Here is a 415,938-nt window from a genome sequence, read left to right as displayed (position 1 = left end):
CATATATACAATGGAATATTACTCAGCCATAAAAAGAAACAATTGAGTTATTTGTAGTGAGGTGGATGGACCTAGAGTCTGACATATAGAGTGAAGTAAGTCAGAAAGAAAAAAACAAATGCCACATGCTAACACATATATATGGAATCTTAAAAAAAAAAAGTTTCTGAAGAACATAGGGGCAGGACAGGAATAAAGACGCAGACATAGAGAATGGAGTTGAGGACACAGGGAGGGGGAAGTGTAAGCTGGGACGATGTGAGAGAGTGGCATGGACATGTATACACTACCAAATGTAAAATCGATAGCTAGTGGGAAGCAGCTGCATAGCACAGGGAGATCACCTCGGTGCTTTGTGCCCACCTAGAGAGGTGGGATAGGGAGGATGGGAGGGAGACACAAGAGGGAGGAGATATGGGGATATATGTATATATATAGCTGATTCACTTTGTTATAAAGCAGAAACTGACATACCATTGTATAGCAATTATATTACAATAAACATGTTAATAAAAAAGCTCATAAATAAATGAAAAAGAAGGAAATGATAGCAAAGATCTGTAATACTAAAAACATATGTCTCTTCTTTTCCTTACTGTTCCCCTCACTGCTGCCTCCAACTAACTTTTGTACCAGACTTCAGTCCCTTTCACATATTCACAGGGCATTTTCAAGGATTTTCAAAATTAGTTTTGAGGGCTCTGTGTTTACCTGTATAGCTTCTCTAAAATTAATTTTGGGAAGAAAGGTAGTAATTGTGCTCATTTTCCGTCATTGACATGATCTTTGGAAGTCTTGCTTATGTATTTTATATATGAACTAGTATTAAACCAGAGTCCCCTCTTCTGTATTTGTCCAATTTTTTGAACCTTTACATTTCTTCTCAATATATTTTATATTTTATTTGTTAGTTGTCAGACCTTTCCAAAATATTTTTGAGTCTTGATTCTGCCATCTACACGTTAACAATTATCACCTCCAAATTTTATAAGCACACCATTTATGTCTTCATCTAAGTGTTTATACATTGTGGTGTTCAGCGTTTTATCAATGTGGTGTTCTGCTTGAGACCTTATTCACTATTGATAGCAATCAACACTATGAGTATTGTTTGTCAACCAGCTATGAACCTACCAGAATCATCTAGGCCACTGCTTCTCAAACTTTAATGTGCATAAAAATTACCTGGGAATCTTGTTAAAATGAAGATTCTGATTTAGTTGGTTTGTGGAAAAGCCTGAGATTTTGCATTTATAACAAGCTTTTATGTGAGGTTGTTGCTGATGGTCCATGGAACAGACTTTGAGTAGCGAGGATCTAGGCACATTTCTTAATCACAAATAAAATAATCATGAGCAGTTTTATAAATAACTTTTTCAGGAATAAGATACATTAAGAATAAGGGGGCTTCCCTGGTGGCGCAGTGGTTGAGAGTCCGCCTGCCGATGCAGGGGACACGGGATCGTGCCCCAGTCCGGGAAGATCCCAGATGCTGCGGAGCAGCTGGGCCCATGAGCCATGGCCGCTGAGCCTGCGCGTCCGGAGCCTGTGCTCCACAACGGGAGAGGCCACAGTAGTGAGAGGCCCACATACTGAAAAAAAAAAAAAAAAGAATAAGGTTTTCCCTGACTTGCCTACCTGGTAAGACCAATAAAAAGACATTAAATTTGCTCTATAAACTGCCACAAGAAGCTGCCTGCTAGTCTCTCTGTACATTGCCCAGCATCCTGAAAACACTGAAGGTACAATTTTTGGTAACAATGATATTAATAATGAGTACTATTTTGGACGAGCTTGGTTTCTGCCAAGTCTTCAGCATAGTCAGACAGACTGACAAATTAGACCAAAATACTTTGTAATTCTCATTCACTTCTTTCCATCTATTTACCTGCATGTTTCTAGGCTCCTGGTTATGATGAAAATGTGGAGGAATGCTTGATATACAGATATGATTGATTTAAAATCATCTAGATAATGGTAAGTAGGTGTTTTCTAAAGTGTTTTAGGGTGCTTGTAAATACTTTCTATGTATTTTAGGTATGCCATGAAAGGCTCCTTTTGCTTAGCTTAATTCATTTCAATTATGTATGAAAAAAAATTGTTAAGCAAAAATAGAACAATCAGAATTTTGTCTGGAATATTGGTATCAGTGCAATTCAAAATTTTTAATGATATTTAGATGTTTAGAACAGTACTTCAAGATATCTGTTTCCTATGTTATTATAAGAGAAATAACATTAGAACCATCCACCTCCTTAAAAGTGCTGGATTAAATATATATATATAACAAAAAGTGGTAAAGTAGCCATCCTCCAAAATAAAGTTATAAAGGGATCATACTACAAAAAATAAAATAAAATATATATTGCTGAAAACTTTGCTGAGCTGATAATAAGGCATCCGTAAGTGCAGATCAGCCTGATAGTTTCTGACAAAATTTCTGTTTTGACAGTTGCATGGGACTTAAGGATAGGAGATAAAATTTGACATTTTTCAAAGTTGGCATTCCAAAAGCCAACAAAAGGAGAATGTGGCATGAGGCTTCAAAGGGTTGTCTGATGTACAAAAAAGGAAGAGGAAACTTTCCTGGCTTGACTTTGACATTGAGTGGAAAAGAAAAAAAAAAAAAACTCTCATAAGTATTAATAACCTCAAATTAACCATCTCCAGCATGGGCTTGTGACTTATTGCACATTTTTTTGTGTATATTCCCAAAACCTCAAGCATAGAATTTAATTAAATTATACTCTGATTGTTGGTGTTTCCAGGTAACTGAACAAAGCAAAAGAGTATCTTTTCTAGAGGAGTGTATCTTCAATCTCAAATTCCCACAGATAGGGATCTATAGAATATGAGCTCACAATCAGATTTCAAAAACAACCCGCAAGAAAACAAGGGTTCAGCAGAGATAATAGAAAACAGACTAAGACATGAAAATACTTTAGATATTGGAATTATTGGACATGGAATATAAAATAAGATTTTTGAAAATGTTTGAAGAAATTAAAAATGGAAATTGACAGTATGAGTAAAGTACCAAAGACTATAAAATGGGCCAAGCAGATTTTTCAAAAAGTATCAAAATGATCTAGAAATAAAGTTATCACTGAATTTAAAAACCCAGTGAACAGATTTTGAGCATATTGGAAGTAGCTGAAGAGAGAATGAAGAAGAAATTACCTGGAATTCATCATAGTGAGAAAAAGAGAAATTTAGACATGGAAGATAAAAGGGGAAAGATCTAAGCTCTATGTAATGGGGTTTCCAAAAGGAGTGGTGAAAGAAAATGGGTGAGAGGGAACATTTGAGTAGATGAAACCTGAAATTTTCCAAAATGGATAAAAGACAACAATTCTTAGATTAAAGAGCCCAGCAAATCTCAAGCAAAGTAAATAGAGATCCACTCATACAAATCTTGTGATAAAATACAGAATACCAGAGGGAAAGCAAAAGATGAAACACCTAGAGTGAAAAGAGCTACAAAGCATCAGTGACTATGCTGATTGCTTATTTCTCTAAAATAACAATGAAAGCTAGAAGACAATAGAATAATATCCTGAGTATCTGATAGAAAATCATTATCAACCTAGATTTGTATAGTCAGTGAGACCATTTTTTAAAAACTAGAACAAAATAATATTTATAGATGTGTAACAACTAATATTGTTTACCACCCATAGAATCACATTAATGAAAACTTTAAAGGAAGCACTTTGGGCAGAAGGAAAATGACCCAAGATCATCTGAGATTCAAGAACAAATGATAAATAAGAGTAAAGGTGAATATATGGGTAAATCAAAACTAACATTGACTCTATTAAATGATAACAACAATGGCTAATTTAAAGACTATATAGGATAAAATTAAAATACCAGACCATACTTAACATACCTTGAGAGGGAGGTGTGATTGGAGCTAATGTTCTGTGATGCTTGTCTTTTCAGGAAAAGGTAAGTTTTTTTTTTAACTTTAGACTTTAAGCATGCATGAGAAAATGCCTAGAGTAAAAGCTAAAAGATTAAAGAAAAATATTCTAAAATAAGAGGAGGAAGTTGTATGAGAAAGAAAGTCAGTCAAAATGGAAGGATGATGAGAGAAGCACTTCCACATTGGTGGAGTGAGGACCTCTGAAAATACATTCCTTCACAGAGGAAATAAGAATACAGCAGAAAGTGTCAAAATTAGCTTTTTCACAGCTCTGAAAGTTTACCAAAGGCTTGTAAAAATCCAAGGAGCATTTATTTTTTAAAAAACAGCTGAATCTCAGTAAAACAACACTGTGAAGTTTTGACTTTCCCTATTCCCATCCTCCTTTCCTGAGTTCTGGGGTAGCCTTAAAAACCAGCAGTCTCAGGACCATGTGTAGCTGTGCATAACTGTAGCCTAGCAGACACAGAAGGGGGAAGATTGGATTTCGAGCTCCCCAAAGAGCCTCATACCCAGAGAAATGTCAGCATTTGACCTTTTTGGCAGTTCCCTGGGAAATCCTCATTATCAGGACTGGCTTTTGTTTGACCCAACTGTTGGCTTGCTCAATGAGGAAAACCTTATCCTTAGGACATTTTTCATTAAAAAAAAAAATTAGAGGCAATTGTCTAATATCACAGTCTCCTGAGGGGACCATTAATAGTTGGGGCAAACAGACAGCAGGCCAAAAACCTTAAAAATCTGGGGAATGAAATGTCCATAGGGATCTTTGAAAAGTTCTGACATATCCCTGAGGATCTAGGTGGCCATGAACATGTGCACATCTGAGCAAATACCCAAGAAAGAACTGAGAAGACCCTAATCTCTTATCTGACTGACCTTGAAGCTCTGTAAAAAACAGGAAATAAAGGCTAAGGCGGGGTTGTAAACTGCCAGTATTGAAGGCATTTTTCAACAAACAGCACCTCAGCAAAGGGTGGGAAGCTTACTAGTTTGAGGTGATGGAGGTAATCTCTGTTCAATCATTAGCTAACCATTCAGCTATCTGAACAGAGACTTCAATGGCCACAAAAGCCAAAGAATATAGACTCTAAAGAATTAGTTAGAGTTAGTTAGGGAAGTCACTAAACAATAATCAACAAGAAACCCTGGGGAAGGAAGATCTGATTTCCAGAGTTGCCACATTATATTATTTAAAACATCCAATTTTCAATAACAAAAAATTAGAAGACACACAAACAGGAAAGTATGGTGCATATACATAAAAATTGTAGTCAATAGAAATTATCCCTGAGGAAGCCCTGAATTTTGATATACTACTCAATGAATATAAATAAGCAATTATAAATGTGTTCAAAGAATTAAAGGAAACCATGTCTCAAGAGTTGAAGTATGAGAATGATGTTCACCAAATAGAGAATATCAATAAAGAGATAGAATTTATAAGACAGAACCAAATAGAAATTTCACAGTTGGAAAGTGCATTTCATTAGGGTCAGGCTCAAAAACAGATTTGAGCTAGCAGAAAAAATAATCAGAATTCTTGAAGATTGGACAATTGGGATTATCCAGTGTGAGGAACAGGAAAAAAAAAAAGATGCAAAAAATGAATAGAAACCCGTGGGACACCATCAAACACACTTACTTACACATAAAACTCCCAAATTTGACAAAAACATTGGTCTACACACCCAAGAAGCTTAACAAACTTTAAGTAGGATAAACTCAAAGAGATCTACTCCAAGACAAATCATGGTCAAACTGTCAAAAGACAATGAGGGAAACTTGAAAATAGCAAGAGGGGCACTAGGAGGCTGATCTCTGCTTGTGAGAACAAGGGCTGCTTCTTGCTCCCTCCATGCCTGTTTGCATTCTTGAGGAGCCCCTAACAAGATGGAGCAGATCTCAGAGGTGACTTCAGGAGAACAGGAGGGTGAAAAGGTCAAGCTGAAGGCTAAGGGAAGGGATAGAAACAGAGATAACCTGTCCACCATCTTCTTAAGTCCCAGGGCCCTTTGAAAACTCTGCAAGAAAAGGGAGTTCTGTTATTCTGCCTTGATCTCCAGTACCTCACTCAGTACCTAACACAGTGGGAGACACATAGACCTTTCTCTTTAGACACAGGGAGTAGCCAATTTCCTAGGCGAGGTGGGGAGAAAGTCCTACTCCTTTCAGAATGGATCAAAGGAAACATTCAGGGGTTAGTATGCAACAAAATTTGAATACCTACTATGTGCCAGACGTAATCTCCCACTCCTGCTACTACCCTTCTGTTACTTCAAGGGCCTCTCTCAGGAAACTGTCCATTTCTGGTAAATTGATCTGGAAATCTCATCCAGGGAAACACATCCAACCCAGCCCTTTTCCAACTCTGCATACCTCTTCTACTTTTACCATCTTTAACCCACAGACATGTCTACAAACTTGCTTATTGTAGTCTTAGGAGACTGAGCAGGCTCTACTTTTTGTTTAGTTCAGTCACCAAGGTTTCAGTAGTCATAGCAACATTTACACCTCCAACAATGAGCCTAGGCCTAGGAGTTGACTGGTCACCTGGACTGTTGCCCTGGAGACCTGAAGGGAATCCTGGTTCTCCAGACTTCTATTAATGACACAGGCAATTCTATGAGCAAGGACCACAGTCGCATTTTAGGATTTCTTCTTTTGTGGTCCCAAGGAGTATCTGTATGGTTCTAGGTCCAGGGAGCATATCACATGCCTGTTTTACTAAAGAACAACTATAAAGGAATGAATCATATGCTTCATTTTTTAATTGTTCATTTTATTAAATAGTTTATTATATAAAGTCAGACCAATTGGTCTGACCATAAAAAAGAAAAAAGAACACAGCAAGAAAAAAGTGACTGATTATGTACAAGGGGTGCTTAATAAGATTCACAGCTGATTTCTCATCAGAAAGAGTGGAAGCCAGAAGGCAGTGAAATGACGAAGTGCTAAAAGAAAGATTCAATTAAAAATTCTATACCTAGCAAAATTATTCTTCCAAAGTGAAGGAGAAATTAAGATACTCTGAGATTAAAAACATAGAATTTGTCACTAGCTGACCTGCCCTACAAGAAATACTAAAACCTGAAGTGAAAGGACACTAGATAGGAGCTTGAATCCACATGAGATAAAGAGCACCCTAAAGGTAAGTACATAGATAAATATAGAAGTCAGTGTAAATGCAATTTTGTTTGTAACTCTTCTATCTGACATAAAAGACTTCTGTGTAAAACAGTAATTAGAAAACTGCACTCATGTGCTTATAATGTATAAAGATGTAATTTGTATGACAATGATAGAAAAAAGATGGGGGAGGGGCAGAGAAATATTGGAGCAAAGTGTTTGAATACTACTGAAATTAAGTTGGTACTAATCTGAACTATATTGGTTTAATGTTAGATATTAATTGTAACTCTCATGACCATCACTAAGAAAATAACTAAAAAGAGATTAAAAGAAACAAGGGAATGAAATGGTATACTACAAAATATCTATTTAAGAGAAAAGAAGACAGTAATTGAGGAATAGAGGAACCAAAAAGACATAAGATATATAGAAAACATTGCATTTACATTTACATTTATAAATACAAAACCATAATAAGGTACCACTTCACACCCACTAGGGTAGCTATAATCAAAAGGACAGATAATAACACGTGTTGGTGCAGGTGTGGAGAAATTGGAACCATCGTATATTGCTGACGGGAACATAAAATATTGCAGATACTTTGGAAAATAGTCTGACAGTTTCTCAAATGGCTAAACATAGAATTACTATATTACCCAGCAATTCTATTTCTAAGTATATGCCCAAGAGAAATGAAAACGTGTCCACAACAAAACCTTGTACATGGATGTTTATAGTAGCATTATTTATAATAACCAAAAAGCAGAAACAACCCAGATGCCTATTAAATGATGAATGAATAAGCAAAAAGTTGTATATTCATACAATGTAATGTTATTAGGCAGTGAAAAGGAATGATGAACTGATTCAGGCCACAGCATGGATAAACCTTGAAAAAATGCCAGGAAGGCAGTCACTAAAGACCATACGTTATATGATTCCAATTACATGAAATGTCCAGGATAGACAAACCTATGGAACATAGGTTAGTGGTTTCGTAGGACTGACAGGGTGAAAAAGGGGGTTGGGTGTACATACTACTGCATGTGGGGGTTTCTTTTTGTGGTGATGAATATATTCTAAAATTCATGGTATTAATGGCTGCACAACTTTGTATCTATATTAAAATCTATTAAACTGTACACTTTAAAAGGGTAGATTTTATCATGTGTGATTATATCTCAATAATGCTGTTATTTTAAAAGACAAAATATGGAGAAAAGCAAGACAAAAAGTAGAAAATAATTTTAGACAATAAATGTAAATGAAGCTATATTTCCAGTTAAAGGCACAGATTGTCAGATTGAATCAATATATAAAAGAAAAAAGATAGACAATTATATGCTGTCTGTAAGATACACTGAGAGGGAATTCCCCAGTGGTCCAGTGGTTAGGACTCTGAGCTTTCACTGCTGAGGGCCTGGGTTCATCGGGGAACTGAGATCCCACAGGCTGCACGGCATGCCACCCCCCCCAAAAAAAAAGATACACTGATGTTGAACACTGAGGTCATAAAATCATGGTAAAGTTAGCAGGCAACTTTTAACAATAAAGAGCTTATGTATTATACTGAGGCAAAATAGACAATAAGTATGACACAGTCCTAGCAACAGTTAACACATTATAAAATTCTCAACTTGGGGCTTCCCTGGTGGCGCAGTGGTTGAGAGTCCGCCTGCCGATGCAGGGGACGTGGGTTTGTGCCCCGGTCCAGGAAGATCCCACATGCCGCGGAGCGGCTAGGCCCGTGAGCCATGGCCGCTGAGCCTGTGCTCCGCAACGGGAAAGGCCACAACAGTGAGAGGCCCACATATGGCAAAAAAAAAAAAAAAGTCTCAACTGATCATGAAGGTATAGTAAGTCCAATTTTGTGTGTACCCAGTATCTTAGCCTTAATATATATAAAGCAAAATCTCTAGATAGAAAATTTAAAAATTAACAAATCTACCATCGTATTTTAATATATCTTTCTTAGTGTTTGATTCATTAAGAAGACCCCTCAAAAATGACTAAAGAATAGAGAAAATTTTGACAGCACAATTAACATATCTGATTAAAATCACTTTTATATAGAATGGTGCACCAAGCAAGTGTAAGGCCACAAAACATGGGAGTTGAGGATACTGACAGCAGAAGGTTGAAGTGATAGATAGAACATGAAATCTAAATTTGATAGGGAAGAAAAGCAAAGATATTGGTAGGGTGAGAATCCTGAAAATATTCTCAAATGGTATGGTGACCAAATTTATTTCAGAAGTAATTAGTTCTGGGTGACTACAAGGTCCAGAGTGTTGCCATGGAAGTATATGGCTGAAATGGGGTAGAAGTCATGGGAGGTAGAGATTAAGGTACTGAAAGTTCAGAATGATGGATATGTCATTAACATAGATTTGAAATACCCTAAAATGTCAGGACTTGAAGCGGAAAAGTGTTCTGAACTAACCATAAGTCAAATCTTCATTGAATGGAGGAATATTAGCAGGAATTGGTAGTTCCACAACCAAAAAAGGTGTGGTAAGAGCTAGATGGCGTAAACCAGGGTTTTCACAGGCAACTAGATGTGTGAGGCTCTAAAAGTAATATGAAATGAAGAGAACACTGGTCCCATCACTTACCCAGAGCTAAACTGACTGTAGGAGAAATAGCAGCCTCTACCTGGCTGTATAGCAAGAGAAGTATTATCCAGAGATAAACCTGTTTAAATTAAGGTTAGAGAAGGAAATTGCAGTCAGTGAAGGAGCTTAAATTGTATCACAGTTTGTTAAAATATTTTGGAGGTTTAAAAGGAGAGGTAAGAGATTAAAGAGACCAGTGGTAGATTCAGTCAGGCGAAAATAATTGTTAGAAGGAGAATGGACAGCTGAATGAACTTATATTCATACAAAGATGACAGATGTGTGGATTAAGCTGGTTGATAGTTATAAGTAATCCTGGCTTTCCCTTAGTGGATGGTGACAAGCAGGTGTAGGTCCATTGCACTTCTGAGAGGATTTGAGTCTTTGATGGATTCAAGGGAGGGAGTTATTATCTGGCTTGAATTCTAAGGGGTCTGGCTCATAGCTCTAAAGATTCAGAGTAGATGTGAGGCTCCCATTACCTCTTTTTCATTTCATTAAGTCTTTTGAAGAGTCCAGGCTAGATGTTCTGCAGAATGTCACACATTCTGGATTTATTTGAAGTTTTCCTTATGATGAGTTTCAGGTGAAACATATCTAGCAAGAAGATAACATGAGAGTGTGTATAATTCCCACAGCATCACATTAGGTTACATATCATGTGAAGCCATTCCATTATTGTTGAGGTCAAGCTTGACCACTAGGTTAATGTGGTGACCACCAGATCTGTCCATTGTAAAGCACTATTTCCTCTTTGGTCTAATCAGCCATAGCTTGAGGGTGAACAGGGTCATTTGGTATAGACCATGGTGACATATACCTAGCAGGGTTGTGAGAAACAGGCAATAAGCCATGACTGGTATACACAAATAATCCACATATGATATAAATTGGTAAGAACTGTAAGAAAATTGCTTATAGAAACATACACGAGGGAGCAGTCTTTTCTGTGTGCCTAGAGTGGGGATGGTGGTTGTGGAGGAAATAAAGGAAAGCTGTGGAGCAAAGGTGATATTTGAGAGTTGGATCTTTCAAGACGAGTTAGGGCTTATTAGTGGTTGAAAGTGGTGAGGACATCCCAGGCTGAGAGAAAAATCATGAGGGGAAAAAACAAAAACAAAAATAGAGGCCTGAAATTATATGGTTCAACTAACCATATAAGAGAAAAAAATCCTGAGTGCTAGCATATATGATGCATAGAAACAAGTGACTGGGAGATAAGGTTGGAAAGGTAGACTAGGATAGGTTATGAAAAACCCTGAACTCCATGTTAAGGAATTTAGCCATGATTCTGTAAGTAATGATGCTAAGGAAGGTTTCTAAGAAAAGGAATATTCATATTGGGCTTTTAGAGAGACGTGTGGATGGCAGTGTGGCAGAATAAGAGGGAAGATTGGCAAGAAGTCTGACAGACAGGTTTTTGTGAGAAATGATGAGGGCACAGACTAGGTCAGTGGCAGTGGGTAGGAGAGGAAGGAATTGATATGAGAGATATTTTAGGGGCAAAATCAATTGAAGTTGATGAGTGGCTACATGTTGGCATTGGAGGGGAAGTCAAGAATATTCTAGGCTTTCTGCCTTGAATCATATTAATGGTGATGCCATTACCAATATAAGGAAGGTAGTAGGAGAAGCAGATTTGGAATAGGGCAGTTAAGTTCTAGATATATTGAATTTGAGTTACCTAAAGTGTACAATTTTCTGTTGTAATTTCAGTTGATTTCTTCTTCTTTTTTATAAAGCTTTTTTCCTCTATTTTATTCCATATTCCTATTTGGATCACAGGGAGTAAACTGGAGTGATGTATACAAGTTCCAAGTAGGCATGCAGAAAGCAAAATATGTCCTTTGACCTAAAGATAACTAGGAAGGAATCAATCAATTGTTTCCTGGGCTATACATTGGCAGTCATTATATCTGAACAAACTTGGATTAAAACTCTAGGGAAGACCTGTTCTCAAAGGATTTGTGTACCTACTCATTGATATGCTTTATGAAGTGACTTGAGCCATTTAATTTCTCAGTCGAATGAGAAAATCAACCCACAGATTGACCCTTAACTTTGAAAGATTTGCAAGGGTTAATTAGATAAAATGTTCCTTTTTCCTTAGAAACCAAGGGTTTGTTATATTAGTCCCAACCAAGATAAATCAAGTGTTTTTTTTTTCTCGAATTTCTTTGTTTTTCTGACAAAGCTGTTTTTATTTATTATTTAATTCCACTAAACTCTCTAATTTCAATAGATGCTAAGAATAAATCCCCTAGAGGAGAAAAAAATAATGAACAAAGAGAGAAAATAAGCCAACATTATGACATGGAGCTGCATACACAGCTGACTGCACACTAATAAACAATGTCCAAGAAGACTGGGTTCTGAAGAACATTTCCTTAATTATGGTCATGATCTGTGCCTTCCAAGAATAATATAGTATGTGCAGTATTTTAACAAGGGTAGAAAAGACATTAGTAACAAGATCTCTATTTTTACTGGAATTTTTCAGGTCATGACATGTATATAAAAATGTTTATCATATATTCCTAGGAAGGTAGGATAAGAAATCTTTAAGCTGTAAAAGGTTGATAATTTTGAAAACATTTAAAAATGGAAATGATAAATTTATGAAACTTTAAATAAAACCTCAAGATTTCTAGGATGCTCAGGAGTTTCAAGGCGTGGGTGTTTTCCCCCCTCTAATTCAAAGCAAGTTCCTTCTTTTGGAAGTTCCACTGCCAATTTCCTTTTTGTTTAATTTAGGTTATGTTGGGTAATGTGCAGGGTTTATAACTCAGTCTTCCCAGATGTATTTTAATTTAATGTTCTTTCTCTGGACTGTCTCCCAGTTTTTTCTAGTCTAAAGATTGTCTAATATAATTTTGATTGTGAATGTTACTTGGGGTGAGAAAACAAACTGAGATTGAAGCACTCTAATGGGGAAAAAAGCCATAATACATGTTTGCCTGTACTTCATACTTTCCTGTTTATAACTTGGCTTTCTTCTACCTCCTCTATTTGTGCCCAGAAGTTTCACACTGATTTTTTATCTTCCAATCTGCTAGATCGACCCTTTCTGGATTAGGAATTAAAGAACAGTGATTAGGAAATGACGTATAGAATGAGGAATCTGCAGAAAAAGAAAAATAAAGGGGGAACCAGAAGATCTGGAGATGGACCTAATCAAATTTATGAAGCAGACAAGCACATATCTTTGGTACCTTCTGTTCTCCTTGTTCAGCCTCTCTCCCCACTTCCACCATCCTACTTTTGCTCTTTCATCCCCTTCCCGCCTAGCTTGATTTTCCTTCCTATACCGCCTTGCCCTTTGCTAGCTTGTCAGCTGTTTCCTCTAAGATAATAATGGACCCATCTAAAAGTATCCTTCGCACAAGTATTTGCATTTTACTAAAAGTCTATTACAGAGTAGAATTCTCTCTAGGCCCAATAATGAGTTCCTAATGACTTAATGGAATTTGCTTCACCATTGTATATGGGTGTACTTTGTGCTCCTAACTTTCATACTTCTCACTTTCATGTCTGCTTCCCTCCTGAACTTCATTCTTCCAGCAACCCCAGTCTCACTAGGTTTTGTACATGTTCAATTCCCAGAAGATATTGCTACTTTCACCAGGAGAGTCAAAGTGAAGTGTGGTGGTTGTGTGTATGAGGAGAGTGGACAATACCTAAATGTACACACACACACACACACACACACACACACACACACAGGAGGGACAGGTTTGCAAGCTTTACTGAAAGCTATAATTACAGTCTGCGGAATGAAGACTCTTCCAATCAACATAAGAAACATAAGAACCTCTTTCACAAGGGACATCTGCTTGACAACTGCATTCAGGGAAAGAGGATTTTATCTATTTCAGGAAACTCTTCTTGTATCTATTATTATTTTTGGATTATTTTCCAGTGAACTATGACTATCAGATCTGTGATACAGACTTGAAAATAAGCTTTTTTTAGTTACTCTGAAATTATTTAGCAAGTGTCTCTCTCTCTCCTTTTCTCTCTCGCTTTCTGTATTCCCTTTGCATTAGCTTTTCTCTCCTTTTCCATGGGAACAGTATGTATTTGCAGGGATAGAAACTACTCCCTGTTGCTCTAGGGAACATAGGACGTAGCCAAGATGGCCTTGGGGAATGTGGGAGGGAAAAGAGAATATGTAGAGGCTTAATTCTTTTGGAGGCCACTTTGATCATAAAGATGGAATAGGGAAGAAAAGAAAAATTGTAAACCTTGCCAGGCCATGAGAAAATTATCTGTTTTAGTATGATGTTCTTCTATGATCCCTGTGGAAAAGAGGAAGAGACAGTTTGAATGAATAAAGGTACAGATGGGACTACAGACATACTCGTTTTACTGTATTTTGCTGATACTGTGTTTTTCATACATTTCTTTCTTGGTGGCAACTCTGCTTCAAGCAAGTCTATCAGCACCATTTTTCAAGCAGCATTTGCTCGCTTTGTGTCTCCGTGTCACATTTTGGTAATCCTTACAATATTTCAAACTTTTTTTATTATTATTACATTTGTTATGGTGGTTTGTGATCAGTAATCTTTAATGTTACTATTGCAGTTGTTTGGGGACACCATGAACCTCACCCATATAAGATGGTGAACTTATTTGATAATCATTGTGTGTGTTCTGACTGCTCCACTGGCCAGCCATTCCCCCCATTACTCTGCCTCTCCTCAGGCCTCCCTATTCCTCTCTATAACAATATTGAAATTAGGCTAATTGAAAACCCTACAGTGGCCTCTAAGTGTTCAAGTGAAAGGAAGTCACATTTCTCTCACTTGATTGATTGATTGATTGATTGCTGGCTGCGTGGGTTGTGGGATCTTAGTTCCCTGACCAGGGATCGAACTTGGGCCCTCGGCAATGAAAGTGCAGAGTCCTAGCCACTGGACCACCACATTTCTCTTACTTTAAATCAAAAGCTAGAAATGATTAAGCTTAGTGAGGAAGGTGTGTGTTGAAAGCCAAGATAGGCCAAATGCTAGGCCTCCTGCACCAGTCAAGTTGTGAATGCAAATGAAAAGGTCTTGAAGGAAATTGAAAGTGCTACTCCAGTGAGCACATGAGTGATAAGAAAGCAAAACAGCTTTATTGCTGATATGGAGAAAGTTTTAGTGGCTGGATAGATGATCAAACCAGTCACAACATTCTGTTAAGCCAAAACCTAATCCAGAGTAAGGGTCTAACTCTCTTCAATTCTATGAAGGCTGAGAGAGATGAGGAAGCTCCAGAAGAAAAGTTTGAAGTTAGCAGAGATTGGTTCATGAGGCTTAAGGAAAGAAGCCATCTCTATAACATTAAAGTGCAAGGTGAAGCAGCAAATACTGATGTAGAAGCTGAAGCAAGTTATCCTGACCATCTAGCTAAAATAATTAATGAAGGTGGCTCAACTAAACAATAGATTTTCAATGTAGAGGAAGCAGCCTTCTATTGGAAGATGATGCCATCTTGGACTTTCATAGCCAGAGAGAAGTCAATGCTTGCCTTCAAAGGACAGGCTGACTGTCTTGTTAGGAGCCAGTGCAGCTGGTGACTTTAAATTGAAGCTAGTGTTCATTTACCATTCTGAAAATCCTAGGGCCCTTAAGAATTATGCTAAATCTAGTCTGCCTGTGCTCTATAAATGGAATGGCAAAGCCTGCATGACAGCACATCATGTTTACAACATGGTTTACTGAATATTTTAAGCCCACTGTTGAGACCTACTGCTCAGAAAAAAAATTGCTTTCAAAATATTCCAGCTCATTGAAAATACACCTGGTCACCCGGAAGCTCTGATGGAGATGTACAGTAAGATTAATGTTGTTTTCATGCCTGTTAACATAACAACCATTCTGCAACCCATGGAACAAGGAGTCATTTTCACTTTCAAGTCTTCTGATTTAAGAAATACATTTTGTAAAGCTATAGTTACCATAATGATCCCTCTGTTGGATGTGGGCAAAGTGAACTGAAAGCCTTCTGGACAAGATTCACCATTCTAGATGCCATTAAGAACATTCCTGGGCTTCCCTGGTGGCGCAGTGGTTGAGAGTCTGCCTGCTGATGCAGGGGACGTGGGTTCGTGCCCCAGTCCGGGAGGATCCCACATGCCGCGGAGCGGCTGGGCCCGTGAGCCATGGCTGCTGGGCCTGTGCTTCGCAGCGGGAGAGACCACAACAGTGAGAGGCCCACATACCGCAAAAAAAAAAAAAAAAAAAAAAAAAAAAAAGAACATTCTTGTCATGGGAAGAGGTCAAAATATCAACATAAACAGGAGTTTGGGTAAAGTTGATTCCAACCCTCATGGATGACTTTTAGAGGTTCAAGACTTCAGTGGGGGAAGTAACTGCAGATGTGGTGAAAATAGCAAGAGACTTAGCATTAGACATGCCAGGTGAGTGAATTGCAGCAATTTCATGATAAAACTTTAATAGATGAGGAGTTCCTTCTTATGGATGAGCAAGAAAGTTGTTTCCTGAGATGGAGTCTACTCCTGGTGAAGATGCTGTGAAGATTGTTGAAATGACGGCAAAGGATTTAGAATATTACATGAACTTAGTTGATAAAGTAGTGTCAGGGTTTGAGAGGATTGACTCCAATTTTGAAAGCAGTTCTACTGTGGTAAGATGCTATCAAACAGCATTGCATGCTACAGAGAAATTGTTCGTGAAAGGAAGAGTTAGTCAACGCGGCAAACTTCATTGTTGTCTTATTTTAAGAAGCTGCCACAGCCACCCCAGCCTTCAGCAGTCGCCACCCTGATCAGTCAGCAGCCGTCAACATCAAGGCAAGACCCTCCACCAGCAAAAAGATTGTGACTTGCTGAAGGCTGAGTTGATGGCTAGCATTTTAGCAAATAAAGTATTTTTTAAATTAAGGTATGTATATTGTTTTTTTTTAGACATAATGCTATCGCACACTTGATAAACTACAGTGTAAATGTAACTTCTATATGCACTGGGAAATTTAAAAGATTTGTGTGACTTGCTTTAAAGCAATATTTGCTTTACTGTGGTGGTCTGGAACCAAACCTGCAATATCTCCAAGGTATGCTTGTATAATAAATTGGAAGGTATGTAAACACAGTGATTTGGTTGTGAACCTTTTCTCCAACAGCAGTGGTGTGTTTCCCCATCCTTTCTATAAACTCTGATTTCCTATACATACAGACATTGTTGTCTTTCTTATGTCTGTTCAAAAATCAACTACAGACTGATAACTGTCTAGCAAAGTCTGTTCTGTCCTACTTCCTGTGCACCCAGCTAGACTACATTTCCCAGCTTCCCTTGCAGTTAGGTTAGGCCATCTGACTAAGTTCTCTCCAATGGAATGGGAGCAGAGGTTACATATGTCAATTCCAGGACGTGCCCATAGAACCTCCATATGTGCACTTCCAAGTTTTATTTGCCTTTCCATGGAAAAGAATGATGGCAACCAAAGCAACATTGGAAACCATATGTTGAAAGTAGAAAGATTACCTGGTGACCTGAATACCCACTCTGGATTGTTAAGTGAACAAGAATTAAGCCTTTGTTGCATTTGAGCAATTGCATATTTGTATTTATTTGTTAACAGGAGTCTAACCTACCCTACTATGTTGTAGTAGGAGAGCACTGTATTCCCCACAAAGTGTGGCACAGTGCTGAGCATAGAGTTGGTACTCAATAAATATTAGTTGAATGAATGAGCCACTACACTAGCCCATTCATGAAAACTTTCCCAGAAGGTATAATTACCATGCAACACTAAGCTGAAAATTTTGCACCATTTGCACATAATTTCATTTATTTTAAGTGATAATTGATATTCAGTTATTGAGCACTTAACTGAATGACATGTTTTACTCACAAAAAATCCTGATGAGGGAGATGATACTACTTCCATTCGACACCTGAGGAAACAGGTTCAGAGAATTAAGCTACTTTCCCAAGGCCACATCACTCCTAAATGGCTGAGCTGGAATTTAAATTCAAGCCTCTCTGACTTCAAAACTCTTTCCATTACATCATGCTGCCTTAAATACGTTTGGCTTAATACACCATGTTTGTTGTTTAGATTTATAATCTTGAGAATATAATATGATTCAAAGCAAAGTACAGTCACTTGGAACTTAGTCTCTAAATAAAGTAATAACACATGAGATAATCTTAGCCTATTAATAGAACCATTTAATTAGTCTGGTAACCAGTTTACGGCCATCTCTTACACTCTTTCTTCCTAAGTGTTCTTTAAAATTATAGAGTAAATATAGTAAAAGCTCAGCTAGAAGGCATGGGGATTGAATTTGAGACACCATGGCTAGACAATTTTCTGGTTAGGGATCAGAAAGCAACAGAAAACATTTTTAGTCCTTGTTGGAAAATACTTCAAAATTTATAAATTCATTTTCTCACCATCGCATGGACTGGTGCAGTGGTATGTCAAGCTAGAGAAATATACTCTAGGGGTTGTTTTAGGTGGACATTGTTGTTGAGTATACATATAAGAATGTCAATTTATATTTATTTTAATAAAAAATAATGAATCTTTTATTATATATAATAAAATATTATATATAATTGCATATATATATAAATAATGTTGTCATCACTTAGTCTGTTTGATAACAGAGGGTCACATGTGATGTCATATAATATCTTTGAGGTATCCCAGAGCAAAAGTGTAGAGGAATGGACCAAAACACTCATTTATTAAATTTCAGCATCGTGTAAGATATTGCAGTTTACATGTTCCCAGTTAGATTTCTCAATCACATCATCAAATTTTAAACTAGCCCTCACAAAATGACTCTAAAAGATTCCTGCAAAGAATATTGATGATATTACTAATAAGGTAAGAATGACTGAATAAGAAATTGACAGCATTCTTTGCAAACTACATTATCAGTTTAAATACAAAACAAAAGAAATCCAAAAAACATGATGATCTAATAAGACCTGCTAAAATGTTGGCCTACAGTGTTCAAAGTTAACAAGACTTTGATATATGAATTTATACCCTGTATAGTAAAAGTGAACTTCACCTTGAAAATGCTTTTTGCCTTAAGATATTAGCTAATTATGACACTGTAGGTGTATAATTTATAAATGAACATACATCTACTGAGAGGATGTGTTCAAAATAAAACAGTGAATTTTATTATCTACAAAGTTTGGAGACCTCTTACTGTATTAGCAATATTTATTTACATGTCTGTTTTCTATACTAAATACTAATTTCCTTGAGGGGAGAGGGACTGTGTCTTATGTTTGTTTTTTAGTGCTAGGTGCTAGGTGCTCAATTAATATCTTCTAAATGGAAATAGAAGAATATAGGAATATAGACAACATTAAAAGACAGCCTGATCTCTGCTAACAGATAGACAATTTTTTGTTATGTGATCTTGGAAAATGCACTATTTTCCTCATCTAGAAAATGGGGTGAATACTTCCTGTTCTTCCTATCTCAATGGTTTCCTATGAAACTCACATGTAAAAATAAATATAAAATTTAAACTCATGTACAGCTCTGATGTGTCTATACTATTTTTCAAATATAAACTACTTTGGAAGCTTAGTATCATGAAAAACTAAAAAAAGAAGATGACAGAGGAGAAAAATATTAACTATGTGCTGAAAATTAAAATAAATGCCTTTTAATGTGTTTTGCCTTTGGAATGCTGACAGTTTCCTCCAGTTGTTCAAACAAATTATTTCAATGAACATACTGTAAATGTTACAGGGTTTTTTGTTTTTTTTCTTACATCTTTATTGGAGTATAATTGCTTTACAATGGTGTGTTAGTTTCTGCTTTAATAACAAAGTGAATCAGTTATACATATACATATGTTCCCATATCTCTTCCCTCTTGCACCTCCCTCCCTCCCACCCTCCCTATCCCACCCTCCAGGCGGTCACAAAGAATGTAGCTGATCTCCCTGTGCTATGCGACTGCTTCCCACTAGCTATCTACCTTACGTTTGGTAGTGTATATATGTCCATGCCTCTCTCTCGCTTTGTCACACGTTACCCTTCCCTCTCCCCATATCCTCAAGTCCATTCTCTAGTAGGTCTGTGTCTTTACTCCTGTCTCACCCCTAGGTTCTTCATGACATTTTTTTTTCTTAAATTCCATATAAATGTGTTAGCATACGGTATTTGTCTTTCTCTTTCTGACTTACTTCACTCTGTATGACAGACTCTAGGTCTATCCACCTCATTACAAATAGCTCAATTTCATTTCTTTTTATGGCTGAGTAATATTCCATTGTATATATGTGCCACATCTTCTTTATCCATTCATCCGAAGATGGGCACTTAGGTTGTTTCCATCTCCTGGCTATTGTAAATAGAGCTGCAATGAACGTTTTGGTACATAACTCTTTTTGAATTATGGTTTTCTCAGGGTATATGCCCAGTAGTGGGATTGCTGGGTCATATGGCAGTTCTATTTGGAGTTTTTTAAGGAACTTCCATACTGTTCTCCACAGTGGCTGTACCAATTCACATTCCCACCAGCAGTGCAAGAGTGTTCCCTTTTCTCCACACCCTCTCCAGCATTTATTGTTTCTAGATTTTTTGATGATGGCCATTCTGACTGGTGTGAGATGATATCTCATTGTAGTTTTGATTTGCATTTCTCGAATGATTAATGATGTTGCGCATTCTTTCATGTGTTTGTTGGCAGTCTGTATATCTTCTTTGGAGAAATGTCTATTTAGGTCTTCTGCCCATTTTTGGATTGGGTTGTTTGTTTTTTTGTTATTCAGCTGCATGAGCTGCTTGTAAATTTTGGAGATTAATCCTTTGTCAGTTGCTTCATTTGCAAATATTTTCTCCCATTCTGAGGGTTGTCTTTTGGTTTTGTGTATGGTTTCCTTTGCTGTACAAAAGCTTTGAAGTTTCATTAAGTCCCATTTGTTTATTTTTGCTTTTATTTCCATTTCTCTAGGAGGTGGGTCAAATAGGATCTTGCTGTGATTTATGTCATAGAGTGTTCTGCCTAGGTTTTCCTCTAAGAGTTTGATAGTTTCTGGCCTTACATTTAGGTCTTTAATCCATTTTGAGCTTATTTTTGTGTATGGTGTTAGGGAGTGATCTAATCTCATACTTTTACATGTACCTGTCCAGTGTTCCCAGCACCACTTATTGAAGAGGCTGTCCTTTCTCCACTTTACATTCCTGCCTCCTTTATCAAAGATAAGGTGACCATAGGTGCATGGATTTATCTCTGGGCTTTCTATCCTGTTCCATTGATCTATATTTCTGTTTTTGTGCTAGTACCATACTGTCTTGATTACTGTAGCTTTGTAGTATAGTCTGAAGTCAGGGAGCCTGATTCCTCCAGTTCCTTCTTTCGTTCTCAAGATTGCTTTGGCTATTCGGGGTCTTTTGTGTTTCCATACAAATTGTGAAAATTTTTGTTCTAGTTCTGTGAAAAATGCCAGTGGTAGTTTGATAGGGATTGCATTGAATCTGTAGATTGCTTTGGGTAGTAGAGTCATTTTCACAATGTTGATTCTTCCAATCCAAGAACATGGTATATCTCTCCATCTATTTGTATCATCTTTAATTTCTTTCATCAGTGTCTTATAATTTTCTGCATACAGGTCTTTTGTCTCCTTAGGTAGGTTTATTCCGAGATATTTTATTCTTTTTGTTGCAATGGTAAATGGGAGTGTTTTCTTGATTTCACTTTTAGATTTTTCATCATTAGTGCATAGGAATACCAGAGATTTCTGTGCATTAATTTTGTGTCCTGCTACTTTACCAAATTCATTGATTAGCTCTAGGAGTTTTCTGGTAGCATCTTTAGGATTCTCTATGTATAGTATCAGGTCATCTGCAAACAGTGACAGCTTTACTTCTTCTTTTCCGATTTGGATTCCTTTTATTTCCTTTTCTTCTCTGATTGCTGTGGCTAAAACTTCCAAAACTATGTTGAATAAGAGTGGTGAGAGTGGGCAACCTTGTCTTGTTCCTGATCTTAGTGGAAATGCTTTCAGTTTTTCACCTTTGAGGACGATGTTAGCTGTGGGTTTGTCATATATGGCCTTTATTATGTTGAGGAAAGTTCCCTCTATGCCTACTTTCTGCAGGGTTTTTATCATAAATGGGTGTTGAATTTTGTCAAAAGCTTTCTCTGCATCTATTGAGATGCCCATATCTTTTTTCTTCTTCAGTTTGTTAATATGGTGTATCATGTTGACTGATTTGCGTATACTGAAGAATCCTTGCATTCCTGGAATAAACCCCACTTGATCATGGTGTATGATCCGTTTAATGTGCTGTTGGATTCTGTTTGCTAGTATTTTGTTGAGGATTTTTGCATCTATGTTCATCAGTGATATTGGCCTGTAGTTTTCTTTCTTTGTGACATCCTTGCCTGGTTTTGGTCTCAGGGTGATGGTGGCCTAGTAGAATGAGTTTGGGAATATTCCTCCCTCTGCTATATTTTGGAAGAGTTTGAGAAGGATAGGTGTTAGCTCTTCTCTAAATGTTTGATAGAATTCGCCTGTGAAGCTCTCTGGTCCTGGGCTTTTGTTTGTTGGAAGATTTTTAATCACAGTTTCAATTTCAGTGCTTGTGATTGGTCTGTTCATATTTTCTATTTCTTCCCTATTCAGTCTTGGCAGGTTGTGCATTGCTAAGAATTTGTCCATTTCTTCCATGTTGTCCATTTTATTGGCATAGAGTTGCTTGTAGTAATCTCTCATGATGCTTTGTATTTCTGCAGTGTCAGTTGTTACTTCTCCTTTTTCATTTCTAATTCTATTGATTTGAGTCTTCTCCCTTGTTTTCTTGATGAGTCTGGCTAATGGTTTATCAATTTTGCTTATCTTCTCAAAGAACCAGCTTTTAGTTTTATTGATCTTTGCTATCGTTTCCTTCATTTCTTTTTAATTTATTTCTGATCTGATTTTTATGATTTCTTTCCTTCTGCTAACTTTGGGGTTTTTTTGTTCTTCTTTCTCTAATTGCTTTAGGTGCAAGGTTAGGTTGTTTATTCGAGATGTTTCCTGTTTCGTAAGGTAGGATTTTATTGCTATAAACTTCCCTCTTAGAACTGGTTTTGCTGCATCCCACAAGTTTTGGGTCGTCTGGTCTCCATTGTCATTTGTTTCTAGGTATTTTTTAATTTCCTCTTTGATTTCTTCAGTGATCACTTCGTTATTAAGTAGTGTATTGCTTAGCCTCCATGTGTTTGTATTTTTTACAGATCTTTTCCTGTAATTGATATCTAGTCTCATAACGTTGTTGTCGGACAAGATACGTGATAACAATTTCAATTTTCTGAAATTTACCAAGGCTTGATTTGTGACCCAAGATATGATCTATCCTGGAGAATGTTCCATGAGCACTTGAGAAAAATGTGTATTCTGTTGGTTTTGGATGGAATGTCCTATAAATATCAATTAAGTCCATCTTGTTTAATGTATCATGTAAAGCTTTTATCTCCTTATTTATTTTCATTTTGGATGATCTGTCCATTGGTCAAAGTGGGGTGTTAAAGTCCCCTACTATGAATGTGTTACTGTTGACTTCCCCTTTTATGCATGTTAGTATTTGCCTTATCTGTTGAGGTTCTCCTATGTTGGGTGAATAAATATTTACAATTGTTATATCTTCTTCGTGGATCGGTCCCTTGATCATTATGTAGTGTCCTTCTTTGTCTCTTCTAATAGTCTTTATCTTATAGTCTATTTTGTCTGATATGAGAATTGCTACTCCAGCTTTCTTTTGGTTTCCATTTGCATGAAATATCTTTTTCCATCCCTTTACTTTCAGTCTGTATGTGTCTCTAGGTCTGAAGTGGTTCTTTTTTAGAGAGCAAATATATGGGTCTTGTTTTTGTATCCATTCAGCCAATCTGTGTCTTTCGGTGGGAGCATTTAGTCCATTTACATTTAAGGTAATTATCCATATGTATGTTCCTATTCCCATTTTCTTAATTGTTTTGGGTTCATTATTGTAGGTCTTTTCCTTCTCTTGTGTTTCTTGCCTAGAGAAGTTCCTTTAGCAGTTGTTGTAAAGCTGGTTTGGTCGTGCTGAACTCTCTCAGCTTTTGCTTGTCTGTAAAGGTTTTAATTTCTCAAACAAATCTGAATGAGATCCTTGCTGGGTAGAGTAATCTTGGTTGCAGGTTTTTCTCCTTCATCACTTTAAATATGTCCTGCCAGTCTCTTCTGGCTTGCAGAGTTTCTGCTGAAAGATCAGCTGTTAACCTTATGGGGATTCCCTTGTGTGTTATTTGTTGTTTTTCCCTTGCTGCTTTTAATATGTTTTCTCTGTATTTCATTTTTGACAGTTTGATTAATATGTGTCTTGGCATATTTCTCCTTGGATTTATCCTGTATGGGACTCTATGTGCTTCCTGGGCTTGATTAAGTATTTCCTCTCCCATATTAGGGAAGTTTTCAACTATAATCTCTTCAAATATTTTCTCAGTCCCTTTCTTTTTCTCTTCTTCTTCTGGAACCCCTATAATTCGAATGTTGGTGCATTTAATGTTGTCCCAGAGGTCTCTGAGACTGTCCTCAGTTCTTTTCATTCTTTTTTCTTTATTCTGCTCTTCAGTGGTTATTTCCACTATTTTATCCTGCAGGTCACTTATCCGTTCTTCTGCCTCAGTTATTCTGCTATTGATCCCATCTATAGTATTTTTAATTTCATTTATTGTGTTGTTCATCATTGTTTGTTTCATCTTTAGTTCTTCTAGGTCCTTGTTAAATGTTTCTTGCATTTTCTCTATTCTATTTCCAAGATTCTGGATCATCTTTACTATCATTATTCTGAATTCTTTTTCAGGTAGACTGCTTATTTCCTCTTCATTTGTTAGGTCTGGTGGGTTTTTATCTTGCTCCTTCATCTGCTGTGTGTTTTTCTGTCTTCTCATTTTGCTTACCTTACTGTGTTTGGGGTCTCCTCTTTGCAGGCTGCAGGTTCGTAGTTCCCTTTATTCTAGGTGTCTGTCCCCAGTGGCTAAGGTTGGTTCAGTGGGTTGTGTAGGCTTCCTGGTGGAGGGGACTAGTGCCTGTGTTTTGGTGGATGAGGCTGGATCTTGTCTTTCTGGTGGGCAGGTCCACGTCTGGTGGTGTGTTTTGGAGTGTCTTTGGACTTATTATGATTTTAGGCAGCCTCTCTGCTAATGGGTGGGGTTGTGTTCCTGTCTTGCTAGTTGTTTGGCATAGGGCATCCAGCACTGTAGCTTGCTGGTCATTGAGTGAAGCTGGGTGCTGGTGTTGAGATGGAGATCTCTGGGAGATTTTCGCCGTTCGATATTATGTGGAGCTGGGAGGTCTCTTGTGGGCCAGTGTTCTGAAGTTGGCTCTCCCTCCTCAGAGGCACAGCACTGACTCCTGGCTGCTGCACCAAGAGCCTTTCATCCACACGGCTCAGAATAAAAGGGAGAAAAAGCAGAAAGAAAGAATTAGTAGAAGCAGAAAGAGAGAAAGAAAGAAAGAAAGGAGGGAGGGAGCGAGGGAGGAAGGAAGGAACAAAGGAGGGAAGGAAGGAAAAAAGAAAGGAGATAAAGTAAAATAAAATAAAGTAAGATAAAATACAATAAAGTTATTAAAATAAAAAAATTATTAAGAGGAAAAAAAAGAAAAAAAATTAAAAAAAACAGACGATAGATCCCTAGTACAAATGGTGGAAGCCAAGCTATACAGACAAAATCTCACACGGAAGCATACACATACACACTCACAAAAAGAGGAAAAGGGAAAAATATCATAAATCTTGCTCTCAAAGTCCACCTCTTTAATTTGGGATGATTCGTTGTCTATTCAGGTATTCCACAGATGCAGGGTACATCAAGTTGGTTGTGGAGGTTTAATCCGCTGCTTCTGAGGCTGCTGGGAGAGATTTCCCTTTCTCTTCTTTGTTCTCACAGCTCCCAGGGGCTCAGCTTTGGATTTGACCCCGCCTCTGTGTGTAGGCCCCCAGAGGGCGTCTGTTCTTCGCTCGGACAGGACGGGGTTAAAGGAGCCACTGATTCGCGGGCTCTGGCTCACTCAGGCCGCCCATTGGGGCAACTTCCCCATTTGGTTTCAGACTCATTTCCAGAGAATGTGCATGCTTATAGTCACATGAAAAGGCAAGTCTAATACATCATTCCTATTTTGTTAACTAAGGTAAACAAATAAGTTTGGTTTTTTTTTTTCTTTTTTTTGAGTGTGAGTAAATGAACTACAGTAGTTTAATGAAACCAGGGATATGTAGCACCTTGGGAGAAGGGAAATTGATTTTTAATAGGTAGGGATCCCAAGAGCAGGAAAAAATGAATGAGGTTTATATGGAGTGAGGCTGACCTATCCTACCTGATCTAAGTTAAGTTTCATGAGAGATCCAGGTGAGATATTTCCTGATTACGTTCTAATATCACCTCTAGATTTTTCCCTGACCATTTTAATACTCTCTTCAACTACTCCAAAACCACTTACTATCCTCTCAGTTCTCAAATCAGCCCATGGTTGTCTCCATTTTATTTTCACTTTCTTTCTTCTATTCTCCTTTACTCCTTTTGCTTCTTCCATGTGTGCCCTTGTCTTAGTGTTTATAGAAAATACATATGTGGTTGTGTATATGAATATATATATCTATATAAATGATGAAGTGCAACTTGTAAGCACTGAATAAATGTTTTGAAATAAATAAACGAAAGTAACATTCAATAATATTTTGCAATTGGTTGAATAATACTTGCTATTTCTGTTTTCAACTTAATGATTTAACTGATCATTGATGCGGTCAATAGTATATCAAAGTAGAGTATGTCATAATGCCAGTCTGTATACTAGCTATCCCTCAGGGATTAGTCAACTCCTTCATTCATTTAGAGCATATTTATTGAGCACTTAATGTGTGTCAGGTACTAGTTTTAGGTACTTGGGCATCATCAGTGAACAAAACAGACAAAAATACCTGCTGCATATAGCCTACAGTCTAGAGGAGAGAGACAGGCGATAAATGAAAAATTAATTAATTCACTAGATTATATTGTATATTAGAAGGAAATGCATGCTTTGAAATATAGAAATAGTAGATGTTCTGTGCATGTGTGTGCGTGTGCGTGTGTGTGATTGGAACAGGTTGCAGTTCTAAATAGAGTGGACCTAGTGTTGGTCTTATTGAGAAGGAGATGTTTGAGAACCAAAGAGAGCAAGTCAGGTACTGAACCAGACTGATCTTTTAGGGCCCCTCAAATCTCACTAGAAAGGTGACACTTATTCTGCCTATGTGTAGAGTTGGTCCGATTTGTATACCACGTCAGGGTTAAATCCAAAGGGCACCATTACTTTCTCTTGTTGAGAGTCTGATTCATCAATAGAAAACAGAAGCCTTAGAGAGGCATTAGTTCTTGTGCTATTGTGTAATATTCGGGAAGACAGCTTTTACATTGGCAATACCTTCATACATTCCAAAAGCTCAAATTTCAGATATATAGCATATGGCTATTAGAACATAAAAATGCACCTTGGCCTGCACTATGTAGTTCTCCAGAGAATCTAACTTCACAAAATGAAGTGGTCTGGAAATGAGGACAAGTATCGAGTGCTCAGCCAAAATATTTCTCTGGTGACATAAGAATTAGGGAGCCAAGAACTGCATCACCCACTCCAGATTTCTGGCTTTCTCCCAAGAGTTTAAACATTTGTTTCCTGAGAAATACCACAAATAATTTCTTGGCTTCTGGACAGGATACCACAAAGCTAAAACCACGCTGCTCTTATTTTGTGAGCTTGAATTAGGACTTTTACATTTTTTTAATTTATATTTTTTTGCACTGTGGTTATACAGCTATATTTTGGATAATCTGGGTGATTGCTTAATATTATTCTGGCAGATAAAATCTTAGGTAATGAGCAGATACTATAGACCCCGTGTAAATTCTCAATACATTCTAAAGGGTTTTAGAGTGTAAAACATAAAATGAGAAGCTCAAATCTAGGCAGGCCTTACCAGAATTCTGAAGCAAAGCATTTACCTAGAAAAACAGAAAATAGGTCACGGGACATAAGAGATGTGTGCTCTCAGGGGAATGTTGAAAGAACAGTATTCATCAACCCAAAGAAGAAAAGCCTGAGGGATAATTTAATAATTGTCTTAAAATATCAATGACTCAGATGCAGAGGGTAGTCAATAGTCTCTTTATTCTTAGATGATTAAATAAACTTAAGAAAGGGCAAGGGAGATTTTTGTTAGACCCTTAAGGAGGAATCTTGATTGTGAAACACTGGAAATGGATTCTGAGGAAAGTAGTGGAATCTTCTCTCTAAAGAGGTTTATAAATAGGAGAAAGTCTCACTTGTCTATGATGGTTTGAATGTAGCAGCAAGACCTAGCGACCCTAAGGATTCTTCTGTAGTACTACATTTGGTACACTAGCTCTTTTGGAATCATGTTGTCTTTATATAATGTTGGAGTGTGCTGGCATGATTTGCATTTAAAGTATTGGTTAAGTGATATTTAAAAAAAAATCTTCTGTAAACAAGTTACAATCTTTAGTAGTTTCCTCTCATTTCAAAACATAATGATAGTGTGAGTAATATCTCAGTATGTTTCTTTATGGTATCAGTAATAATTATTTCACTGGTGATGATTAGTATAAATATTACCCATTCTTCATATAAGGAGGGAATAAAGGAGGGAAAATAATGTGAACTGTGCCAGTCCACACAAGTTCTGTTACCTTAAACATTTTGTAAAAGCAAACAGTATTTATTTGAATAATTTCCTTTCCACAGATATCATCGAGGTTACCACATTTAATATGTTTTTTCATATAAGTTCATTTGCTTTTAACCCATATTACTCTTCTTACACAGGCCTTGTAGAGACAGTTCACAAGAAGTGGCTGGGTCTCACACATTTGGAAAGGTAAGTCTTAATTTTCTTAAAATTTATAATAAACTTGTGTAAAATAAATGTATTTTTAATAAAACAAATTTTATTTTAAAGTATTTTTGGAGACTAATTAGAGCTGGATATGACTTTGTAGGTCATCAAGCTTATTTTACTGTTGAAGAAATTGAGGTCCTGAGAAAATGAAATTTGCATCCAATGTAGCAGTGGTAGAATTATGGCCAAAACTCAGGTCCCCTAATTCACAGTCTAGTGCTCTTAATACACATCACTAAATCTGTCTCTATTTTGATGGTTATTTGTCTGGTGAGGTGCCATGGGTATGTGTATGTCTGTGAGGGATAAGAATCTGTTGGTCCATAGAAGTGTGACAGGCATATGAGAGAGAGATGACTCAGAAGAGCATGTTCTTTAAGATCGAGGGACACAGGAAGGGTACCATGGCAGAGGGAGATTCATACAGAAGATATTTCTTACGACTTTAGAGATGACCTTTGTCTTTTGGGACTCTTCTAGAATAAGGGGTGAGGAGGAGAAGGGAGAGATACTAATTTACCATGCTTGGAAATTTTAAAAAAAGGTTGATATCAGTTGATATCATGGGAATTTGACTCATATTAAATATCATAGATGATAGTTAAGAAATTAAATGTGGCATATATTGGCCACAACAAATCCTACCAAAGCTTATGAAAAAGAATGTTCACAGCTGTTTAATTTTTTTCTAAGGAGTCCATAGTAAGCAGCATCTATGTAGCTTGGAATTAGAGTCTGTCTGTGTCATTAAGTATTTGGATGACATAGCAAATGACAATTGTCAAACAGTGTGGCATTCTCAAAGACTCATGGTAATGTGGAAGGCTAATGTCACTGATACATTAAATGAAGGAAAAAGAAGATAGTCCAAATTTACACACAGTCAAGCTACCTTGTCCTAAATAAAAACTATGTTTGCTGGACCCATCTCAAGTTCTCCCTCCCTGGACAACTCAAGTCCTCCTTCATATTTTTCTTGTGCGGCCAGAGAGGGTGGGCCAGAGGGAAGATAGGAAATACTTTCAATACTCCAAAGAGAAGATAGTGAGACCTGTTTATCATTTAAAACTCCACTTAGACATCATCCCCTCGCTGAAACCCATAGCCTGGATTTCCATAGACCCACATGGAAAAAATGCTTCTCTCTATCATAGTATTTAGTAGACTGCATCATATTTGTCTTTGCCCCTGTCTACCTGCCTAGACTAGACTGTGAGCTTCTTGAGGGAAGAAAATATATTTTTATGCCTTTCCCCTAATTTAGGTTTTCCAAGCTTTAGGAAGAAGTGGAAGTGATAACTGCTTTTCTACACTGGCTTCCTTACAATCCTTTATTCTATCTTCTGGGTCTCTGAGATTCTGCAGCCCACTCTGGCATATGGAACTGATAAACTACGGAAGGAATCTGGTCATTGCTATTTAATGTTTGAGAACTTATAATTATCTGTGGATATTATATCCTGAGACACTCTGCTGCATTTTCTCCAAAGGAGGGGCCTCTTTTGTACCAATAATGGAACTTTAAGGATTTCTGTTAAGCATTTACAGAAAATTGTTCCTCTTACTTGAAAAAAAATGCAGGAGGCTTAGGCATAGTTGCCAAGTATGGGAATGAGGTCTTTGATGGCTTAGCAATTCTTGCTTTCCCATCTCCTTCCCTTTTGATATTTTCTCATTATGTTTATCCTCCCTCTTCTAGGATTTTTTGTTTCGTTCATACATGCATCCATGTATTCATACCTTCATTCCTTACAGATCACTAAAATGTAGCAGTCCTAGTCTTTGTACTTTGCAAAATACTCAAGATAAGAATTAGTCATACTGTGCAAATGTGAAAGATTAACACTTACCTGCTTCTTTCCCATACAGACCTCTTGAGTACTTTATGTGAATATCAATGCGTGCTTTAGAGGAAATAATTCCTGCTTTGAGAGTTTATCACAGAGGCGTTATGCCAAATTGGGACTTGTAACCCCAGTAGGTGGCAAGGGGGTAAATCTTGACAAGTAAATGGACAGATGGTGCTCTATTTTATTCAACCCCTGCCCAATCTTCTGATTAAAATCTTCTATCACCTAATTCACACATAGGCTTACTGTGCACCAGGCACATAGTAGATGCTTTACACATATTCATTTAATTCTCACTGCAATCCTGTGAAGTAAGCCCTTTTAAAGATGAGGAAAGTGAGGCATGAAGATGTTTAGTACATTCTCTAGGGTCACACAACTAGTAAATAATGGTGCTGAGATTCAAACCCAGGCAATATGACTCCAGATTTAATGTTCTTAGACACTATACTAAGATCTGAAACTTTTATGATTAATTTAGTATGTATATCTGCATTTCTCTTAGCTATTCTGTGTCTTCTTCTAAATGTGTGTCACATATATATGCTAGAGAGCAGCTCAGAACCAAGGAAAATGGTATGTAACTTTGCTCTCAACATTTAAACACAGCACACAAGGATTAATGGGGAATCTACCAGAAAGATCAATTGAAACTAGTAGTAACAGAAAATCAGTGCAACAATTTGGTGACACAGAATGAAGGAAGATTTTTTTAAAAATTATTTTTAACAGCTTAGTGAGGTATAATTGATATGCAAAGAACTGTACATATTTAATGTGTACAATTTGATGAGTTTGGAGGATTTTTTTTAAAGGTGTCTTTTGGGTCCTGAAATTATGAGTCTTTGAACAACTTTCTCTTCAGGGAAATTTTCATTTATTGTCCCTTAGTTGTCACATGAGCACAAAAATTTTTAATTGGTCTTCAAACTTGAATAGAAAAGAAAGGAAATGAGGGGTTTAAAAGTAAAGAAGTTTCATATTTTAATGCAGTAATGCCACCAGCCAGGCAAGGAAAAGTTCTAGAAAAGAGCTTTGTAAGAACGAGTCTTATAAAGTGAATAAAAGACTGTGTGGCTTTTAGAAACTTAGTGATTAGCACTGTAGAGTTAATATTGCTGAAACTTTGACTATTTAAAATAGAAGTTAAAAGAAAGATGACTGAATTAGTTCTGACATGTTACCATGTGAGATAATATACTTTTGTAGTTGAGAATAAAGGACAGAAAGATTAAAACCAATGAACACCATTTAGTTTATCTAGTGATGTTTGATAATTGTTCCAATCAGCAAATGTTCATCTTTTTTTTAACGGTGTGGTAATTCTCTAGAGTTCCTAATTTTCTAGTTTTAGAATGACCCATGCCTCAACCTGCTACACAATCCAAATGGTCACCGGACAATCTCATTCTCAGTCTCAGAGCTTTAAGGACCATGTATATATCATGAACTCTCAAATTTTATCTCTAGTACTGAGCTCTCTGCTACGCTCCAGATTTGTGTATCCAACTGTCTACTCTGTATCTTCACTTGTAAGTTTAATGAGCATCTCACACTTATCATGTCCAAAATTGAATTCTTTATTCCCACACCAAGCCTGCTCCTCCCCCACTGTGCCTCCTTTCAATAAACGGCATCACCATTTACCTAGTTGCTTAGATTAGAATCCTTGTTGTCATTTTAGATTACCCTCTCTCTCACATACCCTACGTCTAATCCTTTAGAAAATCACATCAGCCCTACCTTCAAAATATATTCAGAATACGGCACTCCCCACCATCATAATGCAGGCTGCCATCATCTCTTGGCTAGAAAATTACAAAACTTTCTCGGATAGAAAACTGTTTCCTTTTCCAGTTTATTGTCTACTCAGCAGCTGGAGTTATCTCTAAGCTATAACTAATTTCATATACTCCCCAATCAAAACCTTCCAATGGCTCCCCATCTCACTCAGAACAAAAGCCAAAGTCTAAAATGGCCTGGAAGGCACCACACAAACTGCCCCCTCTGTCTACCTCTCTGACCTTTCCTCTTCTTACTTTCTTCCTTGCTTACTTTGCTCTGGCAACACAGGCTTCCTTGTCACAACCTACACAGTCCCTCATCAGGGCCATTGCACTTGCTATTCCATTTGCCTGAAACACTCTCTACAGTTATCTTCATGACTCCCTCCATCCTTTTATTCAGATCCTTCTTCAGAGAGGCCTTCCTGATCATCCTTTTTAAAATAGCCTTGTTTCCTCACTCCACCCATTACTATTTAGCCTCTTACCCTGCCTCTTTTTTTTATGGCATTTATCATTACCTAACATATTTTTTTGTTTGCTTGTTTGTTTATGATCTATCTCCACCGCTGGAATGTAAGTTCAGTGAGGGCAGGAATTTGTTCATTCATTGCTGTATCCCGCTTACCTAGCACAAAACTCAATGTTTGTCAAATAAATGACTGACTGAATGAATGAATGAATGACGGTAACCTAGGGAGAAAGTAGGTCATAGTCTTAGGAAAAAAATAAAACATTTCTTTAAAGATATGCTGCCAATCTAAAATATAGTTCACAAATATTAGTGTAAAGTATCCAGCTGTTCTCTTTTCAGGTGGTACAGCCGCTTTGAAGTCAAATGTTAATATGCAATAAATATGATCCATAAAATCTGTGTTTTTCTTCTAAATTAAATGCAAAGATTAATAGATGAGATGGTTTTGAAACCCAGTTTAGGAACTGTTTAAGCATTTTAAAACCCGTATGCCACTATTAGAATGACAACTTGAGAAAATTAATGTGTATTGTTGATCTTTATTTTTCCTAAAATTATGCTGGGCCCTGGCTGTTAGGAATTTTCTGCTGGCTGTCTGGCCTCCAGCTGGGACTTAACTTCCTAATTTTATTAAGGCTCAATACAAGGACACACATGTGTATACTCTGGTTTCCTGTTAGTAGTTAATTAACAAGTTCATTATATGTTTGTTCCTGTCTCAGCATTATCAAGACAAATAGGGAAAGATCATGATGTTATGGTAAAATTCTATATGATTGTTTCTCTGAACTCTTTTGATTGAAAACTGTTTATTTTATAATACATTTAGATGTTAAAGGGGATAAGTGGGAGAGTTGTAACTTGTATTCTCAGAAAAATTTGGCAGAACAGACTCATCTGGAGAATAGCCTAGTCTGTTTTAATGAATTTATGGAAAAAAAGGCTTTTACCACATTTCATCAATTATTTTCAAAGGATTCAAATAAACTAAGGAGTATTTAATACTAAATAGCAGTGTGATATAGTGGAAACTGATTCTTATATAGGCTGTTACTAACTAAATGGCCTTGATTAGGTCATCGCTGCATTCAGGGCTTTGGTTTACTTGGCTGTAAAAAGAGGGTGTCAGACTAGGATTTTTAAATTTGTTTCAGCATTTAAGCAGTATCTGTGAGCATGATGCTTTCTTACCTTTGAAAGTAGGAATATCAGTTTTCATGATATGATTAATAAAAATTTTATCTTGATAATTGTTGAATCTAGATAATGGGTACATGCAGTTTCATTATACTATTTCTACTTTTATATATCTTTGAATATTCTTAAACAATAGCAAACTTAGAAATATAATTGATGAATAAAATGCTTGATAGCAGATAATATGTTCAAACTGATCTTGTGAAGTCTATTTCATGTCTATGCTGTTTTCTTCCAGTGTCGTCTGAAACATTTATATAAAATAGCAGTTCCTCTTATGATCATTCCGGGGCAATTTTCTTCAGTTTTTAGGGAACTGTGCCAAGGTTCACGACCAGATTAAAAATATCCCCATGTACAGATTTTCAAGGTGAAAGTATTCCTTGATCAGAAAACTAACAAAAGTTTCTTACAAGCATCATATAATTTATATTGATTTGGCAACTCACAACATGAACTTTAGATTGGCTTAATTATCTGTACCTCATTCTTAAACCCAGGCTAATTTTTCCCCTCACCACCCTACACATTGCCAGGTCATTTCTGGAAGATAATATGGCAGACTACATTGCAGCTGAGCAATCCTGGGTTTAAATCCCTATTTCAACCATTTCCTAAATGTGAGACCTTGGGAAAGCTTTTAAACTTCTCTGAGCCTTAGTTATCTTTTCTATAAAATGGGAATGTCAATAGTAGTATCTACATCATGGAGTTATTGTGAGGACTAAAGAACATGGGTAATCATTAAACACACTGCCTGACAAGCAGTTTAAACCAACATCATCAGCCTATTCTGTCATTATTATTTTTGTCACTTAGTTGTTTGCATTATTAGAATAAAGCTATGTGTGGAGAAATTTTTTTTAAAAGGGAGAAAATATGGCTGTTTTGGTTACCTTCACTAGAAGCATTCAATCCATATTTATTGAACATCTGCTATACTCTAGGAACTGGATTTATAGAGGCAAGTAAGGCACACTTCCTGCTCTTAAGGAAATCACATACTAAGGGGAAAAACTGACATGTGAAAGCTTAGAGTCAGGGCTGAACTTAAAAGAGTGACAGAGTAGGCAATTGTTGGCATGCTGAGATTTAAAGGGAGCTAAAAACAAAATATAACCAAAGCCAGAAACCTCTGGCCTATCACTACATCTGAATTACCATTAGCATATTTTTCTTTGGAGTTTATACATTCTTTGACTTTTGGATTCCATGTGCAAATGCCTTTGGGAAGAGTAACACATTAAGTAATATCAATTGCATCTTTAAAAATATTGAAGTATAGTTGATTTACAGTATTGTGTTAGTTTCAGGTGTACCACATAGTGATTCCTTTTTAATTTTTTTTTTTGCAAATTATATCTCATTATAGGTTATTACAAGATAATGGCTATAATTCCCTGTGCTATACAGTAAATCCTTGTTGCTTATCTATTTTATGTATAGTAGTTTGTATCTGTTAATCCCATACCCCGAATTTGTCCCTCCCTCCCTCCCTCTCCCCTTTGGTAACCATAAATTTATTTTCTACGTCTGTGAGTCTGTTTCTGTTTTGTACATGGATTCATTTGCATTATTTTCTAGATTCCACGTATAGTGATTTCATATAATATTTGTCTTTTCTCTGACTTATTTCACTAAGCATAATATTCTCTAGGTCCATCCATGTTTCTGCAAATGGCAATATTTCATTCTTTTTTATGGCTGAGTAATATTCTATATATACCACACCTTCTTAAGCTAAGCATTTGTTGATGGGCACTTGGCTTGCTTCCATGTCTTGGCTATTGTAACTAGTGCTGCTATGAGCTCAATTGCACTTTTTTTTTTTTTTTTGCGGTACGCGGGCCTCTCACTGCTGTGGCCTCTCCCGTCGTGGAGCACAGGCTTCGGATGCACAGGCTCAGCGGCCATGGCTCACGGGCCCAGCCGCTCCGCAGCATGTGGGATCTTCCCGGACCGGAGCACAAACCTGCGTCCCCTGCATCGGCAGGCGGACTCTTAACCACTGCGCCACCAGGGAAGCCCTCAATTGCACTTTTATGAAGATTTATTTCTATGTTATTTAGAGTACAGAGAAAATTGCTATAATCAAGACACCTCAAAATATTATGGCTCAAGCAACAGACCAAAGGTGGGCAGGCAGCACTGCTGCAGGAGGTCATCCAAGGCCCAGGGTCCTTCTGCCTGTTGCTTTGCTATCTCCTAGTATGGTGACTTTGTCTATGTGGTCAAAGTTTGGCTCCCATTATCATGTCTGTGCTATAGCCTACTGGTTGAGTGAGGAGAGAGACAGAAGAGGACAAGAGTTTTTTTTTTTTTGTCAAAACATGATCCAAAGGTTGCACACATTGCTGCTGCTTGCATATCGTTGTCTAAATTTCTATCATATCTTCATACCTAACTGCAAAGGAGTCTGGAAAATATAGTCTCTGGCTGGGAGGCCATGTACACAGCTAAAGGTTCTGTTACTAACAGGAAGAATAGGAGAATGGATACTGGGAAACAATTAGGGTCTCTGCCACAGTTTATCAGACAACTTTATCTTGATAAGCTTCCTGAAAGACCTAGGCCTTTCCTAATAGGGGGGTTGTATGAGTCATAAAGAAATGGTTAAAAAGACAGTTGACTCTTCTGTGGTGTTTTCTGACATCAACCAATTATTCAGTCTCAGATTTTCTAATACCAACTGGGTATCCTACCATTCAATTCAATTCTGACACTATCTGTAGTTAGCAAAGACCCCACAGGTTAAGAGGTCAGTCCATCAAGTCTGTCCCCACTTCAGATGCCAGTCGAAAGTCCCAGCACTTCTGACCAACTAGCTATAAATTTAGGAAGTCCTAACGACTCATTTCAGGTTTGACAGTTCACTAGAATGACTCAAGGAACTTGGGGAAACACTTTACTTGCTATTAATGGTTTATTATAAGAGCAGCCAAATGGGAGAAATGTATAGGGCAAGGTATTGGTGGGGATGAGGGTACCACAGCTCATGGAGTTTTTATTCTCTCTCCAGGCATGTCAACTTCCTAGTACCTTAATGTGCTCACCAACCTGGAAGCTCTCCACACCCAGTTGTTTAGGGGTTTTTATGGAAGTCTCATTAGTAAGGCATAATTGATTAAATCTTTAGTGATTGAAACTCAACTTTCAGCCCCTCTCACCTTCCAGGAGCTCAGGGGGTGGGGTTGATAGTTCCAACCTCTAATCTCAAGGTTGGTTTCTCTGGCAACCAGCCCTCATCCTGAGCTAGGCGGAGGCTCACCAATCATCACCTCATTAGCATAAACTCAAGTTTGCTGAAAGGAGCCCATTACGAATAACAAAAGACACTCCATTAACTCAGGAAATTCCAAGGGTTTTAGGAGCTTTGTGCCAGGAACTGGGGACAAAGGACCAAATATATCAGTAGCAGCAGTTCCCCCCACCCAAGCCATCTCTTCCTGAAGATGCTCACCTTTTTTACCACAATGCACATAGAATGAGTTGTTCTTTCCTCTGAGCTCCCTTAGCTGCCAATGATTCTATCATAGTATACTGTTCTTATCACACAGTACTATAATTATCAATAGTTTCTAGTTTCTATCCCTCTAACTAGAATGTGAGCTACATGAGATACTATCTAGCTCACATTTGTACCCCCAGCATCTAGCAAGGTGCTTGACACATCATTGCTCTGTGAACCGTTAAATGAATGTGAGAGGATAGAAAGCAGAGACTGGCACTGCTGACTTTTGGCAGTCTGTGTGTCTGTGTTTAAATGTGTTTAGTGTTAATCTGGGGACTAGATCATGATGTTGCTGACTGTATTTCCCAGCTCATTTGGATTTCCTGAGAATCTCAGCTCTGGTATCCTGCTGTTGAATCTGTGGTAGTCTGTAGGGGAACTCAGAGTTCATAAATTAGCTGGTTTCAGAGTATTAAAAACTAGATTTGGGGGAACACAGGCAGTCTAGATGCGCTTTGTCTTACAGACCATGTTCTTTATAGGACACTGCTTTTCTGTATACATGTCAACTATACCAAATAACTTTTCAAGTCAGTTTTCCGGGGTGTTATTATTTTAAAAAAATCCCCACAGAACCTAAGAAGTTTAACATTTGCCTGAAAGTTTAAAAACTGTTCTCAGATTCAGAGAATTTTTTTTAAGAATGGGGTGTCTGTGTGTGTGTGTGTGTGCGCATATATAAACTAGAATGGTTATTTTATTTACTTTTTAAATCTTTATTTTTCAAATCTTTAATTTTCTTGTTCATGCTAATTTGATGTCTTTTTAGCATTACAAAGGAAATAACACTTTGGGGCATTAAATAATGCCTTTGTTGATTGCCTCACTTGAACAGCAGTTCAGGAATACCCATTTCTTGTTTTGATGGTCCACAGAGTGGGAGTTACTGAGCTTTACACGATGAAAGAGATATTGTGATCCCTGCCAGTAAGCTATTTTAGCGGCTGAGGTATCAGGAAGAATCCCAGCAGTAGCTCTGTAGGAAGAGCACTGGACTATGTGTCAGGTCTACCTAGGTTTTATTTCTCTTGAATTTTTGACTTCTGGAAGTTATTTAACCTACTGAAACTTATATATGTTCCTGCTAAAGAGCTCAGAGATAGTACTTGTCTACTCTACGCCCATCTAGCTTCACTTCATGGTGTCAGCCTAAGAAGTCTCAGTTCTGATATACCCCTGGCCCAATGAGAACCATTTTCTTTTAGCAGGTAGAAGTCTGGAAATAACCTAGTGTATGCTATGCCTCTGGAATTGATTTGGGCCCCTGGGAAACTTTGTAAGCATCAGGCTTTAGCATTTATCTCTTACCCCACCATCTGCTACTGGCTGTTTAATTGGACTTTGGTTCCAATCTGGAAGCTCAATTCTTTTTCTGTGTCTCTGTTGAAATTGGGATCCAGACCTGAATCTTTTGCCTAATTTCTGCTGGCCCCTTTCCAGGGACTGACAGTTGACTGCTTACAGAATCATTTGTATCATCTTGCCTTATTCTCTCAGAAGAATGACTTGACCCCAATTGTCCTTAGGAACTTCCCCACTCTGAGGCTTTGATGTACCTCTTCATTTCATGTCCCTTGGGTGAAATGAAGGAACATGACCCTGGCCTGCATCAAACGTGGGTTTATACACTTTTTTTGGTGTAGACCAGCTTCCAGCTATGGGGGAACCATTCCAACTAGTCTTATCCCACCTCCTTTCTCTACACCAATCAGGCTTACTCCCAAATTCTCTCTTAGGAGTTGCAACATGCCTTGTATCTGTGTCAGAGTAATGAGTGCTAAGGTATAAGCATACAGGTTTCACTGGCAACTTCTAATGATGTCACTAGAAAGCCATCAAATAGGACTTTTAGTATATTAAAATGAGTTGTCTTTTTAGTTTCTTTCTCTTCACACCAAGGAGCAAAGCTAAGCCTATGCTTTCACTGATTAAGCTATCAAATCAATGTAGAAGTTCAAATCTAATCAACTTTAACATCTGAGGCATGGTGCATTATTGTTTCCAACAGCATTTTATTAACTTTACAGTCAGCCCCCCATATCTGTGTGTTCTGCATCCACAGATAAGGAGGACCAACTATACTACACCATTTTATATAAGGGACTTGAGCATCCATGGATTTTGGTATCCGTGTGGGGATCCTGGAACTAATCTCCTGTGGGTACCACGGGATGACTGTATTTAATTTATGGTTCACATGTCTACAAATAAATGTGCTGTATTATTCCAAGGTATTATTATACTTTTATTTCTTTGAATTGTACCTCTCCATTATACTACTATAAAGTATAGTATAATAAAATATTTGCAAGGGCCAGAAAATTTGGGGGAAATAGGAAACTTGAAGAAAACTTCCTGGAGAGTTGTTTTTTGTTTTTTCTTTTTTTAAATAGAAGAAAGTAAATGAGTTAATTGGAACTGTAGTCACAGGGAAAGGAAAGAAGATTTTGAATCTAGGTCTCCTTTTTCTTACCATCATGTCAGCAAATTCTGATTATAAAATTCCTCACGTAGGCCTGATAAGTAATTTCTGACAAAAATGACTGTGAAAGAGGCAAACTAGCTGACATCTGAAAAGCAGATACCAAACTCCCTAAACAATTCTCAGTTTCTTTCCACTTTCCAACTTCAATTTAGGGGGAAGCATTAACTATGCGAAAGAACACAGAAAGAAAAAAATATCTTAGGTAAAACATAAAGTTAGTAATGGAGTGAAGACTGTAATCCATGATCCCCTCTTCATTCAGACTCTTTGCTTTTTCTTTGTTTATTCATATATTTAGTGTAAAATATATCTTTGGTATTTGAGAGAAGCTATCAACTCTGAACCTGTGTTCCAAAGCAAGGACGATACTTTTTATCCATTGGAATATTAGATGGTATATAGACTGAGATCCAGTCTCAATTCATCCCTATTTCAGAATAAATCAATGATGTCACTTCATCTACTTTAGAAAAGCATCAAAAGTATCCTGGCTTCTTATAGTTTTGCATTGTTCCTGGTCATGGAGATAAAATCAGGGGTGGATTAAAAACTCTGTGGAGACTTGAAAGATGAGGGATGATTTGGTGTTGATCTGAGTTTCTTAATTTAATTTTATCTGGGCTGAAATAAAATCTTGTTTGGTTATGTAAAGAACTATTTGATAAACTTTCAATGGGAGAAAATATACATGACACTTAATGAATTTTAATTATAACACTGAGGATTTTAGAAATCAGGGAAACCTTAGCCATCATCTAGTTCTAATGCTAATTTTACATATGAGAAACTGACCATTTCTTAGGGAAAATACAGAGGCAATTTTTGCTTGGAATTGAAAGTTAGACTAGATGACTTCTGAGGTTACATTCAATAAATTTTTTGAAACTGAGGCCCAAAGAAGTTGAGGAAATCGCCCAAGGTCACCTAGTTGATTGTGGGAAGGAGAGCCTAGAGTTGAACCCAGGTTTCTGGATTCCTTGTCTACTTATGACTCTCTTCCTCCTTAAAGATATTTGAAACTCAACACAGTGAGTTTATAGTCCTGGCATAGTCCTAGCATACACATACTTACCTTTGGATTATCTTTTAATTCCCAGTGTGGTGAGTCACATAGTAAAATAACATTAGCATACTGAAATGCTGTATCAGGAACTAATTAAAAGGGAAAGAAAATCACTCAGATGAACTTCATGATTTCCTCTGAGTCTTTTGACAAACGTAACCTTGAATGCTGAACTGCTTTGAATGCACATTTTCTCATGACAGTACATTTGGTGGATAAAGCAGAGCTCCTCCTACATAAAGACTGCAGTTCTAAGGTCATATAAAATCCATTAAGTTAAGAAGCTGTTCAATGAGCAGATTTCAGTGATATTGCAGAAGAATTTGATTATAACTGGACACATTATTTACTTATAGTAAGTCTGGAACTTAAATTTGGGGGAGGGAGAGAGGGGATTAGAGGTAAATTGTTTTGAATAATTATTTGTTTCACTTTCTTCACCTCTTTTAAAATGGGTTCATAAATCTCTTTTGTGGCAAAAATTGTTTGACTTGACATAATATTAATTTGGGGAAATAATGTAATTTTTTGCATGAAGCTAATTAATAGGTGCTGGTTAATCAGTATAAATAACACTATGATTTTAATTTTTATTGTTGTTTTCTTATTAGCCTTTATTTTCTATACAAATCATACCTCTTATAAGCAAACCTGGTCCTTTAGAAATGGTAAGAATAGTTGCATTTTAGAGTTAAGAGGTTTTCTGAGATTGTTTTCTATGTGATTTTTTTTCTATAAGTGAGAATCTTACACTTTGCCATAACTTTTCTCTCTTAAGCTCAGAAATAACCATAGAGCTCCTCTAAAATGAATGATTTAATTTACCTTTATATGATATTTTGATTTAATTTATGGAACATGCATACCTGTATATATGGTGTTTTCATTTATTTGAATATTATGGTTACATATATAGTAGATTATTAAAATAAAAATGACAATTTTCACTGCTTTTGCTCTGAAATGAACTAACATTTTATACATTTGATGCTTGTTTTCCTTTGAAAGAATCCATAGTTAAGATTTAAATCTGACCATCACTTTTATACATTGCACTCATTTTGGATGCTTCCAGGTTAGCTTTCTTTCTTCAATATGTAAAAAGATATATAAAACCAGAACATGAATATAGGGCATTTATCAGCTGTTTTTGGTTAAAATTTTATTAATGTATAGAATTTTTAGAGCGTTCAAGACTTAACTGCATAGATTTATTATTATTAAGTAATAAACTAAGGACTAAGAGATCTGGGTTTTAGTTCTAGATCTTTTCCATATGGTCTTGTGACCTTAGGATGGACATCCTACCCGCTCTCCATCTTTATTTCTTCATCTGTAAAGTAAGCCAGATGTCCTGACTCTGCCTAATGTTGTGAAAGGCAGTAGAAATGTTAAAAATGATTATTTAAACAATAGGATTAAACAAAGGAGAGACAGAACAACTATTGGATTCTTCTTATTTTTTTTTAATGCTAAGATCTTACCTGTAAGTGAAAAGCTGCTTTCAGGATATTTTTTTGAAAATCGGAGAAATATCACCTGTATTTTTCTGCAACTTGGAGGAGTGGGGGTGGGGTAGGTTGCTGGTTCCTTTTGATGTATTTTTCAGAGTGTCTTCAAAGAATTAATAGGAGGTGACTCCTGGATATGGGAGAAGCTGAAGGCAGCTAATAACAATTGGGTTATTATGGCCACTATGCTGCAGACATTTTATGTGAACTATCGCAGGGCTCTCCAACCTCTGGGCCATGGACCAGTACCGGTCTGCGGCCTGTTAGGAACCGGGCCGCACAGCAGGAGGTGAGCAGTGGGTGAGTGAGCAAAGCTTCATCTGTATTTACAGCTGCTCCCCATAGCTTGCGTTACTGCCTGAGCTCCGCCTCCTATCAGCATTATGGTGAGTTGTATAATTATTTCATTATATATTACAATGTAATAATAATAGAAATAAAGTGCACAATAAATGTAATGCACTTGAATCATCCCCAAAACATCCCCCCCTCCCGCCACCCCCCCACCCAGTCCATGGAAAAATTGTCTTCCAGGAAACCGGTCCCTGGTGCCAAAAAGGTTAGGGACCACTGCACTATCCCATTTAATTATTTCCTAAGCCCCAAGTATTACTGCCTTCATTTTATAGATAAGAAAATTTAAGTGCAGAGAGCTGAAGTGTCTTCTTTAGATCTGTGTGGCTGCAGTGTCTGGGCTCTTTCCATTATTCCATGCTGCTCCAAGAGTCTCATGGGGCAGTACTAAGAAGATTTGGAATTATGTCTTCCATTCTCTCTGTGGGATCAAGACTTATACTGGGGAGATGGATAACGTGGAGTCACAGAGTAGGTAGGCAGGTGCCTACATGATATGATTTGGGAAGCAGTTGACAGGCCTGCCCACAAGTATCATCTTCATTGGCTTGTCACATTCACTTTTCCTGAGATTTTACCACTAAAATGATTACTTTGCTTGTTTTGTTTTTCTTTGCCAGTGGGGAGGTTGTGAGGATTTTCAAATGCACATACTCCTAGGAGAGTTCATGTATTTAGCAGACAGTGTGAAATTGGAGAGAGAGCTCAGATTTGGGAGCCAGGAAGACCTGGAACTGAATTCTGATGCCACCAAGTCCTAGCTTTTTAACTTGCATGTGATAACTAATCTCTCAGAGCTTCACTTTCTTCTTGAATAAAACAGAGATAATAATGTATATGCATAGGCCCTTATTATAATAATTATAATATATTAAATATCTGGTATGGGTAGTTGTGGTAGAGTGGGAAGAGCACTGGAATGGAAGTCAGGAGACTTGGTGTCCTGCCATATGCTTTCATTCATTTGCACAACATCAGTGACTAATACTATTTTTAAGCTGTGTAAATAACAAACCTGTACTTATCAAAGAAAGGCATGGAGAAGAAAGTATATCTTCCCTAGAACAGTGATAAATTCCATTTATGCAGATTTTCTTAAAATAGCCAGATGATCCTTCAATACATGATTTCAAAACACAGATGGATGTTGTAATTCAGTTTTCTCTGTTTCAAAGAACATGAATACACAGGGATTATAAATATTCAAAACATTAATGCAATTTATCATCATTTTCCTTTCCTCTATTTCCAGTACCAAATGGTAGCATAAATTCCCAAGCAGTGTCCTAAACCAGAAACAGGAATCATCCTAGATTCCTTTCTGTCATTTATCTTCAACCATCATTTCATACCCACACGCGTCACAGATCTCCTTCTCTAAATACCCATTTTCAGATGGAAGATCATGATTTTGGTGTTTGATATTTTGCATTTGAGGTGTGTTTGAGGCTTCTAAGTGAAAAATTTGAGAGAACAATTAGATATACAGGTCTGGAGCTCAGAACAGTAGCTTGAGTGAGAGATATATGTTTGAAAGTCATTGGCATATAGATAGTAATGGAAGCTGTGGGAGTGGATAAAATTACATAGGGAGAACATAGAGTCAAAAGAGATGAGGGCTTCAAAGAACTTCATTTAATATTAGGATAAGTAAAGGGTGAACCTAAAAATGAAATGAAAAGTGTGGCCAGAGAGGTAGAAGGAAAACTGGGAAGCTGGTGTGAGAAAAACCAAGGGAACAGTGTTTCAAGAAGGATGGTGGTAAACAGGTGAATGCCACTTTAAGATTGGGATAAAAAATATTGATTGGATTCAGTAACATGGAGGCCATTAGTTATTTTAGTGGGACATGTTTCAGGAGAGTCATGGATTGGTGGTGGGATGAAGGAAGAAGCTAGAAGGGAATGGAGTGGTGAAGAGTGAGTGGGAGGTGTGAAAATAGAAAGTATAGACAACTCTTCCTAGAAATTTGGCTGTGAAGAATATGGGAGTATTGGGGCAGTAGCTGGAGACAAATATACGGACAAGATAGTTTTTTTTTAAGTTTGGGGAGAAATGAGCATATTTAAATGCTAATAGATATATCCACCTGATATTTACGTATGTATGTATACATACATCTCATGTATGTTGAAAATATATGAGAAGAAAAAATTAAATGGTAAGATTTCTGATAATTGATCAGGGTTGGAGTCCAAAACACACATGAGGAGTTTTACCTTAATAGGAAATATACTCCTTTATTATAGCAGTAGGGAAGGAAGAGAGGGTGTGGGGAAAATGTGGAATCAAGAAGATGAGGGAATTTCCATCTGATAGCTTCAATTTTGTTTTTATTTATTTTTTAATTTTTAGTATAGTTGATTTACAATGTTGTGTTAGTTTCTGCTGTACAGCAAAGTGAATAAGTTATACATATATCCACTCTTTTTTAGATTCTTTTCCCATATAGGTCATTACAGAGTATTGAGAAGAGTTCCCTGTGCTATACAGTAGGTCCTTATTCAATTTTGTTTTTAAAGAGACAAAGTCATGTGCTGAGATTGGGGAGAGGAGATGAGAGGATTGGAGATACTGGAAGAAGTTTGTAATTATTGTCAAGAATGGAATAAAGCTGAACAGAGACATGTAATGTTTCTGAGTAGTACTGTGGGTTCATGTGAATTTGAATATTATAACTTTATCATGGAACTAATCTATTGTGGGACTTATTCCTTCAGCACCTACCTTCTCCGGTATAGGCACAGAGAAAACCTGAAAGTTGGATTCATTCAAGCTTGGGATTTTGTTAGGAAGTTATGATAAACAGGCAGAGGGACAGCTTTAGTTTGGGGGTATGGAAACTAATCTAGATTGAATAAAAAAGGGAAGAAAGCAAAGTCTGCCAGATGGATTTGGAAAAAACAGTCAAGTCTTTGCAAAGCTGAAAAATGATCACAGTGGCAGTACTTAAAACGTAAGCTAGAATGAAAGGAGATTATGGGAAAATCACTTAACTTCTCTGGCTTGTTTTCTCATCTGTATATAAGCCATGGTGATAGACAGTGGAAGCCAAGTATGTTTTGTGTCTGTATAAATTTATGCATGTATCTCATTGTCTTTTGATAGTAAGTATCAAGAGAATCAGGAGGACCTAGGAATTTCTGAAGAGCATCCTGCCCACTTCTAAGGAATGAAGTAGGGTTGGAGGATAGGAAGTAGAATGAAACAGGGTTAGAGGGTAGGAGGTATGAGTCATTCTAACTTTCCCACTGATGCTCAGTCAAAGGAAGACAAAGCCATGCTTCTATAGGTGTGATTCTACTACAAGTAGTTCTCTTTTCTCTAGGTATGTTTGACTTTGCTCATCCAGCAGTGATTACTCTCTAACTATGGAATCAGCCATCTCCTTTATCTAGCACTTTTGCAGGAAGAACAGTGTACATTATTGGTGGAATTAGTACTGATTCATTGAGAGGAAACTTGAACTCCAGGGCATTTTGATAATAACCAAAGCATGTAGATGAACTATCAACATCTGGAAAAGGTGAAGCAGCATAGGATTAAAATTATGTGAGTGCACCATCAGAACATCATTCAGAAAACTGTGGCAGCAGCTCACGGTGGTGGGAAAAGTGCTGTGGTACCTGAGAGCAGCTCATATTAGCAGAATCTCCAGGTGTCCAGAGAGAGTTCTCTAGCACTTATTTAGCACAGTAAGGACTTTGAAGGCCTCAAAGGGGATGTTGGAGTTTTATCACATTGTGTTTTGTCACTGTGAAAAGTTTCTACTTCAGCATTTGTGGTTATAATATTTGCAAGTGGGGTGGTTCAGTATGATTTTTCCCCCCCAGGTATCTGGTTGGAGATTTTAGCCAAGGAAGTGCTACACAGCTTAAATGTAGCTGACTCAAAGCCTACGTAGAAAATGAGGGGTTGGACTGTATAAGCGCATACTTTGATTACCTGGAAATTTGGGCTTAAAAGATTATGAACTTTTAAAGGATTTTTAGGGAATTCCCTGGGGGTCCAGTGGTTAGGACGCAGCACTTCCATTGCCGTGGGCCTGGGTTCAATCCCTGGTCGGGGAACTAAGATCCTGCAAGCCACGTGGTGCAGCCAAAGAAAAGGACTTTTATACACAGTGCTAAATATGCCTCTATTTAGGTTACAGGCTCTTCTTAAATAAGAAAGTGGTTTATTTTGCTCTCACATAACTATCTGGAGGTAGCTAATCCAGGGCTGCATGAAGCTTTACTTCATGAGGTCAAGGCCCTGGGCTATTCCAAACTTGTTCTGCCATGCCTAGGGTGTTTTCCTCATCTGCTTAATCAAAGATGGCTCACTACCAGGACCACATTCTAAGAAGCAGAGTGGAGAAAGGGGGAAAGGGAAAGGGGAGAAATGGTCTGTTTTCTTTAAAGGCATGACAGAGATTGGAGATAACACTTCTGTTTATACCTCTTAGGCAAGAACTTAATGTTGTCATGGTAGCCTTCATTTTGTATGCCCATGTGCCCAGCTAAAACATGGGGGTTTCATTACACTGAAGGAGAGGAGAATGAATATTAGGGGACAAGTAGTAATCTCAGCCACACTGCCTCCAAAAAAGATTCTATCAATTCACATTTCTGCCAGTAGCCCAAGGAAAGCTCACACACTATAGTAACCATTTTGTTTATTAATTTTGCTTATATTATAAATTATTTAACTGTAAGTTTATATAATTTAATTTTTAAAGACTTAATTTTTTTAGAGCATTTTTAGGTTCACAGCAAAACTAAGAGGAAGGTACAGAGATTTTCCATATACCTCCTGCCCCCACACATGTATAGCCTCTCCCATTATCAGCATCCCGCACCAGAGTGGTACGTTTGTTACAAGTGATGAGCCTACATTGACACATCATAATCACCCAAAGTCCACAGTTTACATTAGGGTTCATTCTTAGTGTTGTATAGTCTATGGGTTTGGGCAAATGTATAATGACATGTATCCATGATTATAATATCATACAGAGTATTTTCACTGCCCTAAAATTCCTCTGTGTTCTGCCTAGTCATCCCTCCCCCTCACTTCAACCCCTGGAAACCACTGAAGTTTTTGCTGTCTCCATAGTTTTGCCTTTTCCAGAATGTCATGTAGTTGGAATCATCACTTATATTGCCTTTTCAGATTGGCTTCTTTTACTTAGTAATAAGAACTCAAGGCTCCTCCAAGCCTTTTCATGGCTTGATTTCTTTTTAGTAGAGTAATATACCATTGTCTGGATGTACCACAGTTTATTTATCCATTCACCTACTGAGGGACATCTTGATTGCTTCCAAGTTTTTGCAATTATGAATAAAGCTGCGGTAAATATTTGTGTGCAGGTTTTTGTGTGCACATAAATTTTAAACTCCTTTGGGTAAATAACCAAGGAGCATGATTGCTGGATCATATGGTAAGAGTATGTTTAGTTTTGTAAGAAATCACCAAACTATCTTCCAAAGTGGCTGTACCATTTTGCATTCCTACCAGCAAAGAATGAGAGTGCCTGTTGCTCAGCATCCTTGCCATCATTTGTTGTTGTTGTCAGTGTCCTGGATTTTGGCCATTCTGACAAGTGTGTAGTGAGTTACTGTGGGGTTTTGTTGTTGTTGTTTTTTGGTTTCTGGTTTCTTTGGCTCTCCTTCCATAAACTTGATGGCAGGGAACTCTGTGTCTTGCTTGCTTTCGTATCTGCAGCCTTGAGTGCAAAATGGATGCTCAGGAAGTGTCTGTGAAATGAAGATCTGGATAGATGCCTATGATCGTATCAGCACCAATACAGCAATCAAAGGCACAGGCCATAAAAATAGAAAATAGGGGCTTGATGAGAAGCCCCTAAAGTCATTTAAGAAACATTGTCTAACCCAACCTGAAAAGCAGCTATCAAAAAAAGTGAGAAAGTAGGTGAGTAGGCAGACCTACCACTTAAAATTATTAGTGGATTCAGAGCTTTTAAGCAGATGATTATAAAGAACCAGTTCTCTTAAAGCAGGAAATTCATTTTTATGAAGGGCAATCAGTCCAGTGAAAAACAATAAAGCTCTGCTGACATACAAGTAAAAAATAACCTTTTTATCATAAGTACTTTAAAAAAGTAAACTCACAAAGTTACAAAACTGGTCTAATCTTCAAGTAATGCATGGAAAATATTCTGAAGCCAAACAACTAATGAAAATGTATTGAGAGACTTCCACTGGTGGTACAGTGGTTAAGAATCCCCCTGCCAATGCAGGGGACATGGGTTCAAGCCCTGGTCCGGGAAAATCCCACATGCTGCGGAGCAACTAAGCCCATGCGCCACAACTACTAAGGCTGCGCTGTAGAGCCTGCGAGCCACAACTACTGAAGCCCACACACCTAGAGCCTGTGCTCCGCAACAAGAGAAGCCACCACAATGAGAAGCCCGCGCACTGCAACAAAGAGTAGCCCCCGCTTGCCGCAACTAGAGAAAGCCTGCGTGCAGCAACGAAGGCCCAATGCAGGCAAAAATAGATAAAATAAATAAATAGATTTATTAAAAAAAAAAAAAGAAGAAAAGAAAAGAAAATGTATTGAGAAGAGAGAATGCTCCAGTATATTTAAAATAAGGACAGCCAGGAATCCAAAAATATATTTATTTCCACTTAATGGAAAAGAGAAAACATCAGTAAGAAAGAGGAAAAGAGGGAGAAAATGGAAAAAGAAAAATATAAGGAAAGAAGATGAGGGGCGTGTGGGAGAAGAAGCAAACAGCAAGAGCCTGAATGATGAAATAGGATCATCCATGCTCTGAATCTCAAATAGGCTGCCAATCTAAGCCAGAATACAAATCCTCTTGCCTAGAGATATGCACTTATTGGAGCCCTTTGGGAGTATGGACAGTTATATTATTTGATCCCTCAGTTTCAGAGTTTTCAAAATACAATAAAGGCTTTATGTTCCCTAGAACAAGAATTTCTGATATCCCTTGATTCTGATTTTCAATCATGTTTCTAGACCAATAGCCAAGTTTTTAAAGTGCCCTATAAAAATATAGTTAAAGTTGTTTCTGATTACTTTTGTTGCAGGAGACAAATTTAGAAGAAAAACAATGAAATCTCAGATTGCACATAGATGGAAAGTAAAGATGTTCTACAGTCTGGAGAAATTGCAGGCTTTTAAAAATATTTCATTGGAAATGTGACAAGATGGAGATACCTTTGTAAAACAATTTGAGCAGATGGAAAGTATTTGTTAATCACTGGTGAAACTAAACTTTGATAGTTTCTAATTGTCTCAGAAAAATGTTCTACCTTGGTATGGTACCCTTTGATAAGTACAATCCTAAAATACTCTGGCCTGCATCCCTCAAATAAGAACACTCACTGTTACTAAACAGGTACGACAAAAATCTAAGTAACAACAGGATCAAACCTTTATGTGAGATGTTCTCCATTCCTGTTTTCAAGAGGGAAGAAATGAGTGACTTCCTTCTAGCAAGAGAACCTTATGTCCCTTCATTGCAAACTACTCAAGAGAGTTATCCATACTCATTGTCTCCCTCCCATTCTTTCCTGAACCCACTTTAATCTGAGTTTTGCTCCAGACATTCCACTTATTTCCTTATCAATGTCACCAACTATCTTCAGTTTGCCAAATTTGTTAGACCATTCTCAGGCCTTATCTTACTTGGCCCATTGGTAGCTTTTGACATTGTCTATCACTTTATCCTTGAAACATTTTCCATACTTGGTTTCTGGGACACCACAAACTCTGGGTTTTCTTCTCACCTCCTTGGCCTCTCCTTAGTGTCCTTTGTTGATACCTCCTCATTTCTTTGGCCTCTATATATTGGAGGGTCCCAGATCTCAGTCCTTGGTCCTCTTCTCTTTATCTTATCTGCACTATATCCTAGGTGACTTTAATTAATCCTATGGCTTTAAATACTACCTATATACTGATGACTCTCAAAAATATATCCATAGCTCTGGTCTTTCCCCTAATCTCCAGAGTCAACTATCCAACTGCCTACTCATCTTCTCCTCTTGGATGTTAGTTAGGCAGCACAAACTGAAACATATAAAACTGAACTCTTGTCCATCATTCCCAAGCCCCATAAACAATTATTCAGTTGCCCATGACAAAAATACAGGCATCATCCTCTGGTACTCCACACTCGATCCATCAGTAAAATCCTATCAGCATCTCCACTGCTGTCAAGTTGGTCCAACTTACCATCAACTCTAGCCTGGATTATTGCTTCTATCCTTCCCTTCCATACAGAGTAGCCTTTTCAAATGTAAGTTACATCATGTTATTCTACTCACAACTGTCCAATTCCTTCTCATTTTACTAAAAATAAATAGGAAATCCAGTACCATTGCCCACAGTCGGCCTATCTTTGTGAGATCATCTAACCTTTTCTGTTTCTTATCCTACCGTTGTTGCTATTCCTAGAACTGTTAAGCTGATTCCCTCCCCAGGGCTTTTGAATGTGCTATTCCTTCTACCTGCAAGTTTCTTTCCCTGTATCTTCATCTGGTTCATTCCCTCACTTCATTGAGGTCCTTAATGTTACTTTTTCAGAGAGGCATTCCCTGACCACCCTATCTAAAATGAACTCTCATTACTCTCTTTCATATTATCCTGCTTTATTTCTTTTTGTGAAACTTATAATTATCTGATATTGTCCGTCTGTCTGTCTGTCTGTTTATTGTCTGTCTCCCACTCCAGAAAGTTAGTTCCAAGAAAGCAGGTTCTTTGTTTTGTCCACTGCTGTACCTCCAGTGGCTGGAACAGTGCCTGGCATGTAGTAGGCTTCCAGAAATAATCGTTGAATAATGAATACATGATAGAAATATTTATGTGTTTTTGTTAACATTCTTTTCCATAACTGATGGCAGTATATGTTACACAATACCATATTTTCATGTATTTACAGTTTATATCTTATGTACATGCAAGAGCATACTGGTAGAATAACATTGAAACAATGTAAAATCTGCTATTGTACATTTTCTATTCTGTTTTTACTTAGTATGGAGAGGGTGGGTCACACTCTATTACTGACTTCTAAAGTTGTTATTCTAAAGTCATTACTTGAAGTGAATGTTTTGGGTACACAGTGTTTGCTTGCTAATAATTATTTGGGAGCATCTGGGAGTGAGGAGGAGTGTGTTGAACAAACAAAAGAGATTGTTTTGCTAGTTCCAGAGCAGTGGTGCCTTTCAAGAAACTGCATTGCTCTTCAGCTGTGACTTCATTTGAATAGAACTTAAGGTGTATTTAATAATAAGAATCTGACCTATTTTAAGAAAGCGATGACCTGGTAGATTTTTTAAAAACGGTTGTAAAAGCCTGTTGTTGGTTTATTTGGATGGAATTATAAGCTAAAAAGCTCTGATCTGCCCAGTTTAGGGACAGATTCTGAAATGTGTAAACTGCTTCATGAAGGAACACTATAAACCTGTCAGTTGCTGTGGTAGCTCAAAACGGAATTCTGTAGCTTTGACAGTGCTTCAGGAAACTTGTCGGCTGGATGAACTCAGGATGTCATACAGGAAACCATCTACAAAAAGGATTTGGGAATAAAATGACTACTTATGTTTTACAGGATTTATTGAACATATTTCATAAATATCAAGAAACAATATTAGTATGTAATGTTGGCAGGGACACAAATATAATCATGTTATATATAACTGGATGTTAAAGTGGTATTTGTTAAAAAGAGATCTACCTGTACTTCATTCGTCTGCAGTGATTTTCATCATTCAGCACGTGCCTAACTTCTTTGTGTATTTTTGTGGGAAATGACAGTTGACTAGGGGCAAGCATGATGAATCTGTCTGATTCAAAGTCCTTTTATGTTTGAAAGTACACAAAGTCATCTTCAGCATTCTTTATAAACTACTCCACTGCGTGAAATATTACGTGCTAGTTATTATCTAAATTAGATTTGACTCACCAACAGTTCATAGACTGATTGTACTATTATTGAGCTATGTATTGATCTTAAAATGTTGTCAGGCCTCAGGATCTGTCCCGTTCCAGAGGTGCTGATTTTAATGCCGAGTCATGGCTGTACTCTAGGAACTATGAATAGACATTTGTACATGTTGGATGGTCTCCTTGAAATGAGACAAGTTATTCAGGAAGCCGGTGCTTTTGAGTCACATCCTGAAACCATGGATGGATACACACCAGATTAACTGATAAAACAGAAAGATATCCCAGGGATAACTCATAGGAGAGGAAATTGAGTTTCACTAAAGTGAGATATGTTAATAGGAGCATAGTCTTTAGAATTAGATATACACATATTTTTTGCTTAAGTTGTATGACCTTGCGTAATTTACTTAACCTTTCTGAGCCTCAAACAACTCATTTATAATACAGTATTGCGATAATAATAATTGTAACTATCAACGACTTAAATGAGCTAATCCATATCAAACATCTGGCACAGAGCTTGACACCTGGTAAGATAAACTATAGTCCCTATTATTATCATTTTCTAAATCCCCTGCCAAAGTTGGTGCTAGAGCCCAGATCTCCTAGTCAATGCCTTCTCATGTAAGATCATATAAATTTGTCATTTCACCCCCAGACAACATTTAAGCCTTGGCAATCACCCTAAGGCAGGGAAGACAGGGTGGGGCCCAAGGACATCCTCCTTATGTATATGCATTAGGCACAAGGCAAAGCCACCTCCTTGTTTTGCATTTAATGAGGCCATGACGCAGGTCAGAATGGCATCTAAAACAGAAACTTTGTAGCATCTGAGCAAGAAACTCTGAACATGAAAACAGTGGAGCATGCGCAAATAAAAATGCACAGGTTGCTGATGAGCCTGTACAACCTTCCAGGTGTGGTGCTCAACTAGTAAGGGAAAATATAAGGGCAAACAGCTCTTAGAACGCATGTACAGTGGCTTCAGGAGGCAAGTGTGCCGGAAGCTGATGCAACCTGGTGCAATCCAGGCCACACCTAAACCTTCCCCTCGAGTATTCTGCTCCTAATCAAAAAACCCCCACCCATTCAAAGGACTAAAAATAAGATGAAAAGGGGGATCAACAAGCCTGTGGGCACTCCTCACTTGTGAGGACGCTGGCACTCTTAGCTTCTGCCCTAAATAAACTGCTTCTTTGTTCTCCTTGCTCCTCAGCCTCAGTGTGTGTGTGTGTGTGTGTGTTTATTTTTCCTTGGTGTCTTGTGTTCCTTGCCCAAACTTTTTTGGACAAGTTGAACAAGAGCCTGGACTTTTGATAAAGCTTTTCCAGTATCAACCCTACTTTTCCATTTCTCTCTCCTCAAGCATTACTTCTCTTCTATTTTCCCATTTTCTTTTTCTCTTATCCCTATTCTAATTGCTTTGGATGATATTTTTAGATATTTTAAATAATACAGAAAGTATCAAATTTCATAACTTTTTTTTTTTTCTAAACAACGGCAACAGAAATGACATGGCCATACTTCCTTTAGGAGGTTTTCTTAGAAGCCACTTTAGTGACATTGCAAAACCCCATTCATCATTTTATAATAGATAATTATTTGTCTTTGTAACTTGGTCACTGCCTTTACAAACAAAACAAGAACCTGTGGCTATTTCAGATACTTTGGAAGGATCTTTTTTTTTCTTTGTCAGGCAGAGAAGGAAATTTTCTACAAAACCGTATTATGTAAGGGACTGCATTATTAGCTTTACAACATATTTCTGTTCCTTATTTCTGTTACCTTTCCTTTCAGTGTGGATTGTACCAGCAGTGGAGTCTTGTTCAAGTCACATCACCCTCTAAGCCCCAATTTTACTGATTGTAAATATGTGATACCAACATTTCATGTCTGCAGATTTGTTAAAATAATTCAATAAATTCTTGGTAAACTATAAAAAGCTAAACAAATGCAATAGATTTTTATTACTAAGACAAAGACCAGTAAAGGCAGCTACTGGATCAACAAGGGTGGTAGAAGTTAGAGGTTAATAATAAGTACCTACTTATCAACTGTGCACAAGTCAAGTTTGCTGAATTAGTAGGAGCAGGTGTGTAGTTTGGAGCAAGTTGTTTTCAAGTTTTTTCATAGTAACAAGGTGCTCAGAAACAAACCCCTTGCAAGTATATAGAGCAATTTACTATTCTCTTTCACTTTTACATACATTATCTCATTTAATCTTAAAACTGCCAGGCTGGTGTCATTACCTCCATTTTATAGAAGAAAACTGAGTTATAATTTGCTTCCAAACACATTAGTGGTTGAGGCAGGGCTGAAATCCAGGTTGATATTTATACTATTGTGCCTGTATACAAGCTCCTCATCTATATATCTATTGGCTTATTCAAAGATTACTTAGTCCTGTCAACTTTTGCAACACTGTGCTGTGAGTCTAAGTTTGCTTTGGATGGCTTTTAGCCCTACCCGTAACCTCCCCTATCTTGTGACTTACAGAATCTGTATCCTGGCCCACTGGCTGTTTCAGGAATACCAATCTATTTTTTTTTCAGTGTGCTTGATTATCAGACAGGAAGGGAAGTGTTAGAGTTTCAGTAACTGTCTCTCAGTTGGAGAGGGGAAGAAAAGAGGGGCTGTGATAATTGCCTGTGATAATCCATTTCTTGAGAAACTGTATTATTGGTAAGTACCTGTAGTTTCTGCAATAATGCAAGGATTATCTCAGCCAACTCTTAGAATGAAGGGATTATGTAGCATGGCTTTGAAGAGGTGGGGAAGTGAGGCTGAAACCAGGAAATAACTTTAGGCCTGCCATTCCAAAGGAGATTCTTAGTGGGAAACTGTCTAAGTAACAGTGTTGTGGGAAACTGAGTGGGTAGAAACAGGAAGCTGTCCTCCACAAGGGTTACACTTGTGTAGTGGTTATCAAGGGTTCTGATACTAGGCTGTCTGGGTTCAGATCCAAGCTTCACCATTTATAGCCTGTGGTAACTTGCAGGGAGTTGTTTAATTTCTCCTTGTCTCAGTTTCTGGTCTTTAAAATGGGAATAAAAATAGTACATACATCCAAGGCTGACCAAGTATTATATGAGATTATGCACGTAAAGGGTTTAGCACAGGCTAGTGCCTGGGATGCTGGGAAGGGTAAATAAATAGTAGGAGGTATTATTTTCATTATTACAGATGTTATGATTCATCACTTGTACCTTGTGTCTTAGACAAGATTCAGCTGGGATAGTATTTGGTAAAAAAAAAAAAGTGCACAATGAAAGATTATTGAATTATTACTCTGCTAAAAATGTGATGATGATAAAACTATGTGGTGGGGTTGATGGTATGGGTGGTGACAATAGGTTGAGGAAGGTTCGCAGGGAGCCTTCTGGTAACATAGGTTCAGGACAGACTCCTTATAACAAGAAAGTTCATTTGCTAGTCAGTGGAAAGCACTTAAGAGAGCTGGTTTTCAGTCCTAGCTCTGCCCCCAATAAGTTGTGTGAGCTAGGATAACTCACTTTCCTCTCTGGGTATTTCCTCATTTTTTAAAATAAAATGACCAGATGAGTGGTTGTTAACTGTGGACTGGGGGTGGGGAGTATATCAGAAAATGTTTCAAATTTTGTATCTCTGCATTTCCATCCCCCATCTTCCCTTTGTCTTCAGATCCCTTCCCCTCTTGTGAAAAACTCTGTCCTCTGGTAACCATATGGTATACAAAATACCTCATTGCACTAGTGACAGTCCTGTAACCCACAAGCCAAAGAAAGAATTGTCTTCATGTTCATTTGGGTAAGAAAGTCTAGGTGGGACACTAAGGTTGATTCAGGAATTCCTTTTGTGGATTTCTAGGTAAGTGATTCAGGAAGCCAGCTATCCCATTTCCTACCTTTGCTTAATGTATTTGGCTAATCCAGGAAGTGCTATTTGATAGCCTGAATCAAATTTCAGTAGCCTATAAATAGAATAGAAGCAAGGTATTTTTAACTCTTAGCATTTATGCTGTACATGACACAGGGCTATGAAATATTTAAGGAAAGAACTTTAAGATCTCTCTGAGAGGGACTTCCCTGGTGGTCCAGTGGTTAAGAATCCTCCTTCCAATGCAGGGGACGTGGGTTCCATCCCTGGTCGGGGAACTAAGATCCCACATGCCCACTAAGCCCACGTGCTGCAACTACTGAGTTCGCAGCCCACAACTAGAGAGAAGCCACGTGCTGCAACAAGGAGCCCGCGTGCTGCAACTAAGACCCGATGCAGCCAAAATTAAAATAAAATAGTTATTAAAAAAAAAAAGATCTCTCTGAGAGCATTTTAAGGGAAGCCTGATTGTCTTAGTCTTTATAGGTAATATGAAAGGATTTCTCTTTGTCAGACCTATTGCCTTGGATCCAAAAGTAACCCGTCTGTTCACCTCAATCTGTAAAAGCAGCTCTATGGCAGAAATATGGCTTTCTGTTGACGAAACCTACTTACTATTTACAGATGCCTTAGAAGGCAGCAGTGGGCTGGTGGTGGGGAGGGAGGAATTGAGGAGAGAGATTCACTGGACCTCAGTAAGAGAAATGGCATCCCCTTATGAGTTTATGAGACATAGAAAAAGAAACAGCATCGTGTTGATTCAGCCTGGCTAGCTAATTGAAGGAAGACTTAAATGCTGGAGTCTCAGAGGAAAAGCTTTCATAATCCTGAGTCAAACGTGTGGGATCCAGCATAGTAAGGTGGAAGTGCACTAGACTGGGAATCTCATCTCTGTTCTACTTCCAGCTCTGTTACTAACTTGCTGTGTAATCTTGGGTAAGTCTGAGTTTTACTTCCCAATATATGAAGGAGGATTGGACTAGCATTGCCTCCAATATACTTGCTGGCTCTAACAGTTTGTTCCCAAGGTTCCATTATGTAATAATCGAAGCCTACCAACATGAGAACACTACAAATGGAACAGGTAAGATGAAGAGGGTGGAGCAGGGAGAGAGGGTCTGTCCTGCTTAATTAATTTATGTAGGAGAAAAGAAAGGTAATCCCTGACTGTTGGGGTAAGTGACCTTTAATGCTTAACTTCCTGTGAAATTGTTGGTTTTAGGAATATAGACTCAAAGAGAAGTGTAGAACTGCAAGTAGTGATGTTTCATTGAAGGGAGAGTATTTTTTGATTGAATGGATATGTGGAGACATGAATCCTTTTAGTTTCAATCATAAACTATTATTCTTCAATAATAAAAAGATGAATAAATTGTATTCTGTGACAGTGAAGTGCTCTTTTAAGAAAGAGGTGGTAAATTCAGATTTGTCCTTACTGTATGTGGTGTGAAAATGGTTTGGAGACAGGAAAAACTGGATAAGGAGACCCCTGATGATGAGATCCTCAATTTAGGAAGGGGAGATTGGATGGGAGAGGCAGGAGTTGAGGCAAACTCTCAGGTTTCTGCTTTGGGCAACTGGGAAGATGATGGTGCCATTTACTGATATAGGAAATAACAGGGAAGAGTAGAACGGATAGGAGAGTAGAAGATGATGATGATTTTAATATTTAAGAAGAAATGAAGCAAAGTTCTGAGTTATCTGAGGTTTTGGTGTAGATTCTGAGCTTTGTCATTATTCAGATAACTTTCAAATCCTGGTCATAGCATATGATGTGTAGAAAAGTGTGTGTGTGTGTGTGTGTGTGCGTGTGTGTGTGTGTGTGTGTGGCGGGGGTGGGGGTTGAAGGGATATGTTTGTTTGTTTTGCTTTTTTTTTTTGCTCTCATAAGAAGAATGAGACTAAAATCCTCCTTTCCAATTATTTTGGTTCCAAACTTGATTTTTTTTCTGTTTAAATGGTTCAAAGGGGCACAGTTTTCACAAGTCTTGATAGAAAGCACACAGAGAGTTCCCAAATGTATTTTTAGTCACATTTAGTCCTTTTTGAGGTATGATAAAGTTAAACTGCTATATTTTTCCTTCTTAGAGTAGAAATTTGAAGGTATTAAATCTTGGAGAAATGGCTTTCATTCATTTGGATATCAGATGCCTGTATACCCTTCTTCTTTGCACAGCATTCGGCTCTACTTTGTCTTCAAATGCTGAGATAAAAGGTAAACCAAGAATGGAGTAGTTTTAAAATTAGGGATATTAACTGCCTTTTCAACCTACCCTATGAAAAGTGCATAACAAGTAGATGGCTTGTTATTGGAAATATTTCAGGGAGTCCATACACAAAAGATATGTTCTTACTAGTCAGCCTCATGTATAAGGTAACTGATGATAATAAACATTTTGTGGGATAAAAGCCAAACTAAAAGACACTTTCCATACCTTTCTGTGTAGTCTTTTCTAACAAAGAAGTTAATTATCCGAAACCTCATTGCCTGGTACCCAACTAACTGAAAACTTTCCTTTATTACTATCCTTAACTTTTAAGACAATTAGATAAATTTTCAAAATACAGAGATTTAAAATAAAATTTTAAAATAATTACAGAATTATTAAATCATGTCTAATGAACTTTTCATTGCAGAAGGTAATTAGAACAATGCATTTAACAAAGATTTCTAATCATAAAAGTTGAAACAATAGTATTGTCATTTCATCCTCAATAGAAACCTTCTTTATTGGTTCATGCAGGTCCCATTTCAAATCATTATTTGTGCCACCGTTTCTTTCTGTTGATTCTTTTCCTCACCTCAACAAGTAATATGAAGTGAAGTATTAAAATGAACAACAGGGCAGAAATGAGAGGAAATTGTTAGCAGAAAGGCAACATGAGGACAGTACTATAGTACTAGATTTGCTAGTAGGTTTAGTAAGTTTATAGAATAATTTGTTTGTTTTTATTGCTTTTTAAATCACCAGATGAGGGAGCCATTGCCTCCCACTGCCCCCACCCCCTCAAAATAAAACAGGCTGTTTCCTGTCACTCTACTCAGCTGCCTGCCACTTTTTCTTGAGCCCTTCCAAAGAGTGGCTCTGGTTTGCCATGTTCTACAAATACCTCTGAACTTCAGTTGACTAGAGGATTCAATTATCCTGAATGGACCAACAAGATCTGCCTGTTCTCCTAATTCTTAAGGCGCTTAGCCATAGTAGTCATATTTTATATTTTCTATCCCTTTTTTCGTGTGGGCCATGATGTTATTTACATATGGTAAACACAGGATTAATACTGACTGATTCTTGCTATGAGAGAGATTTAGGTAATAAAGTGTTCCCATCCTAGACTAAATTCTTGTCTATATGACCACAGAGATAACTCCATGTTGAATTTCTTATTTCCATGAAAACTTATTACCTAGCTTGGCTAAGTCACATTTTACATATGCAATTCCTTAAAGAAGGGACAACTATGTAGCAGTAACCTAGATTTTTAAAAACAGCTTTATTGAGATACAATTTAAAGGATATAAAACTTACCCTTTTAAAGTATACTGGGCAGTGGTTTTTAGTATATTCACAAAGTTGTGTAACAGCCACAACTATCAAATTCCAGAATAGTTACATTACCACCAAAAGAAACCCCAAATCCATTCAGTAGTCACATCTCATTCTCCCCTCCCTCCAGCCCCTGGCAACCACTAATCGATTTTCTGTCCCTATGGATTTGTCTATTCTGATATTTCACATAAATGGAATCATACAATATGTGGTCTTTTGTGGCTGGCTTCTTTCACTTAGCTTAATGTTTTCAAGGTTCATTCATGTAGCATGTATCAGTATTTCATTCTTTCTTATGGCTGGATAATATTCCATTGTATGGATATATCACAGTTTATCCATTCATCAGTTGATGGACATATGGAAGTAATCTAGATTTAGCAATCTTTGTCATAAGATACAGGATAAAAATTAAAATATCTTATTGATTTTTTTCAGTTAATCCTCCTCAGGATTTTGAAATAGTGGATCCTGGATATTTAGGCTATCTCTATTTGCAATGGCAACCTCCACTGTCTCTGGATAACTTTAAGGAATGCACAGTAGAATATGAATTAAAGTATCGAAACATTGGTAGTGCAAGCTGGAAGGTAAGTAAAGCATGCACTTAAGATATTGGAATGATTATTAGTTTTCTTGTGATTCCTGATGTCAGTGTCTACTTTTATTCCTGTATCTCAATAGCTATTATTAAGATATAAGCTGCATGCTAATGAGAACCTACTGTATAGCACAGGGAACTCTAACTCGCTGCTCTGTGGTGACCTAAATGGGAAGGAAATCCAGAAAAGAGGGGGTATACGTATACAGCTGAATAACTTTGCTGTACAGCAGAAACTGACACAGCAGTGTAAAGCAACTATACTCCAATAAAAAAAAAAAAAAAGAATATTCTTCACAGTTTCACCACATTTTCCTCCTGAGTTATCTAGGCATAAAATGGCAATTCTTTTATTTGTATTGGAAAAGAGTGGACATTTCAGTTATTTCTGAAATAGTAATTACAATGTCCATTGCATTAAATCAGCTTTTGATTGATTTATGACTCATTAAAGTATTGTATCATGGAATAAAAGTTCTTAAGAAAAAAATAATAATAAGCTGCATGCCTGCTGCTATCTCCTGTGCATCCTGCAACATCTGTTTTCACCCCACCCAGTATTAAGTCTACCATTGGAAATACAGGAAAAAAGAAAACTTGGTCCCATAGAATACGGACTTGAAGAGTACTTACACATTTTACCATATTTCAGAGTTACTTATATACCTGTATATGGGTCTTATATATGCTACTGGGCTATGTGAGCTTTTGCTCTGTAGGAATCAAGCCTTATTTATCTTTGTACTCTCCCTACAGAACACAGCATGGTTCTGTGCATATATTGTATTAAGTGCTCAGTGAAGGTTTACTGAATTAACTATTTACATAGTCAACAAGCATGTTTATTCAAAGATTTTGGTTGTACAAGGCATTCTGTTACCTTCCTAATTCAGCTAGGTAGTTTCAAGGGACAATTCAAATCAAACATTCATTGTGCAACTTTTTTCTCCAAACACTCCACTAGCTAGGTATCGGTAATAGAAGGATAAATGATACATGATTTTAGTCCTTCAGGAGGTCGCACTTTGTCTGGCTTTCTTCAGTTACCTCCAAGATTTTATATGATTCCTGAAGAGTTCATATGATATTTGAAATGTGATAAATTGTCATGTAATAGGCATATGGTACATGAAAATTCTCTCTCAATTTCAACTTGACGGTTATAGCTCAAAAGTTCCTCCCATAGAGCCTTTTTTTTTTTCCAGAATTTTTTTTAATGAGATGCTAAGATTCAAATGATCTCATCAAATGATATAATATGCAGAAGTGAACTCTGCCAGAAATATATCTGGGACATTTTATCAGATAATCATCAGGAATTTCTTAGATATTGGGAACTCTCCAGGGTGTTAATGACTTTTTAGCCTTATTAATGTGGCTCATGATACCATTATTGTTTTAAGCTTAACTTTGTCTCATCTTTTTATCAAACAGACCATCATTACTAAGAATCTACATTACAAAGATGGGTTTGATCTTAACAAAGGTGTTGAAGCAAAGATACACACACTTCTGCTAGGGCAATGCACAAATGGATCAGAAGTTCAAAGTTCATGGTCAGAAGCTACTTATTGGATATCACCACAAGGTTAAAACAAAGCTCTCTTTTCATATTTAATACTTTCAGAACAATCTATATGGGAAGTAAGTCCCTTAACCTTTATACATCAGATTACATGTACAATTGAGAATGTTGCACAAGAGAATCCTTCTTAGGAGTGGGTGACTGGCCTTTTTGAATTCTTTATATCAGCAAACACATGTGGCAAAACCTACATCTTATTAGGTTAATATAGTTCCCAGTTTGGGGCTCATATTAGTAAATATGCATGTGACTATTTATGCAACTGCTCAGAGCATCCTAGAATTATTAATTTAGTACTTTTGCATATGCTTACACTAGTACCAGTAAATAAGCCCTCAAAAGTTTTTGATTTTTCATGTCCCACTTACAGTGAAGTGATTTGCAACAACTTCCTTTTGGAATATTCCTGATTATGTTGATTGCTAAATCAAGTGGAGAGGTCAAAGGAAATGAAATAAAATTGCATAGTTATTTCCCATATGAGTCATCGTCATGTCTTTCAAGCATTCACAGTTTTTTCATTTCTTAGGAAATCTGGAAACTAAAATTCAGGATATGGATTGTGTATATTACAACCGGCAACATTTACTTTGCTCTTGGAAACCTGGCATGTGTGTCCATTCTGATACCAATTACAACTTGTTTTATTGGTAAGTATTTTTATAATAAGAATTCCATATTAGGAAGATATCTATCAAAATTAATTCACAGTATGAGTAACTGTATTTTCATTAAATTAAATTCATTATATCTTTTCAGAGTTGTATTTATGATGAAGTTTATTTACAATTATTTGGGATTTTCAATGGGAGTAAGTAGGTTTAGGCTGTAGCTACTAGAAGGCACTCTATGGGCGATAATAAGGAATGCAGTCATTGTTTCTGTACTGGATTAAATATTTTGTATCTTTTAGATAGATGGAGTTATGACCTAAAAAGTTTTGGCATATTTCATATTCTTGCCTTTTGATCCTTTTTCTGACTTCCCTACGTTTGTTAACTGTCACTAAGGCTTTTAAACTTACAACCATCTTGAATCTTCTATCTCCTTCATTCCTTAATTTTTTCATGGTAACATTAATCACCATAATCAACAATGACACTGCTTTGCAAGGTCTCACATCTGTTCTTTACTTCCCATTTCTACTGTAAGAACTCTTCTTCAGGCTTATCTCGTTCCACACCTGGATGATTGCCATAGCCTCCCAAATGATGGTCTCTCTGCTTCTAGTCTCTCCCCTTCCTATTCATTCTGCACACTGTAGCCAGATTTATCTTCCTATTCTTCTATTTTCATATGCCATTCTTTTGCTCAAAAACTTGCCGTGGCTACTCATTGCCTCCAGGATAAAGTCTAGGCCATTCAAGTCTCTGCCTCACTGCATCACTGCCTTTCCAACATTACCTTCTACTACCACCAATGTGAATGTTCTGCTCCATTTAGACCCATCTCTACATATTTTTCTATCCATGTTATGATTGATCTTTTATGCCTTTGTGTGCATTGGTACCTAGAATACCATCTGACTCTCTCTTTCACTAACCCTTATCCATCCTTCAAGACCCAGCTGGTATTCAATTTCATTAACCCTTTACTGCTCACATTAGCTTCCGTTCAGTTTTTCTCTGAACTATTACTTATTATAGTTCTTAACTACTTATTGTCTAGATGACCTTTAAATTTTTGTCTCCTTCCTCTCTTAAATTTTTAAGAGATTGGTGGGCACAAACTATTTCTGATACTTCTCTTGACCGTCTCTGCTGTGCTATGCCCATAGTAGATTATCGCTAAATAGTCATTAAATGAATGAACCAAATGATGATAATAACATCGGTAAGTTGATAGACAAGTATCAGAACTTATGCATTTTTAAATAACAGAGAAAACAAGAGAGGACAAAGCATTACTCTTTGTTGAGTCTCAGGCACAAATTATCATGGTGTTTTTCTTTAGAAAATTACAATGTATAAGCAATAAGGTATAAGCTATTAACAATCTCCTGAGTACTGGGTTCTAATCCATATTATGGCATCACTTAACTTAGTGGTCTCGGGCAAACAATTTCTTGTTTTGGGGTCTCAGTTTCCTCATCTGGAGTTGGATGGGTCAATTTCTACGTTCTAATTTATTTGTTAATTAAATAAATTCAATAAATATTAAGCAATTATTAAATGCCAGGCATTGTTCTAGATAAAAGGAAGTATGAATAAGGCAAAGTCCCTGCCCTCTTGTTCATTGTAGCTCATGTTTAACATAACTTTATCCTCACCTTAGTAAAGTAGAGAGGAATAAATATTGACATTTTAGAGACTGGAAAATAAGGGTACCGTGAGGCTTTCCACTGGCATAAAGTAAATTATGTAAAGTCCAGCCTAGAAGGCAAATATCCCAAACTCTAACCAGGTGAACTAAACCAGAGAGTACAATTTTGCAGACTTGGCCTAAAATAAATACTTGGCATAAAGTGAATTCAGTAGAGTCCTGATATTTGTACCAGCACCTTATCAGCTGCTAGATTAGCCTCATTGCAAACGGAATTTTGGCTGCTTTTAAGATAATGTCAATTTGTATTACAAGTTATTCTTTAGGAAAATAAACCAGGCATTTGTTCCTTTGGAAATCAGTAGGGAAATTCTCCCCTAATTCCCATTAGCTTTATTACTGAAAAGAGGTTAACTTTCAATGATATGGCAACATTTCTTGCCTAGGAGAATGGGAAGTTAGATATTTACTTGCCAAACAACTCCTCTTTTTCTTTTTGAGCCCCTGTTGGCTTTTCTGAGGTTTATCTCTTGATGTGTATTATATCCTCAGAGGATTTTAATTCATTTTATTAAACATAATGATATTTTGTAAGTCTGCTTTTATTTTTTATCAAAAAATTTTCTCTTAAATTTTAAAAATTTTATATATCTTTTATATTTAATTTTTGTTTTATATTGGAGTATAGTTGATTTACAATGTTGTGTTAGTTTCAAGTGTACAGCAAAGTGATTCAGTTATACATATACATATATCCGTTCCTTTTCAGACTCTTTTTCCATATAAGTTATTACAGAATATTGAGTAGAGTTCCCTGTGCTATATAGTAGGTAATTGTTGATTTTCTATTTTATATATAGTAGTGTGCATATGTTAATCCCAAACTCCTAATTTATCCCTTCCCCCTTTGGTAACCATAAGTTTGTTTTTGAAGTCTGTGAGTCTGTTTCTGTTTTGTAAATAAGTTCATTTGTATCATTTTTTTAGATTCCACATATAAGTGATATCATATGATATTTGTCTTTCTCTTTCTGACTTACTTCACTTAGTATGATAATCTCCAGGTCCATCCATGTTGCTGCAAATGGCATTATTTCATTCTTTTTTTTTATGACTGAGTAATATTCCATTGTATATATGTACCACATCTTCTTTATCCATTCCTCTGTTGATGGACATTTAGGTTGCTTCCATGTCTTGGCTACTGTAAATAGTGCTGCTGTGAACATTGGAGTGCATGTATCTTTTTGAATTAGTTTTCTCCAGCTATATGCCTGGAGTGGGATTGCTGGATCATATGGTAGTTCTATTTTTAGTTTTTTAAAGAACCTCCATACTGTTTTCCATAGTGGTTGTACCAATTTACATTCCTACCAACAGTGTGGGAGGGTTCCCTTTACTCCACACCCTCTCCAGCATTTATTGTTTGTAGACATTTTGATGATGGCCATTCTGAGTAGTGTGGGGTGATACCTCATTGTAGTTTTGATTTGCATTTCTCTAATAATTAGCGATGTTGAGCATCTTTGCATGTGCTTTTTGGCCATCTTGTAAGTCTGCTTTTAAATCTGTTTTCTTATTAAAAAATCTGTTTTCTTCTAATAAGTTCTCCAGTACAATAGAAAAAAAGCAGTATCGTTTAGGATTATCAATATAAACCCCATATTTTCTTAATAGGAATCTTATTCTTTGATTCTCAAATCCTGTTCATGAGTCAACATAACCCAAGTATATGAGTAAGAATTCTTGCCTTATATCTGAGATTTTATAAAGACTCCCACCAGATTGTAAGCTCTGTAAAATCATGGCCTGTCTCTACTTTCCTTACTATTGTAGCCCTAGCACTTATCATAGGATCTGGCACATAGTCGGTGCTCAATGAGTATTGTATGTTATTAAATGATTTTTTTATTTACCTAGTATCTTACAATAATTGAAAATTGAATACCATGCTACTAGAAGATATTGGTAAACACAGTTCTTACAACACTTCTTTTTACAGGTATGAGGGCTTGGACCATGTGTTACAGTGTGCTGATTACATCAAGGCTAACGGAAAAAATATTGGATGCATATTTCCCTACTTGGAGTCATCAGACTGTAAAGATTTCTACATCTGTGTTAATGGATCATCAGAATCCCAAGTTATCAGACCCAGCTATTTCATTTTTCACCTTCAAAATATAGGTGAGGTAAACAAACAACTTCAGAATGTTTCCAGTTTAGGCCATTTACAATTGACCATGTGGAAGAGAAGAGATAGAGATAGAGATAAAGGAGATACCTACAGAAATGCAAAGCCAGAAAACTGGGGGCCAACAGAGTATGAGGAAGCACTGATTAAATATGAAAGTATGGAAGATAAGGAATTGAATGAGTATAAAGTATCATTTTCATTTAGAACTCACAATTTGTTTCCCAGCTTGAGTCTCTCTGCTATAAAGTTTTTTTTTTTTTTTTTTTTTTGTGGTACGTGGACCTCTCACTGTTGTAGCCTCTCCCGTTGTGGAGCACAGGCTCCCGACGCGCAGGCTCAGCGGCCATGGCTCACGGGCCCAGCTGCTCCGCGGCATGTGGGATCTTCCCAGACCGGGGCACGAACCCGTGTCCCCTGCATCGGCAGGCGGACTCTCAACCACTGCGCCACCAGGGAAGCCCCTGCTATAAAGTATTTTTGTCCAGTGTTGGTGATGGAGTAATTATGGAATCACTTATTCCAGGCCTCAATAGGCAAATGGGTGGATATTTTCTGAGTTTGTGTTCTCAGTCCTAACAGTTATGAGAATGACAGGTTCTAGGGTCAGCCATACCTGGGTCTGAATCTTGAATTTACCACTTTCTAGCTGTATGACTTTGGGCGAGTTACTTTTAACGTGTTTCAATTCCCTTATCAGTAAAATGAGGATAATAGAGGACCACCTCATAGATTTATTGTGAGACATGAATAAGTTTATGATGTAACATTCCTGGTTCACTGCCTGACACATCATAAGCTCTAAATAAGAATTAGCTATTAATAAAAATAGTAGTAGTAATATGTTGTGGTAGTTGTTTCTAGTGTTATAAAATGGAAAAATGACTGTAATGATTTGGATCATCTAACTTTTCTCTTGGACTTAAATATTTGTCAATATGTGACTTATCAAAAAATGAGTTCCCCAAATAACCAGGTTTCTTAATAAACTAATCTTGGTTGGCAAGCAGCTTTGATTTTAATTCTCATTATAGTGAATAGTCTTGAGCCACCTAATTTATCCTGGAGGCTTCTGTTAGTAAGTGTCCCTAGCTTTTGATAAGGGCCACTGCTAAACTTTAATAACCTCCATGTTGAAATTATTTCCTTCTGCTTTTCAGTTAAACCTTTGCCACCAGACGACCTTAGTCTTACTGTGAAGAATTCAGAGGAAATTAACCTGAAGTGGAGCATTCCCAAAGGACCTATTCCAGCAAAGTGTTTCATTTATGAAATTGAATTCATAGAAGATGATACTGCCTGGGTGGTATGGATATTGCGTTTATTTGAGAAAATCATGAACATAGCCTTTTAAATAAAATGGCAAACATAAGAACCAAAATCAGTTGCTATCCACATGAAGAATAGAACATGACATGTACCTTAGTTTAACTTCCAGAAAACCAAATAATCAAATAATCTAGTGGACAAAAGAAAGATGCTTGCAGTCTGAAAGTATTATCAATCAATTATACCAATTTTAAAGCTACATAGGTCCTTAGAGATAATCTAGTCACTTGTTTCCAATATTATGTCAAAAAATTAAAGTTGTCAAGCACATGCATAAGACGGATTGCGAAGAGGCCTCATGTAAAAAGAACACAAAGCAAGAAGCACAGACAAACATAAAAACCACTTCTTGAGGAGCAACTATCAGATCAAAATCAGAATAGAGCCTGGCAGGGCTACCAGAGAATTGCTTGTAGCAGGGAAGAGAGGCTAACTGGGGAAGTAAGCCATGGTTCCAAGACTGATTACCCCCCAGCGCCAGCAATGTGATGATGCCTTTAGCCCCACTGCGTTATATGTTAATTTTATTCATTGGTTTCCAACTTAGGGAGTGGTGGAGACAAGTAGGTGAGCCATTATTTCTAATCAATTCATTTCACTTACAGATGAGAAAACTGGGAGTTGAATATATTTACAAGTCCCAAGGAAGTGAGTTGACTTACAATCAAATTACACAGCTAGAACTAGAATCCAGATCTTATTCCCAGTCCACTTTAACCTACATTACATTGTGCTGTCTCCCAAGAAAAGTTACAACAAAAGAAAAGCTGGTATTTTGGATGAGAAACACTCTTCAGCTCTTTGAGATGCAAAATTTAAGTAATCACTTCAGTGATTTTTTTTCTTTTGGTTGTTTTGAGATCATCCAGCCTTGTGTATTCTCATATTGGAAGGGGTAGTTTCATGCCAAGCCCTGAGCACTATTACACTGGTCTTATGATGATTAACCAAAATAAGAATAAGGGAAAAAAGAAGCTTTGTGTATACGAACTCTACAGTTTCCATAGAAACAACATTCACATGATGACTCTTTTTGCTAACTCAGTATATATAGCATTTTCCAATTTATGGAATCTGGGAAATTTGACACTAATCCAAAATGGGTGTCATAAGCACCAAAACTACCTAGGAATTTTGCCCTGTCACACATGCCCTTTACTACTAGTAATCCATTATCACTATAGAAAAAAATTTAAATATAAATAAAGAAGAAAAATGAAAAATAAAACACCATACAGAGAGATAACCACTGTTAGGATTTTGGTATATACCTTTCTAGTCATTTGATGCATTTCTTTCATGTAACAAAACCCACTTAGAAAATGACAAATCAAATGGGGTGTGGCTAGCTGCAGTTAGATCAAATAATGATATCTCATTTTTACCTTGGCTTTCAGACTACCACAGTTGAAAATGAAATAAACATCACAAGAACATCAAATGAAAGCCACGAATTATGCTTTTTAGTAAGGAGCAAAGTAAATATTTATTGCTCAGATGATGGAATATGGAGTGAGTGGAGTGATGAACAATGCTGGAAAGGTATAAGATAAAATAACAGTAACTAGAGTATTTCTAGCACTGTTTGAGGAAGAAGATGCCTTACTGGATGTCATAGGTCACTACAGTTCAGTGACACTGGTTATGAAGGTCATAGGGTCAAATCTTCATTATTTTTTTATTGAAGTATGAGTTATAGGTGTACAATATAGTGATTCACAATTTTTAAAGGTTATATATACTCCATTTATAGTTATTATAAAATATTGGCTATATTCCATATTTTTATAGATGTCTATAACATTAATTGAGCTGTATCTTTTCCACATTCCAAGAGTTAATAGATTCTGTTTGATTCTTCCTACTTGCATTTGACAAACTAATCTTACCTGTTTTGCCTTGATTTTACTAGTGGATTACTTTCCAGTGGTAGTCTTAGCTCCAAAGTATGGTGGCACTATTCTCGAGCTTCTTATATACTAACTAGATGTTAACCAAATCTGCATGTATTAGTACCAATTGTAGTCGTACATTTACTCTGAAGTTTTACTTACAAGTATATATGTACTTTATCAGAATCTTGACATTATTGTGTGCCTTCTTTATATGGTTTGAAAAACTATGTGCTCATTATTCAAATTTTTTATAGTCTGTGCCTTTTCCCTATTGAGAGTTAAAGGAATCCATTTACACAATTTTAGAAAGAAGGAACAATCATAAAATATGTTGACATGGTTATTGAAGAAAATATATTTAAAAAAAGAACAGTAACTAAACTATTTTGCTAACTATTGGCTAGCAAAATAATTTTCTCTCAGTGTATTTTGTAATTATGGAAGTCAAAATACTCTTGCATATAGTCTATAAACAGAGAAGATAAATTAGCAATCACCACAATCGAACATAGATTTATGGAAAATCTAATGTTCAGTTTTAACTAGTTTAAGAGTCTTGTTATAGTTCAGTCATCAACATCTTGTTTTTCTGACTGTCAGTAAAGAGAATATGCTAGTTCTTTGCGGGGAAGCCTATTGTAATCAATATTTTCCTATGCTTTCAATTTTCAAGAGAACAAATCTTAAAGCAAGGATAGGTAGCATACACTTGTTTTTGAGTGTCTGGTACTGTGCCTAATGAATATTTTTCTAATTAATATGTCATCATTAGTAAAATGAACATTCCGTTCACTTCCAACACTGATTTAAAGTGACTTATGATAAAAGACATGTTTAAATTAAATATATTTGGGATTGACGTGTACACACTGCTATATTTAAAATAGATAACCAACGAGGACCTACTGTATAGCACAGGGAACTCTGCTCAGTACTCTGTAATAACCTAAATGGGAAAAGAATTTGAAAAAGAATAGATACATGTATATGTATAACTGAATCACTTTGCTGTACACCTGAAACTAATACAACATTGTTAATCAACTAGACTCCAATATAAAATTAAAAATTAAAAAAAGAAAATAAACTTTCATAGAAGACAAAAAATAGCAATATAAACTAAAAAATCTTGAGAATGAGGCAAAATATTATTGTACTTCACAGTATACTGGCTTTATCAATAGAAAATATTAATAGTTGTTTGAAATTGAAGGAGATTAACTCAGCATTGTTCTTTCACATAAAGGTATATAAATACATATACAGATATAGATGCAAACATAATGGCATTTCTATCAATCATCTCCTTTTATGTTGTTCCATTATAATAGAATTTGTGTTTGACTGTAATCTCCCTATTAATATAGTGGTATCATTGTTCTCTTTCATACACGAAATATTTATTAAGCACTTACTATGTGTCAGACTCTTTCAGGCACTGGAGATATAGCAGTAAAAAAAAAATCCTTGTCCTCATGGAATTTATATTTTATTCCCAAGTTGAGTAGAGATAGACAATAAATAAAGAAGCCAAATATATCATATAATCAGGGCCATGGAGAAAAAATAGGAAGAGAGAGGAAGAACTCAATTAACTAAAGATATATGGAATCAGAAAGAATACTTACTTGTACTGTTTTTCATTTTTGTCACTAATATAAAAAATCTGGAGACTCTGTGGAACTGACATTGAGAAAGTCATGCCCTGAATTATATCTTGTTATTATTCAGTGCATGGTTTAAAGTAGATATGGTGAGTTTTTAGGCATATCCTCAAAATATACATCCTTTTATGTATTTTATATGCAATCTTTTTTTTTAAATTGAAGAATAGTTGATTTACAATGGTTTTTTTTGTTTTTTGTTTTTGTTTTTTTAATTTTTTTAAATATACACTTAACCATGTTATTTATGACAGATTTCTTTTGCCCTGATGGGTATCTCTTGGTAGACTCTTAATAAATTTCAGATTAGGAACAACGACTTTCCTGAGATGCATGTGGTCTTTAGTTCTTTTGGACATTTCTTATTGGATGTTTTAAGTTATAGAAAAATAGCACAATAATTTTTTTTGGAAATGACTATAAGATTAACTCTACTGAAACTTCACAAAAGAAGCCTGTTTTCCCACTGTTAATTTTGCATGCCAAAAAACTTACGTTATTAGTCATTTCTCTGGATTATATCGTTGCAATTCTTAACTGAACTGAGCCTATGAATTTGGTAATTTTCTAGTAGAAAATAAGATCCCAAGGGAATAGGACAAAGAAAAATGTGGGGTTGGAGGTAGGTTTGAGTATAGATATAGGCCTAGGATTCAAAGTGTTCCATAGTATTTCAAAACATGTGGGAGATACTAGTTTTAGAAGGACAAGCTTTGTGTACTTTTTAAGTTTATCTAGTGATTGCTCATTTCTTGCTATGCAGACAAACCATTAAAACTTCATCCCTAAAAAAAGAAAAGAAAAAAAAGAAGAGAAAAACCTCATGTCTTTAGGATCCAGAATGTGAGGCAACTTTAAAAACATGACCTTTAAAGACTAGCTCCATTATTTGCACTGAGGCTTTTATTGAAGACCTGCTTTCACTCACTACATCATTGTATGATATAATGTAAACATTTGAGTTATTGAGAGTTAAGAGATACATACACAAGACATGTTTATCTAATCACTTGGCTAATGTTTTATTGTTTTGTTATTATGAAAAATTCGCAAGGTCAAATTTTAAACAAAATCATATAAGAAAATAAGAATGGGGCTTTAGGTAGTTATTTTTCTAAGCAAAATAAAGAGCTGTCACAGTTCAGTAAAGTAGTACAGCAAAAAAGTGCACAAATGAAAGGAATGCTGTTCTCAAGCATCACTATGGTATCTAGGTACTGGCAAATATGGCAGAAGTTGCCAAGTTTGACTCAGTTCTTCACCATTTACTAGTTTACTTATAAAATAATTCAGTTTTTAAAATAATTGTACACATCTAACCCTTCCTCCTTTTTGGTGATTTTAATCCTAGGTAACACATGGAAGGAAACCTTAATATTTTTCATGATACCATTGGCTTTTGTCTCATTACTTGTTTTGTTAATAACTTGCCTTATTTTGTATAAGCAAAAAAGTTTGCTGAAAACGGTAAGTTGTGTGACATTACAATGTTTAGTCTGAGATAGTAGATAAAAAATATTTTGCATTTAGAACTGATGGGCCTACATTTTATAATTTTGCCTGTACACTGTGAGTGTTCATTGATGTTGTGTAGACTATGATAATGTCTTCAGGGAAAGTACAGTAATTTAAAAAATCAACCCTAAAAAGCTACGTTTTGGGGTGGATTTACTTTTGAATGGAATATAAGAATAATGTTGTAGAACATGAAACACTATTTACCTCTAGATAAAGGAAAAATATGAGAATTACAGGAGAAAAGCAGGATTGGGGAAAGGAAAGAGTGACTTAAAATGGACATAGACTGAGATATACTACTAGTGTGCCACAGGCAAAAGATCACAAAGATTAAAAAAACTTGGTGCGTACCCTCCAAGAGCTCACACTCTAGTTGGAGGAGCTAGAATCTATACAAAAAAATATAACCTTCATTATGAGCTGATTTTATCTGATTGCTTTTTGAGTTATACAGATAATGCTATAGAATTTCAGAAGATGGAGGGACCACTATGGGTTGGTGAGCTTTAAGGAGGAAGTGTGACTTGGAGAAAAAAAATATCTTAATGCCAGGTCTTTTAAAGATAAAGAGAACTGTGAATGTGTGTGAAATGTTTTGCTTTATTTCTCTGCTGAATGCTTTTTTGTCTCTTTCTCTGAGTTATTAATCTAAGTGAAATAGTTTGTGTTATTAATGACTGTTAATAATGGAGCTCTTTCTTAATTTCAGATTTTTCATACCAAAAAAGAAGCTTCTTCTAATCAGGTGATACAGTGCTGACTCAGTAAATTCCAGGGTTATGGCCAAATGTTAAACAAGAGCCTTATCAAACTGAATTTTTTCCCCAAATGTTGAATAAATCTTATCTTGAAAGCATTGTTGTATTTAAATAAGCATTAGATTATTAAAATCCTCAACTAGTAGCAAATTATCTGAATCCTATTAACAGATTTTTTTCTTGTTAAAAAACAAAGTTCAACCAATTAAATTGACAATCTAATTGGCTTTATTAGATGATTGTGAATCAGGCAGTATCCCATCTAGCAAGTAGAAGGGTGCTCTGAGGGGTTGTACAAAATAAAAGGTTTTTATAGGAAGAAGGATGGGACAAGGTCCTATTAGCAAAAGAAAAAAGAAAAGATTATTTTTAGACCAAGACATCTTTTCTGAGGGGGAAGGGAAAGGAAAGGGTTTTATCATGCAGATTGCCTCTTCTTCCTCTTAGGGGATGTAGAGGGCCCATGTGGCAGATGACCTCATTGGTGCTGACCAGAAAATTCCAGGCTGGTTGATTAAGATTACATTTCTGGGGAAGGTCAAAACTTCAGTTAGGTTAGTTGTTAAATCTAGGTTTGGTATCATGGGCTTTAGCACAAGTTATGCCTTTTTGGGCCTGTGGTTTTTCTCTTTAACATTCCTCAATCCAAGATGAGAGTGCTGCATGTAGAAAATTCAAGGGAGGGGTCAGAATCTAATCTGTGATGTATTCATAAAGCAATGTGATTTTGTGACTTTCACTGAGCCATAGAGATATTGTCAAATCTTGGAAGATGAGATTCTAGTTTTTTTTAACATTGCACTTGGGATGAAATTATTCACCATGAATAAGGTTGTTTGGCTTTAAAAATAACCTGTGGAGAGGATTAATAAGAAGCAAGAAGTTTTAAATACATTCATAGTCTAAATGTGTGCTTCACGTTTCATCAAAAGGTGGGAAGAATGCAGTGCTTAAAAGGCTGAAAATAATGAAATGACTAGAGATCATATTCGAAATATTCAGATGTCACAAACTACACAATACAAGCCTGAGAGTTTCCTATACTAGTTGGCAGGCAGTATTTCCTACTTTCTGATGGTGTGATTTTTTTTTTTTTTTTTTAGTTCAGAGACCAAAAGGCACAAGCCTCTGAAATCAGTAAGAAGCCTTTCAAAGTATATGCAAACTTCAGACTAATTGACAGTTGACTTCTAGGAGAAGACGTGTCAACCTAGTTATAGACAGTTACTTTAAAATTTAGAGAATAATGACCTACAGATTACAATCAAGTTTTAATTTGGATCAATATCTAATATTATTCATAATGGTTCTACTCTGTGGTCCACAGACCAATAGAGTGGGCATTACCTGGGAGCTTATTAGAAGAAATGCAGAGTTCGGACCCCAACCCAGACACAATTAGCAATCTGCATTTTAACAACATCCCCAGGTGATTCATTTGCATGTTCAATTTGAAAAACACTAATATATTGCAGTATTCTAGAATGAAAAAGACTAAAATAATATAATGGAGAGGTAAGCCCATGGGCAGAGTAACTATAGCTTTGACTATCATTGGCACTGATCATCTATCTCTAAAAGGGGAAACAAGAGCTAAAACTGAGATGTAAACCAGAATACCATCCTCTACTATCACTTGTAATCAGTGATAGGATGCACCACCATTTCCTTAAGTAGACCTATCCTTGTTAAACATTAAAACCCCCAAGGTAATATGAATTAAGACATAACATGTTTGGCAAATTACTCTCAATTCAGGGCTTGCTAAAGTTGTTCTTAGTGTGTTAAGGGATTGTGGGGAGGAAGAAGGAGTGTGGAAGGGAGAGGTCATGGCTAGGCAGGGAAATCGCAGGCAATCCCATCCTTGGAGGCTGAGTGGGTCTTTGGGACCTAGTATTTCAATTCCCCTGTTCAGAACGTGCATAGCAAGCTCTTCTAATCAAAGATTTCTGGAATCCCTGCCATAAACTTAGCAGTCCCTACCAGAATTGCCCCAATAAACTGGCTATAACAACCATGTGGCACCAAATCTGGACAGAGCTGGACCTTGCAAAAGGACCCCTGGAACTCCTGGCCTGCTAGCTGTATAGGTTTATTAACCTTTAAGTAATGTGACCCCAAATTTTCTGAAATTGAATTTTTTGAAATTGAATTTTTTGAAATCGCTCTCTCTCTCATTTTTGTTTTGCATTATGATAGAGTTTTAAGGTACTGAATATTTCCCAAATGCTTGGTATATACAGAGTGCCTTAAGCCATGGTCCCCCTCTTGGCCATCTGTCTTCTGCCACCTAGGGCTGCCCTAGCCCCTTACTTTGAACCCCCCTCCCCTGGGCTATCCCAGCAACTAAGGAATAATACCTTTTATATCAGGAGTTCCTTAGGATCCTACTCTTGGGCAAAAGTGAGCGAGGATGGCTGCATGGGTATGTGTTCTGTGCAGTTACACAGGGCCCTATTCTTGGATGCTTGGAAGGGCCTCAGCCATGGTTTAATGATCTGCTGTCACCATCTTGAAATTTTTAATCATTTTTGAAGAAGGGGCCCCATATTTTACTCTTTACTGTGTTCTGTTAATTATGTAGCCACTCCTGAGAGCCAGCATCAGTTCTGAGTTAGTTTTCTCAGGATGTACCATTAAAACATTTTGGACATCACCCCTGGTTTTTTATATCGGTAAATCAATAATTAGAACCTTAGAAATCACTCACCACCCACCCATCATCCATTCATTTGTCCATCCTTCAATCCAGTTCAACATTTATTGCACAATACCATATTCCAGACACTGTGATAGTCACTAAAATAGCCATCCAGCCTGAGACAGTCATTTGCTTGAAGGGGAGAGAAGTGACATTTATTGAGTGTCTACTATGAGTCAACTTCTATGCAAGGTGCTTTATATAACACTATTTCAATAGTCTTTCAATCCTCATCACAATCTGAGAGGTATATAAAGTGCCCATGTTATAAATAAGGAAAAACTTAGGCTAAATAATACACTTAAAGTGTTAAAGCTAGAATGGGAATTCATTATTATTTCCATGCTCTGAACAGCCCTAGGTTTCATTCACTCTAAAAATAAGTTATTTGAAAAAGCACTCCTAGATTGGTGGCATGAGGAGCTCGATGGAGCCTATCAGCAAAACAACCATAACTGGTAAAAATTATTTTAAAAAAACAAATATTTAAAGTATCTAGAAATTGCTCTAAAAGCCTACAGCAAATGGAGAAACATTTATTCAAGAAAATCTGGTACATCTTGGTAAGATCAGCTAGAGTCTATGGCGTTTGAACCATGAACTATTCCCTACCTCCCACCTTTCCCAGCTCAGTGCAATGGGAATTCTATTCCAGGTAGGTGTAGCTAATAACACGGGACTTGCTCTTTTTCCAGATTTCAGTTTAAGACAATGATTTCTCCCCAGAAGGGGTTGGCCACCAGCGTTCTTTATCCTTCCCAGCTCTGTTGCAGAAGCTCTTTTCCAGGCAAGAGAGATCTGAGGCTCCCTTCCTCCACACAGCTCACATGCATAGGACAGAAACTCTACCCCAGGCATAGTAAGCTGAGAATACTAGGCTTCAATAATCTTCACACCAGTTTCCCTGTAGGGCAGAGGTTCCATTCTGTGAGAGACAAACCAAGAAGACCAGCGATGCCCCATCCCCTCCTGCCTCCCAGCCTAGAGTCTTGCTTGTAACGGGTGGCACTGCAAGAGTAAAAGTTCCTGCTCGCATCTCTGGAGCAGTAGCACAGAGGTTCTGCAAAGGGTGAGAGTCAGGCCATAAGAACAGAGAGCTGTGTAGCTCTCCCTGACTTTATTTGGAATAGAGACTGAGGAAGTTCAAGTCTAAGGGTGCTGTAAAGAAATGCAGATTTTGCTGGTGAGGAATCATAACACAAAAAGGCAGAAGAGGATATAGAGCTCTATAACATTTCTGTATGTCACTGTCTTTAAGTTAGTATAAATCTGAAGTAGATCTAATAAGCTGTATACTGAAAGTCCACTTAACCACTAAGAAAATAAATATAAATGTAGAGAACAATCTTTAAAGTAATTCAGATGCTACACTGAAAACATTTACAAATGAAGGCAATAAAGCAGAAAAAGAAAGAAAAAACATGAGTCAGAAAAAAACAAAAAGTAAAATGACAGTCATAAATTCAATCATATTAATAATGACATAAAAGAAGGCTATATGAGGGCTATACGTACTCATTATTTCCCAGTTCCTCTCATTGGACGAGAGTTTGGGAAATGTACATGTGAGCGTGTATGCATGCATGTGTGTATCCTCCTTATATACCTCAGGCTGTGCTATCACAAAATGCTGGATTGTCCCCAACCCATGTGAATACCTTTCTCAACCTGCTCAGACTCTGACACCCCACTCCAGACCACCCTTTCACAGACATGCCCCCCTTACCCTGCTTGGGCTTTGATATTTTGTGCTGGGACTCCCCCATGTGCAGATACTCTCCTTGTTCCACTCAGCCTCTAACTGCCCACACAGGGATGCCCCACCTCCATGCACGGATGCCCTCCTCACCTTGCTTGGCCGCTGATTTTCTACACTAGCCTGCCTCCCCCTTGTGGATTTCCTCTTCTCTGGACTTAGGCTTTTACTCTGCATGCCAGGCAAGCCTCCTATTTAATATCCTCCTGACTAAACTGACTTCTTGTGTCAAGCTGCTCGGCTCTGTGAATGCTTCTTAATCACACTTGGCCACTGACTGCCCATAACAAGTCCTAGCATGGTCATCCTGTTTACCCTGCTCACGTTCTGACATCTCATACTACACACCTCCCTTTCCTGCTTTTGTGGATCTTATCATCTCACCCTTTTTGAGTTCTGACTCTCCACACTGGGCTACTCTGACTGCATGGGTATTCTCTTCACCCCCACTTCACCTCTAAGATATCACTCTGGGTCACTATGATTCCACTCCTCCCTGTCATGGATGCCTATCTTGATCTATCTCACCTAATTGCTTTATGATGAGTTGCTCAGCAAGAGGAAGAAGGGGAAGGAAGGGGGGTCTTGAATTGAATTTGGAAGGACAAGTGGGCATTGCCAATCAAAGATAGATAAAGGGCATTTTGGGTAGGGAACTTATATGTGAATTATGGGGTATAGAAAAATAATTTTTCAAGCTTATATTTTTTCCAGAAGGTTACTAAATAATTGCATCACAATTTGTTGAACAAACTCTCTTCTCCCGATGCAAAATGACACCTTCTACCTTTATCATATACTTAATTTGTATGCATGTGTGTGTGTGTGTGTGTGTGTGTGTGTGTGTGTGTGTGTGTGTGTATCTTAGTCCGCTTGGGATGCTATAACAAAATACCACACACTGGGTTACTTATGAATAACAGAAATTTATTTCTCACAGTTCTGGAGGCTAGAGGTATAAAATTAGGGTACCAGCATGGCCAAGTGAGGGCCCTTTTCTGAATTGCCGACTTCTTTTGTATTCTCACATGGTGAAATGGGGCTAGGGAGCTCTGTGGATTCTCTTTTGTAAGAGCATTAATCCCCATTCTTGAGGGCTCCACCCTCATGACCTAAGCATCTCCCAAAGGCCCCACCTCCTAATATTATCACACTGGACATTAGGTTTTCAACATGAATTTTGTGGGGACACAAACATTCAGACAAGAGCTGTGTGTGTGTGTGTGTGTGTGTGTGTGTAGTTGAGTTTATTTCTGGGCTCTCTTCTTGCCTAGTGAGCTGTAAGTCTAATCATGTACCAGTACTAGTCATGTACCAGTACTTCTCTATTTAACTATGTAGTCTAATAATATGCTTTAATATCTAGTAAGGATAGGCCTCCATGCTCATAAGTCTTCTTTTCCAGAAATTTCCTGCCTCTTCTTAAATGTTTATTTTTCCACATATATTTTAGAATTAGCTTGTTTTATTCCCCACACCAATCATATTGGTATTTTTGTTGAGATATCATCATAATTATAAAATAATTTGTGGGAGAATTGATATCTGTACAAAATTTTTCCAATCCAAAAAAATAGGTATCTTTCCATTTTGTCAGGTATTATATTGTGTTTTTCAGTAGCATTTCAGAGTTGTCTTCAAATAGCTATTGCATGTTTCTTGTTTAATATATTCCTAAGTAATCATCTGTTTGGAGCTTTTGTAAATGGTGTCTTCCATTATAAATGTAATTGGTTGTTAGTATATAGGAACACTTTGTTTTATATATTGTTATTTTTACCCAGCCATCTTGCTCAATTCCTTTAAAGTACAGTTGTCCCTCATTATCTGTGGGAGATTAGTTCCAGGACATCCTGCCCCCACCACAGCAGATACCAAAATCCACAGATGCTCAGGTCCCTTATATAAAGTATCATAGTATTTTAGTTTTTGCATATAACCTACACACATCCTCCCATATACTTTAAATCATCTCTAGATTATTTATAATACCTAATACAATGTAAATGATATGTAAATAGTTGTAAATACAATGTAAATTCTATGTAAATAGTTGCCAGCACATCATGAATTCAAGTTTTGCTTTTTGGAACTTTCTGGAGTTTTTTTTTTTTTTTTAATCCACACTTAGTTGAATCCTCGGATGTGAAACCCATGGATAGGAAAGGCCAACTGTATATAATAATTTTCTCTTGGGGTCTCCAGATATACAATTATGTCATCAGTAAGTAATGCTAATGTTACCTCCATCACTCTAGTTTTTAAAAATGAACTTAAAAAAATCTTAGAACAATTTTAGATTTACAAAAAAAAGCAAAGATAGTACAGAGAGTTCCCATATGTCACACATATTATTATTAACTAGAGTCCCCACTTTATTTCTAAGATTTTTCCTACTAAGATTTCCTTAGTTTTTACCTAATGTCCTTTTCCTGTTCCAGGAACCCATCCCAGATCCCACATTACATTTAGTAGCCATGTCTCCTTAGGCTCCTCTTGGCTGTGACAATTTCTCAGGCTTTCCTTATTTTTATGACCTTGATAGTTTTGAGGAGTACTAGTCAGGTATTTTATAAAATGTCCCTCAACTTGGATTTGTCTGATGTTTTTCCTATTAGCCTGGGACTATGGATTTTGGGGGAGGAAGACCACAGAGGAGGAGTGTCCTTTTCATCGAATGATACCAAGGTTACATACTATCAACATGACTTGTCCCTGTTAATGTTGACCTTGACCACTTGGCTGAAGTAGAGTTTGTCAGGTTATTCCACTGTAAAGTTACTCTTTTTCTCCCTCTCCATATTGTTGTATTTTGGGGGAAGGAAGTCACTCTGTGTAGCTCACTCTTAAGGAATAGGGAGTTATACTCCACCTCCCTGAGAGCAGAATTACCTACATAAATTATCTGGAATTCTTCTGCATGGGAAATTGGTCTACTCTCTCACGTTTGTTTATTCAATCGTTTATTTCTAGCAGTGTGAACTCATAGATATTTATTTTATACTTTGGGGTCTAATCCAATATTACTTTATTTATTGTGTTGCTCATATTGTTACAGCTTTGGCCATTGGGAGGTCTTTCCTGTCTTCTTTGACATAACCCCATCACTGTGGGTCTTTTTTATTTTTTAGCACTTCTTTACTTTTTGACACAATAAGATCCTCCAGGCTCATCTTCTATATTTCCTCTCTGAGCCCTAGAATCAGTAATTTCTCCAAGAAGCCTGGTTACTTTTATTGGAAAATAGTATTAGGAACCAAGATCTGTGCTTATTTCTATGTTGTTGTTTCTTTCAGATTTTAGGAGTATCATTTCTTTTAGACCGTTTCAGCTAACAGAACAAAGAAATATATGTGTGAATACTCATATCTCATAATCATATAATATACTCAAATCATATTAGTTACATATACAGATATCTATAAATATTTCTATATATAAATATTTCTGTTTAAAAGTTATACTGATATATCCAACAGTAATACATTACCACATGAATCACTTTGCTATCTATAACCTCCCACTCCAACAGTGAGAAACCTGTCTCCCAGCATCTGCCATCTATTTAATTAGTTGTTAAGTTCAAGTATACATGTATAACAATATCAGGATTGTTAACCTGTACCCCCATGAGAACGAACATTATCAACTAGAGTACAGTGCTTTTTTCTTTCGCTTTTAGTCTTACAAACTCTTATCATTTCCCAAGTTACTTGTCAGCACCGTTTTCCTCCACCCTCTTAGTGAGGTTGTTTCATACATTTGTAATATAGTTAGATTGTTTAGTCAAATTCTGCATTCCATTCTCGATGTCAAAATATATTTTTTTCATATGCATACATTAAGATTCGCTTTTTGTGCTGTAAAGTTCTATGGGTTTTCACAAATGTGTAATGTCATGTATTAACCATAACATCATACAGAATAGTTTCACTGCCCTGAAAATCCTCTATGCTACACCTGAACCCCTGGCAACCACTGATATTTTTATTTATAGTTTTACCTTTTCCAGGATGTCATATAATTGATAACATACAGTGTATAGCCTTTTTCAGACTAGTTTATTTTACTTAGCAACATGCATTCAAGTTTCATCCATCTCTTCTCATGATTTGATAGCTCATTTCTTTTCATTCCTGAATAATAATCTGTTATATTGATGTACCATAGTTTGTTTATCCATTCAGCTATTAAAGGACATCTTGGTTGCTTCCAGTTTGTGTGTGTATGTGTGTGTGTGTGTATGTGTGTGTGTGAGAGAGAGAGAGAGAGATTATGAATAAAGCTGGTATAAAGTTTGTGTGCATGTTCTTGTGTGGGCATTAGCTTTCAAATCAGTTGGTTAAATATCTAGGAGCATAATTGCTAGACATTTTGGTAAGACAATGTTTAGCTATGTAAGAAATTGCTTCCAGAGTGACTGTACCATTTTGCATTCCCACTAACAATGAATAAGAGTTCCTGTTGCTCCTCATCTTTGCCAGTAATTGGTATTGTCAGATTTTTGGATTTGACCATTCCAATAAGTGTGTAGTGGTATCTCATTTTAATTCACAAGTATACTTTAAAAAGTTATTTCCATATTTCCACTGTAGCATTTACATTGTGTTTTAGTACCATAATTTCCACTGGTGTTTAATCTTATGTTTAAATAGATCCACTGCTCAACAAAACTTCTGCTGCTGTTTATACCATCAGTTCTTACTTTGCTAAATTTGTCCTCTAATAATTTTTTTCATTTATATTGGAAAATATTTATTTCTAATTGAACAACACTGTCTATATTTTCTTTTCCTGAATACTGCTTTGTCCACTAATGTTTAATGCTTCTACACAAAAGTTTAAGTTCTGCATGAACTTCTCCCACTTTTTATTTATTTATCCTGTATGGGACTCTCTGTGCTTCCTGGACTTGATTAACTATTTCCTTTCCCATATTAGGGAAGTTTTCAACTATAATCTCTTCAAATATTTTCTCAGTCCCTTTCTTTTTCTCTTCTTCTTCTGGAACCCCTATAATTCGAATGTTGGGGCATTTGATGTTGTCCCAGAGGTTTCTGAGACTGTCCTCAGTTCTTTTCATTCTTTTTTCTTTATTCTGCTCCGCAGTAGTTATTTCCACTATTTTATCTTTCAGGTCACTTATCCGTTCTTCTGCCTCACTTATTCTGCTATTGATCCCATCTAGAGGATTTTTAATTTCATTTATTGTGTTGTTCATCGTTGTTTGTTTCATCTTTAGTTCTTCTAGGTCCTTGTTAAATGTTTCTTGCATTTTGTCTATTCTATTTCCAAGAGTTTGGATCATCTTTACTATCATTATTCTGAATTCTTTTTCAGGTAGACTGCTTATTTCCTCTTTATTTGTTAGGTCTGGTGGGTTTTGATCTTGCTCCTTCATCTACTGTGTGTTTTGCTGTCTTCTCATTTTCCTTACCTTACTGTGTTTGGGGTCTCCTTTTTGCAGGCTGCAGGTTCGTAGTTCCCGTTGTTTTTGGTGTCTGTCCCCAGTGGCTAAGGTTGGTTCAGTGGGTTGTGTAGGCTTCCTGGTAGAGGGGACTAGTGCCTGTGTTCTGGTGGATGAGGCTGGATCTTGTCTTTCTGGTGGGCAGGTCCACGTCTGGTGGTGTGTTTTGGAGTGTCTGTGGACTTATTATGATTTTAGGCAGCCTCTCTGCTAATGGGTGGGGTTGTGTTCCTGTCTTGCTAGTTGTTTGGCATAGGATGTCCAGCACTGTAGCTTGCTGGTCATTGAGTGAAGCTGGGTGCTGGTGTTGAGATGGAGATCTGTGGGAGATTTTCACCGTTTGATATTATGTGGAGCTGGGAGGTCTCTTGTGGACCAGTGTCCTGAAGTTGGCTCTCCCTCCTCAGAGGCACAGCACTGACTCCTGGCTGGAGCACCAAGAGCCTTTCATCCACACGGCTCAGAAAAAAAGGGAGAAAAAGTAGAAAGAAAGAATTAGTAGAAGTAGAAAGAGAGGAAGAAAGAAAGAAAGGAGGGAGAGAGGAAGGAAGGAGGGAAGGAAGGAAAAAATGAAAGGAGATAAAGTAAAATAAAATAAAGTAAGATAAAATATAATAAAGTTATTAAAATAAAGAAATAATTATTAAGAGAAAAAAAATTTAAAACACCAAAAAAAAAAAAAAAAGGACGGATAGAACCCTAGGACAAATGGTGGAAGCAAAGCTATACAGACAAAATCTCACACGGAAGCATACACATACACACAAAAAGAAGAAATGGGGAAAAAATCATAAATCTTGCTCTCAAAGTCCACCTCCTCAATTTGGGATGACTCGTTGTCTATTCATGTATTCCACAGATGCAGGGTACATCAAGTTGATTGTGGAGCTTTAATCTACTGCTTCTGAGGCTGCTGGGAGAGATTTCCCTTTCTCTTCTTTGTTCTCACAGCTCCCAGGGGCTCAGCTTTGGATTTGGCCCCGCCTCTGCGTGTAGGTCGTGGGAGGGCGTCTATTCTTCGCTCAGACAGGACAGGGTTAAAGGAGCCGCTGATTCGCGGGCTCTGGCTCACTCAGGCCGCGGGGGGGAGGGAGGGGCACGGAGTGCGGGGCGAGCCTGCGGAGGCAGAGGCAGGCGTGACGTTGCACCAGCCTGAGGCGCGCCGTGCGTTCTCCCGGAGGAGTTGACCCTGGATCCTGTGACCCTGGCAGTGGCGGGCTACACAGGCTCCCCGGAAAGGGGTGTGGATAGTGACCTGTGCTCGCACACAGGCTTCTTGGTGGCGGCAGCAGCAGCCTTAGCGTCTCATGCCCGTCTCTGGGGTCTGCGCTTTTAGCCACGGCCCGCGCCCGTCTCTGGAGCTCTTTTAAGCAGCGCTCTTAATCCCCTCTCTTCGAGCACCAGGAAACAAAGAGGTAAGAAAAAATCTCTTGCCTCTTCGGCAGGTCCAGACTTTTCCCGGACTCCCTCCTGGCTAGCCGTGGTGCACTAACCCCCTGCAGGCTGTGTTCACGCCGCCAACCCCAGTTCTCTCCCTGTGCTCCGACCGAAGCCCGAGGCTCAACTCCCAGCCCCGCCCGCCCCGGCGGGTGAGCAGACAAGCCTCTCAGGCTGGTGAGTGCCTGTCGGCCCTGATCCTCTGTGCGGGAATCTCCCCACTTTGCCCTCCGCACCCCTGTGGCTGCACTCTCCTCCACAGCTCCGAAGCTTTCCCCTCTGCCACCCGCAGTCTCCGCCCGCGAAGGGGCTTCCTAGTGTGTGGAAAACTTTCCTCCTTCACGGCTCCCTCCCACTGGTGCAGGTCCCGTCCCTGTCCTTTTGTCTCTGTTTATTCTTTTTTCTGTTGCCCTACCCAGGTGCGTGGGGGGTTTCTTGCCTTTTGGGAGGTCTGAGGTCTTCTGCCAGCGTCCAGTAGGTGTTCTGTAGTTGTTCCACGTGTAGATGTATTTCTGGTGTGTCTGTGGGGAGGAAGGTGATCTCCGCGTCTTACTCTTCCGCCATCTTCCCGGAAGCCTCCAGATACTAACTAAATTAGTAAGCAGGAATCCGGATTTCAGGACTCTCAGTTCGAGTCCCCTTTCCGCCATTCCAATTCAGGCTGATGATGTTTCTTCCCAAACATGGCGAGGAAAAACAAAACAAAACAAAATCAAACAAAACACCGCTTTTTGTTGGTTTCTTGGAGCCAAACAGCCTATTTATGTCTCTTTGAACCACAAACCAGCCAAATTGGGATGCTGGGCCCTGCAGTGCTGTGAGGCGTGGGCAGGATGGAACCAACAGCCTCCTAAAGTACCCTCTTTTAAATTCCCATACTTGAAAAAAAATTTTTAATAACAGACCTACGTCAGACCTTCACAATGTTTTTTGAAAATTTACTGGTCTTTGAGATAAAATAATTTAAGAACCCCTATACTAAGGCCTGTGATCACTATGAGATACACTTAAAGATAAAACATCAAAGCATAAGTTCTCACTTCCTTTGGCTATCTACTAGTGCAAATAACCTATTTCTTCCAGCTGTCTTTGAAAGTGGTTTTGGTTTTCAATTGACAGTTTTCCAGAGCAGCTGCCATCTTGATATTAAACACAGCAACAGACTTTGCTCACACATTGGATAAAAGGCAAGATTCGTAAAGATGGTGGCAGTGATCTCTAGTTGTCATTTTAAGATTATTTATGTACTTCACAATCACCGAAAAGCCTTACTATGCTTATCAGTTAAATAATTAAGACATGAGACTATTAGAAGGGATTATTGATTCTGTTATTTAATGCTTCCACATTAATTCTATCAAAAAAGGAGATAAATTCTTATGATACACTGAGGTATCTACCATATAAGGCATTTAAAATGCTTTGCAAAGATTAAAGCACTAGAGAAATGCAAAATACTATTAGCTGGTACCCACCTGAAAACTATTTCTTCTACTTTTTTATTTGCCTCCCTCATAGATTTATGACTTTTCATGTGCTAGAGAAAAGACCTAGGCTATGTGTTTGGATACTCCTTCTAAAACACTATTGTTAGGACCTCAGTTATAATTAAAATTTCATTAAAAGCATTAGAGTTGTTGTTTCTTGATAATATGCTAATAAACAATAGTCTTTGAAATTTCTGTACTTTCCAAAAATTAAAAAAAATATTGTGAATATAAAAATAAAATAAAATACAAATGTAAAATAAAGAATAAAATCATTCAATGTAGCAGCTGGAAATGAAAATCATTAAATAAACCAAGCTTGCTTTATATCTGGTAACCACTGGGTGTCAGCAATGTATGATTTTCAACCTAGAATCTTTAAATGAAGTTGTATGATAATCTGAGTCTATTTTGTGTTTGTATTTCACTTAATATTTATTCTTCTTTGGAGAATTGTTTATTTAGGTCTTCTGCCCATTTTTTGATTGGGTTGTTTCTTTTTTGTTATTGAATTGTCTGAGTTGTTTGTACATTTTGGAAATTAAGTCCTTGTCAGTCACATCATTTGCAAATATTCTCTCCCATTCTGAGTGCTGTCTTTTCGTCTTGTCATGGTTTCCTTTGCTATGCAAAAGTGTTTACGTTTAGTTAGGTCCCATTTGTTTATTTTGGTTTATTTTTGTTTTTATTTTCATTACTCTAGGAGGTGGATCAAAAAAGATATTGCTACAGCCACTATGGAGAACAGTATGGAGGTTCCTTAAAAAACTAAAAATAGAACTACCATATGACCCAGAAATCCCACTACTGGGCATATACCTTGAGAAAACCATAATTCAAAAAGAGTCATGTACCAAAATGTTCATTGCAGCACTATTTACAATAGCCAGGACATGGAAGCAACCTAAGTGTCCATCGACACATGAATGGATAAAGAAGATGTGGCACATATATACAGTGGAATATTACTCAGCCATAAAAAGAAATGAAATTGAGTTATTTGTAGTGAGGTGGATGGACCTAGAGTCTGTCATACAGAGTGAAGTAAGTCAGAAAGAGAAAAACAAATACCGTATGCTAACGCATGTATGTGGAATCTTAAAAAAAAAAATTCTGATGAACCTAGGGGCAGGACAGGAATAAAGATGTAGATGTAGAGAATGGACTTGAGGATATGGGGAGGGGGAAGGGTAAGCTGAGACAAAGTGAGAGAGTAGCACTGACATATATACACTACGAAATGTAAAATAGATAGCTAGTGGGAAGCAGCTGCATAGCACAGGGAGGTCAGCTCAGTGCTTTGTGACCATCTAGAGGGGTGGGATAGGGAGGGTTGGGAGGGAGACACAAGAGGGAGGGGCTATGGGGATATATATATACGTATAGCTGATTCACTTTGTTATACAGCAGAAACTAGCACAACATTGGAAAGCAATTATACTCCAATAAAGATGTTAAAAAAAGAAAAGATATTGCTGCAATTTATGTCAGAGTGTGTTCTGCCTATGTTTTCCTCTAAGAGTTTTATAGTATCTGGCCTTACATTTAAGTCTTTAATCCATTTTGAGTTTATTTTTTGTGTATGGTGTTAGGGAGTGTTCTAATTTTATTCTTTTACATGTAGCTGTCCAACTTCCCCAACACCACTTGTTGAAAAGACTGTCTTTTCCCCATTGTATACTCTTGCCTCCTTTGTTGAAGATTAATTGTCCATAAGCATGTGGGTTTATTTCTGGGCTCTCTATTCTGTTCTGTTGATCTGTATGTCTGTTTTTGTGCCAATACCATGCTGTTTTGATTACTGTAGCTTTGTAGTATTGTCTGGAGTCTGGGGGGGTTATGCCTCCTGCTTTGTTCTTTTACCTCTGGATTGCTTTTACCATTCTGGGTCTTTTATGGTTCCATATAAATTTTTGGATTATTTGTTCTAGTTCTGTGAAAAATGTCATGGGTAATTTGATAGGCATCTCATTAAATCTGTAGATTGCTTTGGGTAGTATGGCTATTTTAACAATATTGATTCTTCCAATCCAAGAGCATGGGATATCTTTCCATTTTTTGGAATCATCTTCAATTTCCTTTATTAATGTTTTGTAGTTCTCAGCATATAGGTCTTTCACCTCCTTGGTGAGGTTTATTCCTATTTTTTAATGCAATTTAAAAGGATTTTTGTTTTGTTTTGTTTTGTTTTTTGCGGTATGCGGGCCTCCCACTGTTGTGGCCTCTCCCGTTGTGGAGCACAGGCTCCGGATGCGCAGGCTCAGCGGCCATGGCTCATGGGCCTAGCCGCTCCACAGCATGTGGGATCTTCCCGGACCAGGGCACGAACCCGTGTCCCTTTCATCGGCAGGCGGACTCTCAACCACTGTGCCACCAGGGAAGCCCTAAAAGGGATTTTTTGCTTGCATTCCCTTTCTGATATTTCATTGTTAGTATAAAGAAACACAACTGATTTCTGTATGTTAATCTGGTATTCTGCTACCTTGCTGAATTAATTTATCAGTTCTAGTAGTTTTCGTGTGGAGTCTTTAGGGTTTTCTATATATAGTATCATGTCATCTGTATATAATGACAGTTTTACCTCTTCCCTACCAATTTGAATAACTTTTATCTCTTTTTCTTTTCTGATTGCTGTGACTAGGACTTCCAATACTATGTTGAAGAGAAGTGGTGAGAGTGGATATTCTTGTCTTTTTCCAGATTTTAGCAGGAAGGCTTTCAACTTTTCACCATTGAGTATTATATTGAGTGTGGGTTTGTCATAAATAGCTTTTATTATGTTGAGATATGTTCCCTCTATACCCACTTTTGTAAGGGTTTCTATCATGAATGGATGTTGAATTTTATCAAATTCTTTTCCTGAGTCTATTGAGATGATCAAGTGCTTTTTGTGTTTTCTTTTGTTGATGTGGTTTATCACATCGATTGATTTGCGTATGTTGATCCATCCTTGTGACCCTGGGATGAATCCAACTTGGTCGTGGTTTATGATCTTTTTTATGTGTTGTTGGATTCAGTTTGCTAGCTTACAGTTTTTTGTATACTTGTGTGTATGTGTGTGTGTGTGTGTGGGGTGTTTATAGATTCAAATCATTTAAGTACTAGATAGAGTGGGATTGCCCAGAAAACACATTAAAGAAGCCATTCTTTGATTCAACTCTACAGTCACACACTTAACACACATTTACTGAGTGCTCACTGTGTGTTAGGAATTGTTCATGGTACAGAGGATAAAGTGGTGAATAAGATAGACATCATCCCTTCTCTCAAACTGTTCAGAGTCTAGTTGGGAAGGCAAAAAAGTAAAATTACAATTATAGGGAATATAATATGTGCTGTATAATACGTAAAGGGACGACAGCATAGTAGTGGGGTTAAGTGCTCCAACTCTGGAGTCTGGCTGTCGTTGTATTCCCATCCCTGGTTTTACCAGCCATCTGACCTGAGCACAAATACCTAATGTCTCTCAGCCTTGCTTTCCTCATATGTACAGTGATGATAATTATAGTACCCATCTCATGGGTTTGTTTGGAAAATTAAGTGAGATGATCCATTTAAGGTACTGGACACAAAGCACTCAGTGTATCTCATAGTATTAGTTTGTTATTAATGAACCCACAGGTTGCTATGGGGGGGCAGTAAGGAAAGGACATAGGGATGAGAGTGAATAGTGATAGGGTTGGAACTTCCTTCCAAAGTTGACAGCATCTGCAAAAGCATGAATACATACATTTTGGGAACTTAAAATTGTTTAGTATGGTTGGCAAAGAACATGTGTATAGAGCCACTGAAGTAATGACATTGGAAAAAAAATCAGTGGTTAATTTTAGACAGGTATATGAAGATGTTGGTGGACTTCTCATAGATAGTTGGATATAGGTTTGGAGTACAGTGGAAAGATTTGGGTTGAATATTTGGGGGTCATCAGCATATAAGTGATAGTTGAAGCCATGAATGTGGATGACGGATAGGGAAGTAATTCAAAGAGTTTCAGCTCTGGAATTATGTGAGTAGTGTTATAGAAATATCACTCTGATCACAGCACGGAGGATAGATTTAGGATGGGTGGTGGGGGTGCTTCTCTAATTCTAATGGCAGAAAGACAATAGAACTTGTCAAGAATATAAGATTTTCCTTTGAACAGCATACTAACATGATTTATTTCAATAATAATGCACTATGACATAAAAAAGTAGTAAGAAAATTTTGTAAGAAATCATGCAAAGTGTACACGAAAACTTTAATGATATTTGCTTCAAAGTCATCACCTTAGGATATCATACACTGTTATAGTAAGAAGATAATTTTTTTTTGGTCACGCTCTGTGGCTTGTGGGATTTTAGTTCCCCAACCAGGAATTGAACCTGTGTCCTGGGGCAGTGAGAGCACAGAGTCTTAACCACTGGACTGCCAGGGAATTCCCAAGAAGAGAATTTTTTGATTATGTATTAACATGATTTATTTTTCTTGTACTGATTTCCCTTTTATTCTAGAAGAGTCACACATGTCTGGTGAGGTTTAGGATAATTACAGCAGAAATTGAAAGACATAATTAGTTAATATGTTTCTAATCTTCAAAATAGATTAGATTGAGCCTCTACTGTGGGAAATTTTTTTTTTTTTTTTTTTTTTTTTTTTTTAAAAAGCAATCTAATTTTATTTATTTATTTATTATTTTTGTGTGTGTGTGTGCTACGCGGGCCTCTTACTGTTGTGGTTCTCCCGTTGCGGAGCACAGGCTCCGGACGCGCAGGCTCAGCGGCCCTGGCTCACGGGCCCAGCCGCTCCGCGGCATGTGGGATCTTCCCAGACCGGGGCACGAACCCGTGTCCCCTGCATTGGCAGGCAGACTCTCAACCACTGCGCCACCCAGGGAAGCCCTACTGTGGGAAATTTTAGGAGTAAGTTGAAGAAGCAATTTTCATTTTAAAAGCCAGGCTTTATTGAGAGGGAGGATTTTCTACCCCCTTATCTCTTTGTTGCACATATTTACATGGGAGATTTTGTTTTTAAATAGAGTGAGCAGAAGAGTTTTGGATTGGAGTAGGGATTTGTGGGAGGATTGAAGAAATAATGACAGAAGATGTCATGATAACTGGAGATTGAACTGTTAACATGAAAAATGTTGAGACTGAAGTTGAAGGTGCTATTTTCATGAGACATGGTAAAACTTTCTGTCTTGGCTGATCTTTTCACAAAGAGATGGTGAAACATAATGTATTGGAGGGCAAACATAAAAAAAAATGACAGAGACTTGAGAAGATTTTGTTTACCAAGAAAGACATGCTTTACCTTATTATCTTTGATCAATGGACTGTGGATAACAAAATTTTTACCTGTACCACATTTGTACAAATATGGACTTCACGTTATGTAGACCAGGCCTGACAAGTTCTTTCAGTAAGCTAGTTGGCCAAGATAGCAAGATGATATATGAAGTGGAATATTACCTAGTAGGTTAACAAATATAAGTATTGTACCCCAGTTTTCAAACATCTTCCAGTATAACCATGCTGATATTGATCTACTTTATTATATCAATCTCAGAGAAAAATATTGCAGTATTCAAGTATAATTTTGTAATAGCTTATTTTTCAGTTCTCTCCATTTTTGCTTCTTTTCAATTTTTTAATTTAATTTTTTTATACAGTAGGTTCTTATTAGTCATCAGCTTTACACACATCAGTGTATACATGTCAATCCCAATCATCCAATTCATCCCACCACCACCCCCACCACCCCGCCGCTTTCCCCGCTTGGTGTCCATACATTTGTTCTCTACATCTGTGTCTCAGTTTCTGCCCTGCAAACCAGTTCAATTGTACCATTTTTCTAGGTTTGACATATATGCATTAATATATGATACTTGTTTTTCTCTTTCTGACTTACTTCACTCTGTATGACAGTCTCTAGATCCATCCACTTCTCAACAAACCACCCAATTTTGTTCCTTTTTATGGCTGAGTAATATTCCATTGTATAGATGTACCACATCTTCTTCATCCATTCGTCTGTCGATGGGCGGTTAGGTTGCTTCCATGACCTGGCTATTGTAAATAGGGCTGCAGTGAACATTGGGATGCATGTGTCTTTTTGAATTATGGTTTTCTCAAGGTATATGCCCAGTAGTGGGATTGCTGGATGATATGGTGATTCTATTTTTAGTTTTTTAAGGAACCTCCATATTGTTCTCCATAGTGGCTGTATCAAGTTACATTCCCACCAACAGTGCAAGAGGGTTCCCTTTTCTCCACACCCTCTCCAGCATTTGTTTGTAGATTTTCTGATGATGCCCGTTCTAACTGGTGTGAGGTGATACCTCGTTGTAGTTTTGATTTGCATTTCTCTAATAATTAGTGATGTTGAGCATCTTTTCATGGGCCTCTTGGCCATCTGTATATCTTCTAAGGAGAAATCTCTATTTAGGTCTTCTGCCCATTTTTGGATTGGGTTGTTTGTTTTTTTAATATTGAGCTGCATGAGCTGTTTCTATCTTGTTCCATTGATCTGTTTCTGCTTTTGTGCCAGTACAATACTGTCTTGATTACTATAGCTTTGTAGTGTAGTCTGAAGTCAGGGAGTCTGATTCCTCCAGCTCCGTTTCTTTCCCTCAAGACTGCTTTGGCTATTCGGGGTCTTTTGTGTCTCCATACAGATTTTAAGATTTTTTGTTCTAGTTCTGTAAAAAATGCTATTGGTAATTTGATAGGGATTGCATTGAATCTGTAGATTGCTTTGGGTAGTATAGTCATTTTCACAGTGTTGATTCTTCCAATCCAAGAACATGGTATATCTCTCCATCTGTTGGTATCATCTTTAATTTCTTTCATCAGTGTCTTTAGTTTTCTGCATACAGGTCTTTTGTCTCCCTAGGTAGGTTTATTCCTAGGTAATTTATTCTTTTTGTTGCAATGGTAAGTGGGAGTGTTTCCTTAATTTCCCTTTCAGGTTTTTCACCATTAGTGTGTAAGAATGCAAGAGATTTCTGTGCATTAGTTTTGTATCCTGCAGCTCTACCAAACTCATTGATTAGCTCTAGTAGTTTTCTGGTGGCATCTTTAGGATTTTCTGTGTATAAGTATCATGTCATCTGCAAACAGTGACAGTTTTACCTCTTCTTTTCTAATCGGTATTCCTTTTATTTCTTTTTCTTCTTGGATGGCCATGGCTAGGACTTCCAAAACTACGTTGAATAATAGTGGTGAGAGTGGACATCCTTGTCTTGTTCCTGATCTTAGAGGAAATGCTTTCAGTTTTTCACCATTGAGAATGATGTTTGCTGTGGGTTTGTCATATATGGCCTTTACTATGTTGAGGTAGGTTCCCTCTATGCCCACTTTCTGGAAAGTTTTTATCATAAATTGGTGTTGAATCTTGTCAAAAGCTTTTTCTGCATCTATTGAGATGATCATATGATTTTTATCCTTCAGTTTTTTAATATGGTGTATCACATTGATTGATTTGCGTATATTGAAGAATCCTTGCATCCCTGGGATAAATCCCACTTAGTCATGGTGTATGATACTTTTAATGTGTTGTTGGGTTCTGTTTGCTAGTATTTTGTTGAGGAGTTTTGCATCTACATTCATGAGTGATATTGATCTGTAATTTTCCTTTTTTGTGGTATCTTTGTCTGGTTTTGGTATCAGGGTGATGGTGGCCTCATAGAATGAGTTTGGGAGTGTTCCTTCCTCTGCAATTTTTTGGAAGAGTTTGAGAAGGATGGGTGTTAGTGCTTCTCTAAATGTTTATAGAATTCACCTGTGAAGCCATCTGGTCCTGGACTTTTGTTTGTTGGAAGATTTATAATCACAGTTTCAATTTCATTACCTGTGATTGGTCTGTTCATGTTTTCTATTTCTTCCTGGTTCAGTCTTGGAAGGTTATACCTTTCTAAGAATTTCTCCGTTTCCTCTAGGTTGTCCATTTTATTGGCATAGAGTTGCTTGTAGTAGTCTCTTAGGATGCTTTGTATTTCTTTGGTGTCTGTCTTTTTTCATTTCTAATTTTATTGATTTGAATCCTCTCCCTCTTTTTCTTGATGAGTCTGGCTAAAGGTTTATCAATTTTGTTTATCTTCTCAAAGAACCAGCTTTTAGTTTTATTGATCTTTGCTATTGTTTTCTTTGTTTCTATTTCATTTATTTCTGCTCTGATCTTTATGATTTCTTTCCTTCTGCTAACTTTGGGTTTTGTTTGTTCTTCTTTCTCTAGTTCCTTTAGGTGTAAGGTTAGATTGTTTATTTAAGATTTTTCTTGCTTCTTGAGGTAGGCTTCTATAGCTATAAACTTCCCTCTTAGAACTGCTTTTGCGGCATCCCATAGGTTTTGGATCATCGTGTTTTCATTGTCATTTATCTCTAGGTATTTTTTGATTTACTCAGTGATCTCTTGGTTATTTAGTAACATATTGTTTAGCCTCCATGTGTTTGTGTTTTTTACCTTTTTTCCCCTGTAATTCATTTCTAATCTCATAGCATTGTGGTCAGAAAAGAGATGCTTGATATGATTTCAGTTTTCTTAAATTTACTGAGGCTTGATTTGTGACCCAAGTTGTGATCTATCCTGTAGATTGTTCCGTGCGCACTTGAGAAGAAAGTGTAATCTGCTGTTTTTGGATGGAATATCCTATAAATATCATTAAATCTATCTGGTCTATTGTGTCATTTAAAGCTTCTGTTTCCTTATTTATTTTCATTTTGGATGATCTGTCCATTGGTGTAAGTGAGACGTTAAAGTCCGCCACTATTATTGAGTTACTGTCGATTTCCTCTTTTATAGCTGTTAGCAGTTGCCTTATGTATTGGGGTGCTCCTGTGTTGGGTGCATATATATTTATAATTGTTATATCTTCTTCTTGAATTGATCCCCTGATCAGTCTATAGTGTCCTTCCTTGTCTCTTGTAACATTCTTTATTTTAAAGTCTATTTTATGTGATATGAGTATTGCTACTCCAGCTTTCTTTTGATTTCCATTTGCATGGAACATCATTTTCCATCCCCTCACTTTCAGTCTGAATGTGTCCCTAGGTCTGAAGTGGGTCTCTTGTAGACAGCATATGTATGGGTCTTGTTTTTGTATCCATTCAGCAAGCCTGTGTCTTTTGGTTGGAGCATTTAATCCATTCACGTTTAGAGTAATTATCGATATGTATGTTCCTGTGACCATATTCTTAATTGTTTTAGGTTTGTTTTTGTAGGTCCTTTTCTTCTCTCATGTTTCCCACTTAGATAAGTTCCGTTAGCATTTGTTGTAGGGCTGGTTTGGTAGTGCTGAATTCTCTTAGCTTTTGCTTGTCTGTAAAGCTTTTGACTTCTCCATGGAATCTGAATGAGATCCTTGTGGGTAGAGTAATCTTGGTTGTAGGTTCTTCCCTTTCATCACTTTAAGTATATCATGCCACTCCCTTCTGGCTTGTAGAGTTTCTGCTGAGAAATCAGCTGTTAACCTTATAGGAGTTCCCTGGTATGTTATTTGTCATTTTTCCCTTGTTGCTTTTAATATTTTTTCTTTGTCTTTAATTTTTGGCAATTTGATTACTATGTGTCTGGGAGTGTTTCTCCTTGGGTTTATCCTGTATGGGACTCTCTGCACTTCCTGGACTTGGGTGGCTATTTCGTTTCCCATGTTAGGGAAGTTTTCGACTATAATCTCTTCAAATATTTTCTTGTGTCCTTTCTCTCTCTCTTCTTCTGGGACCCCTATAATGTGAATGTTGTTGCATGTTGTCCCAGAGGTCTCTTAGGTTGTCTTCATTTCTTTTCATTCTTTTTTCTTAATTCTGTTCTGCAGCAGTGAATTCCACCATTCTGTCTTCCACGTCACTTATCCGTTCTTTTGCCTCAGTTATTCTGCTATTGATTCCTTCTAGTGTAGTTTTCATTTCAGTTATTGTATTGTTCATCTCTGTTTGTTCTTTAATTCCTGTAGGTCTTTGTTAAACATTTCTTGCATCTTCTTGATCTTTGTCTCCATTCTTTTTCCAAGGCCCTGGATCGTCTTCACTATCATTATTCTGAATTCTTTTTCTGGAAGGTTGCCTATGTCCACTTCATTTAGTTGTTTTCCTGGGGTTTTATCTTGTTCCTTCATCTGGTACATAGTCCTCTGCCTTTTCATTTTGTCTGTCTTTCTGTGAATGTGGTTTTCATTCCACAGGCTTCAGGATTGTAGTTCTTCTTGCTTCTGCTGTCTGCCCTATGGTGGATGAGGCTATCTATGAGGTTTGTGCAAGCTTCCTGAGGAGAGAGACTGGTGATGGTAAAGCTGGGTGTTGCTCTGGTGGGCAGAGCTGAGTAAAATTTTAATCGGCTTGTCTGCTGATGGGTGGGGCTGAGTTCCCTCCATTGGTTTTTTGTCCTGAGGCGACCCAGCACTGGAGGCTACAGGCTCTTTGGTGGGGCAAATGGTGGATTTTGGGAGGGCTCATGCCAAGGAGTACTTCCCTGAGTTTCTTCTGCCAGTGTCATTGTCCCCGCCGTGAGCCACAGCCACCCCCTGTCTCTGCAGGAGACCCTTCAACACTAGCTGGTAAATGTGGTTCAGTCTCCTTCGGTGTCACTGCTCCTTCCCCCTGTGTCCTGATGCACACACTACTTTTGTGTGTGGCCTCCATGCATGCAGTCTCTGTTTCCCCAAGTTCTGTCAAAGTCCTGCAATCAAATCCTACTAGCCTTCAACGTCTGATTCTCTGGGAATTCCTCCTCCCATTGCTGGACCCCCAGGTTGGGAAGCCTGATGGGGAGCTCAGAACCTTCTCTTAAGTGGGTGGGCTTCTGTGGTAAAATTATTCTCCAGTTTGTGAGTCACACATCTAGCTGTTATGGGATTTGATTTTATTGTGATTGCACCCCTCCTACCATCTCACTGTGGCTTCTCCTTTGTCTCTAGATGTGGGGTATCTTTTTTGGTGAGTTCCAGTGTCTTCCTTTTGATGATTGTTCAACAGTTAATTATGGTTCTGGTGCTCTTGCAAGAGGGAGTGAGGGCATGTCCTTCTACTCTGCGATCTTGAACCAATCTCCTCACAAATATATTAATTTTTTATTTTATGTGCATGGGGGTATCACAGAAAGAAATTAATGCCCAAATCAGCAGTGAGATTTGAGAGTTTATAGGGGAAAAGCAGGGGAGGGGATGAAAGGCCACTTATGGGAGAGCAAACGATTTTTAGGAAAGATAAATGAGCCCTTAGGAGAATGGATGGGAGATAATTTTTGACAGTGTCTGTTTGAGCATGGTACTGACTTCTCTCCTCTTTTGTGATAAGAGTCAGTCTTCCCTGGTTGATTAATCTCTGAAGGAGAAGATTTATGACAATTGCTTCTTTCTTTTTTTTTGGAGGATCTGTTTTTAAGCAGAGAAGGTAATTTCAGAGAAAGCCTCTTCTTAAATTCATTGATTCTCAAATGTCTTCAGCTCAAAATTATCCTTATTTAAGAGTGGCATATTTGGGGGTGGCACATTTTGGTCACCTGCAAGTTCTATATATGACCACTGAATCAAGATTGTTAACTGTGTTGTTTAAATCTACTCTATTCTTACTAAATATTTTTTACTTGACTGATCAGCAATTTAGAAAATCTTTTTTTTTTTTTTTTCTCGGTACGTGGGCCTCTCACTGTTACGGCCTCTCCCATTGTGGAGCACAGGCTCCGGATGCGCAGGCTCAGCAGCCATGGCTCACGGGCCTAGCCGCTCCGTGACATGTGGGATCTTCCTGGACCGTGGCACAAACCCGCGTCTCCTGCATTGGCCGGCGGACTCTCAACCACTGCGCCACCAGGGAAGCCCTAGGAAATCTTTTTTTTGGTGGTATGCGGGCCTCTCACTGCTGTGGCCTCTCCCGTTGCAGAGCACAGGCTCCGGATGCACAGGCTCAGCGGCCATGGCTCACAGGCCCAGCCACTCTGCGGCATGTGGGATCTTCCTGGACCGGGGCATGAACCCATGTCACCTGCATTGGCAGGCGGACTCTCAACCACTGCGCCACCAGGGAAGCCCTAGAAAATCATTTTGAAGTCTCCCACCAAGAGTGTAAATTTATTAAATTTTCTCCATAGCTCTGTCAATTTTGCTTATATTTTGAGTCAACATCTTTTGATTTATACTACTTAGGATCCTTATATTATATTTTCTGAGTCACCTGAACATTTTATCATTATGTAGTAGCCCTCTGTATCTCTTATAATGCATCATATCTTAAGGTATATGTTGATAGATACTAATATAACTACCCAAGGTGGATTTGTGTGTGTGCATGTGCATGTGTGTGTGTGTTGACCAAAATTCTGTCCTTGAGAAAACTCTACTCAAGCTCCTCTGAACTTTTTTCAACTAGGCCTTGACTTTTGTACTTCTGTATTCCTCTCTGTATTGCCCAATTTTAGCAAGAATCCTACTTAATCTGCTTAGGTAGAATCCCCTATAGTCCATATCTGGTCCTTGATATCTGTTGGGTTACTCATCCTCTCCTGTCCCCCAGGTGATGTCTGATTACCCTGGCCTGTCTTAAGCAAGAATCCTATTAGGTTGGCTTAGCCAGAATCCTCCCTTACCTCTGATGTTTCCTCTTAGTAATGTTCCATTCAGTGACCCCCATCCTGCTCCTTGGCTTTAAATTCCCATTTTCCTATGCTGTATTCAGAGTTGTGCCCAATTTCTCTCCCCTACAGCAAGACTCCATTTCACTGGTCTTCTACTTATCACAATAGTCCCACCTTAAATAAAGTCTTACTGTCTTTAAACAAATGTCATTGAATAATTGTTTTAAACAGTATGTGTATGTGTGTGTGTGTGTGTTTGTATGGGTGTGTGTGTGTCTGTCTGTCTGTGTTTTGGTTAGTAAATGCTTGGTGAATCTTTTTATTTTTACATTCAAATTTTTCTTGTTTCCCTAACTTGTGTTACACAAAGGCATCATCTCCTATCCTTGGGCAGCTGGTCATTTAACATTCAGGTCTCATCATTACAGTAATGAGAGAATGATCCCAGGGCAGCCATAGATTCCACTGTAACTTAACTCTCTGGTTTCCTGCTTCTTCTTTGTTTTTCGCCCTTGGGGATATCCTATCGTTTGAGTACTATTATGAATTTGAAACAGCTGTTTTTAACCCAGATAGCATGTTTTGCATCATGTGGTGAGCTTTTAAAAGTACTGATGAACCTCCAACACAAAATAATTAAATCCAAATCTCTGGGGCTGATATCCTGGCATTGGTATTTTATAAGCTCCCCAAGTTGTTATAATGGCAGCTAGGTTTGAGAACTGCTAAGTTTGAGAACCTACCTGCCATTATAACTGTAACAGGGAAGAGCTAAGTTGGACTCCATGTTCAATCTCTTTCTTTGACTTTAACATTTTCGTTGCTTTTGTTATTAGAATCATACATAATGGCCGACCTCAGGGAACCCTGCCCCTCTGCCTGAATGTTAAACTAAAGTGCCTCTGTTCAGCTCACAGGGAGACAATCTGACCTCACCTTCCTGTGAATGGCTGCAGAAAAGAAGAAATTAACACATCCCCTCACGGAGGCTGGCCATTCCAGGGGTTGTTTTGCAAGACTGATGGCCCTTTTACCTTACTTCCTCACCGCCTCTCACTCTCTGATTCTATAAAAGAAACTGGCATCCAGACCCCGATAAGATAAGATGTTTTTTGGGGACCCTAGTCTGCCGTCTTCTTGGTCTACTGGCTTTCCATAAAGTCATATTCCTTGCCTCAACACATCATCTCCGATTCATTGGCCTGTCACGTGGCGAGCAGAGTGAGCTTGGACTGGTAACATAACCACTTGGGGAGCTTTAAAAACTGCATATTTAAAAAACGCTTATATCTTTAATCCAAGATATTTATATGCTGCATAAAGGTGTTTTTTTTTGTTTTAAATTACTGTGCCATTTTGCCAGAAATATTAGTTAAATCTAAGTTTCATGTTTTAAAAACTGTCACCTTAAAATCTGACTAGAAGTTCTGGGCAATGTATATATTCAAAGAATTTTAGAGTGTAGATAGCTTTTGCTGAGACACTGAAATCTTAAAAGCTATTGAGTAATGGAAGAATATCTTTTTTTAAAAAGTCAATTGAGAAGGCCTTGCTTTTAATGACTTTGAGCTTCTGCAGCACCCAACAACCCACAGCAGTTCTGTCTTTCTTTTTTTTTTGTTTTTGGCTGTGCTGCTAAGCTTGCGGGATCTTAGTTTCCCCGACCAGGAATTGAACCTGGGTCCCTGGCAGTGAGAGCACCGAGTCCTGACCACTGGACTACCAGGGAATTCTGGGAAAAATATCTTTTGTCATGTTGGGGAGGAAAAAAATTTTCCTCTACCCTCCTAAGTTCTTATGGTTGGTCTAAGAATTAAAATGATGTGAGATAGAGTAATAGGTGAAAAACCAATTTAATTTTGTATATACAGAAGGATCATGAAAATCATGTTCAGAGAGTTACCAAAAGTAGGCAGCTTTGATATCTTTTTACATAAAGAAATGTTAAGTTTGTGAGGATTAGACAGCACAAAGAAGCTTAGGTTTGTGTGCCTAATTAGTGAGGAATTTAAGCAAAGTTTGGGCTTGGGGTAGTATATTATTAAAGAAGAAACATAGTTTGTTTATACAGGCTTCTCAGCCTGAATTCCCTATCTCTAGTGATAACGGTGTCTCTTGTTAGCTTCCTAGTGTAAGAAGGGTACCCTTCACACATGGGAGATTTATTTCCTTCATTCAGGGAGACAAAGGAGGGTCAAAGTGTTCTTTCTGAACCAGCTGCTTTTCAAGTAACTTTAATTCAAAAAAATCAATATGCCATTAAAGCATATTTTGGGGCAGCCAGCCCTGGGTCCCAACAATCAGAAAAGTTAAAAATTTCTGTGGATTAAAAATTCCATAAACAAATTACAATTTAAATGTAAAATTGAGAAAAGTATTTGGAGCACACAATAGAAATGGAGTGACTCTCTTACAAATAATTATAGACTAATATCTTGATACAAAAAAATGAAATGTTCAAGTGACAAAAAAAGTCTTATCTCCAAATAAGAATAATTCAAATAAAACAGAAAGGAAGTAAATATTCCTTTATCACATTAGTAATGGTGAAAAGATTGACTTCACACTGTCACTGTCACAATGTTGGCATGTGTAGGGGAGGAAAAATTGTCCTTGACCCTCTTATGGTTCCTAGCTGGGTCTGAAAATAAAACTGACAAAGATTAACAGGAGAAAAGCATACTAATTTGTTTATGGGATACAAGAGCATTCATAGGGAAATGAAGACCCCAGGAAACAGTTAGACCTAAGTATTTTTATGCTAGGTTTGATAGAGTGTGCAGCTGTGCAGCAATATGGTAAGTTAAGGACTATGAGGAAACTGTAGTAAACTGGGGAAAACTTAGCAAGGCCTGTTTGTTAGGATTCTTCTAGGTGTCCCCTGTCTTCAGAGATAAGGATGCTCCTTTCCTCCAAGTATAGGGAGAGCACCTCTCACATGAGGGTTTTATGACCTGTTTCTGGAGAGCAGAGCTAGAAGGGCTGGGTTGGAGTTGCGGGGAGAGGTGAGGAAGGTCAGCGTGACCTTCCTGATTTTACTGTGTCGGGTTAAAAAAAATGCACAACATAAGAGTTGAGAGTTAAGTTTTATTTGGGGCAAAATGAGGATGATAGCCCAGGAGACAGCATTTCAGATAGCTCTAAGAAACTGCTCCTGAGAGGCAGGGGGGAAGGTCAGTATATATGTGATTTTGGTGAAGGGGGAGTACATGCAATCGAGCACATAGTTTTTGCAGAAGGACTTGTGAGGGTTACTGCTAGTCACGAGGAGCAGACATCACCATGAAGGATTTTAGTGTTTTTCTGGATATGAGGAGATACAAGAATTGGGCTCATAAAGTCGGCTCCTGAAAATATCTAACTATCTGAAGACCTATTCTGCCAGTTTTTCCCAGGGCACAGAGTGCCTCATTTCTGCTCTCCCCCGCTGAACTCCTTTCAGGGGGTGTTGAAAGTCAGCAGCTGCAGCAGCACATGATTTAATCCTTGTAGAGGTAGATGGCAAGTGCCAATGGCGAGGGCCAATTTGTAGTTGACACTACAATTGCACATTTATTTAATTTGTAGTTGACAACTGTTTTCTCAAACTCCTTCAGCTTAAAATATTCAATATCCCAAGGTGCTATAATTTGTGGTAGAATCTCCTGAATCCCATCACAATGTAGGAGTGGAAACATTTCCCCTTCTTCCCTTTTAGGTTCTTTAGCTGGTACAATAATGAAATTGATATGACAGATTAACAGGAGAAAAACAAACAAAATTACATACATACAGAAGCCGCATAAAGATATGAACACACAAATGGCAACCAGGTAACTGAAGCTTATATAACATCCTGAGTTAAGGAAAGGAGTAGGGGTCTGGGGATGCAAAGAAGAGAAAAGCCACCTCAGAGGAGATGTTTAGAAAACAAAGTTTGCCCTGTTATGCAGGTAAGTTTCATAGGTAAAAAGATATCTCTGGTGTTAAAAAAAGAAACAACAGGCCCAAGGTGGAGTCATTTGCTCCAGCAAACCAAGACTTAATTGTACTTTCAGCCCCTTTCAGGAGTGGAATTTTAAACTAATCAGTCTGGAATTTCCTGGCCATCACTAGTGAGCTAATCTGCTTGAGACCCCCTGCCTTCCCCTAACGGAAGGTAACTTTGCCTGAAATAATCCACTCTTTTAACTTCCCTACACCACCTCCTTTCTGCCTATAAAAACCTTCCATTTTGTACAACTCCTCAGAGGGCCTTTCTACTTTCCTAGGTGAGATGCTGCCTGATTTATGAATCACTTAGTAAAGCCAATTAGATCTTCAAATTAACTTGTTTGAATTTTGTTTTTTAACACTGGTAATAGCTCTCTTCCTGGTACAGGCCCCTTTCCAATGTAAATTTAGGCAGTTGAGGGGGAGGTGAAGAGCTTTTCCTGAATCTGCTGGATTTTAATCTGTCTTTTCTTCATCTCAAAATAATCCTCATGCCAAAGTGGCATATTTTGGGATGACAAATCCTAGTCCCCTTCAAGAAGAAACTGGAGGAAAAAGAAAAATTGGTAAAATCTCTATAGAGGACAAATAATACCTGTCAACACATAAAATGCATACACTATGATTCAGAGATTTCATTTTTGTCTAATGAGTCCTCCATCTCTACTACCTCATATATTCACAGCATATATAAAAGACCGCCTACTGCAGAACTGTATTATCAAGACACTGAAGAAACTCTAAATTTACATCAGAAAGAGTCTATTTAAATACATTTTAGCATTTTTCTGCAACTGAATGAAGTAGTTTTGCATCTCCTGATTTTGAGTGCAAAACATTTCATAGTTGAGTTAAAAACCTTTTGGAATATAAAGGTGAGTGAGAAACTCTCAAATGCAGAATAATGCCTTTTATAAATAAGAGACACACAGTACTGATATACATATGTATGTATATGTCTGGAAGATTTTTGAAAGGACAAACAAGACAACTGTGATAATGTTTACCTCTAAAATACTGGATTATGGAGTATGGAGCTAGTTAGAGGGAGCCTTTTCCTTTACTGAATATATGTACAATAAGAATTTTTACCCAGAGCAAGTTTTATTCTCATAATCACTCTTTGAAAAGCAACAAAGGTCCTTTTACTTCTAGATATTACATAATAAGTATGGCAGGTTAAAGCTTCCACTGACCATGACTAAAAAAAATTGGATATTTTACAAAATCATATTTTAAAGGCATCAGAAAACTATGGAAGCAACAATCACTAAATTGACTAAAATTCGGAGATTGAAGAACTGAGCAGATTATTGGTCACTATTTTTCCACTGTGGGCATTTGCTGTTTCTGGGCATAAAGGAAGGGCCACGTCTGGAGAAAGAGAAACCAGCAGAGCTTTTATTTATTACATGGTTCTGGTGTGACAAAACTGGAAATTAGGCCTCAAATACAGAGGCTTTATTATGATCCTATGTAGGAAGGTAAATAGCCAGGCTAAAAGCTTCAGAAGGGCAAAGTAAAATGTCCCGTGGGCTCAGAGTATTTAGGAAAAAGAGACTAGCCAGGAGGAAGGGCCTGCAAAATCAAAACAGAAAAGAAATGAAAGCTCTAAAAGGAGTGATGAGTTAACACTGAGGCTGTATGGTCCCTTTTAACCTGGGGGCATTTATTAATGCTGGACTCATCTAGAGTTTACAAATGTAGGTTGGACCTCGTTTAGAAGGCCACTGTTGGGGGCAAAGATCTGCAGAGATTTTGGCATTCATGCGAGGCTACAATGACAAAACTGGAAATTTGAAAGGCCTCCAAAAAACTGCTATTTCCTGCTCAAGACGTTTACCAAATTTTGAAGCTGAAAATTTCTAAAGGGCAGAATTGAATCTTTAACAATCTTCCAGGCCAAGGAGACAAAGCTCTACCAAGGTTTCAGCTGAAAACAATGGAGGGACAATGCTATAAAATCACTGATGATGTAGAGGTAAAAAACCTTATGAAAATTTAAATCCAGTAAAAATTAACTCAATCCCTGATTAGATTGTCATGACCATCCCTTCCCCCCCACATCATATAGTATTAGCTTAATAGACAAAAGGTAGGCCACCTGTGGTAGAAGGTAGCCTCATTTGGAGTTTCTATGGTTCTTTAATTAATAATGTTGGGTAAACAATAAAAATTATGGCACATAGAAAGACGCAAGATGATGTGACAGATGTCAAGAAAGAAAAAAAAAGATGTCAAGCACCCTCACAGGTGATCAAGATACTGAAGTTAATAGAAAATACTTTAAAATAACTATGACTAGGGCTTCCCTGGTGGTGCAGTGGTTGAGAGTCCGCCTGCCGATGCAGGGGACACGGGTTCGTGCCCCAGTCCGGGAAGATCCCACATGCCGCGGAGCGGCTGGGCCCCTGAGCCATGGCCGCTGAGCCTGGGCGTCCGGAGCCTGTGCTCCGCAACGGGAGAGGCCACAACAGTGAGAGGCCCTCGTACAGCAAAAATAAATAAATAAATAACTATGACTAGAATGTTGAGTTTAATAGAGAAAATGAACAAACAAATAAATGACTGGATTATTTCATCTTAGAATTGGAATCTATAAAAATAATTAAATAGGCATTCTGAAACTGATAAATACAATACCTGAAATTAATAACTCAATGGATGAGTTTAACAGCAGATTGGACATCAATTCCAGAAATGGTTAAATAGGAGCTAGGTTAATAGAAAATACATAAACTGAAGTAAAAAGAGGAAAATAAAATGGATAAAAACAGATGACAGATTAAGAGACATGTTAGACATATTCAGTAGATTGAACATATGGGTTGATGGCTAGCATTTTTAGCAATAAAGTATTTTAAATTAAATATGTACATTTAAAAAATTTTATTTATTTATTTTGGCCATGCCACGTGGCATGTGGGATCTTTGTTCCCCGACCAGAGATCGAACCGAACCGGCACCCCCTGCAGTGGAAGCGCAGAGTCTTAACAAATGGACTGCCAGGGAGTCCTTTACATTTTTTTAGACACAATGCTGTTGCACACTTAATTGACTACAGTATAGTGTAAACATAACTTTTATGCGCACTAGGAAACCAAAACATTTGTGTGACTTGCTTTATTATGATATTTGCTTTCTTACAGTGATCCGGAACTGAACCTGCAGCATTTCTGAGGTATGTCTGTAGTTCATTTATGTATGTTTAGAATTCTTAGAAATCATAACAGGAGAATAGTTTTATGGAGGAGCAGGCAGCTTTCTAGAGAAGACTTCTTTAGCACAAATGTAATATGTCAAGGTAACATATTTTGGGGTAGCATATCCTGAACACCATAAACTTTTTTAGTGTGTATTTTGGGCTGCATATATTTGATAACCTCTTCATATGTCAATAATTTTGTAGTATATTTTGCAGTAGAATGTTTTGAATGATAAGATAGTCTGTTTTTTTTTTAATTTAACATCTACATTGGAGTATAATTGCTTTACAATGTTGTGTTAGTTTCTGCTGTATAACAAAGTGAATCAGCTATATGTATACATATACCCCCATATCCCCTCCCTCTTGCATCTCCCTCCCACCCTCCCTATCCCACCCCTCTAGGTAGTCACAAAGCACTGAGCTGATCTCCCTGTGCTATGCAGCTGCTTCCCACTAGCTATCTATTTTATGTTTGGTAGTGTATATATGTCCATGCCACTCTCTCACTTCATCCCAGCTTACCCTTCCCCCTCCCCACGTCCTCAAGTCCATTCTCTATGTCTGTGTCTTTATTCCTGTCCTGCCCCTAGGTTCTTCAGAACCATTTTTCTTTTTAGATTCCATATATATGTGTTAGCATACAGTATTTGTTTTTCTCTTTCTGACTTACTTCACTCTGTATGATAGACTCTAGGTTTTTTCATACTGCTCACACTTTACATCATATAACCTACTTATAACTTAGCTAAAAATATGTCTCCCCTGAATGGAATGTAAACTGTATGAGTACAGAGATTTTTGGGGGCTGTTTTGTTCACACTTCATCCCCAGTACCTAAAGAAATGCCTGGTAAGTAGTAGCTGTTCGACAAATATTAGTTGAATAAAATAATAAATAAATGAATGATTATTGATTGTAAGCCAAATGTGAAGTTTTTTTTTAAAGTTGATTGCATTCAGATGTGTCATGGTAAGTAGAAAATAACCACTTTGCCTCAAATACCAGGAATAGTTCATAAGAGGAAATTGGTAGGCAGAGATAGAGAGGTTGTAAGGCAGCTCACACCTGAAGAGACCCCTAGAAGCCCCAGAGGCCCCTCAGGGCACTTAGGCTTCTCAACAGCAGGTCTGTCTATCTTAGTGGAACCAAGGGTGATCAGGCAAGCTGTGCCAAAAGCACTTTAAATGCAGTCTCACTGTTGTATATGAAGTCAGGTAAATTATGTAAACTCTTGTCAAGTATGAAGCTGTATTACTTCATAGAACGTGAAACTGCAATATTTGTGAGAACTTAATTGTCAGCATACAAATCCCATACACTGCTTTAGGACTGTTACAAGGTGGATTTGATTATGTTAAAAAAAAGTGCTTATAATATTAAATTTGAATTGTTACTTGTCTCTATCAATTTTCCTATGGCCTCATATGGAAGATGTTGGGACAATTACAGAGTTTATTGTAATCAACTCCTACTTACCAATGAAAGCCTTAAAGTAGTCTGAAGATAATTCAGACAAACTCTATCAGGAATTCCAACAGTTCAGTCAATAAAGGGAATAGAAGCCTATGCTGTTTCTCATGTCAAGTATATTTTAGTAACACTATTTTGAATTGGCAACTTTGCATAATAAGATTGATAAAAATTTGAGCAACATAAAAAAATGAATACAAAGTTATCATTTGGGTTCAAAATTTATGACTGTACAGTCTTGTGCTTATCTCTTTTGTTTATTTCATTTTTATAACATTACTCCAAATGGGTTATATTTATTGTGCTTATCTAAGAAGATATAATTATATTTCCTGTAACTGCTCTAATTGTTTATTTATTATAATACAAAATATGACAAAATATATAATGTTTTGTGGTGAGTTTTTTCCCAGTGGTATTGATTGGCATGAATATATTTGGGATATAATTCATTTGCAAACTCTGGTATTTAATAATTTATAATTTTAATAATTTAATGATTTTTATTTCTGTAGTTTATTTCTTGCTGACTTTACAGTTTTAATAAAAACTACTTTGGACTTCTTATTCAAGATGGCAATTATATCCCACATATTTATCACTCCTTCTGCCCTAGTTCTTGTAATTAAAGGAATATAATAATTTCAGTAAACCCTGGATCAGTACTAGAAGTAGGGAAGGTTGCCAGCAACAAGCTCAAATTTCTAAAAGATAATAAAAGACATGATCAAAATATAGGAGTATGCCATTACTTTGATATCCAGAGTATGCAAAGAAAAAAATCTCCAAGGGAGGTTATTCCAGGGAAAAGAAAAATAGGAGCTAATGGGTTGGAAGAGTAGATAGCAAACCTACTAGCATCAGCACAATGAGGAGTTGGCCATGTCCTTCACTTTAAGACTTAATCTTTCAGAAGACCCTTAGATAATCCTGCTTGCAGGCTAACGGGTTTTGGGAAATTGGCCATGTAAGTCATTCCTCTTGGAAAGAGAAGGGATTGATGCACTGTCACTAGTGTTCCTAGAGCATAATACTAGAAGTCTCTGTCCATTCCATCCCAAGAGATGATTTACACAGGTTGTAAACAAGGGCTGGAAATGGACATATATATTAATCTACAAAATTCTTATGTATCTCATTGTCCAGAAAGCATATATGCATACAACATTTTAATGATTCTATTATAGAATAGGAAAAAGAAATCTGTCTTTCAGTGCCTTGAATGGAGATGAAATGTAAAATGTAAAAGTTGAATTTCATTATTGTGAATTAATACTACTCAGGAAAGTTTATAAATAAAAGCTGAGATCCAGACACTTTTCCCTTTCTAAGCAGTTACAGAATATGACTATGAAGCTTGACTTTGGGCTTGGCTTTCTCTTTGTCCATTCCTTCAATTTGGAGCACATAAAACACTACTGTGACTTCTGAAGAAAGAAAGAAAGAAAGAAAGAAAGGAAAGAAGGAAGGAAGGAAGGAAGGGAAGGAAGGAAAGGAAGGAAAGAAGAAAACTCACTAACAGAGATCTGAAAAGCATTGAAAATAATATCTGACCATTAATATTATATTAGGCTAAAAGATAAGGGAGTTGTATAAAAAGTTTGATATTTCTCTGTTTCTTGGTGTCTTGAGATTTTTATCTTATTCATTTTATAAATAGTCAATGAATTAGATGGAGGGGAACATAGAGAAGGAGGCAGTCCAGATTTTGACAAGATACTCAACTAAGGGAATGCGTAATAACTAAAATGAGATCCTTAGTTACAGTGGATTCCTAATGAGAACAAGCATGACAATTAAAGAAGTGTAGTGCCATGGCCATCATATATGGCTGGGCAGATTTTGCGAGGTGCTATACACTTACACTGCCAGAGTCACGCAACTCCGTGGCCCGGGGTGATGTCCCAGGTAATTTAGGGCTAACCCAGTTAAAATCAATTACAGAATATACATTTTGTTATAATATGTTACATGCATTCTAGAAAAATAAATCTCATATCATGCAATCTTTCACTAAAAATAACAAGGTTTATTGGAAAATAAGTTTGAAGCAGGTGATTCAAAACATATGCAACTTTGTAACTAGTGCACTAACAAAAACAATAACAATTTTTAATTTTTTTTGGCCACACAGCATGCAGGATCTTAGTTCCCTGACCAGGGATTGAACCCATGCCCCCTGCAGTAGAAGTGCAGAGTCCTAACCATTGGACTGCCAGGGAATTCCCTAAAAACAATAACAATTCTAACCGAGATAGTACCACAGTTAAAGTGCTCAAGAGGATATTGCATCCATAAAAAGGAAAGAATTTGAGATCAGAAATAATAATATTCAGATTAAAAAATTAAAATATATGCTCAGTTAATAAAATGTTGGGTATTTCAGAACATGAAATCAGTAAATCAAAGTTCAGTTTAAGGGACTTCCTTGGTGGCACAGTGGTTAAGAATCCGCCTGCCAATGCAGGAGACATGGGTTTGATTCCTGGTCTGGGAAGATCCCACATGCCGTAGAGCAACTAAGCCCGTGTGCCACAACTACTGAGCCTGGGCTCTAGAGCCCGCGAGCTGCAACTACTGAGGCCTGCGTGCTCTAGGGCCTGCATCCTGCAACTACTGAAGCCCACATGCCTAGAGCCCGTGCTCCACAACAAGAGAACCCACTGCGATGAGAAGCCCATGCATTGCAACGAAAAGTAGACCCCGCTCACCACAACTAGAGAAAGCCCACACGCAGCAATGAAGACCCAACAAAGCCAAAAGAAAAAAAAATTCAGTTTAAGAAATTATGCTAGCACTTGGAAAAAAGGGATGTGTAAATGACTATCATGAACAAAAGGATGAGACATGAAAAAAATGATAAAAAACATCTAAAATGTATATCATAGGATCCTAGAAGCATAAAACAGAGTACATGGCTCAGAACAAACAATAAGAAATTATAGAAAAAATTTCCCTATAGCTATATAAAGTCTTTTCAAACTCAAAAAACCTACCAAGTACTATAAAAAATTAAGGAAAAGAGATCTACATGTATACAGTATTGAATTTTAAGAATGAAGTAAAATTCTACAAGCATTAAAAAAATAACCTGTCAGGAAATTTGGGTAGCAGATATGTAGGTTTGAGGGGAGAATATTTTTACCTACGAATTCTATGCCCAACTAAGCTATCATTTATGTGCAAGGGTAATAAAGAGATAGTCTCAGATTTGCAAAAACTCAGAAAATATACTAATAATTACTCTTCCTGGAAAAATATTGTTTAAATAGTTTTAGAAAACTGAAAATGGAAATAAATCAAGAGTTTAAGAAATAGGGACAAGTTATCAGAGCCATCACTGAAACCAGTAAGCTTTGAAATTAATGGATGATGTATAAAGGTTATAAAATCAATATTAATGGCAAAAACTCTTCAATATAGAATCTAAGTAATGTACAAAATAAATCAATAATGTGAATATCAGTTGCTGAGATTATTAACAAAAACTAGGTACAAGGAAAATACAAATGAGGGTCTAAAACCATTATCCATATCTCATGTTACATATGAGAAGGGAATAAATATTTTTACATTCGTGTTGGAAATTAAACCAATTCATGTAAATACTGAAAAAGAGCTGGTGAAATGTAATATATCAAAGAAATACAATTCGTCAAGTATGGAAGTAACAAGTTGCCTAAAATAATGAAGAAAGTTATTTAGAAAGCATAAATGCACTTAATTAGAACTAAGAATGTGGACATAATCACTGATAAAAACCTAAAAGAATTAGATAGTACTTTATCGTATCTCCGAAAATATATTTGAAAGTAAGATAAAATTAGTGATTTGAAATCAAAATTCCTTGGAGAAGAGATAGAGAATAAGAAGAGATAAATTAGTATGGAAGAAATTGAGAAAGTTGTCAATGAGATTTCCCTCTAACCCCAAGGAAAATCCCCAGGGCAAGATTTTGTAGCCCCAGGACCCAGGTTTTACAGGTGGCGTCTTTCTAAGTTTCAAGAAAAGATCAAACTTTTTTACTCAAATTCAAACTATTTTAGAGGTGTGGATCAGGAGGAAAGCTTCCAAACTCATTTTATGAAATACTGTTAATCAACATTGAGAAAGATTATAATAATGTAAGTAACTATATTATTTCTTTGTCTCTGATTTCTTTGACATGGCTGAATCACAACTTTTATAGGCTCACAACAACACACACACACATGTATATATGTATATGTATGTATGTATATATGTAACATAAATATATATATAAATAGTTCTTTTGAATTTTCATTATATACCATAAAATTCATCATTCACCTGTTTTTTTTTTTTTCTTTTGTTTTTCTTTTTTGGCCGTGCTGTGTGGCTTGCAGGATATTAGCTCCCCGAGCAGGGATCAAACTGGGGCTCTGGCAGTAAAAGAGCTGAGTCCTAACCACTGGACCTCCAGGGAATTTCTTCATTCACCTGTTTTAAGTGTACAACTTAATTTTAGAATGTTTCATTTGACCCAATAAGATCTCTGCTGCCCATTTACAGTTAATCCATGTTCCTATCCTTAGCCCTAGACAATCATTAATACACATTCTGTAGGTGAATTGTCAATATTCTGGACATTTCATATAAACATAATCATATTTATGAAATATGTGAAGTGAAAATACTGACTTCTTTCACTCCACATAATGTTTGCAAGCTTTATTCATTTGCAGCAGCTATCAGAACTACATTTTTTAAATTGCCAAATAATATTCCATTTCCTGAATCTACCACAATTTATTCATTCATCAGTTGATGGACATCTGGGTTGTTTCCACCTTTTGGCTATTATGAATAATGTTGCTATGTACAAGTTTTTATGTAGACATATTTTTTCAATTCTCTTGAGTATGTACCTGTGGGTAGAATTGTTGGATCATATGGTAATTCTTTGTTTAATCTTTTGAGGACCTGCCAAACTGCCCTTAGCAAAGGTTCATTTCAATTATTGTACTTTTTAGAGCTATAGGATTTCTATTTGGTTCTTATTGATAATTTCTACCTCTTGATTGATATTCTCTCTTTAGTGAGATGTTGTCATTCTTTCTTATTTATGGTTTAATAGCAGCTTTGAAGTCTTTTTTTGCTGAGTTTAACTCCTGGACCCCATCAGAATCAAATTCTATTGCCTTCTGTTTTTCCTGAACATGGTTCACACTATTTTGTCTCTTTGCTTGTCTAATTTTTTAAATGGATAACTAGATATTTTAGATCATATACTGTAGCAAGTCTGGATTCTGATTACCCACTAGGGCTTGGTTTTTTATTTTTGTTTGTTTCTCAATGACTTGTATAGACTAATTCTGCAAAATCTATTTCCCACACAGTGTGCAGGCCTCTGATGGTGCAACTCTATTTTTTCTCCTTGAGTTTATTTTATTTATATATATAAAAATGTATTATTTATTTATTTATTTTTGGCTGCATTGGGCCTTTGTCGCTCGTCGCTGTGTGCGGGCTTTCTCTAGATGTGGCGAGCTGGGGCTACTCTTCGTTGTGGTGTGTGGGCTTCTCATTGCGGTGGCTTCTCTTGTTATGGAGCACGGGCTCTAGGTGTGCAGGCTTCAGTAGTTGTGGTGCGCGGGCTCAGTAGTTGTGGCTCATGGGCTCTAGAACCCAAGCTCAGTAGTTGTGGTGCATGGGCTCAGTTGCTCCGTGGCATGTGGGATTTTCCTGGACGAGGGCTTGAACCCGTGTCTCCTGCATTGGCAGGCGGATTCTTAACCACTGTGCCACCAGGGGAAGCCCCTCCTTGTGTTTATTTTTAAAGTCTGGCTTCCTAGACGTCATCCTTAAAGTTAGCACTGCTTAGTGTTCTGCTAGTGATTTGGCATAATTGGTTCTTGATTCCCATGAGGCAGTAAAACTTCCATCCTTTGCAGATAAATCTGTGTGTGGCTTGGGGAAGGCTTTCAGATCTGTCCCATGTCTAAAATGTCCACTCTAGTCCCTCCTGAGTGGGTGCAGCCTAGCATGTGTGCACAGCTTTCTAGACCTCCAGCAGTGAGTATACTGTTAACAAGGCCCTTTTTGGCCCTTTCTTTTGCTGGTTCTCTCTGTTAAACTCCTCTCCGGTTTTGTTGCTACTAGTTTCATTGCGTTATTAGCTTTCTCTGAACTGCTGACCACTAACAAAGTAAAGGATTATGTGTTTACTTACTGGCTTTACAGTGACTTGAAGTAGTAAGTAATATGTAATATGCTATTTTCTATTCTTCTTTAATTACCTAAGGGAAAATAGTGTACATTTGGAGGGCAGAAGATCTATTGATTGAATCGTAACAGAGAAATGAACCAAGAGTTTCCAAAATTGAACCGAAGGGTGGTTCCTACAATAAAATGAAGGACCAGTATCTTTCCCTTAAGACACTATCTCTTTGAAACAGCCTCTGGTCTGTTATCATGGTATCATTTCAGAAGACCAGGAGGAGTGACTGAGAAGGTGTATAGGTTAATGTATGTGCTTCTCAGTTGCTTTTAGTGAAGGTACTTTCAGGGCACTTGGCTCCCACTCTAATTGTTTTTTTAATTTGGCCACATCACGGGGCATGTGGGATCTTAGTTCCCAAACCAGGGATGGAACCCACACCCCCTGCATTGGAAGCGCAGAGTCTTAACCACTGGACCACTAGGGAACTCCCACACTCTAATTTTTAAAGATGACATATTCCTGAGGTACCATCTGAATTGGGGCATCAGGATCAGGAGGCATCTGGGTGGTTTAGATTATTCTCAAGGCCCAGTAAGCTATATAGCACAGCAATGGCAGTGTAAAAGGTCAAAGTGTTCTGAAGAAACCAATAGAATCACCAAAGTCCTTAGTTTCCACCTAGGTAAGAGATCCAGGCTGTCATGAAGCTCCAGTGGCAACGTAGGCTATGGTTTGTCCAGAGGTTGCCAAACTAACTGTGGTGGTATCTTTGAATTCATTACCTGCTTGAATGCATTTTTCACAGAGCATCCATTCAAAAGAATACAGACACTTAGTGTATAATTCAATAATTTTTAGTAGATTGATAGAATTGTGCTACCATCCCCACAATCTAGTTTTAGGACATTTTCATCACCCACAAAACTTCCTTCATGCCTATTTGCAGTAAATCTCTACTCCTACTACCAGTCCCAGACTTGTAGATTGTACCTCAATAGAACTGTGTTAAAAAATAATGCAAATAAAATCTTATCATGTATTGCTTCTTGTAATATTAATTGTATTTATTGTTAAAAAATAAAATATTTGTAAAACTGAAAAAAATTATACAGATATGAAAGAGGAAAGGAGTGAACAGTAGAGGAAAAGTACTTAATGATGGGGTCCGGAGACACTTGAAACTAGAACAGCTCCACACTTCAGTGATTTACTGAGAACCCATACCCTTGATGCTCAAAGGCCTGCAAAATTCTCCTTAGAATCATGCAGTGGGGATATTAAATTATATTACCATCCAGGAGCAGCTTTCATGTAAGTTATTGCCAGTTCTGTTAAAAACATAACCTAGTAGGTTTTGGAATTGAATGTCTCTCCTGTTTTTTTTTCCCTTTGAGCCTTTTTGTTGACTGTCTCTGTTAGACTGTCTTACACAGAAAGATTACTTCAGCTGGGAAGAGCTAAGCTAGGTTTTTCCATAAAAAGCATATGGGTAATTTCTGAATTAAACATTGAAATAAAATTTTAACCTTTTTGCCTAGTAAAATTAAACTAATTGCTATGGCCTGAATATTTGTGTCCCCTCTCCCCATTCATATGTTGAAGTTCTAATGCTCAACATAATGGTATTTGGAGGTGGGTCTTTGGAAGATGCTTAGGCATGAGGCTGGAGCCCTCATGAATGGGATTAATGCCCTTATAAAAGAGGCTTCAGAAAGCTCCCTCACCCCTTCCACCATGTGAAGACATGGCAGGACACAGGCAGTCTGCAACCTAGGAGAGGGCCTTCACCAGAATAGAACCGTGCTGACACCATGATCTTGGACTTCCCAATGTCCAGAACTGTGAGAAATAAATTTCTATTGTTTACAGACCACCAAGTGTGTGGTATTTTGTTATAGCAGCCTGAATGGGCTAAGACACTAGTCTTAGAATGAATCCCCTGTTGAAATAGTAATTGTATTTTCTTTGATGTTAGAATGTCATCGGCAACATTATCTTCATCATCAAAATTATTTTATTGTGTTTCAAGCACCCCTTTCATCTTAAGCATAAACAAGTCACTTCTGAGAGAGTTGTCTTTGTCACTATGAATCTCATGTTAGTCGTTGTTTGTTCAATCCTTGTCCCCTTTTCCAACCTATTCAGGGTAAAACTCTCTCATAATAGGGATTCACAGTGGACTATACATGGCCATCCTTATTAATTTTAACGGCAGGAGTGAATGAATTTTAAAAAGGCTATTCCTAACTTGCACTCATCTACTTCTTTACCCCATTTTGAAGTGGTAACACTTGGAAAGATGCACTTTAATATGGGTTGTGCTTCCTGCCCTGGGGAAGCCAGTTTTGCCTATGGGACAGTAAAGAGGAGTCATATGGTATATTGGGAACAGCACAGCCTTAGAAACCAGATAGTTCAGTCTCTGCTCTTTCCAGCAGTGTGATTTAGGGGAAGACCCTTTACCTCACTGACCTTGGTTTCCATTATAGCAAAGTGGAGATTTTTAAATGTATGAACCACCTGTTTACATAAAACAAAGCACGTGTATGTTTGGCCCCTTGTGAGGTTTTAAGACAGAGAAGTACAAAAGGATCAAGCATAAAGTTTCCTTCTGTGTCTTCCAGTCCAGCTTCTCAGACTCTTAACAAAAAGAAATTTTTTTTAGAATAAAATAGAAATAATTAGAGCTAGACCTGGAGCTTAGATGTAAGGTTAGAAGAAAGTTTATAGTTAGCCCTAAGGGAGGGGTAAAGACAAAGGAAGCATTGGAGTTAATAGTAAGTGTGAGGTTAGAGTTTTGAGTAAGGTTAGAGTTCGCAGAAGGCAGGATCATGGTTAGAGTTAATTTAGAAACAAGAGTCAGGGTTAGAATTAATTATAAAGTTAAGAGCAGGACAGGATATACATAGAGATAGCTTTAAGGATAAAGTTAAGAACAGAAATAATGTTATAGGTAAGACATGAGGGTATGGATAGAGTTAGGATTAAATGGAAAGTAAACGGTAGGGTTAGATTTGGTTTAAGAAATAGGTTCACTAAATTTCTGTCCCTCTGCTACATGGAAGCAAGTGTGAAGGATGAAGCCTTTATCACCATTTTTTCCCAGAGTAACTATGATGAGAAGAGGTTTCCTGGCAACCCACGTTAGACATGGAGTGTGAGAGCAAAATGAGTTTGTTTTGTTAAGCCATTGAGACTTTGGGATTGTTTTTTACTGCAGCTTAGCCTGAGCTATCCAGATGGGTTCAGAAATCTGTTGATTGAGAACACCTTTAGCATGAAAAGAAATCTCATATAAAAACATATATTTATTTTCACCTCCATTTGCCTTGATTTTGGCTTAAGTAACAGGCAGCCAGGTTCTTTCATGTTATTTGTATAGGTGCTGAACTAGGTGGTGAATCTTTTTGAATTAGGTGGTGAATCTTTTCTACTCAATAAATGTACTATTTGTTATAGATGCTATGCTACACTGACCAGATCCTACCTTCAGGGCTGAAGGGTTTATTCCCCAGGTGATGGGAGATTGTGGACTTGACAACTTTCAGGTATAAGCCCTCTTGGGGAGTTGCCTCTGTTGGAGAGAGTGACCTGGCATAAAGTCATATATCTCTCTTGGGGACAGTGGTGCTATAGAGGATTGGACCCTTGCTTCAACTTGGGACAACTCTGAAGCTTCCCATGAGAGTCATCTAAGTGTGATATTGTTTTTGTTGTTCACACCTCTCAATTGTCTTTCCGCTGGTGTTATAGTCTTTGAATACATGCAGAATTAGTCAGGAAAGGTGATACTTTTTGGTTAAGTATGTCTTTTTGAACTTATTTTATAGAATTCAATTTAACTTTCAAAGAAAATGAGGTGAAGTGGTATATTTTCCCTACCAAAGATGCAGGGGGAGTAAGTCCTTATTGTAACTACATCACAGCCCAACTTTTCCCTCTGCCCAGTCATCCTTTTTTCCCTTTCCCCGTGCAGATGGGTCCCAAGATCACTTCCTAATAAACATCCTGCACACTTATTTCCATCTCAGAATTTATATCCCAGAGGACCCATCTTAGAGCTATTTATGTTTAAAAGTGTGTGCTATATGGGCTTCCCTGGTGGCGCAGTGGTTGAGAGTCCGCCTGCCGATGCAGGGCACATGGGTTCGTGCCCCGGTCCGGGAGGATCCCACATGCCGCGGAGCGGCTGGGCCTGTGAGCCATGGCCGCTGAGACTGCGCGTCCGGAGCCTGTGCTCCGCAACAGGAGAGGCCACAGCAGTGAGAGGCCCGCGTACCGCAAAAAAAAAAAAAAAAAAAAGTGTGTGCTATGGGTCACATAATATTTGAGAGCCACTATGCTGTCACCTACTCCTGTTGGCATTGCCTATAAAAATACCTCTTTCTAATATATTCACCTTTCTGTGTGATATGTTAATATATGTCTAGGGGAATATACAAGGAGAAATGGGCCTCAACCATGGAGATTGCATTGACTTAAGGGGGAGCTGATTAACTGTGTGGAAACTGTGTGTTTCTGCTGTAAGCAGAAATGTACTGCTGCCTGATGGCAAGGAGCATCTTTCTTTCCTCAGACCATGAAGACCTTCCTGTACAATGGGATGTGGCACTCCAGTCTTCCTCTGCCCCTCCTTCCCTTTCATTGGTAGTAACAACTCCAGGTCTGTGCCATCAGAAATTTCAACCTTTCTCCATTGCCTTGCTGTTGGGGAAGAGTAGTCCCTAGCTTCAGTGGTACAAGATATTTCTAGCCATGGGCAGCAGTGACGCTGTTGTTTCAAAGTGGCCGTTCAACCTTTATCCTTTGACCCATTCCTAGGACTCAACCTAGTCATGGTTGCAAAGGAATGAGGTATTCCTGCTTTCTTCTCAGGGAACTGAACTCATGCCAGTGGGCTCACTCAGCGTCAGGAAGGTACAAATGTTGAAAGAAAAGGCCAGTGTATTTTGTCACCCATGGCTTCAGGTATGGAGGAACAGAGCAGCTTAGTATGGTGACCCTGATGATTGCACAGGTATCCAAAGCCATTTGGGATAGGGGTCAGTTAAGGTGATCAAGTCACACCACATGACTGAATAGTGGGGAGTTGTAAGACTCCTTCTGGCAACAGGAACAGATAATACAATGCCCACAAATACTGACGCTCAATACGTGTCTGTTGAACATAGAGTGGCCGCTATCAACTGGGGATAAAACCATCAATAAGGTAAACATGGTCCTCTCTAGGGGAGCTTAGAGTTTGATGGGAATAAGATAGCAATGATACCTATAGCAAAGAGAGCATATGAGCCACCCCAGGCCCCTGCTCAGGTTAAGGAAAGTAGGATAATTTGAGACTGCAGTTATTCTGCTTACCAGGCATCAGTGATGTTGTTATTAATATTGCGTTTGTTGTTTACACCTCTTGTCTCTCCTCAAGTGTCACAGTCTTTGAGTACATAGAGAAGAGTAATATTTTCTGGTTGTATTTGTCTTTATGAACTTATTTAACAGGTTACAATTTAATTTTCCAAGAAATGAAGTGGTGTATTTTTCCCTCAAAAGATGCAGGGGGAAAAAAGACAGGTGACATATTAGGCAACATTTAATAAATTTAATAAATTAATAGGAAGTATCACAAAAACCTGGAATGGATAACATACAGGAACCAGGAATAAGACAACACTTTGCAACCACTCACAAAAAGTACCACTTGATGAAAGAAGACTTACAGGAAATAATATAAGGCAGTCTGTTGCACGTGTCTTAAACAGATATACATACATAATAGGACATCAAAATGATCTGTTTGACAGTAAATTCACCACGTTTACACTTATCACATGGACTTTAAAACATTTATAAAAGGTGTAGGTTTAACATTGAACTGTAAGGTTTATATCCAAATGAGTATACTTGTTTCATACCGAACTGCACAGAACTTATGAATAGCACACAATTTGAGAATAATTACTGTGTTGGGTACTATTAAGTACTACTACTTGATGGCATAAGAATTATTAACAAATGTGCTGTAAGCTATTATCGTTCAACTTATTGCTAGTGCTTTTGAAAATCTGTGGTTTATATTTTATTTCTTTGTAAAACATGTGCTATGAGCTTGCCCCGATAGTTCAGGAAAGAAATCAGATGTTTCCAATTTTCTCTAATACTCACCATACTTCAGATCTGATTGCATGGTCTTTTTAAAGACTGCTGAAGGATTTGCTTCAGTCCTTCTTATATCACCTACTCTGCCTTACATTAATACAAATCGATGGATTTATGCATCATACACGGCATACATGCAGGACACCATCTGTATGTGCAGAACTCATAATCAGTGCATGGTGTGTTTCTTCAGACATTTTCATTTCAGTAAGAATTAGATCTCACTCAATTTCATATAACTGTTTTAACATGCAGTTCAACAGAGCCAACAGGCAGGTAGACTTTACTTTCATGTCATAATTGGGCATGCTCAAGCAATTGACCGGCATTTGGCAGTGTTGCAAATCACGTAGGGACTGTATGAGTGTCCTCAAATACGTCCGTTGGCTCTCCCACCGCCCTTGTGGCAGACTGTTGGATTTATCTATGCTGTGTGTTGAGGACACACACCAGGGATTTTAGAAATTCAGATTCTGCCTTCACCAATTTCAAGATACTCTAAGGTGTGTAAGTAACTGTCAGGCATAAGAAATAGCATCATGAACTCTTCAGAAATTGATCCACAGTTGTGTGACATGGACACACATGGAAATACAGTTACTGGAAACCCTTGTACACTCTGCACACAGCATAGACTTAATGGTCTGACTTTAGCAATGTTTGAAAACCTTTCACGGTTAACAAACTAGTAAAATGGTACTGAACTCTTAGAGAGCAGCAGGCCCAAGAATGAAACAATGGCCAACACTTACTGTAACGCAACACTATATTTTAACAAAGATTTAAACTTCTGGTACATAATTGCAGTACAATGAAGAGCTTGCCACTTTTACAAATTAGCTGCAGCCTTGCCTGCACTAGAGAGTTTGGAAGGATCTGTAAATGAGATACATTTTGTTTAAAATCCAAATGGAAACTCTGTATTTCTGTTTTTCCCAAAGTTCAGTAAAAGCTTCTTTTTAATTACTTTTTTTTCACATTCTAAGGGCCCAGTTCTGTAGTCCTTAATCAAGCAAAACTTCCAAGCTTTTGATCATCTATGCTTCCAATGCAAGTTTTACTCAAAAATGGACTGCTAAATTAGGTCCTATAGATAGAGGTACCATAATTAATATACTATTTTAATAAGGCTCAAAATGCTAATTTCATTTTGTGTGTAGCACACAAACTTCCAGGATCCTGAGATCAAAACCCAATTGATGATGAATCCTGGATTGGGAAATAACTCTGGGATTTTGTTTCCCAGTTTAATCATGGAATTAGGTATTTACTAAGGACCAGAATGAAAACACTAATTCCAGTTTGCTTGTCATTATAATCGGAATTTGAACATTGTCTGTAAGAAGTGAAAAGCTGTTATTGGTGTATATATCTCGTATCATCCTTCCACTTCTGTAGTCCTGGTTAACCAGCTGCTATGTTAAAATACCACTATGTCTGGTGACAGACATTGCAGTAAAATATCAACAGAACATTCTGACAATGTCAAAATTTCCCCTATGTGTGACAACAAGGCTAAGTTCTGCCTTTGACTCACTAATAGTTATGATAGATTATCAGAAGGCAGAACCTATCTTACTGTGTTTATGTGTGTAGATGAGCTGAGCAAGAATTTAAAGTGTATATTTACTGTTAACCCAGAAAATAGATTTCACTGAATTTGTTCAATTTTGGCGTGGTTGAAGTGTAACCACTGTCCTGTGCATCATTCTGGTCTCCTGCAAATGTCACCTGAGATGAAGATCAACACGTCCGTATGTGAAAAAGAAAAAGAGAGAGAGAGAGAAGAGGGAAAGAAAGAAAGCAAGAAAGAGAGGGAGGGAAGGAGGAAGGAAGGAAGGAAGGGGGGAAAAAATCAACATGTTTGCATCAAACAACCAAAGTAAATTATTCTCAATCTATTATAAACAGTAAATACAGAACCCTAAATCTCACTACTGTAAGCATGATTGTAAAGTACAGGATTGCAAAGCTATATATAAAAACAACTTTTTCAGACAGCAATATTTACATTAGGTTATGACCGACAGAAGAATTATAGAACAATTTCCTACATTTGTAGCTTTACTGTAGGAAAAGACTGCACCGCTCTTTCTTACACACTACTAATCCTTTCACTAACCACATTGGAGGGATTAACTGGTAGCTCCAAATTCTCCATTTGCATCTCTATACCGGCCTCCTGGTCATCAGCTTTCTTAATCACTGGTTCATTGGTGTGCCGGTAAATGTTAACATTAAGCTCCCTCCCAGACAAAGCAGTGGCAGCAACTCTCGGTATTTGTCTGATCGGAGGCTTTTTATCTGCCTTATAATTGCAGCGCAAATAGTTGGAGAAAGCCCTTCGGTAAACTTTGTTGAAAAGAGTGTACACCAGAGGATTAATTCCTGAACAAACATAGCCAATCCAAACAAACACATTCAGAAGTTTTTCCATTAGCTTTTGATTACAAGCCTTCCCACAAAGAACCGACAGGATATTAGTAATAAAAAACGGGCACCACATGATCAGAAACACAAAGAAAACAATGCCAAGGACTTTCGAGGCTTTTCGTTCATTGTTGATAGCTTGCATGGTGCCCCTTGGCCGTCTTTCCTTCTTCTTCCTTCGGCGTGGGTTCAAATCTTGGTTAGGGTTTGCAGAGTTCTCTTCATCAGTATTCCTCTTGCAGCACTTCAGGAAATCCAGGCTAATTCCGGGCGGTTCCTCCGTGTGGCCGTGCAGTAACATCAGAGCTTGTCGGCGAAGGACGTGGATCGTTAGACAGTATGTAATCACCATGATCGTCAGCGGTATGAAGAAAGCTACGAAGGACCCAATAAGAACGAAATTTGGGTCATTCAGCACGCAGGTGGTGTTGTTGATGAACACCTTGTCTTCATCCCTCAGTCCAATCACTGGGATAGGAACTGATACACCTACAGGAACAGAAAAGAAGGTAGGACATTGTTACAACATATTGAAGGGTCGCACAGATTTGTACAGTGGGATGCATTTAATTGCATTTCACTGAAGAAAATTTAGATCTATCTGTTGAAGGCTATTCACAGCATAAATGGGTAGTCACATGAAAGAGTAGCAGTATGATATCAGAAAATGACAGCTTTTTTCAAGTTAGGAATGCCTTCTCGCCAAATTTCCTGTAGAAGATGTGGAATTATCATTATTGAGATAATTACAGGTATGGTTGTGCATAAGAGTGGTTCGTGTCTTTTTTGTTTTATCTCCAATTCCTAGAACTGTCCTGGCTCATAGAAAGCACTCAATAAATATTTGTTGAATGAGTGAATAACTTCACATCTATACTCAATGACGTCAATAAATTTAACTGTTCATTTTTTTTTTTTTAACATCTTTATTGGGGTATAATTGCTTTACAATGGTGTGTTAGTTTCTGCTTTATAACAAAGTGAATCAGTTATACATATACATATGTTCCCATATGTCTTCCCTCTTGCGTCTCCCTCCCTCCCACCCTCCCTATCCCACCCCTCCAGGCTGTCACAAAGCACCGAGCCAATATCCCTGTGCCATGCGGCTGCTTCCCACTAGCTATCTACCTTACTACGTTTGTTATCAACTGTTCATTTTTAAGCAGCTTCCAAATGCAATAAAAATGATGTGTATGCCACCTACAAGAGTAATTATAGCATATCAGGGTTGGCTGAGCTTTTAGCCAAGGACATCTTTTCCTGAGGAAAGTGGTCAAGAAGAGGAACTTCTGTGTGTGTGTCCTTTGGAGACAGGGCCTAGGAGCTCTGGAGTTACTGGAGATGGAGAGGATAGTATGTCCCCCAAACAGGAATTAGATCTGACCACAGTGTGGACATAATCTATGCAGAAACTGAAAGGATTGTCTTTTTAGTAAGCATTTTCCTGAGACTCTGTGCTTAAGCAGGGTCAAGAGACAGATAGAAATGCTGAGTTGGGAAAGATACAGTCCTCCCATTTCTGTGTGGAGTTTTGAACTCTTTTGTTTTTTAAGAATACTGAGAGGTAGTAATTTGGTAAGCACTTCCATTAATAAAGAAGCTCACAGGCAGAAGATATCAACAAGGAGGTGGGAGCAGAAGGTGCTCTTATGCCTGAGCATAAGTAAGAAACCTAGAAATTTTTAGAAATCATTATGGTAGATCTCGAAGAGGTCGTACATTAATAAGTAGGGATAACTTGCAAGTGAAATTCAAATTTTAATGTTAATTTATTCTCTCTTGTGTCCACAGGAACTTGAAGCCTGGGAAAATTCAGACTGCATTTTTAGGATTCCATCAGAGATTATTATGAGGAATCCTGAGCTGGTGGATATCTGCACTATGAACTGTGAGAGGGGATAGAAGCGCACTCTCAAAGATCATTGTTGGCTTTAGGGAACAGTGACAAATCTGAAACTGAAAGTCCCTATAGATTGTCTTTTTTTTTTTTTTTTTGCCGCACAGCGTGGGTGATGGGATCTCAGTTTCCTGACCAGGGATTGAACCCAGAATCCCAACCGCTAGGCCACCAGGGAACTCCCCTACAGGAGTCTTAACACACTTTGTCAGGTATACAGTGTTTGGCTGGATGATCAAGAAGGAAATAAATGGTAAATGTTTCTTTGCTAAGAGCTCGCTGAGGATATTGATTGGTAATTAATTTCTAGGAAGACATGAGGAAGAAAGAGTCTTTGGAAAGTGATCTTTAAGCCTTCTAACTCAGACCCTGAATTTCTTAAATGACCGTTTTTTTTTGTTTGTTGTTTTTTCTAGAGAAAGAGGCCAAGTGATGGTATGAGAACCAGTGATAGATGTGACAAGACTTCTTGGGGTATTGGTATATGCCTGCAACCCTGAACCTGGGCATGCCATTCAAGAAAGTAAAAATGGCTGTGAAAACTAGGAGACACTGCAAACAGAAAGTGTTCTCAGGTAATACAGTGCAGGATCCGGTGAAAAGACCTTTGAACTCTGGATGGGAAGAGTGGCAAGTATCAGAAGGTAATATTCACCCAGTTTGATGAACCACGCAGATTACATTTCTTAAGAGTTATAAAATGACAGGTAAGAATGTGGTCGGTTTGTACTGTTAGGATCTTTATTCCAAAAGTTATAAATATGAGGGAATATCTAGAAAGAGTGTAGATCCAGCTTGCCTGAAAAAAGTCAGTATTGGCTTTATCCTTCATGAAATGTTTTAGTGAGGATTAGGCTGCAGGAAGTTTTCTGGAGTTAAGGAAGCTAATATGAGATTAAGAAAAGAGGGACGGGTTACTTAAACACAAATCATTTACAAGAGAAAAAATTAGAGAGAGAACCTAAGATTAAGAGAGACTTAAAAGACCTATCAAGCATTATAATATGTGGACCTTCTTGGGATCTTGATGCAAATAAATTTTAAAAAATATTCATGACACAGGTGGAAATTTTGAACAATGGCCTTTTGATGATATTAAATAATTTTTGTTCATTAATTTTTAAAAGTGATGTTGATATTGTGGTTCTGTAGAAAAAATCTTATATTTTTAGATATAGAGACTGAAGTATTTAAGGATAAAGTATTACGATTCTGAGGTTTATTTCAAAATAATATGGGAGGGAGAAGTGGATGGAAGTATGGATGAAAGAAGGCAGTCCATAAACTGATAAATCTTGGAGCTGGGTAATGAGTACATGGGTCTTTACTATATAATTCTATCTAACTTTACAGTCTTTGGAAGTGTCTCTAACAAAAGTTTAATATTTTAAAAATTGAAGAAATTAAAAGAAGACATAGAAGTCCTTTCTGGAACAGAGAAAGAAATGGCTATTAGACCTCAGATCATAAAAGTCTCTAAGATTTACTACCACTGCTAACTTTGGAAGTGATTATTTCTAGAGCAAAAGTCTTGGCCTCCTGAGTGGAAACGCTCAACATTTTCATATAAATATAGAGAAGAAGGCGGTTTTCTGACAAAATGTTGGTAGAAAACTATGTTATACTTTCTCAGGATCCTATAGCAAGACCAGAGGAGGGAGGGGTATAGTGGAATGGCTCCCCTTCCAAACTGCCCCCCTCCCCTGCCCTCTAGCAATGTGAGAACCAGAGCCTGAGGCTAGAAACTTGATCTGGGGAGTTTGCATTCATTCTGGAGGAATCCTGACAAGGGTAGACATATCTACACTCAGGAAACAAGTGCTGGAGTGGAGATTCAATTCCCAAGGAAATGCTGCACAATATTTTAGGTATTTCTAGATATCTGAAGTTTCTAGGGAAGGCCTCACACTCTGATCAGAAGGTCAGTGGAAGTCAGCATTACTCAGAGCCCAGCTCTGAACTGGTATTAGCTTGTTTCTGTTAAAAGATTTATTCACTTTCCTAAAGGATTCTTGGGCCTAAAAGTAAGCCTGTTGAGAGACAACAAGAGAGGGTAGCAGAGTGATCCCAGATGAGCTAAAGGAGTTATTGGGTATGTGACGCCAATTTTATCCCTGGCATCTATTTGTATAATTTTATGTACATTGAACAAAGAGTGATTCTAAGGCTGCCTTTTATTGAGTCTATCTTGTATGCCAGGCATTGAGCCATGCATATTACTGACATTAAAGATATAAAATGTATTATCTCAATTTGGTTAAAACTCCTAAAATACAGATATTATTTGGTGAAGGAGCTTAACCGTTTTACCAAATCTATATCATCACTAGTTTTATTTGTTTTTGGTTTTTCAGAAACTGTGAATGCAGTCAACAAAACAAGAAACTTAAGTTCTTTTGTCAGTATCTGGAAATGAAATGTAAATAATAGCAGCTAAAGCAGCATTAATAGCAGTACCTATTGTACAGATTATCTTAATCAATACTTAAAAAACAATTAAAAGTATATGTCAGCAGTTTTCAAAGTGTGGTTCAAGGACCCTGGGGGGCCTCTGATACTCTTTTAGAGAGTTTGCTATGTTTCCCTTTTCCAGCTATTTATCTTTAAAACTGCATTTTCTTTATAAACTTCAACCTAATAACATAAAACAGGTTGAATGCAGATACATAAATGAGAATCCAACTATATTTCCCTAAAACTAAATATTAAAGAGATTTTAAAACTGTAAAACAATGTCGGCCTTCTCTCAATTATTTTTGGGAAATATAGTTTATTTTTATAAAAAATATTTACATTGACATTAAATGGATTCATTACTGTTATTTAAAATGAAATGATTCATAAATATGTTAAATATTTCTCAGTTTTAAGTTATATTATAATAAATATCAATAGATATAATCCACACAAACAAAAGCTCTTTGAGGTCTTCAATTATTTCGAAAAGTATAAATAGGTCCTGACACCAAAGAGTTTGAGAGCTGCTGTTCTATATTAATGGATGAAGTTACTTAAGCCCTGGAGAGTTAAATTCAGCAAATTTATGAAGTCTTTCTCAGTATTTTAATTTTGTCAGCTAGTAGAAATTCAGGTGATGTTATGTCAGGGTAAACATAAACAACATCAGTAATAGCAACTAAATATTTTACATGCATCATCTCACTCATTGTCGTAAAAATTATGAAAGGCGCATGTTATTTGGTGAAGTTAACTTCAGAAAAGTTAAATTAATTTAGCAAGTATAATGAAGCAGTCTTTGATATTTTTAAACCTTTGATATGTCCAAGGAGAAAAAGTGAAAATGAACTCCAAAGAAGATATACAGATTGCCAACAAACACATGAAAGAATGCTCAACATCATTAATCATTAGAGAAATGCAAATCAAAACTACAATGCGATATCATCTCACACCGGTCAGAATGGCCATCATCAAAAAATCTACAAACAGGGGCTTCCCTGGTGGCGCAGTGGTTGAGAATCTGCCTGCTAATGCAGGGGACACGGGTTCACACCCTGGTCTATGAAGATCCCACATGCCGCGGAGCAACTAGGCCTGTGTGCCACAACTACTGAGCCTGCGCGTCTGGAGCCTGTGCTCCGCAACAAGAGAGGCTGCGATAGTGAGAGGCCTGTGCATCGCAATGAAGAGTGGCCCCCACTTGCCACAACTAGAGAAAGCCCTCGCACAGAAACGAAGACCCAACACAGCCCAAAATAAATTAATTAATTTAAAAAAATCTACAAACAATAAATGCTGGAGAGGATGTGGAGAAAAGGGAACCCTCCGACACCGTTGGTGGGAATGTAAACTGATACAGCCACTATGGAGAACAGTATGGAGGTTCCTTAAAAAAGTAAAAATAAAACTACCATACGACCCAGCAACCCCACTACTGGGCATATACCCTGAGAAAACCATAATTCAAAAGGAGTCATGTACCACAACGTTCATTGCAGCTCTATTTACAATAGCCAGGACATGGAAGCAACCTAAGTGTCCATCGACAGATGAATGGATAAAGAAGATGTGGCACATATATAAATGGAATATTACTCAGCTATAAAAAGAAATGAAATTGAGTTATTTGTAGTGAGGTGGATGGACCTAGGGTCTGTCATACAGAGTGAACTAAGGCAGAAATAGAAAAACAAATACCGTATATTAACACATATATATGGAATCTTAAAAAAAAAAAAGGTCATGAAGAACCTAGGGGCAAGATGGGAATAAAGACGCAGACCTACTAGAGAATGGACTTGAGGACACCAGGAGGGGGAAGGATAAGCTGGGACAAAGTGAGAGAGTGGTAGTGTATATATGGATATATATACACTACCAAAAATAAAATAGGTAACTAGTGGGAAGCAGTTGCATAGCATAGGGAGATCAGCTCAGTGTTTTGTGACCAGCTAGAAGGGTGGGATAGGGAGGGTGGGAGGGAGGGAGATGCAAGAGGAAAGAGATATGGGAACATATGTATATGTATAACTGATTCACTTTGTTATAAAGCAGAAACTAACACACCATTGTAAAGCAATTATACTCCAATAAAAACGTTAAAAAAAAAAAAAGAAAGAAAATGCCAGGTATAAATAACAACAATTGCAATAATAATAACTACTTTTTACTGAGTGCTTTTTATTTGTCACACGCTGAGTCATGTGTTTTATAATTATTGCATACTTTCATATATTATTTAATCCAGACAAAAAACATAAAAAGAAGGAATTATTAACTAGAATTACTAAGTCTTTCTGAAATTAACTTCAATTAATCTACATCATCTTTAGAATTTTAGAAAGAACAAAGATAAGTTATAATTCACATTCGGCTGAAAATATCAGGTACTACTTCAACCAATAAACAGTCAAATATTTTGCATGCATTATCTCATTTAGTTCTCAGAAAATCCTGTGAAAGTGATTATTATTCATTAAGGTTACTTAAACTCAGAGAGAAAAAAATACTTTCAATAAACATGTGGAGTCTTAGCATTTTAGGAACACTGAATTCAGTAATAGTTATAGTTCAAGTTTTTATTGAAAATATGTGTTACTATGACTACCACGACTACTATCATTTATTGAGTGCTTACTAACTTTGGTACTGTATCTGCAGTATATACTTTATATGCATTATTTTATTCTAGCCTCATAAAAGCCATAAAATAACTTGGTGCAGTTATTTTACTTCAGATAAGGCAAGTAAGTTCAGAGAATGTATAAAGATGTTCGCATTATTTCTTGAAGCCTTGAATTCAAGCAACACAGATCAATTCTCTTCAATCAGATAATAATACCATATGCCAATCATTCTTAGATGTACATTTCTTTTAGATTTTAACATCTTCTAATGTGTGATGCATCTTACAATTGATAGTATCTTACAATCAGTGTTGGCCAGACAGTAGTCATTACATAGCGTTACATTGTCAGCGTATGTGTGAGCCTGGTCTGATAAACTTCTTTTGACATCTTCTGGTAAGATCAAAATTACCAGTAGCAAAATTTGCAAAGTGGCTATCAGCAGCATGGTAATAGTTCACTGTGAACGAAAAATTATGTCATAACAGGCAAAAAGAGGGAGTGTTCTGAACAAGGCATCCTCAACAGCATCAAATGTCACAGAAGGGTCTAGAATTTGAAACATTTCCTCTGTCTTTGAAAATGAGGTCACTGGTGATTATAGAGAGAACAATTATAGTGGAGTAGTGAAGACAGGAAACAGATTGCCAAGAGATGAATAATAAATGGTAATTAGATAGAGGAAAGAGAGATTATAAAATACATTTCCTGGAGCAGATTGACCAACATCAAAATGAAAACATAGATTAAGGGAATTTTTTACTGAACTGCAGGGCTATCTCCTAGGTATCTATTTTCATGAGTTTTTCATGGAGAGGAATTTTTTCAAGGACACCTAGGAGGATGACACAATGTCAGGCTGATGGGAATGGTCCCTTGCCTCACAGAGTAATAAGTGAGTCCCTTGACAATGGGAATTGACAGCAGAAGATGAAGGAACTATTTTCAGAGAAGAACATAGAAGACAAAACAAACACAAGCAGTGCTGCCTTAGTTCTCAGGTGACAAAGTGTGACTGAGAGTTGGAGAAATATTTTGCATACTTTGGCAGATAAATCAGTATTGTGATGATGCAGTGGGAATTTTAAGGAAGTCAGAATCAGGTTGAGAGTCAACTTTGAACTTAAGGCGTTTTTAGCTTTGAGAAGAGTAGGAACCTAGGCATGCATGAATGAAGGATATCGAGTAAGGAAAAGACCTTAAATGACTTTGAGGGAAGTGGAACTAAAAGAAGAAGATTCTTCGTAAGCAGGAAAGCATGAGAAGACAGTTCATGAGGTGACAAAAGGAATGCCCAGGGTTTGTAAGATAAACCTGGGTAAGAGTTTCTGGACAGCTGGGTGTTAAAAAGAAATAGCAAGCACCAAATGGAGTCATCTGCCTCCATGACAGCAAACTAAGGCTTAATAGTCTCAACTTCTCCCAATAATGTGACTTTTAAGCAATCTGAAATTTCCTGGTCAGCACTAATGAGGTAATCTGCATAATGACCCCTTCCATTACCTTTTCCCTCAAAAGAAGATGACCTAACCTGAAATAATTATTTTCTTTTGCTAATAACTTCCTTGCCCCACTCTCCTTCTGCCTGTAAAAACCTTCCATTTTGTCCAGTCCTTTGAAGTCCTTATTTATTCACTAGAAGGGATGCTACCCAATTCATGAATCATTGAATAAAGCCAATTAGATCTTACAATTTACTCAGTTGAATTTTATTTTTTAAACAGTGAGGGAGGTCCTAGGGAGGTCCAACTATAATATGGCTGAGTGCATGAGGAAGTGAAATTTGAGATAACATCGAAATATGGCAACATTACTACTGATGGGTAGCAGAATATGCCACACCAAAATATGCGTCTTTGGCGTAAGGATTATTTTGAGTTATTTTGAGAAATGACAGACACAAGAGAAGCTCTGAAAACAGCCTAAGAGAAATTTGCATTTACAAAGGAAATCTCCATTCGTAAACATTTTCCTCTCTGTACCTGGAAGAGAAGGATGACTAAATCATAAGAGAATCTTATCAATGGAGAAGAAGCCCACTTAATTCTGCATAACAAACCTAACCCTTGTTTACCTAGCTTTTCCTGGTCACCTCTTATAACTGGTTTCCCCCACCCCACATCTTTATTTGTCTTTAGCTGAAGATGGTATTTAAGGTGATGGCTTACACCATTTGGGGTAGTTACTTAGTTTTTCTGGGTATCTCCCATGTATACATAACATATACATGTTAATAAACATATTTGTTTTCTCTTTTTAAACTGTGTTTTATTATAGGAGTCTAAGCCCAAAACTCAGAAGGGTAGAGGGAAAATTATTTTTCCTCCCCTACATTGCTCACAAGCTAATGAAGATTGAGGAAACTAAGATTATATTTAAGGTACAATAATATGCTTACACATTAAAGGTGAAGGCCAATAGAATGGAAGAGCTTAAAGATACAGAAAAGAAAGGTTAAGATGTTAGATAAAGGTCCCTGAGGAGGCAAAGTTGGAAACAGTTGGAAAAATTACACTAGGTCTAAAGACTGGTTGTTCCTTTCTATTAGAAGACATAGTAGTATGAATGGGTGGCAGAAATTATTGGGCCTTATACAAAAAGGTAGAAGAGAGATGAGAAGAAAGTGTTAAACGGCAAAAGAACAGAGTTGTTAACTGGATGCACAAAGTGATTTAAATGTATATCTGTTGATTCCACAAAGCAGTGAGAAATAAGGAGAGTAAATGCAGATAGATGAGTGTGGATAGTCAGCTTTCTTAAAGATAAAATCAGACAGTTGAACACCCTTACATGCTATTGGAAAAATATTCAGGAGAGGGAGTTTGAAGATGTGGAGAAAAAGACATTGAGTAATGGAGCCAGACCCTGAGAACTTGAGAAAAAATAGACTCATGGGTTCCAGGAAGAAAGTCAAGACTTGGGTAGAGGGTGGCCTCAATTCTCTTGTAACAGGTTAAAAAAAAAAAGATTATTATACAAGGGAAAGAATTAAGGGAAGAGTAGAGGGGATTGGGAGAATAGACAGATTTTTTGAGCCATTTAGAAGTTCCATTGATAGGATATGGTGATTGATAGGATGTGGCATGTGAGGGAGAGGCAAGAGTTAATAAGTAAATGAAAATTTCTGTTTTGTGTCATTAGGTAGATGGGGATGCCATTAAGCACAAGAACATAGATGAAGGAGCAGGATTTTGGCAGTGAAAGTAATGGACTCACTTTGGATTGTGTAAAGTTAGAGATGTTTGTGAGTATCAATATGGAATTCTCTGTGAATATAGTTGTTTAAAACTCAGGAGACAGGTGCGGTTGGGAACAGGATCTTTCTTATAAAGGGAAACTTCAAGGTCATGATCTTTTAGGGAGAACTTTGGTGAAAAGAAGTCATACAAAAATCTAGGGAAAGGGTTCCAAACTTTTTTGTACCTAAGGATCTCTTCTTAGAATAATTTTTTTTTTTTTTAGAATAATGTTTTTAATATATAAAATAACATACAGGAGATTGCAAAGGAAATAAATTATTTTGACATTCTGCTATCAAAATATTAAAGATAAAATTTAGAAACAGTAATATATGCAGGTTTTAATTAGCACATTAAATAACAAAATCTAGTAATGGGCCTAACAGCTCCTGAAATTTGAAATAGTGATGAGCATCTATCATATGGCAAGATATCTGCCACAACCGAATATGATTTTCAAGTATTTGTAATGACTATTGGTGATACTGTTACAGATATTGCAAATTACTATTTTGGTTTATTGCTTACATTTGTAATTGAAGTAAATCCCAAATTTCAGTTATAAGTTAGTTAAAATAAAGATGCAGGGAGGGAGTGGCCAAGATGGTAAAGTAGAAAGACCCTGAGTTCACCTCCTCTCATAGGAACATCAAAATTACAACTATTTACAGAACAACCATCAATGAGGACAACCTGAAGACTGATAGTAAAGATCTTTTACAACTAAAAATGTAAAGAAGGAACCAAAATGAGACAGGTTGGAGGGGCAGAGACACAATATAGTCAAGACCCATCCCCCTGGGTAGGTAACCCACAAATGAGAGGATATTACAATTGCAAGGGTTCTTCCTAAGGAATGAGTGGTCCAAGCCCCACGTTGGGCTCCTCGCCCAGGGGGCTTGCACCAGGAAGACAAGTCCCCAGAATGTTTGGCTTTGAAGGCCAGTGGGGCTTACTTTTGGGGAGGGCTGTAGGAAAAAGAGACTCTACTCTTGGCACACACAAAGCCTCACAAGCTCTGAGACCCAGGGCAGAGGCAGTAATATGAAAGGAGCCTGGGTCATAACCACTTGCTATCTTAGCCTCCTGGAGAGGCAGGAGAAAACTTGGATCCACCCTGGGGACATACATGCTAGCAGTAGCCATTTTGGGGAGCTCATTCTACCATGAGGACAATGGTGCTGGCAAGTGCCAATTCTAGCACCAGAGATCACAGGACCCTACCCTGCCCACCAGCAGGCCAGCATTAGCCTCAGGAACCCCTGGACTGTGCCACCAGACATGATGGGACACAGCCCTGCCCACCAGCAACCAGCAATCTTCACAATAGGCAGGGCCCAGCAGCCAACCAGACTGGGGGCCAGCCTTACCTACAAGCATGCCTATAGTAGTCAGCCCACCACAAAAGAAGGGCCCATGCAGCTCACATAGATGACACCACTAGAGCATGTAGCTCTGGTGACCAGAGGGGAGTGCACTGCTGAAAGGCATAGGAAGTCTCCTACATAAGGCCACTTCTCCAAGGTCAGGAAATGTAACCCACCTACCAGAAACATAGAAATAAAAACAGCAAATTAGGCAAAATGAGGCAGCAGAGAAATATATGCTTAAAGGAGGAACAGGATAAAGCCCCAGAAGAACTAAATGGAGATAAACAGTCTATCTGATAAAGAGTTCAAGGTAATGATCATGAAGGTGCTCAAATAACTCAGGAGAAGGATGGATAAACACAGTTAGACGTTAGAAGTTTTTAAACAAAGAGAAAATATAAATAAGAACCAAGCAAAGCTGAAGAATACAATAACAAATAAAAAATAAACCAGAAGGAATCAACAGTAGATTAGATGATACAAAGGAAGAGATCAGGGAACTGGAAAGCAGAGCAGTGGAAATCACTCAGGCAGAACAGAAAATTTTTTTTTTTTAAATATCAGGACAGTTTAAGAGACCTCTGGGACAACATCAAGCCTATTAACACTTGCATTGTAGGGATCCCAGAAAGAGAAGAGAGAGAAAAATGTGCAGGGAACTTATTTGAAGTCATAATAGCTGAAAACTTTTCTAACCTGGGAAAGAAAACAGCCATCCAGGTCCAGGAATCACAGAGAGTCTCAAACAGGATAAACTCAAAGAGGAACAGGCCAAGACACATTGTAATTAAAATGGCAAAAATTAAAGATAAAAAGAGAATATTAAAAGCACCAAAGGAAAAGCAGCAAGTTATGTACGAGGGAACTCCCATGAGGCTATCAGTTGACTTTTCAGCAGAAACTCTGCAGGTCAGAAAGAGTGGCATGACATATTAAAAGTGATGAAAGGAAAAAACCTACTACCAAGAATACTCTACCTAACAGGGCTGTCACTCAGAATTAAAGGAGAGATCAAGAATTTTGCAGACAAGCAAAAGCTAAAAGAATTCAGAATCATGAAATCAGTTTCAGAAGAAATATTAAAGATACTACTCTAATTGGAAAAGAAAGACCACAACTCCACAACCAGAAAAATGAAAATTACAAAAGGAGAAAATGTCACTGCTAAAGACAAATATATAGTGAAGGTAGTAGATCAATCACTTATGAAATTAGTAAGAAGCTTAAAAGACAAAAGTAGTAAAATCATCTATATCCACAGTAAGTAGTTAAGGGATACACAAAACAAAAAGGTTGTAAACTATGATGTCCAAAACATTAAAAGTGGGGAAGGACATAAAAATTCAGGTTTGTTAAAATGCATTTGAACTTAAGAGATAGCAACTTAAAATAATCATATATTTATATAGATATATATAAAGTTCATTGTAACCACAAACAAAATCTATAATAGAAATACACACAAAAAGAGAAAGAAGTCCAAACATAACACTAAAGATAGTTATCAAATCACAAGGGAAGAGAACAAAAGAAGTATAAATGAAAAAATAGAACTACAAAACAGCCCCAAAACAATGACCAAAATGGCAATAAGTACATACCTATCAATAATTACTTAAATGTAAATGAATTAATGTTCCAATCAAAAGACATAGAGTGGCTGAACAGATACAAAAACAAGCCCCATCACTATGCTGCCTACAAGAGACTTACTTGAGATCTAAAGACAAGAGAATGAAACTGAGGGAATGGAAGAAGTTATTCCATGCAAATAGAAATGAAAAGAAAGCCAGCACAGAAATACTTATACCACAAAAAAATAAACTTTAAAATAAAAACTGTTACAAGAGACAAAGAAGGACATTACATAAGGATCAAGGGATCAATCCAAAAGAAGATATAACAATTGTAAATATATATGCACCCGACATAGGAGCACCTAAATGTGTAAAGTGAATATTAACAGATAAAGGGAGGAATTGACAGGAACACAATAATAGTAGGGGATTTTAACACTCCACTTACATCAATGGACAGATCATCTAGACCAAAAATCAATAAGGAAACACTGGCCTTAAATGATACATTATACTGGATGGACCTAATAGATTTATATAGAACATTTCATCCAAAGCAGCAGAATACACATTCTTTTCAAGTGCACGTGGAACATTCTCCAGAGTAGATCCCATGCTAAGCTACAAAACAAATCTTAGTAAATTGAAGAAGATTGAAATCATATTAAACATCACATTGCAACACTATGAGATCAGAAATCAACTGCAAGATAAAAACTTCAAAAATCATAAACACATGGAGGCTAAACAATATACTGCTAAATAACCAATAGGTCTCTGAATAAATCAAAGAGGAGATCAAAAAATACATGGAGACAAATGAAAATGAAAGCAAAATGATCCAAAATCTATGTGATGCAGCAAAAACAGTTCTAGAAGGGAAGTTTATAGTGATACAAGCCTGCCTCAGGAAACCAGAAAATCTCAAATATACAACCAAACCTTACACTAAATGAACTAGAAATAGAACAAAACCCCAACTTAGTAGAAGGAAAGAAATCATAAATATCAGAGTAGAAATAAATAAAATAGAGACTAAAAAAATAGAAAAGATCAATAAAACTAAGAGCTTGTTCTTTAAAAAGATAAACAAAATTGATGAACCTTTAGCCAGACTCATAAAGAAAAAAATGAGAGAGGGTTCAAAACTATAAATTCAGAAATGAAAAATGGGGAGTTAAGTCAACATCACAGAACTACAAAGGATCATAAAATACTACTATGAACAAATCTATACCAATAAAATGGACAACTTAGAAGAAATGGACAAATTCCTAGAAATGTACCTCCCAAGACTGAATCAGGAAGAAATAGAAAATATGAACAGACCAATTTTGAGTAATAAAATTGAATCAGTAATAAAAAAAAATTCCAGGAACAGATGGTGACAAAGGGGAATTCCACCAAATATTTAGAAAAGAGTTAATGTCTATCCTTCTCAGACTATTCCAGAAACTTGAAGAGGAAGGAATGTTTTCAAGTTCATTCCAAAAGGCCAGCATCGTCCTGCTGCCAAAACCAGAAAAGATACCACAAAAAAAGAAAATTACAGACCAATATTACTGATGAACATAGATACAAAAACATCCTTAACAAAATATTAGCAAGCTGAATTCAACAATACATTAAAAGAATAATAGACTGTGCTGAAATAGGGTTTATCCCAGGGATGCAAGGATGGTTCAATATTCAAACATCAATCATGTCATACACCATATTAACAAATTGAAGAATAAAAATCATATGATCCTCTCAATAGATACAGAAAAAGCTTTTGACAAAATTCAACATTGATTTATGATAAAAACTCTCCAGAAAGTGAGTATAGAGGGAACATAAGTCAACATAAAAGGCCATATATGACAAGCCCAAGCTAACAACATACTCAGTGGTTAAAAGCTGAAAGCATTTCCTCTAAGATCAGAAACAGAATGATGCCCCACTCTCACCACTTTTATTCAGCATAGTATTGGCATTCCTAGCCACAGCAATCAGACAAGAAAAATAAATAAAAGGAATCCAAATCGGGATGGAAAAGGTAAAACTGTCACTGTTTGCAGATGACATGATATTATATATAGATGCATAAAGATTTCTACAAAAACTACTAGAACTCATCAACGAATTTGGTAAAGTTGTGGGATACAAAATTAATATGCAGAAATCTGTTGCATTTCTATACACTAACAGCGAACTATCAGAAAGAGAAATTAAGGAAACAATTACATTTATAATAGCATCAAAAAGAATAAAATACCTAACATTAAGTCTAACTAAGGAGGTAAAAGACCTGTATTGGAAAACTATAAGACACTGATGAAAGAAATTGAAGATGAAACAAACAGATGGAAAGATATACTGTGTTCATGAACTGGAAGAATTAATATTGTTAAAATGACCATACTACCCAAGGCAATCTACATATTCAATGCAATCCCTATAAAAATACCAAAAGGCATTTCCCACAGAACTAAAACAAAAAATTTCCCAATTTGTCTGGAAACACAAAAGACCCTGAAGAGCCAAAACTATCTTGAGAAAAAAGAACAAAGCTGGTGGTATCATGCTCCCTGATTTCTAACTACACTACAAATCTACAGTAATCAAAACAGTATGATACTGGCTCAAAAAACATACACTTAGGTCAACGGAAGAGAATAGAGAACCTAGGAATGAATTCACAGTTATATGGTCAATTTATCTATGATAGAGGAGGCAAGAATATACAATGGAGAAAAGACAGCCTCTTCAATAAATGGTGTCAGTAAAATGGTGTCAGTAAAACTTCTACAGCTACATGTAGAAGAATCAAACTGGACTACTTTCATACCTCGTATGAAAATAAACTCAAAATGGATTGAAGACTTAAATGTAAGACCTGAAACCATAAAACTCCTAGAAGGAAATGTATGCAGTGTGCTCCTTAACATTGGTCTTAGCAATATTTTTTTTGAATAAGTCTCCTCAGGCAAGGCCAACAAGGCAAAAATAAACAAATGGAACTACATCAAACTAAAAAGCTTTTGCAGAACAAAGGAAATTATCAACAAAGTGAAAAGGCTTCCTACTGAATGGGAGAAGATAAATGATGTAACTAATAAGGGGTTATCTGCAAAATATACAAAGAACTCACACAACTCACATAAAAAGTAAATATCCCATTAAAATAATTGGCAGAGGACCTGAGTAGACATTTTTCCGAAGAAGATATACAGATGGCCAACAGGCACATGAAAAGATCCTCAATATCACTAATCACTAGGGAAATGCAAGCCAAAACCACAATGAGCTATCACCTCACACCTGTCACAATGGCTGTTACCAAAATGACAACAAATAATTGTTGGTGAGGATGTGAGGAAAAGGGAACAATTGTGTACTGTTGGTGGGAATGTAAATTGGTGCAGCCACTATGGAAAACAGTATGGAGATTTCTCAAGAAATTTAAAAATAGAACTGTATAATCCAGCAATTCTACCCCTGGGTATTTATTCAAAGAAAACAAAAACACTAATTTGAAAAGATATATGCCCTCCCGGTTCATGGCAGTGTTATTTATAATAGCCAAGATATGGAAGCAACCCAACTGCCCATCAATAAATGAAAGGATAAAGAAGATGTGGTATATACACACACACACACACACACACACACAAAAGAACATTACTCAGCCATAAAAAAGAATGAAATCTTGTCATTTATGACAACATGGATGGATATAGAGGGTATTTTGCTAAGTGAAATGTCAGAGAAAGACAAAATACTGTATGATTTCACTTACATGTGGAATCTAAAAAACAAAATGAACAAACATAGCAAAACAGAAACAGAGTCATAGATACAGAGACCAAACAGGTTGTATCCAGAGGGGAGGGGGGTAGGGAAGGAGAGGATTGGTGAGGGAGATTAAGAGGTACAAACTTCCAGTTACAAAATAAATGAGTCATGAGTATAAAATGTACAGTGTGGTATATATAGTCAACAATTAAGTAATATCTTTGTATGGTCACATACTGTAACTAGACTTCTCATGGTGACCAATTTGAAATGTATAATGTATAAATAAACAAACTCATAGAAAAATAGATCAGATTTGTGGTTACCAGAGGCGGGAGGTGGGAGGAGGGGGAATTGGATGAAGACAGTCAAAAGGTACAAACTTCCACTTATAAGACAAATAAGTACTAGGGGCACAATGTACAGCATGATAAATATAATTAACTCTGCTGTATGTTATATATGAAAGTTATTAAGAGGGAAGGGGTTCTCATCTCAAGGAAAAAAACTTTTATTTTTTAAATTTTGTATCTATATGAGATAATGGATATCCACTAAACTTATTTTGGTAATCTTTTCATGGTGCATGTAAGTCAAACCATTATGCTGTATACCTTAAATTTATACAGTGCTGTATGTCAATTATATCTCAATAAAACTAGAAGAAAAAATGCAAATTTTTTTCACCATCAAAATGTACAGGGCTTCCCTGGTGGCACAGTGGTTGAGAGTCCGCCTGCCGATGCAGGGGACACGGATTCGTGCCCCAGTCCGGGAAGATCCCACATGCTGCTGAGCGGCTGGGCCTGTGAGCCATGGCCACTGAGCCTGGGCGTCCGGAGCCTGTGCTCTGCAACGGGAAAGGCCACAACAGTGAGAGGCCTGCGTACCGGAAAAAAAAAAAAAAAATTAAAAAAAAAAATGTACAAACTCCCAGCTATAGTCATGATTCAATAGTTGGTATCAGAGTCAGATTTAACTTCCTGTCACAAAAATCTATAAGAACTTGTAAGTAAATACTATCATTTTCTAATAATGGTGGAATAGTTTATAGAAGACTAGGTCTCCTGCTGACAACAATCAAAAGCTTGAACAAAATTTAAAACACCCAACATGCGAAGATACTTGAGAGTGAACAAAAAGCAGGTAGAAACTACAGGGGACTGTGCAATCAGAAAGAGGACAAGCTATAGGCAGGAGGGGGTTTAAAATTTCTGTACAAACTTCCCTCACATTCTTGTTTGACACCTGAGTCCTTTATTTGTGACTCTCCAAGGAACTCATGGAGCAAGCAACATTTGAGAGGTTGAAAATATTTAATAGAGATCTCAACAGTTTTCTACTGAAAAGGAAACAGAGTTGGGAGTTTGCATCACACCAAGTCAGGAAAGCTTAGTAAACACCCTGGCCTTTTCATCTATACTCAGAAGGAGCATGCCTTAGGAAAAAAGCCAATTTCTTGAGAATAAAGGATTTGACCTAGGAATAAAAGCAAACCTGGAACCCACCATAACGAAGCAAAAACAAGGCCTCCATAAGAGTATGTGTATAAAATTACTAAATATACAAAGAAACAGAAAAATGTGACCCATAATAAAGAAAAGAAAATAGCATGCCACCCCCAAATTGAACACTCTTTAAAAGAAACAACACATTCCAGACTCTTTTCAATGTATCATTTACAGTGCCCTGCATAAAATTACAAAAATATAGATAGGCTAAGAAATAAGAAATTAAGATATTAATTACACAAAAAAGCAGTCAATGAGAAAAGATTCCCTGTACCACTTAATATTGGAATGATCAGATAAGGAATTTATAGCAACTGTTATTAAGATGTTCAAGGACTTAAAGGCAAATGTGGTCCTAATGGGTTAAGGGATGCTAACTCTCAGCAGAGAACTGTAAATTGTAAAATGAACAGGATGGAAGTTTTGGAATTACAAGGTTAAATATTTGAATGAAAAATAAACTGCATAAGTTTAACAGACAAGTGGAGATGGCAGAAGAAAGGAACCATGAACTTGAAGATATTTATACAAATTAATCAGAAGAACAAAAAGAAAAAAAAATTTAAAAATAGAGCTTCAGTGACCTGTGGGACAATATAAAGCACTCTGACACACTCGTAAACTGGAGTCTAAGAAGAGGATAAATAATGGGGCAGGCAAACATTTGAAGAAATAGTGGTAAAAACTTCTCAAATTTGGTGAAAAGCATTAACCTATAGATCTATGAAGCTCAACAAATCTCTAGTAGAATAAACCCAAAGGAAACAAAACATAAGAATATTATAATCAAAGTACTTATAACCAATATAAATAAGAAATCTAAAAGGTAGCCAGAGGAAAATGACACATTTCATAGAGAAGATTAATATAGAAATATCCAAGGACTTTCACCTCAGATTCCATAGAGAATGGAAGATAATAAAACTTTCTTTTAAGAGAATAAATATAAATGATACAAACTCACAGCCGTCAAACCAGAATTTTATGTTCAGTGAACAGATCCTTCAAAAATAAGAGTAAAATTAAGGCGTTTTTCAGCTAAACTAAAGCTGGAAGAATTTGTTGCTAATAGATCTTCATTAAAAGAAATGCTATAGGAAGGTCTTTAGAGGTTGATGGAAATGATACCAGGTGGAAGTTCAGATCTACAAAAGGAAAGAGGAGCATGTGAAATGGTAAATACATAAGTAAATGTGAAAGACTAACTTTTGTTTTATCCTAATTTCTTAGAATGTATAAATGAGGTTTTGAAGCAAAAATAATTTAAATTTAAGGTTATGTCAGTAATATATGTAGAAGTAGCATACATGAAAACAAGAACAAAAAGAAAAGGCTTGGTAAATGAAATTATACTATTTTAAATTTCTTACATTTCTGAAGTCTGAAGTGGGAAAGTGGTATATTATTGAATTTAAGGATGGTTATGAGCTAAGAAAGCATGTGGTAATTCCTAGATTAACCTAGATCAACTAAATATAATTTAAAAGATGTGTGGTTAAAAAAACAATATAGGAACTGAAATGTAATGTTAATAATATTTGGTAAACAGAAGAGAAAGCAAGAAAAGAAGAACAGAGGAACAAAAATCAAATGAAACAAATAGAAAGCAAAGAACAAGATGTCAGACTTAAATCCAGTCATATCAATAATTATATAAAATGTAATTGGACCAAATACTCCAGTTAGAAGACAGCACTTTTTATAGTAGGATAAAAAAGCAAGACTATCACTGTCTAAAAGAGATGAACTTTAAATATGAAGACACATACAGTCATATCTTGCTAAATTTATTTATTTATATTAGTAGTTTTCTTTTTAGTATAATAGATTCCTTAAGAGTTTCCACATAGACAATTGTTATCTTCAAGTTAAAAAGTTTTAACTTTTCCCCCAATCTTTTTCTTTTTTTTATAAATTTATTTATTTATTAACCTAAATGACTATGTTGCTCTTTAATGTATGGTCTGTGGCCCGTGGCATTGGCGTCACCTGGGAACATTTTATTTAATTTTATTTATTTTTGGCTGCGTTGGGTCTTTGTTGCTGCACGTGGGCTTTCTCTAGTTGTGGTGAGTGGGGGCTACTCTTCGTTGCGGTGTGTGGGCTTCTCACTGCAGTGGCTTCTCTTGTTGTGGAGCACAGGCTCTAGGAGTGCAGGCTTCAGCAGTTGTGGCACATGGGCTCGGTAGTTGTGGCTCACGGGCCCTAGAGCACAGGCTCACTAGTTGTGGTGCACCGTCTTTGTTACTCCACAGCATGTGGGATCTTCCCAGACCAGGCTCAGACCTATGTCCCCTGCATTGGCAGGCGGATTTTTAACCACTGCACCACCATTCTCCCAATCTTTGTTATCTCTATTATTTATATTTGCCTTATTCACTGGCTATGAACTAAAGTGAGTCAAAATGGAAAGAAACAGAAAATTGAAAATTCTCTTCATCTATTAAAGTAATTGAACTAATATTTAAAAACTTCTCCAAATCCAAATGGCTTCATTGATTAATTCTTTCAAACATTTAAGAGAGAAACATCAAATTTACACAAATGGAAAAGTAAGAAATACCCCTCCCTAATGTTATGAGGCCAGCATAACCCTGATCTGAAAACCTGATGACTTTATCTGATAGGACTTTTATAGAACAATATCATTTATATACATAGATGGAGAATTCCTCAATAACACCTGTAAATCTGTATATAAACTCTACCTCAATTATTGACTGATCTTTAAACTACGCAGGCACAGAAGAAATATAGGAGGAATACACTAAAAACGTAGAAGCTGGAAGCCAAGAAAACTGAGCAGAGGCATTAGATGCTGCATAATGTGAAGGACACAAGTTTTATAGTTTGAGTACAGAAGGGTAACTGCCTACTATAAGGCAAAAACAATAATCTTTACAAGAGAAAACAAACTCCAGAATATCACAAAGTATAAAAATGTCCAGTTTTAAATCAAAAGTTATTAGCTATCCAAAGGAACAGAAAGGTGGGAACCACAATCAGTGAAAAGAGAAGTCAATATAAGTAAACTATATTTATTGGTCACAGATATTGGATTTAAAAGGGGAGGGTGGGATGAACTGGGGGATTAGGATTGACACATATACACTACTATGTATAAACTAGATAACTAATGAGAACCTCCTGTATAGCACAGGGAACTCTACTCAGTGCTCTGTGGTGACCTACATGGGAAGGAAATCCAAAAAAGAGGGGGAAAAAAAGAAATCAATTGCATTTCTATACACAAACAACAAAACATCTGAAAAAGAAATAAAGAAAACTATCCCATTCACAATAGCTTCAAAAACAATAAAATACTTAGGAATAAGTTTAATCAAGTAAGTGAAAGATGTGTTCAATATAAACTATAAGACCTTGATGAAAGAAATTTAAAAGGACACAAACAAATGGAAAGTTACCCCATGTTCATGGATTGGAAGAATTAATATTGCTAAAATGCCCATACTACCAAACCCATTTATAGATTCAATGTAATCCCTATAAAATTCCATTGGCATTTCTCACATAAATAGAAAAAGCAATCCTAAAATTTGTATGGATCCACAAAAGGCCCTAAATAGCCAAAGAATCATGAGAAAGAAGAACAGAACTGGAGACATCACACTTCAAGATATACTGCAAAGTAATTTAAATGGTATGGTACTGGCATAAAAATAGACACATAGACCAATGGAACAGGATAGAAAGCCCCCAAATTAACTCCTACATATGTGGTCAACTAATATTTGATGTGGAGCCAAGAACACTCAATGGGGAAAGGATAGTCTCTTCAACAAATAGTGTTGGAAAAATTGCATAACCACATGCAGAAAAATAAAATTGCACCCCTATCTTACATCAATCAAAAAGTTAACTAGAAGTGAATTAAAGACTTAAACATAAGACTTGATACCATAAAACTCCTAGAAGAAAAGGAGGAAGAAGCTTCTTGACATTGGATTGGGCAATAATTTTTTTGATATGATACCAAAAACACAAACAACAAAAGCTAAAATCAACAACTAGGATTACATCAAACTAAAAAAAGATTCTGCACAGCAAAAAATAAATCATAAAATGAAAAGGCAACCTGTGAAATGGGAGAGAATATTTGCAAGCAATATATCAGATAAGGGGTTAATATTCAAAATATATAAAGAACTCATACAACTGAATTTTATAAAAACAACGCAATAAGAAATAGGCTCAGGAACCAAGTAGAATTTTTTTTCAAAAAAAGGCATATAAATAGCCATTAGGTACATAAAAAGATGTTCAGCATTACTAATCATCAGGAAAATGTAAATCAAAACCACAATAAGAGGGACTTCCCTGGTGGTGCAGTGGATAACACTCCATGCTCCCAATGCAGGGTTCCCGGGTTCAATCCCTGGTCAGGGAACTAGATCCCACATGCATGCTGCAACTAAGAGTTCTCATGCCACAACCAGGGAGCTGGTGAGCCACAACTAAGGAGCCCTGGAGACACAACTAAGGAGTCCACCTGCCACAACTAAGACCAGGTGCAACCTAATAAATAAATGTATATTAAAAAAAACACAAAATAAGATATCACCTCACACTTGTTAGAATGGCTATCATCAAGAAGGCAATAGATAATAAGTGTTGGAGAGGATGTGGTGAAAAGAGAACTCTTGCACATTGTTGGAGGAAATTTAAATTGTTGCAGCCACTATGGAAAACAATATGGAAGTTGTTCAAATAATTCAAAATAGAACTGTCATGTGATCCAGAAATTCCCCTTCTGGGTATATATATCCAAAGGAAATGAAAACAGGATTTTAAAGAGATATATTCACTACAGTGTTTATTTTTGTATTATTCACAATAGCCAAAAAATGAGAACAACTTGTGTGTCCATCAATGGATGATATATATGATATAATGGAGTATTATTAAGCCATGAGAAGGAAGGAAATCCTGCCATTTACAACAACATGGATGGACCTTGAAGGCTTTAAGCTAAGTAAGGTAAGACAGAGAAAGACAAATATTATATCATGTCACTTATATGTGGGATCTAAAAAAGCCAAACCTGTAAAAACAGAGAGCAGAATGGTGATTACCAGAGGCTGGTGGGTGAGGGAATTGGGGATATGTTTTTTAAAGGTACAGACTTGGAGCTAGTAGCTACATATGTCCTGGAGAGCTAACATACAGCATTGTGATTATAGTCAACAATACTCTATTATAAACTTCAAAGTAGCTAAGAGACTAGATCTTAATTGTTCTTAAAATGAAAAAAGTAATGACTGTTATATGATGTGATAGAGGTGTTAGCTAACACTATAGTGGCAATCATACTGCAATATATAAATGTATCAAACCAACATGCTGTGCATCTTAAACAATTTTATACATCAATAATATTTCAATTTTAAAAAATGGACATTTCTTTTTCAAATGCTATTTATGCATATATTGAGATGATCATGTGTTTTTTGTTTTTATTCTACTGAGGTTAAATCAATCTTTCATATCTGGGATAAATTCCACTTGATCATGGTATGTAATTTTTTAAAATGTTGCCACATTCAGTGTGCTATTATTTTGATATTCAACTATATTTCTATACACTAGCAATGAACAATCCAATAAATGAAATTAAGTAAACAATGCAACCAAGGGGAGAAAGCGGGTGGGGGGCAGTTGGTGGGATGAACTGGGAGACTGGGCTTGACGTATATACACTAATATGTATAAAATAGATAACTAATAAGAACCTGTTGTATAAAAAAAATAAAATAAAATTCAAAGAAAAAACCCAATGCAATTTATAATAGCACTGAAAAGAATAAAGTACTTAGGAATAAATTTAACAAAAGAAATCTAAAACTTTTAAATTGAAGAGTACAAAACTGTTGAATGAAAGTAAAGAATTTAAATGAATGGAAAAAAGCATATGTCTATGGATTAGAAGATTTAAAATTGTTGAGATGGCAGTACTCTCCAAAGTGATCAAAAGAGTCAACGCAATTCCTTTCAGCATCCCAGCTGACTTCTTTGTATGTAGAAATTGACAAGCCAATTCTAAAATTCACATGGAATTGCAAAGGACCCAGAATAGCCAAAATAATTTTGAAATAGAACATAGTATGAGAACTCACACTTTCTGATTTTAAAACTTACTACAAAATAATGATAATCAAGACCATGAGGTACAGACGTAAAAATAGACATACAGATCACTGGAATAGAATTGAGAGTGCTCAAGTAGACCTATGTATCCATAATCAGCTAATTTTCAACAAAGGTGCCAGGACCATTGCTATGGTCTGAATGATTGTGTCCCTTTCAAACTTCATATGTTGACATCCTAACCCCCAAGGTGCTATTAGGAGGTGGGGCTTTTGGGAAATGATTAAGTCACGAAAGCAGAGTGCTCATGAATGATATTAGTTCCCTATAAAAGAGGCTAGATAAAGCTCCCTTGCCTTTCTGAGATGTGAGGTCATAGTGAAAAGATGGCCATCTAGGAAGTGGGACTTCACCAGACACCCAATCTGTCAGTGCCATGATCTTGGACTTCCCAGCCTCCAGAACTGTGAGAAATAAATATTTTTTCGTTTATAAGCCACTTAGTTTATGGTATTTTGTTACAATAGCCTGTAAAAACTAAGACAACCATTCGAGGGGGAAAGAATAGTCTTTTTAAATGGTGCTGGGATAACTGGATGTCAACATACAGAAGGAGGAAATTGGATCCTTACCTTTCACCATTTACAAAAATTAACTCAAAATGAATCAAAGACCTAAATGTAAGAGGTAAAAATTATACAACTTTTAGAAGAAAACATAGGGATACACCCTTATAATTCTAGTGTTAAGAATGTTTTACTAAATGTGACACTAAGAGCACAAGCAACAAGAGAAAAATAGATAAATTGAACTTCATCAAAATTAAAAACTTTTGTACTGCAAATGATGCCATCAAGAAAGTGAAAGGACAACTCACACAGTGGTAGAAAATACTTAGAAGTCATATGTCTTCTGTGTGTCTTTCATCCAGAATATATGAAAATGCTTGCAATTCAATAGTAACAGATAGATAACTCAATTAAAATTGGGCAAATGATATGAATATGTATCTTTCCAAAGAAGATATACAAATGACCAATATGTACATGAAAATATGTTCGTCATCATTAGCTATTAAGGAAGTGCAAATCAAAATCACAATGAGATACCACTTTATACATACTAGGACAGGTATAATCATATATATAAACAGCAAAAAATGTAGGTAACAATGTGAAGAAATTGGAGTCCTCCTATAAGGGTGATGGGAATTTAAAATGGTACATCAGCTTTGGAAATAATTTGGCAGTTACAATGTGATCAAGGAATTCCTTAGTTATATACGCAAGAGATTTAAAAACAGGTGTTCAAAGAAAAATTGCTCCATGAATGTTCACAGCAGCATTATTCATGATTAAAAAAGACTGGAAATAACCCAAATGCCCATCAGCGGAAGAGTGAAAAAATAAGTGGTGGTATATACATACAACAGAATCTTATTCACACTTAAAAGATTACTGAGTGAAAAAGCCAGTCACATAAGACCACATATTATATGATCATAACTACATGATATCCCATCTATTGCCAGAGTAGGCACACCTATAGAGACAGGTAATTGATTAGTTCTTGCCTAGGCATGGGGGATGGGTAGGTAGGGGTGGTGATACTTATAAGGTTTTTTTTTTTTGTGGTGACAAAAGTGTTTTAAAACTAATAAAGGTGATGGTTGCACACATCTATGAAATATTAAAAAACATTGAATTGTATACTTTAACTAGGTGAATTATATCTGAATTATTTCTCAATCAACTGCTAAAATCTAACAAAGAAAGGAAAAAGGTAAACGAAGTACTAATGTACGCTACAACAAGGAAGAATTGAAAAACATTATGATATTTGAAAGAAGGCAGATAGAGAAGGTCACATATTGTATGACTCTATAGAAAATGTCCAGAGTAGGCCAATCCATAGAAATAAAAAGTAAATTAGTGATTTCTAAGGTCTGGGGTGAGAGGGATTGGGAAATGACTCTTTTAAATACTTTTTTTTTGGTGTCATGAAGATGCTCTATAATTAAATAATGGTGATGGTTGTACAACCTTGTGAATACACTAAAAACTATTGAGTTGTACACTTAAAATGGTAAATTTTAGGCATATTAACTATATCATGATAAGAAAAAAGTAAACAGAAAGGTGGAATGGAGCAACAATAAAGATAAAAGATGAATAGAAAACAAATGCCAAAAGCAATATCAATAATCACATTAAATGTAAATTGACTAAACCCTCTAATCAAAAGTTAAAGGTAATCAGATTGAATAAAAAGTTTTAAAAATAAAAGAGAGATTAAATTTTTTGCTGCTAACATGAGATATATTTTGATTATGAACATACATATAAGTTGAAAGTAAAGAATTGAAATATATACTACATGAAATGATATGCATAAAACACTATAGTACATATTAATTTCAGATAACATATACTTAATAATATGATTAGTATTAGAGGCAAAGAGGGAGGTTGCATAACTAAAAATGGGTTAATATAGCAAGATGATATAATAATTTAAAAAAATATATGCACCTAATAACACAGTTCCAAAATACATGAAGCAAAATCAACAGAATTGAAAGGAGAAGTAGATAAATTAAGACTTTTAGTTGGAGTTTCAATATCAAACTCTCAAAAATTAATAGGATGAATAGAAAAGTAGAAGGATATAGTAGACCTGAAAAGCACTATGAACCAATTCAACATAATTAAGTTTTATACAACTTTCACACAACAGCAAGATACAAATTCTATTCAAGTGCCTATAGACTATAAACCAGGACACACTGGAACATATCCAGGGACATAAAGGAAGGTGCAAAAATTTCACGGTCTAAAGGTATTGAAATCATACAGGGTCTGTTCTCTTATTACTGTGGAATTTTGTTAGAAATCACTATCAAAAGGTATTTGGAAATAACCCACATATTTTCAAGTGCAATGTGACATTTACCAAGAGAGATCTTTGACTTAGCTATTGAAAGTGTCAATAAAGTTAAAAGACTGAAAAAAACACAGAGGGTGATTGCAGAGAAGAAAGCATTTAAATGAGAAATTAATATCAAAAGATACTTAACCCCCCCCATATATTTGGAAATTAAATGTCCACTTTTATATGATGGGTGTATCTAAGAAGCCATAACAAGGAAAATTGGAAAATATTTGGAACCGAATAAAAATGAAAAGAGAATTTATCAGAATTTGTTGGATGCAGCTGAAGCTGCTCAATGCAACTAAATACAATGTGGAATCCTGAATAAGGTATGAAAACAAATAATGGACACTAGCAGAAAATGTTGTGAAATTTGAACAAAATCTGTACTTTAGTTAATAATACTGTACGACATGATGATTTCCTGTTTTTGATCATTGTACTATGGGTATACAAAATGTTAATATTCAGTGAAATAGGATGAGGGATGTAAGGGGACTCTCTGTGCTATTCTGCAGCTTTTCTGTAAGTCTACAATTAGCTAAAAAAATAATAAAAACTGGCATTACCAAGTGGCAATGAAATCATGGATCAACTAGAACTCACATATGTTGCTGGTGGGAATACAGAATAGTACTGCCACTTTGAAAACTGGTTTGGTAGTTTGTTTGTTTGTTTCTTCTAAATAAAGATAAACCTACAACTTTGTTTTGACCCAGCAATTCCATTCCTAAGTATTTACCCAAGAGAAATAAAAACAGAGAACCTAAAATAGACTTTGAAAAATAATTCTCATACCAATTTTATTCCTAATAGTCCCAAACTGAAAATAATGTAAATATCCATCTGGAGATAATTGAATAAACAACTGGTAGTATATTCATGCAATGATAGTTACTTAGCAATAAAAAAGAGCAAGTTAATGATAAGTGCAACAAAATGGATGTATCTCAGAATCACTATATTGAAAAAAGATGATAGACACATAAAAGAATGCAATGTTTATTTTCATTTATTTGAATATCTGGGAAAGTTAAAACTAAATATTAGTAATAAAGAACAATGATTGTCCCATTACAGGTGTATTGCCTGGAAAGTGAATGGGGACAATTATTGAGTGGTAGAATTACTTTAAATCTTGTTTTATTTCTGATGGTTACATAGAAATTATCATTTTTTCTTAATCATCAATCACTATGCATAAAAATCTGTACATTTTATTGTATGTAAATTATACCTTGGCAACAAAAAACAAGGCTGCACCAAATACATTATACAATTGTTTCTATTTACTGGATAAGCTAAAGTGCAAAGCTACAATCTTTAAGAGACAGGAAGCCCATGTTTGAGCTCCCATTTACACAAGCTTCCTCCTGATGAGCAATTTTGAAACTATGTTTTAAGGAAATAGAGCCCAGTCAAAGTGTAGCACTTTTGCTGGGAAGTTGAGACATAAATAACATTTCAGAGCTGAATGGAGACTTAAATTTGGGTGTTATGCCAGGAGAGAAGGGACAGACACACAGGGGATTCTCTGAAACTTGCATAAAATTTCTTCTCATGATTTTGGCCAACTCCTGAGATGCAAATGACCTAGGTAAGCCTCTTGGGGTCCTAGCATATAACAGACACTGGAAGGCTGGAAAGCAAAGCTGAGATTTTAGAGATTGTATACGCATAGTGGACCTTCTTTGGAAAATACTCAGGGCCTTTAGTTGAGACTGAAGTAAGTCTATGCACTAGGAATCTAATACAGTATCCAGGTGATATGCTGATAATTTAACTTTCAGTTAGAATAAAATTTAACACTTACGAGAGAAAGATGACAAAATCAAGGGCTTTTATAATATAATACCCACAATGCTGGGCATACAATTAAAAGTACTAGATATGCAAAGAACATTGAAGCAGTAACTGCTGATCAGAAGATGAAAGAGTTAATAAAAGAGACCCTGAGGTGATTGAGTATTGAAAAAAGAATAAGAAAAAAAAAAAGACAGAAAACAACAATAAAAAAGGGACAAATAATAAACAGCAAAAGATTAGTTTTAAACCCAACTATACCAATAATCACATTAAATATAAAAGATATAAATATGAGCAGTGGAGATTGCAAGATTAGATAAATAAACAAGACAACTATATTTTATCTATAAGAAACCTAGCTTAATTATGAAGACAAAAGGAGGTTAAAGTAAAGAATGATGATACAACTGAAGGTGACATTAGTGGAAATGGTGATAAAGACATAAAAATGCTCTTATCTATAAAAACAATGAGAACACTGGAAAATATTGTCAAAATCAACTTATCAGAACTCCAGAAATATGCCAAAGTCTTTCAGTAATTCGGGGAGTATTTATTCAAGAAGAAAGCTCTACTTCCGTAAGAACAGTGTTTTGTGGAATTTGAACTTGCCTTATTCTCATTCTTTCATTCAAAATTTGTACCATTTTTTTTAGAATCCACATATAAGTGATATCATATGATATTTGTCTTTGTCTGACTTACTTCACTCAGTAAGATAATCTCTAGGTCCAGCCATGTTGCTGCAAATGGAATTATTTCATTCTTTTTTATGGCTGAGTAATTTTCCATTGTATATATGTACCACATCTTCTTTATCCACTCCTCTGCCAATGGACATTTAGCTTGCTTCCATGTCTTGGCTATTGTAAATAGTGCTGTGATGAACGTTGGGGTGGATGTATCCTTTTGAATTATTGTTTTCTCCAGATATATGCCCAAGAGTGGGATTGCTGGATCATATGGTAGCTCTATTTTTTGTATTTTAGGGAACCTCTATACTGTTCTCCATAATGGTTGTACCAATTTACATTCCCACCAACAGTGTAGGAAGGTTCCGTTTTCTCAACATTCTCTCCAGCATTTATTGTTTTTAGATTTTTTTATGATGGCCAGTCTGACTGGTGTAACATGATACCTCATTGTAGTTTTGATTTGCATTTCTCTAATAATTAGTGATGTTGAGCATCTTTTCATGTACTTTTTGGCCACCTGTATGTCTTTATTGGAGAAATGTCTATTTAGATCTTCCACCCATTTTTGGACTGGGTTGTTTGTTTTTTTGATATTGAGCTGCATGAGCTATTTGTATATTTTGGAGATTAATCCCTTGTCAGTCGCTTCATTTGCCAATATCCTCTCCCATTCTATGGGTTGTCTTCTTGTTTTGTTTATGGTTTCCTTTTCTGTGCAAAAGCTTTTAAGTTTAATTAGGTCCCATTTATTTACTTTTGATTTTATTTTCTTTAGGAGATGGATCAAAAAAGATATTGCTGCAATTTATGTCAGAGAGTGTTCTGCCTATGCTAAGAGTTTTATAGTATCTGGCCTTACAGTTAGGCTTTTAATCCATTTTGAGTTTATTTTTGTGTATGGTGTTAGGGAATGTTCTAATTTCATTCTTTTACATGTAGCTCTCCAGTTTTCCCAGCACCACTTACTGAAGAGACTGTCTTTTCTACATTGTATATTCTTACCTCCTTTGTCATAGATTAGTTGACCATAGGTGTGTGGGTTTATTTCTGGACTCTCTATTCTGTTCCATTGATCTGTATGTCTGTTTTTCTGCCAATACCATGCTGTTTTGATTACTGTAGCTTTGTAGTATAGTCTGAAGTCAGGGAGCCTGATTCCTCCAGTTCCATTTTTCTTTCTCAAGATTGCTTTGGCTATTTGGGGTCGATGCAGAGATATACCATGTTCTTGGATTGGAAGAATCAAAATTGTCAAAATGACTATACTACCCAAAGCAATCTACAGATTCAATGCAATACCTATCAAATTACCAAGGCATTTTTCACAGAATTAGAACAAAAACTTTACAATTTGTATGGAAATACATGAATTAAAAAAAAATACACATGCTATGAAGACTAATTCACAAAGAAAAAGAAAATATGAATAGACCTGTTACAGTAAAGAGATTCCATTTGACATTAAAAAAACTCCACTAAGTACTGCTCAGGCCCAAATGGCTTCACTGGTGAATTCTATCAAATATCTAAAGAATTAACACCAATCATTCAAAAACTCTTCCAAAAAATAGAAAAAGAAAGAATATTTCTCATCTCATTTTATGGGGCTAGTATTACTCCTGATACCAAAAAAAAAGACAAAGATGTCATATAAAAAGAAAAACCACAGACCAGTACTTTTTCTTAATATAAGTACAAAAATCCTCAACAACATACTAGCCAACCAAATCCAGCAACATATAAAAATGAGTATACATCAAGACCCAGGGGAATTTATCCAAAGAATGCAAGGTTGTATCAGCATGTGAAAATCGATCAATGTAACGTGATATTAATAGAATAAAGGACAAAATGCAATGTGTTTTTATGATAAAATAGTGACCATACAAAAAATAGAAGGGAACTTCCTCAACCTCATAGAGGACATCTGTAAAACACCTACAGCTAACATCTTCTGCAGCATGTGGGATCTTCCCGGACTGGGGCACGAACCCATGTCCCTTGCATCAACAGGCAGACTCTCAACCACTGCGCCACCAGGGAAGCCCTACAGCTAATATCTTACTTCATTATGAAAGACTGAAAGAGGAATTTTTGGTGAAATTAAACTTTCAAAAATATGAAATACACACAGAGTGAGAGAATGATTATTTCTGGTGGAATTATTGGTAATTACGAAATATTAGAAACAAATGCTCATACTACACAGGAGACTGGTTAAATAAATTACAATATATCTATAAAATGCAGTACTAATGAGCATTTAAAAAAGGAATTTGGCTTTTAAACAGAGTGTTTAGGTCATTTACATGATATTTGGGTTTACATCGACCATCTTACTATGAATGGATAGAGAGGGATTCCCAGGACATATTACAAAGTAAAGAACAGCAAAGTGTTAACATGTATGTAGTATTTTATCTTTTATCTAAGAAAGGAGAAACAAGAATATATATAGTTTTTTGAAAAAATAAACTTCGAAGTGTAGTCTAGAAATTATTGAATGGGTTAACCAAGGGAGAGAAGAAAGAGTGACACTTCTCTGAGTATACTATTTGCATACTTTGGAACATAATATTAAGGTCTTACATATTAAAAAATAAAGGCAGCAAGGTAGGGTAAATCAATACTGAATGCATACAGAAACCAAAAAAATCCCTAACTTTAAAGAATTGGTAACAGAACCACACCGAAGAAAATATCCATATTAATTGTAATATTTTGAACAGAATGCTTTGACATATAACCTCAGTGGGAAACATTCTAAAGGCAAAAAAAAAAACAACAACCCAAAAACCAAAAAAACAATTGCAATACAATTTTAAACATAGCATTTTATTTATTTAGTGGTATGAGGATAGCAATTCTGAAATGAATTTTCATATTGTAGGATTTAGAAAATATAAATATTAAATAAATATCTTGATGCTTTTGAGGATCAGCTTACTCATTGTGAGAAAGGTGAGGAATAACAAGGAATTGGGAAGGTAGCAGAAGAATCCTGTGTTACTGGATTGGAATTAAAGGCATAGATATAGCAATGAGTGTACCTAGATACCATATCTGTCTGTAAAACCTCTGACCACTAAAAAAACCCGAGGGTTCCTTGTATCAAATAACTGATTTCAGAACTGGGACATGGAAAATAAAGGGTAAATCTGGCAAAATCGACAGAAAGTAAGAAAGTGCTTAATGTGCTGATGGGACATAACAAAAGGAGTTATTGGACAAATCTGGGACAATTTGAGCGTCAAAATAATTAAGGACAGTAATGAATTAAGTTATATTGATTACAAAAGAATTCAAGAGTATTTACTAATATGAATAAATGAATAACAAAGTGGGAGGGAAAACCTTCCTTACAGTACAATGCCAACTAATAAAGGAAGAAAGAATAATAAAGTGAGAAAAAATCATTAGTTTACAATCACATAATAATAAATGGTTCAGAGAAGAGTCATCAGTGGATTCTAAATCCATTGGGTCATAGTTTATTGGAAAATAATTTCTTAATTTCCAAATATATGTAGATTTTTCTAGTTACCTTTTGGTAAACATTTCTATTTCATTTGAATTTGAATTACTTTATGATTCCAACACTTGAAAGTTATTGAGAATTAATTTATGGCCAAATATATGGTCAATTATGATAAATATTTCTTATGCAAATGATAGGAATATGTATTTTCACTTGTCCATTAGTTCAGCTTTTTTCATTGTCCTCATACAATCACTGAAAAGGGTGTGTTAAAATTTTACACCATTATTGTAGACTTGCCTATTTGTCCTTACAATTCTGTCCATGTTTAATTTAGTAATGTTGAGGCCATAATATTATATACATACATTCATTATTCTGTGTCTTCCAAATGAATTAACTCCTTCATAATCATGAAGTAACCTTCTTTCTTTAAAATAATTGATTTTGCTGAAAAATCTATTCTGATAGATTACTACTATAGCTATACAATCTTTCTGTTGGTTAGTGTTTGTGTGGAGTACCTTTTTAATCCCTTACTTTCCTTATGATATATATGTGTCTTATAAACACATAGTTGGATTATTTTTTCAAATCTTATCTGACAGTCTTAGAATATTTAGTCCCATTTACAATTAATATAATTATGGATATATTTGGTTTTAATTTTGCCATCTTAGTATGTGTTTCTATATTTTCCCACCTGATCTGTGTTACTATTTTTTATCTTTTATTGCCTCCTTTTGGATTTGTTATATTATTCTCTAATATTCTTCTAAAAATTTGGAAGGTAAACGTTTCCTTTCTATTAGTGATTACCGTTGAATGGACAGTTATACTTTATTCATCAAAGCTTAATACTAAATATCATTTTTATTTTTCTCCTGGACAATGATAAAAGTTTACTTTCAACCCTCTGTTCTTATATGCTATTGTGTTGTGCATTTTAGTTCCATTAATATACTGAATGCCATAAGACATTATCATTATTGTTTTATAGTCAATGTTTATTTATATTTAACTACACATTTACCATTTTCATTGCACTTAATTGCTTCCTGCATCTCCAACCTTCCTTTTGTGGCCATTTTCCTTTGTTTGAAGAACACCCTTTAGTATTTTGTTAAGCAGGAGACTGCTTTTGTCACGTTCTCTTAGTTTTTGCTTGATAATGTCTTTATTTCGCTTTGATTCTTGAGGTATAATTTTGCTGAATATACGATTCTAATTTAGCATTCACTTAAAAAAAAATTTTTTTTTTCACCACTCCCTGTGCCATGCGGGATCCTAGTTCCCAGACCAGGGATCGAACATGCGCCCTCTGCAGTGCAAGTGTGAGTCTTAACCACTGGACTGCCCAGGAAGTCCCAGCATTCACTTTTCATCAGCACACTGACACTATCATTTTAATATCTTCTAGTTTTCACTGTTGCTGTTGAGAAGGCATTCATCCATCTTATCGTTGCTCTACTGAACTAACTTGATCTTTTTTTTTTAAGGTTGATATATGTTTTCTCTTTTTCTGCAGTGTCACAATGATGGGTCTAAATGTTGATTGTTTTTTATTCATTCTGCTTGAGACTTGTTGAGCTCTTTAAATGAGAGAATTGGTGTTTTTCATCAATTTGAAAAGCCATTATTTCTTCAAATACTGCTTTTCTGCCATTCTTTTCTCACCTTATGGAATTCTTCTCACTTTGTACTGTATGTCCATTATCTTCTTATTTTCTCTTTTATATCCTTCTGATTTTCCTTGCTTCATTCATCACAGTTTCTTCTGACTGACCTCCAGTAATGCTCTCTTTAGCCATGTCTAATCTGTCTTTGAGTTCTAAGGTTTTCATATGTTTGAGCTCCAGGTTTTCTCGTTGTTTCTTATATCTTAAATGTCACCCTTTACAGCTTGCAGTTTCTTGCTGAAATATGTAAGTTCAGCTTGTAATTTCCATGTTCACACTACAAATAGTTGTTTAAAGTCTATGTCAGGTAATTCAACTATCTTGAGGGCCTGTGGGTTCATTTGTATTATCTTTTATTGTGTTATATCTAGTTCATTTGTCTTGTTTCTTCATGTGTCTGTTTATCATTGTATTTCAGTTACAGGAATTGAAAATTATTGAAAGAAGTCATTTGAAGCCTAGGATGATAAGGATTTTTTTGTTTATACCAAGAAAATTGGAAAGGTGAAGACTATGAAATCACCTTAATCCAATTTCCAGGCTCAAGATTATTTTGCTTAGATGGGTGGCTTGAACCAGGCCTGAACTCCATGCCAAGGGTGGTTTAACCCTGGTTCATCCTTACTTCTAGTGTACAGTCCTTTGGGATCCCAAACTAAGCCCAAGTTCGTTGACCCTTGCCAGGCTTGTGAGACTTGAATGAGCTTCTCAACCTGTCATCACATCTTCAGGTTTGCAAATGCCTCATTAGCAGACGTGACCCAAAAGTCATAATCATTTTTCCTGGATTTCTGTCTTTTTATGGATGTCTCACTATCTTTTCTTTTTAACATCTTTATTGGAGTATAATTCCTTTACAATGGTGTGTTAGTTTCTGCTTTATAACAAAGTGAATCAACTATACATATGCATATATCCCCATATCTTCTCCCTCTTGTGTCTTCCTCCCACTCTCCCTATCCCACCCCTCTAGGTGGTCACAAAGCACAGAGCTGATCTCCCTGTGCTATGTGGCTGTTTCTCTCTAGCTATCTATTTTACATTTGGTAGTGTTATATGTCCATGCCACTCTCTCACTTTGTCCCAACTTACCCTTCCCCCTCCCCATGTCCTCAAGTCCATTCTCTACGTCTGCGTCTTTATTCCTGCCCTGCCCCTAAGTTCTTCAGAACCATTTTTTTTTTCAGATTCTATATATATGTGTTAGCATACGATATTTGTTTTTCTCTTTCTGACTTACTTCACTCTATATGACAGACTCTAGGTCCATCCACCTCACTACAAATAATTCATTTTCATTTCTTTTCATGGCTGAGTAGTATTCCATTGTATATATGTGCCACATCTTCTTTATCCATTCATCTGTCGATGGACACTTAGGTTGCTTCCATGTCCTGGCTATTGTAAACAGAGCTGCAATGAACATTGTTGTACATGACTCTTTTTGAATTATGGTTTTCTTAGGGTGTATGCCCAGTAGTGGGATTGCTGGGTCGTATGGTAGTTTTATTTTTATTTTTTTAAGGAACCTCCATACTGTTCTCCATAGTGGCTGTATCAATTTACATTCCCACCAACAGTGCAAGAGGGTTCCCTTTTCTGCACACCCTCTCCAGCATTTATTGTTTGTAGATTTTCTTATTAGCTTCTCAATGCTTATAGTATTTTCCTCATATTTTTGTTGTATTTAGCACAAGAGTCAGTCCAAATTACCCAGTCTGCAATTGTTAGAAGGTGATGCTTTTAATATTCTGATTTAATTTAGCTGTGTATTTCCTTTGTAAGCACCGTAAGAACTGGCATCTTTCTAGAGAAGGTCTTCATGATGGAGAGGGTAAAATGTATAAGTCCTTGAATATGTAGGTCAAATTGTATATATAGATTCACTTTTTTTTCTTGGAGAAATTTCATTGTTTTTTATCTGAAGGGGTGTGTGTGTGTGTGTGTGTGTGTGTGTGTGTGTGTGTGTGTGCATTCACCTATAATAGAACAATCTTAAAACTTAAATTTATTTTATCAATGAACCCAGAGTCAAGATCTTTAGATGATATCAGTAAAGACATCTTGATATTGTAAAATTTATCAGAATCTTTTACAGAAACATAACTTTGAAGAGGAATTGTTTAATGAGACACTAAATGTACCTTCCAACTGGAGGAGAAAAAAAAGGAAAATATGGATTGTAAAATCCCTTATATTCCAATTGGTTAAATTTTGTGACTTGAATATTAGTATTGTTGAGCATGAATATTTTAAATAAAAGCAGTAAGATGATCATTTCTCTCCCTTTAACCTCCCCGAAATCTTTAAAGAAACCAATAGATGTTTTTGTTTCTGTATAACCAGAATTCAAGGAGATATTTAAAAGTGAAGGGGAAATAGTATATTTTAGGTTGATTAACAGCATAAATTTTGACATGTTTACTTTGTGAAGATTCATCTTGCACTATAAAGTTTTCCACTGAAGATATAGAATTAGAATAAAAATATTAAGATTAATATTCTGGGATAGATTGATCTCTTCTAAGATTTAAAAGCTGCATTTTAAAAATTTAGATTTTACCATGTATCTTTGTCATCTTCAAATCATTTTAATTATCTCAAAGGTTATGTGTCTGTGTTGCAGAATTCATTGGCATTTTTGACACGTAAAATAATTTAGCAGGATAAATGGAAACTTTACATTTGCATATTTATATACTTTACATTTCTTACATTATTGTTAACCTAAATATCAGATAAATAGGTTAAGAATAATTATTAAATAGAAGAATCCCGATTAAACGCAAATGTTACCAGTCGACGTCTGTACGTTGTTCACAGTACATAATCCGAAAGTATTGAGCATAGCCGCTGCAATTCTACTGGCCAAGAAAGTTAATTACCTAAAGAAATTGCCCAAACAATAGCAATCTTCATGATGGCCTTAGTCCGTGAATTGAAACGGCTATGCTCAATAGGATTACGTATTGCTACATACCGATCCAGCGAAATAGCGCAGAGGTGCATGATGGACGCTGTAGAAAATAAAACATCTAAAGAAATCCAGACGGGGCACAAATATCTAGGTAATGGCCAGACATAATCTGAAAGAGAACAGAGAGAAGACAAGAACATGTTATGTAAATTATACCAACTGTAGTTTTAAATTTAGTCTATGTATTTTTTCTTCTCATAATCTAAGTTTATAAAAGAAAGTAAAATTTGGTAAACATTGTTTTCCATAGTAATGATATGACGATGATGATGATAATGCATTCAGTGTTACATACATTATTTTTTATTGAGGTAAAATTTACATATTATAAAATTAATCACTTTAAAGTGTACAATCTAGAGGCATTTAGCCCATTCACAACATTATGCAACCATCACCTTTTTCTGGTTCCAAAACATTTCATCATTGCAAAAGGAAACCACTACCCATTAGGCAGTCACTCTCCATTTTCGCCACCGCCCCCAGCCCCTGACAATTTCTTATCTGCCTTTTGTCTCTTGAATTTAGCTAATCTGGTTATTTTATGTAAGTGGAATCATACAATAGGCGACCTTTTGTGTCTGGTTTCTTTCTTTTTGAGGTTCATCCATTTTGTAGCTTCTATCAGTACTTCATTCTTTTCTATGGCTGATGCTCTTATCAGTTGAAATTTTTTTGCATGCTCTCATAAATGAAATTTTCTTAATTTCCTTTATGGATTGCTCATTGCTCTTGTTTAGAACTATACCTAATTTTCATGTATTAATCTTGAAACCTTCAACTCTGCTGAATTCATTTATTAGATCTATATTTTTGTGTGTGGGTTCTTTAGGATATTCCATATGTAAGATCACATCATCTGCAAAGAGAGGTAATTTTATTTTTTCTTTTCCAATTTTCCTCTGCCTTTAATTTTCTTTCACTTGATTTCTCTAGATAGAATTTCCAGTACAATGTTGAATATAAGTAGTGAAAGCAGATATCTTGTCTTTCTCCTTATCTTAAAGAATAATCTTTCATTATTTCATTATTGAATAGGATATGTTAGCTGTGGGTTTTTCATACATGCCTTTTATCATGTTGAGGAAGTTTCCTTTTATTCCTAGTATGTTCTGTGTTTTTAATGATGAAAGAGAGATTTTGTTAAATGCTTTTTCTACATCATTTGAGATGATCACGTGGTTTTCTTACCTTCATTCTATTAATGTGATGCATTACATTAATTGATTTTTTATGTGCTGAACCACCTTTCATTCTTGGGATAAGTCACACTTGGTCACGGTGTATAATATGATGCCGAATTTAGTTTGCTAGCATTTTGTTTAGGATTTTTGCATCTATATTCATAAGTGATATTGGTCTATAATTGTCTTTTCCTGTGATGTCATTATCTGGCTTTGGTATCTGGATAATGCTGGTCTCATAGAATGAGTTACAAATGTTCCCTAATCTTTTATTTTGTAGGAGTTTGAAAAGTATTGGTATTAGTTCTTCTTTAAATAATTGATAAAATTTGACCAGTGAAGCCATCTGGTCTAGGACTTGTCTTGTTGGAAGGTTTTTTGATTACTGATGCAATGTCTTTACTTGTTATAAAGTCTAATCAGAGTCTTTATTTCTTCTTGAGTCACTTTAAAAAAAAATTGATTTATTTAATTTATTTATTTTGGCTGTGTTGGGTCTTCATTGCTGCGCACAGGCTTTCTCTAGTTGCAGCGAGTGGGGGCTACTCTTTGTTGTGGAGCATGGGCTCTAGGCACACGAACTTCAGTAGTTGTGGCACGCAGGCTCAGTAATTGTGGCTCGTGGGCTCTAGAGCACAGGCTCAGTAGTTGTGGTGCATGGATTTAGCTGCTCTGCAGCATGTGGGATCTTCCCAGATCAGGGCTCGAACCCGAGTCCCCTGTATTGGCAGGTGGATTCTTAACCACTGTACCACCAGGGAAGTCCCTTGAGTCACTTTTAGTAGCTTGCATGCTTTTAGGAATTTGTCATTTGTCCATTTTATTTAGGTTATGTGGTTTGTTGGAGTACAATTGTTCATTTATTCTTTTATAATCCTTTTAATTTCTGTAAGGTCAGTAATAATGCCCTTCCCCACTTTCATTTATAATTTTAGAAATTTGTGTCTTCTCTCCCTTTTTTTCTTAGTATTTCTAGCTAAAGGTTTATCAACTTTGTTGACTTTATTGTGCCTTAAATCTCAATTTCTCCATTTTTTGAAGGATAGTTTAGAGTTTTGCCATATGCAGAATTCTTGGTTGACAGAATTGTTGTTGTTGCTGTTGAGCACTTTATTTATTTATTTTTTGTTTATTTATTTATTTTTTCCAATTTATTTATTTTTTGCTGCACTGGGTCTTCTTTGCTGCATGCGGGCTTTCTCTAGTTGTGGTGTGTGGGCTTCTCATTGTGGTGGCTTCTCTTGTTGCAGAGCATGGGCTCTAGGCACGCAGGCTCAGTAGTTGTGGCTCTTGGGCTCTAGAGCACAGGCTCAGTAGTTGGGGTGCACGGACTTAGTTGCTCTGTGGCATGTGGGATATTCCCAGGCCAGTGCTCGAACCCATGTCCCCTGCATTGGCAGGCAGATTCTTAACCACTGTGCCACCAGGAAAGCCCCTGTTGAGCACTTTAAATATGTCATCCCACTGCCTTCTGACCTCCATGGTTTCTAAAGAAAATTCATTATTAATTTTTTAAAGATCCTTTGTAATTTTGACCATAATGTCTTGGTGTGGATCTCTTGGAGTAACATATGCTTAGCATTCATTGAGCTTAGTAAACTTGATAGTATCTTGTTTCTCTCAGGTGCTGTTCATTTTTCTTCATTTTTTTCTCTTTCTTCTCCTCAAACTGGATAATCTAAATTGACCTATCTCCAAGTTCCTTAATTCTTCCTTCTTTCTGCTCAATTCTGCAGTTGAATTGGTCTAGTAAATTTTTAATTGAACTTTTGTACGTTTCATCCCCCAAATTTCTATTTGATTTCTTTTTATAATTTATATCCCTTTATTGCTATTCTTGATTTGTTGAGACAAATTCTGGTTTCCTTTAGTTCTTTGTCCATGGTTTCCTTTGGCTATCTGAGCATTTTTGAGAGAGTTGATTTAAAGTCTTCGTCTAGTAAGTCTAATGCCTAGGCTTCCTCAGGATCATTTTCTATTAATTTTTTTTTCCTGTGAATGGGCCATACTTTCTAGTTTATTTGCATTCCTTTTACCTTTGATGAAACTTGAATATTTTGAATTTTATAATTTGGCAACTCAGGAAATTTGATTTTGCCCCAGACATGTATGGTTCAGAGGTTAGCTAGAGATTTAAGCCAAGTTTATGGTTCCCCAGAGAAGAATCTATGGTTCCCTCTATCTCTACCCTTTCCTATATGCTCCCTCAACTTTCAGCTTTGAGATTTCCTCAAACTCTGTCCTCAGTTTCTTTGGGCTACAATAACTGCAGATTTTTTGGAGGTTTAGGCACTTGACCTGACATAGACTGCATCTTCCTCTTCGACTGTAAGTCATGAAATTTGGAAACTCAACCAGTGCTGTTCTCTTCTTCCAAGTCTTGAGACCCTCCAGAATCTTTCTGTTTTAGGTTTTTCTCCAGTACCTTTAGATAGTTGGTTTTGTATTATGTTTAGAGTTAATAGAGTTAATAGTTTTTATCTGCAGAGGTGTAACTAACAACCATTGGAATTCAAGGAGCACAACAAAGAAATCAAAGATGTTATTAAAAATTCTTCTAAACAAAAATGTTTATGAAAGTCCATTTCTGTTCATCATTATCTTGTAATCTCCTCAGATTGTATCCACCTAGAAGTTGATTGTGTTGAGGGTTTGGGTATTCTCGAACTGTTTGACGTTCAAAAATTATTTTTCAAATTGTGTTTCAAATACACAAGTATTACCTCACTGCCATTATGTGGAAAATTTTGTTGCCATAACCACTGGAATATAAGATGCATTGGGTCAATATTGTTATCTGTTTTATTTTTCTACTGTTTTATTCATAATGCTTAGGTCAATGCATGGCACAAAGTAGGCACTAAATAAATATTTGTTAAATGTATAAAAGAATACATCCCTCTCAACAGATCATAACCTCACTCTAAACCCAACTTCACCATATGCCAATATATAGCCTCATGAGGATACATGTCCACTCTGCAAAGTCAATACACTATCTGGTCATTTCTCAGCAGTTGCATATTTAATAATGGCAAAAATGGCAATAGCTATTGTACAGTACCTGTCATATACCAAGCACAGTGTTAGTTAGGTACTTCATTTTTAGTTATATTCCATACAACACAAAAAATTCTGTAGTGTCAGTTCTGTTATCCTACAGTGTGAGGAAAATGTGTCTCAAAGTTTCAGACTTGTTCAAGTCTACAGTGTGAGTAAAGAATTTTGCTCCAAATCTGACACTTTTTCCTGAACACTAAGGTACCTCCTATCACCATACACTATTTCTTATTGAATAATAAATTCAATTGCTTTTATAATAGAGGACAATATTCCTTGTACAGGGTTTTCAAGAAGTCTACTTCGAAACATACAAGATGTACAATTATGGCTGATCACAATTATCCTCTAAGATTCTTATTAAATATATTCCTTCCTGGATTTCACTACAGACCTGTTAATTCAAAATATTTAGAATTTAGTTTTCATATTTGTCTTGTTAAGAAGACAAATGGATTTTTCTAGTTGTCTCAATGGAATTAAAGTGTATTTTCTTTAGATAAATTTATGTGATCAGGCACATTCCAGACAAGAAATATGTGAAAAGTTTTGTGGAAGTTGCATAGCAAAAAGGCCATATAGCATAATTTCCATGGGGGAGGTCAATTAGTTGAATGAGATTAAATCTTGTTTTCAGAGGTAAAAATTGTTAGTGTTTCATAAGACATTTTCCTACATTCAGTCATTCATTTATTCATTCACAGATTACGTCAGCCTTAGTAACTCCAAAAATCACAGGCATCCCCACCAATATTGACAATAATGGCAAAGACTGAATAATAGACACTGTAAAATTTCAGTTCATTTGTGCAAATGAAAAAATACAAGGGCTTTATTTCTATGAAATAATGGAGACAAGTTTTGCCTTGCACAAAGTAGGCACTCAAAAAATATTTGTTAAGTGTATAAAGGAATAACCCCACCCTGAAAATTATAATCCCATCACAGAAAAAATAATTTTCCAATATTCTGATAATATAATTAAGGAATGTGGAAATGTTGGACTGTAAAGCCATCCCAAAGCTAGAATGGAAACAAAGAAGTTATAATTGATGTCTTTAAGTTAACATATATGAACAGATGAATAACCACAAAAAAGTTTTAAAAATTCTCTAATTCATTTCATAAAATAATACAGTGTCAATATCAAAACTTACAAAATACTGAAAGAATAATACTAGAGACAAATAGCATTCATTGATATAGATTCAAAATTACAAACAAAATACTCACAAATAGAATCCAGCAAAGAGTAAAATGAAAAATATATTACATTAAAACAAAACTTATTCCAGGAATGCAATGGTAATTTAATATTATAAAAATCTACCAATATAATCCCTTATATTATCATCTGTAAAGAACTTTTATGATCTTTTAATAGATTTTTAAGAATAACTTGATAAAATACAGGAGCCATTCCTAACTAAAACTTTAATTATATAGAGATAAAGGGAATCCCCTTAAATTTGATAACTTACAAAAACCAACAGCAATTATTGTAATCAGTAATGCATTAAATACATTTCAATTACATTAAATTTTAAAATTGGACAGTACAGTCTTTACAAAGCCTTTGAAGCAGCTCCCATAACCATATTCAGTGAAGAAACGGTGGATGTTGTTGAAATTAACAGAAAGAGGACTTCTCGAATAAGACATAGAACTTATGAAAAGAACCAAATGAGTTTAGAGCTGCAGAAAATATCTGAAGGAAAAAACTCACCAGGTGGGCTCAATAGAAGAATGGATATGGTAGATGAAGAGTCATTAAAACCAAATGCAGATCAATAGAAATTATCCAAACTGAACAAGAATGAGAAAAAATTAAAAATAAATGAACATAGTAGGGACCTATGGGACATATGTATGCATCTAACATTTGTGCCATTGGAATCTGAGGAGAGGAGAGACTGATACAGAAACAAACTATTTGAAGAAATAACTAAAATATTCCATATTTGATGAAAAATAAATTTACAGATTTAAGAAATTCTGCAGAACCATAATGGTCAAACTCAAATAAGATCATGCCTAGACACATAATAATCTGGTGAAAACAAAAGATAAAGAAAAAACTTCTTAAGCAGCTGAGAAAAATAACTCTTTCATCAGAGGCCAGAAGGCAGTATAATCACAATTCAGAATTTTATATCCAGTGAAAATACCTTCAGAGAATGAATGTGAGAGAAAGAGATTTTCATAGGAGGGGAAACTAAGAGATTGGTTGCTAGGAGACTTACTTTAAAAATTTTTAAGGAAGTTCTTCAGAAAGAAAGAAAACTCGTAAAAAAAATATACAAACAGCACATGCAGCTCAATATCAATAAAACAAACAACCCAATCAAAAAATGGGCACAAGACCTAAATAGACATTTCTCCAGGGAGACATACAGATGGCCAAGAAACTCATGAAAAGATGCTCAACATCACTAATTATTAGAGAAATGCAAATCAAAACTACACACAGGTCAGAATGGCCATCAGCAAAATGTCTACACATAATAAATGCTGGAGAGGATGTGGAGAAAAGGGAACCCTCCCACACTGCTGGTGGGAATGTAAATTGGTACAACCACTATGGAGAACAATATGGAGGTTCCTCAAAAAACTAAAAATGGAACTACCATATGTTCCAGCAATCCCAATCTGGGGCATATACCTGGAGAAAACGATAAATCAAAAAGATACGTGCACCCCGAAGGCAGACAGCAGAAGCAAGAAGAACTACAATCCTGCAGCCTGTGGAATGAAAACCACATTCATAGAAAGATAGACAAAATGAAAAGGTCGAAGACTATGTACCCGATGAAAGAACAAGATAAAACCCCAGAAAAACAACTAAATGAAATGGAGATAGGCAACCTTCCAAAGAAAGAATTCAGAATAATGATAGTGAAGATGATCCAGGACCTTGGAAAAAAGAATGGAGGCAAAGATCGAGAAATGCAAGAAATGTTTAACAAAGACCTAGAAGAATTAAAGAACAAACACCTAGAAGAATTAAAGAACAAACAACTAGAAGAATTAAAGAACAAACAAACAGAGGTGAACAATAAAATAACTGAAATGAAAAATACACTAGAAGGAATCAATAGCAGAATAAATAAGGCAGAAGAACGGTTAAGTGACCTGGAAAACAGAATGCTGGTATTCACTTCCACAGAACAGAATAAAGAAAAAAGAAGAGAAATGAAGATAGCTTAAGAGACCTCTGGGACAATAAACCTACCAACATTCACATCATAGGGGTCCCAGAAGGAGAAGAGAAAGAGAAAGGACCTGAGAAAATATTTGAAGAGTTTACGGTTGAAAATTTCCCTAACATGGGAAAGGAAATAACCACCCAAGTCGAGGAAGCACAGAGAGTCCCAGGCAGGATAAACCCAAAGAGAAATATGCCAAGACACAAAGTAATCAAATTGACAAAAATAAAGACAAAGAAAAATTATTAAAAACAACAAGGGAAAAACGACAAATAACATATAAGGGAACTCCCATAAGGTTAATGCTGATTTCTCAGCAGAAGTGCTGCAAGCCAGAAGGGAGTGGCACGATATATGTAAAATTATGAAAGGGAAGAAACTACAAGCAAGATTACTCTACCCAGCAAGGATCTCATTCAGATTCAACAGAGAAATCAAAAGCTTTACAGACAAGCAAAAGCTAAGAGAACTCAGCACCACCAAACCAGCTGTCCAACAAATGCTAAAGGAACTTCTCTAAGTGGGAAACACAAGAGAAGAAAAGGACTTACAAAAACAAACACAAAATAATTAAGAAAATGGTAATAGGAATATACATATTAATAATTACCTTAAATGTGAATGGATTAAATGCTCCAATCAAAAGACTCAGGTTTGCTGAATGGATACAAAAACAAGGCCCTTATATATGCTGTCTACAAGAGGCCCACTTCAGACCTACGGACACATACAGACTGAAAGTGAGGGGATGGAAAAAGATATTCCATGAAAATGGAAATCAAAAGAAAGCTGGAGTAGCAATACTCATATCAGACAAAACAGATTTTAAAATAAGGAATGTTACAAGAGACAAGGAAGGACACTACATAATGATCAAGGGATCAATCCAAGAAGAAGATATAGCAATTATAAATATATATGCACCCAGCATAGGAGCACCACAGTACATAAGGCAAATGCTAACAGCTATAAAAGAAGAAATCGACAGTAACACAATAATAGTGGGCAACTTTAACACCTCAATTACACCAATGGACAGATAATCCAGACAAAATTAATAAGGAAACACAAGCTTTATGACACAATAGACCAGATAGATTTAATTGATATTTATAGGACATTCCATCCAAAAACAGCAGATTACACTTTCTTCTCAAGTGCACACAGAACATTCTCCAGGATAAATCACATCTTGGGTCACAAATCAAGCCTCAGTAAATTTAATAAAATTGAAATCATATCAAGCATCTTTTCTGATCACAACGCTATGAGATTAGAAATAAATTACAGGGAAAAAAGTAAAAAAAAAACACACATGGAAGCTAAATAATACATTACTAAATACACAAGAGATCACTGAAAAAATCAAAGATGAAATCAGAAAATACCTAGAGACAAATGACAATGAAAACATGACGATCCAAAACCTTTGGGATGCAGCAAAAACTGTTCTAAAAGGGAAGTTTATGGCAATAAAATCCTACCTCAAGAAACAAGAAAAATCTCAAATAAACAATCTAACCTTACACCAAAAGGAACTAGAGAAAGGAGAACAAACAAAACCCAAAATTAGTAGAAGGAAAGAAATCATAAAGATCAGAGTAGAAATAAATGAAATAGAAACAAAGAAAACAATAGCAAAGATCAATAAAACTCAAAGCTGGTTCTTTGAGAAGATAAACAAAATTGATAAACCTTTAGCCAGACTCATCAAGAAAAAGAGGGCGAGGACTCAAACCAGTAAAATTGGAAATGAAAAAGGAGAACTTACAATGAACACCACAGAAATACAAAGCATCATAAGAGTCTACTACAAGCAACTCTATGCCAAAAAAATGGACAACCTGGAAGAAATGGACAAATTCTTAGAAAGGTATAACCTCCAAGACTGAAACAGGAAGAAATAGAAAATATGAACAGACCAATTACAAGTAATGAAACAGAAACTGTGATTAAAATCTCCCAACAAACAAAAGTCCAGGACTAGATGGCTTCACAAGTGAATTCTATCAAACATTTAGAGAAGAGCTTACACCCATCGTTCTCAAACTCTTCCAAAAAATTGCAGATGAAGAAACATTCCCAAACTCATTCTGCAAGGCCACCATCACCTTGACACCAAAACCAGACAAAGATACTACAAAAAAAGAAAATTACACACCAATATCACTGATGAATATAGATGCAAAAATCCTCAACATAATACTAGCAAACAGAATTCAAAAACACATTAAGGGCTTCACTGGTGGCGCAGTGGTTGAGAGTCCGCCTGCCGATGCAGGGGACACGGGTTCATGCCCCGGTCCAGGAGGATCCCATGTGCCACGGAGCGGCTGGGCCCGTGAGCCATGGCTGCTGAGCCTGCGAGTCTGGCGCCTGTGCTCCACAACAGGAGAGACCACAACAGTGAGAGGCCCGCATACCGCAAAAAAAAAAAAATTAAAAAAAATATATAAATAAAACACATTAAAAGGATCATACACCATGATCAAGTGGGATTTATCCCAGGGATGCAAGGATTCTTCAATATACACAAATCAGTCAATGTGATACACCATATTAACAAATTGAAGAATAAAAACAATATGATCATCTCAATAGATGCAGAAAAAGCTTTTGACAAAATTCAACACCCATTAATGAAAAACTCTCCAGAAAGTGGGCATAGAGGGAAGCTTCATCAACATAATAAAGGCTATATATAACAAACCCACAACAAACATCATTCTCAATGGTGAAAAACTGAAAGCATTTCTTCTAAGATCAGGAGCAAGACAAGGATGTCCACTCTGGCCACTATTATTCAACATAGTTCTGGAAGTCCTAGCCACGGCAATCAGAAAAGAAAAAGAAATAAAAGGAATACAAATTGGAAAAGAAGAAGTTAAACTGTCACTGTTTACAGGTGGTATCATACTATACATAGATAATCCGAAAGATGCCACCAGAAAACTACTAGAGCTAATCAATGAATTTGGTAACGTTGCAGGATACAAAATTAATGCACAGAAATCTCTTGCATCACTATACACTAGCAACGAAAGATAAGAAAGAGAAATTAAGGAAACAATCCCATTTACCAGTGCAACAAAAAGAATAAGATACCTAGGAATAAACCTACCTAAGGAGGTAAAAGACCTGTACTCAGAAAACTATAAGACACTGATGAAGGAAATCAAATATGACACGAAGAGATGGAGAGATATACCATGTTCTTGGATTGGAAGAATCAATATTGTGAAAATGACTGTACTACCCAAAGCGATCTACAGATTCAATGCAATCCCTATCAAAAAACCAATGGCATTTTTTACAGAACTAGAACAAAAAATCTTAAAATTTGTATGGAGACACAAAAGACCCCGAATAGCCAAAGCAATTTTGAGGCAAAAAAACAGAGCTGGCAGAATCAGACTTCCTGACTTTACAGTATACTACAAGTCTACAGTAATTAAGACAATATGGTACTGGCAAAAAAACAGAAATATAGATCAATGGAACAGGATAGAAAGCCCAGAGATAAACCCACACATCTATGGTCAACTAATGTATGACAAAGGAGGCAAGGATATGCAATGGAGAAAAGACAGTCTCTTCAGTAACTGGTGCTGGGAAAATTGGACAGGTACATGTAAAGAATGAAATTAGCACACTCCCTAACACCATACACAAAAATAAACTCAAAATGGATTAGAGACCTAAATGTAAGACTGGACACTATAAAACTCTTAGAGGAAAACATAGGAAGAAAACTCTTTGACGTAAATCACAGCAAGATCTTTTTTGGACCACCTCCTAGAGTAATGGAAATAAAAACAAAAATAAACAAATGGGACCTCATGAAACTTAAAAGCTTTTGCACAGCAAAGGAAACTATAAACAAGACGAAAAGACAACCCTCAGCTGCTGATGAGGGTGTGGAGAAAAGGGAACCCTCTTACACTGTTGGTGGGAATGTAAATTGATACAGCCACTATGGAGAACAGTATGGAGGTTCCTTAAAAAACTAAAATAGAATTACCATATGACCCCACAATCCCACTACTGGGCATATACCCAGAGAAAACCATATATCAAAAAGACACCTGCACCCCAATGTTCACTGCAGCACTATTTACAGTAGCTAGGTCATGGAAGTAACCTAAATGCCCATCGATGGATGGATAAAGATGATGTGGTACATATATACAATGGAATATTACTTAGCCATAAAAAGGAATGGAATTGGGTCATTTGTAGAGACGTGTGTGGACCTAGAGACTGTCATACAGAGTGAAGTAAGTCAGAAAGGCAAAAACAAATATTGTGTATTAACGCATGTATGTGGAATATAGAAAAATGGTACAGATGAACTGGTTTGCAAGGCAGAAATAGAAACACAGATGTAGAGAAGAAACTTATGGATACCAAGGGGGGAAGGGGGGATGGGTTGAATTGGGAGATTGGGACTGACATATATACACTACTATGAATAAAATAGATTACTGATGAGAACCTACTGTATAGCACAGGGAACTCTACTCAGTGGTCTGGGGTGACCTTAATGGGAAGGAAATCTAAAAAAGAGGGGATATGTGTATACGTATAACTGATTCACTTTGCTATACAGTAGAAACTAACACAACATTGTAAAGCAATTATACTCCAATAAAAATTAATAAAAAATGAAGGTTCCTGATTTCAAAAAAAAGAATAAGTGAGGAACAACAGAAATGGTAAACAATCTGGGAAAATATAATAATTATTTTTCTTAAATCTTTAAAATATATGTGACTGTCAAAAAGAAAAATTATAAAATCATCTGAAGGTTCTCAATGTATATAGATGTACTCCATATTGCAATTAAAACAAAAAGGGGGAGCGCCAAGGGGACGATACGGTTGTAAGTTTTTTATATTCACTTGAAGTGAATAAAGTACTAATTATAAGGAAATTTTGACAGATTAGGTATGTATATTTCAATCTAAGAGGCAATCGCTAAAAAATTGTACAGAGAAATATAGTAAAACTTCAACAGATCAATAAAAATGGAATACTAAAATGAAATGTAGAACCCACCAAATAATTCAGAAATAGAAAAAAAGGAATGAAAAAGTGAAGGGATAAATAGAAAATAATAAAATAGCAGACATAATTACAAACAAATTAATAATTGCATTAAATGTAAATGGTATAAGGTGTAATTTGTATCAATTTAAAGAGATAGCCATGTTGGATTAAAAAGAAGAACAATAATACTATATGCTGTCTATAAGAAACCTACAAGTTTAAATACAATATGGATAGATATATAGTAAGAGAATGGAAAAAGGTAAACTATGCAAACACTAATCAAAGAATGCTGGAGTTGCTATATTAATATTAGACAAAATAAATTTCAGATCAAAGAATATTACTAGGGATAACAGAAACCATTTTATAGTGATAAAAGTGTCAATTCGTCAAGGGAATATAACCATAGTGAACATTTATGCACCTAATAACAGAGATTCAAATTTCATGAAGCAAAAAAAAAAAGAAAGAAAACAAAAGTACAATCACTATATATATATGTATATATATATATATATATACACACACACACACACACACACATATATATGTACAATGGACCATTGCTTCATCTTTAAAATAATGAAATTAAGATACATGCTACAACATGGAGGAACCTTGAAGACATTATTCTTAGTGAAATAAGCCAGACACAGAATGATGACTCCACTTATATAAGGTTTGTAAAATAGTCAAATTCACAGAGACAGAAAGCAGAATGGTAGTTACCAGGGGCTGGGGGAAGGGAGCAAGAGGAGTTATTGTTTAATGGGTACAGAGTTTCAGTTTGGAATGATAAATTCTGGAAATGGATAGTGGTAATGGCTTCACAGCAGTGTGAATATACTTAATGTTACTGAACTGTATGCTTAAAAATGGTTAAAATGATGAATTTTATGATATGTATCTTTTCCCTAAAAAAGGAAATAGCACTTTTCTAGCCACCTTAGAAGCCCTTCCATGTGCTCTGACCCAATTGTAAACCCTTCTCCCCCCCAAATTAACCACAGTCCTGGCATTTACAGTAACCAGTAACTTAACATTTCTTTATAGCTCTATCAATAAAGTGTGCATTCCCTAGGGGAAAAGAAGCACAATCACAATTATACTTTGAGATTTCAACATCTTTTCCTCAGTAATTAACATAACAAGTAGACAGAAAATCACCAACGATATGAAAGAACTGAACAGCACTAACAACAAACTACAACAAATTGGCATTTACAAAACACTCTAACCAAAAATAGGAGTATACACATTCTTTTCAAGAGCTCATGGAAATTGATTGGGAAACAACACATCCTGAGCCATAAATTAAATCTTAAGGAATTAAAATAATTGATATCATATAATGTATATTCTCTGACCATAACAGAATTAACCTAAAAATCAGTAACAAAAAGATATCTTGAAAAAGTCAAAGCATCTGGCAATTAACACAGGTCTACACAATCCATGTTTCAAAAAGGAAGATAAATTAACTTAGAAAATAATTTGAACTAAATGAAAATTAAAACATCAAAATTTGTGTGACAGTGTTAAAGCAGTACTCAGAGGGAAATTACTAACATTAATGGTTTATTTTAGAAAAGAAAAAATATCTCAGATCCATGATCTAAGCTTCCATATTAAATGGACAAAGAAGGGTAAAAATTAAATCCAAAGTATCAGAAGAAAGGAGGTAATAAATACAAAAGCAGAAATCAATGAAATTGAGGAAAGACAATAACAGACAAAATTCAATGAAATGAAATATTGGTTATTTGAAAAGATTGATAAAATTGATAAACTTCCAAACAGACTGAGGGAGAAAAATAAAACTAGAAGACACAAATTATCATTATCAGTGATGAAAGAAGAAATATCTCTGTAGACTCCATAGACAGGTATAAGGGAATTATAATTATAAACAATGGTTTGCCCATAAATTTTGTGGGATTTTGGGGTCCTTAGACATGAAATCACAAATTTCCTGAACCATGAACCGAGGCCAGAATTTCAGTGGAGAGTGTGCTGCTGAGAATAAAATAAAATAAAATTAAATTAAATTAAATTAAAAGGATACAAGAGCTCTGAATCCCCAAACCTGAGTCAGCCTTTTCCTTAGCCTAACATTGGCCCACTTGCACTCTTTGAAGACTGCCAAAGCCAGGGCAGTTTACTGGAAACTTAACCCAGATTTGAATGCATAGTGAATAAAGCCTTTTTAGAACTCCAAAGTCTTTTGAGATGGCCAGGTTAATGTGGACCTTAATTAAAGTCTGGAAAACTCAATGGCATCCTAGGCTGTCGCTCAGGTTGATGCTATTGACAGAATTGATTATCAGCAGCGTCTCCTATACATCAGTAATTTTCATATACAGGTCCATAGTGAAATTTTCAGTCTATGGAGAAAATTGAGAAGGTAAGTATGACAGTGTATTTTTAATAAAGCTATATTTATTCCATTTAAATATATTTTAGTTAAATAAATTAGTCCAATAAATATATGGACTTATTTTTATTCTGAGATTATCTTCTCTAGAGAATCCAGAAGTAGAAGAGTCTAGCCCATAAAATTCAGTAAAGCTGGATTTTGCTTTACTATTTTATTCCTTATCCCATGTTTTTGAAGGGCTCAGCCCTGTTCTTGATGTTTCCTATCACCTTGCCTTTGATGGAGTCTCCTGGATATCATTGGATACTGCATCTTACATCAATTATTTCTTCTAAATGCTTTCGGGGAATGCCACTAACTTTCTCCCTTGGAATCACACCCACTCCCTTGCAACTTGATTCTTCCCCGATACTAGACTGTGTTTGCACCCACTTGAACTTGATTTAGAATTACTGGATCTTCTCTGGGCCACTGCACCCAAATCTCCTGCTTCTGAAGTTGAGACATTTAAAAAAGTATTACCTTGACACTCAGACCTGAAATTCTGGGATGCTTTTTAGGCTATAACCTTTGCTTCTCTCTGCAGTAGGAATTAAATTCTCTCTCCCTCTATCTACTCTGTCTCTGAGCACCCTAAGTAAATATGTCCAACTACTATACTCACCTACCTTGGTGTAGTGCTGAAAGGAGGAGGTGCAATTCTGGAGGCATTACCTGTATGGCTAGTGGAGTTGCTGGGAACTCTGCAGGTTCTTCATCTGGCTACTATTGTTCAATAATTTCCTACTGGCCCTGAGCTTACAGATCCACTCATACACCCACTGTGTCTCATGAGCCAAGGTCATAGAAAACAGTACTCTATCCTCTAATGAAGATCTGTCAGAATGCCTTTCTAGTGATGTAGCTTAGCATCTGTACTTCCTTGACACGTAGATTTTATGGTTCTTCAGTGAGGCTGAGTGGTGTTTCTGGTATATGTCCTGATGATGTGGGCGGTCTGGTATGTCTCGACGATGTGGGCGGGGAGATGGGACATCCTACATATGCAACCAGCCAGCCCCCTCTTAGTATAAAATAGGGATTTCCTGGCAGCACTATGCAGGATGTTCAACCTCCCCACCCATGTGACTGTTAACTGCTGCATCATGAAGTTCCTTCCAGTTTCTGTCAAAGGGCTTGTCGCTTGATGTGTCTTTGTGTGAACCATTTCAGGGAGACCTCTTCCAAGCTGGTCTTCTGTTCCCGATGAACTGGCTGTGATTACTAATGGCCTACATGATCTAGAAGCCTGGTAACTAATAACCCACCTCTTACTCAAACTTAAACCCTGTATCTCTAACAATATACTTTTCCATCAACTTAAATAAAAAGAGAAAATTCTCTTGACATAGATGCCAAGATATATCATGGATTACAAACACTCTCCAGTTCCACTTCCAATTTTGTCGACCCTTACTAAATAAATACATAAACCTCTAAATTATATAAGCCACTCTAAATAATATAAACACAGACTTCTTATATTACAGTAGAGGCAATTCTATTGCTAGAAGAACCTAGATGGGCTGCATACATTTATCCCAGTTATCCCAGTTGAAATTAACCCTCTTATATGTATCACAAGTTATTTGCCAAAAACATAGGTCTAGAAGCATCATCCTGAGACTCGCTGCTCTGTGGCTATGCAGTCTGACTACCACATCCTGAAATAAATAACTTAGCTAAAGACAGATTCTGTCGGCCTCGTTCTTCCAGCTGAATAAATTTTGCATTATGTACTTTCCTATCTCAAGCCTCTCAGCTCTGAGAACTTTTCTACCTGTAAAAATTCGTGAACCTGAAGTTCCACCAGGACCAGACACCTGAAAGGCTCAATATGATGTATAATATCTTTTTGAATAACACCCTGGATTTGTTTCCCTGAAATAGTCCCACAACCCATCCACCCTGGAGCTTTCCTTATGATTTGCAATTGAGCTAGTTCCTTTCAAGTTGGCTTCAAGTCTTTCCCTATGGGAATATGGCAATGATTTCCATGTCTCTGTTTATATTTTCTCCAGAGAATGGAAGACTCAGCAATTTTATGGATCTTGGGTGGGAAAGGGAGAAGGACAAAGAAGAAATGATGAGTGTTTTCCTGGTGCTTTCTACCTAACCAAGTATACATTAATGAAAAATTCTGCTATTTGTACTATGTGGCTCTACCCTAGCACAGTAGTGCGGGAAAAAGAAAAGATAGAGGTAAGAGAATAAGATATTATTGTGGCTTTAAATTTATGCATCTAGATTTTTTGGTTTTGGTTTTGGTTTCATTTTAATACATTAAGCACACCCATAATCTGGTACTTTATATTCAAAAGAAAAAAAAAGCCTATTTGACTGTGTCATTTATGTAAGGTGATTGCTAATTCAACAGGAGAAAATATATTTTTTAAAAAGTATCTGGTATTCATAATTTATCAAGTCTTGATGATACTAGCAGGATTAAATTTTGGTAATTCTCCTAGGTACTTGAATGATAAATATGATGACCACCCCATCATTCTAATGTTCACTAAAGACCAAAGTAAACCTAAAATGTTCTTTTGAATAATGCTTTTTTATATTAATCCTTTAAATCTCTAATAACGTATTCGTAAATACTAAAATGCACATTTTATTAAAGATTAGTATTCAAGTAATGAATAACTTATCCCTGACTGAACAATTTATCATTTGAAATTTTTGGATCAATGTTTCTAAATTTTTGGTGGCTACTAGTTAATTTACTATTTGGGAGGATACATTTTCTACAATATATTTAAACTAAAGATATAGGACAAAACCTGTAAAATCAATTTACTTTTTTTTTTTTTAAAGAAGATGTTGGGGGTAGGAGTTTATTAATTTATATATTTATTTTTGCTGTGTTGGGTCTTCGTTTCTGTGTGAGGGCTTTCTCTAGTTGTGGCATGTGGGGGCCACTCTTCATCGCCGTGCACGGGCTTCTCACTATCACGGCCTCTCTTGTTGCGGAGCACAGTCTCCAGACGCTCAGGCTCAGTAGTTGTGGCTCACGGGCCCAGTTGCTCCGCGGCATGTGGGATCCTCCCAGAGCAGGCCTCGAACCCGTGTCCCTTGCACTGGCAGGTGGATTCTCAACCACTGCGCCACCAGGGAAGCCCCTCAATTTACTTTTATCTTAAATTTATATACTAGTATTTACTAAAAATCTAGTCAAGTCTAAATTAATAGCTACTGATACTAGTGTCAACAACATGCTGCCAGGTATCAGGCAGATTTCTTAAAGCATGGAGTAGCAATCATGATTTTAGAACACTCAAAGTAGCTACGTCAAAGAGACACCATCTACAGCCTTAATTAGAGCACCCTAGTAACTGCTGTTTGTGAATTTGTAACCCATACCCATATCTGCTTTCTCTAGTTAGTGATCCTTTTGATTACTTGCAGTAAATACCCAAGGCTTAAAAATATTCAGTACATCTCCAAGTGAACTCCAGGTATTAACCTTGAATGCCCCCATGACCTCCCTTCTGTTACATCATAGGTTGAAACCAATACTTATTCACTGCCTTTCATATGTCCAATTTCAAACATCCCCACATCCTAAGTTTTAGTAAAGCTTTTTGGTTTTTATTTATTCCCTGTTCAAACAGTTTACTCTGCAGAATGAGAATAGATTAAAAGTTACTGTGGGGCTTCCCTGGTGGCGCAGTGGTTGAGAGTCCGCCTGCTGATGCAGGGGACACGGGTTCGTGCCCCGGTCCGGGAAGATCCCACATGCCGCGGAACGGCTGGGCCCGTGAGCCATGGCCGCTGAGCCTGCGCGTCCGGAGCCTGTGCTCCGCAACGGGAGAGGCCACAACAGTGAGAGGCCCGCGTACCGAAAAAAAAAAAAAAAAGTTACTGTGAAATTTTAATTAACAGAAAACGGAAACTCCTTCTAAAGCTTCTTAAAGGGGAAAGGAAAGCAATATTGACATAGAATTCCATAGCTAAAAACAAACTATATTTTACATATATATGACTTATAAAGTTGTGGTTTACAATTAAAATATTGCCATTTAAAAAATTTCCCTAAAACTTTCACAAATTTGCTTTAAAATAACACAAAACCGTGCCTCGGAGACGCCACCGCCAGCACAGCCGGAGACCTGAGCCGACACTGGGGGCTGTCCGTGGGCCCCGCACTCCCTCGATGAATCGTAGAAGTCCCGTTGTATCAGAGTAAGATGGACGGTAGGTTTGATTGTGATTGTGGTGAGCTGGAGCCACCTGGTCACTAACGAAAGACATTTTGTTAACCAACCGCCCCCAGAGCTTCCTGTTGAAATATACAGCAACAAAGGAAGAAAAGAAGCAAAACGGAAATAGTGCTTGCCAGCACCTTAGAATGATGCTGCTCAGGACCAGTCCAACACTGAATGTATCTGCACTGCGAGGAGAATGTTCATAGAAGCCTGTTGTGTGCATATTTATTCACATTTTTGTTAAATGTTAAATCCTTCAGCACAGTAAATCTGAGTGTCACTTCATTCCGTTTGAGTTTCTTGAGTGTTTTCTTTAAATGTCTGCAGAGTTGCTGCCCCTTTCTTCACCTATGAGTACTGCAATCTTTTTAATTCTCAGTATGAGTAGAGCTTTTTGAGCTTTAAATCTAAGGGGAACTCAACAGGCCTGGTTGGCATATGCAATGAAACCACCTTGCTGTGGAAGCAAAATTATTATTTTTTCTACCTTTTTGAAAGATCTTTCCTTCTGATGCCAATTTTCTTCCTTATTTACACAAGTTCAACAATTTGAAAGGAAGAGGCAATAGTAAGGGTTTCAAAATGGCAGAGAAATTTAAAAGTCTCATGAAATCTGGGCTCTAGTTATATGAACTTAAAACCATTGGGTTGTGGAGGCAATGGCTTGGTTTTTTTCTGCTGTAGACAGTGACTGTGACAAAAGAGTAGCCATCAAGGAAATTGTCCTTACTGATCCCCGGAGTGTCAAACATGCTCTACGTGAAATCAAAATTCTTAGACTTGACCATGATAACATTGTGAAGGTGTTTGAAATTCTTGGTCCTAGTGGTAGCCCGTTAACAGATGATGTGGGCTCTCTTACCAAACTGAACAGTGTTTACATTGTTCAGGAGTACATGGAGGCAGACTTGGCTAATGTGCTGGAGCAGGGCCCGTTACTGGAAGAGCATGCCAGGCTTTTCATGTATCAGCTGCTACGTGGGCTCAAATATATTCACTCAGCAAACGTACTGCACAGAGATCTGAAACCAGCTAATCTTTTCATTAATACTGAAGACTTGGTGCTGAAGATAGGTGACTTTGGTCTTGCATGGATCATGGATCCCCATTATTCCCATTAAGGTCATCTTTCTGAAGGACTGGTTCCTAAATGGTACAGATCCCCACCTCTTTTACTTTCTCCTAATACTTATACTAAAGCCATTGACATGTGGACTGCAGGCTGCATCTTTGCTGAAATGCTGCCTGGTACAACCCTCTTTGCAGGTGCACATGAACTTGAACAGATGCAGCTGATTTTAGAGTCTATTCCTATTGTACATGAGGAAGATTGACAGGAGCTTCTCAGCATAATTCCAGTTTACATTAGAAATGACATGACTGAGCCACACAAACCCTTAACTCAGCTGCTCCCCGAAATCAGTCGAGAAGCACTGGATTTCCTGGAACAAATTTTGACATTTAGCCCCATGGATCGGTTGACAGCAGAAGAAGTGCTTTCTCATCCTTACATGAGCATTTATTCTTTTCCAATGGATGAGCCAATTTCAGGTCATCCTTTTCATGTTAAAGATGAAGTTGATGATATTTTGCTTATGGATGAAACTCATAGTCACATTTATAACTGGGAAAGGTACCATGATTGTCAATTTTCAGAGTATGATTGGCCTATACATAACAACTTTGATATTGATGAAGTTCAGCTTGACCCAAGAGCTCTGTCTGATGTCACTGATGGAGAAGAAGTACAAGTTGATCTCGAAAATATTTGGATGGAGATAGTGAAAAGTATTTGGAGGATCCTGCTTTTGAGACCGATTACTCTACTGAGCGTTGTTGGCAATACCCAGATCATCATGAAAACAAATATTGTGATCTGGAGTGTAGCCATACTGGTAACTACAAAACGAGGTCATCATCATACTTAGATAACTTGGTTTGGAGAGAGAGTGAAGTTAATCATTACTATGAACCCACACTTATTGGAAAGAACAAAGCAAAGAAAAATCTGATAAGAAAGGCAAGTCAAAATGTGAAAGGAATGGATTGGTTAAAGTCCAATAGCATCACAGCAACTTGCTGAAAAAGAAAGGGAAAAGAATCAGGGATTTGATTTTGATTCCTTTATTGCAGGAACTATTCAACTTAATTCACAACATGAGCCTACTGCTGTTGATGACAAATTGAATGACTTGAATAGCTCAGTGTCCCAACTAGAATTGAAAAGTTTGATATCAAAGTCAGGAAGCCGAGAAAAACAGGAAAAAAGAATGGCCAATTTGGCTCAGTTAGAAGGCTTGTACCAGTCTTCTTGGGATAGCCAGTTTGTGGGTGATGGGGAGGACTGTTTTCTCATAAGTCAGTTTTGTTGTGAGGTAAGGAAGGATGAGCAAATTGAAAAGGAAAACACTTACCCCAGTTACCTGGACAAGTTCTTTAGCAAGGAAGAAGATATTGAAATGCTAGAAACTGAGCCGGTAGAGGATGGGAAGCTTGAGGAGAGAGGAAGTGAGGAAGGATTTCTGAACAACAGTGGGGAGTTCCTCTTTAACAAGCAGCTTGAATCCATAGGCATCCCACAGTTTCACAGTCCAGCCGGATCACCACTTAAGTCAATGCAGGCCACATTAACACCTCCTGCTATGAAATCTTCCCCTCAGATTTCTCATAAAACATACAGCAGCATTCTGAAACATCTGAACTAAAACACTCAGCAGGCATTTCTTTTTGTATTCTTCATGAAATGTGTTTGTCTTTGTTATTACTAGTGTTTAAGTCATTTTTTTACTTGAATCAGATGGTGTCATTTAGAAAGCATTTTTTTCTTGGTTTTTAAAATCCAGACTTTTTTTCTACATGTGAGATGGTTTTCATTTTAACTGGCATGTCATTTGCACACAAAAATAAAGAATAGAGCAAAATAATGCAATGCGGGAGGAGACAAAAGAAATGCACTAAGACAAGTAAAAAACATTCTCTCATGGAACAATGATCTGTTTTACAGGAAACAAAAATCTTGCCTTGAAATTTACACAGTGAGACTGTACATAATTGCATGAAAATATCTATTTTTTTCTTAAAATATTTTTCATTCTTGAGTATTTCCAAGTTTTTCCTACTGTACACATTTCTTAAAAACACATACCAGCAGCAACTGAAAATGAATGACGAATTTGGTACATGTGTTATCTACCTCAAGGTAACAGAAGTATGTGGCAAAACATATACTACCCATAGTGCTTCACAATATGCACTTCTATTTAGCCAGCGTTTATTGCAGTATTCTTAATAAGATTCACTCACTGTTTATAAATGTTCTAGTATGCGTTCTTTATAGTGAAGTGTTACTACATCACATCTTATTTATTTTAGCAAATCAATATATTTTCTGTATTTAATTATAAAAAGTTAACTTAGTTTTTGAAATTTATTTGCAAATACACTTTTTCCATTTGGCACTGTGGTTTGTTGTCTACTTAGCTGAATATATGTCAGCTTATCCTAAGGCTGTCCATGTACTTAATTTACTTAAGTATTCATTTTAAGTAAAGCGCTCACTGTGTATAGGAATTTGCATTTTGGAGTTACTTGATCTATCTACAAAGAAAAATTAGAAATTACTTTATTATAAAATGCTCCTAGAAGTCTTAATTGTGTTTATTTAAAAAGAAAACTGTAATGTTCGACATGTGTGCATGGAAGTAATTAAGGTACATAATTATTGTAGTTTAAAAGTTGTACATGATAAGACATATTTTGTTTCTATTGTATGTTTTTACTGAATGACCTATTCCCCATCCCAAGGCAAGCATGAATAAAATTAGGTTAAATGTAAAAATAAACAAAACAAAAACCCCCACAAAACCAGTGACAATATGTTTCAGGAGCCAAGTATTGAAGTAACTACTACATTGTATAATAGGCATGTTCTTTTCAGAGTAATACATTACTCAAATTATTAGTATGAATTGTTAATATGATAGAAATATATTGAAATGAATTTTAGGAGAATTGGTATATTTTATTAATTTATGGATTTATTCTCTTCCTTGTTCCAAAATAAGTTTAAGGTGTTTTACTGATGTGGCATTGATTTATGTATTTAATAAATATTAAGTTCTTAATATATAGTAGGTAGATGGAGATAATGATACAGAAGGCAAACATTATACTTGTTCTCATGATTTTATAGTATAGTGAGAAATATTATAAGATGAAAAACTAATTAAATAAATTAACTGGACAAAAGAAAAGCACACATGGAGTAGAAGGGCATTTTATTTTTTTTCACATGCAGCAATTAAGAGAGAAGAAAGCCAATGGAAAAACAAAACAAAACCAAAAAACAAACAAGGAAAAACTTGGGATTTTCAAACGGCATCTTAAACCAGAGAATGGCAAACATTTTCTGTAAAGGGCTAAGTAATATATATTTTAGTCTTCGCAGCTACTCAACTCTACTTTTGTAGGTTGAAAGCAGCCATAGGCGATCCTTGAAAGAATGGGTGTGACTGTATTCCGAGAAAAGTTTATTTATCAATATCAGTAGTCACCAGGATTTGGCACATGGATGTAGTTAGCCAACACCTGACCTCAAGGGCTAGGAAGGGGGAACTGAGGTGTGGTTGAGGATTGACGGAGATGATTCAGTATTTTTTTTTTTTAGTAATACAACTTTATTCTTAAAATATCATTTTTTTGTTTCAGAGCTAAATACTTTTCTGAATTTTATTTTATTTTTTTATACAGCAGGTTCTTATTAGTTATGTATTTTATACGTGTTAGTGTATATATGTCAATCCCAATCTCCCAATTCATCCCACCAACGCTCCCCGCCCGTCCAGCTTTCCCCCCTTGGTGTCCATACATTTGTTCTCTACATCTGTGTCTCTATTTCTGCCTTGCAAACCGGTTCATCTGTACCATCATTCTAGATTCCACATATCTGTTTTTATCACAAAAGGGGTTGGATTTTGTCAAATGCTTTTTTGAGTCTATTAAGGTAATCAGGTAGTGTTTTTCCCTTTATTCTGTTAATAAGGGGCATTATATTGATTGATTTTCACAGGTTGAACCAACTTTGCTTTTTTTTTTTTTTTGCTGCCAAAAGCTTTATTGTTTCCATTTGGTCCAAGGCTTGGGAGAGGGCCCCAGGGTGGTTACAAAGCCCTAGTGGCTGCAGAGACGGGCTTCAGGCAGAAGCCCTGACACCAGGGGGGCTCCTCAAAGGCTTCTAGGCTCTGGAGGCTCCTAGTTGTGCTTGAGGGTGATCCTTTCAAAGAGATACTGGCTGAGCCCAGCCTGGGACCAGCCAGCCTGTGGAGGTTAGTCGGGTGGTCGCCATCTGCTTGATGAGTTTCAGCTGCTCCTGCAGGAAGCGGCTCTCCAGGAAGTCACAGGGGTGCGTGTCTGCGCGGGCAGAACCCAGGGCCTGCGGGTCCGCAAGGGCCTGGCTCAGGCTCTTCTCCATGAGAATGGCGGCTTCCATAGCGTCCTGGGTTTTACCCCACTCATCTTGGGACGGCTTCTGCGCTCCTGGAGGAGGGTGCGGCTGCTGCACTGGTTTTGCATCTTCAAGAGACGTTGGGCGCCCTCCTGCTTCTCCTTGGCCAATTCACAGAAAAAGTGGCCCACGTTCTCCAGAGCCACATCCTCGCGGTGGAAACAGAAGTCCAGAGAGAGGTAGGTGTAGGAGGACCCAGATGCATGTCAACTGGGCGGTTGATGGCAGCCTCTACCTCAGTGGAATAATTCTGAGGAATCTGGGAGCTCATGGTTGATCGGTAATACGGAGTTAAGCTCAAAAAATGGCGTTGGCTGGTCCCGAAAGCTGAGGGTGGCTGAGTGGCTGATTCCGAAAGTTGCGACTGGAAAAAAGGTTGGAGGGTGGTTGGAGGCTGGAGCAAGGGGCGTCCCTCGGTCTGTTTTGCCCCAACACTGTTGAAGCAAAAGACAGATCCACAGGACTGCCTGAGCGGCTTGCCCCAACTTGGCATTTCTGGGATAATACCCATTATATCGGTGTCCAACCTTTTTCATATATTTGCTAGTATTTCGTTAAGGATGTTTGCATCTATATTCATACAGGATATTGATTTATATATTTTTTTCCCTTATGCTATTTTTGTCTGGTTTTGGTATCAGGATATTATCAGTCTCATACAAAGAGTAGGGAAGAATTCCTCTTTTTAAAAAAAAATTTTTGAAAAAGTCTTTGAAGAATTGGTGTTAATTCTTCCGGGGAACCACCAGACATGTCAAATAATGACAATTCTCTGGAAATGAGGCTCTGAAGGAGTGTGCTAACTCTGTTCCCTCTGGTAGGTATTGGGCTGCTAGTTTGCACTGAGATTGCAGGCTCTTGGTTTTCAAGGCTACCCCGGAGCCTGAGACGGGTAATGAAATAGGGCAAGTTAAAATGCTACAGAGACTGCTGCTCTTAGCAAAATTCAGTCATTTTTTTTTGAATAAACACTCCCTGGATTGCTTTGAGCTTTTAAGTAACTTCCAGAGTCCTGAATTAGTTGATTCTGACAATTTTTGTAAAATTTCTTGTTGCTTTTAAGGAAGGGAGAATTTTGGAAGGACTAAAGACTTATATCCACATATAATTTTTGTGTTGTAAACACATCTTAAAATTTTATAATCTCACACAGTTTAGAAATTGTAGAAAATTTTGCACACTGAGATCATATTACTAATATACAGAATGGAAATGGTGATTTTGAACAGAAGTATGAATGAGAATATGGAAACATCATGTTCATATTCATTTCCCAGTATCTAGGGGATGCATTATACACTGTTCTTCTAAATAAACCTATAGGTATATTTTATAATATAGTATTTTAACACAATTGTTAAATATTTGAGACAAATATTTTATGTCAGTCATTGCTTTATCTTGTAATTTTGCTTATGTTTGTTTCTTGCTGCAATTATTTTATCGCAGTCTACTTTACGTTTTTTAAAAAATTTTATTGGAGTATAGTTGATTTACAATGTGTTAGTTTCAAATGTACAGCAAAGTGATTCAGTTATACATATATCCATTCTTTTTCATATTCTTTTCTCATAGAGGTTATCACAGAATATTGAGTATAGTTCCCTGTGCTATACAGTAGCTCCTTGTTGCTTATCTGTCTTATACAGTGGTGTGTGTATGTTAATCCCAAGCTCCTGATTTATCCCCCCCCCCCCACGATGTTTCCCTTTTGGTAACCATAAGTTTGTTTTTGATATCTGTAAGTCTGTTTCTCTTTTGTAAATAAGTTCATTTGTATCATTTTTAAAATTAGATTCCACGTATGATTGATATATATTTGTCATTCTCTGACTTCACTTAATATGATAATCTCTAGGTCTGTCTATGTTGCTGCAAATGGCATTATTCTGTTCTTTTTTTATGGCTGAGGAATATTCAATTGTATATATATATATATATATATATATATATATATACCACATCTTTATCCGTTCCTCTGGCAAAGGACATTTAGTTTGCTACCATGTCTTGGCTATTGTAAATAGTGCTGCAGTGAACATTGGGGTGCATGTATCTTTTCGATTTATGGTTTCTCCGGATATCTGCCCAGGATTGGGATTCCTGGGTCATATGGTAGTTCTATTTTTAGTTTTTAAAGGAACCTCCATACTGTTCTCCCTAGTGGTTGTACCAATTTACATTCCCAGCAACAGTGCAAGAGGGTTCCCTTTTCTCCACACCCTCTCCAGCATTTATTGTTTGTAGTCTTTTTGATGATAGCCATTCTGACCAGTGTGAGGTGATACCTCATTGTAGTTTTGATTTGCATTTCTCTGATAATTAGTTATGTTCTACTTTACATTAAAAAAAAATGTTTCTGTAGTCAGAAATGTTATATTTTTATGTAGCCAAATCTCTCAGTCTTCTCATTTGTGTAATCACCTATGGTTTCTTCGTCTTAGATGTTAGGTAAATATTCCAATAGTTGGCTAAATATCCTTTTTAATTTCTTCTTGTGTTTACTTGGATAGGTTTTAATAGTCAACTTTTTAATCTTCCTAGAATTTATTTTCGTGTGTGAAATGAGGCAAGAGTCTAAATTTATCTAACATGTTTTCTTTTATCATTGATTTTGATGTCTCATCTATCATAAATAGTATGACCTATTGCTGTACTTTTAACTTTTTAAAAAATGTTTTTATATGTTTAATCCTACATCCACACATTGTTATTATACTGGCTGTTGACTTAGAATATATTAAGAAATGACTTTTCTATTTCCGTCTTTGAAAAATGTTTATTAGAAATATGCATTGAAGTTTATTAAATGATTTTCAGGCTCTACCAGGATTAATTATAGTTTATTGTGTTTAACCTATCACAATGCCATATTTATATATTTCATAATATGTTTAAAAATCCTTAAATTCATTAGATAAAAAGAAACTAGCATTAGTTAGGTATATTTTTTTTTCCAGGAAACTTTACAGATTATGTCATTTATGCATCACAGTAACCTCATAAATTAGTTACAGATCAAAGCCCCAAACCCCTGAAGTTTGGTGATAATAACACTGAAAGTGATGCAGTTGATAATTTGGATTTGAATATACATATTAAAAGCCATGACTTCACCCTGTTAATTCAATTTGTATTGTGTTTCATTGAAAATTTTTCTATGTTAATAACTAGGGATTCACTGTATAATGGAGAGACAAACATGCAAACAAAAATTTCACTACAATGAGTTAAGTGCCATGACAGAGGTAGTGCACATGATATTCTGGAAATACTGAGTATGATAAACTTAACTCTCCCCAGGTTTATAAGATAAGTCTTCTCAGAGAAAGCTGGAAAGGGAAGAAAGTGAAGTTTGGAGGAAGCAAGAGAGTTGGACAAAAGTCAAGGAGATCTGCAATGATGTCATAGAACACAATATTTGTGAATGAAGGAGTTAAAGGGCTGGAAGGAAGAACTTTATATTGAGATGTAGGAAGTTGATTACAGTAGACCCGCTCTTAATTTTTGTCAAATTATAAGAGTAGCTATAAAAATCATGTGGCTCTGTGAATTTACAGTAACGTGCTTTAAAAAATGTTTATTCCCACATTTGGTGTATATACGCCAACTATATAGTATTGTATACTTTCTCTACTGCCAGTTTTTTAGATTAATGCAGATTTTCTAGTCTTCCAGCTTCCCTTGTCATATCAGGAAGTTGGAAAGCAAGACTGAGAGTGAGTCTTGCCTTTTACCACTTTTCCATCCTAACCGAGGAGATAGAACTTAGGTTGAACATGTGAAAGGAGCAAGGTCAGGAATGACTGAGACGTGCCCTGAGGACCTCCATGTTCACTGCTTGTGCTGAACTTTTGCTGAACAGTCTAAATAAAACTGCTGAATAGTTGCTGAGTTGCCAAAAGGAAAAAAAAATGCTGAGAACTGTACTTTTTCTGAACTAGAGAAAACATACCTTTCCGTAGTAACAGATGAGATATGCTCAATAACCCAATTGTATTTATAGAACAAATTTATCCTCCAATCCAGATTCTTGGGAAACAACTTGTATAAGCCTGCATGAGCTTCCCGCTTTTTCCCGTTAAAAACCCCTATCCATTTCCTCTGATGGGACACTATTCTATGTTCCTCTGGAATCTGTGTTCCCAGAATAGCAATTCTAAGATCCCAAATAAACTGCCTTTTGGACTCTTTATAGTTTGTGGTCCTTTGGGTTGACAAACTTTAGTATTGTTTCTCATTCTAGTCACATCATTGTAGTTTTTATAAACATTTAGAAGTTCTACCATGCATCCAATACTCTTTTTTAATTTCTGCTGGGGTTTTAGATTTCTTTTTGTTTGATTTTATAGGACTTGTGTGAAATGCTAAGACCAGTTTCCAGCAGTTTTACATATTCTGATACTTTAAGGTACTTTAAGGTAAAAGCTATTCTTTTAGTTTTAGCTTAGGGTTGAGGAAAAGTATCAAGGAGAAAGGTGAGCCTGATTGTCTGATGTAGAATATCTTTTTCAAGTCATCATCCGAATATCTCTTTAGCCCTCCTAAACATTACATATTGATTTTGAAAGGAGACAGAATGGAAATTTATGGTCAAATAGCCCAAAATAGGGCAGTGCTATTAAGTAGAAGCAGATAAAAATGAAAGACTTATAGAAAAACACTCTGCTAGTTAACACAGTCATCCCTCGGTATTGGGGGTGGGGTTCAGATTGGTTCCAGGACTCTGGGCAGATGCTCAAGTCCTTTACATAAAATGGTGTAGTGTTTGCATATAATCCTCCCGAATGCATAAATCATATCTAGTTTACTTATAATACCTAGTACAATGTAATTGCTATGTAAATAGTTATAAGTACAATGTAATTGCTATGTAACTAGTTGCAGCTGTGTGGCAAATTCAAGTTTTGCTTTTTGGAATTTTCTGGAATTTTTTTTTTTTTAATTTTTGACCTGTGGTTGGTTGAATCTGTAGATGAAGAACCTGCAGATACAAAGGGCTGACTGTATTCTCTGGAAAACCTGGCAAGGATAAGTAAAACTTTATTTTAGTTAGGGAAAGGACTGTTTACAAAACAATACTATTTATTATATAATTTTCTGTGTGGAACTATATATATACTGTATATACTGTATAATAATATATATTATAATATATATATATTTATAAAATGATATATATATATATATATATATATGTATAATAATCCCAGGAATAACCTAGCTAGCATTTCCCACAAAACTGGAAGAGGCATTTTTTAAGTTATAGAACTTCTACTTCCTAGCAGCTTTCTTTTTACCTCCTAGTTTCAAGTGACTATTTTCCATGCTTTCCCTAGGTTTATGCTATTGTGTGCTGCTCTAAAGTGTCAGCCCTGGGAGAGAGTGGTAAGAAAGGAACAAAGCAATAGCTCACGACTATCAGGAATCCTATATTTGAAAATACTCAGGGGATGAGTTAGAGTGAACGATGATGATGAGTTAGGGTAATGGGCTTCCTGTGGGGGGGAAATTAATACACAACAAACCTCTCTTGTTCCTTTTAAAGTGCCACTGACACAAACCAGGCCCTAGCATCTTCTTTTGGTACCCTGAGTTCCCTGGTCGGGGTGGACATGAAATGGGGGAGGGTGTTGAGGATGACCGTTTCATGCTGAAGTCACAGAGCTCAGGTTCAAGGTAAAGCCTGCAAGACTGAATGGTTGCAGAACTGAAGGCTGCATCTTAGAAAGTGGAAGTACGGAACTGAATATGGACATGTGCACACATGTATCTCTTCCTTGTATAAAGTAATCAGTCTCTTGAACGATCACTTTCACCATGATAAGTTTGTCACAGAGGAAGGCAGTGGCCATAGCTGCCTGGTATTCTGGGCTGGTTCGAGGGGATAGATGCTGTGGTGAATGCAGGTATGTTCCAAAAATAAAAGGAAAACAGAGAAAGAGAATGAGCAAAATGAAAAAATAGGAGAAAGAGGAGAAGGAGAAACCAAAAATGAACAACAAAGAAAGAGTATGAGGTGGCCCTGCAGGTGTTCAGATGAAATATTCCCGCTTACACTCGCTCACTGTGTTTTGAAAATCAGTGTCACTTCTAAAGGAACTGTCCAAATTTTCCGGATATTCCTTGTCCTTCATCTGGTTGGTATGATGTGACTGCTTATGCTGGTAAAGGAAGCAGCTCATGGTGCCGATGATGGAGAAGATGATGAATATCACCACTGCTATTACTCCTCCGATGAGAGCCGAGTCACTTTGCACTGCATTGGTGGTTCATCTGTCTTCTCAAAAAGATCTGATGAAGAATGCACCATGGTCACTGCATTCACATCCGAATCCATCATTGAGCCACAGCTGGATTCTGTCAAGATCCCTTGGATGGTTACAGGTGCGGTGGTGGCATGGCACAGGGCTGCCTTCAGTGGTGCTATGTGGTTGTATTGGACTGAAGCCAGACAGCCAACAAAACCCAGGGTGTTTGCTTTAGCAACTTCAGAATCCAATCGAAGATTCTCTGTGACTTTGCCCAAGGTGAGGGACCTGATAGCCCTGAACTCAACCTCTGAGGAGAAGTTATAACTGAGTCAGAGTTGCTGATCCATCTGAATGGTAAGCCCTCTGCCCTCTCAGTTAATCTTCAGGTGGTGCAGTCTTCTCTTGGCAAAGTTCTCTGTATAAATGGTGAATACATGGGTTTCTTCCTTGCTTAGCTGGTAGTGAACTTGTAAGCTTCCTGCTAGTGTTGGAGGGTCTGCAGAGGCGGGGGGGGGGGGGTGGCTGTGTCCCACCACGAGGACAAGGACACTAGCAGCAGAAGCTCTGGGAAGCACCCCCTGGCGCGAGCCCTCTCGAAATCCTTATTTCTTGAGTCTGTTTCTGACATTATTTAATCATTGAGGTTGTAGTTTTAATGTTTGCATGCATTAATAAAGGAGATCGTGAAATATATTTTGGATGTGTATGATGGATTTTGGGTAGATTTTCATCTACGGGGTGGCATGACTTTTTATGAGTGCAAAGAATTTAATTAGATGAAACTATAAAGACCTTTTTGACTACCTAAGTCTGCAGTATGTTTAAAAAAGTTAATCATAAACTTAAATATCAAAGGACATTTTGTCTGGTAAAAATATTCAAATACTTATTATACTGTTCGTTGTTTTTTACTTTTATTTAACAAAATATCCACTCTTTAGCATAATAATTCAATTTATAAGCCAGCATTACTTGGGAAGTTTGGAAATTAGTATCAGCTACTTCAATTCACTAACAGTTTATTTGGGCTTAAGATGGCATTTTCATCATTCTCTTTAAACATTCTGGATCCATCTTAGCTACTAGACAATGTCTTCATAGAATATGGCCCGGTTTTCATAATGTAGGTTTGTTAAGTGTATAACCCATATAAGGGATGGAGAACAAAATTGGGGTAACCAAGGAAGGAGTCATAGAGTTTCGGGGTGGCTACCACTCTAGATAATGATTTCTACAGAAAAGCAGTTTAGGTGAGTAAATAACCATTCACAGAATACTAAGGGACATAAGAGAAGGTAGTGGGACTAAAAATATCTCCAAAATTGTGGCTGCATAGAGACAGTAGGAAAAAAAGTGACCCTAGGAAGAAATGGTTGTTTTGCCATGAGGAACCTTGAATGTTTGGAGCATGAACCGGTGGTTGTTAATAAATAGATTCCATGTAAATGACTAATGAAGGCTCATGCTGGGAGCAAGTAGTAGCTTTCCAGAAAGCAAAAATGTTCCCATGAAGAAGCGTCCTGCAATAACTCCTCTCCTATCTTCTCTTCAGACTATGCATTTAGAAATATAGTGACATAAAACATTTAGCCTTGAGAGACAAACTGTAGATTTAATATGCTAATATATTTCTCAGTGAATTAAGTCTTTGTAATGAATGCCTGCAATGGGAATATTATCATGACTTTTTTTTCCATAAGGCAGATATTGTCATGATTAAAGTGACGAGAAATGTCATGTAAAGGTAAAGAGGAAATATGTAAGGTCTTCCCCAGTATGAGTATTCCATATTTATATGTGACATCTGTATGTTCTTTGGATATTTTGCTATATTTCTATTGTCATTGTACTACTTAAATATATGTCATTATCCAAAGACTTTAAAGGATTCTATAAACATTAGCATATTAATCCTCTAAAAAATATGTAGTGGGGGGGTCTGGGGAAAATTATGAAAAGATGAAATTGGTCCTTGGACACTTTCATTACTTTCAAACCTCTTTTTCCCATTTATAGTACCTATATTTTAATTAAGCAATTTGAATATAAATTAGATTTCTATGATTGGAATTGTAGGGAAGGCAAAGTGACAGGGAACAATTTTGGCTGGTGTGGGAGGACAAAGCAACTTTCGCAGTGTCCCTCAAATTACACCTGATAAGAGGCTTACTCTGAAGTTCTAAGAATTCCAAGAACACACTTAGCCATTCTATCTATGATATAAGCAGTTTGTTAGTCTAACTATGTCACATTTTATCTGTTATTGATTAATATTCAATATAATATATAAAATATTTTTATAAATTGGTTTTTAAAAACAGAAACTATACATTTTAGCTGAACCATCACTATCATATAATCACTTTGGGGTGAAGTATAAGAATTTTTCTTTTTTTGTGTGTGTGATGAAAGTCTTGGTTCAAAATTGAAATTGAAGACATGAAATGGCAAAAGAAAAGGTGTTGAGACAGTTACAGGGATGAAAATAGTGGATGGATGGTGAAACCATATGACAAGAGAAGGCCCTGAGCCCTGGTTAAGGAGGCAACAAAGGTTAATCAGGAAATGAAGCTGTTATGTCTACACCTTGAGGAATAGATGAATCTTTTAAAGTATGAAAATCAGATAGGCAGGGGGAAAAAGAGGGAAAAAAGGCAAGAAGAAATGGCTGGAAAGTAAAATGGAGCAATTGCGGCACCCCATGGGACTCAGCAGGATAAACAGGGAAAAGTCTCCTTTAACCCATTGGTGAATCCCAGTTCTTGTCCTGCCTGTTTCCCTCAGATTAAATGTACTATCTGGCTACATTCCTAACTTTCAACCTTTATGTTTTATTCCCTGGATTCTGATCAGCTTCCTTTTGCTTTGGCATGGCTTTTTCACAAACAGATAAGCTTTCTTGGCATAAAAATATTCATAAGATCTGAAGATAAAAAGCTCAAAGTGGTGAAAAAGCTTGCGGCCTGGATTTTAGATTTGGGTGTCATCGGCAGATGGTAGCTGAGAATATGAAAGTAGATGTGTTGTCCAGGGAAAGACTGTAGGGGAAGTAGACACCGGACCAAAGACTTTGATAGCTTTTTGAATTACTTTTTACCTGAAATTATGGTACTGCAACAAGTCCCTAGAAATACCAGTTGCAGGCTGATTTTCTCCTTCTAAAATGTAGATTACAAAAGCTTACTCCAGAATCCATATACTAAAGCTGAAGGCTTCTAAATTTTTATTTTATTCCTTTTGATCACTTTAATGTCTTTTGGATATTGCAAAGTTTTACAAAATCAGAAAGTTATTATATACAATTTTAACATTACATCATTTTGGCAGCAATTATTTCTTAATGATTTTTATTCTTCTTATCTCAACAACCTTATATAAAATAAAAGCATGCTATTCTTAGATTCAGCAACATTTAATTGCTAGTTCAGCATTGTACAACCTCTGCTCTTACACTATCGTGAAATGAACACAGACTTTGAAACTAGACAAACCTAAGTGTGAGACACAATTTCACTAGCTTAGGTGTCACCACCTCCATGAAGCCATTAGCTAGTTTCTTTTTGTCTTCTCAAGAAACTGACATAGATCTAACTTGACATTTATACCACTGTGTATTAAAATTATCAGCTGCTGTGTCAGTTTCCTTCATTACGACTCCTAACAGGCAAAGGAATATGTTTATTCAACATAGAGCTCAGCACGTGTAGGTGCTCCTTTTAATGTTTGAAAAGACAGATGAATAGACAATACTCAAGTGGCTTGATTTATCTTTTTCTTACAGGAAGAATGAAAAGAGAAGGATGGTAACCTTTTTTCAGCTATGTAGATAAAAAGAACCTAAGCACACTGTGTCAGTAAAATAAGACCAGAAAATGTAAAGCTAAAAGGCATTATCCTGAGCAAAACTCGATGAAGTAAGTAGAGACCCTTATCAACAAAATCTCTGATTGTCATCATGGGCTACATAATAATTGTCATCTGGTTAGGGAGACAGAGGAGTTTCTAGAAATTAATTTGGCTCTTTGGAAATAATGGAGCATATTTCTGAGAAGAAGGTAAATTGTGAAACTCTATGGCACATTCTAAGATGACTGCCCCCCTTTTGTATTTAATTAGCTCATATTCCTAATGGAAGTGTCAGGAAATAGCACAGAAACTCCGTGCAAAAGCTCCTGACCTCACTCTATGATTTCCCATCTCTGTGTTTAATAGTATCATTAGACCAGACTTTGAAGTTGGCTTCCATAGAGACTCCTATTTGCTCAAGTAAAAGGGATAGATGAGAAAGCTCATTATCTTGTATTTGGAACTTTATGCAGCTCCATAAAATTGTATATGAATACCTCATAGCTGGTGCTAAATATTCACTAGATAGCTCCCATAATTCTACTGCAGAATCCCTGATTGCTGATTCCAAAATTACAATGCCTCAATTTAAAATAAGTTATTAGGCTCTCAGGAATATGGTAAAAGTTTCATAAATGGACCTTTTTGGAATAGGGGAAATTCTTTATTGTCTCTATACCTCATTGCACTACTACTTTCATCAAAGATGCTTTGTGACTTAGAAAATGCATCCAAATTTAGGGAAACTGCAGTAGTCTTTTAAAATTAAAATCATTCATTTGAATATATATATATATATATATATATATATATATATATATATGTATACAACCAGGTTTTCCTGATGATAAAGTTCTTTGCACAGTTAGAACTTGTCAAAGGGGTTATAGTTGTCCATAAATGCTCAGATTCTATCAGAGAGTGGATGTTTAACTTGGTAGGAACTAACTCATAAAATTAGGCGAATCTAAGTAAAGTATGCCTTGCTAGCATGGAGGCAAATATGTCACCATGATGGTAAAGAACAGGGCAGAAAAGCAAATCTTGATTGGAGCTCATTTTACTGCATCTAGGCATCACATCTATCCATAGCAACAAATGATCTTGCATTCCTTTCTATCCTAGATTCCATGTAAATTGCTTTTTCTTGGATGCATTGATGATGAACTTTGGGGAGAGCCTGTATGATTCTGAGTGGAATCTCTACTGTGATCTAGGCAGATGTCTTCAAATGCTTATTGATTAATGTTGTATGTCTGGGCAACATAGGAAAGCCAGAGGAAAAAATTAACACTGGAAATGACACTTGAGGGAAAAAAATCATAAATTAGGGCTTGGTATCTGTGTTAATGTGTAGGTCTGCTCTTCTCTTCTCCACTGCCTAATAAAGACAGCTGAACATTCTCAACTACCTAATAGGGGCTCCCTGTGTTCTTTACTGTTGCATTATGTTCCCCACTGCTTGAAAGGCTGCCTTGAGTCCCTCTGTGACTAGCATGAGCTGACACACACACGGAAAGGCTTATTGAGCCATATCTTATAATGAAGTGAGAGTTGCCTCAGTCATAGGAGGGCTAAATAAACTGCCACAAAAACTTGTTCCTATGGAATGGGTGCTTTTCTAGCTTACTCTAATGTTGACACACCCAGTATTCTTACCACACAGGGTTAATTTCCCTGATCACATCATGTATTCTTATTTACCACTCATTTTTATGTCATTCCCACTACTTACAATGTCAAGCCCTACTCCTTCTCTGCCTGTCAAAATCCCATATTTTAAGAACTCTCTTGGCCAGCATATGGAATAGTGCTTCATACACAGTAGATCCTAAGTGAATACTAGTCATTGAATAAATGAATGAATTAATGAATGAATTAGTGAATGAAACTTCTGAGCTGATATATTCCTATCGGAAGTTTGTATATACTTCTAATTTAGCATCTATCAAATATTATCATAGTGGAATGTATATAAACATATGGATATATTTATAAATATATACTTTTCCTAGTACTTGTGTATTTCAACATGGCTCTTCAATGACTAAAAACTTCATTGCATATTATAATTTTATTAAATGGGAATGTGAACAGAAGGATGCATAACTTAAGGGATTTGACTGATGTGTCAGAACAGTAGTATGTTGCCTACACACAAAAAACTTTCACGTAGTGCATATATAAATATGTCCAGGTGTGTGTGTGTGTGTGTGTGTGTGTGTGTGTGTATATATATATATATATATATATATATATATATATAAAATACAAAGTAAGTGTCATACTTGGTATTAACTTGTTTAATGACTGATAAATTCAAGTCTGTAATACTTGTTATCTTTTCATTTAATGAATTTTTTGTAGTCTATTTTTAGATATTGAAGAGTTCATTTTTCTGCCCATTGTGGGAAAGAATATGTACTAAAATTTCCAAATATCCCTCAAAAAAAGAAGAAAGAATCTTTGTAATTAAAATAAATCTTTTTATTCTTAAGGGAGGAGGGATTTTGAGTGATTCTTGACCTTATGGCTCCTGCCAACCATTTGTAACTCACGAGTGGTGATATAAATCATGCTAATAAATGCCAAAGAATGCATAATATTTCAATTTGCCTTATTGTCACTTTATTATTCTGAGTGGCATTCCTTACTAGAGAGCTGTGCGGAGACTGTTTACCTGAAAAATATCATCTTTTTTTTTATTGAAGTATAGTTGATTTACAATGTTGTGTTAGTTTCTGGTGTACAGCAAAGTGACTGATATATATATATATATATATATATATATATATATATATATATAAATAACTGAATAATATATATATTCTTTTTCAGATTCTTTTGCATTATAGGTTATTGCAAGATATTGAGTATAGTTCTCTGTGCTATACAGTAGGACCTTGTTGTTTATTTTATATATAGTATTTTGTATCTGATAATCCCAAACTCCTACTTTATCCCTCTCCCCCTCTCCTCCCCGATTCCCCTTTGGTAACCATAAGTTTGTTTTCTATATCTGTTTTGTAAGTAAGTTTCTGTTTTGTAAATAAGTTCATTTGTATCACTTTTTAGATTCCACATATAAGTGATACCATATGATATTTGTCTTTCTCTGTCTGACTTACTTCACTTGATATGATAATCTCTGGATTCATCCATGTTGCTGCAAATGGCATTATTTCATTCTTCTTTATAGCTGAGTAACATTCCATTGTATATATATATACCATATCTTCTTTATCCAAGAATATCGTCTTGGAGAAATTAACACATTGAAACTAAAGTTTTCTAGCCCTTGAAATTCACTAATAGTAACTTTGAGGTTCAAGAAAATATCATTTGAGTTTGATATTGTCTCAATGAGTCCCTCTCTGACTGTTAATCCTTAGTCATCCCTCCCTTTTCTCACCTCACATGACACATTGTGTATGTGTCACTTGGTCTAAACTGCTTTGCATTGTTTTTTATCTCTTTCTATAAACATCAAGGGTAGAGATCATGTCTTGTATCTCTTTGTCACTTGAGCCTAGGTACATAAACATTTGAAGGGGAGGAGAATGAAAATAATTGGGGGGGCTCTCTCTCTGTCTCTCTGTTGTGTTTTTAATAGCAAGGAAATAGTCATAAACTGGTATGGTCAAAGTTTAAGTAAAATTTAGACTATATAGACAATATTGAAATTTAGAATGGAGAGATAATTTTAAATATAATTAATTCAATGCTATATAGTGCTGAAGACTTGAGCAATGTTCTCCTTTTGTGGGGAGAAATACATATATACTGTATATAATATATATATTTACACACTACTATGGGCTATTTAATTTTATGTAAATAACTCTCAAAATAGTTTGTTCAATAATTAACCATGGAACTCACAGGAGATGTTTCTTAATGTTTTCAGAGTCAAGGATTTAGAAATAAAAGGTAAATATGTACAGTGAGAAAGTTGTTTTTAGTGCTATGATAATACACTGTCTTTACTATGACCAACAACAGCATATTACGGTTAAGCAGTGTTTTTATGTGATAACTAATGCCGCAACATATTTAACTTTGTATAGAAAATATGATGGGTTTTAATTGTAATCTGAAGAATATAAGCATTACTTGAAAGTTCTTTGTGTGTCGGCAACATACTACTGTTCTGACACATCAGTCAAATTCCTTAAGTTATGCATCCTTCTGTTCACATTCCCATTTAATAAAATTATAATATGCAGTGAAGTTTTTAGTCATTGAAGGGCCATGTTGAAATACACAAATACTAGGAAAAGTAAAGAATTAGGTCATTTCCTGACATTAAAACCCCAAGCACTGTGACTGGGTCAGATTAATCAGTTCCTGGTGTAACCAAGGCCAGGTATGCCTGGGAAGCTCTAAGTGCCTAGGGCTCTCTTGGTTTTAAAGGACTGCAGTCTGGTTCAATAGACTCTACTACTGCCTCTGAAACTACTTACCTTTGTGTCTAGAGTAATCAGTTAACCACACTGAACCTTAGTTTCCAAGTCAGTAAAAGGAGGGAAGCTGAGATGTTTGAATTTTAAGGTCTCTTTTAGTCCTCAGGCTCTGGGTATAAACTAGTAGGTTGTCTTCCTAATTATCTGGGGAATATAGAGATGGCCAAGCCATTCTTTCAGGCTTATTGAAATCATATTAACAGGACAATGTTAATACTAATATAATTAATTTACAGCAAGATTAACACTCAGAGCTGTGTGAAATCACATGAAGGAAGCAAATATTCTTACTGAAATTTGGCTATTTCATATATGTGATTTCCAAAGACCCCTATCTTAGCACATGCATACCATAACATCTCGTATAGGTAACAAGTACAAGGTTAATCTTACTACTGTGTCTCAATGGGACATTGCTTGTTCCCTTTCTCTAACTGATGATGATTCAGTCCCCGTATCCCAGAAATAAATCCCTTTTCATATATGCTGTTCTGGGCTACAGCCAGATGCTCCATTTATGAGAACAGACCTCATCCAGTCTGACTAGGGGTATTTCAGCTACACAGTGTCCGCCTTGGCAAAATTTTCTTTAGTTTGATTAAGCCTTATTGCCAACTTCCCAAGTGAGAACACTTATGGAACAATGGGATCTTTTATAGCCACTAACACTACTTAATCCTGGTAGCACAACAACTAATTGCTTCTTTAATTAATTTAAGGGTAAGAAGTAAAATCTGTAGGCGCTTTTATGCCCATGGATGGTTAACTTATATATACTATAGCTTAGGTTAAAAACTCAAAACACAGTGTTGCCTAATCAGTGAAACTGAACTCTTAATAATTAGAAAACCTTACATTAAATGGCCTTCACCAGAATTTACCTTAGGCCAACTACAGGTGGATTGGAGTTAAGAGGGCCACAATTTGGCAGAAAGAATGGTATAGTGGAAAGAAAACAGGGTCAAGGGTGACACATGATTTGTGGTTCCAGTGTTAACAATTACTGTCATAAGCATATCACCTTCTCTGGTTGTCAATAGAATGAAAAAAAAAAACACACTTGGTTGCAGACGTGGCACTCAATTCTCCACCATATCTTGATACATGAGAATAATGATAGTGCTTCAGCCATCTACCTCTTTGTGTCACTGTGCTTATGAAATGGCGTAAAGAGCTCACGCTTTGGAGTCAGACAGAGCTGAGCTCTGTAGTACAGCCAGACCTGGAACCTAAATCTCCTGACTTTCAATCCTGTACTCTCTTTATTACACCATGCTTGAGGCTGATCAATAGAAGAGAAAGATAACTATGAAAATCCATAATGTCCCCTTACAGAAAGGTGAACATGGGTAGTACAGGTAATGTGTGTAATGAAAAGATTATTCTTTGAAGATTATTTGAAGACTATTGATTTATAAAGTAACTTTTCCTATCAAACGTTAATTGTCCTAAGTCCAAGGGACAATGAGAAGCCAGTGATACCTAGCTTCAATATTTGGAAGTGTAAAGATTAGGTCAGTTAAACATCACTATCTTCCGGGGCTTCCCTGGTGGTGCGGTGGTTGAGAGTCCACCTGCCGATGCAGGGGACACGGGTTCATGCCCCGGTCCGGGATGATCCCACATGCCGCAGAGCGGCTGGGCCCGTGAGCCATGGCCGCTGCACCTGCACGTCCGGAGCCTGTGCTCCGCGACGGGAGAGGCCACAGCAGTGAGAGGCCCGCATACCGCAAAAAAAAAACAAAACAAAACAGAAAAAAACAAAAAACAAAAAATCACTATCTTCCTAAGAGACTCACTGTTAAATAATAAGTTTTTTTTTTAAAGATTGTGCAAATACTCTCTCTCCCTCTGCATTGGCTGAGGTCAATATATTATTGTATGGGACTTTGGTCAAGAAGATAAAAAGGCAGAATGACCCTTAGAAAATTATTGTGCTGCTGCTCTCATATGTCTGGACGGACCACAGGGCTTAGTAGCAGAAACTGTCTTTCTGAAAGAAAGATCTTGATAGAGAACAGTGAGAGAGATCTTTTTTTTCCGTTGAGTTGGGTGTTTGTTGCTGTGCGCAGGCTTTCTCTAGTTGCGGCGAGTGGGGGCTACTCTTTGTTGCGGTGTGTGGGCTTCTCATTGCGGTGGCTTCTCTTGTTGCAAAGCACGGGCTCTAGGTGCGCGGGCTTCAGTAGTTGTGGTGCGTGGGCTCAGTAGTTGTGGCTTGCGGGCTCTAGAGCACAGGCTCAGTAGTTGTGGTGCACGGGCTTAGTTGCTCTGTGGCATGTGGGATCTTCCCAGACCAGGGCTTGAACCCACGTCCCCTGCATTGGCAGGCGGATTCTTAACTACTGCACTGCTGGGGAAGTCCCGAGAACAGTGAGCTCTTGATAGAGAACAATATATTTATGGGAAGGTGAGCAGTGCTATATTCTAAGTTGGAGAAAGGAAAGGGTTATCATTTTCTACTCTATATCTCTAATAAAAATGTATATTGGTTTGAGTGCTTATTTTTCAACTTAGCTTCTAAAATGAAATTTTATAAGTACAGTGGAATATCTATCTATCTATCTTTTATATATCTTATCACAATGAATTCCCATAAAATAGAAAATTATTTTTTCTATAAAGAACTGATATTGTCTAACCTAAGTGGTTCATTGGCTGGGATTCAGAAATCATTTTGTTTTTGTAAAACATTTCAACATAATGGTAACTTTTGGACTTTATTTGCCTCAAACAGTTAATTCAGTACTTATGGAGATTCATGCTACTAAACATATCCATTTGATAGGAAAGCAATTGCATCTCAAATAGATTATTAAGACAGTAGAACCAGTGGAAAAAATAAGGGCTTGGAAAGACATAGAAGTAAATATTCACATTTACACCTATTGTGGAAATTTTTTTTGAATATCATGAGGGCTTTGATTATCCTGAAAAAGAATAGTAGGATCTTTGTTCCTAGATATCTTGAAGAATGGGACAGACATCTAACTACATGTACTATATAGATATTTTTAGATATTTTTTTAAACATGACTAAAGAACAAAAAAAATGCAGTAATGTCCTTCACAGACCAACCAATCTGTTATTGTCTATTTAGAATAAACAAAGCAATTTATTTTATGCAAAATGTAGCCAAAATATAAGTACTTAGATGCACAAACATAACTCAGCATTGTTCAAAAGATACTCTAAGGGCCTATAGATAATATAAAAGACTTGGTAGGAAGCAAAATCCTTAGAATACTAAACATATTATTTACAGCAATAGTAAGTAATATATGTTGCTTACTATGCACCAGGCCCTATTCTAGGAGTTTTATTTATTACCTTACTTAGTCCTCAAATCATGTAAAGTACTTACTATTATCATCCCCATTTTATGGATAAGGAATTTGGAGTATATCTGAGCCATTTTCTCATCCTCCAAACTCTTGTCTAAACATAAGAGAAGACTTTCTTACTTTTTCCCCTTCTTATCAATATTGTCCTTGGTTGTGCGTGTGTTAGCAGTATTTCCCATTTGTGGCCTCCATGCTTTTGCTAAGCTCAAAGCTCACTTTTCGAGTTATTAGAGGTCCTTGGCAATTTTCTTTTTACCTTAATATTTAGGATAACTTCTAATTAAGATCACTAGTAATTATAATTACTGGTAATTATTTTCTTTCTGAGAAAGGCCTGTAAAAGGTTAGCTTACTTTCAGGAATCAACTGAGAAAGAATTAAATGACTTTTTTTTTTTTTTTGCGGTACGCGGGCCTCTCACTGTTGTGGCCTCTCCCATTGCAGAGCACGGGCTCCGGACGCGCAGGCTCAGCGGTCATGGCTCACGGGCCCAGCCTCTCCGCGGCATGTGGGATCTTCCCGGACCGGGGCTCGAACCCGTGTCCCCTGCATCGGCAGGCGGACTCTCAACCACTGCGCCACCACGGAAGCCTTAAGTGACATTTTTAAAGGCTTTAATTTCCAATGAGAAGCTGCAGCACTGGGAGGATTTGACTCAACATTGTATAGCGTGTATGCCTGAAATTAATGAGAAATGCTGGGGTATTTGGTTCCTTGTAAGTGTAAAGTAAGATAAAGCATGAATCATAATTCTCTTGTACAGTAACAAAATAATGACTACACCAAAATACTTGGCATTCTGCGACACAATTAGAATCTCAAACAGTTTTCCATTCTGATTACCACAAAAGGGTAATTAAACTGTTTCAAAATCTTTCCTTCAAAACTCTCCCTGGGCCAAAAGTTTGAAGCAAATTATTTTCTTCTTGAGCTGGTATCACTAAGTGGGGGGGAGGTCTCAGCTTTCTTGAGAACTGCAGTTTTTCTAATGCTTCTTCTAAGAATAGACCAGAGCAAGTGTACTTTGAGGAGACTGACATTAATAAAGTCATTTCCTCCCCAGACATAAGTTAAAGTAGGAAGACAAAAACTTGGATTTGAGATATAACAACAAATTTCCCAAAATGTCCCTGACACTGTCCTAATTTCTGAACCTGATTTCATCTGAATTGGGAAGGTTATATTGATGAAGCATAAAACCTCATTAGAATCTGAAATTTATCTAGTTAATAAAGACTTACAGCTAGTCTGGAGGTAGGGGCAAAGGGGTGGAAGGGCAGAGACAGGGAATTCCTTAGTTTTTCCTAGTTTTATTAATACTATTGGATGAATAATGCAGGACTAATCCCTGAACTTCAACAGAGTGTTCTCATCCTCCTAAACACAAAATATATATAAAAATGAATTTCCTCATTATTGTAGGGAATATTTGGGGATTTTAAAATTTAGCTTTGGTGTGTTTATTTCTGCATGAAAAGAAAACCCCAGCTTTGAATCATTAGAAAAAGGTCTTCTACCTTTTAGGCCAAAGTTACATTGTCATTTTATAGCTTTCTTTTTCCAGATTATTTAATTTAATTCAATCTCTTATACTTAAGACAAGTTGTCTCAAGCATTTGTGAATTTTAATTCATTTTTTTCATAACCAACAAATAGATATTTCTGGTCTGTGAAATCATAAAGACTTTCTTGTGACCAAATTTTTCATGACTTGCTTGTCATCTTCCTTTATCTTCTGCTGTCTTCTTAAAACCTTGAACTATAATTCTGAGAGAAATTTCTCTGTGTGTATAAATTGATGCATTATGTTTTCTTATTTGCTTCCATGAAATTTTGGAAGGATATTTCAAACTTGGTGGGCTTGTGTTGTATAGACTCCTCTAGGGGACGAGGTGCAGGGACAGATGGTTTACTCTCATTCTGTGTATAGGGTGACCCAGAAAAAGATTCTTACGAGTTTTTAAGTTAAGAAAGACTCTGTTGCCCAGAAGTGGATGACTAGTACAAATGTATGCCAAAGACTGTTTTTCTCGGCAGATGTTGACAGTTGTTATTGCTTTCATCATTTCCATCCCCCATGGTTAATCAGATTGTTTTGCCCCACAGTCACTTAACAAAATGAGAACTGGAAGAAAGAATCAACCACAGCCCTTTAGCAATGAAGGCTTTTAGAGGAAAAGAACAAAGGAAACTTTTTTCACGGATAAACGACAGCTTAGAAAGTCATTTTGAGTGACAGAGCTAAGGAGAAGTAGGCTGATACATCGAGCAAGGTGATTTCAGGCCAACTGGGCTTAGAATTTAGGAGAGCTATTAGGCTGAACCATATGAATTTGCTAATACTCAACTCTTGACTTGCAAAAATGCCAGTTTCATATAGTTCAACCTAATAGTATTCATTTCCTGCAAAACAAATTTAACAGAGGCAGCATAGTGTAATAGCTGAAGACTTTAGGGTTAGATTGCGTGGAGGCAAACCCCAACTCTGTCACTTAAAATTTGTGTGATTTGGGGTAAATAGCTGCACCTCTCTGTGCCTAAGCTTCCTCATCTGTATAGTATTTGGTTATATTACCAAAGGCAGCAACTTAAGTATCCATTTTATTATTGCTTATACAATTTAGTTCCTTTTAGTTTGGGGTAATTACAAGCAATGCTGCTACAAATAATTCTTTTACACATATCTTGATGCTCAGGAGTAAGCCTCTCTCTATACTATATACCCAGCAATGGACCTTCTGGATCATAGGGTACACACTTTTCTAGTATTGCTATATAATGTTATATTGTTTTTAATTATAGTTGTGTCAATTTACATTCCCATCACAAGTGTATGACTTCATGTTGTTCCATATGCTTGCCAGCACAAGTATAGTCACACTTTAATTTTTGCCGATCTGGTGAGTATTTACCAGTACTTAATTGTAGTTTTAATTTCCCTGATTACTGATAAGTCTGAGCATCTTTACATATGTTTATTGGCCATTTGGACTTCTTTTGTGAAGTACCTCCTCAATTTTGTCTTTTTGTCAATTGCATTGTTTGCTATTTCCTTATTTTTTTTTTTTTTTTTTTTTTGCGTTATGTGGGCCTCTCACTGTCGTGGCCTCTCTCGTTGCGGAGCACAGGCTCCGGACATGCTGGCTCAGCGGCCATGGCTTATGGGCCTAGCCGCTCTGCGGCATGTGGGATCTTCCTGGACCAGGGCACGAACCCGTGTCCCCTGCATCGGCAGGTGGACTCTCAACCACTGCGCCACCAGGGAAGCCCTGCTATTTCCTTATTGATGCACAGGGGCACTATATTCCAAGAATATTATCAGCTAAATTTATAGCTTGAATTTTTTGGACCACTGAAAATGTGAGTTCTGGCTTATGGTTAAAAATTATCAGGGACAGGTTCCCTCTGCCCCTCAATTCCAAGTCACTTTTCCTGGCAGACCGTAGGGGTGAGGGTGTGGTTCTGGTTTACCTCTGGATCACCCTTATATTAAGGTATAGTCATTTAGGGTGCCAGCTTAAAATGGGAATGATCTTCTGCTTGAGTTCTTGTCTGCATACTCTCAAGCTTCCTTTTTAAGCAGATTTCTGCAGAGTAAACATCCTGAGCCGATGTCTGGGTTCCACTCTTGACTAAAATTTTGCCTTGATAATTCCTTACTTATATTTGCTTGGTAGTGTTGTTCAAACAAACTTAGACTGCCATATTTCAGAAAACAGAACTCATTGCTAAATAATCTTATAAAGTCTCATCTTGTACCTAATGCCTTCACTTCCCCTACAAATAAGTTGAGGTCCCACAAAGGGAAACTAAGCTCTGAACTAGAGAGATTTTTATTGAAATGTAGAGTTATCATTTGAGATAGCTGCTAATCTTTGAGTATGACACCCCCGCCTCTCCAGTGGCTTTCCAGAGTAGTGCATTGTGAGTCTGAAAGAGCTCAGGGCCCCACTGTCCATGTGAAGCAGTGATCCTGCTTGAGTTTAAAGGATTTTTGCCTAAAATAAGAAGCTGCATTGGAGATATTATGCATTACTGTTAATAGGTGCTTAACTCTCCTTCCAACCTGCAGGGCACAGGAGAAAACATTCTATGGTTCTAATGAGTATGGTTCTAATGAGGAAGGGAGGAAGAAGATTTGCTTTGTCACATACTATCTATAAGTGTGTATCCACTTTGGGATTTAGTTGGATTTTTTTCCCTTCTGAAAACTCAAGAAAATTACCTGTTTTATCTACTTTGTAAGTTGTTTGAGAATAAATAAAAATGTGTATGAATGGGTTAAATATTTAAGATAGCAACTATAGTCTTCCACCCAAGATAACATACCTCTGCTGCTTATGCTTCAATTGTCCTCATAAGTTACCCAAAGCACTGAGCCAGTGTTGGGCCTGTGCACTCTTCGAGTCTACCTCAAAGGCCTATGTAGACAACTGGAAATTAATGTTGCAACAGGAGGCAATTTTATCTTCTATCAAATGTCTTTGGAAATGGAATGCTGGGGAGGTTAGTCAGTCTGTGATTAAGGATATAGGATTTATACACAAAACTTTTAATATTCTCTTTGATTATTTAGCCCTGTATATTTTTTATTCTCCATTTTTCTTTTTTTTGTTTATGTGGAGTTTGAAGAGATAGTAAAGAGAATCTGGATGGGAACTGGATGACCAGCCTGGAAGTTAAAGTTTTCCATGCCTGACGTGGGAGAGCAAAGATTCCTTATTATACAGCCAACCCTCCATCTATGTCCCAGACAGTCCGTCACTGTCTCTTATATAGGAAGCTTCATCTAGGTGGCTCTGTTTTCATAATGACAGATACAAACTTTTTTTTTTAAACATGGAAATGGCAACAAAGATATATATATGAATGGGAAAACAAAGTATGTATGATCATTTCCCACTCCACCAAGACATATATGCTGCACACAAAAGCGCTAATCAAATCCTACTCACAAAGCTGTAGGGCACTTCCACTTGTAAGCTGACTTGTGAGATATTGTATTCTTAAACAAAGGCACAGAACTAACCTAAAAGACATTCATTCAAAAACAACCTACTTACATTTGGTAAGAACAGTGGCATCTGTGTTTCCCTTGAGGTTGCTCCTATTCTTCTCCCAGCTCAACAGTGGAGCACAGTAGCCATGAAGAGCAGCTGCCAGTGGAATGGGGCCTGACTTGTTTTGGAGTTCCTTGTAAATTTCCATCCCCATAGCACTATACATATTTTTATAATATTTACAGTAGTTTCCTTGAAACACTCTATTCCCAGGGCATGTGGCTATTTGATATGACTCTGAATTCAGTCCCTCAGAAAAAGTCCTATACCTTGGGTATTATTGAAACAATAGCAATAAGTTGGATTCAATAACACTGTAGTTGTGTAAGGCTGTGAATTCAGTTGGAACAAATAAGAACCTGGCTAAAAGTTTAGAAGGAATGCCTTTGTAATAGGAATATGACAAATATAAAGGACTTTAAAAAGCTCCAACATATTCTAGGAGACCTAAAGAGGCTGCATACATGCATGGCTGTGCATATGCCCAAGAAAGCCTGGAGAGGACCCCTGCTAGTTCATCTCTTGCTTTCCTTGATTCTCTTCTCAAGTAAGAAGTAAAAGTAAAAGTCTTCACTGACTTGTAACCCCCCAGAAACTTGAAGGTATGACTTCACACACAAAAAATCCCCATGGAAAAGGGTGGAAGTATAACTGGCTTAAAACATTTAATGAAATATTCTGACCAATCATTGATTGATCAGACACTATGCAGATTCAGGGGTGACTCCTAAGAAGCCAGGCTTAAAAATAACAACAAGAATTAAAAAAAAAAAAACCCACCAGAAAAAATAGCAACCATACATTGCAAGGAATATAGAATCTATAAGATTAATCTAGGAAAGTCACTAAAGCAAGCAGGAATGAGAAAAAAAACAGAAAACACCAGAAGGCAAGGGGTCTAATTCCAAAGTTGTTACAATATATTATTTAAAATGTCCAGTTTTCAACAAGAAAATACAAGATAGCAAAGAAATAGGAAGGTATGGCCCATAGGCAGGAATAAAAGCAGTCATTTTCTAGTATCCAGGAGGGGGTTCAGTTGTTGGACTTATTGGACAAAGTGTTTAAATCAACTATAAAAATATATTTAAAGAAGTAAAGGAGACTATACTTAAAGAATTAAAGGAAACTATGATGATAATGTCTCACCAAATAGAGAAAATCAATAGAGGGATACAAATTAGTCTAATATTTAAAACAAAACCAAAAACAAATAGAAATTCTGGAGTTGAAAGGTATAATAACTGAAATTATAAATTCATTAGATGGATTTAACAGTGAATTTTAGCAGGCAGAAGAAAAGATCAGTGGACTTGAAGATAAGTCAAAAGAGATTATCCAGTCTGAAGAACAGAAAGAAAAAAGAATAAGAAAAATGAACAGAGCCTGTGGGACACCATCAAATGTATGCATAATGGGAATACGTATGCGGAAGGAGAGGATGGAAAGGCAGAAAAAAATTTTGAAGCAATAATGGCTGAAAATTTGATGGAAAACATTAATTTACACATCTAAGAAGCTCAAGGAACACCAGTTAGGATAAACTTAGAGAAAGACATCTAGACACTTCATAGTCAAAGTCAAAAGACAAAGACAAGGAGCAAATTCTAAATACAGCAAGAAGTAAATGACTCAACATATGTAAAATGACCCAAAAAAGATAAACAGCTGACTTCTCATTGGAAACCAACAAGTCCAGAAGGCATTGGGATGACATATTCAAAGTGTTGACAGAAAAAGACTGTCAACCAAGAATTCTATATCCAGTAAAACTACCCTTCAAATATGAAGGAAAAATAAAGACATTTCTAGATAAACAGAAATTGAATTTGTCATCAGCATATTTGACTTACAATACCTATTAAAGTGAATCCTCCAGGTGAATTGAAAGGCTAGATGGTAACTTGAATTCATATGAATTAAAACACTTTTCTCCTAAATGTGAAAGACATGAAAAATTATGTAAAAGACAACTACATAAAACAATAACTACAAAACTATTTTGATGTGTTATAATGTATAAGATGCAATATGTATGACAATAATAGCACAAAGAAGGGGGAAGGAATGGAAGTATATTGGCACAAAGTTTCTATATACTATTGAAATTCAATATTAATCTTAACAAGATTGCTTTGAGCTAAAATGCATATTATAGGGAGTGACTGCTAATTTGTATGGGGCATCTTTTTGAGGTGATGAAAATATTCTGGAATTAGATAATGATGAATGCCCAATTTTGTGAATATACTAAAAACCACTGAATTGTATACTTTCAAAAGGTGAATTTTATGGCATATGAATTATATCTCAATTTTTTAAGAGGAATGAAAATAAAGAGATGCATATTATAAGACCTGGAGCAACCTCTAAGAAAATTCAAAAAACATAGTAGAAAAATTCAACCTGAACCTAGATTTCCTCATCTGTAAAAGATGAATTGTAACACCTACATTATGTAATATTTTTAGGTTAAATCATAAGATTTGAATAAAGTGCTTGGCATATAGCTGGGCCCCAATATAGACATAGCTATCACTATTATTGGTCTTACTTGTGTTATTGTTTTGTTAGCATATAATAATTTCCTCAGGCCATAGCTCTGCCTTATTAGGCATGAATTAAAAAAAAGCAATAGGTAAGAAAGCAACGTGAGTCTACCTACCACTTTTACTTTCTGTATTCTTTTATTTTTTCTACTATCACCTTTGTGTACTGTTTAAATTGTCTCTTTTTTTTCAAGTAATCCTAACACGTCTGAAAAACAAATTCTAAGAGAACATCAGGTAGGCTACAAGTGTAATATTTTTACTCATTTTTTGTTTGTTTCACAGTAAAAATAGGGTAGTTCTTAATTACAGTGTTACAATATTTTACATCAGAATTAAATACAGTCAGATTCTCTCACTATATTTCCCCTCTTTTGTTCAGTCATTTATATAACTAATTTAATTAGAGTTCACTAATCGTGTAAAATAATATTGTGACTAACCTAAAATTAAACTTTTAGGTGAGTAAGCCATGGTAAAAGTTAATTGAGTAATTTGTCATAGTATTGCATGCTAAAAAAATTATTTATGAAATATTGGTCTTCAAAATTTGCCTTGTATTTTTTTTTTCTTTTTGCGATACACGGACCTCTCACCGCTGTGGCCTCTCCTGTTGCAGAGCACAGGCTCCAGACGCACAGGCTCAGCAGCCATGGCTCACGGGCCCAGCCACCCTATGGCACGCGGGATCCTCCTGGACCGGGGCACGAACCCGCATCCCCTGCATCGGCAGGCGGACCCCCAACCACTGTGCCACCAGGGAAGCCCTGCCTTGTATTTTTTAATGAAGTAAGTTTTGGCTAACTGATCCTTTAATTTTCCTACTCTAATTAAACTACAAGAAGCTTACTTACTTCATTATAATTAAACAGAAAATTTATATTTTATATTATATTATAGTTAAACCAAGAAAATACTTCCAGAACATTTGTTTTGGTAGATGTGGAAATACATAGTTTATATTTTCATATGCACATTATATTTAAATTTAGATAGAGGCTTGGTTTAATGTAATACTAAAAATAATAATATCTTAAAATCGTGTAGAGGCTTACAGTTCACTAAATAATTTCACTTTCGGTCTTTAATAGTCATAAGTACCTGTAAAGTATATGCTAAGTGACGTAATGTAGGTTAAAATACTTAGCATGATAGGTACACAATAAAAACTAATCATTCATAAAGGAGAATCTAATTCTTAGAGATATCCACTGATTTGCTCATAGTCACAATATTAATATGGCATTATTGGAGTCATTTGATCAAAAAGATATAGTTAAAACACAATATTTCTTAGGCAGAATTGGAGCTAAGGATATAAAACTATCAAAATTCAAATACGTATATGATTAACTTATATTCATGTTCGGCTTTTGTATAATTTTTCTATTAAACCGTTTCCTTTTTATTGGTAACTAAGCAAAATATAATTCAAATCTTTGAAATAATTATCTTTATTTTTTACTCCAATTTCCCTCCTAGAGAACACCCTGGTTGATTACAATGGTTTATATGCCACCCACTGGAGAAATTCATGTATATACAGAGATTATAATCCTAGGTTTTTGAGGAATTGAAAATTAGAGACTTCATTCTCTCCCATCATGAGAAATACTTCAAAGAACATAAGGATTTTACTTTTCATTATTTATCTGTGCTCTGTTTTGAGTATATTTTCCATTTGAAATGAAATACATGAAAGTTAGCTTCATCTATATTAGTCCAATAGCGCACATTTAACTTCCTCTTCTGTACTTGTTCCTAAAATAGGAAACTCAGAAAAGTCCTTTCTGCCTACAAATATAGAAATTTTAAGCTGAGAGTATATAAGATGGGGTTAAAATAAAATAGAAAAATGAATAACTGCCTAATAAATATTAAATGCCTTTCTTTTAGTTCCCCTTCAAGGTTTTTGCTACATAATTTTGAGGAGAAACTTTTTTTTTTATTAGCTAGTGAATTCTTTTGGGCTCCAAAGTGATCTTGATCTAGAATAAGGAATACTTTTGCTCTACAGAAGGTGTCCTGATGTAGTTATCTCATGTGTACCTACTAATTCAGAATACTTCCTTTCCTGCTTCATTCTGAATAGAGTTAAAAATCCACAGTAGCTTTGATCTTATAATTATATAGTAAACAGTGATAAATAATCTACAATGGTTTGGGCTCATTTGAAATTGTATACTTCCATAAAGACCCTCAAATATCTCTTGCCATGTAATTAAAGAATAAAAATAAAGATACATAGGCTGGTAATTAAAATTCTGCTTTCACTACCTATTTTATGAAATATTTCTCAGTGAGAAGATCCATACTAGAAAAAAATCTCATTTAACCTTGACTGTCTTGGTGATATTCTTATTAAAAAGAAACAGTGGCATCAAGTCATGGAAAAACAATTTATGAAGTATATTTTTGGAACTTAGTGTTATGTGAATAATGGGTGAGTAGCTTGCATTTGCTATATTTTGAATGCAGAAAAATTAGAGTGCAGGGCTTCCCTGGTGGCACAGTGGTTGAGAGTCCGCCTGCCGATGCAGGGGACAAGGGTTCGTGCCCCGGTCCGGGAGGATCCCACATGCCGCGGAGCGGCTGGGCCCGTGAGCCATGGCCGCTGAGCCTGCGCGTCCGGAGCCTGTGCTCCGCAACAGGAGAGGCCACAGCAGTGAGAGGCCCACGTACCGCAAAAAAAAAAAAAAAGAAAATTAGAGTGCAAAGATTTTATATTTCTCATCTTTTACTTGGAACATGAAACAAATTTTAGCACTTGCAGAATATAGAAATTTAGTTTGACTAAGGAGGAAAAGAAAGAAATCAACTTTTAACAATTAGTCCAAGAACCCGGATACTACACAGTTCAAGCACTGTGTTAGGAATACATAGATATAAATGAGAACAATTCAAATTCATCGTTGTAAGCGATTCTATTTAACATATGAAAGACAGCTTTCAAGATTGAATTACTGCCCTTTGAGATAAAGCCTAAGTAGGCTATTCTTATTCATCTCATAATGTTTAAAAGTGAGGGTTTTGGATATACAGTCCATTCATTCTAAGCAAATTTTCTTTTATGTTCACTTAGATGGCAACAAGAGATAAAATGTCTTCTGAGTTGTTAAAATAATATATAATTAATGAGTAGGTTTTTCATCCAGGGTCTCTTAAAAGCACATGTGAAATGTAACCCTGTTGTATGAAATAGTAATTCTTCTTTTCATCTCCCTGTCATTCCTTCTACTTCCGTAATGATAATTTCAGACTCCAAGTAACTCATTCAAAGTGACATCAGTAGGAAACTTAATGATACAATCTGAAAACATAGGAGGAAACACAGAAAGTATCTAGTGTAACTTCCTATTCAAAGCAGAAGTTCCTTATATAACCTCGGTAATGGCGTGGTTCCTTTCTTTGAAAGACAGAACTTTTCATTGATAAAGAACATTTTAATGAACCCTAATCTGCTTCCTTCTGTATCTTTTACCATTTATTTTAGTTTTACCTTTTGGAGCCATGAAGAGCCTTCAACTATTTGAAGATATATTATGCCCCTCCCCCACACCCCCTTAATTCTATTTTCTAATCACATGGCAACAAAGGTATTGAAACCTGGGCCTTCAAACTCTGTGTCTGAAGGGGATGTTAATAGAGTCTAAAATGTACTGAACAGAAATTACTTTGAGCAAAGCTATGTTTCTAAAAGAGTGTCTATCAGCTAAAATGGTGTATAGCACTGATATGTGTAAAAGAACTGTGAACTATTGTTATCATTGTAGGGCTTGGAGAAATTACTCCTGGATATACAAGAGATTATTTTCTTAGTTATGGTACTCTGTGTGTCTAAAGCTGTATCAAGACAGAAGCAAGAATCAGCATTTGGTTTTTCAGGAAGATATAGCAAGTTCCACATTTCCATGGATGAGTGGCAAAAATATCAGTCTGAGTAGCAGGGGGAATGGGGCCCTTAATGTCATTGATCTAAGTGAGAATGGATATTAGCCTTTCGTGGCCCTAAAATCAGGTAAATTGTGTGCTTTAGTTTTCCTCATCTGTAAAGTGGCGAAAATGTAAAGTTCTACCTATACCATCCCCCAAATATGCTGCTTTGGCATAAGGATTCTTTTGAGCTGAAGGCAAATGAGAAACAGCCAAAATAGGAAAAGCTCCTGACCCTCCCCATTTCTGCCTAAAGTCAGGTTATAAATTTCCCTTTGTGAAGGTGTCCGCATCCCCACCTCTACCAGGAAGAGGAGAATGACTCAATCACTGGAGACACACTTATCACCCCATACTACACAAGATTGAGGCTTCATAACAAACCTTACAAACGTAACCCTTATCTTCCATTAGTTTTCCACATATATTTACCTTCCCACAATTTACCACCCCTAGAAGCCCAAACTGCTTTTCCTTTGTCTTGTCACTTCTCCACAATTTATTGCTCTTTGTTAAAATGATACATACACCCTTGGAGTCTAACTGCTTCTTTGGGTTTTCACTTCTTTTCTATGAAGAACTCAGTATGCATAAGTAATAAACCCTTTCTCCTGTTAAACTGTCTTTTGTCAATTTAATTTGCAGGACCCCAGACAAGTTTTCCTTCCCATACAGTGCTCAATTAAAGTTAGCTATAATAATTATTGTTATCATCATCTTCTTTAACATCATCATGGAACCAAGTTAAAAGGCTCTTGGATCACACATACCGGATTAGGGGAAAGAGTCTTTGGAAATAAGAGCTGAGAATTTAGCTTTCTAGGAATTGGCACATCATAACATGATATAAAGCCAGTGAACGTTTCCATGAAAAACAATGAGATTTTCCAAACTCAAAAAATACCTATATCAGGAATTGTGTTTGGGATTAGCCAAATAGAAGTAAAGGATAAAATGAAGTGAATCTTCAGAACATCAGCAATGGGTACTCTACCAGGAAACCCAAACCCAACTTGAGAAGATAGAAGAGAGTTTCCTGTTAATGTAGAAAATATAGGGGGATTTTTCCCAACTTGGCAATAGATCATTGGTAGTACTTAAATTCTTGGTGCTTTGATCTCCCTACCTGTTAAATGGGGATAGTAAATGTATAGCACTTAGAATAGGGGCCAACACTGAGCCAGCACTCAGGTGTTACTTATTAGTGAGCTTAGTGCTGCCTATCTGTCTGTAAGTGAAGTGATTTTTGCAAGTAGAACTGGAATGTTAACTAAAACTACATTATGAATTTGTTGGAGAATAAAAGAAATAATCTGCAAAAGTTGTTCTAAGGAGGAAAGAAGAAAGTACAAAGAATTACTAGAGATAGCAGACTCTAGAGGTAAGAACAACAATCAGGACCTCTGGACTGTGTTCTTTAATATATGTCACTGTAATTTTCTGTAAATATACTGAATGCCATTCTTCCCGTTTACACTTGGAATTAAAATTTACTTGGTAAAGAAAATTTTCACCCCAGGATAAAGAGCCTGTAGTGAAATGACTATGTGGATTGGGACAGGGGATATTGGGAGTAGACATTTAAACCAAAAAGTAAAGATTCACAGTTCTAGATGTGTAGGGCTGGGCTATCCCAAGTATCTAACCTCATGAATTAATTTGCAAGAGGGAAAGAAACCTTCATTTATCCATTAAAAAATACCAGATACAGGGATAAATGCTGGGTTACAAGACTGAGAAGATCACTGCTTAGCCTTTCAGGGAGAAGTTTTTATGTGGATGCTTGAGGACAGAAATTAAGGCATCAGCAAATATACTCTAGATCAGTCCTATAGAATGTAAGCCCTGAGGAAACTACAGTAAGTAAAAAAGAAAAAAAAAAGAGTTGTTTTACAGAGGGATTTTGTGAAGAGGGCAAGGACAAGCATTGCTTTTTCCATGTTTAGATAACGAAGTGTGCTACATATTCCTAATTTTTGCAGGGAACACTAATACTGAAGCAAATGCAGCACCATGTGGTATCTTGAGGGTTTGTAGGTTTGGCTATACCAGGTGACAGTACCCAAGACAGGTAAAGCAGCATTCTCATGGAAGTCACGGGTGGTGAAATGGCAGAGCATCAGCAGAGACCACAATGCCTGGTGGGAGATTGTGGATTCCCAACAGACAGGGCGGTACTCAGCAGATGCCCAGCAAATGATGATGGATGCCCAGTGGGCGATGATGGATGATCAGTGAGAGATGTTGGATTATCAGCAGATATAGTGAATGGTGGCAGGTGACGGTGGATACATACGTGCTCGATGAAAGCCCAGAACGGTTGCAACAGTGAGTGATGCAAATTGATTTATTCATGATCATATGTGAGATAACTCTTGGGGACTTCTAGAAGTATTTGGAGGGAAGGTGTGTATCTTTCTAGAGGATTGGAGTAACTTTGTTAGCACATGGGGATAACAAGCCAGTGAATTTAGGGTATTGATATCAAGGTTGTTTCTTTTGTGCCCACAAGCTGTGAGTCCTGTCACAAACTTAAATGCTTTTAGGGACAAGGTAGGTTTATAATCAGTGAGTAAGGCAGCGAGGTGTAAGAAAATGGGGAGTAGTAGAAACACAGCAAAGTTGGAACACATACACAATTGAATAAAAGATATTCAATTTACAAAGTTCAAAAATCATTGGTTAGGGGCTTCCCTAGTGGCGCAGTGGTTGAGAATCCACCTGCCGATGCAGGGGACACAGGTTCGTGCCCCGGTCCGGGAAGATCCCACATGCTGCGGAGCGGCTGGGCCCGTGAGCCATGGCCGCTGAGCCTGCGCGTCCGGAGCCTGTGCTCCGCAACGGGAGAGGCCACAGCAGTGAGAGGCCCGTGTACCGCAAAAAAAAAAAAAAAAAAAAATCATTGGTTAGGGTACAACAAAACTCACCTGCAGGCAGAAGTCAGATAAAGAGCTACAAGATAGTGGCATCTGGTTTCGGTGAACACTAAGTACCAATGTCCTAGAGCCTAGTACATCATTTATCTAGGAATGTGGTACCACCTTTACACAAATAAGAAAATTGTTTCATTTTGAGAATGAACTCCAGGTATGCAAATTTTGGATATATGTTAGGTACATGAGAAGATTATCTTCTACTATTTGTTAACCAATTCAAAGAAATCAGAAAGATTCTATTTATCATGTTTATTTCCATTAACTCTAGCTTTTCTAGAATGTTTTAGGATAAAGCCTTTTTCACTCAATGTCTTTAGAGTTAAATCACATACTTTAAAAATTATATTTTAATGTTAATGTTATAAATATAATGCTGTGTTAATATTATAATTGTATCAATATTGATAATATTTTTACCTTTAACTATTAATAAATATTAATTAGTAATAATGTTGATATTGTATATTAATATGTTTTATTAAGTGATTCCCTAATATTGGGCCAACATAGTGTTACTGGAATTAATCCCAGTTCATCGTATAATATTTTTTAATGTGACATTGGATTCTGTTTGCCAATTGTTTATAAAGAATTTTTGTCATAAGTGATGTTAGTCTATAATATTCCTTCTTTGTGCTTTGTCTTTATTTGGTTTATGTGTTAAACCTATGCTTGCTTTGTATAAGAATTAGGAAGGTTTTTAAAAAATTATTCAATGGTCTTAAACAATTTATGGACTATTACAACTATATGGTCTTCAAACATTTTAAAGAATTCCCCAGTGAAACTATCTGTATCTGATGTTTTTTTTGTGTGGTAGGTCCTTGATAACTTTATTTCTTCTACTGAAATTGTTCTCTTTCTTTCTATATCTAACGAGGTTAATTTTGCTAACCTGATTTTCCCTGGGAAACTACCTGTTTTTTTTTTTATGTTCTCAATTGATTTGCATATAAACCTACAAAGTAATCTAATTTTTAAAATTTACTTTGCTTCAATGGTTATTTTCCTTGTTATTTCTTATTTTGAATATTTTTGTTTCTTCCTTTTTCCTTGTTTCAGTTAGCTAGTGCTTTTATTTTGTTTAAAAGTTGCTTTTTAAAAAAGCAGGATTTTGATTTATTAATTAGGTATATTGTTTTTCTATTCTCTACCTAATTAATTTCTGCTTTTATCTTTAGTTTGTTTCTTTGTGCTTTCTTTTGAGTTACTTTGCACTTCTTTTTCAAGGTTGCTTTCTAGGAATTTAATTCATTTGTATACCTTCATTTTTACTTATAAAGGTGATGAGGGCTATGAATTTTCCTTTGATCATTGCTTAAGTATCTTCTATAGATTTTGATATGTAGTGTGTATTCTATCATATTTCTAAAGTAGTCTGTAATTTCAGTTTGCATTTGTCCTTTTGACCAACAGTTGTTTAAAATTTGTTATAACGTCAAGATCAGATGGTCTTTAAACTTTTGTTGTTAATACTTTCAAGCGTTATTGTGTTCTTATCAGAAAGTATTTTTCATAATAGTTTTACTTTTCTAACATTTTCTTTGTGACCTAATGGATAATTAATTTTTGTGAGTGTTCCATGAACTCGTGAAGAAAATATACTTTCTATGATAAGGGTATAAAGTTTAATATACATCCATAAGACCTACATGTCCAATTTTTTTGTACTGAGTATGATATTTAAAGTCTCCCATTAGTAGAATGTATCCATAAATTTATCCTTCCATGTTCTTTAGTTTTTGCTTTTAAAAGAGCATTGCTGTGTTATTGGGGGCATAGATATTCTTAACTGCTATATACTTGTTAATTACAGCTTTTAATCATAATTAACATCCTTTTTGGGAAAAAAAGCATCATTTTTTTTTACTCTTACTGGTTTTTTAATTTTTTATTTAAAATTTACTTTGTCAGATATCAACATCACAATTTCTGTTTTCTTAGTGTTTCTATTTGCTTACTATACCTTTGCCCATCCCTTTATTTTAACCATTGTGATTCACTGGATTATGAGTTCCACTAAATATAGAGAGTATAGTTGGGTAATTTGTTGTAAGCCAACTTGAAAATCTTTTATTTTTAATGGTAAGTTAGGTTCATACAAGTGTATTGCTATTACTGGTATGTTTGTTTTCAACTCTGTTATTGTGTCATGGTACAATGTTGAGAGTATTGTTTTATTTTCTTGTGTTTCTTCCTCTACTTGACTTTTTTTTTTACTCTTCTATTAATTGCATTTCTTTTGGTTTTAGATAGGTTTGTCTTTTTGTTCTAGTGGTTAACCTTATATCATGTTTATATCATGTTTTCTTTACATCCTGTTTAATACTCTTAGACCTCTGTTTTCTTATGAAATCTAGTTTTTCTGGCTTGCCATTTTTTGGAGTCATATAAATTAACACCCATCTTTTGTTTATAGAAAAATCATTGAAATTATTCTACTTTCTTCTTTCTCTTTCCCTTTCTCTTTTCTTCCCAATTTTTAGGTGCATTGCTTCTAAGTTGTTAGACTATATAACAAATAATATATATCATATAAGATATGATAGTATTCTTATGCCCTTATACCACCTTTATTTCTGTCTTAGCTCTAAAATTAAATATATTAAACACTCATGATCCATCTTTTTGAGGAAAAGTTCCCAATCATCCCTTTGTTAGATGAATCTTATCCATTATTCAATTTCTTAAGAAGGGCTTATGGGTTCAGAATTCTCTGGGTTTAAAAAATATTAAACTTTTTACAGCTTGATGGCCAACTTGTCTGGATACAAAATCTTGATTTGAAACTTTGAGTATTTTTCTTTTTTAAATTTCAGGTATAACTTACATACAGTAAAATTCACCCTTTTAAAACTACATACTAGAATATATAGTTTTTAAAATTTGAGAAATATATATACAACCACTACCACCATCAAGATATAGAACAGTTCCATACTACCAAAGTAAATGCCCCTTTGGAGTCAGCATTGCATGTTCAGACCCTGGAAACTAATGATCTGTTTTCTGTCTTCATAGATTTACTTTTGAAAGAATATCATATAAGAGGTTGACTTTTATAAAAATATTGCTTCAGTGTTGCTTTGTTTTGTTATTTTTTAAAATTATGAAGCCAGTCTAATTCTCTTGCTTTTGTAAATTATTTTTTCCTGAAGATTTTTCTTTCTATTTAACACCTAATGTCTCAGATATATCTCAGAGTTGACTGTTCCAGGTCAAATTTTTGGTACTGGGTTGGCCCTATCAATATGTACATTGAGACCCTCTTTTATTTCTGGAAAACTTCCAGGATTATAGTTCTAAATATTAATTCTGTTCCATTATATTTTTTTCTTTTCAAGGATTCTCATTATACACACATTGGCTCTTTTATTTGATGGTCTTCCATCTCAAACACTTTCTTTTTGACCTCTTTTACTTCTTTCTTCATCTCATTTTCATTCTTTCTGTTGTTTCCGTGTTTTTCTTTAGTGCCCCTTATTAAGTTTTCATATTAATCTATTCTTCTTTAGGCACTTTTAATTTAATGTTCATTCCAATATGATTTTATCTTTTTCTCCTATTTTATTCTCCTGGGTTCAATCAACTTTTGCTTTATGTTGACCAATTTTTTTATCCATTTCTTTTCTTAGTTTTTAGATTTCTACTTCAAGGTTTTTTTTTTTAATAGATATATCTTTAAATGTTTGAGAGAATTTAGTTTATCTTGAAGTATTTTGCTACAGCTTTTTTGTTTTTTGATCATTCTTTATTTGTGGGAACTTTCATCAAATGGCTTTTTTTATTCTCATGTTCTGCTTTCTTTTTATAGTAGCTTGGTATAGATGAAAGTTGGTTGCATCTTTGAATTTGTATGAACATGGCTAGCAGTTTGTGGGTGGTTTTCATGGCTAGTGGTTTGTGGGTAGTTTCCAAGATTCCAAGCTCTGGAGCACCCTTTTCTCTTCATGTAACAAAGTATGATTTCTTTATTGGAGGACTTTTGGGGTACAGTGGAGGGCAGTGGGGGGAGGGTTGATGGGTTCTTACATGTTGACATTTTTTTGTCTTGTAAGTTGATGAAATTTCCCCTCTTGTTTCTTTTTACCTTCACTGTGCATTTTTTTTCAAAAGTCACCTCTCCCTTTTAACCCTTTTCTACCTCCAAAGAGTTCCTCTCCAACATTGCTTTCTTGAGTCCTATGTACACTTCTAAGTCAATTCTCTAAAGGATGAGCTTCCAGAGAAGTTTCTCAGAATTTTCATACTTGGGGTAGACTTTCTTTCTTATGATGATTTTAGATCAATCTTAGGCTTCCTACTAGCTTTCCTCCTCTCTCTTTCATCTAGTGTTTACTGGACTGCCCTTCCTCTTCACAACAGCACATGGCGGGAGCCTAATAGAGAGCTCATTGTGATCTCTTATTTATTTTCTGCTTACAGATAATTTGGAATTTGAATGTTCTCCAAATTAGGTGGTGGTATTGTGTAGTTTTATTTGTTTTTGTTGTTCTTTATTGCTTGGGGGTGTGGTGATGGATGTGTTAGGACATTTGGATTTAGGCTGATGCCATTTTTTGACCACTCATATATTTTTAAGGGAGAAACTGGCAAAATGAAATAGACACCACAAGACAAAGTATACCTTCTAAAGCACATTCATTCCAGTGACCTTTTCTTACATAATTTGGAGCTATAGTGTGGTAAAATGCTCACAGTGAAGGTAAAATACTTATACTTTGAAATTAATGCATCATTCAAACTCAGTAAATATAAGGAAAGCATATTTCCTGAGAACACTATAAAATGCCTATTGAGACAATTTATTACCACTGTGTATTTAGAACAGGATAATTAATTTGTAAGTTCCATGAGAGATTATTTTCTAGATGCAGTAATCTTCCTTTAGGACTTGAGAACTAGATACACTTTCAGTATTAGTCCTTCCAGTCTAATTCCATTATACACTCCAGGGAAAAGGGAATCTATTTCACTGCCTTGTGAGATGAGCATATCGGCAATGAAATTCAAACTGGGTTCTCCAACTCCCTAGGAAAGAAACTTTGCAGTGTAGTATAAGTGGTTTTGATTGTTCTTAATAAATATTAGCTAGAAACAAAAGTTAGGTTAAAACGAATATGGCAAAGATATGGCAGAAAACCAAAAGAAAAATTAAAAGCTCTCTAAAGTCATATATCAAAACTTTCAATGCTTGAATTTTTATTGTGATAATATGACCTTGAACTTATATAATTAGTAATTAATTTTTATCACTGTCTCCTTTTAAAAACATGAATTATAGACTCTAGGAAGAAGAATAGCTGTTATTGAGTGCTTATTATGTGCCAAGCACTTAGTTTGTCAATATTTAAGAAGATTACTTAAAATATGTTTTTAAAGATGATGAGCCTTGGGGACCTTCAAGATGGCAGAGGAGTAAGACGAGGAGATCACCTTCCTCCCCACAGATACATCAAAAATACATCTACATGTGGAACATGTCCTACAGAACACCTACTGAACGCTGGCAGAAGACCTCAGACTTCCCAAAAGGCAAGAAACTCCCCGTGTACCTGGGTAGGGCAAAAGAAAAAAGAAAAAACAGAGACAAAAGAATAGGGATGGGACCTGCACCTCTGGCAGGGAGCTGTGAAGGAGGAAAAGCTTCCACACACTAGGAAGCCCCTTCACTGGGAGACACAGGGGGTGGGCAGGGGGAAGCTTTGGAGCCATGGAGGAGAGCACAGCAACAGGGGTGCAGAGGGCAAAGTGGAGAGATTCCTGCACAGAGGATCGGTGCTGACCAACATACACCAGACTGAGAGGCTTGTCTGCTCACCCGCTGGGGCGGGTGGGGGCTGGGAGCTGAGGCTCAGGTTTCGGAGGTCAGATCCCAGGGAGAGGACGGGGGTTTGCTGCATGAAGACAGCCTGAAGGGGGCTAGTGCACCACAGCTAGCCGGGAGGGAGTCCGGGAAAAAGTCTGGACCTGCCTAAGAGGCAAAAGACCATTCATTGTTTCAGGATGTGCGAGGAGAGGGGATTCTTTCCCTTTCTGCCCACAGAAGGCAGAGCACCACCTAAATGAGCTCCAGAGACAGGTGCAAGCCGTGGGTATCAGCTTGGACCCCAGAGACCAGCATGAAACGTTAATGCTGCTGCTGCAGTGAACAAGAATCCTGTGTACAAACACAGGTCACTATCCATAGCCCCCTGGGAGCCTGTGCAGCCCACCACTGCCAGGGTCCTCTGATCCAAGGAGAACTTCCCTGGGAGAACACACGGTATGCCTCAGGCTGTTGCAACATCATGTCAGCCTCTGCTGCCACAGGCTTGCCCAACATTCCAATTATAACTACTGTACCCCTCCCACCCCCCCAGCATGAGTGAGCCAGAGCCCCCTAATAGGCTGCTGCTTTAACCCCGTCCTGTCTGGGCCAGAACAGATGCTGAGGGCGACCTACATGCAGAGGTGGAGCCAAAACCAAAGCTAAACCCCAGGAGCTGTGCGAACAAAGAAGAGAAAGGAAAATTTCTCTGTACAACCTCAGGAGCAGTGGATTAAATCTCCACAATCAACTTGATGTACCCTGCATCTGTGGAATACCTGAATGGACAATGAATCATCCCAAAATCGAGGCGGTGGACTTTGGGAGCAATTGTAGACTTGGGGTTTGCTGGCTGTGACTGATTTGTTTCTGATTTCTTATGTTTATCGTAGTATAGTTCTGAGTGCTTGTTATCATTGGTGGATTTGCTTAGTGGTTAGGTTGCTCTCTTTTTTTAAATTATTATTTTATTTTAATAATTATTTATTTATTTATTTATTATTATTTTTTTCTTTTTTTCTCCCTTTTCTTCTGAGCTGTGTGTCTGACAGGGTCTTGGTGGTCTGGCCTGGTGTCAGGCCTGAGCCTCTGAGGGGGGACAGACGAGTTCAGGGCATTGGACCACCAGAGACGTCCCAGCCCCACATAATATCAGTTGGCGAGAGTTCTCCCAGAGGTCTCCATCTCAACACTAAGACCCAGCTCACCCCAAGGGCCAGCAAGCTCCAGTGCTTTATGCGCCATGCCAAAAAACTAGCAAGACAGGAACACAACCACACCCATTAGCAAAGAGGCTGCCTAAAATCATACTAAGTTCAAAGACACCCCAAAACACACTGCCAGATGCAGCCCTGACCACCAGAAAGACAAGATCCAGCCCCACCCACCAGAACACAGGCACCAGTCCCCTCCACCAGGAAGCCTACACAAGCCACTGAAACAACCTCACCCACTGGGGGCAGACAACAAAAACAGTGGGAACTATGAACCTGGAGCCTGCAAAAAAGAGACCCCAAACACAGTATTTTAAACAAAATGAGAAGACAGAGAAATATGCAGCATGAAGGAGCAAGGTAAAAACCCAATAGACCAAACAAATGAAGAGGAAATAGGCAGTCTACCTGAAAAAGAATTCAGAGTAATGATAGTAAAGATGATCCAAAGTCTTGGAAATAGAATGGAGAAAATACAAGCAACGTTTAACAAGGACCTAGAAGAACTAAAGACGAAACAATGATGAACAACACAGTAAATGAAATTAAAAATTCTCTAGAAGGAATCAATAGCAGAATAAATGAGGTAGAAGAACGGATAAGTGACCTGGAAGATAAAAAAGTGGAAATAACTACTGCAGAGCAGAATAAAGAAAAAAGAATGAAAAGAATTGAGGATAGTCTCAGAGACTTCTGGGACAATATTAAAGGCATCAACATTCAAATCATAGGGGTTCCAGAAGAAAAGAGAAAAAAAGGGACTGAGAAAATATTTGAAGAGATTATAGTTGAAAACTTCCCTGACATGGGAAAGGAAACAGTCAATCACGTCCAGGAAGCACAGAGAATCCCATACAGGATAAATCCAAGGAGAAACATGCCAAGATACATATTAATCAAACTATCAAAAATTAAGTACAAAGAAAAAATTTTCAAAGCAGCAAGGGAAAAACAACAAATAATATACAGGAGAATTCCCATAAGGTTAACAGCTGAACTTTCAGCAGAAACTCTGCAAGCCAGAAAGGAGTGGCAGGCCATAGTTAAAGTGACAAAAGGGAAAAACCTACAACCAAGATTACTCTACCCACCAAGGATCTTGTTCAGATTTGATGGAGAAATTAAAATCATTAAAGACAAGCAAAAGTTAAGAGAATTCAGCACCACCAAATTGGCTTTACAACAAATGCTAAAGGAATTTCTCTAGGCAGGAAACACAAGAGAAGGAAAAGACCTACAAAAACAAACCCAAAACAATTAAGAAAATGGTAATAGGAACATACATATCAATAATTACCTTAAATGTAAATGGTTTAAATGCTCCAACCAAACGATATAGACTGGCTGAATGGATACAAAACAAGACTCGTATATAAGCTGTCTACAAGGGACTCACTTCAGACTTGGGTACACATACAGACTGAAAGTGAGGGGATGGAAAAAGATATTCCATGCAAATGGAAATCAAAAGAAGACTGGAGTAGCAATTCTTATATCAGACAAAATAGACTTTAAAATAAAGACTATTACAAGAGACAAAGAAGGACACTACATAATGATCAAGGGATCAATCCAAGAAGATATAGAATTGTAAATATTTATGCACCCAACATAGGAGTACCTCAATTCATAAGGCAATGCTAAAAGCCATAAAATGGGAAATCAACAGTAACACAATAATAGTAGGGGACTTTAACACCCCACTTTCATCAATGGACAGATTATCCAAAATGAAAATAAATAAGGAAGCACAAGCTTTAAATGACACATTAAACAAGATAGACTTAATTGATATTTATAGGACATTCCATCCAAAAACAACAGAATATACTTTCTTCTCAAGTGCTTATGGAACATTCTCCAGGAAAGATTATATCTTGGGTCACAAATCAAGCCTTGGTAAATTTAAGAAAATTGAAATCATATCAAGCATCTTTTCCAACCACAATGCTATGAGACTAGATATCAATTACAGGAAAAAAAACTGTAAAAAATACAAACACGTGGAGTCTAAACAGTATGCTACTAAATAACCAAGAGATCACTGAAGAAATCAAAGAAGAAATCAAAAAATACCTAGAAACAAATGACAATGAAAACACGGTGACCCAAAACCTATGAGATGCAGCAAAAGCAGTTCTAAGAGGGATGTTTATAGCAATACAATCCTACCTCAAGAAACAAGAAACATCTCAAAGAAACAACCTAACCTTACACCTAAAGCAATTAGAGAAAGAAGAACAAAAAACTCCAAAGTTAGCAGAAGGAAAGAAATCATAAAGATCAGATCAGAAATAAATGTAAAAGAAATGAAGGAAACAATAGCAAAGATCAATAAAACCAAAAGCTTGTTCTTTGAGAAGATAAACAAAACTGATAAACAACCAGACTCATCAAGAAAAAATGGGAGAAGACTCAAATCAACAGAATTAGAACTGAAAAAGGAGAAGTAACAACTGACACTGCAGAAATATAAAGGATCATGAGAGATTGCTACAAGCAATTATATGCCAAAAAAATGCACAACCTGGAGGAAATGGAAAAATTCTTAGAAAAACACAACATTCTGAGACTGAACCAGGAAGAAACAGAAAATATAAACAGACCAATCACAAGCACTGAAATTGAGACTGTGATTAAAAATCTTCCAACAAACAAAAGCCCAGGACCAGATGGCTTCACAGGAGAATTCTATCAAGCATTTAGAGAAGAGCGAACACCTACTTCTCAGACTCTTCCAAAAAGTTGCGGAGGAAGGAACACTCCCAAACTCATTCTATGAGGCCACCATCACCCTGATACCAAAACCAGACAAAGATGCCATAAAAAATGAAAGCTACAGGTCAACATCACTGATGTACATAGATGCAAAAATCCTCAACAAAATACTAGCAAAAAGAATCCAACAGCACATTAAAAGGATCATACACCATGATCAAGTGGAGTTTATCCAGGAATGCAAGGATTCTTCATTATACACAATTCAATCAATGTGATACACCGTATTAACAAATTGAAGGATAAAAACCATATGATAATCTCGGTAGATGCAGAAAAAGTTTTTGACAAAATTCAACACCCATTTATGATAAAAACTCTCCAGAAAGTAGACATAGAGGGAACTTACCTTAACATAATAAAGCCCATATATGACAAACCCACAGCCAACATTGTTCTCAAAGGTGAAAAACTGAAACCATTTCCTCTAAGATCAGGAACAAGACAAGGTTGCCTGCTCTCACTGCTATTATTCATCATAGTTTTGGAAGTTTTAGCCACAACACTCAGAGAAGAAAAAGAAATAAAAGGAATCCAAGTTGGAAAAGAAGTAAAACTGTCACTGTTTGCAGTTTATATGATACTATACATAGAGAATCCTAAGATGCTACCAGAAAACTACTAGAGCTAATCAATGAATTTGGTAAAGTAGCAGGATACAAAATTAATGCACAGAAATCTGTTGCCTTCCTATACACTAATGATGAAAAATCTGAAAGAGAAAATGAGGGAAACACTCACATTTACTCTTGCAACAAAAAGAATAAAATACCTAGGAATAAACCTACCTAAGGTGGCAAAAGACCTGTATGCAGAAAAGTATAAGACACTGATGAAAAAATCAAAGATGATACAAACAAGTGGAGAGATATACCATGTTCTTGGATTGGAAGAATCAACATTGTGAAAATGACCATACTACCCAAAGCAATCTACAGATTCAGTGCAATCCCTATCAAATTACCAATGGCATTTTTCACAGAACTGGAACAAAAATTTTACAATTTGTATGGAAACACAAAAGACCCCTAATAGGCAAAGCAATCTTGGGAAAGAAAAACGGAGCTGGAGGAATCAGGCTCCCACACTTCAGACTATACTACAAAGCTACAGTAATCAAGACAGTATGGTACTGGCACAAAAACAGAAATATAGATCAATGGAACAGGATAGACCTCCCAGAGATAAACCCACGCACATATGGCCACCTTATCTTTGTTAAAGGAGGCAAGAATATACAATGGAGAAAAGACAGTGTCTTCAATAAGTGGCACTGGGAAAACTGGACAGCTACATGTTAAAGAATGATATTAGAACACTTACTAAGACCGTATACAAAAATAAACTCAAAATGGATTAAAGACCTAAATGTAAGGACAGACACTATAAAACTCTTAGAGGAAAACATTAGGCAGAACACTCTATGACGTAAATCACAGCAAGATCCATTGAGAAATGGAAATATAAACAAAAATATACTAATGGGACCTAAGGAAACCTAAAAGCTTTTGCACAGCAAAGGAAACCATAAACAAGATGAAAAGGCAACTGTCAGAATGGGAGAAAATATTTGCAGGTGAAGCAACTGACAAAGGATTAATCTCCAAAATATACAGTCAGCTCATGCAGCTCAATATCAAAAAACAACCCAATCCAAAAATGGGCAGAAGACCTAAATAGGCATTTCTCCAAAGAAGATGTACAGATTACCAACAAACACATGCAAGGATACTCAGCATTACTAATCATTAGAGAAATGTAAGTCAAAACTACAATGAGGTATCACCTCATACCAGTCAGAATGGCCATCATCAAAAAATCTAGAAACAATAAATGCTGGAGAGGGTGTGGAGAAAAGGGAACATTCTTGCACTGTTGGTGGGAATGTAAATTGATACAGCCACTATGGAGAACAGTATGGGGGTTCCTTAGAAATCTAAAAATAGAACTAGCATATGACCCAGCAATCCCACTACTGGGCGTATACCCTCAGAAAACCATAATTCAAAAAAGTGTCATGTACCACAATGTTCATGCAGTTCTATTTACAATAGCCAGGACATGGAAGTAACCTAAGTATCCATCAACAGATGAATGGATAAAGAAGATGTGACACATATATACAATGGAATATTACTCAGCCATAAAAAGGAACAAAATTGAGTTATTTGTAGTGAGTTGAATGGACCTAGAGTCTGTCATACAGAGTGAAGTAAGTCAGAAAGAGAAAAACAAATACCGTATCCTAACACATATATATGGAACCTAAAAAAACAAAAAGTTCTGATGAACCTAGGGGCAGGACAGGAATAAAGACACAGATGTAGTGAATGGACTTGAGGACACAGTGAGGGAGAAGGGTAAGCTGGGGCGAAGTGAGAGTAGTATTGACATGTATACATGTAAAATAGATAACTATCTATTTTACATGTATATATCTACCACATGTAAAATAGAAAGCTAGTGGGAAGCAGCTGCATAGCACAGGAAGATCAGCTCAGTGCTTTTTGACCACCTAGAGGGGTGAGATAGGGAGAGTGGGAGGGAGACACAAGAGGGAGGGGATATGGGGATACATTATACATATATCTGATTCACTTTGTTATACAGCAGAAACTAACACACCATTGTAAATCAATTATACTCCAATAAAGATGCTAAAAAAAATGAAGATGATGAACTTCTTTCATCTTCTTTGTATAAAAGCTGGTACTAGGTATGTGTACTGCCCAGAACCTAGGGGTAGGCACATGTTTCTTTCACTGTCACAATCTGTATATTGGAAGGCAATTGTCATTGTTTACAAATGACACTGAGCAATAGAGTATCTATATATGATTTTAATATATTATAAAACATTTGTTTTGCTTTTTCAAGAGTCTGCTACTGATTTATTTAATAAATATACACACATCCAATTTCTTCTGTCACACAATTTTCTTTTCTGTTTATTTTCCAAATGATACAAGTAGAATAATTAACTTTCTGATTTTTTACGATACCTGCCACAGATTTATGACATGATCTGAGATCAAAATACTAATAAATTTGTACTTACCATAAAGGATTGCAAGCAGAGACAGTGGCATGACAAGTAGTCCCACTAGCATATCAGCAATGGCTAGGGACATTAAGAAATAATTGGTGGCATTGTGCAGTTTCTTTTCCAAGCTTACTGCCATGATAACGAGAATGTTGCCACCTATTGTCAAGATTATTATTATGACGATTGAAAGTGCTGGCCAGTTTTGTACCCCGTCTGGGAATTTGAAGCGTCCACCATCGGAGGTATTGAAAATGTCAGTTACTATGGCTGCTACTGGGCTCACAGAAATATCACATTGCCAAACCAATAGGCCAATCAGGTGCACACTGAAAATTAAGAAAAAAATAATCAGGTATATATTATATTGCTTGTACCTAATAAATTACTTATATAAATCAACTGCTTTTCCTTTAACAATCATTATTATCATCATCATCATTCCTACTCTCAATTAAACCTCAGTATCCTTCTTTCTCTCCCCCAAATACTTTTATTGAATGCTTAATATGAGTCAGGCACTTAGTTTACTGAAATATATGTGTATAATCTCATTTGATCTCATATAGCATCCTCATGAAGTCAGTACTGATTTATATCTATTATGTATAAGGAGAGACTGAGGTTCAGAGAAGTTAAGTAACTTTCTCAAGGAAATATAGGCAGTAAGTAGCAGGGGCAGGGTCCGTACTCAAGTCCCGTTGAATTCAAAGCCTGTGTTTTAGACTTTTACTCTCTACACTCAATCTGAAACCACAGTATTGTTTGACTTGCTAAGTGACTTTATGCTGGCCCATAATTTCTTAATATCTGTCCTGTAAATTTTCCTTCTACCTGACACTCTCCCCATTTCTGTCCTATGTTTTCTGGTGTTGTTCTAGGTTAGAAAATGATTTGTGGTGATAATTAACTCTTGTGGGTTTGCTGTTTTCCTATGCTGGAAAAGAAATCTCTTAAGTCATTTAAAATGTACACCTCTCATGATGGTACTTATGTAGATTTTTACTGGTAGGAATTTCAGGCCAAGTGGCAGACTAATGCAAAAGAGACAGACGTGGTTATGTTTTGTACATTCCAAATTAATTTCCCCTGATGGTGATATGAGATTTATTCAGGTTTCATACATTAATGTAAGTCCCTAAATTGTCTCATGAAACTAATATTTATTTTCCTTAATAAGATAAACAAGAAAGATAAGTATATTCAATATTTCCTGCTTAAAAGCAAGAATTATCTGTGAATGACTGTCTTATGTGTATTCTATGTTCAGTAATAGTTATTTAATGAATACTAAGCAACAACTATACTAGATGTACTAGTTGTTAAACCCTGATATTATTTATAGAGAAGAAAATTTCCTCTACTGGTACAATATGTGCTAACCAATTCTCTATGCAAGAAAATTGCATGGGGGATGGAACACATGACATTACAAAATCCAGAGTCTATGAGTTCTCCATGTAAAAGTTTTGATTTCATTATCTCATTCACTTGTTCTTTGAGCTAAAAATATTATTTCTACAGGGAAAATATATGTGTGGTTAGATTGACTATCACTTATTATCAATCATCAGAGAAACTTGCAGTAGTAACACTAGATGATTATGATTATCATAATTGTATCTATAATAGTATACACACACACACACACACACACACACACACACACACACCATACTTTCTGAACCAGACCTGGAACACTGAACCTGAAAAATTATTGGCCTTATTTAAACTTAAGTAAAATATTATAATAATTTTCTACCACATTTAAAAATTATTTCTCTTAATACCTTGTTAATATACTTTATGTATTTTAACGTAATGAAGAAATCATGAAAATATTTTGACTTTCTCATTCTACAAGTACTTCGGACATTTAGCTTAAAACTACTTCCTCATTAGTCAAAGCTGCCTGATATCCTAAGCATCATGTCGGTGGGAGACATACATAGTAATTTTCTTCAAATCATGAGAAGTAATCATTAAATTCTTTCCAATGCTGGATGTATTCTTTTTTCCTGAGACATAAAAAATAAGCTAAAATAATATGTGATTCAAAAAATCTGTATCATAATTAATTTGTGATTAAAGTGAATAGAAATTATTGAAATAAAGAACCAAATAAATAGAAGCAAGGTATTTGCTTTCAGCTTTGATTACTCTGTCACTGTATTTGTTGTATTTGGCATGTGGCTAATGTCCTGGCTACTTGACCTAAATGATTTTTTTTGACCAGTCACTTAACCTCTCAGAAGATCAATTTCCTCATCTTTACAATGAGGATGATCACATTATTGTTGTGAAAATTAAATGATAAATGTAAAGTCTCAAAATAATACTTTTGTCATAATAGGCCCTCAGTAAATGTTGGAGCTTACCTTCTTTCTGCCTTCAAAGTTAAACAGAAGTATTTTGTGGTAGCTATACCCTAAATGTACTTCAAAATTTGTCAAGAATTTAAGTCCTGGTTTTACTTTAAGTAGGTACTTATTTATGCAGAACTGGCTCAGATAGTAATTTTAAATCCAAGGTCTTTTCTGGCCTAGCTGTTGAAAAACATGTTCTTCTGAAATTAAAAAAAAATTCTGGTTTAAATTAGTTGATGATCATTTCAAGTAGTCCCACAAGACTTTATGCTCACAGTGATATGCTGCATCTTCAATTTTCAGTTGCAGAATTACAAATATATTTATTCTTAAGCCTAGATAATATGGTCCTAACAGGATATGCAATGCAACTTCAAATTTTCTCAGTAAATTGTGAAAACATCTAAATCCTTTCACATTTCTGTAAAAATAGTAGAAGAATACAAAATAAAATTGTATATAACAAAAGTACACGAAAAACTATGTCCAATTATGAATTTTATGATTTGAGTATCTTAGAACTTTGGGGTAGAAAACCACTTAAAACATTCATCTTGCCTACCTCTGCTGGTCAAATATATTTTTACTTTTTATTAAAGAGTCCATGAAACAAATACTGAATTATTGAGGAAGCTTGTAGAATCTAAATATATCTTTTGTGAATTATTAAATAAAGTAATGGTGTTGGGAAAAATCCTGACAGAGTTTTTACTTCAGTTTCCTGGTTTCAATTCAATTCAATTTAATAAATTCCTATTGAGCACTACTTATGAGCAAATTAGTATGATTTTTACTGCAGTCAGTCCTATTTTCTACAGTATTATAATCAAGAATTGGCTGTATTCTAATTAAACCTAATTTGTAACATTTACATGTTCAGTGAAAAACATACAGTCCTTTTACAGAAGAGGAGTAATCTAGGTCTTGTTTCTAAAGCTTATGCTGATTGCTATTAAGGCCACAGAAGTCTCATAAAATACGTGCACAAAAATCACAATTTCTATCTGAACAATTGAAATAACTTATTAATTGCTACTAAGTTTTGAATGAAAATATCTGACATTTTTAGTCGATAAACAAAATTATAATTTGATTTAAAAGTCTGAGTACATTTTAAATCTACTGAGTTTTTGCATGGCATATGACAACGGGCATTATTAGAAGAGATGAATGATCCCTTGTTTCTCTTAATGTAATGGAAAAACTTCTATGTGAATTCTTTAATTCCATAGAATAATTTGGTACTCTTTAAGGTAGCCCTGCATTTGGTATATGGATCAAGGCCTATATACTAAGTTGTCCTTTCATTTTCCCAGACCTGGCTCTTTTTTTCCCTTCTTTATCACTGTCCTTCACCCTTTCCTTTTCCTCTCTGCTCTAGTTTTCTTGGAACCACGTATCCTTGAGACTATCATCACTACAATATACAATGACATCCAAGATGGGCTATAATGGTGCATATTGCAGAGGATCCAGTGCTGATGTACTTTTTATCTACACTGCTCTGTAAACTGTTTCCTCAGTGAGCACTTTTATAGAAATCACAGAGGAGATTGTGCAGGAGCAAGGTGATTCAAGGCTTCTCAGTTGTACTGATCAGAGTTTACAGAGCCCTGGATCTTGTTTTCCATGACCCCATTCCTCAAAGAGTAGGTTTAGAAGAAAGCAACCCAACCTTTTACTAAGTTAAAAAGAAGATATACCTGGATTAGATCATGTTTTGAATTGCTTAGTGCTTGAATTCAACGCTTTCCTTATCACTTTTATGTTATGTTCTATTGACTTTAACTACTGGTTCATTGTTTCAAGGCTACATCCTGTCCAGCTACATCCTCCAGCCCCTATTCCCTGACCTCTCGCTCATTCTTTTGCAACCTTAACTATTTTTCATAGAACCAGAGACTTGTAAAGACATTTATTCTCTTGGCTGTTTAGTTCATGCAGGAAGGAAGAGGAAAGAACCTTTCTTATTTCTACATTTTAACCATACAGAAAGGAACCACAAGTATCAGAATTATTTTTGAATGATATTACTTGTTTGAACATATGAGTGGTTGTGTTTAATTGGAGTTCAAGTTATTGGTTTTTTTCCCATTTATTGTTTTTGAATAGAAAACACCAGTAATATTAGTCTATTGGAATGCAAGTCATTTATACAGATTGAGGCAAATATAGCTGAATAATCATATAAAAACCTTTTTAACATTTTTGAGCAAACTACTATGAAAAGTTATTTTAAAAAAATAATAGGTAATAACATCCTTACAGGAACGAGTGCACTGCCTTCCTCAGGTTCACCATAATTGCTTCAGTCTTAAGCAACCAAAGTTTAAAATTGAGAAGAGGAAATTTAACAGACTGGATTCATTATGCCATCCTTTCTGGGGAGAGAAAAAAGAAAAAGAGAATTAGTTAAAAGTTTAAATAACTTTAATAACCTTTGATTAAATAAAAATAAATATATTTATTAAGTGATAAGAAATAATCAATACTAAATTTAGCAAACAAGCAAGCATATTATATAAGTGATAAAAAATGGCAAGGAGAATAGATTTTTCATTTATTTACCAATATACAACCATCATAATTTTTCTAAAATTTCTTGTATATACTTTCTTTATATGGGGCTTCTACTAAATCTCCCCCTGCTGGAGTACAAAGCAGTGTTTTGAAAAAGAAATTAAGAATATATGCTTCTTAATTTGCAAACTATTGGGGGAAAGTTTGTGATCTAATAATTAAGTAGCATGTATAAAGTAAAAAGGTTTCATCTTATAGAGCAATGAAAAACTAAAACAAGTTTTAAGCATTTTTATAAAGTGAACATATTTTGTACAACATTTCTAACTTTTTTTTCCAGTGAAGCAATCTGCTTTTTCATAGATAGCTTTCTTTATACTTTTGCATGAACCAACAATATTATCCAGAGGGTAGCCACAGGTTTATACCAAAATAAATGAGTTGATTAAGTTTACCTAATTAAATATAGCAACAACCCTATGAACCAACTAGTTAGTATCCAACAGATAATATGCTGCAGTCAGAGCACATGGGATAATGTTGAAAATTGCAAACAAAAGGTCAGTTGCACTCGATGATTGAAAAACAAAATTTAGTTTCATTTATTGATTAAGAACTGACAGTGCATCTTCAGAGGAATTAGGAAGGAAACATGAACACTCTACAAACATCAAAGAATTTCAGAGTGAGTACCTTTGATTTCTGTAGGCTATTTTTGAAGGAGTTATTGGTTGCAATGCAAAACCCCACCAAACATTTACATAAGAGATTATTCACCACTTAGCCCTCACTATATTCAGTGTGCTAAAATGTTGGCCAAGAGTAGACTGGATGCAAATTTGCTGAGGATCTCTGCTGTGCTCCTTGTGGAAATAATATCTTTACACGGAGTAAAACGTGTCACTGTGAATTTTTACATTGATATTGAAGAAATACCCAGAGTGAATTCTAATGATTAACATAGAGACCCCTTGGTTTTTCTGCATAGCAATTCTTAACTGGGAATAGAGTAGGTAAACCTCTCTGTTTTTCATGTTGCCTTCTCTATATCTTCTTTTTTTGGATTTTGATTTTACTCTCTTCTCATACCAAACATGTAACTGTATTCTTTTTGGGGATCACAAGCTATTATGAGAGTCAAGATTGTGATGTTAAGTTTGCAAGTAGTGGGCTGTCAATGAGAAAAATTTAGTTGTGTATGTTTGTGGGTGGGGAGAGAGAGAAAGGGAGAGAGAAAGGGAGAAAGAGAGAGTTGAATAGCTTGAGAACATGGAATATTGAAAGGTCATCGCTTTTGTTTAATTTGTAAGTATTTTCAAGGAATATGATACAAATTTGTCAGTAATCTTTTTTAATGTTTTCTAGTTCCTTTTAGAAATTTGGAAATAAAATTTTACCAAAAAAACTTGCACCTCCCTATGTTTCCCATCTTATTCAACAGCACTCTTCTAGTCAGTCAAGCTACAAATTTAATTTTTTCTCACTTCTTATCCCTCAACTCTCACTTGTGAGTTCTCTTAGTGCTACCTACACAAAAATTTATCCCCAAATCATCCCCTTAACTACAGTATGAGAAATGTTCTGTGAGTAATTCTACAAAAAGGGGAGGGGATGCAAAATCTCTTAAAGCCTTGGATAAGAAATTAAGAAGAGAAACAAACAAACAAAAACAACTCTAATTGAACACTGATCTGCATACCTCTCAGATTCCACCAATCTTTCATAACGGAATTCTCATGATTGTGTGAACACAAACACAAAAATATATGTGAGTTCAAGTATTCAAATTTGGGAGGACTTGTGTTTTATAAAATAAATTTAAAAATCACATGGGATAACTGACAGAGTAATTGATTAATTTTTAATGAGAATTTGTGATTCTTATAGAAACTATGATCATGTAGCAACATAATAAGAATATATATACACATTTATATGTGTGTACGTATGTATATATGTATTTGTGTTTGTGTATATATATAAATATATATATAAAATTTTGTGTAAAGAAAAGTATTGATTAACCTGAAATTGTCTCAAGCATGCAGAGAAAATTACAGATTAAGTCACAGAAATAAGTAAAGGATCAGTAAATACACATTCAGACCAATCTCTCATTTCTTTCTGCAACATAAATCACAAATCTTTTCATGCTCTCTCTAAAGTTCTGTAAGATCTTCAGGCATCACTAACAGTAACTACGTTTGCTAAGGCAAAAAAGGGGACAAATATTAGTTTTCATATAGTTCTTTTTTTTCATATAGTTCTTAATAGTACACAAGATATTGCAGAATAACTTCAGTTAATGTGGAATTTCAACTAAGCAAAACTCATATCCTGAGCATTGTATTTAATTGATGCCTATGAAATCTGTGCCCATATGTCAACATATGTCACCTGTCATATAGCATACATCATCAAAAATAGTGTGAGCACTTGAAAATAATTGGCCCCAAATAGGATCTCCACTCTATATTCAGAAATAAATTTCAAACTATCAGAATCAGTATCACTCATAGAAATACTTAAAAGCCATTATTAATAATCATCTTGCTTTTTTTAAAAAAAGCAAAAAAACACTGTGGGGAAGAAAGGCTGGCATGAATTAAAAAGAACAAAAGCTATTTTTGACTCTTCCAACATGGTTGCAGGCTAGACTTGGGAATTTGTTAGTTTAATAGCTAATTGGTGTGATTCTCATTTAGCTCTAAATTTAAGAATGACTATGATGGGACCTGGCTAAGATTTCTTCAGCACACAGCTTTGATTTTGACTTCTTCTTAGTGACCTTATAAGGGTTTTTCATGGTCATGAGTTTAGTCATGCTATGCCTCTTGCCTTCATTGGGCAATAATGTGATGATTCACTTGGAAGACCAGTACCATGCTCTCTCTAAGAGATACCTAGTTTTCCACGCCAATTTGCCATCCAAGTGGTGGGAGATATATGACCATCCTTGTGGTCCATAGAATACTTATTAAATTCATTTGTGAAAACTACAAAGATGAGGAAGGGAAATCAGTTTTGCACATTATCTCAGTTTTACACACATTTAGCTGATAAAAGAGCATCTACATTGCTCTCTTTTCGAAGTAATAACAAGAACAACAAGGGGAAAAAAACCCATGATTTTGGTCTCCAGTAAAGTCATAATTGAGGATTAGGTTTAAGAGTCAACTGTTAAACCAGTAGAGAGTAGACATTAGAGAAAAAAAATAAAGGGAGAGGGCAGCAAATAAAATGGAAAGAATAGGCAAAAGGGAAAATGTCAAGGGAATGTATTTTGAGAAGGAACAGAGTGCATACGGTGTGATTTGTCTAAAAGGAGATTGATTGCTGGTGAGCTTAGCACCATTTCAATAAAGTAGTGTAGAAAGGATCTAGAATGTAGTTGGATGAAGGGAAGAGAAGAGGACTAGCCAGATGAGAGGAGGTGGTTGGTGAGGAAATGGAAAATGTTCAAAGGGTTTTGTCCGATGCAGCAGAGGCAGATGTGTACTAAATGTGTACTAAAGACAACTTTTTGAGAGGAAGAACCATCTAAGTGTACTTTCCAGGTAACTCCCACATTCCTTAGTGAAGTGCTGGGTACAAAGTAATTGGCTGATTGAAGGAAAGAGAAAGGGAGAGAATTGAAATGATTTAAGGTGTGACATCAAAATATCCTAAGAATAAAGGGAGAGCTGTGGTTTTGTCCAAATTGTGTTTGGAGATGATAAAAGTCTACAACTTTATTGAAAACCGTGGACATTTCCTTGCACCTTCTAAGCTAACCATTTATAGTTCATTTTTACTATTACCTTTTCCACCTTTGACACTGAAGAAAGATTGTTCATGTTTCAATCGCATTTTCTGTCCTCAAACTGTTTCTTATTCTTTCTTTCCCAGACAAGGTCAAACATAATATTGATGAGGCTAAAAAGAAAATGCCAGTGTTTCTACTTGACGTTTTAACAAAATTTGGGGGGTATACAGTAACCCATAAAAAGATGTAGTTTACATTAGATTTCTGGAAATTCCACAAGCTCATCATGGTGATGCAGCAGATTGGTTTCTCTCATACCGAAGAGCCTACATCTGACACTAAATGTTGTTAAAAATTATTGAGTAGACAGTTAACTGAGATCATTCTTCTCTGATTTTTTATAATAAAGCATTTAAGAATTGAATGATAATATACGAAGAGGTTTAATTTTTGTCAGTTTTCTCTGTTCAGAAATTATGGACTCATAATCTTAAAATATAAATCTTCCTTCTGGTTACTATAGCCTCTGAGCTTTCAGCAGATGGCTAGATCAAAAGTGAATTAGTCAGGGCTTCCCTGGTGGCGCAGTGGTTGAGAGTCCACCTGCTGATGCAGGGGACACGGGTTTGTGCCCCGGTCCGGGAGGATCCCACATGCCGCGGAGCGGCTGGGCCCGTGAGCCGTGGCTGCTGGGACTGTGCATCCGGAGCCTGTGCTCCGCAACGGGAGAGGCCACAGCAGTGAGAGGCCCGTGTGCAGAATTTAAAAAAAAAAAAAAAGTGAATTAGTCACAAATGTTTAAATTAGTCCTGGGAAGACTATATTAATGTGGCACAGATTTACAACATTTTGAGGGGAAATCTTTTAATTCAAAAATTGTTCTTAGGACTAATGAATGTTGTAGGAATTTTCTTTTAACTTCAAATGTGCTGTAGAGATTTTCTAATAAAATATACAGTTGTCATACGAAAAATTCACCTTTGCTAACTACAGTCAAATCAGATAATAACTATTTATGGTTTTAATAAAAATTGCTAAGTTATCCAGTTATAATCAGTGTGATTAAAAACTCTTCTACAATAAAAGAAACCCTGCCGTTCCATCAGTCAATCCAGGATTTTCAAGCATGTTAGGCTCACTTAGAAATTTATTCTAGGAAGTTAAATAAATTCAAAACTTCTTCTACAATTATGAATTCACAGAACTCCTAGGGCTGAAAAAATTATGAGTGATCACATAATCCAGTCGTCTGCCTTCAGACAGGCCTATATTTAATCTACTTTAAGAAATTTGATAATTGATGTTCTTTAGAACGACCTTTGGGAAAGGCAATTTCATGACCTTCGAATGTTTAGCAATCTGCTTTGCCAGAAAATGTTACTTTATATTAGGCAAAAAGCCTCAAGCTAACAGTCTTCAATGGGAGTGATTAGTTCCTTACTAAATTGAGTATCTATATCACAGGATAATATGATACTAGCAACTTGCTTACTGCATCTTTCTTTGGTTTGCCTGAGAATGCAGCCGTTCAGACACAGAAATGGACATTTCCTCATAAAGTGCCATTGAGAACTCTAACTTTTCTGAATATGCAATTATATATGTTGGGTGATTTTATAATCTCTTCTCCAAACTGAGATACTTTTGTAAGTGAAGGTTGGGGGCCGGGAGCATTAACTGGATGAGACTCTGGGTCTCTCTTGGGCATTTCATTAGATCTGGTAATAAGGTGATTATTCTATCTGAATGCAGATCTAGTGTCATTACTGTCATTTCCTTCCCCCACCCCCTCAAGATAATGTTAAGTGGTTGTTTAAGCAAATTCAACTGTTCCTCTTGTACTTGAAATTAAAATGAAACATGAAAGAGTTTCTCCTTATTTGTATTTACTGAATGCTTCTGCTTGCATTTTACATATTTCATGAGAATGATTACTGTTTAATTTAGTAAGACATTACAAGATAGTTAACTCCTAAAATCTACAGTATATAAAATCCTGTTTTTCACAGCTAGACCTATTCCATTTACCTAAAATAATACTTCAAAAACAAAATAGCCTCCAAATTGATAGAGTTAAAATAGCTATCAAACTCACTTCGTGATAGTAGTGTTGGGTCCCAGGTCAGGCTGCCCCCAAATATGCTTCAATGGCATATTGATTATTTTCAATTAAAATTAAGAAACAGCCAATGCAAGAGGGACACTCTGACCCTCCTTTCTGTCTCCCTGAAAGCAGGAAATAAATATCATATGCACTCCTTGCATTTGGAAGTAGGACATCCTTATTGCCAGAGATAGGGAATTTGGGACCAAGAAGTCTGTATAAACAAACCTTGTTACTTCTTTAATTTACTATCTTAAGCTCAAACTCTGTTTAGATTCCTCACTAGTTAAGCACCCAAAGCCTAAGTTTCTTTGTCCTGTCAACTCCTCACGAATTTATTGTCTCCTTGTCTAAAAATTATACAAGCTGCCTGCTTTAGCCACTTCTTAGGTCCTATTTCTATGAGTGCTTCATATGCATGAATTAAAATTTGTTTCTTTTTCTCCTGTTAGTGTGTCTTGTGACAATTTTATTAGTCCAGCAACAAGAACTCAAGAAGGGTAGAAGGGTAAATGGAAGTAAACTACTTCCTGACAGTAGTAACAGACATTGAGAGAATCTGGCTTTGTGGGCAGTGTGCTCAGCGATTGGAAGCTGCTTTCTCCACAGGTGGCAGCAGAACTCTCCCTGAATTATCTCAACATAAGTATCCACATAGCAGAGTAAATTGAAGGCTTTTAAACAGGGGAGCTCGCGGAGCAAACCACATGCTAAATCTCTGTGTTGGAGACCAATTCCGACTGATTTGCAGGACTGAAAACTCTGTATAACAGCACTTTCATGAATTCAGATATTTATTGATTGCCTATTATATGGTAGGCACTCTGCCAGGTGCTGTAGCAAACAAAGTAGAACAGGTCCCTGCTCTCCAGGAGCTTATATTCTAGTAGGAGATACAGACAATAAACATCTAAACAAATAAGTAGGATAATTTCAGATGGTAAGAATTGATATGAGTAAAATGGAGTGGCATAATGGGATAAAGAGTGACTGGGGGAAATACTTTAGATGGACTTGGGTATGTAGCCATAGCTTGAGGTTAGATATTTTAAAAATATTATAGTATACTAATAATATGAGCCAGCATTTGCTGGGCCTTCTCAATCACAATAAAAAATCCAGTCCTTTTACACTGGTGAGTTAAGCACACAAGTGTCATTGGTGGGAACAGTTCAACATTTTCTGTTAGTTTGATTTTAATTTTGCAAACTAGGGTGGGAAACTCTCCTTCATCTTTTGCTAAGATACTTAAAATTCAATTGAGCTGCAAACTAAAATGTTTTCCCACTTATATTTACATTGTTGTCTCCTCCCCAATAAGCCACTCCCACATCCCATATCATTAGGTTAAGAGATCACAAACTTTTTGCTATATAGCAGGCCCTTCTGGCTGTAGAGGATTCCAGTCGAGTCGTGAAAAGCGAAAAATTCAATCAGTTGCCCAGATGTATTTATTGCCAAGTATCGGGGTACTTGGATACATCTGGACAGCTGAATGAACTCTTAACTTCTCCTCTTTCCAATAGCTATTCATTTCACAGCTTCAGAATCACCTATATAAAGGGAAGAGAAACAAACAAACAAAAAGCCACTTTGGAGTGGAAGGATCCATCTAGTGCTGGTTCTGCTGCCCCAGCTACAAAAAGCAACTCCTACTATTGTTTTATAAGTTATTATTATACAATGCATATAAATCCCTAAAATTGGGCAATACTATTAAATAACAAATTAATAATGTGAAAATAAAATATATCACAAATTCAAAAAATTGAGCCCAAATTGAAATTAATTGTATAACTGATAAGCTATATAATGTATACATCATTCTAATACTATTCAGTCACCTAGGTGTTATATGTGAGGTATAGCAAAAAGGACATGAGGCTGAGAGGTAGGAGACCTCGGTTCTAGTCTTGATTTTATCACTTAGTTGATGTGTGTTTAGGATAAGTCACTGGACCAATTTGGGCCTCAGCTTTTTCAACCATGACATGAAAGGGTTGTGATAAAGGATCTCTATCCCTTGTGACTCCAAAAGGCTGTGATTCCGGTTTTCTTCATAAATGTTGAACATTATTCTATGCTATTTTACAAGTAAGATGCTTCTAAATAGCTAAGTTTGGTTACAATTAGATTCTACTTCTATTTATTGCCAATGAAATGTAGGACATGACATTCATCTGAGAAAGCCTCTTGATTTGAAAGGAAGGTGAAAGTGGTTTTTACCTTGATTTTTCTTGTGATGCAGCCTGCAAATTAATGTGCATGTATTCTGTCCCATCTCTTCTTTATGCTTCCTTAAATGATTCTTAAATATGTATTTCATTCTCAAGGAATTAGGAGACTACCCAGATGCACACAAATTTTAAAACAAAATTATTTGTGATTTTCTGATTTTAAAACGTCTTTATGCCTAGGATACTTTACAGAAAAGTGAAGTATAAGAAGTACTGGCCAGTTTCGTGGTTATCTAAAGTTTCACTTCTGCTGGTCTAATGCTCAACTAAAACCTGTTTACTGCTTTGTGTACTCTTCTTCCTTTTTATTTATTTATGAAGAAAAATGGTACTGCAATTCGACAACTTTGAAAATACTGTTTCTTGCACCAATTCTGTGAACTTTATATCAGATGGTGTTAATATTTAGAGAAACAGAGCTGCCTGTTTTATAACTCCTTTCAGTGACATTAAAGCGAAAGTATCAGACCACAAATGATATGTGATATGTTTTCACTTTTTTCCTAACTAGACGCATGAAGAATTCTTCTAATTGCCCTCCCAGAGTACATCCTGTACAACTCAGTTTACAAAAATACAATCTGTCAAGAAGTTCGAACCAACATAAATCCTCAAACTCTTTTGCTCATGATTTCAAAGTGTGTACGTGTGTGTGTGTGTGTGTGTGTGTGTGTGTGTGTGTGTGTATATTTTGGAGCTGGGGAATGAAAAGAAAGGTGCTATGAATATACAAATTTTATCATCCCCCATAACACCATAATCTCATAAGTTGAAATCATTTCATGATGATTCAAAGCCCCTTTGAGTGGTTGAATATTTTCATTCATGTTTTTCAAGCAGGAGAATTAACTTACCTAATTTTAAAAGTCTATGAAATATTGATTACTGCACATTTGACAGAAATAAGCAATTTGTGAAATAACAGATGCTTCATAACAGCAACACCGGTTTTTACATCTCATTGAAAGATTATTCTATATATAGGCAGTCACGACTGTTCCACACACTCATGTACAGTAGAGACAGTTTTCTATCACATAGATTCATAGTGTAATATAGACCAACTGTAGGCAACTTTGGTAAAATATCACCATGTTATTCTACAGTTTCATCCAAAGTTAAAGTAAATTTAAGAAGAAAAATATAAAAAGGTATTTCTGAGACAATTGAGAAAATGTGAATATGGACTGAAATAGTAGATGGTACCAATGGATTATTCTTAAAATTGTTAGGTATGATAATTACATCATGGTTATGTAAGAATATACCCACAATTTTAGAAATGCATGCTGAAGTAAAGCAAAATCATTTAAAATAATTCAACAAAGAGAGTGGGAGAGAAAGAAAAAGGGATAGATGAAGCAAGCATTGAAAAACTTTATTAATTATTAAATCTGGGTGATGGGTACATGAAGGATCATTATACTATTGTCTCTACTACTGTGTATGTTTGAAAGTTTTTCAAAGGAAATTGTAACTACAAATGAGATATGCTTTCAGGTTATATAGCATGAAAAATATTTAGTTTTCTCAAAGATGACAGAATTCATTGTTTTATGCCCAACCCAGTTTTTATTTTTAGCACCGTAATATGCCACCAGTCCAGTTGTTAAAAAGAAAAACAAAACACAAAACATTATTTTAGCCATCTCTAATATGATGAAGACAATGTATTTTCTCTAGAAAAAAATTGATCTTTCTAGATACTGTAAACTTATCTAGGCCTCTTTCTTCTTTGATAGCTTTCTTCCCAGTGGATATTATGACAGTGTATTTTGAGAAAAGTAGCCTCCTTGAGTGAACCACATTTCAAATACCAATTCATTAAAGTCTTTTCATCAGTACACCCTCTCCACTTCAACAACAGCTTACAACAACTTGAACTCTCTCATTTAAGCTATCGAGGGAGACGCAATCATGGTGATTCATTAAATACAGGGCATGGCTCTAATTTGGTAAAGGTCTTAAAATTCTTGCAGGACAGAAATGTGATCATTTAGAGGAGGGTGACTGACTGTAAATAAGGTTTTCTGACAGCTTCACATGCAATATGCATATTACAATATTTAAATTTGCTATGAATTTCTCTAGTAGCTGTAAATTCAAAAGTGGTTCCATTGTGCATGACTGGGCATAATTTTTTTTTTTTTTTTTGCGGTACGCAGGCCTCTCACTGCTGTGGCCTCTCCCATTGTGGACACAGGCTCCGGACACGCAGGCTCAGCGGCCATGGCTCACGGGCCCAGCCGCTCTGCGGCATGTGGGATCTTCCCGGACCGGGGCACGAACCCGTGTCCCCTGCCTTGGCAGGCGGACTCTCAACCGCTGCGCCACCAGGGAAGCCCGACTGGGCATAATTTTTAACAGTGACTAAATATATTGAAAATTTGCATTGATTAAATGTATTAATTTCTCATTGGAAACCTCTGTTCACTCAGCAAATTTATAAAGGAAAATGTATTTTGTGCTAATCCTCACTGAGGTACGGTGTGACCCCTTTGCCTCATATGTGATTTTATAGACCTTTGAAATTATGCTGGGAAATAGGTTAATGAGAGTACTTTATTCTTTTTTCTCATTTCAGGGGCTCAGTATTTCATGATATCACAGAAATGGCATTTAAATAATGCTTTATTTTTCCAAACGGCATATGATGCTGACTAAATTATGCATTTGTTTAACAAAAATATATGCATCAACATGGACATTTGTTCTTCTTAAGTAGTAAATCATAGGCAGTGTTGTTACTTCTATTGTTACATTCAAAAACTGTCACAGGAGTCCTATTTTCTTATTTTACAAATAGCAATTTCTAGGTTAAAGTTCTAGGGGTCTATTTTTTTTCAAAATGCAGGTACAGTGCTGATAAAACAAAATCCACAAACATTTAATGACCACCTATTGTGTGCCAGGCACTATGACAATTAGTTTCACCTAATTTGAAGTTCCACAACTCATTTTACAGAAAAAGAAATTGCTAGATTCAAAGAGGTTAAGCAGTTTTTCCTAGTAAATAACAAGTCAAGATTCTAAAACATTATTTTACGGATTAAAAAACCAACACATTTAGAAAAACAGTATAAGCAGAGAGCTTAAGTGCTCATCAGGGCATTGTTCAGTTATTCAACCATTTATTTAATGCCTAGTATATGCTCGACAATATTCTAGACACTTGGAATACAACAGTAAATAAAGCAAAGACCCCTGCCCATGTAGAGATTACATTCTTGTTTTTTCCACTGATTATCAATTATTTCTTAATGGAGAATATATGATAAAATAAATTGGTATAATTTCTAAATGTTTTCAAGATTTTACTCATCTCTTCTACAAATAAAAGAATAAAAGTTCTGCAAGCTACTTTTGCCAAATTACCTCAATCCTTAAGGTTACCGAATAACATATTTGTGATTTTATATTCACTGCTGTTCTCTATTGAAACAATTTTTCCCACCATCTGCTGGTATTGGAGTTCTGAAATAAAACCAGTTGTCACCACATTACTTGTTATTGAAAGAAAGATTCCTTGAGTTTTACAATCTTATTTTAAATTACTAAAATATTTTGGTCCAAATTAAATCCATCTGTGTAGAAAAGCAACTTAAAAAAATAAAAGCCAAAGATAGAAGAGTTGGCAATATAGTGCCTCCATAGCCGATCATATTACATCACATATATATATATAGGTTTGAAAAATTCTACAGATTCCAGAGAACACCTGCTACTCAGAGAAAGCCAGAAATTATCTAAATGGTCATTGCAATTAACTTGCCAAAAACTGAGAATTTACATTCATAAAACAAGTACTCAGCTCTTGCCAATATTTGTGTAAATTTATTCATCAGCTTCCCACGTACCTTTTGGCTTGATATTTTGCATCTGGCAGTAGAGAAAATCTCAGTACAGGACTTTATAAAGTTCATGCCACTGAATCTGTCATTGTGATATACCCTGGGAAATGTTAGTATCTAAGTCACCATTTGTCACCCTAAGATATGTAGAGAGAATAAAGGATCTTCCTGATGGAGTAATCCCTGCAGAAATTTCTCAACGTGAAAAGAATATGAGGGACTTCCCTGGTGGCGCAGTGGTTAAGAATCTGCCTGACAATGCAGGGGACATGGGTTAGATCCTTGGGCCGGGAGGATCCCACATGCCGCGGAGCAACTAAGCCCATGTGCCACAACTACTGAGCCCACGTGCCACAACTACTGAAGGCCGCGTGCCTAGAGCCCATGCTCTGCAACAAGAGAATCCACCGCAATGAGAAGCACGTGCACCACAATGAAAAGTAGCCCTTGCTCCCAGCAACTAGAGAAAGCCCACGTGCAGCAACAGACCCAAAGCAGCCAAAAATAAGTAAATAAAATATAAATACATTTATAAAAAAAGAATATGAAAAGGGGATGCATAATAATTGTTTCCATTTACTAATTTTTTATTGTATGCCAAATGCTGTGAGAAATACTTCATATAGTTTTTCTCACTTAATCTTGGCCATGATAACAATGCAATACCAAATTAAAAAATAAATTGAGATGTTAAAATATCACATATAGATAGTAAGTGGTAGAGATGGATTCAATTTCAAAATTGTTCATTCCAATGTCTATACTCTTTCACTTTGTACCACCAACCCTTACAGTGGTTCTTTGATTCCTATAAGAAACTATAACATTCTCCAAGTTGAACATCATACCTGTCAATTTCTATGTCTAATAAGTACGCTCTCAGGAAAGGTATTGAAGGAAACACTCAAAGACCATCCAACTTCCTGTTTTGACGATTGAAGCAACTGATCCAGAAGAGATAAATGACTTATCCAATGTCCTTATGTTAATTTTTGTTGGTGCCAAGATTAGAAGCAAGTCTATTCTCTTTCCAGTCCTTTGATGCTGAGCCTTACCAAGAGCAAAGGGCCTCTAAAAGTCACAGATGTTTAAAGTCTCACTAGTTTATGCATAATGTTTAGTACCAATGTCTCATATCCTCCCTTTAAATAAAAGAAGTGAAGGAAATGTCATAGACTACACAATTAAACGCAGTAGAAAGCTACTTTGGAATGCATTCCTGAACACCTCACTCTTTAAATATTCAAAAAAAGGAAGTCAGGCAGAAAGGCAGAAAGAAAAAAGGAAGAAAGGAAGGAGAGGAAGAAAAAGAGAAGGGAGAAAGGGGAGGAGGGAGGGAGGAAGAGAGAGAGGAAGGGAACAGAAGGAAGAAGGGGAAAGAAAATTGTTTTCAAATCTGTATTAATTCCTGGATGTCTGGAAGCCCCACATGGTTGTGTTATGCATACTGTTCCAGGGACTAACTCTTCAGGAATAGCTGGCAGGGCTATTCTCAAACATAAGTTAGTGTTTATGCAAAACTTTGTTAAATCTCACAGTTGCTTTCTTGATCATTTAATTTACTGATAACAATAGCAAGGGGACAAAGTGATTTTTAGATACAATTAACACTTCCATGACTAGAGTAAAAATGTAAAGAAGGCAATTTTGTTCTGTTGGAAAACACACTAGTTTATGTATTCAAACAAGTAGTATGGAGATAATCCCACCAACCAACAGTCCTAGATTATTAGTTTAATACAGTTTGTGAATTTAGCATAATTGACACAATTATAGGCAAAATAAAACTCCACTAGGAAGGTTTTAAATAGCAAGAAAGATAGCTTTTAGCTTTGGTGCACTAGGATTAACCCAAGTGATTCACATGATGACACTGCCTTTCATCTTAAAAAACTAATTGCACTAGTAGTTTTGAAAGCAGAGACTCCTTTCAAGCAATAAAGTGTTCTATTATAGTTTAAGAGATGCCAAATAATGCCTTCTCCCTCTGGGTCACATAGTTAAGTACGCATAGAAAGTTTTTTGTCCATTTCACGTGAAACTGAATAATACTAAAATTTTTGAGTCAGGTAACCAACTTTTGGAGGACATTATGTCTCTAAACCTTTAAGATAAGGTGCATAAAATACTGGGATAAGCTGACTTTAACTGTATTAAAGGAAGACAGAAGTATGCTGCATTTGAATGAGCATTGAGTTTTGCGGTCCAAAGATAGAAAGTTGAGTACAACTTTTACATCTGAACTTTATAACTTTGGGCAACTCATTTAATCCTTCTGTGCCTTTTTAAATCTAGTGTGTAGCCAAAAAGCTGGTAAATGTGAAATTGCTCTGTAAAAAGCTAAATGATTGGCAGATATTAAAGAGGTATGTGGATTTAGTGAGTAAGTGCATTTTCTGAAATTAGTCAATAGAATCATCTAATTATTTTAAAATCGTGGTCAGAATAACATGATTAGGTACCAAACTATTTTAGTTAACGTTGATTGATTTCCTAATATGCAACTCTAATACAATAGATTCGTAATGAAACAACTCACAATAAACATTTATTTCATCTACAGTTTTTTCTTTGTCTTCAAAGATTGGGAGGCATGCCACTTAGAAATGGTTATAATACATTTATGTATAAGTAGTCTTACTTTCAAAAAAAAGGGCAAAGTTGACAGAAAGACTGAATTAACTGTATTCAAGCCTGACTAGAACTGAAATCAACAGGGTTTCCATGATACTCAAATGAGGAGATACGCAAACACTGAGAATTTACACGGGTAGGGAAAGAAAGTCACTCACATAAGCCATGAATTGAAATATGGGAATAAGTGGACCGTCAGAAGGAGAAATTATTTCTGATAGTGAAAAAAATCACTCTTTAGTAGCAGATGCAGCATAAAATACGCTCTTCAGTCAGCTTCATCTTCTTTATAATCCTCTGGATTATAGTACCATCCTGAGCTGAAATCGTTAGCTTTCGGCAATCCATTCAAGGGAAAGTGGTAACTGAACAATCATGATGGTTTACTATAAAAGCACATGCTTTCAAACTGATGGGCCTTTTCTGCAGGTTTTTAAAGTGATGTTTAGATCTTTAGGTTTATAGTCCCATTGAAACAATGCACTATTAATACATCTTTATAAAATATGATAGATATATGTTTTTAATCTAAATGTCTGTAATAATATTTTGAGTAAAAATTCCTTTAAGAAGTTTCTATCACTTCATCTTTTTTTTTTTTTTTTTTTTTTTTTTTGCGGTATGCGGGCCTCTCTCTGTTGTGGCCTCTACCGTTGCGGAGCACAGGCTCCAGACGCGCAGGCTCAGCGGCCATGGCTCACGGGCCCAGCCGCTCCGCGGCATGTGGGATCTTCCCGGACCGGGGCACGACCCCGTGTTCCCTGCATCGGCAGGCGGACTCTCAACCACTGCGCTACTAGGGAAGCCCACTTCATCATTTTTTAAGCATACATATAGTAAGCACTCAAAAATAGTCTTGAGCTTTTTGAGTTGAAGTTTTAAGGATAACAAGTTCTTGGAGATTTTTTCTGATTTAAGTTAGGGTGGCTGGCTGGTATTCATTGACAGTTTGTATCTTCTCTATATATACAACAGCAGTTGAAATCTTTTTTGTTTTGTTTGGTTGTTTTTAATAAATTCTAGAAAAAAACAGCCTGGACAAATCTTAAAATCTTATTTTTTTAAAGCACTCATTGATTACATTTCAATTTATTACCATATAATAATTTTTAAAATAAATTATACGTGATCATTTGGTTACTACTTTTCTTTTGACTGGATTACCAAAAACTATAGATTTCAGCATGAGATGGTACTATAATCCAGCCTATTTTATTTTATTTATTTATTTTTGCGGTATGCGGGCCTCTCACTGTTGTGGCCTCTCCCGTTGAGGAGCACAGGCTCCGGACGCGCGGGCTCAGCGTCCATGGCTCACGGGCCCAGTCGCTCCGCGGCATGTGGGATTCTCCCGGACCGGGGCACGAACCTGCGCCTCCTGCATTGGCAGGCGGACTCTCAACCACTGCGCCACGAGGGAAGCCCCAGCCTATTTTAAAGAGGATTAAGCCAACTGGAGAGTGTATTTATGCAAACCGATTTTAACAGATCACAATTCTTTTTTGCTCTTAAATCTTGTAATGAGCATAAAAGAGTCAAATAACTGGGTTATTTTTACTTTCAAGTTCAAAAAAATCAGGGCAAGCAGGTGTAGAAAAAATGAGCATGTCCAATCTATTTGAAGTCTTTATATGGATTCAAAGCTCATCAGCAAAACATTCTTGAGGCCTCTATTTCAGCAGGGCATTTGTTATTCTAATAAAACAACAATAATAAAATGAAGAGCCAGTGAATTAGGGAAGGTGTATTATGTCCATCAAACTTTAAAATATGACAGAATGCATTTTTTTATTGACAAAGGCAGGTACAATCACATGCCTTCACATCTATTCATAATGATTTAGAGTAGCATGTCAGTCCTATTTACACTCAGCATAATTCATATTCCACTTCAAGGAATAATTTAATGCTTCGTTATATTACTTATGTTATTAGAAAAGAAGAAGAATTATGAATGAGTACAAAATCACCTGCCAGTATAAACTGCTAGAGTGAAATGAAGAGAAACATTTATTATGCTAATATTATATATACTTTCAAATCTGTAGACTCATGCTTTCCTTGCCAAGAAATTCATATTGAATCATAAGAAATGCAACAGACTAATATCTGTGGCAGTAACCTTTGATGTTAATGAGGGAACTGGCAGTCATATAAAATCAGATAGATCACAGAAAATACAGTTTCAAGAAAGTACACATTGGCTAGCAGTTTGATATTTCTTCTCTTCCTCCATGAAAATTATATGCATGAAAGGATTTTTTAAAAAATCAACATTTTAATTAAAAAGTTGCACAGGCAGACTTTTGAAACTATACCTTAAAGTAGTTGCCTTCTTTTTGCAATGACAGTAAAAGTGATTCACTTTAGCCTTGGTACTCCCTGAGAAAAAGCAAGGTCTCTAACAAAAAAGCACTTCATGAGGAAAAAAGAAAAGAATCCACACTCATATCCATCATTAATTTATTGCATAAGCCTTAACTGAGGGCCTTTTATGTGTCAGGCACTATGCTAGGTGCTGGTGACATGGTGACAGGCAGAATAGACATCCTTTTTTTGTATGGAGAAGAAAGTCTATTGCATATAACAGAGTTTGTATGAAAAATCACACCAATTCCATATCACTGGATGTTGTGATTGGTGCTAAGAAAGGAAAGGATAGGGTGCTAGGAGAGAGTTTAATTTATATTGGTTGGTCAAATATGCCTTTTAAAGAAGTAACAATTAACTGGGATCTGAAGGATTCATGCCATGCCAGTTTTTCATTTGGTTACAAGGTTATTGGAAAAAAATTGTATGTCAGTCTCAAGTTTAGCAGATCCAAATCCATTTATAGTGCTGGGGTTGTAAGATGAGTATATTAAAAAGCCATAGCTTAAAATAAAAGAAAAAGCTATTATAAATATTTCTCAAAGAAGACTAGACGACATTAAATTATACCATGTTAGGGCTTGCTTTATTGTTGAACAATCTCAAGATTCCATAGAATGTCTGAGGTACAATTCTAATACTTAATAAATAGACTCCCTTCTGTGGGCACCATTTATTTTTATTTTTTTATTTTTTTAAACATCTTTATTGGAGTATAATTGCTTTACAATGGTGTGTTAGTTTCTGCTTTACAACAAAATGAATCAGTTATACATATACATATGTTCCCATATCTCTTCCCTCTTGCGTCTCCCTCCCTCCCACCCCTCCAGGCGGTCACAAAGTACCAAGCTGATCTCCCTGTGCTATGCGGCTGCTTCCCACTAGCTATATACCTTACATCTGGTAGTGTATGAATGTCCATGCCTCTCTCTCGCTTTGTCACAGCTTACCCTTCCCGCTCCCCATATCCTCAAGTCCATTCTCTAGTAGATCTGTGTTTTTATTCCTGTTTTACCCCTAGGTTCTTCATGACATTTTTTTTCTTAAATTCCATATATATGTGTTAGCATACGGTATTTGTCTCTCTCTTTCTGACTTACTTCACTCTGTATGACAGACTCTAGGTCTATCCACCTCATTAGAAATAGCTCAATTTCGTTTCTTTTTATGGCTGAGTAATATTCCATTGTATATATGTGCCACATCTTCTTTATCCATTCATCCGATGATGGACACTTAGGTTGTTTCCATCTCCGGGCTATTGTAAATAGTGCTGCAATGAGCATTTTGGTACATGACACTTCTTGAATTATGGTTTTCTCAGGGTATATGCCCAGTAGTGGGATTGCTGGGTCATATGGTAGTTCTATTTGTAGTTTTTTAAGGAAACTCCATACTGTTCTCCACAGTGGCTGTGTCAATTTACATTCCCACCAACAGTGCAAGAGGGTTCCCTTTTCTCCACACCCTCTCCAGCATTTATTGTTTCTAGATTTTTTTGATGATGGCCATTCTGACTGGTGTGAGATGATATCTCATTGTAGTTTTGATTTGCATTTCTCTAATGATTAGTGATGTTGAGCATTCTTTCATGTGTTTGTTGGCAGTCTGTATATCTTCTTTGGAGAAAGTCTATTTAGGTCTTCTGCCCATTTTTGGATTGGGTTGTTTGTTTTCTTGTTATTAAGCTGCATGAGCTGCTTATAAATTTTGGAGATTAATCCTTTGTCAGTTGCTTCATTTGCAAATATTTTCTCCCATTCTGAGGGTTGTCTTTTCGTCTTGTTTATGGTTTCCTTTGCTGTGCAAAAGCTTTTAAGTTTCATTAGGTCCCATTTGTTTATTTTTGTTTTTATTTCCATATCTCTAGGATGTGGGTCAAAAAGGATCTTGCTGTGATTTATGTCATAGAGTGTCCTGCCTATGTTTTCCTCTAAGAGTTTGATAGTTTCTGGCCTTACATTTAGGTCTTTAATCCATTTTGAGCTTATTTTTGTGTATGGTGTTAGGGAGTGATCTAATCTCATACTTTTACATGTAGCTGTCCAGTTTTCCCAGCACCACTTATTGAAGAGGCTGTCCTTTCTCCACTGTACATTCCTGCATCCTTTATCAAAGATAAGGTGACCATATGTGTGTGGGTTTATCTCTGGGCTTTCTATCCTGTTCCATTGATCTATCTTTCTGTTTTTGTGTCAGTACCATACTGTCTTGATTAGTGTAGCTTTGTAGTATAGTCTGAAGTCAGGGAGCCTGATTCCTTCAGCTCAATTTTTTGTTCTCAAGATTGCTTTGGCTATTCGGGGCCTTTTGTGTTTCCATACAAATTGTGAAATTTTTTGTTCTAGTTCTGTGAAAAATGCCAGTCATAGTTTGATAGGGATTGCATTGAATTTGTAGATTGCTTTGGGTAGTAGAGTCATTTTCACAATGTTGATTCTTCCAATCCAAGAACATGGTACATCTCTCCATCTACTTGCATCATCTTTAATTTCTTTCATCAGTGTCTTATAATTTTCTGCACACAGGTCTTTTGTCTCCTTAGGTAGATTTATTCCTAGATTTTTTTATTCTTTTTGTTGCAATGGTAAATGGGGGTGTTTTCTTGATTTCACTTTCTGATTTTTCATCATTAGTGTATAGGAATACCAGCGATTTCTGTGCATTAATTTTGTATCCTGCTACTTTTCCAAATTCATTGATTAGCTCTAGTAGTTTTCTGGTAGCATCTTTAGGATTCTCTATGTATAGTATCATGTCGTCTGCAAGTAGTGACAGCTTTACTTCTTCTTTTCCGATTTGGATTCCTTTTATTTCCTTTTCTTCTCTGATTGCTGTGGCTAAAACTTCCAAATCTATGTTGAATAAGAGTGGTGAGAGTGGGCAACCTTGTCTTATTCCTGATCTTGGTGGAAATGCTATCAGTTTTTCACCATTGAGGACGATGTTGGCTGTGGGTTTGTCATATATGGCCTTTATTATGTTGAGGAAAGTTCCCTCTATGCCTACTTTCTGCAGGGTTTTTATCATAAATGGGTGTTGAATTTTTTCAAAAGCTTTTTCTGCATCTATTGAGATGATCATATGGTTTTTCTCCTTAAATTTGTTAATATGGTTTATCACATTGATTGATTTGCATATATTGAAGAATCCTTGCATTCCTGGGATAAACCCCACTTGATCATGGTGTATGATCCGTTTAATGTTCTGTTGGATTCTGTTTGCTAGTATTTTCTTGAGGATTTTTGAATCTATGTTCATCAGTGATATTGGCCTGTAGTTTTCTTTCTTTGTGACATCCTTGTCTGGTTTTGGTATCAGGGTGACGGTGGCCTCGTAGAATGAGTTTGGGAATATTCCTCCCTCTGCTATATTTTGAAAGAGTTTGAGAAGGATAGGTGTTAGCTCTTTTCTAAATGTTTCATAGAATTTGCCTGTGAAGCCATCTGGTCCTGGGCTTTTGTTTGTTGGAAGATTTTTAATCACAGTTTCAATTTCAGTGCTTGTGATTGGTCTGTTCATATTTTCTATTTCTTCCTGATTCAGTCTTGACAGTTGTGCCTTTCTAAGAATTTGTCCATTCCTTCCATGTTGTCCATTTTATTGGCATAGAGGTGCTTGTAGTAATCTCTCATGATCTTTTGTATTTCTGCAGTGTCTGTTGTTACTTCTCCTTTTTCATTTCTAATTCTACTGTTTTGAGTCTTCTCCCTTTTTTTCTTGATGAGTCTGGCTAATGGTTTATCAATTTTGTTTATCTTCTCAAAGAACCAGCTTTTAGTTTTATTGATCTTTACTATCGTTTCCTTCATTTCTTTTTCATTTATTTCTAATCTGATTTTTATGATTTCTTTCCTTCTGCTAACTTTGGGGTTTTTTTGTTCTTTTTTCTCTAATTGCTTTAGGTGCAAGGTTAGGTTGTTTATTCGAGATGTTTCCTGTTTCTTAAGGTGAGCTTGTATTGCTATAAACTTCCCTCTTAGAACTGCTTTTGCTGCATCCCATAGGTTTTGGGTTGTCGTGTCTCCATTGTCATTTGTTTCTAGGTAATTTTTTATTTCCTCTTTGATTTCTTCAGTGATCACTTCGTTATTAAGTAGTGTGTTGTTTAGCCTCCATGTGTTTGTATTTCTCATAGGTCTTTTTCTGTAATTGATATCTAGTCTCATAGCGTTGTTGGAAAAGGTACTTGATACAATTACAATTTTCTTAAATTTACCAAGGCTTGATTTGTGACCCAAGACATATCTATCCTGGAGAATGTTCCATGAGCACTAGAGAAAAATGTGTATTCTGTTGTTTTTGGATGGAATGTCCTATAAATATCAATTAAGTCCATCTTGTTTAATGTATCATTTAAAGCTTGTGTTTCCTTATTTAGTTTAATTTTGGGTGATCTGTCCATTGCTGAAAGTGAGCTGTTAAATTCCCCTACTATGAATGTGTTACTGTCGATTTCCCCTTTTATGGCTGTTAGTATTTGCCTTATGTATTGTGGTGCTTCTATGTTGGGTGCATAAATATTTACAATTGTTATATCTTCTTCTTGGATCGATCCCTTGATCATTATGTAGTGTCCTTCTTTGTCTCTTATAATAGTCTTTGTTTTAAAGTCTATTTTGTCTGATATGAGAATTGCTACTCCAGCTTTCTTTTGGTTTCCGTTTGCATGAAATATCTTTTTCCATCCCCTTACTTTCAGTCTGTATGTGTCTCTAGGTCTGAAGTGGGTGTCTTGTAGACAGCAAATATATGGGTCCTTTTTTTGTATGCATTCAGCCAATCTGTGTCTTTTGGTAGGAGCATTTAGTCCATTTACATTTAAGGTTAATATCGATATGTATGTTCCTATTCCCATGTTCTTAATTGTTTTGGGTTCGTTATTGTAGATCTTTTCCTTCTCTTGTGTTTCTTGCCTAGAAAAGTTCCTTTAGCAGTTGTTGTAAAGCTGGTTTGGTGGTGCTGAACTCTCTCAGCTTTTGCTTGTCTGTAAAGCTTTTAATTTCTCCATCAAATCTGAATGAGATCCTTGCTGGCTTGTGGGAACCTTTTATTTTGGGCAATACACATCTGCCATCTAGTGACTACCACAATAACTACTAAAAACGTCATTTATATTGGTAGGCCGTATGGTGGTTTTTACACAGAATAAAATGCTCCCACCTAAATACAACAATCTACGTATTGAATTCCTAATCCTCTTTCTTTACATGAAAAGTAATTCCATGTGCACATGGCAAAAATACTAATATAAAAGGAGAATAGGATAAGTTACTATTAAAAATAAAAGAGCTCACTTCAAATGTTATCTCATCCCAATTTTCATAGATCAATTTTGCAGATCACCAAAATTACAAATGGGTTTCCAAAAATGGAAACAGAAGTGACTGGTTTTCCCAATTTGGCTAAAAAAAGTTTTGCCCTAAATTTAGTAGGTTAAAGCAATCTTTTCTTTTTATGAAATAGAAAATAACATCATTTATTGCACATAGTAAGAATTCTCTTTTGTGAAACTGTGTATGTGTGTGTTCCGAGTTTCACACTACAATGTATTTCAATACTATGGATATCAATCAAAAATTTTTGAAAGGCACTAGAAGGCTTTCCATGATAATGGGTTTGCATGGTAGGCAAATCTTTTAGAATGACCTCAGTGACACTCACCCTTGCATAATCCCCTCCTTTTTAGTGTGACCTGAACATGTAAATATGAGATATTACTTCCATGAGTTTGTTGCTTTATACGGCAAGAGATATTATCCAGGTGGACCTAATCTCATCCTATTAGTGCTTTATAAGTTGATAATTTTCTCTAGTTTGTAAGTGAAGAGAATTGAAGCATGAAAAGATTCTATATGCAGTTGCTGGCTTTGAAGATAGAGAGGGCCATGTGAAAATGAATGTGGGTTTCCTCGAGGAGCAGAGAGTGGCTTACAGTTGGCAGCCAGCAAGAAAATAGGGATTACAGTCGTACAGCCCTAAGGAACTGGATTCTGCCAACAACCTGAATGAGTCTGGAAGCAGATTCTTCTCCAGAGCTTCCCGATAAGAGCTCATCCCAGCAGACACATGGACTTCAGCCTTTTGAGAACTTAAGCAGAGAATACAGGGGAGGTCCCTGGACTTCTGCCCTACAAAGCTGTGAACTAATAAATGGGTATGGTTTTAAACCACTAGGTTTTTGGTAATTTGTTACACAGCAATAGAAAACATACAATTAATCAATACAGTTAATATAAGAGGCATGGGGAAAATGTTCAGTTATTATAGGGGCAGAGACATGAGCAAATAGAATCAAAGTGTGAGGAGTAGGAATGATTGTGATATATCAGGAAAGGTAGAAGAGTGAGGGCGATGGCATGGGCAAAAAGTAGAGTCTCAGAAAACTGACTAGAAGAGAATAGAGGCAAGGAACAGAATAATCACAAGATGTAGCAGGCGAAGTCTTGTTCTCCTTGTTAGGTAAATGGGTTTAAAACCTTTACATTTTAATTTATTTAACTCATTTTTTCTGGCATTCTCCTTGATAGAAATGGGAAAATCAGGCTCAAAATGGGAAAAAATTAGAAGTTGTACATTGTCACAATCCATCTTAATAGAGAAGCTTTATTAGATTTGAACAAGCATGAATAAGAATTGAATTAAATTTATGCCAAAAAAAGCAGAAGGCACTTTATTTGGATTGATGTGGACTAAGAAATCAAGTGATCAAGTCAGTACATTGTTAGATTAGTGGCACAAAAGGAAATGGAAACATTGAAAAGCTTTGCTTGCTTAATATACAGAATCAGGTAAAAGACTGATGGCTCCAAAGCAAGTAAATGGGAAATTGATCGCATATTGCACAGAGTGATATTCCTCTGAGACTTTGGATAACAAATATAACCTACTTCAGGAAAGATTCCCAGAATTTAAAACTCAGAGCTGTCAGATCATGAAAAGAAAAATTCCGAATAGGCTGTAATTGTTATTGAAACACTGAGGCAATTAAAACCTTAAATGTGAGGAAAGGCAAAGAGATGATGGCTTCCCAGGAGAATGCCATAAAACTTTAAATATCTCCTGTGCTCTAAACTGCTCAGAGAACTAGCAGGATTATTAAGTTTTTAATTCCTTTCCCCACAGTGAAACCTTATAGAAAGCCATTAATAAGCAACTACTATGAACAAGACATTATTTTCTTCTCCTTAGGGTTTATATAATAAGAGGGCAAATGCTAAGCCCACAGAGAATTCATGCTCTAAGGAAACAGAAGAACGATGAACAAGAAGAATGATCAACACTGTATAGTTTTATCAGTAATCATCAAATCCTTTTCCTCTTGTGTCACAAATCTTTAAGAGTCCAAAACAATGAAAATAAAACCACTCTCAACTTGAACTTAAGATAAATGAAAAAAAAAAACCTGTTATGGGTGTACTTTCATTCAGTTTTGCACCTGTAACTGCTATTACAGTCCATCTTTATGGATTCTTGGCATTGTATCAGTGTTTCTAAACTTATTTTCCACCCCTAAATGGTATAGGTAAATGCTACACTTAATTTCATGATTTTCAGTAGCATATGTAAGACTTCTTTTTTCTTCTGCAAATACTTACTGGTTTCTCAGTAAATTAGAAACGTCATCTTAGTAGGTGCTATTGATTAGATACAGATTTTATTTCCAAGTACGGGTGAAAAGAAGAAGGGTAAAGCAGATACAGGTATACCCTAGAAGTCACTATACTGCAAATGATGATGGGTGACCTGACTGTTGTAGTTAACAAGAGGTACCAGTGAATCATATTTTATCTCAGCTTTTAGAAAACGGACGTATTTCAGTTTTTTCTAGTGAGCTTAGGGTGTGGTCTTACTTGAAGTCAGGGAGAAGGACTAATGCTTATATAATCTTGTTCAACACTGTATGAAGTATGCTCCATTATATGCCTTTGAAGAATTGACTTGAAAGCATGCTACTTGAACAAAATTGTTTCGTTAGTGACATTTGTTTGTTTCCTAGTGTGAATATATGATTTCTGATGTTAATGAAAAGAGGAAAGTTTGCTAAATCAACTCTTAAGATATAATTAAATGACACTAAGCTTCACTGCAGCTCATCATTATTATTATCATGGTGCATTTATCTGGCACTTCTTATTTGCAATGTGCAAAACAAATGCACTCATATTAACTCTCCTACTGAGTTTGGGGAGTCAGGGTGAACACATAACTCTATTGTTCAATTAACCAAGTTGAAAAGTTTACAAAACCTCGGAGGAATTATTTGTTCACTATAGCACTGGTGGTTCCCAACTAGTGTTTACTATTGACTGGGACAAAACTTAATTTTTGTAATTCTGCTATTAAAAATTCATAGCTCTTCAAAATTTGTCAGTGAATAAAGATCATGGTGCTAGGAATTATATAATACAATATTTTAAAATGACTTCCTTGTGTTTATTACAATGAACTTGTGGAAGTAAAGGGAGAGAAACATGATGAGGTTGAAAATAATTGATTTTGAGATAGAGCAGTAGGACAGTGAGCTGATTATTTAGGAAACATAGATATTCAGCATTAGGAAAGTTAAAGAGCTTTCTTTTTCTGTTGTCTCTTGTCCCCACTCACACACAAACAAACATATTTTAAATCTTACCTAAGGAATCTGAGTCTATAGTATCAAAAACAAAACAAAACCCAGAACTAGGCCTATGTTCCCATCACACAATTATTGGCATATTTTCTTTTTCGTGGTTCACTTTAGGAGTTCTAATGCAACTAAAAGATAGTTTCTATTTAAAATTTCCCCATCAAATAATCGTTTTCATTGTTAAAAACATATGAAATTTCTAAGGGCATTAATAACTCAAATAATTGCTTTGTATGACAAACTTCCCTTAGGGGATGATATTGCAGACAGGAAACTCTTAGTTTTAAAAGGCCAAAAGATACAATCTTCTAGATAACAAGCCTAAAGAGAGGCAAGGTATCAATAATCCTTGCCTTTAAACTTTAAAGCTTTAGTGGGAAGCTGTGAAATTAACTGAAAATATTAAAATAAGAAATACTTCAAGCTTTTCTATCCCTCTGCAACCCCTCATTCCCAGGATCCAGCAGTAATTTCTAAATTATTGGTTAGAAATACAGAGGACGTTGTGCTACTAGTGAGATTTGAAAGAGAATCTATAAAGCAAAGGAGAACAAAAACATTTCTTTGAACACAGTATAATCCTAGCAGTCCTAGAAAGCATAAACATAACAGATATTACAGAATATATTTGAGAAAAATCAAATTAATAGATAGTTCTAGCTAGAATAAGTATTCCTTGTTTTAGTGTGCTAGGGATAATTAAAAGAAACCCTCCCAGCAGCCATAAGGTCTCAGGTAAAGGAATATTTTGTCTCTGCACTGAGTTTATGCAATATTTAATCAATCATTAGAAATATGCTTAAATTATGTTGCCTTATTAGTTTAAATTTTTTATTTTGCCTTCCTGGTGCTCTAAGTGTTATCTGGGAAGGCACCATAATCTTTTCAGTGCTTAGAGTCTTTAAAATCTTACTTTGGCTTGACCTGGATGTAACTGGAGTTGTGGAGGACACCGATGTCTACTGTTGGTACCAGGAATTCGGAGATTCTTGAAAGTAATTTAACAATGATTTTCTCACTGAAACTTTGTGGTTGCACCCATAGGGTCACTTTCCATATTGGGTTTTATGGTTATTGTCTCAAAAAATAAAAGGAGAGTAAAAAAAGAAGCAGGTCATGGTCTAAGAATTGCTGATGATTTGGGGCAGTATTTAAAAAAATCAACTCTCATTGAATACCCTTAGATTTCTTTGGGAAATTCTGTCTCCAGTTTTGATGAATTTTCTTTGTTTTGTTTTATTTTTTAACCTTCCATTTTAGCCAACTTTTATTACAAAGATGGGAGAGCATAATCCAAGAAGATAGGCAATGTTGGTTTTAAACCGACCATGGGAATGAATGCAGAATAATATGACTACTACTACTATTACTACTAAGATGTTCTTGAATACTAGGAATATAATATATTTTCAGACAAATTTATAACTGCCCCATATTTTTCCTCCATACTGAATATGAATTTTTAACGAAAAATCATGACTTGGAAGAGAAAGTCTGATTTCCAAAGTTCTCATGAAATATATGAGCAGTCTTCTGTGAAGTCACTGTATTGATAACTTATTTTTATTTTTTATATTTATTTATTTATTTATGTATTTTTGGCTGCATTGGGTCTTCGTTGCTGTGCACGGGCTTTTTCTAGTTGTGGTGATTGGGGGCTACTTTTTGTTGTGGTACCTGTGCTTCTCATTGCGTGGCTTCTCTTGTTGTGGAGCATGGGGTCTAGGCGCACGGGCTTCAGTAGTTGTAGCACGTGGGCTCAGCAGTTGTGGTTCACGGGCTCTAGAGCACAGGCTCAGTAGTTGTGGCACATGGGCTTAGTTGCTCCGGGGCATGTGGGATCTTCCTGGACCAGGGATCGAACCCATGTCCCCTGCATTGGCAGGCAGATTCTTAACCACTGTGCCACCAGGGAAGTCCTTGATTACTTATTTTTAATCTACCATATCAATTTAAGAATGAGGAGTCAAATATGAATAAAAAATTAGTTGGGAAGCTGCATTTTTCTTATCTGGAATTATCTTACTAGTACAAATCACCCTGATAAATCATCTTAAATTAACTGGTGACGTTAAGTAATCTGAAGCACATGTGCAAGTATTTTGACTGCATCCTTATTCAAATACACAATTTAACAAAAAATATGTTTGGTGAAGAATACTGACATTGAACTGTAATGCCAACTTTAGGTAGACTAGAGAAACTATTTAAGCTTGTTCTAACATTACCTTATTAGATATATAAAATAATACTCTCAAAAGCACACAGATAACAATATCTGATACTTTCTGCTCATATTTTCCAGGAACACTTTTCAAAGGCTTGTTTTCAAAGATCATAATGTTATTAGAGGAAGTTTAAAAGGCTACTTAGAGAATACCATGTTAGCATTCAACACAATGAAGCACTGACTGACAACAAATGATCTTATCATTCCTCATTGTGTCCTCTGTCAAGTGCCTTGATTTGCCCAATATATGAAACATAGATAATACCTATTTTGTCCAAAGATTAAAAGCTGGAAAAACAATTTCAAGAAGCCATTTTTAACATTACAAATACCAATTCTTAATATTGCAGAAAATAATTAATATAATTTTGTAAAGGAAACAAATTATTCACAAAAATGTTCATACCAACAAGCTCACTCAATTCATTGTTTGCTATGTGCCAGGCACATCATGGCAGACATCTGGGGACCAACAAATAAATAAAACACAGTCCTTATCAACAAAGGGTTCATAATCTTGTACGAAAAATTCACAGCAAAGATCGCTTATCTTTGCTGATACTTGCTCAGCTGAATTATTTTCTCCACAAATTTAAGACTTTTTGAGTGTCCTCAGAAAACACAGAGCTTAGAAAAGTGAATGTTGAATATACTCAGGGCAAATAACCTGAGGGGAGGAAGTCACTGGATTGCTGCCTAGAAGATGTGCTGAGTTCAGAATATGTTGTTCATCATGGCTAAGCAAGTTAGAATGGGGATGAGAAAGTAAATAAATGAAGTAATAGACAAAGCACCTGGCAGAGTCCATAGTAAAGATATGATTCTCAAAATATTCAATGTAAAGTGACAATTGTAGAAGACTACATTGTTAGTTAAACCAGGGGGTCAAGAACAACCTAAGATTATTCCTCAACTAGAATTTTGAGACTCATTAAGGCTTTGCAAATAATCTAAGGACTCAACATTCAGAGATATAAAACTATTTCTTACAAACGAAACAGTTAAAATGATAACTGTATTTTTTTTTCATTTGTTCCTACAAAAAGTCGTCCATAAAGAAAATTCTCTTAATAGCTTAAAATGAAGACTGCAGTCAACTGAATGCACCAATTTTCAGAAAATATGTAATGATGTACATAAATCACAGATGCTATCATTTTGAATGCGTTACTTCCCAGGAAGCTGCTCAAGGAAGAGTAATAAATGTGACTATTACTGAATATTAGTCTCATAAAAACACATAAAATTATAAAAATAATTTTTTGTATTAAGAAAGAAATGTTCTGCTCTGATAATGTTCATTTATTTGTATGCTTACAAAAAAAATCTCCCATTAGTTAATGCTGACATCAGAGCTTATATGATACATGTGTTTGAATTATTCTGCAAACCACACACATTTTTCTCCTTCAAATGAGATTCTACTATCTTTGTTTTGGAAACATGTTAGAGGTCAGCACTATCTTAATAGGGGGAGAGTTCCTTAATTACATCCTGGAGGAAAATCCAAAATCTAGATCCTGAGTTGAAACATTGACCATTTTATTAGTATCAAATATGCTCCTGATTTCATCATAAAACTGCACAGCATTCCTTCCAGGATCAATCAGAAGTCCACTTATACAAGGAAAGACATTATCATTTGTACAAGGGACATTTTAGAAATGATTACAGTTTCATAAATATTGAGATAATACAAAAATCTGAGCATATACATTAGATACATATATCTAAAGGTATATTTGGATAATTGAAATAAATTTTGTTTATTCAATGTGCCAAATAAATACTCCACCTGTATAGAAAGCAACTCATAATAATAAGAAAAATCTCCCAAAGTAGCATGAATAATCCAAATAATTGTGATTTTATTTCATGATGGAAAAATTTAGATCCTTGGTAAACATAGCAAGAGAGATATGTTGAATTGGATCAAAAGTGACGGAGAAAGAAAACTACATTTGCTGAGAAAATGAATTATTTCAACAAGTAGCAAATTATTACATCCAAAAATTAATCACCTTGCTGACTACATGATTCCCTATCTGTGTATTTCTCATAAATCATCTTGAGTTGACTATGATTTCTAAAGTGACTAATTTGGGAGATGGCCTAAAAAGAATGAAAAAGGGATGGAAGTAAATTAAAAATGACTGGGCTAGACTAGGTTTATGAAAAAACAGAATAGATGGGGTAGTTAAGCATGCAAAATTGTGTTCAGTAGGCAATAATATTTTCCTCTGATCTGTCTGTATACTTTTTGTTGGACATTTCTACCCTAAAACTGTCCAATGAATATTTAGTCATGGAATGAAATAAACTGAGCTTGGAACACATGTAATCCATGGTTTTATAAAGCCCAAGCAGATGGAATTTATTTTGGGTGTCTATAATAATAAAGAAATTCTATGTAAAACACCTGGATTTCACCATGTGGAAATTGCTAATAAATGGAAGCCAAGAAAAAATTATAGAATAAAATAAATTATTCCTCAAGCTTTCAAGAGTGAAGGAAAATAAATAATTTCATGAATTATCTTATGATTTTTTTCTTTAGATGAGAAACATGAGGTTGCCAAGGAAAAGGTAGGTGGAGTAATTTCAAAATCTGAGACAAAATCTGTTAAAACTTTCAGAAAAAAATGCAATAAATTTTGATTGCTAATTACAACCATGTTTTGACACAAAATAACATTTTCTTTTTTTCTAGCATTTTGCTTGGTCATACTATTATTTGCCTACTTTTTCATAGGTAGAAAAAAATGACTAAGCTTCAGACATAAGGCATTTCAAACTGTACCAAAGAATAATATGTTCTCATTATGATTCTCTTTTCTCCCTGTTTTTATTTTTAATAAAGGGTAACACTGTCTACCCTTATTGCCAACCTCAAACATTCATCTTAGTATCTCATGGTGGGGGAAAAATGGCTAATTGATAACAGTGAATAACTAAGGCATGGAAAATGTTTACATTTGTCAAATTATAACTAAATATTTTGATGAATTCATCCCAATTTCTTCTGGCACTTTCATCCGCATTAGTCAGGATGGCACTAACAAAAGACTTCACTTGGGGCTAGAATGAATGGAAAGTTGCTGGCCTTGATAGCTTCTGTTTTTGTTACTCATAGACACCAAAAACAGCATTTTTCTTCAAAAAGAAGGAGGCCCAAGCAAGTCCATCAGAGATGCTTTTAAATAATCCATGGATGTCATTTTAAATAAGGGAGAGTTGCACATCTCTAGATTAGGTAATAATTTCTGTTCTTCCATAGCATTTATTTTGTGGATATCTTTGGGGTAGTGGTTATTCTTCCTTTTCTAAACGTCTCCTTCACTCCAGTGGAAATATTTAGGGTCTAAGTCAGTAGTTTTTGACTGAGAGTGATTTTGCACCTCAGGAGACTTCTGGCAATGTCGAGTCATTTTTGATTGTCATAATTGGAAGAATGTTGCTACTGGCATCTAGTGGAGAAAGACTGGGGATGCTGCAAAACTACCTGCAATGCATAGGACAGCTCCCACAACAAAGAATTATTTGGTCCAAAATGTCAATAATGCCGAGGTTGGGAAACTCTGGTCTAGCTGTACCTTGCCAGGGATTTAGTCCTTTTTTATTTATAGTAATTCTTTAGCAAGAGACTTTAGGCTTCTGTATTCAGTGGTATATATTTCACATATATCAGCTCTTTATAATCTATTTGCCATTATCATCTTTTAAGAAGCAGGAAGTCCTGGGACATTTTACATAGAAGTCTCATACTAGTCATCTAAAGCTAATTTATATTTCTCAGTATGGATGTGCTTCTCTTTCATGACTCATTATATATGCCTCTAATTATTCTTCAAATGATGCCATTTTATTCCCAACATTCATCATGAACACTAGATTAAATACAACGTTCTGTTAGCCCACTAGCATTTCAAAATATGGTGGCCAATGCACTAATCTCTTGATTATGTTTAACAACATGGAGCAGTCTAGCAGACAATCATCTACTGAAGCCTCCTCACCCAAGCAAAGTCATTTATTTTTTAAAAAATCCATTATCACATTTTAATTCAATTTTTATTCTTCATTTTATTTAAGACATAGAACAAAATATAGCCTTTAGAGCACGTTGTTTCTTCAGATTAATTTTTCTAATTATAACGTCAGTGCTACATTAAACAATTTAAAAGCAAATTACAGTGGATAGTAACTAAAGTTTCAATTAAGGTACCATTCTCCAAATTAAACACTATTAGGTATATTTTAATCTGAATTTTAATATGCTAAGTCAACCAATTATGACAGTGATATGAGTGAGGTAGGACCCCATCCATTGTTAATCTTGTCTTGGATAGCAGTGCCTTAGCTGCTATTAGGACAGACTCTGTCTTTAATACAGATGCAAAAGCTGAAAGGGGTTGATACTTTGCTATCGTGATAGTACATTCAGTAAATCTAACTTTCTTTACCATTTAGTCTGTTTTTTTTTTTTTTACATCTTTATTGGAGTATAATTGCTTTACAATGGTGTGTTAGTTTCTGCTTTATAACAAAGTGAATCAGTTATACATATACATATGTTCCCGTATCTCTTCCCCCTTGCATACCATTTAGTCTTTAGTGGAGAGAATAAAGTCCCCTTAGGTATAATGGGCTCCAGGGATCTTAAACCACAGTTTAGCTTTAGCAATTGTGATTCATGATTCAACCATATTTTAAAAATGACTATTTTCTTCATGTGTTTTTTTCTTGTAGTCAGGTTAATTCACTGATCTTAAGTGAACATTAAGTGGATTATATCAAATTAGGTTTTTCACAGCCAGTAGCATTGGAAAATTTCAATTTCAATATTCTGTGTAGAATTACAGAAACTGAGAATTTTGAAACGTAAGAGAGTTCTTTGGATATAGAGGCAGTCTCAAGAAATATTTGTTGAATAAGTTTTCTGTAAACCACTGGCTTTCAAGAAAAGCAAGTTATGTATTTTAAGATTGAAATGGACTAACATTGTTTGGTGTGCTAATTAAGCTTTCAAGTTTATCTTCTAGGCAGCATTTCTGCTGATGATCTTTTGTTGCAACACTTATAATACCTATATTATTTAGCACTTAGAAAGCTATTTTAAATTTGAAAGAAAAGTTTCACTGAAGGTTTATAGCATATACAAAACATGCCATATAGTATTTGGGTGACAAAAGAGGAGGCAGAAAGTTTAAAGAATATACCAACTCAGTTTATGATGCCCAAGCCACACACCTCTGGTTAATAAATGTATACAGACAAAAGATCTTACACTAAATTCTTAAATCTTTTAACCATATGTGATAACAAAAACTACTTAATTTTTGAAAAGAAAAAGTTAAGCATGCTTATCCCCTCTGGAAAAGTCCATAAGAACTGACATTTTCTATCTAGCTGGCTATAAGAACTCACTAATTGTTTTATAATGGACAGTGACTTACTTGAAGTCTTGCTATGAAATAAGTACATAGAAATAAATACTTCTAAAATGTTCTACTTTCTTTTTGGCTGAAAAATGATAGTCTTCAGGAATGGTGCCTGATGAATATTAACATGATATTCTTGAAATAAAATGTATAACCTATAATTTACCAAACTTTTAGATCTGAGTGAAATGCTTTTTCTGGGACTACCTAATATTGGAAGCAAAAACTATATTATTGGAAACAATTATTGCCAATCAATTCTTCCTCCAAGAACAAATGTTTCAGTACAGTAATATGGAAATATAGGTCAATATAGTCTTTGGCTTTATGCTGTAATAAAGGAGATGCTAAAGTGAGGCAAAACACCTAGCCAAACTATAAATTAAAAAAAAAATCACAGTCCAGTTACCTGAGTTCATTCTTCTGTTTTAAAATGAGAATCATTTAATTCTTTAACACTTTCTGGTTAACCTAAACATCCTGAACTCAAAGAACTTTTTTCACCAAAAGAGACCTAAACATTTTTAACTCATTGTTGCATTCATTCCCATGAGATAATTAAACAGACAGGCTTGGGAATTCAATGAAGAGATTGGGAAAATGACAGTACAAAGATCCTCCATACATTAGTGGATCATTCCTGTACCATATCCCCAAACTCCTAACACCCCTAGAGTCGCATTAGTGTACACCTGAAGTCCTCCAGTTCCTTCTCTCTAGCTGATTCCTTCCTACTTCATCTATGTACCTGCGGCACTAGGGATCCCTACTCTAAGCAGGAAAAGGGATCAGAAAGCAAACTATCAGGCTCAGAATCCTGTTTTCTTTTCTAAACTGACATTCTGGGATTTTGGACTCTTCCGCTGAATACTGTGGTCAGGTTTCTCCCATCCAATTCTACGTCTATTATCAAACGGCCCCAAACCTGATTTGCTCCTGATAATGGATGCCTCCGATTGTTTAACTCCACCTGCATTTCCCAGTTTTAAGACTTTTGTACAGATTGGGACTACAGATGCATTAGCTCCCTAGGCACAACTTTGATTTCTTGGCTCTCAAGTGCTTGATAAGCTTTTGATCTCTGGCATTATATGGGAAAGAAAGTTCTTATTTGCCGCTTGTGTCCAACTCTTTCCCTTCCTACTTGTCTAACTAGAACATATTACTGCCTGTAGAGCCAGCAGTAGGAACCCCAATTTCTTAATTCCTGTTTCATTTCTTCTTACATGAAAGGCACAAATACTGAAAAATTGATAGTCACTTCTCCTGAACGAGTTCGTTCTGTAAAAGATAGTAATTTACGAAAACGTAGTACTTCTCTTTTAGTGAAGAACATTTTTCTGTTGTTGCATTTCTTTTCCTCCTAATGTTTCAAGAATTCCAAGCTAGCAGTGATGATATCAACAAGATATATAGATGCTATTTTTTGCTAACAAGTAGTAGCCATCTGGGACAAACACATTTTATGAAACAACCTATTTATTTGTACCAATACATTTGGAACTAATTTGTTTTTAACACGCAAAGATGCCAAAGTGAATCCAAACCATGTCTCAGATTATCAATGTAGGTATTTGACATTTGACATTAAATTCCTTAAGACAGAACCTGGCATAGAGTAGGAGTTTAGTAAATATCTGTTCAATGAAGAAACTATTGAAATTTCTCAAACTAGTTGAGATTTTCTCAAGAATTTATACAGAATTAAGGAGGCATGCCAGACAGAGAAAATACTTTAAAAAGAAAGAAATTTCAAATAATTGCTCAAAAATATGCCTTGTCAAAGATAAAGAGCTAACAAAAAAGCAAAGGGTTATATGATAAATGTGTAAGCTTTGGTTTTATACAGAAATGCTTTCTAACTCACATTTCTCATCAGTCTGTGCTAAAGCAAAATAAACTTAGTTTCAATGTTAAGTAGGCTATGTCACCACTATTGTTTTGTCACTTCTAACGTTCAGCGTGGGGCATTTGCTGGTGTGATTTCTATGTTACCTCAGTCCTGTGTATAAGACTGAAGAGCATATGCCTATTTCTAGTTCGCACACACTGGTTTGCCATTGATTTCCATGTAATTATAATTGATTTTCATATAATAATTTCCAAGGAGACCAAAGAAGGAAGTGTTCTAATATTTCCTTTAAAGAAAATTCCTTTCTTTCTCACTGTGTGGCCTTGTTCTACAAGGTACTTAGTCACTTTTAGCCTCAATTTCCTCTTCTATAATATGGAGGTAATAATAACATCAATCTCGCTGGGTTGTTATGAGGATTGAGAATGATAGAAATTAAGATTATTATTGTTGTTAATATGATTGTGATGATAAAACATAAATAGTGATACCCATTCAAGGGATACCTGTTTAATGAGACAACTCGTGTCTATAAATAGGATGCAGTGTAGTGTCAAAAGGGGTCTCAGTCTAGGGTTCAGGCTATATGTTTTTCATAACACGGTAAACTTGCTAAATAATTTTAGACATTTTTTTTCCAGTATTGTATTAAAGCATTAATGTTTTCATCACAGAGAATAAGTAAAATATTGCATGCTTATTGTTTTTAATCTCTATTAACTGAGTTTTATTTTTATAATGCTCATCTCAAGCTAACCATCAAATGATATACAAAAGAGTACTTGCTCTATTATCCCAGAATCAATGACTGCCTTTTTAGTTACTAATTTACTCAGTATGGCATAAAGGAATCCTCTATGGTTCATCTATTTTTGTTTGTGAGTTGTTTCCCATAATGTAGTCTTTTAATTAAAGTTCTTTCTTTGTATTCCATTTTTTATATAGAATTCTTTTGTTAGATCAGAAGAAGATGATACAGAAAAAAAGAAAAACATCTTACAGATATTGCAGCAGATGGAAAACAGTCAAGCAATCAAAATCAGGTAGTGCTAGTTTTCGTTTCTTGGGGAAAAGAAAAATGGAAAGGAAAACTGTCATGTACTACTGAATACCAGGCACTATGCTAGGAATGTCCACATGTCTAGATATTTAATTCTTGCCTTCAATTTGTAGAGGAAGAAATGGCTGAGCTGCAAATTGGAAATTCTTAACCAGATCTACATCTGTATCTCATAGAGTCAAGAAGTGTCATGATCATCTTTAGTGCTCTGAGGAAAAAAGGTTGCCTTTCTAGGGTGCTGCTAAGATATGCTGACCAAAATAATTCCTCACCCAGGAAACAGACTTTTCAAAATAGTGATAGACACAACAGATGCTTTAGTTGGAAATTACACAGAGTTGCAGCATTGCTGTTCTTATTATTTGAATAAAAAAATATGAAGTGCTGTCAAATTGATAACTTTTATTAATAGTGATTTGTTTTAAAAAAATGAGAGCTGAGTTATCTTACAAGTGACAGGAAATGTTCCCAGTAATAACTGTAAACTTAATTTCACTTTAAAAAGTTACTGCATCACAAACCAAACCATATTGTACTTCACTTGAACTATTAAGTTACTAGTATCAGGACTAGTGTTGTATTGAAATTCCAGTGAAATCCAGTTTATAGTCTAATGTCTTTGCATTGTTTTGGTTATAATGAATCATCTGATGTGTTACAAATCCTGAGGTGTCTTCCATTTTGGAGAAAATGTCTTTGCAGTCACACAGATATGGTAGTTGGGAACACCACAGTTACACAAGTGTTCCCAGTTTTCCATTTATTAATAAGCCTCTGGCCAGCCAAATTGTACTGACAAATGCAACTGAGTCAGAATTGTCCAACAAAAAGCCTATTTTACTAAATTAAAGTAAGGAAATATACTCATATCTCCTTATTTCAAGGAACTGAGTCATTTTGGAAGCCAAATTGATGTGACATTAATGAAAATAGAACCAGAATGACACTGTGTTAGCCTCAAAATGAACTTTCTATCCAGATTAAGTAGACCTTTCTTGGATCACACTCACACCCTAGAGGATAAATTTGTATGGCAAGGTACTATTGGGGAATATGAGACATTTGCCACCAAAAATCTTGCTTTTTAAAAATTGAACTCTCTCTCTTTCTCAGTGGCCAGACGTTTTTAAAAGTGCAGTTGTCTGAATTTTCCAAGCTTTTTAGAAAGGAAGCATTTGTAGAGATTTTCTCCTTTTAAAACCATTATTAAAAAATAATTGTCAGAAGTACCATTTGCCTCTGGTCTAGACTGAACCATTCTAATGCAAAGTAGACCTGGTTCAAACAAAATGCTACTAGGTTTGCTCTGATTCTACAAGGCTGTGGTCCTTTCCCTCTTCAGTATCTGGTTTTCTTGTGAATTTTTATCAGGACAGAAAACAAAGGTATCATTTTTTTTCTATTTTCAATCACTTGAATAAAAAAATCCATTGCTTTAGAAGAAGAGCTGATTAAAGCTCTAATGACTGATGTAATCTTTATCCAAGTTGTAGTTGCCTCAAAGACTCCACATTACCTTATGAAGACGCACCATCCCCTTAAGATACTAATAGAAACTGGGCAAGTTCAGCAAACGTGGTTTGTGAGGACAGTATGGTGCCCACAACACATTAATAAAGGCTATTATTTAAGCCCTTTATGGTTGTTTCATAGATTTTGTACAATAAAATTTGGTTATTGGAAATTAATAGTTATGTACCATTTTTTATAAGTGCTTACTTTAACTTCTGAAGATACAAGATTAAATCATCCTGTTTGAGAGAAATGTCTAGTAGGAGAAACAGAAAAATAAGTGGGCCATTGCAGGTCAGTGACTTACATACTATGATGGAGGTACCTACAAGGTGTTATGAGAGCTAAGAAGAAACACATCTCATCAAGACAGGAATTTTTAAAACTTCCTTATAGCAAGTGAGTTTTGAAACATAAATAAGAGTTGGCTAGAAAAAGGGACTTAGGATATGGGTGAGGAGTGTTATCTGAAAATTTGATTCTTCCCTTTTTCTCTTCTGCTCTTTCAGTATTGTATCTTCCCACATAATAAGTACTTAGATCTGAAGACAAAATTCTCATCTGCGCTTCTATGACCAGGAATAAAAATCTGCTCAAATTAGAATTCTCCTCATCTGTCTATTATTCAATTTCCTTATTTCAGTGAGGCTTTCATCAAAGAATGAACGATAAAATAGCTTTCTCCTCCCAGGTAGCAACAGCTAAATTAAGTGTACTACCTATTAAACTTGACTGTTAAATTATAAGACAGCTTTTTTTACTATGTCACAGTACATTATGTATATCATTAATTGGTAATCATAATTCATTTTCTAGCCAGCTGTGTGCCTGTAGGCCAATTACTATGGTGTTGATATAGCACTTTCCCCAAATGCTAATGTGAATTTCATTTCCAGATTTTTAAAACAGATCTGTGCTTCATAAAACAATTGGAACTGAGTTTAGTATTTATGACTAGTTTAACATTTATTACACTCTAACAGATGACTTTAATGAAGATCAGAAGCATAGTACAAAAGGAAGGGCCTGAGACATTAAAAATTGACAAAGAATGGAATTGTAATTTATAAAGGAAATCTAATAATATAAAGTTTGCATTAAAAGACCATAAGGTTAAGAATCTCCAATGCACTTTACATTTATAAATATGAGTCATCTATACCAGTATTTTGTTGACTAAGAAATAATACTTTTCAAAACTTAAAATAAATTACTCTGAAATTATGCTACTAAACTTCATAGATCATACCAGATTGGTCTTGAGGTTAGATAAACCTAATCTTAATTGTTAGCTATATAAAATTCATAATAAAGTAAAAACAGATTTTAAGCATTTGTTTACTCTCTGCTAAAGGAATTATAAATGCTTTTATAGAAAATATACAACAAACATGACAGTTTATAAGCAATGCACTGCTAATTGCTAGGGTTTAGGATACCTTGAGGTGATGTTGAAAGACACTCAAATTCCCAAATCAGTGCAAGTACACAAAACATATAAAACATGGATACATTATTAAATGATGAAAAGTGCACAAAATAATGTATTGTGAAAGTACAAATATAATTGTGTCTATCAGCCAGCAGAAACCTAATTGCTTTCTGAACAATGTAAGTTTTCAGAATATTGTTTTTCATATGTATTTTCCACTTTATCTCATAATATATACCAAGTAACTGTTCTGCATACCACTTTCCAAAACAAGTTTTAAATGCTTACCGGAAGAAAATATAACTGGTGTAAACGATAGGAATAATCTTTTTAATTCACAAAATCTCTTCTGAACCTCAGCATAGTTAAGTCAATGCCATGAATTCCACTATGGCTGTATTTTCAAAACGATATTTCAGGCACTGACTTTACATACAAATTTTACTTCTCCTAAGAAAAACTTCAGCTATATAAGATATATCAAATATTAAAATAAAGTAATTTAAAAAATTTCTCACTCTTCTTTCAAAAAGAAAATAAAATGCAATTCATAAGGTTTTAAATCTATTTTTTTCTTATCTGAAATATTATATTATGAAGGTATTGTTATTTTTATTTATGGTGAGTTTGTATCTATAATATATTCACACAATGGCTCTTTAGTATATTTATTTTAGTTATGTTCCTTTATATGTATCATAAATCTGCTTTTATAATCTTCTTTAAATGTTATTTTAATTGTTTTAATAAAAATATAATTATTCTGGATAGAAGTAATACAGGTAAATTTTTCCTTCCTTTCTACCTTTGCCTACTTTCCAAATTAAACATTTTAAATTGTGAACACTTTAACAAACTTATATTTTAAAATAATTCACAAGATGTTAAATTAGAAATAAGAACCTCGCTCTTCCCCCAATAGACCTATTGTCCTCTCAGAAGTAAGTTCCTAACACATTCTCACATTGAAACTTCAGCCTCAACTGAAGATGAATATTCTAGCAATAAATCATCAAGCGTTACCACTGGAAATGCCTTTTCAAAGTAAGTACTTTTCAAAGTTAGTACTTTCTTTCTTTTTTTTTTTTCTTTTTTGCGATACACGGGCCTCTCACTGTTGTGGCCCCTCCTGTTGCAGAGCACAGGCTCCGGACACGCAGGCCCAGCGGCCATGGCTCACGAACCTAACCGCTCCGCGGCATGTGGGATCTTCCCGGACCGGGGCACGAACCCGTGTCCCCTGCATCGGCAGGCGGACTCTCAACAACTGCGCCACCAGGGAAGCCCAAAGTTAGTACTTTCTGACTGGAGAAAAATAGTTCCAAAATTTGTACGTGCTCAGTAGCATCAAAGTGCTGACATTCCTTGTTTCTCTTTTTATTTGCCCACGGAGGAAGGGCTCTGAGGAATGTGGAACCAATGGAGAATTGTTTCTGAAACATGCTGTAAAGTAGAGTAGCTAAAAATTCTTCCTTCTGCTAGAGGATTCTCATATCCTAATCTGGTCAAAAGTTTTAGATAACAAAGTTAATTTTTTAAATGAAAGATGCATTTTAATCATGTCTGAGGACAATAAAATATTTAGAGTAAATGGTAAATACTAACAGGGAAAGGCTGTCAGAGAATTACCAAAATGACCTTAATTTATATTGTTTATTTTAAAAGGATTTGCTTTATATCAACTGTCCTTTATTGAAGGCTAAATATTGTTACACTTCATTGACTTGCATAGCAACATTTTTAATGAGGAAAAGGTAGGGGCTAGGTAGAAACACTTAACTGAATCCTCATTTGTAAAATAAAACAATTGGGCTACATTCCTTCTTGTTATAAAGTCCTAGGAATCTATGCTAACCTACTGTTATAACCTGTCTCAGATAAATGTGTGGCTCTGACAGACCATCCAGGGACTGACAATTCCCTGGTAATGGGTTCCTCTAATTTCAGTTTTGTTTTAGGCCAAGAAATCAACTCCTGAAAGCTGTATCAGCACATATAATCACACATAGTACTAATAAAAATTACATCAGTTCCAGTAATAGATTACTACTTCATTGATGAATTCAGAATTCGTGAGATTGGTTCAATGAAGTGGCACCAATGCAAAGTGATAGTTTTATTGACAGGGTCTCCATGATTAAAGGATATAAAGAACTATGCTTCATTCATCTTATGGCTTTTGAAGGTACTAAAATGCCAAAGTACCACTGAATATGTGAAACAAGAATACTCTATTAATATCTTGCTTATAAGCTGTATAGTCAGGATAATTAAACATTGTTCTGGTGGGATGAGAAGATTTAATTAGTCCAGGGCATTTAGAAACCATTAATAAAAGTTCAAGTATTCATCAATCTTACAGCTATTGTTAACTGGTTCACTAATACATTATCATGCTATTTATTAATGATGCAAATTAATGGCATTTATAATATAGATGGTAGAATTAATAAAACAATAATTAAAAAAACATGAATATCGCCTTTAGAAAAAAAATACCCACCAAATTTTAGTTTACTAAAGTGTTTTGACTGCGGTACACAGATTCTATTATTGCTCTTCTAGTTTTCTTTCCAGTGCATCAAATTACACCTCATTATTGTTGAAAGATTTTACTCTTTTGACCTATTGTATCTAAAATATTTGTATAAACCTATCACCTGCCTAGACTTAGAGATAAAAGTTTTACAGTAGAGGTTTTTGATTTTAGAAGGAGCTATTTTTGATTAAACTTTTAAAATAGCAAATTCATTTATATCATGGTGATTTTTTAAAAGGTATCTTGTGTTAGTCCTTTTCTATAAAAGTATATTTTTAAAGTATGTGAGGAGAAATAAAATCCTCTGACTTTCATTCCCATTTTCATAAATTTGATATTTTTCAAAAAAACTGAAATACTTTATATGCCAAAAAAGCTTTTGTACTTATTCTTAGTGTGTTTTTAAATAGTATCAAGAAAGTGGAAATTGTCTGTCTTTCTTTAGAAAAATATCTCCCCCTTCCACGAAATAAGCAAGAGAACCAGGGTAACTACTAAACAAAACTAGATTTTACAAATTTCAAGACTGTGAAATAAGAGAGGTATTTTCTGTTATTAAACACCTGGCTTGGAAGAAGAAAATGAAAACACTTTCCAAAGCATAATTTTTCTTGATAAAGAATATTTAATTTTAGTATAATCAATGCTTCTTTCTAAATAAGTGTAATCTTTGGATTCTTGTCCAGCTACATTTATGCTTGGCCACAAGTTCTTAGAGCAATATCTTTACTTAAGGTCAGTGAATAATGTCCTCTTATTGCATTCTTCAGTCTTGGTAAGCAAATCATTTTACAAAATGTGAGAAACAGTCATGATACAAAGTATGTTAGAATACTTCAGTGGAATTCTAAGGTAAAACTGATACAAAAATATAAAAATACTAAATTGGTAAGTAGTTGATAATAACCAAGTGGGTTATCAATATAACCTGGTATCTCAAAGGGTTCTCAATATAAAGCTGCTTTCTTATGTCATAAAAATATATTTATATTAATTAAATATATTCACTGCTGCCAAGGGTTATTATTTTTTTTCAGGGAAAGGGATGTACCTTAGCAGTTGGATGAACTTGTAAAGAGAATATTGTTATTTTAAAAGGTAATTCTCATAACAAAATTTTTGAGTGCAAAAAATACAGTTCTCAGAAGTCAAGCATTTTGAATATAGAGTATCTGGGATTCCTAAAGGCTTATTCTTCTTTGCCAGTGTACAAATTTTATGAATGATGAATGCCCCCTCCCCCCCGCAACCCATACTTCAGTGAAACTTCAGCTTACATTTACTAGGAATGCAAAATTTGGAAGTGCAAATATGGCATTCAGGGACATTTTGTGTATGAAAGTGTTTTGTATGGCTAAATGATATACTAGCATAGATGAACAGCAGTATAAAGATAAGTTGTCTCTTTCTTCAGCTCGATGCTTTGTGACGACCTAGGGGGTGGAATAAGGAGGGTGGGAGGAAGGCTCAAGAGGGAGGGGATATGGGTATATATGTATACATATAGCTGATTCACTTTGATGTACAGCAGAAACTAACAACATTGTAAAGCAATTATACTCCAATAAAGATGTAAAAAAAAATAAGTTATCTCTTTCTATCCTCAATCTATTATATTCATTATTTGTATTTCAACGTGTGTTACAAAGAAAATCACCAAGAGAACATTCATCTTTGTATATGTAGCAACCACTGATGAGTTAAAAATAGGTAAAAAGTCAACCTGTGTTTCAGATACTGAAGTGTTTCATCAAACTTCCAATAGTGACACAAAGTTGTGACATCTCTGGCACGTTTGTTCTATTTATCTTATGGCCATAATTACAGCCTCATATTATGCTTCCAGCTCTGCTTACCTGGTGTCATCAGTATGAGTACGTGTATTTTCCAATTTGGCAGAAAGAGGAGCTTCTATTTATATACGAATAATGTTAAATTAATGGAAACATTTGATGAAGTGACTAAGGGCATACTGCTCCTTTTCAAATAGTTATACGCAATAGACTGTTACGCTTCTTAAAAAAAAAACAAAAAAGCTTAAGGACAAGTCTGGCTGAAGCCTATTATACACGGGTTGGGTTTCAGAGCCACAAGGAAAAGGTATTGGGTGGGTACAAAGGAGCGGGGAGGGAGACAGGGAGACAGATCTGATCTCTAAATGAATTGTAGATTTCTTTTTTTTTTCTGGGTAGGCAAAAAAAGAAAAGGTTTATTTCAGTGAAGGTGTTAGTCTAAAACTTAATAAGCAGAAGAAAGCTAATGAAGTATTCTTTTAAGAGAATGACAAATCTCATTTCTAAGACAACCTCATTCCCTGAACTTTGAAATTCTGAAAAGAGCAGCATATTAAATGATATAAAAAGCACATTTACATATGAAAATGTCATCTAGAAATTTCAGTATGTGTTACCACCCACTAATTATAGATACTAAGTAGTCCAGTTTTATAAAAGATTCAGTTTCTATTTAAAATAGTACTACTCACTTAAAAAATATATCTAAAAGGTTATTGTTGAGAGAAAAATGGCAAACTTTATTCTACACCAATTAAATCTCAATATAGCATTTTAAAGGTATTCATTTTATCATTCTTCCATTAATGCTTTTAACATATGCTTCTTTATGGTTCTAGGTATTCATTACTTGTTTTATTGAAAAAATAAGTGTGACCTTGTGGAATGAGTTTCCTAATCTTTAAATTCTTTCTCTGAATGCAAGGTAATTATATATCAATGGCATGTATACATTGTAAACAATTGATTTTTGTTGTTGAAGTATAGTTGATTTACAATGTTGTGTTAGTTTCTGGTGTACAGCAAAGTGATTCAGTTCTACATATATATGTATATGTATATATTCTTTTTCAGATTTTTTCTATTATAGTTTATTACAATATATGGAATATAGTTCCCTGTGTTATACAGTAAGACCTTATTGTTTATCTATTTTATATACAGTGGTTTGTATCTGCTAAACCCAAACTTTTAATTTATCCCTCCCCCCGCCCTTTGGTAACCATAAGTTTGTTTTCTATGTCTGTGGATCTATTTCTGTTTTATAAAATAATTTCATTTGTGTCTTTTTTTTTACGTTCCCAATATGTGATATCATATGATATTTGTCTTTCTCTGTCTGACTTACTTCACTTAAAATGATAATCTCTCAGTCTATCCACGTTGCTGCAAATGGCATTATTTCATTCTCTTTTACAGCTGAGTAATATTCCATTGTGTGTATATATATATATATATATATATATATATATCTCACATCTTTTTTATCCATTCCTCTATTGATGGACACTTAGGTTGCTTCTATGTCTTGGCTATTGTGAATAGTGCTGCTATGAACAGTGGGGTGTATGTATCTTTTCAAATTATAGTTTTTTCTGGATATATGCCCAGGAGTGGGATTTGCTGGATCATATATCATATGGTAACTCTAACAATTGAATTTCTAGAGGTGGCAAAACTTGACTGAAAATAAGTCTTAATTTAAATTGTTCAGATAGTAAAGATAGAAAAATTCCTTCTAAAAATTAAAATAAGGAATCCATGTGTCCCATATCCCACTTTATTGATTGCATTTTCCTCATTTCTTTTGTGACATTGCTAGCCATAAATATGTGTGTTTGAAGGAAGGGGAATGTGGTTAATAGAAAGCAGACTGGCAGAGAGGAGCTTTTTTTTTCTTTGCGGTACGCGGGCCTCTCACTGTTGTGGCCTCTCCCGTTGCGGAGCACAGGATCCGGACGCGCAGGCTCAGCGGCCATGGCTCACGGGCCTAGCCGCTCCACGGCATGTGGGATCTTCCCGGACCGGGGAACGAACCCGTGTCCCCTGCATCGGCAGGCGGACTCTCAACCACTGCGCCACCAGGGAAGCCCCTGAGGAGCATGTTTTGACAGTAGAGAGCTCTAGTATATTCTAACTGTTTACAGAAACATTAGGGATAGTCCCTTCAGCACAGGTTTCCACTATAGAAAGAAGAGAGCTGACAATCATGATTATCTCCTGGGATTAGATCACTAAAATACCTGAGACTTTTCATTAATTTGAGAGGTAAAAGACAAACAAGGAAAAGTATGATCAAAGGTGATAACTTCATTCAAAAGTTTGAATGAAACTTACTGATGACACCATTGCCTCTTTTTTTTAAAACTAATTTTTATTGGAGTAGAGTTGCTTTACAATGTTGTGCCAGCTTCTGCTGTACAGCAAAGTGAATCAGCCATATGTACACACATATCCCCTCTTCTTTTCGGATTTCCTTCCCATTTAGGTCACCATGGAGCACTGAGTAGAGTTCCCTGAGCTATACAGCAGGCCCTCATCAGTCATCTATTTTATACATAGTATCAATAGTGTATATATGTCAATCCCAATCTCCCAATTCATCCCCCTGCCCCAACACCATCGCCTCTTCTTATTTCCTTTTCCTCACTTTGGAGGTAGAGGTTAGAAAACCCAACTGCGAATCATAACTTGAGCCCCCTTTATCCTTTCGTTTCTTGCATTGTTACCCAATGTTAAGGCTTGATCGACCACTCGTTGATTTAGGACAAGTCGTTTTCTCAAAACATCAGTTTCCTCCATTTTAAAATAGGGTAATATCTACTTCAAAGAGTTGTGGGAACCATGGAATCCTGCAAGTACATAGCACCTAGAAAGCATTCAATGGATGTATATTATAATAATTATTAAGGCTGGCAATGACCAAGGCAGTGATTTCATAATGATATCTAAATATAAATAGTAATCTCACTTAGAATAAGTTGACCAACTGTCCTCAATCTCCTCAGGGGATAGAAAGTGAAAGAGGATAACTTTTTGGAACAACATATTTAACTATAATATAAGAAAGAAGGGTACTGAAAAAATTCAGTATTGACATAGGTTTCTGGATGGAGTGCAAAACGGATAGTCAGATGAAATGAGGTTTCCATATGGCTGTCACCAATGTTAACCAGTATAGTACAGTACTTTCTCTTCTAAGGTCTAAATTAATTAAACATAGAATATGGGCACCATGATCTGCGTGGCAATATTTTTATCAGTAGAAGGCAATGGCAGGCTTTTTCTGTGAAACGTGTAAAGCTTGAAATTGCAAAACTTTGGGACATATAGGATACAGGGAGATAACAATACTTTTGTTACCACCAAAGGTTGCTTTAAACAAAGAGTCTCTGTACGAGTCTTTTGGTATATATTATTCACTTAAACACTTTTAATCTTCACAGAATATAACCTATCAACTAATCTTATGCATAATTTTCTTCTGGAGATTTTTTTTTTAGCTTTCATTCTTGGCAAGATAATTAATAAACTTCTTGGATATTAGAAGCGGTTTCAGATCTAGTAATTAATTACTGCTTGTTTAAAGGGGACAACAATACCTTTTTTTTTTTATTTTGGTCACTTAATTCTGTTGTCTTTTCCATGGTTCCAAATTTAAGTCGAGAAATTGTAATCAAATATTGTCCAATTATAAACCAAGTGAAGTAGGTATCGTTTGTAATTTACCAAGTATATATCAACATAATCAGATTCAAGAGTTACTAATTTAGTGTGAGTTATACATTAATAACCAAGAAAATATTATTCTCCTACCTAAATTTTACTCATTTGAAGATGATATCGGATCCTTAAAGAAACTCCGTGGCATGTCAGGCAAAGCATTAAGCTAGGAGTGAAGATCTAGATTCTAGTTTTGTGAACTCGGGCAAGTTACAATCTTTTTAGAACTGAATTTCCTCTTCCATAAATATCAGGTATGCATTATATATAAGCTATTAGGTTTAGGAATACAGCTATACTGTAAATATAATATGGCCTCTACTTTGACAGAGCTTACCTTCCAGATGGGTGTGATTTTCTTACTGGATAATCTCTAAATTCACATTCATTTAGAAAATTCTGTGATAGTAATGTTCTTTCAGATTGCCAAGGATTGGCCAGCATTATATGTAAGAAAAGAAAGGACACAGGACACATAACAATTGTACATTAAGTATGGAGTGAGAAAAAGAAATAAACAAGCCCATGCCCATAGAAGGTGCTCAATTCAGAATTGTTTACATAATCATTTTAGTAAGAAGTCTAACAATGTGTTTCCAATTTGTGGTTTAGCAGATTTGTTTATCCAATATTTTATATTTCTGCCTGTTTTATTTATATTTTAATTTTTTTTCTTTAGGAAACTCTTGTGGAAGTCTAAGAGGACATCTTTTAGTGGGTGAAAATACTCCTTCTAATTGACAGATTACTTAGGCAGCAAGAACACTTTACTAGCTAAATTCATAGCTCTTCTTAGTAGTGACATAATAAAAATGCAATGGCTTAAGGCTAACATTTTAAAAGTGACATGTGGGTAACTGAGAAACTAAATCTGAGTAGGAGAGATGAAAATTACTACATCGTTTGAAATGTTACCTAAACCCAAATGTGTAATGTTCCTAAAATCTATGGTATTTTACAGTTTGCAAAGCACTTGCACATTCATCATCTCATTTGAACCTCACAAGGTCAAGATCACCAGAATTGGAAACAAGAGGAAAAAAGCAAAGTAAATGCTATCTTTCTTTTTAAATAGTATTGAGGCTCTATTCCTTCCCCAGTATGGTCTGGCTGCTAATTTTCAACACCACTGCAACACTAGAACTTTATTTTCTCTCTTGTTCCCATCCTCACTACTAAATCAACAACAGCATTTTCTGGTTATGCCTATCACTTTTTTTCCAGTTTGAGTTAGGAACATGGAAGTAAGAATACAGGTGGGAAGGTTGACAGAATTTGAGGGGGTGGTTAGTTTGATCCTTTAAATTTGGTTCTGTTTTGCATCAGTCTTTATAAATGTGTGAGTGTGTGTGTGCACTCGTGCGTGGTTTGTGCATGGAACCCAAATATGCAGTTTTAAAATATCTTGTCAAGTACATACTGTCTGATCAACCTTTACTATTTACTACATGTTCAGAAGAAGAATCATTCTGCCCATACTCTATTCACAGGGTCTATTTACCTTGATTTATGCTGGGGTCCAAAAATAATTCAAAGAACAGGAAAAAGGAGAGGAGGATGGCCAGACCTTCTGGTTCAGAAGTAATTTAATAAATTTTTAATTGTAAAATGGCATTGTTTCGTAGCAGTACTTAATGTCCTTGTATGTCATAAGAACTCAGGAAAACAAAAAAATAGAGTGCTTTAGGATACCTATTTTTTTAGCTATGGCCTAGAGGATCATTTTGATAATTTGGCAAATCATAAAAGGGAAAAAATGGTAATATTAGAAATAGGTATAGTAATATTTTCATTTTTTCCTAATCTCAGATACATAGAATTGAGCTTGATTATGTTCTGTTTAAGAAGGCAGATAATAATTGCAAAAAGTTTAGCCTGCTTGTAATTATCATTCTTTTCTCCTTTATTGACAAGTACTCAAGATTATTTACAGTCCATTGTGATTTCTTATTAGCAAAGGATTATCATCTGAGCTCTTTAGTTTTTAAAATCTCCAAGTCTTTTGGTGTTTTAAAATATAAGGCCTTATTTGTCATTAAGAAGCTGCTGGCTGAAAAATAGTATTTTTAACTCCGTCCAATATACTGTTTCATTGTGTCATGGTTAAAGTACCAGTAAGTACTTCATTATTTTCTAGGGCTGAAAGTTTTCTTGTAGTTAAATGAGGTTTGCCCTCCAAGGAGAAGACGAAAGCAATCAGTACTTCATTGAGATATTATACACTGGTAGTTTTCCCAGATGACTTAAGTTTAAGGCATCAGCTTATCAAAATATCAATATTTTCGGATCTGTTCCCTCCTTTCCTCTTGGCCCTCATCAACTTTTGTCTAGACTATTCCAATCGTCTCCACATAGTTCCCCTTGCCTCTAGATTCTTACTTGCTCCAATTCTTCTCAATATTGCCATTATAGCTTAATTCCTGTGTGAGATGTGATCATGTTATCCATCAGCTCAAGAAATCTATATTAACCACAGAATAAAGTCCAAACAAAATTTTTAGCCCTTCACAAAATTCCCAAAGCCTATTTCTCATTTCCACCGTCAATAGTGGCCCTGCAAACACACAACAAATGCACACATGCACACACATCTAACACAAATCATAATATATTTCTTGAATGTGTCAGGCACTTTCACTAGTCTATACCTTTATTATTACGGAGAGGAAATCAAATACAATTGCTCAGTATTTTAATTAAATTAAGGAGTTCAAACACTGAACTAGAGGAAGATTTTAAGCAAGCAAATCTCCCTCTTCTTCTAGCCCTTGAATTTCACACTCCCCCACTCAGGCCACCTGTTATCTGACTAGTTTTTAGCTCAAAAGTAGATAATTCCAGAGCAGTCTTTTGATGGTTTTCTAAGGATTAAAAAAACTTCATATAGAGCATATTCATTCTGTTCTAAAAGTAAAAAAGCAAGCAAGCAAGCAAACGACTGAAAAACAGAGTATCATAGGGCAATAATAACAAATTACTTAAGCCCTTTTTTGGGGAGAAGTAATTTTCTACATTTCTATTTTAAAACTCTCATGAGTAATTCTTTCAGCAATTAATAAATCCCCATGAAAGAAAAAAATCTGTATTGCAATTTAACAGTTGTCACACCTGTAGCTCGCAATGAATTCTTTCTTTTCAAATGATTTCTTAGCAATGATTTTTCCAATGTGCATAAAAATGGAAATATTTTTGCATTTTGCAGCCCAAGTGATCTTTTAATTTCCTTTTCAAAAGTGGGTCTTTTCTTCCCTCAGAAAGCAGAAGTGGAACACATTTCTATTTTCAGCATGGAACAATGGCTATGGGCAATCGAAGGTGATTATATCACAAGATTAAGGAGAATTCTGAATGTTAGAGAGCAAGCCTTTTTGCTTAGTCATTTTAGTAGATTAATCAATTTCATTTATATATGTATTTTCATGTATGTGTTAGACACCCACAGACAAAACTTACGATTACAGGCAAATGATTTTCAGAGTTAATATTTACCTACTCACTATTAGATATGGTTATCAAAACAACCCTTAAAAACTGTAAAAATCTCTCAACATTGCAATAATTGTTCATATTTTTTCGCAACTTTTATTCCTTTGAATTTTTGTCCAATGAAATGATCAAGATGTCAGGGTTTAAACTATTTCTATGTCTGGCCTCTTGGGAAGCTAAAGCAACTATTTCAGGTCATCACATGTTATTCGATGACTCATTTTTTCACTGTACTACAACAAACTCCAGGGAATAAAAGGAATAATGTAAATACCAAAGATCCTTAAACTGGAACTGTCAAGGAGAAAACATAAAATAACCTTTCAACAAGCATGTGTTAAACTAAGTATAACACATTAAGAGAAAATTAGACTGTGCCATTCCACGGGTCCCTTTCTACTCTTGAGCCTATAAATATAGATTGATTACCTCTTTGGTATTCCTTGGAATTCTCCCATTAATGTAAACGACAGATTAGATATTTGAATAAAAACCAGAACAGAAGACTTATGCATTTTAGAAAGATGTGCAACTATAAGCATTGAAGTTAAAAAAACAAAAAGAATTTAACCAGAAATTGTGTCACCAGACTATTCCAACTTAACAAAGTCAACTTGTTTTGAGGTTAATTTGTCTAATATTTATAAGAAGGAATATTTTTGTACCTATATCACATATATACAACCTTTTAAACTGGCTAACCACAGATGTATTAAATAATACAGAATATTTGCTGCTGAATATATAAGCTTTTCTCATAATTATGCCACTAGATTATTTATAATACATCTATGTTGAAGAAAATGTTAATGTAATATTTAGAAAGCCACTAGTTTGCTTGTTTTGTAGGCACAATGTAGGAGCAAAAGGCAGCAACTGGCACAGTGCCTCCTATGTTTAGCTGTAATCAGACAAAGTGTAGTTCCATATTTTTCTAAAGTTTAGATAAGTATGATTTTGCGCTCAGGGTCCATTGTGAACAGAGTATGAAACTGTAAAATAGGATCTAAGATCTACCACTTTCTTAGACCTCAGTAATGAATAGAGTATCAAGAAGATTATCTGGTAGACAGCAGAGTTTAAAGTCAGAAAACATGGGTTCTAGAACCACCCCTGCTTTTAAGTCACTGCTTTTGACTTTAGGCAAAACACTCCCTCATAACTTAATCACACATCTGTTAAGTGGGTATAATAACTGTCCCACTACTGGGGGGCTCAAATGAAATAATAGACGTAATTTTTTAAGGATAAGACACTATGTAATATAAAGTATCTCTTATTGTGCTGTACATTTTGACTTAAGAACATTGATCAGCCTTGAGTACTTACCACAAATATATTATTTCAAATTCTTTGATTTAGGATTTGGAAAAATATGGACAGAAACACAATGAGAAACTTGTTTGAAGTGAGAAAGCAGATAAGAAAAAGGGGTGTTAGAAGATACATTTTTCCTTTTTTTTCCTGCCTACTGCAGACTTAGAGAAAAAAAAATCTTGAAAACGTCTCACTGTAAAAACAAAAAAAAAGTCACTACGAGCTCAGCAGTTTCCCTGAAAAGTTTGTTGTTTAACAGGAGAAATGGTGGCTCTTGGAGTGTTTCAAATTCTAAATGTTGCCATAGAAACACAGCTTCAGACACTGGATAGAATGAACCGTACGCCACTCTTTCGTTTTTTTTTTTCTGGTAAGGATTTTCTTAGGAGTATATCTTGGAAAAACTAGACTATGAAATAGGTGGAAAGACACGTTATGAAGCTCTTTGTTGGGTCATGACTGCAGAGCCTGGATCTTGTTTAACCCACAAACACATTTGTTCATGTGTTAAAAGGTGTCTGTGCACTGCCCTGAGGAGCTACTGTCGGGAAAAACACAACTACTGAGAACAGAGCTATTCTCCCTACTGCCCATAACAAGCTGGGAGTTCAAAAACTTATCAAATATAGCCTCGAAGCAGCCAGAGGCTAATGTGTTTTCTTATTAGAATATATTATAGGGCTTCCCTGGTGGTGCAGTGGTTAAGCCCCCAATGCAGGGGACACAGGTTCGAACCCTGGTCCAGGAGGATCCCACATGCCACAGAGCTGCTGGGCCCGTGCACCACAACTACTGAGCCTGCGTGCCACAAGTACTGAAGCCTGTGCACCTGGAGCCTGTTCTCCCCACGTACCGCAACGAAGAGTGGCCTCTGCTCGCTGCAGCTAGAGAAAACCCGCGCACAAAAACGAAGACCCAACACAGCCAAAAATAAATAAGTAAATAAAATAAATTTATTAAAAAAAGAATATATTATAATATAATGTATTATTAATGTAAGTATTTTGAGAGATCTGGAGACAGAAAATTTTAGTTATAGAAGTAAAAGGTTTGAGACTCCTTTTGGTCTTTGTGGCAAAAAAATTTCCAATGTTTTAAGATATCACATTATTTCCATTGCTTATAAACAGTATACATATATAGCATATAAAATTTGAGAAACAGAAGAGAAAGAATATAAAGATCCCAAGTGATTTTAACGCTCATATATAACGACTTTTAAACTTCTGTATATTTTCACATAGATGAAATAGAAAATGTATCATTTCATAGCCATATTTTTCTACTTAATATTGAGATTTTTCACTGAAAATAAAACCTCACATTGCCATATGATGCCAGATAGTCTATAATAAGAATAGTAGAATTCAAGAATATCGAATGCCAAATGATGAATGTGTTTCTCCTTTTCTGAATTTATTTGCATGTCCTCCATTAAGGATGGAGATCCTGAGAAGAGGCAGTGGCCAAAAGGCTTTTTTGAGTTTATATGAAGGAAAAGGTGAGTTGTAACAACCTTAGATTTCTTAATGTTGCTTTCAAAATCTTGGTTTCTTTAGCTTAATATCACATACGTCATTTTTTTTTTTTTTTGCAGTCCAAAGGTATTGAAAACACGGATTGCTTCATGAATTTGTGTGTCATTCTTGCGCAGGGGCCATGCTAAGTGTCTCTGTATCATTCCAACTTTAGTATATGTGCTGCTGAAGTGAGTGCTCATATTTGTCAAATTTATCAATCATATATTTTCCATCAAATCCATTAAAATAGTCATAGGAATATAAAGATACAAATAAAGTTTAAAATAAAAATTTGAATAATTTAGTGAAATAATTTATCTCTTAGTGTTTTTGTTTTCTTGGAATTTACTATTTAATATAAGGTTTACCCCAAACTGAAGTTAATTTCTAATTAATTCAGGTCAGTAAAGTGAGATTCAGTGAGTTATTACCTTAGGCCAATTATAGTTCTTTGGCAACCTAAAGAGTTAATATAGCTTTCAAGTTTGTCTACTTGACAACTGGGAAAGAGCTTTTGCCCTGAGAATATCTGGCTCACTAATGGAGAATCATAGAATTTTTAAAGCCCAATTATGCATGGGGAAGCAGCACTTTAAATCCTGGTGATCTTAAGGGTGCAATCAGATAAGTCTCCTGATCCATATTAATCTTGTTATAGTTAAATGAAGATAACCTGCCTTCATAGCTATGCTGTTCATGTTTCATTTAATAATGAAAATTTAAGGCAGGAAACACTGACCAAACGATGTAGTCAAGAACAGAAAATTGTAACACAGTCTAATAATCTCAATTTCTGCCTATTAACTTTAATACATATGTGTACATATGGCTGCCATTTTTCCAAAGTCATATTTGAAAATCCACAGAATACGTGTATGTGCCTCAATTTGAGGCTGTTTGTATATGTTGTGAATATTGTTAATGTAGATATTAGCTGTAGCTATTTAAAACTATGTATGTAATTATATTATTTCATTTAATCTTTGCATCAAAGCTTAAAATGGGTTATCCCCATTTTAAAGGTGAGAAATACTTATTTTACAGGAAAGCTAAGTAAATTGCCCAAGGTCATATAGCTAGCATATTCCTTTAAAAATTATTTTGTATAAATAAATGCTTATGCGTGAAGTTACTTAATCCAAAATATAAAATGGAATTGAAATTTTTAAGTGATTTTATCCAAGTGATGTGAAATATTATTTTACAGTGTATTTCAGATAAATTTAATTCTGTAGTCCAAGTTACTCTACTTCTAAGATTTAACACTTCTCTCTTATAAAGGTAAATGCTCCCAAAGAGTGTTTTTTTTCTTGTTTTTTGTTTGCCTATGTCTAACAGAACCCTGACATTTTCATTTCTGTACTTTAGAAAGGAAAAGGTAAATGTTTGGGTACTGTCATTGCTCATTTTCTATGAACAGGCTCTATAACAAGTGCATATTAGACTCATTCTCAAGTATGTTACAAGTGAATACAACTATCTATACAGATCTTCCTTAACTTACAATGGTGTTATGTGCCCAAACCCATAGTAAGTTGACAATATCGTAAGTCAAAAATGCATTTAATACACCTAACCTAATACATCTAACCATAACTTAGCCTAGCCCACTTTAAACATGCTCAGAACACTTACATTAGCCTACAGATGGGCAAAATCATCTAACACAAAGCCTATTTTATAATAAGGTGTTGAATATCTCATGTAATTTATTGACTACTGTACTGAAAGTGAAAAACAGACTGGTTGTAAGTGTATCGGTTCTTTACCTTTGTGATCACATGCCTGACTGGGAGCTGCAGCTTGCCCAGCATCACGGGAGAGTATCATACTATATTCTGCTAGCCCAGGAAAAGATTACAATTCAAAATTTGAAGTATGGTTTCTACTGAATTTGTACCACTTTTGCACCATCAGTAAAGTTGAAAAAAATCAATAAGTTGAACCACTGTAAGTTGAGGACTGTCTGTACTTTTAGAGAAGAGACGGTAATAGTATCTGAATATTTTTTTACTTTCCAATGAACCGTCAACTATGAATAATGGTAATGCCTGAGCCCAATACTGTGCATGCCAAATTCTTAAAAATATGGTCCCTGTCAATAATGTCAATGACTAGCATTGAATAATTCTAATGATCAAAGAAATATTCTAAAAGTTTTATGGTATTTCAAAAGATCTACACATTATGGAATGTGACAATGTCTAAGCCATCATAGATCAGCTTAACAACTGCAGAAATAAATACAATATTGTTGTACGACATCAATCACGATGGAAATGTAAAAATAGCTGAATTAACAGTTAAAGTCAAATCCAAAGCAGTCTAAATGCTGCAAACCCGAATCTTCTGAATTTTTAGTCTATTGATTAAAAAGTGCAAGATACCAGTAATGCAGCAAAATGCTCATTTTAATATTTGTTACTGAGATTAACAATGATTTTTATGTAATTTGGGGATTGGGCATCTGGGATCTGAAAACAAGGCATATAATTATATTTACATATAATTGCTTTTGTCATTTTAATTAGATTTTCACTTAATTTTTTTTTTTTTTTTTTTTTGCGGTACGTGGGCCCTTCACTGTTGTGGCCTCTCCCGTTGCGGAGCACAGGCTCCGGACACGCAGGCTCAGCGGCCATGGCTCACGGGCCTAGCTGCTCCACGGCATGTGGGATCTTCCCGGAGCGGGGCACGAACCCGCGTCCCCTGCATCGGCAGGCGGACTCTCAACCACTGCACCACCGGGAAAGCCCAGATTTTCACTTAAATTTATCTGAAATTGATGAAATTTATTTGTCAAGAACCATTCATAAATTTCAGTAAAGAAAGCACTCTAGAATTTTTTCCATCAGTGAATACCAGTGGGCATACATGAATATTTAAATGTAAATCTTCAGCTTGATTTCCCCCATGGTGTGTTAAGAACTGTATAGAAACAGTTTCACAAAGTGGAAGATATTGGATATGTCCTAATTAAAATCATTGACCAAAAAATATCAAATAAAGACCATAAGTCCGATGATGAGGCTAGTCCATGGTTTACATGGCATGCCACCATGCATATATATAGATAACCAAGAATAGATGATTCACTGAATGCATCCAGTAATTTTATTTATTTTTTTTACATCTTTATTGAAGTATAATTGCTTTACAATATTGTGTTACTTTCTGCTGTATAACAAAGTGAATCAGCTATATGTATACATATATCCCCATATCCCCTCCCTCTTGTGCCTCCCTCCCACCCTCCCTATCCCACCACTCTAGGTGGTCACAAAGCACCGAGCTGATCTCCCTGTGCTACGCAGCTGCTTCCCACTAACTATCTATTTCACGTTTGGTAGTGTATATATGTCAATGCTACTCTCTCACTTCGTCCCAGCTTACCCTTCTCCATCCCCATGTCTTCAAGTCCATTCTCTACTTCTGCGTCTTTATTCCTGTCCTGCCCCTAGGTTTATCAGAACCATATTTTTTTTAGATTCCATATATGTGTGTTAGCATACGGTATTTGTTTTTCTCTTTCTGACTGCTTCCAATAACTTTAAATAGAAATACATTTTAAGTCCATTCTTTATTCAGGTCTGTTCTCCAGTTAAACTCATACATTAATTATAAAAAACAGACTACTTTTGTGTAAGAGAAGAATATTTTGGTCCTGAATACATTTTATTCAGGCAAAGTGCCTAAAAGCAAACACATGGCCAACTCATAATAACAGTCTGTGGGTTTGCTTGCAAGGGTATTAATCATCGACCTGCCACAAATGTATATATTTAATGATAAATTTAATATACTGCATAAATTTCAGTTTTGGTCAATACAGAGTCATTATACACAGTGAATCCACATTGTTAGATTAGTAAACACCATAAGATGTGTTATTGCATGCTAGGCTGAGAAGAAAAATATCAATTCTCTTTTAACTGTACAGCTGTTTAACTGCTTATTTCAGGGTAAGTATGCACTGCTTTGGGGCAAAGGTCAGTATGATATTTACATAGTTAATAAAGACCAAACACAAAAGAATGATTTCTGAGCATAAAAATGGAAAACTTTATGCCATAAATTGCTAAAGGAGGTATCTCAGCTTTGCTGTGTACAAGCTGTATATCTTGGGCCAGTTATTTAACTTCTATGTGATTATTTCCTTATCTTTTAAAAGAGTAGCAAAACTTATCATAAAAGGTTGTTGGAAGAGATAGTGAAAAATGCATGTAATACTCTTAGAATGATTCTGAGCTTACAGTAAATGTTCAATGAATGTGAGCTGTTATCAGTGCACAACACTCCTAGTTTATTGCACAAAAGTATTCTTTCAACTCATTGCTTAAAGGGTAGAAATGTATGTATTCATCAATAAAATAGTTAACTATATCCTTTCAAAAGTACTACTCAAAAGTAAATTCTAACTAAAAGTCTCTTTAAAAAACTGTTTGACTTGGTTCCCAGTACGCAGAGAAGAAATGAAAGTTGCATGGAAAATTTTGTAGCTCAGAGGTTCAACTAATTCATCTGTAGGTTAGGAGAGTCTGGAAATAACCAATTATTGTTATACCAAGGTCACCATTTATTTTTTCTCTGCAAAGAAAACTTTAAAGAGAAAAGATATAATCTTGTTTGGCAAGTACTGAACGGGAAGAGTTGAAACCAGCGGTTTTTTAAAATTGAAGTATAGTTGACTTGCAATATTATATTAGTTTGAAATCGGTATTCTTAGTAAGCTTAATTTGTTCAATGGCATGGCTCATACTGGCTTACCTGATGATGATTATACTCAATTAAATGACTCATAATTCATCTGATCACCAAAATTCTAATTAATAGACAAAGTGGGCTTAGTAATGGCTTGGGCACTATTACATAAATCACCAGGGAATTAGGCTTTATGTTTTTCTACTCCAATAAAAGAGCTCTAATATACCAACCTGATCATCAAATTAAAGTAATATTTCACATGCTGAGAGAACTCTAATTTATTACCAGAAAATTATTTATGTGTGAATATAATTCTTAGCTTAATTTGAAAGATTTAAAACCACCGTATGATTGCTATCCTTTTTATCAGTTTTTACGGTGACATCTTACCTATTAAAATGCACTTTATAAAATAAAAGACCTGTTGAAAGGAAATGGAGTGCAAAAAGGCTCTTCTATATATCAAAAATTGACACAAATATAGAAAATATACTATAACGCAAGCATAACACAAGCATCTTTACTTTTGACCTCTCTAAGTCATTTGAAAGAAAATATCTCTTCATGCCCTGTACATCAGCAGTACCACTACCCTTCAAAACTTACTTGGTTTAGAAAATAGCCTGAACTATATCATATATATGTATATGTTTTATTGAAGTAGAAGTTAATTTTTGGTCTTAAATATGTAACTTTACTTGAAATAGCTAAATGATTCCAAAGAACTATTGTGACTGTATAATCTCCCTTCCATTTTGAATTTTAGATCCTCCCAAGCAGAAGGGTTATAAGAGCATCTTTATGAAATATTATAGGCAAAGAAAAATCATTCCTGGTACTCATTTTTATGATTATATTACTGTTTCAATGGTTATGAGATATGCACTTTGCACCTACACAGTAGAATGACACTGGATTTAGAGTATTTGCAAGAAGGAAGTGTATGGAGTGGAATTTACTTATTGGGGCACATGCTATAAAACCTACTTTTACTCCTATCTATGCCTTTTCAGGTTCTGCACCCACCTATCTTAAATTTAAATCTAGCTATAAATACACATCTTTTAAATAATTATAGAACTTTGGTCCTTCAGGGGATGGATTCCCTCACAGAATTTCTGAGAGCTAAATACAAATTTAAAAAAATTTTTAAAAATGTGTGGGTGAGGTGTAAAAGTAAATCAGAGTACCTGTCATTTTGAATTAGATGATTAGTAATTAACTTCAGGTATTCTCAAAACGTGTTCACAAAGTACCTTCAAACCTATTGTGTAAGGCTCTTGCTAAGAGAATTTATTTTACTCTAAAAGGAGCATAGATCAGGCATCTATTTTAGGAGGATAAACCCATTATCAGTCTCATTCTGGAAACATAAGGCAATATCTTGTACAAAGGAAAAAGTACTGAGAAGGAAAAAAATCATAGGACTTGTCATTGAGAGTCTATTATGTTGATATTAAAACCCTTTCATTATTTACTATGTTTAGTAAATCTAATGTATGTTTGTATTGTGGATATATGCATATATTGCTCTTCAGTATCAGTGAAGCAGAAGTTTTAGTATGTCCTCTCTTCCAAGACATGGGCAGATATAGGTGATATGTTTTACTAGAGGAAAGTAAATTTTTCCATACATAAGAAGAAAGTATGTAAATGAATTTAGCTAAAATTATTGGAATGCAAACATTTAAAAAGTTTGTGTATGTCTAGAAATGTTTAAACACTCCATAATATGTCATTGCCTATCAGTAAAGGTCATGTGTCTGGCTCATAATCAGGACACACAGTCTGACTCCTTCCATAGCTGCCTTGGGTCTGTGACACACATTTGGAAGAGAGCCTGTGTGCAATCTGTGGTCACAACACTGAGAAAAGCTAATTGGGTCCAATTTGGTTACTTGGCTTCCTAGAAATTAATGCTGCATTTGACTTCAATGCCATCTAGTTCCACAGCTCCAGTTTCACCTTCAGTTGCCTCAACATATAATAAATAACATAAATATTCTCATAAGGTTTCCAAAGTCCAAATTACTCCTATTTTCATTTAGTTTAGACTCCTCAAAATACAAGTCAGTATATATTTTATAGTATCAATATATCTTTTATAGGACACTGGAAGGAAAGAGTAAGCTTTGAGTGTTGGATTGAGGAATAAACAAATAAGTTAGCTTCCTAACATAGATGCCTGATCTTTGCTCCTTTTAGATTAATTCAATAATTCAATTGTTTATGCCAGATTACAAATAGGTTCAGTAACTAATATTAAAAAAAAAAATGAGACACAACTAAAGAAATCCTCTTCTCCAAAATTTACTTGTCTTATTCTCAAGGTCTCAGGAAAACAAAGACAGAAACCAAGTATCCTTTCACAGAGAGCAGAATTAAAGTCATGTGTAAATAATTGGGGTTTTTTTGCTGCAAAAAGCTTTATTGTTTCCATTTGGTCCAAGGCTTGGGAGAGGGCCCCAGGGTGGTTACAAAGCCCTAGTGGCTGCAGAGACTGGCTTCAGGCAGAAGCCCTGACACCAGGGCGGCTCCTCAAAGGCCTCTGGGCTCTGGAGGCTCCTAGTTGTGCTTGAGGGTGAGCCTTTCAAAGAGATACTGGCCGAGCCCAGCCTGGGACCAGCCAGCCTGTGGAGGTTAGTCGGGTGGTCGCCATCTGCTTGATGAGTTTCAGCTGCTCCTGCAGGAAGCGGCTCTCCAGGAAGTCACAGGGGTACGTGTCTGCGGGCAGAACTCAGGGCTTGCAGGCCCGCAAGGGCCTGGCTCAGGCTCTTCTCCATGAGAATGGCGGCTTCCATAGTGTCCTGGGTTTTACCCCACTCATCTTGGGACGGCTTCTGCACGTCCTGAAAGAAGGTAGTGTCGTGGCACTGGTTTTGCATCTTCAAGAGACTGTCAGTATCCTCATGCCTCTCCTTGGACAATTCGCAGAAAAAGTGGCCCATGCCGTCCCGAGCCACATCCTCGCGGTGGAAATAGAAGGCCAGAGAGAAGTAGGTGTAGGAGGACCCAGATGCAGGTTGACCAGGAGGTTGGCGGCGGCCTCCACCTCAGCGGAATAATTCTGAGGAATCTGGGAGCTCGTGGCTGATCAGCAATAAGGAGTTAAGCTCAAAAAATGGTGTTGGCTGGTCCCAAAAGCTGAGGATGGCTGAGTGGCTGTTTCCAAAAGCTGCGACTGGAAAAAAGGGTTGGAGGATGGTTGAGGCTGGAGCAAGGGGCGTCCCTGGGTCTGTTCTGTTCAAACACCATTGAAGCAAAAGACAGATCCGGGGGACGGCTGAATGCACTGTTGTAAGCAATACTTTATTGTTGTTCTCTAGGGATCTTTTATTGTTAAAAAGCAACAGATTCTATAAATGATAGTATTATTTTCAGATTAGCTCATAATCTACTATTTAGAATTGTTGCTTACAACTACAAATCAAAAACATACAATAGATTCACAAAACCAAAAAGAACATAAGTGTAATAGAACTGTTGCTTACAGGTTTGAATATATTAAGCTCCCCACAATGTGACATTGTTTTCCTCTATTTAGTAGTGCCCAGAGTTCACTTAAAACTCAAGAAACAAATGATTAATAGTTCAATGATACCATGAATTATAAAAATGTAAAACTATTAAATTATTTTCATAATTATATAGTGATAACAAGTAATGATTGAAGTAACTAGCAAAGGTCTTGCTGTAACCTATTTTAATAATAGATATCATTGAATACTATAGAATGTTTGAAATCATTGCTCAAGATCAAATTAACAGTGCCCCATCATCTCACTTGTCTGTTCTGATATAATGTGACAGTCACATTGCTAAGAAATCTTGCATGATGCAAAAAAAAATGTTTTCAAGGGAAAAAGAAACCTGGAGTTTCTAGTGAACAACATTACTGTTTCTGAAGGAATTTAGAGTATTTCCTAAACCCCATACTTTTCTTTTGTTTTTTACTTAGTCATCCTCAGTTTATGTCCATTCTGAATTAATGAAGTGTGACTAAAAATAGAGTTCAATGATTCTGATAATCCACAGACTATAGAGAATACTATAAATCCAAGCAGAAAATGAACATATAATGCAAGGATGTTGTAAGGGAGCTCTATTGTTTGCATTACTGCTTCAGTTACTAAGTAACATTTTAAGTAAAAAACAAACAAAAAACAACAACCAAAAAACCAGAATACAGTAAAAGGTTATTCAGGAAAAGTGTAGGGAAGTAATTTAGTTACTGTGCATTTTCTGAAATATAAACTGTACTTTAAAAATAAAGCTCTATGACAAATAATTTACCCAATGCATTTGGTATCCAATAGTATCCAATATTGCTATTCATTGAACTTAAGGTACTATCAAACTCCTTCAGAACATTTTAAAATTTGGCTGTACAATGGATTATACTTAAAAAATAATAATAGTTATGTGTATGTGTTAGGAAAAATAAAGCTCTAATGTAAATGACCTTAAAAATCACATCTACTAGAAGGAAAAAGAAACACAGTGTGTTCAATATTGATGTAAATAACCAAACACAAATCTCATATCTTGAATTGCTTCATGTTATTACAAAACCTAAAATGTAATTTTTGCTCAGAATTCAAGTTTTCGACTCATCCTACATAATATGGCACCTTGGTAACACTAATATGGTAAAACTAGATAATCGTAAAGAGAAATAAGATGATTGTTAGAAAGGTTGTTCTCTGAATAAACTTTAGAAAAACTATTTCTTAGATACTCAGTTTGCTTTTCATTTCAATTTCTCTAGAAAATTATGTTAGTGACTATTACATTTTATTATTTTTAGCAACATTCCTCACAACTATCTTTGAAGGTTGGTTAGCATGACTTACTCCATTTCTGCAGAGAGAGCTGAAGCAAAGAGAGCAAGCTCAGAACAGAATTGAGCTCAATACTCACAACTGTAGCTTGTGTTTTCAATCTGCTGCTTAGCCTCTAGGTCATTAGATCTTATATTTAATGTTTCCCCTGCCTTAGTATATTTAATTGATAACTGAACATGTTGCTTTGCCTACTATCACTATGAATCTTTTGTCAGCAGCATGAAACAGGCAAACATATCTCCTTATAAACAGGTTTTAGTCCAAGAAATAATTAGGTTGTAAATGATAGGGATGGAAAAATGACAGCTGTTACATCAGATAGATAAAGAATACATTTTAAGTAGAAAAATCTCTCTTAAGGAAAGGAGAAAATAATGTGTCATGGATACTAAAAAAAGAAAGAGACCTCTAGTTTCTTACAGGGTATATGTGCCAAGAAGAAAGGCATATCAAAAACTAAGCAAATATTTAAATTATATCTCAATAAGTCTGTTTAAAAATGAAACCACAAATTTACATGAAAATCAGCAAGAGGAAACAGAACACTTTTCAGCACTGTGGAAAACTTCACCTTAAGCTACAAATCAGCTTGAAGTACTTGGGTAAATTGAGATAACTTTCACAGCCAGTGGCAGCCATACAGGTGTATGTCAGAAGGGAAGAGATATACCTGTCTAGTCTCCACCGATCTCATGATTTGCCTAATTTCTGGGATGTCTACCTGATGCATAGGTTTGGTCTTTTGACATAAATTTCCTGTATGCCTGGACCTTAACTGCTGTCAGTATTCATAATGTGCCTAATCAGAGATTTTCCTGGTTGGTTACTAATTAGGACCTTAGTAAATTGCCTGCCTTGTCCCCTCCTGATCTCATGTGATTCTTCTTCCTAGAGAGTCCTACCTGCTGAGACAAAGATTCAACCTATCCTTCTGGCTCAACTGATAAAAATACATTCAAGGTAAGTTGACTTATTGTCTTCCTGTTTATCTTCTGAAGAAAGGCCAACCTAGTAAATAAATAATTAAAAGCAAACACAGGTTTGTTAGAAACACTTTTCCCTCACTCGATGGTGGTTAAATTTGGAAGATAGCCTTGCTGTTTCAGAGATCTTAGCATCATATAAAACCAATTCACCAAAAGCACAAGCAAAACAAAAACTACAAGGAGATGGAAATGATTTTTTTTAAAATGTGTGTTTGGTTTTTGTTGACTCGTCTGAGAGATTTGGATGAAAATTGCAAGCATAGATTTCAGTTGTTTTTGATCCTCTTGTCATATTTTCACTCAAAGCTTCACACGGAATGCAACTATGTATCTGCTATGGTCTGAATGTGTCGTGTGAAAATTCATAGTACTTTTTCATGTGAGTAGCCCCTCTTATACTTCGGACATTTACATTAGGCATCATGATGTTCCTGTTACTTATGCAAGTACTTTACAATAAAAGGCAATACTATTGTACACATTTTATTTTAGGTTGATTTTTCTCCCTAAATCCATGTGATTCCTCACTTATTCCCAAAACAAAATATAGTGTCTGATTTGTTGACAATTTTTGTTGGCAATTTCAAAAAGAATAAGAGGTGATATCCTACTGGCAAGATTTTCACCTAGTCTATTATTTAATAGACTAGGTGAGTTACTACTATTCACAGTTGGTCCACTCAATGACCAGCAAGCTACCGTGCAGGACACCCTATGCCAAACAGCTAGCAAGACAGGAACACAACCCCACCCATTAGCAGAGAGGCTGCCTAAAATCATAATAAGGTCACAGACACCCCAAAACACACCCCCAGACATGGACCTGCCCACCAGAGAGACAAGATCCAGTCTCATCCACCAGAACACAGGCACTAGTCCCCTCCACCAGGAAGCCTACACAACCCACTGAAACAACCTTAGCCATTGGGGGCAGACACCAAAAACAACGGGAACATGAACCTGCAGCCTGCAAAAAGGAGACCCCAAACACAATAAGTTAAGCAAAATGAGAAGACAAAGAAACACACAGCAGATGAAGGAGCAAGGTAAAAACCCACCAGACCAAACAAATGAAGAGGAAATAGGCAGTTTACCTGAAAAACAGAGTAATGATGGTAAAGATGATCCAAATTCTTGGAAATAGAATGGAGAAAATACAAGAAATGTTTAACAAGGACCTAGAAGAACTAAAGACCAAACAAACAATGATGAACAGCAAAATAAATGAAATAAAAAGTTCTCTAGAAGGAATCAATAGCAGAATAAATGAGGCAGAAGAACGGATAAGTGACCTGGAATATAAAGTTGTGGAAATAACTACTGCCAAGCAGAATAAAGGAAAAAAAATTAAACGAATTGAGGACAGTCTTAGAGACCTCTGGGACAACATGAAATGCACCAACATTCGAATTATAGGGGTCGAAGAAGAAGAAGAGAAAAAGAAAGGGTCTGAGAAAATACTTGAAGAGATTATAGTTGAAATGTTCCCTAATATGGGAAAGGAAATAGTTAATCAAGTCCAGGAAGTGCAGAGTCCCATTCAGGATAAATCCAAGGAGAAACATGCCAAGACATATATTAATCAAACTATCAAAAATTAAATACAAGAAAAAATATTAAAAGCAGCAAGGGAAAAACAACAAATAACATAAAAGGGATTCCCCATAAGGTTAAGAGTTGATCTTTCAGCAGAAACTCTGCAAGCCAGAAGGGAGTGGCAGGACATATTTAAAGAGATGAAAGGATGAAACCTACAACCAAGATTATGCAATCCAGCAAGGATCTCATTAAGATTCGATGGAGAAATTAAACCTTTACAGACAAGCAAAAGCTAAGAGAATTCAGCACCACCAAACCAGCTTTACAACAAATGCTAAAGGACCTTCTCTAGGCAGGAAACACAAGAGGAGGAAAAGACCTACAATAACAAACCCAAAACAATTAAGAAAATGATAATAGGAACATACATATTAATAATTACCTTAAATGTAAATGGATTAAATGCTCCAACCAAAAGACATAGACTGGCTGAATGGATACAAAAACAAGACCCATATATATGCTGTCTACAAGAGACCCACTTCACACCGAGAGACACATACAGACTGAAAGTGAAGGGATGGAAAAAGATATTCCATGCAAATGGAAATCAAAAGAAAGCTGGAGTAGCAATTCTCACATCAGACAAAATAGACTTTAAAATAAAGACTATTACAAGAGACAAAGAAGGACACTACATAATGATCAAGGGATCAATCCAAGAAGAAGATATAATAATTGTAAATATTTATGCACCCAACATAGGAGCACCTCAATACATAAGGCAAATGCTAACAGCCATAAATGAGGAAATTGAGAGTAACACAATCATAGTAGGGGACTTTAACACCCCACTTTTACCAATGGACAGATCATCCAAATTGAAAATAAATAAGGAAACACAAGCTTTAAATGATACATTAAACAAGATGGACTTAATTGATATTTATAGTACATGCCATCCAAAACAACAGAATACACTTTCATCTCAAGTGCTCATGGAACATTCTGCAAGATAGATCATATCATGGGTCACAAGTCAAGCCTTGGTAAATTTAAGAAAATTGAAATCGTATCAAGCATCTTTTCTGACCACAATGCTATGAGACTATATATCAATTACAGGAAAGAAAACTGTAAAAAATACAAGCACATGGAGACTAAACAATATGCTACTAAATAACCAAGAGATCACTGAAGAAATCAAAGAGGAAATCAAAAAATACCTAGAAACAAATGACAATGAAAACACGATGACCCAAAACCTAGGCAATGCAGCGAAAGCAGTTCTAAGAGGGAAGTTTATAGCAATACAATCCTACCTTAAGAAACAAACATCTCAAATGAACAACCTAACCTTGCACCTAAAGCAATTAGAGAAAGAACAAAAAACCTCCAACATTAGCGGAAGGAAAGAAATCATAAATATCAGACCAGAAATTAATGAAAGAGAAATGAAGGAAAGAGTAGCAAAGAGCAATAAAACTAAAAGCTGGTTCTTTGAGAAGATAAACAAAATTGATAAACCATTAGCCAGATTTATCAAGAAAAAAAGGGGAAAAACTCAAATCAATAGAATTAGATATGAAAAATGAGAAGTAACAACTGACACTGCAGAAATACAAAGGATCATGAGAGATTACTACAAGCAACTCTATGCCAATAAAATGGACAACCTGGAAGAAATGGACAAATTCTTAGAAAAGCACAACCTTCCAAGACTGAACCAGGAAGAAATAGAAAATATAAACAGACCAATCACAAGCACTGAATTTGAGACTCTGATTAAAAATCTTCCAGCAAACAAAAGCCCAGGACCAGATGGCTTCACAGGCGAATTCTATCAAACATTTAGAGAAGAGCTAACATGTATCCTTCTCAAACTCTTCCAAAATATAACAGAGGGAAGAACACTCCAAGCTCATTCTATGAGGCCACCATCACCCTGATACCAAAACCAGACAAAGATGTCAGAAGGAAAGAAAACTACATGCCAATATCACTGATGAACATAGATGCAAAAATCCTCAACAAAATACTAGCAAATTGAATCCAACAGCACATTAAAAGGATCATACACTGGCCTTTCTCACCTTCTGAGATGGCCCACACTCTGTCTGTGGAGTGTGTTTCTCTCTAAATAAATCTACTTCTTATCTATCACTTTGTCTCTCACTGAATTCTTTCTGCGATGTGACATCAAGAACCTGAGCTTCATTAAGTTCTGAAACCAGGTGTGTGATCTCAGTTGGAAGACTGTGGGTTTTGGCCATGTTTAAGTCCCAGCCTCATGGGTTCAAGTCGCAATCCAGGTTTTGGCCAGGTTCAAGTCCTGGCCATGTGGGTTCAAGTCCCAATCTGAGTTTTGGCTATGTTTGAGTCCCAGTCCAAGGTGCATGGTTTCAACTGGGTTATCTCCACCTTGTCCTTTTTTTTTTCTTTTTCTGGGGGGCCGAGCTGCACAGCATGTGAAATCTTAGTTCCCCCAACCAGGGATGGAACCCATGCCTGCTGTGGTGGAAACGAGAAGTCTTTAGCCACTGGACCACCAGGGAAGTCCCTCCACCTTTGTCCTTGGCAAGACTATCTCACAATTCTTTAGAGGTAGAAGTTGCAGAAAACTGATAGTAATGCAAACAATTTCTGTCCATAGAAATACAAATTGTATCTAGTAAAATGCAAGTAATTGTAAACCTATGACTATTGCCCAGTTTTGCATACATTTGCAAATTTATTTCAGCATCCCTATCTGACTGTGAAGGTGGTATGTTGAGTTCTTGTCTGAACTACTTGTTATATCTTACTGGGTCCATGAAAAAAAAAAGGATCATACACCATAATCAAGTGGGGTTTACCCCAGGCATGCAAGGATTCTTCAATATACACCAATCAATCAATGTGATACACCATATTAACAAATTGAAGGAGAAAAACCATATGATCATCTCAATAGATGCAGAAAAAGCTTTCAGCAAATTCAACACCCATTTATGATAACAACCCTCCAGAAAGTAGGCATAGAGGGCACTTACCACAACATAATAAAGGCCATATATGACAAACCCACAGCCAACATCGTTCTCAATGGTGAGAAACTGAAACCATTTCCACTAAGATCAGGAACAAGACAAGGTTGTCCACGCTCACCACTATTATTCAACATAGTTTTGGACGTTTTAGGCACAGCAATCAGAGAAGAAAAAGAAATTAAAGGAATTCAAATTGGAAAAGAAAAAGTAAAGCTGTCACTGTTTGCAGATGACATGATAGTATACATAGAGAATCCTAAAGATGCTACCAGAAAACTACTAGAGCTAATCAATGAATTTGGTAAAGTAGCAGGGTACAAAATGAATGAACAGAAATCTCTTGCATTCCTCTACACTAACGACGAAAAATCTGAACGAGAAATTCTGGAAACTCCCATTTACCATTGCAACAAAAAGAATAAAATACCTAGGAATAAACCTACCCAAGGAGACAAAAGACCTGTATGCAGAAAACTGTAAGACACTGATGAAAGAAATTAAAGATGATACAAACAGATGGATAGATATACCATGTTCCTGGATTGGAAGAATCAACATTGTGAAAATGACTCTACTACCCAAAGCAATCTACAGATTTAATGCAATCCCTATCAAACTACCACTGGCATTTTTCACAGAACTAGAAAAATAAATTTCACTGCTTTTATGGAAACATAAAAGGCCCCGAATAGCCAAAGCAATCTTGAGAAAGAAAAGCGGAGCTGGAGGAATCAGGCTCCCTGACTTCAGACTATACTACAAAGCTACAGTAATCAAGACAGTATGATACTGGCACAAAAACAGAAATATAGATCAATGGAATAGATAGAAAGCCCAGAGACAAACTCACGCACATATGGTCACCTTATTTTTGTTAAAGGAGGCAAGAATATACAATGGAGAAAAGACAGCCTCTTTAATAAGTGGTGCTGGGAAAACTGGACAGCTACATGTAAAAGAATGAAATTAGAACACTCCCTAACACCATACACAAAAATAAACTCAAAATGGATTAAAGATCTAAATGTAAGGCCAGACACTGTAAAACTCTTAGAAGAAAACCTAGGCAGAACACTCTATGACATAAATCACAGCAAGATCCTTTTTGACTCACCTCCCAGAGAAATGGAAATAAAAACAAGGATAAACAAATTCGACCTAATGAAACTTAAAAGCTTTTGCACAGCAAAGGAAACCATAAACAAGATGAAAAGACAACCCTCAGAATGAGAGAAAATATTTGCAAATGAAGCAACTGACAAAGCATTAATCTCCACAATTTACAAGCAGCTCATGCAGCTCAATATCAAAAAAACAAACAACCCAATCCAAAAATGGGCAGAAGACTTAAATAGACATTTCTCCAAAGAAGATACACAGACTGCCAACAAACACATGAAAGAATGCTCAACATCACTAATCATTAGAGAAATGCAAATCAAAACTACAATGAGGTATTACCTCACACCAATCAGAATGGCCATCATCAAAAACTCTACAAACAATAAATGCTGGAGCGGGTGTGGAGAAAAGGGAACTCTCTTGCACTGTTGGTGGGAATGTAATTTGATACGGCCACTACCGAGGACAGCAGGGAGGTTCCTTAAAAAGCTAAAAATAGAACTACCATATGACCCAGCAATCCCACTACTGGGCATATACTCTGAGAAAACCGTAATTCAATAAGAGTCATGTACTACAGTGTTCATTGCAGCTCTATTTACAATAGCCAGGACATGGAAGCAACCTAAGTGTCTATCGACAGATGAATGGATAAAGAAGATGTGGCACGTATATACAATGGAATATTACTCAGCCATAAAAAGAAACGAAATTGAGTTATTTGTAGTGAGGTGGATGGACCTAGAGAGTCTGTCATACAGAGTGAAGTAAGTCAGAAAGAGAAAAACAAATGCCGTATGGTAACACATATATATGGAATCTAAAAAAAAAAAAGGTTCTGAAGCACCTAGGTGCACAACCGGAATAAAGACGGAGCGGTAGAGAATGGACTTGACGACACGGGGAGGGGGAAGGGTAAGCTGGGACAAAGTGAGAGAGTGGCGTGGACTTATATATACTACCAAATGTAAAGTAGTTAGCTAGTGGGAAGCAGCCGCATAGCACAGGGAGATCAGCTCTCTACTTTGTGATCACCCAGAGGGGTGGGATAGGGAGTGTAGGATGGAGACACAAGAGGGAGGAGATATGGGGATATATGTATATGTATAACTAATTCACTGTGTTATAAAACAGAAACTAATACACCATTGTAAAGCAATTATACTCCAATAAAGATGTTAAAAAAAAGAAAGATGTAACTTTATAATATCCACACCTATGTAAACAAAATTAAGCAAAATATTCAATAATTCTATGTACTTGTCAACATTCTGTATCATGAGTGTGATAAATATGAAATTAAGAAGTACTAAGTGAGGTATTAAAATGCCTTGTTATTTCAAAAAGCCAATCTCTTCATCTCGTATTCCCAGATAATATTGAAAAATTCTGCCACTCTTTTATTTCAGCATTTATTTTAGCCCCAAAGAGGAAGATAATTGCTGATAAAGAAAAATCAATATAGAATGAAGCAACATATTGGCTGTACAATACATAAAAATTCATTACATATGTTTAAACACTTTGAAATGGCTAGTTTGCAGTAAGATTCTATCTGAAAGGGCTGACAAGCTGACTACTATAGCATTGTAGATTAACTGGCAAATTGAACGTTAAAAAAGAATGAGACCTAGGGAAAGTAAGACTTGATCGATGTGTGTGTTTGCTTGGGAGATTTAAGTAAAAGTTAAGAAAAACCCACAGTTGGGCATTACAATAGTGGTCCCTAAACAGCTTAGGGATTTGAGAGTACTGGAAGCCAAAAGGACGGCAGAATATGGATAGATATGTGAGATATAGTTTTTTATAGATAGATTCCTTGGTAAGTGTTGAATACTGATTGATTTGAGAAGAATGAAAAAATTAAGTATATCTTATCTGCTGCTGTTACTGAGTCTCATGCTAGGTATCCTAGGAGATTATAGATGCTGTGAAGTCATACTCATAAACCTACTGGGTTTAAATGTACAAAACCTATTCTTTGAATCTCTAGTCTTGGCATTGGGTAATTAAGATATGCACAGAAAAACTCTGTATACTGAATACATTATTTTCATATTATTTAAACCTCTTTGGTAAACAAAGGAAACATTAGATCATAAAAATAAAACAATGAAGTACACACATATTGCAGTCTAGTCTTAATATTAGTTGGAAAGTAAATAGGCACAGAAGACCAAGATATTATCCATGAAATAAGAAATTAGGCAATAAATATAATTGATAACTCAATTTCAAATAAAAACCTAACTCAAAATTTAAGAAATGAGTATATTCTGCAAGATAAAAAATAGAAGACGTCCCCCAGCACTGATTTGTTCTTCTAAACAAATTATTTTATGCAAGTTTGTTTTTCAGCATTCCTAGCTGACATTCTGGAGTAAAAATTATTTTTACTTTATAACACATATATACTCTCATTTCCCTTAAAATACATGTTACTTTGTGGAATAGTTTGTTGAGTGGTATAAGGGAATGTGGCAGCATTTTTTTCATGTTCTCTCATACTGTTCAAATTAACCAGCAAAATATTTATTGTGTATTTACGTGCTGGCTTTATGAAAGAGTCAAATGAAATGAGTGACCTGATTCCTACGTACAAGGAACATGTAATTTAATTCTGTTGATAAACTACATATGAATAAAATAAAGTCCTAAACTATCTAGGGAAACAATCATAAGACAGGGTATGTATTAAAATAGTACTGATAAAACAGTACAAACAAGAAGTATAGTAGGAGTTTGGAGACAGAAGGCAGAATAACAGGTGCCCTATAAATGCCTGCTGAAAGGAACTAATTAATTCAGTCAGTAACATTTAATGAGAAACTACTGTATACTGATCTACATACTAGAAATTCAAAGATGAATAAATCCAGGGCTTTGCCAGTAGTAACCAAGAGATTTTAAGCCGAGGTACCTTGGTTTTTAGCCTAGATGCATTAGATGTTCAGAGCATGATTGACTGCTTCCCAAATCATCAATTAATTGGCAAGGGTCAATAGTTTTAAAGAAGGCATCAGAAGAAAAGAACAAGCTTTTAGCTTATTCTTCAGGAGTTCTAAGCTATAGTTATCAATAATCAGTTTTTTTTCATGGAAATTATGAACTCTAAAAATATGAAAATGAAATAAAATAATTACCTCCCCTGAAGAATTTGATTAGGTGGATCATGATGTATAAAAACATATTCATGCCTGCTCTAGACAAACTGTATCCTAAGGGAAGTAGACTTATCACATTAAAACAGATTTCTTCTATTCATTAAAATTGGTTACTTGTTAATATCACTTAATACTTTCCATATTACATGTAGTTTATAAAAATGCATTTTCAGGCTGCATTGCTGAATTTGCATGAATTATTTATAAAGCAGAAAAGTTTTGCCCATATTCTTATTATCACAGGTTTTGTGCATGTAACCTGCTATTGATTGCCAGCAAATAAGGATTTAAACAATTAAAAATGAAGGGTAATTTAGGTAAATACCCTAAAACATCAATGGTCTTTAAAAACATAAAATATCACATGAATGAATTTTTTTTTTTTTTTTTTTTTCGTATGTGGGCCTCTCACTGTTGTGGCCTCTCCCGTTGCGGAGCACAGGCTCCGGACGCGCAGGCTCAGCAGCCATGGCTCACGGGCCCAGCCGCTCCGCGGCATGTGGGATCATCCCGGACCAGGGCACGAACCCGTGTCTCCTGCATCAGCAGGTGGACTCTCAACCACTGCGCCACCAGGGAAGCCCTGAATGAATATTTTTTAGATGATTTTTTTTTCTGGTTCCATTCCATCCTTATTTTGAAATGAAAGAGCAATCAAGTTATGGGAAATGTATGAAAATATTTCTATTTTAAACTAATTTATTAAAAATAAGGAAGTGTGACAAAAGACATAGCAACTAATTGAATTATGCTGAAGATACATGCCTCTCAATTTCATTGAGCTGCAGCTATTTATTTATAAGATTGTTTCATAATCACAACTTGAAAATTCATTTCTGGAGTTAAGACTATCTCACTGTAAACATTATTTATTATTTTATTATTATGTAATATTCATTTCTTGAGATAACTTAGGCCTTTTCCTTACCAAGTTAAACATGATATAAGTATATTTAATTTTTTGTTTCTTTTTCCCAGATGCCCTTTTCAAGGCAAGATGTCTTTTGACCAAATTGAAATTAAATGAAATTGTCAGTGTGTTAACTTTTCAAACTATATGACCTGATACAATTTGACTATATCTAAAAATGACTTCAGAAAAAATATTCATTTCCATGAGAAGGTTTTGTATAAGGTCTATGATAATGGATGGCTATTTCAAACAGAATATTTTCATATTAGATAATTTTTGCTCAATTTCAAATCTATTCCAGAAAAAAAAATTACCTGATATTACCTGACACTTGACTCAACTTTAGCAAACGCTTTCTAAGCAATGCTTGAGATATATGTGTGTATATATATATATATATATATATATATATATATATGTTCTCTCTCTCTCTCTCTCTGTCTCTCTCTCTGTCTCTCTTCTTTTTTAGACTACAGGGAGTTAAAGGTAAAGCAAAAGAGAACTTGACTCAGTGGAAATAGGAATTTATTGCATTAAGAAGTTAATGGATATATCCATTCCTTTGTAACCAACTGTGTTAATGATAGTTACAAAATAAATGAATAAATGGATCAATGGGTGATTAAATGAGAATTCTTTTTTCTTCATGTTGAAGGAATACCTTAGGAAAAACACTGTGTAAAAGCAGAGAGGACAGGAATAAATTTGGAGATTAAATTAAACTAATTATTTTTCTCTCCATCTTTAATTTCTCCAGTTAAACAATAAGCAGGGAGACAAAGCATCCAAGAGTAACAAAGTTAGCATATAAAACAATGATAGGTGATTCTGAGATAAAAAGTTCAGAAAAGATAATAGAGAAGCTCAGAAAATATCTGGGACAGTTCAAAAGTATATACAGTAGCAGAAATCAATCAAATGGATGAAACAATGAGATAATTCATTTTCTTGTACAAAGTGAGCTAAATGAAGGTAAGTTGGCTGAAATTACCATGCAAACAAAAAGTAAATGCATATTTGAAATAATAATGAAAATATGAAGAAAGCCAGGATGGAAATAATCAAAATAAGTGTGCTATGATTCAGCAAGTTATTTCTGTAACCTTAATTAACAGGTCAATTCAAATGAGCAGGTCAATTCAAACCACTGGTGGCGCAGTGGTTGAGAGTCTGCCTGCCGATGCAGGGGACACGGGTTCGTGCACTGGTCCGGGAGGATCCCACATGCCGCGCGGCGGCTGGGCCCGTGAGCCATGGCCGCTGAGCCTGCGCGTCCGGAGCCTGTGCTCCGCAAAAAAAACTTGGGAAGGTACAGTATTTTCCAAAAGAATCCAGTCAAACCAGTGAAAGGAATTTAAGAGGCAGAAAAGATTTCTACAATGTGTAGCCTCATCAGTCTCCTAAAATGGCAGATCTAGATATAGCTCCTCTAGCATTTTTAGTAAACCAATTCATTTACTAACATTTTTTGGCTTGGTACATGAGGTAGTTGTAAAATTATTTGTAAAAATATAGTAAAGGAACACTTAGTCTATGATATGTGCCGAAATTATGTAAGAAGTTGAGGAACAATGAAAAAAGTAACTAATAACCATGAAATGAGCATATACAGCAAAAGAATATTAACATAATTCATTAGCAATACACTAATATGGGTTGAGAACACATTGAAGGAGTGTAATTAAGAATAGATATTAAAGTAGCCATTATAACACATTAACACATTTTGGCTAACAGATTGGACACGTGGTTTGCCAGACCATTTAACACATCTAAAGAAGTAGTGTAATGGCAAATTGCCCTCATAGCAATGTTTAGTTCTACAACCTAATGCACACAACTCAAAGTGTGTGTCTTGTTTGGTACTTAAAAAATCTAAGTACATTACCCTCTAAGAAAAATCCTTAGCATTGTCACCTATCAGATTGCATTCAACCTCATAATTCGCAATTTCCAGGAATTGTACCCGTGACCATCTGATTCCTCATCATACCTTATTTACTTACTAGGTTCGTGAAAACTGCCTCTTTGTTTCTTAGTTTTTCTTTTCTTTTCTTTTCATCTCCACCGCTAGTCCCAGAAACGTGTTTTGTAGTTCCTTGTAGTACAAAACTCAAAGTAATCAAACAATAAATTCTTGCTACATCTCTCAGTTAGACATTAAATATTTAAATAATTTGCATTTCAACCTCTGTGGGAAGGACATGAATAGGCAGGAGACATGCAACACTGATACCACCTTCTCTAGGAGCACTGCTTTCATGTGCTCTCAAAGCATCCTGGGCTACTCCTGCTGTAGCACTTCCAACACAGTATTTTAATTGTAGGCTTACTTGCCCACTTCTCCCAATAAAATTTGATCTCTTTGAGGAGAGGGATTGAGTCTTATTTATCGTTGCATCTGCAGCTCCTAGCACAATACCAGACATTAGATACAACTTAATTAAATGAATAAAAGAACAATATGGATAAAATTTCAGTGCAAGTTAGAAAAAAAGGAGCTCACCAATAAAAAGTATTCTACAATTACTTCAATTGAAGGGCCATTATCAATGGTTCTTTAACTTTTAATCTTTCAAAATATAGGATTATTAAACATCTAGGGATACAATCGTGTATGACAAAGCTTTTGATCTTAAAAATTTGTGTTTAGAAATGTCACGGATTACATACTTAGAAATGATAATATTAATCAGCATTACTAAGTAGGTGTCATGAGTTCTGTTATTAAAAGATATATATATTTATGTATTATTTTTAATTTAGGGGGTTTTAGAATCCCATGTGGAATTAGTTACAGTAACTAATTAGTTTTAATTAATAAGCAAAGAGCAAAATACTCCACATGCATTTTTCCACATAAATTTTAAAAAATTATATTCACATTTTCATCCATAATAAGTTGGAGCAATAGATTTTCTCATTCAATCCACTGCCTTCAGATTGACAAGATATTATTAGTCAGATTTTATATTGAGAAAACCTGAAGTTCAGGAATATGAATTCACTGACTTCAGGTTACACAGCTAAAAAGTGTTGAAGGGGTGTGAGGCAGACAGGCCCTAAGTCTTCTGTGCTCTTAGGCAGAGTTGGGTAGAGAAGCAGTAGTAGAAATATTTTAAGAGTTTATAAAATAAAAAGCATTTGCATTTTATTTTAGTATGCACTGTGTATACTCAGGAGTCAGATTGATCTTCCTATATTGTGCTTCTTGATTAGATTGCTATATTTAATTGGGTTTTCTTTTCCAGACCAAGTGGTTATTAATTTATTCAACAAATATTTATATGGATGCTCATTCAAGCCCATGGGCTGTGTTAGTAGTTGGTAAAGAATGGTGAACAAAACCTGCATGATCTCTGTACACTTAATAAATAATAAGAAGAAACAGGAGATATAGAAGGAAAAAGAGGAAAAAGAAAATGGGCGTAGCTAAATTCTATCTGATAAATAGGAAAGTGGGTTAGGAGCAATATGCATGAAAGGGGTGTGAAAACTAGCTTAGAATCCAAGTGATTTTCATATCATTCATATGATAGGCATAAATGTCTTGTGGGGCAATCAGCTTGCTTTACTCCTAACACCGCTCCCTACCCTGATGAAATCAACATTTCCTAATACTGGGTACTTCTCACAAAGGTGACCAAAGAGGAAATAAAGAGAAAAAAAATTAAACTCTTTGATCTTCCCAGGAAGGAAAACAGTTACAAGTTTTTATACTAGAAACAACTAATGTTGTTTTCATGATTTAAATTAATTTCTAATAACTTAGGCTACAAGTTTAACAGGAAGAATAAAATGATTGACAGAGTAATTACTGAAATGTTTTGCATATGCTCTACTAGAATTGATATATGTGACATATTAAGGAAAAACAAAGCGAAGAGACAAAGAGGCTTCCAGGAACCTAGACTATTTCATATTATAAGAAGGTAAAAGGCAAATGGAATTTTAAAGAATCGATGATTATAAAAAGATTTCTTGATGATCTGATATTTGTTTTTGATTCATTAAGTGTCTTATAGTAATATTGATTAGTAATCTTTATATATTTGCTTAAATTTCTACAATAAATAATTTTGCTCACTTAATTTTTACTAATTCTGAGGCTCAAGTCACCTTTTCTCTCTAAAACCTTCCCAGATGGGAAATGATCTGGCTTTCCTCGACCTTTCAAGATACATTTATTCTTATCACACACTTTCTTATGTAGTGGTTATTTGTGCATCAGCCTTATATTTCTTCTCTCCCATATTAGATCATAAGCTCTGTTTGGCTCGTAGGTTTTTATCCTCCACATAACAGGTGCTCAAATAAGACTTGTTGGTTCTCTTATTCTTGCAACAAATACTTATTGAGGACCTGCTATATGCCAGGCATGAAGAAACACAATGTGTTGAACATATTCTGACATTTTCTTTAAAACTATTACACCATAATTTTGTTTGATAATATTATAGAAAATATCCCAATATTTCAAATGAGCATTTATTAAAATTCCTCTTTCCCTATAAGCCCATTTTCTATCTCTATTCTGTTTTATAGGTTCACTCAAATGTACTTTTGTTATTTTTCTTTTCTATAATATCTTTTTATTCATCTTTTGAACCAAGTCCAGGTCTCTTAATAAGAACTTCTAAATATATATTTTGCTATTAGATGTCTAAAAGTCCAGCTTTTGGTTCTTAATATAAGCAAGGAGATACCAAAATAAGAATAACAAAACAATTTTCTAATTATGAGGACCATAGTCATGATTGGAGCAAGTATATTTTATATTTGGAATTTTATGCAAAGATCACACAGCTGTCAAATCAAACTAATTCATTCTAATACTCTAGGAAATTTTTTTTCTGTTTCAACTTAAGGATATAAAATCAATTTATAATTATTGAAGTAATAGATTCTCATTGGAAATTATAGAAAATTTTTAACAAGGTGGTTAAAGAAACATCCATTTAGCTGATCACAAGATGATATGTTCACCAATATTATCATGGGGTAAAATCATACTATGGAGATTTTAATTATCAACTGTAAATAGCATCTGTTGTGTCAGCAAAGAAATATCAATAAAATGATAAAAAATCATAATAATTATGTTCTTCCAAATGTGCTTTTTATAGTTCTTCCGTTACTGAAAGCTAACTTTGACTACCCATGTGAAATTTTAACAAATTTTTAATCTAAATAAAAGAGGAATAAAAAAATCCATTATAAAAATAGAAGTACGCAGATTCCAGTTATGAGTTTGGAATCTAGATTGTGGAATTGAAAGTTCGGAGGCAGGTTTAGTACAAAGCTTAAAATGAAGAGTTAATAAATCTACATAAAGCACAACATTACTTTTTAATAATTTGTGTTTTACCCTCTGGCTGTCTTTCAATCTCTATTATGTTCACACTGCACGCTCTGGGTATTGAATAAAAATATACACAGCCCATGCAATGAGCACATCCTAGAGCCAAGTCCAGCTGTGATATAAAGCTCAAAAGGTAGTATCATTTGGTCAAATTTTAACTGTTAAATAAATTTGAAATGATTTATTCTGAAAGTCGAAAATTTGGCCAAAAGACTATACTAAAATCTTAGCACTTGAAGAGACCATATTGAAGTAATCTCTTACCCTCTAGCCATATCCTTTACCCTTTCCCAAACCATACCAGACAGATGAATATCTATTCCAAGTGCATTTCAAAGATATTTGGGAACAACCTGGGATAACTCTTACCAGAATTTACAAACTGTAATAAGAAATGTCTTTGTTTATTACATCCAAATTAAATTCCTTGTTCTGCAGACTAAACCAAAAGTGGTGTCATGGAAAAAAATATTGGACATGAGACTAAGAAAACATGAATTATACCTTATAACTATGTGACAAGTCAGTTAAATTCTCTGTGCCGCAGTTTCTATGCCTGTAAAACAGGGATAATAATAACAAATTTACATATTTATTATGTGAAAGGTTAAGGGACTTTACACATGCAAAAGTAGTCTGTAAACTATAAAAAACAAGCAATTATAATGGATTCTTTCTCTGGAGTAGTAATACTCCAATTCATATCACCATTTTCTCCTCTTCATAGGTCTTATTTTCTAATCCTTTCATCATCTCTGTATCTCTTCTCTGAAATCTTTTCAATCTTTTCTCTTACATCATTATGCAATTCCACCACCCTGAACTAGACCTAAGATTTAATCAATTAGTTGGCTGAGGTCTATTTTTATTACTTATCATCCTTACTTCAATAAACATGCAAACTGCTTGCTTGAGATATAGCTGTGAACAAGACAGATAAGGTCCTGTCTACCATGGAATTTACAATATAGGGACAGGGAGAGAGTCAATAAGGAAGTGAACAAATAAGATAATTTTATATAGTATTAGTGCTGTGAAAAATAAAACGGATAAACATGAGAGGTGAGGGTGAGTAGTTTAGATGGGGTCATCAGGGTAGAATTTTTGAGACGGTGATGTATGACCTGAAACTTGAAGAAAGAGGGGGATTAGTCAGTTGAGGATCTGGGAGAATAGTGTTCCAGAAAGAGCATCAAATGCAAATGGCTTAAGGTGGGTGTGAGCCACTGAGGCTGGGGAATAGTGAATGAGTTGTTTAAGAAAAAGCTAGAGAGAAAAGCCTGGGACCCTATCATTATGGTGTTTGAAGTCATGGTATGATGATAAGAAGGCATTGAATGGTTTTAAAGATGGAATGATGTGTTACAACGAACTAAAAAACCTACCTTCAGAGTTACCCAGTGATTTCTGAATCCTCTCAATACATTCAACTGAGTATCAGATGGGTTTCTTTTACTTTGTAAATGATATGAAAATTGGACTTTAGGATTTTCCTTTCATCTGTGTTTAGTAAGCATTAATTAGTTGTTTATGTGATACTTTGCAATAGAGTAACGACTGACATTAAATTTAGTCAACTTAGAGATCTATGCCATCCTTTTTGTCCTCATTCTCCAGATATGCCAAAAAAGACTGACAAATCAGTCTTGTGCTATTTCCATTTCATAGGAAGTCATGCAAAATGACAGAACCACTCTGTATGTGGATAAAACCATGTTTTATCCTACTTCTCACCTGTCATTCAATGACGAAATGATTGAATGATGTTATATGGATATTTAAAAAAACTAAAGAGGAAAGCCTAAAAGACTACCTTGTTTCTCTCAGGCTGATACAGCTACAGCTAAAAGCCCTGCTGACATCCTCTCCCTTCCCTGACCTGTGCCCCACCTATGAAAAAACAAAGCATTCTTTCAGAGAAAAATGCAATTTACAGTGCAATAAACACTGTGTTTCTCTATTCTAAAAGAAAGACTGCTGTATCATATTGTATTGGGAATAATCAAAATAAATTAATCATCAAGAAAAAACCCCACAAGAATAAAAATTGCTATTTGCATTGTTCGCCGGCAGACAAAAATGACAAAATGTGCTCCCAACTGTTAATAGTTTCTGCATAATATTTAGATAGTATTGAAAGAAAACCTGAATTTGATAAGTGAAAATAGAATATCCTCCCAAATGCTTGAAAAGTATACTAGGCACTATGGATTTAGTACTATAATTGTCATGATCATATGTGGAAAACACTTACATGAAATAATTGGGGAAAAATGGAGAATATAATGCCTGCATCTGAACTGATGTACTACTAGTCCCTTGGAGCCAAGGACTGTGGATATTTTAGGGGAACAAAACTTGCCACCCCAAAATGTCTCTTTGGCATGCAGATTATTTCAAGCTGAAAACAATCAAGGCCCAAAAGACTCAGGAAGAAACTTTGACCTTCCCCCTAACTGCCTAAAAGAATTTAGATAGAGGGCCTGTTCCCAGAATAGAGCTATGACCAGAGATAGCTGCAAAGAATATGGGCTCAGTGTGATGGTGGTGGGGGGCAAAGAGGGCCTAGAGATCAGAGTCCACGCTGTGTCTCATTGTTTCTGCCTGACCCAGTAAATATTTATTTACCAAACATTTGCTTTTCCATCTCCATGTGAATTGCCTTCCTCCCCTTTGAAGTCCCAAACCACTACCCTCAACATCCTCTTTTGTCTTTAGCTGAAGACAGCATTTAAGGTGGTCTCTTGGGCCATCTCAGGGAGTTAGTTTCCTGAGTATCTCTCATGTACTCAGGAGGTACACATGTTAATAAACTTCTTAACCTGTCTTTTATTATAGGGGGTCTCAGCCAAGAACTCAGAATGGTAGAGGGAAAATTATTTTTCCTTCCTTACACAGACTACACTGTTTTAAGACATCCCTGTCTTGGCACATGCTATTTCTTCTGTCTGGAATGACCTTTGACCCTTTCCATGCTTGGCCATCTCAGAGTCATGACATAGAACACTGCTAGATATCATGTCCTCTGTGAAGCCTGCTCTGACAGTGCCAACCATTCCCTTCTCTACAGTACTTGTGGATCTCATACTTATTCCATCACTGCCTTCATGCCATTTTATTTTCATTATTTGTCTGCATATCTCTCTCCTCTGTGAGACTGGAAGCAATTAATTAACAACAAATATAACTGAATCTTTTTTGGGTCCCCAACACCTGGCATAGTGCCTGCATACAGTAGGCATTTAGTAAACTATTACTGAACTGAGCAGTGTTAAGCAAACTACCTGCAGATACCTGAAGTTGAGGAAAATAGACATGCTGATTTTAAAACCTTCGTTCATACTGGAAAATGGAAAATAAAAACCTTTGTTCACACTGGAAAATGAGAATCAAAGCATGTTGCCAAAATACTGTTTCTCATCCACAATCACATTTTTAATGACTCTTCTATGTTTGTTTTGTAAAAAAAAAATCTAGTGACTGATATAGTTCATTCAGAAATAATCGATATTCACCCTTTTTCATAAAAGTGGTTTTTTCATTATTAAATCTGATTTATTGACCTGAAATTGCATAAACCACCACAGCCTTCTGCATTTTTATAATCCTGCCTTTTGCATTCTTATACTACACATTGCATGCACATGCTTTCAACTGTGTTACACTTGGTTGTCTGATTTTAAATAATTCTTCAAGTTTCCCTTTAAACTTTCTTAAGTTCTCCTGACTTTGCCCCTTATACTTTCAAAGTCAGCTTCCAACTAGGGCAGCTTGTTTCCCTAATTCTTTGTCATTCATTCGTGGTTTTATTTTTTTTCTCTCTCCTTCCTTCTTCTATCTCTCTTGATCCCCTGGTGGCTCCCCTGGGAAGCTGCTGACTGTTTTTCAGGCTTTCCATTGTATTTTCTCATATTCATTATTTTCTCCTCTATGGAGCTATCACCTTCATGCTGTTTTCTTAAGGCACTTTTTTCTTTACATGAGCCCTAATGTATCTATTTTCTTCCATAGTTTGCATTCCTGTCACCACCTGATATTTATATATATTTTTTCCTCTGTTACTTCCTGAGCTTCCTCATACTTCCTTCCTCTCTTTTGTAACTGTTAAGTGGCTTTCTGGCATTCAATAGAACAGGGACTATTGTCACCAGCTCAGAAATTCTTTTGTCTCCCAAAACAATAGAGGTATTAAGTGCTGCCTTTTCTTCCGCTTTTTTTTTTTTTTTTTTTGCGGTACGCGGGCCTCTCACTGTTGTGGCCTCTCCCGTTGCGGAGCACAGGCTCCGGATGCCCAGGCTCCGGACGCACAGGCTCAGCAGCCATGGTTCACAGGCCCAGCTGCTCTGCGGCATGTGGGATCTTCCCGGACCGGGGCACGAACCCGTGTCCCTTGCATAGGCAGGCAGACTCTCAACCACTGCGCCACCAGGGAAGCCCTCTTCCGCTTTTCTATGGGCTGTTTTCATATGTCTTTCGTCTCCAATTACTCACAGTCCCTTCCTGAAAAATGCTGTATTCGAGAATCTACTTTGGGATTATTTGAGCTACCATTCTCTGTTGACTCACCTTCTTCTCAATGTCTGGCCCATACCCGAGCCCCTCAGCCACTCACATCACGACTATGGACTAAGCACAATTAAGAAACTCAGTATTGAGGACTAAAACTTTATTTAGTATGCTCTCACTTTTCATTTATTTCTATAATTATGTTGCCACCAATTTTTAATACTTTCAGTTCTGAGAAAAGAATTACTTCAGAGCCTCTAGCAGTACTTATTTTATTAGCAGGGGCGTGTAACTCTTATCTACAAAGGCTCAAATACCAAAACCTTCAGATCCTATAAGCAGGTGATATGCCAAATTAATAAACCATTAAATAGGAACGACATATCTAATTTTCAAGGATACGATGCTAATCTGATTAAAGTTTGAGGGGGAAGAAAATTAAACGGGAACAATTCAGTGTGTTTAAAAAGAAACAATAGGCCCCAAATGGAGTTACTTGTGCTAAGCTCTATGTCAGCAAACGAAGACTTAATACCTGATCTAACCACAGTTACAACCACCCCCAGGAATGTAGTCTTAATTGGTCAGTTTGGAATTTTCTAGTCAGAACCAATAAAATAATCTGCCACATAGTCTCCTTCCATCCCCATAGGTAGGTTACCTAAGACTGAAATAATCCACTCTTTCCCCCCTTCTGCCTATAAAGGGCTTCCATTTTGTACAACTCCTTGGAGCTCCTTTCTATCTGCTAGATGGGATGTGCTGCCCTACTCATGAATCATTCAATAAAGCCAATTAGATCTTTAAAATGTACTCAGTTGAATTTTGTTTTTTAGCGGTAGTTCTAGTCATCCTCCTATGTGAATTCAGGAGACTCGTGAGGTGCTATAGATAGTATCCATGCACTTAAAATATGACTTAATGAAAGTTCAGTTACATATAACTTCTCAGAAATGTATCTATTGCCTAAAACAAGGCAAACTCACACTTATCTCCCACTAGCTACATTGATTTTTGAACAATTTCAGCTATTCACTTAGGTAAGCACACGAGCTCCCAAAATGTTTCTCTAACTATTGATATAATTAGAATTGTGATATATAGCAAAGAGAATAAGCCACCAAAAACACTGGCTCAAAAATTTAAATCTAAAATCTGCTTTCTTTGCACCTTATAGAGCAGTTATTTCTTGGTTGGTGCCTTGAAGGGTTTTTTTTCTCTGCAAGACTGAAAACTAACAGAAATTTTTTTGTTTCGTTTAGCAGCAAATTGCCTGAAATGGAGCCAGCCCAAGAACATGTAGTTAATAATTGTCAGTCCTTGCAAGTAGCTCTGTATTCTAATTAACTTGCACTTTCATAATTTCTTAGCAAAGTTCCTTTACACTGTGAGGTTTTTCCTGTTAAAACTGATTCATTTTGGTTCTGCAAAGAGGACAGAAACTCAAAGGCTCTCCCCTACCCTGATCCTACCCTGTACTATCTAGGTTAAATCATTCAATTTATCTGTGGTTCATATTTTCACCTTTAAAAACCAAGATGTTAATAAATAATATGTGAAGGCTGACAAAGCATTATGGCAGTGAGAAGTCTGCATTAAAAAACACCAGCACATACATTAAAGAAGACAAAATAGAGAGTCAAAGTAATCAATATTGCTTCATCTTTTTCTAAGACACAAATAAGTAACCTAGCTTCTAGGGCTCTTGTGAACACTAAAAGAGATTTGTTTTTCAGTTGCTCTGTAAACGGCAACAACTGATTTATCCAGAAACATCATTTATATAGAACAAAATTGCACACAGAAAGGAAGCAAAAGTAATATGTTATCACAAAGGTCACATCCACTTCATTAATAATAGCATTGTTTCTCCTTTTAAAAAAATCATGTCTCCTAGTTTCTAAATATTTTCTTAGAAAATGGGTTCTGTTTTGCAAAATTCATTGTTAAATTTCTTTTTCCTGATTTACTCATTAGTAACACCAGTATGCAAAAGTTGGGAGTTAATTATCAAATCATTGTGGTGAGCTAAAATTTATTGTTAACAAGAAAACAAATGTGTGTCAGTGGAAAACTGAAAATTCATGAACAATCCAAGAAATCTTTCTACAAAAAACTAATCTGTTAAAAACTAATTTGCAATTATACCACAATAAAAAAAGAATAAATCAGAAATAATATTAATAGATAGTATATAGGATCTATATAAACATGACTATAAAAATCTACTTATGATCTAAAAGGAGATATACATATGTATATACATGTATGTGTAGATATACATATATTTGTATATATGTATGTAATTTTGTTATTGGATTATGTAGTGGACATCAGTTGCTTTTGTCTTTCCAGTATTTTCTCCTCCCTTTTTTTGTTACCAGTGTCTTCCTTCTTTTGAGGAACTCTACTTTCGCTAATCTGTATGGTTCTGTGGAAGCTCCCTCCCCCAACCAGAGGAGGCTACTCTCTCAGGCTGCGTCTGTAATAGTACCTTAGCCTCTTGGTCACTCTAATGATCCTAGGGACCATGATTTGATCCACATAAGTCAATTATAGTCCTTCTCAATTATTCCAAGGTGGAAATTAAGGGAAAGCATTCTCAATTCTCCTGGATGATCATCTGTAAGGATGGCTCTTTAAAGATGATAACAGTCACATTTCCTGACACATAGAACAGTCTAAGAGAATGAGGATAGCACATGCACAAGAGCTGAAATAAGCAGTAAAACAATGGGGTAAGGAGGTGGTTGTGACACTTTTCAAATTCCAGGATGCCATCAATTCCAAGTCCTGTACTACTCCTTACCTTATTTTAGTTTGGATATATGAGCCACTGAATTTGCCATATTTAGTTAAGGTGGTTGGAATTGTGTTTCTAAAAAAAGAAAATACTAATTTGCATAAAACTAATATGGTTCAATACCCTAAATTACAACATCATACACTTTCCTAAGTAAACTTGGAACCTAGAAAAAAATGTTATCATTTTGGTATAGTAATCCCACAAACAAAGCAAAACCCAAGAAACAACCATTAAAACATAAGTAAATACATACAAAAAAATGCAAAAAAAATGTCCTATTTATTACTCTGAATGGCATCTACCACGTTATATATAAAATACTAACTTGTATATTCCCATGGTAGTTTCAAAGTAAGACATTTGCTCAGGTTTTTAAAAAGTTTTGATATAGATATCACATAGTATTAATGAAAAAAATCAGTTAAAATTCTTCACTTGAATTGTATCTTTTTTTTCATGTAAGGTACAGTAATAAGATCTAAGCTATGAAAATGTAGACTTGATATTTCCAAAGATGTATAAATATTAATGCAGTTTATTTTATCACTGCCTGAATGAAGTCTACATCCTGATGGAATGGGATAATATTCTTTTTTAATGACCTGTTTAAATTATCATCTACTGGGAAATAGTTATACTTTGTTCTTGAGAGCAATTTGAACTTTATTGAAAGTTGAAAGTAATTATTGAAAGAAAATTAAATTTTCCCTTGTTGATCTTATATGGATAACCACTTGCATCTAACCAAGTTTGGAATAACAAGAATTTTTTGTTAATTTCAAAAGCTAATCAATTAGGAAAAAAAACCCTTCAATATAAGAGCTAGTCAGAAAATCACTCTCAATATTTCACTCTCAAATATTCACCAATTCTCAATATTTCAGAATTGGTTCTTCACCTTTATTTATTTATTTAAAAATCTTTATGTGAAACCAGGTTTAATTATTTGGCCACACCTCGAGGGATCTCAGTTCCCTGACCAGGAAATTGAACCTGGGCCACGGCAGTGAAAGCCCGGAATCCTAACCACTAGGCAAACCAGGAACTCCCCCATTCTTCGTCTTTAAATGAGACTATACTAACCAAAGTCTCCATATCAGAAGAGGTTCCAACAGAGTATAAGGGCCCTGATTTCATGTTCTTAAATATAAGGACTCAGCAAAAGCAGAAAACAGTTTTATGTTAGGAAAAATTATCTGAGTCTATTTGTGAATTTTATATGCCAATGTAGTCAGGTAGCACTTAAGCAGAAAATCTACTACCAATGAACACTTACTCCTTTGAGTTTAAGAAACAAGGAGAAACAGAAAGCACAATATAATAATAGGTGGTGTAACTCAAATGCATAAGGTAGAAGCGTTCTACTTTTTTTTCCTTTTTCTGAAGAGTCCTACTTTTGAAAGGGGTTGAGAGCTCTCTACTGCCAGGCTGTAAACTACTTGAATGCACAGAATATGCTTTTGTTTTCATTGTATTTAGTATAGGGTCTGGTATCTATTAAGTCTTCCAAAGATGTTTGTGTGACTGCGCTGAATATCAAATTCAAATAAGTTTCAGTAATTTTTAAAATGTGCATAATTTGTTACCAAAACTGCAGCTGTTAAACATTTGCTCTCAAACTTCACTGCGACATGGCATAGCCTGGGAACACTCTGTGACACTCACCTTCTGTGAAGAATGAGATTGGAGACTCATAAGATCAAAATGTGGATACAATTCTACCTGTGGTCTTGCAAAAGATAAGATGTTATTGACAAAGTCTTTAATGTTCCACTTGCTAATGGCCCATCTGTGTACTTCCCTCTAGCCAGAGGTCCATGCCATGTAGGAAGCGTCCCTTGATTGTTCCTACTCAGTAATCACTCCTAATGATATTTATGTTTCACCTTTTCATTCAAAGTGAGAGTAAAATATATTTAAGCAGAAATGTAGAGAGTGATGACATCCAATGCTACATTCCATGGTTCAGGGATGCATTATCAACAATCAATTGAAGATAATACTACCTGCATTACTAGGTTGCTAAGATTGTTACCATTAAGAATAGAGGGGCTTCCCTGGTGGCGCAGTGGTTGGGAGTCCGCCTGCCGATGCAGGGGATGCGGGCTTGTGCCCCGGTCCGGGAGGATCCCACGTGCCGCGGAGCGGCTGGGCCCGTGGGCCGTGGCCGCTGAGCCTGCGCGTCCAGAGCCTGTGCTCTGCAGCGGGAGGGGCCGCAGCAGTGAGAGGCCCGCGTACCACAAAAAAAAAAAAAAAAAAAGAATAGAGTATGCATGGAAAATACCTTGCACATATTAAGGGTTATATAAGTACTTGTTGAATAAAAAATGAATGATAAATTTATATTTTAATTGCACTATTATGATATACCACGTTCACTTCAAATTTCAGTTTTGAGAATCATGGAGTTCTATAAAACAACCTTACTTCCTGGCTTGAGCTTAACCTGTAATACACTTCAAACTTAAGGGCAGGAAGATTGTAAAATATTTGATCATATATGAATCTTCTTACATTTACTAATAATTCTACAAAAATTTTTCCAAGTAGCATTATACAAAGCTCAATATAAAATTAAAATAATCTCAGTCATTTATCACTATTTTTGTCATTGGGTGTACATTTTACCATTACAACATTATAATCTGTGAACAGTACATGGCTTAAACATTGTGTTGTTTAGAAGAGTAGATGATATGAGAAAAGTATCTTGCATTTCAAAATACTTAAATTTTGAAACATTACTGCTTTGTTCTACCTTGAGGAGTTTTAACGGTTTCACTGTTCTGAGAGAATTCTCAATCCATTGATTACAATCAGCTGGCCAATCTTCTATCCCAACGAAATCAATCATGGTGACAGTTGCCACTCTGGCCTCCTCCCTGTATTTTCGAAGCATGGAGGAGGACAAGTGAGCACCTGCCTCCAAGATTTTAGATTGGAAATATTTCTTGAACAAATCAGGATTCTTTATACTATGGCAGGATACAACCTTCTGAAAAAGGCTGGGTGGGACTGCCCTAACAGATATGTCCATGCTCTGATCATGTTTTCCTTAAAAAACAAATTCCTCACATAATTTGTAAATGGAATTTAACAATATGTACAATTTAATCATCAGGAAATGGCTTTTAGATGTTTATGTCACATTGTTTACCACAATAGAAATTAATAAAAGTTTGATCAGAATATTCATAGAGCTATTTTTTGTAACAAGAGAAGCCATTTATTTTTCTTTTCACAATAGAAATAATGTACAAAATGAATATTCATTTATGGAGCTGCTCAAGCAAAAGCAAAACCCAAAATATTAAAGATCAGTAAGGATATTAATTCTTCTCTTAGAATATTATTGAAACAGTTGACACATTATTATATAATGTAATGACATAGTATTACATAATGGCCCAAAGCATATCACAAATGATCACTTTTAAAGTTGTACAAGAATTCCATTTACAACATATTTGATCTATGTATTTCCTAACCTACAGACCCAGGGAATATAACATCTCATGCCTCTGCATTTCAATAATGGATAGTGACAGATGCCATTAAATCCCTATTTGAAGGTATTAAAACTGATAGACTTTGTCCTTAAATTATGAATTTGTTTATTGTATTGAACTGTCAGGCTATTTTGCTGCTGCCTCTCAACTTGTTCTCAGTACATGGTCAGGAAATGAGTAGGTTCACGTGAGCCCATCTGAGAAGGCACTCCCCATTTCTGAAATTCTATAAGTAGGCTTGTTTGGAAAAATCAGTGAAACATTCCATTTAATCAGTTATTTCCTTCTACATTAAAAAGACAAAATAATCTATGACTTTGTTATAGAGCCCAGTCAGTTGCTCTAAAACACCATGGGTGCAGATCGATCTTCTTATGATGCTTTCTATCCTAGAAATGTTTCGTATGGCATGAGGAAGAAAGTACCCATCATCCTGTTGGTCTCAAGTCAAATTCCTTTCTTTTTGTTCTTACACTTGCTCTGCCTTAGCCAGTCCTGGCTTTCTTCAATTGCAATTACACTGTCTTTTTAAAAACAAGTTTGTCTTGCTCAGGTTCTCAGCTTTTTGGGTTGTCTACGGCTGGTTACCCCTCCAGATCTCAGTGTGAGTTAACATCTTCATTTTCCTTCTCTTGTCTTACACCTTCCAACAGCTCTGTAAGGTGTCACCAATCTCCAGAAGTTTGGGAATGAGGCATAAAATTTGGATCATGCTCTTATTTTGCCAGAACAATGATTAAACACACACACACACACACACACACACACACACAGAAAATGAGTAGAGGTTTAAATTGTTTTTACTTCTACACCCTGAAATAATTGAGGCCATTTTCAAAAGAAATAATCTACTTTTGAATTTGGCCTTAATTTTAAAATACACTTAGTTAGAGATGCCTGTGGATTAATATTTCAGCACATTGTCAAGTGATTCCATATGTCTTTTATTTTTCCTCTTTCCACTTCCCCCCTTTTAGTCAAAAGTATTTGAAGTTTAAGTGTTTTGTAAATCAAAGGGTAGAATAGTCTACTATGAGTGGCAGAATAAAACAGATTGATTTAAAATTCACGAGCAGTATATTTGAAAAGACAGATTCTCAGTGATTTACTTACAACTCTATTTTCAGCTCCTATCAGTTTTCAGCTGTTCATATCTCTGATTTAATGCTTTATGTAGTTGCTTTAGTACATTTACAGATTTAAATGTACAGGAGTATGTATTTCTGAAAAAAGTGCACTGAAAGTTTAAAATTTCAATGGGACTACCTGTAAGGTTAGTAGAGATTTCTTAGTACTTGGAATTCACTTGGAATATTTTCCTAAAAGGACTTCAATTTTCCGTTTCATGCCTAACCGTGCAAAAATTAAGGGGAAACCCCTTATAGCAATGTTTACACCATCCTAAGCAAAGTTATAATACGGAGAAAATTAATACCCTCAGTTCTAAATTTCATAATTTGCTTTCATTGCAGCAATCATTTATGATAAAACATCTATTATAGCTCCTATTTCTTCTGTTTTTCATTCAACTATTCTTTATAAAATCTTGACTTCTCTCCCTCTCATCCCCTCCCACTATGACCATGACCACCACTAACAACACTGACAGCAGACAGGTGAACTTGCAGCTGGTTTTAAATACATCCTGGCATTTCTACCAAAAAAAAAAAATCTGTCTCTGTTTAATGATGCACCAAATGTAAATGAACTAAGTAGCAACTTAAAAGTTGTTAATATTTGATCTTGTATTTCATATCTACTATATTAAGAAGGCTCAGAATTATTTGTGGATATTACACCACAATTTTAAAGGACAGAATAAATATTAGACCACTAAATTTTTTCTCTTGTTCCTCAGATTCTTTTTAGACTAGATCTACCTCCAACTTCTCCAGTTAATGGAGTGGAGGATCCATGTGCATTATCAAAAGTGACGTATAATCCATTCTGATGGTTTGGGCCGCTTTCTCCACTCTCTGCGATAGGAAAAACCGCCAAGGCAAGTGGGCCTACAGCCTTGAACCAGCTAGATTCACAGAAGACATCTCAGCTTCTTTGAGGTGGTACAGTTCCTTGTGCAGGTGCTACAACTTTACTCCAGAGAGCATGATCTCTCCTTTTAGGTGATTAGAACTGGGAACAAGAGCAAGCTTTATGATATCAGAATGGGTAACAGGCCTCAGTTGTGAGAAGTGACAAAGGAGACCAGTGCATAGTATCCAGGCTTCCCAGCTGAGCTGTCTGAAGCCCTGGTTACCTGTAGCATAATAGTAGTTTTCACACTCTGAAAATACGTAATGCCAGCTTCTCCTGAAAGAGTCCCCCACCATTCTAGGGTTGCATCATTATCAGAAGGAATGAAAATACGGTCTTAATCCAGTTAGGAAATAAAGGACACTTGCTAGGAAAAGTTTCAAGTCAACACAACAAATATTTGCTGGTTTGGGTTAACTTACCTGCAAGAAATGTTCTTTTTTTGTGACAGAGAAGCACATGATCCCAAACCAGTTACAACTATGTCCCTGGAAACATTGGTGATGGAAGTGACATTTCTGTAGAAGTTAGAGCAGGAAACGAACTTTAGAGATCCTTTACATAGCCCTTAGTAGAGTACCTTGCACAAAGTAATCTCACAATAAATAACCGATGAATGGATGCATCCAGTTCATGCCCTCTTTTTACAGATGAAGGAAATAAAGCCAAAGGGAAGAAGTAATTTACTCAATGACATAAAGTTGACCAGTGGCAGAACCAGGATGAGAGACCAGAATTTCCAAGTCCTTAGTGATTATTCTCTCTACCATACCCTTCTTTGTATTCAGTCATTTCCACTGTCGATTGATCAGCAGTGAACTATAATCATATCCATCCCTAGAAATTTGTCCATGTGACCTCATGCCTGCAAGGCCCTTTAGCAGAGCAGTAGCTTAAACTAGGCTTAACAGCTCTAGTCCACATCCATTTATCTCTCTGAATTCCAACACTGCTTATTGCCTGTACCACATATTTAGAATTTTAATACAAAGAATTATGGATTATTTTGCAATTATTTCACATGTATTTCTTTTGTCATTAATAAGTTTGCATGCTCCTCTGGGTAATGGACATTTGCTTATACTTCTTTCACATATGTCAGCATGTAACTCTTAGGTTTGTATGGGTACAGAAGAGATCGAATAAACATGTAACTTAGAATCCAAATTGGTACACTCTTGAGAGTCAAAGAAAGTATTCATATTTGCTTGATAAGTGTAAACTGTGACTATTCTGGACAAACGAATGTATGATCTCCCTAACAGCAGTTGACTTGCTCAACATATGTTCAATTAGACTCATTCACCAATGATTGTATAATCGTCCAACTATGGGATACTGTTTATAGTTTACCTTATTACACTGAGTGGAATTATTTCTAAAGTAGTAATCACTGAAAAATCATGAATATTGTGGAATTCTATTTACTGAATACGTATATGTTATTTGTTTACAAGTTATTATGAATATTTCCACAAAATATTCATTTGTTGCCTTAAAGTTGTAAGGATAAAGTTAAGTGCAAAACTTCTGCTGGTCCAGTTTTAATCATTCCAATATTGAAAATGTGGCTAAGAGTGGGGAAAATGGCATTCTCTTTATTTTCCTGATGGTAAAATATGAAATCTCATGATTTCATGTGGGGTAGGTCGGGCAGGGTGCTGTGAGGAGCTATGGACAAAAAGGCCTAAATTTGAAGTTTAAAAATAGATTTAAATTTAAACACTCTATTCAACTATATCAAGACACATCATGATCTAAAATTTCTTTTGGGATAAAACATGGAGACATTAATAAAGGAAACAAGTAAAGTCCACAATAAATTTATACACCAAAAATGACTAAAATTTTATAGCATTTACCCATCATACTATATACTAACTTAATGAAAAAAATCTTTACATTCATTTGTTAAGAAATAAACAAGTTTTTTGATACAATTTTCATTTTCATACATATAAATATGTATTTTTCTCTTCAGATATGTAACAAAGGTTCAGACATCCCAGACAGAACAGTCCATAGATTCAATTTATTAATATTGCCAAATTAGAGGTTTAATGATAAAAATTCCCTGCAGCAGAATGAATTTTAAGCACTTGAACAATGGCAGTTACACCATCTGCTCCGGATAGAAATTTGTTGTCTTGACAGTAATAAAGGACAAATAGGCAAAACAGATACATCAAGCCAACAAGAGGGTAAATGCAACAAGGGAAGAAGCATTTCCTAGATAAATTGCTTTTTCTTTTGAATACTACATTCTATACTAAATAATACTTCACTCAACTATAAGTAGATGTTTATCAAAGAGAATTCATATTCATAATCTTTATCACAAAAATCATTCTACATTATGAGAGAATCTAAACAATCATACTTTGCCATTCCTCATTCCATTAATTTCCTAAATGAAATTAAAGTACACAAACAGGAAAATAAAACACAAAAATAATCACATGGGAAACAAAATAGCATGTTGCCCTTAGGAAAAATACTGAGAACAGACATTATGTTGACAGATTCTCACCCACCCACACGGACTTCCAAGACAAGCCCCTAGACTACATTATTTTAAGAAATTGTTTTAAAAATCTATTTAAAAGACTGTCTTCCCACATCCTGTAATCAGTGTAATATGTGTGTATATGGCTGAGGAGGAATAGGGGAGTGTTCAAATAGCATTTGTTCTACATTAAAATAATAAGGGGAAAAATAAAATTCTGTATCATTATAACACATTAATTCACAAAGTTAGATCATATAAATATCTTGCCATATGTCTAAGAAAGAAGATATTTACTTTCATTTTTAAAAAAGAGGCCAATTTTTGGAACCTCAAGACAAGGAAATTTACATAGAGGCACATGGCCCATTTTCTACTTTCATTTCATATCACTCACATACTTGATGTTCAAACTTCTTTTATCTTTGGTTCAATGGTGGCAATAAAGATGATAGTTTGAAAGATAGTTGAAAGAAAGAAATTAAAAAATATATACTGTATAAAAAGTCTATTCCTTATCAATTGTCAGAAAAAATGTGTCATAGTTTTTATTTCATTTTGTATTTCAATCAACAAGGATTTATTTAGTGCGATATATATTTTTCACTGATATATTTCATCTCAATTGTCTGAAAATAATAATAAGCTGCAAGTTGTGTATACTATATTACAATGTTGGCCTAATTGTCAGAACATAGCTATGACCTGAGGTTAGACCTATGAGCCCAACGTCCTTTCTGGCTGAAGGCCCTAAAGACATTTCCTGGGAAGGCAAGTTTACCATCCACAATGTTAACACAAAAAATGTGTGAGGTCTTACTTCAAAATAATTATTTTCACTTAAATAACTTATCATGAATTCATCTCTCACAAACTAATCTTTTCTTGATTTTAAATGAGTTTTCAGTCTATGTTTTATTTGCCACATAAAACAGTGCCATGTTTTGTATGGTACTAAAACTAGGGTATTCAACTTTCTAGATCTTGTCTTCAAGTCCTGGTTATAAGAATTAATGAATGACTTCATAGGTAACTTACATGAATTTTTCCATCAGTAATTATTTATTGAGCTTCTACTTTATGCAAGGTAAGGGGCTAGGTGCTGCAGTAAGTACTAAGATGTATGAGAAGATAGGGTCTTTGCTTTCAAAGAGTTTACAACTTAGCCAATAAGTTACCGACATAAATGAGTACAAAAAATGGGAAACTAGTTATTGCCAAACTGTGTGATAGAGGGAGAGGTTCAAGGGGGACTTGAGTATTCAAAGGTATTATGAAGGAAAGAAGGGGCTAGGAATGGGTCTTGAGCGTAGATCTAAATTACAAGAAATAATTGGGAAAGAAATTCTGTCAGCACTAGATTTAAATAGACTGTTAAACTATCTACAGGGAATGAAGAGGCAGGGGAAGGTTAGTTTGTCAGAAAGCTGGTAAGAATGTGGGGCAAATAAAATACACAAGAGCCAAAATCTGTAAGACAATTATAATCTATTTTTGTCACATCAAAAGGAGAAAACAACTTATCTCTCCTATCCTAACACTTAATGAGCAATTTGCCAGTGAATATAAATGAATTTATCTTGTAATATAATCACCATGACAATCTTAGATCGTTCCAGTAGTGTCAAGCTTATTTTATGGACTAGGACACTGAGTCTAAGAGGGTTAATGTGAATTGCTAAGAGCTACACAGCTAGCAATTATGATGATAATAAGCAATAACGGTGATAACATTTATTGAGTACCTGCTATTAAGCTGATTCAAACATAGTCACTTTTATCTAGTAGTAGCAGATACTGAGCTGCTTGATTTGTTTCTCCACCTCCTCACTTTTCTTAGGCAGGGTCCCAGGACTCAGGAGATATGTACCCACCTGCATGCAGGAGTAGCCCACAGCATGACTCTCCCAGCTTTGTGGAGGGATTTGCTTTGGCACTGCTCGATGCCCAGTTGGTCAAGGAGGAGCCCAGTGGGTCACTTGCCAGTGCTGTTGACAGTGGAGCTAGGGTTGGGATGCTGTGTTTTGTGCCGAAGAACCAGCTTGAAGGAGGGTGTGGATGGGAGACCTGAAACATCTCAGGATCCATTGCTTCATTCCCTCGGCATGGCTACCGCACACATGGGTCAGCTTCAGGTGAAGGAATTGTGAGTTTAGAATCAGGCAGGTCTGGGTTCAGAATCCAGGCTCTGACACTCACTAGCTATGGAACCTTGGAAACTCATTAAAGCCCTCTTGGCCTATGTTTCCTCATATGTGACTGTTGCGAGAGTTAGAAGAAATAACTTGTAGAGTCCAGTCCAGTAGGTGACATTAGTAGATGTTCAATCAATAATAGCTATTGTCACAACTAAACGCCTCCCATGTAACCAATGGCAATTCTCTTTTTCTTTTTCAAATTACATTGGTGAGGAAGTTAGTTAAACATTTTTAGATTTTTTTTTGTTAATAATTCCATATTTTTCTACTTGTCTTATAATTTTCCCTTACAAAAGCCAAGTTGCTTTATACCTAATTGTTTATGTTGGCTTAAATGTTGAATATGACTATTTAAAATTGCTTAAAGTTTCTTGATGAGAATTTGTAGATCACTACTCTGAAATTATGTAAAAGACAAAGACACATTTTTCCTGTGTATCTGGAAGGAACTCACATTCTCCCAAATGTACAAAACAGAAAACTATCCATTTGATGTGCCTCCCATTTTTTCTCCTGGTTATGACTAAAAATTTGTCACCTCAAGCAGCCATTGGCAAATAATCATTATTACTTCTTTTTCATTATTTGTTTCATGAAGTCATTGATAAAATTCTATGAACCAAGCACTACTCTAAATGTAGAGTGTTCCTATTTAAAAAAAGCCTTTTTCTATACCCCTTCTAGTTTTGCCCTAGCCTATTATGCTGCCTTACCAAATGATGCCCCCTTGGGTGCTCAGCCATCCTGGAATTTGAAAAACGGTCTGGCCTTAAGTGCACAGGACTGGATTAACTCTAACCATTGCTATGTGAATCACCATTATCATCTCATCAGCACGGCTCCATTGACAAAATCGATTAATCAATGAAAAAATAAAACAGTACATTGTATACACATTGTGAATATTCACTTTTAGGAGATAATGCCAACTTTTTCCCCCTAGTAGTTGTACAGTGTATACTTCTGCCAGTAATGCATAAGAAATCTATTTGATTCACATTCCCTCAAATGCTTGGTTCTTTTAAACTTTAAAGATTTTATCAATACAGGAGGTATAAAATGTTCCATTTCCTTCTTGCCTGCCCTCCCTGAATAAGGAAGGTTCATTACCAAAGTTGAGGTTTAGGACTTTTCTTACACACCTGAAAGAGAATGGAATCAAATACGAGAACTTTCTCAGCAAAATGAGAACTACTGGTGATATTCTAGGCCTTTGTTGGTGAAAGGTTTTTAAAAATGAAGAGGAAGAAAACAATTTAAAAGTAAGCAATACCTAATTTAAGAGTAGAGAAAAAGTGCACTCCCAAATTTAAAGTGTACAATGACGCTTATCTATGAATGATAAAGAACGTATTTTCCTGCCTAAAATTCTAGAATAATGGCAAATTGAAGAGAAAAATATGAATTCACACTTGTTTCTATTTTTCCAACAAAGGAGACTTATTTCCAAACTGTTGGTTAACCTGTTAGAATATAGATACTGTCTTCACTGTGCAGACTATTTGATGGATATGAATGCAAAAAGGTGGAAAATAACATGTGACAAACTGTTTATTAATTATGTGTTCTAATAGTTCACATTTTCTTTAGAAGACTATTCATTTATGAAGTTGTCATCCCATTTAGTTCATCATGTAGAAAAATATGTGTTCATTATTCCACAATTTTGAAAAGCACTTGCAGTTTCCTAGAGTAATTATTTTATATGTAAGTATGATTGCAACAGCCTTAATGCTAAATTATAATATTACTTCCAGTATGTATACTCATCAAAATGCAATGCTGTAGTAGAGATAATTCACCTAAAAGAAATTTAGTCAAGGTTTTTATCAATATTTCATCAGTGGTAGCCATTCTATCCCTATCTATGATGATGTGTCATTATTGTCTAACCATGTCCCAGTAAAATTATGTACGTGCCTAGCATTAATTGCAACAATATCATTCAATGCCTCTTGTTTTTGTGGAAGAGGAGCATGTCTAAACAAACAAAAGTTCCTTAATATAAAGATATGAAGATTAAAAAAAAGAAATCCTGCTTTTCTTAAGCATAAGATAGATACTACTTAAATACTGCTCCTAAAAGGAGACCAAACTCACACTATTTAAATATTTGCTTCAATTTTTGGATATATGAAGCATTAGAGAAACATTTCTGCTGAAAAGTTAACTACTGGCATTATTAAAATCTTGATATTCTAAGTTATGACTAATTGATGCAGACCAGTGCACCAAAATTGTTTTCAGAGTCCAACAAGCATTCACATTTTTACCTTCATTCTTCAGTGTCGTGAGGGTGAGCTACTGGGCACTGCACTCTTTAAGAAGCAGATCTATAAGCTTTACTTTCAGACTGGCACTATGATCTAATGATAAGGTACTTTATCCATGGTCAATACAGATTTTTCTCAAGGTAACTATATATTGGACAGAAAAGCAAAATGTCTCTCTTTTGCTTGCTTTTACTAATATCCTCAAAAATTTAATCGATCAACCAGCAAATATTTATGCATATAAGATACTTATGTACAAGATACTTACGTGAATGCCTGGGTAAGGTGTAAAAAAGACAAATAGACTGCTTAATGAAATGGAAGAGATAATGATGGCAAATTTGTGTACAATTCATCCCAGTTTGTAAGCTCACTTCCTGAAGATTCTGAAAGGCTGAAATGCAGGCTTCATTGATTCCTCCCCTTTGTACCTGTATAATCTTTATTGCTCAGAGCACATGATTTGGCTTTTTGTAACATTCTTCCTTTTTTGTTTGTTTTTCCATAATTAATCTTATCTCACCAATAGGATTATAAGCAACCTGAGATGTCATAGATCCTAGCTAAGAGTTATCTGCAACGCCCACAGTTCCTGGCATAGTGCTCATCACATAGTAATTCTCCATAATTATTTTGGTTAATTAATCTAATATTTAAGGGTATATTATCCAGATAACTTAGTCCACTCATTCTTTATTCTAACCGCCGGGGACTCAAGTGGGAGGAAAAAAGATAAAATTCACTGTTATCACCATCAACTACTAGTTCTGGACTCTTCTATTAGTTAAATGTTTACAGCAAATTGTGTGAAAACTGAATAATTTAGAGCAATAAACGTCATCCTTTTCTTGTGACGGGATACTTTGGTATGTAAGTTGTAGTGTTTTGCTTTTTAAAAACTAGGTTAAATCATTTTAGTTCTAATGCAAACTTAAGGCACTACTTATTAATATGAAGAGTCAAAAATAATGATCTTGGATTTACATATTTTTCCCAAAAAATAAACTGAGAACTTTATGTTCTCCGGGGAGTGATATCATAAAGTATAATGAAGGCAGAACTACTGGATCTGTATTCTGCCAACTCGTACTATCCAAATTGCCACTGACCTTCTCCTGAAGGCTTTAGAGAGCCTAGCTATACTTTTCTTTTCCTCTAATTCAGTTGATATCCCTTCTCACAGCTATAACTCTGCCATAGGAAATCTCAATTAGTCAATTGTTGGAGAGGAGTAAAAAAATTATTTTTAACTGGCAGAATTCAATGTTGGATAGCAAACATAAAGAAAGTTGTCTGGGAACAAGTCATATGTTATAGTGTAAGGTACACAGAAACTAAATACAAATCATATTTACTCCTTCTATTTCATTTGTTTTGGTGCCTCCCTTGGGAATTTAACACATAAATCAATTCCCTAAGCTTGGGAATATTGAGAAGTGATGATCTTAATTCAACTTTTCCTAAAAGGTTGTCTAGATAGTAGATGGGACGTTAAGTAGATGATCAGATTTTAAAAGTTGTGGCTTGGAAGGACTTTTGTCCCCCTAGAGTCCCAACCACCGGAAAGCTATGGAGCATGACACAACTCTATAGCCACCTGGTGGTAGGGGATGTTTGTTACAGGTGTAATCATTGGAGGGCACAATACCAAAGCATCAGAACTGAAAGATGAGAGATCCAGTCCCATATTTCTAAATACTTATAGGAGTTTCTCTTTGGAAGAGCTGCTATAAATATTATCAAAACCCCGTGGTCAGCATCTTCCTCTATCATTTCCATGTTGCTCTCACTTGGTCTACCCCACCTTATTTCGTTACTAAGTATAACCCAATAAGGTCACAGGCCCCATCAACTCTGCCTCATTCAATGCTCGTTCGTTTCCAATCTTTTCATGCAGCCCTCCCCCACCCCCACCCCCGACACACACATTTGAAATGCTCTTCCTCCTGCCCTCTCCACACTCTAAATTCAACTGCATCTTCAGTGCTGAGTTCAGAGACACTTCCTATACCTTATTACAACACAAGCAAATCTTACCCATTCTTCATTTCTTTTCCCTCATTGACTTTACAGCTTTCTTCCCCTAAGCTATCTTTTCAATGATCAGCTCTCAAGTAAAAAAATTTTCCCCATAGAATCACTCTCTTTAAAAATGTACTTTTTAGTATTATGTGTCAATTATATCTCAATTAAAAAAGAGCATCAGAAAGGGAAGTGAACTAGAGACAAATTTCTAGAAGAAGGAAAGTGATGTGTTTGTACTGACAGGTAAATCAGCGATGGGGAAGTGGCTGTCTACAATGGGAGACAGCTGAGATGGAAGTGGAAGCCATAGAAAAACTTGCTACCCACCTGCCTACTAGATATCACCCAATGGGCATCTTAGAGGCAACTCAAATCCAACATGTCTAAACTAAATTTATCTCTGTCCCTCTCCCCAAACAAAACTGCTTCCCCTCCTCTTGTATACCCCATCTCAGCAAAAAGTATCTCATATCACTAACTGCGCAAGCCAGAGAGCTGAGAATCATCCTTGGCTCTTCCTTCTCTCTTAGTTGTTCACAACCAATCACCAAGTCCTGACCCTCAAATAGGACAACTACTGTCAATTCCCACCACCCCATTCCACCATGTTGTCTGGACACGCTCTCTTTACTTCCTTACAACTAAACCCTCTCCAATCTGGATTGTCTCCACTGCTACACAAAACTCTTATCAAAATCGCCAATGACTTGCATGGTACCAAAACTAACAAACATTTTTCTGATCTCATAAATTAAAGTTCTGGCAAGAAACAGAATTTACTTTATAAATTTCATATACACCTGAAAAATTCAATCCCACAGAAAAGTCTAAATCTTCTTTAACCCATGAGTTATAATCCCCTCCACCAAATTCTTTTCTAGAGCTGGAACAAACTATAGAAGTGGTGGATTTGACTCTCCTGTCCTTACCAGAAAACAGAAGTACCTTCTAGCTCAGCCTTTATTGGACAAATTTGGAGAAGACACTGAAATTTTAGGTTTCTTTAGGATGTTAGAGATACTTGGTCATTTTTTCCCTTTTAGAATCAGAGGTTTCTGTTAGCCAATAACATAAAGATCTGTTTGTAAACTGAAAATTTGGCTTACACTTTAAAGGCACGAGGAGTGCCAACTCATCAAAATGAATATTAAATAAAGAAAAGCACCAAGGAGCAAACAGTGTAAGGAAGGTGTGCTGCACTTAACTGTTAGCACATCAAGTACCAAAGTCAATTTTAACTATAATTAAAAAAATAAAGTGTAATAAAGACTAATTCAAGGGCTTCCCTGGTGATGCAGTGGTTAAGAATCTGCCTGCCAATGCAGGGGACACGGATTTGATCCCTGGTCCGGGAAGATCCTACATGCCGCGGAGCAACTAAGCCCATGTGCCACAACTACCGAAGCCTGCACACCGCAACTACTGAAGCCTGTGTGCCTAGAGCCCATGCTCTGCAACAGAAACCACTGCAAAGAGAAGCCGACGCACCGCAACGAAGAGTAGCCCCCGCTCGCCGCAACTAGAGAAAGGCTGCACGCAGCAACAAAGACCCAACGCAGCCAAAAAAAAAAAAAAAAAAAAAAGACTAATTCATTTATGCTTTTATATCCAGGGGAACATTATGTGTTTTGTTAAAATGAATTTGCAGAGATAAGTATATATGCAATTTAAAGGAAGCTTTCTGTGCAGAAATCTAAAGATATAAAAATAATAAATAATAATGTACGAGTCATTCATTCACACTTTCATACAACGTTTATTGAACACATTTATTGAGTACTCCCACATTATCGATAAGCATTGCTTGAACTATTAAAAGGCAATGTTTAAACTGGGGCACAAATGAATGAATTATACTATTTTAATAACATTATGAATAATACTATTTTGTTAAATACACAAATACTTTGGAAATATCTGTACAAGTCTTTAGAGATACAAACTATAGGAAGTAGTAGATGGAGCAGGAAAAAAGCTCAGAAACTTTGAAGTATGTGCTGAGTATTTTAGCCATAAACTCTCTTAACCTCCTGACGCCAGGTACTTAAACCAAATTCATTTTCTAGTCAAACATTGTTTTCTGAAGACAAACTGTCCAGTTCATTATCCAGGGGTATGCCACTAAATAACTGGAAATATCAATATCTACTGCCTTGTTTGGCCTCATTTAAAAATATAAAGTATCCTTCAAGAGAAAAGTTCATACAGTTTTGACATTTACTAAGTGGCTTTTATATGCTAGAAACTTTAAGTGGGTTGTTGCATGTAATCCATCTGACAAATTTATATCATACTAACTTCCATGTTATTGTTGAGCTAAACAAGGCTTAGAGGAGGTGAGTAAATGGCAATAATACTAATAACAATAGTAACAATAAAAACAACAATAGCTAACTTTTGTCTAGCATCTGGTATGTGCTAGGCACTTAATATTACTGGATTGACATAATAGCAGTTTTTCTTTGGCAAGTCCATAGGACTCAGGAGACTTTGGATAACTCACTTAAGCCCTCGAGGCCTCATATAATAAGTACAGGTAATAATAAGCACTTTCATTGGAATGTTGTGAAAATTAAATGGAATAATTTGTATAATTTTCAGCATATTGCCTGACATTGAGTAGTATTCAGTAAATGATAACTTATAACTATGTATAACATCGCTCCTCATTTGATGGGGAACTTGATCACAGGCCCTTTGAATGTTAAAAAAACTTACAATTCCCTATGTCTACATTTGCTATTCTAACTCTGATTAATAAAACTCTGTTACCTTTCCTCTCATGGTCAGCCAGTATTTAAAAATTACCTAAAATTTTCTGATCAAAATTTGTGCGTTCCCTCTAGTGTGGAAAAGTGAAAACTCTCCCTTTGCTCTGCCTTCCGTTTTTATCCCTGGGTTATGACTAAGCCACAGCTACTAGTAGATGCACTCCCTGTTTTCAGGGAGATATAGGTAAATAAGTGGGAGCAAAAATTCCCCATTTATTAGCTTGTTGGGAGAAATTTTTTTTAATTCTGAAGTCTCTTGTGTATAATAATTTCTCATTAAATCTTATTTCACGTCTAGCATTCCAATGAAACAAAACTCCAAAACAACTGGACAAAGTCCTTTTGGGAGGGATGAGATGGAAAATGGAAAGAGAATTAGAGGAAGAGTAAGAATTCCTAAAAGCGTTTGGATTGAGTTAATTTTGTACTTGATATTCCATCTTTCATAATTCCTAACTCTGGTGTTTTTTGTAATATTTCATCATCTCACTCCACTTCCACTTCCACAGAAGTAATAGAAACATCTTCTATAAAATCTATATGCTTGTTGTGCCTGTCATTGTGTATGCCTACACTGTAGCTCATCAGCAAAGTCTGTCAGATGCTGAGACATTGGTAGAGACCATATTTTTTTCTTTTTTAAAATAGATCTTTATTGGAGTATAATTGTTAAACAATACTGTGTTAGTTTCTATTGCACAACAAGGTGAATCAGACATATACATACACATGTCCCCATATACCCTCCCTCTTGAGCCTCCCTCCCATCCTCCCTATCCCACCCTTCTAGGTGGTCACAAAGCACTGAGCTGATCTCCCTGTGCTATGCTGCTGCTTCCCACCAGTCATCTATTGTAGTGTATATATGTCGATGCTATTCTCACTTCGCCCCAGCTTCGCCCTCCCGCCCCAGTTCCTCAAGTCCATTTTCTATGTCTACCTCTTTATTCCTGCCCTGCAACTAGGTTCATCAGTATCTTTTTTTTTTTTTTTTTTTGCGGTACACAGGCCTCTCACTGTTGTGGCCTCTCCCATTGCGGAGCACAGGCTCCGGACGCGCAGGCTCAGTGGCCATGGCTCACGGGCCCAGCCTCTCCGCGGCATGTGGGATCTTCCCGGACCGGGGCACGAACCCGTGTCCCCAGCATCGGCAGGTGGACTCTCAACCACTGCACCACCAGGGAAGCCCCATTTTTTTTTTTTAGATTCCATATGTATGCGTTAGAATACGGTATTAACTTTTTCTCTTTCTGACTTACTTCACTCTGTATGACAGACTCTAGGTCCGTCCACCTCACTACAAATAACTCAATTTCGTTTCTTTTTATGGCTGAGTAATATTCCATTCTTTATATGTGCCACATCTTCTTTATCCATTCATCTGTCGATGGACACCTAGGTTGCTTCCATGTCCTAGTTATTGTAAATAGTGCTGCAATGAACATTATGGTACATGACACTTTTTGAATTATGGTTTTCTCAGGGTATATGCCCAGTAGTGGGATTGCTGGGTCATATGGTAGTTCTATTTTTAGTTTTTTAAGAAACCTCCATACTGTTCTCCACAGTGGCTGTATCAATTTACATTCCCACCAACAGTGCAAGAGGGTTCCCTTTTCACCACACCCTTTCCACCATTTATTGTTTCTAGATTTTTTGATAATGGCCATTCTGACCGGCACAAGGTGATACCTCATTGTAGTTTTGATTTGCATTTCTCTAATAATTAGTGATGTTGAACATCTTTTCATGTGCCACTTGGTCATCTGTATGTCTTCCTTGGTGAAATGTCTATTTAGGTCTTCCACCCATTTTTTAACTGGATTTTTTGTTTTTTTGATATTGAGCTACATGAACTGTTTGTATATTTTGGAGATTAATCTTTTGTCTGTTGTTTCATTTGCAAATATTTTCTCCCATTTTGAGGGTTGTCTTTTTGTCTTGTTTATGGTTTCCTTTGCTGTGCAAAATATTTTAAGTTTAATTAAGTCCCAATTGTTTATTTTTGTTTTTATTTCCGTTACTCTAGGAGGTGGGTCAAAAAAGATCTTGCTGTGGTTTATGTCAAAGAGTGTTTTTTCCTATATTTTCCTCTAAGAGTTTTAGAGTGTCTGGTATTACATTTAAGTCTTTAATCCATTTGGAGTTTATATTTATGTATGGTGTTAGGTAGTGTTCTAATTTCATTCTTTTACATGTAGCTGTCCAGTTTTCCCACACCACTTATTGAAGAGACTGTCTTTTCTCCATTGTATATTCTTGCCTCCTTTGTCATAGATTAGTTGACCATAGGTGTGTGGGTTTATCTCTGGGCCTTCTATCCTGTTCCATTGATCTATATTTCTGTTTAAGTGCCAGTACCATACTGTCTTGATTACTGTAGCTTTGTGGTATAGTTTGAAGTCAGGGAGCCTGATTCCCCCAACTCCGATTTTCTTTCTCAAGATTGCTTTGGCTATTTGGGGTCTTTTGTGTTTCCATCGAATTGTAAAATATTTTGTTCTAATTTTGTGAAGAGTGCCATTGGTAGTTTGATGGGGATTACACTGAATCTGTAGATTGCTTTGGGTAGTATAGTCATTTTCACAATATTGATTCTTCCAATCCAAGAACATGGTATATTTCTCCATCTGTTTATGTCATCTTTGATTTCTTTCATCAGTGTTTTATAGTTTTCTGAGTACAGGTCTTTCACCTCCTTAGGCAGGTTTATTCCTAGGTATTTTATTCTTTTTATTGCAATGGTAAATGGGAGTGTTTCCTTAATTTCTCTTTCTGATTTTTTGTTGTTGGTGTATAGGAATGCCAGAGATTTCTGTGCATTAATTTTGTATCTGCAGCCTTACCAAATTAACTGATTAATTCTAGTAGTTTTCTGGTGGCATCTTTAGGATTCTCTATGTATAGTATCATGTCATCAGCAAACAGTGAGAGTTTTACTTCTTCTTATCCAATTTGTATTCTTTTATTTCTTTTTCTTCTCTGATTTCCATGGCTAGGACATCCAACACTATGTTGAATGAGAGTGGCGAGAGTGGACATCCTTGTCTTGTTCCTGATCTTAGTGGAAATGCTTTCAGTTTTTCACCATCGAGTATGATGCTTGCTGTGGATTTGTCATATATGACCTTTATTATGTTGAGGTAGGTTCCCTCTATGCCCATATTCTGGAGAGTTTTTATCATAAATCGGTGTTGAATTTTGTCAAAAGCTTTTTCTGCATCTATTGAGATGCATGATGCATATTGATCATATGGTTTTTATTCCTTAATTTGTTAATGTGGTGTATCACATTGATTGATTTGCATATATTGAAGAATCCTTGCATCCCTGGGATAAATCCCACTTGATCATGGTGTATGATCCTTTTAATGTGCTGTTGGATTCTGTTTGCTACTATTTTGTTGAGGATTTTCACATCTATGTTCATCAGTGATATTGGCCTGTAGTTTTCTTCCTTTGTGACATCTTTGTCTGGTTTTGGTATCAGGGTGATGGTGGCCTCATAGAATGAGTTTAGGAGTGTTCCTCCCTCTGCTATATTTTGGAAGAGTTTGAGAAGGATAGGTGTTAGCTCTTCTCTAAATGTTTGATAGAATTCGCCTGTGAAGCCATCTGGTCCCGGACTTTTGTTTGTTAGATTTTTAATTATGGTTTCAATTTCATTATGTGTGATATATCTGTTTATATTTCCTAATTCTTCCTGGTTCAGTCTTGGAAAATTGTACCTTTCCAAGAATTTATCCATTTCTTTGTGGTTGTCCGTTTTATTGGCATATAGTTGTTTTTAGTAGTCTCTTATAATCCTTTGTATTTCTGCAGTGTCAGTTGTAATTTCTCCTTTTTCATTTCTAATTTTATTGTTTTGTGTCCTCCTCCTTTTTTCCTTGATGAGTCTGGCTAATGGTTTATCAATTTTGTTTATCTTCTCAAAGATCCAGCTTTTAGTTTTATTTATCTTTGCTATTGTTTTCTTCATTTCTATTTCATTTATTTCTGCTCTAATTTTTATGATTTCTTTCCTTTTACTGACTTTGGAATTTCTTTGTTCTTCTTTCTCTAGTTGTTTTGAGTATGTAGGGTTAGATTTATTATTTGAGATTGAGATTTTTCTTGTCTCTTGAGGTGAGATTGTATTGCTATAAACTTTCCTCTTAGAACTGCTTTTGCTGCATCCCATAGGTTTTGGGTCATCGTGTTTCATGGTCATTTGTTCCTATGTATTTTTTAATTTCTTCTTTGATTTCTGCAATGATCTCTTGGTTATTTAGTAGTGCACTGTTTAGCCTCCATGTATTTGTGTTTTTTTACAGTTTTTTTTTCCTGTAATTGATTTCCAATCTCATAGTGTTTTGGTCAGAAGCGATGCTTGATACGATTTCAATTTTCTTAAATTTTCCAAGGCTTGATTTGTTACCCAAGATGTGATCTATCCTGGATAATGTTCCGTGTGAACTTGAGAAGAAAGTGCATTCTGCCACTTTTGGGTGGAATGTTCTATAAATATCAATTAGATCTGTCTGGTCTCTTGTGTCATTTAAAGCTTGTGTTTCCTTATTTATTTTCTGTTTTGATGATCTGTCCATTGGTGTAAGTGGTGTGTTAAAGTCCCCTACTATTATTGTGTTACTGTTGATTTCTCCTTTCATGGTTGTTAACATTTGCATTATGTATTGAGGTGCTCCTATGTTGGATGCATAAACATCTATAACTGTTATATCTTCTTCTTGGATTGATCCTTTGATCATTATGTACTGTCTCTCCTTATCTCTTGTAACAGTCTTTATTTTAAAGTCTATTTCAACTGATATGAGTATTGCTACTCCAGCTTTCTTTTGACTTCCATTTGCATGGAATATCTTTTTCCATCCCTTCACTTTCAGTCTGTATGTTTCCCTAGGTCTGAAGTAGCTCTCTTGTAGACAGCATAAATATGAGTCTTGGTTTTGTATCCATTCAGCCAGTCTGTGTCTTTTGGTTGGGGCATTTTATCCATTTACATTCAAGGTTATTATTGATATGTATGTTCCTATTACCATTTTCTTAATTGTTTTGAGTTTGTTTTTATGGGTCTTTTTCTTCTCTTGTGTTTCCCGCTTAGAGAAGGTTCTTTAGCATTTGTTGTAAAGCTGGTTTGGTGGTGCTGAATTCTCTTAGTTTTTACTTCTCTGAAAAGCTGTTGACTTCTCCATTGAATCTGAATGAGATCCTTGCTGGGTAGAGTAATCTTGGTTGTAGGTTTTTCTCTTTCATCACTTTATGTATATTCTGCCACTCCCTTCTGGCCTGCAGATTTTCAGCTGAAAAATCAGCTGATAACCTTATGACATTCCTTTGTATGTTATTTTTTGTTTTCCCCTTGTTGCTTTTAATATTTTTCTTTGAATTTAATTTTTGTTAGTTTGATTAATATGTGTCTTGATGTGTTTTTTCTAGGGTTTATCCTGTATGGGACTCTCTGTGCTTCCTGGACTTGGGTGACTATTTCCTTTCCCATGTTAGGGAAGTTTTCAACTGTAATCTCTTCAAATATTTTCTCAGACCCTTTCTTTTTCTCTTCTTCTTCTGGGACCCCTATAATTCGAATGTTGGTGCGTTTAGTGCTGTCCCAGAGGTCTCTGAGATTGTCTTTAATTCTTTTCATCCTTTTTTCTTAATTCTGCTCCTTGGCAGTTATTTCCACCATTTTGCCTTCCAGCTCACTTATTCGTTCTTCTGCCTCAGTTATTCTGTTATTGATTCCTTCTAGTGTATTTTTCATTTTAGTTATTGTGTTGTTCATCTCTGTTTGTTCTTTATTTCTTCTAGATCTTTGTTAAACATTTCTTGTATTTTCTCAATCTGTGCTTCCATTTATTTCCAAGATTCTGGATCATCTTTACTATCATTACTCTGAATTCTTTTTCAGGTAGATTACTTATTTTGTCTTCATTTATTTGGTCTTGTAGGCTTTTACCTTGCTCCTTCATCTGTGACATATTTTTTGCCATCTCTCTCTTTTTTTTTTTTATGAGTAGGATTGTGTTCCTGTCTTACTGGTTGTTTGGCCTGAGGCTTCAAATACTGGAGTTTGTAGGCTATTGAGTAGAGCTGGGTCTTGGTGCTGAGATGAGGACCTCCATGAGACCTCACTCCAATGAATATTTCCTGGGGTCTGAGGTTCTCTGTTAGTCCAGTGGTTAAGACTTGGAGCTCCCACTGCAGGAGCTTTGGCCTGACCCCAGGCTCATGAACCAAGATCCCAAAAGCCACCAGTTCACTTGGGGTTCCTCCTGTCTCCTTGGGCATCAGAGTTCCCCACTAGCAGCCGGCAGGCACCCTAGTTGTGGGGAGACATTAACTTTGCATCTTCCCACACTGCCATCTTGACTCTGCCTCCTGAGACCATTTTTGAATTTTCAGTTGTCAGTTCTTAGGTGCCCTTTTGACTTTGCTGTGTGCTTTGTAACAGTGGACAAATGGCTTGCCTGCCTTGCTCTGCCTATCTTTGTGATACTCATTTCACTATTCATCAATGAATTTGTGAACCCTGATCATTTACATCAATGCTTCTCCAAAGCTTTCAACTGAGAACAGTCTGTAGTCACTTGCAGAGAGTCCTGACCTTTCAAATGCATTTTGTCCTGGTTTACTCAATCATTTCTATTCTCTTTTTCCCTCCCAGTGTACCAGTACTCTCTGGAAATTCTAAAATGTGGAACTTAATAGCACCCCCCACTTCTCATTCTGCTCACCTGACACCACTACTCATTAAAACTGGAAATTATTTAGATATGCATATAAGTAATTCCCATTTCCTTTGAGCCTTCTCCACCTAGGCAGGCTTGTTGTTCTTATGTCACACTCCTATGCTTTCAGTTTAGAAACCACTAATGCTGTTGCTTGCCTATAGCTCTCTCTTTCACTTCCTACTTCTTCTCTGTCCAGAAAACCATTACTTCTTCAAGGCAGCTATAATGTTTTCTACAGAACCTGTCTTACCACACACCTCCAGCCTCAGGCAAAGTCACCCATTGGTACTTTATGGACTAGCAGTGTGGTCGATAGACTACAGGTTGTTTTTGTATGGCCTATGAGCTAAGAATGGCATTTACATTTGTATATGGTTGGGAAAAAAATAAAAAGATGAATAATATATCATACTAAGTGAAAACAGTATGAAATTCAAATTTCAGTATTCATAAAGTTTTCTTCGAACCTAGCCCCACCCATACTCATTTATGTATATGTTGTCTATAGCTGACTTCATGCTACAACAGCAGAGCTGAAAAGTTTCAAGAGACCATATGGTCCACAACATCAAAAATATTTACTATCTGACCCTTTTCATAAAAAGTTTGTTGACTCCTGCTGTTACCTTACTATTCCAAATATAGGCCAAGCACCAGCAGCATCAACATCACCTGGGAGCTTGTTAGAAACGCAGACTCTCTGGCTCCTTCTCAGACCTAATGAATCAGAATCTGCAGGTTTAAAGGATCCCCAGATGATTCTATCCACAGTAAGTTTTGTGAAACATTGCTCTAGCACTCATTGTGCTGTCTTAAAATTGTTTGTCGATATTTTAACAGATGAAAAAATGGAAACATGACTAGGATATTAAACTGTATGAGTTATGGCAGATATATGTAATTTAAGACAAACTTGGACCACTGCAAGATAGCAAGTGAAATTCAGTGGAATAAAAATAAAGTACAGTATGAGACTAAAGTAGAAATGAGAAAGCTTCATTATTCAGGAGGAAATATGAACTAAGAATTAGACCACTTAGCAATGTATTCATTTAGTAACATCACATTTCAATTATATTAATATATATATTCATTAAATATATTCCATATATTCATATAATCAATTATTCATAATTAAATGCAATATATATTGAATATATATATTCTTTTTAAATTAATTTTTTATTGAAGTATAGTTGATTTACAATATTGCATTAATTTCTGCTGTACAGCAAAGTGACTCAGTTATACACATATACACATTATTTTTTATATTCTTTTCCATTATGGTTTATCCCAGGATATTGAATATGTTTCCCTGTGCTATACAGTAGGACACTGTTGTTTATCCACTCTATATGTAATATTTTGTATCTACTAACCCCAAACTCCCAGTCCATCCCTCCCCCACCCCCATTCTTTTTTAGTGTGAAACGTAAGCTCCATTAGCAGTAATCCTTAATACTTTACAACTTATGCTTAATTCATTTGCCACAAATTTGAATTTACTTATTTAATAATGCATAGCAGTGATATAATTTGGTTATATGAATATGAAGCTCTTAGTGCATGGAACAGGGCAAGAGAGACCTATTCAATATCTCTGTTGGACTATTCAACAATTCATATGTAGTATTAGGCATTTATAAAAGTGTCAGCTGCTTGTGTAGCTAATGTTACATTTAAAGTCATGGCAATACTTTTACTGCTGTCAAACTTAGTAGGTAGCTGACATTTGCAACCCTATGTTAAGGCGTTAGTAACTGAGGGGTCTAATTTTTCACCAGGCTGCAATATTTATAACTACCACTGGGGGGGAGTAGAAAAAAACTTCTGCAATTGAACAACCACAGATTAACCATCACAAAAAGTTACACAAATGACTTTTAATAGATAATACCTAAATTTGTTCATTCAGTTAGTCAGTCAATGAATAGTTACTGAATCATATGTTGGGCACTCTGCTAGTCACTAAGAATATAATACTGAGCAAAAGCAAATACAGTCCCTGATCTCATGGAGTTCACATCTAGTGGAGGCCATAGCAATCCTCACCTAATCACAAACATAAATGTATAATTATGGACTGTGATAAGTGCTATGGTGGGAAGTTACACAGTGTTACCTATGAGGGTATATAACAGAGGAAACTGACTTAGTCTTGGGAGGTAGGTAGGCAAGAGGGCTTCCCTGTTCCCAGAAGAAATATCTTTTAGGTTATGTTTTGAAGGTTTAAAAGAAGTTAACTGGCGATGTGTTAGGAGAGGTGGGAAATGCAAGGAAGTTTTCACAGCAGAAGAGAGAGAATGGTGAGTTCAAGGAACTGGAAGTAGACCATGCCGCTGAAGCATTCATGAGGAGGGTGAGGGGAAAGTGTAAAATATGATGCTGAAGAGGTTGACAGGGGCCAGATCAGGTGGTCCCTTGTAAACCATGATAAATATATGGATATTTATTCTAAGAGAAATAAGATTTGGAAGAATGAATTTGGGAGTGCAAATGTATAATTGGGTGCATATTAGTTAGGAGCCTATTCCAGTACTCAGACAAAAGATAATGGAAAGCCAAACTGGTATAATGATGGTAGAAATGGAGTGAAGACATTTAGGAGCTAAAGCTGACAGGAGTTAGTGATGAATTTGGTTATGGGACATAAGGGATAGGAAGATGTTCAAGGATGGCTGACCGTTTCTTGCCTAATCTAGCTATCTAAGTGATAGTGCCATTAGCAATGATGCTAAGAAACTTGCAACACATTGAAAGTTTGTTCTCTCGTAATCAAAACCCTATGAAGTCAATGAGAATACTCAGTGGAATGGCAGTTAATTATATACAGATTTTAATGAACATACCATAAATATTTGATTTTCATGTTTTCTTATTCTCTTTTTATTAGTTTAGTACTAGCTTATTAGTATCTCTAAAAATACAAATAAAGATATTTAATTTTGAGAAATTTAAATGAATGACCGTACCTAGATTTATAAAAAGGGAATATTTCAGAAAGCAATTGTTGGCAAGCTTACCTATGCAATGTATTACTTGTCAGGATCACATGTATAATTTTGGTGGAGGTAAAGTAATTTTAAAATTTGAGTTAAAGAAAAAAAAATTAGAGTAAAATGCAATAGAAACATGACTCAATACACAAATATTCATTTCACACAACATATAAAAATTCCACTCCACTAAAGTATCTGTATTTTATTTTTAAAATATGTGATATTATTTAAATTAGAACAATATGTACTAAACTCAAGACTAATAAATATTTTAAAAGAGTGAAGTAAAAAAATCAACGTTTATGTCATAAACTCTTTGATCATGATATCCTCTTATATGACATATATTAATTTGCTTACTGCAGTTACTTAAGTTATACCCATATTTTATATTTAAGGAGATATAAATGTTTTGAAAATGTATACTTTAAAAGTGGAAGCATATTTTGAAAGGCATATATCCAAAAACAGAAAACATACATGTGAAATTATTTTACTGTTATTATCTAGTATGGATGCAAATGTAACTCTCCTTTGAAACTGCTGGGCTACTTACCTTTCCAAAATAAAGTAACTTTCACTTCTTTTGAACAGTTGAAATAGCTTAGGATGTGTACACTCTAAACTATTGTCAGCCTTGGTGGATTTTGGTGCAGGCTACTCAGAGTGAAAAATGTGTATGGTACGTGGTTTTTCAAGTTATCAATTGGCTCAATTAGATTATTAAAATCAATAAATATTTCTTTAAGTACTTAGTTAATGCCATGTTTTTCAGTTTAATTGATTACTATAAAGGACCACTTAAATTTTTGGAATATTAATAAAGGTAAAAAATGTGAAGCATGTGGAATTGTCTTACAAAGGCTGAGGTTTTCCTATGCTTTAAATGTGTATATATATTCATTTGCTAAAAATCATGCCTGATTGAGTACCTCTCTTCTAGAAGTGCCATTATTTTACCATTATTAGTTTGTTATTATTGAATGAATTATTGAATATATTATTAAATACATATTATGTGTGAGATATTGTACCATGTTAGTTCCTATAGGTGACATAAAAGACATATACTCTGCACAGGACACACTATATTCTGTTACTTAACACTCAATTCTGTATATATTTCATGAGTTTTAATTATGTATTATTTACTTTAACCAAATGAAGAGTTGAAGAGTGATAAAATACACTTATTTTATCAAATCCAAGAAATTAAACTATTTGTGAATAAAGCAACTAAGTACAATACACTGCAAAGTGAAAATAATGGAATTGTCTATCAATGTAGGTAATACTTGATTTTTGTTATAGTCTACTTAGGTTTTAACTAAAGTAATTTAATTATCTAGAGAAAAATCTCTGCAATAATAGACACTCAGTTATATATCAAAGAACTCATACTGAAAAAAAATTCTAAGTGAATTTGTATTTATTCTTAGCAATAGAAGGCCACATAAATAAAAGGTTAAAAGATAGAAGATAAAATTCTTAAATTGTTAATATATGTGTCAAGAGAGTGACAAGTATAAATCCTACCATGACAGTGTAGAATCAATGTATGTACACCATTTCTTCATTACATTAGCGTTTTCTGAGAAGAAACTTTAAATGCTAATATGGCTTTACAGAAAAAAGATAATGTTTACTTTTGATACTTACTGATATTACAAACCTTGTCCAGCTCAGGAGAAGCACAGTTGTCCAACTGATCATTTTTCATAGGAGACTTTGAATACATTACCTAAATTATTACCTTGACTGTGATATACATATTTCACAGTAGCATAGGTAGCATAAGTAGGGCTTTAGGGAAGGTCTTACTAAATTCGAATGACAGCTGGAGACAAATCAGGTCAACTGACTTATTTTTTAAGATCAATTGAATCTTATATAGCTAAAATAGCCACAGAAATCACCAGGTACCCAACATTTTAAAGACTTGGAAAATATCATTTTAAAGACTTGGAATGTACACATATACATTATACATTATAACATAACTCTTGATACTCTTCTATATACAGTGAGAATTAACACATTTAACATTAACAAAATTATTTACCATAAATAACCAGTCTCTAACCTTTATATTAAGCAGGTTGTACATATATTTTTCATGTCACTAACATGCCCTGACAAGGCCAGCCTTTCAGAGAAGTGAAGTAGGCAACAACCTTACATACCCACGTGATGAGATTTGGGGCACATTTTCTCTTTCAGACCATCAAGAAATTCAGTTGTTGGAGCCACATTTTCAATGTTAAAACGTGCCTCTCTGGATGGGATAGGACTTATTAGGTATTGCCACCCTAGGATGAATTTGTGTATCAGATCTCCAATTAAAAGCTGGATAAGAGCAAGATGTCAGTGGGTGTGTGTACAAAGAGGGGTGCACAGGCCTGGGAGAAGAGCAAGGAGCAATCATAATGGAGACAATATGGTAAGGATGGAATAGTGCTGAAAGGGAGATACTAAAAATAAAATTGACTTACCTCACATTCTACTAAGGCTGACGTTGGTCTTTACTACCTTGGTCTTTACTTGGTCTTAAGGCAAGGCTTATGAGGCCATTGATTTATGTGAGATGGCCTTGTGTGAGCACAGTTTGAAGCTTGAGAATGTAAACTTACCTGCATGTGCACCTTAACCTATTTCTCCAACACAGTGAAAATATTTGCAGGCAAGCTAGGATCTTCACAAACTTATAATGAGTGACTTCCTGTGCACTCTGAGGAGAGCTGCTGGGGCTCTTTCAATTTTTACATTTTACACTTTTTAAATTTCTTTTTTTTCTCTTTGGAAAGCTGGCTTTCAATAACTTTTTCAATACATACTTAACAAAGGAAGTAAAATCTTTGTCATCATCGTAAATGGTGATTCATTAAATAACAAAGCAAGACAGTTTAATGGTCGCCATTCTAACTACTGGTACATTTTAATACAGTCATTTTAATGCAACTGTCTTGATGTAAAATCACCATTCTCTTCTTCTAGTTTTTGATTATCAATAATGCATATAACAGACATTCCGAACCCTATTCCCTCCCTAATCTCTTTCCAATTTTGATAGAGTTCCACTCTCTATTTTTGTGTTACTTAATTTCATTTATATATTGAGTATATATTAATTTTATACTAAATGAGTCTGTTAAAATTTTACTGTCAAAGTGAGTTAACCTCCACGATCATATCAGTTCTTCCCCCAAAACTATCATTCTAAAAACATTTTGTGGTATTAAATATACGTATATGACTCTGAGAACACTCAAATTTAATTGAGAATCCCCTCTGCAGTTTGGAGTTTAAAATAAGAGACCATATGTTGACCCACCTTACCTAACTTGTAATATATTTTACCCAGTCAAATAATCATGCTCAGGAAGCCTATAGAATGCTGAGTTGTCCATTCTCTAGAGCAGTGTTTTTCAGCATTTATAACTTGATATCCCCTTTTGAGAAACAAAGTTCAGTTTTCCCTCTTATTCTTCCTGAGATTTTCAGGTCGATCCACCAGGAATATTTTCAAGAGGTTTGTTTTGTAAAATTTATAATAGGAAAATAATAACTGGATTTCCTATGCCCCAATCTTGGATATAAGAGTTTGTTTCTTAAGGAGAAAATGGAGCATTTATATTTTGTAACTTAATTGTTCTTAGGCTATCTTTTTAAAATATATTTAATATAAAGTCAGGTGATGATTAACACTTTGGCAAGGGTGTCTGTTGATCACATTATTTGGTAATAAGATAGACTGAGATCTTTTCTAAGGTGGCATTAAAATGTCGTTTACCAGTTAAATAATATTCTTCTTCAGATATGGTAAGTCACTAATGGCAAATGTTTTACTAGGTCAGAGGTAGGTCTAAATTAGCTAAATAATAGGAATCACCTAAATATAATGGTTGAATATTATTGCAAATAAGAGTCCTCGGGCATGTTTATGGGTATACTTACAATTATTTTTGAAGGACGGTGATCATTGGCCTACAGATGCTCATGGATATTGGCTGATAACCCTAAAAGCAAACATTTAGAAAAATGCAATAAGAACTCTATAAGTAAGGTAACTATTTACACTATTCACGTATAAGGCATAACTGAAAAGTAATGAGGCTGATATCCATTAGCACCAGAATAAAGACAGTCTCATTTATACAAAATGAATTAAAAAACAAACAAACATTAGTATAGGATGTATATCAGTGTCAGTCCTTCAGTTCAAGAAGAAATTAAATATCAGCTAAGTATTATAAATGAATCAGCAAAATTCTAAGTCAAATATTAAGTTAAAACATAATTTCACATAAAATAATTACAGACCAGGAGTAGTTAAATGCTATTTTACCCATAGGTATTAAAATGATACTGGAAGCTGGAAGGGGAAATAGCATTTGAAAAATCACCATTTCAGTATCAATTATTTTAAAAGTATCTATTGACAGTATTTGTTTTGGGATGTGGAAACAAAATTAAAACAAATATTAGCTAGCTACATTTTTGCAGTAGGACAAATTAATTTGGTATAACAACATTAATATTTAACATGTTTTAAGCATAAGAAGTTTCCCAAAGCACATAAAACATGACCCAAACTTTTAAATACAAAGATTTTCTTAAAATATAAAGCTGTGGGAACCCACTTAGAGCCCCCACAGAGTTGGTATACAGATTATTTTAAGTTGAAGACATTTTGAGATTCAATAGATGCAGAAAAAAAGCCACTTCGGAGCTTCCCTTATCTGACTAAAAACAGCAACTTCTGGGAAATGAGGCTACCATAAACCCCTTCTCCAGGGGAGTTTTATGGCTCTAAAGATGTAAAGACCACTCATACCTGTATAGACAAACATTACCACAATCTTATCGCCTGTCTGTTCTCCTAAAAACCCATCTGTCTTTCCAAATGAAACTTACTTGTTTTTCCCATAGAAGCCATTCCTTACCCTTCCCTTCTCCCTGCTAAATTAGGTATATATGCCTTTAACTTGAACCATTAAACAAGCCAGCTGTTTTCTTTTGTTGCTCCCATATACATGTGAAATAAACCTTTTACTGCTTTTAATCTCTCATTTGTCAGTTTAATTTGCAGTCCTCAAGAATAGAACCCAACAGGGTAGAGGAAAAGATTTTTCTCCCCTACAAAGCTAGTTCTTTCCTTCAGCCAAGTAAGTAGAATGGTGTGCTTTAAAGACCAGTTCTCATGTGATGAGAAATACATATGAAATGTTAATTATCATATTATTTGAAGACATTAAAATATTTTATTAGCTCATAATCATCAATATAACATGTTTGAAGCATAGTATACAATATTTATGTGATAAAATTTAAGGCCACAATTTAAATAATTTAATGTAATTACCCCTTTAATCATCCAAGATGCAATGGACTATAAGAACAAATTGTTATATTTTTCATTCCTTATGACAGTAAATAAAAAAAAATAGTTCTGAATTCAAATTAGTAATAAACAAGTTGGATAAGAGCTTTGCTATTTTAATCTAAATTTCAGAAAATACATTTAATGTTATAAAAAAAAAGTTAAACCAGGATTTTCTTATCTCTTTTACAGCTCCAAATAATACAAAGATTTATTGAAATATATATGTGAGAACACATGATCACATTAAACCTCTATTTTAATGAAATGGTAGGGGACTTATAGTATATAAAAACAATTTCTTCATGAAAAGGGATGTAAAACTGGTTCTACCTAGTATGTTTCAAGAAGCTGAGGTACAAAATTAATAGCCAACTTGGAGCAATGATGAGACTCCATGCTTGATGAAGTTGGTGGCCAAGTTATTAGTCTATACAATAACAATTATACATAGCAATGCAGTAAAGCATAAAACCTTTTAATACACAGTAATGACCTGTTCTGCCTGCTGTAGCGCCCACTTAATTTCACCAACCAGTACAAGTACCCTTGCAGGGAATGAAACGTTCGTAGTCGGAGAACTGCTGCCAATGGAATTACAGCCCCCTAGTGGTTAACTGTGACTATTGCAGTCAGAACAATGTGAGCTGTGATTGTGGTTATGCCATTTATTTATGAAGGATTTATTTATTGCAGGTTCCCACCCCCACCCCTTGGGGAAGGATTGAGATATCTTATAATGGAGCATTTCTGTTCCTTCATTAAAAAAACCCAATATGACAGTTAAAACAATTTCTTCAAAATCATCAACTGAAAATATATTTTCTGATGCTTCTAACATTTCAGTGTACATTTAAAAATTTTAATTAATTTTGAAGAAGTCTGGAATACCCTAGGGGAAATTAAATTTTTTCTCAATTTCTGTCTCTCTTTAGCCTTACTTGATTTGCCCCAACCATGACATTCTTTATATTAATGTTTTGCCTCTATCATACACTCTCCTTTCCCGTCTTTTTCTCTCATTTATACATAAGCCTAAGATATATATTATTATCAACGTTCTGTCATTTCAAGTTTCTATCCATCTTACTGAGTAGCTATTTTTGTAAATTCCCCCATGACTTTTATAGATTTTTCTCCTTTGCAGGCTAGTGACTCTACATAGAAAAAAACAACCTCATTCTACATAGCAATCCAAACACCATACAATTCCCTCCTACAAAAATAGCGCATAGGATATTTTTGAATCTCATATGTGCAATCCCATGACCTCTGAAGCTATTTATAATTGATTTATAAAGTGACAATAAAGGCAATTTTGTGATTGTGCAAGACAGATTTTATCCTGCTTTTCCTGCAAAAGTATTGTTCTTTTGCTTTTAGCCTACCCTGAAAAAGGATATTATAAAACAGTACTTTCAATTCAAAATTGTACTTTAAAAGTCCTAAGAACTCTGTGAATATTTAATGGATGAGTTCGTTGCTTTTTTTCCCCTCAGTTTAAATAATGGGGAAAAAGCAGGCATTTAGAGTAGAATGTCTATCAAAGAAATGCCTATCTTAATGTGCCTAAAAGCTATTAAAGTGCCAGCTCAATCCAGGGTTGATGAGTAAATGCTAACATTACAAAAGAGCTGAATGTACTTTGGAAAGACATGGAGAAGGGTCATCTTTCATTCAGGATCAAAACACGACCACATTCAAACCAAAAGTTACCCTTTACTGCCCACTTTGACATTTTAAAAATCTTTTATACTTTTTATTATATGTAAATAATACTTTATTATATGTAAATTAAATATGTATACCTTTAATGAAGTATAATTTACATATAATAAAGTGTACATATTTAAAATATAGTTTGATCAGTTTTGATGAAGGTATACACACCTGTGTAATTGCCAGTGAACATAGAATGTTTCTGTCCTCCTGCTCCTTTGTAGTCACCCTCACCCTCACCCCCTAACTCCAGGCAACCACTTTCTTACTTCTATCATTATAGATGATTTTTGCCAGTGCTAGAAGTTCATAAATTGAACCATACAGTACACTCTTCTCCTTTTCTATTTCTTCTACCTTTTTTTCAAAACATTTTTTTCTCTCACCGAGTCCTATGTAAAGACTATTTAAAGCAAACATATCCCCTTGCCTTATCCTGTTGATTTATTAATTTAATTTTCCTTACCTTTCTCTTCAAGTTACCATGGATTTTTTAATATCTCAATCTTTGTCTAACACTATCCTGCCTTTTAAACTTACTGTGTCATGTCAAAGAGAGCAATGGAATAGACTATTGGTGACACTTGGAGCAATGAATCTGAAGTCCAACAGAGCATGGCAAACCAAAGGAGCAATTACAAATGACAAAACCACTGGAGAAAGCTTTCAAATACAAAATGATGCATTTTCTATCACATCCTCATATTTAGCACAATGCAGATAAAAACAGTTATTTTCTAGTGTGTATAGAGCATATTTACTAAAAAAAAAGATTAAAAGAAGTATTTGGGGATGTAAATAGGATTTTAAATGTAAATTTAAATAAAATTTATATATTTTATTAGACATTATGAGATTGTTTTAATGAGGAGTCTACTAAATAGTAGATATCAATATGATATCTTGGGTAGAAGGTTCTAGTTTTTATATTCAGGTTCTATGTACTTTGAAAAAAAATTTGATGTTGGCAGCTAAAATGTATACCAATTGAAAGTTCCTACTAATGTGTTACGCTCCACCACTATTGTAAAAGAATAAAGCAAAGCCAATCAGAAGAGAGACAGTTTTGTTTCATAAAACTCTTCTGAATAGGTGTAATTTTAAGGAAGTATGTTTCATATTAGAGATTTAGAAAAAACAGATGGCAAGCTTGAATCAACTGCTTCTTATGGCATTCAACTGCAAATAGCATATACACAAAAGTTTTCTGTTGTAAATGCCTCATTTCTGGAAAGGATAGTCATGTTTGGCAAGTGCTGATTGGATAGAATGGAAAAAATGAAAGAAATGGACTAGAAATTTAAGTTTACTGAATTTGAAATTTAGGTTTTCCTAATTAATTGCTTTTGAACAGTAGTACTTTGAGGATGTCTCCTTTTTATTGATTGTGCAGGGCTAAAGTAAAATTGAGTAACAAAAATAAGGATAATAGAAGTTCAGATGCAAAATTTTATTGCATTCGGAAATGTGAAACAATTAAGGATTTAGCCAGATAAGTCAAGACCTTATTGCCTGGCACTAATCACAAAGTTTCTTTTGTTTTATTTGCCAACTCCTCAATATAAAAAACCTCTCTGGACTTCCCTGGTGGCGCAGTGGTTGAGAGTCCGCCTGCCGATGCAGGGGACACGGGTTTGTGCCCCGGTCCGGGAGGATCCCACATGCCGTGGAGCGGCTGGGCCCATGAGCCATGGCCGCTGAGCCTGCGCGTCCGGAGCCTGTGCTCCGCAACGGGAGAGGCCACAACAGTGAGAGGCCCGCGTGCCGCAAAAAAACAAAACCCAAAAAAAACCCTCTCTGACATTCTCAGCAAGTACATCTGTTAAAAGTTTCCAAGTTTTCAGAATAAGCAAATCTATAGTGACAGAAAGGATTTCTGGTTGCCTAGAGCTGTCAGAGGGAGGGGGGGCTAGGGGAGTGGAGAGTGACCGCTAATGTGTATAGGGTTGCTTTTGGGGATAAAAATGTTCTACATTGTGGTGATGGTTGTACAACTCTGAGTATACTAAAAACCATCGAGTTGTATACTTTAGAATGGGTGAATTGTATAGAATGTGAATTATATCTCAATAAACTTAAAAAAGAGATCTTGGGTTAAATCCATTTCAAATGAAAAATCAGATCTTAAAATAACTTTGAAAGATAGACTGATTGTATTATTTAAAAATCTATTGGGGAATACATTAATTTCACATAACAACAGTGTAAACATTTATATCAATACATCTAAAAATCATGAAAGGCCAGGTTTTAATTAAAAAATAATAATTCTAATATCTGAAGCTCTGCATGTATAAACAAAAAGTATCATTTTGTAGTAATGTGGAAGCTGGGTCAGGACATTAAAAAGAAAAACTAAAACAATGACAAATATGTCAAGATGACTAAAACATTACACAGTCTTTTTTTCAATTGAATAAGATACCATCAAAGGTCAATTTTTATCCAGCCTTTTTCTTGCATCAGCAAATATTTAGTGTTTATACTTATATAATGACAATGATATGAACTTTTCTCTTTGAGATGACTCTTTGATCTTAATACCAAATTATGCATACCAGTAACTTCTCTGGTGAGGAAAGTGTCAAGTCTAAGCATTCAATAAATGGCCAAGTAGAAGAAACTCTAGATTCTTTATTATGGGCAAAACTTGTGTTTGATTCTTCATTTTAACTTCTCTAGTCACGGTGATATTCATTAAAGGTTATTTTGGGGGGCTCTGTACCTTGTTATGCAAGCTTGTATCTTCCTCTCAGGTTTCTTTTTGTTTAAACTGTACCAGCATATATACAACTGGTGATTTTAATTAAAAAATATTTTTAAGCTATTGAGTTCAGAATTGAGTTAGAAATTAGTGATAGATTCTGAATACTCTATAGGGTTTAGCTCTGCATAGTATTTGGAAACTGATTCTTAAAATATTTTTATATAGCAGGTGGATTTATTTGGTATGCTTTATTTTTATTAAAAAACATCTAGTCATAATATTTACTCAACTTGAAGTGACAAGCTTCATTGTAAAAATTATAGAAAATATGCAATACAAAATATTTTATCAAACTGAAGTTATATACCAGAAGAAAACATTTTAAAGTTATAGAAAGACATAAAGTGGAGCTTTACAATTTGACATTAATATGATTTGCACTTAAAATGCAGGTGCCATGTTTAGATTTGAGTTTGTTAATTATGAAAATATATGACTATATGAAATTAAATTGACTATTAATATGAAATTAGATTCAACTAGAATCAACTAGTACTATGCTATTAAGATACAAAGGCAGAATGGAATTTCATGATATATGTAGTCAAAATGTTTCTTATGTTATTATGACTGCCTTTTTTCCTAGTAAATATGATTTTGGGGAACTTAAGGTGAAACTGTCTGGTCTTTTTTCTTCTACTGTTTACTGAAAGTTTATTATGTGCTAGGTTCTTCATATACATTATACATTATATATCCTAGGGTCAATCCCTCAAGGAACAAATTATTATCCTCATTTTTAAGATGAGAAAGCTTAGATCCTAAAACTTATTTAAAGTGCTCTTTAAAACTATTCCCCAAACTACCCTTAGAACACTTGCTTACTCTATGTTAAAGAGTATATAGATAACAATATTAATCACTCCAAATATAACAATAATCTTCATTAATAAACACCATCTTCCAAAGCTTTAAGTTAATTTTTTTTAACCTTTACCTACTCTAAATGCTCTTAATCACAAAAATCTATGATTAAATAATTTGTGTCTGTCTTTTTTAAAAAACATTATGATTAATTTCTTCCATTTTCCTATTTCATTGCCAATTACTATTATTAGATAACATTTTGCACACTTTTTCCATCTTTATTTCTATTAGTAAATGATTATTCTCTCACCTTTAAAAATGAACTGAGATCTTTGAAAATACACACATTCTTGATTTGTAGAAGTTGATATATGACTAATGTCTCTTAATTTGTCTTCCATTTAGTTCTTTGAGAACATTCTCAGTGACTAAGTAATTGTTATCCCGAGAGCATATTTTTTTCCATGAGTATTTGGGATATTTTAAAAATGTAAGGCTGTTAAGGTGCCATGGTAAAAGTATACACAACCTTTGTGGTCAGACAGACTTAGGTTTGGCTCCAGGCTCTGCCCCAGATTAGCGATGTGTTTGGGTATGTGACTTAACCTCCCTATGTCTGCATTTCCTATTTATTATGGTGGCTGTGAAAATTACTTAAGGTAATATATGTACTTTGCCAAATGCACTGACTAGGATATGATGGGGGCTCAATACTTGTTAATTCCTTTCCCTTCCTCTCCTGTTTTTACCGGAGGGTCCCATGATTTCTTGCCTGAACTACTTCTTACCTCAAAGATTCTGGTCTATATTTACTATATGGAATGGTAAATATAAATAATTTCAGTAATACTATAGTTTAAAAGTTCTGATAAAAAGTTGGATGAGGGCTTCCCTGGTGGAGCGGTGGTTGAGAGTCCGCCTGCCCACGCAGGGGATGCGGGTTCGTGCCCTGGTCCGGGAAGATCCCACATGCCGCGGAGCGGCTGGGCCCGTGAGCCATGGCCCTGAGCCTGCGCGTCCGGAGCCTGTGCTCCGCAACAGGGAAGGCCACAACAGTGAGAGGCCCGCGTACCACAAAAAAAAAAAAAAAAAAAGTTGGATGAATAGAAAATTGATACCACTGATCAAAACACACATTGAGGATTTTTTGAGCTATCCACTTTCCTTCTGGTTACCATTTCCTCTAGTGCACATCTAAATGAAAGTTAACTATTTAAAATTTGCTTACAAGATATGTGAATGTTTCAATTCGGTTTCAAATCAATCCAACATATGCAAAGCATACATGCAAGTGAATAATGGAAGAAGAATCACAGAAGCAAACAGACTTCATTCTCTAAAATGTACTTCATTTTTTTACCTTTTACATTATGCCATTGAACTCATGATTGTTTATATTATGATTTCATCTTTCACCTACTCTGTTGTTCACAGATTCATTGTCTTTAAAACCACATGAAGGTCACTGGTTTGTTTTCTTATAAAAATGACATAATGGATTAAAGCTGGAATTCTGTAGCTAGTGACTCATGCTTGCATTTGTACATTTTAAAAGATGTAATTTATAGAATGGAAGCATCCAGCCTTGAGCTGTTTCAGACTTCAGTTTCGCCAACAAATTAAGAAATAAAGCCTAAGATAAATAAGTGCACGTGGCCTGTCAACTGCTCAGTCATCTAATTTAAATCTCAAAAAATACTCTTATTTGTATTTTACATGTTTCTTTCTCTCATTGTGACTATATACATGTAATGTATATCATATCTCACACACATACCTTTTACCTATATGTCGGTAAGAATAGAAGTCATAATCTTGAAAGTATTCGCATACTTGTACTAACTTTCTAATTACTGAAGCCAAGAATGTAAATGTACTTTCTGTTCATTCTGAATTTATTAAGCATGACATGCTTCTCAAGGACAGTATGCTGTAGTCAAATTTTTAAAGGCTTTCATTTAATATGCCACATAACCTTCAGGAAGCAGTGGGCCATGGTAAAGAAGAACCTGATTTCAGATTTAGGAAATTTGGGTTCTCTTTGTAAGCTTTGCCAGTAATTAGCTGTGTGACCTGGAACAAGTCAGGAACCCTCTCTAAAGCCTTAGTTTATTCATCTTTAAAACACAAGCAATATTAAGTCTGTTACAAATTCTTTCAGTACACTTTTGTTCTATTGCTTTATTAAAATGCTTAGTACTTAACGTGCTGTTGCTTTTATAATTTCATCCATGCATTTAGGAATTATAAAGTACTTTGCTAATATTCTTAAAATTATCCAACTCCATAAATAATCTAATAAAAACTCTTTTGGTATCGAGAACTAACAGTCACTTGATATTCAGACAGTTGATTTTATCTGAGATTTTAAACTACAGCTCATTATTTACTTACTTGCAGTATAAGCCAACGTGTAATTCAGATATCTATGGGCTTGCTAATAACAAATAATCCACATTACTCCTCTGTGTAAGAATCTTACATTGTTCAACTAACCTAACCCATTTCTGCACACATAAGAGGTGCTGAACTCATGTTTGCTGATTCATTAAGTAAGTTAAGAGTAAAAAGACTGGGCATGAATGACTCCAGACTCATGGAGAGTTTTTTTTTTAATCCATCTGAAAATTTGAGTCAGTAAAAAAGAGATTTGGTCATTATATGTTTAGGTTATAGTGAAAAAGTCACCTGAGAAAGTTTATCCAAATTCATATTCCTTCTTTAGGCTTTGGGGCAAAGAAGTTTTCAGATCAGAATTTTAATCCCATACAATCTCTTTTTATCTACTCTACTCCTTGAAATTTGTCTAAGTTTAACAGTGGCCTTTTTCTGCCAAATCCTTTATGTAGAGTTTATATACTAGAGCTCTAACTAGACTCCAAACTACTGGAGATAAGAACTAAGTATTCTTTCCTCTTCTGGGAGGCCCTGGAGTACTGTCAAATGTCTTGCACAGAGCAGAACCTTAACAATCACTGAATGTAGTAATGAATAAAGTTGGGAAAAAACCTGGGAGTTTCATTTTGAAGATTCTGTGATAAATATGATCCTTAGATATTCCCCAAAGCTTTGAATAATCAATGCTTAAAGTTTGGATCTTTGTTCTTCTTTCTTTACAACCTTCTCTCCCTTGGAAAGTTTTGAAATTCAGCTAAACTAGACTAGTATGAATTGCTCTAAATTCTTTTACCTCCAGGCTTGACCTGTCTCCAGAGATCAAATATTATATTTTCAGCTATCCAAAGAACATCGGATGGTGCATGTCTCACCACTATCTTAAATATACTTAAATCAGTAACTAGTCCCTAATTTACTTTTTCTCACACTGTGAAACATGAACGTCCCACCGCCCTTGGAAGGTTTCCCTTCCTCTGTGTCAGTTCAAACCCTGGTTATCCTTGGGCTCCAGTTCAGTTCCTATCTCTTACAATAAAATTCCCTTAATTGTTTCTCTCTCTTCATTTGTATATGGCACATAATTTAGTATTTCATTTAGTATTATATAATGTCCCAATTTTTGTTGCATGTCTATATATTTTATCAAATAAGATGTAAGTCCTTCCATGGTAGTAACCATACCACAGAAGAAATGTTCATTAAATACTGGCTTGCCAATTCTGTGCCTCTAAAAATAAATGTTATATTCTCTGCCACGTTTTTACAATGTCAGGCATAATTAAGCTTCAAAAAATATTTCTTTAGTGATGATGATAAAAATCTACATGGCTACTCAGCTAGATCTAGAGTAGGCTTCAGTGCCACAGGTTGAAACCTGGCTGAGGACAAAAGTGAATAAATCTTTTGAAATTATTGTGTACCAAAACAAATGATATAACTTTAGATTCATTAAAGATGGTAGCACAGGAATTAGGTATTTTTCAGGGGGATGTAATTAGAGATCAAAATAGAACACAAGGAGAAGTCATGAACAAGCCATAAATGACCCTGCCTTTTCTCCTTCCTACCATCTGGGGTCACCTTCAAAGACTCAAGAGTTCTAAATACAAGTAGAGTAAACCGAATACTCCTCATAAAGGATAGGTTTTGATACAGGGGAAAAGGATTATATAAAATGCAATTAAAGGCCTCCAGATGAATATCTGCCCACCAATTTCTTTTTCTTTTAAAGCCCTTTATAAAGTAATAGCTTATGTATTCAATTAAATCTAAGATATTAAAGGAATAAGATAATGTCTAATTAGGAAGCTCAATCATAAACTGGAACATTGACAACACTGATATTCAGCAAGATATTAATGAACTCCCATGAAAAATTCTCCACTGAAAGCTGACTTTGGGGTAAAACAATTCAATATTCTATCAATTTTTTAATGAGAACTAATAGGACCACTTTATACTAATCAGAATTTTCTTCTGAAAAGAAGTCTTTTCCAATACTTGTATTTAATTCTATTTTGAACTACAAAGTATTCTCTGTTATTAGGGCTCTGGATATCACAGGAAATTTGAACAGGGGTAGGGCTAGTGGTTCTAAAAGTAAGGAAAAAGACATAAGTTGAAACACTGTATTGAAATATTGGAAGGGGAAATCAAAGAGGGCTTGATTGACTTTCAAGAAACATTCCTTGCCTAAAGTACAACTGGACAGCTAGCCTTACAATTTATTCTGCAGAAAGTGATTTGTTTTTTCAGGTTTTCATCAAAGTCATGTTACTCATCAATCAGCCTATATTTATTTAAACCTTGGCCATATACAAATGAACGTCTGCTCCTCTGTAGAAAAGTAAACATTTGTCAGATGTTCTTTAATCATCCCAGAGTAATATGACTTCTCTCTCTCTCTTTCATATTTACGCCACTTATTTGTGAACACCTAAAGTCCTCTGGAACTAAATGTCCATGGCATGAGGGGAAGGGGGTGTACTGGAAATAGACTAAAATTTTGAATGAGAAAGCATGGATTTATTTGAATCCTGGCTATACAACTAACTCTGTGACCTTGGATTAGTAATTTAACCTTTCTTACCCCTAGTTTTCTCATTTGTGTAATCGATGTAATAAAACTGGCCCTAACTAACTCCCAGTTATGTTTAAAATCAAATGAGAAAATACATGAGAAAGATATGTGAAAACTCTGCATGTCTACAAATGTAAATTTCATTATGGTATGAGAAGTAGATATATTAATAATAAGAATGTTCAGTGACTGTATTATTAAACACTTCTGCTGTATATATTGCCTGTGTTAGAAAATAAGAGAAATAATGAGAGAGAAAAAAGAGGGAAAGGAGAATAAAAGAGTAGCTCTTAGGCTGAAAAAGTCTACAATAGCAAATACAGAAAATTAAAAAGACAGAGAAAATATAAAAAGTGATAAAAGAGAATATAATATAGATATTAAGTTGAATCTTTAAAAATGTACCTATATTAGCAAATATGTAGTGTTATCAAGAAATTTTGAGTTTTCTGCATATGATGTGTATTTATTCTTCCTGACACTTTTATAGCTATAAGAGTTAAGATAATGGAAAGTTTTAAACTAGGGAACATAAATATCTCTAATTTTCTTCTTTACTATGGGTAAAACAGTTATTGATGTTCAAAGGTTGACAATATGAATCACTGGAATTGTTTGTATTTCTGCATTGCTTTCACGTTGAAAAGACTTTTTCTGAAGCATTTTGATCCACTTGACCTTTACTTCTTTTTAAACTTTGTATACCTATTAAACATTTTAAAATTTAAAAAAATATTTAAAAATTTTCCTTAACTCCCTCAAAAAGTAAAATATCTGTCATGTTATGATTCACCATTCAAGGTGATATAGAAATCTTGTTAGAGATCCTATTGAGAAAGGTAAATCAATGACAATTATTCTTTAGTGACATTTCTATAGCCTAAAGAAGTTAGTTTGTGATCTATTAGAATAACTATAATATATAACTTAATGGTTTCTGCAAAGACAGCAGGGTATTATCCATCCTATCAAGTCATTAAATAACTTCACTTGTGGAGGGTTTGTAGCTGCACACAGTTTATTTTAAACCACCAAAAAATGGTTATGTTTAATTTGTTATTGATAGCCAATGGTCTCTTAAATTTATTTTAAGTAATAAAAGACAAAAATAAGAGATATTTCCCCTCATTCAGTAATCTTTAAATAACATAAATCATTTCAAATGTAGGACACTGGAATGAATGAATGGAAAATAACAAGGTCAAGACCTGAAATGAGGAATGGCTTTAGCTTTTTTAAGGGTTTTTTATGTAGTTAGTCATGAGCATTATTTTCTGGGCTATAAAAATCAGCTACCTGAGCATTATTATTTGTGGTGGATTTTCAGAACTAGAAAACCGTTAGTATTTTCATAAGATTGTACCATTTGAAGTGACCTTAGTAACCATCGAGTCTGATTTACTTTCTTAACAGGTGAGAACATAGAGGCCCACAAAAGACTATAACCCAGGTTATTTAATTCTAAATTTGCACCATAAAAATCTTTTCCCACAGTGCTCATGTGCTTTTATATATTAATTATTCAGCAAATATATATTGAACGAACCCTCAATGTGTAATGATGTATGCAGAGGGTAGTTGGGGTGGGTGATGAATAATATATAACCTTTGTCCTATGTGAATTCATAATCCAATAGGAAAGATAAGACTCAAATTAAAAAGTGAGATGATGCATATAAAACTTTAAACACCATGCTTGGCACATAGGAGACCGTGAAATCTAAAAACCAAATAACAACAAGAAAGTGCAGTCCAGTGTGTTTAGTGGTGCAAACAATAGTTTCTATTTTCTTTCAAATTCAAAATTCAAATTCTAGTAGTCTTATGTACGTGGGGGTCAACCTAGATGCTTTTTTATATGGCCAGTAGTCTTTTTACACTACATATACAAAATCGTAACTCATTTGAATTTTAACCATTGCTTCTTGGCGTATAGTCTGCATAATACCTTCACCTCCCCCTCTAACCCCTCACCTTCATAATAAGACAGTGCATCTTTCTCTGAATGAACCATGAGACTGTTTGCAGTCATTTCCCAATGTCACCCATTCCCTGGAGATCATTATTTCATGACCCACCTTGTAGTCTGTTTTACCTTGGCAGTTGACAGCTACTTTGGCATCTGGAGTTGGGCAGCATTATTCTGTGCCATTGTGGTGGGAGTGGGGGGTGTGCAGAGTTCAAACATGGAATTGGGAAGTTGTATGAAGTGAGATTTAAAGCACTAAGCATGAAATGCTGTAATCACAATGGGAATAAAAAGAGGGACATATCTGAGCAGCATTTTCCAAAAATTATTCAGAAGCTATAACGATGGATTTAATTGAGAATAAGATGAAGAGAGGTGATCCAAGAATGACTCCAAGGCAGAAAGAATGAACATTATTTCACTTATCATGTGAAAGTAAAATAATTTGGGAGGAGGGGGTCTTTTAAAAAATGTCTAACAATATGTGTTGCCATAAATGTATTCTATATTATGTTGCAGAAATACGTGTACTTTTATTTGATCCTATTGCTTCACTCTGAATCAAGACACTCAGAATATCAACTATGGACATGCAAATTTGTCTGCTCTTCTGAAAATGGTACTAATCTAAGGTAAAAAATAATACCAAATTACTTTATAGCAATATATTATCTTCTAAGGTTTTCAATGTTTTTGAATTTTAAACTCTGACTATTTTCATCACAGTGGTAAAATCTGTGGGAGTTTTCTCTATATTCTTTTCCCTGTTTTATATATTCATATAATTTGTGTCTTTAGATTTATAACCTTAAGGATGTCAGTTATTTAACCTCAGTGTTTTCCGTATTCTTGTTTGTAACAAAGAGGTTAGTTTGAAGGACGCTGACAGAAAGACCACCTACTTCAACTCTCTCATTTTATAGTTGTAAAAACTGAGGCTCAAGTAGAGCAAGTGACTGACCCATTTTTTCCTCATTCATCCTAAATGGGAGGGTAGGAAAGAGAGAAATCAATGAAGCCTGTACCATAAATTGAAGAACTTTATTATTACATGGAATTGCCTTTTCGGTATAATAGGACTATTAGCTTCTTTAGGGATGTAATGGGTAATATGTATATCACTTCTCTAACATCCAACAAAGTGTTGGGCATATAGTAGGCCCTCAACAAAGACTTACTGAAATCCACAATTCTTACAGGCTTTTAGACTCACCTTCATCTTATAGTTGACTAATTTGGCAGATAAACATGGATAGTGAATTTTGTAAATTTACTCACAAACTTTAGATAATTGGCTGATGTTTGGCAGTAGAAACAGGAAAAGTTGAGGTAGACCACTACCCAATGAGAGGAGGGTAATGAAATTTCAAACTAAAGAATATGTACTTGCTAACTCAAGACTTTGGAGAACAAGTGTCATTGTATCAGAGAGAAAGCATAATGGTGGTTTCCAGAGGCTGCCGGCAGGGGAGAATGGAAAGTTATTGTTTAATGGGTATAGAGTTTGTTTTACAAGATGAAAAGAGTTATGGGAATAGACAATGGTCATGGCTGCACAATAATGTGAATGTGTTTCATACTTTTGAACTTTACACTGAAAAATGGTTAAGATGGTAAATTTTATCTTATGTGTATTTCACCCCAATAAAAATTTTTAAAAAAGAAGTAACCATCTTAAAAAAAGATATCTTCCAAAGGGGGGAAAAGAGTCATTGTACCAATGAGTAGTTTGGAGGCTTATACTTCTACCATACATCATAAGTTCTTTTCCATTTGCATAGTGAGTTTTTAAAATAGGTATGGAAGCATGATGAAAGGACTAGAGAAACCAGTTCATTTCTGCTTTCTTAAAATTTGGTTTTTAAAAAAATTTGTTGGAGAGGTACCAGATCCTTCTTGCTTTACTTCCACCAAAAATAACATCATCAACTTCTCTCTGAATCTCTTTCAGATTGACATTATATAATATAAGATACGGGTCTATTATTGTTTGGGAATCAGTGATTAACCGAAAAATTGCTAGAACAAGCCACAAAGCATTAAATTAATTTTAACTGTTTTTCTAATCTATGATGAAAAAAACTAACAGATTAATGATTTTATCAAAGCAATTCATTAATAGTAAACCTATGAACTCCTGTCACATTACAAAAGTGAGGCAATAAAGCTCTTGTTTGCAAATTTATTTGCTGCAAAGGCATTTGGGGATTATTTTAAAAAGAAAAAGTTCTGCTTCACTCTGAGTCATCAACCCATACCATGAAATGAATCTAGACCTTTGAGATTACTAATTAAAGGCTAAATAACGAGGGGATTCTATGGCCAGAATGTGAAAATGTTCCTAAACATTGAGCACATCTTCACCAGATGGGTACGTAGCCAATAGAATGTGGTGCCTCTCTGTTATACAGATATGACACACTTATATATGTAAAACATGGTATGTTTCCCTGTGAAATGAAAAATGAAGCTGTACATAATAGGGCTAAGCTTTAGCTAATTAGTTTAAAAATACTTACAATTTATTAATTGCTCTAAAATTTGTTCAGGGAGATTACCTGTAATCATTTCAGAGAAATCTGTTATTCTTTTAGATGCCTTGAATTCTTAAATGCTATTGTGCAGGTGTACTAAAAATTCTACTTTAGTTCTTCCTTTATCTTCTTTCACTTTTACTTGAACCATTGAAATATACATTCCTAGGAGATCACATAGCTAGATACAGATATGGATATCATACATGGCAATGTATCAATCAAGATACATTAACTGATTACTTATTATGGGCAAGGGGTTTGCCATATAAGTGGGCTAGTCAACAAAAGCTTCATGTAAGAGGAAAGGGCTTGAGCTAAATCTTGAAGACCAGGTAGAATTTAAATACATTTAGGAGGGGGAGCTCATACCACAGTACTGGACTTCTCCAATCTGACTCCACTATTTCTAGTAATAAATCATGGTTGGATCACGAATCACAGTTTTTGTGTCATTAAAATTGAAGTAATAAATGTAAGTTGTTAATTTAAAAGGAGAAACTTAAAAAAAATCCTTTAAACATACAGAATTTTTGTAAGTATGCTCTTTCTACCATGCATTAACTTTAGTTTAAATATTGTACTCTGGTACAGTCTTTCTACCTGGGCTCAGATTGTTAAACTAAAAAGCTATTACTTTTTTATAATACCTGTTTTTTAAGTCATAGTTATCAAATTATTTCTCCTGATGCCAGTGTGAAAAGGTAATACATGGCAAATGGGATCATAAAACCCTTCAAATATCTCTGAAATATGATAAATGATTTTTAATGAGCCTTTTATCACTCCAGTCTCTGACCTCCAGGAGTTCAATTTTCCTGTTTCAATTCCAAGTAGGCAACTTTATATGAATGACCAAATTCGAATGACCTTTGCTGTGATGTTGCGTAGAGGACAAACCACATACACCTATATGTCCAACTCACTATAGTGATACCTAACCCTTTGTAGTCATCCTCTGTATATAATAGCATTATGTCCCTGATTTCATTTCACTCTTTAAATGATCTCTGCAACTCCACTGAGCTTCACTCAGGCTACCTGTCCTTGTGTCCCTTGGCATTAACAGTACTTTCTCATTTGCTCTACTTTTGTATCAGTAGCTGAATCTCCAGACAAAATGTTACATGCCTTTCTTTACCTTGCCAAGCAGCACATTAATGATTAATGGACACTGTCAAGAATATCCTCATGTTCACATGCAAATCTGTTCTACCAAAGACTAGTGACTATAGTATGAAAGAAAAACTAATCAATTCCTAAACACAGGCAGTAGAGTTTACTGCTTAATACCATAGTCTCTGGAATCAAAACTGCCTGGTTTCAAGCTTGATTTTCGTCAATTAATTTGACCAGATTATTTAACCTCTGTGGTGCCTTAGTTTCCCCACCTGCAAAGTGTGGATATTAGTAGTACCTTCTCATGGGGATATTGTGAGGCTTATATGAGTAATACATGCAAATCTCTTAGAAATGTGTAGTACATAGTAACTTTCAATAATTAACAGCTAATATTATCATATTTTATACCTCTTTTTTGAAGACTAATTACTTGCTAACTTGGGCAAGTCTTCCTACCCTGATTACATGAAGCCATACCTGAAAGTATTCAATCTTGATTACTGAGATAAAATGAGAGATCTGAGTTTAAAATACACGTATAAAAAGATTTGAACACTGTGACATTTACTCATAGACATTTACTAATGATTTTAAAGACAACAGTCACTTTACACACACACACACACACACACACGCATATGATAAAGAGAGCCCTGGTCAGTTTGTTCATTGCTATTCTTTTCTAGAGGTTAGTTGACATTGTCTTTGGTTTCAATGGTGTTTAATTTTAATTTTTAATAATTTTATATTGAGTCTACCTTCATATCCTGCCAATAATGCTGGTAACTCTGAATGTTCATCCTTCCTCCCTCACTCCCAATCTCAAGCTGCTTCATTTTCTTTGGACAGTCACACTCACTACTCACCTTCATTCCTCCTACACTTGGCTGATCACCTTGTACAGCAGTTCAGGCTGTCTCCAAGGCACCTTGGACTAACTCTATATGCTCTGCTTTCTCTATTGGTCACCCCTTTTATCAGAAATCTATCCCCTTTGCTGTCCACCAGAGGATACCTTGCTCTTAAAGTCACTTAGACTCGAATAATAAGAAACATGTTTAAAAATTTAGGACAGATGAAATGGTCATTGCTGACTACCTCAACATTTTCCCCTGTGCCAAAAGAAACTCTGATAGAGGAGTATGGTTGGACATACGATGGGGAACAGGCTCATAGGAACATTTAATAGAAAAATGAGTCAGAGGAAAGCTTGGTTATTTTTTATTATTATTATTATTTTTTGCAGTACGCGGGCCTCTCACTGTTGTGGCCTCTCCCGTTGTGGAGCACAGGCTCCGGACGCGCAGGCTCAGCGGCCATGGCTCACGGGCCCAGCCGCTCCGCGGCCTGTGGGATCTTCCCGGACCGGGGCACAAACCTGTGTCCCCTGCATTGGCAGGCGGACTCTCAACCACTGCGCCACCAGGGAAGCCCAGCTTGGTTATTTTAATAACTGTAAATGTGTAGTTTTCTTAGTTTTTTCCATTAATGCTCACAATCAGAGTAGAAAATAGGCGAGATTAACTCAAAATAGTGGAGGTAAAAGGTAGAAACACTAAAAGGGCAATGAGGGGTAAGTATTGGGTGATGATGAGAAACACAGACATGACTGACATAAGGGTCAGACTAGGAAGAAAATGAAGTGAAGCCAAGAGAGGGCATTATAACTAAGAACTTTTAGAAAGGCCCAGGAAGACTTGATGAGGTTGAAGAGCAGGTACAAGGGAAGAAAAAGTGGGCGTGGGGTGGGGACTGAATGTCATCATCCGAGGGTAGTATTTCTGAATTTAAAATTTTAGAAATTGATGCATTTAAGGTGTGGCCATGGGCCTGAAGCTGAGGACAATGGAAAATGTGAGGTCAAGGAATTATGAGACTAGACTGTTATCTGGCAATCTTTATAGGTATTGAAGTCTCCAGAGAACAGAAAGATTAAAAATGAACAGTAGGGAAGAGCCAGGTGCCAAAAATTTCCATGAAGGTGTAGACAGCAGAGACAAGAAAGAAATGTTGGAATGGTGTATGTTTCAATAAAGGATTGTTTAAAATAAGAGTAGAAGAGACATGTCCTAGTGTTTTGGAAGTTAAAAAAAATGGAACTAGGAGAGTTTCAACCATAATTTTAAGCCCTTACATGTGGAGGAGTAATAAGATTAATGAAGTGGGGAGAGGTAGAGGTTAAGGATTAATTCATCTTCATTTGTCAGGAAGTTGGAAAACTTCTGTAGGAGAAATCTAAGTAGGAAAAATCCAGGTTTTGCTTAAAGCAAGGAGGTAGAGGAAGTGTTCTGTGAAAAATGTGAGGGTCCCTACTTTCTAGTACATTGCTGACAAAAAAAAATTTTCTGCAGTGATGGATATGGTCTATATCTGACTGTCCAATAGGTAGTCACTAGCCACATGTGGCTGAAATGTGGTCTGTGAGACTAAGGGACTGAATTTACAATTTTATTTAATTTCAATTAATTTAAATTTAAATAGCCACATGTGGCTGGTGGCTGTTGTATGGGACAGTGCAGTTCTAAAGTCTTTCTGATAGCCGTCAATAAATTTATGCTTAGTTATTAATAGGTAATGATAACAGGTTACCCCTCTAAGTGGATATTTGTATTTAAAGGAGACAATGACTAAGATTAAAGAAGGAAATTTCTGAATGTAGAATTTTAAGTGCTGTGGAACAGCATGAAGGCTACTAGTTTGGGAGTCAAAAGACTTTTCTAGTGCTTTTCAAATTAGACTATGTAAGTGGTCATCTACGAATAAGGTTAGCCATATTAACAAGATTAACTTTATCAAATGCCAACTACATGTACAATGTTGTAATAAGCAAGTATCTTAGTAAACAGCAGGTGGCACAGTCTTAACCACAGCTGAAGGGAGGAAGGGATAAATAGGGTGAAGTAGAGATGTTGGGTACAGGGAGACAAAACATAATTAAGACTCCAGCTCATGTGTATCTTATTTGAAATCCTGCTTTCACTATATCATTTGTGCAGTAAAATTTCAGAAGTGACTGCCAAAGAGTTGCTGCATGTGAGCAAGAGTATAAAATGCGCTGGCAACTGGCTAAATGATGGTGCAGCTTAACTTCTTGGTTGGTTTCAATGTTATTTGTCTAAAATGGTGATTACTAGGCTGTTTTGCAGCAATGTTCTCAGTATATGAGGAAGCTGTAAAATGGTTTGAAGAAAGGCAGAGATAGAGTGATCCACTGATGGAACACTCATTAATCTGGTGATTGGTGGTTTCTAAGATTAAATAGTATACAAGTTTTAGATTAAATAACATAGGTATCTTGGAACAGTGACAAATTAATAATAATAAAAACATCGCTTTGTGCAATAATTTAAAATTTTTTAAATGCTTAATATCCATGTGTTTCACATCACATGGGGTTAATATACTATTATATTATTATATAACATTAATATATGTTATATTTAAATAATATGTTATTAACCCCAACTATGGTCAAGTTTTCTTAGTTTGCTCATGGCTATCCATCCATTAGTGGGACATAATTTATTATTTCTTATGTTAAATCACGAAGCTTTACCAGATGCTCTACTAAAATAATCTCAATACAAGTACGATACATTCTCATTTTGTGAGGTATTCCACTGCTCTAAAGGGAAGGTGCTGAAAGATTCTTTAGTGATACCAGCCAAATAGTCTGGAGCTTCTGGAGCCATTATAACTTAGCAACAGTCACCTTCTTCAATCTCAGGCCTTGAACAATTTAATAAGAGTAGCTGAGGATACTTAATATTGGTTACTGGTAATCTTTTCCTCAAATTTTGTTTTAATTTGTGTGTTTCCTTTAGCTGGAGAGTAATAAGGTTTACCTGAAGGATGTAAGTGGAACAGTAAAATAATTGGGGTTTGATGCAGACTTCAGGTTATTATTTAGGTTTATTTATTTACCAGTAAGTGCAGAAATATTCCTACATAATTAAGTACTGAACGGTAGTGATAATCCTACAAATCTAATATGATTTTAAAATTCATTTTCCAGAGAAGAAATCTACCATCTGTAAACCTCTGTGGGTGAGATGCCCATGTTGCCTAAGCCCTTAATGGATTTGCCCAACATTATATCAGAGATGTTAATTTTTTTAGATTTTACTTTTATTGCTAAAGAAATAAACATATACTTCTCATGTAGCTTTGAAAGCACAAAGAAAGATTTCTTACACCATTGCCTTAAATTAATCTACAAGAATACCTTGAGAAATAAAAGGGAAAAATCCAATGGAACCAATAATATAGGAATAGCTTCCTCTTCAGAGGCTGGCTGTGAAGACCATGTGAAATAATGTATATATGTAATGCTCTTGGCTCCATGCCTAGCATCCAGTAGGGTTGCAAAAATGTCAGTTCTCACCTCTCTTCCCATGAATTCATACTGCACCAAAGCCTGTCATGTTATTATCTGAAAAAGTCATCACCGTCATCCATGACAACTCTAGATATAGACCTCTCAAGAAAGCACAGAAAAGGTTAATAACCTTCTCTAGATTATGCAGATAGAAAAGCACTGTCAGTGTTGGCTTAAGCACCCCAGATCCTACCTTGACATTGCAATCACAAGCCTTATCCACCTTCCGAATCTCAGGACTTGCGTTGGGCTTGTTGCTGTAGATGATAAAAGCTATTAGGAAAAAAAATAGTGCGGACGAAACAAATAAATATTTTATTTCCTTCCAGGAAGACCAGAAGAACATATTTAGGGAATGAGAAGTATAGTTAAATATTCTATAACCTACCTCCCCCAAATATAGAAAGATTATGTAATTCCCCCCACCCATGGGGGTGAGGTAGATGGCTCTTAAAGATCAAAGTATCATGGTGCAAAGAAATTATACTTTTCTGGAAAGATGGTATTCAGTGTGACTTAAATACTGCAAAAGAAATGGCAATGGTCATGGTAGAAATCATTTTTTCTGTGGGGCATGTCAATTGGCCTTTTTCATTATGTCTACACATACATAGTCAACTACAGAAACACTCGGTTTCTACTGTGTTCATATTTTGATTGTCAGAATGGCTGCTATGTAGATAAACTTCTTAACTCCAGAACAGAGATGTCCTTTGCACCACTGTGTGTGTGAGGTCACAAATATCTGCAAACTGGGGAACTCAGAGGTTTCTTACTGCGCAGCATCTCCCCCAACCCCAATCATTTTAGCTCAATGCTATTTCCCTCTAGAGCGAGGTTCCCTCAGTTAGCCTGCCGAAAAGGTATGTGGTGAGGGGTATGTGCACTTAGCGGCTCAGCAATCAGAGGCTTCCTTGGATGGGACTTGTGATGGTAAATATTAATGAAGAAGCAGTGTTACTGGCAGTGATTCTTGACCAAATCAGATATTCTCTAAGTACCAAATGTCTCCCACTGAATTTGAGTGGAGGAGCGCTGTCGCTTAAAAGGTGTCTCAGACACAATACAAAACGTTCGTCACCTCAGGTCGCATATTACCCAACAGGAAGCAAAAAGCAAAGGGCACGGCGCACTAAAGAAACAGACACACAGACACGTTTTGCAGTGACGAACTTTATGTGGCATCAGGAATCGCAACCTGTTCTCATGTTTAGCAATTCCAAGGTACGCTGTTAAGATTGCTTGTCAGGTTAAATTGAGTAAAGGAACAGGAATACGAGGGAGCGCTGGAGACTTCTCGGCAATCCTTTTCAAAATATAAAACTGTCACCAAGTGACTTAGGTAAGCTAATAAAAAAGGCTCGCTGTATGCCCTTATACTCTCCTCTTAAACTTACGTGATCATCAGCAGCGCTGTTCAAATTCAGCCAACAGCTGTCAGACCAAGACACAGATCCGCAGTGTTTTATCTCCCCTGAGTTACCGGTGTTCACTGAGACTCTCCGAAAATTAGGGTCGGTTTTCAATGTGAACTTAATAGCGGATCCTTCGCCTCCCCTCTGCTCCCACTGTCCCAAGCCTTGAGCCCCCTCCCACTTGCCCGATATCAGATTTCTTAAAGACGTAGTCGTCTATACCCCCAATTCAGTTGCACCTTCTGCAGCCCAAGCCTTTACCCAGAGACACCCACATTCTGTCTCCCTCTCTTCTCCCTCTCACCTCACTTCTTGAGACCCCACGCCCGCCTTCCGTTACTCCCTCGGCTTCCCGGGCGCCGCGTTCAGGAGGCCTGCGCCTCTGCCCGGCGCCTTCCCATTTCGAGTCCCCCCTTCCCAACCTCCTTCGAGACTCAGGTGCCCCTCCCGTGGAAGGCAAGCTCCTCTTTCCTCCCCAAGACCCCAGTTCCTCGGCGATCTGCGCGTTCAGAGTCCCTTCCACTCTCCCGCCCGGGTCAGTGCGGTCTTGCAAACTGCAGCCATCCGGGATCTGTCCCCGCTCCCCACCCCACCCCCCTGCCTAAACCGTTAGGGTCCTGGCTAGCAATGCCGCCCGGGGCTCCAACTTACCACAAGCGTCCGGGAGGAAGGCAAGGCAGCGGTCGCCGCGGCGGCAGCTAGACGAGAAACGGACTCGGCTGCAATCGCCCAGCGGAGCCCGCGGCAGTCGGTGCGCTGCGCTGCGCTGCGCGCCGCAATCTCGCGCCGCGGCGGAGGGAGGGACGGAGGGAGCTCGGCGCGATGGCAAGCGCCGGCGAGTCGACCTCCTCTGGGCGACCGTGCGACCCCGGATAGGTTTGGCTTCTCTTGCTCCACTATCTTACTCTAGCATAGTAACTGACCACCTCCAGCATCTCTGCACTATTCGCGTCTTCTTTCTTCTTCGGTGGCCCCTAACTAGCTACACTATTCTAAACGGACGAAGGCCATCACGCGAGCACCACGACGATCTCGACGACAACGGTGTGCAAGAAGAGGTAAGAAAAGTTCATATGCAATCGCAGGTAAGGGGCAGGCAGGCCGATGGAGCAGCCAGGGCTGGCAATCTAGCTGCTCCAATGGCAGGATCAGAAAGATCGGTGCACCCGAGGAGTGAAGCGTCCTCGGCAAGCACCAGAGCGCCTACCCCGAGCCGGTGAAGCTGCACCCCGCTCTTGGGCTGAACAAGGGATGAGGGGTGGAGCCAAGAGTGGCCAATCAGCGCTCAGCGTTCCACTGCCCCTGGCCTGTTTGGACCAGTCTCTTAGTGCAGCTGGAGCCTGCTGGCAGGGGGCGCGAGACGCGGTGGTGGTGGTGGTGGTGGTGGTGGTGATGATGATGATTAAGTTGATTCATGAGGCCTGGAGACTAAGGGGAACCGGGGTCAGTCGGCGGGGGGGGGGGTGGTCCTCAAGAATGTACCCTTAAAGGTTCAAAGAACACCCCTCCCCGAACACCCACACACACACCCCACACACCCTTGAACATTTCAGTTCAACAAACACTTCTCAAGTCTTGGAAGTTCCAAAGAGCTTTGAAACTCCCTCCCCGACTCCTGCCCCTTCCCCCAGCCAAGCAACTGAGGCATTCACAGGGTCAAATACGTTTAGTGCGCAAAAGCCTTGGCCCTGTTAAAAGTCTCAATTCCCCACCCTTGTCCCCAGCCTCAAACGCAGAGAAGGGAGAAAGGAAAGTACTTGGCCTTTGTGCCCCAAGAGGGCACAGCTTAGTTCCCGTCTTGAACCCATAGGCCCCCTGGGAAATGCTTAGAATGACACACTGAAGGCAGCTCCTTCGGGTTTCCAAGGCGGGGCTGCGCCTATTTCTCCCGCACACAGTTTGGGGGCCACAGCCAGTTGGTCGCCCGACCGCTGCGAGGGCTGCCATGGCGTGGTCAAGGCAGCAGGGCAAGGGGTCAACCACGAACCTCCCTTTTGGCAACTAACGGGAAGCCGAGCTGCAACCCGGCAAAGAGAGCTCTTGTTCACCGACTTCCGGGGCGCCGGGCAGGTGCCTGCGGCGTCCTGGCTGCAGCACAGAGAAGGGCGGTCAGGGCCACCTTGGCCGAAACGCTTTGGGGGCACCAAGACCAAGCTTAGTAGTGGAGATGCTGTTTGCTGTTACCGAGAAGAGGGACAGAGAAGATTTCTCCTAAGAGGGAATGGGAGTAAGAGGTGTCAGATCTCTGCCGAGGCTGCATGGCACTGTACCGTGGGCCACGGGTGAGAGAAGTGGGAACTGGCTCCCAGCCGGTCCGAGGTAGCTGGACCTAAGAAAAATATCGAAACTCTGGTTCTGCTGCTTGGGATCGGTCGGTGGAGCAGCGATTATACGGTAGAGGCTACAGGGAGGCCGTGCAGCAGATTGGAGGCTCGAACTCCACAGAGCGCAGAAGGGAAGGGAGTCGCTGGCTGCTGAGGGACTGTTTGCCTCAGTAGCTCCGGAAGTTAGGGATGGGGAAGGATATGAGAGCAGTGATAAGAATCGGGCTCCTTCCTGATTCTGGGTCACTTCTCTCTGTGCCTTGGTTTTCCGATTTGTAAACGGAACTTTTTGTTCTACTCCAATAGGGGGCATTTGGGAATTCTCCGATTCCCTCCATCCCCACTGAATTGAGCCACTTTGCAGGGCTCTGAAATTTAATTTGTTACTGAACATACAGTCACACTCAAGTTCTGTTTCGCAAAGCAAAACCCTTCGCAGTTTTCTTGAAGCATCTGTTGAATGCTACTGTACGATGCCTCACAGGTGGCGGCGACAGCGCTGCCAAGTCCAAGGATTGTACAACGCTCGCGTCGTTAGAAATGCTTTGTTAGCGAATAGTAATTTATAAATATTGAAAAGAAAAAGTGTCTTCTTTTTAAATAATTAAGCACTCATCTTAAAAAGTTACCCGTGTTCTCTTTTTCTATCCCCATGAGCAAGCAATGCTTCATCCTGGCTTGTCTGGCGGGACTTATATTTATTTTGTCGGAGGCTCAGACATTGGTTTTACTAAAATAAAAAAACGTAAATATTAATCCCTGTAATATGTTCGCCAAGGCACAGTAGACTCTGCCGAGCCGAGAGCCAGAGATAGCATCTGCCGAAGCCAGGGACCTTTTCACTCTCACCAGCTCCCGGGTGAACCGACTTAGAGCCGCTGACCGAAATAACAAGAATGATGAGGATAAAGGTGATGATGATAATAATAACAATTATTATTACCATTATCATTACTACTAGTACTACACAACTGGCTCTTTAGGCTGTTCTCTCTTCCTCCTCTAGAAGGGCAAAAGTGCTGAAGGGACCCAGGGTGGAGGCTACTCAGGGAATGGGAAGGTTCCTGGTGCAGCAGCGAAAAAGTTTAGCTAGCCTGGCGGCGGGCAGAAGCGCGCCTGGGCTTCCGAATTCGGGGTGACAACCAGGCAGGCAAGTTCGCCTTGGAGCGGCGCTCGCCGCGGGGCCGGTAACCGAGAAGGCTGAACCCGAGCCGGGGACGGAGCCGGGCTCGGGGCGCCCTGTTCAGCCCGGAGTGCTGACTCCGCTCTCTCGGCCCTGGCGGCGCGTACCGCCTCTTCGGGTTCCCTGGGCGGCCGCCTAGCCTAGCGCTGGCGGATGCGACGGGCTGTAGAGGTTTTGGCAACACTAGCCTGGAAAATATAGTGCACGGAGAAATTTAGCGCGCACTTTAAGATCAGGCAAGCAAACTCAGAGCAAGTACGTGACGGCGCGCTCTGTCATCGCCTAAGAAGTTTTCTGGAACCCCCGGCTAAAGTGTCCTGGGGAATCAGGCCAAAGTTTTCATGGCTTTCCCTTCCCTTCCTTAGGTCTATGGAAGTTGTCCTTGGAACGAAGAGTCATTTACTGTGAAGTCCTCGAGTTTGATGCAAATCCCCAGCGCCCCCCAATACAGTTTCCAAAAACTGGCCCGTTTTCTAAAAATATAGACATGCTTTTGCAACTTTCTCACCAGGGGGATTTTCCCCACCTCAATACATACCTTTCCAAAACTACTGACTTAAAAATTCAGGGATACATTAAAGAAGATTGTTACTAAGTAGGAAACAGTTCCTCATCTTTTAAGATTTGGGGAACTTCCTTATAAATAATAGTAACCTACTGGAAAAGTTTAATTCTCAGGGAGCCCTATTTTAACAAACCTAAAAAGTTATAGACTGTGATCGATTTAAAAATGAGTGACCTGGCTCTAGAAAAATACTCCAGGGCAGGTATTTTTGCAGACCAAAAGAAACAAAAATTCCACAAGGAGATTCCGCCCCCACTCCCACCCCCGCCCCCTTGTTTACCACAAGACATAAATGCAAGGCATTTTGATAACTCTGCCACCTTTTTTTTTTCAGTTTTAAAGCAGATCCTGAGAGCCAGAGGTTTTTTTGTAATTATACAATTGTATAAAATAATATTTTCAGCATTTCGTATTTTTGCGTAGCTGGAAAAACTCAGGATCATATCCATAATGTGCATCATTGTGGTATGACATACCCTCGATAAACTTTTATAATATTTTACGCAGCAAATTTCTTTTTTACTGTTTCTCAAGCGGGGTCACTGAATGGGAAAAAAGTCTTAGACACAGATGGATCATTAAACACGAAGTCTTTTCTAAGTTGATAGGATTATTTTTAATGAAAACAAAGCAGTTGAACTCTATGTGTTGTGTAGGAAGGCAGGGGGCAGTCTCTGACCACGTCAGTCTTTCTCTGAGTGTACCTTCATTTTGGAAAGATCCCGTTTTAGTGAAAAACAACAATCAACTCTGGTTCTCTGATACCCTCACGGGTGGGAGGAGAAAGAAACTGAAAACCCTTTGGTAGGATTTGGAAGGTCCCATCTACATATTTTCACCACTTCTCAGAGTAAAAAGGTATATCAAGATTAAAAATCTATGTTTAATTTTTTTGAAATAAGTGTTATTGAATTAATTTAATTGTATCTGACATTCCTGTGGTTGTGGCTTCTAGTAATCAAATATATATTTTAAAAATATTATATACATGTAAGTTTGAGTAGGGAACAGCACGGAATCTAGCAGCCTCACCAAGGAGGAGAAAGAACTGGAAGCTACCTAGATGTCATTTCTTTAGAGAAACATGTGTTGTCATGGAGCACATTCATGCTATGATGAATGCATCTTATATTATGGCATGCATTTCACTCTTCCAGCATAGGATGAGAAAGATGGCAGTTAGGACCTTTTGTTTAAATTAAACTAAGATTGAAAGGCCAGGGCAACAGTGATCTTTCCTTTATTCCTAGCTCAAGACTACTAGGTCCCCCAACTAGCTTTCTTGCTACCTCCATATCTTATTCTGACTCTTTCAGACAACTTTGATCTCTACTCAACATTTCTGTAGTAATTAGGCCTTTTACCATGCAACAAAACATTTGCTTGAGAGTCATTTCTAAAGTAATGGGCTTGGTTTTCTTGGTCTGTAAAACAATCTTATTATATTATTTCAAATGAGGTACACCAATTGCATTGCTATCCAATTTCTTCTTTTCTTTTTGTAAGAACTGTCTCCTCAACCAAGTTATAAGTATCTCAGGGGCAAGGATTTAGTCATATACTTTTCTTCGCCTCCGTTGTTCTCATCTATCCTAATACTGGGCACAATGGTAACTACTAATTGTTGACACAAAAGAGGTTAGGATGAAAGGTCAAGAAGGACGGGACTGCTAAAACCTGAATTTCTCAATGACCTGAATATAAATATAGAAGGTATTTTACCAAATTGGCCCATCATGCAAAGAGATCATGAAGGTTTGAACTGACCAAGATGAAACTTAATAGGGATAAATTTGATATGCTGAACTTTGGGTACCAAACATCTCTGCACAAATTTTGGTCACAGAAGAAAACACTTGGTGGATTTTAGTTGGCATCAGGATGAACAGGTCCTCAGTATGATATGATATGTTAGCAAGAAAACGTAACTTTATCTTGGACTTTTTCAACTTTCATAGAAAGAGTCAGACTATAACTAGGCTCTATTTGGTGCTTCCAGATACATATTTTAAGAATGAAATTAGTAGATTGGAGTTCATCCACAAGAATGTTCAGATCAGTAGGGAACTTGAAGCATGTTATATGATGAACAAGGCCTTTGTATCCTCTGGAAGACAAGACTCTTCGGATACATGCTAGCTGACTTGAAATATTTGAGGGATTTTTTTTAATGGAAAAAGGATTTGATTCATTTCCTAAGGTCAGTATTTATATTTTATTTGTATTTGTCCCCTCAATGCCTGGCACAGTGTCTGACACAAACTAGGCATTCAATAACTATTTGTGAACTGAAGGAAACTACGGGCACAAGAGGATAAAACTGAAATTAGTGGTGGAGCCTACAGAATCTGGCTCTATAGGAGGATTTTATAGCATTCAGAACTGGTCAAAAGGAATGAGCTGTTTCTGGAGGTAGTGAGTTCTCCTATATTGGGGTGTTCAACCCTGTACAGGTTAATCACTTTGTGGGGATGTTAGAAAGCAGAAGTCATGGATGAGGAAAGAGGAAAACATGAATGACATTTAAAGCTCTTTCCAATCCTAAATCTTGCAGAATCCATAAATGCTGTCTCAATCTAGTTCTCTGGGACAGAAAAGAATATTGATTTTTTTCTGAAAAACAAACACTGAGGAAATTATGCACTGAAGGCCTGCCACAGATTCAGCTTTGCTGCAGGAAAGAAGCAGCTTCTTACCAAGTCCACAAGACACTTTTGTTGAGCTCTCTGCGGTAAGGACAGAGGAGCTAGGGAGCCTCGAGGAAGGTGTTGGTTCGGAAGATGGAGGAGACGATCTTGTCGGTGGTGTTGATGGTGCGTTCGCTGTCTGAGCTGGACTCAGAGTCGCTGCTCCCAGAGTAGGCGCCCAAACGTGGGAGGATGCCGATACAGACGGCAGCAGAGGGGCAGTGAATGGAAGGACCGCTCAGGGATGTGCTTCCAAGAGTCACGCAGGACAGGACCGGGCTTCTTGATTCTTGTCATCTGGGTCAGGGTCCGATTTCAGTCTCTTCACACTTTTGCCACTCTCTGAGCTCTTATGCTTCACAGCTCCTGCCAACAGCTTTGCCTGGGAGAACTTTTTTTGCTAACTACTAGCTTCCATGGAAAATAGGCTCTGGGAAGCTTATTATCATGAAAACAACAGTATTATGCTGGAATACTAGCATTCTTTATAAGTTTAGAATACTGTACAAAACTGATCAAACTACTCTATATAAAATAGATAAGCAACAAGGATATATTGTATAGCACAGGGAATTATAGCCATTATCTTATAATAACTGTTAATGAAATATAATCTGTAGAAATACTGAATCACTGTGCTGTAATCTAAAACTAATATAATATTGTAAATCAACTATACTTCAATGAAAAAATATCTGGTATGATTAAAAGAGGTAAATTAAATTGAGTGTTACTATGGGAATCTGATGAACACAAATTGAATGGTAGCTTTAAACAAAAGGAGAATTCGTTTTTTATTATCCTGTATAATATGTGTGCATGGACTTTAGTATTCTCCAGTAACATCTTTGCCTAAGACTCTTAAGACTTGTACAGAGAAAATTTTCCCTAAGAACTGGCATAGAGAACAAATTGAAGCACACCTGAAAATAATGTTTTGGGCAGCTTCTTTTGTTTCCCTATTAATTATTTTAGGTAACTGAAAAAATTGGCAAGAATTTCAGGTGAACTATCATACTAAAGAAGCCTTAGAACTAAGTTCTGATTATAGTATTGTTTTATGTCAGAAGTGATATAGTTCACCAAGGTATGATAAATTGGAATAAAGGATAAGTTATAGACCAAGCTCAGATTAAACGTAGAACCTACAGTTAAGGAGTTTGGAAAATATGTACCTTATCATGCTGTCTTTGTATAACTGAGTGACCTGCTTTTGTTTATTTGACTCTATTCTTTTTTTTTTTTTTTTTTTTTTTTTTTTTTTTTTTTTTTTTTTTTTTTTTGCGTTACACGGGCCTCTCACTGTTGTGGCCTCTCCCGTTGCGGAGCACAGGCTCCGGATGCGCAGGCTCAGCGGCCATGGCTCACGGGCCCAGCCACTCCGCGGCATGTGGGATCTTCCCGGACCGGGGCACGAACCCGTGTCCCCTGCATCGGCAGGCGGACTCTCAACCACTGCGCCACCAGGGAAGCCCAACTCTATTCTTTTATTCTTGTCCCAAGAGTTATTATCTGTTATTAGTTCAGAGCTGCCAGATTTTTTTAAAGATAGAATTTAAATTAATGTTCAAAAATATTTTATGGAACTCAATAAATAATTTTATCATCACATAAAGCTGCATTACAAGTGAGGCCACTTGTTCAGTATGATGTAAAGCTAAACTTAGTACAGAGAGCTGTTGTTTCTTGATTTCCCTGAGGCTGCAATGAACACATTACACATTAAGTAGACATATACCATAACTCAAATACACGTGGGAGCCAAGCACACATCTCAAAGGTGGGAAAGAGCTCTTTAAACTACAATTTGTAATTCAGAAGGGGGAAAAAATCTTGAGTTTATAAATCCCCTTTGAATGTCATTAACAGTGGCCTTACAGATGGGATAACAAAGATAAAAAGGAATTTACTTATCATTAATATTTGAAATATGGCTCTTTGTTTCTCTAAAAATCCTTCACTGAAAACTTTCAGTCTTTTTGAAAAAGATAAAAATTTCCTTTTTATGTATATTTATTAGACAAGAATATGAATAACAAAGTCTACGTTTTACTGTAAGATGCTACCTAACAGAAAAATCTTGAACATAAAACTTTAGACAATAATCAATTTCACTACAGAACTCACACAGCTATGTAATTTCTTTTTTTGCTTGCTATCCATACCTTCCCCAGTAAACAACATAATCAACTGAGTTTAATCCATTTGGATAACGTGGCTTATAAACTCCGTATCCTATGTTCTAACTCATTTATGGTATCAAATTTGCCATAGGGGGTTTGGCAAACCCGTAACGTCTTCCATCTCCTAAAGATAATGTATATTGGGAGACACCAGATTTAGCATGGCAGAACCAAACCAGCTATTAAAAACACACTACCACTACCACCACTACTGCCACCACCACTAATCTCATCATCATTATTGGGAAGCTGACTAACAAGAATTACTTAGTTGATTAATAAGCACCAATCATTTGCTTTGTTGATGGGAACTTCTTTTTGTCAGACTTTGCTTCTCTCTCTTCTCATCATGACATACTTACATAAATTAAGACCTGCATTATTTCCCTATCTAAGTGGCCTCCCTTCTCTGAAAAAGCTTCACTTGTAATGGAAGCAGAGCGAACTGGAAGATATTTTCTTACCCATCCTACTATGAATAACCTATTAACTATGCTTATTTAATAAAATGTCTCAATCAGGCTGCATTGGTAAACATAAAGCAGTCTTTTGGTTTAATGTTACAGATTGTAACATTAAACCAAAGAAATAAGGACTTTCTTTTCTTCTCAACAACAAATTTGAAGGACTAAGTCTCCACACATTTCAATGTCTTAGAGCAATAAAAGTCCACTCAAGATTATGCTTTGAAGGCAAGGGATAGCAAATATCCCCTTTTAAGACTAAATGAAAAAAATCTTAAATAAAAATTTTTTTATCACCAAAATTTTATATATTTTTTATTTATGGCCAAGTGCACAAATCCCTCATTCTCTCAAAGTAGAGTTTAATTTGAAGCAAAATCCAATACAGCAATGACTATATGCCTATTATTATGTAATGAGAGCCCTGGAGTAGAACTGCCTGAGTTGAAATTTATTTTCTGGACTTTTGATTTTGTCACCTGGGGCAAGAGACTATTTGGGTGTCTTCTAGTCATTAGCAGGAAAATGATAGTAAAAATCTTTTACTAGGTGATCTTGTAATGGAGAGTAACGAATCCTTACACTGCTGGTAGAACAATGCTGGGGGGCAAGATTTGCCAGAGAATTCAACTTTGTTGTCCTTCCATTTGGCCAGAAATCTTCATCTACTAAGATATGATACAAAAACAAACCTTTATCTTTTAGAGTATTATATACAATTACCAAAAAAAAAAAAAGCTGCTTAATCGAGAACTAGATGGCTTAATCTGTCATTGTCAACTCTGTGCATTTCTGGCTTTATGATGACTTCAATCTTTTTGTCGATATAACTGAGCTGAAGTTCAGAAGATATAAGGAAGGAAGTTAAAGGTGAACAGAAATATTGATCATTATATTATTTCCAGCCAGGTGACACAGTGGGAAGCAGCATTTCCACTGTCTGGTTTGATTACAAAGTATTATGGCTGGATTTTGTCAGTAGTCCTGGCTTGTTGAGAGGTTTTTTTGTTTGTTTGTTTTTATCAATTAATATGGCATTAAAAATTTTTAACAGAGTTATCTGCAATTCCATCCCTCACAGAAAAAAAGTCCCAACAGAATATATACATCTAAAAATGTTGTCTGCCTTTCAAAGACTAGACACTCATTTCAATGATTCAGCAAAATATTTCCTAACATCGCTTTTGAAATTAACATCTCTTTTGAAATTGCCTTAAGAATCAATGCCACATTATTTTCAATTTTTGGAAATATTACAAAGGTATTAACAGTTATGTCTGGTGATTAAAGTTTTATGATCCTAAATTGTATCAAGTCAAGCAAAAGCACATGACCTTAAAACCCACTGGAGGAGCCAAAAAAAAAGTGCCTTGCTTGTATAATTTATTTAGAGTGACAATTTATCCCAGAGTAGGCAAGAATTTTCTTCTATTTGTTCTACCTCCTTATATGTCTGCTCTAGTAGAAACGCAAGATGTAAAATTTCCTGGAATCGGGCTTCCCTGGTGGCGCAGCGGTTGAGAGTCCACCTGCCGATGCAGGGGACACGGGTTTGTGTCCCGGTCCGGGAGGATCCACATGCCGCGGAGCGGCTGGGCCCGTGATCCATGGCCGCTGAGCCTGTGCGTCCGGAGCCTGTGCTCTGCAACGGGAGAGGCCACAACAGTGAGAGGCCCGCATACCGCAAAAAAAAAAAAAAAAATTTCCTGGAATCTTGCAGTCCACAAAGATGACACTTAGGTCAATATTTCAAAAATTAAAGCAAGAAGCACTTACCACTGATCTGGCTATTAACTGTATTAGTATAGTAAAACTGGAATAAATACATCTCCTCTCACTCCCCTTCCAGAAGAATGGATGAATTAATAATATAAATTAGAACTGCTGAGCCCTACTCAGCATTCAATTACATGCTGTGTAATCTGAAATATTTATAACTTCACAGTGTAACCATGGCTAGAAGTCCTTTAAATTTGAGGGTTTTAAAAGAATTATGTTGATGCATATGGTTTGGAAATGTGTAGAAGAACTAGTAGTATGTATATGATCTCTCATGAAGCTAATTAATAAAGTTAATTAAGAAAGCTTTTACTTGAGGACAAAATGAGTACTAGGTAAGATTTAGTGACCAAATCCAAAATTAATACACAAACTGACTTACAGTTTTGATCTTGACTATGCTGGTTGTCTATTGGTTGCATTTAGAATGGAAAGGAGGCTTAAAGTACGATATTGGATTTATTAAAGAGGCATTTTCTCTGAAAAAGTCACCTCTGTGTTATTGCAGACAGTGTACCACAATTCAATCATCTCTACTCTTAAAAAACTATAAGTGCTTCACTTCTTACTTTGTTGCAAAATCTGAGTTCTGACTGCTTATCTAAGGAAGCTGAAATACCACGTGATACAAAAAATTATGATTACAGAGAAACAGTTTGATCACATACCAGACTAAAATGCAAATCAAAGTAGACCTAGCCTTATTATAGATGAAATGCAATCTATTACTTAAAAAAAAGGAACCATGAACTTCAAAAGTTGCTAAAATGAAGAATGCTAAATTATCGAAAACCTTTTCCTTTTCTTATTCTGACAGTTATACTAATGACTGCTGGTGTAGATGTTGGCTTTACTGGCTTCATAATGTTTCTTACTACACTGGGAATTGGATTGTGAAATATTTCATAAATGCAGTAATTCTTAGTATAGTAGAAGACCTTGCTAGAGTCTCCTCATCACTCAAAAAGCGGAAGTTTTATGATTTTATTTTTTTGAAGATAATTTAATTTCCAAGTTAGGGCTGTTAGACTTGACAACATTCTCCTGAGCAGAATCCATTAATTGATATAAGTGATTTGTTTGCTCTTTATTTACAGCTAGTTATAAAGTTATATGTCCCTTTCTCTTTAGAAGTCAACACTACACAAGGAACAGAAGCAACATTTCATTTATGTTCTATTCACTAGTGCATAAAATGTATAATTAATTTTCCAAATTTAGTATTGGAGGTTATTGGAAAAAAAGTATTTTTAGGGCATTGCAATCAACCCATATGACAACCTAACCTTCCATTAACATTATATTTCCATGCAAAGAGGCTATAAAGTCTGATACATTGAAAGGTTTGTATTTATGTAAAGCCTTTCTCAGAAGAATTGGACATTAATTTTCTTATTTTCCTTAATATGGATTAGACTTATAAGATTTAATAAAAATTCTCAGCTATAGAATAGTCACCAGAAAATAATTATAGAAAAAAATATAGCAGTTTTCCCAACCAAAAGTTCTAAAAACTTGATATTCCTAATACCCCCAGGATAAACTCTATAATAACCAGGACAGAAGTCAAATCTGACCAAATTGGATGGTAAGCCAGTTGGATGTTAAACATCAGAAACTTCAGATGAATCACTCTGGTAATTTAAGGGAAGATAAGTTAAATTTTCTGTGTCTACATACAGTACCAATCACATTTAAACACCTATAAGGAAGGGTAGCAAAACTTCAATACCTTGGCTATATTTTCAAGACAGAAAGTGTGTTACACACACTGTGTTCACACAGCCTTAATTTGAGATTGATTTCACGAAGCAGAAACTCCAATTTGAATTTGAAATGGTTTCTGTTGAAGTAGTCTTCCATTTATCATTCCATTCACTGTTCCCTTTCTTAAACTTTATGGCCTCTTTGCTTCTACGTTGTCCTTTGAGGGTGATTTCTGCAGTGTTTTCTGTCTTTTTTTCTCCTAGCTTCAGATTTAAACATTGAAAGAAGAAGGTAAGTAATTGGAGCTCTAGAGATCACCTGGGGCAATGTTAATTCATTCTTAGTTAATAAAAGTTTGACTCACTATTTCCTCCTACTTCTGCTCTCCTCTGTTCTCACCCCCCTGCCTTCCAAATGAGGACTGGGATGGAAGATGGAGTTGGCCTTTTTATTTTACATAATTTTACAGATACTAACAAGCCTAGATCATTTGTAATTCACTTAGATTTTACTTAGAAAAAATGCCCACATGTAAAATATCTTACTGTGCTTGAAAAGTTTGCTGAAATCATCTTTGTCTTTAAATTTATAAAATATAGCTGACAATTTTAATTTCTTTGGAACTAGAGCTCCTCCGCTCTCCCCCCCTCTGGGGGTGGGGATTCAAATGAATTTTTTTCTGTTGTTCTAAAACATAGTTTTTAACTTTTTAATAACAACTTTATTGAGATACAATTCACAAATAATAAAGTTCACCCATTTAAAGTACATAATTCAGTGAGCTTTTGTTTATATATTCACAAAGTTTTGAAATCATTACCACTATCCAATTTTGGTTTCTAATTTTCAAATGCAACTTATAAGTGAGATGAATTTTAGAAGCATTCATAAAGATAGCAGCTTATTTTAGTAATTTTTTCTTCTTTGTTATACTGATGGTCACCTTAAAACATTGAGCTATAATTTGCAACATCATATTTCCTAAATTATAGACTAGTCTATCAAATCTGGAGAGACAGTCTGGACTTCTAGGATATTAAATTTTAATGTTCTTAAGAATATTCGATTATTGCAGGACTTGTCCTTTGGTGCATAGAAATATAATGTGTATTGGTTGATGAATAAGAATTTGGAGCACTCAGTAGTCTTAATGCTTTGTTAAATAGAGTATGTGATGATCTGTTGCTTTAATCAATAGTTTGCTTCCAGTCCCACTTATGATTTGTCATCTCTGTTTCCTCTGGAATGACACTGAGCTGGTTTCATCAGTACTAGCTTGATAGCTTGAATAGAAGCAGTAGACATAAGCTGTCAATCTTTAACAAGTATCACAGATTCGTAGGGCAGTTTGGAAATGGGCTCAAAGATGCAGTTAGTCATTACTCTTTTCATAACAGTAGGTACTGTGGGTTGTGGTAGTTTGGTCACTTCTAAGTGTGATAGAGAATTCATAAGTCTTTTCTTAGCTCACTACCAGAAACATTCCTTAAAGGGAAGAAAATTGGCAGATACATTTGGGTGTGCTACTAACACATTGTATTAGCAGCTAGGTATTTGATGGGTTGATGTGGGAGTACCTCAGATGTGTTACCAGTGTACTCAAGAAAAACGCAGTAATGAAAGAATAGTGGAAAATATAGTACTAAATAAGCAACAACATTAAACTAATTAGGGGATGGTATGTTGATCAAATAGCAATGAAGCCATAATAATAATTATAATAATTTAGCATTGTGTGCCAGGCATTTTGCATGCATTATAACATTTAGACATCACATGGCCCTACGAGGTTGGTATACGTATCCTCCTTTTATGGATGAGGAAACGAAAGATTAGAGTTTGTGACTTGACTGTGATCACCCAGGAAGTATACTGTAGAACCAGGATTATAAACTTAGGTCTATTGTACTCCAGGATCTGGGTTCTTAGGCACTTTTAAAACAATGGACTTGGTAGAGGTTGGTTGGTGAGTCCTAGAAATGTGGAGTTATTCAAAGGTTTAGAAATACTTGCCGTAATCATGTGTTTCTTTGGTGGGGTTTTCTGGCTTTGTTTATGACTCCTCTCTTCTCCCCACACACTTAGGAGATAATAAGTTCATATAGCAAATAAATTCACCCTACATATTTTTTATATTGGTGGTGTATGCATTTGACTTCCACGTGGGCTTTTGGTTCATGGGGCATTTCCAAGAAAAATATTTTTCCTTTATTCACCACTTGCACTAGAGTTCAGCCTATTCACAACACTGTAAAATGACTTAAATTTGAAAGTAAACAAAACTACTACTTTTGAAATAGGTCATTTATATATAACATTTATGTTCCGCTGCACATCCCCCCTTTGGAGGTGAAGTAGGTAAGAGGTTGGAAGTGGCCAACTTTAGTGAACAATGACCAACTGTGTTTTCTTAGGAAAAAAAACTGCTAGATAGGTTCAAATGATGGGGAAAGTATTTCAATTCAGACTTAATTAATCAGGGCTAGCAATAGGCAATGAATTATATTTAAGTCAAGAAATCATTTTTCTCTTTACTTCTATCTCCCTTTAATACCCATCCCTGAAATCAGTGGGTGTGAGGATGAGCAAGCACAAACAAATACAGCTTTTAGGACTGCAAACAACTATTATGTTTACCCTTTGGAATTGCATTAAAGTGATTATAATTTATTAATATTTCATTAAAACCTACGTAAACCTCCAGTACAAATAATTTTTGTAGCTGGATACAATATTGGAGTTTCTGAAGATTGTGGGTGGCTGATATTGCAACTCGGAATGCAAATAGTGATTTATTTTTTTAGGCCTACTCATTTCATTTGAAATCTGTATGGATAAAAAATACTTTCATATAGTTTATTCAAAAATATTTAAACACTTCAGGATTCTAGAACATCACTTCTAGGATAGTACTTTGAAACTTTAATGTTGAGAACACTGTTTTATCACACTGCCATGCAGTTTGAAAAATATCGTGATGAATCTAGTTTATTTTTCATGCTATAAATTCATAAATATTGCCAAGTTCATAATTCAAAGTCTGAAGTGTGTATTCAACAATTTTAAATGTGCTGATTTTGCCATTAGCATTAAACAGCTGTTCTCTACTTCCACTAAGAATAAGACCAGAAAGAAGGAACTACACTTGCAGCATGAAGAGTATAGGCTAGCATTAGCAAAATCCTCCTGTCATTTTGGTGAGAGGCTAGCCCATGTTATCAAGGGAGTTATTTCATTATCTATGCCAGAGAATTTTAAGAAGTCAATGGTGTTTCTGGGAATGCATTAGGTACAGTTTTCAGTTCAAATAAAAAAGAAGAGTATAATAATTTCTGAAACTCCTTTAAAATCTATAATTCTATACACATTTTATTATAATAAATAACTTGCTTAATTACAGTGTGTCATCATCAGAAGTGGGAAATGTTGTGTTATAGGACAGCAAATGCATTAACCTATATAGCTATTTGAATATGCCAACACTGGGTAATTAAGAAGCCACTTTGAGGAAGGAATGCTCAACTCCAGATCTATAATCTTAACTTCCTACTGGACAGTTTTACCAAAATACATGCATGTCTTACAAGCACCTCAAAGCCTAAAGAGGCCTTTCAAAACCAAAATTGTTTATAATATTCTCAAATCAATTGTTCATCTTGAGTTGATATTTTTCCCACTGACGCAATAAGCCTAGGAGAGAAAGATGATTCATACATGACATCATCCTTTCTCTTAGCCTCACCCCCAATTTTTCACTTGTTTTATAAACCCTACCTCAGAAATATACTAGGTCAGTCACTTCCTCTTCATCTCCAGTGCCACTGCTTTTCTTCAGCAGCGTGTTGTATTTAACCTAGAATATTACTGCATTAGTTTCCAAGCATTTCTTCCTGCTTCCAGGCTCACCTCTTCAAGTGAATTCTCCACGTTGTTTCTAAAAAATGACCTTTCAAAAGTATGAATTTCTTTATGTTTTTCTGCTGCTTAAAATCTGGCAGCAGCTCCCACGTGGATATATGTGTAGGATAAAGTTAAAAGTCCTAATTATGAATTAAGAAAAAAAACACCCTCTCTTCTTGTTCTAGCCCTTAGATGTATCTCTTACCTTATCTCCCATCACTTTTCTGTGTAAAATTCACTCGCCCCGCCCCGTAAGAACAACTCATGTTCTTTCAAGTGGTTCTTTCAAGATATGTTTGTATCATATTCCTTCTGTCTGGAATGTTCTTCTTAGCCAGTCCACTTAATTATTGTAACAAACTTTCCTTTTTTTTTTAATGCTTACATGGCCTCTATTGTAGTGTGTACTGCATCATATTGCCCTTATTACTTGCCTGTCTTTCTCACTAGTCTGAACTGCATAGGACTTAGTGACAGCCAGTATATTGGTCGTTCTTTATTTTATCTCTGGTGCTTCAATAGATCTAGCACATAGTTGAGGTTTAACATATCTATTAATATTATTATAGATCAAGCAGAATTTGTCCAGAAGTTGAAAGGGGTTAAACTTCACATACTCTAGGATTCATATGGTTTCTTTAAGTTTCATGTTAATATTTACCCTTGTGCAAATCGTCAACTTGAAGAACAAACTGGCCCAATTGTATCAAGAATTCCAGAACTAAAGTCATACATCAGGTGAGTTTCTCCCATGCAGTGCTTGGCTCTGGTTTTAGACATGATTCACTCAAGAGTTGTCTATCTCCAGCAAGCTGAGCAGTGAGCTTTCCTGGAAGAACTTGTCAAAAATTTTAACTTGAAAACATTTTAGAATGTTTGATGACAAAGAGAGAATTAAAGTTTCTTAATATTGCACAGTTGAGTAAATTCTACAGGACTCAATTTTCAAGTATTTCTAATTTTACTTTATTTTGTATCAATATTTTGCAGCTTTACTGAGGTGTATTTGACAAATAAAATTGTAATATATTTAAAGTGTACAACATGATGATTTGATATGCATATACATTTATTCCAACCATTGAACTAATTAACACACCCATCATCTCACATAGTTACCATACTTTTGTGGTGAGAAAACTTAAGTTTTACTCTCTTAGCAAATTCCAATTATACAATACAGTATTATCAACTATAGTCACCATGTTAGATTCTCAGACCTATTCATCTTAAAACTAAGTTTGTAATTTATGCCAAAGAGTGTTCTGCCTATATTTTCCTCTAAGAGTTTTATAGTGTCTGGCCGTACATTTAGAGCTGTAATCCATTTTGAATTTATTTTTGTGTATGGTGTTAGGAAGTGTTCTAATTTCATTCTTTTACATGTAGCTGTCCAGTTTCCCCAGCTCCACTTATTGAAGAGGCTGTCTTTTCTCCATTGTATATTCTTGCCTCCTTTGTCAAAGATAAGGTGACCATATGTGTGTGGGTTTATCTCTGGGTTTTCTATCCTGTTGCATTGATCAATATTTCTGTTTTTGTGCCAGTACCATACTGTCTTGATTACTGTAGCTTTGTAGTATAGTCTGAAGTCAGGGAGCCTGATTCCTCCAGCTCCATTTTTCGTTCTCAAGATTGCTTTGGCTATTCGGGGTCTTTTGTCTTTCCATACAAATTGTAAAATTTTTTGTTCTAGTTCTGTGATAAATGCCATTGGTAATTTGATAAGGATTGCATCGAATCTATAGATTGCTTTGGGTAGTATAGTCATTTTTGCAATGTTGATTCTTCCAATCCAAGAATATGGTATATCTTTCCATCTGTTTGTATCATCTTTGATTTCTTCCATCAGTGTCTTATAGTTTTCTGCATACAGGTCCTTTGTCTCCTTAGGTAGGTTTATTCCTAGGTATTTTGACCCACCTCCTAGAGTAATGGAAATAAAAAAAAGAAAAAGGGACCTAATGAAACTTAAAAGCTTTTGCACAGCAAAGGAAACCATAAACAAGATGAAAAGACAACCCTCAGAATGGGAGAAAATATTTACAAACAAAGCAAATGACAAAAGATTAATCTCCAAAATATACAAGCAGCTCATGGAGTTCAATATCAAAAAAACAAACAACCCTATCCAAAAATAGGCAGAAGACCTAAATAGACATTTCTCCAAAGAAGATATACCGATTGCCAACAAACACATGAAAGAATGCTCAATATCACTAATCATTAGAGAAATGCAAATCAAAACTGCAATGAGGTATCACCTCACACCAGTCAGAATGGCCATCATCAAAAAATGTAGAAATAATAAATGCTAGAGAGGGTGTGGAGAAAAGGCAACCCTCTTGCACTATTGGTGGAAATGTACAACCACTATGGAGAACAGTATGGAGGTTCTTTAAAAAACTAAAAATAGAACTACCATATGATCCATTAATCCCACTACTGGGCATATACCCTGAGAAAACCATAATTCAAAAAGTGTCATGCACCACAATGTTCATTGCAGCACTATTTACAATAGCCAGGACATGCAAGCAACCTAAGTGTTCATTGACAGATGAATGGATAAAGAAGATGTGGCACATATATATACAATGGAATATTACTCAGCCATAAAAAGAAACGAAATTGAGTTATTTATAGTGAGGTGGATGGACCTAGAGTCTGTCACACAGAGTGAAGTAAGTCAGAAAGAGAGAAACAAATACCGTATGCTAACACATATATATCGAATCTAAAAAAAAGAAAATGTTTCTGATGAATCTAATGGTGGGGCAGGAATAAAGACGCAGACATAGAGCATGGACTTGAGGACACAGTGTGTGGGGAGAGAAAGCTGGGATGAAGTGAGAGAGTAGCATTGATACATATACCCTACCAAATGTAAAATGGATGGCTAGTGGGAAGCTGCTGCATAGCACAGAGAGGTCAGGTCAATGCTTTGTGATGACCTAGAGGGGTGGGATAGGGAGGATGGGAGGGAGGGATGCTCAAGAGGGAGGGGATATGGGTATATATGTATACTTACAGCTGATTCACTTTTTTGTACAACAGAAACTAATAGAATGTTGTAAAGCAATTATACTCCAATAAAGATATAAACAAAGAAACAAACAAAAAAAAAAAAGAGAAAAACTAGGTTTGTATCCTGTTACCAACCTCTCCTTATTTCTCCCAGCCTGCAGCCCCTGGCAACTTGCTGAGTCTATGAGTTTGAAATTTTTTTTTTTTGAGATTCCACATATAAGTGATACCATGCAGTGTTTGTCTTTCTTTGTCTGGTTTATGTCACTTAGCATAATGCCCTTCAGGTTCATCCATGTTTTTGCAAATGACAGGATTTCCTTCTTTTTAAAGACTGAATAATATTCTATTGTGTGTGTATACCATATATATATATATATATATATATATATATATATATATATATATAAAATCACATGTTTTTAGATCCATTCAGCCACTGATGAACACTTAGGCTTTTTCCCTATCTTGGCTATTGTGAATAATGCTGTGATGAACATGGGAGTGCAGATATCTCTTTGAGATGGTGGTTTTGTTTCCTTTGGATACATACCCAGAAGTGAGATTGCTGGATGATATGGCAGTACTATTTTTAACTTTTTGAGGACCTTCATAGTGTTTTCTATAGCAGCTGTACCAGTTTATAGTCCCACCAATAGTGTATAAGGCTTCCCTTTCTCCACATCCTGGCCAGCATCTGTTATCTCTTGGGTTTTTTGATGCTAATAGACACCTTAAAAGGTGTGAGGTGATATTGTGGTTTTGATTTGCATTTCCCTGATGATTAGTGATATTGAGCACCTTTTCATTTACCTGTTGGTTATTTCTATGTCTTCTTTGGAAAAATGTCTGTGCAAGTCCTTTGTCCACTTTAAAATTGGGTTCTTTGTTTTTTTGTTTTGTTTTGGTTTTTGCTATTGAGCTGTGTGAGTTCCTTGGATATTTTGGATATGTGGTTTACAAATACTTTCTCCCATTCCATAGGTTGCCTTTTTGTTTTGTTGATGATTTCTTTTGCTGTGCAAAAGCTTTTTCATTTGATCTAGTCTCACTTGTTTGCTTTTGCTTTTGTTGCCTTTGTTTTTGGTGTCAAATCCAAAAAATCGTTGCTAGACTGAGATGAAGGAGCTTACCCCCTATGTTTTCTTTTTATTTATTTATTTAACATCTTTATTGGAATATAATTGCTTTACAATGGTGTGTTAGTTTCTGCTTTATAACAAAGTGAATCAGTTATACATATACATATGTTCCCACATCTCTTCCCTCTTGCGTCTCCCTCCCTCCCATAATTCAAAAAGAGTCATGTACCAAAATATTCATTGCAACTCTATTTACAATAGCCAGGAGATGGAAACGACCCCCTATGTTTTCTTCTAAGAGTTTTATGCTTTCAGATCATATATTCAAGTCTATAATCCATTTTGAGTTGGGTTTTGTGGGTAGTGTAAGATAGGAGTCCAATTTCAATCTTTTGCATGTGGCTATCCATGTTTCCCAGCACCATTCATTGAAGAGACTATCCTTTCCCCATTGTATATTCTTAATAATTAATAAATTTTTAATATAAATTAATATTATTAAATTATATAGTTAATTCGTGGCCCAAGGCCTAAAAAAGGAGTTAAATGTAAAAAGTCAGATTTCACCAAAATAAGAATTATAAGCAAATTTGGAAAAAGAAGATTCATAGAGTAATTATGGAAATTACTTATGCTCATTTTCATCAACTGCAGTTTTTACTCTGTTAGTGGAAGAGCATTTTGAAATTTTGATAGGTTAATAAACCGTATGAGATCATTTTGAACTTTTTGTAGCAATTCTGTAGTTGTCCTATGAATTTTCCTTATTTAAAACAACAAATAAGGGTAATTAATCTTACTGAAACATTGCATCTCTCATGGATTGTCTTTTAGTTTCTGCTAGATCATGGTCAGTGGTGTGAGTTGCTGGCTACCTTAGGAAGCAGCCTATTCCTTTTGACTTTCATAAAATGTTTCCTTACACTGATACGTCTTTTCTCTCCGATTCATCCTCCAGAGCTTCATAGAGTAAATGATTCCTTCTCTTATATGGAAGTCAAGTTGTCTGAAAATGGTAATCAATTGTCCCCTAAGTTTCTCCACTATAAACATTGTGGGGTTTCAAGCTTTCTCACAATATTGGTTGCCTGCTTCTGGAAATACTTGTTTTTAAAACATTGTGCCAAGAATTTCACATACCACTGCAAGTGTGATCCGACTATCATGTGGTGGGACTCTTGCAATTCATGATTTGGATACTTTATATATGTGACTGAAGCCTAATTTTTGAATTAATAGCTGGTACTTGTATGACTATTTCAGAATAAATATTTGAATGCAACTTGATTTATGTATGGAAATGTAGGTCACTTTCACTCATTTAGTTCCTATTTGAAGTTCTTTCACACTTTCTTACAGAACTTTTCCTTAAATCTGAAACTAATTAATTTCCACTGTTGCAAGTTCTGACTGTTTTAATCTGCTTCATAAGCTCACTTTAAAACTCCATACACTGTTTTGATGAACCTCCCCTCCCCACTTTACCAGTGTTCAAGATATTTTAAAACAGTTTTTGAAGTTTTCCTGCTGATTCAGCACCTTGTGAAAACTTTCCCATTATTGTATCAACAATCTGTAAAGGAATAAATAAGTAAAGAAGCTTAAGGTAAGCAAAGAAGAATTTAAATGTCCAACAACAGCAAGCAAATAGCTGCCACATAAAGAAGCATTACTAGGAGAAGAGAATTTTGCTTTCTTAATTAAGGATAGAGTGAGAAGTAGCCTCATAGGTTGAGGCAGTTTAATTCTTAAGCAGAACCATGTACCTGATTTAATAATTAAATTAAAAATATAATGCCTATGTTTGCATCTACCACAGAAAATATTCTATGAATCGCTTTACTTCCTATGTTATTTCAACTTTGACAATAAAGTTTGACAATAAAATTTCTATCCATGAAACACCTCCTACTTGTTAAAGGATATAGTTTTATATGAAAATCTCAACTGACTAGAAAGAAAAGTAGCCCAATGTTTGATTATTTGATTTACAAAATAATATGCTACATACTTTCTCCTGATTTTTTTAAAGTAAGAAATAAAAAAAATTCTATGTTCTTAGTTTCACATTTATGACCCAAAGCAAGGAATACCTACATGAGATTTCTATTCATCCTAGAAAAGCCTGTTCATACTGACTACTGTTAGCTCTCTTTGGACTCTTGGTAAATTTTTCTAAATTCTAAGAATATAGTGGACAGAGAAGGTAGATTTGCTGTTAATTGAAAAATATCTTTGTAAACATTTCAGTAATGAAAATATTAAAAGAGTAATGTCTACTTTTACTGAAGTATGTTATTAAAAATATCTTTCCCTACTTGTAACTTGCCTTGTGCCTTTTTTTTTTTTTTTGCGGTACGTGGGCCTCTCACTGTTGTGGCCTCTCCCGTTGCGGAGCACAGGCTCCGGATGCGCAGGCTCAGAGGCCATGGCTCACGGGCCCAGCCGCTCTGCGGCATGTGGGATCCTCCCGGACCAGGGCATGAACCCGTGTCCCCTGCATCGGCAGGCGGACTCTCAACCACTGCGCCAGCAGGGAAGCCCACCTGGTGCCTTTTATATTATACTTTGATATTTTTTCAAGTTCATTAACACACCAGTGGGAAATTGAATTTAAAGACCATGTTTTTCACACAGTATTTTTCATTATTTTCCTGGCAGTTCTGAAATGAAATGTGAACTTTAGTTATGTTAAAATATCAAAACATGTTACTTTTTTCCCCCAGCACATTATTGGAGAACTTTTATCTTCATTGTTTTTAATTGACATGTGACATATCTGTTTATCACATTAGAAAATTGTTAACCTGTGGGACTGACAGATGATTTTAAGAATGTAACTTTAATCATTACTTCTTTTGTCACGAGGTATGAAGACCGCATTAGATAATAGTGGTACCTTTCGTGACATTTCAATGTTCTGTCAACGTTTCTATGATAACCTCTTATATCAAATAATTCAAGCTTATTAACTGCATATGTTTACTGTAAGTTAAAGCATCCTGTAAAAGAGAGCTTTTGCAATTACATTTCAACTTTTCATTGAAAGTGGGGTTTCATTGTATTGATCTCTCTCTCAAATGTTTATAAGATTTACTTCACCTATTCCCAGGATCAAAACCTTTTCTGGTAAATTATTTTTGAGACAGTAAATACTGCCCTGATTTCTATATTATTGATCTTCACAAGCCAGTCTTATAAGTTTGTGGATACCTTGCTTATAATTGGATGAAACGTGGTAAATTATTATGGCATATGCAAGTAAAAAAACAATTCTTCTATGTGCACAGGATGGAAATGAATTTTGGCTATATTTTGGACTTTTAGTCAGTCCATTTATCATCACTTCTCTCAATTCCCTATCCCTCCCTCAAACACACACATTGAAATATCCATGATTATGGTCATTCTCAAATCTGAAATTTTGTACACTTCTAGATTCCACTCTCTCTAGGAATGAGTATTTTTCATAGCACAGAGTGAATTTACTGCTGGTAATTTAAAAATGTTTAAATGTCTGGTCAAACTTTTAAAGGAGACTTTTAAACACAAATAATTCCTAGCACTAAATAATTTTTATGCAATAGAGAAATGGGCTCTGGATGGGTAAACCAGTAATCCTTCTACTTAACAAGACTCAAAATAACATAAATGTAAATTAACCTGAATTTTCTGTTCTCTTTCAGAAGAAGAAATTTGGGTAATGGGAAAAATTTTGCTGAGTATTTTGGGGTCAGTTAATATTCAGTTCAACATTACCTAAACCTTTTACAATCCCAGAACTCTACCATCAATTATAAAATGAGCTTTTACCTACAAAGTGAAAGCGGTGAGTGATCTTATGCTGAATGGCTGCCAAATGTTTGGGGTATGTAATGAGATACTAACTGTAGGCTGAGGCTCGTTATGGAGCTCAGAGAAGCCTTTAAATGTGACCTGAAATATGAGTATTGGTTTCCTATAGGTAGAAAGGGAAGAGGAAGGCATTCCAATTGAGTGTAGTGATACAAATGGGTTGACTGTCAAAGATGCAAGGGTAGGGCTTCCCCGGTGGCGCAGTGGTTGAGAGTCTGCCTGCCGATGCAAGGGACACGGGTTCGTGCCCCAGTCCGGGAAGGTTCCACCTGCCGCGGAGCGGCTGGGCCCGTGAACCATGGCCGCTGAGCCTGCGCATCCGGAGCCTGTGCTCCGCAACGGGAGAGGCCACAACAGTGAGAGGCCCGCGTACCGCAAAAAAAAAAAAAAAATGCAAGGGTAGAATGAGGATATTGGTTTGACTAGAATGAATGATTTTTGTATTAAAGCAAGAAACAGGTGTATAGGCACAAAATTCAGGTTGTGCTCCAGAAAGATTAATTTTGTAGCATTGTATGTGATGAACTAGAGGCGAAGAATGAAGATGGATAGAACAGTCAGTTAGAATACTCTGTATTTGTTCTGTGAACATATGACAGTGTCCAGGAATTGGGTAGTAAGAAGCAATGGCAATTTAAAGGATGGTACGGGATTGATTATGACTTGAAAACTGGTTTTGGAAACCAAGGGAGAAAGAAACAAAAATATGTAATATTCTACATCCAAGTGACTGTATGCTAGACTTTGAGGCAGCATGATATGGTGGTTAAGAATGTGGGCTCTACATTTAAAGTGCCAAGTTCAGCCTCTCCCTGTTGTCAGTATCCTCAACTATAGAGTGTAGTTTATTGAAAGGTCTACCTTATAAAGTCCTTGTAAAGATGAAGTGAATTAATATATGTAACGTTCCTAGAAGGAAATATTAGTATAAAAAGGGTGACTGACAAAATTATTGAATCACTGACAGAAATCAGGAAGTCCTTTGCAGAACCTCAACCATGTATCTGCTAGGTGGGAATGTGAACCAGCATATTTCAGAAAGCTTTATAGCTATAAGGCCCACATAAAACAGGTTTTATTCCATTGTTTATTAATCAGAAATTAATTCAGAGCACATTATTTTCTTAGCATTCCAGTAAAATTAAGTTATTTGACTTGATCCATAAATCATGCTCCCTGTTTCATCATTTAGTGTCCCTGCACACTTACTGAGGAGTAGTTGTAAGTGTACCTGCATCTAACCTTTATGAGTAAAGGACACTCATAGACAAAAACAATTCTGACGCAATGTGCCATGTTCTGAATCAGGGTTAGCATATATGACTCTAGGAAGGCAATCCTCTCCAGTTTATGTGAGGCCTGTTGATATTATTTCAGTTTATTTGCCTGTGGAGTAAATTAACATTGCCAAAAGATAAGTTTGTACTTATCTTTCATTTGTACCGACACAGCCAATGAATATACAATTTTTTTGTTCTGCATCACCTAGTCTCCTTGATGCGAAGTCGCTTAGTAGAGGAGATATTTTTCCTTAGCCAATTTTCTATCTGCAAACAAACATCCACTGAGCCGGTGGGAGCTTTCCAGCTCTCACAAGAGATTTACACCCACTGGGTTTTTTGGTTTTTTTTTTTTGTGGTACGCGGGCCTCTCACTGTTGTGGCCTCTCCCGTTGCGGAGCGCAGGCTCTGGACACGCAGGCTCAGTGGCCATGGCTCACGGGCCCAGCCTCTCTGTGGCATGTGGGATCTTCCCGGACCGGGGCACGAACCCATGTCCCCTGCATCGGCATGCAGACTCTCAACCACTGCGCCACCAGGGAAGCCAACCCACTGGGTTTTTACAGTGTAGTATGCTTTGCAAGGAAGTTGGTAAAAATTATGAAAAAATGTAGGGGCTGCCCAAATAGCCATGTCTTCCAGTCTGGATATCAGAATGACTGCTGATGATGATTTTTCTACTTTCACACATCAATAAATCATTTCACACATAAAGGCAAAACGAGATAGAAGAACTGGAGAAACTTGGGTGAGACCAGTTTTTTAGAGTGGTGTCACAAATCTAAATTTTTGCTTACTCCTCTTCTGCTTCCACACATTAAAACAAGATTTGGGAAATACTAGGACGAAGATTGGCTTTCAAAACCAGAATCTTTCATTTAGAAAATAGAGCTACATGTGAAGGTAAAATATGAAAATGGCTGTAAATAAGAAAAACCAATAGTACTTCCTGAATTACATCATCCTTAAGACTCCAGCTGTTTTCATGTAATGTTTTGTCCTATATGCTTCTTACTCTCTTATTACATGAGGGAGCCTTCCTCAGCATTTCATGATGGATAAATGTCAATCAAAAGTCTTAGAAAACTCACACATCCATCCAGAAGAATATATATATATTACTTGTCAAGTTTTGAGTATTAACTAGTGACGTCCATTGTGGTGAATTAAATTTATTCTAGGAGACTGCTACTCAGAACAGAATACTCCTTGAGAGGCTGAGACATTGTTGGTGTTTCCATTTCATGATTCCATGAAGATTCCATGAAGGTAATCTTCATCATCAACTTTGCTTTATCTATGAAAGCAATTATGTAGGCTAGTGCATTAAGTAAAACCCATTGTGTTCTTGTGAATATAGGGATTTTGTGTTGGTTATTTGTTGTTAACATAAGGAAATAGTCTATTTCCAATTTTAAATTATAAAAATTTTAGAGAAAAAGGTATTCAAATAATGGAAGGGCTTTAGTAATGCTGTATTATATTTTACTGGTTTGCTAAACACTTAAAAGGAACTTCTTTAAAGGCACTCCCAGGACTTCCATTACAACATCCATGCTTTGGTAGAGGTGGAATGCCTGACTATGGGACATAACTAAGTAATTATTTAAGTATGCACAAGTAGCTTCCCTTTATTAAAAATGCTAATAGTTGATCCATCAAGCCATGAAGTTAGGTATGCACACCAGTCTTCCAATATCAAATGGAAGTGAAATATGTAGTCACTCTCAAGTTGGTCCTAAAGTCACAAATAATTGCACAAGCATGCTACTTAGATTCCAACAGCACTTACTCTTCCTGACTGCCACTTCTCCCTCAATCCATTTCTATGGCCTCTTGAGGAAATTACCATGATAATTTGACCTAGGAGAAAAAAACCCTCATGTTTGATTTATAGAAGCTTCTGCTGTCAGACAGTGTGCTATCACAGACAGAAGTGGATTATTGTCATGTTACAGCCCCACTCAGGGAGTATCCCTTAAAGGGTAATGGGAAAGGCCAGTCCTCCACATGGGCAGAGCTCCAAGCTCCAGTCTTTATCTGGAGGTCCATTTTACCTGAAGGGCAGGTAAAATGCCCTAAAGTATTTTACCTAAAGTAAAATACTTTACCTAAAGTATGGATCCACACAATTCATGAACAATAGCTATTAGAATGACCAGATGGTCAGGGGCTTAACAGGAACAAGATTAAAGGGTTGATAACAAGAGGTTTGGGAGAGAGGAATTTGGATGGGACTCTCAAAATGATCTCAAATGTGTGGATATTGATATTTGTGTCTTGTATGAATTTTCCCTAAAAGTCACTTACTGCAGAAGTGATTTTCAATAATCAGGCAGACAAAATAACCCATAGTAGATGTCAGTCAACTTCTATCCCCAGCAACTCCAGAGGTTATTCAAAATAACTCATGAAAAAATGGTCTTGGTGGGAGGGATGGAGATTATGCATGTGCTCAGTTATATATACTTTCTCTCCCCCAGATATTTCTATCATCACTGTGTATCCACAGTCAATCTATAGCAGTGATCAATCCTTGGCCTGCTCTGTACCTTGGAGGATCTGTCAGCTACCCTCCATCATGGTGGGGAGGGGTTGTGGACAGAGTTGTCTTCACTGAAAGATTTTTTGGATATGGATTTTCCTTCAGTGCTTGCTATACTTCTGCCAGCATCACTGTCCATGAGCTTACTGCATACCCTAGTCACCATCATGATTTGCCATACAGTATTGCTTCTGAATGAGGCATGAATTTATGGTGAAAGCATCTGTGCCAATGGGCTGACATTCCCAGGATTCCCTCCTCGTACCTTATCACTCAGAATATTATTCCCAAATCTCGATTGCTAGTCTCCACTTCTAGTTTTCACACCCACTTTCCAATTTCCTATCTTTATGTTTTGACTCATGCAGTTCCACCTGCCTTCACTATCTTTATTTCTTTTTTTTATATTGGAGTATAATATGCTTTACAATGTATAATATGTATACAAGTATACATATTTGTATACAAGTATACATATTATACAAGTATAATATGCTTTACAATGTTGTGTTAGTTTCTGCCATACAATGAAGTGAATCAACTATATGTGTACATATATCCCCTCCCTCTTGGACCTCCTCCCACCAACCTCCATCCCACACAACTAGGTCGTCACAGAACACAGAGCTGAGCTTCCTCTGCTTTATAGCATGTTCCCACTAGCTATCTATTTTATGCATGGTAGTGTATATATGTCATCCCCAATCTCCCAATTCGTCCCACCCTCCCCTTCCCCCACTGTGTCCACATGTCCGTTCTCTACATCTACGTCTCTATTCTTGCCCTGCAAATAGGTTTATCTGTACCATTTTTCTAGATTCCACATATATGCGTTAATATACAATATTTGTTTTTCTTTTCTGGCTTACTTCACTCTGTATGACAGACTCTATGTCCATCCATGTCTCTATAAATGACCCAATTTCATCCCTTTTTATGGCTGAGTAATATTCCATTGTATATATGTACCACATCTTCTTTAGCCATTCATCTGTGAATGGACATTTAGGTTGTTTCCATGTCCTGGCTATTGTAAATAGTGCTGCAATGAACTTTGGGGTGCATGTGTCTTTTTGAGTTATGGTTTTCTCAGGGTAGATGCCCAGTAGTGGGATTGCTGGGTCATACGGTAGTTCTACTTTTAGTTTTTTAACGAACCTCCATTCTGTTCTCCACAGTGGCTGTATCAATTTACATTCCCACCAACAGTGCAAGAGGGTTTCCTTTTCTCCACACCCTCTCCAGCATTTATTGTTTATTGATTTTTTCATGATGGCCATTCTGACCAGTGTGAGGTGATATTTCATTGTAGTTTTGATTTGCATTTCTCTAATAATTAGTGATGTTGAGCATCCTTTCCTGTGCCCCTGGGCCATCTGTATGTCCTCCTTGGAGAAATGTCTATTTAGGTCTTCTGCCCATTTTTCAATTGGGTTGTTTGTTTTTTTGATATTGAGCTCCATGAGCTGTTTATATATTTTGGAGATTAGTCCTTTGTCTGTTGCTTCATTAGCAAATATTTTCTCCCATTCTGAGGGTTGTCTTTTCATCTTTATGGTTTTCTTTGCTGTGCAAAAGCTTTTAAGTATTATTAGGTCCTATTTGTTTATTTTTATTTTCATTACTCTAGCGGGGGTGGGTCAAAAAAGAGCTTGCTGTGATTTATGTCAAAGTGGTTTTCCTATGTTTTTCTCTAAGAGTTTTATAGAGTCCAGTCTTACATTTAGGTCTTTAATCCATTTTGAGTTTATTTTTGTGTATGGTGTTAGGGAGTGTTCTAATTTCATTCTTTTACATGTAGCTGTTCAGTTTTCCCAGCACCACTTATTGAAGAGGCTGTCTTTTCTCCATTGTATGTTCTTGTCTCCTTTGTCATAAATTAGGTGACCATATGTGCAGGGTTTATCTCTGGGCTTTCTATCCTGTACCATTGATACTATCTTTCTCTTTTTGTGCTAGTACCATACTGTCTTGATTACTGTAGCGTTGTAGTATAGTTTGAAGTCAGAGAGCCTGACTCCTCCAGCTCCATTTTTCTCTCTCAAGATTGTTTTGGCTATTTGGGGTCTTTTGTGTTTCCGTACAAATTGTAAAATGTTTTGTTCTAATTCTGTGAAGAATGCCATTGGTAATTTGATAGGGATTGTCTCTTAACAAAATTTCTCTACCTTTTGAGACTAACCCCAAGCATCACACTTGCTTCTTTGATTCCCTTTGGAAACTTGCCCCTACCTTTCTATTCATATTTACCTAACATTTTGTGTAGTCCATAGCCTACTTGTCTTATTACTTTATAGGATTGGAAGTATCACATGGACAGGAACTATATCTTATTCTTCTTTACATCATTTGTTGAACCTTATACCCAGTAAATACTCAATAAATATTTGTTAAATTTAATTGTGTCAATGAACTTTGTAATAATGCATAGACGAGTAAAAAGAGAAAGAAGACAACAACTGTTGCCTTAGTGTGATATTTCTTTCAACGAATGTTTGTTATGTAGATATATCTAGAATAATCTGGAAAGGAGATGGTCACTCTTTCTTGATTTCAACCACCAAAGTTGTAGGGAAGCATGAAAAAGTAATAATAGAAGCTTTTCTTATTAAACTAAGATTCTCTATATGAAGGAGAAAATATGTGCAGAAGGCATTTGAGAACAATTTTTTCCAAGCTACAGACAGTGCCATGGAGTTGAAAGGATAAGTTTTATTCCAAAATTTGAGTCAAATATCTAACATGTGAATATTCAGAAATCATATTTCTATTCTCTTGGTCATATGAGAAGTTTGTTATTGTAGTTTAACAGAAAATGTAAGTTTCTATGTTCCAGCAAAATTAGAGTGAGAAGTATTTTTATTTGTGTTTCCATTATCTAGGGGTGGAAATTGAGGATGTGATATAGAATAAATGAACTCTTTCACTACCTCAGCCTTTGATTTCTGATATCTTAATCACTTCTTACTTTTGTGAACCACCAGGGTTTATGTAAAAATAAATAACTTAAGTTTAAATTTTTTTTGCAATAGAATGCAAATAGAAAGTAGAAAACTTTGAACATCAGAATTTAGTCAAAAGTAAAAACTTAAGCTGTCTATAGAATGTACCATAGACTTCATTATGGTGACAGCTTTCTTCAACTATGTCAAAACTCACTCATTATACTTTCTTTGCTTAACATCATATTTGAAAGCAAATTGATTCAGTCACATGAACTTTGCCCAAGCAATATACAGCTAGAGCTTAGTGGAAGGATCCCTTCTAAATATATTAGCATGACTACTGTATATTATTTGATGAGTGGAGAAATATGAATGGTGTCCAACTACATCAATAGATACATTTCAGCTGAATGGCCTATGGAGAGAATATGTTTAAAATTAGTTTCAAGGTGCTGATGAAGCAGTTGACTGGGTAAATGACATCCAGTTTCCATGGGAATTATAAAGGAGAAAATCATGATCTAAGGGTGATCACCCATATTTATGATTCATATCTTTTTCTAAATGCAGCATTTTATTTAGGCAGAAGGACAGAAAAATAATGACATAATCTACATTTGCTACTTAGCTGCAAGGGATCAAGGGATGCACAGTTTTGAGACAATTCAACTTTGTTGGCCCCTCTGTCAGGTTGGTTGGTGGATGATTTGCACTGCTCTTATTATTCATAGATTGACTGGCACAAAAGCACATTTCATTAGCTGATATTACCCACTGACATCTATTGCATTAACTGGTAAATAACTGCTTCTATTTATAGGTTAAAGTAAAGGTGTTCTGGGGAAAACTTGTTTCTTTTTGAGTCATCAAATTACAACATGTAACTCTGAATCAGATACTCATTTGAAAGATATTATTGAGCAGACTGAGATTCAAGTCACTGCCCTAAAAGTTATCTCAGATTTAATACTAATATTTTTATGAGGCTTACTCTTTTGGCCATAATGCTTCATCTTTATTGTACATGCCTAGGATGAACTTTTTTAATGCATATGATGTAATGAGAAATATAATGATGATTCTGTATCATAAAATATGCTTTAAGGGAAAGTAGGGTATGCAGATATTTAAAAAACATATTGTTGGCCCAGAGAGCCTGAATTTCCTGAGATAGTGGGTTGGATTTTCATATGAACAGTCATAAGCTTATCTGTGCCTGTTCAATTCACTATTTAGATCATGGGACTAATGAAATATCATCATGGTTTTAATTTCTACATTTCTCTTTCATCATTCCTCATCACCATTACCAAATGTTGATTAAGGCCTTATATCCAGGTCTCAAAGATACTAGATAAAATACATTGTCTGTCCTTCAGCAACATAGTTAGGTAGACAAAATATGTGTAAAATTATAACAATCATTAGCAGTATAAAAATTGCCAATCAAGTGGTATAAATGTAAGATCTATAGTAACCCTGGACTCCAGGTTGAAATGAAACTCTGACCAACTTCCTTAAAAGGAGGTACTAGGGCAATTGAGCAAAAGATTTTGGTGAGATAAGTACAAGTAATTTACTGCTACTGGAAAATAGGTCAAAGGGCTTGCCCTGATAGGAATGGGTTGCTAGTATTTTCTTTGTATCTTAGATATGAGAAAGAAATTATTATTAGGTGACATCATAGAATATACAACTTCTCTTTATCAAATTTGTAAACTTTAAAAATAAATTGCACTCTACCATTTATTGTTCATTTTAATCTTTTAAAATGTATGATCACTTCCCTCCATCTTTTTTCCCCTCATTGATTTTTATGCTTCTGGTGCTTGATACAGTTTCTTTGATGAGTTTGACACAAAGCTTCATGATTTGCTGTCACTATTTTTCTTCATTTTCTTGCAATTGCTTGACACTTTAAATGTTGTTGGGCTGCTTCATTATATAGCTTGTCATTTTCTGCTTCAAAGTTTTCTAAGCATTTTAGGCATTTTAATCCATATTCTCTGGGGAAGACAAGATGCCTCGATTTAAGAGTTTCCTGGAGAGGCAGAACCTGAGTCCCTTATCACAGGTTCTTCCATAAAGGGCCTAGATCCCTATGTACTCTAAGGCTAATCCAATTCTCCCTAGCTGTCCTACTCCTTTCTCCACTTTCTGGCTTAGAACTTAAATTGGCTACTTTTCCCCACATCCTCAAATTTACTTCAGTCCTTTCCTGTCCCTCTCTCTGTCAAAAATTCTCAGACACATCTTTGAATTTTACGGACACCTTGTGACTGCTTTTGTGGGAATTTAACAACTTTTCATGCCCTAACTGACTGCTAGATTATTTTTCCCTCAGGATTTGATGTCTCTGACAAAGAAACATGCCTCTGGAACACAGTGAATTTAGACAAAATGTTATGGTAGTAAAATCAAAATAAGTTAAGATTCTGAAGTGACTTCTTGCCTGCCAAATTAGTTGTTAGTGTGACACCAAACATGGCATATTTACTCCTAAAAAGAGAATGGATTTGCATTTTGTGTTGTTCTAGTTCAATAAATATTTGTCTGTGTCAAAAAGTCACTGATTAAAAACAAAAAACAAAAAACTATGCACCATCAACTCACTAGATACACAAGCCAATTAAAATGACTTTTACAAGTGCCTATAAAATGTGCACCTGCTATTTTTCCCATGCGCATAGAAGAATGAGAATATGAATTTTTAGCCAAATTAAAATAAGATATATGAGTAGAACAGTAGCGGTCATTTGGGAATGAGTTGAAGTAGCATACGGTTATTGAGTACTCAGAATTAAAACTTGTCATTAAATACTAGTTAAATATATTTGAAGTGCTCCATTATTGTCTCAGATAAAAGGAGTGAGGAGTTGAATAGTTTATAAAAAAATTATAGGAACTTAGTAAATAATCATAAATTGCTAGGAGCAGCAGCAGCAAATATTTTGTGACCTGACATTAATACTGTGTGCTGAGACTCTCGTTTTAAACATTAGCTACCATTTTTGCCTGGGATGCCCTTGTTAACACTAATGAGGATGTAATTGTTTTATAAGTAACTCAGCTCTAGTACTTCTCAAATCCTAAATGTAAAATGATTTTTAAATTTAATATTTTTAAATATTATAATAGCTGTCTTTGCTAATTTGCCATGTACCGACTATGGAGGTATAAAGGTAGTGGTGGTGAAGTGATAAGGGAAAATTCAAAGATCTAAGCAAAAATATGGATAAGTAAACAACAGATTTTACAGATACCAGAGAAGAAGTGTACTGTCAATCATGTAAGTCTATATCTTAGAAATTATGTCTAAATTTTTAGGGCATGCAAATATATTTAAGTTCTTTAGTTGTTTGTAAATCAGAGCTCAGAAAGATTTGAATGATTTTTAAGGCATCCTACATGCTACTCAGCATTTCTTTTTTATTTCTTCTATTCATTAATCTATTTCATTCTTTGGATAGTGTTTTTATTTTTCCCCTTAAAAACAGCTTTGCTGAGATGTAATTCATACAAAATGTATTCCACCCATTGAAACAGTATAAGTCAATGTTTTTTTTAGTATGTTCACAGTCATGCCACCACCACCACAATCAATTTTAGAATCTTTTCATCACTCCAAAGAGAAATGCTGTACCCTTTAGCCATCACCCCATGTATAAGCCATTCCCATATTAAGGCAACAGCTAATGTAGTGTCAATCTACATTTGCCTATTTTAGACATTTCCTATAAATGGAATAATACAATATATTAGTTTTTTGTGTGTGAGTGACTGGCTTGTTTTATTTAGCACAGTTTTCAAGATTCATGTATTTTGTAGCACATATCAGAACTCCATTCCTTTTTATGTCTGAATAATATTTGATTGTATGGATATAACATTGATCATTTGATGGACATTTAGCTTTTCACTTTTTGGCTATTACAAATAATTTTGCTATGAACTTTTGTGTACAAGTTTATGAGTGGAAATATGCTTTCATTTCTCTTGGGTGTGTACCTAGGAGTGGAACTGATGGATCATATGATAACTCTGTTTAATCTTTTTTTTTTTTTTTTTTTTTTGTGTGGTACGCGGGCCTCTCACTGTTGTGGCCTCTCCTGTTGCAGAGCACAGGCTCCGGACGCGCAGGCTCAGCGGCCATGGCTCACGGGCCTAGCTGCTCCGCGGCATGTGGGATCTTCCCAGACCGGGGCACGAACCTCTGTCCCCTGCATCGGCAGGCGGACTCTTAACCACTGCGCCACCAGGGAAGCCCTGTTTAATCTTTTGAAGAATGGCCAGACTGTTTCCCAATGTGGCTGCCTCATTTTATTTCCCAGCAGTGTATTAGGGTTCTAATTTTTTCCATATTCACTTCAGCACTTGTTATTTTCCATTTAAAATTTTTTTTTGACATCCTCATGTCTGTGAAGTGGTATTTTATTGTGGTTTTGATTTGCATAACCTGGTGACTAATGATGTTGAGCATTTTTTTGTGTGCTTATTGGCCTTTTCTCTATCTTCTTTGGATAAATGTCTATTCAAGTCATTTATCCATTTTTAACTTGGTTACTTGTGTTTTTATTTTGGGGTTGAAATAGTTATTTATATATTCTGGATACTAGACACTCATCAGGTATATGATTTGCATTTTTTGTTACATTCAGTGAGTTGGATTTTCATTATCTTGATGGTGTCCTTTGAGGCACAAATGTTTTTATTTTGGATAATGTTCAGCTTATCTATTTTTTTTCTGTTGCTTGTCCTTTGATATCATATTGAAGAAACTGTTGCATAATCCAAGGTCATGATGACTTACACCTATGTTTTCTCCTAAGAATTTTATAGTTGTAGCTCTTAAACTAAGGGCTTTGATTCATTTTGAGTTTACTTTTGTATGTAGTGTGAGGTAGGAGCTCCAGCTTTATTCATGAGGATATCCGGTTGTGCTAGCACCATTTGTTGAACAGGCTATTCCTTTCCCAATTGAATTTGAGGATCAACTTGTCAATCTCTCCAATTAGGCCATTGGAATTTTGATAAGTATTGCATTGCATCTGTAGAGCAATTTAGGAAGAATTCCTAACCCTTAATAAAATAAAAGGTATTTTATTCTTTTTGGTGCTATTGTAAATAGGATTGTTTTATTACTTACATTATTAGTTCATTGCTAAGAAATACAACTGATTTTTGCATATTGACTATCTTGCAACTTTGCTGAACTCTATTATTTTGAGTCAATTTTTAGTGGATTCTTTAGGATTTTCTATATACAAGATAGTGTCATGTGCAAACAGAGCCAGTGTTCTTCCTTTATAATGTGGTTGCTTTTTTCTTTTTCTCCTCCCCCTCCTCTTCTTCCTCTTCTTCTCCTCCTTCTCCTTTTCCTTCTCCTTATTCCTCTGCCTAAATGCCCAGACTGGAACTTCAGTACAATGTTGAATAGAAATGGCAAGAGCAACTATCCTTGTGTTGTTCCTGATATTAGGGGGAAAGCATCCAGCCTTTCACTATTAACTGTGATGTGAGCTGTGGGTTTTGCATAGATGTACTTTATCAAGTTAAGGAAATTCACTTCCCTTCCTAGTTTGTTGTACATTTTTACAATGAAAGGGTTTTGAATTTTGTCAAATGGTTTTTATGCTCCTATTGAGTTGACCATGTGGTTTTGTCCTTTATTTATTGATATAGTATATTATATTAATTGGTTTTCGGATGCTAAAGCAAACTTGCATTCCTGTGATAAATCCCACTTGGTCATGATTTTTAATCCTTCTTATATACTGTTGGACCCATTGGTTATTTAGTAATATGTTATTTAATTTCCACATATTTGTTAAGTTTTCAAACTTCTTTGCTATTGATTTTTAATTTCACTCCATTGTGGTTGGAGAGCATATTTTGTATTATTTCGATCTTTTTAAATTAATTGAGGTTTGTTTATGGCCTAACATATGCTCTATCCTGGAGAATGTTCCGTGTACACTTGTTAAGTGTTTTTATTCTGCTGTTGCTAGTAAGTGATTGCTTATTTGTGATCTTTCTCTTTTCTAATGTAGGCATTTACAGCTATAAACTTTCTAAGAACTGCTTTAGCAGCATTCCATATGTTCTGGTTTGTCTTGCTTTAATTTTCATTTAGCCCAAAGTTTAGAAAAACTTTGGTTGTGTAAGTGTGTGTTGCTAAATTTCCAGTTTTCTTTGTTATGAATTTTTAGTTTCATTCCATTGTGTCAAAGATGACACTTTTTATTATTTCAATTTTTCAAAATTTATCTGAAGTTTGTTTTATGGCCTAGCACATGATGTATCCTGGAGAATGTTCCATGTGAGCTTGAGAAGAATATATATTATGTTGCTGTTGGGTAGAGTGTTCTATGGATACCTGTTAGATATAGTTGGTTAATAGTATTGTCAAGTTTTCCATTTCCTGGTTGATCTTCTGCCTAGCTGTTCTATCTATTATTGGAATTTGGGTATTGAACTTCTCAACTATTATTTTTGGATTGTCTATTTCTCCCTTTTGCATCTGTTAGCTTTTGCTTCATGTATTTTGGAGCTCTGTTTTTAGATGCATATATGTTTATAATTGCTATATATTGTCTGTGTTAGTGCTTTATCATTGTGAGACATCCCTTTTTATCTCTAATAACATTCAAAGTATCTATTTTGCCTGATATTAATATAGCTACTGTAGCTTTTTTATGGTTACTAGTTGAATATTTCTTTTTCCATCCTTATTTTCAGCCTATTACTATCTTTGAAAAAAAGTATATCTTCTTTAGACAATATATAGTTGCATTTCCTTTTAATCCAGTATGACTATCTTTGCCTTTTAATTGAATTGTTTAAAACATTCACTGTTAATGTTATTAATGATATAGTTGGATGTTTGCCATTTTATCTTTGGTTTTCTATATGTCTTATGTTTTTTATTTCTCTCTCTGTTCTTCCTTTACTACTTTATTTGCATTTAGTGAATATTTTTAATGTAGCATTTAAATTCCTTTAATGACCTTTTCACAATATTTTCCAGTTAGTTTCTTAGTAGTTGCTCTAGTGCTCTTGATATACATCTTAACAAAAGAATCTACTTCAGACTTATACTAACTTAGTTCCAGTGACATATAGAAACTTTACTATCTAGCTTCCTTCCCTCTTTTTGTATCATTATTGCTATACACATTATATCTATATATGTTACAAACCAAATTACTTGTTGTCATTATCACTTTACATGATTTTATCTCTTAAGAAAGCTGAGAGAAGAAAGGAGAATAACGATATAGTTATAATTTGTTATATTAATCTTTTTATTGTAAACATATTATAGTTTTTATGTTATAGGGCTCAAAATATACTTATATACATATGGTTTAATGCAATTGCTTTCTATATCAGCTAAGAGAAAAAAGGATAAGGAATATGCAATTATAATGTCTTTTATAATTACCTGCATGATTACCTTAACCAGTACCTTTTGTTTTTTGCATGTGGATTCAAATTACACTCTGGGTTACTTGCTTTCAGCCTAAATCACTTCCTTTAGTGTTTCCTATAAGATGGGTCTGATAGCAACAAAATCTCTCAGTTTTTGTTTATTTGATAATGTCTTTATTTTATTCTTCATGTATGAAAAATACTTCTTATTGGATACAGTATTCTTGGTTGGCAGGTTTTTTCCCCTTCTTTTAGCACTTTAATTATATCATCCTACTGCCTTATTGCCTCCATTGATTCTGACAAGAAGTCAGAATGGCAGTCATATTGGGGTTCCTTTTACATGGTGGGTCATCTATCACTGGTTTCAAGGTTTTCCCTTTGTTTCTGGATTTCAAAATTTTTACAATGCTGTGTCTTGGTATGGGTCTCTTTTTGTTTAAAATATTGGAGTTTGTTGAGATTTGTAAATGTGTAGAATAATGTTCTTTTTAAATATCAAATTTGGGAAGTTTTTGGCCATTAGTTCTTTAATTATTTCTGCTCTCTTCTGTCCTCACCTTCTGATACACATATTGGTTTAATGGTATCCCACATGTCTCTGATGCTCTATTCATTTTTTTTGTTCTATTTTCTCCTGCTCTTTGGATTGCATAATCTCTATTCATTGATCTTCAAGTTTGCTAATTCTTTTTTCTGCCAGTTGAAATCCACTCTTGAGCCCCTCTAGTGAATTTTTCATTTCAGTTATTATATATATATATATATATATATATATATATATATATTGATAT

The 415,938-nt window shown here is 36.0% G+C and overlaps 2 protein-coding genes, 1 long non-coding RNA gene, 2 other non-coding genes and 2 pseudogenes across 7 annotated transcripts; 3 read left to right on the top strand and 4 right to left on the bottom strand.

Moving 5' to 3' along the window:
• The first annotated feature begins 37,776 nt into the window (after positions 1-37,776).
• LOC113610998 (uncharacterized) lies at positions 37,777-47,762 on the top strand. Its single transcript, XR_003429319.1, has 3 exons — positions 37,777-37,786; positions 45,329-45,332; positions 47,545-47,762. It is a non-coding gene; the product is annotated as an uncharacterized LOC113610998 (long non-coding RNA).
• A 9,918-nt stretch (positions 47,763-57,680) lies between these two features.
• IL13RA2 (interleukin 13 receptor subunit alpha 2) lies at positions 57,681-73,930 on the top strand. 2 transcript variants are annotated; one of them, XM_027089548.1, is made up of 10 exons: positions 57,681-57,687; positions 58,665-58,786; positions 60,561-60,712; positions 62,158-62,311; positions 62,838-62,958; positions 66,573-66,757; positions 67,925-68,070; positions 69,491-69,635; positions 73,004-73,119; positions 73,880-73,930. In XM_027089548.1, exons 2-10 carry the CDS (start codon positions 58,693-58,695, stop codon positions 73,928-73,930), a joined length of 1,164 nt encoding a protein of 387 aa, XP_026945349.1. In that variant the 5' UTR covers positions 57,681-57,687; positions 58,665-58,692. The 2 variants fall into 2 exon arrangements, with proteins under 2 accessions (XP_026945349.1, XP_026945350.1); XM_027089549.1 differs by lacking the exon at positions 57,681-57,687 and having other exon boundaries at positions 58,406-58,786.
• A 45,807-nt stretch (positions 73,931-119,737) lies between these two features.
• Positions 119,738-377,405, bottom strand: HTR2C (5-hydroxytryptamine receptor 2C). 2 transcript variants are annotated; one of them, XM_027089542.1, is made up of 6 exons: positions 376,839-377,405; positions 353,073-353,134; positions 235,363-235,477; positions 230,746-231,059; positions 160,780-160,980; positions 119,738-123,228 (listed from the first exon to the last, which is right to left on the bottom strand). In XM_027089542.1, exons 3-6 carry the CDS (start codon positions 235,395-235,397, stop codon positions 122,405-122,407), a joined length of 1,374 nt encoding a protein of 457 aa, XP_026945343.1. In that variant the 5' UTR covers positions 235,398-235,477; positions 353,073-353,134; positions 376,839-377,405; the 3' UTR covers positions 119,738-122,404. The 2 variants fall into 2 exon arrangements, with proteins under 2 accessions (XP_026945343.1, XP_026945344.1); XM_027089543.1 differs by having other exon boundaries at positions 122,790-123,228; positions 160,875-160,980; positions 376,839-376,988.
• On the top strand, positions 180,583-183,050 carry LOC113610984 (mitogen-activated protein kinase 6 pseudogene; annotated as a pseudogene).
• Positions 185,251-185,774, bottom strand: LOC113610987 (ferritin light chain pseudogene; annotated as a pseudogene).
• On the bottom strand, positions 289,184-289,290 carry LOC113611039 (U6 spliceosomal RNA). The gene has a single exon (XR_003429334.1). It is a non-coding gene; the product is annotated as a U6 spliceosomal RNA (small nuclear RNA).
• On the bottom strand, positions 331,981-332,109 carry LOC113611034 (small nucleolar RNA SNORA35). The gene has a single exon (XR_003429329.1). It is a non-coding gene; the product is annotated as a small nucleolar RNA SNORA35 (small nucleolar RNA).
• Positions 377,406-415,938: the final 38,533 nt, after the last annotated feature.

The sequence above is a fragment of the Aethalodelphis obliquidens genome, unplaced genomic scaffold (assembly GCF_003676395.1).
Source record: "Aethalodelphis obliquidens isolate GAN/ISIS:26980383/991018 unplaced genomic scaffold, ASM367639v1 scaffold66, whole genome shotgun sequence".
Taxonomy (NCBI): Eukaryota; Metazoa; Chordata; class Mammalia; order Artiodactyla; family Delphinidae; genus Aethalodelphis; species Aethalodelphis obliquidens.
Note: the sequence above shows the minus strand (reverse complement) of the source record. Positions and strands in the feature narration are given on the sequence as shown.

Bases quoted from the DNA above. Each gene is read 5' to 3' on its own strand.
- IL13RA2 (XM_027089548.1), top strand. From the start codon at position 58,693: ATGGCTTTCATTCATTTGGATATCAGATGCCTGTATACCCTTCTTCTT. The intron at 60,713-62,157 runs GTAAGTAAAGCA...TTTATCAAACAG, and splicing joins TTGGTAGTGCAAGCTGGAAG to ACCATCATTACTAAGAATCT. The intron at 62,312-62,837 runs GTTAAAACAAAG...TTCATTTCTTAG, and splicing joins TTATTGGATATCACCACAAG to GAAATCTGGAAACTAAAATT.
- HTR2C (XM_027089542.1), bottom strand. From the start codon at position 235,397: ATGGTGAACCTGAGGAAGGCAGTGCACTCGTTCCT. The intron at 231,060-235,362 runs GTAAGGATGTTA...CTTAATTTTCAG, and splicing joins AAGGCAGTGCACTCGTTCCT to TGTGCACCTGATTGGCCTAT. The intron at 123,229-160,779 runs GTAATTAACTTT...CTGTTCCTGTAG, and splicing joins TGTTTGGGCAATTTCTTTAG to GTGTATCAGTTCCTATCCCA.